The sequence below is a fragment of the Phocoena phocoena genome, chromosome 12 (genome assembly GCF_963924675.1).
Source record: "Phocoena phocoena chromosome 12, mPhoPho1.1, whole genome shotgun sequence".
Classification (NCBI taxonomy): domain Eukaryota; kingdom Metazoa; phylum Chordata; class Mammalia; order Artiodactyla; family Phocoenidae; genus Phocoena; species Phocoena phocoena.
In genome coordinates, this window is record NC_089230.1 from 60,008,070 (window position 1) to 60,584,785 (window position 576,716).

At 38.7% G+C, this 576,716-nt stretch overlaps 5 protein-coding genes and 1 pseudogene across 13 annotated transcripts; 4 read left to right on the top strand and 2 right to left on the bottom strand.

Moving 5' to 3' along the window:
* The first annotated feature begins 32,166 nt into the window (after positions 1-32,166).
* On the top strand, positions 32,167-175,853 carry MMS22L (MMS22 like, DNA repair protein). Its single transcript, XM_065888982.1, has 24 exons — positions 32,167-32,330; positions 33,387-33,512; positions 36,783-36,832; positions 42,180-42,267; positions 42,363-42,540; positions 45,033-45,123; positions 60,895-61,025; positions 62,476-62,589; positions 71,305-71,481; positions 80,240-80,302; positions 86,394-86,513; positions 90,183-90,409; positions 93,020-93,523; positions 136,176-136,369; positions 140,800-140,950; positions 142,685-142,836; positions 143,638-143,780; positions 149,131-149,290; positions 156,480-156,649; positions 158,866-159,077; positions 161,853-162,016; positions 173,443-173,539; positions 174,935-175,102; positions 175,578-175,853. The coding sequence occupies exons 1-24, from the start codon at positions 32,167-32,169 to the stop codon at positions 175,669-175,671; spliced, it is 3,738 nt and encodes a 1,245-aa protein (XP_065745054.1). The 3' UTR covers positions 175,672-175,853.
* Positions 86,736-87,924, bottom strand: LOC136131939 (nucleophosmin-like). Of its 3 annotated transcripts, XM_065888682.1 has the most exons (3): positions 87,867-87,924; positions 87,347-87,572; positions 87,043-87,262 (listed from the first exon to the last, which is right to left on the bottom strand). In XM_065888682.1, exons 1-3 carry the CDS (start codon positions 87,922-87,924, stop codon positions 87,043-87,045), a joined length of 504 nt encoding a protein of 167 aa, XP_065744754.1. The 3 variants fall into 3 exon arrangements, with proteins under 3 accessions (XP_065744752.1, XP_065744754.1, XP_065744753.1); XM_065888681.1 differs by having other exon boundaries at positions 87,347-87,924; XM_065888680.1 differs by having other exon boundaries at positions 86,736-87,924.
* Positions 175,854-181,228: 5,375 nt separating the features above from the next.
* On the bottom strand, positions 181,229-371,145 carry KLHL32 (kelch like family member 32). Of its 7 annotated transcripts, XM_065888686.1 has the most exons (10): positions 371,123-371,145; positions 362,185-362,365; positions 316,114-316,221; positions 288,262-288,360; positions 264,481-264,696; positions 236,362-237,088; positions 209,251-209,309; positions 205,913-206,105; positions 203,929-204,023; positions 181,229-182,855 (listed from the first exon to the last, which is right to left on the bottom strand). In XM_065888686.1, the coding sequence occupies exons 1-10, from the start codon at positions 371,143-371,145 to the stop codon at positions 182,694-182,696; spliced, it is 1,863 nt and encodes a 620-aa protein (XP_065744758.1). In that variant the 3' UTR covers positions 181,229-182,693. The 7 variants fall into 7 exon arrangements, with proteins under 7 accessions (XP_065744758.1, XP_065744760.1, XP_065744759.1 ...); XM_065888688.1 differs by lacking the exon at positions 316,114-316,221; XM_065888687.1 differs by lacking the exon at positions 288,262-288,360.
* On the top strand, positions 244,730-244,836 carry LOC136132361 (U5 spliceosomal RNA; annotated as a pseudogene).
* A 79,294-nt stretch (positions 371,146-450,439) lies between the features above and the next one.
* Positions 450,440-455,033, top strand: NDUFAF4 (NADH:ubiquinone oxidoreductase complex assembly factor 4). Its single transcript, XM_065889154.1, has 3 exons — positions 450,440-450,589; positions 451,123-451,226; positions 454,446-455,033. Exons 1-3 carry the CDS (start codon positions 450,454-450,456, stop codon positions 454,731-454,733), a joined length of 528 nt encoding a protein of 175 aa, XP_065745226.1. The 5' UTR covers positions 450,440-450,453; the 3' UTR covers positions 454,734-455,033.
* A 112,922-nt stretch (positions 455,034-567,955) lies between these two features.
* GPR63 (G protein-coupled receptor 63) lies at positions 567,956-569,281 on the top strand. The gene has a single exon (XM_065889149.1). It carries the CDS (start codon positions 568,022-568,024, stop codon positions 569,279-569,281), a length of 1,260 nt encoding a protein of 419 aa, XP_065745221.1. The 5' UTR covers positions 567,956-568,021.
* The last annotated feature ends 7,435 nt before the right edge of the window (positions 569,282-576,716 follow it).

The following is a 576,716-nucleotide window of genomic DNA, read 5'->3' on the forward strand; positions in this document are numbered from 1 at the left end:
TTCATTTCACACCTACCCTACATCAAACACTGCGTGAAGTACTTTACTGGCCTTATCTCATTTACATCAATACAGCCCCATCAGTCACTCACCTCCTAGGTAATTCCTTTGTTACCGAGGAATTCAAAGCTCAGAAGAAATAAATGTGCTGGCCCACTAGCAGAGAAGTATTCAAGGAAAAACAACAATAAAGCAACAAAATTGTTATCGGTGGGACAAACTGGACAGCAAAACAAATGTCAGATAAAGGTATGTAATAAACTATTAGTTTCCTATTGCTGCTATAACAAATTACCAGAAAATTAGTGGCTTAAAATAACACAAATGTATTGTCATACAGTTCTAGAGGTTAAGAAGTTCAAAATCTGTCCAACTGGGCTAAAGTCAAAGTGTTGGCAGGGCTGATTCCTTCTGGAAGTTCTAAGGGGAAATTTTGTCTCCCTGCCTTTTCTAGGTTCTTGAGGATGTCTGCATTCCTTGGCTCATGGTCCCTCCCTCCATCTTCAAGGCCAGCAGGACAGCCTCTCCCAATCTCTTTCTCTAACTGACTTTCCTACCTCTCTCTTAAAAGGACCCTTGTGATTACACTGGCCCACTCAGTAATCCAGGATGATCTCCCCATCTCAAGATTCTTAATCACATCTGCTTAGTCCATTTTGCCATGTATGGTGACATATTCACAGGATATGGCAGTTATCTTTGAGGAGCCATTACTCAGCCTACCACATAAGCATATGTAGATTAAAGTCAAGGAAGAGAATTTAGCTAGGAACAAGGAAGTACTGAAGTTTACAATTTTATCTCCTACTCCTCCCTTATGTGTGTTGAACAAACACTTTTGTCAAAAAAAATGGGTGAAATGCCTAAGCACATCTGAGATTCACTCTGAGAAGGAAAAATTCAGATGCAGGACAAAAAATCAAGCTGGGTCGAGGCTAATGGACTATGCAAAGTCCTTCTCCAGAGCTTGGGCAATCGCAGTACATTCAAGAGGCCTAGACACAATTCTCCCAACTATTGGCATTCCTATTGCTGCTCATTAACTGTTTTCAAGTTTCTCTTAGACCAACGTAGAAGATTTCGCTAGCAAATAATTACCTGAAATCTGTAAGCAGCTCCTGAGAGAAGAACACTAGAGCTAGCTGTCTTAGCATTATAAGGTAAAATAATCAAGAGAAGAACCAGTGATGGCTCATAAAAGCACTGAGTTCCCTGAATTCTCAAGGCCATGCCATTTAAAAGATCTAACATGTAGGTTATTACTATAAAATATAAGTGTGATAAAGAAACATCATCAGGGTCTGAGATAGAAGGGGTTCAGTTCAGGGCTCAGGCATGTGGCCTGAGAAAAACATCCCTCCCCATCTCACACTCTATTACCACAGGTACCTAACTTGTCTCTTTCCCTTCAGTTTTGCCCCACTAAATTCATATACCTCAATGCCAAGATTATCTTTCCAAAACACATATCTGATCACCTTGCTTTCCATCTTAACCTCAGGTAATTCTGTCTATAGAATGAAGTGTAAACTCTTTGATTTAACAGATAAGGTCCTGAAACTGAGGCTACCTATATTTATAATTTTATCTCCTAATCCTCCCTTACGTGTGTTGAACAAACATTTTTGTCAAAATGGATGTCTCAGTATTGAAGATACCTTTCTTATTTTTATCTCTGTCTTTGCATATGCTATTCCTTTAACCTGAAAAAAAAAAAGACATTTATTCAATGACTAGCCAATTCAAATGTCAATCATTCAGCAAAGCCTCCCTGAAACTAGCTCAGCAAAGTTTTAAATTCTTCCTATGTTGTGCTCCCATTGCTAACATAGAGGCATAGAGAAAATGTTCCTAGTGCATGGCAAACTTGAACCCAAGCTACACCAATATCACTTTCCAAATAATTCCCATCTGGTCATGGCACAGCAAGGGACCCCAGGGATCGTGTTTTCAGCATGTGCTGTCCATCAGATCAACTACAAAGGTTTGTAAAAGATCGGGAAAAAAAAAAGGGTCCTTAGACTCACTCCAGGTATACTGAACCAGAATCTATGCCAGTGGTGCTGAGAGGGCTTGCAGGTGTTTAATAAGCTTCACAGGTGATTCTGATGCAGAAAAGGGAATAAAGGTCCTCAACCAGGCTGATGCCACAACAGATATAGGACTGTCAATGCTAGTGACTGGGAGTGTGAGATCAGACCCATTGGAGAGGGTCTAAGCCAGAGCTAAGCAGGTAGCCAGGGCCACAGGTATGCGGGCTAAGACTCAGGGCAGCAGAGGGCTGAAGTCAGGAAACCAAGGTGGAAGCTCTTCTATCTGAATCAAAGAAACATCAGAAATGGAGGAAGAGCAGGACTCAGTAAGTAATCCAGTACACCTGGCCTGTCTTAGACACACTGGGTACCCAACTTTGGGAAATGAGAGTAATTCTAGAAGTCACCAACTGGAAGCTTCTCCAAACAGCAACACTGCATCATCTGGAAACATTAGAAAAGTATCTTGGGTCCCATCCCAGACCTACTGAGTGAGAATCTGCATTTTCTCCTTATCCCCAGGTGATATAAAAGCCACATCAAAATTTACAAAGCACCCAAGCCTGGTTCCAGATGATGCCAATGCTGCTAGTCTGTAGACCACACTATGAGAAGCAAGTCTTGACCTACAACTGAGCATGCAGAAGAAATTCAAGTGTTATCACTGTTAGCAGTTTGAGGGCAGGAATCTCAATTACCTTGTCTCAGCAATTAGCACAGGGTCTTAGGAACTGATAATACAGTCTATTGGTTGAGACCTCAGGACTTGGAGCTGGTTCAATTCCAACTCTACCACTCACAAGCTGTGTGGTATTGTCAAGTTACTTAACTTCATTATGCTTCAGTCTCTCATCTGCAATACAGACATAACTGCCTCATAAGAGTGAGGGAGAGAGCGCATGTTATTTTTGATAGCACTGTAAGTGCTCAATAGATGATGAAAAAATTAATAAGATAATGAATTATTGATTAATCAGTTGATATACTGATTTTTGGTGAGTAAAATAGATCCAAAATTCTGGTGGTGTAAATGATCTCAATCTGACTCATATAAACTAAGAAGAAAAAAGACTGAAATCTTAGTGACTGACAGACATTCCAGGCATAAGATTTCTGAGAGTATTAATATGTAAGTTCTCCTAAGTGATGGATGAAAGAACTGTCTAAAGCAAGAGAATCACTAACCTTTTTGGAGTAGTGACATCAAAATGATGTTTATGAGATCTCAAAGCTCTCTTAATTCTCCCCCAAATACCTAAGATGGAAATTTTTCATGGCTTATTTTCACTAAATTAAATTTAAATTGATTTACTTGACAATATTTTGACATTTTTGCATTATAGAGTATTGCATCTGCCATAATAAACAATACACATTCAAAGAAACACATTTAGTTTTAGGCTAATCCTTAAAATAACTTCCTTATTTTTGTCTAGTGCTTTTAAATTTTCAAAAAACTTTCACTCCTTCTACCTCATTTATCCCCATAACAACTCTACAGTTGTTTTTTCTAAAGCCTAGAAAAGTTTGTTATTCCTGTCTGACAGTTGAGGAAATCGAAAATGATTTTAAAGTGCTCAAAGTCACATAGCTGGTTTGTGGCAGAAATAGAACTAGAACCAAGTTTTCTAACTCCCAGCCATTTCTTTAAGCTACCTACTGGTACCACTACCACCATCTGGTTGCCATATACTATTCTGTATACAAACCCACGACAAAGCCAGGTCACCAGCTCAAATGCCCAATATTCTAATTCCTCTCCCAAACAAGTGTCCTTTCCCCAAAAAGAATGTTCTAAATACCACAAAAGCAACAGTCTCCTAAACATACAGGAAAACCTTTTTTATTTTGTTAAAGTAACTTTTCAGTTCTAGAAGTTAGAAGTCAAATTTGGAGGTGCGACTTTAAAATTTTTTAAATGCTAGTGAAATATAATTTTTTTTTAATTTGACTAGTTCATTCTTTCACTAAACACTACATCTGCCTACAGATTTCTCAGCTCAACTGTCTTTAAAAAAACGTTCTAAGCTATAAAAGGAAGTTTTTCAAAAGTGTTACTGTGCATTCCAATTTTGGATACCAATATTTATTGAGTCCTAACACTTGGGTTTTAGAAATGAGCACAAATCTTAGACTGACAAATGATAAAGCAATGGGATCTTATTAATAAAGATTAATATTTAAGTCTTCAAACATACCCCAAGCAGCACAGCATGTTCTTAAAAAAAAAAAAAATTACTGTAGTTAAAGATTTCAATGTAGTCATTAAACTTCAGAACTGATACTGTGAAATGTTTTCCCAAAGTTAGTACACATTTTTAAAGCATTTTTAAGGGTTCTGGATAGTCTATAACGTTATATAGTTTATGACAACAATTATGACAGAATCACTAAAGAAAAACTGACAACTCTAAGCTGACAAGTGTAAGAAATTCCAGAGTTGCACTGACAATTCAGATCTACTTCCTTTCATGCCCAGATTCACTTAATATCTCATTTGGTTTTCAAACCTCCCCTCAGAAGCAATTGGAACAAAACCATGAGCAAGCTCAATCTCCATTTGGGCATGTAACCCTTTTACAAACACAATTACAGCCAAACACTATTGTAACCTGATTTGCATTTGCACTAAGTTACAAAGCACATTGAAAATGCCTGCTATGCATGCTACAGACTTATTAGGAGGATAGATTGCAGGGCTTCTGTGAACACTAATTAAAAAGGTTTTATCTTTCCCCTCTGATCCACTGAAATTGTTCAAATGCCTTGCCTGCTACAACTTTGTTCAAAAACAGTTTTCAAACATGTGATCAGAGCTAGGCAACTATTTCAGGTGGCTTGATTCTGTTTCCACCGTGGACAAGGCCAGAAAGACAAAGTTTCAGTCTAAACTTTGAGCTTCCTTTCCTTTGTTATTTTGTGTTGCAACCTTAGCATTATCCAACTGTGGACTTTTATCTGTGAATATCTAAATCCTGTCTTGTGGAAAACTAATTACTGAACCACTGAGAGCTTCATAATGTCCTGCATTTAAGTCCTGAGCATCATACATAATGCATAGGCAGCAGTCTCTGCACTCTGATTACAGAACACTGTCATTAAGTGAGCAAATTAAAGATGTGAATAATTCACTGGCTGAGCTTATTGTCAGTGCTGCATTGTGAAATTAGAATTTCTAATAAGTACTGCAATTTTTTTAACCCAATTAACACAGAGAACATCTTGAGACTGATTAGTACAATAAAAATTATTACCTTATTCTTTTGCTTCACAACAGCCAAATTAAATACTGTACTTAATTATGCAGCATTCATTCCTTCTCTGTTAAAAAAAAAAACCCTATCATTTTAATAAGAGTTCTAATATTTGTATGCGAGCTAAAAATACAGCACATGCATCTGTAGCTCACTGTCTTTTTGCAAAGTTTTTTTTTAAGAGTCTGAACATCAGTATTATCACCAGTGGTGGATTACGATGACACCAGTCTATTCTTAAACCAAATATTTTTTCTAAAAAAACAAATAGCACACACAGAATTGACAAAGTAACTAACCTCCCCAAATTGAGTTGAATATATTATACCTCTGCTTTTTTTTGGATCTTTAGATGCAGATTAACACAGATTTGCCCCTACTGTACTATATATGATTGAGGCTGAAACATATATTTAAGAAAATTAACTGATTAGGAAAAAATCAAGTATCTGTAAGAGTGGGTCTTACCTCAGATGCTCATATAGCACACAGTGATCTGTCTCACTCCTGCCAGGCAAGTGGGAAAGTCCAGTTTATGCTCGGCATGATGATCCTACGCAGAGAGTGTCTGCTGCCATGTTAAATAAAGAAAATGATCATTTAAACGGGGGCTTTTGTCTCCCAATATTTCCTCCTGCTGCCCCTTTCGCATCAAAGCCCAGAGAGGCAGGCACATCTGGCAGCAGTCCCTGCCCCTGACCGCAGCTGCCTCTGGAGAGCTCCCCCCTTCCTTTCAGCTCCTCTGCATCCCCTTCCTGGGCAACTTCAGCCCCCTAAAATGGGGGAAAGAAACGATGACATTGCAGGCAGAATATGAGATTGTTTGTTCAGCTTCTGAGCCACCTCCTTCCTGTCTAGATATTTTACAGAAAGGGAATGAGAAGAGGGAAACAGCGAAGGTGCTCTGAAAATCAGTCAGACACAATGCAATAGGGAGATGGAGAGGAGGGAAAGGAGAAAGAGAGAGCGAGAGTGTGTGTGAAGGGGGGGTAGCTGTCAGTGCAGATAAATCTGCATATGGAAATTAGGGTTATCCTGGGTGCAGTTTTATTTAACTATGATCTACTGTTTTTTTAATTAGACCAGAATTTTAGCAAAGGAAAGGAAGAAGGAAAGTGAGTCTTGAAACCAGAGACAGAAACTTCTAATTCAGTAGACTTAAAATTTCATAGCAACTGCAAATAGCAAATCTAGAAGTTGTAGGAAAAAGAAAAGGAACAACAACAACCAAAAGGACATTTTTTTCCCTATTTTGTTTAATAAACTAGAAAACCTCCCCACCTCCAAATAAATAAATAAATAAGGAAATTGGGATAAGACTGTAAAGCATTTGAAAGGAAGGAAAAAACACCTTTCATGGTCTGTGTAAAAATTTTCCTTAAATGATAGAAGAATCATATGGGACAAAGGAATTGTCAAAAGTAGAAATTGGCATTACATGTGGAAACCAGTAGCAACACATTCTGCATTTTAATATCAGAGGTATAGCATGTTTTTTGCCTTCCTTAGAAAACACCTTTTGCAGCTCTAACCTATGGCAAAGTGCCACAGGCTATAATCAGTCTGAGGTTGTCACTGACACAAGCCAACTACTCCTTTTGAGGCACTGGGAGTAAAACAGTGAGGAGGCAGAGTTACCACTACGGGAGGTTGGCTGGTATGCTTGGCACTGAGCCCTCCACCAGAGGTGCTGGTTGGATAGCAGTTTGACCAGAAGGAAGCATGAGTTAATTCTGTAATCTGTGAGTGGGGAATTTCATGGAACGGATTACCATTTACTAGTTCACCTACAATGTGGCAAATATTGTAAATGAACACTCCATGGTTTCTGCTCTCAAGAAGCCAGAATTCGATGGAAAAAAAATAAGTTAAAAATGAGATGGTAGTGCACTTTTATAAACCAAGGAGTGCTTCAGATAGTCTAGATTTGAGCAGTGTGAGGAGTTGTCAGTACCCTCAAAGCTCTCCACACAGATGGCTGACTGGATCCTTCAAGACCAGCTCAGGCACTGTAAATAAAATTACTTTGTCCCTTTGAACTTTTGTTTCTTCAACTGTAAAATACCTGCTTTTTAAGTTTGGGATATGAGATAACAACAACAACAAAAAAAATCACCTTTTGTCTGGCTCACGATAATGGCTCAAAATATCAAATCAATTCAATTGTCAGTTCAGATGTCACCTCCTCTGTGAATCCTTCCCCAATATCTACAAACAGGCTCAGAGGCTTCTTCTGCAATTCTCCCACTGTTCTCCATTATATTATATCCTTGTCATTTTCGGCAGGTCTCTCTTTACCAGTGAGTCTCAACCAGGGGCCATTTTGTCCCCTTAGGGGATATTTGACAATGTCTGGAGACGTTATTGATTTTCACAACTGGAGGAGAAGGGTTGCCGTGGGCATCTAATAGGCAGAGGCCAGGGATGCTGTTAAACAATCTACAATACACAGAACAGGTCCCAACAACAAAGAATTATCAGGCCCAAAATGTTAACAATGTAGCAATGAACACAACTAGCACCCAGATATTGGTTTCTAATAAAAGGAACCAGAGGTCCTTGGACAAAAGGCTGATTTTAGATGTGGGACAAGAAAAATACGTGATCTAGAGCACTTCTAGTGCTAGAAAGTAAGAAGTGCTCAAAAAACAACGAAAGTTATAAAACAAAACGCTGATGGCATATGTCAAAGGGACACAGGAACCATCTGAAAGATCTCCCAAGGGCAAAAGTTGGAACTATTTGAGCAACAAATACACAAAATAGTATTGGATTATAACCTAAGCTATAATATAAATATCCATGTGTCCATAGTGATATAAATGTTATTGAAAACTAATTAAGTGAAAGAGAAGAGAAATCTTCCTTTCAGAAGAATTCCAAATAATTTATGTAAATAATTCTTCCTCAAGGAGATGGAACATAACTCCCCACTCCTTAGGTGCGGGTTTCTCATAATAACTTCCATAGTCGTGGGTGGGGAGGCGGGACTGAGAGTAACTTTATAGAGGAGAAATCTGACCTAACACTACTTCAGCCAGGTGGTCAAGGTTAACATCAACAATGGTAAGTCACGTTGTTCATGTATGTGCCCTAACCCTAGTCTAGTTATGAAAAAAAATCAGACAAATTCCCATAGAGGGACATTCTACAAAACACCTGACCAAGACTCCTCAAAAGCAGAAAAAGTCTGAGAAATTGTCACAGCCAAGAGGAGCCTAAAAATATATGAACACTAAATGTATGGTGGTATCCTGGATGGGATCCTTGAACAGAAAAAGGATTTTAGGTTAAAACTAAAGAAGTCTGAATAGAGTATGGACTTTAGTTAATAGTAATATATCAATTGATGGGTTTATTAATTTTAACAAAGGTACCACCTTAATGTAAAATGTTAATAATAGTGGAAACTGGGTGCGAGTATACAGGAACTCTGCACTATCTTTGCAAAGTTTCTGTAAATCTAAAACTGTTCTAAAAAATGTATTTAATTTTTAAAAAGTCAATAGTGCCAAAGTGAAGAAACTCTGCCCTGTACTATACTATAAGCTTCTGAAAGAAAGGGGATTTGTGGGTTTGCTGAGTATGTTTATAGGCTCATGGTGGTAGCTCATCCTCAAAGATGACCCCCAGTAAACCATGTCTCTCAGAATTCATATTCATGTGTGTTCCCCTCCACCTGAATCTGGGCTGGCCCTATGACAGAGTGCATTAGAAGTAACACTGTGAGACCTCTGAGGCAAGGTTTTAAGAAGCCTTGTAGTTTCCACCTGAGTCTCTTGCAACACTTGTTTTGAGAAAGACAACCATTGGGTAAGAAGTCTGAATACACTGAGATCTCCATACTAGTAAAAAGCCCAAGCCACCTAATGGGGAAGCCTAAGGAGAGAGAGAGAGAATTAATGATTATGTGTGTGTGAGAGACAGAGACAGAGAAACAGAGATGTCCAGCCAGCCCACTGCTGTTCCATCCACTCTAGTAGAGGCACCAATACATGTGAGTGAAGAAACCACATTTGACATCCTGCACATTCAAGCCTATAGATGACTGTAGTCCCGGCCTCTATTTGCCTGAAATAGTATTACAGAAACCAAATAATAACTACTCAGATGAGCCCAATTTACCCACGGAACTATATAGTAAATCACAATAAATCATTGGTTTAAGACACTAGATTTAGGGGGGGCTTGCTGTGGAGCAGTAGATCAGTCAGTGCCTTTTACTTAGTAGCCATTCCAGAAAAATGAAAGAGGAGCTTCAATATTGTGGAAAGAAAATAATGGTGGGATTTCTTTTAACATTTTAAAACATTTCTGTTAAAAAAAAAAAAAAAACCTACCCGCTGGTAAATTCAATAAGATAATGGGTTTTGCAATTAGGTTTAAAAAGGTAAAAACAAAACAAAACAAAACAAAAAAGAAACGTGGTTAATATATAATACAGTCAGGCCAAACTGGGGTGGAGAGAGAGAAGAGTAAATAGGGAAAGAAAGAGATTCATTATGGGGTGGAGGGTGGATATATATTTTAAAATATGTATTTTCTACTTTAATATGTTAAAAATGACTTTAAGATTTATTGAGTGCCAGGTACCTTTACATGTAGTATTAGCTTCCCAGAATTACATGAGGTGAATACTACTTTAACCTCAGTTTTACAGATGAGGAAATAGTGTCTCAGAGTAGCTAAGTTACTTGTCTAAGATCTCCCAACCAGTATATGTGACCAGGATTTGTACCTTGCAAGTCTGACTCCAGAGTCCATTCTCTTAGCACAGTCTAATAGAGAAATAAGCATAAATAAAATAATCATACAAACAAATATGTGGAAATACAAACTATTATAAGTTTCATAAAGCTAACTGCAAGATACTATGATCATAAAACAGATACCTGACCCAGTATGGGAGTTTGGGGAGGCTGTAAAAAGTTTGAGGTTGAGGGTGTCACTTGGGTTAGTAAGGTCAGGTGCTGGGTAGATAAACTGGCCCATGAACCAGAAAAAGGCAGAGGTGAAAACAGGTGTATGATTGGCTGTTGGTGAAGTGTCTCTCTTAGAAGTAACACTGTCCTTATAGCCTAAAAGCCAGAGAATGTGGGGAAGTCCTGGTGAAGAGAGAGCTGGAAGAGATCATCTACCTCTGTGTATGAATCAACAGAAGTCTTAGGCTCACCCCTAAGTTGTGCGTATGTGAAGCATAACCAGAGGAGCAAAGCAAAGGTTATGAGAACTGAACTGTGTATAAACTACTGCCCAAGCCTCAAACTAACCCCTGAGTGGTATATGGAAAGCACAACAAATGCTTTGAAAACTGAAAAGACATTCATCCACAGAAAGTGAAACAAAACTTACAGCTTGAACCTAACTGGACTATTGCTTCCGAAAACAAACAAATAAACAAAACCCTCAAACAAACAAAGAGACAAGCAAATAAATTATTTGGAGGATTTTACTAGGTTCCCAAAGTCTCACATAAACAAAACTGCAGAAGATATAATATAAAATTATTGGACATGTAAAGAACCTGGCAAAAATCTGACCAAATTTCAAGGGAAAATACAGTTAAGAGATGCCAATCCTGGAATGACAGATATTTAAATTATTTAAATTTTCAGGCAAGACATTAAAGCAGCTACTGTAACCATCCTACAAGACGTAAAAGTGAACACTCTTAAAATGAACAGAAAGATAGATAGTCTCTACAGAAAAGTAGAAAATGAAAAAGAACCAAATAGAAAGTTTGGAGTCAAAAATTACATATTTTAAATAAGTTCGTAAGATGAGCGCAATAGCAGAACAGACATGATAGAGGGAAAAAAATCAGTAAACTTGAAAATTAATCCGTAGAAATTGCATAATTTGAAGAACAGAGAAAAAGGATTGAAAAAACAAGAGATAAATACTGAAAGACCTAATATGTAATTGGATTTTCTGGAGGAGAAGAGAAAGAGATTAATGCAGAAAAAAAATATATTTTTAAACAAATAATGAATGAAATTCTCCCAAATTTTGTGAAAGACATAAATTTACAAAATTCAGAAGGTCAATGAAACTCAAACAGGATAAATTCAAAGGAAACTATGTTCACACATGACACAATAAAACTGCTGGAAGCCAAAGGAGGAAAAAAAACCTTAAAAGCCACTGGAGAAAACTGACACATTATATATAAGGGAACAATTATTCAAATGACTGTGGATTTTTTTATCAGAAAAAACAGGGGCCAGAAGACTGCAGAATACTGAAAGGAAAGAACTGTCAAACCAGGATAATATATCTTCTGAAAATATCTTTCAGGAATGAAGGTGAATAAAGACATTTAAGATAAAAGATGAAGGAAAACTAAGCATTTATTGCCAACAGACTTACTCTAAAAAAAATGCTAAAGAAAGTTACTTCTTCAGGCTGCAGGTAAATGATACCAGAGGGAAATTTGGAACTTTAGTGATGGAGGAAGAGCAATATAAATGACAAATGTCTGGGTAAAAATAATAGAGAATTTAACATATCTTAAGTTTTAAAAAGTATTTATGACTCTTGAAATAAAAAATCATAACATTGTCTGGATAATTTTTCAATATATGTAGTATAATACAAATGACAACTATAACATAAAAAGGAGAGGGTAAAGAAACCTGTATGGTGGTAAGGCTTTTTTACATTTTACTTGAAGTGATAAATATTAACTCCAGTTATATTCTGAAAGATTAAGTGTGTACACTGTGATCCCTAGAGAAATTACTATAAATATGCTACAAAGAGATACAGTCAAAAAGCTAATAGATAAATTAAAGTAGAATATTAAAATATAGTCAAAATATATAAAATACAGTATTTAAAATATAATTCAAAAGACTATAAGAAAGAGTAAACATGCAAACAAAAACCCAGAGGGGGCAAACAGAAAAATAATTTAAAAATAAATACGACCGTATCACATTAAATGAAAATGATCTAAACACACCAAGTAAAATATAGACTGTCAGGTTGGATGGAAAACAAAATCCAACTACATATTGTTTGTAAACTGACCCACTTTTTGTAAGAAACCCACTTTTAATATAATGATATATATTAAAAGCAAAATCATTGTAAAAGATATACCATGCAAATACTAGTGAAAGGAAAGCTGCAGTGGCCATACTAGTATCAGACAAAATAGACTGAAATGAAGAAAGCTATCAGGAATAAAGAGGGATATTATATCATGATAAAAGTGTCAAATCACTAAGAAGACATAGGAACCCTAAATGTATATGAACCTAACAACAATTTTAAAATACATGAAGGAAAAACTGATACAAATGAGAGGAGAAATAGATAAATTCTCAGTTATACTTGGACATTTCAACACTCCTCTTTCAGTAATCAGTTAAACAAGTAGAATATCAGCAAGAATATAGAAAACCAGATCAACCTTATCATCCACTTGACCTAACTGACTTTTATAGAACATTCTACCCAACAATAGCAGAATACATAAAAGTTTCAAATGTACATGTCACATTCACCAAGATGGGTCATATTTTGGGCGATAAAACAAACATTAACAAATATAAAAGGACTGAAATCTTACATAGTATGTTATCTGACCACAATGAAATTAAACAAGAAATCAATAAGAGAAAGATACCTGGCCAAGTCCCAAGTGTTTGAAAATCATGCAACACACTACTAAATAACCCATAGGTCAGAGAGAAAGTTTCAAGAGAAACTGGAAAATATTTTTAACTAAGTTAAAATGAAAACATCACATATCAAAATATGTGGAATGAAGCTAAAGCATTGCTTAGAGGGAAATTAATAGCACTAAATGCTTTTATTAGAAAAGAAGAAAGTCTCAATCAATAACTAAGCTTCCATCTTAAAAAACTAGAAAAAAATAGTAAGTTACAATCAGAGCAGAGAAGTAAATAAACAATAAAGATAAAACAGAAAGTAATAAAACTGAAAAAAGAAAAACAACAGAGGCAAGCCACACACTGGGAGAACATAATTACAAATCATATATAAGATAAAACATTTCACCAAAGAACATATATGAGTGCCCAATAGAGACATGAAAAGATATCCCAAGTCATTAGTCATTGGAGAAATGCAAATTAAAACTACTTAATACCCACAAGAATAGCTACCAAAAAAAGATGACAATAACAGATCTTGACAAGGATATTGAGAAAATGGAATCTTTATATATTGATGGTGGAAATATAAAGCAGTGCAGCCATTTTGGAAAACTGTTTTTCAGTTTCTTAAAATGTTATCCATAAATTTACCTTAAGACCCAGCAATTCTATTTTTATGCCATATTTACTCAGGAGAAATGAAGGCATATGTCCACATAAAAAACTTGTGTACAAATGTTCATAACAGCTATATTGATAATACTCAAAAAGTGGAAATAACTCCAAAAGAAACAAACTATTGATGCATACAACATGGATGAACCCAAAATACATTATGCCAAGTAAAAGAAGCCATATCAAAAGGCTGGATACTATAGAATATAATTTATATGACATTCTGGAAACAGCAAAAATACAGGAACAGAGAATAGATTAGTGGTTGTCAGGAGTTGAAGGAGGAGAGGAGGTTTGACTGAAGTGCTTACATGAGGAAATTCTGGGGGGGGAGTAATGAAACTGTATGTGTACTAATTTTGATGGTGCTTATACAACTCTATGAATTTTTCAAAACTCATAGAACTGGACAACAAAGAATGAATTTTACTATATTAAAGTTTAAATTTAAAAATTTTAATATTTCATTTATGACTTTTCTTATACTTTCAATTGTAGAGAATGGAATGGAAAAGTTCTTTCCATTCTTTCAATTTGAAAAATGGTAACTCAGCTTCCTTTGACCTTCAGAGAACAATTATAAGCTGATAACATATAAAATTTTGCCTATATTAAATCTATATTTGTCCTCATTTTCTTAACATACTGCCCATTCTATATCATTTTGACTTGGCCTTATATATTTCTCTAATTATTTTATATTTTAAGTTTTGTCTCTCTAATAGAATTAGAGACTTCTTGAGGGCAGGAATCATGAATTCGTATGCTTCTTTAACTATCATAGTGATAGAAATGTCTTAGAATTTTCAGTAACTCCTTCTGGAATAGAATGAAATGAAATAGGATGGGTGTTACATGTTGGATAAACTAAAGTAATGGAATAGAAGAAGGTTCCCTATGCCTCTTAATAAGTATTATCCTCCAATTCTCAGGCAATAAACCTGACACTCAGAGAGTTTAAGAAATTTATCCAAGATCACACAACTAGAAAATACAGAATGTAGGATTCAAATTTAGGTATGCTGACCCATGAACTCTCCTTTAAACAATGATTTCCACTCCACCTCATCCCATAATGTGGTGAACAAATCCCAATGAAGCTAAATTGACAAAGACTCTTGACATTATATCAAAATATCAAGAGGAGGCTATAGTACTTCATTGATTCTTTAAGTCTTTGCTTCTTACAGAAGCCCAAGTGATTAGATAGTAATGAGAGCTCCCTTATAGTTATATTACTGTAGAAAGGGAACTGACCTTTGGAGCCAAAACTTCTGGCTCTTCCCCTTCCCAAATCTGTGCCTTGTGAAATCCATAAGATTCAGCTTCCTAGAATCAGGAAATTAGGTTAGGTGATTTTTGTTGGTGGGAAGAATCTGAGGTAGAGCTTAATAGGCAAGAAGTTTATTGAGGAATACTCTTGGGAACAACCAAAAGTTGGTTCTTCTGTGAAAGACAGGGAATGAAAGTAGGACTGGACAGAGGGAGATAATGGGCTACAATGTAATCTCAATGAGGCCTCAGCTAAATGATGGGAGCTCTGAAGCTGGGATAACCCTTCATAGTTATCCCAACTTAGGGTAGGGGGAGGAAGGGTTGGGCATTTATACTTTCACGCCATTGTCATTGGATGCCAGATGCCCCAATTTGGGCAAGCAAGCTCTCTTTACTGAAAGCAATTCTGAAAAGGGCTGACAGGCAAGAGCTTACAGCAGCACTTCAGCAGCTGGAAGGGGAATCTTGTGTCTCACATAGTGACTTCTTAAGTACCTTCCTGCTCTGGTAGCATCATGAGGATTAGCCAGAAAACAATTCCAAATGAAAAAAACCAAAAAGTCTTCATCTTACTCACCTCCCATAAAAAACAGAAAATTAAAGAAAATACTGGGGGAGAAAAGTATGTTGTAAGGAACATATTTAAAACACTTTTACTTGTAACTGTTGGCTTTCAGAGGGACACTCTTAAAGCTCCAAGGAACTTCATGCCTCTAAATAGATGTTATTCAACAAACTTATTAATGTAACTCAGGGGTTGGCAATTCTTTTCTATAAAGAGCCAGAAAGTAAATAGTTTCGGCTTTGGGGACCATACACTCTTAGCTGCAACCCTCAACGCTGCAGTTGTAGTGAGAAAGGAACAAGAGACAGTATGTCAACTAATGGGCGAGGCTGAGTTTCAATAAAATTTTATTTACAAAAACAGGTGGCAGGCCAAATTTGGCCCATGGGCTATAGTGTGCTACTATAACTAATATAATTGAATGATATGAAATTTAACTCATTCCCTTTCTTGATACCACAGAGTACCACACAAGCCCTAGAATGATTATATGACTCTCATGTGAAAGATAATGAAACCTTTTTCCTGTGAAGTCACTTTCTTGCTGAATTTTCTGTTACTTGTAGCTGAACCCAACCCAAAATATTACAGAAATTTACTTTAGATTGAGTGATCAGAGAAGACTTCTATGAAGGAGAAGAGTTTTAGCCTCTATAACTTAGTGTTGTGAGAAAATAAAACTGATGGGTGTCTGTGGGGGCAACTGCCAGTTGTCCATCTTATTTATTTTAACCTGTCCCCTAATTTTAGTGACAGGATAAAGACTGTCTTTCCCAGCTTGCCTAACTTTCAGCTGGATGTGACAGAGCTAAGCTAAGACCAAGGAAGTACTGAAGTGGGTCAGAAACTGGGTGAAATGCCTAGGCACATCTGAGGGTGGGTGTTAACTGTTTCCAAGTATGCTCTATGATGCAATATGTGTAAGTGAATGTAGTATGAGTACCTTCTAGAATTGAGCTTAAAAGGATACATGCCCTTCCCCCTTTTTCTCCTTCCTGCCAGCTAGAATGTACATGTGCTGGCTACAACAGGAGCAGCCCTTATGGACCATGAAGTGAACTTAAAATTGAGGCCACACATTGTGGAGACATAAGATATAAGGATCCTGGAATCCTGAAACCACACAAAACTACCAGGTCTAGACTGATTCCATGACTTTCATGGGAAAAGGAGATGCTTTTTCTTGTTAAGATATAATTATTCTGAGTTTTATGTCATTTGCAGCTTTGCCCAACTCAAACTATTACAGAAATTTATGTTAAATTGAGGGTTCAACGGAAGCCTCTATGTGGAAGAGAGGTTTTAGTCAGGATCTCAAGGACAAATGGAGCCAGGCTTAGAAAAAGCAAGAGAAAAAAATCAGTTCTGGCATAAAGCACAACTTGGACAAACATTTTGAGACAGGAAAGAATACAGTATGTGAGAGGAACTGAGAGAAGGCCAGTATGGCTGATGACTTGTGAAAGAGGTGGAGGGTGGACATAGGAAGGGGTCAAATCACAAATAGGAGGAGTTAGATTTCACTCTAAGAACAGTAGGAGAGCACTGAAAGATTTTAAGCAAGGAAGAGATTTGCACATCCCCTTGACAACTGCGAATGACTGCCCCCCAGGGCCTGACTTTCTGTGCCCTCCCCAGCCTCTTTTTATTTATTTATTTTTTTTACGGTACGCGGGCCTCTCACTGTTGTGGCCTCTCCCGTTGCGGAACACAGGCTCTGGACGTGCAGGCTCAGCGGCCATGGCTCACGGGCCCAGCCACTCCGTGGCACATGGGATCTTCCTGGACCAGGGCACGAACCCGTGACCCCTGCATCGGCAGGCGGACTCCCAACCACTGAGCCACCAAGGAAGCCCTAATTTTTTATTTTATATTGGAGTATAGTTGATTTACAGTGTTGTGTTAGTTTCAGGCGTACAGCAAAGTGATTCAGTTATATTTACATATACATATATCCATACATACACTACTATATATAAAATAGATAATCAACAAAGGCCTACTGTATAGCACAGGGAACTCTACTCAATATTCTGTAATAACTTGTATGGGAAAAGAATCTAGCCTCTTGGTGTCACCTGAGCGCTTCAGGCAGTCCTCTTCACAATCTTCCTCCCAAGACACCTCAGGTCTGGCTCCCTCCCTCAGGAGCCACACACCATTTATTCACCCCAGTGGCAGTACAGCTCACTCCCTCCACAGCACTCTCTCCTGGCCCTGCCACCATAAGCCACACCAGCCAATCTTCTGCTTTCAGATCTGTCAGCATTGAGACAGAGATCTGTGTGCCCCCAAATGCCAGGGGATAGAGGCCAGCCTCTCTAAGTGGTTCCTGAAGTTCTCCTCGCTTGGCTTGAGGAAAGAGGGGGAAAACACTTCCACACTTAGTCTCTAAAGAAGTCCTCACTCTTAAAACTCTAGTCCCTAGTGAATTGTTTTTTATATATAGACTAAAGGTGGATGATCAGCTAATGCTGATAAAAGCAAATTTTGGCTACCTACTTTGCAATAATGATCTAGCACCTCAGTCAGAATATTGGGTTATAGTTATTTTTCTCAGGTTGGTGCCTCAGCTCAAACTGCAAGACTAAGAAAGTATAATTACAACAACTTTCAAAAAGATTTGGGACTTCCCTGGAGCTCCAGTGGTTAAGACTCCACGCTTCCAACGCAGGGGGCGTGGGTTCAATCCCTGGTCAGGGAACTAAGATTCTGCATGCCGTGTGGCCAAAAACAAACAAACAAAAAATCATTATGTTGTACACCCGAAACTAATATAATGTTACATGTCAATTATACCTCAATAAAATAAGAAAGATTTTTTATAAAAAGATGAATATTGATAGTTAAACACAAGAGGCAACATTTCATTCATTTAGTCAAAAGGGCCTACTATTTTTAAGGGCCTACTATATGCATGTGCTATCTCAAGCTTATAGTCTAGTGAGGAGACAGATATGGCACAGTTACTCTGTGTATATGAAATACGTTATTTTGTGTATTTATTCTATGTATAAAAGTTACATATTCTACTTGTATGACATGAAAATCTAACCTGTGGACGTTTGGAAAAAGACTAGAACCTTCAGGGATGTTTAGGAAAGAATAGAATCCTCGGTATAGTCTTTGAACAGAGAAGTGGGGTGCCAGAAGACCAGATATGAGGAATTTGTAAGGCAGATCATAGAAAATATCCTGAGCTAAACAAAAAATTACAAATGTCTTAGTTAGAAATAGGCCTAAGGATCTGTAACTTGTGTAGGCACCAGGAAAAAAGTGAACTGGGTAACTGAAGAAAAGCAGCAGACCAGGAAGCAGTATGCTATCTGTGGGGTAGAATCTTTCTCCCTGGAGGAAGCTGCCTCTAAGAGACAGGCAGATACATCACAGCTATTTTGCTGTAGCACACTAAAGGTGATGATATAGTACTTATTACTTATACAAATGTAAAAGAGAATAATTTATTTTTCCTGGTCATGGAGATGTTTTGGTAGGAAGTGACAGCACAGCAGTGATATAAGTGGCGTACAGGGAGATAAGCAAATCCCACCACGCAGAGAAGGGGAAAGGAGCGTTAGGCATCTGCTGCTTTGCCTGTACAGCATTTCATCTTCCTTCCTTTGGTAACAACACTCCACTTTTGCTTTGGAGAATCACCCCTCCTTCATTTCCTGTTGTCTTAAAGGGATTATCAATTAAGGTGTCCTATTCCCTATCCACTTTCAAACTCTATATACAACCATTTAGATATGTTAAGAAGCAGGAGGCAAAGGGCACAAAACAGTTTAAAATAAGTGCTTTCCACAGTGATACTGTGATATAGACTAGATTCAGGGATTGCAAACTGGCAGCCAGAAGCCCAACTTGGCCTAGAAATGTGTTTTTCTTGACTCGCATATGTTTTTACTAGTGTGTTTATACGTCTTTGACCAGGGTTTACAACCTCCAGATCACCACATACTTCAATGCTACCTTCTGCCTTATACCAGCCCTTAGGTCTCAGGTAGACATGAAAGGAGGCCTGAGTGTTCATGCTGTACTATGTTGGAAACTTTAGTTACATTTTTAATGTAATTGCCACAACAAGCGTATAAGGTACTAACTGAAAATGAAACAGGCTTTGAAATCAGATCTATCTATAGAATCATCTTGGGTCTTTCTACCATACCTAAAAACCAATTCAACAATACATTCACTCAGTTAATATACATTCGTTCATTTAATATACATTTATTGAACATCCTCAAGATGCAGTTTTGAAGGTATAATGTTAAGTAAAAGTAGACATGGTTCCTCTTCTCTTGAAGCTTACAGTGTAGAACAGGATATAAATATTACCAAATAATTACATACGTTAATATAAAGTTGCACCTGTGGTGAGCTACATGGGTACCTATAATAGAGGGGGTTGGCATAATTAGGAAGGTCATGGAAGACTTCTCTGAGGAGGTGATGTGTGCGTAGAGATCTTAAGGATGTGCAGTAGTGCTAAGAAAGGGAAGGAAGCACAGTGAAGGCAGAGAGAACAACATGTACACAGGCCTTGTGGGAAGGTAGGAGGAACTTAAAGGAGACCAGTGAGGCTGGAGCAGACAAGAGTGGGTTTGGCTAGGGCAGAGTAGTTAAGAGTCAAACATTCAGTGTCTTATAGATCTTATTAAATTTTTTCTGAACCTTTAAGAGCAGTTATTTTAAAAATAGGGTAGAGGTTGGTGTTACATTAACATTTTGGAAAAAATCACTTTGGGTGAAGTGTAGAGAAGACAAGGGGAGAGGAGATCACATGCAGGGTGAATGCTGGTTAACAAGTTATGAAGTTATTGTAATTCTTGGTAAGAGTATTCATAGCTACTCATAACTGGTTTGAATTGTAGTGATGGATATGGAGATAAGTGGATGGATTCTGAGGTAGGTAAGTAAAATTGGAAACACTTGGTGTTGGAATGAGTATGGGGATGATGTTAGACAAGGTTGTCAAGGTAGACTACTAGTAAGGCTTCAGACTTTCTCTACTGGAAATGTACTATGATGCCATTCATAAAGATAGAACTTTCTGTAAGAGGATCTGGCTTGGGAGAAAGAAAGATGCATTATCAGACATCAAATTTGAGGGTTTTTTTAGATATTCATGCATAGATATTAAATAGGTAGCATATTTACAGGTCTGCAACTCAGAGGCAGATTTTGAATAGAGAGATAAATTTTAAATTAATCTGTATAGAAATTAGTAATTGAAACTGTGTCTGTGAATAGGTCAGTCTGGAAAAAATATAGAGTGAGACCTGAAGGGAGCTTAGCACCACTTAGTCGGACTCAGAATCAATGTGACTATTTAGATATTCACAAGTATGGTTTGTGGGGCTTCTTTCCTTCCCTTCCTTCCTCCTTCTCTCCCTCCCTCCCTCCCTCCCTCCCTCCCTCCTTCCTTCCTTCTTTCTTTCCTTCCTTCCTTCCTTTCTTTCCTTCCTTCCTTCTTCCTTTCTTTCATGCTAGTAGTTATAGTAGTTATCTATTGCTATGTAATACATTATACCAAAACTTAGTGGCTTGAAACAACAAATTCTATTATCTCATAGTTACTGTAGTTCAAGAATCTGAATATGGCTTAGCTGGGTCTGCTTCAGGGTCTTTCAGAGGCTGCAATCAAGGTGCCAGCCACAGCTGGTGGTGAGTTCACAGCAATGATGCTACAAGAGTTCAGACAACTTTAAAGTTAGGGGACAATCTACACAAAGCTGCCCTCACTTCTGACACCAATTGCAGGTTCAGGGTTTCACAAAACCACACTCAGTTTTGATAATTTGCTAGAAAAATTCATAGAACTCATTGAAAATTACTATATTCACAATTATGGTTTATTACAGGGAAAGGATACAGACTCAAATTAGCCAAGGAAGAAATGTTAAGGGTAGAGTCTGAGAAGGTACCAAATGTGGAGCTTCCATTGTCTTTTCCCAGAGAGAAGCCAGGACACGTCACTTTCCCAGCGTCAATGGGTGACAATATGCATGGTACCGACAACCAGGGAAACTTGCCCAAGCTTGTGTTCAGAGTTTTTATTGGGACTCCATTATGTAAGCATGATCTAGTGGTTACCCACAGGGTTGATCTCAGTCTCCAGGCTGACTGATATCCTATGACCCAAAGGCCCACCCCAAGTTATAATGTTGGTCTTTGGGGCATGGCCAGCCCCCCAAACCATATTGGCAGACTGTCCAGTATGACCCAAGGCCCTCAGGCAAAAAAGACACTCTTATCAGACATAACATTACAAAGATTACTTAGAGATTACTTCCCAGAAGCTAAAAGCAAAGGTCAGACCCCTTTTTAGACTGGTTTAAATTCTATACACCTGCCAAGGCCTTGTCATTTTTCAAGGCTCAGTGGGGGAAGAATCTACTTCCTAAGCTCACTCACATAGTTGTCAGCAGGATTCAGTTCCTTGTGGACTGTTGGACTGAGAGCCACAGTTCCTCCTTAGCTGTTGGCCAGAGTCTGCTCTCAGTTTTTGTCATGTGGTCTTTTCTGACATGGCAGTTTACTTCATCAAAGTGAACAAGTTGAGAAGGCAAGAAAGAAGAAGTGCCCGTGAGAGACAGTGCTAGCAAGATGGAACTCACAGCCTTTGTATCCTAATCATGGAAGTGACAAGTCATCACTTTTTGCTTTATTCTATTCATTAGGCACAAGTCACTAATTAGGTTTAGCCCACACTCAAGGGGAGATTACACAAAGGCATGAATACAAGGTGACAGAGATTGGAAGACATGCCTACCACAGTAGCGTTAGGGAAAGAAGACAGGGGAGAGAAAGAGGTTGAAGGTAAAAAGAAGAGGGGTGATTGATGAATCAAGCTCCTGGAGGTAAAATGAAATGGAATGAGAACACATGCAAGATGGGAAGATGCTACACATACAGAAAAATGAATGAGGATCAATAATGAAATTTTCTTTGGTCTAGTTGTTTAAGGTTCTATATGATGTATGACATTATAAATGACCCAATGCTCTGAACAGCTGCTTGAAAATTCCTTTTACTATATAGGAAAGTTGCTCCTTCTCAACTAACTAAACCTGCCCATCACTACTGAAGTAGTTTAAATCATGATATCTATTCCAGAAGCACTTGGAACATTAGGAGTTCATTATTTGTTGCACAAAATTAGTGTAATAAAATACTGTAGGTTGACAGAAAGTCAACTGAAGGTGTGTTGTATACACACTTACAAAAGATTGCTCATAGAGATACTCTAATATTTTCAATATTAGGATTAAAAGCCATAACTGAGTTTAGCTATCTCACTGTATCCTCCATAATGACAAGTTGTATAAGATCATTAAAATTGGATTTACCATTGGTCAGATTTTACTAAAATACTGAATCCAATTCTAGGTGTGTGAGCAGTTACTATAAAAGACATAAAGTGATCCTTGGTTTCATTTAAATTATGAGGGAAAGCTCTTAAACTTTAAAAAAGATTTCCATTAAAACAGTGATAAAACTTCTGAAACTGAGGGCTTTAACTTTGGTATATATTATATTCAGTCAAATTTATGAAAAGTTTCCCTACTAAAAACATGACATTCATATTAAATTGCTTCATTTTTAGTCTGATAACATAATAATAGATTATCAAATGGATGATAGATGGTTTGTTAAAATATTTAAAAGAAAAAAGCAAATCAGAATGGGTTTACTAATAATGTAACATTCAAATTCTATCATATGTACCCCCTCCTGAATGTTAGAAATTGTTTGTTAGAAATCACAAAACCAAGAAAATCACAAAACTATGCTAATTGAACTCAATTTTTTAAATCACAAATCTCAAATAGTCACTCAACACTCCCAGACATTCCTACTACAGTTCCCTGCTAAATACACTTTTTTACTCAACAATATGACCATCACACATCTTTTGTCTCCTCAAATCTCCAACAACCACTCTTGCTTCTCACTTAAGTCAATATGTCATTAAGAATATATATGAAAACAAAATCTACTAAAACAAAATCTACTTCAACTTCCAACCACCCATTTCACCATCTTTGGCTATCTTTATCTATATACCTCCCATTCTTTCTGTTAATTAAGAATTGTCCTTGATCCTATTAGAGGCCGATATGTCATCTGTGTGGTAAACAGGATTCCCTCTTGTCTTCCCAATGCCAGCAGTCCTGCAATCATTCCTCTTCTCTTCAGTATCATCAACTCTTCCCTTTATACTTGATAACTGCCATAACCTCATACAAATGCTCTAATATTTCCTATCTTCAAAACACCATCTCTGGATCTCCACACCTCCCTCCTGCCCTAATTTTCTGCTTTATTTTAAATTAAATTCCTGGGTAAAGTTTCTATATTTGCTGACTCACCTCCCATTTTCTATCCAACCCACTCCCATCTAACAACCCCTCCACCACTACTCAACTGACATGGCTTTTATCAACATCAGTAATAACCTACATTTTGCCAAACTCGATGGTTAACTTGTTTTCTCTTATTTTTCCAGTTATCAGCAGCATTTGATATAGATTACCCATTCTTTTACGAAAATCTCTTGGCTTTTGTGACAGATGTCACACCACACTGCACACACTTGAGTTTTCTCCTGAGAACTGGCCTTACTTCTTGCCTTTCTTGGCTGACATTTCCCTGTTTCCTAGTCCTCTGAATATCCAAAAGTTTTATAATTTTAGCTCTTAGATTTAGGTCTGTGATCCATAGTGAGGTAAAATTTGTAAATAGTGCAAAGTAAATGTCAAACTTCATCTTTTAGTGTATCAGTATCCAATAGTTGAAGACTGTTTTTTCACCATTGAATTATCTTTGCCAAAAATAAATTGACCGTATATGTATGGGAGTCTATTCCTGAATTCTATTCTGTCCCACTGACCATGTCTATCCTTAGACAAATACCACACTGTTTTGATTATTGTAGCTTTATAATAAGTCCTGAAATCAGATACTCTGAATCTGCCAGTACTGTTCTTATTCAAAATTTTTTTGGTTATTCTAGGTCCTTTTCATTTCCTATCAATTTCTGAAAGCATATGGGAATTTCTACAAAAGAAAGGCCCCCTGGGATTTTGATTAACATTCCATTGAATTTGTAGATAAATGTCAGAAGAAATCTTAGTAATACTGAGTGTTCCAATTCATTATCATGCTATACTTATTTAATTGGGTATTCTTGAACTTCTCTCAGCAATAATTTGCAATCCTCAGCATACAAAATCTTGTGCATATTTTGTTAAATTTATCTCTAAGTACTTTTGATGCCATTAACAATGTCCAAATGTTCATTGCTTGTTTATAAAAATACGATTTATTTTGTATAGTGACATTGAACACTGTGCCACCTTGCTGAATTCATTATTAGTTCTACTAGCTGTTTTTTAGATATTTTCTACATAAGGATTTTCTACATAATTATGTCATCTGAGAATGATGTTTGTTTTCCTACTTCATTTAAAACCTATGACTTTTATTTCTTTCTCATACTTTACTACATTGGTTAGTTACCTCCAGTACAATGTTGAATAGAAGTAGAGAAAGAAGACATCCTTGTCTAGTCCTCAGTCTTAGGAAGAAAACATTCATTTTCATGATGTTAATAGTTGGTTTGTCATGGTTGCCATTTATCAGGTTAGGGAAATTTTATTATACTCCTAATTTGCTAAGAAATTTTATCATGAATTGATATTGAATTTTTAAAGTAATGTTTTTCTTCATATTGAGGTGACAATGTGATTTTTCTTTTAACAGTCTTTTGATATAATGAACTACCCTAATTGTGTTTTAAAATTCAAACCAACCTTGCATTCCCAAAATGAACCTGATTTTCTTAGCATATGTCATCCTTTTTTTTTTTTACTGGAGTATAGTTGCTTTACAATATTGTGTTAAGTTATACTGTAGAGCAAAGTGAATCAGCTATATGTATACAACTAGTCCCAGTTTTTTGGATTTCCTTCTCATTTAGGTCACCACAGAGCACTGAGTTCCCTGTGCTATACAGTAGGTTCTCATTAGTTATCTATTTTATACATAGTATCAATAGTGTATATATGTCAATCCCAATCGCCCAATTCACCCTCCCCCCTCCCCCTCTTGGTAGCCATATGTTTGTTCTCTATGTCTAAGTCTATTTCTGCTTTGTAAATAGGATCGTCTATGCCACTTTTTTAATAATAATTTATTAAAATCGTCTATGCCAATTTTTTCAGTATATATGCATTAACATATGATATTTGTTTTTCTCTTTCCAACTTACTTCAGTCAGTATGACAGTCTCTAGGTCCATCCATGTCTCTACAAATGACCCAATTTCATTCCTTTTTATGGCTGAGTAATATTCCATTGTATATATGTACCAAAACGTCTTTATCCATTTGTCTGTCCATGGGCATTTAGGTTGCTTCCATGTCCTGGCTATTGTGAATAGTGCTGCAATGAACATTGGGGTGCATGTGTCTTTTTGAATTATGGCTTTCTCTGGGTATATGCCCCGTAGTGGGATTGCTGAGTCATATGGTAGTTCTATTTTTAGTTTTTAAGGAATCTCCATACTATTCTTCACAGTGGCTATATCAATTTACATTCCCACCAACAATGAATGAGGGTTCCCTTTTCTCCACATCCTCTCCAGCATTTATTGTACGCAGATTTTTTTGATGATGGCCATTCTGACTGGTGTGTGGTGATACCTCATTGTAGTTTTGATTTGCATTTCTCTAATAATTAGTGATGTTTAGCATCTTTTCATGTGTTTGTTGCCCATCTGTATGTCTTCTTGGGAGAAATGCCTACTTAGGTCTTCTGTCCATTTTTGGATTGGGCTGTTTGTGTTTTTGATATTGAGCTTCATGAACTGTTTGTGTATTTTGGAGATTAATTCTTTGTCAGTTGCTTCATTTGCAAATATTTTCTCCCATTCTGAGGGCTATCTTTTCATCTTGTTTATGGTTTCCTTTGCTGTGCAAAAGCTTTTAAGCTTAATTAGGTCCCATTTGTTTATTTTTGTTTTTATTCTCATTACTCTAAGAGGTGGGGCAAAAGAGATCTTGCTGAGGTTTATTTCAAAGAGTGTTCTGCCTATGTTTTTCTCTTAAAGGATTTATAGCATCCGGCCTTACATTTAGCTCTTCAATCCATTTTGAGTTTATTTTTTGTGTATGGCGTTAAGGAGCATTCTAATATCACTCTTTTATATGTAGTTGTCCAGTTTTCCCAGCACCACTTACTGAAGAGGCTTTGCTCCATTGTATATTCTGGCCTCCTCTGTCATAGTTTAAGTAACCATAGGTGCATGGGTTTATCTCTGGGCTTTCTATCCTGTTTCATTGACCTATATTTCTGTTTTTGTGCCAGTACCATACTGTCTTGACTACTATACCTTTGTAGTATAGTCAGGGAGGTCAGGGAGTCTGATTCCTCCAGGTCTATTTTTGTTTCTCAAGATTACTTTTGCTATTCCATACAAATTGTAAAATTTTTTGTTATAGTTCTGTGAAAAATGCCATTGGTAATTGGATAGGGATTGCATTAAATCTGTAGATTGTTTTGGGTAGTATAGTCATTTTCACAATATTGACTCTTCCAGTCCAAGAACACAGTGTACCTCTCCATCTGTTTGTGTCATCTTTGATTTTTTTTTCATCTGTATCTTGTAGTTTTCTGCATACAGGCCTTTTGCCTCCTTAGGTAGGTTTATCCCTAGGTATTTTATTCTTTTTGTTGCAGTGGTAAATGGGAGTGTTTCCTTAATTTCTCTTTCAGATTTTTCATCATTAGTGTATAGGAATGCAAGAGATTTCTGTGTATTAATTTTGTATCATGTGACTTTACTTAACTCATTGATTAGTTCTAGTAGTTTTCTGCTGGCATGTTAAGGATTTTTTATGTATAGTATCATGTCATCTGCAAACAGTGACAGTTTTACTTCTTTGCCAATTTGGATTATTTTTATTTCTTTTTCTTCTCTGATTGCCATGCTAGGACTTCCAAAACTATGTTGAGTAATAGTGGCAAGAGTGGGCACCCAGGAGTATATGTCATCCTTTTTACATATTGCTAGATTTTACTTGGTAAAATTTCTGCCTCTGTTTGTGTGATTGAATTGTATTCCTTTTTCTTGTTTTTGTCAAGTTTTTATGTAAGTGTAATGCTGGCCACATTAAATGAGTTTTGAAGTATTCCATCCCCTTCTTATTTCTGAAAGAGTTAGTATAGAATTGGTACTATTCCTTCCTTAAATGTTTGGGAGAATTCAATAGTAAAACCATCTGGTCCTGAAGTTTTCTTGTAAGAAGTGTGTGATGTGTGTGTGAGTTTAACTAAGTATTAAAATTACTAAGATGAATATAGAGATAGTCGTTATCTTTTTCTTCTTTTGTGAGCTTTGAAGTTGGTGTCTTTCAAGGAAAATGTCCATTTCATTTATGTTTATTGCATAAAGATGTTCTTAATACCCCTATCCTTTTAATATCTGTAGACTTGGTAGTGATGACATCTCTTTAATTCCTGATACAGGTAATTTGTGTCTTCTCTCTTTTTTTCTTGATCAGTCTGGCTAAAGGGTTTATCAGTATACTGATCTTTCCAAAGAATCAACTTTTGGTTTCATTTATTTTATCTATTCTTCTTTTGTTTCATTTCATTTCAGTTATTTCTACTCTTTATTATTTCCTTCATTCGCTTGCTTTCATTTTATTTCACTTTTTTTAAGTTTCTTTAGAAGTTTAAATTATTGAATTGAGCTCTTTCCTCTTCTCTAATGTGAGCAGTTAATGTTATAAACTTTGTGTTTTTATTTTCATTTAATTCAATATATTTTCTAATTTTCCTAGTGATTTTGTCTTTAATCCATGGGTTAGTTACAAGTATGTCACTTAATTTCCAAATACTTAGAGATGTTTTTCAGATATCATTCTGTTATTTATATCTAGGTTAACTCCATTGTCATCAGACAATATCCTTTGTATGATTTTTTTTTAAGTTGATGAAATTTATTTCATGGATCAAAATATGGTCTATCTTAGTGAATGTTCTATGTGTCAAGAGTATATTCTGATATTGCTGGGTTGAGTCACCTATAAATGTCAGTTAGGTCAAGTTGGTAGTGCTGTTCAAGTCTTGTCATCTACAATAATTTTCTGTCTACTTGTTCCACCAATTACAGAGACAGGAGTGCTGAGATCTCTGTAATTACTGACTTGAATATTTCCTCTATAAGTGATAGTATTTTTCTCTTTCTGTATATTGAAGCTCTGTTACTTGATATATATATATATTTAATATTTTGTTTTCTTGATAAAATTGACCTCATTTTTGTCAGATTCAATCTCTATGTTTCTTCAGTCTGGACTCTACCCCATGAGCCTGAACTTTATAAGTTACATCCTTGCCCTCTGCTTTTAGGTTGGTTTTGGCCAATGAGAGACACCAGTTGGCACTGCAGTGTGGAGGGAAAGAGGTTTGGGTATAGGTATACCTTGGAGATATTGTGGGTTTTGTTCCAGACCACCACAATAAAGCAAATATCGCAATAAAATGAGTCACACAAATTTTTTGGTTTCCCAGTGTATATAAAAGTTATGTTTACACTATACTGTAGTCTATTAAGTGTGTAATAACACTATATCTAAAAAAAGGTATATACCTTAATTAAAAAATACTTTAATGCTAAAAAATGCTAACCCTCATCTAAGCCTTCAGCAAGTTATAATCTTTTTGCTGGTGGACGGTCTTGCCTCAGTGTTGATGGCCACTGACTGATCAGGGTGGTTGTTTCTGAAGCCTGGGGTAGGTGTGGCAATTTCTTAAAAGAAGACAAAAATGAAGTTTGCCACATTGATTGACTCATGAATGATTTCTCTGTGGCATGGAAGGCTGTTTGATAGCATTTTACCCACAGTAGAATGTCTTTCAAAATTGAAGTCAACCCTCTCAAACCCTGTTGCTGCTTTATCAGCTAAGTTTATGTAATATTCTAAATCCTTTGCTGTCATTTCAACAATTAAGTTCGCTTTCTTACATGGGCCTGGTTAGTGGTACCCCAAAATAATTATAATAATATCATCAAAGATCACTGATCACAAACCACTATAATAAATATAATAATGAAAAAGTTTTAAATATTGTCATAATTACCAAAATGTGACACAGAGACATGAAGTGAGCAAATGCTGGAGAAACAGTGCCAATAGACTTCTTAGACACAGGGTTACCACAAATCTTCAATTTGTAAAAACACAGTTATCTGGGAAGCACAATAAAGCAAATCACAATAAAATGAGGTCTGCCTGTACTGAATCCTACTAGCTCCTTCCTGTTGGGTTCAGGTTGACACTGACTATGCTCCTCCGTGGCTACCAGGTAGGTGGCTGTCCCCTACAGCAGTTAAGTCTCCCTGGGCCCTGGCAATCCCTTTTCCCCTTACCCCTTAGGCCTAAAAGGAATAATGACTCTGATTATTTCTGGGTGCTTCACCAACACTTTTTGTTTTCTGGTAATACCATCCACATCTTTGTAAACTGCCCTTTCATTAAGCACCTTTCAATCACCTCTCTTAAGCATGCCATCTATTACGTGATGGAGATTCTTTTTTTTTTTTTTTGGAAAAATTCTTACTGATATAATATGTATGATAGTACTAGCTTAAGTTATTTCAGAGAATTTATTTAGTTCTTCCCACTCCACTCACTGGTTTAACCAAATTGATCACCCAACATCAGTCACTTGAAAAAGAAAAAAGGGGTCTATTTGAATTTTGAATAGAGGAAGGAGTAACAATGACTATCTGTTGACCCAGGTCTCCTAAACTCAGTGTCACAGCCCAATATTCTCATACCTAGGCACTATTTTCTAGAGATTGTCATAGACGACACTATGTGTCATGCTAGAGACACCACATGAACCATTAATGAGTTGCATTGATTCCCAACAAAGCATCAAGTCTCACGGTATACAGGCTGAGCATAAGAGACAGAGCACCCAACACAGGGTCCCTAGGTTGTAGTTGGAATAGAGATCATATTGTTATTCCCCACCTCATCCTATTTGTCAGAAACTATGCGGTATTCGGTTTGAATAGAGGGAAGTTTTGATAGGTTCTCTGTGCAATAATTAAACCTAGGACAAACTGGGAGAAATGGGCAATGGGGAATACTCTAATTATAGCAGAACATTTAAATGAGAAATTCTCATGTTTTTCTTGGAACTTAAGACAGCTGAAATGTGTTATCTGACTTAGACTGAAAAGTCTTCCGACGAGTAGAATTAAAAAACACTTTAAAAAGATAAAAATGGGAATTCCCTGGTGGTCCAGTGGTTAGGACTCTGTGCTTCCACAGCGGGGGGGGGGGGGGGGGGGGGGCAGTTGGATCCCTGGTGGGAGAACTAAGATCCCCACAAGCCCCACGGTCCAAAAAAAAAAAAAGACAAAAATGCCTTAAGTGTACTCTTTACAAACATGTCCAAGTTTAAGCAACTTAAACCTATCCAGATATGTCATTAAAAAAACTTTTTTTAATACGGAAAACAAGTATCACGTGACCTACTCAGTGTTTCCACACACTGGATTAACCTCATTTTTGCACTTGCCTTGCCTTGCCCACAATTCATGAACAATAGGCATCCTCCACCTCAACAAAAGAGCTGCTGGGACGAGGGCAGGAACAAGCGGGGACGGCGCGGCCCTCAAACACCCGCCTGCGACTCACTTCAGCAGAGGTCTTTTGCCAAACTCGGCCGGACGACAACCCCGCGGTCCGTAAGGCTTGCTCACCTTAGCCTCAGTTTCCTTTCTCGGTGAGGCCCAGCCTTTCGGCCCAAAGTACCAATTAAAACTACTGAAGGAAAAAAAAAAAAAAAAACAGAAAGGAAAAAAAAAGGCAAAACGCCGAACAGCCTCCTTGACTGGAAGATTCTCGCGAGAACTTACGGAGCTCTGGCTGTTCCCGCGGAGACCTCGCGAGCGGACCTCCGGGGGCGGGCTGCCCCGTGGCCCCGCCCTTTCTGAGCGCGGGCGCGCCTTGGCGGGAATTTCGCCTTTTTGGGATTTAGACCACACGGGCTAGCTGGCTCTGGTCGGGACCGCCAGGGTGGATCGTTGGGACTGAAAGTGTGAGCAGGTACGACGTGCACCAAACCAGGGGCGCCCCGGGGCGCAGGACACCGGCTCCCCTCGCCCTTTGGCCGGCCCGCGCGGATCGCTGCCTTGTGCGGACCTGGCGGGGCTTGCCCCCGGCCGGGAGAAGTCGGGTTTGCGCCGGGCCCTACTGATCCTCGCCTGCAGTCTGCGAGGCAGCTTGCAATTCCAGACACTGCGGGGAAACTGGCTCAGTGCGGTTTAGTAACGTAGCGGAAGACGCAGGTCAAGGCGGGCACTGGAAGTGCAGCTAGGTCTGTCCTGCTAACACTTTTTTCTTCTTCACCCTGCCCTGGGCTGCAGGGTCTGACGTAGAGGGGATTTTAAGTTACTGCCACAGCCGGTCGGGGGTGAATTCTAAGTTCTGACAGCCTTGATCTGGGGGAGTCCGTGGCGGGGAGAGTTGTTGAGGATTTGGCCTTTCGTTTTTTTCCTTTGTGCGGGGGGGTGGCGGCTTTCGGGAAACTTTCTGAGGTCACCCCCAATGTCTCGGCCCTCCCCACCTACAGGAATCTCATCACAACTTCTTTGGAGCCCTTAATGATAATCATAATGAACCCCAAACATTTCAGGACATGAAGTAAACATGGATAACTGTCCCGCTGCGTCGACGTTCCTGACCGACAGCTTGGAGCTGGAGCTGGAGACAGAATGGTGCAAACCCCCTTGCTTTTCTTGTGATTTTGACAACAGAGGAGGAGGAAAACATTTTTCTGGAGAGTCCTACCTTTCCAGCGGAGCTCTTAAGCGGTAGGTAAAAAGTCGGAAACTTTGTTTTTCCCTATTCAGATTTTTTATCAGCCTGTTTAGGAATGTTATTTAATTATGACTTAAGTCCATTAAACTTTAATGTTCATCAGGCAATGTTCTTGTAAATCGGCTTAGTATATCACACAGATGCAAGCTATTAGCTCTGTTGGTTTCCTGGTTAGAGCACACCTGAAAGATTTTTGCAAGGAGAACTTTCTTGTTACCTGATGTTCTCTGACCTCACTGCTGCCTCAGCTTTGGAGTAAGGAGCCGGGCACTAATTTACTTGAAGTGAATTCTGAACTACCTGGGCTTTTTGAAGTCCCATTTCCTTCTAAAACATGAGATAATATTCTGAAGCATCTCAATAATTAAGACATGCACATTTTTTGTTGCCCCAGTGTCTTCTCACTCTATATATTTAAACATATAGAAATCTTATAGACTTATTTTTTTTTAACTTTCTAATGCACCAGATTGTGTAAGTTCACAGGAATGTTATCTTCAAAGCTCTTGTCTTGGACATGTGTATACACATATTGCAGTAAAACTGCTGTTGCTGAAATATTTTGGAAATACCTGCTGAGGCAATTTCAGTCAGAAAGGAAACCATTTTTGTTGATTATTACAGTTGTACCTTCTTTGAGACCTTAAACGTTATTATTCAACTTGATTATGCCCTTCTTAAGAGATGGCTCAGAATACCTTTTAACTGTCTTAAAAATTAAATGTCCCCTCAAAGGGTGAAATTCTACAACTGAAGACCACAGTTGAAGACAGGTGAAAGTATGTTCCCTAGACCCCTTTCCACATTTTTCCCTCAAATTATATTGCTCTTTAAACTTTTTTTTTTTATCACAGTATAGGGTTGAATTCTTAATATAGTCCAGTTGTACTGTTACTGAGATATAAGGTACCAAGGCACTTCCTTACTTTATAACATCATTGTTGACATGTCATGTGTAACATGGATTCATATAATGTCAAAAAAAAACTCACGCTATAGTATGGGATATAGCATACTTTTTATGAGATTAAATCAGAGTTTCATTTCAGACTGATTTTGAATCTTGATCCTTTACCAACTAATTTTGAAGAGGATACAGTGGAAATATTTGGCATTCAATGGGTTACTGAAACAGCATTAGTGAATTCATCTAGAGTTCTCTTTCATCTCTTGAGGTATGTTTTGTCTTCTGTTTTAAAACTGCCATTGAGTGTAGATGCTTTTCAGATTTAAGTTACATTGCTGGGTGTTTTCTAATACTGATATTACAAAAGCACCTGTAGAATTGTGATTGCTGCTTACTTGATTATCTTATCAGTAACAACAATTAAGCAATAATGTTTGATGGAGTAATGGTTTTAATGAGTTCTTTTTTAGTGATTTTCAGAATTTTCTCATTCTTCTGTATTTGACATCATATATTGAAGACAAATATTTTAGGCTTTGAACTATTCCATAATTTTGGAAGAAAATAAAATCTTTTGTTGCTTAATAGTCATAATTTTTCAGTAATCTTTAGAGAATGAACTCAGACTTGCAAATATATTTTTCAGACTATAATAGAATATGTAATAGAAATATGATTAACCTGGACAACATTAAAAATATTTTTAATAAAAATTTTCAAACATACACAGATGTAGAGAGAATAGTATAACGAACCTCCATATACCCTCCCTCAGTTACGATAAACGTCAAGGGTTTATCACATTTCCTTCATCTGTCCTTATCCCTCTACTCTTGGCTTAAGTATTTCTTAAGCAAATTCCAGGCATCATGTCATCTCACCCTTAACTTCGTCAGTATGTATCTCTTAAAAATATGAACTTATTTTTTAAACATAAACATTACCTCATAATCACAATTAACGAAATTGAAATAATTCATTATTATTTAAAACCTAGTCCATAATTCAGATTTTATATTTGGAGTCACTTATTAAAGGCAAATTATTAGCCCAAAATACATTAAGAATGTATACGTGGGGGCTTCCTTGGTGGTGCAGTGGTTGAGAGTCCGCCTGCCAATGCAGGAGACACGGGTTTGTGCCCCGGTCTGGGAAGATCCCACGTGCTGCGGAGCGGCTGGGCCCGTGAGCCATGGCTGCTGAGCCTGCGTGTCCAGAGCCTATGCTCCGCAACGGGAGAGGCCACAGCAGTGAGAGGCCTGCGTACCGCAAAAAAAAAAAAAAAAAAAAAGAATGTATACATGGTAATTCTAAAATTTATATGGAACCACAAGAGATCCCAAATTGCTAAAACAATCCTGAGAAGGAAGAGCAAAGCTAGAGACATCACACTTTCTGATTTCAAACTGTATTAGAAAGGTATAGTAAACAAACAGTATGTTATTGGCATAAAAACAGACACATAGGTGAATGGAACAGAATTGAGGGCCCAGAAAAACCCACACATATAGGGACAATTTATGGAAAAAGAGCAAAGAACATACAATAAAGGGCAGTCTTCAATAAATGGTGTTGGGAAAATTGGACAGCCATAGGCAAAAGAATGAAACTAGACCACTGTCTTACATCATACACAAAAATTAACTCAAGATGCATTGAAAGCTTGAATATAAGACCTGAAACCATAAAATGTATAGAAGAAAATATAGGCAGTAACCTCATTGACATCAGTCTTAGCAATATTTTTGTGGCTCTAAGTCCAAAAGCAAGGGAAACAAGCAAAGATAAACAAACGTGACTACATCGAACTAAAAGGTACTCACAGCAGAGGAAACCATCGTCAAAGTAAAAAGGCAACCTACTGAATGGGAGAAAGTAATTTGCAAATCATATATTTGGTTAATATAAGGGGTTAATATCCAGAATACATAAAGAATTCATATTGCTCAGCAGCAACAACAATAACAACAAATCTGATTTAAAAATGGGCAGAGGATCTGAACATATATTTTTCCAAAGAATACTTGCAGATTACCAACAGGCATATATGAGAAGATGTTCAACATGACCATTAAGGGAATGCAAATCAAAACCACAGTGAGATGTCACCTCACACCTGTTAGAATGGCTGTTATCAAAAAGACGAGAAATAACAAACGAAGATGTGAAGAAAAGGGAATCCTCATGCCCTGTTGGTGGGAGTGTAAATTGGTGCAGTCACTGTGGAAAACAGTGTGGAGGTTCTTCAAAAAGTTAAGAATAGAGCTACCTATGACCCAGCTGTTCCACTTCTGGGTATTTATCTGAAGGGCATAGAAACACTAATTTGAAAAGATATATTCACCCCCTGTGTTCATTGCAGCATTATTTTTAACAGTCAATATATAAAGATATGGAAACAACCTAAGTGTCCTTCAATGGATGAATGGATGAAGGAATTTTAAATATTTATATACACACATATACACACACACAATGGAATACCATTCAGACTTAAAAATGAGTGAAATCCTGCCATTTGCAGTAACATGGATGGACCTTGAGGGTATTATACTTAGTGAAATAAGTCAGACAGAAAGACAAATACTATATGATTTCACTAATACATGGAATCTAAATAAAGTAAATGAACAAACAAAATAAAACAAAAACAAACTCTTAGTTACAGAGAACAGATCAGTGGTTACCAGAGGGGAAGGGGTTTAGTAGGTGGGTGAAAAAGGTGAAGGGAGTCAACTGTATGGTGATGGATAGTAATTAGACTTGTGGTGATCACGTTGTAGTGTACACAGATGTGGAATTGTAGTGCTGTATACTTGAAACTTATATAATTAAAAGAAGAATGTATACATGGTACATTTAAATGAAAATGGAAAGTTGGAGGGATTTCTCCTCTCACCCTCATCCCATGGAACCTGTGCCATATTATGTGTTTTATTGGGAAAATAGGCTGTGTGAGTGATTCTGTATAATCCTAAACATTATAGAATGAGTTGAGTCTTACCCAGGGCATAGGTTATGAATGTGGCTCAATCTTTAAGGAGCTGAAAGGCAACTAGGAAGAATAGCAAGAGAAGATTATTCTCAGAAATTAAGGTGGAACATCGTAAGTTAAAACTTCCCCTGATTAGTCTACATTACATATTCTATTCCTCTTCAGAACTCCTATTGTGTAACTACATGATACAATTTAACATTTCATTATATAACTGTTAACCTAGGATGTTTTATATAGCCATCTTAAACTTGTTAAAGATATAAACAGTATCTTCTTGATGGGGAAATCTATGATATTTTATATAATTTTTGAGATAAATGTAGCTGTTAGTAGAACTTTTTGGGAGGTCAAAGACATGTTTTATTTTCTCTCAGAGTCTTTACTACCTGAAGCTGACAGTAATAAACATTCATGAAGTGTTAAACATTATTCACGAATGAGAGGCATTAAAGCTGTGTAAAAGATTTGGAAATACTGTGTAATTGTTGCATGCTTTAAACTACTCTAAAACTAATTCTCACCTTACATTTTTTAAATTAGGCAACAGCTCTACAACTTGGAAACCTTATTACAGGCCAACTGTGATTTTGGTAAGTTTTAAGTATGTTTAATGGCAAAAAGAAATGGTGCTCCCTTACAGTGAATTGTACATGGATCTATGATGTGTCATTGGGCTATCATAATAACGTGAAGGAAGTGATAGTTCAGAAGTTCAGGATACAGTTATATTTAGTGTTCAGAAAAACTATGACACTTAAATTTTGTTTGTAGATGAAATTTATAGTATTTTTCCAAATCTGCAAGTAAAATTAAGGCTAAACATCTTTGAAGTGAATTAGTAACTTGCTTTGGGGATGGGGAGTGGGCTGGAGAACTTAGAGAAATAGAAAGTGCTGGACCTCATGCTCTCTTTCTTGTTTTTCTTTTCTGCTTTCTCTTTTTGTTTTTTTTTAATTTTAAATTTTATTTATTCTTATTTTTGGCTGCATTTGGTCTTTGTAGCTGCGCGCGGGCTTTCTCTAGTTGCAGTGAGCAGGAGCTACTCTTTGTTGCAATGTGCGGGCTTCTCATTGCAGAGGCTTCTCTTTGTTGTGGAGCATGGGCTCTAGGTGCACGGGCTTCAGTACTTGTGGCACTTGGACTCCGTAGTTGTGGCTTGTGGGTTCTAGAGCTCAGGCTCAGTAGTTGTGGCACACGGCCCTAGTTGCTCCACAGCATGTATGATCCTCCCGGACCAGGGCTTGAACCTGTGTCCCCTGCATCGGCAGGCGGATTCTTAACCACTGCGCCACCAGGGAAGTCCCTGTTTGTTTTTAACATTTAATGGATTACTGATTTGTGGGGGAATTGGTATAGTTAAGGTAGTGAAGGGAATTGAAGGGCAGTGTGTTTTAGTTCAGGCTAGCTGCTTCTCCTTTCTAACAGTTCTGGTACAGTGTAGTATTTAGAATCATGACTCTGTGGTCAGCCTGTGTTCTAACCCTAGCTAATTGTGGGTCTCACATTAGGTAATAGTTCCCACCATTGAGTTCTTGTGAGGACTAAATGACATAATGTGTATTAGGTGCTTAGCCTAGTATCTGTTATTAGTGATGCCCAGCAACCAAAGATCACTTGGATCCCACCTTTGAAGGGTTTATTAGCTTAGGAAGCAAGGGGGAGATATACATCATGAGGAACAGTTGGGGCTTCTCAGTAAGAGGAAGTAGGGAGGGGCTTTTGACAGGGTATGCGCTTGTGCTGGCTGATTTGGGGTAGAGTTTAAGGGGGCTATGGCTTTATTCTGGATTTGATGCTGTTAAGAAGCAGGAGCAATTTGATGACTAAGTTAATTTTTAATTTTTCTCCAGAAGGTGGGACACACAGAAGGACGCAAGGGAAGATTCTAATTTGTAATGAAGCAATAGTTATTTTAGCTGGAAGAGGAGGGTAGTCTGTTTCTGTATTTTGTTTGTTTTTGTGTGGTTGTGTAGTGCCTTGTTTCTGTGTCAGACATGATTACAGAGAGGTTTTGTGTTTTTCTTGTTTCACCATAATCATGGAGTGATCTTGTATGATTATTTTTGATATTGTATGACAACTGTTTAATTTCAGTAGGGAGCGTCATGGCCTAATTGTTAGTTATCAGCTGTCAGGGCTGTTTTGTTTTGTTAGTTTGTCCTCAGTAAATGTTGGATATTACTGTTTCATTATCACCTGGGTCCCTGCTTCATGCCAGGTACTGTGCAAGGTGCTGATGAATCAAAGAGGAAAATTATGCTGCTGAAGAGTTTGCAGTTGAGTAAGACAGATAAACAAGCATAGTCAGCATGGTAGATGGAAGAGTGTAGTAACAGAGGCATGCAAAAGCTGCTACAGGAGCCAAGGGCTTTATCCATTTATGTGCTCATCACTGAGTGATGGCAGATCTGGGTCTTCAAGGATGAGGAGGAATTAGCCAGGCAAAAAATTTTGGAGAAGTTTTGGGGATAGGATGAGTTCCAGGTACAAACAACTGTATAGACAAAGACATTGAGGTATATAAAAACATAAAAGTTCAGGGAGCAGGGAGTAAGTAATAATTACGTATGGTTGGACTCAAGTGTGTGTGAGTGGTTAATTTTTGGAAGGGATGCAATCATAGGTGTCTTTGTAAGCAATACCAAAGACCCAGAATTTTATTTTGAAACTCCTGGAGAGTGTCTATAAGATTGTAGTGGAAACAGCAAAAATACCTTTACTATATAGAGTGACTTAATTAAATTGGGTTTGTGGAAGGCATTTATTGAGCAAGATTATTCTTTGAAAAGCACTTACTGACCTAAAATTACTACAATGGACTATTTTTTGAAATGGTTACTTGTTACACTGACATTTTGGCTGGTATTATTACTTAAAAAACTTACTAACAGATTTGTTGGGCAGGTTAGCGTATTAAAGACTATCCCTACATAAGCTTACTCCTGCCATGCAGCTGTGTCAGGGCTTTGTTAATAAACTCATGTAAACCCTTGGCCCTCAACTCTCCCCAGGAAGCCCTTATTTAGGGTCACTTACTGAAGTGCATATGGTTCTTATTCTGTTGATTTTACTCCCTGGATTGCTTTCCTGTTGAGGCAGAATAGCATACATAATGTTATTTTTTACTGATACCTGTTATTAAATATAGCTATTGATGTTACCCCTTTTTCAGATATTGTATTTTTTTTGTCCCTAGGCATTTTATTTGGATTTTTTTTATGCCTTCCACTGTTTTTAGCTTCATTGACCACAGATTCTTTCATCATTGTCATTTCTGGGTCTGTTTGTATTGGTTGATTTTTCTTCTAGTTTTATGATACATTTTTCTGCTCTTTTGAACATCTAGTAATTTTTTATTGTGTGATGGACATTATAGATTTTACATTGCTGCTTTCTGAATTTTCTTGTATTCCTAAAACTAGTGTTGAATTTTGTTCTGGCTTACTGTTGAGTACTTGTAATCCATGGGATCTTTTTGAGGCTTGTTGTATATTTTGTTAGGACTTTTAAAAAGTAACCTTTAGTCTAATGTTAATTTAGTTCTAGTAAGGCTTCTGAGGATTCTTTGTGGTGTATTTTTTTCTTTCTTTCTTGCTGGTGGGAACTTGAACTGTTCCCTGGTTTGAGTAAGCTTTTTCTGGTGTTTTTCTCTGGCCTACAGATCAGTACTTAGTCAAAGACTCAAAGGGGACCCCTCTGTACATTTCTAGGGCTCTTTTTTTTTTTTTTTGAGGTATGCGGGCCTCTCACTGTCGTGGCCTCTCCCGTTGCGGATCAAGGCTCCAGACGCGCAGACTCAGCAGCTATGGCTCACGGGCCCAGCCGCTCTGCGGCATGTGGGGTCCTCCCGGACTGGGGCATGAACCCGTGTCCCCTGCATTGGCAGGTGGACTTGGAACCACTGCGCCACCAGAGAAGCCCTAGGGCTCTTTTTTTTGTGTAGCTTTCTTTCTTCTTTGGTACTTTTATCCTGCAAATTTAGACTACCCTAAACTCAGATCTCATGTCTCTTTGACTCAGTGATTTGGGCTCTGAATTCTCTCTCCTGTGCTGCAGCCTATAAACTGTCTCTAGGTGGGAAGCTGGTGCAATCTTAGGACTTCTCTCTGGGATAGCAGTCTTGTGTTGCCTTTGTCCAATGCCTGAAAATTATTGTTTTACTGTTTTTGGTTTTCTAGTTTAAGGTGGGAGCTGGGTAATTCTGATTCCTTTTACTCCATCGTGGCCAGATGCAGCAGTTCACAGCAGTTTTTTTTTTTTTAACTAATTAATTTATTTATTTTTGGCTGCATTGGGTCTTTGTTGCTGCATGTGGGCTTTCTTTAGTTGTGGTGAGCAGGGTCTACTCTTCATTGTGGTGCGTGGGCTTCTCATTGTGGTGGCTTCTCTTGTGGCGGAGCATGGGCTCTAGGTGCTCGGGCTTCAGTAGTTGTGGCCTGTGGGTGCAGGCTCAGTAGTTGTGGTGCATGGGCTTAGTTACTCCATGGCATGTGGGATCTTCCCAGACGAGGACTCGAATCCGTGTCCCCTGCATTGGCAGGCAGATTCTTAAGCACTGCGCCAAACCACTGCACCACCAGGGAATCCCACAGCAGTTGTTTTTAAGAGAGTACTTCATTTACGGGCTGAGAATTGTGACACTGGGGGATCATATGACTTTTGTAAGCGAAGTATAATTAAGCTATAAAAGTGCACTGGACTGTTTGGTATGTGGATATATGGACATTATCTTTATGCTTATGCTCCTGTTTTGCCAAATAGTATCCACATTTGCTCATTTGAATACAAATTTAAAAATGAATTTTGCCTTATGTTTAATATGGGTGATAATTTGTTGCCTATAGTAAGTTTTTCCCCCCCTTTTCCTGCCAGCTCCTCCTCCCTCAGGTTTACTACTAATAATCAGTCTCCTCAGGTCTCAGTTTGAGTCTCCTCTCTGTACATCTTTCCCTACATGTACGATCTCATCAGTTCCTTTATTTCTAAATGATAACAACTCCAAAAGGTTTACCTACATTCCAGACCTCTCCTTTGCACTCCAGGCCTTGCATGTCAAACTGCCTGACATCTGTCCTTGGATTGCTTAGATAGTGCAAAGTGTACATCTGTGATGTCTTCCAAAACCAATTCATACTGCCCATGTTTTCTCCACTCATTACATGGTGCTAACAGTTGCCTATATGTCATTCTTGATTCTTTAATTTCCTTTAAACTCATATCATCCATTGAATTCCCAGTAGGTTTATGACCAAAATATACCTTCAGCCTACCCATTTTCCTATGATCTCTTGAATTACTGCTATAGGGCTCTTAACACATCCTCCTTTGCCCCTCTATCATCTGTGTACAAAATCTGCTTTAAATGTATATCAATTCCTGTTCCTCCTAGATCAAAACCCAATGAAAGGCCATCTACTGTATTTCAATGAAATCAAAACTCCTTATTATGACTTGTAAGGCCCCAAATGACTTATTCCTATCTCTCTCAAACCATGCCGTCTTTCCCTCACTTCAACATTTACATCAGCAAAAATTAGCAAAAATTATCTGGGTGGTTACTATGTGCAAAACACTCATAACCACTCTAGGGCAAATGAGTAAAACAGAAAACAAAAGCAGAGAAAACATGATGAGAATTATAGGTAAGTGAGAAAGAAAGAAGACTGGCAGCATGTGACATCAGTGAAGCCAGGTGTAGTGAATGCTCCTATAAGGGCAAGTTAATTGAGCACAAGTGGTGCCCATTAGATTGGACAACATGATTTCACTGGTGACCTTACTAAGAGCAGTATGGGGGGTGGGGGATGGTAAGCACCATATAGGAGTCAGTTGAAAAAATGAAAAGCTAGAGAATTGCTACTTATATGGCTCACAATTTTTTTGTCACTGCCCACTGTTTATTTAAACAATGATTAACATTATCTATTTTGGTTTTAGGGAAGATATCAACCCTACATTGCAAAGCAGCCAATATTAGGCAGCAGTGCATAACATTTCTTCATTATGTTAAAGTCTTCATTTTCAGGTAGGCTGTCAGATGAGTAATATGAATAATGCATGAATTTCTGAGTGCAAATTTATCCAGACTCTAATTGCTTATTGTATCTCATCGTGTTTTAGGTCCCTGCAAGTACCAAATGCTGAAAGCCATGTTCCTGTCCATCCCTACCAGACTTTGGAGGCACAACTTCCCTCAGTGTTGATTGATGAGCTTCATGGATTACTCTTGTATATAGGACACCTATCAGAACTTCCCATTATTAATACAGGAGCATTTGTAAATCAAAACCAGACTAAGGTTTGCTTTGTTTCATTTAATGTTTAAAGTATCAGGTATTTTTTCCTCCCCACATGGACTATTCATTCAAGAATGAGGGAAATTAGTCAAGAGTGTAGTTCTTGGACCAGACTGCCTGAGTTGAAATACTGGCTCCTCCTTTTGTTAATTATGTGCCATCAGGCAAATAACACCTCTTGCTTCAGTCTTTCCATCTGTGTAATTGGTTTAGCTTCCTAGAGTTATTGGGAGAATTGAATAATTAAAATGCATAAAGTGCTTAGATGTAGTTTACGTTGAATCAGTGATAACTATTCCAGTTGTAACAATGCAAATGTTTAAAAGTTTCAAAGTAAATCAAATAACCTTTGTTTTCTAAAATTTGTATACTCTTTGCCACTGATAAAAGTTTGGGCAAACACTATTTTATATTATAGTAAGATTCAAGAAGATCATCTTTAAAAAGCTATGCTTTCAAAACCACATCATTATGTCTGTTCTGGCTTTTGAGATATTTTCAGAATATGATTAAGATTGTTTTAACTGTGCCCCCTTTTTTTTTCCTACCTGTGATGATCAGTCTCTGGTTTGGTTTATAAAAATGTGTTAGCATGATCCAGCCTGTGGATGTAATTAACAAATTCTTCATAGGAAAATGTGAGCTGCTGTGAGTGACAAATTATAATTTCCCGTGGCATTCCCTGAATTCTCAATCTCTTCTATTTGACTTCACCAATTTTAATAACATTCAGTTTTTAGGAACGAGTCTTTGCCAAAATATAAGGTACAATTAAATGTTTATATTTCTGTGAAATTTAACAATAATAAAAAATTGACTCTTCTTATCAGGGATCAATATATGTAATAATAAAAGTAAATAGAATTCCAACTGAATTCACAGGTGAATATATCTAATCCATAGAAACCAAATAGGTAATTGTTTTTAATCATGTCAATTAATAAAGATTCGTGGGTGGATTGTGCTGGGAGGGATATTTTTCTTTCTTTTTAGTCTCTGTAAATTGGACTGATTTTTATTTTCTGAATATCCATCAAATGCTTAAGAAAATTAAAATTAATAATTTATCTAGCAGCAGAAATAAAAAAATGTGTGCAAGTGTCCTCAAACTAGGTTTTGCCTTTCATAGGCTTTTAATTAGACAGACTTGAGAGTATAGGTTATTTGAAGATCAGAAGACTGAATTTTTAAAGCAGGGGAATGGAGTCTTCAACACATAAACAAAAAAATCATATGCTGAAATACTGTTCTCTTCTGAAATATCAGCAAAACGAAAAAATCATAAAATAAAAAGCATCTTTCAAGACTCTATATATTTCTTATATTTTACCATTCTCATATATGAAGGCTAATGCTTTCATTGGTATTTACAGTTGAGCATCTGTCTTTTATTCTTTTTTAGGGACTTTTTAAAATTAGAGATACTATTTGTTGGTATGATGTATTACGAATATTTTCGTTTATCTTTTTTTTCAGCAATTAAGCTGACTTGCTAGGTAGATAGATGATTTAAGTTTCTTTATATAGTTATATTTATCAGTTTTTTTCTTTGGTATCATTCCTATGCTATTGTAAAAAACATACATTTTTTTATACTTATCTCTTTAATTTATCTCTTTTTAAAAAATGTACTGTGAGGTAGGAAATCTAGCTTCTTACAGATGAATAAGTTAATAATCCTGTCTCTTATTGAATGACCTATGCTTTCCCCACTGATTTGACATATCATGTGTATCCATTTCTCTCTTCCCTATTTTTGCTATTTACTATCTATTTCTGAGCCAGCACTGTTTTATTAGTGTTGTGTTTTATTTTGTTTGCATGTTTGATAAGGCAAAACCCCTCTCCATCATTCATCATAGTTGTTTTAATAAAAAGTATGTATCATTGTAGTATTTTAGTGATTTGAAATGTTGACTGGAGAAAGTTTATTGATAATCTGCTAGCACAGTAAAGAGCACTGGCTTTTGAATCAGATAGAATTAGGTTTGAATTCTAAAGCATTAATTGAGGGGTAAATTTCTTCACCACTTTTAACTTTAGTTTCTGTATGGGCATGACAGTAGTGTCTAAATGATAATCCAGAAGTTCTTGTTAAAATATCTTATGGAAGTTCCTGGGTATTCATTACATTGAAAAACATATTTCCTAGCTAAAGTCTAAAACAAAATCATGAAAATAAGTGTTTAAAGAAATTCATTTACTGCCTTGCAGCTGTAGTAGAATCTCAGTTGGTTGGTAGGGGCCTTTACTGTACAAGTCTGTTCAGCAGCCCCAAGGTGGGTCTGTCTTGAACAACATCAGTTAAGAGTATATCTTGCTTTTAAAGATCTCCAGTGAAAAAATCCTCTAATGAACAAGACAGAGGTTTCTCTTGAGCTTTTGAATAGTGTTAGGTTAACTTGTGCATTATGGAGGAGTGTTGTGACATGCTATAAAATACCTAATAAAGTGTTAATGAATTTTCAGTCACAGTTTTTAATGTCATTCACAGCTTTTCCCACCATCATGGCATTTGTTACATCTCCACTTAGATATCCATTGGCTAGTGCTGGAAATTCTTCACATGCTTGGTGAAAAATTGAGTAAGTTTATGGATTTCTGATTTATGTCCCTTTTCAATGTAAATGTTTTTTAAGCTAAATTGTTTTTTAAAATTATACAATAAGTGCTTTCTGATTATTATTATTTTTTTAATCAAACAGTAACCAAACTGAAAAATGAAGGTCTTACTTCTTTTTTCTAGAGATAACTACTGGCAACGGCTTGGTCCATTTATCCATCCATCCATACTTACTATCTATTAGTATACATATATAGAAACTCATAGGTAGGGTTTTTGTTTTTCTTTCTAACCACAAATGGTATCATCATATTGTCCTAATGTAGGGTTTCATTTAACAGTTTTTTAGAGATCTGTTCATGTTAGTTCATACAGTTTTATGGACCTATCATAATTTATTTAGCCAAGTCTATTTTTTGATATTTCAGTTAATTCTGTTTATTTTGGTATTACAAATAATATTTCATTGAACATCCTTATGTAGATATAAGATATACATCTTTGAATACTTGTACAAGTTATTTAGTAGATTAGGTTTTTGGAATTGATGTGGCACATTGCACTTATAGTATTTTATATGCTTCTCTGGTGTTGTATATTAAGTTTCCACAATTTATGTACACTAACTGTGAACATGCCTTTGCTTCATACTCTTGCCAGTAGTGGATATTATTAATCGTATTTTTTGCCAACTAATGTGTGAAAAATGATACTGAGCCTCTGTTTTTGCAATTTCCCGATTACCAGTGAAGTGGAGCATCTTTAATTTTATTGTCTTTTTATATTTGCTTTATTAATTACCTGTTCATTATATTTTGCAAAGTACTTGTTTTATCTCTTGTTTCATTCTTTCCCGCCTTTCTTTAATTAATTAGTAGAGGTCTGTATATATTATGGATGGTAATCTTATTTCACATGTTGCCTATTTATTTCTTGGTCTTGCTCTTTGACACCTTTAGTTTCCGTTATCAAATTGGCAATTTTCTATAAATATTATAAAGTTGTAAATTATTATTATTATTTTTTTAAGCACTTGAGCATTTTTAATGTTCAGAACAGTCTTTGTGATTAACACAATGATGTGTACATTATAACGTAGCACTTACTGTCTTAAAGTGTCAGGACTAACTACAGACAGGCTTACTACTTGACTTCGTTACAAATTAAAAGGATTTCTTTTTTTTTTTTAACATGTTAATTGGAGTATAATTGCTTTACAGTGGTGTGTTAGTTTCTGCTTTATAACAAACTGAATCAGCTATACATATACATATATCCCCATATCTCCTCCCTCTTGGGTCTCCCTCCCATCCTCCCTATCCCACCCCTCTAGGTGGTCACAAAGCACAGAGCTGAGCTCCCTGTGCTGTGCGGCTGCTTCCCACTAGCTATCTATTTTACATTTGGTAGTGTATATATGTCCATGCCACTCTCTCACTTCGTCCCAGCTTACCCTTCCCCCTCCCCATGTCCTCAAGTCTGTTCTCTACGTATGTGTCTTTATTCCTGTCCTGCCTCTAGGTTCTTCAGAACCTTTTTTTTTCTTTTTTAGATAAAATATATGTGTTAACATACGGTATTTGTTTTTCTCTTTCTGATTTACTTCACTCTGTATCCATCCACCTTTCTACAAATAACTCAGTTTCCTTTCTTTTTATGGCTGAGTAATACTCCATTGTATATAAGTGCCACATCTTCTTTATCCTTTCATCTGTTGATGGACACTTAGGTGGCTTCCATGTCCTGGCTATTGTAAATAGTCCTGCAATGAACACTGTAGTACATGATTCGTTTTGAATTATGGTTTTCTCAGGGTATATGCCCAGTAGTGGGATTGCTGGGTTGTACAGTAGTTCTATTTTTAGTTTTTGAAGGAACCTCCATACTGTTCTCCATAGTGGCTGTACCAATTTACATTCCCACCAACAGTGTAAGAGGGTTCCCTTTTCTCCACACCCTCTCCAGCATTTATTGTTTCTAGATTTTTTGATGATCGCCATTCTGACTGGTGTGAGGTGATACCTCATTGTAGTTTTGATTTGCATTTCTCTAATGATTAATGATGTCGAGCATCCTTTCACGTGTTTGTTGGCAATCTGTATATCTTCTTTGGAGAAATGTCTATTTAGGTCTTCTGCCCATTTTTGGATTGGGTTGTTTGTTTTTTTGATATTGAGCTGCATGAGCTGCTTGTATATTTTGGAGATTAACCCTTCATCAGTTGCTTTGTTTGCAAATATTTTCTCCCATTCTGAGGGTTGTCTTTTTGTCTTGTTTATGGTTTCCTTTGCTGTGCAAAAGCTTTTAAGTTTCATTAGGTCCCATTTGTTTATATTCGTTTTATATCCAGTTCTCTAGGAGGTGAGTAAAAAAGGATCTTGCTGTGATTTATGTCATAGAGTGTTCTGCCTGTGTTTTCCTCGAAGAGTGTTATTATGGTGTCTGGCCTTACATTTAGGCCTTTAATCCATTTTGAGTTTATTTTTGTGTATGGTATTAGCGAGTGTTCTACTTTCATTCTTTTACACGTAGCTGTCCATTTTTCCCAGCACCAGTTATTGAAGAGGCTGTCTTTTCTCCATTTTATATTCTTGCCTCCTTTATCAAAAATAAGGTGAACGTATGTATGTGGGTTTATCTCTGAGCTTTGTATCCTGTTCCATTGATCTGTATTTCTGTGGGATAAACCCCACTTGATTATGGTGTATGATCCTTTTAATGTGCTGTTGGATTCTGTTTGCTAGTATTTTGTTGAGGATTTTTGCATCTATGTTCATCAGTGATATTGGCCTGTATTTTTCTTGTTTTGTGACATCTTTGTCTGGTTTTGGTATCAGGGTGATGGTGGCCTCATAGAATGAGTTTGGGAGTGTTCCTCTCTCTGCTATATTTTGGAAGAGTTCGAGAAGGATAGGTGTTAGCTCTTCTCTAAATGTTTCATAGAATTCGCCTGTGAAGCCATCTGGTCCTGGGCTTTTGTTTGTTGGAAGATTTTTAATCACAGTTTCAATTTCTATGCTTGTGATTGTGTTTCAATTTCTGATTGGTCTCTTTATATTTGCCATTTCTTCGTGGTTCAGTCTTGGGAGGTTGTGCTTTTCTAAAAATTTGTCAGTTTCTTCCAGGTTGTCCATTTTACTGGCATATAGTTGCTTGTAGTAATCTCTCGTGATGTTTTGTATTTCAGCAGTGTCAGTTGTTACTTCTTATTCATTTCTAATTCTGTTGACTTGAGTCCTCTCCCTTTTTTCTTTTTTTTTTTTTTTAAATCTTTATTGGGGTATAATTGCTTTACAATGGTGTGTTAGTTTCTGCTTTATAACAAAGTGAATCAGTTATACATATACATATGTTCCCATATGTCTTCCCTCTTGCGTCTCCCTCCCTCCCACTCTCCTTATCCCACCCCTCCAGGCTGTCACAAAGCACCGAGCTAATATCCCTGTGCCTTGCGGCTGCTTCCCCCTAGCTATCAACCTTACTGCGTTTGTTAGTGTGTATATGTCCATGACTCTCTCTCGCCCTGTCAAAGCTCACTCTTCCCCCTCCCCATATCCTCAAATCCGTTCCCCAGTAGGTCTGCGTCTTTATTCCTGTCTTAACCCTAGGTTCTTCATGACATTTTTTTTTCCTTAAATTCCATATATATGTGTTAGCATACGGTATTTGTCTTTTTCTTTCTGACTTAGTTCACTCTGTATGACAGACTCTAGGTCTATCCATCTCATTACAGATAGCTCAATTTCATTTATTTTTAAGGCTGAGTAATATTCCATTGTGATTATGTGCCACATCTTCTTTATCCATTCATCCGATGATGGGCGCTTAGGTTGTTTCCATCTCTGGGCTATTGTAAATAGAGCTTCAATGAACATTTTGGTACATGACTCTTTTTGAATTTTGGTTTTCTCAGGGTATATGCCCAGTAGTGGGATTGCTGGGTCATATGGTAATTCTATTTGTAGTTTTTTAAGGAACCTCCATACTGTTCTCCATAGTGGCTGAACCAATTCACATTCCCACCAGCAGTGCAAGAGTGTCCCCTTTTCTCCACACCCTCTCCAGCATTTATTGTTTCTAGATTTTTTGATGATCGCCATTCTGACTGGTGTGAGATGATATCTCATTGTAGTTTTGATTTACATTTCTCTAATGATTAATGATGTTGAGCATTCTTTCATGTGTTTGTTGGCATTCTGTATATCTTCTTTGGAGAAATGTCTGTTTAGGTCTTCTGCCCATTTTTGGATTGGGTTGTTTGTTTTTTTGTTATTGAGCTGCATGAGCTGCTTGTAAATTTTGGAGATTAATCCTTTGTCAGTTGCTTCATTTGCAAATATTTTCTCCCATTCTGAGAGTTGTCTTTTGGTCTTGATTATGGTTTCCTTTGCTGTGCAATACCTTTGAAGTTTCATTAGGTCCCATTTGTTTATTTTTGTTTTTATTTCCATTACTCTAGGAGGTGGGTCCGAAAGGATCTTGCTGTGATTTATGTCATAGAGTGTTCTTCCTATGTTTTCCTCTAAGAGTTTGATAGTTTCTGGCCTTACATTTAGGTCTTTAATCCATTTTGAGCTTATTTTTGTGTATGGTGTTAGGGAGTGATCTAATCTCATACTTTTACATGTACCTGTCCAGTTTTCCCAGCACCATTTATTGAAGAGGCTGTCCTTTCTCCACTGTACATTCCTGCCTCCTTTATCAAAGATAAGGTGTCCATATGTGCGTGGGTTTATCTCTGGGCTTTCTATCCTGTTCCATTGATCTATCTGTTTTTGTGCCAGTACCATACTGTCTTGATTACTGTAGCTTTGTAATATAGTCTGAAGTCAGAGAGCCTGATTCCTCCAGCTCCTTTTTTCGTTCTCAAGATTGCCTTGGCTATTCGGGGTCTTTTGTGTTTCCATACAAATTGCGAAATTTTTTGTTCTAGTTCTGTGAAAAATGCCAGTGGTAGTTTGATAGGGATTGCATTGAATCTGTAGATTGCTTTGGGTAGTAGAGTCATTTTCACAATGTTGATTCTTCCCATCCAAGAACAGGGTATATCTCTCCATCTATTTGTATCATCTTTAATTTCTTTCATCAGTGTCTTATAATTTTCTGCATACAGGTCTTTCATCTCCTTAGGTAGGTTTATTCCTAGATATTTTATTCTTTTTGTTGCAATGGTAAATGGGAGTGTTTTCTTGATTTCACTTTCAGATTTTTCATCATTAGTATATAGGAATGCCAGAGATTTCTGTGCATTAATTTTGTATCCTGCTACTTTACCAAATTCATTGATTAGCTCTAGTAGTTTTCTGGTAGCATCTTTAGGATTCTTTATGTATAGTATCATGTCCTCTGCAAACAGTAACAGCTTTACTTCTTCTTTTCCGATTTGGATTCCTTTTATTTCCTTTTGTTCTCTGATTGCTGTGGCTAAAACTTCCAAAACTATGTTGAATAAGAGTGGTGAGAGTGGGCAACCTTGTCTTGTTCCTGATCTTAGTGGAAATGCTTTCAGTTTTTCACCATTGAGGATGATGTTTGCTGTGGGCTTGTCATATATGGCCTTTATTATGTTGAGGAAAGTTCCCTCTATGCCTACTTTCTGGAGGGTTTTTATCATAAATGGGTGTTGTATTTTGTCGAAAGCTTTCTCTGCATCTATTGAGATGATCATATGGTTTTTCTCCTTCAATTTGTTAATATGGTTTATCACATTGATAGATTTGCGTATATTGAAGAATCCTTGCATTCCTGGAATAAACCCCACTTGATCATGGTGTATGATCCTTTTAATGTGCTATTGGATTCTGTTTGCTAGTATTTTGTTGAGGATTTTTGCATCTATGTTCATCAGTGATATTGGCCTGTAGTTTTCTTTCTTTGTGACATCCTTGTCTGGTTTTGGTATCAAGGTGATGGTGGCCTCGTAGAAGGAATTTGGGAGTGTTCCTCCCTCTGCTATATTTTGGAAGAGTTCGAGAAGGATAGGTGTTAGCTCTTCTCTAAACGTTTGATAGAATTCACCTGTGAAGCCGTCTGGTCCTGGGCTTTTGTTTGTTGGAAGATTTTTAATCCCAGTTTCAATTTCAGTGCTTGTGATTGGTCTCTTCATATTTTCTATTTCTTCCTGATTCAGTCTGGGCAGGTTGTGCATTTCTAAGAATTTGTCCATTTCTTCCAGATTGTCCATTTTATTGGCATAGAGTTGCTTGTAGTAATCTCTCATGATTTTTTTTATTTCTGCAGTGTCAGTTGTTACTTCTCCTTTTTCATTTCTAATTCTATTGATTTGAGTCTTCTCCCTTTTTTTCTTGATGAGTCTGGCTAGTGGTTTATCTATTTTATTTATTTTCTCAAAGAACCAGCTTTTAGTTTTATTGATCTTTGCTATCGTTTCCTTCATTTCTTTTTCATTTATTTCTGATCTGATTTTTATGATTTCTTTCCTTCTGTTAGCTTTGGGGTTTTTTTGTTCTTGCTCTAATTGCTTGAGGTGCAAGGTTAGGTTGTTTATTCGAGATGTTTCCTGCTTCTTAAGGTGGGCTTGTATTGCTATAAACTTCCCCCTTAGAACTGCTTTTGCTGCATCCCATAGGTTTTGAGTCGTTGTGTCTCCATTGTTATTTGTTTCTAGGTATTTTTTTATTTCCTCTTTGATTTCTTCAGTGATCACTTCATTATTAAGTAGTGTATTGTTTAGCCTCCATGTGTTTGTATTTTTTACAGATCTTTTCCTGTAATTGATATCTAGTCTCATGGCGTTGTGGTCAGAAAAGATACTCGATACAATTTCAGTTTTCTTAAACTTACCAAGGCTTGATTTGTGCCCCAAGATATGATCTATCCTGGAGAATGTTCCATGAGCACTTGAGAAAAATGTGTATTCTGTTGTTTTTGGATGGAGTGTCCTATAAATATCAATTAAGTCCATCTTGTTTAATGTATCATTTAAAGCCTGTGTTTCCTTATTTATTTTCATTTTGGATGATCTGTCCATGGGTGAAAGTGGGGTGTTAAAGTCCCCTACTATGAATGTGTTATTGTCGATCTCCCCTTTTATGGCTGTTAGTATTTGCCTTATGTATTGAGGTGCTCCTATGTTGGGTGCATAAATATTTACAATTGTTATATCTTCTTCTTGGATCGATCCCTTGATCATTATGTAGTGTCCTTCTTTGTCTCTTTTAATAGTCCTTATTTTAAAGTCTATTTTGTCTGATATGAGAATTGCTACTCCAGCTTTCTTTTGGTTTCCATTTGCATGGAATATCTTTTTCCATCCCCTTACTTTCAGTCTGTATGTATCTCTAGGTCTGAAGTGGGTCTCTTGTAGACAGCATATATAAGGGTCTTGTTTTTGTATCCATTCAGCCAATCTGTGTCTTTTGGTGGGAGCATTTAGTCCATTTACATTTAAGGTAGTTATCGATATGTATGTTCCTATTCCCATTTTCTATATTGTTTTGGGTTCGTTATTATAGGTCTTTTTCTTCTCTTGTGTTTCTTGTCTAGAGAAGTTCCTTTAGCATTTGTTGTAAAGCTGGTTTGGTGGTGCTGAACTCTCTCAGCTTTTGCTTGTCTGTAAAGGTTTTAATTTCTCCATCAAATCTGAATGAGATCCTTGCTGGGTAGAGTAGTCTTGGCTGCAGGTTTTTCTCCTTCATCACTTTCAGTATGTCCTGCCACTCCCTTCTGGCTTGTAGGGTTTCTGCTGAGAGATCAGCTGTTAACCTTATGGGGATTCCCTTGTGTGTTATTTTTTGTTTTTCCCTTGCTGCTTTTAATATGCTTTCTTTGTATTTAATTTTTGACAGTTTGATTAATATGTGTCTTGGCGTATTTCTCCTTGTATTTATCCTGTATGGGACTCTCTGTGCTTCCTGGACTTGATTAACTATTTCCTTTCCCATACTAGGGAAGTTTTCAACTATAATCTCTTCAAGTATTTTCTCAGTCCCTTTCTTTTTCTCTTCTTCTTCAGGAACCCCTATAATTCGAATGTTGGTGCGTTTAATGTTGTCCCAGAGGTCTCTGAGACTGTCCTCAGTTCTTTTCATTCTTTTTTCTTTATTCTGCTCTGCAGTAGTTATTTCCACTATTTTATCTTCCAGGTCACTTATCCGTTCTTCTGCCTCAGTTATTCTTCTATTGATCCCATCTAGGGTACTTTTAATTTCATTTATTGCGTTGTTCATCTTTGCTTGTTTCATCTTTCTTTCTTCTAGGTCCTTGTTAACTGTTTCTTGCATTTTGTCCATTCTACTTCCAAGATTTCGGATCATCCTTACTATCATTATTCTGAATTCTTTTTCAGGTAGACTGCCTATTTCCTCTTCACTTGTTAGGTCTGGTGGGTTTTTATCTTGCTCCTTCATCTGCTGTGTGTTTTTCTGTCTTCTCATTTTGCTTATCTTACTGTGTTTGGGGTCTCCTTTTTGCAGGCTGCACCTTCGTAGTTCCTGTTGTTTTTGATGTCTGTCTCCAGTGGCTAAGGTTGTTTCAGTGGGTTGTGTAGGCTTCCTGGTGGAGGGGACTAGTGCCTGTGTTGTGCTGGATGAGGCTGGATCTTGTCTCTCTAGTGGGCAGGTTCACGTCTGGTGGTGTGTTTTGGGGTGTCTGTGGCCTTATTATGATTTTAGGCAGCCTCTCTGCTAATGGGTGGGGTTGTGTTCCTGTTTTGCTAATTGTTTGGCATAGGTTGTCCAGCACTGTGGCTTGCTGGTCGTTGAGTGTAGCTGGGTGCTGGTGTTAAGATGGAGGTCTCTGGGAGATTTCCACCATTTAATAGTATGTGGAGCTGGGAGGTCTCTTGTTGACCAGTGTCCTGAAGTTGACTCTCCTACCTCAGAGGCAGAGCCCTGACTCCTGGACTGGAGCACCAAGAGCCTTTCATCCACACGGCTCAGAATAAAAGGGAGAAAAAGTAGAGAGAATTAGTAGAAGTATGAGGAAAGAAAGAAGGAAAGGAGGGAAGGAAGGAAGGAAGAAAGAAGCAAAGAAGGAAAGAAAGGAGGGAGGGAGGGAGGGAGGAAGGAAGGAAGGAAGGAGGGAAAGAAGGAAAAAAGACAGAAAGAAAGAAGATACAGTAAAAATAAAATAAAGTATAATATAGTTATTGAATTAGAAAATATTTAGAAAAAAAAAGGGACGGAAAGAACCTTAGGACAAATGTTGGAAGCAAAGCTATACAGAGAAAATCTTACACAGAAGCATACACATACACGTTCACAAAAAGAGGTAAAGGGGGAAGAATCATAAATCTTGCTCTCAGAGACCACCTCCTCAACCTGGGGTGATTCGTTGTCTAAAGGAGGGAAGGAAGGAAAGAAAGAAAGAAAGAACGAAGGTAAAGTATAATAAAGTTATTACAATTAAAATTAATTATTAAGAAAAAAATTTTTTAAAAAAACCATGGACGGATAGAGCCCTAGGACAAATGGTGGAAGCAAGAGTATACAGACAAGATCTCACACAGAAGTATACACGTACACATTCACAAAAAGAGGAAAAGGGTAAAAAATCATAGATCTCGCTCCTAAATTCCACCTCTTCAATTTGGGATCATTCCTTGTCTATTCAGGTATTCCACAGATGCAGGGTACATCAACTTGATTGTGGAGCTTTAATCCGCTGCTTCTGTGGCTGCTGGGAGAGATTTCCCTTTCTCTTCTTTGTTCTCACAGCTCACAGGAGCTCAGCTTTGGATTTGGCCCTGCCTCTGCGTGTAGGTCGCTGGAGGGCGTCTGTTTTTTGCTCAGACAGGACGGGGTTAAAGGAGCCGCTGATTCGGGGGCTCCAGCTCACTCAGGCCGGGGGTGGGGGGGGGGGAGGAGGGGCACTGCGTGCGGGGCGGGCCTGCGGCGGCAGAGGCGGCGTGACGTTGCGGCAGAGGCTGGCGTCACGTTGCCCCAGCCTGAGGCCCGGCGTGCGGACTTCCGGGGAAGTTGTCCCTGGATCCCGGGAACCTGGCAGTGGCGGGCTGCACAGGCTCCGCGGAAGAGGGGTGTGGAGAGTGACCTGTGCTCGCACACAGGCCCCTTGGTGGCGGCAGCAGCAGCCTTAGCGTCTCCCGCCCTTCTCTGGGGTCCGCGGTTTTAGCCGCGGCTCGCGCCCGTCTCTGGGGTTCGTGCTTTTAGCCACAGCTCGCGCCCGTCTCTGGGGTTCGTGCTTTTAGCCGCTGCTCGCGCCCGTCTCTGGGGTTCGCGCTTTTAGCCGCGGCTCACGCCCGTCTCTGGAGTTCCTTTAAGCAGTGCTCTTCAACCCCTCTCCTCGCGCACCAGGAAACAAAGAGGGAAGAAAAAGTCTCTTGCCTCTTCGGCAGGTGCAGGCTTTTCCCCGAACTCCCTCCCGGCTAGTCGTGGTGCACTAACCCCTTCAGGCTATGTTCAGGCCGCCAACCCCAGTCCTCTCCCTGCGCTCTGTCCAAAACCGAAACCCGAGCCTCAGCTCGCAGCCCCGCCCGCCCGGGCTGGTAAGGGCTGGTGAGTGTCGGTCGGGACCGATCCTCTGTGCAGGAATCTCCCCGCTTTGCCCTCCGCACCCGTCACTTTGCACTACTCCGCGGTACCGAAGCTCCCCCCTCCGCCTCCCGCAGTCTCCGCCCGCGGAGGGGCTTCCTAGTGTGTGGAAACTTTTCCTCCTTCACAGCTCCCTTCCACTGGTGCAGGTGCCGTCCTTATTCTTTTGTCTCTGTTTTTTCTTTTTTTCGTTTGCCCTACCCAGGTACGTGGGGAGTTTCTTGCCTTTTGGGAGGTCTGAGGTCTTCTGCCAGCCTTCAGTAGGTGTTCTGTAGGAGTTGTTCCATGTGTAGATGTATTTCTGGTGTATCTGTGGGGAGGAAGGCGATCTCCACGTCTTACTCTTCCACCATCTTCAAGGTCCCCCCCTCCCTTTTTTTCTTGATGAGTCTGCCTAATGGTTTATCAATGTTGTTTATCTTCTCAAAGTACCAGCTTTTAGTTTTATTGATCTTTGCTATTGTTTCCTTCATTTATTTTTCATTTATTTCTATTCTGATCTGTATGATTTCTTTCCTTTTGCTAACTGTGGGGTTTGTTTTGTTCTTCTCTTTCTAATTGCTGTAGGTGTAAGGTTAGGTTGTTTACTTGAGATGTTTCTTGTTTCTTGAAGTAGGATTTTATTACTATAAACTTCCCTCTTAGAACTGCTTTTGCTGTGTCCCATAGGTTTTGGGTCATCGTGGTTTCTTTGTCATTTGTTTCTAAGTATTTTTTGATTTCCTCTTTGATTTCTTAGTGATCACTTGGTCATTTAGTAGTGTATTGTTTAGCCTCCATGTGTTTTTATTTTTTACAGTTTTTTTTCTGTAATTGATATCTAGTCTCATAATGTTGTTGACGGAAAAGATACGTGGTACGATTTCAGTTTTCTTAAATTTACTAAGACTTGATTTGTGACCCAAGATATGATCTATCTTGGAGAATGTTCCTTGAGCACTTGACAAGAAAGTATATTCTGTTGTTTTTGGATGGAATGTCCTATAAATATCAGTTATGTCCATCTTGTTTATTGCATCATTTAAAGCTTGTGTTTATTTATTTTCATTTTGAATGATCTGTCCATTGGTTAAAGTGGGGTGTTAAAGTCCCCCTCTGTTATTGTGTTCCTGTTGATTTCCCTTTTTATGGCTGTTAGCATTTGCCTTATGTATTGAGGTGCTCCTATGTTGGGTGCATAAATATTTACAATTGTTATATCTTCTTCTTGGATTGATCCCTTCATCATTATATAGTGTCTTTCTTTGTCTCTTGTAATAGTCTTTTTTTTAAAGTCTATTTTGTCTGATATGAGAATTGCTACTCCAGTTCTCTTGATTTCCATTTGCATGGAATGTCTTTTTCCATCCCCTCACTTTCAGTCTGTATGTGTCCCTAGGTCTGAAGTGGGTCTCTCGTAGACAGCATATATACAGGTCTTGTTTTTGTATCCATTCAGCCAGTCTATGTCTTTTGGTTGGAGCATTCAATCCATTTACATCTAAGGTAGTTATCCATATGTATGTTCCTCTTACCATTTTCTTAATTGTTTTGTGTTTGTTGTAGGTCTTTTCCTTCTCTTGTGTTTCCTGCCTAGAGAAGTTCGTTTAGCATTTGTTGTAAAGCTGATTTGGTGGTGCTGAATTCTCTTAGCTTTTACCTGTCTGTAAAGGTTTTAATTTCTCTGTCGAATCTGAATGTGATCCTTGCTGGGTAGAGTAATCTTGGTTTTAGGTTTTTCCCTTTTATCACTTTAAATATGTCCTGCTACTCCCTTCTCGCTTGCAGAGTTTTCTGCTGAAAGATCAGCTGTTAGCCTTATGGGGATTCTCTTGTATGTTAATAGTTGCTTTTCCCTTGTGCTTTTAATATTTTTTCTTTGTATTAGTTTGATTAATGTGTATCTTGGCATGTTTCTCCTTGGATTTATCCTGTGTGGGACTCTGTGCTTCCTGGACTTGCTTGACTATTTCTTTTCCCATATTAGGGAAGTTTTCAACTACAATCTCTTCAAATATTTTCTCAGTCCCTTTCTTTTTCTCTTCTTCTGGGACCCCTATAATTCAAATGTTGCTGCGTTTAATGTTATCCCAGAAGTCTCTGAGACTGTCCTCAATTCTTTTCATTCTTTTTTCTTTATTTTTCTCTACAGTAGTTATTTCCAGTATTTTATCTTCCAGGTCACTTATCTGTTCTTCTGCCTCAGTTATTCTGCTATTAATACCTTCTAGAGAATTTTTAATTTCATTTATTGTGTTGTTCATCATTGTTTGTTTGCTCTTTAGTTCTTCTAGGTCCTTCTTAAATGTTTCTTGTATTTTCTCCATTCTGTTTCCAAGATTTTGTATCATCTTGACTGTCATTACTCTGAATTCTTTTTCAGGTAGACTGCCTATTTCCTCTTCATCTGTTTGATATGGTGGGTTTTTACCTTGCTCCTTCATGTGCTGCATATTGCTCTGTCTTCTCATTTTGCTTAACTTACTGTGTTTGGGGTCTCCTTTTTGCAGTCTGCAATTCATAGTTCCTGCAGTTTTTGGAGTCTGCCCCCACTGGCTAAGGTTGGTTCGGTGGATTGTGTAGGCTCCCTGGTGGAGGGGACTAGTGCCTGTGTTCTGGTGGATGAAGCTGGATTTTATCTTTGTGGTGGGCAGATCTGCATCCGGTGGTGTGTTTTGGGGTGTCTGTGACCTTATTATGATTTTAGGCAGCCTCTCTGCTAATGGGTGGGGTTGTGTTCCTGTCCTTCTAGTTGTTTGACATAAGATATCCACACTGTAGCTTGCTGGTTGTTGAGTGGAACTGGGTCTTAGCTTTGACATGGAGATCTCTGGGAGAGCTTTCGCTGTTTGACATTACGTGGAGCCGGGAGGTGTCTGGTGGACCAGTGTCCTGAACTTGGCTCTGCTACCTCAGAGGCACAGGCCTGACACCCGTCCAGCACACAAAGACTCTGTCAGGCACACTGCTCAGAGGAAAAGGGAGAAAAATAGAAAGAAATAAAGAAAAGAAAAGAAAGGTATTAAAATAAAGAATTAAAAAATGATTTAAAAAATTAGAAGTATTAAAACGAAGAAGGAAAGAAAGGAGGGAGCAACCAAACCAAAAAGCAAATCCACCAGTGATAATAAGAGCTACAAACTATACCAAAAAGAAAAAAGAAAAAAAACGGACAGACAGAACCCTAGGACAAATGGCAATAGCAAAGCTATACAGACAGAATCGCACAAAGAAACATGCACATACACACTCTCAAAAAGAGAAGAAGGAAAAATATATGTATCTATATATTAAAAAAAGTAAAAAGGAAGAGAGCAATCAAATCAATAAACAAATCTACCAATGATAATAAACTAAAGATTAAACTAAGATAAACATAAAACCAGAAACAAATTAGACGAGAAAGCGAACTCTAGGTCTACAGTTGCTCCCAAAGTGCACCGCCTCAATTTTGGGATGATTCGTTGTCTATTCACTTATTCCACAGATGCAGGTACATCAAGTTGATTGTGGAGATTAATCTGCTGCCCTGAGGCTGCTGAGAGTAATTTCCCTTTCTCATTTTTGTTCACACAGCCCCTGGGGTTCAGCTTTGGATTTGGACCCACCTCTGTGTGTAGGTCGCCTGAGGGCGTCTGTTCTTTGATCAGACATTACGGGGTTAAAGGAGCAGCTGACTAGGGGGCTCTGGCTCACTCAGGCTGCGGGGAGGGAGGGTTAAGGAATGCGGTGGAGCCTGTGGCAGCAGAGGCCAGCATGACATTGCACCAGCCTGAGGTGTACGGTGTGTTCTCCCGCGGGAGTTGTCCCTAGATCACGGGACCCTGGCAGTGGCAGGCTGCACAGGCTTCTGGGAGGGGAGGTGTGAATAGTGACCTGTGCTTGCACAGATGTTTCTTGGTGGCTACAGCAGCGTCTTTAGCATTTCATGGCTGTCTCTGGTGTCTGTGCTGGTAGCCGTGGCACATGCCCGTCTCAGGAGCTCGTTTAGGCCGTGCTCTGAATCCCCTCTCCTCACACACCCTGAAACAATGGTCTCTTGCCTCTTAGGCAGGTCCAGAGTTTTTACTGGACTCCCTCCCGGCTAGCTGTCACGCACTAGCCCCCTTCAGGCTTTCTTCACGCAGCCAACCCCAGTCCTCTCCCTGGGATCTGACCTCCGAAGCCTGAGCCTCAGCTCCCAGCCCTCACCCGTCCTGGCGGGTGACCATACAAGCCTCTCGGGCTGGTTAGTGCTGGTTGGCACCGATCCTTTTTGCAGGAATCTCCCCGCTTTGCCCTCCGCACCCCCGTTGCTGCGCTCTCTTCCGCGGCTCCGAAGCTTCTCCCTCCGCCACCCACGGTCTCCACCCGCGAAGGGGCTTCCTAGTGTGTGGAAACCTTTCCTCCTTCACAGCTCTCTTCCATTGGTGCAGGTCCCATCCCTATTCTTTTGTCTCTGTTTATTCTTTTCTCTTTTGCCCTACCCAGGTACATGGGGAGTTTCTTGCCTTTTGGGAAGTCTGAAGTCTTCTGCCAGCGTTCAGTAGGTGTTCTGTGGGAGTTGTTCCACGTGTAGTTGTATTTCTGATGTATTTGTGGGGAGGAAGGTGATATCCATGTCCTACTCCTCCGCCATCTTAAGGTCTCCTGTAGTTGTAAATTATTAATTATTTAGGTAATAAATATATCCTTTACCTCAATACCTACTTTTCAATGCATTAATAATATGAAAATACATATATGTGTATGTGTATATGTGTAAGCACTTATATACATACATGCAAACATATAAAGGTGTACACAAACATGATTTCCTCTCTCATGTGGACTGTATTTCAAATAATATATTCTTAGAGCAATACTCAGATGAACTTACTCTGACAGGTTCAAATTTTGGTATCTGTTACCTTCGTTTGCTCTATTTCATGCCAAAAACAATTGTACATGGTTATTTTTTTAGTATTTGTTAAAGGAATAATGTTTTAAAGGCTTTATTGGTTAGAAATATGGGTAAAGATTTTCTAGTGTTTCCTGTCTTGTATTTTTTTCTTTGAAGTGATGTTGCATTGTTGCTCTTCAGATGGCCAAATTAAGAAAATCTGTTAAATGGTACTTGGGAGGATTGAAACTTTTTTAAGCTAATGTCTATCACTGCTCGTATAAGAAAGGAATTGTTTTCAAAGTTTTATTTGCAAAACATTTGCTTTTAACTGTTATTTTGCAGTTTTGTTATGTTAATTTAAAGGTGTACAGTCACTTTCCTCTTTCTGAATTACTAAAATCTGTAGTTTTAAACAGAATTTATCTTATTCCATTTTTAGAACAAGTTATATATAGTCATCAGTTTATGAATCTGGCAGGTGACAGTTTAACCAATGTCAGCCTATTTGAAGAGCATTGTGAAAATCTTCTTTGTGATTTAATAAGCCTGTCCCTCAACAGGTATGATAAGGTAATGTTTTAAGAGTTCATTTGCACTTTTGGTATTTAATGGCAATAGTCAGTACTTAATGCATGTGGTTTGACCCATAAGAATCTAAAATGGCTTACTTGTTAATTCTTCTAATTTTATATTTATTTTTATTTGGGAGGTGGTTGGGAAAAGAATTTGAGGTAAACATTTAAAACAGGCTGGAATTAGTGTTTTAGAGCTGTTTTAAAAAAAATAGCCTTTTCCATTTGTCAAAAATAAATAAAAACAGAATGTTCATGATAATGATTGGAAATTTAATTTCTGTTCAAATAGATACCAGCCCTTTCATAATCTATTGTTTTGTTGTTATATAAAATAAATGAGTACTTAGCTAAAGTTAGTTGACATATTTGAAGAATGGTTTTGTTTGGTTGTCTTCATAAAAGGTCTAGAATCATGGGGGAAATTACATGTTACTAAATTGCTTATCATAGTGTTTAATGCAGACAGTGATTTGAAAGTGCTATGATATTCATTTATTTTCAAGCATGGAAATTTGTTGACAATAATCACTTATTTCAGGTTACAAGCATAAATGTTACCTATGGGAAATTGGGATTTATAATTTTTTAAAATTTAGATTGTGTTTTATGTATTTATTATTGTTTAAATCTAGTCTATGTATTTACAACTAATATAATTAGATTGACCAGATATGATATAGTAATGTCTTTACTGTTTTCTTTTTTTACTGTGTATTATGTTAGAAAAGTGTCTGTAGTATGTGAAATAATGAACACATTATGAATTTCAGAAGTCTGGCTATACTTACAGTGCATATTCTCTGTATTATTTGGGGCCATTGAGGGTATATTTGTTACAAAAATGGTAAAGTTGCCTAACCTTTATAAATTCCTAATAATTGTACTTGTTCTTACAAAAAAATTTAGTCTGCATTACAGAGAATCAAAACTTATTTTCTAATCATTTTCTTAGAAGTCTTTTTATTTGGCTGATAGATTAGATCAAGGTTTAGAAACCATGGCCCTGCAGCCAAATCTAGCACACCACCTGTTTTTATACATAAAATTTTACTGGAACACAGTCCCATCCTTTTTATCCATTATCTGTGACTGATGTTGTAGAACAATGGCAGAGTTGAATAGTTGTTACAAAGACTATTTCACTATTAAAGCCTCAAATATTTACTATCTAGCCCTTTACAGAACAACTTTGCTGACCATTGGGCTAAATGATTAAAGCAGAGGTTTTTTTTAAGTTGAAAATAAAATTCATTGTGTACTTTTGTTTTTTAAATGGAAATTTATTTTAAAAGTTAATGAAATGGTATGTTTTTTTATAAACAATTTTATGTAATTGAGCATAAATTTTAAGTCATCTAAATCATTCTTTTAAAACATTTGGGGAGATATGTGGCATGTAAAGTTCTGCTGTCTTATAAGTTACTCTTTTTGGGTCTTTCCTGCAGGTTAGGCCTTCTGAAGCATTAATGAGTCACCATTGCCCCTGTCCATGCATTAAAGAATTATGGGTTCTACTCATTCATCTCCTCAACCACAGGAGTAAATGGTCTCTCTCAGAAGTAAGTTATAAAATTGGTGTTAGTTATTGGTACTAGCTCTTACATTGAATTCATGCAGTGGTTTTGTCAAAGAAAAATCTTACGAAGTCTTTCTTTATAATAAGACAACAACCACCACCAAACAGAGCATTAACTGAATACTAAATACCTACTATTTTTTTAACCCTAAATTGGTAATATGAAACATCTAGGGGAAGTACAAGATTTGACTCTTTTATTTTCTCAAGTTCTTTTTTTTTCTGTCAAGAATCTTTTAGACCATACTTAAAAATCCTCTAGTAATCAGGAAATATTTTAGTTAGGAAATGAGGTAGATTTAGATTTGTGGAGAAATAAAGCACAGGTTTTTATTAATCCATTTTACAGTATCTTATTTCAAGGAGAGAGAAAGATAAACACAAAGGGGAAGGTGGGAAATTTTACTTCACCTCATTTTGAATCAAGTCTTCAGAATGGGGCTTTTATTTTATTTCAAGTGTTCTGGATTAGTAGAAAAAGAGAAATATTCATATGCAGAAGTAAATACAAATAATTCACTGTGAAATGATACTTAAAATGGTTTATATGTTCTTATCCAGTTAGGAGTTTAAAATAATTTCTTCCTATATACATTTTCAAGAATTTATCCATAAATTAAAAAAACTTCTCTGTAGCTCTTCAAGTCAAAAGCTCAATTCTAATATTTTAAAAATTTCTTTAAAGACACTACAAATTCAGGAAAATGTAAATGGATAGAACAATGAGTTACCACTCCTATTAGAATGACCAAAATTGGGAACACTGACAACTCTAAATGCTGATGAGAATGTGGAGCAACAGGAACTCTCATTCATTGCTGGTGGGAATGCAGAATGGTACAGCCACTTTGGAAGACATTTTGCTTGTTTCTTACAAAACTAAACATAGTTTTAGCATATGGATCCAGCAATTGTGCTTCTTGGTATTTACCCAGTGAAAACTCATGTCATCACAAAAACCTGCACATGCATGTTTATAGCAGCTTTATTCATAATTGCCAAAACTTGGAAGCAACCACGATATCTTTCAGTAGGTAAATGGATAAACTATGGTATATCCAGACAATGAAATATTATTCATCACTAAAAAGAATGAGCTATCAAGCCATAAAAAGACATGGAGGAACCTTAAATGCATATAACCAAGTGAAAGAAACCAATCTAAAAGGCTACACACTGTATGATTCCAACTATATGACATTCTGTGAAAGCTAAAGCTATGAAAACAGTAAAAAGATTAGTGGTTTCTGAGGGTGGGCAGAACACAGGGCACTTTTAGGACAGTGAAAATTATCTGTATAATTTTAATAATAACTTTCTGGAGGTTTATAGTACTATATTTATTTTGAGTTATTTTAGGAGTAAATTTACTACGTATAAGTAAAATAAAGTAAATTTACTATGTATAAATTTAACGCATTTTTACTTATTGAGTAAGAAAGTTGTTTTTCCGTGACATTTTGGTTTGTCAGTAGCATTAAGCTTTCCACAATGAGACTTAAATATTACACAGTCTCAGCAATATTTTCCTTTGATTATTTTCCAGGATATTTTATTTCATTTATGTGGTAAACATAGATTTTTCCATTTTCTGCAGTTTATCTTTAAGAATTTTATATTTTTTAGAATTGTTCTTATTTTATAAATTTTAGACTTGAAAGTGTAAACTACATAGAATTAATTAAGGCATGTTCATACTTGTTGCCCTGAGTCTTTTTCTAGATTTTAAGCAGAAAAGTAGACATAATTTAAAATACTATATTATAGAAATTTGCATAGTAATATGTATTGTTTAACCTAAATGACTGTTATGCTTTTCATTTTATGTAGTAACCAGAATTATTTGTCTTAAAATAATGGAAATCAGGTCATTTCGTTTTTTAGAATACAACTAAAATATATTATTCACAGATTTTGAAAGCTATTTTATTTTGAAAGTTATATTAGAAGTTTCCATTCCTGACAGTAAGACAGTTTGACCATTCTGCTAAAAAAATAATTAATCTAATGCTGCATATCATATAATAAGCATTTTAGATGTGTCAGTGAACTTGTTGAAAGTAAGAAGTATTGAGGCCAGATACTAAATGTAGGTAGGAATTCAGGTCAGCTGAACCTTGAAGCTTATAAGCAGTTGCTGAATTATGTAAACTTGGAAAATTAGCTTTCATATATTATAAGGTCCAAGAATAGAAGACAAAGCTCAGAATCAACTCAAGTTGGTAACCTACTATATACCAACTACCCATAAATCTGGGACCCCAAAAGAATGAACTAGAAACTCAACTAAATTTGTAAGGAAAATTGCCTGTCTTTAACTGTGTTTCTTTGCGGTTTAAAATAGCTTCAGTGTATTTATCGTAAGCCAGCAATCATACAGTTTTATAGCCTGAGTTCATGTTGCTTAGGTTGTACTAAAAATTTGAAGCCAGTGACTTCTAAGTAGCCTTGGACAATGGGTGGACGCTTAAACCCACATCTTCTCGTGTAACCTCCCCCAAAATATAAAATAGCAAGAACAAATAAAACTGCACAGAAAACATGTTGATAGCATACCTGCAAGATAAGAATGTTCAAAGCTGTAAATTAAAAGTAAAAGCTACCAAAGCACTACCACACCTTTCTGTCAAGCAAGGGCAGGCAGTCTGAGAAAAACTGCTCTGAGGAGAGAGGAACAGAGAGTTAGCAGCAGCCATAAAATTGGTCTAAAACATTTCAAGAATGTGAAAAATACTGGAAAGGTTTTTTGTAGATCAGAAGAATAGGAACATAAAAGTGTGTGCAAAACATGAGGCAGTCTTTGAAGGTAGAGCTTCTGGAGAATAAAAAGGCAAAAAGGGAGTGGTTCCCCCTTGGTGATTAGGTGGTGAAGGGGATAGGAAGTAAAAGCATAGAACAATGTCTCTTGTAAAATAAAAAAAAAAAAAAATCAAAGGATTCATACCTACTCTCACACCACCACCACCACCAAAAAAAAAAGAAATCTAGTAAAGAAATGGGACTTTGGTACATTGACAAAAGAGGGCTTCACTGAACTAGGAATCTTTTGGAGTAGTCCAAACCTGCAAAATGAAAAGAAGGAAACTAAACAAGTCTTTATAAAGTTACTACAAGGAAACAGAATTGATTTGATATACTTTAGCTGAGGATACCCTCTTCCCCAGAAACAACTATAATGCAGAAGAAAATCCTAAGACAATACTCCAGACTGAATTAAGGAGATAAGCATTTGGGGCTATAAAAACAAAAACAAAAAAACACCTTGAATAAGATATTCAGATTTTAAAACAGAAAGACCAAAAGCTAGGAATTAATGAAAAGAATAAACTGAAGGCAGGAGAGAAATGGAAGAAAACATCATTATAAAATTGACTGAATTACAAAATGCCCAAGGAGAATAGACTCAAATGAAAATTTAATAAGGGGCATGGAAGAAAGGCAGGAAAATAACCAAGAGATTAAAAATGAGATAAAGAAAGGAATATAAATGGTTAGAGAGAAAATGGTTGAAATGGGAGATAAGGAAAGCAGAAATAACCATATGTATAAATGGAGTCCCCTAAAAAAAAAACAAAACAATGGGATATAGCTAACACTCAAAATTATTATCCAAGAGAATATTCCAGAAGTAAAAGAAGACCCAAATCTACATATTGAAACGGCCTGCTTGATAAGTGGAAAGATTAATTCCAAATAATCCATCCTGAGACATATTGTAAAACTATTTGACTTCAGACATACAGGAAATATCTTTCAGTCCTGAAGGAAATCTTCATATCCTCTAGGCAAAAAGGCTAAATTACTTAGAAAAGCTAAATAAGTTGACCTGCACTAGACTTCTTAAAAAAAACATAAAACAAGGCAACAGTAGAGCATTTAAAAAGACTCAAAAACCCTTCCTCCTTGTGAGGACACAGCAGACGTCTGTGACCTGGAAGAGGGCCATCATGTGACCATGCTGGCACCCTGATCTCGGACTTCCAGCCTAAGCATTGAATGAAATACCAATATGGCACAATAGAACAAGCCCTCAGTTTAAAGAAAAGTGATGTAGGGACTTCCCTGGTGGCGCAGTGGTTAAGAATCTGCCTGCCAATGCAGGGGACACGGGTTCAAGCCCTGGTCTGGGAAGATCCCACATGCCGTGGAGCAACCAAGTCCGTGTGCCGCAACTACTGAGCCTGTGCTCTAGAGCCCGTGAGCCATAACTGTTGAGCCCACGTGCCTAGAGCCCGTGCTCCACAACAAGAGAAGCCACCACAATGAGAAGCCTGCGCACCGCAACGAAGAGTAGCCCCCACTCGCTGCAGCTAGAGAAAGCCCACATGCACAGAAATGAAGACCCAATGCAGCCAAAAATAAATAAATTTATAAAAAGAAGAGCAATTTAGTCCCATCTTTTGCTCTGTGGACTCTAACTATGACATACTCCCTTAATACAATCTCAAGACCAAGAAAAATTAACCAAACAAAAAGGAATCAAAACAAAAAATTCCTTCTAAAACAACAAAGAAGCAAGTTAAAAATTACTCTTTATACTATCAGACGGGCAATGGCTTTGGGGACCAAGATGGATGTGGATAAGCAGAGAAAGAAAAACTGAAGAAGCAATTGAAAGATTCAGGAGGAACAGGGAAGCTTTTCTCTTTCATTCACTCAGGAGTTAATGATATTGCAGGAGATGTGATCATTCCCCTGAATGCTGACAGCGGGCTAAGCTCTATATAGAACCTATTCTTAGGAGCTTTCCAGACTGCTGAAAGCAGAGATTTTTTTTTCCTGTCTTGTACATGATTTAAAAAATTTATGATGTGTCAGTGCTGATTTCTGTAATGCACTGTTTATTTTTTTAAAAGAACAAATTATGTGTGTGCATATATATACATGTACGCACACAAGCTTACATTCTTCCAAAAAGAAGTACTTAATTCCTTCTCTCTACCGCCTACCCTCCGTCCTATTCTTTGGAATGAGAGAGGGGAAGACTGAATGGGATTTCGAGTCTTCCCACCGAGAAAGGGACATTTTCTGGAACCAAGTCAGTGTTCAAAGGACTAATGCTCTAAGGAAATTGTCCAAAGGGGAGCAGCAGTTCAGGGTTATTAAGTTATTTTCAAATGTTGTCTGGACTGCTACTGCTGACCTTTGTGGAGGCAACAAGGTGCTGCTTCCCAGGGGGACAGGATAGGAAGCAAGTAGAGAAACCTAGGAGAGGATCAGGAATGTTTGGGAATTCACACGTAGCACAAATTATGTGGGAACTCCAAGAATGAAAATAAACTAATATGATTAAGGGCATATTTTTAGCCCAGAAAATATTCTAAAATGTAGCTAATACTGGCTATATCTGTATGAGTATGTTCTTAAAAACTCAACACTCAGTACCTAGTAGATGTCATTTAGACTTAAAGTTCAGGGAAGAAAAGGAAAACTAATGAGTATTTCCTGAGTGATATGTGTGAGTGGACATATATACCTTTTCTACCTTATTTACTAGGTGGATATCTGAGTAGCAATGAGAAAATTTCAGCTATGTCTTGGTTTTGAAATGACCATTCTCCAGTGAAAAGAGAATGGTAAAATGACTGATTCTAGGTGGGAGCATGCAAAATAAAAAAAGTCTGGAACCCTTTGTACCAGAAACTAACGAGGTGCTGACAAAATGATGAGGACTTGTCAAAAGGACACAAGGGCCAACATGAAGATCTCCCACACACCAAATCTGGGAATTTGAGCAAAAAAATAAATGATAGCAAAGGACTGTAATCTGTACAGTAAGGATTTGTGAGTCTTTAGTGATATAAATAAATGGAGAGAAGGGAAACTCTTCCTAGTAAATGTAGAAGTAATATGGAATTTGAAAATACCACTTGACAACCCTCATAGTAATTGTTTCAGGCAAGAATCATCAATGGCTGTCAAAAATATGATGAAAAGCACAATATTTACATAGCTTGATAAGTATCTCTGCACAGTATTTGTCTGTTACAAAGGGAGCAGTAACTTTGCAGTGCAGAACATCTAGCAGATACCACCTTAACCAAGATATCAAAGTTAACCAATAATAAAACAAGTTGAAATTATGTACTCTCAATGTGATGCATTGAAAGAACAAAGACTTTTTTGATATTCCTGCCAAAAATGCATCATGTGAATCTAATCATGAAGAAATACTAGTCAAACCTAAATAGCTGGCCTACTCAAGAACATCAGGGTCAGTCATGAAAGATAACCTGAACAACTGTTACAGATCAAAGAAAACTGAAGAAACATGGTAGATAAATGCAGCATGAGACTAGAGAGAATATCTGATATACTTCTATGTATAGTTCCAAGGGAGAGGAAGTAGAAAGTGGAACAGAAAAAATATGTGAAGAGAAAATGACTTAAAATCTTCTAATGTTAATGAAAGCTATCATATTAAAAAGCCCAATGAATTCCATCTAGGGCAAATAAAAAGAAAAACACACCATGATACATCATAGTGAAACTGCAGAACATTGGAGACAAAGAGAAGAGATTAAAAGCATTCACACAGAAAAATGCTACTTTCAAAAGAATGACAATTAGACTGTAAGCTGATTTCTCAACAGCAGTGGAGGCCAGTGGGAAATCTTCATTGTATTAAAACAAGGTAATTTTCAATAAGAAATTCTTCATCCAGCAAAATCTTTCAAGACTGGGGTGAAACAATTTTCAATGAAGCAAAATTGAAGGGAATCCTGAAAGATAAGTTTTAGGCAGAAGAAGGAATAAAGTAAGTGGTAAATGTCCTGTATAAATCAATAATATAATCTAATGGGATTAAAAATTAAAATACATGGTAATACTGGCTTATAAATTGGGTAGGGCATAAATGAGTTAGAGTATTTTAAGGTCCTTGTTTTGTCTGAGAGAATTGCAAGATATATATTAACTTACCAAGATATTTGAATGTATGCTGTTGTTTCTAAGGTACCACTAAAAGAAGAGAGAGTAGGTTATTTAACTTACAAGCTAATAAAGGGGAAAATAGTGAAGTAGTCATCCCAAAAGAAGGCAAGAAGGAGGTATAGGTGGAAAAAATAGACGTATAAATAGAAGTACAGAATAAGATTGTCGGGCTTCCCTGGTGGCGCAATGGTTGAGAGTCCGCCTGCCTATGCAGGGGACACGGGTTCATGCCCTGGTCCGGGAAGATCCCACATGCCGCAGAGCGACTGGGCCCATGAGCCATGGCTGCTGAGCCTGGGCATCCGGAGCCTGTGGTCCGCAATGGAAGAGGCCACAACAGTGAGAGGCCCACGTACCGCAAAAAAAAAAAAAAAGATGGTACGTTTAAAACTAAATATATGAGTTACATTACATTAACTGCAAATGTACTAATTGCTCATTTAAAACATATACTGTCAGAACAGACTGTAAGCTGTTTGTAAGAGAGAATCTAAAACAAAATTCAGAAGGATTTGGAATTGATAGAAAAAAGATATAAGAAAGGTAATGTATTAAACTAATATTGGAGAAAATTAGACTTAAAACCAACGAAAGCATTAAGTCATTTCATGCTGATTAAAGGTCCAATTCACCAGGAAGATAAAATATATTTAAATTTTATGTGGCTAGTAATATGCTGTTAAATGTAGAAAATAAACACTGACAGAACTACAAAGAGAAGAAATACACATATGCTTAGAAATACTGAAATGCATTTCTAATTAACTCATAGGTGAAAGAAGATATAATGGAAATTATAAAATATCTTGAAGTAAATGATAACTAACATACTACTAATTAAAGCTTTGGGACTGCAGCTAAAGATATAATTAGTGGGAAATATATAACTTTAAATACAAATGTTAGAGGAAAAAAAGTTGAAAATTAATGAGCTAAGAATTCATTGTAAGAAGTTAGGGGAAAAAATTCCTGTATAGTAAACCCAAAGAAAATAAAAGGTAGTAAATAAGACTAACACAAATTTATGAAATTGAAAACAACAAAGATGATCAAAAGATTGAAAGATCAAAACAGCCAAAAGTTGGTTCTTCAAAAAAATTACTAAAATTGGCTAATCTTTCTTGAGATGATTACAAGTCAGTACTAGAAATGAAAATGGTAACATGCCTTCAAACTCTGCAAATATTAAAATATCTGATAATATCAAATATTTATATAAAATGGACAAATACCTAGAAAAAATCTTACTAAAACCCATCAAATGTTCAACAGTAGTAAATTAGGTAAATAGTTTATCTTATAGTTATATATTGGAATACTCTGATGAACTATGGCTATACTCACTAATATGGGTAAATCTCACAAATATAATATTGAGGAAAAGAAGTTACCAAAGAATAGAAACAAGCTACGTAAGAATACAAACACATTAAAAAAAAAAAAAACAGGTGAAGCCAAACAATATGTGATCGAGGCGTGTATATCTATGTGGCAAAACTTAAAAAACTAGGGAATGATATATTATAGAAGTCAGAATAATTGTTACTCCTGGATGGGAGAAGATATGATTGTGGAAACTGTAGGAACTAGTCATTTTCTAATTTTTAACCTGGGTATTTTTATTATTCTCTAAGTTTTATATATGTGTTTTGTATTCTCTTTTGTGTCTATATTTCCTTACAAAAATGAAGGAAAAAAACCCAAATCACAGGTTATTGGATAAGTGTCTGAATTTAATTGAATCATAATACCTCTTTTTCTACAGTCATTTTGGAACTGGTTGAATAAACTACTTAAAACGCTCTTTGAAAAATCAAATGACCAAAGAAGACCTTCTGTGCCTGTAATCCAGCCCAGGGATCCATTGGGTTTTAGTTGGTGGATGATTGCTCATGTAGCATCATTTTATCAGTTTGATCGCCATGGAATACCGGATGAAATGGTAAGATTTTATTTTTTCAAACTTTCTTGTATTATCAATCAATATGTACTTTTTGTAGGCAAATTAGCAAGTGAGGAGAAACAATAAAAATCAGATTATAATCCTACAGAAATCAACTCAGCTTCTGAATCTAGAAGCTGTAAACCTTTCTGTAAACATCTTGAAAATGATAATCTTTGTTTTTATTGTTTGTTTAGGGAAAAGACTTGGGATCTAGTCCTGGCCTGCTACTAAGTAGTTTTGTGACTGTTAATAAATTACTTAAACTTTTCTGGGCCTCTGTTCTCTCATCCAGAAATCATGGGACTGGATTGTTCTGTTCAGATTTCTTCTAGTTCTAAAATCTTTAAGATTGCCAAAGGGAAAGCCTACATCTCTAGAAATGAATTAGAGAAGATTTTTGTGAAGATATTTTAATCTGTTAAACAACGATGAAGTTACTTCATGTAAAAAGACAGAGATTTTAACTAGTATATTAATTTCTAGTTAGAAACATTTTTTCAGTGTTATTTTAAAATCCCTATGAAATAAAACCAGCTGGTAGGTGTATTTATCTGAAACCCTATTTGTATATAACTTCTTCCATGTTCAGAAGTAATATAGTATTATATTAACCCATCAGTTCCATAAAATAAGCATGTCTGTATTTTAAAAATTTGTCTTTTTTTTCTGGCAGTGGTTAACAAGCCTGGCTGATCAACAGGCCTATCTGTGAGTTTCTAAAAATTCAGATTTCTTAAATCTAGAGATTCTGTTTTAGTACTGTAATCTGGTCTGGAGTTTGGAAATTCTTATTTTTAAAAAGTCCTTTGGATCTCATACTCTTATCAGATATGGGAACCTTTGCTTTATGAAACATGTTCCTTGATGGACTTCACAGATTTTCCTCTTTCTGGAATACTGGACAGAGCCCAGACATCATCCGTGGAATCTGAGAGTCAGTTAGTATTGACATAGTGTCCTAGAAACGGAGAAAGGGCCTTAGAGGTCCTCTAAGTGATTCCCTAGTAATAAACGGTCCTTTAAGAGATCACAAGATATAGTTAGATAAGTCAGAAAGTGCTCTGAGAAGGCCACACACAGCTCAGTATCGATGTATTTAAGCATTCTACCAATTCATTGAGAGAGATCAATAAGATCAATAGAATGAACTTCTCAGAAGGATCATATGTCCTTTGTTTATGCACATGAGTCCTTCCCATACTGATATATGGTAACTGATAAATGCCATTATTACTTTAGTATTCCTTTCATTGAGTATTATAATGGAGTTAATATGGTTATGTTTCACATCTTTTAGTTCTTAAAATACTAGAACAACAATGAAAGAACTCAAAAAATTTATCTATAATTCAAAGGTCTTTACATAAGCATTTTTATTTCTCTTACCACCCAACCTTAATTCTTCCAAATACATATTTCTGCAATGTAAATAAATAGGATAATTAGGTAAGCACTTCTGAGTTCCTACTGAGTGGCCATCATAATAATAGGTGTCCGTGATAGGATACACATGAAATAGATTGTACTGCCTTTTGCTTCAAGGAATGTGCTTTCATGTTATTAATGCTTGCTGGATCTGCCATTAACACTTATTTGAGTGAGTGGTACATTTCAATAGTGGTTGATATCAACCCCCACATGCTCCCAGTATGGTAGGTAATCTAGGCACGTTAATACATATCATTAGTATTACTATTGTAGTTTTGAATTGTATTGGTACAACCACCCTATGTTGCATTGCTGAAATCACTCTTCAGTTTCATAGAGGGAACTCCGTAGGACATTATTGCTTTTTATTAGCTCTGGATGAAGATAGTGAAAGAATTCTCTGTATTTAAAATAGCTTAACCTTTGTCTTTTAGTATTTGTCAGCAGTTCCTTTACGATTTTCTTTTGCCAAGATACATATTTTTTTTTCAATCTTAATTTTTAAAATTATATAGAAGGTTTTAAGATGAAAGAGAGCCATGGTATTTGGGAAAAAAAAAACTTTCATATGATAAAATAATAAAGATGTATAATGTGTGTGTGTATATGTAAAATAGACTTTGCCTTTATTCATGAGTCTTCAGAGAGTTTCAAACGTTTCTTGACTTCTTAATGTCTTTAAAAGAAAAACTTGAGGGCTTCCCTGGTGGCACAGTGGCTGAGAGTCCGCCTGCCGATGCAGGGGACACGGCTTCGTGCCCCGGTCTGGGGAGATCCCACGTGCCGTGGAGTGGCTAGACTCGTGAGCCATGGCCGCTGAGCCTGCGAGTCCGGAGCCTGTGCTCCACAACGGGAGAGGCCACAACAGTGAGAGGCCCGCGTACTGCAAAAAAAAAACAAAAACAAAAACTTAAGTTCTCCGGTTAATGATAGTCTTCATTAGGGGTGATACCTTTAGCATATTGCATTTGCAAAGTGTTTAATATCTCAGAGTGACTATTTGGTTTTTATCTCAATGAAGTGTTATGCAGTAGGCAAGAAGTTAATATTATATCCATTTTACAGGTAAAGAAACTGAGGTACACAGTGGTTAAATATCACCCTATTTTTATCACTTAGATAAATTTGATATGAGAAACTTTCTGAGAACTTCCTCTCATGAATAGGTCTCTGGTAGCATAACCATGTGTACCAGTCTGCCAGGGACAGTCCCAGTTTATGCCCATTTTCTCCTCATCCCATCTGGTTAGTTTGCTCCCTTTTATTCTCAGAAGTGTCTCAATTTGGTTTATAAATCATAAAATCATTTTAATCTATGAACATAAAGGTGTATTGACTCATTCTTTCAGAGAGATTATATAGGATTTTAATTTGTTTCTGAGATATACTTAGGTCAGAATTTTGAAAATTATCTGAATTCTTTTTTTCTCCTTATGATGTATTAGCATAGCCAGCTACCATATAGAAAATGATTATGCATTAAGCATGCTTTATTCCACTAAAGAGTAATCTGGTGTGAGAGGATGATATGAAGTAATAATAGTTAGTCATATGTTCTGCAGCAGAGAAATACTGCTAGTCTTGTGATAATCATAGAGATGTTTCAGTTTTTAAATGTGAACTGCTTTTGCCCTGAAGGTTAATGTGAAATCTTTATATTTTAAATAGGTTTGAGATATGGTTAATTTTTTTTTAAGTTTTTGTAAATTGGATTTTTGCTGTATGTGGATTTAAATCACAGAAGTTGCCAATTCCTTAACACAGGCCTTTAAGGAAAATTTGGTATCTCACTTCTCATACTAGAGACTTTAGATTTTTATATATTTCTGTTTAATGCTTTTCTCCCAACCTAGATAAGAGTGTGTTAAACTCTTACAATCCCAGTCATCTATTTTGTTTCTATTTATTTTTTTAATTGAAATGTACAGTGTTTCAAGGGTATAGCAAAGTGACTCAGTTATATATATTCTTTTTCACATTCTTTTCCATTATAGTTTATTACAAGATATTGAATATAGTTCCCTGTGCTATACAGTAGGTCCTTGTTTATCTATTTTATGTATAGTAGTGTGTATCCATTAATCCCACAGTCCCAATTTATAATCTCCCCCTTTTTCCCCCTTTGGTAACCATAAGTTCGTTTTCTGTGTCTGTAAGTCTATTTCTGTTTTGTAAATAAGTTCATTGTATTTTTTTTTAAGATTCCACATATAAGTGATATCATATAAATTTGTCCTTCTCTGACTTATAGGTCCATCCATATTGCTGGAAATGGCATTATTTCATTCTTTTTTTTATGGCTGAGTAAAAATTCCATTGTGTGTGTGTATGTGTATATATATGTATACATATATATACACATACACACACAGCACATCTTTATCCATTCTTCTGTTGATGGACATTTAGGTTGCTTCCATGTCTTGGCTATTGTAGGTACTGCTGCACTGAACATTGGGGTGCATGTATCTGGAGTGGGATTGCTGGATCATATGGTAGTTCTATTTTTAGTTTTTTAAGGATCCTCCATACTGTTCTGCATAGTGGCTGCACCAATTTACATTCCCACCAAGAGTGTAGGAGGGTTCTCTTTTCTGCATACCCTCTCCAGTGTTTATTATTTGTAGACTTTTTGATGATGGCAATTCTGACTGGTGTGAGGTGATACCTCATTATAGTTTTGGTTTGTATTTCTCTAATAATTAGTGATGTTGAACATCTTTTCATGTGTCTGATGGCCATCTGTATGTCTTCTTTGAAGAAATGCCTACATAGGTCGTCTGCCCAATTTTTGATTGGGTTGTTTGGTTTTTTGATATTGAGTTGTTGGTATATTTTGGAAATTAATCCCTTTTTTATAGCATCATTTGCAAATATTTTCTCCCATTCTGTAGGTTGTCTTCATTTTGTTTATGGTTTCCTTTGCTGTGCAAAAGCTTTTAAGTTTAATTAAGTTTAATTAGGTTTGTTTATTTTTGCTTTTGTTTCCATTACTCTAGGAGACGGATCCAAAAAAATATTGCTGTGATTTATGTCAAAGAGTGTTCCTCCTATGTTTTCCTCTAGGAGTTTTGTAGTGTCTGGTCTTACATTTAGGTCCTTAATCCATTTTGAGTTTATTTTTGTATATGGTGTTAGAGAATGTTCTAGTTTCATTCTTTTACATGTAGCTGCCCAGTTTTCCCAGCACCACTTGTTGAAGAGACTATCTTTTCTTCATTGTATATTCTGGCTTCCTTTGTCATAGATTAATTGACCATAAGTGTGTGGGTTTATTTCTGGGCCGTCTATCCTGTTCCCCTGAACTATGTGTCTGTTTCTGTGCCAGTACCATACTGTTCTGATTACTGTAGCTATGTAATATAGTCTAAAGTCAGGGAGCATGATTCCTCTGGCTCCATTCTTCTATCTCAAGATTGTTTTGGCTATTCAGGGTCTTTTGTGTTTCCATACAAATTAAAAAACTTTCTGTTCCAGTTCTGTGAAAAATGCTATTGGTAATTTGATAAGGATTGCACTGAATCTGTAGATTGCTTTGGGTAGTATGGTCGTTTTAACTATTGATTTCTTCCAATCCAAAAACACCATATATCTTTCCATGTGTTTCTGTCATCTTCAGTTTCTTCTATCAACATCTTATAGTTTTCGGAGTACAGGTCTTTTGCCCCCTTAGGTGGGTTTATTCCTAATTATTTTATTTCTTTTGATACAATGGTAAGTGGGGTTGTTCCCTTAATTTCTCTTTATGATTTTTCATTGTTAGTGTGTACAAATGCAACAGATCTCTGTATATTAATATCTTGCAACTTTACCAAATTCATTGATGAGCTCTAGTAGTTTTGTGGTAACATCTTTAGGATTTTATATGTATAGTATCATGTCATCTGCAAACAGTGCCAGTTTTACTTCTTCTTTTCCAATTTGGACTCCCTTTATTTATTTTTCTTTTCTGATTGCTGTAGCTAGGACTTCCAAAACTATGTTGAATAAAAGTAGTGAGAGTGGCCATCCGTGTTTGTTCCTGATGAGAGTGTGTTAGCCTCTTACAATCCCAGACATCTATTTTAAAAGCAAATATAGTTTAAAGAGAAAAATTACTTTGGGACATTGCAGGGATCATTTTAACAGTGCTTTCCCTGCCCAGAACATAGTGCAGTCAGTGAGGCCAGCTGATGCATTTCTTTGAAATATCTGAAATGGTGACTAGATAAAAGGTGTGAAATACAACCTTAAAATGAGAGTTGCTCCAGGTTACCTAGTCGGCTGTAAGTAGAGAGTGGGGTGTCTATTTTATATTTCCGGTGGAAATACCACCTGTGCTGAAGCTTAAGTGAGTGTCTTCATTTTAATAATGGGATAAGAAATATAAAACATAGCCCCAAATTGATGACTGTTACCTCCTTTCTATACTACAACTTAGTATACAGAAAAAAAAAAAAATACCGTAGCTGCTCAAAGTTAAGTTTCCCTGTGGAAGAAAAATATGTTACCCTTTTACACATATTTTCCCACTTAGACTTGATTTGGGCATGATATAGTTGCCATTCTTTCCTCTGAATTTATTTTTTGTTTTAGATTATTTTTGTTTTAGATTATAACCACAGTACTATTAAATAGAGTTGAAATTCTCTGGCTGAGAATCATACTACTTCTCTCTGATTTGTGTGATTCAAATTGCTAGAATAACCAAAACATACTCATTAGCCCTATCAAATTATAAAACTAAGTACATCAACCCTGTCATGCTTGTGATTATTTAGGACTAGTGGTGATGTTATCTTAATAAAGAATGATATGAAAGTGGATTGCTGGAAGCTGAGGGAAAATTTGTTAGAAAAAGAAACTCATTTATTGATAGCATGGTATAATGGAAGGAACACTGGCTTTGGAGCCAAACCTACTTGGATTTGAATTCATGCTCTGACTTCTGTGTACACGACATTTCTGAGACTTAATTGTGTTATCTATGAGTTGGGTACGATTTATTTTAGGAAGTAATAATGTAAAGACCCCAACACAATGTACACATAGTATTGCTAGAACAAAATGGTCTCCTTTTTGAGAGAGTTTTAGAGCACAGTCCTCAAGGCTACCTCATTTCTGATGCTAATTACAAGCTCGGGGATTCCCAGAGCCATGTAATTTATGTGGACTCACAGAACTCCCTGAAAGCTTTTATACTCACAGTTATGGTTTATTATGGGGAAAGGATATAGATTAAAATTAGCAAAGGGAAGAGTACATAGTGCAGGGTCCAGGAAAATTAGCAAATGTGGAGCTTCTGTTGTCCTCTCCCCGTGGAGTTGAGACACCTTTGTCACCTGGCATCAGTGTGTGACAGTATGCAGGGAGTATTTCCAACCGGGGAAGCTTGCCTGAACTGCAGTGGTCAGAGTTTTTATTGGAGCTCCATTACATAGGCATAATGGATTGCATCCACATGATGGTTGAGCTCAGCCTTCAGGTCAAATAATACAGGACCCAAAGCCCCCAGCCTAAGTTACATTGTTGATTTTCAAGTATAATTAGCTCTACCCTAAGACTGTGTGGGTGTGGCCACCCTCCACCCTCAGTTACATTGTTAGACAATAGTTATGACTCTAGGCCCAGGGGCAAACAAAGATGCTCCTATCAGGCAAAACATTCGAAGGGCCCCAGAGATTACCTCCCAGAAACCAAGGATAAAGTCCAGACCTCTTTGGGCAAGGCCATATTCTTTACTACATATTTTTTCCTTATAAATATTTTGCATTCACTTTATTTACATAAATGTATTTCAAAAAACCAATAATTCCTTTCTAAAAATAACTGTATCATTGTACTAGTTATCTATTGATGAGTAACAAAATTTGGCAGCTTAAAACAAACATTTTCTCACACAGTTCCTGAGGGTCTGGCATCCAGTAGGAGCCTAGGGGCTCCTGGCTCAGGGTCTCATGAGGTTATAGTCAAGCTGTCACCTGGGTCCTCAGTCTCTGAAGACCTGACTGGGGCTGGAGGAATCACTTCTAGTCTCGCTCACCTTGGCAGGAGGCTTCAGTCACTCATCATGTGGGCTTCTTCGATCCTGTTCATAGCATAGCTTTTCCCAGGAGTCAAGGAGAGAGATTGTCATTAAGATGGACGCTTCAGTGACTTCTAATCTTGGAAGTGACATACTATCAGTCCTACTAGTATTGGTATTCTGTTGGTAACAGACCAAGTCTGGTACAGTGTGGGAGGGGATTAAATAAGGGTATGAATACTAGGAGACAGGGGGATACTGGGCGCTGTCTTAGAGGCTGGCTACCACAGTCACTAGGCACTTTTATTAAGGAAATATTTATTTAGTGATTTTATGTAGTTAGCATCTTACATGAACATTATCCAGCCATTTAAAATCAAGAATATTGAACATGCTTTAACTTTGTATTGGTCACTGGAGTTCAACGAACAGCATAGTTGTTATAACACGGATAGAAGGGTAGATGAGGCTCTTTGCCTTTATTCTTTAAGGCCTGTGTCTTAGTTTTCTGAAGTCTTATGGTAACTTCTGCACATTTTATTCTTATCTTGTCAGAAACTAGTTGTTACTTGCTGCTTCTTGGAGGTTCTTTCTTTGCTTCTCCTTTTGACCGATATCCACATATCCAAACCTTTAAGAACTGAGTATCAAATGAACTAGGTATCCTGTGAAAAGTTCCTCCAGGCTTTCCCTTTGGAAAAGTAGAATTGTTCTCAGTGCCTAGCCTTTGTGAAATATGTTGGCTTTGTGAAAGTCTTTTTTGGCTTTCTTCTTTATTATAGAGAGTCTTCAGGATAGTTGAGCTTGCCAGATAAGTGACCATTGGCTGAATGAGGTAGCAGTGTGTAAAAGTTTTTTTTTTAATTTTCTGTATAAAATTTTTAGTTACTTGTTTACTAGAGTAGACCATCTTGAAGCTGTTATGCATAAAACAAAGGTAAAAATCTATGCTGAGTAAAGTACAGAATAAAGAAGAACAGTCGCTGGTGTAAAAAAATCCAAATATACTTAAAGGTTTTTTTTTCCCCTGTTAGATTGTATCTGACAGCAAAAATTTATTATTTGTTAAAACATTTATAATTTTATAGAAGTACCACTGTTTGATAAAACCACTCCTGATAAGGTTTATATGGGATTGGAATAGTTGTAAATTTTTTTCTTCCAAGTCTGTCAACTAACTCTTTGCCAAAGTAATTTTAGACAGTCAAGAAATTGTAATGATATCTGATGATAGTAGAAAATGTACTTCACACTTAACTTGCTACTTTATAATTTTAATAATTAAGAGCAGTAATTTTAATGCAATATTTTCTCCCTTTCTAGAGACAAATGGAATCAAACTGGAACTTTGTAGAAGAACTGCTGAAAAAGTCCATCAATGTTCAGGTACACATTTAAAGTGAGACAGTTTGTGGGCTTTGCTAAATTTTTATGTTACAGATTTTACTTATAATAACCAAGCAAACTGTTAAAATGATTTAAATAACAAACTTAGTTTACTTATAAAAAGTCTGAGATAGAATCATCATTCTTTGTTAATGCAAGGTCCTTGTACAATAGTTTTTATTTTGAAGATTTTTATTTTAACACTGACTTGCCAGTTAAAGGACAAAGATAATAGTCACCTGGTTGGTGACTTTGAAAAATGTATTCAAAATAAGTAGCAGATGCTTCAGAACTATAAGCCATTCCTTGACTGTATGATATCAAGTCTAGGAGACATGATGAGGGAGATAGTCAGTAGCATTGGAAATTCAGCTATATCCTCATCACAGCAGGAAGGTGACTTGCTTTGCTGAGCAATTTGTCTTACAGGCTTGACTCATACTCTAACTGATAAGGTCCTAGTTTCTGAGTCCTCATTTCACACCTTATCATTTTTCTTTCTGCAGAATGGTTAATGTAGTGTTTCATGGCCCAGAGGTCAGATTTGACCTCCTTTTAGTTTTAAATGTGCTCTTCATCACATCTTTAAACATATTGTATTATAGTTCTGTAAAGTTTTGTAGCATAAGTTATTTATGTAAGATTTTAAGGGGAAATTTTAGTAAAGAATATTTTTTTAATTTGGGAAATAGACTCCTTTTCTGTTACGAAATGAAGATTGTTAAAATCTTGAAGAGGAATAAAAAAGAAATATGGTAGTACAAGATTGCTACACACATTTATTTTATAGCCATATCTTTGAAAATCATTTTAATATCTTAATTTTTTTTCCCTGTTATCTATATTAACTCTTAATTTTTTTAGGTGAAAATGTAAGTATATTTAGTTATAGTATGAATCTTCTTATTATGAACTAAGAATTCTAGGTTAGAATGCCAAAGAACTCTGAATACGTAAGTTGCATCAGGAGCAAAAGAGCTATTATCCCAAACACTAAATTTTTTTTATTTTCTTTTTTCTGTATCATTTTCATTGGCTTTCTCCTATGTTCTTTTTGAGAACATACTGACTTAGTAACTCAAAAAGTGTCAGACATGTATTTTTTTACTTCTAGAATGTACAGAATCACTAAAAAGTGGTCACCATTATTTACATCAGCTATTAATCCAGTATTTTAATGGTATCACCTAAAGCTGTTTTGAAGATAAATCACTAATTCTTGTAAGTAGGTAGGATGACCATCTGGATTTACCTGGCTTGGAGTATCCCAAAATGTGGGACTTTCAGTGCTAAAACCAGACAAGGCCTGAGAAAACTGGGGCGAGTCAGTCACCAGAGAAGCAAGGATAGTACAGCTAATCTAAGAAACTTTCCCTGTGAATTTAAGTATAGCATAAAGTCAAAGTAATATCTTTCCTGTAAGAGAAGAGGTCATTATAGTATGTAGAAAAAAGCAGTCCATTCTCTCTAGTAACCTCAATTTTGTCATGCCTTGATTGTATCAAATTAGATTTTATAAGTAGTATAGGACTACTTGCTGGAGTTCCTGAAACCAATTTTGTGGGTGCAGTAGGTGGTCATAAAGAATAAATAATATGTTTGGATAGAGCTATCAGTTTGATTATATCTATTTTCCCCCATTGAGGTAAATTAAAATCTGACCATGCTCATGTGCTGTGACTTGATCTCCAACAATGAAAGAAAGAGTCCATTTACAATATTTAAAAAATATATATGTTTCACATATAGAGTAGTCTTCACATAAAATTGGTGGGCTCTCCACTGTAGTTTTAATTAAGCAAATAATGTTCTAAATCTTTTTCTAGCCAGAGAGGATTTCCAGAAACAGACACTGAGCTTTGTTAGTAAAGAGAGCATATATTGTTTAATTTTACTTAAACTGAATAGTTAAGTATTTGCTTTAAAAAACATTTTTTAGAGGTAATCCTATTTAATATTTGTGAATGCTAACAGTAAACATTTGTTCTACCTTTATAATAGCATTATTATTTTTATGAAAAGGAAGATTTTTAGTTTTATGCTACCTACTTTTTAGAGCCTCATTATTTAATGAGATCACAGAACAGTTTTCTAACAAAGGTCATAGAAGGGTATAAGAAGAAATCCTAAGCAAGCCTAATATTTAAAAAAAATATTTTTTCATTTTTCAAAGAATTTGGAGAGTCCAAGGCACATTCACAACTCAGAATGTGATTAGCTCTGAATAATGTGGAACAATAATCTTCTAATTACTAATCCAAAATGTTTGTGTTTCTTGGACAGAAGGATCTTTCCCGAGATATTGAAGTCTAACTCTTTATCCAGTCCTAAAAAAATCCTATCAGTTAGACTGACAGTTAACTGTTTAGCTTGCAAATAAATTTTATTCTCCTGGTGGTTTCTGGCAAGTTATTCTCCTGGTGGCAAGTCAGTTATACATAAAAAGAAGAAATGAACCCACAATTGTTATATTGCCATTTGTATAGAATAAACTAAAAGAGTAAATGTTTTCATTTTTAGTTCTATAAAAGAATTTGATATATGGAATATACCCAAATTTAATATGCCTGCATTTAATCTTTTGAAATAAAGATAGGAAGGCATTCTTTTAAAAAGGACTAAGAGGGTTTCCCTGGTGGTGCAGTGTTTGAGAGTCCGCCTTCCAATGCAAGGGGACACGGGTTCGTGCCCCTGTCCGGGAAGATCCCACATGCCATGGAGCAGCTGGGCCCATGAGCCATGGCCGCTGAGCCTGCGCGTCTGGAGCCTGTGCTCCGCAACGGGAGAGGCCGCAACAGTGAGAGGCCCGCGTACTGGGAAAAAAAAAAAAAAAAGGACTAAGAGATCAGGAGCAGGCACTATGGAATATTCTAGGGTAGCTTTCTACATGAAATAGTTCATACATACCCACTCAGCTGAGAAGAGACACCCAGAGAGCCCACAGGGTCTTGTGATAAATGTAGAAGTTGAGTAGCACAGGTAGGTTTGAACCTGTGTGGAAAAGAACCCCACAGGCTTTCTAGTTTATTAAAAATCTTTAATCAGAGGGCATGGATTTAGATGTTAATGAAAACTCTTGGTTTAGGTAGAGTTTGGTCTTAACACTCACAAAATTGAAATATATCAGTTTAAGGTACGATGCTGTGAATGTGTTTCATTTATTATTTGATTGTCAAGACTCAATGTTTGGGCTAAAAAAATTCGTTCAAAATGATAGCTATCCCTGTGCAAGTACTGTACATAGCACTTAATGTACATTCTTCCACTTCATGCTTATGACAGTTGTGTGAAGTTCCATTTTATACATTAGGAAACTGGGGCGTAGAGGGAGCTTGTCCAGGTCCACACAGCTAGCTAGGAAGTGACAGAGCTGGGATTTGAGTCTTCATTTGTGTTCATCCATGTCCAAACTTTCCTCCTTGAACAATGTAGATTATACAACCCCTTATTATAATCACTCCATCACAAACACCTTTAATTCCATAGCCCTTACCTATTTTAAACTTGGCAAAACCTAATACCCTTCTCTTACCCCTCTGCCACGCCCCCACCTCAGCTCAGTGGAAAAAACTCATACACTCATTCTTGCTGACTGGTCTGACTTTAAATTCTTGATCATAAATCTTTTCAAGTGGCACTCGGCTCTAGAATGTTTACTTTTCTACTCTCCAAAACAACTTATTTCAGAATTTCTTTTTTAACACACAGTTCAACACATGCTGTGCCCCAGTCACCTTAGCTAAGCATCTTGCCTCATAAATCATTGAGAAAGTAGAACTAGTCAGTTGAGAACTCCTTTATGTTTAAACCTTCTAATCTCCCAATGTGCCTGCTTTGTACACAACCTCTCAATCTGCTTTTCTGTTATATTGGAAGTGTCACTGTTTCCCTCAAAGGCTAATTCCTTTCCCTGTGTACTGGATCCTTTCTCTTCTCACCTGTTCAAGGACTTTATATATCTTCACTTAAGTATCACTACTTCCTCACCTTCTATTATCTCCTCAACCTGCCATAGTTAAGCATCTGTGTCTGCCATACCTGAAACTACTGTTGTCAAAGGCATCAATAACTTCCACATTGTAAAATCTAAGAGTTCTTTGTTCTCATTTTAACCTCTCAGTAGCATTCAACCCTGTTGACCCCCTTCCCTTTCTGAAATATTTCTCTTGGTTTCCATGATGCCTGGTTTCCTTCCTACTTCATTGGCCATTGGGTTTTGCTTATAGACTCCTCCTTTTGCTTCCTACCTAAATTTTGGAATAGCAAAGGGCTCTCAGTTCTGGATCCTTTTCTCTTTTCCATCGTCTTTCCTAGGTTGATCTTATCTAGTCTCTTAGCTCTAAAAGCCATCAATATGAAAGTAACATCCAAATTTATATCAATAGCTCTGACTTTTCCCTTGAGCTATAGACCCATATGTCAGTTGTCTACTTAATATTTCCACTTGGTTGCCCTGTGCACTGTCTCATGTGTTCCTCCCCTAGTCTTTGCCACCTTAGGAAGTGGTTCCATCAACCCATTTTCTTAAGCCAAATGAGAGTTCTCCTTAATTGCTGTCTTTCCTTCATACCTTAATGTAACTCATCAACAAATCCTATTGTCTCTGTTTCCAAACATATCTCTAAAGTTGTCCACTTATCTTAGTCTTACAGTTTCACAGAGTCACCTCCTAACATTTTGACAGGAGGAGAAGGAAGTAGAAAAAAGTAGACATTTTAATCTCATCTTCTGTGATGGAATAACCATACATGTCTGTTGAAAAGTGACACAACACTGAATCCCAGTCATTCAACAGTTATTTACTTAAAGCGTACTATATCTCAAGCACCTTCAAATTTCCCAGCATTTCTCCTTTGTACTTGACCTCTGTCTGATTTTCTATTACATTGGAAGTGTCACTGTTTACCTTCTAACTGCTCTTAACTACTGTATTCATTCTCGATGCATGATCCAATGTACTATTTTTTAAACAATCATTTCATGTCACCCCTGTGCTTATAATCTTGTAGAGGCTTCCCAACATAATTAAAATAAAAACCATAATTCTGACTATAAACTATAAAGCCTCAAATGAGGTATGATTCCTGACTATCTCTGACTTAATCCTATAATATCAAGCTTACTGCTAATTCAGGAACTTTCCATGTGTTTTCTCTGTGATGAATGCTTTACTTTCAGTTCTTTATGTGGTTGGCTGTTTTTCATTCAGTCATTTAGCCCAAATGCCAGCCCTCAGAAAGGTCTTTCCATTCTTAATTCCTGGTAAAATAATGACCCACATCCTCTACCAGCTACCCTACCACATTACTCTGCTTTTTCTGTTTTTCATGGTGGTTGTAATTGTTTACATTTATCCTGTTTGTTTCAGTGCCCTCTTTTTCCATTCTCCACCAAAGTGTAACTTCTATTAGTGCATGTACCATGTCTGACTTATTCATTGCTTTATGCCTACTACCTTAGAATAGTGTCTGGTATATAGTAAGCTTTGAATAAATGATTGCTGAATGATTGGAATTCAGTGATGTGTCACTTTTTAACAAACATGCATGGTTGTTTCATCATAGAAGATTAAAGTGTCACTTCTTTTCTACTCTCCTGTTGCCACTTCCTAAAAGGTTAAAATATATGTACTCTGCCAATCCTCTGGTTTTTAGAAGAACAACGCTTATATTCCCATAAAGAATTTGACCTCATATTGATACTTAAGTATGAGCAAGTCCTCTGGATTTGTGTACATCTTAATTATTCGATCATTTATGCTATTTCTTTCTGGTTTGGGTTTCTTTTTCAGTCTCTGGGTTCTACACCATTCAGTTATTAAATACCTATTGTAATTGTTAAATAACTGAGTAAAGAGTCAAATTGAGTTATGTAATTTCAGTTATCTGAATATACTAATGATCTCTAAAGCAAAGTTTTAGAAGTATACCTTATGCTGATTTAGACCTTCTGGTCTGAAGATGAGAATGGGTATGACTTGGTGATATATATTTATATTCTTTTTAAGAGCAGGTTATTCAGTGCAATATCAGCTGATAATGTGTGTTGCCAGAGCGCATTTAGCTCCTCACAATTTCAGTTTATTTTTTAGGATGGTATACTAGAAGAGCAGTTACGAATGTATCTTCACTGTTGTTTGACCCTTTGTGATTTCTGGGAGCCAAACATTGCAGTTGTCACCATTCTGTGGGAATATTACAGTAAGAACCTGGTGAGTAAATAGAATATGCATTTGTTCCAGGAATTTGAAGAATTTGTACATGATATATGAGGAATATTTTCATGGCTTAATTATATATAATTATGGATTTTTCTTAAAACTAATTTTTCAAAGAAGATTAGCTCAAAAACACTTTTATGTTTCACATTGTCTAAAGAGCATTGGCGTAAGGGAATGGAGCATGTAAGGTCCTTTTTCTCTTTTTTGTATTAAAATACTGAGTTTATTTCACATGTATAATTTTGTCTCCCCACCATTTCCATTTGTCTGACCACCACTACTACTATGTCCTATCATAACATTCCATACATACTTAAAGCCAAGCAAAGAGTGGAGTTCCATCTTTAAAAACTAAACAGGCATTTTGGACAACACATTCTTGGCAATGGAACCTGGACAACATTTATCAGACACAGTAGGGGAAGTTCTCACTCTGCATTACATAAAGGACAGCCAGATATCAACTGTTACAGAAATGAAATAAGATGGAAGATTTTAACAAACTGTTTAAACTATTTTCTTAAAGAGACTTCCTCCACTGCCAGAGATCTTGAATAGCCTCCTGATCAGTCATCCGGAAACAATTCTTCACATAATTGATGAATTTGGCTTCCACTTTGGGAAGGGAACCACCTTTTTCTATACTTGCTTGCATTTTTGCTTTAATGTCTTCTACAGAGCTAGGTCCTTTCGGTGTTTTAGGAGTTTTTTCCTGTTTTTTGAAGGATTCTTGACTTTTTGATCTTGGTATTGACGGTCTTGAGTCTTTTCCATTCTGGTTTGATTTTTGTGCATTTTTGCCTGGAGTATCTCGTACAGATTTCTTTACTGGAGCTTTTTCTTCAGCTTCCTCATCATCATCGTCGGTGTCATCATCATCATCATCATCATCGTCGTCGTCATCATCATCATCATCTTCATCAGCAGCAAGTTTTACTTTTTTCCGTGGAAACTTGCTACCACTTCCAGGGGCAGAACGCTTTCCAGATATACTTAGGAGTGTCACATCCTCCTCCTCTTCATCTTCTGACTCTGCATCTTCCTCCACAGCTATTAAGTGCTGTCCACTAATATGTACAGGCCCTGAGCCACACTTCAATCGTAAGACCACAGGTGGTGTTATTTCAAAGCCCCCAAGGGAAACCGTTGGCTGCACAGACATTTTCAAAGTTGCCAGTGTTACTTTAACTGGACTGCCTTCATAATTCATCGCCTCTGCTTCGACAATGTACAATTCATCCTTTGCGCCAGCCCCTAAACTGACCGTTCTTAAAGATAACTGGTGCTCATTTTCATCATTATCCACCTTAAAGTGATAATCTTTGTCGGCCTTTAGTTCACAACCGAAAAGATAGTTCTGGGGCCTCAGGGGCCTCATGTCCATGTCCATCGAATCTTCCATGGGTTGGTGGCACGCACTTCGGTGGGAGAGAAGGTGGACGGAGATAAGAGACTACCGTTTCAAGGAACAGTTGTGCAGGACGGAATCAGACCAGGGTCCCTTTTCTCTTAAGAGTGAGATTAAGCAAAGTAGCCCAAATTGTGCCAGAAAGATATTTTTTTAAAAGTCTTCTTTTATAAGTGTTTTCTAACAACTATTGATTGCTTGCAACACATTGAACAGTTAGTGCTATCTTGAATAAGAACTAGTCTTGGCATTTGAGTAGCTTATAGGCTAGTGGGCAGAAGCACAAATATTGTAGAAAAAAAGTTATAATACTGTGGAAGGCTAAAGGAAGGAGTATCTGACCCAGTTTACGGACTTGTAGAAGACTTTATGAAGTCATAAATTTTTAAGTTGACCTGGGAATTGAGTAGAATTTTCCAAGTATATAAGAAAATGAGTATCCAAGCAAAAGGAATAGTGTGGACAAATGTAAAGAGACATGAAAAACATGATTTATTCCTACTGTGTTAAATAGTTCTGAATGATGGGTCTCAGGTGATTATGGAGAGATACTGGAGATAAGGAAAGTAGAGAAGTTAGTCTGGGGCTGGATTATGAAGGGTTAAAGATAATTGTTGAGTTATGATTTATTCAGGAGACATTGGGAAGTAAGGATGTGACACATTAGGTATGTATTTGAGAAGGTTTTTTCTGAAAGTAGTATAAAGGAATTGGGTACAGATGAGTTAGTAGTCCAGTGTAGTCGTAGAAGCAAATAATGCAGTGAGTGAGAACTAAAATAGGGATAGTGGATTTTAAAAGGAGAGGACAAACTTGGAATATAAAATTTTAAAGGTACATTTAAAAGACTGAGTTACTTGTGTGTGGAGAGAAGAGAAGATTTGGAACATTTGGTTCTCTGGGTAAATACAAAGTGAACCCCTCAGTCAAGGTGGAAAATAGATATGGAGGATTTACAAGTAAATTACAAGTTTGGGTTTGTACATATTGAGCATATTAAAAATGGGAAAAATACCTTTCTCTGAAGCACATTGTCAGGCTGGTAGGAGAAATGACCAATTCTGATTCTCAGGCAGAATGAATACAAGGTGAGTCTAGAGTATCTTGTCATACCTGAAAGCAAGGAAGGTATCAAAGTAAGCTGGAGTCATGTCAGAAGGACACAGGAGCCAACTTTAAGGAGCTCCCATTGCCCAACACTGGGTAAATTTGGGCATAGGCAAGTTTAAATCCTTGAGTTTATGGTACTTTTAGAAAAGTTGTTATTCTGGAAACTGTAAATAAATGAAAATATAAACTATATTTTAGAGTACCAGATTTCTGATGAGACAGTTTAGGAAGAATGATAAAAAATCTCTGTTCCAGGGCTTCCCTGGTGGCGCAGTGGTTGAGAGTCCGCCTGCTGATGCAGGGGACATGGGTTCATGCCCCGGTCCGGGAAGATCCCACATGCCGCGGAGCGGCTGGGCCCGTGAGCCATGGCTGCTGAGCCTGCACTTCGGAGCTTGTGCTCCGCAACAGGAGAGGCCACGGCAGTGAGAGGCCCGCGTACCACAAAAAAAAAAAAAAAAATCTCTGTTCCATACCTCCGATGAAATAAGCCATCTGGATGATGATCATCCATGGCTGCTCACACTGCAGGGATCACTAAAATGGATAGATCAGGTTGACAGCATGATCAGTCTCAACATCACAAAAAGAAAGACGGTGAGAACGTATGTGCCTCTTTGCTAACTGAAATAGGAAGTACTCAGTACTACCAATGAAAGATTCCCACCAGAAAACTTGACCTGAATCTGACCAGTCTGCTAGGTACAGCTACCACTTTACAGAAAAGATAGAGGATGAAAGAATATATTAATGAGTCTAGGAAGATACAAGCAGCTAAATCCAGAATCTAGGAAATACCACACAATAAATTACCTGATAAATGTTGTGACAAAAACATTGGGAAATTTATAGAATAAAAGAGATTTAAGAGGCATGTCAACCAAATGCAATGTATGGATCTTGCTATCCAAAGTTGAAAAAACTAACGGTTAAAAAGGCATTTTGGGGATAATCCAGGAATTTGAATACCCCTTGGTGTTCTGTGCTTGAATGGAATTTTTATTTTAGGGGAATATGTGGTAATGGCTGTGTAATTTTTATGATTAAGAGGAGTCAAACTTCTAGTGAGCTAATTGGGATTTACAGCTTTCCATTTTTATTTATTCAGACACTTATACTTGTTTTCTGTCTTTTGCTTTTAGAATAGTTCTTTCAGTATTTCTTGGCTTCCTTTGAAAGGCCTTACATATGTCATTAAGTCACCCTTGTCTATGCTAGAAATGGTGAAGACCTGCTGTTGTGATAAACAAGATCATGACCTGTATAAATCCAGCAGTAGTTACACTTTTTTCCTTTGCATTTTGGCAAAAGTTGTTAAGAAAGCAATGAAGAACAATGGCCCTCATCCTTGGAAACAAGTCAAAGGAAGGTATGTGCCATATCTTTCTTTGTCATGAATGTTCACTTATATCTTTGGAGAAGTTTTACCGTTTGTATTTTTTAAGTTAACTTGTGCTTGTTTGTCTTTATGGTTTACATTTTAAATGTATTCGTTAATGTAGGACAGCAAATTATGGAGCATTTTGATCTTGCCAATTTGTTATAGTAAGGAACAAACCTAGTATACATAACTTGGGGAGGATTTTAGCTTCTTATTTATCTCATCAGTCCTAAAATTTGAAATTCTATATATTAAATGCAGGGATATAAGAGAACTGTTATTTTTCTTGTCAAAATTAATTGTAATGTTTTATGTAATTCTTTGCATGTATTTTATTAAAAATTATAGAAATAAGAAACATTTCCAAATAGTACATTGGCAGGTGGTAGATTCAGTCTATAAAACTTCGTGTTCTTGGAGCCCACCAGTCCCACAAGCCCTGCTTTCTTGCATGAAAACTAACGAGAATATAATAGAACCAGATAACTCTGATGTTCTCATTTGATGAGTATGCCATTTTCATTTCTGGTGTGGTAAAATAAACTTTTGATCACATTTGTCTATTCTTTTTTGAAAGTTTTGCTTGTTAAATGGGTGTGATTTTTTTTTAACATCTTTATTGGAGTATAATTACTTTACAATGGTTAGTTTCTGCTTCATAACAAAGTGAATCAGTTATACATATACATATGTTCCCATATCTCTTCCCTCTTGCGTCTCCCTCCCTCCCACCCTCCCTATCCCACTCCTCCAGGCGGTCACAAAGCACCGAGCTGATCTCCCTGTGCTATGCAGCTGCTTCCCACTAGCTATCTACCTTTACGTCTGGTAGTGTATATATGTCCATGCCTCTCTCACGCTTTGTCACAGCTTACCCTTCCCCCTCCCCATATCCTCAAGTCCATTCTCTAGTAGGTCTATGTCTTTGTTCCTGTCTTACCCCTAGGTTCTTCTTGACATTCTTTTTTCTTAAATTCTATATATTTGTGTTAGCATACGGTATTTGTCTCTCTCTTTCTGACTTACTTCACTCTGTATGACAGACTCTAGGTCTATCCACCTCATTACAAATAGATCAATTTCGTTTCTTTTTATGGCTGAGTAATATTCCATTGTATATATGTGCCACATCTTCTTTATCCATTCATCCGATGATGGACACTTCGGTTGTTTCCGTCTCCGGGCTATTGTAAATAGAGCTGCAATGAACATTTTGGTATATGACTCTTTTTGAATTATGGTTTTCTCAGGGTATATGCCCAGTAGTGGGATTGCTGGGTCATATGGTAGTTCTATTTGTAGTTTTTTAAGGAACCTCCATATTCTTAATTGTCTAACCTTGTTCTACTTCTTTTGCCTATTAGCCCCTTTTCTAGCCCTCTGTGCAGTAGACTGCCCTCTACCACTTGCTCAGCTTATGTGGTGGAAGCTCTCACAGCAGAATACTTTTTAATTTAGGTAGAGACTTCTCAAGAATCACTACGTGAAATTCCTGTTTGATTCACACAATGAATAATTCTTGCAAGGTTATGGTGATACAGTTTGGATTTTTTATTTAGAATATATATATATTTTTAATGGTAGTGTCTTTGTTAAACCTCCAAGTAATTAGGTAGCTCAAACAGTAGTTTTTTTATTTTGTTCTGTTTGCCAGTTTGTTTTTGAATCTTAATTCATTTTATGGAAGACATAATACTCAGAACTTTATTGCCAAAAGAAATTGGAATTCAGTAACAAGTCTCTCTACCAAGCACTATCATGGGCAAGATGGAGGATATAAAGATAATTAAGCAGATCTTTATTTTCAAGAGCTTATCAGCGTCATTGTTTATAGATAAACATTTAACCTCTCATAAGCATTAATCATTTGTATCTTGAATAAACCAATTATAGAAGTTACAAAGAAATTTAACAATCCATATGTAAGATTCAAAATGGTTTTCAATTCTCATCCCTTAATTGATGAAAGTACATCAACTTTTAAATTGTATTAAATAGTATTGACAGCAGCTTTTTAAATGGTTAGTCTTGGATATTTGAACACTAACAATTTTTCTTTGTAAGTAGGTAAAAATAATTTTTCCGGAGCTTTAAATTATGTCTTAACATATAAGTACAGCAAGAGCCAAGTCTTTGTGAAGGGTAGAGGGAGAAAGGGTTTAAGGAAAATTGTTACATAAAATTGCCCTGTTAAGATTTCTATAAAATGCAACAAGTTGTACTTAAAAGGATTATGTACTCTTTTTTATTTGTCAATAAGAATTTAAAAAGAAAGGTAATGGGGGGACTAAAATAAAAGTAAAAGCCATGTACTATATGAAAAGAATATTTTTACTGTCCTTTGGGGAAAGCCACTGAATCCTTTGATTCACTTATAGATGCTTGCTGCATCCTTGAGAAATTTGAAGGTAAGGAGGGGCAGTGGTGTTCTGTGAGGTTGTTTTCTACGCAGGAAAAGTGACACAATAGCACCATAATGTAGAAATAGATAACAATTTAAAGTAATGAGACTGTCATGAGTATTGAGTGAAATGTTATTTTGAAAGATGCATTTTTGTGAATGAAACAATTTTATTAATTCAGCTTTTTGTTTTACAGGATATATTCTAAATTCCATCAAAAAAGAATGGAAGAACTAACTGAAGTTGGTCTGCAAAACTTTTTCAGCCTTTTTCTACTGTTAGCATGTGTGGCAGAGGTGGAAGATGTAGCAAGTCATGTTTTAGGCCTCCTAAATTTCCTCAAGCCTGCCTTTATAACATCTCCTCTCATTTGGAAGGGTCAGATGGCCTTCCTCTTGATGTACACCCAGAAAAACCTGGACATCAGTGTTTTGGCTGAGATATTTTCAGGTGCTTTCCGGGAGAAAGCAAAGGAGTTCTTGGTATCTAAGAATGATGAAATGGGACAAAGACAGACTCTCTGGTCACTTCTTTCCATATATATTGATGGTGTTCAAGAAGTGTTTGAGACTAGCCATTGCTTGCATCCTTCCCATGAAAAACTGCTTAATGATGGCTTTAGTATGCTTCTACGAGCTTGTCAAGAATCTGAACTTAGGACAGTGTTGAGCTTTCTACAAGCTGTTCTGGCCAGAATCAGGTATGTTTTCCAGTAACGTTCTGATTTATTGATTTGCTTTATATCATCACCTGTGTTGATTCTGTATTAAAGTTTTCCTTTTGACATACTCATGAAATTCAGTTGTAAAGAGAGGAGTTAAAGGAGTTTTACTGCAGTGTAACATAAATCAGTAGTTTTCAAACAGTGCTTCTTTGAAAGAAAGCTTATGTGCAAACACGTAAAACTAAACTAAATCAAACATAGCTCTGGTGTAGTCCAAGAGCCATGCCTCTTGGCCCCTTCTTTCCTCTCTGCCTCTCCTAGAGGAGCATTATTATCCAGAGGGATATTTCAGACATTCTAAGCAAGACCATGAGCTCAAATCTGATGTGGCTTTCATTGAAACATACGCAGTTTTGTGTGCGTAAGGAGATTTTGGCTACATTATACCATTAAAAAAAAGTAAGTTTCTTTAAATATTTTGCTGCAGAATTGCAACGTAAAATGCATGAAATATTTGGTTGGCCAAAAAATTTGTTTGGGTTTTTCCAAAAGATCTTACAGGAAATCCCAAATGAGCTTTTTGGCCAGTACAATACTTCCAGCTGAAATAGTTTATTCTAAGATTAAGATAGGAGTGTTCAGGGCTTCCTTGGTGGCACAGTGGTTAAGAATCTGCCTGCCAATACAGGGGACATGGGTTCGAGCCCTGGTCTGGGAAGATCCCACATGCCGTGGAGCAACTAAGCCTGTGCATCACAACTACTGAGCCTGCACGCCACAACTGCTGAGCCCACGTGCCACAACTACTGAAGCCCACACACCTAGCTTCGCAACAAGAGAGGCCGCCGTAATGAGAATCAGCCTGCGCACCACAACAAAGAGTAGCTCCCACTCACAACTAGAGAAAGCCCGCACACAGCAATGAAGCCCCAACACAGCCAAAAATAAATAAATAAATTTAAGAAAAGATAGGATTGTTCTATTTATAACACCAATCATCTATACAAAACTTACTGTTCTCAGATCCACTTAAATTATGCAAATGTGCAGATACCCTCCGACCCAAACAATAATGGATAAGAACAGTGATGATGACATTTATTGCCTATAAGGCCCTTTCTACATAACAGTTTCACCTTTAAAGTACATGTTCTTGAGAAGTTAGATACTACCACTCAGTGCAGTTAGTTACTGTCACTAAAAAGTTGTGTAAAAGTTAGGTATAAAGATATGATTTTATTTAAAATCACGTCTGAAGTTAACGAAGAGACTGCTTCCCTCTTCTTAGCTGCACATTACAAAAGTGGCATCTGTTTTTCAAAGATAGTAAACTTGATGAAGTTTCCGAATGTTGGACATTTATTCGTTATGAGTTTCATTACTAATTCATTACTAATTCATTACTAATTTTCTTAATTTGCTTTATGTTGGGCTGTGTGTTCATACAGATTAATCCACGGGTTTTCACTCTTTAGATTTTGTGTAGTTTTTATATTTATGTACTCTAGTTCTTGATCAGATAATCATCCCCTTATCCCCCAATGTAAGCTGTATCAAATTTTTAGGCGGATGGATAGATAAATGGATAAGTAAATGAATAGCCAACTTCATTAGAAGAAACTTTTACTGATTCTGGATCTTCTCCGCGAAGTACATTTGTTCTTTCTTAGTCTAGTAGAGTTTATTAGCAGATAATATACTTTTCCAAGTGCCAAATTCATTCTGTTCAATTTTTAAATAAGTGGTAAGTAGTGCTTCTGGGGCAGAATTAGGAATTTCCTGTGCTTCTGGGGCAGAATTAGGAATTTCCATATTTTTGGTTTGTTTATATTTGTCTGAATATACAAAACAAGAAGCAAGAGGAGGGAGCTGGTCTAAACCATCCTGGTGATAGTGCTGCAGTCTGGGCAAAGGAGTAGAAAATGATGTGAGAGTTTGGGTATCTTGGGAAGATGCAGTCATGGAACCAAGTGGCAGAATCCATATATCTTTCTACCTTTTCCATTAAAGATAGATAAGTCTTTTTTGTTTGTCTTAACAATTATATTGTTTCTTATATATGTTTTTTTTAAACAAAGATTCATATCTTACAAATACTATTTAATTTTTTAGTTAGAAATTTGGAGGAACCTATTTTTTTTTTTTGAGGTTCTTCAAAGTGTTGGGTTAGCCAAAAAGTTTGTTCAGAAAACCTGAACGAACTTTATGTCCAATCCAGTAGTTCGGAGGGCAGTGGGGCAGTGTGGAGGAATCTTCTTTTGTTGTGAAATTTTTCTTTTTTTTAATTTTAAGGAACATTTATTTATTTATTTATTTATTTATTTATTTATGGCTGTGTTGGGTCTTCGTTGCTGCGCATGGACTTTAGTGGCAGAGATTAGGGGCTGCTCTTCACTGCGGTCAGCAGGCTTCTCATTGCAGTGGCTTCTCTTGTTGCACAGCACAGGCTCTAGGCGTGCAGGCTTTAGTAGTTGTGCCATGCGGGTTCAGTAGTTGTGCCATGCGGGCTCAGTAGTTGTGGCTCATGGGATCTAGAGTGTGGGCTCAGTAGTTGTGGCACACGGGCTAAGTTGCTCTGTGGCATGTGGGATCTTCCCAGACCAGGGCTGGAACCCGTGTCCCCTGCATTAGCAGGTGGATTCTTAATGACTGTGCTACCAGGGAAGTCCCTGACATTTTTCTTTGAATTGCAAATGTAGTATGTTGTGTTGGTAAAAATGGTAAAAGAAAAAAAAAATGAGGTATAAGGTGACAAGTAAAATTTCCTCTCCCCAACTTCACTCCTTTATTCTCTAGTTCAATGGTTCTCACCTAGGGGTGAGTTTTTCCCCCAGGGGACATTGAGCAGTGTCTGGAGAAGTTTTTGATTGCCACATGTATGAGGAGTGCTACCCAGCATCTAGTGGGTAGAGGTCAAGGATACTGCTACATAAATAGCCTACAATGTACAGGACAGCCCACGCAACAAAGAACTATCTGGTCCAACCTCAGTGATGCTCTATTTCTACTCCATAGATTAAAATGGTTTGTTATAGAACCTTCCAGACTTCTTCCCATTCATAGGCTTAAAACACAAAAGAAATGATCTTTGTTCTGCAACTTCAGTTTTTCACTTAATATTTCCTAGACAGCTTTTCATGTTAGTATATGGAGACCTATCTAGTTGTTCTTAATGGCTACTTAGTGTTTCATTATATGGATGCACCAAACTTTATTTAGCCAATCCCCAAATAATGGAAATTTATATTATTTACCATTTTGTTATTATAAACATAGTTTTAACATCTTTATATATGTATTCTCTGTGTACTTGTGAAGGTATATCTGTAGGTTAATTCCTAAGAGTGAATTTGTGTATGTGCATTTTAAATGTGGGTGGATATTCCAGTCCCGTTTAATCATCCCATTTAATTAAAAAATTTGCACCAATTTCAGTCTCCCTGAAAGTGTATGAGAAAGCCTCCTTTCTCATTTTTAGATTAGTGTATGGAGTATATTTAGAAAATATGCATTCCAAGATAAACACAGAAGTTTGTTAAAAATGTTAATGTAAACTTGGTAATAGGAGAAGGAGATTTATTTTGAAGGTTGGAGAGGCTTTAAAAATGGAAATACAGTGAAAGTAATAAATAGGAAATTACTTTTTATTTACTGACTTTTTGTCTTCAAGCTCTTAACTGGAACTTTTTTGGTCATTCTTCAAAAGTAGTAACTAGAAACACAAGAATAATTCTTGTATTCTTAAAAGATGTACAGTTTATAAATACTATCTCATGTATTTCTTTACCAATCCTGTCATCCCTGTTTATAGATGAAGAAATGGAAACATGGTGACTTTTTACTTTTTGTAATTTACCTAAAATAACACAGTTGTTTCAGAATCACCCCTCAGACTCTAACCCCTATACCATAGCTGCCTTCTTACACTGTCTTTATAATAGTTTACAAATAACTAAACAGACACTAACCATACCACTACAGTTTTTATAAATTAGAAAGTAATTAGATGAATGAAATCTGTTGACAAACCTGATAGTATTACCACTACTCATGTATACTCCTGAGTGCTTTTACCTTTTATTTTTGCTGCAAAAAAAGAAGGGTAATTTCTTATTGGGGCTTTTGATTACTTTGTTTTTATAATTTTGCAAGTTATATATTTTTTTAATGAGTCATTAGTTGGAAAAATAAATCACAAAGAGGTGTGGAGACAAGTAAATCACGTTTTATTTATAATAGTAATTTATCTTTGATTTATTATTAGCACCACTTCAACCATCTAAATTTCACTTCTGGTAAAAAATCAAATTTTTGCCGTTTAAATTCAATTTAGTAGAAGTTTTTAGCATTAGAGCATGTCAGGAGTGTTGCAAAAATATTGCTTGCCAAGTACCTTGTAAACTATAATGCATCTCTGTTAATCCATGTATTCAGAAGTACAGAGGTCAGAATCAAGAGGCATAATGACAACTCTCAATTATATAAGGTGAGAGTAACTTTACATTTGTATTAATAATTTCTTTTAAACGAGATCTGGTTTGAGATTGTAATTTGGTATCATCTTGACCAGGGGGCAAGGAGTATGTTGTTGCTCTTCAGGACTAACCAGTGAAAAAAAGGACACAACTATTTATGTTGGTAACATTCAATTCCTTGTACAGATGTTTATTTTTGGTTTTGCTTTATACTGGTCAACTATGATCAAAAACAATTGCTGTAAGAGAATGTGAAATCATGTAGAACTTCTGTTGCCAAGGTTATCGAGCAGTATGAGATCAATGTGTGAATAAGAATGGTGTAGTAATGTGCGGGTCATTATTAATGCTGTCATGGTTTAGGCACTGCCATCTTTTAAATTTCTGAAGCTTGCATAGTAATTTGCACACAGTCCTTCAATGAGACTGATTGCGGTATACAGTAAGAGGGACTGTGACTTGCATAGTTTTATTTTATTATATCAATCTTCAGTACTTCCTTCTAAGGCAGATATTGTCAAGACAGACTTGCTTTTAGTTTGGGATCTTTGGGGGAAAAGGGGACCCAGAGATCATTCAGAATTGTTTCCCTTAAAATGAAAGAAAGAAGGAAGGGAGGCAGGGGAGGGAAACACAAGAAAAGTCCTCTAGGTATTTGATCATAGAGAGTGTTCCTAATTTCTTAACCCAAAATCTGAAACTTCACTGAAGATCTTTTCATAGGCATCTTTTAGGTATCCTATAATATTTTTTCTACTAATACTATTAGAAAGTTTAAAAATAATTTGAATAGTTGTTAAAAATTAAAGCATAGGGGTTTTTTTCCTTTTAAGTTAAGAACAGAGCTAAATTCTTTGAATTTTGGTTTAGATAGGGAAGATGGGTTACATAGATTGATGATATTTATTCCTGGCTGCATCCCTGACAAGGGAAAGAATGAAATACTTTACCTTAATAATCTCTTCTGTTTTGTAATTCAGGTGGGAATAAGGTACCGGTCCCTGCATAAATGTGTGTGCAGGGTGTGCGCCTGTGTGTGTTGAACTAGGTAATAGTTTTATAACGGTATGACAGAGAAATTATAAGTAGGAAGGAACTAAGATCACTGATTAAAGGGAGAAGCGGCTCCCTCTAGGCTGTTAAGAAATAATAACTTCATATGCCACTTTCTGCTAACTGGAGCTGCTGGCTCACCAGAGCATTCTTTATCGCTGATTAGGTAACATTATGAAAATACTGACTTGATTATGTTAACTAAATGCCTCTGTGTTTAAAACTCCGAAAGTCAAATAATTTGAGCAGTCATCTTTAACATTTCACATTCCCTTTCTGAAATCACATTTCTAGTTCTCACTTGGCTGTTATTTGAGGTTAATATAAAAATGGCAGTCTTTAATTTGTGGAGTTAGGTGTAGCCAAAAGCTTTTCTTTAATTATATCCATTCATGCTGCTATAGTTAAGGGTCTGTCAGCATTTCCATTATAAACCTCCATTTTCAGGGTTTTATAACACAGCTATGAAAATTAGCTCTGGGCAAAAACTTGACATACAAGGCCTCATGAGATTCTCTCTCCTCCCCATCCCCCTTTTTCATTTGTATTGAAGTAGGGATGGAGTGATTTCAAAATGCCTTTTGGCATCTGCAAATATCATTCAGCATTTAAAAAGAAACAATAAATCTTCAGGCCTTGTACCTGTTTGTTCTACCACTTAAGGGGGGTTGTGGACTTATGAATTTAAGCCAAATGGATATTGATCAACTGACATCCTGTTTTATATTAAACAAGAGCCTAGTTTCAAAGAAGTCTAAAGGCAGCTGAAAACTTGTCTAAGATGTTAAATGTGGAGACTAAGAAATAATTCAGAAGGGATGATTACCTGTTTTTGATACTGTACGTGCTCAAGTGCAACTCCTTGAAAGGTTTCAGATTCTTTTTCCTGGCTTCAAAATACATTTTGAAAGTACATATATTTTTAAATCCTTTTCTTCTTTTTCCATGAACTTGCAAGTTCATCTGTTTGTTATACATCTTTTTTGACATTTGGGATGGGTGTGTGTGTGCACGTGTGTGTGCACGTGTGCATACACATGTGCACAGAAAAACTGTATATCATTCCCCTCAAATATTTTCCAAGCTCAATAGTTATTTTAACCTTTATCGGTATGGTATCATTTATTCTAAACAAAAAAAAATTTGTTTTAATCTTTCCTTTGGAGAGATAACTGGGAATTTTCTAGGTAGGGAAGGAGGTAGTACAAGGGGAAATATTCTTGTGAGGCTCTGCTGATTACCAAATAATTTACATGAGTTTTCAGGAAAAATAGAAAGGAGACTCTGGACAGCATGCAAGCCTTTTCCTCCTTTTGTTGTTGGGTGTTCTGTTAGTATAATGGATTACAGCTTCTAATTATTGAAGAATGGCTTATTACAAAACAACTTTGAAACTAATTGATTTTTTAAGTAATCAAATTATTATGAGTTATTTATTTGCAAAGTTTGATTAGTGTATCCTGGATTGCCCAAAATATCTGCTGATCTGCTGTTTCATCATGTATATATATGCACATATATCTATGTATATGTACATATGTGTGTCATGTATATACATATGTACATCATTTATACTATATATATGAAATATATATTTGATGCAGATTTTGACTTGATTTTATGCACATTTTTAGGGCAATGTTCTAATAATTTGAGAGAGAACACATGAGTATGCTCCATGGAAAAATATATTTCCAGTTTTTATTTGAAAAATCAGATATTTGTGTTGTCCACTAAGAGTGATCAATCTACCAGTTTTGGTTGCTTCAGAGAAAGCATCTCTAAGGGGATGTACTAGTATTAGTATTTTGGAAATATATAAAATGTAAATATTTCTCTTCATCATTAAATATTTCATGTATCTTTCAACTGAGATTTTTACATATATACTGTGAATTAGCTTTTTTGTTTGTTTGCTTATTTGCTCTTTACCAGGCTTGAATTTTGCATAGTGTGTTTACTATGGCCCTTTTATGTTACATATTTTATAAATTCATGCAGTAATATCAACTCACCCTGATAACTTGGCAATGTTTGTGTACCATTTTTGTATTTTGCTGAAACATAAGTTATCTACTTAATTTTTCATGTATAGGAGTTAATATTTTGGGTCATTTATTTAGTCTCCAACTAGATCTGTTACATAGGTATGAATTCTCCTTGCCTAAGTACAAAGTGATTCTTTTAAAGTATTATAAGGGAAAAGTTATGTGTCCAAATCTCAACCTTATTGGTAAAATGAGGATAATAGCACAAACCTTTAAGGATCACATGTAATCAGGAATGTAAAGTGGCTAACATAGTCCCTGGCATATTAGTGAGTGTTCAATAAATGTTAGATGTTGCTATTATTATCATTATTATTATTTTCAAAAGAACCCATAATATAATTATTTCTTTGTACTACACCTTATGCCGGAAAACCTCAGCGGACCTGTGTGTGTGTGGACTTACCTTGGATGGTTTTTAACCCATCCCTAATATAGTACCTTTTACATAGTGGCCATTTAGGAAATGGCTTTTTGATGGGTAAATGAATCAGGTTCTTTGTTGTAAAAATAAAGTCAGGATTGTAGAGTACATGAACATTGCCTCAACAATTATAGAACTATTGGAAATTGTGATTCTGTGTTACTAAGACGGTAATGAGCTGCTGTAGAAGAAGAAAAGTAATTTTTTAAAGGTAGAAATGTGACATGTATGTATGTCCTTCCTTTCTCTATATATCTAGTTGAGTGAGAGAATTTTTTTTAATGTCTTTGGAGGCTCTCTTTTATTATCCCTTCTTTATTCTCACTACCCTTTCCTCCATTTTTAGACTATTATTAATGCTTGCCTAATCTCCCTGCCTCCAGTGCCTTCCCTTCTCAAACCATCTTTTTTTTTTTAATTGGCTTTTTTGAGGTATATCACTTATACAATTCACTTTTTGACCAGCTTTATTAAGATAAAGTTCACATACCATATAATTAATGGTTTTAGCACATTCACAAAGTTGTGCAACCTTCGCCACAATTTTAGAACAGTTTGTCACTTCCAAAAGAAACCCTGTACCTATTAGCAGTCACTCCCAATTTCCCCAACTCCTCTTCCCTAGCAATCACTAATCTACTTTCTGTCTCTATAGATTTGCCTATTCTGCACCTTTCGTATAAATGGAATCATACAACACATCATTTTTTGTGACCAGTTTCTTTCATTTAGAATAATAATTTCAAGGTTTATTCATATTAAAGCATGTATCAGTACTTTCTTTTTATTACCAAATAATCCACTGTATGAATATACCACATTTTATTTATCCATTCATCAGTTGATGAACATTGGGTTGTTTGCACTTTTTGGCTATTATGAATGATGTTGCTGTGAACATTTGTGTACAAGTTTTTGTGTGGACATGTTTTTATTTCTCTTGGGTATATACTTAGGAGTAGAATTGCTGGGTCATGTGATAACTCTGTTTAAACTTTTAAGGAAATGCCAAACTGTTTCCGTTGCACCATTTTTTTTTTTTTTTTTTGTGGTACGCGGGCCTCTCACTGTTGTGGCCTCTCCCGTTGCGGAGCACAGGCTCCGGACGCGCAGGCTCAGCGGCCATGGCTCACGGGCCCAGCCACTCCGCGGCATGTGGGATCTTCCCGGACCGGGGCACGAACCCGTGTCCCCTGCATTGGCAGGCGGACTCTCAACCACTGCGCCACCAGGGAAGCCCCCGTTGCACCATTTTACATTCCCTCTTCCAGTATATAAGAATTGCAGTTTCTCCACATCCTCACCAACACTGGTTGCTAAGTGTCTTTATGATTGAGTGATCTTAGTGGATGTGAGGTAGTAGGTATTTCATTATGGTTTTGATTTGCATTTCCTTGGTGGCTAGTGATGCTGATCACATGCTTTTCATGTGCTTATTGATCATTATGTCTTCTTTGGAGAAATACCTATTTGGACCCTTTGCCCATTTTTAAATTGGGTTATTTGTCTTTTTGTTACTGAATTATAAGAATTCTTAATATATTTAAATACAAGTCCATCAGATATATAATTCACAAATATTTTCTCCCATTCTGTGGATTATCTTTTCACTTTGTTAACGTCCTTTGCAGCATAAATTTCAAAAATTTTAATGAAGTCCTATTTATTTTTTCATTTGTGCTTTTGCTCATCTCATATTCTCTTGCCACATTTACCTTCTTGGAGAGCAATTCTGCTTATGTCATTCTGTATTTTAACACCTTTAATGACATCCTAATAGACCCAGAGAAAATGTCTAATTCCTTTTCATGGTTTTCGAAGTTATCCACAGTCTGGCTTTACCTATTTCTGCAACTTTTTCTTGTGGTTCTCCTTTACCGTAGTCAAATGGAACTACTAATTACCAAGAAATCTCCAAGTCTTTTTTTTTTACCGTTTTTTTATATTTTCCTGTCAAAACCAGTTGAGGGTTCAGACCAGAGCATGGCCAGGACAGTAGAGCCAGATCTGAGGACTGAATAAGCTGCAGTTATGTGATAACCGATGATTAGAAAAGGGTTAAATTCAAGGAGTCAAAGTAGTTGTTAAGATCAGAAGTCAGAAATGGTCAGTGCCGGTTACAGTAGGCAAAGAGATGGAGTGGCAGAGTACAGGAAAAGAAAAAAAACAAACCAAAAACCCCTTATTTAGAGGGATTTGGGGGAAGGAAAAGGTGGTTTCAGAAGTTAGTAGTAAATAGATCACAGCTAGAGATGGAATCAGAGAGCTTCATGTAGGAGCATCATACATGGGAGCAGTCAGGATTTGGGGCAATAGTAGACAAATCCCCAATAGCAAGTTGTGCTTTTCTCCTCTGCTTCTTAAGGAAGTGTTTGAGAGTTCTTCCTGTTGCAGCGTAGTATAAAAACGGGGGCTTTAGGGTCAATAAACCTGAGATCAAATCATCCCTCCTCTACTTACCAACAGTGCAGTCCTGTGAAGTTACTTAACCTTTTCTAAGCTTCAGTTGCACGTTTGTAAAACAGCCCCTACCTTATAGGATTTCTGTGAAAATCTGCTTAGGTCTCTGCTGTCCATACACACTAGCTGTGTGTGACAATTTAAGTTAATGAATATAAAATGACAAATTCAACTTCTCTGTCACACTAGTTACATATCAAGTGCTCACTGATTACAGGTAGTTAGTGGCTGCTGCAGTGGACAGCAGCAGAGCTCTCAGTCAGTACTGACTTAGATGCTGCACCTGCCCAGACCATGGACTATAATAATCTCTCAATATATGTTTTTTGTCTTCATTTACGTTTTCTTTATTTTTATGTGAACAATGTTATCCTTCATTCCAAGCAACGTATGCTTATCCATGTGTCCCCAATCTTGAATAATCTCACTTTCCTTTGAATTTCCGTAATACTTTCTCTCTAATGCCCTTTATTGCCAGATAAATTGTACAATTTATTGTACAATTGTATTGTAATTGTTTTTCTACAGAGGATACATAATTCATTAAACAAATTACTCAGCAAATCCAACTAATATTTATGAGTGCCTACCACTATAGCAGGCGTTATTATAGGCACTTGGCGTGCATCCATAAACCAGTTAAGTGCACATATATGGTATACACTCATGTATTTATTACATGAAAGACAGACACAAAATAGAAAGGTACTTATGTAAGTGTTTATTGAAACCATCACTTTTTCACCATTTCATATTTTATTACTTCAACGATTCAGTATTATTTGATAATGATTTATACTTGTCCCCAATTCTTGCCGATATCCACATGAAAGTAGAGAACAGTATCTGTACAGGCTATGGATTTAATAGATTTAACGCATAATCTGAATTTCAACTCTGTGCTTATTGTCTTCTAAGCACCAGTGGGTGGAAGGGACTTCTGGAGGATGACAGGAAGACTCCTGTCATCTTCTCATCATCCATCTCAGTTAATTGAAAGGTTTATTTTATTTTGCCAATTCAATATTTATAACCAAACTATTCTCCTACTAAGATATGGAAACAGGTGGAGTAAGTGGGCCTTTGAGCTTTTACCTTGTTTTTGAGAGGTTCCAGAACCTCTCCATCGAGGCTGGGTCCACAGGAACACTTTGAATCTAAAAGTAGAGATCTTCTGTATTTGGATTGGGTTGGAAGCAAGATATTTGGAAGAAGGAACTGAAATAATGGAATGGAGGAAATAATTGATAAAATAATTTAAAGTAGTTCCCTGGAGTGGAAGATTCCTTACTGAAAGGGCCTTTTGAGTGACTGTAGCACAATGGAAGAAATTAGAATCATAGCAAAGCACATCTGTGTGAATTTCAGAATGCTGGGTACAAAGAAAAGGTACCAAAGTGTCCATGGACTTCTTAGTCCTACCCACTTTTTTTTTTTAATGAATTTATTTATTTTATTTTTGGCTGCATTGGATCTTTGTTGCTGCACGCAGGCTTTCTCAGAGTAGCGCCCATGAGCGGGTGCTACTCTTTGTTGCAGTGTGCGGGCTTCTCATCACAGTGGCTTCTCTGGTTGCAGAGCACAGGCTCTAGGTGCACAGGCTTCAGTAGTTGTAGTGCATGGGCTTCAGTAGTTGTGGCTTGCGAGCTCTAGAGCACAGGCTCAGTAGTTGTGGCTCACAGGCCTTGTTGCTCCACAGCATGTGGGATCTTCCCGGACCAGGGCTTTAACCCGTGTCCCCTGCATTGGAGGGTGGATTCTTAACCACTGCACCACCAGGGAAGCCCTTACCCACTTTTCTTAATCTTCTATTTTTTCTATCTGCTGTGCCCCTAGTCTTGTAATCTCCAGTTATAATCTAGGTCAGATCTAATATTTAACCCCATCTGCAAAATTACAAAAGTAAAGTAAGAGGTGAATAGACCTTTATATTATAGATTTTTTTTCAAGATTACTTTGAAGAAGTAGATGAATGGAGCTTTATGACTTCTGATTCATAGTTCTCAAAGTTTGAATGAAAACAGTAAATTCCACCTCTCATAATTAGGAAAAGGAAGGTAACAGTGGTGAAAGAACACTGAAAAAAATTGGGATGAACATTGGGATAAAATGACAAGGACAAAAGAAATATACATTTCATTCTTTTGCAAGTGGATGAGCTTGGGGAATAGAAATGCCATGATTATTTTCTGTACCAAGCACTGGAGTATTTCTTTTTAGCAAAATGGTAACAAATCAAAAGACGTTGGGATGCGGCAAAAGCTACTTTCCTCAATCTGACTTATGTCACTGTGGTTTCTTGTCTGAGCCCCATGGTTCACTATAAGCATTTAGACCACCCAAATCTTTGAAGCTTTGGATGAAATTCAGCAGTAAGTTTATAGGAAGGCATTGCCACTGTCCTCTTTCATGGTGGCACACAGGGCTGTGTTTCTTAAACCAAAGATCGATTGTTATAATAAATATATTGAAGACTGGCAAATCCCATTTGTGATGGGTTTGTTAAATTTAACTCTTTTCCAACTGTGGAATGGATAAAAAGACCTTAAACTGCAATTTCAGTAGGTGGACCCAGTCTTAAGGAACTCGGTAGATAGACTGCCGTTGTGGCCTTTGGTTATAAAAGGGAAGTACTCAGAGGAAACAAGCAAGGAGGCAAGTAATTTAAGTATTTATGTTTAATATAGTACAATAAGCCACTAAACGTGTTTTTTAATGATGTGATGTATCAGTGAGGGAAGGAAACCGATCTCTTAATTATCCCATTATTTTTAGATTAATAAGACTACAGAAGGCACTATAAATTGTGGAAGAGTAGATTTATTGTACTTTAAAAATGTTCCTAGCTATCCACACCATCTTCTGGTAATTACTCTAAAGTTGTTTTCTTTAAGATGTGTTTCTTAGAAAACATCAGAGTACATTTTTGTTTTATGATATGAATTTACTTTTGCCATAAGATGGCCTATAAAGAACACTTCCTTACGTTTCTCCATCTACCTTGTGGAGAAGGGTGAGTGATTGCTCTGGTTCTAATTTTATTTATATTTTAACAAAATTGAGAACATATATAAGGAGTGAAACTAGCCTTTGGAACTCTTAATTTCAATTGTTTCTTCTTTACCTTACAAGATATATATTTTTCTCTCTTTAGTATATCTCTTGTCAGATTTAAGGCTTATTTAAAACGAAAAGAAAGCTAGAGCAATTTTCTTTATTCCATTTCAGTCTCCTAAGGCCTATTTCCCCCTGGTGAGCTCATAGCAACAGGGAGGTTTAAGGGAATTCAGCTTTCTGCAAATTAATGTCTCACATCATGAAAATTCAGGACTTTTTTTTTTTTATCTTGAAAAGTAATACAGTGAGTGCGAGTATTATTTCTTGCCAGCGGGTGGAAGATGAATGATTTTGTCACAGTTTTACTGCTTGATGAGCAGTATCCTGAGGGTCAGGCTTAAGTCTGTGTCACTATGCTGCTCATTACTCTTGAGCTAAATAAGGGCTGATTGGATCTAAATTGCCTAGCACATGGGCCACAGATGAGCTCAGTGAGCAGGAGATGACCTGCTATTCAGTCTGGGAGTAACCCCGGTGTGCAAATGCAGCATTAGAATACCGTGGGAGAATGAGAGGCTACCGGCTGCTGCCAGCAAAAGAAATCGAAATGTAAAAACTCTTTGATGCTGTGATGTTAGAATTTGAAATGTAGGAAGTGACAGGTTGATGGTACTTATCAGGTTTGGCTGGATTAGAGAACAGTGTCATCTTGCTTCTGTAATGACAGAGGAATGAAGCCAGTAACTAACTACTGTGCAGAGTGGAGCCGCCGCTGTTGCCACCAGTCGTTGCTGCCTCCTACTGGCATTTTCCTGGAAACCAGTAAAAGATACCAAAAAAAAGAGCATCCCCTGTAGACTTCCAGGAATTTGGAACTCTTTGGCGATGAAAAGCTGTCAGTGGTAGGATGCAAAGGAAAGAGTATTTTAGAGCATACTTCATAGTGAATTGCTTTTAAAAAAAAAATTGTTATTGGGAAATTCGTTGTTCCAGAATTTTCTAGTTAACCAAGAGTTAATCCATTTATGAAGTGAAACTCCTCAGAGCAAGAAAGCACAGTATACTCTTCCTGGAATAGTGTTTCTTCAGGGGGCCTTAGTTGGGTTGGTTGATCTCTCAATTATGTATTTTTATAAATAACAGCACTTTACTAACAACTAATCTTCAAAATCTAATTCAGACTACCAACCACAGTGTTAGCACAGTTTCAAAGATACTTAATAAAAAGTGATACAAGGTGAAATACACTCCTGCTTATGTAGCTTATGCTGCATAAATCTCCCTCTTAGGGAGGGGGTGGGATGGAAGGAAAAGGTTTTTCCTATAAGTCAAATGATTTAAAACAAAACAAAACCCAGCAAAACCCTATGGTGAAGAACACTTTTGTTTCATTTTACTACTGCAGTTGTGATTTAAAAAAAAAAAATCAAATATTAGGGTTTTTCTTTTTTTTTTTTGCGGTACGCGGGCCTCTCACTGTCGTGGCCTCTCCCGTTGCAGAGCACAGGCTCCGGACGCGCAGGCTCAGCGGCCATGGCTCACGGGCCTAGCCACTCTGCAGCATGTGGGGTCTTCCCGGACCGGGGCACGAACCCGTGTCCCCTGCATCGGCAGGCGGACTCTCAACCACTGTGCCACCAGGGAAGCCCAATATTAGGCTTTTATATGTTTGTGACATAAAACTTAGAAAATATAGGCAAGTTTTTTTAAAAAAGTCACTTATCATGGGGAAGAGCTGCTATTGATATTTTGTTATATCCTTCTAGACTTTTCCTATTCATATACACTTTTAGAACAAAAAATGGGGTTAAACAGTGTTTAGTGGCCTGATTTTTCACTTAATCTATCATCAGTTGCTTTCCATATCAGTGACATTTGCAACATTATTTTTGGTGGCTTCATAATATTCCCCTGTGTGGATATACCATAGTTTACTTGATCATTTCTTGGTGAAAATGTATACTGTGTTGAAAGTTTCACCATTAGATACAAAGCTGTGATGAATGTCTTTATGTGTTTCTTGGTAGGGTTCTTGGGAACTGTTGTATTACAAATTGTGTACCACACAACTCTAAAGGTGCCACTTACAATACCGTAAATGAGACTTTGATCTTCATGGACATGTTTGATTATATGTGGAAGATACTTTATATTTTAAACCAAACCATTTAAAGAGTCTTAGACATAGTTCTTTTTAAAAAAACGTTGGGAGCCATGATTTAATTACATTCAAGGTTTATGTATACATAATTACATAATTCTATAGAAGCAAATTTTTAACTAGTAGGAGAAAACCTTAGACTATAAACATAAAAATTTTGTCCCCTTTGGAACAAAACTGTAGCTCTATAGAAAACTAGAGATAGAAAACTTCTAGAGTTTGGGGTGAAGTGACAGGTAAAAGGGTTAATTAACTTTTGTCTCCCAGAATTTAAAAAAAGAATTTTCCTGCATTTGTCAGCATATGTTCCCTACTATTTTCTTTAAGCCCTGTTTTTCTTACTATTAATACAGAATATAAAATAAAGTTTTCGGTATAACTTCTAAAGCACTGGAAGGCTCTAGAGAGAGTTTTTAATGCCTCTCTTTTTAAGTTTTATTTTATCAAAATTCATGTATCCTGTAAAGAATATAAATAATATACAATTGTATGCTGCAGAAAATAAGTCATTCCTCTCCTCAACCTCTCTTCCATAAAGGGAACTACTATTAACCCTTTGTAGACTGTTCTAAACTGCTGTTGCTTCTCCTTTTATCCACACTGCCTCTTTTACCACCTCTTATTTTAAGTGGGAAACGTGGGATTTTATACCTTGGAAATTTCTACAACTTTAGTTTTTTAATGAAAGAGATATCAAAGACATCTCTCTACATATACACATTGTATAAGGCTATGTAGTATCGTGTTGTATAATAAACCTTAATTTATTTAGCCCCAGTAAACATTTAGAAGCTATACATGGTTTTAACTTGGCTTGGCTCTTGTAACCATCTGATTTTCCAAGATCCTCGTTGAAAATTTGGGTTACTCAGTTTATTTAATCAGGATATTAGTTGTAGTTCAATTTTGTGAGTTATTAATATATCCAGCATCAAAACCAGCAGAGCACATTTCCACTTCATGCATTTAGTATGTACAGATCATACTTGGAATAATTAATGTCTTTTGCTTGTAGTAAAAAATTGCTGTATTTTTCAAAAGGTTGCTGATGTGAATTTTAATTCTGACTCTGCCACTTTTCTTTCACTTTAATCTTTGGTAAGTCATGTATTCTCTTTGAACCTCAATTTTTCTAATCTGTAAAATGTGTGTAATAATACACATTAAAGAACTGGTTTGAAGACCAAAAGAGATAATATATGTCAAGTGTCTAGCAGGGTACCCAAGTGATGATTGCTTTTATTATCATTACTGCTTATCCATTGATTTCAGAGAAGTGAAGTGAAAGAATGTATATTACAAGTAAATTTTAAGATACAGAGTTTTCCACTCTAAATTAAGATTTTTAGAGCTCCATTCTGAATGTTTGGTTCAGTGGTAGTCCCTGAAAAGAATACCAGTTATGTTTGAAGTGAAAGCATAAATTAACTCTAGTTTCTTAGTAGTGTCTCCCCCCACCCTTTTCTTTTCTTTCGGCTTAGAGAATTCTGGCTGTATGAATTTTGTGCCTTTGCATGAAACAGAAATAAGTATACTTTTCAGTCAATCCACCTTTATTGAGTGCCCAGCAAGTACCTGCTGTGGCAGACTTTGTGCTGGTATGGGAGAAAACAGAGATGCTGAAAATAGAGATCGCTGCTCTCAAGTGCCCCAGTATAGTGAGGCCGACATATAAGCAAAGAAATACACTGTGGTCAATAACCAAATGTTGAAGAGGCTCTCCTTAAAACTCTTCTACATCACTTACAGAATTTTCTCTGAGATTGCCCTATACGAAATAAAGTATGTGATTATATGGCAATAAGTCAATCACACACACCATGTTGCAGAGCTGATTGGTAGCAGAAGAATTAGAAAGACAGTATAAGTCTTTAGCAGCTTGTGCTTAGGTGGATAGATACTCATTCAAAAGTTTTCAATGTTGTTTCTGATATCTTTAACATATTCCTTTTACTAATAAAAAATAAAAACTTAGCCACTTATAAGCATATGTAAGGATCTTTAGTGAATTGTTAATTACAGCACTATGTCATTGGTATATTTTTCTACATTGCTTTCTTCCGACATCTGTTGTTGTTTTTTTTTTCCTGTTCCCTTTCTCTGAAACCTTAATGTATCTTTCCCCCCCCACTTTTTAAATGTTCTATAAACATTTGATCTTTTCAGGACAACAAACTTTGATAATTTAACATGACAAAATAGAATCCAAAAGCAATATGTAGTATTGCATTGTTCATTTTCAAAAGTTTACATAAATGCTGTCATACCAGAGATGTTGCATACAGCTGTGCCACTTGCTTTTTTTCTTCTAGTTTTATACTTTTGAGATATACTGCCAGACAATGTGTCCTTCAGGGAAATGAAGGATTTAGCCAAAACAAGAAATATCTTGGGTTCAAGAAATGGAGAATCCAGCATAAAATAGTGAAGGGTTGGAAAACAGTTGTACATCTAGTCCAGGCAGCCACCATTCCAGATTTAAATATTTAGAATGATGATGAGCTTTGAGAGGAATGCCCCCAGGAAAAAAGTAGGGAAAGAAAAATTATTTTTCTTGTTAGAGTAAAGCAATTATTTCATTATAAAATGAACTTTTCTTTGAAAAGCTTATAACCCTGAATGAGAATTGTTCTAATGACCTCTCACTAAGTAACCTCGTTTGATTTTTAATATTAATTTGCCATAGCAAATTATAGGTTGAATACATCAACTTAGGAACATCATGTATGTTTTAAATATATTGAAGCTTGCATTTTATATCTCCTTTTGGATATATAGAAGTTTTAAGGGTTTTATGTATATAAATGTCATAATCTTTAAAAAATAAATATATATGTATTTATGTTTATATGCATACACATATTTAACAGTTGGCAGTTTTTTTTCTTTTGGTTTCCTGGGAGGAATTCCAGTGTAATTCAGCATACATTTCTTGAATACTTTCTGTGTCTCAGTACTGAACCAACAAGTGTTCTGTGTACACCAAGCTGTATCCTACATTCATAGAGCTACAGTGTAGTGAAAACCAGCTATTTAATGGCTCCAAGTTTTATATCTCCACAGTTGCTCTTTTCCGAATTCTGAAATGCCTGGATCGTAGTTTGATCCAATATATGTGTGGAGTTTCTTATATTCTGAAGACCACACATGTAAAATGGTAGGTGGTCTCCAGAATATAAGAAGTTCCATGTTTTAGGTCAGACTAATGGTCCAGGCTTTTCACAATTATATTGCAATTGACGTTTTGTGACAAGATGTAATTATAAATCCCAGTTTCCCAGAAGACAAGTTCATTTTGCCTACTTTAGAGATAGTAAACATGGTTCAATTTTCCCATTATTTTCATATGGACCAGTATAGTCGTGTCTTATCTTTTTGGATGCTATTCTACATTTTTCATTTAGATTAGGACTAGTAAGCACTAGGTGCTTATATCATTTAAATATATAAACTCTTTAAAATGCTGTGCAGATGGTGTCTTAGTGTGTTCAGGCTGCCATAACAAAATACTACAGACTGACTAGAACAACAAATTTATTTTCTTTCAGTTCTGAGGGTTGATAGTCTGAGAAGGTGCCAGCCTGGTCCATTTCTTTTTTTACTTTTTTTTTTTTTTTTTGCGGTACGTGGGCCTCTCACCGTTGTGGCCTCTCCCGTTGCGGAGCACAGGCTCTGGACACACAGGCTCAGCGGCCATGGCTCACGGGCCCAGCCGCTCCGCGGCATGTGGGATCCCCCCAGACCGGGGCACGAACCCATGTCCCCTGCATCGGCAGGCGGACTCTCAACCACTGCGCCACCAGGGAAGCCCCTGGTCCATTTCTAGTGAGAGTTCTTTTCCTAGTGAGAAGGCCTTTTTACTGTGTGCTCACGTGAGCTTTCCTTGCGGGGGCATTGTTGGAGGAGGAGGGAGACTCTGGTGTCTCTTCCTATAAGGACCCTAATCCTATTGGATCAGAGCCCCAACGTTATGACCACATGTAACCTTAACTATTTCCTTAGGGTCCTCATACAGCTATACTGGGGGGTTAGGGCTTCAGTAGGAATCTGGGAAGATACAATTCAGTCCATAGCAGGTGGATATATTTAATCTCATTGGAATAATGACACCGGGGCGGGGGAAGGGGGTAGAGCAAAAAAGATTAAATTTTCATATACATTATTTCTCTTTTTGTCTTTTATACCTTTTATTTTGGAATCACTGAAGTTAGAGAATCCTTTATTCATTCTCATTTCAGTTCTTTTATCTATGTTTAATACACAGTTTCAAAATTAATGAAATAGGTTGAAATCTCTACCTGTTCATGTTCACCTGTGGTCTTGCATATTAAATACATTCTATAGAATGTCCTCAAGTATTCATTAATACAGTATTTACATTTATTTTAGGAGAGAGACCACTGGTTTAAGAATAAATTAAATTTCTGTAAAGAAGCAAATTGAGATGGGATGTGAAGTGATAGAAAGATCTTTTTGTACCCTAACTTCAGTGGGACCTCAGGCTGGCCCCATATTTCAGTTCTTTCATCTGAATGGTAAAGAGTTGGACTAGATTACTTCAGCGTTTCTAATTCTGTCAATTATATATTGAATGCTTTAATTTTTATTTTTGGTAAATTTACTTTTCTTTTTAAAGTTGATAAATGGAAATATGATTTACACTGCCAGCATAATTAAACTAAAATTTACTTAATTGGCTTTTCTTCTTTTATTTACGTAGAGCTGTTTTTATCCCCCTGTTTTATGTAGCATGCACAACATAAAAACACAAAAAAGAGTGACAAGGAAACACTTTTCTTAAGCACCAACTCACAGTGCTACAAATATTATTGAATATTTTGACTTTGGCCGGTAATTGGTGATTTTTAGTTATATATTAGAAAAAACAAGTTAGTCAGTAAATACTGAGGTGGCTACTTTTTGCATGTTATTTTTTTAGATAGACACATAATAACCTAGTCATAATTCATTACTAAACAGCATACGTAATGAGAGTTTCTTGTATGTCAGGAACTTCAGTCAGTTTGAGTTCTCATTTTCCTATGCCTTAGCAGGGAAGAAAAATTTGAAGAATTAAATAAATTGTAACTAAGTGGGTTGAGTGGGTGGAGGGTAGATGAATATCTAGGCAAATATTTTTTGGATGCTTTATATGGACTTGTCCTTACCTGGTCCTGGGTAGGACATGAGAGAGGCACTAGAGGTTCTCTAGTTGGAGATACAGGATACCACACACAATATTAAAGAAAACATTAGTGAGATGTTGTAGTAATTCAGTAAATAGGATCATACAGTAACATTTATTGAGCTCTACTAGTGCAGAATACTTCTTTATGTGCAAAAAATACAGACCTTGTTCTTAGGGAGATTATTTTTTAGTAAATAATATGTATATAATGGTGATGTAGCTCAAAAAGTGAAAATTAATAAGTAATGAATATCATAAGATATTACTGTAATTAATCAGTAGTAGAAAGAAGAAAGAAAAGAGATAGAATGAGAGTAGGAAAGATATTTGGAAACAGGTGGCATTTGAACTGAGTATTAAAGGAGAAGAATTTATACTTGTAATGAAGGAAACTGCCAGGAGGAAGGATAGGAAAGACCTCTTGAAAGTGGTGGGGTATAAGAATAGCAATTATATAACTTGTTGGAAGGAAGGAGGGAAAAATGCTAGAATCAGAGAGTGATACAAGAACTGGAAGTTGTAATGGGTTAAATGTTTTTTGGGCAGGGGTGGTGCTGGTAAAGAATCTAGTCTGATGAAAGAAGAGGATACGTGCTTTGGTAGGAAGATGAAACCAGATTACGAAGGGCTTCGAAACTGGGGCAAGAGTATAGATGTGGGTGAGGAGGAAGTCAACGACTATAGGTTTTAAGTAGAGGGACAGTATGAGAGCAGTTCTTTAAACACATGTGCTCTTCTCCCCCAGACTGAATCATAAACTCCCTGAGAAAAAAAAAATTTGACCTGGTCCTTTCCTCTTCATCCCCCTACCTGATGTGTTCCTGGATTCTTTCTCTGCCTGGAAAGCTTATTTCCTTTCAAATGTAAGTGGAATATGCAGTTTCCCCTGTGAAGAGTTTCCAGGCTCCCCAGGCAGAGCGAGTGGCTTCCAGAGCAGTTATCACTTGAAATGCCATATCTGTCTTTGTCCATCTTCTTCACTAGAATGATACTTTTTGAGGGCAGGGAATTTGTCTGATTTTTATCTTCAGCACTAGGTATCCAGCTAAAGTGCCTAACATGCGGTGCTTAATAAGTCTTTGGTGGTTCTGGCATGATGGAGTAAAAGGTAAGGAAACTGAATAGGAAGCTATTGTGGTTTTAAAAAAAAGACTAGTGATACAAAAATAGAATTTAAAAATTAAAAGTAATTTAAAAAAATACACTATGGTAAGAAAGAGCATTAGTTTTGAAGTCAGGACTAAGTGATAGAGGGAATAATGGAAAGAGATGATCTGGATGACCCAGGGTGGTGCTGTATAATCAGGCAATAATTTCAAGCAACGTTTTGAGCAATTATGGAAATTTTAGGTTTGGCGGCTTCTTCCAGAGTGTTAAAAGTTTTCATTTACTCTGTGGTCTATGATTTCCCTCAATGGTGGTGTTGATCTCATTACCCTAAGGATGTCAGAGAACTTTAATATTGTGTCATTTTGTCTGCTATTTCAGCCATGTAAATGCAGATATTGATAACTTTCAATGACTTTTATATACCTGCACAGTCTTCTTCCTTGTGTGATGCTGTTACGCAGTTTTGAAGGAGATAGTCTAAATACGAGACCTACCTCTTAATTTTGGTACTCCTTCAGCAAGCGGGCTAGGTATCTGTTGTCTCTGCAATAAGAGGAGGTCCTGTTTATCTATGGGCAGGGTTAATTAAGCCTTAGGGCAGTGCTTGGTACATAGAGATCTGACAGAAAATCTGCCTGTGACTAGAAGACTCTGGCATGAACACTGTATTGTCCCTAACCAAAAAGGGTAGGGGTAGTGGTGGTGGGGGGGGGATGGAGAGCCAAGTGAGCCCTTACTTTATAGCTTCTGAGAGTTCCCTTTTGAAGTAGGGTGATGACCTTTAAGAGATGGTTACATTTATGTGAGAATTTATCTTTTGTAGTTAATATTTTTCTTCCTAAAAGCAGACAGTTGCAATGAAATTATGTTTTCAGGCTATAAATGCATCTTAATTTATGACATATATATTATGCATTTAAGTATAACACATGGCATTAGGCTGGAGATTTCTGTTCCTTATTTCATATGCAAACATAATTGTCCAGTGGAGCACTTGATACCTTTGATGATCGCTCTCTGAATCCAGAAGTGATATGTTTCCAAAGCATACTAATCAGAAGCAAACTTGATATAATCATCTGCTCTGCTATAATTTACTTACAACTCTGGAAAATTCAATTATGGAAAGATGAGTGGAATGTTTTTTCTTATCTTTTTGAAGGAGTTTACCACAAACTTTTACTAGTTGTATGTTTAAAATAGAGAGTTCCGGGCTTCCCTGGTGGCGCAGTGGTCGAGAGTCCGCCTGCTGATGCAGGGGACACGGGTTCGTGCCCCGGTCCAGGAAGATCCCACATGCCGCGGAGCAGCTGGGCCTGTGAGCCATGGCCGCTGAGCCTGCGCGACCGGAGCCTGTGCTCCGCAACGGGAGAGGCCACAACACTGAGAGGCCCGCGTACCACAAAAAAAATTTGAAAAAATAGAGCGTTCCCACAAGTATTACATTTTTTTTGACTCTAGCTTAAAATGCTGAGGTTTTACCTGTGCTATAAAATACTGTAATTTTAAAGATATTGTGTCTTATCTTGGTTTCTACATGTCTTTTACTTAACATTCGGTTATAATTTTTCAATTAATAATGGGAGAGAAAGAAAGGGAATGGTAGCACAAGTTGAAACTTTTAAATTGCCACTATATTAATAAAGGGTTGATTTAGATAACTGTTATTTCACCCAAAATCTAGAAGTTAGAAAGTATCTAACTTTATGCTACGTCTGTACTTGATGAATAAGTTTGGCATGATCCTGATAACAGATGTTCAGTGGTTTCTTTTAACCGTATTTATGTCACATTGAAAATTTTTATTCTGGCTTTCCCATACCCAAATGCTTCACTGTATTTTGAGACAAGTTAGAAATTAAGCACTAAGGGTTTTGTTTTGTTTTGTTTTGTTTAAAGAAAGAGAAAAAGCTTATTTCCCACTTCTTAGAGTATATTTTGATAGGTATGTAGTTTGATGTTATGACAAAAATGATGCAAACTGCATTGAATTTCTTCGTGCTCTGTAAGATAAAAATATAAGGATATAGAACAGAATTTTATTTTAATTCATTGTAAAATAGTGCGTTAATGTAGTGCTTATATTGAAACTTGTAGTTTTTTAACAATGTAAGTTCCCTCTGGAGGATGTGAAGTCTGAAATGTTTCCTTTAATTTTACTGACAGTATAGTGTACATGTACATGGGGAGGACAAGAGAGACCAGTTTTGAAAACTCTCCAGCCACCTTTTTTTTTTTTCTTCTTTTAAATATGTTCTGTCAATTGTGCTTCCAGAAAGGTAGAGGGGAATGTGGTAAGAAGAAAGTAGAGGAATTAAAAATCATTCCAATAAAATGGTTTAATTTATGCCTCGGCAGTTAAGCAGTGCTCCTGGTTAACAGAAATACCCTTCAGCTACACAGGATTTTGGAGAGTTGGAGGGCACTCATTTGCACATAAATAGCCATTAACTGATAAATTCCCGGAGGTCTCCTGTTGCATGTTAGTGGTTCTGACCTACTTAGCTCGCTTAAATTTGTTTTACAGAATTATTATAATTCTGTCCTTGGTACTTAAACTTTGTGATTAATGCATGCCTCACAATACAATTAAAGTATAATTATACAGTTTTGCGGTTTCCTATCATGGTGTTATTATTACAAAATCTGGATTTTGCAAATATTAGAAGAGTTAAGGTTTCGATATTTATTATTTTTGCTGTTATTATGTGGTTACGTTAATTGGGACCCTTTTATGTCTGAAGAATGGATTGGAGAGATGCGGATCGTTCAATGCAGAATTTGTTAGCTTGGAAGTGATTGAATCAGTTAGTGTGTGGTCACTTCGGTAGATTGTGTGGATTGCCAAGTCCCAGTCTTTCCTGCTTACCTTTTTCAAATGTTTCTGAAGTACAGTAGATTCTTCACACCATTTTTTTTTTTCGGAAGCAATTTGGAATAAATGTTGGGAGGCAGTAGAAAAATCCCAGAGTGGGACTCAGTAGATCTGAATTCCAATGCTGACACTTAATAATAAAAAGAACTCAGGGACTCCCCTGGTGGCTCAGTGGTTAGGAATCCGGCTGCCAACGCAGGGAACATTGGTTCGAGCCCTGGTCTGGGAAGATCCCACATGCTGCGGAGCAACTGAGCCCGTGTGCCACAACTACTGAGCCCACATGCGTAGAGCCCATGCTCCACAAGAGAAGCCACCACAAATGAGAAGCCCACGCACCACAACAAAGAATAGCCCCTGCTCGCTGCAACTAGAGAAAGCCCACGGGTAGCAACAAAGACCCAATGCAGCCAAAAATAAATAAATAAATTTATATATTTTTTAAAAAGATTATTTCAAGAAAAAAAATTCATTTTTCTGAAGGTCTGTGTCCTCACCTGTAAAATGAGTGATTTGGACTAGAAGAGGTTGGCAAACCAATGTGCTGCTGACCAAATCTGGCCCGTGGCCTGTTTTTATACAGCCATTGAGATAATAATGGTTTTTACGTTTTTTAAACTTTGTAAAATAGCAAGAATGTGTGACACCGTATGTGGCCCACAAGCCTTAAATAGTTACCAAAAACTTTTGCCAACTCCCTGAATAGATGTTCCATAGGATTTCTCTCAACTATTGTCCTTCAGCATTAAATTTTTAGTTGATTATTTTTAAGTTTTATATATAGCCATGTCTGGGGTTTCACTTCCTTCCTGTTTACTATTTAGAATGATCTGTGACCTGTTACCTTCTCTCAATGCCCGTTATGCATCCAGTTAGTATTCTCTTAAATTTGGGAGTGATGACTACTTTCTAAAGCATCATAACTTGAAATCTGGATTTCTATTAAAGGAAATTTCCAGTAAAGTGAGGTAGTACAGTGTCTGTTCTGTTGAAAGGGGGGAAGAAACACTTATTTGAAACACAATACTCTCACTTTGGAACGCTTTAAAAGTTGTGTTGTTTTATAGAAAAGTTACACATAAGTGTTAAATAATATTTTCTAATGAACTGCAGAAACCTTTTCTATAAATTTTTTCTGAATATCACTTTTGGCCAACACATGGTATGGTACGACAGTAAGAGTTGGAATTCCCTACCCCCATGTCATTGAACGTGGAATTATGGACCACTGTTAAAGCTTGGATGCATTTGAGTGATAGTCAGCTACGACAGCGGGAGGAATTCGGCATCATATATTGTTTGCTTGTTAATATGCATTAAAGATAATGAGCTAAGAAATTTTAAACCAGTTTTATTTGCTGTTGTGGGGGACATTTTGGGCCCCTCAAGAAAAAAATCCAATGGTCAGAAATGAACTGCTTTGTAAAGTTGGCAGGCAGTCATCACATTTCTCCAAAGAGAAAATGGTTACCCTGTAATAATCAGTCTAATGAATTCAGAAATTCATTGATTGTCCTAGCTCTGGGTAGATTAGGTAGAGACTTGCTTCAAGGAGTGGAATTTATGAAATGTTTGCTGCATCCACCAAACAGAGCCGCTATAATACAGCTGCCTCCTCAGTGGTTTGCTTTGATCCTGTGGAATGAAAGGACAGGAGGATCAGCTCAGGTCTAAATGAGATTACAGCTGGTTCTGCAGCTTATCTGGTCTATTGCCAACTAGTGTGGCTTTGCACGTCCTAAGGGGTTTACAACAGAAACTGTTTATTGAGTATCATCGGTTTACCCAACACAAGCAGGCTAATCCTTCCCAGCCTCAGCATGTTGTAGAATTGTGCAGGAGCCAAACCAAAAGCTGGTGTAGCCACACCCTCTAGAGCCCTTTGTCTCGCTTTATATTGATTTTTACCTGAGTTAAAGATGGTAAAAAAAATAAAACCAATAACCAGTCCTATTGTGAGCAAAAGGTTAATCTTACCTAAAATCTTACAAAAAACATCTGTTAACCCTAGAACAGACGACCTTCTTTTTTTTTTCCATTTTAGACAAGTGGGATTTTCTAGTTTCTAATTGTGAAGAACAAGATAAGAGAAACAGCTTAAAAGATCTTGCTAGATATTCCAAGTTAAATGCTTAAGTCTCTTCTAGTAGTACTGTAACAAATAGCTTTGTGTATGGAATATAGGATGACTTATTTCTAAATAGTAAGTTTTTGCTTTATATCCATTGAGCACTCAGCAATTATTTTAGTTTAGTGTGGCAAACAAAATGCATGAAAGCAAGGCTTAGTTCAGGAAAAAAGCTCAGCTGTCATAGTTAATAGCCAATAGTAATTTTGCCTGATGATCCCTTGATTAGTAGTATATTTCTTTAGTGAATAAAGACTGGTGATTATGAGTATTATAAAGATATTCCTATTATAAATAATCCTATGTGTGTTTAAGTTTTCTTTTACTATTTTATTAGGTATGTACTTAAACCTTCAGGTGTAAGATTTTAATTACTACAATCTTTTCTTGACTAGAGATCCTTAGTATGGCTTATAGAGGAAAATGATTTGGAGTCGGACACATCTGGCTTACAATTCCATTGCCGTTATTTATTGATCAAGTTATTTAACCCCTCTAAGTCCATTGTTTTTTTCATCACCAAACTGGAGATACTACTTACCTTGCAGTATCTAAGCGAACCAAATTAGAACGTAGTAGAAAGTAACACTGAGTTAATCACGTTAGTCAAGGCTACTGTAGTGGCTCAGGAGCGCAAAGGCATTGAAGATTATGTCCATAGAATCCCTCCCATGATGCTAGAAAGGATATTTAAAAGTTGTAGTGCAGTAATCATGACAGCTGTGCTCTTCATCTACAGATCAGAAACACCCTTCGCCGTTTTTAAAGGTGTCTAAATCTCGGGCAGGTGGATGGAGAGGTCGCCAGCTAAATAACTTTCCCTTTGTTCACAGCCATGAGTATGAAATCTAGGCTAGTTTAAAATTTCTAAGAAGGCCTGAATAGTAAACTAGTATTTAAGATAGGTGGCTGAGCCATGTATTTATGTTCCGTCCTGCTTGAGTGATTATTCGGTTGCTACCTAACACAGTGATAGATGTGTAAATACCGTCGAACTGTATTAAGTGCTAAGTAAAAGACAGAGGTAGATTGTTTAAGAAGGGTTCAGTGGCCTCTCAGTTTACTTTCTCCTAATTGGCAGTGAACATGTATTCGCAGCTATGTGTAAGCACAAAAAAGTTACTATGGAAACATTTGGAGCCTTTCTAAATGTACCGTGTGATGGAATCAGCTAAGACTGATGTTTATCTTAAACACGTAGCTTGTCCAATATTTAAACCTAATGGACAGATGTGTACCAGTTGAAAATGTAATATTTATCCAATCATTTCTATTCTGTCAAGCCTAGCTCTAAAAGCAATAGGTTGTACTCATAAAGTAATAAATTTTTAGTGCATTTGGAGATAAAGGCTATTGGTGGTGATTGCTTAAACTCTTGTTGCTCAGTCATCTGAATGGTGCAAATCAAAACATTTTGTCAGACCGTGAGAAGTTTCACCTAGATAATGCCTCCCACACAGGCGGGTCACCATATAAATTACGTTCAGGGTTTTACAGCATAGCTAGTGCTGGAAGTTAACTTGATGCCCAGTGGTAGAACTCGTAAAACATTTTCCTGTTAACACAACCAGGCAGAGTTGACATTGTTGATGGTGGGTTCGATCTAATAAACCATTCGTTCTAACAGTGATTTTTACTGTGTTTCAGAGGTGATGATGATACAAGTTTAGTGATGCAGCAGTTCTTCCTGAATGACAGAAAATTAGCCCTAATATCTATATTACCAAATGCTGAGAACAGTAGGAGTGGGGGGTGATTGGAGCCTAATGTAACCTCATGTTCTGAAAGATGATGAATTACAGGAACACACTCTTTAACTCGATGTATACCTTCTTCACAAAGAAAAATACTGATTTTTCTCAAAAGAATGTGTTCTATGTCATCTGCTGGAAATTGGGAAATAACCTTGTTATTAGAATATGTAGGCTGTGCCCGCCTTTCAGAGTCTTTTACACAGGTGTTTTTAGGCTGATTATCATTTCTGAAAGGAAGGCAGTTTTACATTTGGCTACCTTTTTGTTTCTGTGTTCTCTAAAGTTACTTTCCTATAAAGACATTAGGTTTATCAAACGTTTCTTAATTAAGAACCACAGTAACAAAAATCTAAACTTTTTTTTCCCCATAAGAGTAAATTTCAGGGGTTAATTTTCTTCTGGTTGTTAAAAACAATGGGGACTATTTTAAAGTTTATTTTGAAATATTTCTTCTTTGGTAATGAAACTTCATCTTTTCTTGTTTGAAGTAAGTAACTATTTCTAGTTAAAATTCACAGGATGCTAACAAAGCCCTACTATTTTATCTCTGTAAGCAAGAGTCTTTCCAATTCTTCCTTTTTTGGTGCTGTATCTGCTGTTTTAGCCCTGTTGCACATTCATACACAATTGGTGATCTTCCTGTAGTTTGGTTCCATTTTATGAGATATCACAGGTCTTTTACTCACCTCGTTAACATTGCTTAGCCCAGTTTATGCATAATTTTTTTTTTTACATCAGGAGATGAGCTTTTTTGATGTGCAGATAAAGATTATCATTGGTGCTACACAGATGAAACCTGTCATATACAAATAGCAATGTATCAAGCCCTAAACCTGCAGACCAGATAAATCAACTCATATGCTGAAGCCTTGCAAAAGGAAATTAGTGATAAAACAAAAGCCTTTGAGGCTCTCAACCCTAGTAATGGAGCTTCATAATAACCCCTGCATATCATTGACTCAAGGAGTAATCTTAGGAAAACTCTTTTCCCCTCTATCTTTTCCTTTCTTTTAAAGAGCTATAGTAAACATGGCAAATGGTATCTCTGGAAAGAAATGCATGTGTAACTAAGGTATCTGGAATAACTAACAATTAAAACTAAGAAATTTATGTACTGTTAAATACAGGTTTGTTCCAAAGAAGTTTATACATTTATTTATTTTGATGATTGATCTTATACATTGACTAGTAACAGCTTTTTCTGTATAGAATTCAGATTAAGCTTTCTTTTTAAGTTAATTTGATACACAGGTTACACCTAGGTTGTTGAGGATGGGAGAGGCACAGAGTGAGGAAATGAAAAGGAGGGAGAGAAGAGGAGTTGGGGTTGGAAATCTAGGGGAAGCATGTAGTGGGAATGGAAAAGAGACAGGATCTAATTAGTGGGTTTCATTCACTTGAGGCAAACCCTTTTGAGAGTCTCGTGAAAGCTGTAGTCTCTCTCGTCATAAAAATAAATACATATACACAAAACGCTAGACATAATTTCAAGGGGTTTACAGACTTCTAAAACCCCAGGTTTTTCATTATATTAAAATAGTGACTGAGCTATTATTTCTGTTAAGGGTTTGGTTGTATTTTTGGTAAATATTCTTTCTTAAACATCCCTATGTACTTCTTAACTCTTTTGCTTGACTGAGTTTTGAAACCTGAAAATGTAGTCACTAGTGGAGCTGATGATGAGGTTTTTTAGATCCATTATCACAATTGGCAATGGTCGGTAGTGTCTTGTTTTGTAATTTACTACATTTCTTGAGTGTAAGAGAAATATTGAGGATGCCGAATGCCTAAGAGGTTTTAGAAAAATTATTATCAAGGGACACTACTTTTCCCATTGCATTAGTTATTATAATTATACATTGGAACAATCTGCTGACATAGAATTGGATTTGATTTAATTGGAAGAGAAAAAAAGACTGGATATCTTCAATATTTATTGATATACCTAGTCCATTAAGGTAAATTATAGAGCAAATTTCACTGTGACAGGAACATTTGGGTTAATGTAGTTAAGAATCAGTCAACATTACCATTTGACCCTTTCTTTTTAGGAATTTATTACCACCAATTAGGAAAAAGTACTCACAAATGGAATTTAGCCCTAGCTTACTTGTGGAATATTTGACCCCCAAAATGTTTGGGTCTTTACCTTTAATAAAATGATCCTGAATTCTTTTGAACCAAAGTACGTTCTCCCACATTGTAGCTAAACACATTTAGTAAGATGTGGTATAATAATTGCAGCCGTAGGTAGAGGGTACAGCTGACTGTATACTGTTGTTTTCAGAAAAGGCTATTGGGATGGTAAGAATTAAGCTAGTTTTTGAAGGGTGCCTTTATTAATTAGTTTTAAAAGATGAACTTCATAGGTTCACAAACATACTACCCTATATCTAGGGAAATTTAAAATGAAACTCACTTTAAAAAGCTGTCAATTATTAGTGAAATGGGAAAGCAACAGAACTGAATAAAATTTATTGAGAGTAAATATGATAATATCCATAGAATGTCTCAGTACACACTTGGCTGTAGGTGTTCTGTGCTGGATAGTTAGGAAACTAAAGTAGTTTTTCTTCAAATGATCCTTATCTTTGCAATTCATTTGTCCTAAAGCAAGTCTGGAATATCTGAGAGTGTTGCAGATGGTCCCTAGGAGGCTTGAAACATAGCTATTTCATCTTAAGTTTGCCTTTGCACCATTGCAGATGCCACCCCTTGTTTATACTTTTAGTGAAATAAAGTCTTTGTTCCTCCTCCTCACATGTGAATTCCTAGAGTCAGGTCTGTATCTTTTTCATCTTTGAATTCCTACTTTCTACCATAGTACTTAGTATATAGTTGGTACCTGTTCTTTAGAGCGTAATAAACCATGCCAAAACATAGTGGCATAAAACACCCCGAAAAACAACTTTTTTACTATGCTCGTAGATTCTGTAGGTCAAGAATATGGAAAGCCAAGGATAGCTCTTCGCTGCTCCCCTGTGTCTGGGGCTCTTTTATATGGGGTAACTCAAAAAGCTGGAGACTGTACCAGCTGAAGCTAGAGGATCCAGTTCCTATATGACTTCTTCACTAACGTGTCTAGCATCTGAGCTAGAATAGCTGAAACACAGGCTTAGCTGGTTCTGTTGACTCGAGTACTACCTATGGCCTCTCCAGAGAGTGTTCTCAAGAGTAATTGTACTTTATTACATAGCATTTCAGGGCACTAAGACTGAGTTTTCCTAGCAAATAAAGAAGAAGCTTTGTGGCCTCTTACTACCAAGACTTGGAGTCACTTAGGGTCACGTCCACTGCACTCTGTTGGTCAGAGTAGTCACAGATCTCCCAGATGCAAGGAGTGCCAAAGAATTTGCGGCCATGTTTTGAAACTACCACAGTATTCAGTGAATGGTGGAAGAGCCAGAGTGAGTGAGTGAATGAGTGAGAGAGAGAGGGAAAAATAAGAGGAGGAAGAAGATTAAAAGTTGAGGTGTGTTTAATATCACCAGTAATTATTGGCTCTCGTGTTGCTAAGTTTGATTGTTGATCTGTGTTCCATAATGAAGGCATTTTCCGTAAATATTCTGTTCACATTATTACCTATACAGGCATACCTCATAGATATTGTGGGTTTGGTTCCAAACCACCACAACAAAGTGGATATAGAAATAAAGTGAGTCTCGTGAATTTTTTGGTTTTTCAGTGCAACTAAAAGTTGTTTATACTATACTGCAGTCTATTGTGTGCAATAATAGCATTATGTCTTAAAAATAACATACATACCTTTATTAAAAAAATACTTTATTGCTAAAAATGCTAACCATCATCTGACAATGCAGTTGCAACAAACTTTCAGTTTGTAAAATAATGCAGTATCTGCAAAGTGCAATAAGTGATGTATGCTGTTATTGCAAATAAATATATTCTGATTTCCTCCTTTAGCCACCAATTCATAAGGTTCTCCTCCTCCTTTTTCTCATATGAGAATTCTATACATAACAATATTTTAGATAAGATCTAATGCATGTTTGCTTGCTCAATTATACATATCTACTTACAGTTGAAGAGGAAGAGAACCATATTTGAAATCCCAAAAGACCAGTATAACTTTATTTAAAAAAATTTTTTTAACATTTTTATTGGAGTATAATTGCTTTACAATGGTGTGTTAGTTTCTGTTTTATAACAAAGTGAATCAGCTATACATATACATATATCTCCATATCTCCTCCCTCTTGCGTCTCCCTCCCATCCTCCCTAAAGACCAGTATTACTTTAGATAGTTTATCAAAGATGTGTACATTTTATTGTGAGACTTCTTACAGAGAGGATCTTACCTCTGAGTGCCTCTAACATAAAGGACAAAGATCCTGGATCATAACTCATGATCTTACCCACCCGGTATTCTGGTAGCCGTCTAACTTGGAAACTGCCTTACTTTATATTGAGCCCATATTCTCTCCCTGTCTTACTTTCATCTATCACCTTGTACCCACATACTTGCTATTAAATTTGGAGGATGAGTTCCTGGAAATAAAGGCCCTAACTGAATATAAGCACTACAGGGTTATTCTAGCATTAGGCCTCTGGAAATGAGTTGTCATGGTCAGGTGATGATTGCTCTCGTCCCTAAGACATGACATCCATCTGCGTATAGTTTCTCGCAGTTTTAATGTCAAAGGACTTCAACCAAGCCTTAATGTGGTCTTTACCCTCAACCATTTCCTTGAAGGCATCTTGAGGTGCTATAAAACTTCAGTCTTAATATCCAGCATGATACTGTTTCTTTGAGTCTTTGTGGTAAGTTTAGGACTATTACTTGTTGATCATTGGCTAAACTGTTCCCCCAAACACAGAATAAATGGCAGAAACAGACCATTAAAAAAAAAAAAATTCAACTTAAGATAGTGCAGTAAGTAGTGCACGCATTTGCTAAGAGCATTTGCACTACATTGTGCTAATAATGTGAATGGTTATAGGTCGGGTTCAGTTTTATTAAATTAGAGCATAAAATAGCATTCAAACGTCGGCAGAAAATATAAAAAGGTTGTTGTGATGAATGGCTATTTGTACAGTTAACCAGTGAACGATGTGGGTTTGAACTGTCCAGGTCCACTTACACGTGGATATTTTTCAATAATAAATACTACAGTACTACAGTGCATGGTTGGTTGAATCCTTGGATGTGGAGGAACTGCAGATTTGGAGGACCAACTATAAATTATACACAGATAAACCCCAGTATTTTTCAACGATTAACTGTATATGTACCAAGTCATACATACACATATTTAAGAGGTTGGGCTTTTTAATGAAAAGATTTCAAAGACAAATAATATTGTAACATTGCCCTGTGCAGTTACACAGGGTGTTTAAATGCATGTATGTCTAAGGTAGTGCTTATAAGCTCCAGGTTATATTGGGAACATTTATGGGAAGATATACGTTGGGTATGTAGGTTGGTTTTGTCTCTGTTAATTCTCTCTGCCTTAAAGAATTGTTTACTTGTAGCTCTAACTTTTTAGATGTCATGGCCCTCCATGGCTTGGTCTCCATCAGAACTCTAGTTTCAGTTTCCATCATTCTGCCCCTTGACCTTTCATCTTCTGGTAATACTAAATTGTTTATGAATGTTGTAAATTGTTTGTGAGTCCCCTCACATACCATGCAGTTTCATGTCACTATGCTTTACTTATGTTACTACAACTTTCTGAAACTTTCTGTATTATATTTCAGTTAACTAAAACTTCAGTTAACTAACTAACTTTCATAATCTGATAATGGTGTGTTTACTCTATGAAGCCCTCATCAAACCCCTAGTTGGACCAAATGTTCCCTTTGTGTACATTATAATACTCTGTAGATACCTCTGTCTCCTCACTTTATTGTACGTTCTTTGAGAGCAAGGACCATATTTGATAGCATCTAATACAGTACCTCATGTAATTAATAGACATTAAAATGAGCTGAGCTACTGGACACAGTGATTCCTTAGTCTGAATGTACTCTTGGAGTCTAGGTCTAGATTTCCAAAAACTTTGGGATTTTGTTACTTAAATTTTCTGTTTTCAAATCAAAATATACTCTCCTTGTGTAGTCATTAACTGTCCCTCCTAACTTTGTTTCCCTCTCCCAAAACTTAGCAATAACATAGATTGCTCCTTCTTCTCCTTCACAAAATGCCAAATAATTACCGTTAGCTTTCTTTTTTCTTCGTAAAGTAGATCAAATTGCACATTAACTCATACTTAGATGTTTATTGAAGCTTCATAATCAGTCTCTCCTGTCTCTAGTCAGTTTTTATTCTAACCCACTGTGTTTGCCATTACTAGATTAATCTTTCCCAAAGCACTGTTTTCATTATATCACTCCTCAGTTCAAAATCCTTCAGTGGTTCCTTACTACCTTCAGAATGAGGTCTAGATTTTATTTTTTTTAATAGCAGGCTGTACCTTAATTATTTCTGTACCTCTGGCATTCCATACAGTGACTGGCATTGAGTAACTTCCTGTGAAGTGAATGAGGAGAATATGTGACCAAACAAATATGGCCCTATTTTCTATTCTAAAATTTTTTGCCTTCTAATGCTATTATAAAAATTCTCCATTATAGTCAGAGTGGTTACTTTTTTTTTTTTTTTTTTTTGCGGTACACGGGCCTCTCACTGTTGTGGCCTCTCCCGTTGCGGACCACAGGCTCTGGACACGCAGGCTAAGCGGCCATGGTGTTGTGGCCTCTCCGTGGCTCACGGGCCCAGCCACCCAGCGGCATGTGGGATCCTCCCGGACCGGGGCACGAACTCGTGTCCCCTGCATCAGCAGGCGGACTCTCAACCACTGCGCCACCAGGGAAGCCCAGAGTGGTTACTTTTTTTTTCCTTACCCAAACACCTTGCTTTTTCATTTGTTCCTTTTAAGATATAAATTATGTTACTCTTCTGCTTTTGTGGCTTGTTATCCACTTTGATTTTATCTAAAGTTCTTATCATGGCTTACTAGACCCTACGTGATCTGGAACCCAGCTACCTCTTTGAATTCATCTGCTATTCCTTCTATCACCCTTTGTGCTTCAGCCAACTGACCTCCTAATTGTTGTTCTTGAGCCCATGAAACCATCAGCCTAGGCACCTATGCACTGCTGTTTCTTCTCCTTGGAATTCTCTCCTCACCTATATCCATGTGGTTCTCCCCCTTACTCATTTAAGTCTTTGCTCAGATGTCACCTTATGAGAAGGTGTTTCCTGATCATCCTAGTTGAAATATTAGCCCTCATTACTCATTATCCCTGTACCTTGATTTCTTTTTATCCATAAAGTTCACTGCAACCTGAGGTGTTCCACATCTGTGTTTGTTTAATTATCTGTCTCTTTTTAAAATGTAAGCTCCAGAAGGGCAGAGGCTTTGTTGTGTTAACTTTGTATCCCTACTGCTTAGACCATGTCTAATATGTGTTGAATTAGAGAGTAAATGTATGGAATTTATATGCCTTTGTGCTTTTAATTTCCTCTTTTTCACCTTTTTTGTCCTTAACCTGTCCTCTGAGAATCATTTCCATGCCCATTTGATTCTGCTGAACTCAATGATCTTTATTTTCTAAATTAGTATAAACCTGTACTTTGTTTCACACTTAAGCCTACAGAGTAGAGGAATGATTATCAGCCTCCTCTAGTACAGAATTACAAATAGTCTTGCTACTCAGTGTGGTTCATGGGCTACTTGTTGCATGACCATTTCCTCATCTGTTGCAAGAATCAAATAGGACATATTCAATAAATGGAGTATCTATTACTGTTAACCAGAAAATCAAAGACTGTTCCTTGCGAATAGTGTGTCAGCCCTATTCTATGTGTTTGACTTTAATTAACTAATTTAATCCTATAGGTATTATTATTATTCCCACTTTGTAGGCAAGAAAAGCCAGGAAGGTAACTGCTTGAAGTGTGGTCCATGGGCTTGCAAAATCGGCCTACTTGAAATGTAGATTCTCAGGCCCCTCCCCAGACCCACTGAGTGAGAATTTTTTTTTTTAAGTAATATACTTAGGGCCAAACATGAAGATGCAGTAGGATCTTCAGTGAGGCTAGAACTTTAGTATTTCTAGAAAGCTCTACAGATGATTTTGATGATAGTCAAGATTGATAACTACTGAAGTAGATCCTTGTTATTAGTGTGCCATAAAATGCAGTGAAATATCACTGAAACACTTAAGTCATTTGAGACCCATAATCATCTACAGATATAAGACTAATACAATTATAAGGGTAATTCCTAAAAACAATCACTTTTTATTGATATATTTTCATGCTATACCCTATTTTGGGGATGGGGCAAACTACCTTACCTTAAGTACTTCATCCGTGTTATTCTATAAAACCATAAGGCGGTATTGGTATAAGCATGCTTGGTTTGCTAGGCACAACACTGGATTCCTGATTTATTCTCTTTCCTCAGTCTTAAAAATTAACTCAATTGTGGACCACAGGAAACTTTTAAATGATCATATGTCCTTGACCTTTAGAATCCCTGTAGAATAGTCTACATTCCCCAGAAGTGTTAAACTTTGAATGTGTGTGCATCTGGTGTGCCACCAGGATTGGATGTTATACTACTTTGTAACTGCCTCTTTTAGGAGCTTAGCATATGAATGAATGAATGCATATAGCAGTATGACATTTAAGACATGTATTACTTATTTGGGTAGTAAAATGGTATTTGAGGTAGTAGCTGTAGCAGAGTTGGCATGGTAGCCTGACTGCCTGGCTTCAAAGTTTGGCTCTGCTGCTTACTAACAGTATGACCCAATCAAATGATTTATCCTTTCTGTATTTAGGTTTCTTGTCTACAAAATGGGGGAAATAATAGTATGTACAGGATTAAATTAGTTAATAAAGGTCAAAAACTTAGAATTGGGCAGGCGCATATATTCTCAATAAACAGTCTTTGATTCTCTGACCATAATAATAATTATTCCATTTATTGAATATCTCTTATTAAGAATTCTTACAGCAGTTGAGGAAATGGCCATGCAACTAGTAGTTGAGAGAGTAGGATTTATACTCTGGTGTGTCTGTCTCTAAAGCCCATGTGTTTCTAGATAATGCTCTACTGCATCTATGAACATGGTTATTAGGAATTAGAATCAGTAGCAATGAGACTGAAGTAAATATTATCTTGCCTTATAGTCTGCAAATTGTTTTTACCTAAGTGGTGTGATTTGAAACTTGAGCAGCTCTGTGGAGGATAGTAGGGTATTATTCCCATTTAACAGATGAAAAAACTAAGTCTGTTTTCCAGGGTCACAAGCTGGCTCTCTCCTAGACAAGTTCATTTGGATAATTTTCCGTACCTCTTGAGGAGCCTTTTTAATGCCTTAATGGTGCATTATATGTGACCAGAAGCATCATTGCCAGTACTGGGCTTTTTATTTGTTATAATCCCTCAATAGTCAAAACAGCCAGCAAACTCCTTGCCTGGATCTCACCTATTCAACTCAGTTGTTACCACCCACTCACCTCCTCGTCCATATACACACAAATGCACTGAGGTGCCATTACAGGGAGGCACTGCTGGGTGTGCCTGAGCGGCTGCTTGCCAGCTTGGTTTCTAACTTATTGCCTCTCCCTGAACACTGGGCATGCACAGAATTGGGGGTCAGAACTTAAGCTACTATCATTTCCTAGTGAGGCTTTGCACTATTCTCTGTATGCCTGGAGTCTGTTTTTGTTTTGTTTTGTTTTTATTTTTTGAAGACAGGATTGGGTTGAATGATTTTTAAGATACCTTCTAGCTTTAAAACTTTGGGGTTTTTTTGTTTGTTTTGTTTTCTGGTAATGTCATTACTTTGGTTATGTTATATTCTTTCTGGGTAGTAGAGCAGATTATAGCCCTATTTTATAGATGTGAATAAGAATGACAAGAAGATCCAGAGTACCTAAGGTTTTTTTTTTTTAGTGAATTTAGCTGAAACTAAAAATGGTAGAGTATCCTGATTCCCATCCAGTTTTCCATTAGTTAGATCAATCAGGCACTTGGAATAATTACTCATAGCGATTTAGAACAACTTTTTTTAACTTAGAACTTCCCATTATATATTTTACTAATATAGATTGAAGAAAGTTGGCAGGTTTTGCAGTAGAACTAAAAAAAGAATTCAGTTGTTAATTGTTGTTAATCCCTTGCTTTCTGTTAGCTCTTATCACTCACATTTATTATATTATGCTTTTTCTATGTGGTGCAAGGTCCATCAATAGACGACTTTTCTTTACATTTTGAGGCATAATATGTTAGAAGTATTACATATGCAACTATGACTACCAGGAAAATGATGTACAGTATGTCATACCTTGTTCTACAGTTACCAGTTATAGGAGAAGCAAGAGCATACAAAGTTGAGAAGTAAAACCTAGATGTAGTAGTCTAATAAGTGTTCCCAGAACCCTGTCCAGGTTATTAGGGAGGAACAATGCCTCAGAGACCAGGCTGGCAGATAGCAGCAGTCAGATGCTGCAGGTTTCAGTGCGTCTTATGTGATAGATGCCTCAGTACATTTGTGTGTCTGTGTCAGGGTGGGAAGGTTGGGGGCAAGATGGATGAGTGAATATGTGAAATCACAACAAGAAGTAACATGAAGATAAAAACAGGAAAACAAATCCTGGAAAGTGGGGCACAAGAGCAGTTGGATACAGGAAACAGGAAAGTGCTTGAACTTAATGAGGTAAGCCAAAAGAGGCAGGATATCAGAGCTAAAATAGAAGCGTATGAAAACCTGGATAACTAAGTATGTAAAAGTTTGGGTGTTTTCATAGTGTAGCAATAGGTTCCTAAACACTTTTATTATTTTTTTTTTAATTTGGCTTCATTATGTCTTACTTGCAGCACACGGGATCTTCGTTGTGGCATGCAGAATCTTTCGTTGTGGCGCGCGGACTCAGTAGTTACGGCACATGGGCTCTCTAGTTGTGATGTGCAGGCTCCAGAGTGCACAGGCTCAGTAGTTGTGGCATGTGGGCTCTCTAGTTGTGGCGCGTGGGCTTAGTTGCCCCACCGTATGTGGGATCTTAGTTCCCCGACCAGAGATCGAATCTGCATCCCTGACATTGGAAAGTGAATTCTTAACCACTGGGCCACCAGGGAAGTCCCCCCCTAAACACTTTTGAGGACATTATTTCATGTGATCGTCACAATAACCCTGTTAGGTGGATGATAAATGATTGTTCCTAATCTTAACTCTTTAGAAAGCAAGAATTGGGAGGTTACTCATTTTTTTTCAAGGTCACACAGCTCACAGTAGCTTTGCTAATAACCAGCAGCTTTGCCCAACAGAAGTGTTACTATTGCTTCAGTTTCCTCATTTATAAGATTTGAATAATAATTGTACCTACCACATGGGGTGAGAAACAATGCTTACAAAATAACTAGCATGGTGCTTGGCACATGGTAAATACCAATAAATGCTAGATGTTGCTATTGTTTCTACTTTAAGAGCTGCAATTTGAATAACTTGATGTTCAGCAGATTTTATTTTCTGCTATAATGTATTGCATCTTTTAGAACATAAGTGGGCTGGTTATCTGTATTTCCACATCTGTGTATTTCCAAAATGATTTTAACCCATGTTAAGTTAGTCTTTTACTCAAAACATTTGCCCCTGCCTCTTCACAAGGCAAAGAGCTTCATGTGGCTTGTCTAGCTTCTTTTCTTAGGCTTACTAAAATTTCTTAACCCAAGTAGGGAGAGAAGAAAATTGATCAATATTTAAATCGTGTGTGTGTGCGCGCATGTGCGTGCATCTTAGCATATAGGGGTGTGTGTCTTAGTGTGTAAGGGAAAAGTAGGGGCTTCAGAGTCAGATTTTGATTCAGATTATGGGGCCAGCTCTTCTTAGCCATGTGACCTTTGGGCATGTTATTATCATCTTCATCATCTATAAAGAGGATTAAATGATACCCATCTTACAGAATTGTTCTGATTTTTACTTGAAGAATTTCTGGCATCATAAAGGATGATCAGGACTCCCCTGGTGGCACAGTGGTTGAGAGTCCACCTGCCGATGCAGGGTACACGGGTTCGTGCCCCCATCTGGGAAGATCCCACATGCCACAGAGTGGCTGGGCCCGTGAGCCATGGCTGCTGAGCCTGCGCATCCTGAGCCTGTGCTCCGCAACGGGAGAGGCCACGACAGTGAGAGGCCCGCGTACCGCAAAAAAAATTAAATTAAAATTAAAAAAATAAAATTAAAGGATGGTCAGAAATAATACCCCTTCCTGGGGAATAGATTTTAGTGAGTGAAGAAATGGCTTATTTTATTTAGAAATAGTGAGTAAAATCCATCCTACCCAAATACAGTAAGTTATTTATTATCCTTTGAGACCAATGTACTTTGAAAAAGCTATAGATGGGTTTTACAAATGGTGGTATTATTTTACTTGGACTCCAGTGTCTTGAAATGTACCCATGAACTTTGCTTTGTGGATGTAGGCAGATGAATTAGTTGCCAAATGGATTTTAGTGATTTGATATTCATCTTACTCAAAGCTAAAGGACCTGAAATGGTTCTTTAGTCACTAGTTCAAGTTGAAAGCATCTCAGGCAAGTTTTTACACAAAGAGAACATAGCAGATATTTGGTTAGTTTTTATGAGACTTGCTTACTATGATATTCTTTCCCCAGGCATTTGTACACTTGTTTTATTTTTCAGTACTTCAAGTAGCATTAAGTAGTATCTCATGATCATCTAAGAATTCCAATGTAGAGAGGCACAGAGTCCTAGTGTTACATAATTTATACTTAAAATTTTTACTTTTGTGTAGTTATGGGAAAAGTACGAAGATGTGGTCTTGCAACCAGTTTGATCTTTTTGTGGAATTGCTTTAGTTACATGCACTAGTCCTGTATTTTATATAGTTATTTTGAGTGTCCACTTCCCTTAGATGAACTGATTTAAAACATCAGGACTGTTGGAATTAATGTAATATTTCCTTCTTTTTTGAAGTACTAGTCGTTTCTCTTAATGGAATACTACCATTATTGAAGGAAGCCTTCTGCCTTAGCTCCACTGGTTGGTTTTCACTGCTTCCTCTTTAATTGAAGAAAGCAAATCTAAGGATGGTATTCATGCATTTGTGTCTACTCTCAATTGAGATGGCAGTAATATAAACAGAAACAGGAATAATATCACGGTTGCACATGTATTTTTAAATAATATTATTAACTGCTGGGCATATTGCATAAATGCCTTCTATTCCAGATCACTAGAAAAATCTTTTAGTATATACCCCCTTATGTTTCTTTTAAGGTCTAGAGATGTCTAAATTTTCAATAGGAAAAAAAGGTGAGTAAATGATGAATTGAAACTTGAGACAGTATTGAATTCATGTTTTATGGATTTATGGAGAATAACTTTTTATTTATTTTTTTCTACTATGTGAAAATGATTATAGATCTTTTTGGACCAATGTACTGATAATAAGGTTGTATCTAGCACAGTTTTATATACTAGCTCAACACCTGTGTCTGCTCTAAACAAGGAAAGTATTTTAGTTTAAAATATCACGCATAAGCCATAAATACTCACTGTCCTCTTGGTACGTCATGCCCTAAAGCTCACAGGAGAAATGGTTTTAAATTTTGTTTTTATGTCTAGATTGTAAGTAAAATCACTTGTCATAGTTGCGTAGTTGCAAAATGCAAACCTTCATTCTGAAGCTGCCTGTTTCTTATTTGGATCTGCCATATTAAAAAGCATATAATTAATGGTTGACATTAGTAATTAACATTAACTTTATGGTGCTTAATATGCCATCATTCATCCATCAAATAACCAGAAATGCATAATGTCTTGGCATAAAGGTTTTAATTATATAAAACAGTTCTTCAGTTTTCATATGGTGTAAATGTTAAAAGCCAATAATGTATTTAAAGAAAAATTTTTGTGAGTATTTGTCGGGTGTTAGCTGTATTTTTATTTCTTTTTAGGAGTATGCATCAACAATTGTGTCAGGAACTTCAGAGGGAGAATGTGGACCTCATTGTGCAGTCTTCATTATCGGCTAAAGAGCGCCACCTTGCTGCAGTTGCCAGTGCACTATGGAGGCATTTCTTTTCATTTTTGAAGAGTCAGAGAATGTCACAGATAGTGCCTCCCTCACAACTCGCGGATGCAGCTGCAGGTCAGCGTTGTTAATTTGCTAATTAGTTTCTCATTTTGCAGACTCTGTCAGTTTTTTCTTCTGTCTGCTTGGTAACAAACCCTTATTTTAGTATGGTGCAATAAATATTTTGTCAACCAGAAAGATGAAAAGAGTTACATATTTTAAAATTAGGAACCTCTGGCTTGTTTATTATTTTCCTCTTAGTAAAGGTAAAAATTAAGTGATCATTTTCTAAAAACAAAAGATCACTTTTAACCTTAAAAATATTGAATGTACGTGAACTTTTCTTATGCATGCATTATTTGGAAAGTAAAGCAACATTTGATTTCTTCTAGTTCGAGTAGTTTATTTTCAAATTGTATGTTCAGATATCTAGTATAAGATGAAGTTGAATAATGAGCAATAAAGGATGTAGCATGAATTCAACATCAAGCAGATGAGCTCAGAATGACATGGAGTATAGAGAATGTTATTGTTCTGACTTCATTAGATTCTATTTTAGGTTGTAATTTTTACTTAATTTGATTATTAGCCTATGGACATGTCCTTAGGCTTTAAGGGACTCTGAATCAGATGAAATTATAGGCAAGAATTTGAATATATGTGCATATATGCACTTTCCCAAAAAGAAGTCATTATCTTTCACAAAGGGATATTTTACCCAATGTATGTTAAGAAATACTGGAATAGAGAGAGATCAGTATGGTGACTGCATGTATTTAAGTGCAATTTATATGAAGGTATTTAATGTATTTAAATATTAACTTTTGAAAACCAAGGTTTATTTTACCCTGATGTGAAAGGAAAGCTGAGCTAAAAGCACAACAGAAAAGACTGCATGATATAAATTTTAAAAGACTTTGAATTCTGGTAACACTTGCATAATTAAGACTTTACAGTGATACATAGATTGAAGAATTGTGACAGGGCAACGGTTTTCCAACCAGTGTAATGTCTGTGAAAATAAATATTGATATTCAGTTTAACCAAAGCAGTCATTACTAGCCAATATGACTTATCTTTCTTCCATTCATCATCCCAACTCCCAGTTAGTTACCAAAAATTATATCATACAAGTTGAGTCAGTGCTGTCCTAGGCACTGAAAATAAACAGTATATAGATATAAAGCAAAATATGTGTGGGTTTTGGGTTCATTTTGAAATAAAGACTTCATAGGAGAGAGAAATTTCCTGCATTAAAAAAAGGTTATTGAATACCCACTTTTATTGCCATTGGGGATATACCAATGGGGAAAAAAAAGGACTGCAATTCTTTTTTTCATGTATAAGCTCCATGTTTTCATGGAGCTTATAGTCTAGTGGCGGGGAGAGAACATAAATAAATCAGTAGGTAAAATGTGTAATATGTCAGATGGTGAGATGCTGTGGAGAAAAATAAAAATATAGAAAAATATAGGGATAGGGAAAGCCAGAGGCAAGTTATAATTTTAAACAGAATTGTCAGGAAAACCTGTGTAAGTACCATTTGAGCAAAGACATGAAGGAGGTGAGATATGCAGCTATGCAGCTATGAGCTATGCAGAAGTCCAGAGGCAAGAGTGTGTCTGGTGTGTTTGAGGAACTACAGGAAGCCGTCAAAGCTCTCGTGGAATAAGAAAAGGAGTAAGAGTAGTCAGAGATGGGGTCAAGCAGTTATGGAGAACTACTTTGTGTTCTGCCTTGTACGTAGCTGTGAAGACTTTTGGTTTTACCCTGAGATTAGAAGCTGTTGGGATCTTGAGCAGAGGAGTGATAGGATCCCTCTGGCTACTGGCTGGAGAATAGACTATCGGGAGGTGGGGAGGCCATGTAGGGAACTATTGTAACAGCTCAGAGCTGGGCACCTTGGGCTACAGTGGTAGCAGTAGAAGTGGTGAGAAGTGGTCAGATTTCCAATATGAAGGTAGAGCTGACGGAATTTTCTAAGTGGGTATGATATGGTAAGCAAAACAGATAAAGGGAGAACCCCTTGTTTGAGATGAGGAAGATTGTGGCAGGAGCAGATTTTGTGAGTGAAGACTAGGATTTTGATTTTGGACATTTTTTTTTAATATGTCCATTAAAGTCCAAGTAGGGATGTTGAGTTAGACCCCTGGATAATGAACCTAGGGTTCAGGGAAGAGGTCTAAGCTGGAGATTTAAATTTGGAAACTATGTATATATAAATAGTCTTTAAAGCTATGAACTGGATGAGACTACTAGTAGAGTAAGTACCAGTAAAAAGAGAAGTTTGAGGATAGGGTCCTAGGATATTCCCATGTTCAGATTTGTAGGATAAAGAAGAACCAAGAAAGGAGACTGCAAAGGAATACCAGTGAGGTGAGAGGAAAACCAAGAAAGTATAGTGCCCTGGAAACCAAATGACAGAGCTTTTCAAGAAAGGAGCAGTTATCAACACTTCAAATGCAGTTAATGGGTCCAGTAGGATGAGGCCTGAGAATCAGTCCTTGGATTTAGTAGGATGGAGGTCACTGGTGACCTTCAAGAGCAGTTTTGCTGTAGTAGGTAGAGACAAAGGCCTGATTGAAGATATCCAAGAGAAAATGTAAGAAGAGGAATCGCTGACTGCAAATGTAGTAAATCTTTTTGAGTATCACTGTCTAAGAGAAGTAGAAAAATTGGGATGTTAGCTGGAGAAGGAAATGGGGTCAGAGATTTTTTTTCTAATAACATGGGAGAAATTTCAGCATATTTATAGTGCTGACAGGAATGTTTAGGAGTGAGGGAAAACTTGATGTGGCAAGAGACTCACTTGTGTTTTAATGCCCAAGAGAAATGGGATCCCATAGAGGACTTGGCCTCAGATATCCTGTAGTAGCAGAAGAGAAGGCAGAGTAAATGGGCCCAGGTGGAGGTTGCTGGGTAGATGTGGTGGTTCTCCTTTGACGTTTCTCATTTCTCTGTGACGTAGTAAGGTCATTAGCTGAAAGTGAAGATGGGGAGGAGATGCTGGCTTATGATGGAGCAAGGAAAGAAGGTATGCAGTAATCCTCTAGGAGAGTAGAAGACTGAATGGACTAGAGAAATGTGGTAGAAATGATGGCCAGCTCTAAGACTCCACTTAAAGTTTGTAGTCATAAACTTGAAGTGAGATCAGTCAGCATGGTTGTTCACCAGCCATTTATACTGTGTAGGTGTAGGTGCATGTGGGGAGAAGACGAACGATGTAATTAAACAGATGGTGTTTTTTCCAGGCAAGTACAAAAAATCAAGTAAGAAGCAAGGGAGTTGATGGTATATGAAAATCAATATAATAACGGACCGTGTAATCAAGCTGCCTAAAAAGGGGAAGGAAGGGGAAAACTTGTAGGATCAATGAATTGTAGGTCCTGGTGGAATCAAAGGATTGTTGGATTTGGGAACCTAGAGGAGGAGAGTTGGAAAGGTAGTTCGATGCCAGAAAGAGGAGTCTTCAAAGTGGAAATTATGGTGAGATTGTACTTATGGGTAGTGCCAAGGTCTCTGTATCACCATGGGAGTGAATGGCTAAAGTAGAATGGAAGATAGACTCACTGTAGGAGAGGAGTTCAATGCCAGGAGATTGGAAGAAAAAATCATCACGGACTATGACAGGAGTGCAGTTAGAAAGGATGATAGTGAGCTAAAATCTTCAAGGGATGAGAGGAGGTGAAGGAGGAAACGGTAGACAAATGCAATGAGGAGAGTTAGTGCTGGTGACTTAATCTGATGACCTAAGACTCAAAGCCAAAGGGAGGGGGAAGGGAGAATGGTATAGAAGCAGCCATGTGGACCAAGAAGTAAGCTCACCTTATGTGGGTCCTGTGTATGAGAGTGTGGGAGAATAAATAGCCACCATTTGAGAGAGCTGCATAGGAGCAGTACTTAAGAAGCAATTTATTGATAAACATATAGTGATATGGAGCAGATTAAGTTGGGGAATCCCAGGAAATCACAAAATAAAGTACATTTGTTTACCATGGTGACCTAAGGAATTCTAGTTCCTAGGCTTTGTGAGTTCTGAGGGAAGTGGAGTATCATTGATTGATTGTAGAAGATCACTTTTTACTAGAAGAGAATGTCCAGTGTCCAAGGTGAGGAAGAACTCTGTCTGTGGCAGGTGATGGGTAAATTAACTCAATTGGAGAAGAGTGGATGCTAGAAATAATTTTTGTAATGGGTCTTTTGAATGGGAGAGTCACATAAGCAGAGACATCAGGTGTAGAATTTGCCATTTGAGGGGGCCATTATAGATTCATCATGATGATGCTGAGATAGATTATTCTAGACCCTTTCTTGGAGATCCAGATGATTGCCACAGAAGTTTCTTCGACAACATGAATTTAGTTCAGTTTTAGCTTTCTGTTGTATGTTTCTAAAATGTGACATTTTACTATTTAGTGCTAATTTTTAAAAAATCACTATTGATATAATTTGGGGGGGGGAGGTTAAAAGATTCTCACTGTGAGTTTTTCTCATTTTAAATCCAGATTTTACTTTGCTGGCAATGGACTTGCCCAGCACAGCTCCATCAGATCTTCAGCCTCAGCCAGTTACATCAATGATACAACTTTTTGGTTGGGATGATATCGTCTGGCCCCAAGTTGTAGCCAGATATTTAAGTCATTTCCTACAAAATAGGTAAGTGTTTTTATTTCAGGTATGCACATTAATGTAAGCCCACGATAGATGAGTTCACTAGGAAGGTAAGAATTTTCACAATAAAAACTGATCTTTACTATATATACTCTCACTTGGGCAGTTTGTTGCTTTTCTGTGTATCAGCATTTTGACAGTATTAATAGTAGGAAAGCTTTCTTAAAACAGTGTTGTTGCTGTTTTGTCAAAACGATTTTTGTAGGACTGCCTCATCCTCATCCTGAAAAGACCTTTCTTCACTCACCATTGTGAAAGAAATTATACAATTAATATTGCTGAATATGTAAGACACTTATATTACTGTAGTTTTAGATTTAATGATAGCTTTCCTCTTCACAGCTAGATGTTTAAAGCTTTGAGTTTTGTGTAGTCATGAACAAGAGACTTCCCCACCCTGAACTTTGGTTTCCGTATCTTTAAGTGTCTCCTGCCATATTACATAAGAGATCTGAGGAACCCCAACAGAAAAAATATGCAATAGATAATAGAAATAGTATAGAATAATCAGGACAATTCAAATAAGAATATCAAGATGAGGGAAAATAAAATAAATACACAAACCTAAGAGACCGGTGTAGGTCTGATCCCAGCTGCCTGCCAGTCAGTGAAAATGAAGAGAGGTATTCTTCTCAAAAGGAATTCATTAAGCAGAGTCATTAATCATTTTCTCACTGGCTTTCAGTTGTAAAGTAAGGGAGTTCACCTTCAATTGGATTACTTTCAGGATCCCTTCCAGCTTAAGATTTCTTTAATAACAACAAACATTTATTTATATTATTTATTAAATACTTTTGCTGAAATTATCTGAAAGGATTTCAGTTTTTAAAATAATATTGTGTGTTAGTCACAGTTGAAGGAACTGAAATGCAAAGTTGGTAAGTAATGTTAGGAAGGTTGTATAAGTAATAAATGACCCATCTGAGTTCTTCTGTTTTGTGTTCTCTTTTTTTATGATAACTTATGTTCAAAGTATTTCAAAACAGTATTTTTAGAGTTATGATTTATATGTATTTTTCAAGTGTCTTAACTTTACATAACATTTATAATTAAGTGAAGACCATCCTCATTCTCTCTATCCTCACTTATAAAATGATTAGAAATCAGATTTAACTAGGCCTTTGACTTTGTAAGATAATTTTTTTTTTAAATCTCATTCAGATGTTATTTTGGAATTCCTTAATAATGACTCCTGTGAGGTGGGGGAGCAGGAAAGGAAGGGATGGGAACGGGATTGGTCAGGAGAGCCACATAGAAATGTATTTTGTCTTTTTACCTTTTTTCTTGGTCATGACCTCTTCTCTGTTTACTCTAAGGGCCACTGTTTTTTATTGTACTTGCCACTTCCTTTAGTATTATCTCACCTAGCTAGTTAATCCCCTTCCTTGTTTTTCTAATTTTAACCGTGTTCTTCTTTCCCTTTCTCCTTTGGCATTAGCCTATATGTATGCCATCAGTGGGAAAAGGAAAATTAAAAACTAGGGCATTACAAATGAAAGCAAGAATATTTGTCTAAAATATCATTTTGTGTGTATCTGTAGAGTTTATTTTCAGCAATGCATGTCTGCATTAGTGTGTTTGTCTGTAAAATAAGTGAGGCCAAGAACTGGGGGATATTAGAATGTTTTCCTTTATTTCTGAATCTCTGTACTCAGGGAATACATTGTCAGGGTTTTGTTTTGGTTTCTCTTTTTAATACCCATCAACTTATTTTTACAGCATGTTATGTGAAGTGCTTTCTCATTCAGGCTGTGTATCTTTTCAAGCCCTAACTATAAGATCATGGATCCGTTGCATTTTGCAAATGTATATAAAAAACCTTTATGTGCCAGATGACTCGTTCATTGATTTAAATACTGAACAGGCAGTTGGTAAGTATTGCAGGTGTTTTGCTTTGTAGATAGCTAAGTATGTTTAAAATTTCCTGTTTCATTATGTAAATTAATAGGAAAGATAAAAAAATGTATTTGTAAATAGGTATTAATATGAACAGAAATTTACTTCCTTTTGCAGCCTGTTTCTTTTTCTTGATATTTTCCTGTAACTGTATAGGACAAATTTCTGTCCTATAAAGATAAAAGAACTTGTTTCCTTGGAAGCTAGGAACAAAAATTTGCTCTCAAATGACGAGCTATTTTTTTACCTTCAAGAAACTGATCACAAAAAAAAGTGGAAATATGAAGTAAATGACCAAATATCACACTGTTAACACCCTATAAAGAAAAATATCCAATTATGAATAATTTCATCCCATTTCCTTGTAATTTTTTTGTTTTTAATATCCCATACAGTTCTGATTATCTGTAGGGTGTGCCTTATCCTAAACCTATTGTTTATGGCCATTCATAAATCCCACAAAGGCTGGACTGAAAAAATGCTCCAAATTTACTTTTATATATTATTAAATCAGTTGGCTTTACGTGAATAGCTTTTGGGACTAGGACGTTCTTAAGTACTCATTTGTTTGTTTTTAAATAAAGCCTTCTCATAGTGAGAGAAACTTAGAAGTTTTTAACAATGTGGAAATTTTAATTTTAAAAGAAATCGTTGTCATGATGAAGAATGATACGTTCTCTGTTCTCCCATATATATCTGTGTGTGTGTGTGTGTGTGTATATATATATATATATAAAACGTAAATTTATAAACATATAAATATTTTATTTTAACAGAAAAAGACTACATGGAACAGTTGGCTGAACTGACAAGGTTGCTATTTAAACTCTCAGAAGTAAAGAATATTCTCTCAAAAGCTCAAGTTGAATATTTACCTATCCAAGAAGGCCCTAAAAAAGCACTTGTCCTGTTCCTCGAGGTATTTTTTATTCATTAATATAATTGTTCAGATCAGTTACAATTATTTTTCTAAAAATCTTGAAGTGTTCATAAAGTTTTTCCATAAAATGAATTATTTTAAATTAAATCATATTACTGGTTGCCGCTATTATAAAATTCTGGGGGAATAAAAATGTGAATCTAAGATATAGCACAACTCACTCTTCAGGACAGCAGAAGAATTACGTGTAATAAAAAATAATAAGTGTAAAGAATGCCACATAAAAGCCTTAACTGCAAGTCTGATCTAAATTGTAGGAGTATCTTATTGTTGAAATTGTTAGATAACAATATTCTTCAGGTACTTAAATTTCCTTGTATATGGTCCATAATAGTTCCAGCTTAATGTTTACCACCCTGTAATGAACAGTGTAAATTTTACAGTAAAATTTTAGTTTATGCAGCATAAGCACCAACTACTTCATATCATAGCGTGGTTGGGGATTTAAAAACCAACCCATTTGTTTTATTTTGCCTGTGTAATAAATAGTCCCATTCAACATTGTATTTTTAATTATTAATTTTGTAGGAATCTGTCTTATGTAATACTCTTTGTTTTATAGCCTAACTGAGGTCGTTAATGTGCTTGGAGTAGTGCTTTTGTAAGCTATTCACAGTAAAACTTAGTTTATTTTCCCACACAGTAGTTGGTATTAACTGCAACGAAGATCCTTACAATCCATAAGCTCTTTCCATAAATGTGAATTCTTCCATTGGTTTTCATTAAGTTAAAGTAAAATTGTTACAGTTAGAGATATCATATAAATCCTAAAAATATTTCGTAGTAGTAGATGTAGATATAAAATACGTATTTCTCTGGAGCCTTTTATTTAGTTGTTGATTGGATCTCCATCATTAATTAATTCAACACCTAAGCTGGGGACCATACTGGACCAGAAAGGGAAGTAGAAGTCATGCACTACACTGATCATTTCCGAAGGCTCTCCTAATTTAATCCTATCCAAATTAATTGCTTTTTAACTACTCACTAAATAATAGTTGTTTGCTAAATGCTAGATAGTATTATGTGAGGACTTCTTGGGGATTTGAAGAACCAAAAGAACTAGTCCTTGATCTTAGAGAACTTTTACTTGTCTGAGAATACAAGACATACACAAAGGCTAAAATAATAATATAAGACAGTATATGCTAAATGTCAGTTAGTTGATAAGTCAATCAGTAGGTTAAGAATTCAGAGCATCTTGGTATAAGAAGTTAGATTTTATCCTGTGAACAGGCTTTATAAATTTTTAAGTAGGTCTGATTTGATCAAATGACTTTAAGAAAATTGGTAACAATAGAGTAAATTAAAGGTGCAGGAGCACTAATGCCAGAAGCTAGTGAGTTTAGGAGGAATTGAAGATTGCACTCTGGGATTTTTGAATGATTATGAAATAAATACTGTGTTTTACCAGAAAAATGATGACCTTAAGGAGAAATAGGAACATCGTGATTTAGAGTGGGGCAGAAGTAGGTGAGGAGTCCAATTTTAAACCTGTTTAGTTTGAGGTTGTGTCAGGGGTGCTCGTGGTCACCCCATCCCAGGTGCTATTATGATTCACTAGGAGGACTCACAGAACTCAGCATATAGTTGTACTTACATCTATGACTTATTACAGTGAAAGGTTTCAAAGTACAGTCAACAAAGAGAAGAAGTTCGAGGGTGAAGTCTGGAGAAACCAGGCACAGCTTCCAAGAGTTCTTTTACAGTGATATTACCCTGGAGATGCTTAATTCTCCCAGCAAGGAATTGGGACAACACCTATGAAATCTGTCAACCAGGGGAGCTCATTAGTGACTCAGTGCCCAGAGTTTTTAATGGGGGCTGGTCACCTAGGATCTGTTTGTTTGGCACTTTTAAAAATCCAGACTCCCAGAAGGAAAGCAGATATTCAGTATAAACTGTATTGGTTGCACAAACTGTTTAGGCACAGTGAGCCATTCTTATTGGGAGATGATGGGGAAAATCTAAGGGTCCAAAAACCAACCAAGGACCAACCTTGCAAATAGGCCTCTTAAGGGTAATGACATTGGCCCCTGCTATATTAACTCTTCTCTGCACAGAAATGATAGTGTGACATGAAGGTGAGGATAGTCAAGGCACTGAAAAATATACGTCTCATAGTCTGGGGAGGTTAAGGCTAAACACAGAGAAATATTGAAATCTAGGGCACTGGTTCTTAAATGTCTGTTTCATAGACCTCTAGGAGTCACTAATACTTTTCAGGGGTTCTGTGAGCTCAAAACTATATTGGTGTTTGTACAAATAGCGTAAAAGCTGTAGCAGAAATCAACACCATGGCCCAAGATTATACTAGTAGTCAGTATAATTTTCAAGGCCATGCAATCACAGAGGGGGAAAAAAGCCAGTTTGACTTAAGAGTATCATTAATGAAGCAGTAAAGTTACTAATTTTAATAAATTTTCACCCTTGAGTACATGCCCTTTTAGTATTCTGTGAATGACAATAGGAAATATCTTTAAAGTACTTTTGATGCATATGAAAGCAAGATTGTTGTCTAAGTGAGAGCCACTTATGTGATTGAGTTGTAAGCTGAACTGACCGCTTTTACCGTGAAAGAACAACTGACAAAGTATGGTTATTCAGACTTGGGTATTTGGCAAATATTTTCTTAAAAATGAGCCTATCACTTCAAAGAAGTCAACTGACAGCATTTTTTGCTAGTAACATAATTTGAGCTTTTAAGAAAATTAGAATTTTGGAACATTTGTATTTGTCATCATGAGCTTGAGAGTTTCTTGATAATTAAAGACTTTCTGACAACACTGGTGATATTAACAAATATGATTTTTTTTAAATATGGACAATGAAATGTGTTGTCCAAATTGGGAAGCTGTATAACTCAATGAACCAAAAATTTTCAGATAACAAGTACAGGCTTTTTAGAAAGTATGCATGTGTGGAAAACATTCATTCAAAGCACAAGACAGACCAATAGCTTATAACGTAGCAGAGAACAGAACATACATTGACATGATTTTGGATTCCGTATTACAACTAACCTTTAAGAAATACCACTTGTCAAGTTTTGGTGTAATATCAAAGAGGAATTCCCACAATTATCTGAAAATTTTATTAAAATACTTTTTCCTCTTCCAACTACATATATTTCTGAGACTTAATTGGTTTTTTTTTGCTCTTATTTTTATGATTTTTCACTCTTCTACATTACTGTTCTTTTTCTATCTTATATTTATACTTAGAAAATTTATTTTCAGAGGCTTGTTCTTTGTAATATCTAAATTGAAGACTATAAATTCTTCATTTAGCACAAATTTAACTTCATCCCACAAGATTTATTTGCAATATCTTCATTATTTTGTATTTTAGAATATTTTTCAATTTCCATTGTGATCTCTTGTTTGATGTATGGATTAAATATGTATGTCTTTCTTAATTTTATAATATTGACAGAAATATTGACTTAACTGTTTTTATCTGCAACATATTGCAACAGCTTGTATGCAGAAGCAGATATGAGAATGTAACTGTCTTCTCTTAAGCTAGACATTAAAGAGATTTGCAAAGATGTAAAAAAAAATGCCACTTATCAGTATTTTTTTTGGTTTGTTTTGGAAAAGAAAGTTATTTTTCACTAAAAATATATAACTTATATTAACATAATGTTTATTATTTTTTAAATGAATAAATTAAATTTTTCTATTGTAATTTATAATATAAATATCAATAGATATAGCCCAAATGATAAGCTTTTTAAGATCCTCAATTTTTAAGTGTGTAAAAGGGAACTGAGACGAAGTTTGAGAATTTCTGGTCTAGGGAAAGAAGTATAGAGAACCAAGGGCAGAGAGCTAAATGGAAAAGGGGATTCATCAAGTATATCTCTTATTCTCATCTGTCTACCTCCCAATCGTCCAAGTTCACTAGGTTCCTTATCTTTTCCTCCATTCTACATTTTATCATCATCATGGCTAACTTTAATATAACCTTGGATAACTTATCTTGAGCCCTCATTTCAAAACTTCTCCAGTAGTCTTTCAGTGATCTTCACTTCTGCTGTCATTCACCTATTGCCATGACTAATCACTGAACCATGGCATCACTTGGAGCATCTGAAAACTCATTGACTATCACTGCCTTCCTTCCATTTCTCTGAGTGACTTCATCATGACCTTCCTCTCTCATTTCTCCAAGCGCAACATTCTGTCAAGGTCTCACTTTCTTCCTTATCTACCTTAACTGAACCCCTTGGAGGCCTCACTTCAACTACCCTTAACCAACACACTCACAATCTTCCATCCTTTGTCTTATCGTTACACCAGCAAATCTTCAACTTTGGATCAGTACAACCACCTGCCTTCTTTCCTTTGTGTTATTTCCTGAGAGCTGCAGGAGAAAAATCACATAACCGTGCATACTGGTGCCATTCATGGTCCAATTTGGGTAATTGAAATTCATTGTTAAGTTCCCAGTAATGGCTTGGAAACTTTACTACTCTCCTCAAACCTTCTAACCCATCTCTAGCCAGTTTTCTCTTTATTCTTTTTTTTTTAACATCTTTATTGGAGTATAATTGCTTTTCAGTGGTGTGTTAGTTTCTGCTTTATAACAAAGTGAATCAGCTATACATATATCCCCATATCTCTTGATTCTTCTAGTGACTTCTCAACTCTTCTTTATTCTCGCCTTCCCTCAACTCATCCTCTCATTTATTTCCCTTCCTCTTCTCACTTCACCATTATTCTCTACTACCTCACCTCACATTTCTCTCCTCAGCCTCCCCATTTTGCCATTTCTACCCTTTGTACCTCATCCTTTTTTTCCTCTGAGAAAGTTAAGCTGGCATCTAATGGCTTATAAAGAAAATTCTAGGAAAAAAATCAATTCATATCATAAAGCTGAACTTTATTTATGGAGGTCTCACTTGTAAGAGTCTGTTAACCTCATCTATAGGTCTTTTTTGTAGGAATTTGGGGATTTAGAATTCCCAGTCATGTCTTAGGGATATGGTGAGCCAACTTGTTTGGAATGCTTGATGTGATTTGGTTATAAGCTTCTCGTATATCAGTTCCGGGTATCTTTTACTAATACTTTGCTGACTCATAATTATTGGTGAACTGATTTTTTAAATTTTCCTTTAACCTTTATTTTAATTATAAAAGGCCAGATAATTCTTTACCCGGATTTTAATTGCTATGAACATTTATAGGAAAGTTAAGGATGAAGGCTTAAATGTAAGTGATGTGTGTGTGCATGTGTGTGTGTAGAAAGAGAAATTATGTTTATTTTTCAAAATCTGTATTATATAAAACTTGGAATGCTAAATCATGTTTTCCCTTATTTATAGGCTGTTGGTATAACTTACGGGAATCTGCCGACACTTTCTGATAAATCTGCCCTGGTCACAAAGTCCTTAGAATACCTTGGTGAAATATTAAAATATATAAAACCTTATTTGGGAAAAAAAATTTCCAGTGCAGGTCTGCAGCTGACTTATACGATAATGGGTATGTATTCCTGACATTATTAAAACTTCCCTAGGTTGAGCCTATAGTATCGTGATGGATAGGAATGTACTAACACACTAGCTAAATCACACTGCCGTCTGTACAGTCTTAAGAATGATCTGAAAGACAGTGATTTAGTTTAAAATAATTCATGTTGGCTTTCAAGTGTATCTCTGTCTTGCCCCACCTCCTTTCAGAACTTTTCTTGTTATGCTTGGTTAATCTTAAAATTCATTATGATCAATACAGAAAATATACCAACTCCAGTTTGCTACCAATAGTCTGTTTTGAATCACTAACCTTGTGAATGCCTGCATAATTAAAATGGTCCTTTTTTCATTGCTTACCTATGCTTTGTTAGAATTTAAAACATCAGAAAGCCATCACTTTCTTCTGTTTTTATGGTCTGCTCTGTATGAAGGAGGTCAGGAAAGGATTTATTACAGCGCTAAAGATACATATGCTTCAAATCTTGTTTCTCACAATACTGTGTTTTCTTCTTTCAAAAAGAATGTGTCTGTTCTATAACAGCAGAGTTCATTCTTCTTTAGGAAGTCAGTAATTTGAATATCTTTGTTCACTAAAACCATGTTGCTAACCAAAACTAGGGACTGGATAAAGGGAAATGAGAAGGATTTCCTTAGAAGTTTTTATACAGAATTTAAGGTTGTTTTTTTTTTTTTTCTCTGTGGCCAAAACCTTATATCTGTTCCCTTTGATCTTGTGAACATATGAATAAACCTGATTTGGGCTGTCTGAAACCTTTTATCTTTGTTGTGAAAGATAAAGGAGAATGTGAAAATGTGTAAATATGGATGATGTAGAATGTAGTGAAAGCAATAGTAGCAATTTGGTCATTTTAATTTTAAAGAAACATAAATGAGAATTTATTATAAATTTAATTTAGTAAGATGTAGATGAACATGTATTTCAGCATTTAAGCTTTTTTTTTAGTATCTTTATTGGAGTATAATTGCTTTTCAATGGTGTGTTAGTTTCTGCTTTATAACAAAATGAATCAGCTATACCTATACATATATCCCCATATCTCTTCCCTCTTGCGTTTCCTTCCCTCCCACCCTCCCTGTCCCACCCCTCTAGGTGGTCACAAAACACAGAGCTGATCTCCCCATGCTACGTGGCTGCTTCCTACTAGCTATCGGTTTTACATTTGGTAGTGTATATATGTCCATGCCACTCTCTCACTTTGTCCCAGCTTACCCTTCTCCCTCCTCGTGTCCTCAAGTCCATTCTCTAGTAGGTCTGCATCTTTATTCTATATTCCCGTCCTACCCCTAGGTTCTTCATGACCTTTTTTTTTTTTTTTAGATTCCATATATATGTGTTAGCATACGGTATTTGTTTTTCTCTTTCTGACTTACTTCACTGTATGACAGACTCAAGGACTCAAGGTCCATAGCAGTTAAGCTTATAATTTATTAGTTGCTATTAGATTTTTGCTAAGCTAAATGTATGATTTCAGAAGTATGTCTGTATTTTACAAAATATGTGATTGTCTTATCAGGAGCTGCAAAATCATTTGGATTGGTGATACATAGACCCGTGTCAAAATTCTCCTTATGAAGAATTGAGGGCCTTCTTTGTTTTGTTATATGGTTGAGTTTTTGATTTAGTGGCAGGTGGATACTGTATTCTTTGCCTTTGTCTAGATCTCAGAGACTGGGAAAAGAGTACACTGCTACAGTGTTACCCGTTTAGTCAGCAGAAATAAGGAACAAATAATTTACTGTCTTCTACACGTACAAAGTTTAGAACAAAATAGAGAAAGAGCAAATATAAGCTTTTGAGAGTTAGAACCTCTTCTAGGTGTGCTGGGGTTGGAATATCACATCCACCTGAGGGAAAGAGAGCTAACCACGGAAACACTGTGCTTTGCTCTCCTGGCCTGCTCCTCCCTGAGGATGCCTCTGCTTTTTGCTTGCAAGGCTGCTAGTGGGAGGTGCGAACTGTTGACAAAACCCCTCCAGATTAAGGTGTCTGGGGTCTTCACTGTAGCTGGGTGATTTCTTAGAAAGCAGGATTGATCTCTCAGTAGTATCTTCCACTTTCCTCCTGTTTATATCTTTTTTTTTTCCCCCTCATTCTTTATATCTCTAATTTTCCTGTTTCCATGCCTTTCCTTTTGATCATCCTTCTTTCTTGGGATCATTCATCCCCTTTGGTCTTTGTAATTGAAATTCTACCCATGATCCTTCAGGGTCCAGTCCAGGAAGACCTGCTCTCCCTGACTGTGCTTCATCTGTCCTTCTGCTCTGACATTTTTTGTAGTTTACCACTTATTATAATTATCTGTCTACTTGGTGAGCCCCCACGAAAATTTAAACTTGCTTATGGTTAGTGGCCGTATCTTTAGAACTTTTTATTCCCATAGTCGTATTGTATTTTGGACAAATAAGAACATTTAGTGAGTTTATTTAGTTCATTTAGTATGTCAGGCACTGGATTGGGAACTGAGGATACAGTGGTTAAAGAGCTTCTGCATTGTAGAAGATGCCATATACTAAATAAATATTTCTGGAACTTAATTATTTTATAAACCTAGCTAATAGTACATAATGCATTTTGTAATGTTACTAAATGAGCAAAGTTACTTTCTAACTATAAATACATCTAAAAATATATATTGTAATGATCCCAATTCTTTTTTTAAGGCTTAGTATATACATAGAGTAGAAAATAAGTTAATATGTAAGAATTCTAGTGTGATCCAACAGCACATTAAAAGGATCATATACCATGATCAAGAGGGGTTTATTCCAGGAATGCAAGGATTCTTCAATATACGCAAATCAATCAATGTGATACACCATATTAACAAATTGAAGGAGAAAAACCATATGATCATCTCAGTAGATGCAGAGAAAGCTTTCGACAAAATTCAACACCCACTTATGATAAAAACCCTGCAGAAAGTAGGCACAGAGGGAACTTTCCTCAACATAATAAAGGCCATATATGACAAACCAACAGCCAACATCACCCTCAATGGTGAAAAACTGAAACCATTTCCACTAAGATCAGGAACAAGACAAGGTTGCCCACTCTCACCACTATTATTCAACATAGTTTTGGAACTTTTAGCCACAGCAATCAGAGAAGAAAAAGAAATAAAAGGAATCCAAATTGGAAAACAAGACGTAAAGCTGTCACTGTTTGCAGATGACATGATACGCTACATAGAGAATCCTGAAGATGCTACCAAAAAACTACTAGAGCTAATCAATGAATTTGGTAAAGTAGCAGGATACAAAATTAATGCACAGAAATCTCTGGCATTCCTATACACTAATGATGAAATATCTGAAAGTGAAATTAAGAAAACACTCCCATTTACCATTGCAACAAAAAGAATAAAATACCTAGGAATAAACCTACCTAAGGAGACAAAAGACCTGTATGCAGAAAATTATAAGACACTGATGAAAGAAATTAAAGGTGGCACAAATAGATGCAGAGATATACCATGTTCTTGGATTGGAAGAATCAACATTGTGAAAATGACTATACTACCCAAACCAATCTACAGATTCAATGCAATCCCTATCAAACTACCACTGGCATTTTTCACAGAACTGGAACCAAAAATTTCACAGTTTGTAGGGAAACACAAAAGACCCCGAATAGCCAAAGCAATCTTGAGAAAGAAAAATGGAGCTAGAAGAATTAGGCTCCCGGACTTCAGACTATACTATAATGCTACAATAATCAAGACAATATGGTACTGGCACAAAACAGAAATATAGATCAATGGAACAGGATAGAAAGCCCAGAGATAAACCCACGCAAATATGGTCACCTTATCTTTGAGAAAGGAGGCAAGAATATACAGTGGAGAAAAGACAGCCTCTTCAATAAGTGGTGCTGGGAAAACTGGACAAGTACATGTAAAAGTATGAAATTAGAACACTCCATAACACCATATACAAAAATAAACTCAAAATGGATTAAAGACCTAAATGTAAGGCCAGACACTATCAAACTCTTAGAGGAAACCCTAGGCAGAACACTCTATGACATCAATCACAGCAAGATCCTTTTTGACCCACCTCCTAGAGAAATGGGAATAAAAACAAAAATAAATAAATGGGACCTAATGAAACTTAAAAGCTTTTGCACAGCAAAGGAAACCATAAACAAGACCAAAAGACAACCCTCAGAAGGGGAGAAAATATTTGCCAATGAAGCAACTGACAAAAGATTAATCTCCAAAATTTACAAGCAGCTCATGCAGCCCAATAACAAAAAAACAAACGACCCAATCCAAAAATGGGCAGAAGACCTAAATAGACATTCCTCCAAAGAAGATATACAGAATGCCAACAAACACATGAAAGAATGCTCAACATCATTAATCATTAGAGAAATGCAAATCAAAACTACAATGAGATATCATCTCATACCAGTCAGAATGGCCATCATCAAAAAGTCTACAAACAATAAATGCTGGAGAGGGTGTGGAGAAAAGGGAACCCTCTTACACTGTTGGTGGGAATGTAAATTGATACAGCCACTATGGAGAACAGTATGGAGGTTCCTTAAAAAACTACAGATAGAACTGCCATACGACCCAGCAATCCCACTACTGGGCATACACCCTGAGAAAACCATAATTCAAAAAGAGTCATGTACCAAAATGTTCATTGCAGCTCTATTTACAATAGCCAGGACATGGAAGCAACCTAAGTGTCCATCAACAGAGGAATGGATAAAGAAGATGTGGCACATATATACAATGGAATAATACTCAGCCATCAAAAGAAATGAAATTGAGTTATTTGTAGTGAGGTGGATGGACCTAGAGTCTGTCTTACAGAGTGAAGTAAGTCAGAAAGAGAAAAACAAATACCGTATGCTAACACATATATATGGAATCTGAGGAAGAAAAAAAAAGGTCATGAAGAACCTAGGGGTAAGACGGGGATAGACACAGACCTACTAGAGCATGGACTTGAGGATATGGGGAGAGGGAAGGGTAAACTGTGACAAAGCGAGAGAAAGGCATGGACATATATACACTACCAAACGTAAAATAGATAGCTAGTGGGAAGCAGCTGCATAGCACAGGGAGATCAGCTCAGTGGTTTGTGACCACCTAGAGGGGTGGGATAGGGAGGGTGGGAGGGAGGGAGACGCAAGAGGGAAGAGATATGGGAACATATGTATATGTATAACTGATTCACTTTGTTATAAAGCAGAAACTAACACAGCATTGTAAAGCAATTATACTCCAATAAAGATGTTAAAAAAATAAAAATAAAAAAGCTAGTGTGGCTCTCTTTGAATTGTGGGAGTTGTTCCCCACAAGTTTTCCATATTTTCAGCTTTATCAGTAAATAAGTCATAGTTTATAGCCAGGAAAAATACTAGGTTTCTTACAAAGCCACTCTGTATTTAAACCTTTCTCAAAGTTTTTTTACTTAAAAATTTTCTTTTTCTTTGCATTATTAATTTCCTGCACACCCGAACGTTCTTTGCTGAAACTTTCAAAGTAGGGGCTTGATATTGCAGTAAAACAAATGTGTCGTCTCTACTTTCTCTGAACTCATAAAACTTAAGGTCTTCAGCCAAGTGTTTTAACCATCGCACAAGATAAAATACAAGGGTAGATGATGCGTTTTGGGTTGGAAGTTCCTTGCTCCGTTATAAGTTAATACCTGTGTGACTCTTAAGAGTGATACGAATCATTTCAAATGTTGATGGTGATGGCAGTTCGTCTTACTGGTATACTAATGTTGCTTAGAATGTGAGCTTTTCTTACATTGCTGTCATTCTCAAATTTCTCACTCACTGAAAGAATGAGAAGCCAGCATTATTTAAAATATTGCTAAGTGAGCATTGTGTTTCTTTATGATTGATTATTGTATTTCCTTTTACAACAGAAGATTAATGTTGCTGCTTGTTGTTCTTAGAAGTGATTATTAGTTTGGTTCTTTTTTTTTTTAAAACATCTGTATATCCTTCTATAAGCATATTTTTGTTTTCCTTCAGAGCTTGAATTTTAAACTTTTTGTTTTATGGAAGTGACTTTGAATTTTATCATCTTTTTTGCTTTTCTAAGATGGAATAAAATATAAAATATAATAAAATATAGTTTATGCAGCACATGTACCATTGCTGTTTGGACAAGTACTTAATGTTCTCCTTTTAAATTCATATTTTTCAGTAAAGGAGACCTCAATTGCAGTAATATACTCTAAAGGAAAGTATATATCCGCTCTTAATTACTTTATTAAACAAAAGGTGCTCATTTGATAAGTTTTACTATCATTAAATGTAGCAATTGACAGACTCCCATCATCAAAGCAACCATAATATATTTCATGTAGTAAAGAAGTCTGTTTCTCTTCTTTTTTTTTTTTTTGTGGTATGCTGGCCTCTCACTGTTGTGGCCTCTCCCGTTGCGGAGCACAGCCTCCGGACGTGTAGGCTCAGCGGCCATGGCTCACGGGCCAAGCCGCTCTGCGGCATGTGGGATCTTCCTGGACCGGGGCACGAACCCATGTCCCCTACATCGGCAGGCGGACTCTCAACCACTGCGCCACCAGGGAAGCCCTGTTTCTCTTCTTCTGAATCAAAATTTAAATTCATTTTTTGCTCATGTTAAATAACTGAAACTTATAAAAACTGAAGTTCCAGGAGGTTAAGTGATAGCTTCAAGATGTTACAGCTAATCATTTTTCCTGCTTTAACAATTAAATTTAGTTATACCTCTTCTTGTTGCAAACTGGGTTGAGACAGCCTGTAAATTTAATGTAAAATATGAAGAAATAAGGGTATCAATAAAATGGAGAGTAGTATGATGAAACCCAGGGAAAAGTGAATATAAACTATAAATTTGCCTCTGAGTTTCCTAGCAACCAAAGCAAAAAGAGAGATCTGGTTAATTGCAACATTCAATCTATATATTCACATAATGTATAACCACACATTGTGTGTATGTATTAAATGCCAGTTGCTCAGGAAATGTATGTTTTTCTTGGCCCAGAACTCAGAGAGTTGTCTCTTTAGTGAAATACTTGGCGTAAGTCTTTTGACTCTTAATACATGTTTCTTCCTATTGCCAACTTTAACTTGGTCCTACGTGTTATAAATATACTTTTGTTCAGTGGAATGACAAAATTTTCTGGTTAGAAGATAACCATAATTTCTTACTGCTCTTCTGTGTTAGGAACTCTTGTGAAATCATGGGCACAGATCTTTGCCACCTCTAAAGCCCAAAAATTACTATTCCGGATCATAGACTGTTTACTGCTGCCACATACAGTATTACAGCAAGAGAAGGAGCTGCCTGCACCTATGTTGACTGCAATTCAGAAGAGTCTTCCTTTGTATCTCCAGGTATAGTAAGTGTGCCTACTTAAAAGTTAAAAAAAAAAAACTGACACCTGCCTTAAAACAGTTTACTAATTGCAGATATCAAAACCATACATTGTAATCCTAATGTACATGTGTGATGTTGCACTTCCATTGAACAGGTTTAAAATTCCTTTTGGTTTGGGCTCTGAATACAAAGATGGAAGAGGCAAAAGCTCCACCCTCGAGAAACTTAAAGTTGATAGAAGAGACCAACCAGCAGAGACACTCCCAGCAGTGTGCTCAGTATTTTCCTTAGAGGCCTCAGCTATCCATCAGCCAGACTGGGATGAGGAGATGCAAGAGAAGATAGCTGTAGTAAAGGATATTAGGTGTTAAAGAGCAGAGTGGGTAGGAGTTGAAGGACTGTACCTGTCAGAGGGAGCACCATGTAGAGGGCATAAGCTATAAGAAAACATGACACATGGGGAAAAAGCAAATAATTCTGGTGTGGCTGGAGGCTCATACAGGAGGGGCCACATAGTGAAGGGTTTTGTGTGGCATAGTAAGAAGTTTGGACTTGTTCTTGTAATACATGGAGACTGTTGATGGATTTGGGGCAAAAAAGTGGGAGTGACATACCATATTTACATTTTTAGAAAGGTGATTCTGGTCAACGTTTAGGTTGTTGTGGAGGTTAGATTGGAGACTTGGAAGGTAGTGAGTAGTTCATTATCTGAAGGTTTTGAACTAAGGCAGTGGGTATACAGGTGCACAGCAGATTTTAGAAACATTTAGGATCTCCAGTCACAAAGTTGCTGAGTGTGTGTTGTAGAGTAACAGAAATAGAACACTTCCTAGATTCCATGGTGGCTGCTTATGTCAATCGCAGTGTGGAGTGCTTGCTCCATGCGGCCCTCTGAAACCAAAACAGTCCACTTAATAAGAATTCTTATAAACTTCCTAAGTTGAAAATTTTGGTAAGTTATCCATTTGGCAGAACTGACTTGGAGCTATATCTTTGATTTCTTAAAGGTATAAGCTCTTCTCTTTAGAATTTTTTAAAAGTATCCATTTATTACTTTATCTTCTTCTGATATAACATGCTTTTCCTCAAACAGAGCTTTCCCTCTTCTTCATCTGTCTTCTGTAGGGGTGGGGGAGTCCATTGGTTTTTTGTTTTTTTTTTTCAGTTGTTATTCAAGTGCTTACGTTTTTAACAGCTCTGTGCTATTTTTCATTAGAAATAAACTTTCAAAATCTCCTATTGGGTAAATACCATTTATAGTTAAAATGGAGACATGACAGTCATTTCTGATTATTTCTCTGGAAAAACCACATTGTGAATCACAAAGTACCAAATTATAAATGAACTTTTACAGCATAATTTGTTGCTCTGTTGGTGATTATTTAGTAAAATGCAATATTTAGTAATATTAGCAGGAAAGAATTTTATTTCTCAGGGTGTTGGTTTGTTTGTAAGTATCAAATACTGCAGTCCATATGGAAGTATCTCATTAACTTCTATATAAATAGAAGGGATTAAATCAGCAGACATATAACAAGACATTGTGAGTTCCGTATGACCTTGATCAAACTCTTAACTTCTCTAAACCTCAATTTCTCCAGCTGTAAAATCAGAGATAAAATAACACTAAGTCAGTGGGGCTGTTTTTTGAAAAATTTAAATGGAATAATGAATATAAAGCATGTGGCACAGTGCCTGACATATAAAAACCTCAAAATAAATTGTCATTATTCTGAGTCTTAATCTTCTGCATTTCTCTCCTTTTGTTATTTTTTTTAAATTTATCACGTTTCTTAACATTGAAAATTTTTAGCATAAATTTTATAGTCTTAGTCAGACAAAATGACCAGTACCATAAGTTTAAAAATAGACTAAAATGTATTTTATAATTTTGTAATACATATATATGTAGCTGATGAATGTGGTGGTGAAATTTTCTAAAGATGAGAGGCAGAAGGAAGCTTCATCTGTCTTCCTACTCTTCTCCCCTGCCTCCTCTGGGTGTGCCCCCAATACATGTATGCTTGGTTAGGTACCACTGCATAGGTGTTACCCAAGGTCAGCTGCTCCCTGAGCTTCATACAAACATTACCTGTTGATGATGGAAGTTGTTCTTGTTGATTGTGGTAAGTTACAAATTCTGATATAAATGCTTGGAACAAAATTAGTAACTTCCTAAATCTTTTTTTTTAACTTTACCTTTCAGTATTTCTCTCTTTTTTTTCTCCTGTAGGGCATGTGTATCGTGTGTTGTCAGTCTCAAAATCCAAATGCCTATTTGACTCAGTTACTAGGGAATGTTATTGAGCAGTATATCGGGCGGTTTCTTCCAGCTTCACCACATGTTTTAGGTCTTGGACAACATCCTGTTTTGTTGGCATTGAGAAACTCAGCCACTGTTCCACCGATGTCATCTCTAAAGAAATGCATTGTACAAGTCATAAGGTACATCTAAATATTAAAAATAGGTGGTATTTACAATTTTTTATTCTCTATAAAAAAATAACAAAGCATCTCAAAAGTATTGGCAATCCTTAGGATACTGAGTTTAGAAACTTTTTTGAGAAGCATTATCTAAGAATTTACCAGAATGACTTGTCAGCCTAAGACAGTGCTCTTTATATTGCTTGTCTTCACTATGTAGCTATTATTTTTCTTATATATGTCCCAAAGGTATATATATATTTTCATTAGATAAACACTAATTGTATTTTGTACTGTACAAAATGAAGTAATTGTATTTAATAAAAGATGGTTAAGTGAAAAGATAAATGCTAATATGAAAAAGGAAGCAATATGAAGTCCTATTTTTGTTAGTCTACTCTGTCTTAATAACTCAGTTTATTATTAGGCAGATGAATCAATGAAACTTCTTAGGTTTTCTACTAAACTCCAATTATCTATAACAGTAGAAGTTATCTTTTTTTTTGTCTTCATGAGGTATTTAGCTTCACACGAAATTAGTTTTTAAACTTTAAGGTGCTGTGGTGATATAGATTATTCTTGTCTGGTTTTCTTTCCTGTGTTTTTAATGATCTGGTAGCTTTAATGTCCTGATGTTATCCATCACCTCACATGACAGAATCCCATGTCTAAGATCTGTTCTGCCTTCCGACCTTTTCTGTGTGTTGCTAGTGTTCTGTTACTCGGGTTTGAAAGCTTTACATTCTTTGTTCCCTCCCCTTTTCCAGCATTTGGCAAATGATTGTTTCCTTCCCTTTTCACGTCTTTTCTCTTATCACATTATACCTGGACTATTGCCGGTGTCCTAACTACTTTCACTTATCTCTTGTCTTTTCTTCCAGTCCCACCTAAACAATTCCCCCAGATTACTTTTCCTAAAATATTGTTCCAGTATGACAGTTCCCTGCCTTCAAACCTTTATTCACTCCTTTTTGACTTGTGGAATAAACTCCATACTCCTTAGCTCTCCGTGATCTGTCACTTAACTTTTCCAAATGTAATACATATGGCATCATATATTGTTACAAGCCCTAATGAGATGGGTTTAATTATCACCCCCCAAAATGCTTTACATCTCCCTACCTCACAGCTTTGTTCATACCATTTTCTCCATTAAAATGCCATCCCTCTGGGCTAAATACGACCTAGACTTTATGAGACCTACACCTAATATCTCAGTGTACCATGATGCTTCTTTCCTTCTTCTGGAGTCACGTGCTCTTGATTCAATTCACAGAATCATGATATTTTTGCCTAACTTGTGTCTGAATTTCCAACAAGATTACAGTACGCTACCACTGTGTTTGAGACATTGCATAGGTAATTTTAGTACAAACCAAACGACAAGTGCTGAAGTGAAATCGAATCCTTAAGGTCTTAAAGTCGTTAAAGCCCAGTGTTTAGGATCTTGGCTGCTTTCCTTGACTTTCCTATTTACTTTGTATACAGTAAAAAATGTTTTTTTTATGATTTCTAGTTGAATACCTAAACACATAACAATTCCTTTTTCTGTCTTTTTAAACACTCAGGAAAGAAATAGAGATTGCCTCCTATGACTTCCTCTATTCCAAGCTTTTCTACTCCTGGAGTTCCCCATCTTAGGGCCTCTTCTACTGAATTCCTAAGAATTCTGGGATTATCTTTCAGAGCACCTGTCACACTGTATTATAATTGTCCTTTTTTTTTTTTAATCTAACTTTTCCACTGAACAGTGAACCCCATGCTTTCAGAAACCATATTTTACACTCTTGTTCTTAGACTTGTACCTGGCACACCATGTACTAAATAAATGTTTTTTCTAGGCATTGGGAATTCATTATTAAACAAAACAGATAAAAAGCGCTTGCCGCTCAAAGAGTGAATGAATTTTGTAATATGTAATGTTTGTTGGAAGTCATTGTATAGAGTAGAAATGATGAAGGCATAGTTCTGCCCTTAAGGAATTTATAATCTTTAGTGATTTCTATGCCCCATTTTGGCAAATTATTATTGCTTTGCAAGTATATTTAGATATCTAGCTTAGATTTAGCTATATCTGACACTTATTCATATTGTCTTGACTTTTTAGAAACTGAACAATTTTCACTTTCATTTATTCACTTAAAAAAAGTACACTGAACACCTGTTATGAGCTGAGACCTGTTCTAAGAGGTAGAGATACAAAAATGAATCAGATAAATTATCTTTATGACCTCTGTTGAGTCCGAATGCTAAAAATTGTCCTGCTTTAAGAGAAGATATTATATTCTAAATTACCTCTCTGATTCTTTTACTTCATAAGGGAAGGAAGGAGGTAGGCTGGAATGGGAAGATGATTTCTAGTATAGTCCTCTTATTTATTTGGAAAAATAAGACCCCCTTTCAAATCCCTAAATAAATAAATATGAGGAGAGAATCTTTACGCAAATTTGACGTTAGAGAAAATGTTGCATCATTGAGGAGCTGATAGAGATCAAGCTTATATTACAAAGTTAGATTTTTATTAGATTTTGATTAAGTATATTTTAAGACCAGGTTGCTTTATATTTTGTTTGTATCTGTATTCTGCTTTGGCCGTTATAGCACGCCAAAAGGATATGCAGTCATTGCGTCAAAAATCTTAGGTTTGAAGAAAACATGGTAAAATATACATTTTAAAAATTGTGTTTTACTAATTTGGGAGCTAAAATAGGCCAGTATCTTTAAAGTGTATGACATTTGATTCTGCTCTATTAAAACTTTAAAGAGAAGGAAAAATAAAATTATGCTTCTTTTCAGGAAATCCTACTTTGAGTTTAAAGGATCCTTGCTCCCTCCTCGCTTAGCATCCATTCTGGCCTTCATCCTCCAACTTGTTAAGGAAACTAACATTGACGTTTCCGAGGTTGAACTGCTCCTCCCAGGAGTATTAAAATGCTTGGTGTTGGTCAGTGAACCTCAAGGTTAGTTCGTTTACGAGTTTGTGTTTGTTATACTTTTATGTTCACAAATTAAGAGTGTATTCTTTCCTATCAGTTAAATCAACATTTACAAAAATATATGGTTATTTTATATCAGTTTGATTATATCATGGCTAAAGAACAAACTCCAGCCAATAGCTGAGGTTGGGCATGATAAAATGATTAAAAACTGACATGTTTCAGTCTAGTTGTTGTTTTTTTTCTCCCAGACAAATAGTTTTAAGTTTATTTAATTTTCGTTCAATCAGACTCCAGTATTAAATGCAACTTATTAAATATCAAGTGGTGAAGGGTCAGCATACTTTCTCCTATTCAGGTTTCTGCTAGAATATGTAAGCTGATCTCTGGGCAAAGAGATCAGATCACTGATCCTTTCGTTTTCAGTCTCATCAGCCTTACTGCCAGCGATTGCTTTAAAGTATTACGTATTTAGTCCTCCCTGTGAGTAGCATGCTTTAATAAGCTTATTGGGAATATGCAGAATAGTGACTATAGTTCTATCCTGAAGGGTTTTTTTTGTTTGTTTGTTTGTTTGTTTTGTTGTTTTTGCTGTACGCGGACCTCTCACTGCTGTGGCCTCTCCCGTTGCGGAGCACGGGACGGGCTCCGGACACGCAGGCTCAGCGGCCATGGCTCACGGGCCTAGCCGCTCCGCGGCATGTGGGATCTTCCCGGACCGGGGCACGAACCCATGTCCCCTGCATCAGCAGGCGGAGTCCCAACCACTGCACCACCAAGGAAGCCCCTGAAGGGGTTTTTAGTATAAATAGGATGGGGTGCGTGTATGTTTGTGTATTTGTCATTATAATGTGATTGTTTGGGGCAGGCTTCTCACATGCTTCTACCTAAGTACTTCTAACTAGTGTGAGAAGTGAGTACAGTGTATATCCTAAAGAATATGAGGGCAGAAAAGTGGTAGCTGAAAGCTCAAACAGCTCTTTGAAATGTTGTTTTATCTCAAAAATTGATGCATATTTTGTTTTAATCCACGTTATTTTGATGTTGAAAATGTTCATCTCTGCTTCCAAGCTTGCTTTAGTGAAAAATGTTGTATTATGTTAATATAAAATACCCTTACTTGATAATAACACCTCTTCAGTGAAGAATATCCAGAGATAGACCCCAGACTCTTCTTTAGAAATTTTACCGTCTTTGAAAACGTTTGCATACTTCTAATTTCAGTGAACACCTGTTGTATTATACAGTACAAAATCTGAGACAGAGCAGACAGTATAGCATTTTAACAAGCCCCTTGTTTCATTGAGAGTATTATTTATCATGAAGGAGATCAGGGTTTGGGAGGGGAATTTTGCTGCTCATCTCTAGCTAGTGGTGCATCGCACGTTCCAAATAGAAGGCATACAGAATGCTCTGTCTCCACATGGCCGTCTTTGTAAGTGGAAGAAACAGTGTTAAACACAGGTTTGTGTGATTGGCTCAGAGAAAATTCTGACTCTCCTTGTAGTCTCAGTGTTTAGAAGGACAGTGTGTAAAATCGTAGAAAAGTAGTGTTACTAAATGACACAGCAGTTCCATTCCTAGATACATGTCCAAGAGTATTTTAAACATATGTCCACTCAAAATACCTGTACATCAGAGCTTCAGGAGTTCCACTTCCAGCATGACAACATGAGGAGCTCTGCAGCCCTGCTCCCCAGAAAAACTGGTGAAAATTATTTAAAAGAGAGCTTTTCAATTCTCTGGAAGTGGTACTGAGGGTACAAAACAAATGGAGAAACATTACTTAAGAAAATATACTGAAGTCTTGGTAGGAACGGCAAGTCCTTGATATTTGAACCAAGACTACTCCCTTCTCTGCTCCTAGATCAGTAAGATGGAAACTTTGCTTTAGACTGGTAAATTAAATAACTAGAGTTCCGTCTCCCCACAGCTCCCAGTAGGAGGGCTGTCTTCCTGTGAGAGGCAGGATATCAGTGTTTCTCATTCTGCCTCCTAGCTATCTGATGGTAGGGCTGTATTCCAGGGGAGTGTGGGTGAGAAGTGGGGCCTTCATTCTTCCATTCAGCCCCCACTCGTGGGATGGGTACACTATACTGAGTATGGCACCACTGAGAATACTGGGGCACTGATTGTCCTTGCTCCAGTTTAGAAGTGGAGATTCCATGCCAAGCCGAGAGGACCTGCGGCTAATACCCCTCCTTCCAGAAGCATTCAGCACCTAAAGTGGGTATGTCACTCAGAAAGTAGTGGACACCATGGTCCCTGTCCCCAGCACCAGAGCTACACCTCTGAGTTTTGCCTGGGAGTGGGAGAAAACCATAGAATAGAGAACTCTGAATCTCTCCCAAAGGAACTGACTTGCAACAAAGTGTGAAAAAGTTCAAGCTTGAGGATGCTGTCAGAAACAGTGGAGTTTGTGGTTGAAAGGCAATAGGTGAGAGAATGATAGATTTATTGGAGGTAAAGGCAGATGGTTGCACAATTCTGTGACTATATTAAAAACCATTGAATTGTGCATGTTAAATGGGTGAACTGTATAGTATATAAATTATATGACAATAAAATGGTTATTTTTTTAAAACACTAAAAAAAGATAACCCAGTTTTTTAAGAAATGCTCAGTTCAATTAAAGAAATAAAGATGACAGATATTTTTTTAGAAACCCTGTACACTAATGCTCATTGCAGTGTTATCCATAATAGTCCCAAAATGGAAACAACCCAAATGTCCATCAACTAATGAATTGATAAGCAAGAAGAAGTAAATCCATACAGTGGAATATTATTCAACCATGAAAAGGATTGAAGTACTAACACATTCTATAACATGGATAAACCTTAAAACATTATGCTGGATGAACTTCCTTCAAGATGGTGGAAGAGTAAGACGTGGAGATCACCTTCCTCCCAACAAATACATCAGAAATACATCTACATGTGGAACAACTCCTACAGAACACCTACTGAACACTGGCAGAAGACCTCAGACCTCCCAAAAGGCAAGAAACTCCCCATGTACCTGGGTAGGGCAAAAGAAAAAAGAATAGGCACGGGACCTGCACCAGTGGGGGGCAGCTGTGAAGGAGGAAAGGTTTCCACACACTAGGAAGCCCCTTCGTGGGCGGAAGGGGGAAGCTTCAGAGCCACAGAGGAGAGCGCAGCAACAGGAGTGTGGAGGGCAAAATGGAGAGATTCCCACACAGAGGACTGGTGCCAACCAGCACTCACCAGCCCGAGAGGCTTGTCTGCTCACCCGCCGGGGCGGGCAGGAGCTGGGAGCTGAGGCTCGGGCTTCGGAGGTCAGATCCCAGGGAGAGGACTGGGGTTGGCTGCGTGAACACAGCCTGAAGGGGCTAGTGTGCCACGGCAGCCGGGAGGGAGTCCGGGAAGGAGTCTGGAGGAGTCTTACCAAAGAGGCAAGAGACTGTTTCTTCCCTCTTTGTTTCCTGGTGCACGAGGAGAGGGGATTAAGAACGCCATTTAAGGGAGCTCCAGATACAGGCCTGAGATGCTAAGGCTGCTGCTGCAGCCACCAAGAAGCCTGTGTGCAAGCACAGGTCACTCTCCACACCTCCCCTCCCAGGAGGCTGTGTAGCCCGCCACTGCCAAGGTCCCGTGATCCAGGAACGACTTCCCTGGGAGAAAACACGGCACGCCTCAGGCTGTTGCAACGTCACGCCAGCCTCAGCCGCTGCAGGCTTGCCCCGCACTCCATGCCCCTCCCTCCCCCTGGCCTGAGTGAGCCAGAGCCCCCGAATCACCTGCTCCTTTAACCCCGTCCTGTCTAAGGGAAGAACAGATGCCCTCAGGCGACCTACATGCAGAGGCGGGGCCAAATCCAAAGCTGAGCCCCAGGAGCTGTGGGAACAAAGAAGAGAAAGGGAAACCTCTCCCAGCAGCCTCAGGAGCAGCAGATTAAATCTACACAGTCAACTTGATGTACCCTGCATCTGTGGAATACCTGAATAGACAACAGATCATCCCAAATTGAGGAGGTGGACTTTGGGAGCAACGATATATATATATTTTTTCCCTTCTTCTCTTTTTGTGAGTGTGTATGCGTATGCTTCTGTGTGTGATTTTTGTCTGTATACCTTTGCTTTTACCATTTATCCTAGGGTTCTGTCTGTCCGTTTTTTTTTCTTTTTTTTAGTATAGTGTTCAGTGCTTATTATCATTAGTGGATCTGTTTTTTTGGTTTGATTGTTCTTTCTTTTATTAATTACTTAAAAAAATTTTTTTAATAATTATTTTTTATTTTAATAGCTTTTTTTTTTATCTTTTTCTTTCTTTCCTTCTTTTTTTCTCCCTTTTATTCTGAGCCGTGTGGATGATAAGCTTTTGGTGCTCCAGCCAGGTGTCAGGGCTGTGCTTCTTAGGTAGGAGAGCCAAGTTCAGGACATTGGTACACCAGAGACCTCCCAGCTCCACATAACATCAAACAGTGAAAATCTCCCAAATATCTCCATCTCGACGCCAACACCCAGCTCCACTCAACGACCAGCAAGCTACAGTGCTGGATACCCTATGCCAAACAACTAGCAAGACAGGAACACAACCCCACCTATTAGCACAGAGGCTGCCTAAAATCATAATAAGGTCACAGGCACCTGAAAACACACCCCAGATGTGGACCTACCCACCAGAAAGACAAGATCCAGCCTCATCCACCAGAACAGAGGCACTAGTCCCCTCCACCAGGAAACCTGCAAAAACCACTGAACCAACCTTAGCCACTGGGGGCAGACACCAAAAACAATGGGAACTATGAACCTGCAACCTGCGAAAAGGAGACCCCAAACACAGTAAGTTAAGCAAAATGAGAAGACAAAGAAATACCCAGCAGATGAAGGAGCAAGGCAAAAACCCAAGAGACCTAACAAATGAAGAGGAAATAGGCAGTCTACCTGAAAAAGAAATCAGAATAATGATAGTCAAGATGATCCAAAATCTTAGAAATAGAATAGGGAAAATACAAGAAACGTTTAACAAAGACCTAGAAGAACTAAACAGCAAACAAACAATGATGAACAGCACAATAAATGAAATTAAAAATTCTCTAGAAGGGATCAATAGCAGAATAACTGAGGCAGAAGAATGGATAAGTGACCTGGAAGATAAAATAGTGGAAATAACTACTGCAGAGCAGAATAAAGAAAAAGGATGAAAAGAATTCAGAACAGTCTCAGAGACCTCTGGGACAATATTAAACACACCAACATTCGAATTATAGGGGTCCCAGAAGAAGAAGAGAAAAAGAAAGGGACTGAGAAAATATTTGAAGAGATTATAGTTGAAAACTTCCCTAATATGGGAAAGGAAATAGTCAAGTCCAGAGAGTCCCATACAGGATAAATCCAAGGAGAAACATGCCAAGACACATATTAATCAAACTATCAAAAATTAAATACAAAAAATGTATTAAAAGCAGCAAGGGAAAAACAACAAATAACATACAAGGGAATCCCCATAAGGTTAACAGCTGATCTTTTAGCAGAAACTCTGCAAGCCAGAAGGGAGTAGCAGGACATATTTACAGTGATGAAAGGGAAAAACCTACAACCAAGATTACTCTATCCAGCAAGGATCTCATTCATATTTGACAGAGATATTAAAACCTTTACAGACAAGCAAAAGCTAAGAGAATTCAGCACAACCAAACCAGCTTTACAACAAATGCTAAAGGAGCTTCTCTAGGCAGGAAACACAAGAGAAGGAAAAGACCTACAATAACAAACCCCAAACAATTAAGAATATGGTAATAGGAACATACATATCGATAATTACCTTAAATGTAAATGGATTAAATGCTCCAGCCAAAAGACATAGACTGGCTGAATGGATACAAAAACAACACCCATATATATGCTGTCTACAAGAGACCCATTTCAGACCTAGGGACACATACAGACTGAAAGTGAGAGGATGGAAAAAGATGTTCCATGCAAATGGAAATCAAAAGAAAGCTGGAGTAGCAATTCTCAGACAAAATAGACTTTAAAACAAAGACTATTACAAGAGACAAAAAGGACACTACATAATAATCAAGGGATCAATCCAAGAAAAAGATATAACAATTGTAAATATTTATACACCCAACATAGGAGCACCTCAATACATAAGGCAAATGCTAACAGCCATAAAAGGGGAATTCGACAGTAACACAGTCATAGTAGGGGACTTTAACACCCCACTTTCACCAATGGACAGATCATCCAAAATGAAAATAAATAAGGAAACACAAGGTTTAAATGATACATTAAATAAGATGGACTTAATTGATATTTATAGGACCTTCCATCCAAAAACAACAGAATACACTTTCTTCTCAAGTGCTCATGAAATGTTCTCCAGGATAGATCATATCTTGGGTCACAAATCAAGCCTTGGTAAATTTAAGAAAATTGAAATCGTATCAAGTATCTTTTCTGACCACAATGCTATGAGACTAGATATCAATTACAGGAAAAAATCTGTAAAAGATACAAACACATGGAGGCTAAACAACACACTACTTAATAACCAAGAGATCACTGAAGAAATCAGAGGAAATCAAAAAATATCTAGAAACAAATTACAATGAAAACACGATGACCCAAAACCTATGGAATTCAGCAAAAGCAGTTCTAAGAGGGAAGTTTATAGCAATACAATCCTACCTTAAGAAACAAGGAACATGTCAAATGAACAACCTAAGCTTACACCTAAAGCAATTAGAGAAAGAAGAACAAAAAAACCCCAAAGTTAGCAGAAGGAAATAAATCATAAAGATCAGAACAGAAATAAATGAAAAAGAAATGAAGGAAATGATGGTAAAGATCAATAAAACTAAAAGCTGGTTCTTTGAGAAGGTAAACAAAATTGATCATTAGCCAGACTCATCAAGAAAAAACCGAGAAGAATCAAATCAATAGAAATGAAAAAGGGGAAGTAACAACTGACACTGCAGAACACAAAGGATCATGAGAGATTACTACAAGCAACTATATGCCAATAAAATGGATAACCTGGAAGAAATGGACAAATTCTTAGAAGGTATAACCTTCCAAGACTGAACCAGGAAGAAATAGAAAATATGAACAGACCAATCACAAGCACTGAAATTGAAACTGTGACGAAAAATCTTCCAACAAACAAAAGCCCAGGACCAGATGGCTTCACCAGGCGAATTCTATCAAACATTTAGAGAAGAGCTAACAGCTTTCCTTCTCAAACTCTTCCAAAATATAGCAGAGGGGGGAACACTCCCAAACTCATTCTACGAGACCACCACCATCACCCTGATTCCAATACCAGACAAAGATGTCACAAAAAAAGAATACTACAGACTAATATCACTGATTAACATAGATGCAAAAATCCTCAGCAAAATACTAGCAAACAGAATCCAACGGCACATTAAAAGGATCATACACCACGATCAAGTGGGGTTTATCCCAGAATGCAAGGATTCTTCAGTATACGCAGATCAGTCAACGTGATACACCATATTAACAAACTGAAGGAGAAAAACCGTATGATCATCTCAATAGATGCAGAGAAAGCTTTTGACAAAATTCAACACCCATTTATGATCAAAACCCTCCAGAAAGTAGGCATAGCAGGAACTTACCTCAACAAAATAAGGCCATGGATGACAAACCCACAGCCAACATTGTACGCAATTGTGAAAAACTGAAGCCATTTCCACTAAGATCAGAAACAAGGCAAGGTGTTTCCCACTCTCACCACTATTATTCAACATAGTTTTGGAACTTTTAGCCACAAAAATCAGAGAAGAGAAAGAAATAAAAGGAATCCAAATCAGAAAAGAAGACGTAAAGCTGTCACTGTTGGCAGATGACATGATACTGTACATAGAGAATCTTAAATATGCTACCAGAAAACTACTAGCGCTAATCAATGAATTTGGTGAAGTAGCAGGATACAAAATTAATGCACAGAAATCTCTTGCATTCCTATACACTAATGATGAAAAAACTGAAAGTGAAATCAAGAAAACACTCCCGTTTACCATTGCAAGAAAAAGAATAAAATACCTAGGAATAAACCTACCTAAGGAGACAAAAGACCTGTATGCAGAAAATTATAAGACACTGATGAAAGAAATTAAAGGTGACACAAATAGATTCAGAGATATACCATGTTCTTGGATTGGAAAAATCAACATTGTGAAAATGACTATACTACCCAAACCAATCTACAGATTCAATGCAATCCCTATCAAACTACCCTTGGCATTTTTCACAGAACTAAAACAAAAAAATTCATAATTTGTATGGAAACACAAAAGACCCCGAATAGCCAAAGCAATCTTGAGAACGAAAAGTGGAGCTGGAGGAATCAGGCTCCCTGACTTCAGCCTATACTATAAAGCTACAGTAATCAAGACAGTCTGGTACTGGCACAAAAACAGAAATATAGATCAATGGAACAGGATGGGAAGCCCAGAGATCAACCCACATGCATATGGTCACCTTGTGTTTGATTAAGGAGGCAAGAATATACAATGGAGAAAAGACAGCCTCTTCAGTAAGTGGTGCTGGGAAAACTGGACAGCTACATGTAAAAGAATGAAAGTAGAACACTCCCTAACACCATACACAAAAATAAACTCAAAATGGATTAAAGACCTAAATGTAGGCCAGACACTATCAAACTCTTAGAGGAAACCATAGGCAGAACACTCTATGACCTAAATCACAGCAAGATCCTTTTTGACCCACCTCCTAGAGAAATCAAAATAAAAACAAATTGGACCTAATGAAACTTCAAAGTTTTTGCACAGCAAAGGAAACCATAAACAAGATGAAAAGACAACCCTCAGAATGGGAGAAAATATTTGCCAATGAAGCAACTGACAGAGGATTAATCTCCAAAATTTACAAGCAGCTCATGCAGCTCATTATCAAAAAAAAAGAAAAAAAAACCCAATCCAAAAATGGCCAGAAGACCTAAACAGACATTTCTCCAAAGAAGATATACAGATTGCCAACAGACACATGAAAGGATGCTCAGCATCACTAACCATTAGAGAAATACAAATCAAAAGTACAATTAGGTATCACCTCACACCGGTCAGAATGGCCATCATCAAAAATTCTACAAACAATAAATGCTGGAGAGGGTGTGGAGAAAAGGGAACCCTCATACACTGTTGGTGGGAAGGTAAATTGATAACAGCCACTATGGAGAACAGTATGAAGGTTTCTTTAAAAACTAGAAATAGAACTACCATACGACCCAGCAATCCCACTACTGGGCATATACCCTGAGCAAACCATAATTCAAAAAAGAGTCATGTACCACAGTGTTCACTGCAGCTCTATTTACAATAGCCAGGACATGGATGCAACGTAAGTGTCCATCATCAGATGAATGGATAAATATGTTGCACATATATACAATGAAATATTACTCAGCCATAAAAAGAAACAAAATTGAGTTATTTGTAGTGCGGTGGATGGACCTAGTCTGTCATACAGAGTGAAGTAAGTCAGAGAGCAACAAATATCGTATGCTAACACATATATATGGAATGTAAAAAAAAAAAATAGTCGTGAAGAACCTAGGGGCAAGACGGGTATAAAGATGCAGACCTACTAGAGGATGGGCTTGAGGACATGGGGAGGGGGAAGGGTAAGCTGGGACAAAGTGAGAGAGTGGTGTGTATATGGATATATATACACCACCAAATGTAAAATAGATAGCTAGTGGGAAGCAGTTACAGAACACAGGGAGATCAGCTCAGTGCTTTGTGACCAGCTAGAAGGGTGGGATAGGGAGGGTGGGAGGGAGGGAGATGCAAGAGGGAAGAGATATGGGAACATAAGTATATGTATAACTGATTCATTTTGTTATAAAGCAGAAACTAACAACATACCATTTGTAAAGCAATTTTATTCCAATAAAAATGTTTAAAAAAAGTGTATGAACTTCCAGTTATAGGATGAATAAGGTCTGAGAATCTAATGGATAGGTTAGAAACTATAGTTGATGATAACACTGCATTGTATAATCAAAAATAAATAAATAGATAAATAAAATTTTTAAGTGAAAAAAAACAAAACATTATGCTGAGTGAAAAGAAGGCAGTCACATAAGACCACATGTTGTATGATTCCATCTATATGAAATTCCCAGAATAGACAATCCGTAGAGACAGAAAGTAGATCAGTGTCTCCGGGTACTAGGGGAGGAAGAAAATGGGGAAAGATTGCTAATAGGTGTAAGGTTTTGGGGGGAGGTGATGAAAATGTTCTGAAATTAGATAGTGGTGATAACTTCAAAGTTCTTATGAATATACTAAAAATCAATGAGTTGTACACTTTAAAAAGTTGGGTTTTATGTGTGAATTATACCTCAATAAAGCTGTTATTTTTAAAAACAATGCTTACTGTTAATACTTTGTGAAGGCTATTTCTTCATGTTCTGGTACTTTTTCCACAGAAGAGCTTGTGGGCTTTGTTTTTGTTTTTTCCAAGAAAACATCTTTAAAAAGAAACAGTTATATTGGCTTTAGGATTACATCTAATATGAGAACTTATTTGCTCAATAAAGACAAGTATGCTATATCTTCCTTATCCACTATCGTCATGCTATGGAAAACATTATCTGCTACTTCATTTTAATTAATTTAACTTCATGTGCATCACATGTTTTGTACTCTTGCCATAGTGGATTACAGTTTCTTAAATTTTCCTTGTTCTTAGAGAAAGTAATTTTTTTCCCCAACTACTTATATTTAATGTTCTAAAAACAGCATAACAAAAATGTATTAGCACTTGGAACATGGTGAATTTTCTACATTCTTTGTTGATTTTTTTTGTTGTTGCCGTTTTTATGTACAAGTGCACAGTTGTAAAGGATTTGGTTAAATACTGAAAGAACATAAATGTTCTTTTTGTAACTTTGCTCTCTTTCAAAACAAAATTAGCATCACAAATAGTTGATTTTATATATATATATATATATATTGCTAATTTTAAGTGAAGGTAAACTTAGTTTCTAATTTTCTACTTATATGTTTGTTAGTGGGAGGAATATGCTTATGAATTAAAAAAATCAACCTGCTTGTCTCTAAATCAGCTGAATTATTAAAGGTTATCTTTAATCAGTATGTAACAGTGTTTGCAAGGTTAGGATACTGGAGTGTTTTTGAATATGGGCTCTTTTCTAACAGAAAGACTTATCTTCACATGTGTTTTTTCAGTTACAGGGTTGTAAAAAATAGACTTGTTAAGTGTATTATATTTTCTTAAAATGGAAGATAGGGAGACTTTAGAACAAAACAAAAGCTCGTAACTATTTCACTTTGAAAAATAACAAAAAAGCATGTAGATACTTTAAGAAAACAACATGTTTTTCTAAATCTAGAGTGCTCATAAAAATGAGGATCCAGATGGTCAAACCAGACAAAATGTGTAATGCTGTAAATTTTCCTCCTAGTTAAAAGGCTGGCCACCGAGAACCTGCAATACATGGTCAAAGCCTGCCAAGTGGGGTCAGGAGGAGAACCTGCCGCCCAGCTGACTTCTGTGTTTAGGTAACTGGAAAATATGCCAACTGGCAAGAAGACTATTGCCAGCCATTTGACAGCCAACATGTTTTTTAAATAACTAATTATCCAAAACATAATGTGTTACTACTTGTTTGTAGTTTCAATTGTATTTTTGGCAGTGGTTTTGCTATGTTGTTTTATTAAAAAATAAAAGTACCGAGGAGAAAGATAAGTGAGCTGACGTAAAATTACCTGAGAATTTAGTAAGGAAGATTCTTGCATGTGTTTAAGAGGAAAAAGTGGGAAACGTGAGTCATGATGACAGGTGTACAGGCTTTGGAGCTGCTAAACATGCTACTCAGGATCCACTGTGAAAGTGCCTGTCACTGGTTTTCCTACTCACTTTAGATGCTGTGGACCCAGAAAGCTCCACTGTATGTAATTGTGAAGCATAGACGTTGTAGATCTGTTGTTCCTTCACAAGAATAACTGCAACTTGAGAAACATTTTCTGTTTTGTTTTTATTTTCCTGCCTTGCACCCTATAGAGTCTTATGCTTTCTGTTAGGGCAGTACTTTTAAGTATTTCTTTCTCACAGTTTCTACCAGTTAGTTCGCATTTATTTCATGTATCTCTACCCTAGCACTACCGTGATAAATAGTTTGGGTCCATTTCCTTCATTCTGTGTTAGATTTTTGATTCCTCAGTTTTCTTTCTCATCACATAGTTGGCACTTGTCAGTTGTTTACAGTTTATTTAAATTGTGATAATTTGAAATAAATACTGGATTTATGAAAACTGTAAAACCCTAAGAGGAGGAAGGATTTTATATGAACAAAGATTGCATGTTTGTTAAGTACAATTTATTGAGCTAGGTGACTTTTATTTTCTTGGAGGGAGAGAGTGGAAATTTTAGGATTAAAATATATAATTCTTATTAATAAAAGGTCTTCTGTGGGTCTAAAGTCTCTTGATCGGTTAAAGAATATAAAAATTATTTCAAATAGCTTGCTTTCCTCATAGAAATATTGTTTGATTTATCTAGAGTTAGCAATAACTAAAAGATATACAAAATAACTAGGAAACTGGACTCTTTGCTGTTTTAGTCTCTTCTACATCCTGACCATCTAGATTTCATCATGCACACTATAGCAAAAAAGTCCCTGAGATTAGATTTTTTCCCCCTTATTCTTCCTCCTGGGATTCCAGCTCTTCCCTTTCCCTTTCTCCTAATGCCTCCACTCTGTTCATAGCTCATACTGAAGCCATTTCTGTTCTTTATTTTCAAGTGTTAAATAGTGTTCATATGGCATCTAAATCCTTATGGTAATCTTACATGAAATGATCTTTCTTGTGTTCAGGTTACAGCTTGTTGCCATACAGATACCAGCCCAAGGAATTGCCCCAGAAGTAATTCTAAGTAACTTGTTTTACTTTCAGGAAATTTATCGAGGATTATGGTATGAGATATGATTATCAGATTTACAGCATTTTAGAAACAGTAGCAGCATTGGACCAACAGGTTGTTATCCACTTGATTTCTACCCTTACTCAATCTTTGAAGAGTTCAGAGAGGAAATGGGGCCTTGGCAGAAATATTGCACAAAGGTATGTTTGATAATTTGATTATATCCTTTCGGACAATGATTATGAAATCTAGATTCATTTTCTAGAAATGGCCTATTTTCCACTTATAAAAATTTGGAGTGTGTTCCAGTGAATAAGATTAGTGACTCAACTAGATAATATGGGTTTTGGTCAGAAATAGATCAAGGCTTTTTTTTTTTTTTTAATAGATTACAACCCAGCTGAAGATAATGCTGGACTATTTAGAGTAATGAAACATAGGGGTGGGTATAAGTCTGTATTTCCTAAAGAGATTGTTTTAGAAGGGTCATTACTCATACTATATTTCATATGTCCAAAAGTAGTATGTTAAAGAGTCAAAGTACTTTAATTACACCATGTATGGTGTGTATAGACAAGTAGACATTCAAGCAGGCTCAGTCTGTAAAGACTTAAATGAAAAATAATGGAAAATGTAGTAAATATATATCTGTCTTCTTTTCTTTTTTCTTTATAGGGAAGCCTATAGCAAACTTTTATCTCACCTAGGACAAGTGGGACAAGATGAGATACAGAGACTACAAGATGATAATATTGAATCTATTTTGTGATTCATCCTCAATATTAATTATAACTATCTAAAGTCACTTTGCACCATTCTGACTCCTACTTTTAATTAATTGTATAATGTTCTGTTAAAAATACTTTCTAGGATTTTTTTCCTTTCATACCTGTAAGTATAAAGTATATAAATAAGGAAATAAAAGTTAATTAAATATGTTATAGGAGCTTTCGAACTTGGTAAAACTGCATTCTATTTTGAAGAGGTTTTAGTGAAACTAAAGAAACTTTTCCTAACTGGGAGTGTTATGTGTGTATGTCTAAGCAGGTTTGTACTGGTTGATCCATGGCCATTTTACTGTAATGTGACTTTCTGCCTTGTGAGTAATTTATTTCTGTTTTGTTTTTGTTTTCTTACAAGATATATTTTATTATGATACTATTTCAAATTACCTGGCTGCCCTATGCTGGGTTTTTTTTTTGGAGGGGTGGTCAGGAGATAGAACAGTATATTTGTTATCCTTTTTTATACTGTGCGTGAGGCAAGTTAATAAAATCCTTACAAAGCACCCTTAACTCTATGAGGAATGAGACTGAATCTGGCTAAATGATTATACAGATAATATGTATTTTTTTTTAAACTTGGGCCAACAGTGTTTATATCAATACTTGGGTTCCAGCAGTTGCCAGATGTTTTCCTCTACTCATCCTTTCGTTTGGAGTTGTCATTAAAAGACAGATCAGGAGGAGGATAAACAAAAGCCTTTAAGAAAAGAGAATAAATAATATTCTGGAAATTTTTAAGTTTACAAAATTAACAGAAGAGGTCTGAGAAGTCAGCTGATTTATCTCCTTGCTCTTCAATTAGAGCCTTTTATAAGCTAGCATCTTACATGTTTGAAGGGAGCCAGTTTAGTTTCCTGTAGCAGCTCACCTCTCAACCCTTTAACTGTTTCATTCAGATTCATTCCACCAGTTGGACTTTTGTCCTTGACTCCTTTTTCTAATGAGCATTATTTGGTAAAAAGTGCTCCAATCTTAGTGTTGGGAACCCACCTGGGTCTCAAACCCAGCTCTGCTTTGTGACCTTGAGCAAGTTCTTAACCTTTCTGAGCCTGTTTCTTAGTGGAGAAAAATGAATAATAACCTTTTTTTAAATTTCACAATGTTCTGGTAGGAATCAGTGGGATAATTGATTTATAATTATAATCATATAATTTAAATGTATGTGAAAGTATTTGTTGACCTATGTTCTGGTTGGTGGTGTACAGACATGATCACTCTATCTCATGCACAAAGGTGAAGAACACTTCCTAATTTTGTTCCTCTTTCTCTAATGGTATGTCCTAGATGAAGATCCCACTTCTTTTCAGTGTTTTCTTACATGTCATGTTTGCTAAGTTTGAAATAATTTAGTTTTTTTTCTTGAGCATCTAGTGTTTATCATGGTTCTACTATTCCTTCAGGAAAACATTTCAACCCTTTTCTGACTCAAGAAGTATCTTTTAAAATGAAATGCATTGCAATCGGGAAACTATAGATAATAACCCTTTCCTAATTGTAATCTGTGAAGTCTAAAGGACTTCATGACATATAAATGGTTTATTTTTCCCCCAAATAAACTGTTTTTAATTCAATAAATGGGATGAATGAAAGCCTCTTTAAGGTTACTAAGACTTCATAGCAATGAGTTTCTTTTCATTATGATAGTGACTTATTAAATGAATGATGCATTATTTTGCAAGTTGTAGCAATTGAAATTTAAACTATTTAATGGGATGCCTTTAAAGAGTTTCTGTGTGTGTGTGTGTATATATATATATTTTTTCACCCCCAAGGGAAATTGATAAAGATATCTTGGAGAATCTTGCTCCTTAGCTTATGAAACTTTTTAAGGGTTAAGAAAATCTGCTGCTGAATCATGCATTAGGGTGTATAGCTGTAGATACCAAGAATAACTAAAGTTTATACATAAAAAAATCAGTAACAAGAAAAAGTCTGTAACAATACCTGTGTATGTATATATATATTTTTTTAAATTTATGTATCAGTAAAGTTTTAAAGAAGCTGTTTTATTGAAGAAAAAAAGAAAATGTATGACTCTGTTCCATTTCTTAAGAATCTTCACTGACCCGTAAATTATTACTATAGTCTTGTCTTTTTCCCTTTCCAGACTAAAGAGTACCTATACTTGCTTCGTTAATGTTCCTTTTCCCCTAAAAACCCTGTAATCCCTGAGGCGGCTGCTTCTACCATTGTAAGGTAGGCCATTCTCTTTTGGTCAGATCTGGAATGTGTTCTCATTTTTCTTGGTCTTTGGGGCCTCTGTGACATTGCATTTTATCTTCTCATCCCTTCCTCAGCAGTATCGCTCCTTCCTACATACACGTTCTTCTTTCTTGTCCCTACTGGTAAGATCTAGCCCTTCACCTGCTCTGTCTCAACATTCTTGTAGTAGTGAACTGATAAAACTAGCTTATAATTTTTTTCTATCTGTAGTCCTAATTTTTCTCTAAACCTGTCTAGTTGGATTCTCCTGAAATCTCAAGGCAACATGTCAAGCTGCCCTTATCATCTTTGTTTCCAGTCTAGCTCATGCCTTCATTTTCTACCCAGAGAATACACCACTTTCCCAAGTCACTTAGCCATGACATTTCTTGGATTCATTGCTCCCCACTTTTCATTTGATCACCTTATAAGCTCTTGTGATTTTTTTCTTTTTGCCATTTCATGCATCCAAACATTTTTCTATTGGGTACTATAATCTCCTTCTTATCTCTGGACTCCTGAAATTTATTCTTCACATAGTTTTGACATTAGTGTTCCTAAAATACTTCTTTCTTCTTCTTTTCTGCTCAAGGACCTCCATTTACTTCCCATTGTTAATAAGCTGACATTCAAGCCCTTCAGTCAGGAGACTTCTGCCATCTGACGCTATACCTTCTGTTTCCAAACTTACCTCAAGCAGGAAAGTAGACTGTCTTAGCTGCTTTCTCTGAATGACATGTTCATTCTACGCTGTGGGCCTCACTCAGTTTGCCAATTAGAATACCATCATTTCTATAGAAACCTAACCTTAAGACACTTAAACAGGAAGAAAATGAAAATATACATGTTGGATATGTAATTATTCCACTCAAATAATTTATTTAAAATATCAGATGGAGTGTAGAAGAGACGATTGAAAGACAACAGGGTGATGAAAGGACTTTATTAGACACAGATTTGGTTACGATTTAAATTTCAGTTGAACATTTAATTAGGTTTCCATAGGGGACGAAAAAAACATGGAGTATTGTCTCTGCACAAAAATCGTTTAGTATTTTGTTCATTTGTATTAGAAGAATTTCAAAGTTTAAAACTTTTTATATCTTTACTTATCCCTAGCATATTTTCTTTTCTTACTAAGCATATTTGACCTTTTCTATTTTGAGGGGTAAGTAAAATATTATTTGTGAGTTGTTAGACTATGTGTGTGTTTTCATTATGCATTGTTATTTTTATCTTCTTCCATGCTTCATCACAAATTTTTAAACCTACTTTGTTCTTAACCAATTACATGAGCCCATTTCCATGTACTTTCACAGAATCTTTGGCAGTTTTTATTTTTACTTCCCCTTTGTTAGGATTATATATCATATAAAAATTTGATGAGCCTTTGCAGTTGGGAAAAGCCTTTAGGAAACCTACCTTCCCTAATCCTACACAGTAACATAGCACTTGTGTTTCAAAGATAAAAGATGGATATCATAGAAACCTCACCGAAAACTGTGTTCTCTGTACTAAACCACTGCTTTTTGACTGATAGACTTTTTACATAAACCTTACATTTTCCAAAAACTGATCTCCTGCCTACTCCTCCTAGGGTTAAAAATATTGCCTTGTCAGTCAAGTATAGAGTATGCTAGTATAAATAACGTGCTTTGTTTGCTTAAAACAGTTGGTTTGGGAAGCTAGCAAAATAGCATATTCTTTCACATATTTAATAAGATACGAGATTTATATTTTGATTCTGTGATAAACTGTTCGGTAAGATTACCAAAATCAGTACCAAATGAACTTACCAACTTCTGCTTACTGAAGTTTTTGGTATGCTGATAGTTATCCAGTTCATTGCATTTGTGGATTGTGCTTTTAGAAAAATTCTGGGCATATGTGTGCTTTAAGTTATTTGTGTATATAGTAATGAGATATAATAAAAAATGTATATATTCAACTGACACTGCACCTGTGATTATTCAACTGCCTCTTTATGACAGATTGACTCTTTGAAAACCAAAATAAAAATGAACCGTGTTACCTACAGGAATAATTTTTATCTTATTATTCCTGTTGCTTTTATACTCCGCTAAAACAAAGAAAAGTTAATTTTTCAGCTATTGTAATGGCTGAAGGGTATACAGTACACATGTGGTTAAACTGAGAAGAGAAAAAGGATGAAAAACACCCTAAAAATAACCAATTGGCATTTTGTTCTTAAAAATCTAAGGAATTTTATTGCATTTTACATACATATTATTTTATCTTAGAGATTCATGTCTTTTCTGGCTTTTCCTCCTAGAGTAAGAACACTGCTAATATCTGTTACTTCTTTTTCTTTTTTAAAGTAAAATCTTGAAATGATGTTTAAACTGTTGGAAGCTTCATAGTCTTTTGGAAATTCAAATTAATAATTTAAATATAAATACAATATGGTCTTTAACTTTGAAGAGTAAAAATGGAAGATGAATTACTGTAGGATAGTTCACTTAAATGGAGAACATATATTTGAATAGTTTCAGTGGGCCTTGGTTTATTTGACCAAACATTGTTTTCTAGAATTTTTCTTATTAGCTCTTATGATCAGTAATTTGAGGGAAGGATCGAATTATAAGCGATCTAAGTTTTTTCTTTTTAGGGGAGGGGTGCTGTACTTTGGATGCTGTTCTTTGTCTATAAGTGTTTCTGGAAACTATGTAAAACTTTAAAAAATTCTGACTTCAATTCTGTAATATTACAGAATAATACATTAAAGTTCACTGAGGAGAGGTTTGATAATATATACTCGTTTGTTTTAAATAAATAGAAGTGTACACAGAAATTACAATAATCTCGGGCTGCCTTTCTGTTTATCATTCAAGCAAGTTCACTTTTAGACCTTCCCTTTCATTAATTGGGTAGAGAGTCTGGGATTAAAAATAGATTGTTTTAAAAGGTAAAACTACTGGATGGAAAATCTGTGTGTCAAGTAGAAATTTTAGTAAATCTGAAATTCTTGTTTAGGTCCTTGTTGAAAAGATTTCTGAAACGCTGGAGACCATTTTCCTGACATGGTAAGGCATTTTTAAAACTTAATTTAGATGGTTTATACCTTTTAAAGAGACTCTCTGTTTTCCTTCTAAATGTCAATTATCAATTTTCACTTTTCAGAACTGTACAGATATTCTTAAGGCTTTTTGTTTGTGTCAACAAAATCTGTTCTTTTAAAAATTTACCATTTTTTTCTTACCCCTAGTCTCCCTTCCTGGCCTTTAATCTAAATAACCAAAAGTTTTATTCATATATATATATTTTTTTTAATTAATGTTTTAGGTATCATATAAAGTTAGTGAATTCTATATTTAGGAATAAAAATATTTTTTTTCACTTCTGATTACTAAAAGTGGTTACATGAATAAAATGACAATTTCCCATTAAGACAAGGATTGCTGAATGATAAAACTAAGGAAAAAAAGTAAAATCTTCCTTTTAATAAAGGTGACTTATCCTAACAAGATTAAGGGGAAAAACTCATGTTATACTTGTTGAATTTATGTTCAAATACGATTATTGAGTTGTTTTATTTTTTATTTTTTGTTATAGACAAAGCAAATCCAAAAACCTAGCCTAAAAAATTCTCATGCATTATTAAAAATGGTAGTAATAAAATATGTATTGGTGGTAGAGAAGAATCCCACAAGTGCTCAAGATTGACATAACCTTTAAGAAAGTGGAAAAACTTTTATCAGAACTACTGATACTAGGTTCAAATTTATGTCAGAGCACTTTATGGTACCGAAATTAGTACAACTAATTTTTTCTGAGCTTTAAAATGTCATTTTTCACTAAATGATCTTAGATGAAATGTTTGAGAGACTTATTATTTGAGGCAAGTGTTTATACAAGTTTAGGAATCTTTGGCTTTAGTAAACTCCCTTTTTCATAATTAGCATGTCTCTTTCACATGCTTTTCAGAATCATTTATCTCATAGCTTGTGTTCCAAGCTCTATCTAGTAATTTTTAAACTTCAAAAATAATCTTTTTCAGTTACAAGGTTCTAACCAACAGTAAAATACCTTGTAATTTGAGTGACATTTTTTTTTCTTAGGCAAAGTACTTCAGAGCATTTGCCTAATCCTTAAAACATTCTTCTGAATTAATATGGAAATCAATAATTGCCCTACTTAAAAAGTGAGAAAACTGAAGCAATGTAAAGTTAAGCTCCTGGCCCAAGGTAACAGAGCAACCAAGGTGAAAAATCTGGGTATTCCATCTGCTGTTCCGGTGTACTTCTATTATTTGTATTACCTTGAATAAAATATGGCATTTAAAAATTTATGATGTCATAATGATGAGCCTCTACTTATACAGCAGGGCTGTATAATGTTAAATTTTTAAAAGAAAAATTACAATCCCAGGCTTAAGTAGTAAAGAGATTAAGTACTGACAATTTTTTTTTAAGATCATTGATGGCAGTACTTGTGGAATAAACTGCCTTACTAAGAGGGTAATGTCCTGGACAGCACTGATTAGACAAAGTGTACAAAGAATGCTTAAAAGATCCATGGACCATTAAGTTAGCACTAAGCTACACCACCATAAAAGTCATACATATTGTACTGTATATTGACACACACTGAGAAGCGTGACAAGCGTTTTCAATAATGTGTATTTTAGAAAACTGTTCATTTTTTGCTAATGTTTATCTGAACAGAAGATCTAGAAAACAAAACAAGGAAGCATTGAGCACTGAGTATTTTCATGCCCAGTATCCAAAAGTCAGGCCTGTTTCTTCCTCGTGTTCATGCTGGTTGTTAAGAGAGCACTGGCTTTTCAGATGGTGCCAATCCTGTGATGAGGCACTTGAAGAGTTTGAAGGTTAGGGCATGTGAAATACGGAGCTGGGAGGAAGCATGCTGCTATTCCATTGGAAGCAAAAGGAAGTGTAGGCCCGTAGAATACTTCTTCTTTGCCTTCTCTACTCACATCCAATACCTAACAAAAGAAGAGGAGAAACCTGTACGTTAAAGGTGGTGGTTCAAAATAAAGCTGGGTACACATAAAGCCTGCAGTTAAATTCAGTTATGCCACCATGACTATACCTTACGCATTGCTATTTTTCTCAAGTATGGTACCAGGAATATGTATTAAGTTCCTACAAAATGCTATTCTACACATTTCTGTTTGTGTTTCTACACGTTTGTACATACATAGATATGTATGTTAACGTTTGTATATACATAGATATATAATTTGATAATTTAATCTTCAGAACAGTGTCAAGGTGTAGGTAGCATTATCCTCCTTTAATAAAACTGCCTTAGACTGCTTAAGTAACTAGCCCAAACTAGTTAGTACGTGTTGTTTGTATGCTGGCTTACAAATCCTCACCTGTAAGGTGAAAACAACATTGACCTTGCAGCTTTGCTCTGGAAATTAGTGACATACAGCTCAGTGTCTAGCACATAGAGTATTATAGCTTAGTAGCAGGTTCAAAAAAATCAGTTGCTTCTGGAAATTCTTCCCCAGTTATTTCCCCATTAAGCTGGAGTTCCACCTCTTTCCACATATGGACAGAATCCTTTGTTAGTGTGTGCCTGCTGTCACCTCACTGATTCTGGTTTAATCTTACTACTAGGGAAATTCTTTCTTGAGGAAAGCTGGTCATTTCCTTTCTTGAGGAAAGCTGGTTTAATCTTTTTTTTTTTTTTTTTGCGGTACACGGGCCTCTCACTGTTGTGGCCTCTCCCGTTGTGGAGCACAGGCTCCGGACGCACAGGCTCAGTGGCCATGGCTCACGGGCCCAGCCGCTCCGCGGCATGTGGGATCTTCCCAGACCGGGGCACGAACCCGTGTCCCCTGCATCGGCAGGCGGACTCTCAACCACTGCGCCACCAGGGAAGCCCCTGGTTTAATCTTACTACTAGGAAAATTCTTTCTTGAGGAAAGTTGGTCATGTCCTACGTGTCTAACCCATAATGTTCCTTCCAGCCTTCAATCATCTTAACCTCTTTTCATATGACCTTCCTCAACCTTCATTTTTTTAAATTAATTTTTTATTGGAGTATAATTGCTTTACAATGTTTTGTTTCTGCTGTACACCGAGGCAAACCAGCTGTATGTATACATATATCCCCTCCCTTTTGGACCTCCCTCCCCCTGCATCCCACCCATCTAGGTCACCACAGAGCACCGACCGAGCTACCTTTGTTTAAAACCTTCCTCCCTTGGGTTCTATGACCTTAAGAAAATAAGTTGGTCATTGACGCAGGCCACCTTTGGTCCACTTCTTCCATCCCCATCCTAAATGTAGGTATGCCCCAATATTCCAACCACAGACCCCTTGGTAGTCTTCTTCAATGATCTTGTCCACTCTCATGCCTTCATCTGTCACCTAAGTAGATAATTCTTTTTTTTTAATTAATTAATTTATTTATTTATTTATTTTTGGCTGCGTTGGGTCTTCATTGCTGCATGCAGGCTTCCTCTAGTTATGGCGAGCGGGGCTTACTCTTCGTTACAGTGCGCAGGCTTCTCATTGTGGTGGCTTATCTTGTTTGTTGTGGAGCACAGGCTCTAGGCGTGTGGGCTTCAGTAGTTGTGGCATGCGGGCTCAGTAGCTGTGGCTCACGGGCTCTAGAGCGCAGGCTCAGTAGTTGTGGTGCATGGGCTTAGTTGCTCCACAGCATGTGGGAACAAACCTGTGTCCCCTGCATTGGCAGGTGGATTCTTAACCACTGAGCCACCAGGGAAGTCCTGCTCTAAGTAGATAATTCTTAAGCCTTTAATGTAATAATGCATTATTTTAGATGAAAGAAGCCCTTGAGATTTTGGGATCCAAGCTCATAAAGGAGGAAATAACTAAAGCCTAGAATAAAATATCAAACCTTGTAGCTTTTTTTCCCAAATGGACATTTAGCTGTCCCATCCCATTTATTGAACAATATGCCCTGTCACTATTAATTTTAAATAGCTCTAGTATATGCAACATATAAATTTTTCTTTGTTCTCTCTTTCATTGATTTATGTACCTTCCCGCAGTACCACATTTAGTTATTTTGACTGGGTAGGGCATGTCTCCCCCATTCATTTTCAAGCATTTCTTGGTTCTTCTTGTATTTTTCCTTTCCTGGAGAAACTTCAAGATCAATTTGACAAGTATTACTCCCCCACCCTGTGAGAAAAAGGAAAATTACAGTGGGATTTTGACTAGTATTTCATTAAATAAGGAAGTAGAGGTCTTTCAATATTTACCTCAAATAAGATTATTGTTCAGGTTACAGAGAAGAAAATTGAGATACAAAGAATGTTCAATGACTTGCTCAGGATCACACAGCTAGTAAGTGGTGGTGGAGCCAGTACTTGGGCTCAAGTTTGCAACCCAAGAAAGAGCAAGGTTTTCATGCCATTCGTGATATCCCCTCCTCAACTGAATACATTTCTAGAACACAAAATATCAGTTGAGGTCACTGTCCAAACAGCTTGTCTGGTTCCCTGGGCCAACAGAGGCTGTGTGTGTTAAGCAGATGCAATTTATTTAATCTGTAAGATGTGCAAGGAAGTGCTGGCAGTTTTTCTCCAAAACACTCCCCTGTAAACTGGCAGAAAGAAGGAATATGGGAGAAGGAGGTGCCAGCTTAGCAGCATATCCTCCAGCCAAAAAGAAGTAATCATAAATGAAGAGCAGTGGAGGTGATCTGGCAACACAGACTAATCACTTGCACACTTAGGCAGCTGTTCCTTTACCTGCTGCTCGTCATCCACAGCGTCCAGATTAGAGTCAACCTCCGTGCCAGACGTTTGCTTACACACCCACTGAGTAAAGAAGAGCACCTGACTTTCCTCAGGAATCTATTTTTTAATATTTTACATGGGTCAGTATTACTAACAAGTCCAAATCTCCATCTTTGAACAAGTATTAATTTAAGAGCACCTCAGCCTTTCTCTTATTTGGGTTGCCCTTGAAATGGATCAAATAGTCTGTGCTAAATCAAGTAGCAGAAAAAAATAGAACAGTATGCTTTCTCAACATTTGACAGGCTTGTGGCTGAATCCCACAAATGACAGTTAAATAAGCTTTGATTAGAATCCAGAAGGGTCAGTCTAATGAGAGAGGTTATTGGCTGGTATTTTCAAGACCAAAGAAAATTACTTTAGTCCTTCTGGATGTTAACAGACCAATCTGTGAACTATTTAAGTGTGACCTTCATTAATCTTAGCCAGCAGTGCACTTAGAATCCAAGAATACTATAGATTTGTAACTTATGAAAAATTTAAACTTTGATATTTTTAACATCTATACTATTTTCTCCACCACTCTGACCTGTAATTTTCTTTTTTTTTTTTCCTCACAAATCACATCTCAGAATTTATTCAATACTTTGGAGCTTAAAATATTTTTTTTAATTTTTATTTTATTATTGGAGTTATAGTTAATTAACAATGTGTTAGTTTCAGGTATACAGCAAAGTGATTCAGTTATACATATACATGTATCTATTATTTATCAAATTCTTTTCCCATTTAGGTTCTTACAGACTTGATCAAAGTTCCCTGTGCTATACAGTAGGTCCTTGTTGGTTATCTATTTTAAATATAGCAGTGTGGACATGTCAGCCCTAAACTCCCAATCTATCCCTCCCCCCTCCCTTCGTCCCTGGTGACCATAAGTTTGTACTCTGTGAGTCTGTTTTTGTTTTGTAACTAAGTTCATTTGTATCATTTCTTTTAGATTCCACATATAAGTGATATCATATATTTGTCTTTCTCTGTCTGACTTACTTCACTTAGTATGATAGTCTCCAGGTCCATCCATGTTGCTGCAAATGGCATTATTTCATTCTTTTTAATGGCTGAGTAATATTCCATTGTATATATGTACCACATCTTTATCCATTCAACTGTCAATGAACATTTAGGTTGCTTCCATGTCTTAGCTATCGTAAACAGTGCTGCAGTGAATAATGGGGGCATGTATCCCTTCGAACCATGTTTTCTCCAGATTTATGCCCAGGAGTGGGATTGCCGGATCCCATGGCAGCTCTACTTTTAGTTTTTTAAGGAGCCTCAGTACTGTTCTCCATAGTGGCTGTATCAATTTACACTCCCACCAATGGTGTAGGAGGGTTACCTTTTCTCCACACTCTTTACAGCATTTACTGTTTCTAGATTTTTTTTGTGTGTGGTACGCGGGCCTCTCACTGTTGTGGCCTCTCCCGTTGCAGAGCACAGGCTCCGGATGCGCAGACTCAGCGGCCATGGCTCACGGGCCCAGCCGCTCTGTGGCATGTGGAATCTTCCCAGACCAGGGCACGAACCCGTGTCCCCTGCATCGGCAGGCGGACTCTCAACCACTGCGCCACCAGGGAAGCCCCTTCTGCCCATTTTTTGATTGGGTTGTTTGTTTTTTGATATTGAGCCACATGAGCTGTTTGAAAATTTTGGAGATTAACCCCTTGTTGGCCACATCATTTGCAAATATTTTCTCCCATTCTACGGGTTGTCTTTTCGTTTTGTTTATGGTTTCCTTTGCTGTGCAAAAGCTTTTGAGTTTAACTAGGTTCCATTTGTTTGTGTTTATTTCCATTACTCTAGGAGACGGATCAAAAAAGCTATTGCAGTGATTTATGTAAAAGCGTGTTCTGCCTATGTTTTCCTGTAAGAGTTTTATAGTCTCGAGTCTTACATTTAGGTCTTTAATCCATTTTGAGTTTATTTTTGTGTATGGTGTTAAAGAATATTCTAATTTCATTTTTTTTTTGCATGTAGCTGTCCAGTTTTCCCAGCACCATTTACTGAAGAGAATGTCCTTTCTCCATTGTATATTCTTGCCACCTTTATCGTATATTAATTGACCATAGGTTCGTGGGTTTATTTCTGAGCTTTTTATCCTGTTCCATGGATCTATATTTGTTTTTGTGCCACTACCATACTGTTTTGAACTGTAGCTTTGTAGTACAGTCTGAAGTCAGGGAATCTGATTCCTCCAGCTCCATTTTTCTTTCTCAAGATTGCTTTGGCTATTTGGGGTCTTTTGTGTCTCCACGCAAATTTTAAGTTTTTTTGTTCTAGTTCTGTGAAGAATACCATTGGTAATTTGATAGAGATTGCACTGAACCTGAAGATTGCCTTGGGTAGTACAGTCATTTTGACAATATTGATTGTTCCAATCCAAGAACATGGTATATCTTTCCATCTGTTCGTGTTATCTTTGATTTCTTTTATCAGCATCTTATAGTTTTTAGAGTGCAGGTCTGTTGCCTCCTTAGGTAGGCTTATTCCTAGGTATTTTATTCTTTTTGATGCTATGGTAAATGAATTTTTTTTTAATTTCTCTTTCTGATCTTTCATTGTTAGTGTATAGGAATGCAAACGATTTCTGTGTATTAATTTTGTATCCTGCAACTTTACCCATTTCATTGATGAGCTCTTGTAGTTTTCTGGTAGCGTCTTTAGATTTTCTATGTATAATATCATGTCATCTGCAAACAGTGACAGTTTTACTTCTTTTCCAATCTGGATTCCTTTTATTTCTTTTTCTTCTCTGAATGCCATGGCTAGGATTTCCAAAACTATGTTGACTAATAGTGGCAAGAGTGGGCATCCTTGTCCTGTTCCTGATCTTAGAGGAAATGCTTTCAGCTTTTCACTGTCGAGCATGATGTTAGCTGTAGGTTGGTCAAATATGGCCTTTATTATGTTGAGGTATGTTCCCTCTATGCCCACTTTCTGGAGAGTTTTTTATCATAAATGGGTGTTGAATTTTGTCAAAAGCTTTTTCTGCATCTATAGAGATGATCATATGGTTTTTATTCAGTTTGTTGATGTGCTATATTACACTGATTGATTTGCATATATTGAAGAATCCTTGCATCCCTGGAGTAAATCATGGTGTACATTTGATCATGGTGTATGATCCTTTTAATGTATTGTTTGATTTGATTTGCTAGTATTTTGTTGAGGATTTTTGCATCTATGTTCATCAGTGATATTGGCCTGTAATTTTCTATATTTTGTGATAACTTTATCTGGTTTTGGTATCAGGGTGATGGTGGCCTCGTAGAATGAACTTGGAAGTGTTCCTTCCACTACGATTTTTTTGGAATAGTTTCAGGATAGGTGTTAACTCTTCTCTAAATGTTTGGTAGAATTTGCCTGTGAAGCTGTCTGGTCCTGGACTTCTGTTTGTTGGGATTTTTTAAATCACAGTTTCAATTGCAGTACTTTGGATTGGTCTGTTCATATTTTCTATTTCTTTCTGATCTAGTTTTGGGAGGTTGTACATTTCTAAGAGTTTGTCCATTTCTTCCAGGTTATCTATTTTATTGCCACATAGCTGCCTGTAGTAATCTCTTATGATCCTTTGTATTTCTGAGGTGCCCACTGTAACTTTTTCATTTCTTATTTTATTGATTTGAGCCCTGTCCCTCTTTTTCTTGATGAGTCTAGCTAAAGTTTTTCAACTTTATCTTTTCAAAAAACCAGCTTTTAGATTCATTGATCTTTTCTGTTGTTTTCTTCATCTCTTATTTCATTTATTTCTGCTTTGATCTTTATGATTCCTTTCCTTCTACTAACCTTGGGTTTTGTTTTTCTTTCTCTAGTTGCTTTAGGTGTAAGACTAAGTTGTTTATTTGAGATTTTTTCTTGTATCACTATAAACTTCCCTCTTAGAAGTGCTTTTGCTGTGTCCCATAGGTTTTGGATCATCATGTTTTCATTTTCATTTGTCTCTAGGTATTTTTTTATTTCCTCTTTGATTTCTTCAGTGATCCATTGGTTGTTTAGTAGCATATTGTTTAGTTTCCACATATTTGTGGTTTTCACAGTGTTTTTTTTTTTCTTGTAGTTGATTTCTAATCTCATAGTGTTGTGGTCAGAGAAGATACTTGATACGATTTCAATTTTATTGAATTTACCAAGGCTCGTTTTCTGGCCCAGCATGTGCTCAATCCTGGAGAGTGTTCCATGTGCACTTGAAAAGAATGTGTACTCTGCTGCTTTTGCATGGAATGCTCTATAAATATCAATTAAGTGCATCTGATCTAATGTGTCATTTAAACCTGTGTTTTCCTTATTGATTTTCTGTGTGGATAATCTGTCGATTGATGAAAGTGGGGTGTGAAAGTCTCCCAGTGTTATTGTTGATTTCCCTTTTTATGGCTGTTAGTATTTGCCTTATAAATTGAGGTTCTCCTATGTTGGGTGCATATATATTTACAGTTGCTATATCTTTTTCTGGCATTGATCCCTTCATCATTATGTAGTGTCCTTCTTTGTCTCCTGTAGCAATCTTTATCTTAAAATGTATTTTGTGTGATATGAATACTGCTACTCCAGCTTTCTCTTTTTTTTTTTTGCAGTACACGGGCCTCTCACTGTTGTGGCCTCTCCTGCTGCGGAGCACAGGCTCCAGACGCGCAGGCTCAGCATCCATGGCTCACGGGCCTAGCCACTCCGCGGCATGTGGGATCTTCCCAGACCGGGGCACGAACCCGTATCTCCTGCATCGGCAGGCGGACTCTCAACCACTGCGCCACCAGGGAAGCCCTCCAGCTTTCTTTTGAGTTGCATTTGCATGGAATACATTTTTGCATCCTCTTACTTTCAGTCTGTATGTGTCCCTAGATCTGAAGAAGGTCTCTTGTAGACAGCATATATATGAGTTTTCTTTTTGTATCCATTCAGTCAATCTGTGTCTTTTGGGTGGAGCATCTAATCTACATTTAAGGTAATCGTCAATATATATGTTCTTTTTTTTTTCAACTTTATTTCTTTATACAACAGGTTCTTTTTAGTCGTCCATTTTATACACATCAATGTATACATGTCAATCCCAATCTCCATATTCATCACACCACCACCCCCTGCCACTTTCCCCCCTGGGTGTCCATACGTTTGTTCTCTACATCTGTGTCTCAGTTTCTGCCCTGCAAACTGGTTCATCTGTACCATTTTTCTAGATTCCACACATATGCGTTAATATACAATATTTTTCTCTTTCTGACTTACTTCATTCTGTATGACAGTCTCTAGATTCATCCACGTCTCTAAAAATGACCCAATTTCATTCCTTTTTATGGTGGAGTAATATTCCATTGTATATATATATACCACATCTTCTTTGTCCATTCGTCTGTCGATGGGCATTTAGGTTGCTTCCATAACCTGGCTATTGTAAATAGTGCTGCAATGAACATTGGGGTGCATGTGTCGTTTTGAATTATGGTTTTCTCTGGGTATATGCCCAGTAGTGGGATTGATGGGTCATATGGTAGTTCTGTTTTTAGTTTTTTAAGGAACTTCCTTCCATATTGTTCTCCAAGGTGGCTGTATCAATTTACATTCCCACCAACAGTGCAAGAGGGTTCCCTATTCACCACACCCTCTCCAGCATTTGTTGTTTGTAGATTTTCTGATGATGCCCATTCTGACTGGTGTGAGGTGATACCTCATTGTAGTTTTGATTTGCATTTCTCTAATAATTAGTGATGTTGAGCAGCTTTTCATGTGCTTCTCGGCCATCTGTATGTCTTCTTTGGAGAAATGTCTATTCAGGTCTTCTACCCATTTTTCGATCAGGTTGTTTGTTTTTTTAATATTGAGCTGCATGAGCTGTTTATATATTTTGAAGATGAATCCTTTGTCCATTGATTCATTTGCAAATATTTTCTCCCATTCTGAGGGTTGTCTTTTCGTCTTGTTTGTAGTTTCTTTTGCTTTGCAAAAGCTTTTAAGTTTCATTAGGTCCCATTTGTTTAATTTTGTTTTTATTTCCATTACTCTAGGAGGTGGATCAAAAACGATCTTGATGTGACTTATGTCAAAGAGTGTTCTTCATATATTTTCCTCTAAGAGTTTTATAGTGTCCAGTTGCATTTAGGTCTCTAATCCGTTTAGAGTTTGTTTTTTTGTGTGGTGTTAGGGAGTGTTCTAATTTCATTCTTTTACATGTAGCTGTCCAGTTTTCCCCGACTGTCTTTTCTCCATTGTATATCCTTGACTCCTTTGTCATAGATTAGTTGACAATAGGTGCGTGGGTTTATCTCTGGGCTTTCTATCCTGTACCATTGATCTGTATTTCTGTTATTGTGACAGTACCATATTGTCTTGATTACTGTAGCTTTGTAGTATAGTCTGAAGTCAGGGAGTCTGATTCCTCCAGCTCCATTTTTTTCCCTCAAGACTGCTTTGGCTATTCAGGGTCTTTTGTGTCTCCATACAAATTTTAAGATTTTTTTCTTCTAGTTCTATAAAAAATGCCATTGGTAATTTGATAGGGATTGCATTGAATCTGTAGATTGCTTTGGGTAGTATAGTCATTTTCACAATATTGATTCTTCCAATCCAAGAACATGGTATATCTCTCCATCTGTTTGTGTCGTTTTTGATTTCTTTCATCAGTGTCTTATAGTTTCCTGAGTACAAGTCTTCTACCTCCTTAGGAGGGTTTATTTCTAGGTATTTTATTCTTTTTGTTGCCATGGTGAATGGGATTGTTTCCTTAATTTCACTTTCTGATCTTTTGTTTTTAGTGTGTAGGAATGTAAGAGATTTCAGTGCATTAATTTTGTATCCTGCAACTTTACCAAATTCACTGATTACCTCTAGTAGTTTTCTGGTGGCATCTTTAGGATTCTCTATGTATAGTATCATGTCATCTGCAAAGAGTGACAGTTTTACTTCTTTTTTTCCAATTTGTATTCCTTTTACTTCTTTTTCTTCTCTGATTGATGTGGCTAGGACTTCCAAAACTATGCTGAATAATAGTGGTGAGAGTGGACATCCTTGTCTTGTTCCTGACCTTAGAGGACATGCTTTCAGTTTTTCACCATTGAGAATGATGTTTGCTGTGGGTTTGTCATATATGGCCTTTATTATGTTGAGGTAGGTTCCCTCTGTGCCCACTTTCTGGAGAGTTTTTATTATAAATGGGTGTTGAAACTTATCAAAAGCTTTTTCTGCATCTATTGAGATGATCAGATGGTTTTTATTCTTCAGTTTCTTAAAATGGTGTATCACATTGATTTATTTGCATATATTGAAGAATCCTTGCATCCCTGGGATAAATGGTGTATGGTCCTTTTAATGTGTTGTTGGATTCTGCCACTCCCTTCTGGCTTGTAGAGTTTCTGCTGAGAAATCAGTTAACCTTATGGGAGTTCCCTTGTATGTTATTTGTCATTTTTCCCTTGCTGCTTTCAATAATTTTTCTTTGTCTTTTACTGTTGCCATTTTATTACTATGTGTCCTGACGTGCTTCTCCTTGGGTTTATCCTGTATGGGACTCTCGTTGCTTCCTGGACTTGGGTGGCTATTTCCTTTCCCATATTAGGTAAGTTTTTGACTATAATCTCTTCAAATATTTTCTCTGGTCCTTTCTCTCTGTCTTCGCCTTCTGGGACCCCTATAATGCGAATGTTGGTGCATTTAATGTTGTCCCAGTGGTCTCTTAGGCTGTCTTCATTTCTTTTCTTTCTTTTTTCTTTATTCTGTTCTGTGGCGGTGAATTCCACCATTCTGTCTTCCAGGTCATTTATCTGTCCTTCTGCCTCAGTTATTCTGCTATTGATTCCTTCTAGTGTGTTTTTCATTTTAGTTATTGTATTGTTCATCTCTGTTTGTTCTTTAATTCTTCTAGGTCTTTGTTAAGCATTTCTTGCATCTTCTTTATCTTTGCCTCCATTCTTCTTCCGAGGTTCTGGATCATCTTCACTATCATGAATTCTTTTTCTGGAAGGTTGACTACCTCCACTTTATTTAGTTGTTTTTCTAGGGTGTTACCTTGTTCCTTCATCTGGTACATAGCCCTCTGCCTTTTCATCTTGTCTTTCTGTGAATGTGGTTTTTGTTCCACAGGCTGCAGGACTGTAGTTCTTCTTGCTTCTGCTGTCTGCCCTCTGGTGGATGAGGCTATCTAAGAGGCTTGTGCAAGTTGCCTGATGGGAGGGACGGGTGGTGGGTAGAGCTGGCTGTTGCTCTGGTGGGCAGAGCTCAGTAAAACTTTAATCTGCTTGTCTGCTGATGGGTGGGGCTGGGTTCCCTCCCTGTTGGTTTGGCCTGAGGTGACCCAACACTGGAGCCTACCTGGGCTCTTTGTTGGGGCTAATGGTGGCATCTGGGAGTGCTCACACCAAGGAGTACTTACAGAACTTTTACTGCCAGTGTCCCTGTCCTTATGGTGAGACACAGCCACCCCCCCCCCCCACCTCTGCAGCATACCCTCCAACACTAGCAGGTAAGTCTGGTTCAGTCTCCTGTGGGGTCACTGCTACTTCCCCTGGGTCCTGATGCGCACACTACTTTGTGTGTGCCCTCCAAGCGTGGAGTCTTTGTTTCCCCCATTCCTGTCAAAGTCCTGCAATCAAATCCTGCTCACCTTCAAAGTCTGATTCTCTAGCAATTCCTCCTCCCGTTGCGGGACACCCAGGTTGGGAAGCCTGATGTGGGGCTCAGAACCTTCACTCCAGTGGGTGGACTCTGTGGTATAAGTGTTCTCCAGTTTGTGAGTCCCCCACCCAGCAGTTATGGGATTTGATTTTATTGTGATTGCGCCTCTCCTACAGTCTCATTGTGGCTTCCCCTTTGTCTTTGAATGTGGGGTATCTTTTTTGGTGAGCTCCAGTGTCTTCCTATCAATAATTGTTCAGCAGTTAGTTGTGATTCCGGTGCTCTTGCAAGAGGGAGTGAGAGCACGTCCTTCTACTCCGCCATCTTCAACCCTGTACAATACGTATGTTCTTACTGCCATTTTGTTAATTGTTTTGGATTTGTTTTTGTAGGTCTTTTTTCTTCCCTTCCTCTTCTGTTCTCTTCTCTTGTGATTTGATGACTGCCTTCAGGGTTTTATTTGGATTCCTTTTTCTTTTTTGTGTGTGTATGTATTGTAGATTTTTGGTTGGCAGTTACCATGAGGTTTTGATACAGCCATCTATATATAAACAAGATTGTTTTAAGTTGCTGGTCTTTTAATTTCAAATGGATATCCAATATCCTGCTTTTGTGCTCTCCTCTTCTCACAGTTGCTGGTTTTGATATCGTATTTGTGTGCAGATGATTTCCTACCTTTACTGTATGTTTGCCTTTACCGGTGAGCTTTCCCCTCATAATTTTCTTGTTTCTAGTTGTGGCCTTTTCTTTTCCACCTAGAGAATTTCCTTTAGCAGTGTTTACAAAGCTGGTCTGGTGGTGCTGAATTCTCTTAGCTTTTGCTTCTCTGTGAAGTTTTTGATTTCTCTGTCCAATCTGAATGCGAGCTTTGCTGGTTAGAGTATTCTTGGTTGTAGGTTCTTCCCTTTCATCACTTTAAATATATGGTGCCACTCCTTCTGGCCTGCAGAGTTTCTGCAGAAATCAGCTGATAACCTTATGGGAGTTCCCTTGTATGTTATCTGTTGCTTTTTCCCTTGTTGCTTTTAATATTTTCTCTTTGTCTCCAATTTTTGTCAGTTTTATTACTATGTGTCTCAGTGTGTTCATCCTAGGGTTTATCCTGCCTGGGACTCTCTGCACATCCTAGGTTTGGGTGACTGTTTCCTGTCCCATGTTAGGGAAGTTGTCAGCTATTATCTCTTCAAATATTTTCTCAGGCCCTTTCTTTCCCTCTTCTCCTTCTGGGACCCCTATAATGTGAATGTTGGTGCATTTAATGTTGTCCCAGAGGTCTCTTAGACTGTCCTCATTTCTTTTCATTCTTATTTTCTTTACTCTGTTCTGTAGCAGTGATTTCTACCATTCTGTCTTCCAGCTCACTTATCCATTCTGCCTCAGTTATTCTGTTATTGATTCCTTCTAGTGTATTTTTCATTTCAGTTATTGTATTGTTCATCCCTTTGTTTTTTCTTTAGTTCTAGGTCTTTGTTAAATATTTCTTGTATCTTCTCGATCTGTGCCTCCACTCTTTTTTTCCGAGATCTTAGATCATCTTTACTGTTATTACTCTGAATTCTTCTTCAGGTAGATTGCCTACCTCTACTTCACTTTGTTATTCTGGGGTTTTATCTTGTTCCTTTATTTGGGACATATTCCTCTGCCGTCTCATTTTGTCTAACTTTCTGTGATTGCAGTTTCTGTTTCACAGGCTACATGTTTGTAGTTCCTGCTTCTGCTGTCTGCCCTCTGGTGGATGAGGCTAAGAGGCTTGTACAGGCTTCCTGGTGGCATGGACTGGTACCTGCCCACTCATGGGTGGTGCTTGGTCTTGTCCCTCTGGTGGGATGGACCATGTCAGGGGGTGTGTTTATCAGCTACCTGTTTATTCGGGAAGACTTTAAGTGCCTCTGCTGATGTGTGGGTCTGTTTTCCTGCCCTGTTGGTTGTTTGTCCTGAGACGTCCCAGCATTGGAACTACAGACTGTTGGTTGGGGCCAGGTCTTGGTGAGAAAATGGAGGCCTCCAAGAGGACTCACGGCAATGAGTACACCCCAGACTACCACCGCCAGCGTCCTTGTCCCAGCAGTGAGTCAGCCACCCCCTGCCTCTGCAGGAGACCCTCCAATATAATACTAGCAGGTAAGTCTGCCCCAGTCTCTCATGAGGTCACCACTTCTTCCCTGAGTCCTGACGTGCACAAGACCCTGTATGCGCCCTCCAAGAGTGGAGTTTCTGTTTCCCCCAATCCTGTGGAATCCCTGTGGTCAAACCCTGCTGGCCTTCAAAGCCACATTTCCTGGGGCCTCCTCCTTCCTTTGCCAGACCCCCAGGCTGGGGAGGCCTGAGGTGGGACTCAGGACTTTCACTCCTGTAGGAGAACTTCTGTGGCATAATTATTTTACACCCGGCATATATGGGATTGGATTTTATCGCAGTTGCGTCCCACCTACAATCTAGTTGTGGCTTCTTCTTTGTCTTTGGATGTAGGGTAACTTTTTAGGTAGGTTGCAGTGTTTTTTTGTCAGTGGTTGTTCAGCGGTTACTTGTAATTTTGGTATTTCTGTAAGAAGAGGTGAGCTCATATCTTTCTACTCCACCATCTTGTCTCCTCTCTTTCCTGTAATTTTCATCCTGCTGATAGGTACTCAGGAATTTCTACTGTCTAATCAATATCTTCTCATAAACACTATTCCAGTCTCTCATCTTTCTTCTCTGTTGGATATTCTTCCAGCAAGTAGTAGAGAAACGGCTTGCTTTTGAACACGTAGCTAGTCTCTCCAACCACCAACATATTTACTTTTAGTGGAACCAAAATAAATAGTTCTGCAGTCACCAAAAAAACAAGTATTTGAGATTGTGCAACCATAGTTTACAATGAATGGTAATGTAACCCATAACCAGTTGTGAATAACTAAAATGAAAGTCTCTTATCCATGAAGATTTTAGTTCCAAGCATCTCTTTAAGTGACAATCCATATGCTTATATGAACTTATTATCTATAAACAATAAAGGCTCTTAAAAGCCTTTTTCAAATTTATCTGTGCTTTGTGAGACTACTGTGCCAGCCAAGGGAATAAACACAGCATTTGCAAAATTACTGATTGATTTGGTACTTCAAAATGACTACTGGAACACAGAACTGTTCATAATGCTAATTTTTTAAAAAAGCAAATATAGTAGAATATTTTACTGTCCAGTCTCAGAGATGAAATTTATTCCACTAACATAGGCATTGATTAAAACATTTAAGAATCACATCTTTTTTAGAATCACTGTAGTTCTGAGGCTACTCTAGAATATTCTCAGTGGTTTAAGATATACACATGTACCTCACCTCTTCATCTTTTGAGGACAGATTTGTTTGGGAACAACCAGAAGTCATGAAGCATTAATTAGTGTATATGATTAGTGACCATTCCATCTTGATTTCTGTTCCTTCATCTAATTGAACATTACAATTAGTAGAAATATACCCATACGTATATTTAAAATTTGCATCTTTTTAATAAACCCAAACTTGCTTCTATTGAGCAAGTAGTCAAATGAAGGGTCCCAAACCACTTAAAAACCAGGGTCCCAGCATTACAGATCACTGCCTGTTGCTCAGTTCAATGTTCTACAGTTCTGAAAAGAACAAAATAAAAAGAAACCCCAAAGACAGTGACTGACAACTACATGCACAGATGAAAGACTGGAAGCCCTCCTTGAAAGAAAATAGTTTGCTTGTTTGTTGTTATCCAAAAGATAGGACCAAACTCTAGTACAAGGTAGACTTCAGTTAACTAAAGACTCCCATAAAGAGTTTCAGGATTTTTCAAAGAACTAATTTGTGCCTTTGATAATTTTTTCTTCTGTATTTTTGTTTCCTACTTCATTATTTTCCTATCGTTATTATTCTCTCTTCTACTTTGAGGGTTTTTTGGTTCATGTTCTAACTTATGCTATATGTATCCCACATGCTTTGCTATGTATTGTTTTTATTATCCTTAAGTTCTGGGTATTTTTTAAACTTCCATTAGGACTTCTTTAACCCATGAGTTATTTAGCAAAGTAGGAGTTTATTTAACTAACTTTTTAAGTTCTAACTTAATTATATTGTAGCTAGATATTATAGTCTACATACATAATACTTAATTTTTAAGTCTTTGTAGCCTTAACCCTAATACATGATTGGTTTTTGTAAATGTCCCATGTACACTTGAGGAAAATATATTCTGGAACACTCCCCAGGATATATGTTAGGCCACAAAACAAGTCTTAAATTTATTAAGATTGAAATCACATCACACATCCTTTCTGACCACAATGGTATGAAAATTAGGAATCAGAAGAAGAAAACTGGAAAATTCACAAATATGTGAGGATTAAATAACATGTTACTGAACAACGGGTCAAAGAAGAAATCAAAAGAAAAATCAGAAAATACCTTGAAGCAAATGAAAATGTAATGTAACATACTAAAACTTATGGGGTGCGGCAGAAGCTGTTGTAAGAGAGAAGATCATAGAGGTACCTACATTAAGAAAAAAAAATTCAAATAAATAACCTAAATTTACACTAGGAACTAGATACAGAAGAACAAACTAAGCCCAAAAGTTAATAGAGGAAGGAAACAACAAAGATCAGAGTGGAAATAAACGAAATAGAAACTATAAAAACACAATAGAAAAGGTCAGTAAAGCTTAAAGCCACTTTTGAAAGATAAACAAAATAGGTAAACCTGTAGCTAGACTTACCAAGGAAAAAAGAGAGGACTCAAATAAATTAGAAGTTAAGTCAGAAAGAGAAAAACAACTATCGTATATTAATGTATATATGTGGAATCTAGAAAAATGGCACAGATGAACCAGTTTGGGAGGCAGAAATAGAGACAGATGTAGAGAACAAATGTATGGACACCAAGAGGGGAAAGTGGGGGGGTGGTGGTGGGATGAATTGGGAGATTGGGATTGACATATATACACTACTATGTATAAAATAGATAACTAATAGGAACCTGCTGTATGGCACAGGGAACTCTACTCGCTGTACAGTAGAAACTAACAACATTGTAAAACAACTATACCCCAATAAAAAATAATAATAATAAAACTGCTAATCAAAGAAGAAAATAAATAAATTAGAAATGAAAGAGGAGACATTAGAGTCAGAGGAACAACCCTGGATACTCCAGAAGCCAGGAAATAGAGACACATTAAAAATAATATTTCTAAGATTGATGTCGAAGAGTGTACTGCCTCTGGAGATTGGCCAAGATGGTACAGCAGAAGACCCTAAGCTCACCTCCTCTCACAGGCACACCAAAATTACAACTATTTGCAGAAAAACCATTGATGAAAAAGTCTGGAACCTACCAGAAAAGACTTTCTACAACTAAAGATATAAAGAAGGTACCACACCGAGATGCATAAGAGAGGCGGAGTTGTGATTTAGTCAAGTTCTATACCCACAGGTGGGCAACCCACAGTGGTGAGAGTAATTACAATTACAGAGGTTCTTCCAAAGGAGTGAGGGGTCTGAGCCCCGTGCTGGATTTCCCAGCCCAGGGGTCCCACACTGGGAAGATGAGCCCCAGAGCATTTGGCTTTGAAGGCCAGCAGCGCCTACTTTCAGGAGTGCCAGAGGGCTGGAGGACATAGAGACTTCACCCTTAAAGGGTGCACATGAAGTCTTACACTCCTGGTCCCAGAGCAGAAGCAGTAATTTGAAAGAAGCCTTGGTCAGAACTACCTGCTTATCTTGGAGTGATCTCGCAGCTCACCCTGTGAACACAGACACTGGAGGCGGCCATTCTGGGGAGCTCATTCTACCTCATGGACACCGGTGCTGGCAAGTGCCACTTTTTAATCCTCCCTCTACCTTTTTAGCCTCAGGACCCAGCCCTACCCTGGCCCAACAGACTAGGTACCAGTGCTGGGATGCCTCAGGCCAAGCAGCTAACTGAGCAGAGACAGCCCTACCCATTAGCAGAAGGGCTGCCTTAAAACTCCCTGAGCCCAGAGCTCCCCGGACATGGCTCTGCCTACCAGAGGGCTCAGGACACAGCCCTACAAACTAGTACACAGACACTAGATATGGGGCCCCTAGGGCCCTCCACCCAGAGATGCTGGGATACAGTGGGCAGCCCCAGAAATCCCTGGGCCCTTGCAACAGCCTCTGGTGAGCCTCTCTAGTCTCAGGACCACTGTTAACCACCAAGGGGTGAACATGAGCCACAATACAACCACAGCCCTGCAGCCTGTGGAACTGGCCATTCCACCAGCAGGCCAGACCCTGCCCTCACACTGGCTGGGCCCTGGCCTTGCCCATTAGCAGGCCAATACAAGCTTCAGGACAGCCCAGACCCTGCAACCAACGGTGTTAGGAACTAGCCACAGCCACCAGTGGTTGGACAATAGCTCTGGGACCCCTGGGCCCTGCAACCAGTTCCCAGAACTCAGTTCTGCTCACCAGTAGGCCAGCGTTAGGCCCAGGATCTGGCTTCATCCACCAGTGGGCAGGCAGCAGCCCTGAGGTCTTCTGGACCCTGACTCCATCCTCCAGTGAGCCACAGCAGTCAGCCTGTCACAAAAGAAGGACCCATGCAGCCCATATAGGGGCACCACTAGAGCATGTAGCTCTGGTGATGAGAGGGGTGTGTGCTGCCAAGATGCATAGGACATCTACAAAAGGTCACTTACCCAAGGCTGGGAACTGTAACCAACCTACCAGACACAGAAAAATTTTAAATGCAAGTTAGGCAAAACAAGGCAACAGAGGGACATACTCCAAATGAAGGAACAAGATAAAACCCCAGAAGAAGAACTAAGTGAAATGGATAGGCAATCTACCTGAGAAAGCGTTCAGGGTACTGACTGTAAAGATGATCAAAGAACTTAGGAGAAGAATGAATGCACAAAGCAAGAAGTTAGAAGTTTTTTTTGTTTTTTTGTTTTGTTTTGTTATCCGGTATGCAGGCCTCTCACTGTTGTGGCCTCTCCCGTTGCGGAGCACAGGCTCCGGACGCGCAGGCTCAGCGTCCATGGCTCACGGGCCCAGCCGCTCCGCGGCATGTGGGATCTTCCCGGACCGGGGCACGAACCCGCGTCCCCTGCATCGGCAGGAGGACTCTCAACCACTGCGCCACCAGGGAGGCCCAGAAGTTTTTAACAGAGTTAGAAACTATAAAGAACAACCAGAGATGAAGAATACAATAACTGAAATGAAAAATACACTAGAAGGAATCAACAGACTCTATATGATACAGAGGAATGAATCAGTGAGCTGGAAGACAGAGTGGTGGAAATCACTGATGCTGAACAGAAAAAAGAATAAAAATAAATGAGGACAATTTAAGAGACCTCTGAGACACCATCGATCACACTAATATTCGTATTATAGGGGTCCCAAGAGAAGAGAGAAAGAAAGGGGCTGAGAAAATATTTGAAGACATAATAATTGAAAACTTCCCTAATCTGGGAAAGGAAACAGTCACCCAAATCCAGGAAGCACAGAGTCCCATACAGGATTAACCCAAAAAAGAACACACCAAGATACATTGATTAAAATGGCAAAAATTAAAGAAAGAATATTAAGAACTGCAAGGGAAAAGCAACAAGTTGTACACGAGGGAACTGTCATAAGGCTATCAGCTGACTTTTTAACAGAAACTCTGCAGGCCAGAAGGGATTGGCACAATATATTTAAAGTGATGAAAGGGAAAACCCTACAACCAAGAATACTCCACCCAGCAAGGCTCTCTTTCAGAATTAACGGAGAGGTCAAAAGTTTTACAAACAAGCAAAAGCTAGCAGAGTTCAGCACCACCAAACCAGCTTTACAAGAAACGTTAAAGGAGCTTCTCTTTTCTATTTCACTTAAAAGGCCACAACTAGAAACATGAAAATTATGAATGGAAAAAGCTCATCAGTAAATGTAAACAAACGGTTAAGGTAGGAAATCATCCACACAGAAAGCCAGTAGAAAACTTAAAACACAAAAGTCGTAAAAATCATTTATATCCACAATAAAGAGTTAAGGGATACACAAAACAATTTGATATAAAACATGATGTCAAAAACAGTAATCATGAGGAGAATACAACTGCAGGGTTGTTAAAATGCATTTGAAATTAAGAGATCAGCAACTTAAAACAACATGTATGTTTTAAAACTATACACACACACACACACACATACACATACACAGATTGCTATATATAAACCTCATGGTAATCAAAAATCTACAATAGGTACATAGAAAAAAAGAGAAAGGAATCCAAACATAACACTAAATATAGTCCTCAAATCACAAAAGAACAAAAGAAGGGGGAAGAAAGATCTACAAAAACAAACCCCCCAAAATTAACAAAATGGCAATAGCAACATACATATTGATAATTACTTTAAATGTAAATGCACTAAATGCTTCAATCAAAAGACACAGAGTGACTGAATGGATACAAAAACAAGACCTATATATATGCTGCCCACAAGAGACTCACTTCATATCTAAAGACACACATACACTGAAAGTGAGGGGCTTGAAAAAGATTTTCCATACAAATGGAAATCAAAAGAAAGCCAGTGTAGCAATACTTACATCAGACAAAATAGAGTTTAAACAAAGACTGGTACAAGACACACAGAAGGGCATTACATAATGATCAAGAAGTCAATCCAAGTAGAAGATATAACACTTGTAAATATCTATGCACCCAAAATAGGAGCACCTAAATATATAAAGTGAATATTAACAGACATAAAGGGAGATAACGACAGTAACACAATAATAGTAGGGTATTTTAACATGCCACTTACATCAGTGAACAGATCACCCAGACAGAAAATCAATAAAGAAACACTGGACTTAAATGAAGCATCAAACCAGATGGACTTAATAGCTACATATAGGACATTCCATCCAAAAGCAACAGAATACACATTCTTTTCAGTTGCACATGGAACATTCTCCATGATAGATCACATGCTAGACCACAAAACAAGCCTTGGTAAATTTAAGAATAGTGGAATCATATCAAGCATCTTTTTATGACTATAACTTTACAAGAATAAAAATTAACTGTAAGAAAAAAACTGCAAAAAACACAACCCATGGAGGCTAACCTACATACTACTCAACAACCAGTGGATCACTGAAGAAATCAAAGAGGAATTAAAAAATTACCTGGAGACATGAAAATGAAAACATGATAAATTAAAAACACCTATGGAACACAGTAAAAACAGTTCTAAGAGGGAAGCAATACAAGCTTCCAATCGAAAACTACTACTACTCACTTCTGCCAGGAAAGAACACCACCTTCATAGGTGGCATTCGTTGAATGAATTGTAATACAGAAAATAAGAAAATGGTATAGAAAGGAGACATTTGTAAAGTTTTGCAGATGTGAAAGTACTATTACCAAGATTTCTAGATGTTTTGGTTTAAAAGAAAGGAAAAAGCATTCCACTTTCCCCATTTCCAGTATAACATATGTTTTCAAAGCTCATTGCCATCTTTATTTTCAACAGGGCTCCATCATTTATTAGTTAGCATCTTTAGGATGCAGGATGAAGTTTAGTGGCTGAACTAGCTGCACAAAGGAAGCTCAATCTTCTTCCTACCTGTAAACATCTCTCCCTGCAATAGCAGCATTGCAAAAATAACCTCACTGAACCACTTGAACAAACTCCAAAAGGAACTTAAACCACTCACCTGGATGCAAGCCAGAGGCTCGTTCGTCCAAATCGAATATCCACCCACTAAATATATTCTCTCATTATGGACAGCAACTCCAGATTCATTTTGGCCTAAAGTAAAGAGAAGTGAATAAAAGAGGAAAAATAAATCCATTTCCTTGCATGTCTTCATTAACCCTTTTGCCACTGAGGGATACAATTTCCCTCTGTGGCACACTTGTATATTCCACATGATTTCTGCCTCAACTAATCACTGTCTCCCAGTTCTCAGAGGGAAGAATTAACCACTCTCAGAGAATGACTCTGTGTTGGGTCAGAATCCGGCCATAACGCTTAATAGCCAGCCAAGTTAGTAAATACAGCATTAAATACAGCAATAATCCACATAGAACTAAGTTTTATACTATGTTGTATGCCATTAGTTTATATGGTATATTTTAGGAATGCAAAACACCTGTTGTACTACAAATGCTTTTAAGCAAGTGCTTACATTTGTAACGGCTGCAACCGCAAGAAGCCAATAAGACAGAGCCATGCCCCTAGTGTGCCCCAAATGAAGACAAATGACAGAAAAGATTGATAAAGTTACTACCCTTCTTTTCTTTACATACACAACAGTTTTAAGACTATATTAAAGTTCCTGAGCTGGGACCAGCCTGGGTAGTCCCTAGATACTGACATGCCAAAATGATGAAAGGTTCCTCCCCCACTTAAAAAAGAAGACAGAATAACTCACTACTACATATTCTTCCCTGGAGGCCATCAGAGAGTGAGATAGTCTCTTTTTATTGATGGGCTGACACAGGATTGACTCGGGTAATAAATAAGCTGGATCCTATAGCAGACAGAATCACAGATCGAGGGACCAAGGGGCTAAGGTACCACTACAGCAACTTAGAGTTAAGTGCTTGTAGGTGGGCCTCAAAGATCATTTTCGCAAAAACAGGAGCTCAATACAAAGCATCTAAACCTCTCACACTGGTTATGCCCCCACTGTGGCCTCCGTAGCAGCAGCTGTGAGTGATCGAGTGCTCACTCAGCATATTAAAATGTCTTGAGGCAATAGTCCAGCCCACCCATTCGAGTTTGCGATTTTCCTATTAGAGCAGCCTAGAAGGGATCTTAATCACGTAGGCCGAAAAGGGAGGACAAGTTTTCAACTTCATAAAAAAAAGTCAGGGGTAAGCTGTTCGCTGCTTTCATTTTATTCCCCTGTGGGATGAGTATGGTCCCTACCTAGTGCTACCCCGTGGTAATGCTTGGGTGGGTCTGTGTGGCCAGAAGTGCTGCCAAACCCCCATGCACGGAACATCTCTAAGGTTTTGTCTTTAGGAGAATACAGGCAGAAACGGTATTTGACACTGACAATGAAGACCATTCTCCTGCACTCACAAGAAATAAGAGGACTAAAAGTAGTGAGAAGTAAAAAATAAATTGCTCCTGTAAAGAGTCATTACCTCTTTCAGCACCTGGTTTCTCCTACTTATACCAATGTTCCTGCATGAATACTGATAGACAATAATGGACCTGACACGTCTCTCTTGGCAACGTGAAAACACACACAAAGGTAACACAGGCCCTGAGAAACCAGATGTTCAGCCACCTGATTGAGTCCGATTTTGTGAGATAAACAATGCACACCCTTCTGGGTAATAAAAGCAAGTTGTTCTACCACCATGCACTTAATATTTACAGCTGCACTACAGATACCTAAGAAAACAAGTATGGCAACTTCCTAAATCTCTCCTTTTCCTGATTTACTCAAACAAAGGTACTTGCCAGGGCTTCCCTGGTGGCGCAGTGGTTGAGAGTCCGCCTGCCGATGCAGGGGACACGGATTCGTGCCCCGGTCCGGGAAGATCCCACATGCCACGGAGCAGCTGGGCCCGTGAGCCATGGCCGCTGAGCCTGCGCGTCCGGAGCCTGTGCTCCACAACAGGAGAGGCCACAACAGTGAGAGGCCCATGTACCGAGGGAAAAAAAAAAAAAAAGGTACTTGCCAGTCAACAGGTTAAAATTACAACGCGTCCACTGGTCAGCGTCCATGTTGTAGGCATCTATATGCCGCACAAGGACCCGGTCGTTATTGTAGTCAAGGTCATTGCCTCCAAGAACATAAAGCTTCCTTTGAACAGCAGCCATGGAATGGTAGACCCGCCTCTGCAGCATGGGGCTGCGGCTTATCCACTTATTCTGAGACAAAAAAAGAGAAAAAAGAAACTCAGGTGGATTCTGTTAAGTGGAGACCTCCAGAGCAGAAAACAGCAGTGCCTCATTAGTAGTGGGGACTGTAATGTTGGTCAATCACATTCTATTTGAATGTTGTTTATATACTTTGAAAGGTATGGGCTTCTTGCCTGAGAACAAGTGCAGAAGAGCCCACATGTTCTAACTATTTGCAACTTACGTAAGGCATTTCCTCTTCCTTGGGTTGCATTTTGAATTTGTAAGGGCAGCATATGGGAATTTAGAAGTTTTCATGATAGGTTATTTCTCCCAATTGAGAGAACTTACTCCTGCAAATGACTTAAGAGTACAAGTGCATGGTTAGGTATACTGTGTACGGTGGTATAATGATAACAAAACAGGCTCTGGATCCAGAATGCCTGAGTTTATCATCTGTGTGTGACCTTGGCAATTAACTTAACCTGTCTGTGCCTGTTTCCTCATCTGTAAAATAGAGATAACAGTACCCACCTGACAAGCCTGTTGTGAAGATTAAATGAGCTAATACACCTAAAGCATTTAGAACAATGCCTGGCACATATGTCCAATAATATGCACTTTTAAAAAGTTATTGTGGGGCTTCCCTGGTGGCGCAGTGGTTAGGAGTCCGCCTGCCGATGCAGGGGTCACGGGTTCGTGCCCCGGTCCGGGAGGATCCCACAAGCCGCAGAGCAGCTGGGCCCGTGAGCCATGGCCGCTGAGCCTGCGCGTCCGGAGGCTGTGCTCCGCAGCAGGAGAGGCCACAACAGTGAGAGGCCCACGTACCGCAAAAAAAAAAAAAAAAGATGTGATTCAGCAACAGACCCCTCACAGCCTTTAATATATTTACACTCACATCTTCACCAGATTGGGAAAGGTTATTTCCAGGCACACGGTTATCTGTTTTGTTAGAAGACCAAATGTTCTATGGTAACTTTAGGGAATGGTGAAACCTCTAATATTTGGTTCTAGATCACTCTCAGGAATGAGAAAGGTATGCTCTACTCCTCTCAAATAAGGATCCTATTTAAAATATAATGTAAAAATAGATGAAAATCAAATATGACTTTAATTTTAAATCTCAACTAAGTAATGGACAGGTAAGTAAACCTTACCATTTTCTTTCTACATAAACACTAAACATACAGGAAGAACATAGGTTATTTCTTTTTGCAGAGAAAAATTTGGATTTCGACCAGAAAAATCATGATGGTTTGAAAACATAGAATTTCAGTTCACAGAGCTGTAAAGGAAGAAGCAAAAAAGAAAGTTTTGTATAAATATTGGTCCATTCACTATTGGCCTATTGACTGGCTCATTTGTAATTTCTCTTTCAAAGATACACTAACATGAGAAAAAGAAAGTGGTTTGTCCAGTTTTTTAAGGCTTGAATTTATCTGCTCCCCGCTTTTTAAACATGTCATATTAAGAACCTCCTTCCAATTAAATGTATCTTTAATAAAACAGTCAAACCTTTCTTTCAGATATTCTCCTAAGAAATATCTCTAATACATTATGCATGAGTGGATTTAACTCAAGACTGATGATGCTTTCCTTAGGTGCTTTCTAAAATGAGGCAACCCATCACAGTATTAGGAATCAATGTTTCCACTAGCAGTCCAGTCCCCTGCCACAGGACTATGGATGCCATCTGGTTTGCAAAGCCTGACTGCATCCCCTGATTATATCTTTAGCTTCCTTCACTGCCGTGCCTGCCAGGTGAGCCGCCAACCGCTGCAAAGGCAAAGAAACAGAGAGGCCTGGTGGGGTCATTCCTAATAAGCTAGCGTGTGAATACTAATCAGTGCTGGGGAAGCAGAGGTCACCCCAGCCTGCCTGTTGGCAGGTAGCGATGTGCTCTGTGGCAGATGGCAGGCATTATCGACTCTCCACAAAGGCCTAGAAGAGAAATAAGCACCAGGGCTGAATGATAGAGTTATTGAGATTCTGAGCAAGATGCAAGCAGATGTGATGTTTGCCAGTACCCACCGTAAACAATATGCCAGCAGAATTTTTAAAAAGAGCATGTGTGTACAAACATGAAACAGAACTCATCTGAGAAATGTTAACACCTTCTTCCTCTTTAACCACGTGTGCAACCAAACTTAAGCAACTGCAATTAATGATCCCTCTTGGGACATCCGGCCCAGGGACACGTGGTCTCTGAAACCTACAGCCTCTAATGATATCAGGAAACACTTGCAAAGACAGAAATACCTTCGCTAAACTCAGAATCAAGTAATTGTTAAAATTAAAAAATACTAAATAGACTGAGGTCACTCTGAACATATATTTGATGGCTAGTCCCAACCCAGAGTGCCAAAGCCAACCTGTTGTTTTGTGTTCCATTATCTTCAGCTGATGAAGATGAAACCTAATCAAATCATTCTGGAATACTGTCAAAATCATGAAAAATACGTATATTACCAAAATCATAGAAATGACAAAATTCAGCAGACATGTGCCACGGTTACAGATACTTTGGTAGAAGGAAAAGAGAATAAAAATAGTTCTTCTTTTGGGGAAAGAAAAGTCATTAAGTGTGCATGAAAAGTGGATAGAAGGGACAGCCACCATCAAAATGCTCCCAGTGCAGGCCCAGCTCTTAGATGACAAACATGGGCCAACTCTTCAGATACTTCTCCTTCAGGTCTGTCCTACACACTGTCCTGGGATACGGTGACTATACAGAGTTAAACAAAAGTTATCACTTTATTTGGAAATAAGGAAACCATAAGCACATTCCCCTCCTAGAATGACAGGCCTTCTAAAAGGATGTGGCAACAGGACAATCCAATTCCTTTCTCAGGATGCCTCAGTGATGAACAGCCACTTGAGATACCTGGTAATAAGGGCATTTAACTCATCAATATATTTTCCCTTCTTCCTACATTATGCAAAACTCTGAAAAAGTTGAGCATTGAGTATAGCATAAAACGACAAGAGCTGAAATTGTTTTTTGAGAAAAAAAAAAGGCAACCAAAAAGCAGTTTAACCAGATGCTTCCTTTTCTCTATGTAAGTTTAAGTTGCATGTGTGTGTATAGACTTTGCATTCCAACTCCTAATTACTGTAGCAATCTTTAAAAATTCATTTTAATTAAGGTAATGAGCTTTTCTTATATGAGTCTTACCTGGTTAGGTTCATATACCATTAGTCTGTTCTGATACTGTGCCGTGTTAGTTACTCCACCTGTAATGGATGAACACGTGTTAGGCTTTCATGAATAAGAAATGGGATATTCCAACATGAGAATGACATACAATTAAAGGAAAATTAGCTACTGCTGAGGGTCTGTTTGTATACCCTCGTGGTGAACCCATGACATAATTAAGAAGCTTATTGTTGAAGCAGTTGCATTTTCAAGAAACATTTCAGAAGCGATCCAGCTGAGAGCAAGCAACAAGTATGCTGAGAGTTCCATGAGGCCCCCAATTTTGTCAAGCTGCTCTGCATGGCCAGAATGAAGGGCAAAGTATGGTGAGAGAGTGGGAGCAATCATAGCGCACTTAGACGAATCTCTGTACAGTTTATGCCGGGGCAGAGTTACATGGAAAAGTCTTGTCCTTAGTTACCTTGGTAATTTTACAGCTCTAGTCTTATGTGCACTAACATAGTGATATCTTGATGTCTCTTTGGAAGACCCATATCTAAGAAAAGACATTACTTATCAAAAGAGATCTAGAGCCAGTGCTGTCCAACAGAATATAATAAGAACCACAAACAGGAGTTACATATGCCATTTTAAACTTCCCAGTGGTCACATTAAAAAGTAGTGCTCCCGGGCTTCCCTAGTGGCGCAGTGGTTGAGAGTCCACCTGCCGATGCAGGGGACACAGGTTCATGCCCCGGTCCGGGAAGATCCCACATGCCACGGAGCGGCTGGGCCCGTGAGCCATGGCCGCTGAGCCTGTGCGTCCGGAGCCTGTGCTCCGCAATGGGAGAGGCCACAACAGTGACAGGCCCGCGTACCACAAAAAAAAAAAAAAAAGTAGTGCTCCCTTATCCGTGGGCGACACATTCCAAGGCCTGCAGTAGATCCCTTAAAGTGTGGATAGTACCAAACGATATATATTTTTTGTTTTTTCCTACACATATATACCTATGATAAAGTTTAATGTATAAATTAGGCACAGTTAGAGATTAACAACAATAACTAATAATGAATTTGAACAATTATAACCATGTACTCTAACAGAAGTTATGTAAATGTGGTCTCTCTCTCAAAATACCTTACTGTATTGTACTCCTCCTTCTTCTGGTGATGATGTAGATGATAACCTACTTGATGTGATGAAGTGAGGGGAATGACATAAGCATTGTGACATATCATCAGGCGACTACTGACCTTCTGACAGTACGTCAGAGGGAGGATCATCTGCTTCAGGTGACCCTGGGTCATGGAGCCATGATGATGTCAATGGTTAAATGTCAAAAGCAGACCATGTCAATGGCTGGGGATCTGAAGCACAATGGAGTAGAATGGCACGAGATTTCATCATGCTATTCAGGACAGTGCACAATTTAAAACTTCTGAACTGTTTACTTAGGGAATTTTCCATTTAATATTTTAGACCGTGTTTGATTGTGGGTAACTGAAACTACAGAAAGCAAAACTGCAGATAAGGGTGAACTGCTGTGTAGCCAAAATATTACCATTTCAACATAAAATTAATAAAAACTTATTGAGGTATTTTATATTCTTTTTTTCATACTGAGTCCTCAAAGTCCTGTGCATTTTTGACACAGAACAAGTCAATCCAGATTAGCCACATTTCAAGTGCTCAATAAGGTAATGAGTTTTTCTTATATGAGTCTTACCTGGCTACCAGCTACCATACTGGACAGCGCAGATAACAGCTGCTGTTATCCTCAACTTTTTTGAAGCCCTCTTGACAACAGCTTAGATCCAAAAGACTTGAGACCTTCTGCCAGATCAAGAACCACTAAAATCCTATCACAATTCTAGCTAAGATTCTCCCATTTGTCCTCATACTTCTTTTCACGTTTGGGGTGTACACTGAGACCTGTAAAACCCAGAAATTATTGACTCCACTTTAATTTTTACGACCAAACGGAAAAACTATAAAACAACACATAAAAGAGCACAGTGAGAAAATAACACTAGTTGACATTAAATATTAGGTAGTAAAATAACAGAAATATGAGAACCCCCCCAAAAAAATCTATCTTTAGAAATATTGCCCTATACAGAGTTCTAGATGCTAGCGTAAAATGAATAACATTCTTATTTTAATAAGTATCACAAAGGAGCAACTCATCTTATAATAAAGATCTAAAATTGAGCCAAACTATAAGTTTCATAGGGAAATTTTTTGATTTTAAAAAATGTGTACTGGGGCAGGATCAAGAAAGAAGAGTAGGAAGATCCTGAGCTTTTACCTCCTCCCACAAACACACCAAAACAGTAACTACAAATCTCTGAGAGTGACCTGAAGACTAGCAGAACAGATTTTCTGCAACTAAGGATATTGAGATGAGAAGTAGGGACACAGATGTAGCCTAGTCAGAACCCACACACTGGGTACAGCAACCACAAGCGGGAGGAATATCACCCCCTGATGAGCAAGGAGTCTGAGCCCCACACTGGGATTCCCAGCCCAGAGGACCTGCACCAGGAAACAAGCCCCAATAATGTGCAGCTTTGAAAAACAGTGAGGATTATATTCAGGAGAGCCAGAGGGATGTGGGAAACCAAGACTCCTCTTGAAGGGCTTGGACACAAACTCACTCACTCCAAGTCCCAGTGCAAAGGCAGCAGCTTGAAAAGTACCTGGGTCATATGAGAAGGAGATTCACTGACTAATTTTAGGGCATGTGCCAAAGGAGCAACAATCTGGTGGAACTTTCTCTAGGGACAGAAATGCTGGCAGGCATCTTTTTACTTTCCTTCCACCTAGCTGGCCCAGCACAGGTGGGCACCATTTTTGTCACGCTCAGTCAGCCTAGCTAACACCATCCACCCTGCCCCAGCATCCCTTGAGGAGCAGCCCTGCCCAACCAGCCTGTCTCAGCTGGCCCCTCCAAAGCAGCTCCTGTCTCACCCTATCAAGTGAGCTGCTCCAGCCAGCACTGACCGGTGTCTCACCAAGGTATCGCCACACTAGAGACCAGTCCCATAAACAGTGCACCTGTAACAGTCATGGCCAGGCCTTGCAGCCACTCATGCTGGGGGCCAGCCCCACCCACCAGCACACCTGCACCAATCACAGCCCAAACAAAACAGGAAGGCACAGCTACAGGGAAACCCCTAGAGTTCCTGGCTCGGGTAAGCAGGGGAGATTGCACCACTGGGCCCCACAGGACACTTACATAAGGCCACTCTTTCAAACGGAGAGACCTAGCTGATATACCTAATACAAAGAAACAACCACAGAGAGTGAGGCAAAACGAAGAGACCTTCCAAACAAAAGAACAAGACAAATCCTCAGATAAACAACTAAACAATATGGAGATAAGCAAATTACCAGATAAAGAGTTCAAAGGAATAGCCAAAATGATGCTCACCAAACTGAGGAGAAGAATGGAGGAACACAATGAGAACTTTCAACAAAGAGAAAATGTAAAATAGAACCAATCAGAACTGAAGAATACAATAACTGAAATGAAAAATACACCAGAGGGAACCAACAGCAGATGCAGAAGAATGGATCAACCATCTGGAAGACAGGGTAGTGGAAATCATCCAATCAGAACACCAAAAAGAAAAAAGAGTTTAAAAAAATGCGGATAGTTTAAGGGACCTCTGGAACATCAAGTTTACTAAAATTCGCAACAAAGCGGTCCCAGAAGGAGAAAAGAGAGAAGTGGGGACGGGAAACATATTTGACGAAATAATGGTTAAAAAAACTTCCCTAACCTGATGAAGGAAACAGACATCCAAGCCCATGAAGCACAGAGTCCCAAACAAGATGAAACCAAAGAGACCCACACCAAGACACATTACAATTAAAATATCAAAAGTTAAAGATAAAGAGAAGATATTAAAAGCATCAAGAGAAAAACAACTAGTTACTTACAAGGGAACCCCCATAAGATAATGAGCTGAGTTTTCAGCAGAAAATTTATAGTCCAGAAGGAACTGGCACAATATATTCAAAGTACTGAAAGGAAAAAAACTTAAAACCAAGAAGACACTAACTGGCAAGTTTATCTTTCAGAATTGAAGTAGTATCTTTCAGAACTGAAGAGTTTACTACACAAATAAAAGCTAAAGGAGGGCTTGCCTGGTGGTGCAGTGGTTGAGAGTCCGCCTACCGATGCAGGGGACACGGGTTCGTGCCCCAGTCCGGGAAGATCCCACATGCCGTGGAGCGGCTGGGCCCGTGAGCCATGGCCACTGAGCCTGCACGTCCAGAGCCTGTGCTCCACAGCAGGAGAGGCCACAACAGTGAGAGGCCCGCGTACCACACAAAAAAAAAAGCTAAAGTAGTTCATCACCACTAAACCAACATTACAAGAAATGTTAAGGGAATTTCTTCAAGCAAAAAAGAAAAGGCCATAACTAGAAACAAGAAAATTAGCAAAGAAAAAACTCTCACTGGTAAAAGCAAACATACAGTAAAGGTGGATAAGAACCACCTACAAAGCTAGTATGAAGGTTAAAAGACAAAAGTAGTAAAATCATCTATATCTAAAATAATTGTGATACACAAAATAAAAAGATGTAAAAGATAACATCAAAAACATAAAATGTGGAGGATGGACAAAAACGCAGTGCTTTTAGAATGCACTCTAGCTTAAGTGACCATTAATTTAAAATAAACAGCTATAAACATAGACTGTTACTATAGGAACCTCATGGTAACCAAAAACCAAAAACCTATAACAAATACACAAAAAATAAAAAGAAAGGAAAGCAAACATATTACTAGAGAAAGTCACAAGGGAAGAGAACAAGAGAAGAAGAAAGAAGAGGGAAGAACTATAAAAACAACCAGAAAATAGCAATAAGTGCATACCTATCAATAATCACTTCAAATGTAAATAGACTAAGTGATCCAATCAAAAGACAGGGTAGCTGAATGGATAAAAAAAACAAGATACACACACACACACACACACACACACACACACTACCTATAGGAGAATCACTCCAGATCTAAACACAAACACAGACTAAAAGTGAAGGGATGGAATAACATACTCCATGTAAATGGAAATGAAAAGAAAATTGGGATAGCAATACTTATATCATACAAAATAGACTTTAAAACAAAGACTGCAACAAGAGACAAAAAAGGTGTTATGTAATAATAAAGGCATCAATCCAACAAGAGCATATGACACATAAATATATATGCACCCAACATAGGAGCACCTAAATACATAAAGCAAATATTAACATACATGAAGGAGATATTGACAGTAATACAATAGTAGGGGACTTTAACACTCCACTTGCATCAATGGATAGATGATCTAGACAGAAAATCAGTAAGGAAATATTGCCCTTAAACGACACATTAGGCCATACAGCCTTAATAGATATACAGAACCTTTCATCCAAAACCAGCAGAATACAGATTCTTTTCAAGGGCACATGGATCATTCTTCAGGATAAATCACGTTAGTCCACAAAAAAGTCTCAATAAATTTAAGGAGATTGAAATCATTATCAAGCTACTTTTCTGACCACAACAGTATGAAACTAGAAATCAATTATAAGAAGAAAACTGGAAAAAACACAAACACGCAATAGATGAAGAAAAAGAATTTGACAAAATTCAACATTGATTTATGTTAAACACTCTCACAACAGAGTGGGTATCGAGGGAACATACTTCACCGTAAAAAGGACCACATATGACAAACCCACAGCTAACATAATACTCCAAGGTAAAAAGCTGAAATATTTTCCTCTAAGATCAGGGAAAAGATAAGGATGCCCACTCTTGCCACTGTTATTCAACACAGTAGTAGAAATCCTAGCGCTAGCAATGAGAGAGGGAGAGAGAGAGGAGAGAGAGAGGAGGCATTCAAATTGGAAAGGAATAGGTAAAACGGTCACTATTTGCAGATGACATGATACTTATATACAGAAAATCTTAAAGGCTCCAACCAAAAGACTATTAGAACTAATAAATGACTTCAGTAAATTTGCAGGATACAAAATTCACATACATAAATCTTCTGCATCTATGCACACTAATAACAAACTATCAGAAAAAGAAATAAAGAAAATCCCATTTTCAACTGCATCAAAAAGAATAAAATACTTAGGAATAAATTTAACCAAGGAGGAAAACACCTGTACTTCTGATAACTATAAGATACTGATGAAAGAAAATGAAGATAACACAAATAAATGGAAAGACATACCATAGTTACTCATGGATAAGAAGAATTAATATTGTTAAAATGGGGCTTCCCTGGTGGCGCAGTGGTTGAGAGTCCGCCTGCGGAGGCAGGAGACACAGGTTCGTGCCCCGGTCCAGGAGGATCCCACATACCGCGGAGCGGCTGGGCCCGTGAGCCATGGCCGTTGAGCCTGCGTGTCCGGAGCCTGTGCTCCGCAGCGGGAGAGGCCACAACAGTGAGAGGCCCGCGTACCGCAAAAAAAAAAAAAAAAAAAAAAAAAAAAAAAAAAAAAATATTGTTAAAATGTCCATACTACCCAAAGCAATCTACAAATTCAATGCAATCCCTATCAAAATACCAATGGCGACTCCCTCTTGCGAGAGCACCAGAATCACAACTAACTGCTGAACAATCATCGACAGGAAGACACTGGAACTCACCAAAAAAGATACCCCACATCCAAAGACAAAGGAGAAGCTGCAGTGAGACAGTAGGAGGGGCATAATCACAATAATATCATATCCCATAACTGCTGGGTGGGTGACTCACAAACTGGAGAACACTTATACCACAGAAGTCCACCCACTGGAGTGAAGGTTCTGAGCCCCATATCAGGCTTTCCAACCTGGGGGTCCAGGAATGGGAGGAGGAATTGCAAGAGAATCAGACTTTGAAGGCTAGCGGGATTTGATTGCAGGACTAAGACAGGACTGCGGTAAACAAAGATTCCACTCTTGGAGGGCACACACAAAGTAGTGTGTGCATCAGGACCCAGGAGAAGTAGCAGTGACCCCACAGGAGACTGAAGCAGACTTACCTGCTAGTTTTGGAGGGTATCCTGCAGAGGCGGGGGGTGGCTGTGTCTGACTATGGGGACAAGGACACTGGCAGCAGAAGTTCTGGGAAGTAGTCCTTGGCATGAGCCCTCCCAGATTCCACCATTAGCCCCAACAAAGATCTGGGTAGTCTCCAGTGCTGGGTCACCTCAGGCCAAACAACCAGGAAGGACGGAAGCCAGTCCCACCCATCAGCAAACAAGCGGATTAAAGTTTTACTGAGCTCTGCCCACCAGAGCAACAGCCAGCTCTACCCCCCACAGTCCCTCCCATCAGGAAGCTTGCACAAGCCTCTTCGATAGCCTCATCCGCCAGAGGGCAGAGAGCAGAAGCAAGACGAACTACAATTCTGCAGCCTGGGGAAGGAAAAGCACATTCACAGAAAGATAGACAAAATAAAAAGGCAGAGGGCTATGTACCAGATAAGAAACAAGATAAAACCCCAGAAAAACAACTAAATGGAGTGGAAATAGGCAACCTTCCAGAAAAAGAATTCAGAATAGTGACAGTGAAGTGATTCAGGACCTAGGAAAAAGAATGGAGGCAAAGATCAGGAAGATGCAAGAAATGTTTAACAAAGACCTAGAAGAATTAAAGAACAAACACCTAGAAGAATTAAAGAACAAACAAACAGAGATGAACAAAACAATAACTGAAATGAAAAATACAGTAGAAAGAATCAATAGCAGAATAACTGAGGCAGAACAACAGATAAGTGACCTGGAAGACAGAATGGTGGAATTCACTGCCACGGAACAGAATAAAGAGAAAAGAATGAAATGAAATGAAGACAGCCTAAGAGACCTCTGGGACAACATTAAACGCAACAACATTTGCATTATAGGGGTCCCAGAAGGAGAAGAGAGAAAGGACCCGAGAAAATATTTGAAGAGATTATAGTCAAAAACTTCCCTAACATGAGAAAGGAAATAGCCACCCAAGTCCACGAAGCACAGAGAGTCCCAGGCAGGATAAACCCAAGGAGAAACACGCTGAGACACACAGTAACCAAACTGACAAAAATTAAAGACAAAGAAAAATTATTGAAAGCAACAAGGGAAAAACGACAAATAATATACAAGGGAACTCCCATAAGGTTAACAGCTGATTTCTCAGGAGAAACTCTACAAGCCAGAAGGCAGTTGCACGATATATTTAAAGTGATGAAAGGGAAGAACCTACAGCCAAGATTACCCTACCCGGCAAGGATCGCATTCAAATTCTAGAGAGAAATCAAAAGCTTTACAGACAAGCAAAAGCCAAGAGAATTCAGCACCACCAAACCAGCTCTACAACAAAGGCTAAAGGAACTTCTCTAAGTGGGTAACACAAGAGAAGAAAAGGACCTACAAAAACAAACCCAAAACAATTAAGAAAATGCTGAAAGGAACATACATATCGATAATTACCTTAAACGTGAATGGATTAAATGCTCCAACCAAAAGACACAGGCTGAATCCACTCACTGAATGGATACAAAAACAAGACCCATATATATGCTGTCTCCAAGAGACCCACTTCAGACCTAGGGACACATACAGACTGAAAGTGGGGGGATGGAAAAAGATATTCCATGCAAATGGAAATCAAAAGAGAGCTGGAGTAGCAATACTCAAATCACATAAAATAGACTTTAAAATAAAGAATGTTACAAGAGACAAGGAAGGACACTACATAATGATCACATGATCAATCCAAGAAGAAGATATAACAATTATACATATATATGCACACAACATAGGAGCACCTCAATACATAAGGCAACTGCTAACAGCTATAAAAGAGGAAATTGACAGTAACTCAGTCATAGTGGGGGACTTTAACACCTCACTTACACCAATGGACAGATCATCCAGACAGAAAATTAATAAGGAAACACAAGCTTTAAATGATACAATACACCAGATAGATCTAATTGACATTTATAAGACATTTCATCCAGAAACAGCAGATTACACTATCCTCTCAAATGCACATGGAACATTCTCCATTATAGATTACATCTTGGGTCACAAATCAAGACTCGGTAAACTTAAGAAAACTGAGATCATATCAAGCATCTTCTCCAACCACAACCCTATAAGATTAGAAATCAATTACAGGGAAAAAAACATAAAAAACACAAACACCTGGAGGCTAAACAATACATTACTAAATAACCAAGAGATCAATGAAGAAATCAAAGAGGAAATAAAAAAATAACTAGAGACAAATTATGATGAAAACAGGATGATCCAAAACCTATGGGATGCAGCAAAAGCAGTTCTAAGAGGGAAGTTTATAGCAATACAAGCCTACCTCAAGAAACAAGAAAAATCTCAAACAATCTAACCTTACAACACCCAAAGGAACTAGAGAAAGAAGAACAAACAAAACTCAAAATTACTAGAAGGAAAGAAATCATAAAGATCAGAGCAGAAATAAATGAAATAGAAACAAAGAAAACAATAGCAAAGGTCAATAAAACTAAAAGCTGGTTCTTTAAGAAGATAAACAAAATTGATAAACCTTTAGCCAGACTCATCAAGAAAAAGAGAGGACTCAAATCAATAAAATTAGAATGAAAAAGGAGCAGTTACAATGGACACCGCAGAAATACAAAGCATCCTACGACACCACTACAAGCAACTCTGTGCCAATAAAATGGACAACATGGAAGAAATGGACAAATTCTTAGAAAGGCATAACCTTCCAAGACTGAACCAGGAAGAAGTAGAAAATATGAACAGACCAATCACAACTAATGAAATTGAAACTGTGATTAAATATCTTCCAACAAACAAAAGTCCAGGACCAGATGGCTTCATAGGTGAATTCTATCAAACATTTAGAGAAGAGCTAACACCCATCCTCAATCTCTTCCAAAAATTTTCAGAGGAAGGAACACTCCTCTGCAAACTTCTTCTATGAGGCCACCATCACCCTGATACCAAAACCAGACAAAGATACTACAAAAAAAAAAAATTACAGACCAATATCACTGATGAATATAGATGCAAAAATCCTCAACAAAATACTAGCAAACAGAATCCAACAACACAGTAAAAGGACAATACACCATGATCAAGTGGGATTTATCCCAGGGATGCAAGGATTCTTCAATATATGCAAATCAATCAATGTGATGCAGCATATCAGAAACTGAAGAATAAAAACAATATGATCATCTCAATAGATGCAGAAAAAAGCTTTTGACAAAATTCAACCCCCACTTGTGATAAAGGAAACTCTACAGGAAGTGGGCATAGAGGGAACCTACCTCAGCATAATAAAGGCCATATATGACAAATCCACAGCAAACATCACTCTCAATGGTGAAAAACTGAAAGCATGTCCTCTAAGATCAAGACAAGGATGTCCACTCTCGCCACTGTTAATCAACATAGTTTTGGAAGTCCTAGCCATGGCAATCAGAGAAGAAAAACAAATAAAAGGAATACAAATTGGAAAAGAAGAAGTAAAACTGTCACTATTTGCAGATGACATGATACTGTACATAGAGAATCCTAAAGATGCCACCAGAAAACTACTAGAGCTAATCAATGAATTTGGTAAAGTTGCAGGATACAAAATTAATGCACAGAAATCTCTTGCATTCCTATACACTAAGAACAAAAGATCAGAAAGTGAAATTAAGGAAACAATCCCATTCACCATGGCAACAAAAAGAATAAAATACCTAGGAATAAACCCTCCTAAGGAGGTAAAAGACCTGTACTCAGAAAACTATTAAGACACTGATGAAGGAAATCAAAAATGACACAAACAGATGGAGAGATATATACCATGTGTTTGGATTGGAAGAATCAATACTGTGAAAATGACTATACTACCCAAAGCAATCTACAGATTCAATGCAAACCCTATCAAATTACCAGTGGCATTTTTTACAGAAGTAGAACAAAAAAATCTTAAAATTTGTATGGAGACACAGAAGACCCTGAATAGCCAAAGCAGTGTTTTTTTTAAAAAAAAATAAATTTATTTATTTTTGGCTGTGTTGGGTATTTGTTGCTGTGCACGGGCTCTTCTCTAGTTGTGGCGAGTCAGGGGGCTACTCTTCATTGCGGTGCACAGGTTTCTCATTGCGGTGGCTTCTCTTGTTGTGGAGCCTGTAGCTCTAGGTGTGCAGTCTTCAGTAGCTGGGGCTCGCGGGCTCCAGAGTGCAGGTTCAGTAGTTGTGGTGCACAGGCTTAGTTGCTCCATGGCATGTGGAATCTTTCCAGACCAGGGCCCAAACCCATGTCCCCTGCATTGGCAGGCAGATTCTCAACCACTGCGCCATCAGGGAAGCCCATCCAAAGCAGTCTTGAGGGAAGAAAACAGAGCTGGAGGAATCAGACTCCCTGACTTCAGACCATACTACAAAGCTACAGTAATCAAGACAATATGGTACTTGCACGAAAACAGAAAGATAGATCAGTGGAACATAATAGAAAACCCAGAGATAAACCCATGCACCTATGGTCAAGTAATCTGTGACAGGAGGCACAGGATATACAATGGAGAAAAGACAGTCTCTTCAATAAGTGGTGCTGGGAAAACTGGACAGCTACATATAAAAGAATGAAATGAGAACATTCCCTAACACTGTACACAAAAATAAACTCAAAATGGATTAGAGACCTAAATGTAAGACCAGACACTATAAAACTCTTAGAGGAAAACATATGCAGAACACTCTTTGACATAAATCACATCAAGATCTTTTTTGATCCACCTCCTACAGTAATGGAAATAAAAACAAAATTAAACAAATGGGACCTAATGAAACTTAAAAGCTTTTGCAAAGCAAAGGAAACTACAAACAAGACTAAAAGCCAACCCTCAGAATGAGAGAAAATATTTGCAAACAAATCAAAGGACAAAGGATTAATCTCCAAAATATATATACAGCTCAATATTAAAAAAAACAAATAACCCAATAAAAAAATGGGCAGAAGACCTAATCAGACATTTTTCTAAAGAAGACATACAGATGGCCAAGAAGCACATGAAAAGCTGCTCAACATCACTAATTATTAGAGAAATGCAAATCAAAACCACAATGAGGTATCAACTCACACCAGTTAGAATGGGCATCATCAGAAAATCTACAAACAACAAATGGTGGAGAGGGTGTGGAGAAAAGGGAACCCTCTTGCACTTTTGGTGGGAATGTAAATTGATACAGCCACTGTGGAGAACAGTATGGAGGCTCCTTAAAAACTAAAAAGAGAATTACCATATGACCCAGCAATCCCACTACTGGGCATATACCCAGAGAAAACCATAATTCAAAAAGACACATGCACCCCAATGTTCATTGCAGCACTATTTACAATAGCTAGGTCATGGAAGCAACCTAAATGCCCTTTGACAGACGAATGGATAAATAAGATGTGGTACATATATACAATGAGATATTACTCAGCCATAAAAAGGAACGAAACTCGGTCATTTGTACAGATGTGGAAAGATCTAGAAACTGTCATACAGAGTGAAGTAAGTCAGAAAGAGAAAAACAAATATCGTATATTAACGCATATATGTGGAACCTAGAAAAATGGTACAGATGAACTGGTTTGCAGGACAGAAACAGAGACACAGATGTAGAGAACAAACGTATAGACACCAAGCGGGGAAAGTGGTGGTGGTGGTGGGGGTGGGGGTGTGATGAATTGGGAGATTGGGATTGACATGTATACACTAATATGTATAAAATGGATAACTAATAAGGACCTGCTGTATAAAAAAAATAAAATTCAAAAGAAAGAAAGAAACAAAATACCAATGGCAGTTTTTATAGAACTGGAATAAATAAATCCTAAAATTTGTAACAAACCACAAAAGACCCCAAATAACCAAAGCAATCTTAAGAAAGAAGAACAAAGCTGGAGGTATCACACTCCCTGATTTCAAACTGTACTACACAGCTATAGTTATCAAAACTGTATGGCACTGGCATAAAAACAGACACATAAATCAACGGAACAAAATAGAGAGTCCAGAAAGAAAGCCATGCTTCTTTTGTCAATTAATCTATCAAAAAGAAGCTAGAAATATACTTTGGGTAAAACACAGTCTCATTGATAAATGGTGTTGGTAAAATTGGACAGGTACATGCAAAAGAACAAAACTAGACCGCTTTCTTACGCCATACACAAAAGTAAACGCAAAGTGCATTAAAGGCTTAAATGTAAGACCTGAATCCATAAAAACTCCTAGAAGAAAACATAGGCAATATACTCCTTGATATCACTCTTAGCAATATTTTTGAATTTGCCTCTTCAGTCAACGTGAACAAAAGCAAAAAAAAACAAATGGGACTATATCAAACTAAAAAGCTTTTTCACAGCAAGGGAAATCATCAACAAAACAAAAAGGCAGCCTCCTGAATGGAAGAAGATATTTGCAAATGATATATCCCATAAGGGGTTAATATGCAAAATATATAAATAACACACAACTTAATATCAAAAAATAGACAATCTGATTGAAAAATGAGCAGACGACCTGAACAGATATATTTCTAAGGAAGAAGTACAGATGGCCAACAGACACACAAAAAGATGCTCAACATCACTAATCAACAGGGAAATGAATCAAAACCACCTCACACGTGTCAAAATGGCTATTACCAAAAAGACAAGAAATAACAAGTATTTTCAAGGATGTAGAAAAAGGGGACTTTTGTGCAGTGTTGGTGGGAATTTAGGTTGTTGCAGCCACTATGGAGAACAGTATGGAAATTCCTCAATAAATTAAAAACAGAACTACCTTATCATCCAGCAATTCCATTTCTGGGTATTTATCCAAAGAAAACGAAAACACTAATTCAAAAAGACATATGCACCCCTATGTTTATGTTCATTGCAGCATTATTTACAACAGCCAACATATGGAAGAAACCTAAGTGTCCACTGATGGATGAATGAATAAGGAAGATGTGATATATGTAATGGAATATTACTCAGCCATAAAAAAGAATGAAATCCTTATATTTGTGACAACACAGTTGGATCTAGAGGATATTATGCTAAGGAAAATAGTCAGACCAAGAAAGACAAATACTGTATGATTTCACTTATATGTAGAATCTAAAAAACAAATCAAACGAACAAACAAAACAAAACAAACAGATTCATAGGTACAGAGAACTGGTAGTCACCAGAGGGAAAAGGGGTGAAGGATTGGGTGAAATAGGTGAAGGGGATTAAGAGGTACAAAATTCCAGTTATAAAATAAATAAGTCATGGGGATGTAATGTACAGTATAGGGAATACAGCCAACAATACTGCAATAACTTTGTATGGTGACAGTTACTAAACTTACCATGGTGCTCATGGTAATGTATATAAATGTTGAATCAATATGTTGTAAAACCTGAAATTACCATAGTATTATATGTCAAATGTACTTCAACTAGAAAATTAAAATAAAAAAATTAAAAATAACTTTAAAATATGTACTATTATAATATTGACCAAGGTGGCCTTAACATTCCTCTCAACTTAACTGAACTTTAGACAGGCTTCTTTCTGTTTCTGGCCCCTGACCTCCCTTTACTTACAGCATTTATTTTTAAAACACTTGCAAATTCTTTCTCTCTGCCTCTTTGAGATATAAATCATTTAAGAAGCTTCTTGCAAGTTTTACAACCCAGGAATATCTTCCTCAAAGACCTGGGAGCCATGCCATTGAGATGTTATCATCAAGGAAGAGAATGCTCCTATCTCCCAGTTTCTGTGGAGGCTAGGAGCCTAACTTCGATGGGTACAAATCAGCAAACACAAATGGCCTAACCACAGAGAAAAACATTTACAAACTAGGGTAACTGAATGTGCTCAACGCATCACACTGATCAACCTTCTTCCAAAAGTACTTCAGTATATTTCTACCAGCTCACCCCAGTGCTTAAAAACCCTATTGTTTTTCAGAGGAGTTGATTTCAAACTGCATTCTGGTCTCTCTCCCCTAGTGCAATAGTCTTGAATAAAGTGTTCCTTGTCTGTTTAACTGTGTCCACTATAATTTTTGCTTTGGCCGTTCAAATACTTTGAATGGGTCACTACTATCAACTCCATGGCCAGAAGTCAAGTCAACCAGACCCCGGAGAATTAGTGCATCAATAACTAAAGTGTGATAATCAATCAGTACTAATGGATACATAAAGGAGAGGGAATCTGTCCAGGCCAATCATTACTCTCTCATTCAATCCCAGTAAGGAGAGTATATCTTTCATGTAATTGACCATAGCTATTATTAACTGGAAGGCTTTTTTTTTTTTTTTTAAAGTTCTCTCTGAAGCTTGCAACCACTTTCAAGATCAAGGAAAGTTTTGTCTGCAGAAGAAATCCACAAAGAACAGAGAGAAATGAGCTTCCTGCCCTCAAATAAAGTCTTCTCTGGATTTCTCACTAAATGTCTCATTTTTAAAGATGAAACCAAAGAAAAGGATAATACACTTAAGAAAGCTGAGGCTGAAATGCCTACATAGAGTCAAAATGTATGTCAAAATAAATACAGAGGTATGTTTGCTTCCCCCCAACCTTCTTGTTTTTAAATCTAATTAAAAATGGAATGTCCAATAATTCTTCCTTAGCATAACTATGGAAGAATAATCAAAGCTATTGAAACCTCACAAGTTTTCAGGGCTAAAATGACTGCCAAGTGCTTTTGATCTGGGCCATAACCACCAGATTAACGTCCAGCTCGCCTATAATCATTTCTCCAAATGAGAGGGAACAGAGGTGAACTCCCCCCATTATTTCAAAACTTTGACAGTTTCTCTACTTGTTTTAGAAATATGGGACAGAATTAATATCTACTGCAATAAACTATCTGTTTGCGACACTATTTGAAGATATTTACACTACAATATGTATCAGACTCTGCCCATTATAGATTAAATGTATAATCAATGGATTAGAATGCAGCTATCGCATCCTTTCTCCCAAGCATGGCACACCATTTATCTTCATGCTTTTCAGAATTACTATTTACTGTCTTCCACAGATGCATTTATAATATAGTTTTTTTCCCCCCTTAATCTGCACTCAGTAATTAGATTCCTTACCCTTACATACAAATTTTCACTCACATGACAATATTTAGAAATGAGATATTGGGTTACTAGTTGGGGGTAAAAATAAAAGTCCTAGTTAGTTATTTGGTTGATTACTTCTACAATGTTAAACCGCAGGAGGTGCCTAAAAAACCAAGTGCTGTAACTTTTGCCAAGTCAGGATTGCAAGGGAAAACCTTAAGAATTGGTTCTATTGCTTTCCCCCTTTGAAATAATTTACAAATGAGCATATAAATAAACATTTCTTCTCAGTACAAAAGATAAATTTTAAAAAAAGCATCCACGTTTGCTGCCCACATTTCTCTAGCAATGTTACCCATTTTCAGAGCTTTATCATTACATTCCCTTCACATAACACTCTTTACTTTTAGATTAATCTTCTGAAATGAGATGCTAAGGATTTGCATACAGATTTGACTATACAAAAATAGATATGGAATTAATAATCATCTCTATATGTTTTAATTTATCCTAGGCTGGAGTACCCTTGCCTGCAGCAGTGTTCCTGGCTTTGAAAGTCATCAAGCTGATTTGTCTGCTCTGGGTTATGATGCCACATGCTGCTACACTGCCCCCTGCAATCAAAGCACTTGAGAAGACAGATTCCATGCCTTCCTCTATCGAGTATATTTTATAGATTGGCAGTTTTGATCTCCCTCCCCCACCCCAGGGGGGATAATCTGCATCTTAACAGCTTTCTATAGATACATCTGTCATTAAATATGCCATCTCATATCAGCATCCGTTTTTAAAGCCAAGTTTTCCCTAACTTTGAAGTGCCACAGTCAAAGTTAAGACTTTTCAGCCAAAATTGAAAATGAACAATCCTGTCTTATACTTCTGAACTGTGACTTAAAGATATACGGCAGGTTCCCCCAAAGTCAAATAAGTCTTTAAAAACTGCCAGAAGGAACGAAAAGTTACCACCATGCTACCAGCAGGGAGAAATACTTTCTATCATCAAGACAAGAGTAAAGCATTTTTCTTAAGCTTCCCTGTTCAACTCCCCACAAAACACTGTGACAAATGGATGAGTGCATGCCAGGGAGAAGATGACAGGTGACTGCGAAACAAACAACCTCTGTCTCCACTACTAAGAGGTCACCAACTCCTAAACTCGTTGTGTTCGAAAGCAACAACTAGCCAATGCTGACAGTGTCCATAAAATAGTGTTTAGAAAAACAGCTCTCAATATTCGTTGGCCAGTTGGTCAAGTCTGGTGGCTCTGCTAATTTTTCTTTTTTTTTCAGGGATAGAAACACCTCTGTTGATAAATACAGAGTCCTACACTAAACTCTTTAGGAGAAAAGAGTGGTACCTAATGCAGTGCTAGTACCCTTACTGGAACAGAGCAGGATGCAAAGAACTGAACATGTCCATGCTCTTAGGGAAGATGCTCCAGGCTGGAATTCTGTGAGCCAGCTCAGGACTGTGGCAAACTATCTCTGCAGCTCTCTTGGAGGCCTGCAGTGCCAGCTTCACACTAGTCTAGGGGGTGCATTTCAGCAGAAGGTGTGCCGTCAGCCTCCACCCCCAGCTCCTTTATGACTCTATCCTTGGGGGAGCCATTTAACAGCCAAGTTCATGTCCTCACATGCAAAATGGAGACAGTGAGACCTCTCTCATAGGTTTCAGGTGAACAAGAGTACTCGGTAAAGAGGCCATCCATACGGGAAGTTTACTACAATGGTGTAGTAGTGGGGCTTCCCTGGTGGCGCAGTGGTTAAGAATCCACCTGCCAATGCAGGGGACACGGGTTTGATCTCTGGCCCAGGAGGATCCCTCATGCTGCGGAGCAACGAATCCCGTGCGCCACAACTACTGAACCTGTGCTCTAGAGCCCGCGAGCCACAACTACTGAGCCCGCGTGCCACAACTACTGAAGCCCATGCTCCTAGAGCCTGTGCTCCACAACAAGAGAAGCCACCGCAATGAGAAGACTGCACACCACAACGAAGAGTAGCCCCCGCTCGCCGCAACTAGAGAAAGCCCACGCGCAGCAATGAAGACCCAATGCAGGAAAAATAAATGAATAAATTTATAAAAAATAAAATACTGTAGTAGTTTGTTTATAAAAATTTCTTGCTATTTTCACAAATGAGTATGTATGGAATATTGAAAAAATAAGTATGAAATAATGAAAGAATTTTGTAGTCTGAAATAGTTATAGTTCTTTTTTCTAATAACCGCAATTACTGGCTGGTTTATAAAGTATCAAACTTTTTCCTTCTTTAATAGTTTAAGCATCTCCTCTGTAAATTTGCTCCAATTCTCAAAAGACTAAAAACTACACTCATAGTCTAATTATCAAAAGCAGTAGGTGTGAGTTCATATGGGTCATTTTTTTTTTTTTTTTTTTTTTTTTTTTTTTTTTTATGCGTTACGCGGGCCTCTCACTGTCGCGGCCTCTCCCGTTGCGGAGCACAGGCTCCGGACGCGCAGGCCCTGCGGCCATGGCTCACGGGCCCAGCCGCTCCGCGGCACGTGGGATCCTCCCACACCGGGGCACGAACCCGCGTCCCCTGCATCGGCAGGCGGACTCTCAACCACTGCGCCACCAGGGAAGCCCTGGGTCATTTTTTAAGAGAGCCAAACTCATTAATATTCCTTGATAAAAGGGACGCCATGAGAATATTTACAATGAATGCAAAAATAAACTTTTCTTTTCTTTTTTTTTTTTTTTTTTTTTGCGGTACGCGGGCCTCTCACTGTTGTGGCCTCTCCCGCTGCGGAGCACAGGCTCCGGACACGCAGGCTCAGCGGCCATGGCTCACGGGCCTAGCCGCTCCGCGGCTCATTATCTATTTTTACATGATATTAGACCGTCCATATTTTGGGAGTGTTAATAATGCTCCATAAACAATTAAAGCCAAGAATCTTTCTACTAAATTAGCATCTTGAATAGAAGCATACTTAATCCAGGCATTAAATTAAAACTAGTATCCATATTATTTCTGTCACACTTGAGGAAACCACGCAAATGGGTGGGTTATTAATATATTCAAAAGCCGCAAAGGAAGTCTCCAATTTACAAAATATCTATGAAGAAAAGGTTGATGCACTTGAAAATATAAATTATATTTATATCACCTAGAGTGAACAAATATAAACTTGTAATCCAAAATATGTAAAGTATGCACCATGTGTTATTTTAAATAAGTGAATAATAAATGATGGTAAAATCTACCACAATGCAGATGTCAGCTGACCTTTAAAATCTCAGTAAAATTTGCTCTAACTCCAATTCTTCATGCTGTAGAAAGATGAAATCCTGCCTCCAAAGATTTCTGCACGCTCCTAGCAGGGTTAAGTTCTCAAGGTCCCCTCTGCCTGTCTCTAGTGTCCTGGTTTTGCTGTGTTCTTACTGGATCTTTTTCCTCTTTCCTGCCATCAACCAAATTCTTCAGCCATTCCCCATTTCCATAAAGTAGCTTTAATCTTCTTCTCTCCTCGTGGGAATAAAGAAAATGACATATTTCTCATATTCTTAGATAGAGCAATTCAGCTCACTCTTTTTTCTACCTTCTTTTTCTAGATTCATCTAGACAGCCACAAATGGATCATATAAAAAAAGACTGTAATCACCATGAGAGGAATTTTAGAGCCAATGGGTGTTTTTTTAACTACTTAAACTACCAATTTTAAAGGCCACTAGACTACTATATTTTAATATGCAATCCTTTCAGAAAACAATGTTCTCATCTAAACCAATGTACTTTAGAGTACCTCCTCCATATTATCACTGTTTCTGTATGCATTTTAACTTTATATTATTGTTTATGTTTTAGAAACTAAACTATAGAAACACAAAAAGGAAGACATATAGCTCAGCTCTGTGCCCGAAGAAAGATGGTCAGTTAAACAATTAAAGACAATCAAATGATCACTGATTCTACACACATCTCCAGGTATGATTACTCTTCTATGTATCATTTACTTTCAGTCATGCCATTTGGAAGTTCTTTTTACAATGTAAGCACCTGTTTTGAGACCTTTGTTGTAACTGGTTTGTGAGGTTTTGTGGGAAAAGTATGGTTTTCAAACACCACAGACACAGAGATCAAATTCCAGCTTTGTCAAATACTTGCTGTGTGATCCAGAAAAATCATTTCACCTCTTTAAGCCTCATCTCTTGAGGAGCAGTGTGAGGGGAAACCAAGTGCTACTTTGGAATAAAGGGAAGTCAGTTTACGATGAAAGCTTTGATAATTATTTTGGAGAATGTAGGTGATCCAACTGCTTTCTTCAAACCACTGAGCTCTTTTAAAAGGATTGTAGAATGGTTCATTTCTGTTTGGCTTCCATTTCAGTACAATACTGTAATGGTTTTGTTTTCATCTCTTTCAGATGGAGAGTAGTAAAGGCTGGGGCACAAGTGAAAACAGAGAAGAAAAGGTAACTCCTGTGGCCAGCTGGTTGCTGGGATCTGAAGCAACAGAGATTTCACTCTTAGTGGAATTCCAGTCCACTAGGAAGTTTTAAGTGGAATGTCAAGCTATGAAGCCCGAACCCTCTCCCAGGGGCAACAAACAGACCCTCTCTGGTACCTGCTCCCATAACACGACACGCTTATTTCTCCCTCAAGCAAACCTTGAGCCCTTGACCCTCACCTAACTGGGATCGCAGCATGCTGACCTCTTCCAGGAGGATCCTCTGGGCTCTTCCCAGCCTAAAAGCCTTCCATTGTGAGTGAATCCAGGGATTGTCCCTCTCCAGTTCTCTACTGAGCACCACCAAAACACAGAACGGAAATTTGCAAACTGGGATACCATCATTTTGTGGTTTCCAACTTAGTGTGGGCTCTGACACAATTTTTTTAAACATGTCAGTTCCCTGTGTTTTCTCTCAGCAGCTCCTCAGCCCCTCTACCTGGTTCTGACACGGCACGATCTCCACAGACAACCCTGCCCCTCCCCTGACTCCATGGCAAGGACCCTCTGCAGGTCTCTGCCCCTCCTCTCTGAGCTTACCTAGGTCCACATCCAGCATTGCCTCCTGCCCTGGAGCTGAAGGGGTCTCTCCTCTTCCTGTCCAAGACTGAACCCCTCCCAAACTCCCTCTGGCCTCTTCGGGACCCTGTGTCTGTGGTCAATATTGTTGTGCCCCACACTTATCCCCATTCTTGGTACCTAGGAGCTGCTCTCAGCATTTACCAACCAGAGGACGCCCCTACTCCCTTCACTTCAAATTCACTCTCTCCTTCCCCTTAGCTATAGATGTGCTTAATGCGCTCACATCCTCAAAAAAAGCTCCCTCCTTGGACCCTGGATTTCCTCCTTAGCTACTCTCTCTTCTCTCAGCCAAACTTCCTTCTTTTTCTTTCCTTCCATCTTTCCTCCTTTTTTCTTCCTAAAGCCAAAATCTGGATTTAGGAAGATTTCCTCCTTAGCTACTCTCTCTTCTCTCAGCCAAACTTCCTTCTTTTTCTTTCCTTCCATCTTTCCTCCTTTTTTCTTCCTAAAGCCAAAATCTTATTTATTAATTTATAATGAAAAATACGGGAACTTCCCTGGTGGTCCAGTGATTAAGACTCTGCGCTCCCAACACAGGGAGCGTGGATTCGATCCCTGGTCGGGGAACTAAAATCCCACATGCTGTGCAGCGTGGCCAGGAAATAAATTAATTAATAAATTAATTAATTTTTTAAAAAGAAAAAGAAAAATATGGCTGTCACCCGGACTGAAGAATGCGTGTACCTAGAAACAGCACAGTCTCTCCCTGTCGGCCAGAGCACAATAATCTGAAAGTTGCTGGGTAAGCTCAGGTTCAGGGAGCCAAGTTTAGATGAAATCCCAGCTTTGTGCAAAGGTAGCCTATGTACCTGCAGCTGTTACTTCCTCAGTCTCCACCACACCTTCAACCACTGCATTCTAGCTTCCACCTCCTTCCGCTCTCCAAAAACCGCTTTCACTGAAATTACCAAGCAGTCCCTGACTGAAACTGCAGAGGAGGCATTCTGGACTTAGATGTCCCCACAGTACTGGACGCGTCTCACGCACCTTTCGGCTTTGGCTTTGGTTTCTACACCACGCCTCCTCCTCTGGCCTTGCCCATCGCACATTCTCATCTCCTTCCTTAGCTCCCCCTCCTCTGCACCCTCCTGGCTAGTATTTCCCCACCTTCTGCCCCTTTGCACACCACCTCTGGCCCCTCTATGTCCTCACACTCTCCCCCGCCTTCTCATCGCACCTGATTTGCTGCCAGAAACTCCCCACGTCCATTTGTTCTGAGAAACAGGAGGCAAGGTTCTATCTCTGAGTTTGAGGAGAGTGAGGGCATTACAGCTGGTGAAGGAGAGTGGGTGAAACCCTAGTGGCAGGATGTAGAGAGGGTTTGGGGGCTGAGTGGATACATGTGCCAAGCCCTCTGTCAGCTGGCCTCCTCCCACTGGACTCAGCTGCCTGGGTACAGGCACAAAGCAGACCATTGGGTTTGCCCAACAGTGTGTGCCTGCCAGAGGGCAAGAGAGTTATTGAAACGGCTGCACCATGAAGCCCAAGCCTGAGCACAGGGAGGGGTAAATGGGCAAGTGGGAAGCAGCCAATGGACCTGAGGCCAAGGGAGGCTGAAGGTGCCAGAAACTTCTGTGAAGCCTCTTGTGCCCCCGCACTGATTACTTCCTGCTTCACACTACTTCTGTACCTTGTAAAGCTGTCTATCATCATACCCACACACACCTCACACTTTACTGTAATCATCCATCTAAAAACCGTGAGCCCGGACTTCCCTGGTGGTGCAGTGGTTAAGAATCTGCCTGCCAATGCAGGGAACACGGGTTCAAGCCCTGGTCCGGGAAGATCCCACACGTTGTGGAGCAACTAAGCCCGTGCGCCACAACTACTGAGCCTGCGCTCTAGAGCCCACGTGCCACAACTACTGAGCCTGCGAGCCACAACTACTGAAGCCTGCATGCCTAGAGCCCGTGCTCCGCAGCAAGATAAGCCACCGCAACAAGAAGCCCACGCACCGTGACGAAGAGTAGCCCCTGCTAGCTGCAACTAGAGAAAGTCCACGTGCAGCAACGAAGACCCAACACAGCCATAAATAAATAAATATATTTTAAAAAACACAAAAAACTATAAGCCCCGGCGTGGGACCTGTCTTTGTGGCTCCCGCAGTAGCCTGGAACAAGACTCAGGGAGGTGAGGAAAGTTGCTCAGCATCTCCTGGTTGGTCAAAGTGGAGCCAATTTCACACTTGCATGTGCCCTCAATCTGTGACCTCAGAGCACCACAGTCAGCCTCTGCCACGCCCCCATTAGTTCCTAATATGTTGTATACAATTTTTTAAGATGCAAGTAAAATGATATTTGCACAGTAAAGTTACAGCTATGGCATTTTTTAAATGTTAATGATGCTTTATACTGTTCTAATTGTAAAGTCCCTTTAGTAGGTTTGAATAAATTAAAGTTACTTAAAATGGGGCAACGCAAACTTCATCTAAATTTAATCAAGATGAAAATAAATATATCTTCTAGGGAGTTAAAGAAGCCCTAACAAATGTTATTTCATTAGTGAAATACCTGAAAACCTCTTTTTTTTTTGCGGTACGCGGGCCTCTCACTGTTGTGGCCTCTCCCGTTGCGGAGCACAGGCTCCTGACGCACAGGCTCAGCGGCCATGGCTCAAGGGCCCAGCCACTCCGCGGCATGTGGGATCCTCCCGGACCGGGGCACGAACCCGTGTCCCCTGCAACAGCAGGCGGACTCTCAACCACTGCACCACCAGGGAAGCCCCTGAAAAACTCTTTGATTGTCAGCTCCTAGAGGGCAGGAAGTGTGTTTGCTGAATTATTCTTATTTATCTATGAACCAGCACTGACTTTAATAAAGATGTACCATTCACCAAAAGAATCAAGAAAACACTAAGTGCCGCTTTTCAGGAAATGCAGTACCATTTGTCTTATTATTGTAGTCTTAAAGCACTGATTTTGTAGTTAGTTTCCCATCATCCTGCTGCCATTTGACAAAAATGAAAAGGTAAGTTATTCTGCAAGATGAGCTCAGGATTCATTTTCACTCACAAAAAAAGGACCTTTTTAGTAGTTCACAAACAATATCTTACAATGGAGAGCATACCTTTCAAAGCACAACGGCAGGACATTTAATGCTTATTTTACTTCAGTATTGTGAATTTCAAGTAGAAACGATGTGGAGCATTTGTGAATTGGGTCATGATGTCAAATGCTAGAGGAGCCTGTAAAATCTGACTATCTCTAACATCTTAAATTACATGCTAATGGGCATATCTACACAGCCTAGTTTTCTGAATTCATCTTTGCCTGTCTCTTTTTTAAAACCACGGACAGGTTTCCAGGTATCCTGACCCTAGAATGAACAGAGATGAGGAGAGGATATGTATAGAGAGGGAGCACACTGGAAATATCGAGTCCCTAAAGAAACATTCATTTTGTGTTCTGTGGAACAGAAATAAGCTTCCAAAATCTACATCCTATAATCCTTACTACCTTCACCTCAGGCAAAGCTTACAAAATACCAGAAGGATGCCAATGACCCAATCCCCCATCAATTAAACTGGAAATATTTAATTATTTGGTAAAGAATAAGGAATAGCCTCAAACATTTTCATCTGCTCCAAAACAAATCAGGGTAACACTTCTAAATCAGAGATAGGGTGAAATATACCTGTCTTTTTTTTTAAGGAGCCCATAGCAACCCCTCCCTATCCCTGGTTAGATTCACAATTGATTTATTGTAAGCTGAGCCTGAGGAAAGAGGCAGACGACTGAAGGTATTAGAAATGTCACTGGTGATTTCCTCTTCTTTCCAATTAAAGGTATTGTACTGTACACAGGGAAGTGAGTTTTTCATCTCAAGTACACAGTAGGGAGAAACAAACCTGAGAAAACTGTGATTGTTTTCATTAAGTATGGTTAACACAGGCAGCATATATTAGTGCAAAAGAAGAACAAAGGAAATGTATTTCCTTTCATAGTAGGGGAAAAACAAAGTGATATAGCAGTATGGACTGTAATAAGTTGATACATTTAATACAACGGAAAAGGAAACATACAGACCCATATGGAAAGAGAAGTCAGTTTGATACCAGGTTGATAGATATAGCCAGGCTAACGTAAGTTTCAGTGCTTTCTTAAGGCCTCACTAAAGAAGGTATTAAGTAGTTGTATTTTGAAGACTATGCAAGGGAAACTCCAGCACTCTTTTTAAAAGCTAGTTTTATAGCCCAAAAATAAAAGTAAGGAAGGAATAATTATTAAACTAATTATGAGAAACATATACAAAATTTAGAAAATGCAATGCAAAATTTAGGAGTGCAGAACCTTAGCAATATATGAAAACTAAATGAGTCGAAGGGATGTAAGTTGGAATAAAATATAAATTATACTGATTTCATAAATCCATCACTGTTTTGTTATCTAAGTCAAGTACAGATCTGTTCCTTCTAATAGCAAGGATTTATTTGCAGCCAAGTTTAAGGTTTCTTCAACAAATCTAACAGGATACAGTCCTGGTGGCTTTTTTCTTAAATACTGAAATATATACTTAAAGAAAAAGGAATAAGTCACCAGATAAATGAGGTCTTTATCTAAATATATCTACATATACTAACATACACACTCATATCTAATGTTTGTTTGGTATACAGGACCAGTAATTGTTGGATACACCTCATTTATCCTCTTTCTTGGTCCCAACCTTAACTTCATTCATAAATTACTGAGCATTTAAACCCAGACATGAGCTAGGTTTCTTCAATAAAAATCAGTGAATTGCCAATAATTGAGGCACTGCCCAGAGCAGCCAAGACTACAGCTGTATCCCTGGTTATTGAGGAGAGCAGAAGGAAACATGGGCAGAGTCCAGTGAATTTACTTTAAGTGCAAGGGGGAATTTTCTCAGAGCAGATGTTAAACTAGAGAAGATTATTCAAGGAAGCTTAGAAGTCTTCATAAGTATACTTAAAAGTGATTGTTTCTTCTGAGTACAAACATCTCAAAGTTACTCTTAGTAATTAAGTTGTTTGATTTTTCTATTCCTCTTTGTCCTTGACATAGAAATTCAGCGAGATCCATCTGGGTCACAAAATGAGTATCCTCCAGCTGAGAGAAGATGCAACTTTCTTCCCTAATAGGCAAACCTTTCAAAGGAGGACATTTGAGGACTTTCCAATAATAGGATTGGAAACCCAAGGTGATAATGTGATGTCAATAACACATGCCTCACAGGCTCCTTCTGTGCCAGTGAAAAGTCAGCCGTGAGGGGTTGGAAGAAAAGCATGTGGGTGTGAGTGAAACAAGATTGGCAACGAGTAGATAACTGCTGAAGCTGGGTTATGGGCACATGGGATTCATTACACTAGTCTCTCTCCTTTTTCATAATCAAAAGGCTTCAAACAAAACCAAAGACAAAAAAAGTAAACTAAAATAATCAGAACCCCCAAATAATCAGGAAGAATGGGAGAGTAAATAGGAATAAAGGATTGGGATGGCATGAGTAACTACAATTCGCAGATAACAGAAAAACATTATTTTAGCCAATAACTTAAATCCCTTCCCTCAATGCACAGCATGGCTCCTACCTGGATCTATTCCCATTGCTTTATTCATCCAAATGGATTGACTGTTTTTACTTCGCCTGCCCTGTCTTTGATAGACTGGCGCCTAGTCAGGCAGCCCAGGGTGAAAGGAAAAGCCAAGGATCTGGATAAACCACAAGGTGTGCAATACAGTCCATGAATATCAAAAACTGACAATCTAAACAATAGAAGGTTTGGTAGAAAAAGAGATGTGATTGGCCATTCATTTCCATCTTGAAATTTTACTCCACTCATCACTCAGAAAGCCACAGAAAGGTCAATTACTCCCCCATACACTGCTCTCTATAGAATGGTGCCCAATAAATGACTGTTAATTAGCTAAAATGGCACCCTTGGCCGAATCGTTCAGATACACATGGCCACCACTACCAAAGCCTGACTTGTCAATTTATGCCACAGTGAAAGTGTTTTGTAATAAATCCAACGTATGAGGCATGTTCTACCTGATATCCAAAGAAGACCGTCAGCCACGTAGCCAGCGTGACAGGAGAGGGACCGGTCAAAGGGCTGGACGAAAGTCCACTTGTTCTTCTTGGGGCAATATCGCTCAACGGTCGGCAGAACCTGGCGCAGTTCATTTCTGCCCCCAGCCGCATAGAGGTACTCATCCATGGCTCCCAGAACGAAATGCTCCCGGCAGTTTTTCATGGGTGCTATCTCTGCCCAGGAATTACTGCGGGGGTCATAGCGACAGGCAGTCCTCACGGCACACGTCCGGCCGCTGGCGTGCTCGACTTCCCCTCCTGCTACAAACAGGAAGTCCCCCATGACTGCCACACAATGGTGGCTCCTTCCCACGGGCATGGGAGCCAGCTCACTCCAGTTGGCAATGGCAGCTATGAGGGCATTCTCCTGATCCACGGGATTGAAGTACCGAAGTTCCTTGACTCTACAGACCTCACGCTTCTTCCCACCGATGATGTACAGAGTATCTGACTGGAAGCGCGGTTTGGTCCTGCGAGTCTGCCACACGGGCTGTGCGTAGATACTCTGGTGGTACTCCAGGGCCTCGTTGACAAGAGCTGTTGCGGTTTCACTTGCCTGGACGAGGGGGTGGGACAGGGCAACTGCATGGAGAGTGTCCACGTCCATCAGGCCAAAGCGGATGTACTGCAGGAGCTCATCCATGTACTGGTAATGGCAGCTGTGTTCCAGCCACCTCACAGCTAGCTGAAACAGAGGCAGGGAGGTGGAGAGAGCACGAAGGTAAGAAGAAGCCAGAGCAACGTGGCACAGAGGCCGGCTGCCATGTATTCCTTCAGACTCTTAATAACACTTTTATTTTTTCTTACGAACCATGGAACACTCAAACACTGTTATACCCAGTTGAGGGATTTTTTTTCCTTTCCGCATCAGCAGAGACACAAAAGAACTCAAAACACTGTTGGAGAGATTAGAACAATGTTAAGCAACACGGATAAGACTTAAAGGATCACTTGAGGTGAACAGTTACTTTTCAAAGAATGAGAATACGGTTGTGAAACAGCCTGTTCCCTTAGGTTTCATGCATAAGAGGCTTGGTTCGCCCCACCACCAGGATATGTCAACGGTGAGCCATGTCATCAGTTCAAGCAACATATATCAACCTGTGAGTCAAGGTGCTGTATCAATATGAGTAATGTGAGAAAATATGTGATCATCTGAGACCAGAGGGTGCACTTGAGAGAAAATCAATATGACACTAGTAGCAAGATTTAGAAAGAAAAAGGACTTTTTCCCCCCCCTGCAACTTTTGTAGGTATATCAGTCAGGAAGCAAGAGAAGAAAAAGAAAGATTGCAACCTATCAATTTATTTTATTTTTCCTCAACTAGTTTTCATCTTGAAAACAGTTGTTGTTTGTATGTGTAAGATACGGGCAATTTGTTAGAACCATTTTCATAAAAACAGGATACAGAGGAGATTATCTTTGTATTATGGACACAAGAGAAGAATGTAATCCTAAGCTTTTTGATTAGGTCTAGATCTCTTTCAAGAAGGAAAGGGGTAAGAACTTTCGGCTATAGACAAATAGAATTTCTTAAAACTAAAGCAGGTGCATTAAGTCATAAATAACAAAATTGAATAGTAGTTTAGAAAATAATATCAACAAAAATCCAATTCATGTTATGGAGCACCTGAAGTAATTTAATTAATTGACTTAAGTTTGGCAAAGCTTTCCACACATCAGCATAGAGAGGTTTATCTAATATCTCCAGTCAACATATTTGATAGAATTTATTCTTAGCAGTACCTATATTAAACTAGATCTCCTAAGCAATATAAATGTGGACCTGAAGCAATTAGCATAAAAAAAGTAAAGAAAATACTGAATAATCCTGCTGTGTTTTACTTGCTTTCTGACCAGTGGAATTGGGGTTCTGGGCTTCCTTTTTCAGCTGATTCATTGCACTGGGAAAAATGTCTACGGAGAAGACAGAAAGAAATGTAGTGCCATCAGACCATTACTCCTTGACAAACGTGAGCTGGGTTTTCATCCTTGTGAAAAGGATCACTAAACCGTCTGAAGCATTAGATGATTTCAGGCTTTCAGAGTTTCTATATCCATTTGACAAATGGTTCTAAAAGGCAAGGCATATTTTGGGCATGTCTTTTTAGTTTTCCAGATGAAGAGAATGTAGCAAGTGAATTTGCTTCCAATATATACTGAATTGCATCTCTAAATGAATAATGAGTGAAGAGAAATGGAAAAAGAATGTCACTGGTTGCCAGGTAGCCTACGGATGCCACGGAGGCAGACACCATGTAGGGCAGATGAGTGACACTCTATGGCTGTTTTTCTAGAAACAAGTATTTTTTATTTAAATAAGATAGTAACCTGATGAAAAAAAAATTACCTGTGTATGGTAACACAGTAATAATCAAAGACAGTGCAGAAGAAAAATGTCACTCATCAATCACCAAGTCTCTGCCGGAAGTGGAGAGTTTTCCCACATGCAACATTCTGGTTTTTCTCCACCCTAATTTTAGAAGTTTCAAGAGATGGGTTCCAATTAGAATTCTACAACTTCATAAATGATTTTCCATTCTTTGCCCATAGAGCTTTCAAAAGTTTTCAGGGATAAAGTCATCCCACTCAAGGTTACTCCTTATGCACAAGGTAAAATTTTCTGAAACTTAATCTTTCATATTGCTCCTAATTTGAGTAATTCCAGATGGTACCGCTTTGTTTTGTAACAAATTTCTTAGCATCCTGATATCCTAATGTTTCTGCATCTTGCATATGGATACTACAGGAAAACAGCACTGGAGAAAGAGCAAATAAACATTCATGTCTCTATAGCCTCTTTTTATAGCACAGTACTGCCCATTTAATTACTTTTCTCCTTCCTCATAAATCAGTTCTTCCTATGCCCTAATCAATCTTCTAGCCCATCTCTTAGCACTCTCTGATTTACCTTTATCTTTCTAGCAAACAGTGTCACTTACTGTATGAAAGATATACAAGCCACAACTAGACTTTGCCTCTAAGAAAATTGCTAAAGAATCAAACTAGCAGTGGAACAGTGACCACTGTGACCTATCTCTGATTCAGTTCTGGCTTTCTGTCTACTTATCACCCCTTACGTTACAATATCATGATGGTTTCCATGTTCAATTTCCCCAAATACTATGTATTACAAACTACTTTGTGAACATACATTTAATTTGCACTTTCGGGGATAATGTTTATCTTATTTATCGCCAGTATGTCTAACTTCTCACATTTTTCATATAATTTTCACACATTTATTATTTATAAATATTTTCAGACTACACAAGTCATTCATACTTGTTGGGTTTATCTTTTCTCCAGATCAAAGGTAAATATAATTTACAATTCTGCCAACTTTGAACCAATCTCACCTGGATATAGTGTTATTTACAGATTTAAATCCAGTGCTTCTCAAACCTAACATGCGCATGAATTACCTGGTTTTTCTGGGCAAAATGCAGATTTTGATTCAATAGGGAGGGGGAGGAGGACTGCAAGCCTGCATTTCTAACATCTGCCAGGTGATGCATATGCTGCTAGTCCATGGACCACGTTTTGAGTAGGAAGGTTTTAGACAGATTCCCATTTATGAGACTGTAAATTGCTGCTTTATAAGAGTAAACGAAGTCTGCTGTTTCAAATTTTAAAAGGCTTAAATTAAATGAAGTTTAAGTAGGATGCTTTAGTAAAGATATAGGGCATGTGTAGCTAATACCATAGGTAAGACAGCATATTTCCTTTGTAGTAAGATATGGGTAAGCTCTTACTATGGGTAAAACAGCATTTTGTTTTTTGTTTTTTGTTTTTTGTTTTTGCGGTACGCGGGCCTCTCACTGTTGTGGCCTCTCCCGTTGCGGAGCACAGGCTCCGGACACGCAGGCTCAGCGGCCACGGCTCACGGGCCCAGCCACTCCGTGGCATGTGGGATCTTCCCGGACCGGGGCACGAACCCGTGTCCCCTGCATCGGCAGGCGGACTCTCAACCACTGTGCCACCAGGGAAGCCCAGACAGCATATTTTGAGACCTTGGCTCTATAAATCCATGGCTGATTCTGATAGCATAAAAGTAAGTCATATAAAAACTCTGCAGGGCTTCCCTGGTGGCACAGTGGTTGAGAGTCCGCCTGCCGATGCAGGGGACACGGGTTCGTGCCCCGGTCTGGGAAGATCCCACATGCCGCGGAGCACGGGAGAGGCCACAACAGTGAGGGCCCGTGTACTGCAAAAAAAAAAAAAAAAAAACTGCAGTTTTGCTTCTGCAATAATACATAAACAAAAGTAAAAGTGTTACTGTACTCAGTTTTTACTTTGGTGAAACTATAAAAGGGAAAAATCACTGAAATCATGGATAACTCTTACTTATCCAAATAATGGAAGAAATGTCAAAGAAAATCCAAAACAATGGGCTACCTCAAAAACACTTCTGCACCATGAACCTCTCCAGAGCACTATTCATTGCCATGCTGAATTAAGGGCAAGGTGGTAGAGGCAACCCTGGAGCCCATTTTAAGAGGTTTAGAAACTACAATAAACAGAAGGCTGATTCATCATCAGGGCATCATGGAACACAAAGACCACAGCTAGCTTTTCTGGGGCTTAATGTTTGAAAATGTTTATTCTGGGAACTTTTGGCTTTTAATGATACTACACTTAGAAAGCATAACCCGGGGAAGGCTAATATCCTATTCTATCTTACTTATTCTGGCACACTGACATCCCCATCACCCTAAACTCTAGAATATTTTAATTGAGTGTGGGGGTGGAATGGAGCATATAGTGAAAGTTTTTTGTTTTTTGTTTTTGTGGTACGCGGGCCTCTCACTGCTGTGGCCTCTCCCGTTGCGGAGCACAGGCTCCGGACATGCAGGCTTCGGACATGCAAGCTCAGCAGCCACGGCTCACAGGCCCAGCCGCTCCGCGGCATGTGGGATCTTCCCGGACCGGGGCACGAACCCATGTCCCCTGCATTGGCAGGCGGACTCTCAACCACTGCGCCACCAGGGAAGCCCTATAGTGAAAGTTTTATCTCAGACTCTTCAGGTAACAAAGCCAGCAACAGTAAAAAAGAAATCAAGGATTCAGTTTGGGAGGGCAGATCAAAGAGTACTTAGGAAACAGGGCAATTAGGCAAGATGTTTCCTAAACCATCTGAAACACAGGGACTGTCATCTCCAAAGACTATAGGAGATCTCCCAAGCACCCTACCTAACCCAGTCTAGTACATCTTACCCTGATGGAGAACTGTTCCTTCCTAAAAGGAGCATTGGCTACAGCTTATTCCAACGTCAACTCATCTCATCCTCAGATTCTTGATAAGAACAGTGTCTGGCACATAGTAGGCTAAACATAATTGTTGCAGAATGGAAAATCCTTTATAACTATTCTTAGGCTATTTGTCATATTTCTCTTGAACCAACAACATCAGTTCCTTAATATATTTATTTATCTATCTATCACAGTCTTCAATTTCCTATTTTATTATCTCATCTTTGTGGCTTTCCTATAAAGCCCTTATAAGCTCACAAAACTCCCCACGGCAGCATGCAATGTACTGGACTTACTTATATAAGGCCCTTGTTTTACTCCCTCCATAACCGGTGCTGGTCACCTCTATTTGACATTCTTGGCAATTCAATGAACATCGTAATCTGTTAATCCCTCAAATATAAAGTGTTAGGGCAAGAAGAAACTTTAGAGTACTTTTGGTTCAAGCTTCCCAATTTTACTAGTAGAAATAAAATCCAGACAAGCTATTTGACTTACTGCAAGTCATGCAGCTGATTAATGGAAAAGCTGGAACCAGAAATCCAGTTTTTAAGTTATATAATGTGTTCTTCTATAATATCATATCATTATTATATCATATCATTATTTTTCCATCAATAATTATTTTAAGGTAGAATCCAAGCACTCAAAACCAAATGCACTCGAAACCAAACTTAATGTCCATATTGTCCATTTTCTAAATTAGAAAACTAAAGTCTGATTTTTAAAAATGTATAGTTTGCTTCTAGATAGGTGATAATATTTTTCAATGAGTCTCATTTATGGATTACTTTTGCAGAAAAACCATGCATTTAATTGTATGGATTAAAGAGTTTGTAAGTAAAGAATAAGTCTTTAGGGGAAAGGGCTTCCTTTGAGTATTGAATTATTGCTTCACTTTTTATTGGAATATGTATTTTAACTCTAGGTTATTCCTTGTTAACTAAACCCGGCTCAAAAATATATGGACCACGATGAAGAGTGGCCCCTGCTCGCCGCAACTAGAGAAAGCCCTCGCACAGAAACGAAGACCCAACACAGCCAAAAATAAAATAAATAATAAATGAAATTTAAAAATATATATATATGGAAAATAATCTCTTCCTTTTAGTGTTCTCAGTGTATCCCCACTGATTGCTATTCTGTGAATAGAATATATAATATATAATACTAAATATAAAAGTATATAATTTTAAATTATGCAAGATTTTCTCTAATTCAATTAAAATATATAATCTGCTCATATGTATTTCAGAAATATTTCAATTATATGAACGAATGTTACATTACTAACATTACAAGCCCTCAAGTTATGATCCAAATTCCTTTACTGTTCTTGCTCAAACACACCCAGATAGAAGCTACTGCTTTAAAATCTACCTCTGCTTATGTATGTCCATACGTCTGTGTACTACCCAACGTGACCCCGAAGCAATGCCAAAACAGTAAGAAATTTTACACTCACATATTTCCTGGAAAATATATGAATTATGAAGTCATCTCAAATCCAAGAATACACATTAATGCACTCTTCCATAAAACCGCCTTTATATCTTGCAAACATATATTAAAAATGCCCTTTACAAAAGCAGTTCTCATCCGATGAGTGATCAAATGTCTTTAACTAACGCTGACAAAAGATAAAGCTCTTACAACACTGTTGAAAAGCAGTAACTATTTCTTTCTCTTGGTTCACAAGAATTCTTTTTCACTGAAGAGGATATTCTCATCACAGAATTCCTCAACCAGAGCTGAATAAGCAAGAACCGGTATTTTTGCCCACAGTCTGATTCTGCCCCCTTGGCCCGGGGCAGCTATAATTATTCTCCTATTTTAAAACCTGGTTGCAGACAGCTTTGCTGAAGGGGCAAACTGAGCCCCGCCTTTTGCAGGAGCCCATGCTGTGAAGGCACAAGTGTCTATATCCTTGCCAGTCCTGTCATCCCACTAAGATAAGCCAGGGCACCAGTCTCCGCTCAGTGCCCAAAAGGCAGCACAAATTCCACGGTTCTGCAAATTCAGAAAGGAACAAAGGAAGGGCACAGGAACAAATAAGCAACCACCTGGCATTCCTGAAGCTCCACCAAAGAGCCTGGGATGTTAAAGAGCACTTGGGCAACAAAGAGTGGGGAGCCATGAGCGAAAGCTTTAATAGAATGAATACAATGCACAGACAGAATTTTTCCTTTCCAAACAGAGGATCAAGGATGCTCACCATCTTCTAATCCATGTCCTCAAAGGGAAGTTGCACTGACTATTATATATTGCATTCAAGTACACTATCTCGTATATTATTTTATAATGCCTTAAATTCAAATAAACGTAAACATAAAACTTTAGCAAGATACCCTTTTAATATTATAAAGTTTCTTTAGATGATAAATGTGGAAAGTTTCCCTCCTGTATGTGAACAGGTGTTGGGACTTGCCATGTTAAACTACTGATACATAGAATCTCATTTCTTTAACATGAGTCATGTTAAAGCTCTAAATAGTGACATATTAAACCAGAATAATGACCGACATAGAAAGGAAAGTTCATATTAATAAATAAGTGCACAAAATTTTATAGCCCTATTCTCTTCTTTGAGACCAAATGAAAGATTTCTGTTCAAAAAGGCAACATTCCTATCTAAAGACACCAGAAACTAGGGACATAAGATCACGGTATGTTGCTCTACCAGAACAGTGAAAACGGTACAATGGAGGAATATTAAAAATTATAACAGTGCTCACTTGAGTGCTGTAATTAAAACTGTGTCAACACTTTGCTTGTAAAACAGATTTTTCAAGGGAGGTTGTACATTAACCATTATAGCTGACTACAAACTTATATAAGACACATAGGCTATTTTTTCCTCTAAGAAATATATTTCAATAGAATCAAATCCGATGCGGTCCCAGGTTCATATACTGTCAGAAAAAAAAAACTGACAGATTTTAAAAAGAATATTCAGCTTAGTAGATATGATAATAACACATATTCTTTCATTGTTCATTTAAAATTTTATGAAGCTGGAAGACTGACAAATGCTCTTATTTTCACCTTTCACAAAAAACTTGTGCTTTGATAATACTCTGGTTTCTCTTCAGATTGTATAAATCTTTTACCTTTTACTAAAGATTTCTGTGGAAAAGAACAGTTATGAGGGTTTTTTTCAAGGGTTTTAAAAAAAACATGATGTATACAACTTACCCTCAAATGGCTCAGGAAAAAAAAAGCACACATGTGTTTAGATATCTATCTATTCTCCTACTACATATATCTACAGATATTTATAGATAGATAGATATCTAGATAGTGAGACAGAGACAGAGAACGTATGATAAAGCAAACGAAGTAATTTACTTAAGAAATGAGCAAATCATATGGGTGTTCTTTACTATTCTTACTCTTGCAACTTTTCTATAAGTTTGAAATTATTTTTAAATAGAAAATTGAAAGAACAAAAAAGTGCTGATAACCATCTTTAATACATATTTTTTTTCAAAAAAGTACATACTGCCAAGCATCAAAAGCAGAAGCCCTTGCAACCAAGGATGTCTCTTTCCCGTAGACAGCGATAAACACATAGGAATGGAGGAATCACAAGGAAACCTGTCCTGAGGCATGCCACATTTAAGTTCCAGGTATTTGTGAGGACAAATACAAGTGACATGAGTTGGTTCAGTCTTATAACACAAGGCGATTTTTTAAGAGGTAAATTGTGTATCAAGATGAAGAGAAAACAAAGATAGGAAAAGAGATGAGATTAGTATACTGTGATGCCTTTTCCACCTCGAGAACCGGCCACCAATTTGAGCTGATCTTTGAAAGTCAATACAAAGAACAGCAAGAGTATGTAGCCGACACTGGACCAGTCATTTGGCTTCTTATCTGTAAAGCAAGTGAGTTGATGACAGAGTCTCTTTTATCTCTAGTATGTATGTCACTTACAGATCCACCAAAAAGAAATATTTTAAGGTAGAATCCTCATATACACACTACTATATATAAAATAGATAACCAACAAGGACCTACTATATAGCATAGGGAACTATACTCAATATTTTGTAATAACGTGTAAGGAAAAAGAATCTAAAAAAGAATATATATATATATGTATGTATGTATAACTGAATCACTTTGCTGTACGCCTGAAACCAACACAACATTGTAAATCAACTATACCTAAAAAAAAAAATAATAAAATTTTTAAATTAAAAGTTTGAAAACTTTAAAAAAAAACCATAAAGTAGAATCCTCCAACATTCCTATAGGTGGGAGAGACAATAAAAGTTAATCACTGTGGGGCTTCCCTAGTGGTGCAGTGGTTGAGAATCTTTCTGCCAATGCAGGGGACACGGGTTCGAGCCCTGGTCTGGGAAGATCCCACATGTCGCGGAGCAACTGGGCCCGTGAGCCACAGCTACTGAGCCTGCGCGTCTGGAGCCTGTGCTCCACGACAAGAGAGGCCGCGATAGTGAGAGGCCCGCGCACCGCGATGAAGAGTGGCCCCCGCTCGCCACAACTAGAGAAAGCCCTCGCACAGAAACGAAGACCCAACACAGCTAAAAATAAATAAATAATTTTTTTAAAAAAATTAATCACTGTGTCTAGTATCCAAGTCACAGATTTCTATAGCACAAATAGTTTTTATAAATCTCTTTTCAGAAAAACAAAGTGATGGGTTTTTTGTCTGTAATTCTGAACTCAACAGAAATACACACACACACGTGTGTGGCATGTGAAAGTGCATGTGTACACAGGCTCACATAAAAATAAAATAATCTCAGCCAAAGAACACACATTTCAAGTTCGTAAGTGACTGTTTCAAGGTACTATTTATTTAAAAATCCCAGAACGTGGTTTTATTTAGAAATGAAAATATTGAGTAAACTATTCACATGAAATTTTACCTCAAGACAGTCTTTAAATACACCACCCCCATATCTGGAATATACAAAGAATGTCCGACAGGACAAGAAAAACAATTAACGTCACCTATGCCAAAGATGCTGCAGGGAAAATGGAACCTATTCCTGGGCTCTTCACACTTGAGCAAAATACAGGAACAATTAGAAATAGCTTCCTATACTTGCCTTCAATGGTCTCTGAACCAAAAGATAATACTCATTCATCTAATCATTGATAGCATCAGAGTATCATTTGAGGCCAGACTGATGGGTGAGAGTTCTAAGTAAGATATTAGTGATGTATATTTATTCATGACGACCTTATGTGTATAAAAGGTAATGTGGTCAGTGAAATATTAAGCTTATATTGTCAGAACAACACTGGAAAATCAGAGAAAACCAATTTGGTCAATAGAAGAAAACCCTGTTGTATCCCACTGGCAACAGGGAGTAGTGACCCTAGCTGGGTCACACCATTTCATGTTATTTTCCAGCTACTGCATGCATTGAGGATGCATTATCAGGGTGAAGTCAACTGAAAGGACAGGGAAGTCCTGATGCTTTTTTCTACCGCTAACTGGTACACGCCCATAGATGTGCATATGACACAATGAAAAGGAGGCAAGACTTGATGTCAAAAGACCTGTTTCTGCAACTTAACACATTTGAGCATTTATGAAAAACACAAATATACTGAGGCTCAGTTTCATCACCTGTAAAACAAAGATGATGTTGTTTACATCATAGGGTCAACATAGGATTGAATGAGAAAACGTGAAAGTGCTTGATAAACTATGACATTTAGACAATAAACAGAATTCATATGACGCAATGCACCACCAAGAGATGGAGCTAATCCTCAACTCAACTATCCTTCTGAATTCATGATAAAGCCAGCACAGACAATTCTTATACAACACAATACTGCACAATACTGACACAAATTTTGAGAGATCTCTGTAGTTGATAAGGAATTTGCTACACAGTATTAAACACTTCACATGCTATAAACTGATAATAAAAGCATGGCAGATAATCTGTTGCAGACTACAAACTAGCCCTTTTTTTTTTGTTTGTTTGTTTTTTGCGGTACGCGGGCCTCTCACTGTTGGGGCTTCTCCCGTTGCGGAGCACAGGCTCGGGACGTGCAGGCTCAGCGGCCATGGCTCACGGGCCCAGCTGCTCTGCAGCATGTGGGATCTTCCCAGACCGGGGCACGAACTCGTGTCCCCTGCATCGGCAGGCGGACTCTCAGCCACTGCGCCACCAGGGAAGCCCCAAACTAGCCCTTATGATAAGCCTATTTCCACACCAATGAATTCAGTAATTCTAACCCAGTTATTAAAGGTGTGTGGCCTTGTTAAACCCCAGTCAGAGAACCATGAATGAATGAAAAGAGAGACACAGACATAAACCTACTTGTCTCTGTATAACACTCAGTATACATTCACTTTCTTTACTTGGCTTGAGTGTCCCATTAAAAATATTTGAATTCATGTCCATCAGTTCCCTCAAATCTCAACTCAGTTAACTTAGTGGCAAGGAAAAATATGTATAAACTAAGCTATCTGGCTTGAGAACACTAAAATAACAATTGATTGAGTTGATTACTTTCTTCCTGTTTTGTTGCTCTGGGGTAAATGATATAATCACGAATCTTTTCTTTTAGTTTTTTCATTCATCCACTCCTCAATTTCTTATTGAGTGTCCAATATCTGCCAGGAATTTACTTGGTGAGAAAGAAGATCCTCATTGGTACACATATATACAGTCTTCTTGCCATTCACTTTCAAGCTCTGTTAATACCATAAATCTCAAGCCTTACTCTTAACCTCAAGTGTCTTAACATATCCCTGTAAAATATACCCAGGGAGTATGAAATTAGGGGAAGAAAAATCCTACAATTTTGGAAGGTTCAGTCTATTGTAGGCGGATTTTCAGACACAAGCAAAAACCATCTTTTTATGTTGCCATTTCCCTCATGGGTGTTTTAAATATTGCTGGTACATTTTTAAACTTTATAGTTTTTTTAAAAGCTGTTTAATTTGTAAACATGCCCTGGAGCATCCTGGGGGCATCAAGCCTTTGAATATTTCTTTATAAACTGATTTAATAATAATGAACCAATTACAGGTTCACTGGTACATACACTCCCCACCTGAAATGAAACCTTTAACGACCAAAAGGAGCTCACAGCCTCAAGCAGCTGCCCCAGCTCACAGATACAGAGATAGTCAAATCCCTCAAACAAGTGGTACTGTGATGAATTCAGATGTTCAGGAAGTACCTATGCTGCATTTAAGGGTTAATGTTGGCAGCCTCCGAGTAAAAAGAAAAGAATCCTCAAAGGTCACTTTAAATGTTAATTTAGGGCTACAGAGTACAGTAATTGGAGTGGGGAACCCAGTACCTGAAGCCCATGACTAAACACGGTCAGAGGCCAGACTCTACTATCAAGGGGATGGAGCTGGTGGGCTGCGGTGCCAGGGCCTACACCCTCAGTGAGTTGCAAAGAACACACATAAATGCCCTGCCGACCACTGACCTCCTTCACTATGTGAATTTCACCCTGCCTACTGATGCCTGAAAAGAATACTTCACACTGCATTCTCCAACTTCATTTCATCACTGTATAAGTAAGTGGGTAACGCTGAATCCTCTATTCACACCTTGAAGCACCTTTGAGTATAATATACAAGTGATACTTCTGTCAAAGAAGATACATTTTTTTAGCACAATGATGACATATTTTTGAGTGGGGGAAGTGGCTTAGAGAGCCAATTTATAATAGTCGTGTACAGAAAATGGGTATGTGGGCAGACGGGCCCAGTGCAGGAGAACCAGTGGCTTGACAATCTCAGAAGACCTGTGAGCAGGGAAGGGGCTGCAAAGGGTGAGGGAAGGAGTACTAGAAGGTAGTAGCCGTTCCAAAGGTTGTCTGGTGAGGAGGTGTGTATCTCAGTCCCAGGGCCAGCCACCCAGAAGGAAATCTGTGGGAATTATGAGAAATCACAGATCCAGGATATCTTCCTAAGGTTAGGAGGAACAATGTGTTGGAACCTTGAAGGCAGAGACAGAAGGGTTGAAGAGGAAAGAGAAACTGGGTCCAATGACTGCCAGCCCTGCGAGCGGAGGAAATGCCAGCCCAGGCTGGGAGATGAGGTGTGAGACACTCTGAGGACCCTCTGAAGGGGGACATCACTGCTGAGGGGATGCAGTTTCAGTGACTGGAGTCAGCGTGAGAGCACATTTCTGGGAATGTGGTGGAGAGCTTATGAGGACATAGGGAAAGTCCTTGGTTTTGGGATATCAGTTTTCCACAACAGGTAAAGGGTTCAACAGGTTGGGGGAAGGCAGAAACCCAGTCAGGCTTAGACCAAAAACAGTTTGAAAGAATGAATTATACTTCAAGAAGAAATTCTTTGCGTAAGTCTCATTAATTTGTAAACATAGTGAATCTAAAAATATAGATAAAAATATAGATACCACTGTGACAAGTCACACTATTTTTTAAATACCAAAAAACTCTCTCTTGATTGACTGATACATTTCTCCCCATTTAACTTTTTACTCCCCATTGCTGGAATAAAAACAAGACATAACTAATCAGTAATTTTACTAAGCACCCCTGAGGGTGGTTTTATGCATGCTATCCAGAAAGCTAAACAAAAATAACCATTTGTGGTCTAGTACAGTGAAGAATCTGGTGAGACTATATATATATATATATATATATATATATATATATATACAATCCTACTCTCATATCTTTTAAAATATTTTAAACAGCACTGTTGCTTAAATAAGGGCTGCATTAAAATAGTAACTGGGGGCTTCCCTGGTGGCACAGTGGTTGAGAGTCCGCCTGCCGATGCAGGGGACACGGGTTCGTGCCCCGGTTCGGGAAGATCCCACATGCCACGGAGCGGCTGGGCCCGTGAGCCATGGTCACTGAGCCTGCGTGTCCGGAGCCTGTGCTCCGCAACGGGAGAGGCCACAACAGTGAGAGGCCCGCGTACTGCAGAAAAAAAACAAAAAAACAGTAACTGGATTCAATGACAATTCATTTTTTGAGCCTCTTCACGTGAGACTGAATTATCGCTTAATGACTCTCTTTACCATTCAAAAACGAATAGCTTTTTTTTTAAAGCAAGAAATAGTGTGAAAATAGAACACTTGAAATAAAATTATAATCATTATGATACTGTCACTTTAACATCTATAGACTTAATTGTTTTACAATTGACATGTGAGAAAAAACGTCCAAGGCTAGGTAGAAATATGCTGCTGAATGTTCACTGGGGGAAAAAAACCTGAAGACAACACAAATGAAAAAGCAGAACAATGATTCTGGCTCTTAGGTGCCTAATCTAGGAGACCACTATGCACAGCTTGGAGACAGAATTAAAGGTTTCCTTTATTTTTTCTTTTCCTTTATTTTTCTTTTTAAAAGGTATGCATAAAAGAAGATTGTAATGAGCTACACATTGTAAAGACCAGCACTATTAGGTGCCTGCGTCTTTTTTACCCTACGCTTCAAAAGGCAACAAGATTAGGCGCTGGGATTATACAAATTGAAATTTGCAACTTTTAATAACCTTCATACTCCTGCAGACAAATATCTGTCTCCCTGGCTCAACCCCTCCCCCATGCTTCCCAAGAAGGGAAAAGGAGTCAGATGTTGCCCTTGGAAACAAGAATTCATCAAACTATTCTGAGACATGCTGCTGAGAGAAACATAAGGAGAATGGAGCCTTCAGTTCCATATATGCACCCATTCTGAATTTACTAGCTTTGCTGGTTGGTGTAAGAAACAGGGCAGAACAACTGAGGGAGCTGCTGCATTAGCAAACTGGACAAAGTATCCCTGTCATTTATACTTCCCCACTGCACAACCGGGATGGAAACATTTGCTCTATTGGAAGGCAGTGATAAGGATGGATTTTTAAAGTTTCCATTTTTAAGTGAAAATGAAAGAAAAATGCTCTTCTAGATGTGTTGTGCCTTTGAGCTCCATTTGAAAAAAGAAAAAAAAAAAAAAAAAAGGCAGAGAAAGCTGCTGTGAAGGTCACTGAGTGAAAGAACTTCCTCAGGGCACAGAATAAATTAAATCCCAAGGAAAAAATAAAATGTGATTTCCAGAGTGTGAGGCACAAACTCCAAATGACAATGATTGACAGCCAAACTATATCCGTGCAATATCCAAGACTGCACGTTCTCATTTACCTCAGTGTAGCCAGCAAGCGCCCATTAAACATCCGTCTGATGCCCAAATTAACCTTCTTGGCAAACTGAAAGAGGCACAAACTATCATAATCAACCTTTCATTATCACAGCAGCCTCTAGTTAAAGGGTCAGAATAATTGTGCCATCAGAGCCTTGATTGTTTTCAATCAACAGACGGCTGGAGTGACAGCTCGGTGATGGAGGGGTCTGATGAAACCGCACCAGGCCTAATCAGAGCAGATGAAAGGAAGGCATGATTGGTGCAAATGCACAGTCGTGCCTCTCCTTTTCATTTACAATCTGAAATTACTCTTAAATTTGTGGGGCTTTTTTTTTTCCCTCCCTTATGAGTACCACTGAAAGAATGTTTGACTTATTATGAGTTCTGACAGTGCAGAGTTATAAAACACAGGTAGGGTTATCAGCTGAGGCTTTAAGTGGGTATTCAGCATAATTCTAACAAATTCACTCTTGAAAAGCACAAAATGACTGAAAAGGCTTCCAATGACCTAACCTCTCAGTGCTGTTTGATTAACAGACCCATTCATTCTGCTGGCATTCTAAATGATGAGAAGATAAAACCGAGGGCAGAAATACCCTGTAAATGTTTTCTCTCAACCCCTCTGCTCTGCTTACTTCAGTACTAGTTCCTCTGCCCCAAATCCTTACAGTTCTCAAAGAACACCACATTAAGACCTCAAAGAGCTCATCCATCAGAGGGTATGGATCAAGTAAGGGTGGTTTTGAGTTAAGAACACGAAGCTATACTGGGAACCACAGGGGTAGGAAAGACTGGAACCCACCAACCCTATGCTGATATCAAGAAGAATATTTGGGGAAAAGGAATAAAACTTTCTGTGATAGGCCAGGCTAAATTTGGCATAAAAGGGATTTGGAGAAAATTGAGACAATATACAGCTGCATTCATATAGCAACAATCCAGACTATAGACAATATCTTTAAAAATTTATGATGAATGAAATATACACTTGGAGTAGCAAAAATAAGTTCCTAACTTCTATTTTCTTCCTTAATCTTAGGATCAACCAGCCAATAATGAGAGTAATTATGATTCAGGTCAGTATTGCAAAACGAAGGAAAGTTTTTTAGCTGCAAAAATTAATATGCATGCAACCTGTGGCGTGCGTGTGTGTGTGTGTCTACCTGCAAGCGTGTGTATGGTGTGAACCCCACCTGTATATGTGTAAGAGACAGGGGGAAGGGTAGTTTTTAACCTCTCTACTCAAAATTTTTACATAAAACTTAGGCCATTTTATTTGCTAGAATGTGAGTTGGAACGATATGATAAGGGTACATAATTAACAAAGTAAAAAGAATTATTAAAAACAGCCGGGGGCTTCCCTGGTGGCGCAGTGGTTGACAGTCCGCCTGCCGATGCAGGGGACACGGGTTCGTGCCCCGGTCCAGGAAGATTCCACATGCCGTGGAGTGGCTAGGCCTGTGAGCCATGGCCACTGAGCCTGCATGTCCGGAGCCTGTGCTCCGCAACGGGAGAGTCCACAACAGTGAGAGGCCCGCGTACCGCAAAAAACAAACAAACACACCAAAAAAACAGCCTGGAATTTTCCATACAATATTTAGCAAAATTTGTCCCCTCATAGCTAGACCTCATTTTATGGGTTAATTGCTCACAGCAAAAGTATTGAGAATGCACAAAATTCCCATAGTTCTACTTACATGTAAATATACCTCAAGCAGGATATTACTAAATCTGTCATATGACTTTCTGTAGCATTTCAAAGTTTTCATTTTGACTGCTTTTATAGGAGACAATTCTCAAAGGAAGATATCTGGCACGTGGTTAAAACACAAGTATTTTCCAAATCCATCCTTGTTCTCCCACCAATTCCTTAAGCACCCCATCCTTCAGTAGTCACCTTACTTCTCATGTGCACATAGGCGCCTCCAGCAAGCTTTATCAATGACCAGGCTCTGTCATCTCCTGAGGGCTTCGTTCTTCTCCCAGAGTGGCACTGGCTTTTAAGGCACAACTTCCTTCTGCCCGGAAGGTAGTTTGTATATTGGTCAAATAGGAGTGGCTCCGGGATACTGACAGCACATGGGATTTAAAAGATCTCCTGTTCACAGAACAGGAGGATGAAAAGCAGGCCAACCTGGGTCAATACCTGTTCTAACCTCTCGAATCCAAGATGTGTGGAATTCATCATTCGAAAGCACTACACAACCCCTCTATATGGCCTAAATTGTACAAGAGATGAAAAGAGCAGAAAGATTCTTCAGGGGACCTGGCAACCTGACAAATCAACCCCTTTGTTTACTCTTATTTACTCTTTCTATTGGGCTTCACTCCAGAGTATACAGTCCCAGCAGTGGGCAGAATAAGAAATCACTTATAGCCCTCAGCAGGTTCAATGTCATTCTCACAGCCAAACAGAGGGACGCCTAAAGTCTATCTGTCTCTTAACCAAGCGTCGCCCTTTCTGGATGGAGAAGTCTAGTTTTACTTTCAGCTGTGAGTAATTTTCCATTGTGATTGGCTGACCTATAGTCAATTTAGTATAATTAATGCCAAATTACATTGTAATTCACCTAGAATTACAAATTAAAAGCTATATTAAGAGAAAATGAATTAATCAAATTAATGATATTATGCTCACTTGTTTTAAAGTGTTAATAAGACAGGTCCTCCTAAAACATTTAAACTTCAGTGCACCATCCATCACTACTTCAATTACCTGATTTCCTTGTGTGGCCAGAGGAGGTGGCATGTGGGCATTTCTCATCAACAAGAACACACACAAAGAAGATAAGTGCATTCAGCCACCAGCTGGCCCGGCTCTTTTTAGCTTCTGTTCTTGAAGCATAAGTAATATCTGTGCCACTTACTGGAACTGACTTGCAATACTTCCTGTCGGGACTTCCTTGGTGGTCCAGTGGTTCACCTGCCAATGCAGGGGACACAGTTTCGAGCCCTCGTCCAGGAAGATCCCACATGCCGCAGAGCAACTAAGCCCGTGTGCCACAACTACTGAGACTGTGCTCTAGAGCCCGTGAGTCACAACTACTGAGCCCGCATGCCACAACTACTGAAGCCCACGCTCCTAGAGCCCATGCTCCGCAACAAGAGAAGCCACCACAGTGAGAAGCCTGAGCACCGCAACTAGAGAAAGCCCACGCACAGCAACGAAGACCCAATGTAGCCAAAAATAAAGAAATAAATAATAAAAATAAATTAATTATAAAAGAAATTTTAAAAAATACTTCCTATAGACAAAGGGGAACAATGCAAAAACCTGTGCTATTTATCTTACCCATCACATTTTTTTTTTTCCTAAGAGAATTTTTCTTCCTGGTTATGTTTTGTCTACCAGAATATTGGAATCTGTTTTCATTCCTCCAGTGTGGCATCTCAAGTAACAAAGAGGCAGTCAGATTAAGGAGGAGAACCTCACCACAGAGAATGCATTACTCTGTACTGTGGACACAAAAGAAGTCTAAGAATTATCTTTATCTCTGAAGGCTGCCCACGATTACTCTCTTAGAATGGCCACCTTTCCCCTCCAGGTGTGTTGAGTTGAGAGATGTTCTTCCCTGTTTTCACTTGTAGCAGAAGTCCTGGAGGCAGGAGTGGGAGAAGCAGGGTGTAAGGATGTCAGTATTCAACAATAAATGCCAAGGCTTCCCCAGACTTCTCTTTGGAATATAAACAAGTCTAGAGCCTCCAGGTCGTTCCACGGCTACGCTTAGATCCTCTCCTCTAGAATGCCCAGAACAGGTGATCTCCATGGTCTGATGTGGCCAACTGGCATGAACACCGTGGCCAGCAAGCACTCAACTGGCTTGATAAGGATCCCTATAGAAATAGTTTGGCGATGCAGGACATGGGGCACAGGCTCATTTCTATTGGAAAAAGACTAACATTTATCAATACTAATGAATTAATCTTTTTCTCCCTTTCTCTTAAAGCCCATACCTAGGCCATCATCCAGCTGTCAATTTCTGCTGCATAAATTTCTCAATTTCAATATTCAGGCATAAAATGAAGATATCATAATGAATCATTTCCATTTGTTCCATCCACACTCTAACAACAGTCTGCAGACTTCCCACCACGCAGTCTGTAGGGCTGCAGCAGAAATAACCACGCTCTAGGTTCTTCTTCACACTGATTTAAATCCCTTGATCAGATTTTTTTTTTTTTTTTTTTTTTTTTTGCGGTACGCGGGCCTCTCACTGTTGTGGCCTCTCCCATTGCGGAGCACAGGCTCCAGACGCGCAGGCTCAGCGGCCATGGCTCGCGGGCCCAGCCGCTCAGTGGCATGTGGGATCTTCCCGGACCGGGGCACAAACCCGTGTCCCCTGCATCGGCAGGCGGACTCTCAACCACTGCGCCACCAGGGAAGCCCTCTTGATCGGATTTTTAAGTGATTCTCCCTTATGGGCTTTCTCTTCCTGCTTTATACTTTATCACTTTATACCCTGAAGGAATGAAAAGTGGTTCCCTACCTCTGCCAGAATTCGCCATTCACTCCTTCTCAACAAACCATCTAGGGCCTCAATTTTCCAGGCTCTGATATAGAAAGACCCTCAGCAACACTTTCTTGTATGACTTTTATTAGAGTCATTTTTGCAACTTCCCAGAGCTGCACAACAGGTGAAAGTGAAAATTGGTAATTTGTTAGGAAACGTATACTGCTGGTTCACTCATTATAGAGTAATAGGACCACTTTGACTTTTGAGAAGATGTATCAGGTACTTAGAGTTTCTGTTTTCTTAGAGATTTGGAGTATTTGAAGAGAATACAGTGAGACCCACATTGAAACCGTACTGTGAATGGAGTCAACCATTTATCCTCTGTGAGTTTCCATTTCCTCACTTGTTAAAATCTGGGTAATACTTGCCTTATCAACCTTAACGAGGCTGATGAGAGACTTGAATGAGAATATGTGTGCAAAAATGCTTAAAAAGTATAAAGCTCTCTAAGGACTGTAAAAATTATCATTGCTGCTATTATTATTGATGAACTTCTATGCCTAGCCTCGAGGTTTCTACCTCATGTTTAGCATATAGTTGGGTTTTATTTTTAAATCCCTGATAACCCAGGTAGCAGCAATATTACTGCCGGCTACCAATGCATAAGTAATGTTTTCCAGTCATCTTTTTCCTTCTCACAGTAGCAACAACAAAAATATCAGTCTGGAAACAACATGAATCACAATGAAAATTAGAAGCAGAGAACATAAACATGTTATATCTCATAAATCACCTTGTTCTGTTGTGCTCGTTTAAGAAAAAAAAAAAAAAAGGAAGGAAAAAGAACTATTAACTCATGGGAACAGCAGCACATAAATACAAGTCAGGTCTCTGTATTTTCTGATAATCACTGCCCCTCACAGCTACTTGACAACACAGGATCAGCTGGAGCAAAGTCCCTCTGAAATAAATGTGTCACGTGTCTCGCAAAGGCACATGCTCCAGACAAAGAACAGCAAGGCCACTAGTCAAGCTCCTCAGGGATGAGTCCTCCCAGAGGAATCAGCTGCGTGTAGATCAGGACGAATGACTAAATATGCACTCTGGCAGCTCCGAGCACCAAGCCCTGAAATAGCAGACACACTCAGTGTCCAGCTGGGGGCGCTCCAAGGATCAAACATCCTCCAGGCACAGCACTATTTGGGATGTGAACAAACCACTATTTATTCTCTTCACTAACATTTAGTAAAAAGAAAATGGAGATATCCTCATCTCATTTGTAGAAAAGACTGTAGCTACCTGGGAGGGACTGCCAGAAGTTTCAGGAAGAAAATTGAGAAGTGGTACACATTTAATTACTTTAAGGAATGGTAAGTAAAAAAATAAAACGAGATATCATGAAGAAGCCCAGAAAGTGCCTCTCCAAAACAATAAATAAATAAATAGTAATGAGACATGCATATATGAAATTAAACTGAGGAGGGGTGCAGATATGATGAAAAATTGCAATTTGGGCGGGGGGATGAAGGAATGAGAGTTCTCAGGTCACAGTATTTTATGCATTTCTAGTTACCAAGGTCCTAGCATTAAGAATGAGGACACCACTTAGCGGAATTTTTTCATTAAATGGTCACCTGCAGTTTGATTTCTTTGAGGCTTGGACTCTACTACAGGGATTGACAAAGGTTTGCAAAGCTGTTTAGAGGGCACATACAATGAACAAGAATTACCAATGAAAAGAGCACTGAAGAAAAGGCAAAGGGACACTGGGGGGTGTTGAAATGTCCAAACAAAAGGATTTCATTTTCCAATCCATCCATATCATTTCAACACGGCCTAAATTAGCACAGAAATCACTACTCTATTTGGCACAGGTCAGTCTCCACTGGGAAGGAATCGGGCGCAGGGGGAAAGAATAGCAAGTGGAAAGTTCCACATCAGACTCTGTAAGATCCATGATAGCAGGGCCACATGGGACCTTTCTGCAACCGACTGCCCAGAACCCATCACGCAGCAGCAGCAGCGGTGCTTGAAAGCACACGACTGGCTTGAGTAGACACTCGATGACTCTTTAAAATGAATGAAAGATTGAATTTAGCACATGGAGCAAAGAGTCAGAGTTAGCAACATGACACAGGCATGAAGGCAGGCAGAGCTGGCCATTACCCCTTCAATCTGCAGGCACTACACCAGAGAACAGGAATGGCCAAACCCTTCCTCATTTCTCTTAAAGTCATGGGATTAATTTGATGCACCTCTCTGTCCACCACGCCCAAGTATTTTTGCACTTGTATTATGAATTTAGAAGCTGTGGACCAAAGTGGGAAAAACCCAAGAATTAAAAAACATGAATTTGATTTCTAGCTTTGTTACTTCAGTTTCCCATTTGTGACACAAAGCAAAGGAGCGCAAAGCAATGCGAGATGAAGAAGCACTCTGGAAACTGTGATGTGATATTCAAATGTGAAGTATTATGATAGTATTGTTGGACACACAGTACTGTTTGAAGTCCTTGCTTCTCCCTGGCCAGATGTGCATTTGGGACAGTTTATCATCTAAGAGATAAAAGACGAAAGCTGAGTATGTCACTAGTGTCCTCTATTTTCCAATTATAAAGGGATAGTAGCTTTTTGTTTGGGTTTACTTTCTGGGACTCCTTTTGAGGAAAATGATTAAATCAAACTCTAAGGTGGGTAGTTTGTGGAGTAGATAAAAGCCCAGAAGGGGCTTGTCAAAAAAAAAATCACCGCATCTGAGGTTGTTGACTACTCTAAACAGTGTGTGACTTACGTCTCTAGAGATATAAAGTGAATGCGTTATTAACAGATGCTAAGGTCTGATCTTGTCTGACATCAGTGATGTGACCACTGAATTGTTTGGTCCTGTTATCCACTGAAGTCCAGGCAAAGTTAGACTCAAAATATAAGGAGGAGCCCTCAACCCAAGGTTAATAAAGGAAGAAAATCACTGACATATGTACTATCCTTATAAAATAGAAAGATAAGGACTTCCCTGGTGACGCAGTGGTTAAGAATCTGCCTGCCAATGCAGGGGACACGGGTTCAACCCCTGGTCTCGGAAGATCCCACATGCCGCAGAGCAGCTAAGCCCATGCGCTGTAACTACTGAGCCTGCGCTCTAGAGCCCATGAGCCACAATTACTGAGCCTGCGCTCTAGAGCCTGTGAGCCACAACTACTGAAGCCTGCACGCCTAGAGCCCTTGCTCCGCAACAAGAGAAGCCACCACAATGAGAAGCCCACGCACAGCAACGAAGAGTAGCCCCCGCTCACCGCAACTAGAGAAAGCCCACGCAAAGCAACAAAGATCCAACGCAGCCAAAAATTACTTAATCTTTAATTAATTTTTTTAAAGTAAGATAAGTCCTCTTCACTAAAAGTAGGAAGCAGTTAATAGATTAATAATTAAAGGTAAATAAGACTCCACATTCAGAAATAAAGTTAAGATAAATCTCTTTAACCTAATAATTGAACACTTTTATAAAGCTTTTTACCCCAGGATCTAGCTTCTAACACTGTGCCCAGCATAATACCCATTTGTACTTTCACAAACTATTCATTTTTAAATGTCCTTCTTGTTTCTGCTTCTTCAGAGATAAAATAATAATCCAGAGAGCTAGATAATGGTTTAAAATCAGAAGGATCCCTCCCAATTGGGGTTAGACCTGGAGAGGGAAATGGAGTTAGCTCACCTGTACCCTGCCTTACATTCCATGGTGTGGGGCACTTAGTAGGTGCTCAATAAATACTGATGGATGGACAGCCACACTTTCTCCCTATGCTAGCAAATATAAGAATTTACATTATATTCAGGTTTTTCTACAAACTGTACTCTCATGGAAAGTAATCTCCTCCTCATTCTCGGAAAGGAGAACCTGAGATATAAAAGGCGGAGAATGTACTTTCCTGAGAAAAAACAGATTAGCCAGCACTTCCTATGAAATGAAAACAGACCTAATATGTGGGAGTGGTATGGAACAGTTTCATGATTTCACTCTAAGTTTTAGAGCAGTACCCCCTGGCTCAGTAGTCTGAAAATATACATTGAATCTAACAAGAGAAATTTAACAGGGCCCTGTTGAAACCAAATCCTAAGTCAAAGCTAAAACCCAAAAGCAAAATACAACGGTGGAAATTTGCCAGGTCACGGATGCCAGTGACCTCATGCCCCATGTTTCTTCCTCGGCTGATTTGCTCATTTTTTAGTCTCCTCCTTCCTTGAGGCCAATAACCAATGTAGTGTCTTTCATCTGCAACCTGAGAAATTGCTGGCCTTGAACCCTAAGACCAAACTGTTGAGCTGAATCGAACTGAACTTTTTTAGAAAAGAATTTTTTGAGGGGACTTCTCTGTCCTTATATATCCAAAGTGTGTATATGCTATGGAGAACAGTATGGAGGTTCCTTAAAAAGCTGAAAATAGAACTACCATATGACGCAGCAATCCCACTACCGGGCATATACCCTGAGAAAACCATAATTCAAAAAGACACATGTACCACAATGTTCACTGCAGCACTATTTACAATAGCCAGGACATGGGAGCAACCTAAGTGTCTATCTACAGATGAATGGATAAAGAAGATGCGGCACATATATACAATGGAATATTACTTCAGCCATAAAAGGAAATGAAACTGAGTTATTTGTAGTGAGGTAGATGGACGTAGAGTCTGTCATACAGAATGAAGTAAGTCAGAAAGAGAAAAACAAATACCATATGCTAACACATATATATGGAATCCAAAAAAAAAAAAAAAATGGTTCTGAAGAACCTAGAGGCAGGACAGAAATAAAGACGCAGACGCAGAGAACGACAGACTTGAGGACACGGGGAGGGGGAAGGGTAAGCTGGGACGAAGTGAAAGAATATGTATACGTACAGGTGATTCACTTTCTTATACAGCAGAAACAACACTGTAAAGCAATTATACTCCAATAGAGATGTTAAAAAAAAAAGTGTGTATATGGGGCAGTATCTACATTACCTGTGAATATAAAGTAAAGTTAACGAATTAGACCAAGTACTTTCAGGCTATGGAAGGGAGAAAAAAAATGTCTAGGGGGGATGAAGAAGGCTTCTGTGAGAGAGGACACAAGATAAAGTTTTAAAAGGTCAGATGGAAAAAAAGAGGAGACAAAAAGCACGATCTTGGGGGATTTCATAGGTTTCCAAATCCACAGAATGTTTATCATGGACTGCAGCACATTTTAGCAGGAAAGAGACTGGATAAGGGACAGCAGGAAAAAGTAAAAAAAAAAAAAAAAAAAAAAAGTTTGTTCCCTGAGGATAACTTGATGGTTCTTATGACACATCTTTAGAGCCAAACTGCATGAAGTCTGGTGAATAGTAAAATATTGGGCCTTTTGCCAAATAAAGGGAATATCTCAGATTACATTATCAGTAGATTAGATAGTGGAAGAGCCACATGAGTAGATGTGTGTGTGTATGTTTGCTGCATTCTCACATAAGTTACCAGTTGCACATAATCAAACAGCACTACCCCTCCATCTGCTTTTCTATTACTTGTCCTACTTTGTGCCAATTTCCATTTTTCTCCCCAACACCCCTTGTTTCACTGTTCTTCTTTAAGACATGGGATAGGGATTTGTCAAAGTCAATGAGCACTTTATTACAGTGAGAACATTCCGTAATGAACAATTCAGCAATTTAATGAGATTCTGTAGATCTGTCTCCAGCCTGTCCATCAAGTTTCACTTCTATAAAGCACCCTGACACTAATCCTCTGGCATACCCAATCTGCACCCTGGGCTGAATATTAGATTCTTCCATGGTATATTGCATTACTAGTATAACCTCAGCAAAAATGATGAACTTAACTATACTTGAAGCAATATAACTGGACTGATTTGATTTTTATCTATTGGGTTGAGTGTGAGGGAATTACTTATTTACTAAGATAAAGCAAAAACAGTTTCTTATTGCCTGCTGAATGATTAAATTGATAATATTTATGTGAGTCTTTTTTAATCCTTTCTTGAGGAGCAGGTATAAAAAAATTGCCTGCAGCAGAAAGCATCTTTTGAAATTCTACATTATAAAATTAGTAACATATTTAGAGAGGCAATTATGATAACTCTTTTTTTTTTTTTTTTTTTTTGCGGTACGCGGGCCTCTCACTGTTGTGGCCTCTCCCGTTGTGGAGCACAGGCTCCGGACGCGCAGGCTCAGTGGCCATGGCTCACGGGCCCAGCCGCTCCGCGGCATGTGGGATTTTCCCAGACCGGGGCATGAACCCATGTCCCCTGCATCGGCAGGCGGACTCTCAACCACTACACCACCAGGGAAGCCCTATGATAACTCCTATGTGAATAGTATGGAATTTTTTGGCCACTCACACATCTGTACATTACCATGTTGATATCGGGCAGTGCCTTCAACTGTGCCACAAGAAGAGAAGCCACAAGGACGGTTGGCTCACATCTCAATTAGGTTAGAAATAATTAAATACAGAATTCATTCTAAGTCTCTGTTTTTCCCTTTGGGAAGGAAAGAAAAATTTGGCAGTTCCTCACTTTGAGCTGACCAGAGTAATTCTGATGATTTGTGTTTTCCACAGATAATTAAAATTCATATCAAAAACTCACCCTCACCAACACATTTGACCTCTGCCTGAACAACCATTATGAGAAATACCTAAAAAGCAGAAAATAATTTATGGCTTATATTTTTTCACTGATATTTTCTTCTCAAGACAGCGTGGAATACTGGAGAGATGAGGGCAAGTGTCAACAAAGCTGGATGTGAAGGCTGGCTCTGCTCTGTAACCCTGAGGCAAGACACTGAAGCCTCGTTTTGCTTGTCTGGAGGATGGAATGATAAGAACCATCCTTCAGACCTGTTGTGATAAGTTAATAAGTCTGCAAAGAGCCCGGGTCCTGAAAGGCCCTCAGTACACTGCAGGCTTTATTATCCTCACTGGTGGAAGCAACAGTGAAGAGGGAAGTTGCTGATTAAAGTAAGATAAAGAAAGAACTAAGGGAGGTCTTCCCTGGTGGCGCAGTGGTTGAGAGTCCGCCTGCCGATGCAGGGGACACAGATTCGTGCCCCGGTCCGGGAAGATCCCACATGCCGCGGAGCGGCTGGGCCTGTGAGCCACGGCTGCTGAGCCTGTGCGTCTAGAGCCTGTGCTCCGCAACGGGAGAGGCCATAACACTGAGAGGTCCGCGTACCGCAAAAAAAAAAAAAAAAAAAAAAAAAAAAAGAGAGAAAGGCACCGGGAAAATTAGCAATCAGTAGAATCAGATGGTGATAATTAACAGCTACCTATGCCTCCATCTTGTCCAGAATTAAAGTATTCTCTGAATGTCATTTGATAAGACACGAGGTATTTATTGTCTCATCAGCTAATAGAAGACTTCATATTTTCCCTTGTATTCTGTATATAAATATTTTTCAAATGATCATGAAATCTTGAAAGTATGGCACCCTAGAAGTAACAGGATGGCTTAGCCACTGCTTCAGAGTAAGACAGACAGTATAAGAAGCAGTGGAAGATGGGCTCTGTTTCCCAAAGACACCGTGTGGATTGTTCAAGGATAGTCACTGGGGATGAGCAGAAATGGATTTCAATTGAATAATCAAATTGAAAACACAAAACATCCTCCTGTCCCCTAGGCAAAGGGTATCTGAAAAGAATGCTATGTCAGGTGAAAAAGCAGGGCTTCGGAAAATAGCAATGAATGCAGAATGAACTAAGGAGGGAGATTTTTCCACTGTTAAGGGAGGAAAGCTTCCTCTCATTTAAGGTCCCAGCTGCTCTCTACTGCAACAAAGAAATGTTTCTGAATTGTTTCCAGGAAAGCCCAGAATTTATTCTGATTCCATTGGTCTTAAATAGGCATAAATACCACTTTAACAATCCATCCTTCTCATATTCAGTTTAAGTAACTATGTTTCGCAGGGGAATAAAAACCCTTGACTCTTTCTGATGTAACCACCTTTGGTTCTGGGAAACCACAGTGAGGGTGTGAGGAATCTCACCTGCGATTCCCTGAGTTAAGCTGAGTGGGCTGAGGCCTCAAGCCTCAAGGGCTGGTGTTCTCCAGTTACTTGCCCATCACGGAACACTGACTTCTAAGACTTTGATTCCAATGTGGACCAAACCAGACAAAATAGTTGTCGTCGTTCCTCAACCCTTTAACATTTAATCATTCCTTTTAATCATGACTTCACGCCCAAAGAGGACCCATGCAGAGTGCCCTTACCTGCCATATCTGCTGTTCACTCAAGGAGGTCAGGCGGTCGCTCTTCAGGACCTCCTGAAGCAGACAATAAGGGAGCGTTAGAATGTCTTCTGGGCGACTCTTCAGGAGCTCAGAGAGATGTTTCACTAAGAAATCGATCACTGCCTTCTCCAACAAAGTGAGGTTAAAGAGGTCAGCAAGTCTGTACAGATCCAAGTAATTAAAGCTATTTAATTCCTGGTGCCAAAAAAAAAAAAAAAAAAACGGAGAAAAGATCTCTTAGAAATCAATCCAAGAAAGAGCAAGCAAGAAATTCAGACTGACTCCCTCAAGTCTGCACGACAGGAGTGGGAGAGAGGGAACTGCGCTCCACTGATAATGTAAACAACAACATCAACATCATCCACAATTATACGGCTCTGGGCAGGGAACTGTTGTTCTAGAATTTAACGTTTTTCCTTACTTTGCCCCTCTTAAAACCAATATACTTAAAGACATCTTAAAAAGGGGACTGAAAGGGGTTTCTGGTTTTACTGGCTAAAATGTTACTTTGCAACTTTTTAGAAACATTTTACCAAAGAAAATGATTTGTCTACCATATTTTACAGCTTTCAGGTGGTAAGTTTTTTCTACTGAAGATAATATGAGGGCAGGTAGAGTGGGAGCCATGACTAGATGACAAAAACTATAGCCCTACTCTTTTTCTAAAACTTCAAATTAAGTACAAATCTGAGTTAAAAACAACCTATCCTGACTTAATGAGCTAACAACCTATCCTGACCTAATGAGCTAAAACAAAGATTTTTACATGTAAAGTCTCAGGAAATGAAGACATCTCACAGATTCCTGTCCTGAATAAATTCTATATTGAATCCACCTGAGATGGACGACTTATAATTGTTCTTTGCTTTTTGTTAGCCTCAAAAATTCAGGCAATCAATGAAATCTTTTCAAAGAGTTTCTATAGCAATGCTTCATTGTGGGGGGATTCTACCTGTTTCTACAAGTTCTCAAACTCAGAGCCAGAGCTCTAAAATAATGCCCCCAGAGAGCCAGGACACCTGTGAAACCTTTGCCTTGTAACTCTGCAAGAACCATAGTGGGCATGCAGGTTTGTTGATAGAAAACTTACCTATTTCAAGTAGATTGAGAGTGGGCTGTGTCCTAGTTTTCCCTCATTTTCAACTTGCAATTATTATTACAATATTTTCTAGTAACTTAAGGAATGCAGAATACCATCAGATAGCTATTTTACTCCATTGATTTATTAAGTATTTTCAACATACTTATCCCTTTTTCTAGTAATCTAACAGTATTAAGAACTCTTTCTAAAATCTTTATTTTCTATTTTAATGTATCTGTTTCCATAAAATTTTAAGGTTTAAAGGAATATGTTCTAAATCGGCACTGTCCAACATGGTAACCACTAGCCACATGTGGCTACTGGGCATTTGAAATGTGGCTAGTGTGATTTGAGATGTGCTGTAAGTGTTAAATATATACTGAAAGCAAGGAGTAAGAAAAATAGAATATAAAATGTCTCATTAATAATTTTTACATTGATTGTATGTTGAAATGGTATTATTCTGGATATGGTGGATTAAATATATTATTATCATTAATTTCACCTGTTTCTTTTTACTTTTAATGCAGCTACTAGAAAATGTAAAATTAACATGTGGCTTCCATTAAGTTTCTATTGTACGATGCTGTTCTAAATAATGAAATGTATAATGAAGAAAGTGTAAAAACAGATCTTAGAGAAACAGCTGCATCATCACCACAGCTACCTGATTCTTTTGTTTGTTTGTTTTGTTTTGTTTTACTTTAGATTATATTTCTTTTGGTGGGATATGACACTTTAATTACATTCCTAACAGGAGTCAAGCTAGATGATTTCAGGAATCAGCCATAACATTTTGGCTCTTAATAGCTCCACTGGCCAACACAATTGAAAAGGAATAAATACTTATCTATAAAATGAAGTTTACCACAGTTGACCACTAAAATCCATTACAACTCAAATTTCTAAGGGTCCACTCATAGCCATTCAATTAAAATATCTGGGCTTCCCATCCAGCAGATTTTATCAAAGGAATACTACATATTTTGCCTCCAGCATCAGGTTTTTCAAGTAATGTTTAAACTTATTCTTCAAATCTTACTTTTTCCTATTGGTAAATTCTACTACGGGAGGAAAGAAGATGTAACCCTTGCACATGGAGCTTCCACAACGAACTTTAGGACCATCTCCTCGGGATGAATACGTTATTTCTGGTCAATACATCTACGAAGCCAGTTTAACTGCTCCAGGACCCTGGATACGATTTCAGTGTCCCAGTAAGTCACTCTGCAGTCCCCCAGACGCGTGATGGGGGTCGGGGAGCGATGTCAGTGCCTTTCAGGTACCCTGGGCGCATGCACAAGCCCTGGTTCAAGGTCCTAGGGCAGCGCCCAGCCGCATCACACAGAACGATGAGCATACAGAGGCGGAAACAAGCAAGCTCTGTAAAGTAAAAGGTGGACAGGCACAGCTGAGGAACAGTGTTTTTTTCCCCACTTGTTCTGTCAAAAAGACGTATACGTCTATGAGTTTGGGGCTGGATTATGTAGCAGCAATCAAATATTCTTTATTAAGCAACTTTATATCTTTGTATAGAGACACTGGGTTTCTTCTGATTAGAAGCCTGCAACTTAAATACAGGCCAATTCAAAACTGCAGACAACCGGAGAATTAATTTAATTTAATACAGAATTTTAAAAAGTGTGCTTCTTTTCTGCTGTGTTTCTTTTGAATGTAATTATTTAATGCCTGCTTCCACAGTGCTGAAATGTTTTTGTTTCCTAAGGGTATAATTTTATATAACTCCCAAACCCAATCTAACACAGCATTTGATATTAGTGGAGAACTAAGGCTAAATGCACAAGTGTCAATGGCTAAGTGAAGAGCAAAGGGGAACTGAACTGACACATACCCGTGTACAAGAAAAACAGCTGTTAAAAGTCTGCTCCTGGACTTCTTGGTGGTGCAGTGGTAAAGAACCCGCCTGCCAAAGCAGGGGACACAGGTTTGAGCCCTGATGTGGGAAGATCCCACATGACCCAGAGCAATTAAGCCCGTGCGCCACAACTACTGAGCTTGCGCTCTAGAGCCGGTGAGCCACAACTACGGAAGCCCATGCGCCTAGAGCTCACGCTCCGCAACAAGAGAAACCACCACAATGAGAAGCCCGCGCACCACGACAAAGAGTAGCCCCTGCTCGCTGCACCTAGAGAAAGCCCGTACACAGCAATGAGGACCCAACACAGCCAAAAATAAATAAATAATTTTTTTAAAAGTCTGCTCCCTATCTTTACCTTTTCATTTCTCCTCTCTTCTGCTTAAAAACATAATTTCCCCAAATCTCCTGTGCTTTTTATGTATGTCAAAGGTTTCCGTTCCCCTTGCCATGCATACTTAGCGCCTCAGTAGTTACACTGTGTAAACTGGGGAGTTGGGGGAAAAAAGAAAACCTCCATTGAGGTCTTGATACCACAATATACGTTCCTCGTACTGGAGCCAATGTGTTTATGTGAGTCTTAAGCAAAATCATCACTTCTTGTTCTTTTGGCTAAGACCATATGCAAGCAAAATAATCACCAATAATGATGCTTTTAAGGATTCCCATTAATGTGATTAAGGAGGTGGGAAGCAATGGTTAAACTGCATTAAATGCTCACCCGTAATACTCTGCATGGAAAAAAAAGCATCACTGTTATGAAAGTAGTGCCATTATGTTTCTGGTTATAAAAAGTAATAAATTTGTCCATTTCATAAAATTCAGGAAGTACAAAGTATGGAAAAGAAAACAAAAATGATTCATATTTCCCCATGCAGAGATAATCACTATTAATGCTTTTGTGTATATTTCTAGACTCTTTTGAAAGAAGTCTTTTATATATCAAAGAAAGAGAAAGAACAATTGTATTCAGGAACAGAACAAACTGTCAACAGCCATAGGCACTTGGAGGCAACCCAGGTTTGTGGAGAAGAGCAAAGGCCATAGAATCAGGTAGACCTGGTTCAAATCCAGTGCAAATTCTTATCATTGGCTATGACCCTGGGTCAGTCACTGATCCTCTGTTATTCCCCATTTACAAAATGGAGAGTTCACCCAGTTCATAGGGTCATTGTGGAGATAATGACTCAAGAGCACTTACCGCACGGCTTGGCACAGGGAAAGCAGACAGTAGATTTGGCAGGCAAGGAACAATAAAGTACATTTGAACATTGTTGTTTGGCATCCATAATCCCTGATTCATCACTGATGCAAGGAGGTCAAAATAGAGAATGCGGTCCCTTTAGATCTCAAAGTCTTAAGTAAGGTGCACCATTAAATCAGGGAAAAGGAGCATAGCCAGAGTAAAAACCATGCAATTGAGTTGTACACTGATTCCATGTTAATGCCTCTCACATCTATTTTATTAGCCCAAATCTCTCTCCTAAGCTCTGAATTCATTTTCCCAACTGCCGATAAGAGGACATCTTCTCTTGGATATTCCACAGCTATACTGAACTCAACATGCCCACATTGAACTTATTTTTTGCAAACTTGCATCTTCTCCTTGTTCTAGTTATGAGATTGTCTCCCTTCTCTTACATTCTGTGACGCAGAAATCCAAGTGCCCAGGTAGCGGCAGTGGTTTTGAATTGAAGTTACAGCTCAGCAACAAGAAACTCTCTTGAGTGAAAGGAAAATCTTTTTCTTTTCTTTTTCTAAAAAGGTTTCATTTCTGTCACACTGCTTCTCACTTGAAATTTCGTTTCTATTCAGAATTATGGTGCATACATTGTTGTTCTTTCGGGAATCTTTTTAAATAGTGTTTATTTTCCTCTGGTTTAGGGCTATTTGGCTTTTCTCTTCCCTTCTATTTGTTTCCTATAGTGTGAACGACAAGGTAAATAACAGAAGAACCATAAAATGTGTCCCCAATACTATACCAGCTATGGAATAAAATAAACACCAGTTTTCCAAGTGCAATAATTCTTAAACCTTATATATTCCCCAAATTCAGTCTTTTGGTGTGGCCTATTTCTCTAATTAATTTAAATGGTTATTCCCCAGATTAACTATTGAATATGGTAGGGAAAAGAAAGCACAAGAAAGGGAAATACTATTTTATTTTGGCTTACATTCAAATGTAATTACTTTTGTGAGGCAAATTATTGTGTGGTGAGGACATGAGTGGGAGGAAGTAGGGCAGTTTGGGGGAGTAGGTAAACCCTATGGCCCTTTTACCAAACCAGGGGAGGCAAAAAAGTCCACCTTTGTGATGGATGTCTCCTGGTGGGGTTCTCATCTGTAGCTGAGTGACTGGCCACTGTATTAGCAAGAGTCTTTCAATATCCCAATTAAGCAAGTACTAATAATTAGTGATGAAACTCCATACAAGACTCTCTTTATATTATAAAGAAAGGTTAGAGAAGATTTAAACCTATCCCTGAACCAATGTCCCCCAGACTCACTTACATTCTAATACACTTTCTTGAATGGGAGAAAATGTTGCAGCCTTATAGCTGAGGTCTGCATGTTCACTGCACATAACCCACAGCCTAGCTCATGTATGCCACAGCCTAGAGACATGTTGATGTGTGCCAACAGTGATACAAGCTGAGAATCAATAATGCATATTTCTAATACATAGTCTATCTTAGTTTCAGTCACACCCATGCTGTGTCCCAGCCTGTCAGTAGCCCCTTGACCATCCAGCACTGCAGTTTAATCATAGCCCCGGCAGGGGAATTATGTGGAACACAGAAAATATCTGTCATCTTGTGACTGCATCTACTGTAGACTATCCCCAAAATCTGCCCCACAAATACTCTTCCTCAAATCTAAGAGTCCTTGTTAAACTGACAAGATTAGGAAATCTGATGAAGATGCTTTAATACTAAGGATACCCACGCAAAACATGGCCTTAATAACACCTGTTTCTCTTGTTGGCTCATGTAATTCTGAGAACATTACTAACTTACAAAACAAAAATAAGCATCAGCAACCTGTACTATAAGAATGGAAAACTATGACCTATGCTCAAGATAATAAGAAACCTCTCTCAAGGTCAAAATAAAAGTAAATGCCATTTTGATTTCCTGAATTCCCTCCTCTCCCCTTCTAAGATAACCAAATTGAACAGGATTCCACATTTTTCTAGGTAATAACACTCAAAAGATGTGACTATTTTGACAATGCTGTGTTTCACTGTTATAATTATAACCCTTCTTTTCCAATTATTGATGCTCTTCACTTATACCCCCTTCAAAATGTAAATGTCACCTCCATTACCACATGTCAATACTTCACTACAGATAAAGATGGTCAGGAGAGATAGTGATTTCTATGCCTCTCATGTAATAGCATGCATGAAACTTGAAGTTCTATTATAAAATGTTGATATTACATCACATTCTGAGGAGTCCTCTAAATGAGAAGTCACCCTTGTTACAGAAGTCAAGAAATCTTTTTTTAAAAACTATTCCTGGGACTTCCCTGGTGGCACAGTGGTTAAGAATCTGCCTGCCAACGCAGGGGACACTGCTTCGAGCCCTGGTCCAGGAAGATCCCACGTGCCGCGGAGCAACTAAGCCCGTGCACCACAACTACTGAGCCTGCGTTCTAGAGCCCATGAACCACAACTACTGAGCCCACGTGCCACAACTACTGAATCCCACGCGCCTAGAGCCTGTGCTCTGCAACAAAAGAAGTCACTGCAATGAGAAGCCCATGCATTGCAACAAAGAGTAGCCCCCGCTCACCGCAACTTGAGAAAGCCCGCACGCAGCAACGAAGACTCAATGCCGTCAAAGATAATTAATTAATTAAAAAAAAAAACAAAACTATTCCCAAATAGATTCAAAATAACCTGATACAGGGAGTCTGCATATAATCAAATCAGCATGATCTGATTTTTAGCAATGTTAACCAAAAGTTAAATAAAACTATTGTACTGGCTGCTTATAGAGACCAAGTACCAAGTTAGACATAATAAATCTGAAGCCCTTTATCAGTAAGTCCTAATGCTTCCCACTTCAAGTCTCCTGTCACATACCAACGAACTTGTCACTAAGCTATTCGTGCATGTTATCTTCCAATAAGTAAAAACATTCCTAGTAAACTAGTAAGAAGGTTTCACATCTTATGTTTTTGGTATCCTGTACAATGCCAATCACAATGCTTTATCACAGATTGTAATTTAAAAAGTATTTGCTGGGGCTTCCCTGGTGGCACAGTGGTTGAGAGTCCGCCTGCCGATGCAGGGGACGCGGGTTCGTGCCCCGGTCCAGGAGAATCCCACGTGCCGCAGAGTGCCTGGGCCCCGTGAGCCATGGCCACTGAGCCTGCGCGTCCAGAGCCTGTGCTCCGCAGCGGGAGAGGCCACAAAAGTGAGAAGCCCGGGCAACCCGCCCCACCAAAAACAAAAAGTATTTGTTGGATTATGAATTTTAAAAAGCAACATGTTTTTAAAAAGTTGTTTTTTGTTTTTGTAAAAAGCACCCCCATGACTTCAAATGGAAAGAGGAAATGACAGTTTGGGTATAGGTCTCATTTTACAGTTGGGCAAAATGAACAGATTGCTCACAATTAAGTGAGAATGGTGCTCTCAAATATTTGATCTGAACTTAGAAAATTCTCTCTTGATGCTAACTACCCATCAGGGCTTTTATATAATTGGTTAACATGGGGGAACACCCATTTGTGGTGCCAGATGCATCAGGCCTGGCTTCCACAGTGAATCTCGGGTTTCCTGTCTTTTTACATGTTGATTTTTCTTTCCTTCTTAGAATGTCAAAAAGGAACCTTACTTCTCTTTGTATTTAGTGATAACCAGAAATATATAAATGTCTATGCTGTTTGCCAAAAGTATATCAAGCATTATCAGTGTTGGGGAGGAAGACGACAACCGGAATTAGATTCCTCTTCCTAAGCAAGACAGACCACTCCAGCGGGAAGTATTGTTCCTTCTTCTGACTTCTCATTTCAGGAGCTACTTGTATACTTGAATATTTACTTAACCCTTTGCCACTGGTTACATACTTTCTCCCCTAGTTGTGTATAAAAGTACAGACTGTATCTGTACTTCTTTAGATCTTCCTCTCAGTCTTCACAAAGAGCACTTTATAAATTTTGATGGATGGATAGTGGGTAGATAAGAAAGAATATCAGACCTTTAAAAAGTCAACTTTTATTGCCTTTACTTCTTAGTTTTACAGGAAAACATGGATTCTCCTCCTCCTCTAAAATTATTCAACTATTTTAAATATTTGAATAGTAAATATTAAATAAATTGATTAAATATTTTAATCTTTAAATATTAAAAACGCCTAGAACGTTAGCCACTCTGGAAATAAATATGGCAGCCCCAAAAGAGAGAGAGAGAAAAGAAATAGCTATTGCCTAAACTCTTCACAACTGTATGCTGTCTTGGGGCTACCATTCGATAGCAGGTGTATTGTCATTTTATTCTTTATGACTCAGAAAGATTATAAGTTCAACTTGTTGTGCATGTTTATTTGAGTTTATAATTTTATATTTTCCCTGTCGCTTTCACTATGCTGTAAGTGTGGAGACAAGGAACTGGCTGCATGCTTAGTCTGGAGTTGTAGAAAAAGCACATGATTTTTTTTGTTTTAAAGAGTTGTTAAAATAATTTCATTAGTGTATCAGTCAAGGCTCTCCAGAAAAATAGGAGATACACAGAGAGACAGATTTTAAGGAATTGGCTCACAAGATTGTGTGGGCTGGCAAATGTGTACAGCAGGTCAGCTGGCTGGTAACTCAGGCAGGAGTTGAAGGTACAGTCTTGAGTCACAGATTTGTAGATCAGGCTCGCTGGCTGGAAATTCAGGCAGCATTTCTGTGTTACAGTCTTGAGGCACAATTCCTTCTTCTTCAGGAAGTCTCAGTTTTTATTCCTAAGGACTTCAACTGATTGGATGAGGCCCGCTCATCAAAAGTGGTCTCCTTCATTTAAAGTCAACAGATTTTAGGAAAGCACGTGATTTGAAGCTGACACATATGGATAGCCCCAGCAAGAGATTAACATCTCATTAGAAAAATCGGAAAGGTGATCTGTGATAAGGATTTCCAAAAACATGTGTCAAGTACCTTCCACATAGTAGATGCTCAACATACAGTAGCTGTCTCATTATTATTATTCCCTTTTAAAAATACTACCAACAGTGCTTAAGCTATAGCTTTGCATATTCCACAAATTTTACTCACTGATAGGGTAAAGAGAAGAAAACACTGAATGTCTAATGTGGACTTTGTTTTTCTACAAATAACAGCAAAAATCAAAGTTGTTGTGTAACATCATTCATTTCTTTTGTACTTAAAAGACACTTCACCAGAGATAAAAAAAGGAGAATAGATTGAGACATTATACTGGACCATCACCAAGTATGTATTACTATAATGTACTCTGGTTCCCATGTTCTATATTACACACAGCAGAAAAGACACACAGAGAAATCTAAGGATGGAGGAGCTGCATTTCTTTATGACCTTATTTGAAAGATAAACCCCTTGGAGAAATACAATTTATTCAGATTATCAAGACCCTGCTGTGCAAATCTACATTCTGGGAGCACACTATGGAGATCAAAAAATATTTACTTTATTCTGTTGGGTATAAAAGCTTTTAATGAATGCATAATTAAGGCAAAAAAGAGTGTATACAGCTTTAGAAATTCCACTTCTGAGCCAAGCCATTAATATCCAAGGCACCATACCCAGTTGTGATTCCACCTGTTTCCTAGTTGGATTACAACCTAGTTATAAATCAAGGTATTACATGACTACACGACCTGGTGCTGCAGAAAAGGACTGCACTCCAGGACTAGAGAGAGCAACGTAAAGGGCTTTGTTGTGGATGTGTGGTGAAGGGCTGGCCCTTTGGAACATGTTGAAACAAACAAATAAACAAAACCCAAAACCTCGGGATGAATTATGTAGGAAAAAAGTCATCATGTATATCATGTACATAAAGGGACCTGTAAGTTTTCTCCATAATATCTTATATTAGAGTTGATGGGATAAAATCTAACAGTTATGGAAGAAAAAGTGAGCAAATCATTGACAATGCAGGGCAGATTATTTGTGATATGATAAAATAATGTAAAACCAGGTATTTTTATTTGTATAAATATAGAGATATAGTTATATTTGTATACAAACAAACATATCTGGACAGTTGAATGCAACTATATATTCATGTATTGATACAAATATGCATATGATACAGTGCGATTAAACTAAAACAAAACATTAGCAGCAATCCAAAAATACAAGGAAAAAACCCAGCATGCTCTAATTCTTGGAGTCTTTGAAGGCCTGTTTAAATATATTTGTGCTGTATAACAGAGGAATTCTACAATTAGGTTACTAGTACATTTTCATAATCAACTGTATTCATAATATCCAAGGCTCATGAATAATTTTATATTGTTCCTTGGGAAAGTCTCTAGTAAGCTGGAAATCCAGTATGAAGGAAGCACAGAGACACAGCCATCATCAACAACTAATAATTCTGGCCCCAGTCACGATGTACTGCAAAATGCTATTGCAAAGTTTACTAGAGCTGTCTCAGCACATCAGGTGATTACCACTGCATTATGGATTATAAAGAGGAAATTAATGTATACTTTCCTTTCTTTAATCAAAAATAGTCCATCTGAGCAACTGGAGCTTTAAAACGAAAATTGCAATAATCACAAACCTTTTTTGAACGATGAGAGGCAAAATCAGGTTAAAATTTTTTTAAAGAATAGTACTGCCTGGACGTAATTCTGGTATATTCCCTTACTTAGTGCTGCTACCCAAAGTCAGCTGCTGAAAATTAGCCCTATTCTGCAGAATTTCAATAATCTCTCAGTTATCCACATAGACTTTCGTCTTAATCATTATTATATATAAGAATGAAGACTGGTAAGGTTTTCTGTTTCAAGTCTTCATTGTTTTGGCTTTTTATATTTTGGATGTTATGCAGGATATATAATATCAATATTTTACATATTTATATATAATGTAAATTTTTCATATATTTATAACTGGGACCAGTTCAATTTTTTTTTTTAATTTTATTTATTTATTTATTTATGGCTGTGTTGGGTCTTCGTTTCTGTGCGAGGGCTTTCTCTAGTTGCGGCAGGTGGGGGCTACCCTTCATCGCGGTGCGTGGGCCTCTCACTATCGCGGCCTCTCTTGTTGCGGAGCACAGGCTCCAGAGGCGCAGACTCAGTAATTGTGGCTCACGGGCCTAGTTGCTCCGTGGCATGTGGGATCTTCCCAGACCAGGGCTCGAACCCGTGTCCCCTGCATTGACAGGCAGATTCTCAACCACTGCGCCACCAGGGAAGCCCATGACCAGTTCAAATTTATCTAGATATTATGACACTTTCAAAATCTGAATATCAGTGACTTAACAGGCTGGTAACTGATGTGAATTGAGGTGGCAAGAGCGTCTGAAGCAGTGGTTCTCAAACTGTGGTCCCCAGACCACTAACATCAGCATTACCTGGGAACTTGTTAGGATACAGATTCTCAGGCTCCTCCTCAGACCTCTTGAATCAGAAACTCTATGGGTAGGGCCCAGCAGTCTGCTTTAACCAGCTGTTCAGGTGATTCCACACACAGTCAAGTTGAAGAACCACTGATACAGAGCACACATTTGAGTGAAGAAAGAAATGACTCTGACCTGCATAAATATATCCTTACAGCGGAACAAGATGCATGACCCCAGTCCCTCTTCGCAGACTCTGAAGTGGGCAAACATTATACGCAGTGTACGGGGCTGAGGCCACAGTACCTGAAGCTGAACTAACGACACAGATAAGCAGTCATTTCCCAGGGCCTGAGCACGTGTCCCTCGAAAGGCAGCAAGGAAAAGGTCGGCAGCCTGCTCTAAAGGAGATTTGGGGAGGGAGAGTGAGAAAGGGGGTGGGGGAGATGTCTAGGAAGGAAAGACACCTGGAGAGAGGGAGGCATATGGACAGCAGTCTCCTTGTAAGGACTTAGATCTTCCTTCTGTTAAACAAATGCACTGCCTGTATTTCCTCTAGTCGGGGAACTTAGGATACCATGCAACTGTATTACAGAAAATTCCTATCACAGGGAACTCTCCTGGCACATGTAGAAGGAACGCACACAAATACGCGTTTCTAAGCAACTACTATGCGCTAGAGCTAGAGATAAAAGATTTTTCCAATTTCTCCTTGAATTCTGTATATGAGGATGCAGCAATATGTTTTATTTACAGGAAGGGCAGGGGAAACAATAAAACGAAACTTCCTATTTAAAAGCAGCAACGCCATTGTATATATGTGCCACACCTTCTTTATCCATTCATCTGTTGATGGACACTTAGGTTGCTGCTTATATACAATGGAATATTACTCAGCCATAAAAAGAAATGAAATTGAGTTACTTGTAGTGAGGTGGATGGACCTAGAGTCTGTCATACAGAATGAAGTCAGTCAGAAAGAGAAAAACACCGTATGCTAACACATATATATGGAATCTAAAAAACAAACAAACAAAAATGGTCATGAAGAACCTAGGGGCGAGACGGGAATAAAGATACAGACCTACTAGAGAATGGACTTGAGGACACGGGGAGGGGGAAGGGTAAGCTGTGACAAAGTGAGAGAGTGGCATGGACATATATACACTACTAAATGTAAAACAGATAGCTAGTGGGAAGCAGCCGCATAGCACAGGGAGATCAGCTCGGTGCTTTGTGACCACCTAGGGGGTGGGACAGGGAGGGTGGAAAGGAGGGAGACGCAAGAGGGAAGAGATATGAGGATATATGTGTATGTATAACTGATTCACTTTGTTATAAAGCAGAAACTAACACACCATTGTAAAGCAATTATACTCCAATAAAAAATAAATAAATAAAAAAGTAGCAACACCAAGTATTATGTTGCTTTTAAAAGCATCAATTTTTACTATTTACTAAAGTATAATTTCAGTGTGATGTTTTCACTTATCAGAGACAGGGAGAAAGTGATGGTTCATATAATTATTTGTGACTTTTTTTTTCTAAAACAATACAGGCACTTCTACAAAAGCTAAGAGAAGTGGCGCAAAGGAAAAATACCTTTTACAGAATGGTTATTATTTCCAAAATATTCAGGAACAGCCTGGTCCAATATGCTGTTGATTGGAAGTAGGTAGTAAAGTTTGTGACATCTCCAGGAATGAAGAAAGACAGGAGTGACAGAAGTGGGTAGGAAGGTTAACTGTGGAATTAATAGAGAAATTCACAAGTGAAGCATGCAATTCTATTGGCTCTGGTTTTCAGGGTACCTACTGTGTGTAGGATACTATGCTATAGGATACTTTGCATGCACTATCTCACGAACACTCCAACACTCCTAAGATGTACATTGTATATACGGTATCATATCTGTATCACATCTGTATTTGTGGGCAAAGAGGTTATGTAACTTGCTCAAGGTCACACAACTCTGGGACATGAACTTATATCACAGGGAGACAGATAAGTCAATCAATACAAATAATATGGTGTGATCAGCACTCTGGAAGAATGCCTGTAATTAATGAAGAGGAGGGAAATCCACCTCCAACTAGGTGGATTTATCAGGCAGCTCTGGAAGAGGAGCTATAACACATGAGCAAGCTACTTGCAGGTTAAAGAGGAACTCATAGGGTGACATAACGAGGGAAGAATAATCCATGGAGAAGAAGGCTTCATACAAAGAGGTTTGGGCACGGGGACATGCATGAAGTTCACAATGATTGTGGTATAGCATGTGGGTAGTAACTTTTTTTTTTTTTTTTTTAAAAAGAAGGCTAAAGCGATAGGAAGTTTCATAATAAAAATGGAACCTGTGAACCACTTCAAGAGGAATGAACCTTGTTTTGAAGGAGGCACTGGGGTGAGGCAAGAGTGAAGGCAGGTAGGTCCATTGGTTAGCAGGAAGTTTCTTTAGTCCAGGAAATAAGTATTGAAGATTTGAATTAAGATGGTGGAAATAGAAATAGAGAGAATGAGAGAGATTTAAAAAGTTAAGGGAGTTCACCCAAGCCCTGCACACAGATGTTTGTAACAGCTTAATCGTAATTGCCTGAACTTGAAGTGACCAAGACGTCCTTCAGTAAGTGAAGGGGTAAGTAAACTGTGGTCCATCCAGACAATGGAATACCATGCAGCACGAAAAAGAAATGAGCTATCAAAAGACACAGAGGAGATTTAAATGCATATTACTAAGCAAAAGAAGACAATCTGGAAATGCTACATACTGTATGAATCCAACTATATGACGTTCTGGAAAAGGTGAAACTGTGGAGATAGAAAAAGATCAGTGGTTACCAGGCGTTGTGGGGAGGAGAGGGAGGGATGAACAGGCAGAGCACAGAGGATTTTTAGGGCAGTAAGACTATTCTGTATAATACTGTAATGGTAGATGCACGTCATTACACCTTTGTCCAAACCTACAGAATGTAGAACACCAGGAGTGACCCTTAATGTAAACTGTGGACTCTGGGTGATAGTAGGTCCACCAATTGTAACAAATGTACCTACTCTGGTGGAGGATGTTGATAATGGGGGCAGGGGGTACATAGGAAATCTCTGTAGCCACCTTTCACATTTGTTGTGAACCCAAAACTTACTCATTAAAAACAGTGTCTTAAAAAAAATTTAGGGAGGTAGAATTGAAAGGTTTTGGTGATAGCCTATGTGGAGCACAAGGAGATGAAATATTTTAGGATGACTCCTGGGTTTCTGGCTTGGGTTAACACTCAGAAAGGTCATATGCCTGTGGGATATCCAAGAGGAAATGCTGACTAGGCAGTTGGCTTAGAGAAGATAAAACATGCTATCCTTGGGTACAGTAAGAATAGGGCACATGAAGGAGACAAGAAATTAAAAGGACAAGGTTAGAAACCTAGTTTGTAACCAGGAGACAGGGATCCAGCTTGTGTTTTAGGGAAAGAAATTGTTTTGTGGGCCGGAAAAATAACTTAGGTTACACAGCAAAGTATTGATTAGCTTTAGTCAACAGACAGGAAGGTCAGTTGAGCTACTGCAGGAACATCTAGGAAAAATAATCCAGATCTGAATGATGGCAGTGACAATGAAGAAAGACAAGAAGGCATATGTGAGAACAATTTAAGAGGTTAAACCAATAGAATGTATTGAGATTAATGAGATCATGGAGCAACATAAGATTATGCCAAGGTTTCTGGTTTGGGTTACTACATGGATAATGGTTCCTTAACAAAGAGTGGGAGGAGGAACAGGTGAGTAGAATGGGTGACGGTGAACTGAGACGCATGTGGATGCCAGCCGAGTGGAAACAGCTGAACACAGAGCTTGGCGCTCAGGAGAGGAGACTGCAATCCTCCAAATGTGGATGAAAGAGAGTGATGGTGAGCAGAAGAGAAGGGCAGCCACATGGCATCACTGTACCCAGAGGGATATTCACAGAGCTGATGGAAGAAGAGTTTGTAAAGGAACTGAAAAGAAGTAGAAGGAGAACAGGAGAGAGTCTTGAGAAAATAGAAGTGAAGGAAAGAAAGGAGCTAATAACCACTGTCGGAAGGCTGTAGAGTGGTCACATTAAAGACCATAAAAGGCCCACTGCCTTTGACGATTAGAAGGCTTTGGGGACCTTTATTGGAACAGCCTTTGGGGAGTAATGAAGGCAGAGGACTGAGTTCAATAGGACTGAAGAATGAATAGGAGGTAAGGAAGTGCAGACACTGTTCCCAGTTTGGTAGTGAACGGAAGGAGCGAGTTGTGATCGTGAGAAAAGAAGAAAAGTTTCTCCCATCTTATTGATCCTATTTTAAAAATGAAAGGAAGGTGCCAGTGGAGAAGACATTGGAACCATGGGAAACACAGGAGGTACCTGATGCATCAAGTTGCTGAAAGGCAGTTTAGCCTTAGAGAATAGGGCAGACATTTAACTATGGGCAGAAATATTTGCAGGTGGAGGGTGAACAGGAGAATGAATATCTTAAATGAAACATAGATTTTCTTTTAATGCCCCTAATTTCAAGTATTGATAATGGAATTAAGTGAGATTGATTTTGTTTGCTTTGTTTATTGATTCTGAACTCTAGCATTAGTAAAATATTGGAAACATCTTATTTTTGAGAAAAATAGGCTGAAAGTGATTTTAAAATTGCCCACCATACAATAGTTAGCTTAGAATAGAAATTACTAATATTAGAAAAATCCTTCAAGACAATCTTTCTTGTCTTTAAAAACTCACAAACAATAAAGACATAGTGAACCCCAGATTACCCACATAACAAATTAAAATGCCAAAATGACTTCCTTGGCCAGCCAGTGTGTCTCTGGGCTGTCACTGACATCCTTCGGTGTGGGCTTAGGGAAGAAAAGCCAAGATAATAGCATATGAAAAGATTAACTGGGATCCTAAAATGGTTGCTAAAAAACTTATGATATATTTTAGAGCCAAATATTAATGATATTTGAAAATTTTGATATTCTGGATCACCCATGCCAGATAGCAAATACTCATGATTAGAACAAATAATTAGTAGCTGGCTATGATTTAGTAGGGCTGATACATTTCTACCCTTTCTGATCATTTTCACTGACTTTAAAAAAAATCTGAAAGATTAAACTGTTTGTAATATATTTTCCAAAATTCGTACTTTAACTTTCTCCAAATACAAGAGTATCAGCTCTAGTGAACTGTGGAATAGCACTCAGTGTATTTGATTAGGGGCCTATTCAATATATATGTTGGTATAATAATTTGTCTTATCTAATGCGGGAAAAAAATAGCTCAGCAGTGGAGAAAAACAAGTTATAATTTCTCAACCTTGAGGATAAATTATTCTATTCAGAGCACCCACTATATATTATGTATTTAGGAGATACTGCTAATTTAATAATTAAAATTATAATAATGCATTATTTGGAAGAGATAACCTCCTATAAGTCATTGTAGTATTACTTATTTTAAAAATGATAACCTATTAAGAAATACTGTAAAATATGCAAGATCTTCAGTGCCAAATGCAATCCCCATAGAAAGTATTTTCAACTTCAAAGAAACTGTATTCAATGGGTAAAACTAATGTAAGACTGACTTATTAACATATTTTCCTCCCATAATATAAAATTTCAATATTTAAGCAAGAAACAAATTACTGAATGGATGCACCATTCGTTCCCTCAACACACACTGCTATGGACTGAACTGTGTCCTTGCAAAATTCATATGCTGATGTTCTAAGTCCCAGTATGATGGTATTTGGCGATGTGACTTTGGGAGGCAGTTGGGTTTAGATGAGGTCATGAGGGTGGGGCCCTCAGGATGGGATCAGTGTTCTCATAAGAAGAGACACCAGAGGGCCTTCCCTGCTGGCGCAGTGGTTAAGAATCCGCCTGCCAATGCAGGGGCACGGGTTCGAACCCTGATCCAGGAAGATCCCGCTTGCCATGGAGAAACTAAGCCCGTGCCTGCGCTCTAGAGCCTGTGAGCCACAACTACTGTGCCTGTGTGCCACAACTACTGAAGCCCACGCGCCTAGAGCCCCTGCTCCACAGCAAGAGAAGCCACCATAGTGAGAAGCCCACGCGCTGCAACCAGAGAAAAGCCTGCGCGCAGCAACGGAGACCGAACACAGCCACAATAAAATAAATAAGAAAAAAAAAAAAAGGAGAAGAGACACCAGAGAGCTTGCTGTCTCTTTCTCTCTGCCATGTGAGAACATAGCCAAAAGGTGGCCACCTGCAAGCCAGGAAGAGAGCCCTCATCAGAGCCTGACCAGGTTAGCACCTTTATCTTAGACTTCTAGCCTCCAGACTGTGAAAAATAAATATCTGTTTAAATCACCCAGTCTGTGGTATCTTGCTGTGATAGCAGGCCAAGCTGACCAATACAGACACTGAGCTGTTGTGATGCGATAGGAGGGAGGGGGTAAGATATAAAGAGATGTAAGGCATGACCCCTGCCTTCAAGAGTCCCTAACTGGGGTGGGTAATTTCCAACCACAGTAAGCCCATGAGGAAATTGATGCAAAAGCAGCACTCAGATACTTTCTGCTTCTGCGAAGCTATTTCAAGGATCCTGTGTTTCCCAGAGTTGAAAGGAAAAAAATATTTTCTAAGTAAAAGAACAGTAAAATCACCATTTATGTAAAAAAAAAAAAAACCAGAAATACCCAGAATTCTTCCTAATACCCTCATGAGAGAATAACGTTCTTTAAACCTTTGTACCTTCACTGAAGAGAGAAAATGACTAATTCTCATGGTAGCCCATTTAGTGTAAAACTAAATGAAGACAAGGGATGACTAATAAGCATCAGTCACAGAGGAGGGAGATTTAGGGCAGGAAGTCACTTCCTCCCTCCTGCTCCTTTTACTTGGCTTCTGAATGATTAATAGTAAGAATTTTGGCTTCGCTCTACGAGACGATCCAAATGTGCACACTGTAAACAGAAAAACGCCTTCAATCTGGGGAAATGATCTTTTATGCTTGTAAAAGCAGAAAACAAAAACAAATGAAAACAGGATAGAACGCCCCCCCCCGACCCCCGTTTTCGTTACAGTGATAAAATGCTCTACCTAGAGCACTCCTGTCCCTTTCCTCTCACATCACAGCAGCACGTCTCCTCTTTCAGGTCACGTCTTCCCCATAAAAGTGCTAAACTAATGCCGCTTAATGACAAATTAATGTCCATGAATAAAAAATACACCTCTAATAGCATAGAGTAATTTGCCATTACAATATCATCATTGGACATGCCCCTGGTTTAATATGATGTATTTAATTCATAACCTAATGAGTGATATATAAAAAGAGGGAGATGAACCCTGCAATTACATTTATGTGAGTCTGTCACCTTATTTGTAAAACCTTAGAGTCATTTACATTCAAATTAGAACAAATGAGTGATTTCACAAAGTGCAGTGATAAATGACCACAGCAGCCCAAGACAAAACTGTATTTCCTGTGAACACATTAACAGTTTCCTATTATTTGTTAAAAATTACAAGGCATATTGCCCAGTGTGGTGTGAATAATGACTTTTTTACTGATTAGGTCAGAAAACTAATATGTAGCAAAATAAATAATTTTTCTTTTCATTTTTTCTGATTTTTGCTTTAAATTAACTACTGAATTCTGGTGGATTCACACTGCCACCTGCTGCCTAGGAGTAGATACTAAAAGTTTATTCCTATCAAAAGGAGTTAATTCACCCCTTTGGTGATCTTATTCAGAAAGTCTAGTGAGGGCTCTTTCTTGTCAATATATTTAAATTGCATTTCACAATAAAGGCCGATACTTGGCAAACAAAAAGAAAACTTGCTAATCAAATAATAGGATATAGCATTTATTTGGGGGAGAGAGTACAATATGTACAAACTTTTTTTTTGAAAGCTAATTACAAAAAAAGACATTTTCAGCAAAGCATGTGTATCTCCTAATATATCACTTTCAGGGGATACAACACAAAGTCCAGTTGCCAGTATCCTGATCTTATGACAGGGGACAGTTTGGAAGGGTGGTGTGTGTGTGTGTCTGTGCGTGTGTTGCCTACTCCTGACCCTTGGTACAATCTGAAGGCAATGACTGAAGGCTCTGCTTGTCACTCAGGACTTCTACCACCTAGTCTTCCCTCCCAATGACAAGTTCCAACATGAAAGGAAGGCCTTAGGGTCCAGAACAGAGCAGACTAGGAAAGGCATGAGGACTGGTGATGAGGTTGGGGAAGAACAGGCCTGGCCTTGGAGAGTTTCTGCAGGTGAAATGATGCTGCCAAATGGTCATTAGGGGAGCTAATAGACATTTCCAAATCCGATCAACATCCTAGTTCTGCATTTAGGTTTCTCCACCTGTAAAAATAAAAGAACTCTCACCTGCCTTAAGGGGTTGCTTAGCAGAGGAGAAATGGGAATTTTTGTGCAAAACACTCAATACAGATAGGCTCTCAATAAATGCTGGTTCTCTTTCCTGGGAAAGATAATGATGGCTCTGGGGACTATGGTTTGGCATAGATAGACGATAGAAACAAGCAGGCCCCTTAGGAGGAAATTATGAACTCTTATAACATATACCTAATGACGGTGAGAGTCTAAAGAAAGGTAAGAAAATTAGCAATGGAGAAAAGAATCAGGTCTGAGAGATATTTGGTAGGTAGCATCAACCCAACTTGGTAATTGATTGGATATGGTGGTGAGGAAGGGGTCTGAGACTATGTCCAAATTTCTAGACAACTAACACATTGATGGTACCATCAACAGAGAAAAGGGTAGGTTTTCTCATGTTAGGTTTGAATTGCCTGTGTGATGTTTAGGTACAGATGTTCAGAAGCTAATTTTAAAAAAGGTTAGAAAAAAATCAAAGTTTGGGAAAATAAACTGTACTCAAAAAGTTTGTAATGTTTATCTGAGGGACTCGGTAAATCAGCAGACACATCAGAATCTCTATATCCATAGCCCATCTCTCTGAGGATGGTCTGCACAGATTCCTTTACAAGATTTAACATAGTGAATGACATTCATGTAAACATGCATACACTGAAAAACAAGAAAATTTACACATTTTACTGAGCCCTTTTTATACACAAATATTGCTCTTTAATGAATTGGTTCATCTTTCTGATGAAATTTTTAAAAATTTTTTAAATTAAAAAAATTTAAATTTAAAAAAAATTTTAAAAAGCACAATGGACAAGGAAGACGAGCAGAGGGAGGAAAAGGGAAAGAAGCATTCACACTTTATTTGGGACTGAATCTCAGCAGATAAGTCTGACAGGTCATGGTTATTAATGATATATAACACGACAGGCTACACAGGACAGAGTCCTACAGCATTTCATTGCAAAGCAAGTGAGAAAGGATGCAAACTTGAGCAGTTGTCTGTAAATCCCTCATCTTGGGATGATGGGCTATTACTGTAGCCATTCCCCTTGTACTCACCCCACCCCAAATCATTTAGCTGCTTTCATTGCCAGGCTACCAGTTAATCTCAGCAACATGCACGGAGAACATGTGTGTTCTCAATGACAGGCCTGATTCGAGGGCCTGGAGCCAAAAATGAATACGGACAAGACCTCACAGCCTGGGAAGCTAATTTGATGGCTGTCCTCACTGACAAGAGGGGCACTGCTCCTGTGGTGTGGGGTCCCAGCCCTCAGCAGCCTGCCAGAGGAAAAGCAAGAGAAAGGAGCCCACACAGTGGCCTCAAAGTGTCCCTTCCCTTGGCTGGGGTGGAGGGGAGCAGCGGCGTCTAGGCATGTGCAGAAGAAGCTTCAGGTCAATGCACTAGCCGATGGCCGCGGAAGCTCAGGGAGGCTTGGGGTGTGGTAGGGAGTTCAGGAAGTGCCCACCCAGCACTTCTCCTGGCATACGCTTCTTAACGCGCCCTGGAGGACAGCAGGAGGTCTACTGAGAGCCAAGCTCTACCCTCCACATCTCTGAAATAATGGTAATTTGAGAACAACAAAACAATACCAGACATCTTAGGAAAACGGTTTCACAAACTCCTCATTGGGCAAAGTACCGAACAAGAATGGAGAATATATTAGCCTTGGTTGATGGGTCTTAATTTCTAAGTACATTTTAAGCACTGAAGATTTTTCATTTTAACAGAAAATATTTTATATACCCAATAAAATGATTCCATAGGAAATTAAAAATCAGTTGAGCAATAATACCAAAAATCATAAATAGGTATAGTTATTTGACTATGTCAAAATATGAAAGCAGACTGACCCCTTCTGGTAATTTGATAATCCTAAAAGAGAGGCAGGGTATATATTTGAAAAGGAGTGACATAATGAAGGTTTCTGCATACACATGGCTTTAGTCCTTATAGTCCAAGTTTCCTTCTACAAGTTGGCCATCTTGCAACATCACAGATAAAAAGGAAAAGGAAAGTTACTTAAGAGAATGAAATGCAAACATTGGTGAAAAGACAGTGAAAATTCTAACCACTGCTCAAGCAGGCTAATAATAAATGAACTGTTCACAAAATACATCTGTTTGCAAGCCACATTTTTTTCCTCAGCAAAATAATGGATTGCAAGAATTGAATTCCGAAGTGCACACAAGTCACCTGGTATCTCAACAGGTTCATCTGACGGGATAGGGAAAAATACCCATTAACTTCCAACATTCATCTGGAATTCTCATTTAGAGAGAATTATAGGTTTAAGTTTACACACACACACACACACACACACACACACACACACACTGTATATATACTGTATTTTAATGTGCATCATGATAACTAGCACTATAACTAAACTTTTGTCAACACACATCATTAATTATTACCTGCCATGGAAAAAGTGAATCAGGTGATGATGCTGAAAGCACAAGTTGCAATATTTGATGTAGAAATGTCAAATAAAAGTAATTTCAATTTCACAAGTCAAACACACACCTTTGAAGTCTTGTAACCTTTCTATGTTATTCCCATTTGTTACTTGCAGAAAGGGATTAAAACAGGTCTCCCATATCACCCAACAATATTGAGGAGAAAAGAAAGGAAAATAAGATAAAATAGTTAAACATTTACTGTTAGATTAAGTATGCTGAGATAATGATAAAACTTTCATATGCTGTATTTGAACTGCTCCTTAGGTGAACGTGGCTGACATTCCTCACACTGTCTCCCTAGGAGACACTGGCTCCTATTTCCTGAGGTTGCTGGGGGGATGAAATAAGATGATATATGAGAAAGAGCTTTGGAAATGACCTAATGAGTAACAGAAGTAAAGGCTATATTTAGAATTAGAGAAATTATTAGGAAGGAAATAATGTAATTAGGCAGAAAAAAATAGGATTTTTCTACTTACTAATAACATGTCATGTGCACAAGGACAACAGAATTAAATTATGTGGATTTATTATTTTTTTAAGCTTATTTTCACTGTTGTTATAATGCTGTAATATATGCAAGTTAAAGGTCATACGAGTGGAATAAATGGGAGGATCTCAATGTAGGGGGTTAGTACTTAACTCTCTGAAAAATAAAAGAGATTCACATCCGTACTAGCTGCCTAAGATGTCCCATATCTTCCTCTTGAAACAAAGGGTTTTCATGCAAGAAGGAAAAAAAGGTCTTTGGAATCAGAAAGCCCTATCACTCACCAGCTATGTCACTTTGGGAAAACTGGGTATATTTCAAATCTTTGGGTTTTTTTGCCTATAAAAATGTGCAACGTTGTTGTGAGGACCAAACGTGAAGCATCGGTGCTCGGTGGATGGGAGTTTTCTCTCCCTCCCCCTCGCAGAGCCTTTCCTGAAACCCTAGCAAATCAGGGCAAGAATGCACAGATCACTCATCACTTCTCCAGCATTTATTGCCCAGGAAGTTCATGCAGCAATTAATTATGTATGACTTCATGATATGTTAGCTACTGTTACTGAAATCCTAACTGACTAACCAACTTCTCATGCATTTCTGCAACCAGAGAGCATTGCTTCAAATCAAGACCCTTCCCAGCGTCATCTCCCAGGGCCCCAGTAGTGAACCCTGTGTGTGGTTGTTGAGTTACTCTGCCGCCCAGGGGTAGTGAGGTGGGCAGGGAGGGTCGGGGCCAGGAAGTAGGACATGAGAGCTGCAGCTGCCCTCTTAGGAGCCTCTCAGCCTGTGTCCTGGAGAAATTCTACCACCACAGGCCACATTTCCCACCCCCCTCCCTTCCATTTTACCTGTCACTGGGCTCCAGTCGGTGGGGTACTGCAGGGAGAAGGAATGTGCAGGGCATACTAGCAGGATGCAAGCTCACATACCTGGATGAGATAGTGGGAACATAAATTGAGAAGCTCCAACAGCTGTAGGTGACTGCCAGCTGCTAACACATCCTGGATCACGCCTGGCTCCAACAAAATCTGTTTTTTTTTAATAAAAGAAAGCTATCAGTTACTTACAAATTAATACTTGCTTACTGTGCAAATACACTGCATTTAAATCGCTGTTTAACATACTATACCTGAATTAATACTGTTCCTTATTATGGAAGCCAGTTCTCTTTTTTCTATTCTGATTAATGAGCTGTGGCCTTTATTCTAACAGCTAAGTTCTCATTCCCAATACTCATATCTGGTGTATAAAACTCCATACTTAACCACTCATTTTTGTAGGAGGATATGAACGTTTGCAAAGAACAATATAATAGCCTTCAAATTCAGTTTATGATGAGTATAATCTTATAAACACAAAAGAACTGAATTTTAGTTTTTCAAAGTATATTTCAGAATGTTATTCTTCAGTAAATCACAGAAACAGTATGGTTAACAGGTATTTTAGAGAAATGGGGCTTACAGTTCTCCTTGAAATACAGGACCAGAGGTCCTACAATAGTAAACTTCAACCACAAAGTTTCATTTTTTTTCCCTCTCAATCTCAGATTCTCTAATCCTTTATGTTTCAAATAAAATATGTAGAAATAGTATTTTCAGAATATAAAGGCATCACAGAGAAGCAAAACTTCCCCAATACACTGGTGATACCGATTCTTTTTTTTCTGGTTAGGTCCAACTTTGTGCCTACTGCTGCCAGCTCTTGAGCTGGTGAATCGGGCTGGAGAAAAACACACAACTAAGTTGACGAAATTCACTTTACATGCAAGACTGCCAGACACAGGAGGCCTTTAGGGCTGCTCCAGCCGTCCTAACTCATTTCCCGAGCCCAGCGACGCCCAAGGTCTATGCTCTGGACCAGCATCAGCATCATCACCTGGGAACTCGTGAAAACTGCAAATTCCTGGGCACGTCCCCAGACCTAACTGAATCAGAAACTTTCAGGTGAGGCCCAGCAAGTGCTGTTTTTGATGCAGGGAAGCCAGTGCTTCTGATGCAGGGAAGCCTGAAAAACACTGATGGGGTCAGCTCGCTCTCACCCTCTATTTCTTCTCCCATGCTCCTCTCTCCTCAAGCCTCCAACCTCCTTGTCTCTTTCTTTTTTTTTTTTTTTTCGGTACGTGGGCCTCTCACTGTTGTGGCCTCTCCCGTTGCGGAGCACAGGCTCCAGACGCGCAGGCTCAGCCGCCATGGCTCACGGGCCCAGCCGCTTCACGGCATGTGGGATCTTCCCGGACCGGGGCACGAACCCGCGTCCCCTGCATCGGCAGGCGGACTCTCAGCCACTTGCGCCACCAGGGAAGCCCTCGTCTCTTTCCTTACTTCAACCTCATGATCTTCCCAAGGCTCCCACCACCAAGTCTACCAACCCACCTACTCATATCTGTACCAGCTCATTTTCCTCTCCTCAACACTCCCCTTGTGCACTAGATCCCACCTCCCTCTGCCTGATACCATCCCCTCTTGTTCCTGAGTCATCATCTGTTCGCTTCTACTGGATGATAACTCCCATCAGCATACAAATATGCCATTACAGCTCTTATCTTAAGAAATAAAAATTCCCTCCCTTGAACCCACAGATCCGTCCATGCTCCCCTTCATAACAAAGTTCCTCAGGGAAGCTGTCTATATAAAATGCTGCTGTTTGCTCTGCACTGCTCTGTCTCAAACCCACTCCTGTTGAGTTCTGTTTCTACTGTTCCTCTAAAAATGCTCTCATCGAGGTCACCAGTGACCCCTAAAACCAATAGCCATTTCTCAATACTTAATCTTACTCAAGCCAACAGCAGTTAGCAAAACTGACTTTCCTCTTCTGGAGTGATTTCTTCCCTTCCCTCTAGGACGACGCTCCCTCTCTTGGTTTCTTCTACTTCAATAATGAGTCCCTTTCCATCTCCTTCCCAACCTGTAAGCTTTGGAGATGCCCAGAGCTCAGTCCCCAGATCTCTTCTTTCCTCTCTCTACTTACTCCGTGGATGATATCATGGCTTTAAAATTATCTACACACTGATTACACTCAAATTTGTTTCTCCAGCCCCAAACTCACCCTTGAACTCTAGACTCTGATATTCAATGGCCTATTCTGTATCACCACTTGGATGTCTAATGGGCAGCTCAAACTCAACGTGCCCCAAACTGATCTCTTCATCCTCTCCACCAATCACCAAACCTGCTCCTACCCCAATCTCACCATTTCAGCAAACAGCAACTCTCAGTTATTTACACTAAAACCCGAGTCATTCTTTATTCCTCTTCTTTTCCTCATACCTCACATCTGATCCATCAGCCACTCGTTAGCTCTATCTTCAAAATAGTTCCAGAATCCAATCACACTCAGTAGCACTTCCAACCTTATCACTCTAGTCCAAATCACTGTCTTCCCAGATTTACTGCAATAGCCTCCTAACTAGTTGAACTGCTTTCTCCTTTGCCTCCTCGCACTGTTTTTTAATAATATGAATCAAACGGGTTGCTTTAAAAACACAAATGAAATTATGTCATTCTGTTATTCAGAACTCTCCGACTTTTTATCTCATTGGGAAAAAAAAAAAAAATCCGAAGTCTTCACTATACCATATAAGGTTCTTTGAAGACGCTGAGCACCTCAGTGTTTACAACTAGCTGTTTTCTCTGCCTGGATCACTCTTCCTCAAGACGTCAGAGAGGCTCACTCTCTCATGTCCTTCAGACCTCTGCCCAGATATCACCTTATCTGAGAGGGCTTCTCTGACCATCCTATGTAAAACAGTACCCCACTGTCCACCACCCCATTCCCAATCTCCTTACTTTGCTTTATTCTTCTTCACAGCACTTAACATCTCTCAACATAGTACATATTTATTTGTCTATTTGATGATTTTCTGTTCCTCCACTCACTAGGATATAAGATCCAGGAGAGTAGGAACTTGGTCCATTTTGTATACCCAGCACTTAGAACAACGCCAAACAAAAAGCTTTCACTTAATATTGATGAATTTACCTTATAACAATGTATTGATTAATTAATTTATATCTAGAATTTTTAAAAATTATTTATTTTTATTTATGGTCTCACCGGGCGCAGCATGCAGGATCTTAGTTCCCCAACCAGGGATCAAACCTGTACCCCCTTCATTGGAAGCTCAGAGTCTTAACCACTGGACTGCCAGGGAAGTCCTCTAGATATATTTTTAAATTCAGAATTAATTTTATTAATTAGCCTAACATGAGAGGAGAGAGGGAAAAGGATGATACATTTTATTTCTGAACTATTAAAGAAGTGAAAAAGCTAAGCACGTGTGGCAAAAATACCAACACTCATCTTATTCTGAAAATTCTTTATAGCTCCTTTCCTGTCTAGTCAGAGGGAGAAATCTGAATTTCTCCAACTCCTCACGGAGAGAGGTTTTGACTGACATTCAGGAAATTACTGCAGCTCCCTTTACAGGAGCAAGGATGCAGTGTGTTCTTACAGAAGAGGCATGGCCTAAGGCACAGAATGGGGAATAGATGGATTAGAAAGGCTAGTCTTAGCCTTTAAATCCTGTCAGTTGCGCTTATTTCACACAACTGGCATTCATGATAACCTCTAAGGCTCGGTAATGCCTAGCACAAAGACAAATATCACAGAGAGACAAGATGAATATTCCATAGCACGTGTAACACGTCCAGCGGGCCAACTAGAGAAACCTCACAAGAGAAACCCGTACTGGGATTGTTTTTGTCTTTGTTTCTTGTTTTTCGTCCTGTAGTTTTTTTTTCATCTCTCATTATAACATAAGTTTTTCTAAAAGATAAAGGGAGTGGTTTGAAAAAAAAAAAAACCTACCAGAAAAGCTGGGTCTCACTTATAGAAACAGAACCAGCATTTCCAAGTTCCACTTACACTAGTCTTTTAAATTCAGCTTTGTTGCTCTTTGGTGACTGGTTGTCCTCATATATTTTTCCAGAGAATGTGTGTTTGGGCAGAATAACAAAGGTCCAATCTCCTCACGAGGTATAGTATGGTGAATCTACCTGCTGCCTAGAAGAACTGGGCGAAATGGCCTTTTGTAGAAGGAATGGCTTTCCCCCACGTCAGTTTATGGATGACAACTAAGATCACTAAGTTTAAGTGCTGCAGAAATGCATACCCATCCACGTCCAGTCTGGCACTTACAGCAGAAGAGACGGGAGGAAGGATCCTTCCAGGACCACCCCCAGGAGGGAAGGGTATCCCCTGACGGTCAGAGCACAGAGTGGTGGAGGAGGAGGTTGACACATCTAGTCACTCATCAGACTGGAGGAGCTTAGCTCAGACAAGCCATCAACAGTGGACAAGGCAAATGTCTGAATAACAAAAGAGATCAAGAAATGCAGGATGCATAAAGCCAAGTGTTCCAGAAAGCAGTGGGGAAGACGAAAACCACTAAAGCCACCTAACTGGGCTGGGCATTGCCTCTCTCCTCAGTGATGCTCCCCTGCCTGGGTGGAGACAGAGGGGGGTGTCTTCAGATTGGACAAAGAAGTTCTGATACAATTTCGGGTGGGGCACGGGCGCCTCTTGTTCATAGGCCATCTGTGTACAGTATGCTCTCACTGCCACCCACTCACACCTGACCTCCGGGTAACAGAATACAGGGGGCTGAACTTGAAAGAGGGGAGCTGGACAGTACTAGCTGGGGAGGTAACAATCTCATTACATAAGCTTTTCCTGCAGCTGGTGGCATGCTAGGCCAGGTGAACCGAGGAAAGGTCCACAGCGGACCCCTGCCCCAAATGCTCAGACTCTGCACTCATTTTGATCAACTGAGGATAAGAACTGGTCCGTGGCTGTAGTCAGGGTGACACTGGGTGTGGTGACAAAGTAACAGAGGTAAAAATCACAACTGTAGTTGAAGATGGTGGTCTCCAAAGACACCAGTGAGAGTTGCTGCATCAGAATTCAGGCATGAAGGGGTCCACTTGCCCTGTCGCAAGGAGGCACTCTTGAAAACTCAGTCCAAAGGTGTCATCTGGCCACCGATCCAAGCAGGGTCGAATCTGCAGAGTCTCTAATGAAGGCCTTCCAAACTGGAATGAGACTGGGGATCCTGGTCCCAGCGACAACCTCAGGCAGCACACGAGGCCAGACACTCATGAAAGAGGAGTGTAGGAGGTGAGGTGAGATTCTGCACAGCCTACGATGAGATGGGCCCTCTCCGCCAGTGCCCAGGCCTCACCGGGCTTGCACTAAGGCAGCATACAGACCCCAGGGCATTCCTGCCTTTCTTTATTCAGCTCCTTCTCCCATATCATCAAGCGTCCGTGCATCCTTTTAATTCTGCCTCCTTGTTGCTTTTCTTCTCTTTATTTTCCCTCTCACTTTTACCTTGCTTCTTGGAGTAGCCGCTAGTAGGGCCTGTCTTTAATAGCCATGGCAAGTCTCAGTGTGACCTTTTTTCCTGCTTTATGAATAGGTGAGTTGGTATCTTGAAAAAATTTTTGTATCTCAGTTCTTCAAAGTTATCTTCCTCATTTCTTGCTTTAGGAGATGTTTAAATTACTTACTTCTGGGTTTGTGGATAGAGTAGCCTGAAGGAATCGAACATGTTAAAGCCAAACAAACAACTATGCACACAGGAACACAAGCACTTTTGAAAGCTCTCATGTAAGTGCAAAGTAGCTGTGGCCTAAGGCTATTTATAAGAATAAATGAGCACACTTATTCTTCTTTATGCTTGTTTCTTTGGGATGTTTTTTTCTGTGTAACATAGAAAAAATGGCAAATTATCACAATTTTGAACTGATAAATCAAAACAAGTAAACTGAATACAACAGCATAAATAACTTTGTTTTTTAATTTTATTTTCTAATTTTATTATTTTTTGGCTGCATTGGGTCTTCGTTGCTGCACGTGGGCTTTGCTCTGGTTGCGGTGGGCGGGGGCTACTCTTCATTGCAGTGCAAGGGCTTCTCACTGCAGTGGCTTCTCTTGTGGAGCACGAGCTCTAGGCGCACGGGCTTCAGTAGTTGTGGCTCGCAGGCTCAGCAGTTGTGGCTCGTGGGCTCTAGAGCACAGGCTCAGTAGTTGTGGTGCACAGGCTTAGCTGCTCTGCAGCATGTGGGATCTTCCCGTACCAGGGCTCGAACCCGTGTCCCCTGCACTGGCAGGCGGATTCTTAACCACAGTGCCACCACGGAAGCCACAACAGCATAAATAACTTTTATTCAAGACACATAAAACCTTTTGTATAAAGTTCTTCAAGAGACTTCTTATAGACCGAATTTGAACCATAAGATCTAGCTATGAGAAATTGCCATCAATTTAGTTTTTTGCTTCAAAGCCACTACACTAAGGATTTTTTTAAACCACAAGGTGGCGCCTATGTTTAAAGTAAAAAGATTTTCTAAATTACTCATATACCGCATCTTTATAACAGACACTTTGTTTATTTTTAAGAAAAAATAATAATAATTCAAATAAGGATAATAAAGTATATGAATTCTACTTTCTAGATGTATTTATCATTTGGGGAAATGTTCATAAATATTTCTGTTGAAATGCTTGATCCGAGTGACACTGATCAGAATTCAGTAGTTCTCCATAAATCAGGTCCCAATTTATGAATATTAGAAGTTCAAACATTTTGTCTTTGTATTCAGAAACTCTCATGATGTGGTCTCAACCTAGTTTATAAAACTTATTTCCAATTCTGCAACCTTATGTTTCCTTTGCTAAAGCCAACAGCCCACTGTTCTCCACATATAGGCAATACCTTTTTCTCTACCTTGAATGCCCTTCTCCCACTTCTTCAATCTCTATATGTCAAAATCCTACCCATTCCTCAAAATTCAACTGTAAGTCCATTTCCTATATAAAGTGTTGCAAGATTTTCTTTCACCCCAATATGCAACTGGGATTAACCTCCTGGGACTCCAAACCACCAGAGATGTCTGATGAACTAAGCCCATGGGCTCTAGGTCACACCACCTGACTTCAAATCCTGGCTCCTATACTAGCTGGCAGAATGATATTGTGAAAACTACTCAATTATCAGTTGAGTAGTTTCCTCAATGATATGATTAAATTATAATATCTATCTCAAAAGATTGTTTTAAGGACTAGGAAAATGCATATGTATTACAACATTTGTGTATGGCTGTGTAAGAAAAATGGTTTAAACAATTTGGAACTCATTTTTCTCACGAAACATGAATTAGGTAGCTTGGAGTGCCAACAAACCAGGCTCCTTGCGTTTTCCTACTTGGCCAATCTTAGCCTGTAGTTTCATGGTCACAAAAAGGCTGCCACACCTCCAGGTTCTGCATCTGCACTCAAGGCAGAAAGAAAAGAGAGGACAAAGAAACAGAAATAGTATACCAGCTGAGTCTGTCATTATTTATTAGAAAACAACAGGTTTCATATGAACACTACCACACAGACTTCCACTGACATTTCATCTGCCAGGTCTAGGTCATGTGGCTACTCAAAGCGGTAAAAGAACCTGGGAAATTGAGTTTTTAAAGCTAGATGCACACAAGTTAATAGCAAAAAAAAGAGAAAAGCTAGATGCACTATTGTCCCAAATTAAATTGGAGCTCTATATAAAGAAAAAAGAGGAAATGGATTGTGCAGGCAATCAGAGTATATGCCACCATGGCTCTTAGCACAGTATATGTTTATATAAATCTGTAATAAATGTTAACTGCTATCTATTTCTTTTTCATGTGACTAAGTGCTTTTGCCCTGAATGAGTTATGTGAGAGTGTTTTATCTTATGTTTTACCTATGAGACTTTGATGGCAGGGTCCATCTTATTTCATGTTCATTGCTGTTGAACATTCTAGAAGAATACCTCAGGAATTACTTAGTAAAGAAATTTACAGGATTGAAAAATACAGGTCCTGGAGAAAATGTTAGAAGATGTCAAAAGTCTCCATGGGGGAGCCTGGTCACATGCTAATCCTCATCAAGGATTACCCAGCTGAAAGAGTTAAATAAGAGGACACAATAGACATTTCAACTAACAGCTGTAGTCATATGTCCAAAAAAAGGTCACTTTTTGGTTAGATGTTGTATATAATAAATTCATGATTTGACTATTGATTCCTTAAGTTACAAATTTTATCAGGTGGTTTTCTTCCAAACACAGTACACTTGTACAAATTTCTAAAAGATCTCAAGTCAAACATTTAAAAATACAAATTTATTTCAATTTATGAAAAAGCAATCAACTTTTCCCTCTATTAGAATATGAAAAAAGAGAAAACTAGACTTGACTTTCAGAATATTTTGAAAAAATGTTAAAAACCACAAAGGTAGGGCTTCCCTGGTGGCGCAGTGGCTGAGAGTCCGCCTGCCGATGCAGGGGACACGGGTTCGTGCCCCGGTCTGGGAGGATCCCACATGCCGCGGAGCGGCTAGGCCCGTGAGCCATGGCCACTGAGCCTGCGCGTCCGGAGCCTGTGCTCCACAACGGGAGAGGCCACAACAGTGAGAGGCCCACATTACGCAAAAAATAAAAAACTAAAAAAAATTTTAAAAACCACAAAGGTAAAACCATAATAAAAACATACTAGCAAAAAAAAGAAAGGTGTGGAAATCACTTGGAGATTCTATTATCTTCCTTCACAAGTTTACACATCCTCATTCGGGTCATTTGAAATTTCTAAGGTTACAGGCAGGTAGCAGAAGCACAGGCTCTAAGATGCCAAGAAGAAACCTTAAATAGATAAGGACACTAGTATTACACTACTAGGAATGTAATTATATTTGCATTACATGCTGTCCTGCAAAAATTTTATTTATTACCATTAATGCAACCTGAAGGTCTGTAGATGTTGCTACTCATTCTTCCTTTCCCATTTTGGGGCATGTGGAAGGGTGATGGATTAAATACTTGAGCTAGGTCTCAAGTAGAGAGAGAAGGAATCAGATGGAATTATTAAGCTGTGGTATAATTCATACTAAGATAGGGGTGGGCACAAGTTGCTCTAGGAACACTTGGCTGGAGATGCCCTATTCCATTGAAACTGTGAAATAATTCTTCGTATGAAAAAACTTAGTCCCCTCATATGAGCAAGCCCCATTTTCTTTTAGCCCCTTCTGCATTAGCATAGTTCTGGCATTTCAAAGCTCTAAGATCAATAGTTCTGTCAGACAGTCATTTCCAGCATAGTTTTCTTCAGTGTTTAAATTAACAAAATATTTAACAAAGTATAAAGATGAATTATATATACTTAACATTACTTTAAAAATTAGGCCTAATTATTTGAAAAGGAAGAACAAGTTTTTGATAGTTTCTAACTAGAAAAAAGCAGTCCCAGCAATTAAATATGATGAAACATGAAGGTCATTACAGGTTATAAGAAAAGTCAAATTAATTATTAAGACTCACTTTTATCACCAGTGCTCTTTCAAGTGTGATGAACATGGGAGGTTTCATCGCATTAAGCTTTACTAATGAATCTGGGTGTCTCCATACAGAGCTAGTTTCTTACAACGCTAGCATGGCCAAAGAAGAAATAAACATTACTTTAAAATAGTGATATCCGGGGCTTCCCTGGTGGCGCAGTGGTTAAGAATCCGCCTGCCAATGCAGGGGACACAGGTTCGAGCCCTGGTCCAGGAAGATCCCACATGCCGCAGAGTAACCAAGTCCGTGTGCCACAACTACTAAGCCTGCGCTCTAGAGCCCGCAAGCCACAACCACTGAGCCCGTGAGCTACAACTACTGAAGCCCACGCGCCTAGAGCCCATACTCTACAACAAGAGAAGCCACGACAATGAGAAGCCTGCGCACCGCATTGAAGAGTAGCCCCTGCTCACTGCGACTAAAGAAAGCCCTCGCAGCAATGAAGACCCAACACAGCCAAAAATAAATAAATAAAAATTAAAATAAAATACTGATATCCAAAGATGGATGGCCTCCAGAAGAATGAATAGGGCTGGTGCCAATGTTCATTTGTAGTTGGCTACTACTGTGTCACTGCTGGGTGCTTGAGTAGAGGCAGAAGCAAAGAGCCAAAAGGAATCAGTATGCTGTGGTGTAATCCATGCTAAGATAGCGTGGACACAGGATACTGTAGGAGCACTTGGCTAGGGATGCCTCATTTCATTGAAGGAAGCTGTAGAATAATTTTTTTCATGAAAAAATACATCATTAATATCCAATTCCAGGTTCATTTGGAGAATTCCTTGCATTTGCTTTATAAGGAGTGGAGGTAAAAGTATGGCTCTAGGGGCCACTGTAGGAATGTGGGCAAGTCACTGACACGTATGTTTTTAGCATCATCGTATAAAAAAATGAGAGATGACTACTATCTATTTTCTTAAAGTCTTCATAAAGATAAAATGAGATAATCCTGGTAAAATTTTTAGAATAATGCCTGGCGTGTTTCACACGGTAAAAAACTGTAGCTGCTATTGTTATTATTGTTGTTGTTAATTCCATGAAAAAATAAACCTACTTCGCAAATAATGACCCCATTTCTAGTGTTCACACATTGCCTACTATGTACCAGGTACCATGTGAGGTAATGTCATACATGTTATCTCTCCTTCTTATACTCTTCCCCACTCCTCACTCCTGCAAGGTAAATATTAACCCCACATGGAAAATGAAGAAACTGAAGGCAGAGAAATTCACCCATTCAAACAGCAAATCTTTTCTCAGTGCTACAGTGCTCTAGGCACCTTTCTAGGCACTACGGATATGACCATAAAGAAGACAAGTTTCCTCATCTTATGGCACTTAGAGTCTAGGTTTTGGCCAACCGGGTAGACTGTGGTGCCATCAACTGACAAGACTAAAACAAAGGAAGAAACAGGTTTGGAGGGAAGATCAAGAGTTCCATTTCGGGGATATGTTAAGTTTGTGGCTTATTGGATGGCTATTAGTCATCCAAATAGAGATATCAAGTAGACAAAAATATACGAGTCTAGTTGGCAAACTATAAGTAGCAGATCAAAGTTTCCTTCCACATATTCTTGTGTGGCCTGTGAGCTAAGAATGGTTTAAGATAAAATTTTTACTTGCATTTTTTAAATTTAAATTTAAATTTTTCATTAATAAACTTGATCTCTTAGAGCACTCTTAGGTCCACAACAAATGGAGCAGAAGGTATAGAGTCCCACATACCTCCTTCCCCTACACATGCATAACCTCCCCCATTATTAATGTTTCCCTCCAGAGTGGTACACTTGTTACAATCGGTGAACCTATATTAACACATTATTATCACCTGAAGGCCACAGTTTACATTAGGGTTTAATCCTGGTGTTGGGTATGGATGAATGTATAACAACATGTACCCACCATTACAGTAGCATACTGAGTATTCTCACTGCCCTAAACATCCTCTGTGCTCTGCCTATTCATCCCTTCCTCTCCCAAGCCCCTAACAACCACTGATCTTTTTTACTGTCTCCATAGTTTTGCTTTTTCCAAGATGTCATGTAGTTGGAATCCCAAAGTATGTATCCTTTTCAGGTTGGCTTCTTTCACTTAGTGATATGCATTTAAGGTTCCTCCATGTCTTTTCATGGCTTGATAGGTCATTTCTTTTTAGTGCTGAATCCTATTCCATTGTTTATCACAGTTTATCCATTTGCCTACTTTGTGTGAATGTTAAGTTTTCAACCCCTTTGGGTAAATACCAAGGAGCATGATTGCTAGATTATATGGTCAGAATATGCTCAGTTTTGTAAGCTGTGTCTTTTGTGAATATTTTCTCCCAATCTGTGGCTTGATTCCCATTCTCTCGATATTGACTTTTGCAGAGCAGTTTTTAATATGAATGAAATTCACCTTATCAATTATTTTTTTCATGAGTCATGCCTCTGGTGTTGTATCTAAGAAGTCATCACCATATCCAAAGTCATCTAAGTGTTCTCATGTTATCTTCTAAAAGCTTTATAGTTTTGCATTTTACATTTAGGTCTGTGATCCCATTTTGAGTTAATTTTTGTTTAGGGTGTAAGGTCTATGTTTAGACTCATTTTTTTTTTTGCATGTGGATGTTCGGCTGTTCCAGCACCATTTGTTGAAAAGACTATTTTTGCTCCATTGCATTGCCTTTGCTCTTTTGTCAAAAATCAGTTGAGTATATCTATGTAGGTCTATTTCTGGGCTCTCTATTCTGTTCCATTGATCTATTTGTCTATTCTTTCCAGATAATACCACACTGTCTTGATTACTGTAGCTTTATAGTAACTCTTGAGGTCAGGTAATGTCAGTCCTCCAACCTTATTCTTCTTCAGTACTGTGTTGGCTCTTCAAGGTCCTTTACCTCTCTCCATAGAAATGTTAGGAACAGTTTGTCAATATTCACAGAATAACTTACTGGAATTATGATTAGGATGGCACTGAATCTACAGATCAAGTAGGAAAGACTGACATATTGATGTTAACAGTATTGAGTCTTCCTATCCATAAATGTGGACTATCTTTCCATTTATTTAGTTCTTTGATTTCTTCTATCAGAGTTTTGTAATTTTCCTCATATAGATCTTGTCCATATTTTGCTAGATTTATTCCTAAGTATTTCATTTTTGGGTGCTAATGTCTAAGAAAGGTTTTAATCTTTTTTTAATAGTTGGGAAAAACCCAAATGATGAATAATATACTGTGATATGTAAAAAAATATGAAATTCAAATTTCTGTATCCATAATAAAGTTTTATTTGAACATAGCCATGCTCATTCATTTACATATTTGTCTCTGGCTGTTTTCATGCTACAACAGCAGAGTTGAGTAGTTGCAACAGAGCTGTATATGGCCTGCAAAGCCTAAATTATTTGCTATCTGACCCTTCACAGAAAAAGTTTGCTGATCCCTAGTCTGGAGTGTAGACGGGGGCTGGCAGTCAACAGCATAAGGTTGTACCATATAACATGGGTCTGGATGACCCTATCCAGGAAGCTGGTTAGACTAAACAGAAGGGTCCTGACACCTGAGGAATTCAGAGCCTACAGAGGGAGGAGCAAGCAAAGACATCTGGAAAGGAATGATGGGGAGGGGAGCTGGGGGGCACAGAATAAGAACCCACAGAGTGTGGTGTCACAAAAGCCAAGAGAGAAAAGGCTTCGATGGAGAGGCAGGTTGACTGTGTTGAATGCAGCTGAGAGGTCACAAGGATGTCATTCAATTGGTTTCACAATATCTGTGACTGTCAAGGACAGTTTCAGTGGAATGCTGAAGATGGAAGTCTCCAGACTTGATGAGTGGAAGAGTAAAAAATGAGGAAAAGTGAGTAAGTTTACACAACTCTTTTCATAAGTTCTGCTGCGAAGGAAAAGTAGAGGAATAAATGGTAGCTGAAGAAGAATAGAAGAACAAGAAAAGGATTCTGAGAGAACAATAAAGCATGTTTACATACTGGTGGGAATGTTCCAGTGGAGAAGGAGAAACTGATGATAGAAGAGACAGAAATGAAGATTCAGGAGTGATGTCTGAGGGGAAAAGAGGGAGTAGGATCCAGAGCTTCAGGGGAGAGATTAACCTTTGACAAAGCAAGGTTACTTCTTCCAACAAAGTAAGCGCACAGAAACATGGAGGTTTGGAGATTCGATGGTGAAAAGATGAAGATCTTCCTGTCTGTATCTATTTTCTCAGTGGAAGGTGAGTCTCCCTTGCGGTATTTGACCAGAGGTAGGGTAATGAGAGGGGAAGGGTTTGAAAAGAGGAGAAGAAATGAAAAATTTATCAGGGAGAGGAGGAAAGCAAATTTCTACGGAAACAGATTAGCACTGCCTGGCTAGGATGCGCATCCATCTGAGATTTGGGAATCATGGATTTGAAGTGATAACAGTAACTTTTCCCAGCAACAACTAGCAGAGTTGATACTTATAGTGGAATTTAATCAACAGGTCTCCAAAGCTGCCACAGGCTGGAATCAAGCTTGGTTGCCTCTAAGGTCAGTGCCTATACTCTTTGGGCTGTGCCAAACCATTTCTACCCTGACAGATATATGCTAACACAAGGATGCATGGCTATAATCAGTTTTTCAAGAGCTACATCTATTCAATTACCGTATATCCCTGCAAAGTAAAATGCAGGTAGTACTCTATGAAGTATTACAGCTCAATTGCTCTTTCTCCTATCTGAACTAGTGTACCTTTTGGAGCACTGAACGTCCTCAGATGCTTCACCATGCTCCACACACAAACAATTCAGGCCCCTGGTAATCCATTTCCAATAAATGCAATGGTGTGTTGACCTGGCATTTCCGTTCACTCTTCAAGCCACTCTGAGAAAGCATTCACTGCGTGATTTCCATCAATGCAGCCCTAACATCTAGTGAGTCCTTAACACATAGTAGGTGCTCATTAACTACCTGATGAATTAATGGATCTCAACTTGAGAACAAACTACAAATGGATGGTTTTTATGAAGTATACAAAGGAGATAAAATATTCACAAATTAACTTAGGACATTCAGTGCCTTTGAATTAGCCCTTCATTTGAATATTAGCATCATTATTCTACTCAAATGGAATATCGACTTGCAGTATAAATCTTCTCAAAAGTTTTGTTTGGCTACTTATGCTTTTATCTTGAAATTAACCACAAAGGCCATATATTTTTGCTATCAGGTTGTTTTCGTTTTAAAAAAATCTTACATTTAGAATTGTAAAACGCCCATATATTACTACTCCATAGAAATACTAAACGTTTCCAGCAGAGGGCTCAAGAATTCTTTTTTAAGGAAAGAAATTTATAAAGTTCATTGTCCAATAGCAGCTCTTGCAAAACTCCTCCAGAAGGCAATCTCACAAAAAATATGTTCTTCCTCTTGATCAAGTAATTCCAGGCCCATGAATTTATTTAAAATAATCCAAATTTTTTAAAAAACTGTATTATATAATAAGGCAGCATTGTTTATATACTATCCATTTATGGATAAATATACTTTTATCTATTTCCAGAAAAGACATTAAAGTAAGTTATAATCACAAAAAATCTATATTAAATTACTCAGGAGATGGGCAAAGGCCAGGAAAAAAAAGAAAGATAACATATAATGTGTAAGTAAGTGAGAATTTGGGTGAATATGGCTTTTCACTTTCATTCTTCTTTATGTTTGTATAAACATTTGGGTGATTTTTTCATTTTCAAAAGATGAAAAAATAGTAATTTATAAAATTTGCATGCTTCTTAATTTTAGTTCTGAAAATAAGGGTGGAAAAACTTTAGGAAGCAAGTAGAATGGCTTATTTATGGAACAATTTGGGATTCTGCAGACACTCATTTTTGCAGGCAGAACTAATGGGGTGTAGCACCACTTTTTTCATGCCTACAAATAACATTAATGTACCAAAACTTTCAGATAGAGCTCCCAAATATTTTTACTCACTTTATTTATTTACATATACTCATTTTCAGAAGGCTCTGAGGCATCAATGCAAGCATTTAAAAATTAGAAACATAACTCAAGCAAGGAGAAAATAGGAAACAAAAAGTGATACGAGGTCAGGAGAGGAGATATATTATGTATATATATCCTCATAACTATTAAAAGTGGGCTGCAAATATAGCTCTAAGCTTCCTAGCATCAAAACTAAAAAGGAAATGCAGCCTAACAAAAGATGAAAATACCAAAATGAACTCTAGCTTCTCTAGGCCCTGAGATCTAATGGAAATTTTCCTGCAGAAATTAAGACTAACACTTAATGACTTACCTGGTGATACTTGTAATACCGTTGTACGTGTATTTTATAAACTTTGCATAAAAAGTAAAAGTTAATAAAGAGATTCTTCAAAATTCAGACATTCACTTTTCTGATTTTCTCCCTTGATACCTTGATCCAGGTATAAGACTTAGAGTAGATGAGCAGTGGTTTTTAATGGAGACAGGACAACCTTTCAGGGAGCAATTTAGAAACGCATGCAGGTATTTTTGGTTGCCCCAGGACAGGGGGACACTACTGGCCTTTGCTGGGCAGTGGCCAGGCAATGTACAGGACAGCCACCAACTGCAAAGAACTGCCCTAAATCCTGTATATCTGAGTGCCCTGATGTACATAAGTGAAAAACTTGTTTATAAAACTCAGTCTAGAATCTAACTGTTTTACATATAAACAAAATTTTTTGTTTGTTTTGTGTCAAGATACACTGAATTTTCCAAGAATGCTAACACAATAGAAACCAAAAGAAGACAACTGTTTTGTTTCGTACGGAATTTTACTAAGAGTTGCTCACTCTTTTAGAAAATCATGTCGCCTAGGGCATACCCTTGTGATATCTCAGTTATCAGCAAAACACCCCTGTGTCATTCTGCATCTGTATGCAGCTGTCCCAGCATGATGATTCTCCCTATAGCTGTAGACAGGCAACTATTTCATTCTCTCTTCTGAAAAGTTCTGCTCCAGCATGTACATACTGAAATACGTATGATTTTCATCATACCCTCTTTCCTTCTGTGTCTTCTTTATATATGGTTAAGACATTCTTATTAATGTTCAGAGTAATTTGTGTGGGTAAGTTACATTATTAGGAATTTCATTTCAGGATAGTAGTAAAGGTGGCCTTTTTATACTAAGGCCTGACAGATGAGGTTGAGAACCACCAAGCCAGATGGACAGACTGCACATCTTCTGGGAATCTATTATGTGTATAATTTCTCCCAATGAACTTTTTTTTTTTTTTTTTTTTTTGCGGTACGCAGGCCTCTCACCGCTGTGGCCTCTCCCGTTGCGGAGCACAGGCTCCGGACGCACAGGCTCAGCGGCCATGGCTCACGGGAACAGCCGCTCCGCGGCATGTGGGATCTTCCCGGACCGGGACACGAACCCGTGTCCCCTGCATCAGCAGGCGGACTCTCAACCACTGCGCCACCAGAGAAGCCCTCCCAATGAACTTTTAATGAGAGTTTTCTAGCAAACAGGCTGAGGCTGGCGTGCAATCATTCTCTTTTGCTAAATAAGGGGAAAAGTTCACGTCCTTTAAAAAGCCATCAATAGGCTGACATTCTCTTACGAAAACTAAGGAGCTAATCAAGATTCTCTACTAAATAAACTGTTAACCTCCCTCCACTCAGAGATGATTTGATGGAACACCTAAAGGAAGGGTCAGAATTTCCTTAGGGAATGATTCTGAGCACAGCCAACCCTTAGAAACTCCAATGATCAAGAAAGAACACAATTGTAATGATGTCTGATTAGAAATATTCCAAACAGGAGTTGCTGCCCATCCACCATAGCAAAGGAAAAACTCAGATGGACAGGATAAAATAAAAAACATCTAGCAATGGAACTTTCTGCCAAAACAAAGGGACACAAATGCACAGAAATGCAAAATACACCCTGAGTTAGCTTAGTGGGGTGGACCTACTATCTTGAATTGCTGTATATTATCTGTTTCTACTTTGGAGGACATCACCTAGAAAAGAAGTGATTGTTTCTTGCCCCACTTATGACAATAAAACCATTAACAAGAGCATACAGGGAATACTTCTCTTTCAATTCCCTGTCCTGGCAGTAGGGTGGAGGTGGGAGGTAGAAAGTGTGGGAAGGAGAGAGGAGGACCCAAGGGCAACAAATCCAGATCATTTAAATGGAGTTTTATAGAACAAAGACAAGGTTAAACCAGAGAGGGGCCACACTCGTCCTTGTCATCTATTACCACAGTGTTCTGTACGCATGAGCTCAAGCACCTTGGCCCACAGTGGGTTCCTCAGCACACAACTGATGCCAAGAAAGGTTATAAATGCTGTAAAGCATATTGTTCAAACACATCTTGTTTTCAATAAGTGACTGAGTTTCACAGTGTGCCAAAGGAAAATGTCTGTGCTTGAAATGTGGGCTATGACTCAAGCAACATGCTAGACTAACGCACTGGAGTCTGACTCCATTTTTGATGTGTGACTGCTGACAGCTCTCAAGCCCCACCACTCCCTCTTCCCTGCTTGCCCCACACCTGGAAGAAAAGATACAAGAAAGTCTGAGTCCTCTCTCCCTTGATGCTGGTGGAAGCTCAAACCACACAAGCCCCCGCCCGCGTGGACAACGCTCCAGCCCCACCCCGCAACCATAATAAACACCGAAGCCAATCAACCACCCCTAACTGTTCTCTGAAGTCATTTTTGGACCTACTGGGGTCCACCCTTTTATCCCCAGAAAACCTCACTATGTGAGTACTAAACCCTTTCCTATCTTCTTGGTGCACGTGTGGTGTTATCAATCTCAATATCTGAGTCAAACGTTGGGTGGGTGAGAGGGCCGTTCTGTTTCTGCAGAGTGACTATCAGACAACTAAGAAACCCCAAACTTGCAAATTATTAAGGAAAAGCCAGGAAACACTTTTTTTTTTTAAATCAAGGTATCAGTTTTATACCAAATGGGAAAGCTGACCACAGAAGTGTGGCCACAGTTATACGTCCTCACACAGAGACGTTTTAGAGATTGTTATGCTGAGCAGATAGCTTTGTAATGCCTGCAGTACAAACTGTACCCTGAGTCCTTTCTGAGAAGACAGCACACACGGATTTCATGAGGGAGAACTGGCTGGCACGAGGTACAGAATGTCAGAACTGACCCTGCTTTACAGGTAGGGGGCCTCTCGTATGACTTCACTTTGCCTGAATCTCTGCTCTCCATGAGGAACAGACAGGCTTCGGGTCCAGTGGCATTGTTCTTGGGTCTTCAGCTGAGAAAAGTAAGTTTCTAGGGATCAGTCAGGATCCGGACTTTTAAAATCTCACTTCTCAGTTTTTCACAATAAACGTTTAAGTCTCCAACCTGTCCTTACCACTTTGGGCCACCAAACCATGACAAGGATTTATCATTTTACTTGACATCTTGAGATGCCATAAAAATTTCATTTGGCATCTGGTTCTTATCTGTCAAGTTTGACACTTTCCAGGAAACGATGCATGGGAACCTGTAACATCTTCACCCCATAACAATAAACAGACATATCTGCTTGCTTGTTTGTTTCAATAATCCACTGATAAAAGAGAAACTCCCTCCGAAGGCAATACTACAGTTTCAAAAGATTCAAGAAAGTGAAAACTCACTGATGGAGTTCAAACTTTTTCCCTTCATTTCACTCTTCTCACACTTTCTATGTCAACAATCCAGTTACGGACTCTGGCACAGCTCTGACAAGAATTAACGTAAGAAGAAAATAATCACTTTCTGCACAATTCAAAATATTCTTCCTTGGAATGTGGATTTTAGACTGTGTGCTCTGGAGCCTGGGGCACAGGGCGGGCGCCTCAGGGGCCTCTTACTTGCCAGGCTTCCGTAGGTACTGCCAGGTGAAGAAAGGATTCTGCAGCTAAAATATTTAAACCACATGAATGGTCTTAATGCTGCTCCCAAGAGAAGCATTTAAGAAAAATACCTCCCAGGTTTCTTCCATGTGCTACCATTTAGTTCAACCAGGCTATGTTTATAAGTAAATCTGATGGGGACATTTTCTCATGTAAAGTGAGTGACACATCTATCCCTGAAGGGATGGGTTTATGAGAAGGCAGTTTCAAGTAAGACTCCTGTGACTCTGCTGCCAGGCCTGATGCTGGTCTCTGGAGAAAAGTATTCTAGTTGTAGAGAATAAACAGTTTCAGTGATCATCAAAATCTAATGCTACAGTGTCTGCCTTACTAGGGCTATAAAAAAAGTCATGTGAATACATTAGGGAATCAAATGAGAATCAGGAGGAAAACCTTTACTATAAAAGAGCATGAAAATTAAGGGGAAATTTATTTTTTTTTTTAATTTTAATTTTTATTTTTTATACAGCAGGCTCTTATTAGTTATCATTTTATACATATTAGTGTATATATGTCAATCCCAATCTCCCAAATCATCCCACCCCTCCTTACCCCCCTTAGTGTCCATACATTTGTTCTCTACATCTGTGTCTCTATTTCTGCATTGCAAACAGGTTCATCTGTACCATTTTTCTAAATTCCATATATATGCGTTAATATACAATATTTGTTTTTCTCTTTCTGACTTACTTCACTCTGTATGACAGTCTCTAGGTCCATCCACGTCTCTACAAATGACCCAGTTTCGTTCCTTTTTAAAGCTGAGTAATATTCCATTGTATATATGTGCCACAACTTCTTTATCCATTCATCTGTCGATAGGCATTTAGGTTGCTTCCATGACCTGGCTATTGTAAATAGTGCTGCAAAGAACACTGGGGTGCACATGTCTTTTTGGATTATGGTTTCCGCTGGGTATATGCCCAGTAGTGGGATTGCTGGGTCATATGGTAATTCTATTTTTTAGTTTTTTAAGGAACCTCCATACTGTTCTCCATAGTGGCTATATCAATTTACATTCCCACCAACAGTGCAAGAAGGTTCCCTTTTCTCCACAACCTCTCCACCATTTGTTGTTTGTAGATTTTCTGATGATGCCCATTCTAACTGGTGTGAGGTGATACCTCATTGTGGTTTTGATCTGCATTTCCCTAATAATTAGTGATGCTGAGCAGCTTTTCACGTGCCTCTTGACCATCTGTATGTCTTCTTTGGAGAAATGTCTATTTAGGTCTTCTGCCCATTTTTGGATTGGGTTGTTTGTTTTTTTAATTTTTTTTTTTTTTGCGGTATGCGGGCCTCTCACTGTTGTGGCATCTCCCGATGCGGAGCACAGGCTCCGGACGCGCAGGCTCAGCAGCCATGGCTCACGGGCCCAGCCACTCCGCGGCATGTGGGATCCTCCCGGACCGGGGCATGAACCTGTGTCCCCTGCATCGGCAGGCGGACCCTCAACCACTGCGCCACCAGGGAAGCCTGTGTTTTTTTAATATTGAGCTGCATGAGCTGTATATATATTTTGGAGATTAATCCTTTGTCCATTGATTTGTTTGCAAATATTTTCTCCCATTCTGAGGGCTGTCTTTTCATCTTGCTTCTGGTTTCCTGTGCTGTGAAAAGCTTTTAAGTTTCATTAGGTCCCATTTGTTTATTTTTGGTTTTATTTCCATTACTCTAGGAGGTGGATCAAAAAAGATCTTGCCGTGATTTATGTCGAAGAGTGTTCTTCCTATGTTTTCCTCTAAGAGTTTTATAGTGTCTATCTGGCCTTACATTGAGGTCTTTAATCCATTTTAATCCAGTTTATTTTTGTGTATGGTGTTAGGGAGTGTTCTAATTTCATTCTTTTACATGTAGCTTTGTAGTTTTCCCAGCACCACTTATTGAAGAGACGGTCTTTTCTCCGTTGTATATCCTTGCCTCCTTTGTCATAGATTAGTTGACCATGGGTGCTTGGGTTTATCTCTGGGCTTTCTATCCTGTTCTAGTGATCTACATTTCTGTTTTTGTGCCCGTACCATATTGTCTTGATTACTGTAGTACAGTCTGAAGTCAGGGAGTCTGATTCCTCCAGCTCCATTTTTTTTCCTTCAAGATTGCTTTGGCTATTCAGGGTCTTTTGTGTCTCCATACAAATTTTAAGATTGTTTGTTCTAGTTCTGTGGACTGAATCTGTAGATTGCTTTGGGTGGTATAGTCATTTTCACAATATTGATTGTTCCAATCCAAGAACATGGTATATCTCTCCATCTGTTTGTGTCATTTTTTATGTCTTTCATCAGTGTCTTATAGTTTTCTGAGTACAGATTTTACCACCTTAGGAGGGTTTATTCCTAGGTATTTTATTCTTTTTGTTGCAATGGTGAATGGGATTGTTTCCTTAATTTCTCTTTCTGATCTTTCATCATTAGTGTATATAGGATGCAAGAGATTTCTGTGCATTAATTTTGTATCCTGCTACTTTACCAAATTCACTGATTAGCTCTAGTAGTTTTCTGGTGGCATCTTTAGGATTATCTATGTATAGTATCATGTCATCTGCAAATAGTGACAGTTTTACTTCTTTTTTTCTGATTTGTATTCCTTTTATTTCTTTTTCTTCTCTGATTGCCATGGCTAGGACTTCCAAAACTATGTTGAATAATAGTGGCGAGAGTGGACATCCTTGTCTTGTTCCTGATCTTAGAGAAAATGCTTTCAGTTTTTCACCATTGAGAATGATTTCACCATTTGCTCTGGGTTTGTCGTATATGGCCTTTATGATGTTGAGGTAGGTTCCCTCTATGCCCACTTTCTGGAGAGTTTTTATCATAAATCAGTGTTGAATTTTGTCGAAAGCTTTTTCTGCATCTATTGAGATGATCATATGGTTTTTCTCCTTCAATTTGTTAATATGGTGTATCACATTGATTGATTTGCATACATTGAAGAATCCTTGCATCCCTGAGATAAATCCCACTTGATCATGGTGTATGATAAGCGGCAATTTCTTTTACTTTTCAATTCCCAATTGCATGAGCAGAGTTATACCTAAAAAAAAAAGTATTTTTCACTTCACAGAGTATCATACTTTTCCAGATTTCCAAAGACTTCAAAATATTAATAGTTACACAAAATATCCTTGTGAAGACTGTACTAAAGCATTCTCTGCATCAGAGGAAGGTAATTAGGATGTGTGTCCCCACAGAGATGGATTCTTCCATGATATTAAGGAACCAAGGGCTGGAGTTATTGGATATGAAGAGAAAAGCAGGGGAAAAACAGATACCAAAGAATCCTTTTTATCTGTTCAGATATGATGTAGCTGGTTCATGGCTGACAAGGTTTTCAGTACCTGGAGGGGTACTCCTGGGAAATTTCAAAGGAGACTACAAATCTCACTATCGTTTAGTGCATATCTCTCTTTACTGCATTTCTGGAATCTCTCCATCAGACTGCAAGGGACAAAACAGGTGGAGAGTTCTCAGGAAAGTAAGAGGAAGCTAGCTGTCTTGAACCCCTTGCTCTACTATATGAAGGCATATAGCACAGTACTTGGCATACAGCCTATCTTCCCCGACATCATGGCAACCAGAGCGCTGAAACAGTGAACTTCATTGTGGTTCTCAGTCCTATTTGCTTTCATTTGGGGTCCTTAGCTACTCAAATTCCTAGAGGTATATCCAAGACCTTTGGGATTGCATGTGTCCTTCCACCTTTTGAGAAGGGCTCTTCTCTCTATGAAAGGGTCTTGCTGTTAAGTGCTCCTCACTCTGTCTGGTTTTCTCAGCAACCCTTGTTGCTCCTGGGTGGCCGACCTCTTGTCCAGTTTGGACAGGGATTCCTCCCCTCAGGCAACATCTCCATTAGAATCCTTTTTCCCCCTTCTTTTTCATGTCTCTTCTACTCAGGACTGGTCTGAAGCACGAATGAATTCCTGGCCAGAGGTGGAAAGCAAGGAGATTGGGGAGGCCGTGGTAACAGGGTCCTCTTGCTCACCAGAGTTAAGTGAGAGTTGGTTTTCTTAGGTTCACTTTGTCCTTTTCTCCCTAAGGCAGATCTGCCCAGTGACAGTTTACATCCTACCCTCTGCTTTGAACCCAGCTCCCAGAGCCAGCCCAGAACAGGGCCTGCAGAGAAGCCTGGCTCCTCTGCCCTCCACGGCCAGTTCCACTGCACAGGGCTGTGCAAGGTCGCCCACGAGGGCTGCAATGCATGTGGGGCTCTGCTCAGGCTGTACCCCAAGCAGTGTGTGCCCACAGGAAGCGCACGCCTCTAATTAGTGCGAAGGCAGAATGTGTGTGTTCCTTGATAAGAAAAGAAAAGTGCCTGTATTTTCAGAGGATGTATTAGCATTAGGAGGAAAATTTGATTTTTCTTTAAAATTTCCTGGATGGAATCTGTGACCAATTTTAAGAAGGCTATGCTTTAGAACAGTGTGTAGGAGGAACACACACACACACCTTGTTACACAGTGGCACTCATTCATCACACCTACTCTATACTTCCAATTTCTTTCCCAAAGCAGCAATCATTTTCAGACACTTAAAATACTTGACATTTTATACTATGCTTACTACAACAGACTAAAGGTATAATCAACTGTCAGCAGAAATATCTATAGGTAGATAAATACAATGTTAACTCTGATTTTTACAAATCTACATATATATCAAGGCTAAAGACCATATATCAGCGAATGTCTGCAATAGTAAATAACAATTAAGAAATTGAAGAACTACACTTTTATCCACGTTTCCATATTCTAAACTCTGCTTACTGTTAATTTCATTTTCAGAGTAAGAGAAAGCTTTTTTGCATTTCCCAAGTATACCACAATTCCACTTTTTGCCATCATCTATGTTCACGTCTCAAAGGGAAAACAGATTTATTATAGTCATTTTGGCGTTTAAGAAACCAAACTGCCATGGATGTCGTCCAAGAAAGACTGTATCAACTTTCACTCTGCAGCAAAGGATAATCACATACAGAGTACAAGTGTAGCAACTCGAAGCCTTCGTGAACTGAGTGTTGGAAGAGCACCCAGGTTGAGAGAACCATCAAAAAGAGTTCATTCTTGGGCTTCACTGGTGGCGCAGTGGCTGAGAGTCCACCTGCCGATGCAGGGGACACAGGTTCGTGCCCCCGTCCGGGAAGATCCCACATGCCGCAGAGCAGCTGGGCCCGTGAGCCATGGCCGCTGAGCCTGCGCGTCCGGAGCCTGTGCTCCGCAACGGGAGAGGCCACAGCAGTGAGAGGCCCACGTATCGGAAAAAAAAAAAAAAAAAAAAGAGTTCACTCTCTAAAATGTCCAAACACTTCCCTGCCTCCCTCAATAAAGTATAACAAATATGACTTAACCCTTTCTTAATGACATAGAACATTAAGAAGGGGTTAAGAATAAACAATGGATTTGAAATTAAGAGGACTGGGTTTGACTCACTGGGTCGACATGCCCTGGGAGAATGATCTTGGTCATTCACTGCACCTTCCGGGGCCTGTCATCTTTAAGAGAGGATCACCGAATTCCTAAGAGCTGTCTAGAAGATTAGGCTACACAGCACACGTGAAGTGCCTAGGGCAGTGCCCCGGTTCTTGCAGAGGGTGCTCCATGAAATGCCAGCCCACTTCTTTACCCCTCTGTGCACAATCTGAACAGATGAGTTGCTGCTGTATATGCTGCAGGGCTGTCACCCCTGTGTGGAGGCACATGTCAAGAGTGGGTCACTGGGCAGAATAAATGCAACTCTACGTCTTGCCCTAGAGTTTTTTTTTAAGCACTTACATTGGATATATGTGTGAGTGTGTGTGTGTGTGTGTGTGTGTGTATAAAAATGTATTCTTATTTGGTTTCCTTTTTCTCATAAAAGTGAAATATGAGCATATGACTCCCAGACAATAGGATATGGCTGTCTTTCTGCAAACCTCTTCCTTCTTCCCAAGCCGTCTCCTTACCCTTCAGAAAGTCAGCTCCCCTAATGCCGTTATGCTATCTTCAGCTCACGTTTCATAGATCCTTTGTGCCACAGACACTTCATATACATATACATATATGTGTGTGTGTGTGTGTGTGTGTGTGTGTGTGTGTGTATATATCATTAAGAGCAACTTTATCCATAATCACCAAAAACTGGAAGCAACCACGATGCCCTTCATATATCCACACAATAGAAGGTACTCAGCGATAAAAATGATCTATCAAGTCACAAAAGACATGGAGGAACCTTAAATGCATATTGCTAAGTAAAAGAAGCCAGAAAAAGTCTACATACTACATGATTCCAAGTATATGACATTTTGAAAAAGGCAAAACTATAGAGACAGTAAAAAGATCAGTTAGCAGTTGTCAAGGGGAGAGGGGGAGAGATGAACAGGTGAGGCAAAGGAGACTTTCAGGGAAAGGAAACATATATATAAATTTATATATATATATATGTTTACATATACAGACGTTTATACATATATACATGTAAACTTAGCCATTGTGAAAGAAACCACAAAACAATCAAGGCCAACAATAAGGCAGCCACTTATATCTGAGTGTGCGTTTTACCTCAGCGTTCACAGCAATTTTTGTGCTCTTTTGTTTACCAGTGATTTAAACACGCTTTGCAGTCTATAGCCTCTAAGCTTAAACCATTTCGTTGTTAATGCATCTAAGTATAGAAACTACTTATTTGGGTAGCTTTATCAAAAAGCAATATTTACTATTGCATCCCCATTGTACACCAGTGAAGTGTGAGCTATAGGTTATCAATCGTACTTTAGAGATGGGCAAATGCAGGTATAGCTGTAATTCAGGTGTAAAGAAAGAAATATACACGAGACACAATTTATAGCTGATGTCTTTCTTCACATCTGTAAGCCAAAAAGCATACAACACATTATTCACTCACCTCACTAGGAATATGTTTTGGCAACTCTGTGAACAATAACTGTCTGTGTTAATTTCCTAAGGCATGATATTTGGTTGGGCTGACCCTGAATTTGTGATCCCTCTCCCTTCTATTTTCCTTTGTACCTGCTACTTGATGGATGACTTTTTCCTTTCTATCACTATTTTCATTTCAGCTGCCAGAGTTACCTCAGTTATCCTATGAAACATATCTCAAACTCTACCAGCTATAGAAAAGAGAATGGATAATATCATACACTTTAATAAGCCTCTAAATAAAAAAATTTAGTAAAAAGGTGAACTCCCAACATTCTTCAAGACCCAAATACCACGTTCTCTGTAAAGATTTGCACTGATCGCCCCAGTTAACCACACCCTCCTTTTTGCTCCCACTATGTCTTATATTCTGCTTCTATTATACCTCCCATCACAGTGAGGACATGGAATTATGTATATAACTCTCTCCCACCAGGATGTGAGCCTGCCAAGAGAAGAAACCCTTATTTTAGCTCAGCAGACACTGAACATAAGCTGGATGAAATGGAATTAAAGAACAAAACTCTATAAAAGAAGATAAACCTCTAGTCGGTATCTGGTTTGATGTAGTTGAGTAGTTCTCAAATGAAAATAGCGGGTGAGAAGGGTGGGCAAAATGGGTGAAGGGTGAAGTTATTTATATTACAACTGAAAGGTACAAACTTTCGGTTATAAGATAAATAAGTCTTGGGGATGTAATGTATAGCGTGGCAACTATAGTTAACAATACTGTATTGTATTTTTGAAAGGCACTAAGACAGTAGATCTTAAAAGTCCTCATGACACAGAAAATTTGTAGCTATATGTGGGGATGGATGTTAACTTATTATAGCAATCATTTTGCAATATATACATATTTCAAATCACTGTGTTGTACACCTAAAACTAATAGAATGTTACATGTCAGTTATATTTCAGTTAAAAAATAATTCTAAAAGGAAGGGTTTTGTGTATTCTAATAACTGTTGCACTAACATGAAATTAGATATGAACCGTGAAGCTTCAGATTTGGATTTATATTGTCTTTATGAAGTTTTGTTTTGATTTGCTATGATAGTCATACACTGACATGGCTTTTGTATTCTACTAGTTGTCACTATTATTCTTTCATTTTAAAAAAGAAAGAAAACGAATGTTTTCTGAAGATTCCTATAAATCCTATAACAATTTTAATGATGAGCAACTTTGGCTTTCAAACCATCACATTCTAATCTATTACTTGAGGCCCTGATCCTGAAATGTATGTAGAGGACAGGGTGTCAAGATGCTAGACGGAGCTCTTTACAGCTTTAGATTCTTTTTTGGGGGGCGGGGGGCGGGGAGCGTTCTTGTTTTTAAGCCAGTAAAGCCATGATTGAGTCACTGAGCTTCAGTGATGACAACGAGAATTCAAGTTATCTTCCAAACTCTTTCCCACATAATAATTCTTCAGGATATTTTAAAATTACACCAGCAAGCAACTGAGCTAAGATTAAAATATTTAAGATCAAATTATTTTACTTACCTTTCCATTATTTTAGCTGTAACCTTAAGTAGATGTAAAACTTTTTTTAACCTCAAAGTGAATAACAAGAAAAATCCCTAAATCTCATGAATAATCTCCTCTGTTTAGGTGCACTTAAAATGTTAAGCCTCTCAGATGACGTATGGTACCATACCTGTCCTGTGTATGCAAATTCCAGAGCTTGCTTTAAGCCGAGGCTGGTCACACCGTGTAAATTCACCTCGTCAGCACCACTTTCCACCATACAAAGACTGAACATGGCCTGAGATGGGACAGAAAGGAAGACAGTTACGGGACTTAAAAAGCAAGAGAACAAGACAAAGTCCTAGAGAAACTAGGAAAGAAAAAAGTTTTACAAGTTAAAGACTGATTTTGGTTTTTGAAATGCTTCTGCAAAACTTCCTTCACTCAAGCCCCTGCAAATCACTTTGCTGTCCAAATAGTTACAGTAACACACAGATGACTCTGCACACCTCACACACAGAGCGGCGCTGAATCCCACAGCTGTTCTCTGGGGTGACTTGTGTTGAGGCTCTCTCCCTTAACTCATTCTCTCGATCCTGGCGTCCCACAGCTAACCTGATATGGGTAGCAGTCCCGAACATTCTTGCCATAAGACATGGAAAGTAGTGCCTTGCCTCCTGACTTCTCTGCCCTTTTTTCTGCCTCACCTCAAGGACGCATCTCATCCTTCTCATGTGCCATAGATCACACCCTCTATTCCAGTGGTTCTCAAAGTGTGGCCCCTGGGTCAGCAACATCAGTATCTCCTGGGAACTCTATAGAGTATAGATTTATGGAGCTCCAGCCCAGACCTACACAATCAGAAATTCAGAGTGGGACCCAGCAATCTGGGTTGTAATGGGCCATCCGAGAGACTCTGATGCTTACCTGAATTTGAGAACCACTGTCTAAGTTATTCAGTGAAACTCAATTTGCCTCCAAACCAATTCTCCAAATGGCCAACTTACTGAAAATCAGTTTGTCAAATGAAAACGCTGAAATTTAAAAAATGCAGGAATTCCCTGGTGGTCCAGTGGTTAGGACTCCACGCTTTCACTGCTGAGGGTACGGGTTAAATCCCTGGTCAGGGAACTAAGATCCTGCAAGCCATGCAGTGTGGCCAAAAATAAATAAATAAAATAAAATGAAATAAAATTTAAAAACTGAAAACTTACCAAGTTAAACAAATGAATGGGCTCCCCCCCCGCAAAATAAAGAAACCACACTAATTTGTACACCTTTAACAAGTTTGACTTAACAGGTAATAGAGATAATATTCAATTTTGGGTCACTCATTATGAAATACACTATTTAGAAAAGTGTACATCTATGTAGTGAAGAATTAACCTTACCCAAAGGGAGGTCTGGCCTTTGCCCTTGGTTTCTGGAAGGTAATCTAGGCCTTTGGAATATCCTGCCTGATAGGAACATCCCTGTTTCCTGGGGCTTTGGCCACTGACAGTCTAACGACATGATTTATGACAGGAGCTTTGGTCCACACTGTATCAGCTGTGACCTAGTGGGAAGCAGCCACATAGCACAGGGAGATCAGCTCGGTGCTTTGTGACCACCTAGAGGGGTGGGATAGGGAGGGTGGGAGGGAGGGAGACGCAAGAGGGAAGAGATATGGGGACATATGTATATGTATAACTGATTCACTTTGTTATAAAGCAGAAACTAACACACCATTGTAAAGCAATTGTACTCCAATAAAGATGTTAAAAAAAAAAATAGAGGGACAAGACACTAAAGGTATTAGTCTGACCCCCAAGAGAGGCTGGAGATGAAAGGTCAGCCACATAGGCAGTCTGTGGCTGAGCACCAATAAAAACTCTGGACACCAAAAACGAGTGAGCTTCCCTGCTTGGCAGTCCTCTGTGCTTACTGTCACAGAGCGTGGTCAGGAGGGGGTAACACAATGACTCCACAGGCGGAAGAGGGCCAGAAGCCCCATATTTGGTTCCCTTCTGGACTCCACCTTCTGTGTCTCTTCCCTTGGCTGATTATGATCTGTATCCTTTCCCTGTAACAAGCCAGATCTGTGAGTACACAGCCTTCAGTGAGTAATGTGAGTCTTTCTAGCGAATTACCGAACATGAGAGTAGTTTTAGGAATCTCAAACTTGCAATTGGTGTCAGGAATAAGAGAAGTCTTGAAGGGATTGTCTCTTCCGATTTTGCAGTTTGGCTAACTTCTTAGAAGTAAAACAAAAATCAAAACGAACAAACCAACCAACCCTCACTGTTCTATGTGACAGGATTTAAGTTCATACCAAATCTTTTTAATTTTAAAAAGTCATTTTTTTGTTTTGCCAATGGATTAATATTCATCTTCTAGCATTTTTTTATTCTGATAAATTCATTTTTGATTCTCAAAATTCTTTACATTTTAAATTAATATGTATGGGACAAGTGGTTTTAATTGATGGTCCATTATTCTTTCTGGAGGTCCTCATTTCTATCTCACACAGTAGAGTTGTAAGTTTCATAATGAATAAGATTCTCTTTTATAACTTCTAGTTAACCTTTTAACTGTTAGAAATACAAAATTTGAGAAATTTTGTAAAGAATATTTTAAATGCTTATAATTTGAGAAACTAAAAAATAACATTCAAAGTATCCTAAAGACACTGGGAGTATGTAACATGTAACATATGCAATTCTATTTGCTATATTAAATAGCAGACATTCAGAGTATATTTAATTCAAAAATTCACTTTATCATGAATAAATGAAATCTAACATTCCTTTAGAAGCTGTTAAAGGTGAATGGCCAATATGGTAAATTTGACAACTTGGTTAGTGAGTTGATCTGACTTCCCACTGATGCCACTGGCAGTTAAGGTTAAGAACACTAGACTCGAAGTTACATAATCCTTGGTTTAGTGAAGTACAGTGATTAGAAGCAAACATGTAACCAAACAATTCTGAGTTTGAACACTGCCAAGTGACTAGGAAAAACACATACCTTCTCTGTGATTCAGTTTTCTTATCTGAAAAATGGGGCTAAAGATTGTACCCACTTCATGAACTTTTGGAAGATTATATGATATTACATATAAAGTACTAAATACAGTGCCTGATACATGGCAAGCTCTTAGAAAAATTTATATTTTATAATAACAATGAAATAGAATGAAGTTTCTCTTATGTATTCTCTGGTTGAAAGGATTGACTTATCAGAAGTATCGGTTCTGAGTCTTGTTTGTTTGTTTTTGCTTTGTTTTGCTTTTTAAATCAAGTATGGCTATAGATAAAAAATGCTAATAGGAAATTGACTTAATGTTAAGTGGATTCTGCTTATGCATTTGTAGAAGATCTGAAATTTCAAAATTAAAAAGCACAGGTCACAAAAAACTTTCAATCTGTCTAATTCTAAATTTGATTCTAGATTTCGTATACCTGCTTTTAAAAGAAACTGAAAGAAATTTCAGCTTGAAGTTTTCAGTGTCCATTTTTTATTATATGAGTGTTTCAGTTTTTAATATTCCCCACATTAACTTCTTTATTCAGGTCTTCCAAGTTGTAATTACACCTGATATGGTAACCAGCTGCTCTCCATCAACCCATATACAGAGCAGGACAGAAATGATTCAAACCACAAAAAAATTATCTGGGTTAATGAAGTGGAAAAAGTTCCTGAGAGCAAAGGTTAAATAAGAGAACACGCGGCCAAGGGAGTTTTTTGAATCTGCTTTCATAAGGGTCTTTTGGGATTGACATGTACACACTACTATATTTAAAACAGATAACCAACAAGGACCTACTGTACAGCACAGGGAACTCTGCTCAATATTCTGTAATAATATAAATGTGAAAATAATTTGAAAAAGAATATATATATATATATATATATGTATAACTGAATCACTTTGCTGTACACCTGAAACTAACACAACATTGTAAATCAACTAAAGTCCATTATAAAATAAATTTTTTTTAAAAAAGCAACTATGGCAAAACTGGCATAGAACAGGTATCTGTCCTCAACCAGAGACTTGTGAACTACTGAACTTGAAACCTGGCTTAGCAGAGTTAGGGAAAGAATACAACCCCTTAAATAATGTACATACATATTTGTACATGTTTGTATAAGCAACAAAGCAAAACCAAATTGGTCACTGTGGTTATGTTATAGAGTATGAACTGTAGAGGATAGGAAGAGACCATTTACATATAGTATTACTTGGATCATTACCATGAACATGTGTTACCTGTGTATTTCTAACACCGGTCTTTTGAAACTTTGTTTTATTTTTAATGTTCAGGGTTGCTGAGGAAGACACATATGATTCAAATCCTGGTTCTATGACCTACTTTGTCATGTGGGCAACTTACCTTGAACATGTGACCTTTGGCTAATCTGTGAACTTTTCTGAACCTCAGGCCCTTTACCTGTACATGGGGATCATACCAACCTCACAGGGTTGTCTTGAGGTTTAGATACAATTATGCTTAATGTCAAGAGTAATACCTGGTACATAGAAGGTGTTTAATAAACAGAAATTCTTATTCTAATAATCCAGGCTGATTGTCCTACTCTCCCATGTCTCCCTTTGATCCCAACTGGAATGAGAGCTAAGAAACAAACCCCCAGCCCCGCCACCACCCTCTGACCAAATCCATTCCTTTCTAAGACTTTCCTATTGACGATTTTCACTCAAAATTCCTATGTCTGGCTGCAGGACTTCACGTTCACCACATACCCCTACACCCTACTTTAAGGACTGACACCATCAGAGAAACCATCACCCCTATTTCTAAAAACACCTAACTTCCAATCTGATATCATATCATAGAGTCTTAGAAATTTAATGTTACAAATTTAACATATAATTCTTAAAAATTAGAAAAACTGGTTAATTAAAAGATAAAAAGGGAGCTAGTAAATCAAGGTCAATGTCTTTTAAGTTTAATAAACTTAGAAGGTACCTCAATTAGGAAAAGCCTCATTGGATACCACCAAAATGAGGAAGAACCCCAGCCATTTGACACAGCGAAACACGAGCTGCCTAGGCTGCCTAAGCTTGTGAAACAATGTCTGGAGACCTGCTAGAGACCATGGGGAAGGACAGAGACTCCTTTGGTAGCAGAAAAGGTGGTAAGACCAAGGGTGCTATCTTTTAGCATCAAACTTATTGAAAAGGTAAACTGTAATATGCATGAAAGTGAGTACCATATTTGTCTTCTTCACCATGGAGCCCCTAGACACTAGCACTGCATGCATGCCATAAATACAGGTCAATGAATGAATGAATGAATGAACTGAGAAACTCTTTAAAAATTCAGCTGCAATGTACAAATTGTTTTTGTCATAAACAAAAATAATTCGACATAAGAAAGAATTTTCTGGATATAAGGTGTTTTAGACACTGGGATTAAAAAGTAATGAAAGTTAAGCAGAAAGAATATCTACCAAATGAGTTCAAAGCTAGACATTTAGAAAAAAGTAAGAACATATGGCAATGTCCTCTATTAAGCCACAACATTCTGCCAAAGCATGGGAGGGTTCTGCTTAGAAACAGGAAAACACTGCAGAAACTCCTTGGTTCACACTGTTGTGTCTTTGGGAGAGCCTTGGCCAGGCTGAGATTTACAGTCATCACAGCTTACTTTTGGCTGATAATGTACTGCAACCACCACAAATCTTTCTAATGGAAAACCCAGTTTGTGAGGATGCAATCCACTTTAAGTGCCTACCACAGAGAGAGTTGTGGATTTATAGTGTCACTCCTCCTGTACTTCATACAGAAATGACACAAATTGAGTCCTAAAATCACAGTACATGAATTAAGTTTCCTTGGGTCACATTAGTTGTCATGCAGTCATAAGATGAGCTACAACCAATTTTAGGTTGGTATATTATGCCACAAAACTGACCGATGGCAATTCTACTACAACCTCCAAGGTAAGTAGAATGACAGATGACAGACTTTGTGAAGCTCTTAAAGGTGGTGAAATATGATCTTTTTTACCTGGTAAACTACACATAGCTTTGGAGTTGCACTGGATATGGGCAAGATGTACCGTGAATCCGCATTTGATTAGGAACACAAATGATTTTACAGATGAAATAACTGGATTGTTTGGGGGCACATTCAACCCTTATCTTTTATGAGAGAGATAAGTAAAAGTAAACAAACACGTTTTAGGAAGTTATTGAAAAGAGCAACTTGCAATGATTGTGGCAGATCCAGCCTGATCCCCTATGCCTTTTATATGTTATATAATTAGTGATGTCTACAATGGCCATGAGGCATTACAGAGATATAAGCTAACCTCTGAATTAACAAAGATTACATTTTGCTCAATTTAGTGTTAATGGTGATTATCCTTTATTGCATTTTGGTTATACCTCACGTATAAAATAGGTAGTAAATCTCAGTTAATGAGACTGTTCAATTAACCACAATAGCCCATTTCCCTGACATTAAAGAGAAAAGGGTCCTGACCACAGTTGAACTGGACTATTTACCTTTTTTATCTCACAAATGCAAAAGCAATCCAATCCATTTGAGGTGCTTAATGGCCTGAAAGAGTGGGGATGCTTGATTGAAGGGTATTTTTCCTCTATACATTTATAGCTGTTTTAATTCTCCCTCAAACAATATAGTAATACTCTCAGAGAATAAAATGTCATGACAAATAAAAACAGTAAGGTTATATTACTATAAATATAATTAGGCATAAAAATTAATATTTCTGAAATACCAGTTTCCCCTCACCTTAACCATATAAAGAAAAATCTACCTTATATGCTAAAAACTGTGAAACATTTTGGTTTTCCCAACATCTTCAAATATGTAGCCTGTTTATTCAAAGAATCTAACTGTATTTCACAGCTTCGCTCTTGGCACAGTTACTTCTTAAATTTAACTGCATAGTGATAATGAGCCCTTCAAAACCAGCGTGATTATGGTCTATCCTATTTCTCCTTAGAATTCTCCTCCTCCTAGATGTGGCCATATTTCAAACTACTTAGGTCTTCTGGGGGAGTATGGAATGGAATGGAAAAAGGACACAAATCAAGTTGTTCTTTTCTTAGCTAAAGGGACAGGACATATGAAGGCCAGAAACTGTTGCCCAGCACGAAATCAGGTTATCCACGTACGGTATTTATCTTTATCACCTGTTAGGTCCTCTGGAAAATGACACCCACACATCTGGCTTTAGCATTGGGTCACCCTCTCAGATCCCTCATTCCTCTGGTGCTTCTCTTACTTTCTAGTCTATAGTTATATCCCATGGGTATGGGATTTCAATACTTCACTACCCACCATGTAAAGAAATCCATTATTTTATCTTTAAATATCTTTCAGATATTTAGGGATAGCACTTTTCCTTTTCCTTATTGAATATACTTGATAAGCTACTGTTGGATGAACCTTTCCAATGGAGAGACCTTTTGGTCTATCCTCATATGGCAGCCAGTGGCACTATCTTGCCTTTCAAAATCTACTAAGGGCACAATGACTAAGACCAAACCTGGATTTCCTGCATTTTGACATCTGTCCTAAGGCAGAATTTGGGGTTCGCGTGAAGGAGTGACCAAGCAGATGTGATATAGATTCTACAGAGTGAAGTAAGTCAGAAAGAGAAAAACAAATATCGTATATTAACGCATATATGTGGAATCTAGAAAAATGGTACAGATGAACTGGTTTGCAAGGAAGAAACAGACACACAGATGTATATGGACACCAAGGGGGGAAAGCTGGGGGGAGCTGGCAGAATGAATTGGGAGATTGGGATTGACATATATACACTAATATGTATAATATAGATAACTAATAAGAACTTGCTGGGCTTCCCTGGTGGCGCAGTGGTTGAGAGGCCGCCTGCCGATGCAGGGGACACGTGTTCATGCCCCGGTCCGGGAAGATCCCACATGCCGCCGAGCGGCTGGTCCCGTGAGCCATGGCCGCTGAGCCTGCGCGTCCGGAGCCTGTGCTCCACAACGGGAGAGGCCACAGCAGTGACAGGCCCGCGTGCCACAAAAAAAAAAAGAACTTGCTGTATAAAAAATAAATTAAAAATAATAAAATAAGTAAAATACGATAGGCGATCTGGGAGAATTCTCTAAGACACAGAAGAGGCACTTACACAGCTTATCAGAGATGCACAGGGTGTGTTTGAAGTATCATGAATAAAACTCTAGCTTTTTTCTGTAAGTGGAATTTTAAAACTGGAAGGTACTTTAGAGATAACTGACCCCTCGCTGCTCAGAGTGTGGCCCCTGGGTCAACAGCATTGGCATCACCAGGGAACTTATTAGAAACGCAGAATTTCATGTCCACCCACACCTACTGGATGGGAAGCTGCATTTTAACACGAGCCCCTAGTGATCCACATGCACGTCAGAGTCTGAGAGGCACGGCTGTAGTCAGTCCTCCACCCCTGCAACGTTCCTTGCCTATCTGGATATTTGAAGTGATGAGACACCCAATACTTCACTGGAGAATGCAAAGTATTAACAATGCCTTTAGAATATTGAATCACTCTCTGGATAACTTTCTCTTCTTGGTCCTAGTAGAGGGTCAATAAATTCACTCTCTTTTCTGCTTGATAGTCTTTCCAACATGCGATAACAGCTCTTAAGTCTCCCTATTGGAAAAAGCATCTACTCCAAATTCTCTGAGTCATAAAATGTTAGCACTCAAAGCCAATGCTAGAATTCTGCAGTCCAGGCAGGAGACCTGACTCCAAATCCCAGCAAGCGAGGACTGATCCCCAGATTCATGGGGTAAGGAGGGGAGGTTACAGCTTAAAGAAAGACCCACAGTCCCAAGAATAAGGCCTTTAAAAGAGTAAATCGGGCTTCCCTGGTGGCGCAGTGGTTGAGAGTCCGCCTGCCGATGCAGGGGACACAGGTTCGTGCCCCGGTCCGGGAAGATCCCACATGCCACGGAGCGGCTGGGCCCGTGAGCCATGGCCGTTGAGCCTGCGCGTCCGGAGCCTATGCTCCGCAACGGGAGAGGCCAGAACAGTGAGAGGCCCGCGTACCACAAAAAAAAAAAGAGTAAATCATCCCATGTTCTTAGGTGGTGGCAGTGGTAGGAGCCTTCAGACAAATCCATCATGTCACCTTCCTTTTCCTCACTACTTTGGTTGACTTTCTCTGGTCCAACTCCTTCTTATACTTTCCTGAAGAGGAACTTCATGTGGCCACCTCAGAGGTGCTACTGACACAAATCCCTCAGACTCATTCCTATGGAATCAAAAGTAAAAGCTTTTAAGGATTTTCAATTTGCCATAAAGAATGTCAAGGCAAGGCTTCCCTGGCGGTGCAGTGGTTGAGTATCTGCCTGCCAATGCAGGGGACACGGGTTCGAGCCCTGGTCTGGGAAGACCCCACATGCCACGGAGCAACTAGGCCCGTGAGCCACAACTACTGAGCCTGCACATCTGGAGCCTGTGCTCCACAACAAGAGAGGCCGCGATAGTGAGAGGCCCGTGCACCACGATGAAGAGTGGCCCCGCTCACCACAACTAGAGAAAGCCCTCGCACAGAAATGAAGACCCAACACAGCCAAAAATAATAATAATATTATTAATTAATTTAAAAAAAAGAATGTCAAGGCAACCCAATCAAAAACTGGGCAGAAGACATGAATAGACATTTCTCCAAAGAATACATACAGATGGCTACAGGCACATGAAAAGATGTTCAACATTGCTAATTATTAGAGAAATGCAAATTAAAACAACGAGCTATCCCCTCCCACCTACCAGAATGGCTATCAACAAAAAGTCTACAAACAACAAATGTTGGTGAGGATATGGAGAAAAGGGAACCCTTGTACACGGTTGATGAGAATGTAAACTGGTGCAGACACTATGGAAGACAGTATGGAGTTTCCTCAAAAAACTAAAAATAGAACTACCACATGATCCAGGAATTCCATTCCTGGATATATATCTGGAAAAAATGAAAACACTAATTCGAAAAGATACATGCACCCCAATGTTCACAGCAGCACTAGGTACAACCGTCAAGACATGGAAGCAACCCAAGTGCCCATCAACAGACAACTGGATTAAGAAGATGTGGTATATATACACAATGCAATATTACTCAGCCATTGAAAAGAATGAAATACTGCCATTTGTAGCAACACGGATGAACCTAGAGAGTATTATGCTTAGTGAAATAAGTCAGTCAGAGAAAGAAAAATACTGTATGATATCACTTATATGTGGAATCTAAAAAATAATACAAATGAATGTATATGTAAAACAGACTCAGAGATATAGAAAACAAACTGGTGGTTACCAAAGGGGAGAGAGAAGGGGAAAGAGACAAATTAGGGGTATGGGATTAACAGATACAAACTGCTATATATAAAATAGATAAGCAACTATACTGTATAGCACTGGGAATTATAGCCATTATCTTGTAATAACCTATAATGGAGAATAATCTGCAAAAATACTGTATCACTATGCTGTATATCTTAAAATTGTAACCGCAAATTTCAACAGTTCCTCTTTCATTTTTAATGTCCTCCCTTAATATCTTTTTCTTCAACATGCTAACATAAACACAGGCACCCAGTCCAGCTGTGCCATCTCTTTTCAATCTTTCATTTTATTCATCACTTTGGTTTGACAGCTGCGAGTCAGGCAATACACATTGGAGCCACTCGCCCCCTGTTAGGCGTTCACACACAGGAGGGCAAGAGGCCCGGCTAACACATGGTTTCCTCTAACTCCATTAGTTGCTAAGCAACCACTTCACTTGAACCTTCCTGATCCAAGGCAGAACAGGACAGTTTAATATGAAGTGTTCAGGTCATCCCATATGCTCACGTTTACTCCTTCCGCAAACACATCTGATGCTTTGTCCATGCAGGCTACATGAAAAGTCTCTACATCTTACAAAATGGGGAAAAAAAGAGTTTAAGGATAATCCACAAGAGCTGAAATACCTTTCAAAAGTAAACAGATGAAGAACTTCTTTTAATCCTATGAAAATGTATATATGCATAGATATATAATTTTTAAAGTGATATGAATGATTTGATATGAAAATCTCTCATATGACTTTAGAGTCACATCTCTCTAAATGAGAAGAATACTGGTAATTCAGCCCTTCAGGAATCCAGGCATGCAAGCCCCAAACCCAATCAACATCAGATGAGCTAATTAAAAGCAACTGATTCAGCAAGCAGCTGGACCATCCCAGAGTGGACAACTCATTTTGAATCAGTTTTTTTTGTTTTGTTTTGTTTTTTGCAGTACGCGGGCCTCTCACTGTTGTGGCCTCTCCCGTTGCGGAGCACAGGCTCTGGACGCGCAGGCTCAGCAGCCATGGCTCACGGGACCAGCCGCTCCGCGGCGTGTGGGATCTTCCCGGACCGGGGCATGAATCCGCGTCCCCTGCATCGGCAGGCGGACTCTCAACCACTGCGCCACCAGGAAAGCCCTGAATCAGTTTTTTATAACAATGATAAACAGAAGCAGGGCATATCTATATATTCCAATAATTTTTTACAATGATTCATCAGATTCACATGATCAGCCACTTTGTCCCTCTTTTATAAAACATCCGTCTTTGCTCAATACTCAATCTCCGAAGGTTTAAAATTTTCATCAGCTTCATTATCCTTCAAACATGTGTTCTTGTTCTTTCCGAGGAAGCTAAGGTTGACTGTATTACTGTGATTAAATAAGCATTAGTGAAATTGTGATTTTAAATAAAGCAGCATGAAAGTCATAATTTAAAAGTCAAAAGTCATAATTTAAAATTTAAAAGCATAAAAAAGATATGGGAGAAAAAGCGAAAAAAATCTTTCAATACAAACAAATACATATAAAGAGCTTAGCACAGTGACTGCAGAGAGTAAATGATAAAAAATTAGCTATTATTATTACAAGAATTTATCTAGCTTCATAGTGTTTATATTCAGTAGAAGTGAACCAGTTTAAATAAAGAAATAAAATGCAGATCAGAGTTCACCATTCTCCATTCACTATAAGGAACACAGTTCACTAACAGCACAATAATGAAATTAATAGTTACCTAATCTGAAACGTTAATGATTTCTCTGGCACTGATGCAAATCATTTTAAAAGAGGATGTGACAAAGATTGTTTAGAGGCTCTCAGTTTTCTATTTAAAAAGGAAATAACGTTTGATCACTCCCACTATTAACTGGTACTTCGCCTTGAATTGACAAAGGGAATACTATTTATAATGAATGTGTTCAGTTTCAAAAGGAAATTATGAATCCATTTTCATTTAAAAAACAAAACAAAACCCCACACACATACTCCTATCCCACAGTATATCTAAAAGCAGCCTTCTCCTAGTTATTCAACAACTACAGCTTCTATAACAGACAGATGTGTAGCTGTTCATTGTCAGCCAGGCAATTAACGCTTATCGAACATCCACCGGGTGTGAGGCTCCCTAACACACTGTCTATGAAATGTCAGATTGACTGCTTAATTTGGCTTTGCTGAATGTCAAGGCCATCGTTAATGATGCTATGTTTTTCTGGCTAAATTTAAAAGGTAGCTCATGAGGCCTCTTCTTGGTTGATATTAACTAAATGACTAATCAGCAGACACAGGTTGCAGAATGCCAACATCTACTCACAGACAACACATGATTATCACTTAGGTGAGAAACTGAACACATTTTCAACTGTGGGTAATTTTTGTCTATTTCTATGGTTCCTTGGAACTATGTTTGTTTGTAGATTGTTTTTAAAGTCACAACTGCCTTAAGAAAAGAAAAATCTATTGCAGCACTTTAGGTGCCTCTTCTGAACCAGATTCTGGTATTTTTGGAGTTACAAGTTGAAGGGAAGCAACCAAACACTACCACATTAAGTCCCAACTAATTAGCCAAGGACTCTAAAACTTATGAGTACCTAGCTGTCCAGTTTTCCTGGGCTCTTAATTCCCTATTGGCTTCAGGTGATACTGCACATGTTGGACTAGGCCAGTTGGATCCAAGAAAACAGCAAGATGTCTGCTGGGCCACAAGTCTTTTGGATTCAGCATTTAAGTTTCCTTTCCAGCAGTACATATCCACTAAGAATCTAAGAAGTTCTATGTTGGGGAATTGGTATAACCATCACTCTCCTAGTTTTTAACTCAACTTCAGCATCAGCAATGTCATAGTCTCAAGTGTGAGAAGAAAACAGAGTCAGTGCCCTAGTGTCTCTGAGCCATCCTTCTGCTCCCCACCTTCACACCAGCTATTATACAGAAGATCTGTATGGATAATAACAAAAATATTATTCAGTCTTCATGAAAATCACTTTTACTTGTGAAAGTTGAAACAGGTATCACTGCTCAGTTCTGTATTTACAACTGTACCTGTGGACCCAGGTATCCTTGTCACAGCTGAATAAATCCCAGAGGTGAAAGAGCTTTTGCTGACTGGACCTATGACTCCAAAAGTTTAAAAAAACTAAATGGTGGCTTTTTGTCTTTACAATTTTATAGCTGCATAAGTACTACATAAATATAGTCTTCTTTAAAAATAAGGTTAAAGTCTTACTTCCTAAGAAAGTAATATTTGAGCAAAGATCTGGAAGGGGTAAGGGAGCAAGTTATGTACTATCTAGGAGAAGAGTAATGCAGGCAGAGGGAACAGCTGTGCAATGGCCCTGAGGTGACAGCATGCCAGGCATGTCTGAGAAACAGCAAAGAGGCCAGTGTGATGGGAGTGGAGAGAGAAAGGGCAAGAGACATAGGAAGGAGGCCTAATGAGGTAGAATCATGTAGACCAAAAGACATTGGCTTTTACTCTGAATGAAAGTGGAAATCATCAGAGGGTGTTGAGCAGAAGTGATATAATCCAACTTGCTTTCAATAAGATCACTGGGGCTGAAGTACTGAAATAGACTCCAAGGGCTCAAGGATTAAAGTAGGAAGATAATGTAGGAGGATACTGCAAAACTCTAGGCCAAAATGATCCTGGCTTGCACCAGGGTGGTAGGAGCAGAAGTGGTTGGAGTCTGAATATATTTTGAAAGTAGAGCCATGGAGCTTGCTGGTAGTTTGGATGCAAGAGAAAGGAGTCATGAATTACCCAGCAGTTTGGGGCCTATACTAACTATACACTGTTAAACTGAAACGGAGAACACTGTGCGATAAGCAGGTTTGTGGGAAGAAATTGGGAGCTTGATTGGACACAGATTTGTGATGCCTGTTAAACATCCAAGAAGAGATGCTGAGCAAGCAATTGGATATACAAGTTATGGATTTTAGAGGAGGGTCCATTCTGGAGATATAAATTTTGAGTTCATTATCTGTGATGATTAAGTTTATCTGTCAACTTCATTGGGTCACAGGGAGCCCAGATATTTTGTCAAACATTATTCTGTGTGTTTCTGTGAAGGTGTTTCTGCAAGAGATTAACATTTGAATTGACAGAGTAAAACAGATTGCCCACCCTAACGCAGGTGGGCCTCATACAATCAGTCGAAGATCTGAATAGAACAAAAGGCTGAATAAGAGAGGATTCTCTCTGCCTGACTGCCTTCAAACTGAGATGCTGGCTTCTTCCTGCCTTTGGACACAAACTGAAACATTGGCTCTTCCTGGGTCTCAAGCCTGTAACTTACAGACTGAAATTACATCTTGGTTCTCTAGCTTGCTGACTGTATAGATCCTGGGACTTGTCAGCCTCTGTAATTACATAAGTCAATTCCTTATAATAAATCTCTTTATATATATAAAATCCTATTGGTTCTGTTTCTATGGAGAACCCTAACTAATATATCACTTTATATTATATATATGTATTATAAATATGTGTGTGTGCATATATATAAAGCCATGAGACAGTATGAGATCATCATGAAAGTCGCTGTAGACATAGAAGAAGTGTAAGGACTGAGTCTGGGCCACTCCAATTTTAAGAAGTTGGGGAGATGAGGCAAAACCAGCAAAGAATATTGAGAAGTAGCAGCCAATAAGTGGGATAAAAACTTGAAAAACCCAAAAGCCAAGTGAAGAAAGTGCTTCAAGGAACAAGAAGGAATTGAGATGCTGTGAGTTAGAAAAAAAGAAGACTGGAAATGGATCATTGGATTTGGCTGTATTTTATTGACAATGTTTGTATCTGTGCTTATAAATGAGATTAGCTTCTCACTTCTTTTGCTGCCCCTGTGCTTTGGTAACAGAATTATGTTAGCCTTATAAAATTAGGTGTGTAACTTTCTATTGTCTTCCAGACTTTAGAACAGGTTTATGGGAAATAGCTGTTACATAAAGAGTTAGCAGTACTGGCATGTAAAAAATCTGGCCCATTGCCTTTCTGAGAAGGTGCATAGCTACTTTGACTACTACCCCGATTTCTTTTTCTTCCCTTTTCTTTTGGTTCAATTGTGGTAATTTATATTTTCCTAGAAATATATTCACCAACATTCTGGTGTTTATGAGTATAAAGTTTCTATGGTTTCTATCTATCTATCTATTTATTTATTTATTGGGTCTTCCTTGCTGCACATGAGCTTCCTCTAGTTGCAGCAAGCGGGGGCTACTCTTCGTTGCACTGAGCAGGCTTCTCATTGCAGTGGCTTCTCTTGTTGCAGAGCATGGGATCTAGAGCGTAGGCTCAGTAGTTGTGGCGCACGGGCTTAGTTGCTCTGCAGCATGTGGGATCTTCCTGGACCGGGGCTCAAACCCATGTCCCCTGCATTGGCAGGCAGATTCTTAACCACTGCACCACACGGGAAGTCCCTTTATGGTTTCTTTGATAATCATTTTTCCTTTCTTCACCTCTAAATGTCACCTTTTTCATTTTATAATAAAATTTTTCAATTTTTATATATCACCTCTTCCTTTTGTACAATTCTTAAAGTTGGCCAGAGTTTACCTAAATAACTCATACTCTAAAAATAGTTTAAGAATATTTGATATAAAAATATATATGTATGCTATTTCATGAATACTTGCTTTTATCCTTATTTCCTTTCAGCTATTTTATTAGGGTTTATTTTATAATTTCAGCTTTTGGAGTTGAAAGCATAGTTTATCATTCTAGATCTTCCCTACTTTTAAATAGGCTTGGAAAGGACACTGTGATGTGGCCCCCAGATCCCTCTTTAATGAAGAATCTGTGGTCCCAGCTGCTGGGAGAACTGGGGGCAGACAAACTTTAGCTGCCAGCCTCTTCAGAGATTGCCCAGCTACTGAGAGTGCCTTGTCCAAGGTCCTGCCCCTTCCTGGGTAGCCCACATTCAATGAGTGAACAGTGCAAGAATATAAAGTCCTGGCCACCTTGGCCCAACACTAAATGGCATTTTAGCTCCAGAGTTCCCTGTGGAGTCAGCTGAGACTGCTGGTGGGCTGGCATCAAAGATCAACTTCTCCTAAATCCTGCTTTCTCCATCTCCCTCTGCAGGTGTTGATTCCAAAGTCTTCTTCCCAGGGAACCCAAATTGCAAAAAAGGCTATAATTGTGCTTCTTCAAATTCATGTTAAGAACAATGCTTTAATTTCTATTCAGTTTTAAATATTTTGCAATTTTGACATTGATTTCCCTTTTAACTCATGAATTATTGAGTGCTTTTTAAGAAAAAAATTGCAAGTACATGGGGGGTAAGGTCACTAACTTTGTTACTGATTTCTGCTTGTAATGAGTTCCTTATGACCTACTTTACAGTTTTTACAGCTACTCCGTATGTGTTGAGAATGTGTGTATCCAGATCCTCTAGCTACATTTTCATTATTTTTTAGTCTACATGGTCTGTCGGTTTCAAAGAGAAGAGTATTAAAAATCTCCCACTATGACTGAGGATTTATTGATTTATCCTTATGATCCTATAATTTTCCTAATATATTTTGAAGTTTTATTAAGTGGGTATAGGTTCATAACTGTTACTTTCTTGATGGATTGTTACTTTGGTCAGCACAGAATATCACTTTTTGTCCCTTCTAATTCTGTTCTTCTTGAATTCTAGCCTGTGCCATATTAATATAAATACTTTGTTAGTGTCTAATATATTTTTCTGAGGTATGTTTTTTACAAACAAAATGTACTTAGATTTATATTTTTAATCAATCTGAGTTTGTTCCTTTCAATGAATTACTTTGAACAGCTCACATATATTCTTATTACTAAGCATTACTAAAATATTTGGTTTAACTTCTGCCATCTTATGCTGTGCTATAATTTTTCACATTTTTTGTTTCTTTTTTCCCTCTGTACATATGTAGCAATGAAAGAAGTTTTATTCATTTGGTATTAATTATAATTAATGTAAAATCTCTTTCTGATTATATCAATAACCATTTTCCACACTGTCATAGTTTCATCCATCTGTTGAATTTGTTGATAATTTTGTATTAATTAAGGTAATGTGACATTAGGTAGTTTTATAACAGATAAAACCCAAATTCCCATGGCTTCACTCACTCATGACACATGCCAGTGTGAGTATCCCTAGGTAAGCCACTATGTATGTGTTTTTTTAGGGCCCAGGGTCCTTTTATCTTAGGGCTCTGCTCTCCTCTGAGTCCTTTCAATTTGGCTTATAGACAGAGAAGACAACTGTGGAGCGGGCACACCTGCTCATAACCACTTTGCCCTGTAAGCAACTCATACCTTTTCTCCATACGCTTTTGGTAAGAACGAGTCCCGTGGTCCCACCTAGAAGCAAGGGGTGTTAGAAAATGAAGTCCCTGACTGAGTAGACACTTCTAAGCAACAACTCCAGAAGGAAAGGGTATTAGCTGGCTCTCTGCCACATTCTGGTTTCTACACCTTGCTGAATCATTTGGTTTGTCTATCACTACTTCAAACACAGAAAACTCTGGCCCCTTAGCATAGCACAATTCATTTCTCTATGCTTCATGCTTTTGCCCACTTAATCCTTGCATGAGTCTCAGCCTTCTGTTTTGTGTTTGGCATTATCTCTTCCATCAGCCTTTCTCCAGAATGGGATGCTACCAGCACCTTTACATATAGGTAAGCATACCAGTTACTCTCGCAACGATGAGAGCATTCCCTCTGTTGGCCTAAACCTTGGATAAGAACCCTGGGAATACAGAAATCTCCCATTGGAATTAGCTTTGCCATCTGTCTCTGAGCTCAAGTAAAATCTTTTAGACACAACACGGCTTTGCTTGTTAATCCCCTAAATCCCAAACACACCTACTTACTTCTTGACAGTTACGTTTATCAGTGTTTACAGTTTATTTTGCTATATGTTTTCACTGCCTTTTAATTTAACTTTAAATCCTTTTTGCTAAACTGCTATAGCAACATACATGAGTTCACCATTAAAAAAAAGCCAATTGTATTATATACAATAATCTAAACATAATGATCTAAAAAGAATACATTTCTCTTAACTAAAAATTTAACTATTCTCCAACCACCATGATAGAGTTGTAATGTTTAAATTAACTGTATGAAAAGTACCAAGATGAAAAAATGAATGTAAGTATTTTTATGGGAATTAAGTGTTAAGACTGTCTCATTTACGTGAAGACAGTCAACTGAGTAAAGGTGAAAAGACATTTTTCCTATTCCAAAATAATATCCAAAAGCCAACTTTATTAAAAGTTAATTTAACATGGGTTTTGTCTGAGAAAAATCTTTAAAAATGTTCCATTTATCCAACTGATAAATTATCAACATGTGTTTCAAAGTCTACTCACTATAAAGCCAAAGTGTGCATTTATTGTTTAGGGAGAGACTTTTAAGGGGAAGATCAGTGAAAAAAGATAAAAGGAAAATGAAGAAAAGAGAGAATGGTGATACAAAGTAAAACAGACAGATGCATAAAGAGATCCAGAAACAGCCAGACAGCAAACTAGAAAAAAAAAATGCAGAAAGTCAAAGAGAGTGCCGTGGACCAAAAGATGTACCCACCACTTACAGTTATTCAAACAAAGGAGAGAAAAATGAGTCGAACTTTCATGTAATAACAACTCTAGGACTTCCTTTGTGGCACAGTGGTTAAGAATCTGCCTGTCAATGCAGGGGACACGGGTTCGAGCACTGGTCCAGGAAGACCCCACATGCTGCAGAGCAACTAAGCCTGTGCGCCACAACTACTGAGCCTGTGCTCTAGAGCCCGCAAGCCACAACTACTGAGCCTGTGTGCCACAACTACTGAAGCCTGCGCACCTAGAACCCATGGTCCGCAGCAAGAGAAGCCACTGTGATGAGAAGTCCGCGCACTGCAACGAAGAGTAGCCCCCACTCGCCACAACTAGAGGAAGCCTGTGCGCAGCAACAAAGACCCAATGTGGCCAAAAATAAATAAATAAAATAAATAAAGTTACTAAAAAAAAAACCCACAACTCTACCTTGGGTTCTTTTATGATAGCTATTATGGCTATTCTGCAACTATAAGCAAAATGGCATGTTGCTTCTTGGTACATAATACCAAAAAATTCATATGCTCACTCAATAACTATTAGTTGAGTGCCTATTATATGCTATGCTCTCTTAGAAGTGTTGCAGGTTTAGCAGTGAATAAGAAAGACAAAAATCTCTGCCCTGATAATGCTTTCAAGTGGAACTGAGTTAGCTATCTACAGAATGGAGGTTTCTTTCCTCAGTTGTGGAGGAACTTTTCAACCTAACTGCCAATTACTTAAATTGCCAATCATTTCCTTTAACCTGGTTTTCAGTTTCTGACAGTGTTAAAAAAGCTGCAACCTTGAATACATTTATCACTACAATCCTAGTTAGTACACAAAAAAGCTAGAACGTTCAATATTACATTCTGTGTTCTGTTTCACTACTGTAGTACTCTCCAAACGTTTTTGTGTCCTTTTTTAAAAAATTTTTACTAGAGTATAGTTGATTTACAATGTTGTATTAGTTTCAGGTGTACAACAAAGTGAATCAGTTATACATATATACATATATCCACTCTTTTTTAGATTATTTTCCCATATAGGTAATTACAGAGTATTGAGTAGAGTTCCCCGTGCTATACAGTAGGTCCTTATTAGTTATCCATTTTATACATAGTAGTGTGTATATGTCAATCCCAATCTCCCAATTTGTCCCTCCCCTCCCCCACCCCCTGGTAACCATAAGTTTGTTTCCTACATCTGTAACTCTATTTCTGTTTTGTAGATAAGTTCATTTGCACCCTTTTTTAGGTTCCACATATAAGTGATATCATATGATATTCGTCGTTCTCTGTCTGACTTACTTCACTTAGTACGACAATCTCTAGGTCCGTCCATGTTGCTGCAAATGGCAACATTTCATTCTTTTTTTATGGCTGAGTAATATTCCATTGTGTATATGTATAATACCATATATCCTTTATCCATTCCTCTGTTGATGGACATTTAGGTTGCTTCCATGTCCTGGCTATTGTAGATACTGCTGCAGTGAACACTGGGATGCATGTATCTTTTCAAATTATAGTTTTCTCTGGATATATGGCCCAGGAGTGGGATTGCTGGATCAAATGGTAGCTCTATTTTTAGTTTGTTAAGGAACCTCCATACTGTTCTCCATAGTGGCTGCACCAATTTACATTCCACCAACAGTGCAGGAGGGTTCCCGCTTCTCGACATCCTCTGCAGCATTTATTGTTTGTAGATTTTTTGATGATGGCCATTCTGACTGGTGTGAGGTGATACCTCATTGTAGTTTTGATTTGCATTTATCTAATAATTAGTGACGCTGAGCATCTTTTCAGGTATTTGTTGTCCATCTGTACATCTTCTTTGGAGAAATGTCCATTTAGATCTTTCACCCATTTTTTGATTGGGTTGTTTGTTTTTTTGATATTGAGCTGCATGAGCTATTTGTATATTTTAGAGATTAATTCCTTGTCAGTTGCTTCATTTGCAAATATCTTCTCCCATTCTGAGGCTTGTCTTTTCATTTTGTTTACAGTTTCCTTTGCTGTGCAAAAGCTTTTAAGTTCTCCAAACTTTTTGATTGTACAAACATGGTTTGAGCAGGAGCCTTAATATTTATATATTTGTAAATTATGTAGATATATGCCAATCTGTTACACACATTATAAAACAAACCCCAAAGCAGAAATTAAATTGATATAAAAATTTACTGACAGTAAGGTTTCCCCCACATCCCCAGGGCTTATCTGCACTCTGAGGGGTACACAAAGCTCCACGTGAGAAACCACTGCACTTAATTTTTCACACTTTTAAACTTTATGACAGCAAACTTATAAACTAACGCTTTATCCATTTTGACAAATATTGTGACAAAAGGGAAAATTAATCTAACTCGATAAGTCACAGAAAGTTGCAAAGTTGGCTTAATTCCCATAGTTTGCTGTTTTCTTCCTTTGCCTCAGTAGGTGATAAACATTTCAGCTCTGGGCACACTGAAAAATTAACATAAATTCTGATTGAAGATTTTTGTGGCGCTTATATCAAAAGATTGAATAACTTCTTAATAAACACACCATTTACTAAATGTTACTTTATCCTTCCATGGAATCAAAAGGCCTTATTGGGTCTTTCATTGCTAGACTTGGTGTGTGTGTGTCTGTGTGTGTGTGTGCGCGCGCGCGCACATCAGGGACTTCCTTATTAATAACAAAAATACTACTCAGCATTGATGTAGCTATTTTTATTCTTTTCTAATCACTGACATTTATATGATCTCAGCACATTCTTTTAATGACATAACAGAGCAGGTAATATTATCCCAATTTTACAGACAAAGAAACTAAGGCACAAATGGTGAAGTAATTTTCCTAAGATAATGTGGCAAGTTAACAATAGAGAGAGACAACCCTCAGAATGGGAGAAAATATTTGCAAATGAAGCAACTGACAAAGGATTAATCTCCAAAATTTACATGCAGCTCAATAACAAAAAAACAAACAACCCAATCCAAAAATGGGCAGAAGACCTAAATAGACATTTCTCCAAAGAAGATATACAGATTGCCAACAAACACATGAAAGAATGCTCAACATCATTAATCATTAGAGAAATGCAAATCAAAACTACAATGAGATATCATCTCACACCAGTCAGAATGGCCATCATCAAAAAATCTAGAAACAATAAATGCTGGAGAGGGTGTGGAGAAAAGGGAACACTCTTGCACTGCTGGTGGGAATGTGAATTGGTACACCCACTATGGAGAACAGTATGGAGGTTCCATAAAAAACTACAAATAGAATACCATATGACCCAGCAATCCCACTACTGGGCATATACCCTGAGAAAACCATAATTCAAAAAGAATCATGTACCAAAATCTTCATTGCAGCTCTATTTACAATAGCCAGGAGATGGAAACAACCTAAGTGTCCACCATCGGATGAATGGATAAAGAAGATGTGGCACATATATACAATGGAATATTACTCAGCCATAAAAGGAAACGAAATTGAGCTATTTGTAATGAGGTGGATGGACCTAGAGTCTGTCATACAGAGTGAAGTAAGTCAGAAAGAGAAAGACAAATACCGTATGCTAACACATATATATGGAATTTAAGGGGAAAAAATGTCATGAAGAACCTAGGGGTAAGACAGGAATAAAGACACAGACCTACTAGAGAATGGACCTGAGGATATGGGGAGGGGTAAAGGTAAGCTGTGACAAAGCGAGAGAGTGGCATGGGCATATATACACTACCAAACGTAAGGTAGATAGCTAGTGGGAAGCAGTCGCATAGCACAGGGAGATCAGCTTGGTGCTTTGGGACCACCTAGAGGGGTGGGATAGGGAGGGTGGGAGGGAGGGAGACGTAAGAGGGAAGAGATATGGGAACATATGTATATGTATAACTGATTCACTTTGTTATAAAACAGAAACTAGCACACCATTGTAAAGCAATTATACTCCAATAAAGATGTAAAAAAAAAAATAGAGAAGATTCTAAAACAAATTCGCCTAACACTAGCTCAGTGTGCTTTCCTGATACCAAACTGCTCTGATATCCTAACTACTGAAATTTGCATCTTCTACTATGGCACACAATTTCACAAATCTGTTCCTCATAAAGTACCAGGACCGTTATTCCCCACAAGGTTTATTTTAAAAGCACTTACTATACTTCACTTATTTAAAGGAAAGGGGATATCCTTTTCTCACAAAATCACAAGTCATAGGATTTCTTCTATATAAGGTTACAAAACTCACTGGTCACACACCATCCGAGGGCACAGTGGTCTCTTGTTATTACAAGGCAAAGCTGAAACATCAAAAAGGGGCTCCTTTTGAATTATGGTGCTGAAGAGGAATAGTAAAAAATAATAACCGCAGCTATAATAATAATTAAGTTTTCTATACCAATATGTCAAATCCATTTGACTCTTCTGATATCTTGCTTTGAGATAAAGAAATACAATTACTTCTTATTCAGTGGTCCCATATATAGTTTAATTGTTCTTCAAATCTGAGACCTATGATTGTGTCATTCCCCAACATTATCAGGCAGCGTCTATGAGATCAGGGCTACAGCAATAATAGTAAGCGAAACCACACCTGAAAATTCACAAAAACATCAAGGGAAAAATCACTTCAGCTAGCTATTGTTAAGATGCTTATATCAGTATCCTACTGTTGCTGTGATAAATTACCACAAACTTAGTGGCTTAAAACAACACAAATCTGTTATCTTACAGTTCTGGAGGTCAGAAGTCCAAAACGGGTTTCACCAAGCTAAAATGAAAGTGTCAGCAGGACTGTGTTCCTCCCAGAGGCTCTCTAGGAAGAATCTGTTTCCCTGACTTTTCCAGCTTCTGGAGGCTGTGACATCCCTTGGCTCGTGGCCCCTTTCGTCAAAGACAGCCATCACATCACCTCAACCTTTGCTTCCGTTGTCACATCTCCTACTCTGACTCTTCTGACTCCCTCTTCCGTCTTTTAGGGACCCTCATGATTACAGCAGGCCCAGCTGTATAATCCAGGATAATCTCTCACCTCAAGGTCCTTAACTTCATCACATCGGCAGAGTCCCTCTGCCATGCAGGGGAACATTCCCAGGCTCCAGGTATTAGGACCTGGACACCTTCGGGGCCATTATTCTGCCTACCACAATGCTCGTATCTAATGGCGACCAACAGAAAATTTTCTGAGGTCCACACAGCTTGGTGTCATGGAAAATTTAGGGAGTTTGGAGGCATGTGGACCTAGGCTGGGATTTGGACTCTGACATGCAGCAGCTGTTCAAACTTTAATTATTCAACACTGAGCAAGCTCAATTTCCTTGTCTGTAAAGTTGCTGTAAATGTCTACATTTGACAGTTATTGGGGGATTAAATGAATTTAAGGAATGTGAATACACACTGTACTAAGGCTAGTAAACAAATAGAGATGTTAAATGAATGACATAAATAGATAAATGTTTAGGTTTTGCAGTTTGAATAAAAATCATTACTTCCTTAGTAAGGAATATATTCATTTCCTGGCCAATACTATTAATATTCTTTTCCCTTAAGTAGTTTCAAATAAGTTTATTTTAACATTTAAATAACTAGAGGATTCATTTGCAATGATCCTGATGCTTAATTTTAATTCAAGATAAAAGATTGATCTGAAAAACAAAACTTCAGTGAGTTGGGGTTTTAGAAGAATTTATATAGAGTTTTTAAAGTTTATGGCAAAGGAATTCAACATTTTTATAATTTAAGAGTCTTCACTGCCTTTTTTTTTTTTTTTTGCAGTATGCGGGCCTCTCTCACTGTTGTGGCCTCTCCTGTTGCAGAGCACAGGCTCTGGACATGCAGGCTCAGCGGCCATGGCTCACAGGCCCAGCCACTCCACAGCATGTGGGATCTTCCCGGACCAGGGCACGAATCCGTGTCCCCTGCATCGGCAGGCAGACTCTCAACCACTGCGTCACCAGGGAAGCCCTTCACTGCCTTTTTAAAGTGACATTTTTCATTCATTATATAAAAAAGCACACACTTCTTTTTATTATAGCTTTGAGATTAGCTCCCACCACACATGTATTTTGTGATGAGTAATTAAAATTGTCATCTCTATTAGAAAGCTTGTCTCCTTCCAACTATTAGGACATAATTCACTGTTTTTTCTAGGTGATTTATCACGAAGCTTCTAGAAACTGACTTTTGGCTACAATATGAAAATATGGTTCATATTATTGTCAGCAATCATCTCTTACAGCATTCAAAGAACATGTCTACCATTCCAAAAACCAGAAATTCTATTATAAGACCTCAAATGCTAACCTAGTGGAATTTAATGTAGACTTGGCTAAACAAGAGATGAACAACCCAGCAATGAAACCATGGCAAATATGATAAACACACTGTGCTCCAACACTGCCCCACACCCTGATATAATAATGCTCCATGGGGAATCTCTCCCTTACCAACTAGAAGTAGAATCTTGTTATAAGGGACTGTAGCACATACCAGATGTAAGAATTAAGGTCCAGAAACACTTTCACACATTCACAAATATTTGCTTTGCCTTGTTGGAAAATCTCCAGTAAAGAACAGTAACCTTGCTACTCCACATTTCTAACTTGCTGCCCAAAAGACTCGGTGAAACTAGTGACTGTTTTGCTGCTTAGAAGAAGAAAAAAAAGATAAGAGATATAGAGGAATGTATCTTTTATTCTTCTAGGTTAGTTTTATTAGATCTAAAAAAAATTGCTATTTCCTTCCCTAGGTGGCAAGGTTTAAAGTCATTTGGATTTTTTTCAATATTAGAACCAAATATAATAGACAAGATGTTTTTTCTTTAATAAAGCACTTTTGTAGTACTTTCTTCACTTATGCACACACAAAATTGAGAAAAGAAGGAGTAAATTCCTCTGTATCTAAGATAACATGATGATGTATCAATAGAAATAATTTAGGGGAACAAAGCATTTTATAGGACTCAATTCATAAAATATTTTGTGATGATGTGAATGATGTTCATAAATGTTTCAAAAAATATTTGCTATACTAATTATGTGCAAAGCCTAGGGCTGAGTATTCAGCAAGGGTGAGGGGGATGAGGGAGGGACAGACATATGTCCAAGTCCTGACTCTCTTCTACCATCCTCCTTTTCTCCATCATCTGTACCAGAACCTACCACAGTTGCTTCTGCAATCACTGTCCTTATCTCGCTACCTGTTCTGCAGCTGCTACCACTGCTTCTACTATTTTTCATTTATCGATAATCTTCAGTGAGCCAGGTGCATGACCTAAGGTGTCCTATATTTTTCTAAATGCTCACTTTAAAAAAAAAACAGTCCCCAATCCTTTTTCACCCCGAAGTCAAAGGGTAAAAAAAGCAGTAACTTGCTGGGGCCATCTCAGTTTGTTTATTTTGCCTTTTTCTGTATGAGGCTGAACAGAAGTCCTCACAGGCTGGAGACACAGTAGCCTGTGTGTGAGGCCCTCTGACTGACAATGCCCCTCAGTCCCCAAAATTGGTATCAATGCTCTTTCATGAGGAATGCAAATTACCCTAAAAAGCTAATCTCTGCATACATTTTTAAGACATTAGGATTAAAGTCAAGAAGCCCCTTACACACTTTTAAAACTGCTCTTAAATATGAAATCATATGATACTTTGGGTAGGTGTGAGCATGAAATATACACAGCCTTCTTTTCTACTATCCAGCAAGATCTCATGCTACTTCTATCAAACAGGGAATTCAAAGTGGAAAACAAAGTTCAAAACAGTAAACACACTCCAACAACAAAACACACACACAAATTCCCCTTTCATAAAAATAAAGCAAAGGAACACCTCACTTGCATTCTTTTCAATCCCATGAACAACTTTCCAAACATTTAAAATTATGTTTACAATAATCCTGGATTTTAAATTAAAGCAAAAACAACTACATGGCCGGTAAATCCTAAAGAAGTAACAGTGAAGAAAATCTGGGATGCCTGGACAGCTTAGAGCATTTCAAAAGATTAAAGATTTGTATCTCAAAAGTATTGCCTTGGGAAAAAGAATTTCAAAATAAAAGAAACATTAAAATCAAAGAAACAGACAAAATTGGCAAAAATTATCTTTCTTGAGTAGCCTTAAAACAAGGCTGCTTCCTAACAGAATTTTGGTTTAAAAACCAAAACTCTGCTCTCTTCTGCTTGGAAAATAAAAACCACCACTAAAACCAGTAAACCACCAATTTAGCATCTGGTATGTTTCAGACCTTTGGTTTGCACCCGACATTTATTATCTCATTTAATTTCCCCATCAGCCCCATGAAGTAAGTGACAATTTACCTACTTTTACACTTGGAGGAGAAAATGAAAGTTAGAGATAAAGCCACTTGCCCAAAGACATACACAGCCAGAAAATATTGGAAGAAAGCTGTTATAAACCAGACTGGTCTCAGTCTAAAACTATACTGCCTCTATAATTAATTCTCTTACAAAAATGTGAGTTCCTTATTGGAGTACAAAATATATTCTCTTTCTTGCTCTTAAGCTGTACAACTTATCTTTTTTAAATTAAGTTTTTTATGTGAAACCTTAAAAAGTGTAATTATTATAGGCAACCAGGGATACCTCAGAGTCGTGTCAAGGAATTGAGAGCACACCAGCCTCAAGGAGTTCAGGCAGCTAGCTCCCTGAGCCCTGGTGTGCTTTCCGGGGAACTGACGGAAATGGAGCTCCTGGCAGGACCTTCCTCCGATCTGCCAGTGGAGGGAAGGGGACAGGGTGCCATGTGCCACATGGTAGAAGCAACATGATAAAACACGGGCTTCGGAAGTGCCAGCCTCGGCTCTGCATTGCTGCTCCACAACTTAATAACCGTGGGACTCTGGGACACTTCCCCAACCTTTTCAGTCTTAATTTTCTTCTAGGTAAGTGGGAATAGCTATCACATCTCGTTGATGTCACAATCAAACGAGACTAACTCATTGGTACAGTGGTTGCCACAAAACAAGACAAGCTAACATGATTTCTTCTGCTTGCCCTCCACCTCCAGGTCTACCTTAATGCTTCTCCAGCCTGAAAAGCACTCCTGGGACTTTATTGTGTCAGTAAGGTCCTCCTATTCCAAAAAGCCTCCCAGATAACTACAGACCAATGTTTTCTCCATCCTTCAAAATTATTTATTTATTCTGCAAAAACATTCACTGTGTTATTATGCTCAAAGCACTTTGCTAGATAATATAGGAAACTGAAAAAAATTCAATTTCTTCCCCCAGATAGCTAACACCCAAATATATAAAGCTATGCAGTCAGCTCCTGTAGTGAGCATGGTGCTTTAGCCAGGAATAAAAACACCTACTTAAACAGCTATTTTAAGAATCAAATGAGAGTGGTTTGGTAAATATTATTACTATTATTATTGTCCCCACTGTACTGTTTGCTGTTGAAGTATGCATGCTTGGCCCCTATCAGGCTAGAGGAGGCTCCCAGCTGGTGTTTTCAGACCAGCTCTTGGTGTGGCACAACGCTGTGTACATAAAAATACCATTTGTTGGATGTTTCAGTTCCACAGAGACTGAAGATCTTTGTATGATTTCATTACCAAGATGATACCCTACTTCTAACCAGTAGGACCACTGATGGCAAATCTGTACAAAAACCACCGCCACTATAAAAACACAACTCTACATATCTTCACTACCAGACTCCAGAATGCACTTAATCTGTAATCTACCTGCAGCAAAGTCCACATATTCATTCCTCAAGTGTCCAGTGACCACAAACCATGTGTGAGGCACTGCGCTAGGCAGAAGTCCTATGACAACAACCAAAACCCTTCCCCTCAGGAAAGCCTCCACCTGGTGGGGGAGACCATATGTGCACAACTACTAGAAAACATGTGATAAAGCCTACACTTTGTCGTGAACATAACCTAATGACTGCAAAACTAGTCTTTCCACAATCTTCCTAATCATAGTAAAGACAACCTCACCCCTCCAGTGCCTTAGGCAAATGCCTTGGAATCAGCCTTGGCCACTTCTCTTTCTCTCATACTCTAACACCAGTTCCCCATCAAATTCCCTGGGCTCTTTCTCCCTTCAAAATGCATCCAAGAGTCCATGGCACCTCCAGCCCCACTACCCCAGTGTAAGCCATCGCCTTGCTCCTGTCTTATTCTAAGAGCCTCCTTTCAGAATCCTGGCATCCACTCTCATCTCCTGACAGAAACTGGAGAGTTACCTTTTCAAAACACAGGTCAGGTGACATTACGTCTCTGTCAAAATTGTCTCAGCACTGCCCACCTCACTGAAGTAATAACCAAAACCCTAACAACAGCTTGCAAGGTGGTCACACGTGACCTGGCCCCACGTGCATAGCCTGCTCCTTCCCTTATAAGTGAGCCTCCCCAGACCACCCTATTAAAAAGAGGCAATTCTCACCACCACTAGGACAAGCACTGCCTACCTTACCCTGCTGTTGTCCTCCACAGCCTTTACCCGCATTAGACAAACTCCATACTTATCTGTTTACAGTCATTCTTGGCCAACTAGAATGGAAGTGTCCTAAGGGCAAGAATTTTGTCTGTTTTATATATTATTGCATCTTCACAATCTAGAACAATGTCTAGCACTTAGTGGGTACTTCATACATAACTGTTGAATGAATGAATGATTAAAGAAATGAATTAATGAATGAGAGAGCAAATAAATAAGTTAAATTTGTATAGAGTGGTAGGGTATTGGAGAAGGGACTAGAAAGTTAGGAGTTAGGAAATTACAAAAGAGGACTGCCAGACTGCCACATGAGACACAGTATCAGAGGAAGTCTGTATAGAACCTGTATAGAAACCTGACTCCCTAAAAGGGAGAGATTCAGATTACACGCTCCTGCCTTATTCTGCCTTGAATTATAATTATGTGTGTATGTTTTACCTTTTCTAAGAATTGTAAGTTCTTTGAGGACAGAGACAGTGTCTGTGACAGTTAATTGTAAGTGTCAACCTGACTGGGTCACAGGGTTCCCAGGTATCTGGTAAAGCATTATTAATGGGTGTGTGGTGAAGATGTTTTGGGAGAGATTAACATTTTCTAATTAATTTTTATTGGAGTATGGTTGCTTTACAATGTTGTGTTAGCCTCCACTGCCCAACAAAATGAATCAGCCATACATATACAGATATCCCCTCCCTTTTGGGCTTCCCTCCCATTTAGGTCACCACAGTGCATTAGGTAGAGTTCCCCGTGCTATACAGTATGTTCCCATCAGTTGTCTATTTTATACATAGTATCAATAATGTATATGTGTCAATCCCAGTCTCCCAATTCCTCCCACCCCAGCCCTTTCCCCCTTGGTAACCATACTTTTGTTCTCTACTTCTGTGTCTCTATTTCTGCTTCGCAAATAAGAACATCTATACCATTTTTCTAGATTCCACATATATGCATTATTATACGATATTTGCTTTTCTATTTCTGACTTACTTCACTCTGTATGACACTCTCTAGGTCCATCCATGTCTCTACAAATGACCCAATTTCATTCCTTTTTATGGCTGAGAATATTCCACTGTATATACGTACCACATCTTTTTTTTAAAGCAAATATGTGTTTGTTTATGAATCAATTGCATACATAGGTTTATACATACAATTAAACAGATATGACATGTTGGAATATTTTCTTTCTTTTTTATAGATCTTTATTGGAGTGTAATTGCTTCACAATACTGTCTTAGTTTCTGTTGTACAACAAAGTGAATCAGACATATGCATACATATATCCCCATATCCCCTCCCTCTTGAGCATCCCTCCCACCCTCCCTATCCCATACCTCTAAGTCATCGCAAGGCACAGAGCTGATCTCCCTGTGCTATGCTGCTGCTTCCCAGCTAACTATTTTACATTCGGTAGTGTATATATGCTGCTGCTACTCTCACTTCGCCCCAGCTTCCCCCTCCCCACCCCGTGTCCTCAAGTCCATTCTCTATGTCTACGTCTTTATTCCTGCCCTGCCACTAGGTTCATCAGTATCTTTTTTTTTTTTTTAGATTCCACATATATGTGTTAGCATACGGTATTTGTTTTTCTCTATATGTGTTAGCATACGGCATTTGTTTTTCTCTTTCTGACTTACTTCACTCTGTATGACAGACTCTAGGTCCATCCACCTCACTACAAATAACTCAATTTGTTTCTTTTTATGGCTGAGTAATATTCCATTGTATATATGTGCCACATCTTCTTTATCCATTCATCTGTCAATGGACATTTAGGTTGCTTCCATGTCCTGGCTATTGTAAATAGAGCTGCGGTGAACATTGTGCTACATGTCTTTTTTTTTTTTTTTTTTTGCGGTATGCAGGCCTCTCACTGTTGTGACCTCTCCCGTTGCAGAGCACAGGCTCTGGACACGCAGGCTCAGCGGCCATGACTCATGGGCCCAGCTGCTCCGCGGTGTATGGGATCCTCCCGGGCCGGGGCACAAACCCGTGTCCCCTGCATCAGCAGGCATTCTCTCAACCACTGCACCACCAGGGAAGCCCTACATGTCTCTTTGAATTGTGGTTTCCTCAGGGTATATGCCCAGTAGTGGGATTGCTGGGTCATATGGTAGTTCTATTTTTAGTTTTTTAAGGCACCTCTATACTGTTCTCCATAGTGGCTGTATCAATTTACATTCCCACCAGCAGTGCAGGAGGGTTCCCTTTTCACCACACCCTTTCCAGCATTTACTGTTTCCAGATTTTTTGATAATGGCCATTCTGGCCAGTGTGAGGTGATACCTCATTGTAGTTTTGATTTGCATCTTTTCATGTGTCTCTTGGCCACCTGTATGTCTTCTTTGGTGAAATGTCTGTTTAGGTCTTCTGCCCATTTTTTAATTGGATTGTTTGTTTTTTTGATATTCAGCTCCATGAGCTGTTTGTATATTTTGGAGATTAATCCTTTGTCCATTGTTTCATTTGTAAATATTTTCTCCCATTCTGAAAGTTGTCTTTTCGTCTTGTCTATGGTTTCCTTTGCTGTGCAAAAGCCTTTAAGTTTAACTAGGTCCCATTTGTTTATTTTTGTTTTTATTTTCATTACTCTAGGAGGTGGGTCAAAAAAGATCTTGCTGTGGTTTATGTCAAAGAGTATTTTTCCTATGTACCACATCTTCTTTATCCATTCCTCTGCTGAAGGACATTTACATTGCTTCCATGTCCTGTCTATTGTAAATAGTGCTGCTGTGAACATTGGGGTGCATGTGTTTTTTTGAATTATGGTTTACTCTGGGTATATGCCCAGGAGTGGGATTGTTGGGTCATATGGTAGTTCTATTTTTAGTATTTTAAGGAACCTCCACACTTTTCCATAGTGGCTGTATCAATTTACATTCCCACCAACAGTATATGAGGGTTCCATTTCAGGAGAGATTAACATTTGAATTGGCAGACTGAATAAAGCAGATGGCCCTCCCCAGTGAGGGTGGGTCTCATCCAATCAGTTGAAGGCCTGAATAGAATAAAAGGCTGAGTTAGAAAGAATTCTTTCTTGCTGCCTGTCTTTTGGCTGGGGCATCAGTCTTCTGCCTTCCAAGTCGAACTCAGACTGGAATTTGCACCACTCTCTTGCAGCAGAGTCAGTACAACGTCCTGCATACACAGGTGCTCAGGACACTGTGCAGAGGAATGGCAACGCCCTTTAATGCAAGAACAAGTCAGATCATGTCCAGAGTGCTGCTCGCCATCTTAACATATCCATTCCTGCTATTCTTAGAATCATGACTTATTATATATTAAAGCTGACTATTCCCCTAAGGGGTAGGTTTCATTTTCACAATCTAATTGCTCACTCAATGCAAAAAAAAAAAAAAAAACAATCGGAAGGTCATCTTTCCAGGAAACAATAAAACAATTATGAGAAAGCAGTGAGGTACCTGTAGTATTTTTTCTTTCATTAAAAAATTAATACATTTTATTTTTTAGACCAGTTTCAGCTTCACAGCAAAACTCAGGAGAAAGTACAGAGAATTCCACGTAACCCCTTCGCATCAACATACCTCACCAGTGTGGCAAAACTGATGAATCAACATTGAGACACCATTATCAACCAAAGTCTGCAGTTTACATTAAGCTTCACTGTTAAAGTACTCTTACCTTAAGGTACACTATGAATTTGACAAATGTATAATGACATGTATCTACCATAATAGTATCACACAGATCAGTTTCACTGCCCCCCAAATCACCTATGCTTCATCTATATATCCTTCCCTCCCCACAGGCCCTGGCACGACTGATCTTTTTACTATCTCCATAGTTTTGCGTTTTCCAGAATGCCATATAGTTGGAGTCATATAGTTAAGTACCTTTCAGACTGGCTTCTTTCACCTAGTAATATGCATTTGAGGTTCCTCCATGTCTTTTCATGGCTTGATAAATCATTTCTTTTTATCACTGAATAATATTCCATTGTATGGAGGTACCATAGTTCATGTAATCAGAAATGAAAGAGGAGATATTATAAATGATACCACAAAATACAAAGGATCATAGGATCATAAGAGACTACTATAAACAATTACACACCAACAAATTGTATAAGCTAGAAGAACTGGATAAATTACTATAAATACAGCCTACCAAGACTGAATTATGAAGAAATAGAATTTGAGCTGACCAATAATGAACAAGGAGATTGAATCAGTAATCAAAAAACTTCCAACCAAGAAAAGCCCAGGACCAAATGGCTTCCCTGGTGAATTCTACCAAACATGTAAGAAAGAATTAATGCCATTTCTTCTCAAACTCTTCCAAAAACCTGAAGAGGAGCGAATACTCCCAAACTCATTTTATGACGCAATTATTACCCTGACGTCAAAGCCAAATAAGTACACTACAAGAAAAGAAAAATACAGGCCAATATCCCTGATCAATATAGACGCAAGAATCCTAACAAAATATTAGCAAATCAAATTCAACAGAACATTAAAAGGATGATACACCATGATCAAGTGGGATTTATACCTGAGATGCAAGGATAGTTCACCATATGCAAATTAAACGTGACATATACCTCATTAACAGAATGAAAGATAAAAAAATATATAATCATCTCAATTGATGCAGATAAAGCATTTAACAAAATTCAACATCCTTTCATGACAAAAACTGTCAACATCCTAAAAGAAAATATAGGCAGTAAGCTCCTGGACATCAATCTTGGTGATAATTTTTTTTAAATTTGACACCAAAAGGCAACAAAATCCAAAATAAATAAGTGGGTCTACATCAAACTCAAAAGCTTCTGCATAGCAAAAGAAACCATCAACAAAATGAAAAAGCAAGATATAGAATGAGAGAAAATATCTGCAATCATATATCTGATAAGGGGTTAATATGCAAACTAAATAAAGAATTCATACAAGTCAACAGCAAAAATAAAAAATAATCTGAATTTAAAAATGGGTAGAAGATCTGAATAGACATCTTCCCAAAGAAGACATATAGATGGCCAACAGGTACATGAAAATGTGTCCAACATCACTAATCAACAGAGAAATGCAAACCAAAACCACAATAAGTCACCTCACACCTGCTAAGATTGCTATTATCAAAAAGACAAGAAATAACAAGTGCTGGTGGGGATGCAGAGAAAAGGGAAACCTTGTAAACTGTTGGTGGGAATGTAAATTGGTACAGCCACTATGGAAAACAATACAGTACATTCCTCAAAAAATTAAAAATAGAATACGATCTAGCAATCCTACTTTTGGGTGTATATTCGAAGAAAATGAAATCAGGATCTTGAAGAAATAGCTGAACTCTCATGTTCATTGCAGCATTATTTACAATAGGCAAGGCATGGAAACAACCTAAATGTCTTTCTACAGATAAATGGATAAAGATGATGTGGTACATATACACGAGGGAATATTATTCACCCATGAGAGAGAAGGAAGTCCTGCCATTTGTGACATGGATAAACCTTGATAGCATAATGCTAAGTGAAATAAATCAGACAAAGACAAATACTATATCTCACTTACATTGGGCTGGCCAAAAGTTCGTTCGGGTTTTTCTGTAACTGCGAAAACTGAACAAACTTTTTGGCCAACCCATAAGAGGAATCTTAAAAATTCAAAATCATAGAAACCTATCATAGAATGTTGGTTGCCAGGGGCTGAGGACTGGGGGGAATGAGATATTGACCAAATGGCATAAACTTCCAGTTATAAGATGAATAAGTTCTGGGGATCTAATGTACAACATGGTGACTACAGTTAACCCACACTTTATTGTAGACTTAAAAGCTGCTAAGAGAGTAGATATTAATAGTTATCACATGCACACAATAAGGTAACTATGTGAAGTGATGGATGTGTTAACTAGCCTTATTGTGGCAACCATTTCACAATGTATAGGTATATCGAATCATCACAGTTATATACTTTAAACTTTTACAATGTTATATGACAACATCTCAATAAAGCTGGATAAAAAATAAAAATGGAATGGTGTATATATCTACACTGTTATTATCTGTATCATTGCTCTTCAAAGTAGGCTGTCTTCAAATTGCTACTTATCCATCAGACACAAGGTATAAAGTCCCTGCCAGAACACAAACTCACTACTTGCTTCTTGAGAAAGGCTTCCTGTGAAAAACTGGCAGCTGAACTAACACAGTATTTCATGATGGAGCTGATTAACATTCAGCAGATTATTAGCATGGATAGTTAACAAGCATTTCACAGACTGGCACTGGTCCATGGACCTCGAGTAGCTCTGATCAATATTTTTATACATCACCCCTTAGATTTTGGCTTCCTTTCCCACACTACTGAGACCAACTTCTTCAACAACAGTGAATTCTTTTGCATTCTCCTTGATCTTCTGCAGAAAATGCCGATCTCTTGAAACCCTTTAATTTTACACTTTGATTAAAATGTACATGGTAGTTATCTTTATATATCTTTGACTTTTCCTTTTTTGTCCCCTTGGCCATCTTTTCATTCTCTTTCTGCCACCTGACTAAAGGCATCCTTTAGGTCCTAACCACAGACGTTTTTTTCTGCTCCCTCTTTTCCCTCTTGATGTGCAATCTCATATGTTACCAAGATCTGTCTTACCCTTCACCTCTTGTGCAGAAGCTGAGTGTTGATGTTTTCTGTACCCCTTGCAAAATCAAGCACAAACTTTTCTGCATATAGTAGATGCTCAGTAAATACCTATGGAATTGAGAAAGTAGTGAATTATGTGCATCATTTGGCACTATTGTCAGCTACAGAGTTAATCTGTCCTTACCACATTAAGCAGTAATAAAGAAGCACATTGATTTGTGCAGTAGTAATAGTTACTGTGTTAAAAATATTAAATAAGATTAAATATTAAATACTAAGCAAAACCTAAGAAAATTAAAATGGAAACGTTTAAAAATATGAAAAATAAAAAATGTTAAAGGTTAGTTATTTCATAGTTGCATACAGTGAATTAAATTTATCATGAGAAAAAGAATACGACAGGGATAAAATGGTCCTAATATTGGATTTTTGCCTTTTCCTATTGCCAGGAGTTCTGCATTCCAAAATTCAATCAAACATAGTGAAAATAGATAACTACAACCTGAAAATAAATTATTTCCTTGATGGTTTTGCTATCAAAACTCAAACAAAAAATGAAATGTACATTTTAAAAGCATCATATATCTGAATCACTTTCCGGTATTCTTCGTAATCTGTCCAGTAGAATCTGCCCATTGGTCTTTTTAAACTTCCTTAAGAGTTCTACCCCCACCCCGCAGGTTCCTGACAATAGCTTCAATACTGGTAAAACCTCAGCCTTTAGCCATAGTTTTTAATTCCTAACAGACATTGCTCTACTTTTTAATTACTTCTATAAACAAATATGATAACATTGAATGTTAAAACAAGTATTCAGGGCTTCCCTGGTGGCGCAGTGGTTGGGAGTCCGCCTGCCGATGCAGGGGACACGGGTTCGTGCCCCGGTCCGGGAGGATCCCGCATGCCGCGGAGCGGCTGGGCCCGTGGGCCGTGGCCGCTGGGCCTGCGCGTCCGGAGCCTGTGCTCTGCAACGGGAGAGGCCACGACAGTGAGAGGCCCGTGTACCACAAAAAAAAAAAAAAAAAAAAAAACAAGTATTCATTTGATGGAAAACAATAATCAGTTTACCATATAATGCATAAGTCAAATGCACTATGAAAATGATACTCTGGTGCCTCTGTGATTGATACACAAAATGCAGAAGCTGGGGAAAGGAAAGAACACAGCAGTGTGCAGATTTGCAAGAATTAACAAGGCTGCTGTTTCAGCATAAACACCCAATAACCACAGAACTCAGTAGTATCCATTTGGCCTCAAGCAAAGTAATCAGTCACAGGACAGGTCAGTGTAAAACTGACTATGGAAAATATTGAACATCATGGGATTTAATTTTAGCGGTATTCAGGTACCAATTTAAATAACTGTAGAGTAATGCTTTGCTTTTTAGGACAGTAGTAGATATTTATTATGCTCACAGTAACCATCAAAAAGATAAACTAAAACTAATTACTATATGTACTGAAGGATTTGAGGGTTATTTTACTATTATTTTTATTCTTTTTTTTTCTGAAAAGGAGGTTAGTTTTGAATCACTCCCAGCTAATGGTTAATTTTTGAGGACTGTACTAATCAGCTTGTGACCACAGTCCTATGGATCAAAAGAGTGAATCCTCATTACAGCATCAAGCCCAGCAACTGCTCAGAAGGTTCCCAGAAGAAAGCGGTGGCAGGGGTGACTGAACAAAAGACAAAAACGGACTATTCAAAGTCCTTTAATATTTACATAGATAGCATTTGACAGTATTTCATGTACATTTATTTTTATTCTTAATTTTATTTGTTTAAGCAAAAATATAGTTTATTGGGAGCTCACAAAATCAATGAAGGCTCAGGAACAGGCAGGGAAAAAAGGCAGGAGGCTGCAGGCTTGGCGGCTGGAAGCAAATAACTGTCGATGGTACGTTGCTGTATATCCTCAATGTGATGAACACAGTATGTCTTACATATGATTTCTGAACATCAGAAATGTTCACGAAGAGTCTCTAAACCCACCAAATAAGAGACAGCCTGAACCCAACAATGATCTCACGTATATGTTTACTGTCAGCAGTCCTACTACCTTCAAGTCTTTATAAGAAACCTGCTTAAGAAATAAGATGAACTAATGGGTAAAACAGACAGTACATGTAATGGGTGTTCTGAGGAGGAGATTGGGAAGGCCCCACCCATGTGACACAGCAGGAAATTGTTCCAGCCAGATGCAGCAGGGGAGAATGAATACTGAGGGTCTGTGGGCCGCCAGGCACTGCACTTGGCGCAGGGGATGCAAAGGACCAGAAAAGAAAAAAAGGCACTGGCTCCGCCCCTCAAGAGCCTTCCACACTTGCTCCCTCGATGGTACTGATTCCTTCAAGATGCCTTGCAGCTGCCCTTTTCCCAGCTCCATCCACACCTCCAGTCTGCAGTGAGGGTGAGCACCCACTTGCTCCCACCGGCCAGGAGCTCACTCATTCTTTTTTTTTTTTTAATAAGATGTTGGGGGTAGGAGTTTATTTATTTATTTATTTTTGGCTGTGTTGGGTCTTCGTTTCTGTGAGAGGGCTTTCTCTAGTTGCGGCAAGCGGGGGCCACTCTTCATCACAGTGCGCGGGCCTCTCACTATCACGGCCTCTCTTGTTGTGGAGCACAGGCTCCAGACGCGCAGGCTCAGTAGCTGTGGCTCACGGGCCCAGTCGCTCCGCGACATGTGGGATCTTCCCAGACCAGGGCTCGAACCCGTGTCCCCTGCATTGGCAGGCAGACTCTCAACCACTGCGCCACCAGGGAAGCCCCTCACTCATTCCTCTCCCTCACCATCCACGCAGCGTCCTGTGTATTCTACCTACTACTACCCGCCCAATCTCCCTCCCCCTCACCACTCCTCACACACATCCTGTCTCTCCAGCCTCAGGTCAGGCCTCCATCAGCTCTTACTTGACTGCTTCCATGCCCCTAATGTGAATTATTTAACATCAAGTCTCCATTTCTCTATTTTTAAAACGGAGATGATGATGGTGATACTTAATAATAATACCATCCATCTTACAGATTTCTTTAGAAAATGAAATGAACTGATACACATAGAGTGGTTAGAGTGTCTGTAGCACAGTAAATACTCAATTAGTGGTAGTTATTATTGATTGAGAGTGCCAGAGAGAGGAAGAGGGATAAAAACAAGGTTCAAGACCTCCGACACCACCCAAACTGTTAATATAATTACACTACACTATAGTTATTTGTTCACTTGTCTGTATCTCCTACCAGACTATAAATTCATTCTGCATCTAGAAAATAGTAGGTATGTAACAAATGCTTACTGAATTTTTTAAAAAAACATTTATTTGTAATTATATATTATATACTCATTTAATAGCCTTTAATGCCATTTTAATCAAATAGTGACTGGAGAGTATGATTATAAAAATACAGGGAACACAGATTTTTTTTTATTATCATGGGCTTTATCCTCTTTTCTCAAAACTAAAAATTACATAGGCAGAGCACACTCAGGCTCTAGTGGAAAGTGATGGTCAAATATTTAACTCTCCAAAATGTCATATTTGAATCACTTTGCCATCACATATGCAAAGCTATGTGAGACAGTCAAGACATCTGCTTCCTTGGTCAGAAAGTACAGGCATTCATGGAGATTGAAGCTGGAGATAGCAAATGGTAAACAACAGCCTCCAGAAGCTACAGGGTGGCCCACTGCCCAGGGCTAACACAGGGAAAAGGGTAAGAGGCTGACTCATCCCATTTCTCACATACACTCCAGATCATAAGGCCTCTAATTCCTCCTGCTACCTCTGGTTTAATACTTCCTCATTCAATTCTGTTCAACAGTACTTTGATGGACTTCACTAGTCCTCAGCTAGTCAGTCACTTTCAGAGAAGTCACTGGTGAAAGGGACTGCAACACATGACACATCTTCAATTCCTTTTTTTTTATACAGCAGGTTCTTATTAGTCATCAATTTTATACACATCAGTGTATAATCTTCAATTCATCAGTGTCAATCTTGACTTCCTTTTTAAAAAAAGTTTCCATGGGGCTTCCCTGGTGGTGCAGTGGTTGAGAGTCCGCCTGCCAATGCAGGGGACACAGGTTCGTGCCCCGGTCCGGGAAGATCCCACATGCCGCGGAGCGGCTGGGCCCGTGAACCATGGCCACTGAGCCTGTGCGTCCGGAGCCTGTGCTCCGCAACGGGAGAGGCCACAACAGTGAGAGACCCGCGTACCGCCAAAAAAAAAAAAAGTTTCCAGCTTTATTGAGATATAATTAACACAACACACTGTGTAAGTTTAAGGTATACAATGTGATGACTTGATACACATATATATTGTGAAATGATTACCACAATAAGATTAGTTACACATCCGTCACTTTACAGTTATCTTTTCTTGTATGTATGTACTAAGAACTTGTAAGAGCTACTCTTTTAGAAACTTTCAAGTCTACAATACAGTATTATTTACTACAGTCACCCTGCTGCACATTAGATTCCCTAGAACTTTCTCATCTTTTAACTGGAAGTTTATGCCCTTTGCCAACATCTCCCCATTTCAACTACTCCCCAGCCCCTGGCAACCACCATTCTATTCTCTGTTTCTGTAAGTAAGGTCATACAATATTTGTCTTTCTCTGTCTGACTTATTTCACTTAGCATAATGTTCTCATGGTTCATCCATGTTGTTGCAGATGGCAGGATTTCCTTCTTTCTCATGCGTAAATAATATTCCGTTATACACACACACCCCACATATTCTTTATCCATTCATCCATGGACAGACACTTGGGTTGTTTCCATATCTCAGCTATTATGAATACTGCTGCAATGAGCATGGGAGTACAGATGTCTCTTTAAGATCCTGATTTCATTTCCTTTTTTATATGCCCAGATATGGGATTGCTGGATCATATGGTAGTTCTATTTTTAATTTTTTGAGAAACCATAATGTTTTCCATAGTGGCTATACCAATTCACATTCCCACCAACATTGTATAAGGGTTCCCTTTTCTCTGCATCCTCACCAACATTTTTTATCTCTTGTCTTGGTAATAGCCATCCTAGTAGGTGTGAGGTGATTTCTCATTGTGGTTTTCCCTGATGGTAATGTTGAGCATGCCCATATGCCTGCTGGCCAGTTGTATATCTTCTTTGGGAAAATGTCTGTTAATATCCTTTGCCTATTTTTTAATCACAGTATGTGGGTTTTTGCTATTAAGTTTTATGAGCTCCTTACATATTTTGGATATTAATTCATTATCAGATATACGCTTTGCAAATATCTTCTCCTATTCTGTAGGTTGCTCTTTCATTTTGTTGATCTTTAATTCCATGGGTGAGACAAGCTACAGTTATAATGCTTCAGAAAAGAGGGACCTTGCATATGAATTTAGAGAGGTGGCAGAGGGTAGACAGGATAAGGCTTTGTGGAGGACTTCATACTTGTTGGCTGAGATAAACCTTGGAAAATGGACAAGGTAGACAAAGAGGTGAGTAGGAGGTTAAGGTAGAAGGAATGGTCATTAGCAAAGCTGAGAGGTGGAAAGGCCCTCAGGTGGAAGAGAGTGTTTGGAGAACAGTTATGGCTGCAAGATCAAATGAACAGATGGGAGAACACAGATGAGGATGAATGATAATGACACAGCAAGAAGGCACACTCCGGGGGTCTGGCAGAAAGGCCTTGAGGAGCTCTGGGGGACCTGAGCAGGGGGGGGTGAAAGTTCACCACACAGTCATCTGCGCGATGGTTTGTCAAGGGACAACCAGAGGAGGAGAAAGTTAAGTGGCTACTAGAATGTTCTAAGCAAGAAGGAAGGGGGTGTCAGATTCAGAAAATATCAAGATGGGAAAGGATGAATCCAAAACGCTATTCTGACCCATCAAAAGGTGAGGGAGTCTGCAACCAGGTGAGCCTAAAGATGAGCAGTCTTCTTTTCCCACAAAGGGCCAGACAGAGCATGACCAGGGATCCCAAGTTAGCCCAAGAAGAGAAACAGATAATGTTTACTGAAGGTGTGATGTGTATCAGATATAGCACCTAGTGCATTATGTACCTTATCTCAATCTAATCTCTGAATCAACCTATTCTGAGAGTTATGCTTTATGATCACCAATTTACAGATGAGAAAACATAGGTTTACAGAAGTCAAATGACTTGCCTATGCTCAAAGAATAAATAGTGAAGAGGGTGAATAACCCAACAGATATTAATTAGAATAGCATCCACTATTTGTCAGGGACTGTGGGAAACAATAGCAAACAGGGAGATATGGTCCCTCCCACTGTATTCAAACTCAGATCTTTCCTTTCTTCCTTCCACCACTGCTTTACTCTTATAAAAGAAGCCCCTGGTCTAACACAGCTATAGCTTTTGACTAACGCCATGTTGTGCTGATATTAAGCGTAAATTTAATTTTTTTTTAAAAAATCATTATTACTTGGCTGAAGAATGTGTTTTAACCCTTTCATTTAAAATGCTGATGATCACAGGAATCCACAGTACTTTGTGCTCAACTGTTCGTTATTCATATGTTAAGCAAGAAAAGCTGATACCATCTCTCAGATCAATGTAAAGGAACAGTTTACACCAAAACTTGGGCCTTCCCCTCACTCTTGCCATCCACGATTATTTTAGCTTCAAAATAATCTGCCAGATATCAGAATACAGAGTACAAACATCTATTTAGGTCAGACTACCTAATTAATTTGAACAGATCACACTAGAAAGAAAAATCCATGAATAATTTGCATATTTTATATGCAGGATGTTAAAAAATTGAAATACACATGGAATTCTCTGAGAATTAGAAAACATTTCTTCATTCATACTTACTAAGCCTGAGGCAACATTATAAATGTTGTGAGAGATATAGAAATTACTCAGACAGGATACCGTTTCTAGGTGTTTCAGTGTGGTAGAGTGTAAGACACAAGGAAGCCAGACATAATTCTAGTTTAAGGCATGGGTCTCTTGCACTTCTGCATGTATTATGAGTGAGGCACTGACTGTCCTTGTTCTGAACTCTCATTTCAGGGGTGTTTCTATAGCAAATGGCCTTGATGACAGAGTGATATCTCCCTTCAGAGCAAAGAGCAGTTCTGCTTACTCAGAGATAGAATGTTTCTTTGCAGAGCAAAGGGTAGGCATGCTTACTGTCCAGTATAATAATGTTTTCTTCCAGAGCAAAGGACAGACGTGTTACCTACGCATTATAAAAGATTCAGGTTCCCTAAGCTCAGTGATCCTCAATGATCCAACCCACTTTGTGTGACTTAAGAGTTTCATGTCTTCTAGCAGCATCTCTGAACCAGTGATAGACTAACTTGCTGGTTTCCAACTTGGATAAATCACAAATCTTTGACAGTTCTTGACAGTGGCAGGTTACAAAAATGACAACAAATTCTTCCCCTGGCTGCATCCATGCCCTTTGGTATCCTCACTGACACTGACTCAGCCTGGCCACGTGACTTGCTTGACCAATGGGACATTAGTAAACAGGACACAAACAGGAGCTTGAAAAGCACCTGTGCATTGAAGATAGCCCTCTTTCTGTTTTTAGAATTTAGCTGTCATGTGAAAAAGCCCAGGCTAGCCTGTTTGTGAGAAATACATGCCCAGTGTCCCCTACAACTCCAGCCATAAGCCTACCAATCAGCAGACAGGTAAACAAAGCCAACTCAGATCATCCGGTCTCCAGGCAACTCTCCAGTTAACCGCTGACGTAAGAATGAGTCCAGCATAGATCAGAGAAACTGGCAGACCAGAGGAACTACCATCCAGCTTCTAAGTTTTGGGGTGGTTTGTTATGACAAAAGCTAACAAAAGATACAGGGTATACGGCAAAAACAACATCCAGTATAGTGACTATATTACAAGCTCCATAGGGTTCAGTCTATGTCTGGTTAAATATTATAACTTCAGCACTTATCACAATGCCTAGAAAAGAGATAAGTGCCAAGAGTTCCAACTTTGTCTTGGTTTCTCCATCTGAACAATCAATACACAAGTCACTGAAATTTCACCTCACAAGCAGGTCATGAGATTGAAGGGACTGCGTATGAATCCAGCAGGGCACATGGTTCAGTGGAAAAAGCACAACTTGGTACTCAAGGAGACAGGTGCTCTGGTGTGTGAAAATCAGCTCTCCTACTTAATATCTGGCAGTCCTTGGGCAAGTTATTTAAACATATTGCACTTCAGTTTCCTTATCTACAGAATGGGAATAATAAAGCTTTCTCCACAGGCTTTATAACACCAGTATTTTAAAGGAGGCACTCTGTGCATGACCTATCAGAGAATGAGGGGCATTGTGGTAAAAGAGGTGAATAACTTGGAATAGCTGCAAACATCGTTAAATGCCAGCATCAAGTAAAATGCTCTTCAGTGCTCACATGTACGCATTCACTTGCACATTCTCTCTCTCATATACACACATGCACAAAATCAAACCCCAAATTAAATTCAAAATCCAACCCACAGAGACCTAGGAGGAGAGAAGCCAAGCACCAAGAGGTCTATATTATGGTCCACAAGAAGAAAAAACTCGTATTTTATAATATGCACATGTTATATATAACAACCCAAAGTATGTTGTTTCAAAAGCCCTCCAAATAATATAAGCTTTCTGGAAGATTAATCCCTGACAATGTGAGAGTGTATAAAATGTACACTATATTAATGAAACTAGAAGGTCACTTTACAGATACTCCACTTCATTTCTGCAGTTTAGAATTATGTAAATCCCTATTTTTAATTTTAGATAGATATTTTAAGTAATTACCTCTTTTTTTTTTTTTTTTTTTCCTGTACACGGGCCTCTCACTGTTGTGGCCTCTCCCGTTGCGGATCACAGGCTCCGGATGCGCAGGCTCAGCGGCCATGGCTCACGGGACCAGCCGCTCCGCGGCATGTGGGATCTTCCCGGACCGGGGCACGAACCCGTGTCCCCTGCATCGGCAGGCGGACTCTCAACCACTGCGCCACCAGGCAAGCCCTGTGATTACCTCTTTATCTTCTACATTACCAGGTTTCATCACATTTAAAACTTTTTTTAATCTTTCTTTTACGATTTGGCATCTTTGAAAATTCTCTTTAACTGCTAGTCAGCAATTGAGTACAGTTGATATTGTCTCTTAAACATCAAAATACAAGGTGACTATTGAAAATTTCCAAATCAAACCAAAAAATCGCCCCAGGCTGGATTTGGTTTCTGTATCATTTGAGACTTTGGTAAGAAAAAGATTTTTTAATTCACAATTAAATTTATATTCTAATTTATATAGAGATTATATACTATTATGTTTTGAATTTCTTACCTAATCACTAGTTAACTGAAATAACATTGAAAAAAATTAAATAAGAATTAAATCATGTATATTCAGAAATTAATACTTTAAAAAAATCTGGTTATTAATTGTCACAATTTTCTTTCTTGTATCCGTATAAGGGGTAGAACGGAATGCTGTTTAAGACTCAGACATGGATTTCAATTGTAGATCTGCCACTTCGGAACTGTGTGACTTATTACTTAAGCTCTGAGTTACCTCAAATTACCTAATCTTTGAGATTCAGTTTCCTTACATGTAAAATGGTGATTTTTATAGCATGTGCATGTGTTTATAAAATGGATTGCTGTGAGGATTAAATGAGATATGTATATAAAGTCCTTTGTCCATGACCTGAATCATAGGAAATACTAAATTAAATTAAATTTAGCTAAAACCATACTATACACTCACCTTCAAAAAACAACAAACACATCATCACATATCACTAGCCACTGGAAATCAAAGTCCAAAGTTCTACTTAACAAGACAACGTCTTCAGCTAAACAGGTACCTGTGCATCACCCATAAATATCCTTTAGGTCAATTCCATCTCTGTCCCTGGAGCAGAGACTTGGAAAGCTCCAGGACGAGAAGTTCCATAGAAAATAAAAAATTAGAAACACTACATATATTTAGAGACCTTTTAAGAAATAAATTCTTACAGATTGTCCTTCTGATCCTGAATCCAGAAACATCCTGTCCTCAGCCTGCACCCCCATTATGGTGCACTACAATGCCACGCTTTCTTTTGGTGGTAGAGTGTCAAACGCCCCTCACCTCAGATGCAAAGGAGAGGTCTGCTCTCCACTGGAGGGACATCCAGGTGTCCAGCCCAGGGAGGATCCCAATGGGGCCCCAATCTCAGTCTGACCAGGAAAACCCCCCAACATTCACAACTCTGGGGACGATTATCTAATTGGCTGATGACTGTGTGACAGTTCAGGTAAACTGTCATCCTCTGTTTATTAATATCTTAAGAGAAACAAATAAACAAACAAACTACCTTGACTTACCCGGAAATAGTCGCTGCAGGCTGCTAGGACTGCCTTGTGAGCGTGGAATTTCTGTTCCTCAGCAATCAGAGTGACATCGCAGAGGATGCCGTCACTTCTCTGCTGATTCAGCGCTGCCAGGACGCTATCAGTGTGAGATTCTGAGTGGCAGAGCCTCTGGCCTGTCAGCATTTCTTGAATACTGCGAGGAGGAGAGCGAAGAGAGCAATCCAGTTAATGTTGTTCCTCTCATCAGCCCAGCCGCCCCCAGACTCCCTCCCTCCTTCAAGAGCAACTCAGGGAGTGTGGATTCCAGTGTCTATAGTCCTCATTGTCTTTTTCTCCACCATCCTCTTGCTTTCTTTTTCTCTAATTCTCTCTCTTCCTCCCCCCAACAGGATTTCTTTCTCCTTCCCACCGGTCCCTCTCTTTGAGAATTTGTGTTTGTTGTGTGTCCATCTGTGTCTGTGTATTGGCCCATGACTGCAGGCCTGCGAGCCTCTGCTTCTGGGCCCCTGTCCCCTCAGTATGTATACATCTCTGAGTGCAAAGCTTTTTCTGGATGTGTGTCTAGATGTGTGTAAATATGTGTGCAAATCCTTCCACTCTGGGACCCCCTCCCTAGCTCTCTGATTCCTTTTCTAGCTTTGTACCACCTGTGTGGGGTTAGCACAAGCTCAGAACTTGCCATGCACTGCTCTAGCACAGAACCCACTGCATGGCTCACCAGAGAAGAATTTACTCAGTCTCCCCACAAGACACAATACTCCATTAATAAATAAAATGAAACTGAGCAAATGTTAGTTAGGGGGAAAAAAGGCTACCAGTGACCATTTCATGTAAAAGGCCATTAATTAAACCATAGTGGCTTATTATAAAACTTAGGAAATCATGCACCACCAGGAGAACATCAAAAGAGATGCCATTGTAAAGAAAAAAGTTAAGGCTGAAAGTAAAATATATCTATCTTATTAGCCTGCAATATCTTGTGTGATCTTCATATTAGACTTATGAAGGACTGTGCCATCTATTTTCTGCTCTATTTTGTGAAATTACTAAACTTACCCGTTGTGAAACTTATCCCTTCACTCCCTACCCCAGCCTAAAATGTTCATCCCATATCCTTTCAAAACTCCTGGGTGAAACCCCAGGTCTTCCTATAATAATGGAGAAGTAATGCTATAAACACCAAATGCAAACGGAATTTGTGGATAGTTATGAACAATTCCAGCCTAGATGCGTGAAAATCTCCACGGCACTCTAGAATCTCAGAACCGACACTGGACTAAAATGCGTGAGCTGCACCAGTCGTAAGTTACCCCCAGAATGAGAGCAAGGGCCATCAAGCTCTATTTCTGGCCTGCGACTCTTCTTGAAACCGAGTAAGGTTGCCATAAGGATGAACGAGCACTGTCTCCCCCATCCTGATAACTCGACATCCGGTTCCTTCCTCTGAACGTGAAAGAGCCTCTCAGGAGAGCCAGGGAGTTGCCACCAGCCAAGCCTGCATGGTTGCACCGCCAGTTGGCTGGTAAATTACGGTTCGGCATAAATCACCTTAAAGTAAACCAAATGCTTCCCGGGAAATGCCAGAGTGCAGCCAGTAAGCTTTATTGGACGCTTTTGACTGGGGAGCCTCAAAAATGTCAGAACTATTGAAAGAAAAAATAAATTTGACAGGAGATGATGATATAGTAAGTTCTCGTGGGAAGGTGGGAGGATTATTTTCAGTTGAAATGCAGCAGTGAGTTTTGAAATGGTTACTGTCATCGAATATTCATCTAGCGGCTCTAGCTACAGGCAGACTTTTAAAGTCAGTAATTGAAAACCACACTCAGAAGCATAAATAACACACGAATTGCTAGGCAAAGGCTAGAATGGATATTAATTAGCATAGCTCAAAGAAATGAGGGAATAGAATAGTAATAGAAATATTATCTCAGCTAAGTAAGCTTTAGGATAGTCTTTGAAAAATCCTTCCTAAAAGGATGACATTTTTGTATATTTTACAAACACAAAGCCCTTACTATGTTCCATGAATTATTCTTAGCGATATACAATTATCAATTCATTTTATCTTCATAACAACATTATGAGGCAGGTACTAATATCTCCATTTCACAGATAAGAAACCTGATGGTGCAAGATTAGGCATTTTGAGAACCTATTACCATGAACATAATAATGTAATTTGTCCTCCTGCTTAAAATATAAAAGAAACAGAGACTTCCCCGGCGGCCCAGCGGTTAAGACTCTACACTTCCAATGCAGGGGGCACAGATTCGATCCCTGGTCAGGGAACTAAGATCCCACATGCCGCGTGGCCAAAAAAATTTTAAACATAAAAAATAAATAAAAGAAACAAACAAAACCTGAAACAAAACCAAAAAATGATAATCTGTAAAGAAGACCTCAAAAATCTATGCTGGGGGAAAAAAAAATCACAAAGTCCATATTAATTTTATATTTAGATTGTGCATAGTTAATCTCAAAATCAAAGTTACCTTTAAAAAATAATACACATTAATATAACATGAGATAGTGATAGGAAACGTTTGAAATCATGCTTCAAAAACATTTATCTTTGCACGGACTAAGATAAGTTTGGGGAGAGAAAATAGATTTTACTTATACATTTATTTAAAACTCTCATAACTTTTCTCCCTTTTAATATTACCTTAAATGCTACATAAATGTATTTTGAAATGTCATTTGTAGTGGAACAGAAGAATACATTAAAATAATTGCTTATAATGTTTCCTTACTCATTTCCCAAATATAGAGCCACAATTCATGTCCTTATTATTAAGACTGAATCAGTATTTGCATTTCAGATATCTATAGACAGCGAATAAATCTTGCCAGGGAAAGAGCAGCTGTAAACTGAAATTTGGCAAAGAATAAAGGGCTCAGCTCTGAAACAATTGTGATGATGCACAATTTCACAGTATCATTCAGTTGGGCTTGAAATATTCAAGCTTAAAGAAAACAGCATGCTAAATATTTAAGGCAACACTTGGCACAAGATTCCAAATATTTTGGAACCAATATGTTAGGACTCCTTAAAAGCAGAAACAAATACTCCAACATTTGGCAAGGAATAAAGGCTTATTAATCAACAGGTCATTACTGTATTCTGAAACTTCCCACTCAACCCTCAGATGTAAATCTGCAAAAAGTGTTAGGGCACAAGTGGTCACAGAACACAGCTGGAAAGCCATAGGCCCATGTGATAAAGCCAATAATTATAAACCAGGGAGGAGGTGATTCAAAGACTATCATGAACCATGTCTAAATTAGAATGGGAAGCAGACACATCCTTGCATATGGCTCCCTTGGCATCAAAATTATACAAATTAGCAATCTAAACCTCCCACCTTAGAGCAATGTCCCTCCATTATTTAGGAAACGAAGAAGAAAGGAAAAGTATATTCCTAAAACTTCCTAAATTACCAAGAAAACAAACAAACAAAAAACTCCATACAATAGGAGTCACATTTCCCGAGGGTATACAGATTTGTGTGTCATCCTAATATTGGGAAAGGTCTTCCATGGAAGTAATATTGCCACCTCAAAATTCACAAGAGGGTGCAAGAGGGTGACCTGGCTTCCTCAAGGCAACCCCAATACCCTTTCCTCTGTGGAATTCCTTAGAACTGCACTGCCCAGTATAATAGCCACTAGCTACATGTGGCTACTGTGAACTTAAAATGTGTGTAGTCCAAATTGAGATGTGCTGTAAGTGGAAAATGTATGCTGGATGTCAAGGACATAGTGTGAAACAAAAGAATGCAAAAATATCTCATTAATATTTTTATATTGATTATATGTTGAAATGATAATATTTGGGGTATACTGGGTTAAATAGAATATATTGTTAAAATTCATTTTACCTGTTTCTTTTTACTTTTTAAAAAACGTGTCTCCTTGAAAAGTTTAAATTATATATATACTTCGCACTATGGTTCTACGGGACAGTCTAAAAGTTCCCTGGGGATGTGTCCCTCATTTCTTTCCACCTGAACTCTAGAAGGGTTTCAGGTACCCCATCAGGTTGCCGATGAGCCTGGCTGTTCCTGAATCTCACAGGACCCAGCTTCTGCCAGGTACAACATGGGAAGCCCCAGACTCCTTGAGCAAGAAATTGCTTTTTCGTGATGCCACGGAGCAACCACCTGATTGGCCAAATGTCAGCATCCAGTAACAGGGAGATAAATAAATGAGGTCTCAAGGACAGGACTATTCATGACTTCAAATCTTTAACTTTCCTTCTGGAATTGATGGTAAAAACTAAAGAGTCAAATGCAGAGAGCATAATGTTCATAACATGGTACAGCTCACTCACAGTGAAGCACTGTGTTAGTGCAAATCACTATTTCAAGTTCATAGTGAAGATTTTTGATCACAGAAATCTCTCAGATTCTCATTTTTTATAGCATAAATTTTGACTGAGTTCAGTCAGTTTGCAAGACATGAATTCCAAAACAGCTGTCTGGTTTTTAAACATCTGTATTTCAAATGTAAAAATTCAACTCAATTTCTATATCAATGTTTACGTAGTACTTAGATATACAAAATATATGCAGGTAGTTTTCAAGTAAGGTCACCAATAAGGTATTATATACTTATATATCAAACACAGTCAAGTAGCACAGAGATCCTCATTGCTTAAATAGATTACTTTACGCAAAAAAGAAAAGGACTGGGCAAAAAACCTGACAGTACTAGGATTATGCATGATTATCTCAGTTCAGTCTATTGATAAACTGTGCCCTAATCACTTCAATTCCACAGTCAAAATATTTTAATACAAATTAAATACATTAATATTGAAACAATCTTATTTATTTAAGCAGACAGGCTGTGGAAAAAAACCCAGCATGGGGGCTTCCCTGGTGGCTCAGTGGTTGAGAGTCCGCCTGCTGATGCAGGGGACACGGGTTCGTGCCCCAGTCCGGGAAGATGACACATGCCGCAGAGCGTCTGGGCCCGTGAGCCATGGCCGCTGAGCCTGCGCGTCCGGAGCCTGTGCTCCGCAACGGGAGAGGCCACAACAGTGAGAGGCCCACGTACAGCAAAAAAAAAAGAAACCCAGCATGGAACTTAATTTTATTTTTTATAGAACACTTTGTAATTTGTAAATACCTTAAAATTAATGCTAGCAATTAATAACAATGGACAAATAATAAGCAAAGAAAATACGCTATGCTTAGCGAATGACCAAGAAATAATGAAGACTATGCCAGTTAATTACAAATGGATACTTAAGGAAAGGAACTTAAATATAAATGGATAGTCTTGTTGCATTCCTTCCTTCCTTCATTCACTCAAACATTTATTCATCCTGTGCCGGGTATTGGACCAGACACTGAAGATAAAATGGTAAACAAACCAAACTCTGTAGCAGCCCTCACAGAACCCTCAGTTTAGCAAGGTAGTTACACTTTAATAAAATAATCTGGCCTCCCTGAAGAAGTAACGCTGGAGCTGCAGGCTGAAGGATGAGAACAAGTTACCATGGCAAAATGGGGACAGCAGAGTTTTCCAGGTAGGGGAACAGCAAATGCTCTGATCCTGTGGCAGTGGGGGGCATGGACCTAACACACAGTCCACAGAATGTTCAGGGCTGGGACCCTGAGGACAAGCGCCGGTGTGGTACAGGACCTGGAGCTCAGAAGGAGGTCTTGGCTAGAGGTGTAAAACTCATGTGGATAGAGAGAATAACGGAAGCACAGCTGTGTCTCCAGAACACAGCTGAGAGACAACCAGTAGTCAAAGGCTGCTAAGAAGAAAGATAGGATTCAAAACATAGAAGCGGGGCTGGGCTTAGCTGTGGGAAAGGACTACCTTTTGAGTAGCAGGAGGGAAGGAATATTAAAACTTTGGGCATTTTTTGGCTTGTTGAATCGAAAGATTTGGTGGAACCAATCTCCACTGGACAACGAAGGCATGGAAACACAGTATTTGGGCTCATCTGGGCTGGGATTTTGTCAGGCAAATGGATCAAAAATGCAGAGAGTAAGGGAAATAAAGGATTTAAAAGAGTGATAGATTCTAAACTGGCTAAGAATGGAAATGAGAGAAGGAAAGTGTTGATGGATTGGTAGAAAGTGGCCGGGCCAGTTGCTTTACAATGTTGTGTTAGTTTCTACCATACAGCAAAGTGAATCAGCTATACGTATACATATATCCCTCCTTTTTTGGATTTCCTTCCCATTTAGTTCACCACAGAGCACTGAGTAGAGTTCCCTGTGCTATACAGTAGGTTCTCATTAGTTATTTATTTTATACATAGTATCAATAGTGTATATATATCAATCTCAACCTCCCAATTATAAAGCAACTATACTCCAATAAAAATTAATTAAAAAATAAACAATAAGACCCTACTGTATAGCACGGTGTACTCTACTCAAGACTCTGTAATAACCTTTGTGGGAAAAGAATCTGAAAAAGAATGAATATACATATATATATGTATAACTGAATCACTTTGCTGTACACCTGAAACTAACACAATATTTTAAATCAACTATACTCCAAAAAAACTTAATAAAGAGAAAAGAAAAGAAAGAAAGTGGCCGGGCCAGTAATGAGACATTTTGCCATGAGGTCAAAGGGCAACCACTGTGGAGGTAAGTAAATCAGGAAGCTAGAAGGAGAGGAGGTCCTGCTAAGAATAAAGTGGCTGATGCAGTAGTTTCGGAAATAGAGCAACTACTGGGGATGCATGATCCACGGCGTGACCATGAGAGTAGGTGATTCAGTGAGGAAGGTCAGAAGCAGGTTGAAGATCCAGGGCCACCAAGTCGGGCAGATCCTCCAGGCAAACACTGAGGGCACTGGGAAGTTGTAAAGGGTCTGTGGTGAGAAGGAAGACCGTCAGCCACATGCCAAATGCTCATTGAATGCGGAGAGATGGCCCTGCGAACAGTGCAGAGGAAGAAGGGATGGAGAGAGCTGACGAGCACCACCTTCAGAAGAGCCCGTCTTTGCTGTCGTTTTGTTGTCGACATCTTCTCAAACAACCAGTATGAGGAGTAATGACCTAGAAGCAAAACTATGTCCCAGCGTGACAACAATCTCTCTACCCATCCCTAAAATACATGAGATTTGAGGAAATAAGGCCACCACTTGAGAAGGCTACAAAGAAGTGGTGCCTCAGAAGAAGACAGGTCTCAGTGAAAGCAAGAGGTGCTTGGAGTTTTTCAGGGTGAGGAAGATGACACAGCACAGCACATGTATGTTCCTGGTGCAACAGTTCCACATGGCACAGGGGAAGTTTGAAACGTGCGCAAGGGGGTGCCTGTGTCCCAGCAGAGAAGGAAAGTCCATCGCAGAGATGATGGTGCTATGGAGGACAGACGGCGGTGGGATCAGAGTTGATCAGTGAAAGCAGAGATGGCAGATCTAAAGTGAAAAATCATTTGGAGAAGAATGCACATGGATCCTATTAGCCAGAAATAAATCACTTGGCTTAGTTGGTGGCAGACAGATACCATGGTCTCTACGTGCTATACTGGCTGGATGCCAGATCCAGAGCAGGATTTCCCAACCTCAGTGAAACTGACATTCTGACATTTTTCGCCATGGTCATTATCCTGTACATTGTTAAGATGTTGACCAGGATCCCTGGCCTCTACCCACTAGACGCCAATAGCACCCCCGATCCTGGTGACAATCAGAAATGATGCCAGATATTACACAATGTACCCTGAGGGCAAAATATCCCCCACTAAGAGTCACCCATCTAGAGCAACACTCACTTGGGGAGCACAGAGGCACTAAACGGGCTGTAGCAGTGCCTCCATTTCTGAACACATTTTTGGAACTAGTCATCTCTAATAGCTTCAGAGTCATGGAAGAAAGCTGGTCTCATTATTTCATAGACATACTCAATTCTTAGTATTTAAAAAGAAGGCATTTCCCAGGCTTATCACCTCTCTCATTCTTTGTTTTGAGGATCCCTTTGACGGTTTCCTCGAGGATGATGAAGACGCCTCCACTGAGAATATTCAAAGGAATACCCTGCATTTTCTTATTGACTGCCCCCTCAGTTCTAGGAATGTGCCAGGCTCCTTCCTGCCTGAGGGCATTTCCCCATGTCTTTCCCACCCTTCAAATCTCAGGTCATAGAGCACTGCTTCAGGAAGGTACTACCTCATTCTATCAATCTTTCAAAGCACTTTCACAATTATATTTGTGTTGTTACTGGTGTGATTTGTTTAATATCTGTTTCCCCCATAGAATATATATTTCATGAGAGCAGGAACCTTATTTGTTTTATTCACTGCTGGATCCTCTGCACAAATAAATATCTGTTAAATAAGTACTAAAGTAAAATCTTATGAGTATTTTAAGAATACATATTAGTCACCCTAAAGTGATTGCTTTAAAGGGGACAATAATCATATATATGTATAGTTTTCTGATTATTTTTTAAATCATATACCTTTAGAGACATCTACCTTTTGTTTGAGGGAGGTTAGCATCCTAAATAAGACAAACATAAAAAGTAGTATCAGGGCTTCCCCGGTGGCGCGGTGGTTGAGAGTCCGCCTGCCGATGCGCGGGACATGGGTTCGTGCCCCGGTCCGAGAAGATCCCACATGCCGCGGAGCGGCTGGGCCCATGAGCCATGGCCGCTGAGCCTGCGCGTCCGGAGCCTGTGCTCCGCAACGGGAGAGGCCACAACAGTGAGAGGCCTGTGTACCGCAAAAAAAAAAAAGTAGTATCAAAGAATCCTTAAACATACCTAAGTTTGGCCAGTAATTATATCTCAGTGGTTAGCCCCTGTGCTACCATACTAAACTCACACACACACTCTCAGACTGGTTTGCTTAATTCTTCAAATACACATTGAGCCCCTCCCTGTGCTTGGTCCTAGAACGTGCGGTGTGAGGATTTCAAGTCACACATGTCTCGCTACACAAGCAAAGATGTATCCTACAGTACCAACCTGAGGAAGCGTTCAGACGGCATTCTCCAGCTGGGTTCCTCAGGGTCTCAGCCTTAGAAATTTGCAGAGGAGTCGGCAAGCATTCCAGCTGAATACAAAAAAACAAGAAAGAAAAGCACAGTGAGCTAAATGCAAAAAAGCACACTCTGGGTCTTAATGATGCTAATGCTTTAGAATGCTAAGGAGGCACCTTGGAGGGTTTTATCATCGAGATATAACAATCTGACTGAAAGCTCTTATAATAGGCAATGGTTTGGAATGCTTCTAAATTTTGAAGTTTTTTCACCTTACTGGAACTTCAGGGACTAAGAAGTCAAAATGTATTTGAGAACCAAAAATAGCTAAAGTAAGAGTTACAGTAAAAATTAAAACATCAGACAGCCAAAGGGAAAAATTAAGATTTGATAAAATACTGCTACGATTTATGTCAGAGAATGTTTTGCCTATGTTCTCTTCTAGGAGTTTTACTGTGCCATGTCTTATATTTAAGTCTTTAAGCCATTTTGAGTTTATTTTTGTGTATGGTATGAGGGAGTGTTCTAACTTCATTGATTTACATGTGGCTGTCCAGCTTTCCCAACAGCAGTTACTGTAGAAATAAAAATAAACAAATGGGATCTAATCAAACAAGCTTTTGCACAGCAAAGGAAACCATAAATAAAACAAAAAGACAACCTGCAGACTGGGAGAAAATATTTGCAAGCAATGTGACCAACAAGGGCTTAATTTCCAAAATACACAAACAGCTCATGCAGCTCAGTATCAAAAAACAAACAACCTAATCAAAAAATGGGAAGAAGATCTTAATCGACCTTTCTTCAAAGAAGACATACAGATGGTCAACAGGCATATGAAAAGATGCTTGACATTGCTAATTATTAGAGAAATGCAAATCAAAACTACAATGAGGTATCTATCACCTCACACTGGATAGAACAGCCATCATCAAAAAGTCTACAAATAATAAATGCTGGAGAGGATGTGGAGAAAAGGGAACCCTCCTACACTGTTGATGGGAATGTAAATTGGTGCAGCCACTATAGAAAACTGCATGGAGGTTCCTTAAAAAACTAAAAATAGAGCTACCATTTGATCCAGCAATCTCACTCCTGGGCATATATCCAGAAAAAAGAAAAACTCTAATTCGAAAAGATACATGCACACCAATGTTCATAACAGCATTATTTACAGTAGCCAAGACATGAAAGCAACCTAAGTGTCCATCAACAGAGGAATGGATAAAGAAGATGCAGTATATATATACAATGGAATATTTCTCAGCCATAAAAAAGAATGAAATGTTGCCATTTGCAGCAACATGGATGGACCTAGAGATTATCATACTAAGTGAAGTAAGTCAGACAGAGGAAGACAAATATTTTATGATATCACTTATATGTGGAATCTAAAAAAATAATACAAATGAACTTATTTACAAAACAGATTCACAGACATAGAAAACAAACTATGATTACCAAAGGGAAAGGAGGGAGGGATAAATTAGTATGCGATTAACAGATACAGACTACTATTGATATATATAAAATACATAAACAACAAGGATTTACTGTATAGCACAGGGAACTTATATTCAATATCTTGTAATAACCTATAATGGAAAAGAATCTGAAAAAGAATATAAACATAATCTATCTATCTATCTATATATATAAAACATTGAATCACTTTGTTGTATACCTGAAACTATCACAATATTATAAATCAATTAACTATATTTCAATTTTTAAAAACTGATAAAATAAAGTTGCAGAGGCTAAGCCACAAATATTAGTTGACTTGTCCTTTAGTGAAGTTAAAACCAACTACGTCTTGGGCATCTACAGAAAGACGATTTTCTATTCAAGGAGTGAATTTCTGAAAAACAGATAGAAAAATAACATATAGAAAGGATGTAAATTATAAGGAAATGGAAAACAGATTTTTACAGGAGCTTTAGGATTAGCATAATTGGAAATATGTAATTGGATGAAGTTGTCAGGCTTGAAATCACTCCTTGGCTATATATTCATTCAATCTCACAGTCCGCACCCCAGCCTTTGTTTTCAATCATTGTTGTAACTCTAAACAGAGAAGTAAATTATTTGAAAAGTCTGGGACGTGCTCCATGACTATGCTTTACAACTCTCATTAGAAGGTCTAGCTCCCATTTTCTAACACACCCAAGCAGCAAAATTAATTCCAATTTGGATAATCTTAAACAGGCTCTCTTCTAAGTTTCATTTTGAAAAGCAATACAGTGTAAAAACACTTATGAAAAGAATGTGTAAAGCTGTGCCTATTTCTGCTGATTTGTATAAAAGAGAGACCTATGATTTCCAATCTAACTAATATATAGTATTTGTTACATTGTATCCAAACCCTCATACTATAGTAATTCACATAGATATATCATAATTTGCTGAGAATTCCACTGTTACCGAACAGATTGTTTCAAACATTTTTCATACATTTATACTTATTTCTTGCTTTCTTTTTTTAATTACTGAAAATAGTATACCTATACTTTCATTTATTTCTAATTTAAGTTTTGACAAATCTAAAAATGAGCATCATTTTCAATTGATCCATTACAACTGGCAGTAAAAAGGATCAGAATAATTCAAGGCACGCTGTTTCATTAGCTAAGAGACTTTCTTAGCAACCTACCACTGCTACAGATTCCTTTCAGAAACTAGGTTATAATTCCAGGCTCTTATTGCCTAGCACAAACACTAACAGAGATGGACACTTGAGCATTAAGATGGCATAAGAATATTTATTACTACAGAGAGGTGAAAAAAAAACCTTAATCTTTTGGAAAGTCTAATATTTTTAAATGCTCCCAATAACTAGGTGAATGTAGAATAAGAATCCTAAAAGTTAAAATAATCCAAAATTAAAGGACACTTTTACCTTGATATTTTTCAGACATTCCAAACATGACAATTAAAAATCTTAAGATAAATTCCCTTATTGTTTGGAGATCAACTCACTAAATTAGCTCTCCTCAGAAACTATCTAATTATAATCTGCTCCATTCTACAATGTTTAGTGAAATGAACACCATTTTAAAGGTGAGTTAAAATGAGTTAAAGGATGACTCAACCCCTGAATATTACTATTATTTACTATTTTTACTATATATTATTTACAACTTACTACATATATCTTATATAAATTGTATCACTGGATTATAACTTTCTTTTTGTATAAATAACATTTGTTTTTACATTTTGTTTATTAATTCTATTTTATATTTTAAGTTTCCCTTACATGAAACATGTCTTCTAGCCAGCCAGACCTCTTTATCCTCTAGTCTTCTTGCACTTTTTCCTGTGCCTGGGATGTGGGTTCCTTCTTAACTCAAGGCTCTTACCTTTTCCCACGAGCCCAGGGAAATCCAGGCCAGCCTCCTGCCTTTCCCCTCCACGGAATCCAGAAATGGATTCAGTGCTGGGCCAATTTGGTGGGGCCACAGGAAGCAGAATAGTAGGAAAAAAAGGCTAGAGTTGCTCTCCAAGCATGTAGCTCTTAGGGCTGCTCACACCCCATTAGAGATATAATGACATTTAGCACAAGCCCTAAGGGTAGTGCTATGTGGGGTTGGGAGCCTATGAGGTGGCTCTTTTTCTACTGAATTGAGAGTGATCACCTTCAAGGTCCCTTTGTGACCATCTACAATTTTCTGAGCCTGTTGGCACCATGGAATCAAATCATCATATGATGAATTATATTCACCTCAGCCCCCCACACCCATGGCCCTAAAACTATCAAGGCAACACATTCCCTTCCACCAAATTAGCCTTTGTGATCACCTGTGCAAAGAGCATGCAACTCTGCTCTGTCTGCTTCCACTCAGGGCACAATGCTCCTCCCAGCCTTGCCTCACTATAAGGACCAGCACTCCTGAGGTCTCAGATCTGCTCCCTTGGCCCACCTGTTCCCTAACCAGGGTCCACACATGTCCCCTCAAGTCTTGGGCATCCATCATTCAGCCCCAGATCAAATGAAATCCCTGAGGACTCACCGTCACCATCAATGTTGCACAATTAGGGCAGAATTCGATATAGCTTGGTCAAAAATACCTCCAAAATTGTGGAGTTTTTTTTTCACTGATTCATGAGATAAATCTTTCTTGAAGAACTACTTTATGCAAGACCTGGAGCTGGGTTCCTAGGATACAGTAATTGATACATGAGTTTTTCCTTTCACAGGGCTTGTAGGGGGCCACAGTGGACAGCAAGGAGTGGCTTGAGAGTATTTTAGCCTTCACAATCATCATTCATCTCTCTCAAAGCAATCCCAAGTAAGCATGCAGCCCAGAGCACAGCGTGATCTGCTATGCAAACACAGCCTCAAGACCAGCTCCTAGCCCTTCCCTTCTAAACAAAAGGCTGCCCTTCAGTCCCATCCTGGCCCACTGCCAGTGCCTGTATAATTCATTCTTTAATAATTGTGATAAGTGCAAGGGGCTCGAAGCACAGCTTCCTCATCTTAAAAATAGTAATACCCACCTCATAGAGTTGTTGCGAGGATTAAACAAATTGGAATTCTCAGAAGGTGCCTGTCACATGGTGTTAGTTGTTATTATTATTGTTGTTTTAGTACTATTTATGATTTATTATCATTTTACATAGGAGGAAACTTGGCCCATCCTGTGTGATCAGAAAAGGGGCTTCCTTGAGGATGTGACATCTGAGCGGATCTCTGAAAGATAATTATCAACTGGGTAAGGGGTGGGGAAAGGGATTCTGGGAGGCATCCTGGGCAGAGCCAACAGCCCAGGCAAAGGTCCTAAAGCAGAAAGAAGCAAGGCCTGTCAGAGGCCACAGGGCAGATCACACAAGCAGTGTTAAGAATACTGCTTGGTCATTATCCTAACACTAGTGGGAGTCCACTGAAGGTTTTAAAGCAAGAGACTTGCACGATGCGATCTGCATTTAGAAAGATCACTCTGGTCGTAGTTTGGAAGCTATTGCAAAGGTAGAAGAGTTCCCAAAGGAATAAAAGGCAACCTTGGACTTCCCTGGTGGCACAGTGCTTAAGAATCCACTTGCAAATGCAGGGGACGCGGGTTCAAGCCCTGGTCCTGAAAGATCCCACATGCCATGGAGCAACTAAGCCTGTGCGTCACAACTACTGAGCCTGTGCTCCAGAACCCGCGAGACACAACTACTGAAGCCCGCGCACCTAGAGCCCATGCTCCACAACAAGAGAAGCCACCGCAGTGAGAAGCCCACGCACCACAACGAAGAGTAGCCCCCGCTCACCGCAACTAGAGAAAACCCGCGTGCAGCAACGAAGACCCGATGCAGCCAAAAATAAATATTAAAAAAAAAAAAAAGGCAACCTTGTACTCTTTGGCCCATTGTACAAGGGTAATCACCAGATCACACAATCAACCTTTCCCCAACAGCAAAATCTCTCTGGCTTTTTGTCTGAGGGATGGCATCTACTTTCCCTCATCAGACATTTATCCTGACCAACCGTGCCAAGTACTTTTCTCCTGAGCCTTGTACCTGGCTGGCACTAACTCACTGGTTGGCTGAAATTAAATCCCCTGTTCAAAAGGGCTCAACTCTCCCTTTCAGGGCTTGGTAAGTTCAGTGCTGGTGTCTAAGGAGAAACCTTAAGGTGGGGAGAAGGAGAGACCAAGTGTGAGATTTACCTGGCTTACTCGACCCTGACCAGTGTCCACACATGCATGAACTTGGTACTGTGAAAGAGTGAACACCTGTTCTTGTACCTGCCCAAACTCCCACAAGGTTCTGTTGGTATCGAGCACCTCCCACCACCCAGCCTTAGCTGATGGGTCTAAGAGTCCCAGTGGAACCCAAGCTGAGCCAATCAGAGCTCTTCTCTGGGATTTGGAATTAGAACCACCAGTCTCCAGATCAGTTGTGCTGCTCACTTGCAAGTAGAAAACAATACAGGAACTGACAGAGATGCTCCTTTTATACTAATCCTATCGTCATTAAAATTTTTATATTTTGTTAATCATCTCTGAAATATTACATTAAAATATTATTTATCTCGATCATCTAATTTTTTGATGCCCTCTTAAATTTTGCACCTCACTCCAGTCTCAATTCTGTCTTCCGCCATGTGGATTAGGAAACCAAGAAAACAATTCTGCAGGAAAGAAACAGCAAAAGAAGCAAGTGTACAGAGAAAAAGTTACAGGCAAGAGATGGAAAGAGAGGACATTCTCGATTTTCCATGCATTCTTGCCTCCGGGAGTACATAAAACAACCTAGATTTTTATAATAAATTCCTTGTTTTATTTAGGCTAACTCAGCTGAGGGTTAAAAGATTCCCAAGAAATTCAATTAGCGTCCTACTTAAGATTTTGTTTGTGAAGAAACGGGGGTGGGCAGCTCTGCTGCTTTAAAAACACACAGAGGTGCACATATTCGCTTATATGAGCTTATCTGAAAACTTAACCACCGTTTAAACTTTAAATCTTGCTTCTATGAGAAAATGCACTCCAAGAACTCCCCCAAAACAAGGGTTTAGATAACTAATGTTCACATTTTGATGACATTTCATGCTGTTTCCCCTACATTCTTTAAAAGGCCAAGCTCCTGGAGACTCAATTTTAACTGCTTTTTTATACAAATTCATTAAGAAGAGGCAAAATAAAAGGTTTATGCCTGTGGCTTAGTGGTCAACCACCAAATATACAAAATATTATTTTCGTAAACAGAGAATTTACCGACTTCACTAAATATCATTCAAAGGCAAGAAATATATGTATTAAAATAGTTAGGAAAACGTATGTTAAAATTTTAAGTATCTTTTGATCAGCGTTTTAGCTCGGCTTAATGAACTCGGGAAGGGAGTAGGGGATTTTCCTCTGCAGCATAACTACTATAAAAGAACAAGGTAGGTAGAATTCTTTCTATTTATCAGAGTAGAGTTTGGCTGTGGTACTTCTCAAAAGATGTAATGTCCCCCCAAAAGACTGGTAACACAAATATCAGTCTTTGTGGTTAAAAAAACATAAAATAAAACAAATATTTTATGAAATGGAGCCATGTTCCCATATCAACTTGCTGTCATGATAGGTGGCCCACCCTGAGCCACCCACTCTGGGCTAGTTACTTACCTTTTTCAAGTCTTTTTTTTTCACTTTCTAAATATACAGATAATAGCACCTCCTCACAGAGCTGTACGATACATGGAACATACCTAGCTAAAAGACTGGTACATCACAGGCTCTCAGTAAACATGAATGTGTCTCCTTTTATTACACATACAAATATGAATCACACAGTGATTTGCTTAGGTGACAGGTATGTAGGTGAATTTTTACTTTTGTTTCATTTTTTTTGCTAATGTAGTTCACATGCTAAGTACTAATTTTTTTTTTTAATGCCAAAAACATCAGCAACCCTCCCAGGACTGTTCTCAGTGCAATGATTCAGGCCCCTACTCTAAGCCCTCCAGCTGAAGCTTGCACTCACCGCAGGAAACACAGCAAACATTTCTCAAAACTATAGCAATTCTTTTGCATAACTGAAGTTATTCACTGGCCTCACACTGAGGAAATGCTTGTTAGTGGAATTCCCTCTTTCACCGGTGAGTTTCTTTTCAAATATAACCTGTTTGGTATGTACGACTGATGAGGTTTAACCTTTATCGTTTTTATTTTTATTAAGATTTTCAAGCTTGTCAGACCTTCACCTAGACAAATTTTTGAAGTGAACATTAAAAATATAGTATTTTCAAAGAAAAAATTATCATATTAAGCCATAATAGTATGAAAGGGAAAAGAAAAAGTGTCTCATAGGTCAAACTTGATTACATGCAAAGAAAGACCAGATAGACTAACGCAGGTTAACATGATCAACAAACATAAAATACTAAAAAATATACTAATAGATGAGAAACTGGTTAATTCTTGCTATTCTCATATATTTGTTTAATAACGCTTAGTATCACACTCCCTTTAAAAATACTTGATGATTTTTTAAAATATTAGTTATTCATGATCTCAGCAATTCATAGCAATTAAGGGGAAACAGCACCACGTTTTAAGCAGCGTTTTAAGCAGACAAAAGTAAAATGCAAGAGATACAGAGGTGTTTTGCAGGACGAAAGCCCAGAGATTTTTAAAAAATGAATTATAGGGATAAGTCTTGACCATGAAAAACTACCTACGTTAAATGATTCAATATACTTAAGGCTTGTTGATCCCAAACAACAAATTACATAAAATTAATATATCTTGAAAGGAAATGTTGTTCTAAGCATAAAAGAATTAGAACACATGCAATAGGCCCAATCATTATTTATTTATGTATTACCTATGGTGATAATTTATCTTTAATTCCGATTATTTCATAAATTGGTGTATTTTTAACACCAGTAAATTAGTATATTTTAACACTGGTACACCATCACGTGGTGTGTAATAAATGATATTAGTTATCCCTTTAGTCTGAAAGGCAAATATTCAAGGGTACCCCATGGCATACTTTCCTGTATGGAACATCATTCCTAAAGGTTAACAAGGATGCTTGCCCTTTCAGAGAGTGAAAACATCTAAGCTCTCCCTCCAAATAAAAAAGACGTGAGATGACTTAACTCTAACAGGAAAGGTCCAATGTGTAACTAAAGCACAGTTTACTACCTGAACAGAAATTTAGGCCAAAAGAACACAACTGTCCCATTCTTACAAAACCCTATAACCCTGTTAATATATAAGAAAAAAGACATAATCATTCAGAATATATTCCTGAGATCATAACGTTAAAGCCTCTCTATTAAACAGCTGCTATTCTCTTTTAAGTTAAAATTTTAAATTATAACTAATAACCACTTTACCTACTACCATGAGCCGCATTTTCCTTTGAGTGCTATTACACTAAGAGGCACTTCACATGCATGATCTCATTTAATCCTCACAATAACCTGATGTAGAAGATATTATTATTTTCGTTTTATTGATAAAGAACCTAGGGATAAGTAATTCACAAAAGGCACAGGACTAGGAATTGGTAGTGTCAGGGACCAAAACTGTTTGACTCCAAAGCTTGTACTCTTAATTATTCTGCTCTAATCCCAAGTTTTATAATAAATCATAAAACTACTACTTTTGAAGACATACTAAAATCAAAATATATAGATTATGTGAAAATTACAGAAGAAATATAGCAAGTTCTTCTTAACAATATAAGCCACAAATAGGTATATAACGATACCTATTTCTTATAATTCTATGAGAGGGCAGAAAAATCAGGAGGCAAAAGGTTAGATATCTTTTTGCAGCTGGATTTCACCAAAGGTCACCAGGACACACAGCCAGTATAAACTGGCCCAGCACAATAATCCCAGATAAACAGGTGTTTATAATAGGGAGAGAGCAAACTCTTTTTAAATTATGGAAAACATGGAATCATCAATTGTTTTGAATAGGGTGATATGAAACCACACGTCTCATTGTTAGGAAAGGAGAGCCAATATGCATGGATTCCATGAAAGCTCGTGCGGCAGAGTTTCGAGGTCTTCTATACTATTCTATTTAACACTTTACATACTTGAAAGCACCTAGTATAGTGCTTGGTACACAGTGGTGCTCAATAAACATTAGTTTGACTCTCCTTCCTTGTCTCCTAGATAAAAAGATAGAGGGCACACTGTGCAAAAGTATAGATAAGAGCATAGCTGGAAGAGAAACTGAACAGGTCGGATGACAGTCAGCCTCAGGTAGAAACTGACAAGATGAGGTTAACAGGGCCCAAGAAATGCTTCTGTATTTCATTAAAAAAATAATTATCAAAATGGAGGAAGTGTAGCTTAACAGTCACATGAGGTTTTTCAAAAAACCCTAGGAATTTGCACGACTATGAATAGTTGTTATATTTTCAATAAATAAAGTATTTATATGGCAACAAGAGAAAGATGAATGACTCCACAGGAAATAACGGACAAAAAGCATAAATAGGTAAATCACCAAACTAGAGATATAAAGAAACAGTAAACATAAAAATGTTCACTCTGGTTAGTAATAAAAATGCAAACCATTCCAACCATTAACAGCCAATTCCTTCTAATCACGTTGGCAAAGAATGATGATGGCCAATGGGAACAAGGAAAATGACACTCATATATGCAGGCAGGTATGTAAATTAGTACAGTCATTTGAGAAGGCAATTTGTAAATATGTATCAAAGACCTCAAAATGGGCAAACCCTTTGATCTAGAAATTCCACATCTAAAAATCTACCCTATGGAAATAATCAGAGAAGTGTACAAAAGTATATGTACAAGGGGGTTCACTGGAGTGTTGTTTATATGAGCAAAACACAGAAGCAATCTGTAGTTCAGGATGAATTAAATAGCATATATCTTTCAATGAAGAACCAAGCAGTAATTCAAAACGACTCTGGAGAAATATACTTATTAACAAAACAAATACATATTTTAAGAGAGAATAAATCAATATGTATTGTATTATGTAAAACCACTTTTGTAAAAATACATATTTTAGGTGTCAATAATTATTATCACCATGTGAAAGTTTTTTAAAATTTTGGTTACCTGTGTATTCTAATGTTTCTACAATAACCTTGTACATTGTATGTGTGTAATTAAAAACAAGGGTAACAAGAAAAGGAAGTTTCAATTTGTGTCCTATATCCAGCACTTACCAACCACATAACTTGAGGCAAGTCAGTAAATTCCAAGACTCAGTTTCTTCCTAAAGTTGGCATAATGATAAACTATACCTCTCATGGCCAGTATAAAGAATAAAATTAAAAGCAAAGGCACGTTGAAGTTATAAAGTACTTGATAAACATTGGTTGTTATTACTAGTTGACAGAAAGTCCAATAAAAGACAACCCTACAAAGAAGCTGGGAAAATAAAAACTGACTCTCAGATGACGTTAAGAGAAATGTGGCGGAATACTAGTGCTCCTGCACCTGCACAGGTCATCCCGTGTGTGGCCGTGCAGCTGTTTCTGTCATGTTAAAGAGGAGGGCTGGCGAAGATGAAGATGATAGGACTACCTCTACTAAGCACCTGCTAAGTGTTCAGCATAGGAATTGCTTTCCATACCTTATTTAATCCATTGCGTCCTTTACTGTCCTTTCTTATGGAGTAAAATATTAAAGCATAAAGGGTCAAGTAATTTGTTAAAAGCCACACAACCAGTTAGTGGTGAAACCAAGCTTGGAACCAAGCTTAGCAGACTAACTCTAGAGTCCACACGTTCAGCACACTTAACACTAATGAAGGGAACATATTCCAGGCTGCAGTCATATCCTCAAGTGCTGAAAACATCAGCACCAAGAGCCACAGGCACCTAGTACCAGGGCCAGAGAACCAAGGAAAAATCAACTTTCTCTGACTCAGTACAATGTTTCCAATAATCTAAGATGTCCAATGACCAAACAAGTAACTATGCAAAGTAGTATCTCCCTCACTGGAAGTCAAAAATGGGACCATAGCACATTCAAGGTTGTTCTGAAGGGAACTCAAATGGCCCTAGGCCTGCATGACCCATAGAAGCCAACAGCTGGGGGTCAGTACCTGCAACCACCACTAGCTGGTGTCCCCCTCTGAGGTCCCCGCTATGGGCTGAACTGGGTCCCTCCCAAATTTACATGTTCGAGTCCTAACCCTCAGTCCCTTAGAATGTGACTATACTTGGAGACAGGGCCTTTAAAGCAGTAACTAAGGTAAAATGAGGTTATATGGGTGATCTCTAACCCAATATGACTGGTGTCGTTATAAGAAGAGGAGATAGGACACATGCAGACAAAGAGGAAAGACCATGTGAGGACACAGCAAGAAGGCAGCCACCTATAGGTCAAGGAGGGAGGCTTCAGAAGAAACTAACACTGCCTACACCTTGATCTCAGACTTCTAACTTCCAGAACCAAGAAAAAATAAATTTGTAAGTCAACCAGTCTGTGGGGCTTTGTTATGGCAGCCCCAGCAAACTATACAGCCCCCAGGGGAGGGCACAGCCCAACAGGAGCAGGTCCTTGCCCTGGCTGCCCTCTGGCTATCACTCTGCTCCATGATTGAAATCAGTCTTTTCTAGCCACAGCTGACATGGCCTGCCAGTCTCCTCCAAGCTCCTGAGGCTCACAGGCTGGTCCAGGCCCGCTGACCACCCTACCTCCAGGTTTGGGATAACTGGTGCTTTGCTCAAAGCTGGATCACAGGTGACTCTAAGAAATGTCAGCCTCGGAGGACCCATGGGGCCTAGACAAGCTGCCTCTCCACCACTGCTCCCTTGAGCATCTGGCTCCTGGCTTTCACATATCCAATCAGTGCTCACTGTTGCTAAATCTCACCACTCTGAGAGGAAACTTCCTAGGGATATAGTTTGTTTGTTTTACAGGAGTGCTCTCCTTCCCAGGTTGCATAAGTACTGCAGGGGCCCAAGCAGAGAGGGATGAGGTCCAGAGTGTGGAAGCACAGCCTGGTCATGTGCTGAAGCACCTGCCACCTCCCCGGGCTCTGACTCTGAGGCCAAGCTATGTGCACCTGTGAGCCTTCCACAAAACTTCAGGTGATTATTTTCCTCAGGTGGGCTTCCACCAAACTCCCATGGGTAACCCCACCAGTCTGTCACTAACAACTGCAACTGTCTGCACCCTTTCCAATGTAGTCCTGAGCTAGATCCACCCACACAGGGAAGGGGGAATATTGCCCATCTCCATATGCTGGGGGATGTGGAGACCAAGCCCCAGACAAGACACCGGGGTACTTGGCAGTCAAATGAATGCAGGCAAAAGCCCTTAACCATCTGATCATTTCAATGCTCTGCTTAAAACTGCTGTGATAAAAGTCAAATTCCTTAAAACGGTAACCTCACCAACATTTCCAGCCTTCTGTTCTACCACTTGATTTCTTGTTTCCTGGTCACAATCATACAGATCCACTCATCCACACTGAGCTATTCTCCCGCTTCGGGATACTGGTACCAATCATCTTCTCTGCCCAGAACTTTCTACGTCCTCTTTGCCTGATTAGCTCCTATTTATCCTGCAAGTCCCAGATGTCACCTCCTCTGGGAAGCCTTCCCTAAAACCCCCATAGGTCTGAGTTTGTTACTCTCCTACAAGCTCCAATAATACCTATACATTCACACTCACAGCATAATTAGCACTCTATGTAATTACTTGTTTGGGGAAAGGGGAGGCAGAAGCTATTAGCTCAGCCTCATTTCCACCCCTAATCCCACCCCAAGACAGTAAGCTCTTTAAATAGGGTGACCATCCTGGGGTAGCCACAGTTTTGTCTATTTTCCCAGCGCAATTACTAATTGCACCCTCCGTTTGTTTTCTTTGGTTTCCCAGTTTGGATCATAAATGATTTGGTCACCCTGTCTATATAGGCAGGATCCACATCTATCTTGCTCACTGTCTTGAACCCACGGACTACCATTATTCTCACAAAATCCCCCAAAGCAGAAAAAGCAAAAGTATGATGTATCTCTGTTTTAGAATGAAGAGCATGAGACTGTAATGCCAGCTTATTTGCATATATTAAATCATAATGTTTTAGTTTATATTAACAAAATGCATACCCCCAAAAAATTCTGCACTGAATATTAAAAATTCCTCTAGTGAGAACGAGGATGAAGTATCTAGTCACCCTCATGAATATAGCTGGAGACCTTGGGAACCAAACTAAAATATAATGTTTAAGTCAGCTCTTCCAGTCACATTAACACACCCCTTTTCAGCTCTTACTTTAATTTTTAGCTCCATCACTCCTCTATGAATAGAAACATAAAATGCTTGGATCAGTTACACAGTCTTGTCAAAATAACCTAACCTGCAATTATAACATCCTAAGGTGCTTTTTAAAAATGTTGCCATGAAAACTTTTTCATTAAAGAATTTCTTACAGCTCCCAGACCACTGAAAATTAAACAATCCATTTGCATCTTTATAGATGACAAAACATAGATCTTGAGTGTTTTGCTATATAAAAATTATCTGTATGACAACAACATTATTGTATGGAAAAAATCAATGTGCTACATTTATGTGATTATTTTATTTCATTAGAAAATTCTGTATAAAAAAGTTATTAATCAGCGAATGAACATTCTTCTCTGATTAATGATTGCCTTCTAACGAATAGAAAATATACAGTTTATAGTTCTCTAACCTATGATCTAGATGTAATCCTAACTCCATTTTCAAATAGAGAAACGGTCTTCTTGTTAAATTTTAAACCATGGACTCTTCATTCATTCAGATATTTACTAAAGGCTTAATATATTTCCAGCAATCACTGAACAAGATGTGATGACAGACACAAAAGAATTAAAAATAGTCTCTGCCCTTCAAATAGCTTGTAATCTGCAAGTAAGGCATAACATCCACATTTGCATCACCCTAATAGTACAAGACATTCTGCATTTTCATCAACTGAGAGATTTACAATTTTTTTCTCATTTTAAAGTTTCTAAAATTGAGGCTGTACCTCAAATCAATTGCTGATGTACTGAAAAGCTGATGTGTATCTTACATCTGCAAGAAGCATTAGAACTGGGGAAGCACCAAAGTTCAAGTGCCTAAATAAGGAGACTAGGATTACGTGCAATCTTACATTTAATTCTTACATTGATCTAGTATTATCAGAATTAAATGAGTCCATTTTTTTCAGAAGAAAAAGCAGAGGCCCAGCAAGCTGAAATGCTTGAGGTAAAAAAAACTGGGAACTGGTGAAGCCGAGACTCAAATCCAGCTCTGTTACATTCTGCTGCATCACATTGCCCTACCAAAGGCAAGATGGATGTCAGTGAGAACAGTGGAGGAAGGTTAAGTGGAGGAGCACTGAAGGACGCAGAGAGAAAGGAGGAGGCTTTCCAGATGAAAAGTACAACACCCTGAAAGCTACAGGGGCTTCCAAGTTAAACTCTTGTAAAATAAGAACTCTGTACCTGGAGAGGCCATGTAGACATGTATTCAGTCTGCCATCTTTTAACAGGAAGCCCTTTCAGTAAGTTCTATTTTTATACCCATTTTCCTGATTGGGAAATCGAGGTTTAGAGAAACTTCATGAAGGTCACACAACCAGTATGGGAGCTGGGGTGAAAACCTAGCTAGTCTATATCCAGACCCACTCTTTTCAACCAGTAAGCTATCCTGCATCTCCAGCTAGTACAGGGTTCTTCTTTCACAAAAGTATAACTCAGAAGCCTCCATATCTCTGCATGTGTTGCACCTCTCACCTGGACAGCCTATAACAGACATGCTCATTCTCTCAGACAAAATAGTTGGTTTTCCATGAAAACACAGATCTGACCGGGCTGAATAACAAAGAATTCCTCTAACCATTCACTAAGCATCTTCCCTCTCACTCATTCAACATTTAAACTGCATTTACCATACGCCAGGAATGCATATAAAGGAGTAAGATTAAAATGACTTTGTAAACCCAAATGTCTGGTTTTTTTTTTTTTTTTTAACATGACAAGTGATAAAAGCTATCACTTCTTAAAGCATACTTTTAAAAAGACACGTAAGGTAGAAGAAAGGACGTGGGCATGAGGTTAAGTTCCTTCAGCTGAGTTGAGCTACTCCTTAAATGACATCTTAACTGTGAATTATAGGGGTAGGGACCATGTCCCACTCATCTCTGTTAGAAGGAGCTTTGTTCCCAGAAGACTTGCTAATAAATGAATTGTTTATAAATAGTTCTTGTTTAGGGAGTTAATGCGCTTTTATCACAAATGCAGAAGTTCCAGACCTCTCCAAATACACTTTTCCATGTCATTATAAAGGCACTCCAAGGCTTTTACAAAATATGCACATAATCCTAACCACCTCAAGATATCAAAACCAGAAAGATATCCAAATTTCAATTTCATTTAAATAATTAGTGTCACTTTAAACCTTCAGTGCAACATTGAACAAAACTGTGATGTGACAGAGTCAATGCGCGCTTGGTTTGAAGGGTCAGGGAAAGCCTCCAAAGAAATGAAGTTCACCTAAAACATCACTTAATCATACAAACGACAAAATACTAAAGAATATTCCCAAGTCAGAGACAAGAAAGTTTTCCATATTATGTTTTGTGATTTGAGACATGTTTTGAATTGCTCCATGACTTTTTGGCATGAGTCAGAAGACGAGGAGGAGAGTGGAGTCTGTTTTCTTGGCTCAGTCAATAGGCTTGGGTGGGCTCAACAAGTGGGAGGACAAATCTCAGAAGAGTGCGGAGGAGGTAGAGGGGAAAAAAAAGGCTGTCAAATCTATCATGGTTGATATTTCACAATGACTGAAGTAGAATCCTTTCTTTATCAATCCTAATTTTCCCAATGCACAAAATCTAAGATCACATAATTTTTAAGTGTATTTTCTAATGGAGACAGTATTGCCCTCTGGTGATATTCTACCGATTTATAGGATATACTGTAAATAGTGCTATATACTATTAGTGAAAACAACATCATCATGTTTATGTCATGAAGAAAGCACACTATAATTATATCCCATGGTTTCAATAATTGTGTATAACAGAAAAATGGACTTGCCCACGTACATCACAAAAACTTTAAGTCCCAGGAACTATCTAATGTCTTCGTTAAATATTTTTTATCCACGTACCGTCAAAAACAACAACGACTTTGGGTCTCTCTGGGGAAACTGCTAAGAATGCCACCTATAGGAACCTACCAAGCAGAGAATATGAATCCAACATCAAGTCTGAGGTAAAGATGAAGTAACTTTCCCAAGGTCAGTGAGCTAGTAAGTGACAGAGCCGGGACTGAAACCCAGGCAAGTCTAACTAGAGTTCACACCCCTCATCATAGACCATGTTGTCTCCAGAATGAGCAACACAGAATAGCTGGACTCCAGGGATTTCTACTAAGCAAAATCTCTTTCATAATTGCTCAATAATTTCCAAGATGTTAGCTATCACAGATAATTTTCTGGAAAATATTCAGCACAACCATTTCTCTTGTGGACCTTCTAAAATCTGGTCCTGGGTTCTAGAAAGGCATTTAGCACGAGGATAACTGTGCAAATATCATAATTAAACTGGTTTCAACTCCCACCTCACTAGCAATGTGACGTTGGGCAAGTATGTAACCCGTCCGTGTCTCAGTTTCTTCCTTCTGTAAAATGATGTTAACACCACCTACCTCACAGCATAGTTACAGGGGTTTAAAGAGTCAATATAAGTATTATGAACAGTGCTAAGAACATAAAATCAACAAGTTTTAGCTGTCATCATTATAACACCAGAGTGAAAAATGCTACAGACTTCAACTCTATCATACCTCCTCATCTGTACTCCCAAATTACTGCCACTCTACATACTAAGGCATAAGGTAAATAAAAGCCTTAGAGAAGGTGCTGTGATAACCCTGTAAAGACACCTGGAAGACACTGCTCATGACTTTCATTTTGCAGTGTCCTTTTCAATGAGAATCTTGAGAGGGATTTCTTTCTGGTCCTAGTATAAAGAAATGAATTGTACTGATGCTCCTGAACAATTGGTTTTGTTTTTTACTATTTACTCATAAATGCTTTAAATCAAGTAACTAATCAAGCTTCACATTTTACAAAAACTGCCAAGAACATTTAGAATGAAACATATTCCCCCTCTTAGTAAGTATCAAGAACCTAATGGTATGTGCATTTTTCTATAATTGCTCTTGGTTCACTGAATGGCCATTCCCTTTCTTTTTACTTTGCCAGCCAATTCACATTTATTTTTTTTTCTTTTGAATAACCAAGGTATGAGACAAAATGTCTGGAGGAATAGGAAAGGAAATAAAAGTAAGAGTGATGATCTCATTTGGATCTTCTAGGTCTGTACGAGCAGGGTTGGCATCTGCTTCTGAGCTAAAGGCTTAGGAAGGGCAAAAACATAAGTTAAAAGTCACAGATTTGGAAGTGGTCTGCCACAAGCATGCCCTCACCCATAGGTAATCTGCCCGACGATCAATCTCAGAAAGGAATTCTCCAGGCCCCTATGCATCACTGTCCATTCCTCACAAAACAAAACACATATAATTCCAAGTCCATAGGCAATGAAACGACAGATTCTTGACTTAATAATCAACAAGTATTTGCCGAGTGCCCACCATGTTTCAGGCATTTTTCCAGGCACTTGGAATATATTGGCAAGTGGAACAGACAAAATGCCTGCCCCATTGAGCTTAACTTCTACATGAGAAGACAAACAATAACCATGGCAAATAAGCAAATTATAGGGTGTGTCAGGGAGTGATAAATGCTATGAAAAAATCAAGCAAGCTAAATTGGATCTGGGTGAAGGAGTCATGTAAAAAAAATTTTTTTTACCAGAAACTGAAAATAGATACTATAATAATTTTGAATGGTTACATTGGTTAGAATGATACATATGAATTTTTCAAAATAAACTTTTTGTCCTAAACTCACATTTTAAATGTTTGAAAATTTAACTCTGTTGATGTTTCTTCAGTAAAGTAAATACATTTTCATAAAACAAAATAAATCACATCTTATCATTTGTATGAACCCTTTACTTCCCAGCCACTTCAGAAAAAACTAGGATTCCAGAAACTGTTACGTAACGTTTCCTTTCTGGTCTTGCACCCACACCCATAACTTTGGAAACTCCAAGTGCAAAGGGAAGACAGGTCATCAGTTTCAGCGTTTGTCTCACTGGCTCTCAAAAACATAACCATCCTCTCAGCCGCCATATTCTCACTTGTCCACTATGCAAACATGCCCACTGCTGAATCTACAAATGCATACCCTAGAGGGCACAGGCTCATGCTAAAATCACCAACAATGACAGTAAAGCCCATGACAGCCCTTAGGTGGCACAAAGACACTCCTATGAAGGAGTCACTGCCCAAAAGTACCCTTTCCTAAAACGACCACAATTCTAAGTGCTAGCACTGCCCACTACTCCAATGCTACCATGTACTCAGGATCCCTTAGGGGTTTGAAACAATGCGTTTTTATCTTTCTTGCTCTTTGTAAAGTATCCCTCTTCTTCTAGGAGCTGGGCTTGAGGCCAAGTGGACTTGGGCCAGGGGACAATCTGGTGGCAGACACTGTGGTGTATGTGGATTCAAGCTTTTGCTCTGACACTGGCCCACTGGGCGGGAACTAAGCTTGTTAAGCTTTGATTCTCTCCAGATGATCTGTGATCTCCAGAAGAGCTTGCCCGACAAGTTCTCCAGACATGCTTCAATCTTAGGGTACATCCTGGGATTTCTGATCTACGGGAGTTGTACGTGGGCTTCCAGTTCTTTGGGAGAGAAGCATAGTTATAGGTTATATGGCATCAGGTGAACTTTGGAAAGTGTTGGAGTTGGCCCTGCTATGCACTGTCTACAGCCAGCACAAAGAGCTGGCACAGCAATGTGCTGACATAAGGGGGCAATGACTGGAAACAACAAATAAAAATGAAGTATGGGAAACTACATCAAATTTCTCAAGGAAATGCCTTCCAAATTAAAATATTTGGAGTAGTTTATGATAAGAGATCTACAAATTTGGTACAAAAATACTGGAACTATCCAATATAGGGCAGTCATATCCTATATGTGAAAAGAGTTATCAAAATAGTGTTAGGGCTTCCCTGGTGGCACAGTGGTTGAGAGTCTGCCTGCCGATGCAGGGGACACGGGTTCGTGCCCCAGTCCGGGAAGATCCCACATGCCGTGGAGCAGCTAGGCCCATGAGCCATGGCCGCTGAGCCTGCGCATCTGAAGCCTGTGTTCCACAATGGGAGAGGCCACAACAGGGAGATGCCCACGTACCGCAAAAAAAAAAAAAAAAAAAAAAAAAATAGTGTTATATTCTTAGAGTTATCAATTTAAGAGTGAGAACTATAAGATACTGATGAAAGAAATCAAAAACAACACAAACAGATGGAGAGATACACCATGTTCTTGGATTGGAAGAATCAATACTGTGAAAATGACTATACTACCCAAAGTAATCTACAGATTAAATGCAATCCCTATCAAATTACCAGTGGCATTTTTCACAGAACTAGAACAAAAAATTTTACAGTTTGTATTGAAATATAAACGACCCCAAATAGCCAAAGCAACCTTGAGAAAGAAAAATGGAGCTGGAGGAATCAGGCTCCCTGACTTCTGACTATACTACAGTGCTACAGTAATCAAGACAGTATGGTACTGGCACAAAAACAGAAATATAGATCAATGGAACAGGATAGAAAGCCCAGAGGTAAACCCACGCATATATGGACACCTAATCTATGACAAAGGAGGCAAGAATACACAATGGAGAAAAGACAGCCTCTTCAATAAGTGGTGCTGAGAAAACTGGACAGCTACATGTAGAAGAATGAAATTAGAACACTCCCTAACACCATACACAAAAATAATCTCAAAATGGGTTAAAGACCTAAATATAAGGCCAGACACTATAAAACTCTTAGAGGAAAACATAGGCAGAACACTTTGACATAAATCGCAGCAAGATCTTTTTTGACCCATTCCTAGAGTAATGGAAATAAAATCAAAAATAAACAAATGGGACCTAATGAAACTTAAAAGCTTTTGTACAGCAAAGGAAACCATAAACAGGAAGAAAAGACAACCCTCAGAATGGGAGAAAATATTTGCAAATGAAGCAACTGACAAAGGATTAATCTCCAAAATATACAAACAGCTCATGCAGCTCAATATCAAAAAAGCAAACAACCCAATCAAAAAATGGGTGGAAGACCTAAATAGACATTTCTCCAAAGAAGACAGATGGCCAAGAAGCACATGAAAAGATGCTCAACATCACTAATTATTAGAGAAATGCAAATAAAAACTATAATGAGGTGTCACCTCACAGCAGTCAGAATGGCCATCATCAAAAAATCTACAAACAATAAATGCTGGAGAGGGTGTAGAGAAAAGGGAACCCTCTTATACTGTTGGTGGCAATGTACATTGATACAGCCACTATGGAGGTTCCTTAAAAAACTAAAAATAGAACTACCATATGACCCAGCAATCCCATTACTGGGCATATACCCAGAGAAAACCATAATTCAAAAAGACACATGCACCCCAGTGTTCACTGCAGCACTATTTACAATAGCCAGGTCATGGAAGCAACCTAAATGTCCATCAACAGAGGAATGGATAAAGAAGACGTGCTACATATATACAATGGAATATTACTCAGCCATAAAAAGGAATGAAATTGGGTCATTTGAAGAGATGTGGATGGACCTAGAGACTGTCATAGAGAGTGAAGTTAAGTCAAAAAGAGAAAAACAAATACCATATATTAACGCATATATGTGGAATCTAGGAAAACGGTATAGATGATCTTATGTGCAAAGCAGAAGTAGAGACACAGACATAGAGAATAAATGTACGGATACTAAGGGGAAAAGGTGGGGGAGTAGGAATTGGACGATTGGGATTGACATAAATACACTATTGATACTATGCATAAAGTAGACAACTAATAAGAACCTACTATATAGCACCGGGAGCTCTACTCGATGCTCTGTGGTGACCTAAATGGGAAAAAAATCCAAAAAAGAGGGGAGGGACTTCCCTAGTGGTCCAGTGGTAAAGAATCCACCTTCCAATGCAGGCAACGCGGGTTCAGTCCCTGGTCGGGGAGCTAAGATCCCACATGCCGCGGGGCAACTAAGCCCCGTACGCCACAACTATTGAGCTCGCGCACCTCAATGAGAGAGCCCGCGTGCTGCAAACTACAGCGCCCACACGCCCTGGAGCCCACGCGCCACAAGAGAAAGAGAACCTGCACACCACAACTAGAGAGAAGCCCAAGCACCTCTATGAAAAGATCCCACATGCCTCAACGACCCGATGCAGCCAAAAAAAAACAAACAAACAAACAAAAAAGAGGGAATATATATATATACATATGGATGATTCACTTTGCTGTACGGAGGAAACTAACACAATAGTGTAAATCAACTATACTCCAATAAAAGTTAATTTTAAAAAATGACGATCAATCTTCCAATGAAGAAAATTCTATATGGCTATTAAAAGCATTTTTTTCCTGCTTGTGACTATTTATTCTTCTGATAAAGAGTAGATCCACAAGATTCCACCAAAGAAGACAGTGTTTCTTATATTTACCCCTGAATATAAGAAATGTAGCAAGGATATATTATAGAATTTTCTACCATCTCACGGATTTGGAAAGCGTTATGAAATCATAAACAAATCTTAGGTTCTAACCCAACCTCACAATGTATTATTTGTGTAACCTGGGTAAATCACTTGGCCATTCTCAGCCAACATTTACTTCTACATAAGTCAGGGGGTAGCACAACTCTTCCACATATACTTTCACTGACACTAAATGAAATGATGAGTTTGAAAGTACTTTCTACACAATGAGGTGCAATATAAGCAAACAACCTCATCAAACTCACTCTAGTCGATGTACTCATTCTGTAGCAGATGGGGCATTTATCTCATAACATCCCGAGAAAGCTAAGAAAACTGACTTTTCCACCCAAAACAGCATTCCTCCAGATCTTATTACATAATTCTATTTTGTGAAGAAGTGAAAAAAGAGAACTGGTCAAACTCAAAGTTCATTATCTCCACAGAGCGATTTCAGCCAGAATATCTGAATAAAACAAGAATGAAAACATTCTATTATTGCCTAGGCTACTCTACATAATGCCTTTTTTCTGACACCTTGAATCATTGCTTGCCTCATAGGTAACATTTTCAATTATTCAAGCACTAGTTAATATTGCTGGTGTTGGCATGATCAGTAATTACTGTCTTTAATAATCACAGGCATCTGACTCCAGCTGCTCCCATCTTTGATATAACCATGAGCAACAGCCTGGCGGACAGGAACCGACAGGGAAAGAATACAGCCAGGGGCCAAGTTGATGCTGGTGGTGTACTAGCTTTCAGTGAGCTACCAGAGCCAGAAAGACATGATGTAAAGTGAGACCGCAGATTAAGAAAGAATGAATGTCCTGAGAGTTTTGTACAAAATAAAACATTTTCTGAACATGAGAATGATTTTTGAATTTAGATCTGAAGAAGCTGGCTAAATAAATCATACCTTCAACAACCTTCTTTTGAGTAATTATAAAAAGAATTCATCTGCATACTCATTCCCCTGCCAGATATGACTTTTCCCTTCCCCAGATGGCTGGGGTGAGTGTCTGTGCAGATGGCAAAGGAAAAACAGCAGGAGCTCAAAGTGCGTAAAAAGAAGTGAAGGCTTACTAAACGTGTATGGTGTGAGACACCAAAGGGACTATAAAACCAAAGAAGACCGACCAATGAACGCAAAGCCTGGGAGACCCATGTCCTGGCCCCAGCTCTGTCTCCCTTGCACAAGCCAGTTTGCTTTTCTGGGCTTCTGCTTTCTCATGTGGACAGTAGTGTGATCCAACTATAATCAGTCTGGAGAGTTCTCTATAGCCTATGTGAAATTTGAAATTATCCAATGTTGAGGGTCAGCAAAAACAGGTAAAGCAATGTCCCTCAGTATCCACGGGGGATTGGTTCCAGGACCTGCTGCAGATACCAAAATACACAGATGCTGAAGTTCCATAGTCAGCCCTCTGTATCTGTGGACACAGAACCCATGGATACAGAGGCCCAGCCTTAGAAGTAAAAATCATACCACCGCATGGATCCTGTGTGAACACCACCAAGAGACCCAGCCCTTTAAGAGCTGGTTCTAGGGGAATATGGAATCTGCATCTACCATAAAGCAAATATATTTTTAGAAAAAAATTAATGGGGGAATGAGAATGTTTGTGCATGTGTAGGGATGCATATGTGTGTGCAGATGTGTGTAAAGGTATGCATATGTGTGTATGTGTAGGTAGATTGTGGTGTGTGTGTGTGTGTGTGTGTGTGTGTGTGTGTGTGTGTAGAGGGGAGCATAGACAATCCGTCTCATTCCTCTGCTTCCCTTTTTGTCTATCGTCCCTCCTCTAAATCTCTGGCACTGAGTGCTAAATTAATTTAATTTTTAACCAAGGCATATGGGCAAGGAAGACGTGAAAAAGATTGCATATTTATTTCCCAGGCTAGCTCAGAAGCCAGTCTGCATTAGGGAGTGATTCTCTGTAGAATGGGGACAGTAAAGGATTAGTGATGTTGGTAGACAGGAAAATAGTGGCATCAGAATCACCTGAGGAAAGGCTTTTTCAATATCTCTATGCTTTCTCCTCTCTCTCCTTCCTTGAGATTCTCATATGATCCTGAAAGGACAGTCTGAATGCACCCACACATACACACACACACACACACATCACAACTGCAGCTACTGGTTTGCTGAGGTGGAATAAAAGATGAAGGATTTCACCGTTCATGTCCTTTCCTGCTCTGACACTTTAGGACTTTGCTCCTACCATTGATATACCTTCTAATTAAGGAAACACTTGAGGTGACCAGAGAACAACAGAGGTGACACCACATAACTATGTAGAAAACTGAGTGGCAAATAGACGAGGACTTCTAAAATAACGAAATATATTGTACGGTAGAGCTAATCAGGAGTTGGTTTTTCATGGAGGAAATAGGCTAAACCTTGGTGCACAGATCCTAGAATGAGAGGGACCTAAAGCAGCGTGCCGGGGGCCAGGCATGTACAGGATCAAATATATGCAGGAGGGCACGATCTAGAAAGACAGTGAGGGGGTCAGTGCCAGTGCTGGGAGTAGTGCCAGGTCAGGATGACCAGGATAAATGGGGCCAGCGGACCTTGGGCTGCAAACTGCAGGGCGCCAGAACTTAGAGCGGCAACTGTGGAATCACCGCTGGCTCTAAAGCAAGAGACCGCTAGAATAAAACATGTGTCTGAGGAAGCGACTTCAGATCCTGGTGCCCAAGACGGGTCGGAGCAGAAGGTTCTAACCTGGGATCCACGAACAGACTTCAAGTACTCGACAGCCCCTGCTGTTCTCTGCCACTCTTCTTCTGAATCCACATGCATACACGCATTTTGTACAGGAAAGAGGAATGTATTACATTCTCAAAAAGGTATGTGACAACCGCTTTCTCCATCGACCCCCATCCCACCCACACACAACACAGGAAACCTGAGAATTCTATAGTGTTTGCAAATTTTCCTTGCGGGTGGGGGAGGTGGTTCAGATGGAGCAAATCAGTAAAGAGTAAAACAGAACAAGAGCAGCTAGTTGGCACCATCCCAGGTGATCCTTGTGTAGCAGAGGACGCAGCAGAGGCTCCAGAGGGGAAGAGTGAGAAGGCACTTTCCCAGGCTCACTTTTTAGGGAGGTGTTGATAAAAGGGGCATTCGTGGATTACAGAAAGTTGGCTACAACAGCAGTCTTATCCTGAATTGGTTTACGATTATCACCTCATATCAAACCTCTTTTGCATTACAAAGCCAGTTTCTCAGAGCTATAGTGTCACATAAAATGTGTCTAAGTCATTCAGGAAACTAATTTAGGAATTAGATCAAGCATGGCTAATTCTTAATGGAGATACAAACAGGCTTCCAAAAAAAGAAAGCAAAAATCATCATATTTCTTAAATCAAGTATCAAAGTCCACATTTGACCACTTCCACTTATTTAGTAGGGATATTTCTCAAAATCAGTATTTTAAAAACTAGAGTCAATCCAGGTTGAAAGTATAAAAGATACCTTTTTCACTATCTATTTTCTACCAAAAGCAGCGCTGACTTTTTGGGTACTTCAGTTAAATTTAGTTATTGGAACATATGAATCATAAAAGCTGTACCTTTAAAAGAGTTTTCAGGAAAAATTTATTTTTTGAAATTTCAACCTGGTAAGCAAACCTTTGAAAAAGACTTGAAAAATGTGTTTGCAAAAGTACAAAGGAAGAAGCAACACCTGAGAAAGTCTAGTGATCTATGGGTGACACTAAATTCTAAGGTGTTAATTATCTCAGGTTTCCAGGAGGCTTCTGCCCTGAAATATGCTTGGCTTCTGATTGTGAAATTCACGCTTCTATTTTTGATTGTACATTCCACATCTTCTATTAAGCTTTCCCTTCTCTGAATTCCAACAACTTGTGCCTGGGCTAGGGACACTTACATTAGGTCTAGATGACAGTTATAGATGTATTATAGTTATATCTTTCCTCTCTGCTGTTCTGTGAATGTATTCAGGACACGGAACACCTCTCACCCGCCTTCCACGAAAATATCCAATAAAGTCTGCTGAATGAACAAGTAGAGAGAGTAGGTATGAACCTTACTGCAAACTCGTTGTGCAAAAAAATTAAAAGCTTATCCCCTTGTTTTCTACAACTCAAATTTAATTTCTATTCTATCAGTTGGGAAGCTCTGCCTTCTTGGGTTGCTCAAGCAGAGCATGGTTCTGGGATTTACATTGTGGTAAAGTTACGAGGGCTGGGCTGCCAGGTGCCTCTGGTCTCCCAAGTCACCATGTAACCTTAGCCTGACTGTCATTAAATGCAATTATCATTTTCAGTCCTTGACTTACTGGGTATTGGCAACATCCAAAACGGATAAATGCTCTCTCCTTCCTGAATCTTGCTACTTCCTTGGCTTCTATGAGTCCATCCTCTCCTGGTTTTCCCCCTTCCTCTCTGGCTACACATTTTTTTCTGTGTTTTTTTGTTTGGCGGGGGGTTGTTTTTTTGCTTCTCCCTCTCTACCTCATCATTATGTGCTATAGTTCCATGAGCGTCAGAGTTCACTGATTTACTTTATCTCTAGGCAATTCCAACAACCCCTATTAAAAATTGTATCACAGGCCCAGAGTCTTCTATCATGTCCAAACATACAATAACTTCCTATTTGACATCTTCATTTGAACATCTTAAGACAGCTCAAATTTAATACTGCCATAACCACACGTAATTTCTGTAAGGCCAACTGGCCCGAGGCAGGGGAACACAATCAGATTCACAGGTTGCATCAGACCGAAACTCTCCGGACCACCCAGTTCCAGAAACTGACCTGGAGACTTTGCACCCGGCCCAGCCTTCCCGCCTTTCGAGGGGCGGGACTAACGGTCCCCCAGGATACCCGAAAAGACCACCAAATAAGGAATACCCTGCGCCCTCCCAGATTCACCACACCCCTTCCCCTTCTTCCCCTATAAAATCTTGCCCAACCCTCGCCTGGGTGCGACTTCTCTGGCCCCTTTCTCTCGGACCAGTGAACCTCGCCCAGGAGCGCTCCCTAATAAAGCTCACTTGAAGCTTTCCTCTGTTTAGCGGTGCCGTTTGTTAAGATCTGACCTTACAAATTCATTCACCCATCCCACCCAGCCCCCAACAGTTCCTCTTCTAGAATCCCTTTCTTGATGAATTACACCAACATGCACCCAACTGCATGGAATGTCACCACCATGCAGTTGTATGGATTAGTATCACCATCCATGCAAATGGTACCTCCACTCACACAGCTGTATGGAATGGCACCACCACCCGCACAGATGTAGGATTCATAGGGTTCTCTCTCCCTCATTCTCAATATCCAATCGAGCACCGAGATCTGAACATTTTACCTCTTAGCCCTTAAATGGTCTTCCCTCTTTCTCCCCACCTTCTTAGGCCAAGCTACTACCATCACCTCTGATCTGAACCAGAGCAATAGACAGCAACACCTTCCTACACTGATGAGTGCCTTCCTTCAATCAGAAGCCACTGTCAGCCTTCCAGGTCTGGTCACCCTTTGACTAAAACCCTTCCTTGGGAGTTTCCCACTGTTTTTAGGACAAAGATCCAGGTGTGGTCCTGCCCTACCCACCCTCCAGCATCATCTCCCCCCACACTCTCCCTGGCTCTCAGCACCCCACTGTACCTTGTTGTCACCACTGTTTTCCCCCAGCGCTGCGCTGGGCCTCTTTATATGAATTTTTTCCTCCTTTATTTGAAGCATTCTCCGCCCTCTGGCTTTCACCTCATTAACTCATCACATCCTTCAGACCCCCAACCCCACTTTCTCAGGGAAGGCTTCCGCACCACCACCTCAAAGCAAGTCAAACCCTTTTTACACTTTCATAACACCATGAACCTCCTATTCTCAGCATTTATTTCAATTGTAATTTTACCCACATTTGTGAAATCATTTGATGAGTGCCCGTCACTTCCACTGGAGTGTCAGCTCCAAGACGACAGAGCTCTGATCTGCTTTCCTCACCACTGAATCATCAGCACTTGGCACAGAGCCTGGCATCTAACAGATGCCCCATAACTATGTGCCGAATGAGCATTCTTGACAGCATAGGATAATATTAATGAGAAAACTGGCGATGCTCTTATAAGCAAAAACACCAATGGCAGCATATTTAAGAAACAACAACAACACAGGATCTTTTATAGCTTTCGTCCTGAAATGAGAGCATAAGGGTCACACAGACCCACCAGGTGTGGCCCGTGAATCACGGCTGTCCTTCAGCATTAGACACTGAATACTGGAAAACATAGGTTGTAGTCAAAATAAAAGTGCCTACATTCTCATTACCCACACACCTAGGAAGTGGTGATAATGGGAAGAAAGACCTGCTCGCCCCAATAATAGGGGAGCAACCTTAGCTCCCAGGCCCTCCAGCCTCTGCTTAAGAATAATCATATAGTAGATAGCAAAACTTTACTGAGTGCCTACTTCCTGCTGGACAAGGTAACTTATATACATTATTGGACTTGATCCACATAATTATACTGCAGAGTAGGTATAAATGTCTCCAGAATACAAAGGAGGATACTCAGGTTCAAAGAGATAAATAACTTTCCAAACAACTAGTAAACAAAAGAACCAGGATTCAACCTTAGGGCTCTCTTTCTCTAAAGGCATCCCACTGATGCACCCCACTGCTGCTGCTACACAAAGCAAGAAAGGCAGCTACAAGCAGCCAAAGCCCCACTGGCTGTGGAGGAGGTAAGTGGCTGGTGGACACTGTAGTCCAAAGATAGCTTTAATATCACTTGTCATCGAAAAGGGCCAGAGCAGGCAAAAGCAGTAACAACAGCACGGAGAAGGTTGGATGTGACATCTGTGGCACAGGAGAAGCACCTGAGAAGGCTGGATCCCAGAAGAAAAGGTCTCCACTATGGGACCCAGCCCTGCCCAGTACCCTCCAGCAAGGAACAACAGTGTGAACACAGAACAGTGAAATAGAGCCGAGGTCTGCTCCAGATGCTGGAGTGCCTTAGCCAGAAATGTGTTGTTTTGTTTCCACTGTGGAATTTATCCTGGAACTTTCCTTCACTACACTGGTGGCCAAAGAAACCCTTGATTAAATAAAAACAAAAATTAAAAACCTTGGTATAAAGCAAGTTTGGAAGTGTTATTTTGAGAATACTCAGCATAGGAAAATATGAGAGGAAAAATTACTGGATTCCTTTAAATAGCCAACTCCCAGAAGCTTTAAATATTTTTTCATTGTTGTTTTATTAAATCTCGCATTACTTGACAAAGAGGCTTAGAAATTAGATATACATAATACTAGAGGTTGTAGAGAAACCTTTCAGTACCTCCTGAAAGCCTGTTTATTTACAGAGCCTGAGAAAGGGAGATGGTTCACATTGGGAAGAATTAGAAGGCAGGTGGGGAGATGCTTTTTGTTTGTTTCTTTCTTTTGTTTTAATTTAATTTAATTTTATTTTTTATTGGAGTATAATTTACAATGGTGTGTTAGTTTCTGCTTTATAACAAAGTGAATCAGTTATACATATGTTCCCGTATCTCTTCCCTCTTGGGTCTCCCTCCCTCCCACCCTCCCTATCCCACCCCTCCAGGTGGTCACAAAGCACCGAGCTGATCTCCCTGTGCTATGATAGCTAGTGGGAAGCAGCTGCATAGCACAGGGAAATGCTTTTTGAGACTAATTTAGCCACAGGTCTTAGAGTCACAGGGGTTTTTAGAAAGAAGAGTGAGATAAAGAAAGCCAAGTTTCTAAAGAGATTAGTCTGCAGCAGTCCACAGGAAGGGATGGAAGAAAAAAAAAGTGGCACAGAGAGACCAGTAAGGAAGCTACAGTGCTAAGGACGTGAATCAGAAAAGCAGCCAGGAGAACAGAGGGGAGAGGAGGGCTTGCGAGATGCTGGGAAGGAGAAACTGAGAGGCCTGCGGACTGAATACTGAGATGACAGCCTAGTTAGCTGCAGGTAAGGTCAGACACACACGAATAGGGTAATATTTTACATTTACACAAACATGCAGCTCCTTTAACCCACACTTCCTGAGCACTGGTGGTACCAAGTCAGAAGACCAAGATTCAAATGTCTACAAAAGGCACATTGATTGATACAGAAGACCAGAGGTTACCTAGGATGGAATGGGAGTGGGAATAAACTTTGGGGGTTGATACAAATGTTCTAAAAGTGGATTGAGGTGATGGCTGCACAACTCTATATACATAGACTAAAAATTATTAAGCTGTGCACTTACAATGGGTGAACTTTATGGTCTGTAAATTCACCCTCAGTAAAGCTGTTCTTTTTTTTTTTTTTTGGAACAGAGAAAGGTTTATTGCAGGGCCATGCAAGGAGACGGTGGCTCATGCCTTAAAAAGCCCAAACTCCCGAAAGCTTTCAGCAAATCCCATATATAGGAAAGATGAGGGAGGGGCGTGGTTAGTTGTTGCAAAATTTTTGGTTTCAGATCCTTTGTTCTTGAGGTCAGGTAATGATGTTCCTGTAAATGTCCACCAAAACAAATGTTATTCTCTGTTCTGACAGGAAAGCGCAAGGTCCCGAGGCACAACTTTCACCCTCAGAGGTCCAGGTCCTTCCTCACAAGAAGGGGGCCCCCCCGCTCAGGCCAGCTACCCTGTCCGTGAGCATTCATCCAGCACTCAGGCTGGGTCCTCCCGCCAGTGCCCAGGCCCAGATGAAGAGGCAGATCTTAGCTGGCAGTACCTTCAGGGTCAGGTCCCCAGACCCTACCCAGAAGTCATCACTGAGGGAGTAAGGCACCCAGGATCCAGCTGGCCCTCAGGCTCCTCAGGCCACCCAAACACGGGGGTAGGGGGGTATGCCGGGTCCTGCAGACTGCAACCCATGCAGACTGCTACTGCCACTAGGTCGCAGAGGCAGGGACAGGGGAGAGGTTCGCGTTGCCCAAAGGCCTGGGCCCACTCAGTGGGTGGCCATGGCGAGGGCTCTGGAACTCTGCAGGACACAGCCCCCAGCCTTCTCCCCAGGCCCCCTGGCTCACCCGCCAGCCAGAGGCTGGAGGGCCTACAGCAGCAGTCCCCAATCTTTTTGGCACCAGGGACTAGTTTTGCAGAAGACACTTTGACCACAGACCGGTTTGGGGGAGAGTTCAGACGGTAATGCAAGCAATGGGGAGCGGCAGATGAAGCTTCAATCGCTCCCTTCTGCTCACCGCCTGCTGTGCGGCCCAGGGCGTGGTAACCCCTGGCCAGGAGGACCCAGGGGAGAAGGCTGCGACCGGCCTCTTACCGCACTCTCTGCCACGACAACCACCACGCGGCTGACCGATGGCCCAGCGGGGCCTCTAACCACCGCACTAGTGGTCTTGTGCTAAGTAATGGTCGTTCAGGTGTGTCTGCTAACAGCTGCATGCCACCTTGCCTCTATTACAATTCCTCCCTTTTCTGTGATACTCCTCAATGTTGAGGAGCAAATGTGGGTATGTCTTGGGTAGAGTGGTTAATCATAAACTCAGTAGAGGAACTGGGTTTTAGGGGGACTTGGTTTCAACCTCCAATCCTGTTTCATCCTTCACAAATTAGCAAAGCTGTTCTTAAAAAGTGATGAGAGCTATGGAGAAGGGACAGTAATACACGGTAAGGAGTTTTCGTTTTAAATAGGCGATCACAGTGGACCTCAGTGAGAAGGTGACATTTGCGCAAAGACCCAAAGGAGGTGAGGGAGGGAGCCTGGGGACAGCCAAGAGGAGGAGAGTCCAGGTAGAGGAAACCAGGGACGACGTGCACAGGTTCTAAAGTAGAAAAGGAGGCCAGTGAGACCAGGGCAGGAGTGGACAGTGAACAGTAGAAGGTAAGGACAGAGGAGGACAGGAGGGGATAGATGGTATAGATTGCGTTGGTTCTCAGGATGGAATCTAATGCAGTTTTAAGCTAAAGACTAAGGTGATCTAACTCAGCTTTTAAAAGGATCACCCCAGCTGCAGTACTAGGAACAGTCTCTGGGAAGCAAAGGAGACCAGCCGGGAATCTGCTGCAGTAGTTTAAGCATCAGCTGGCGTTGACTGGGGCAACGGTGGGAGCAGGAAGGTGGTCAGAAACGGTCAGATTCCAGGTATATTTTGAAGATAAAACCAAAAGAATTTCCTGACTGCTTGGATGCGAGCTGTCAGAGAAAGAAGCAAGGATGACTCCACGGTTCTGGGCCTGAGCAGCTAAAGATGGGGAAGCTCTGGATGAGGCAGGTTTGAAGGAAAAAAATTTAAAAGCATGTACTGGGAACTTTACTACTAAACTATATCTGCCAAAGTCACTGCACATAATTTTGGTAACATTCTTCCAAAGGCCAATTCGACTCTAAGGTAGGTTTCCTTCCAACACGTTCATTAGTTGGGGTACTTTAGGGAAATGAATTGGCCATGAAAAATGTAGAAATGTTTATTTAAAATTCTGATTCTTGGCCTTTTTATTCTTAGGACTGCTGAACAGCTTATTTTCTTACAACTTCTTAATTATGCTTCTAATGACATTAGATTTAACCTGCCTGGAAAGGTCCTGCTGTTGGTCCAAAGTGAACCAACAGAAAAGAGCAGTGACACCAGTGAGAGTCACTTATCCCTCAGTGATTCTTTACTTAAACAGAGCCACTGAGCTGGGAAAAGGCCCAATCAATGAATGTTGGGCTATGTTAATGAACTCCATCTCCTATAAAAATATCAGTGTTAGAGCAAAATTCATGAAGTGTCACAAAGAAGTGCCAAAATTCAAGGTCAATCTCTCTTGTGAGTTATTTCTCCTTAGAAGAAGGCTCTCTAAAGAGATGAAGGTAGAAAAGGTTAAATTCCTATCTGTAGATTTAAATAATACCTACTCTCACTTCACGATGTAAAATACAGATTTTTCTCTCTTGCACTTCTAAATTTATATGTGTGTGTTGGGTTCTCGCTATTTATTCTGCACATCTGGCCACCGGACTTCTCCATGAGATCATTATCATTAATACACGAGTTAGAAATACACATTAGGCTCAGCAGCTGTGCCCAAGGCCATTACTTCCTCTCATTTGGCACAGATGGACAAAGAGATGATTTTGGCAGACGAGCCAAGTGCTAGCCACCTAATGAAGCTGCAGTCTCAAAACCAACTGATGGTAAATGCAGTTTTAAGTTATCCTCACGCACTTCCCTCTCCCTCCCTCTCTCTCCACTGCTCTCATCCTTGACACAAAAAGCAGAAGAAAGAGTACACCCTAACTCTAATTTGCCAAAGCTCTAAACACACCATTTCATCTGATTCTCCAAGGAGGCAAAGGTAACTCAACAAAACAATTCCAGTTCTAACATGGTCATTCTTTAGGTCAAAAGCCTTTTTTCTTCAACTCAAAAATAATCCTGCAAAAGGGATTAAGCTGGTTTGTACCTAACTCAGTATCAGAGAAACCATCACAATAGTCATAATAATGATTAAACGAACACGGACAAACAAATGTAAGTATAGTATCTGCCCTTCTTTCATGTACTCACACGCCTTAAAATGACTTCTCTTAAAACTATAAGTAGGCAATATCCTCACCATGCATAACTCTCTTAGATTGTAAAGTTCGCTTATAATTTCATAAGCTGTTTAATGGCAAGGTTTCTTTTTCTCCTTATCTGTATGCTGGTGCTTAAGAGTTGCACATCTCCTCAAAATGCCTGATATTCAAATGTTCTGATGCTCTAAGATCATGATAGTGAAGAAGGTCATGAAATTCCCCTCAGACATAAAAGACGCACATACATAGTCACACTCTGTTTCAGCCAGTTTCTGAGGACAGAATATTAAATTTAAAAGCCTATTAAAGACCTACAAAACACCCTCCAAACCTTCCCTAAAATAAAGAGCAAACGACAGTTCAAAATTACGGTTTCTCTGCTCCCGGAGAAATCCTGCTGTAAAGATCTATACTATCCTGCCACAGTCCACTACAGATAGACCCTGTTAATCAATGACTCACAGGACTTTATCCACAGTAGAAACTGTATTCTCCAGTTGGCTTATATAATGCCATGTAATCACCATCAACACTCTAAATCTAAAAAGGTATAAAAAAGCATCTGATTTTATCTTGTGCAGAAATGTCTATTTTTTTAATCAATCAAACTGCTTCAACGTTGGGTAATACTGCCATGAGGGTATTTATAAAGATGCTCTCTGCAGTGATTCACCTGATTACTTGTACACAAATCTGAGTGGAAAATCCTAACTTCTGTTTCAGCAGTGAAGATGTTAATCACACATTACGACTCCTATCCAGAGCACTTAGTAAAGAATCGCCTGCAATGTTTAAACGTCCACTGAATATCCATAGAGTTGGGTGACCTCAGAACTTATTTACCTTGCTCTTTTTTTTGTTAAGTGTGAATGGCAAGAAAACTGAGGCCCGGATCCAGGTGGCACGGCGGGTCCCTGGGAGGGAGGAATAAGGAGCAGAGTGTGTGCAGGTCATGGTGCTCTTGACCTGCAGCTCGGGGATTAGACCCACCAACAGAATCACTCGGGAAGGGTGTTCTAATACTCAGGGGCTCGGTACCAATACAGATTCCAGCACAATAAATATAGACTCCAGGAATCTATATTTTTAAAACAACTCCAGGTCCTTCTGAGGACCATCTCTTTACAGAGCCTGCTTGCAACCTCTATAGAACAGTGATCATGTATGATTTTCTAAAGCAAGGCTCCAGAACAGCCAAACAAATCAATAATGGAGCTCTTTAGTACAAACAGAGTTTTAAAAAATATATCTAATTTTGTTCTCATGATTCTTACTATTATCCCAGTTATAAAGGAGACTCAGCCACAGAGCTCCCGCAGCAGAGCTGGAAACTCAAGGACTCTGACTCCGAGGGCCCTTGTTCTCCCGATCTGCTTCATTGCACATGGCCCCCAGGCTCACCTCACGTACAGAAATACAGCCAGTGAGGGATTTTCAGTTCTGCTCTGGGACCCAAGCAACCACACGTGGGAGCAGTCTTAAGAAAAGGCCTTATCAACACTGGCACTGCCCTCAGGAAGCCTGAAAGTTGGCCTGAGAGGGAAATGTGGCTGGTTCCTGTGAGGATCCTCTTTCCTGGCTGAGATACTGATGGACGCTGTGCCACCATATAGAAAAATCCTCTCCTGAAACTCAATCCGCTCCCATCCCTGAGGTCAACCATGAGGTTCCAGATAAGAAGAGACAGAACTAAAAAAGTTCTTGAATCAGTGATACCTGGGCTTCTTATTTATTTATTTATTTATTAACATCTTTATTGGAGTATAATTGCTTTACAATGGTGTGTTAGTTTCTGCTGTATAACAAAGTGAATCAGCTATACATATATATATATCCCCATATCTCCTCCCTCTTGCAACTCCCTCCCTCCCTCCCTATCCCACCCCTCTAGGTGGTCACAAAACACGGAGCTGATCTCCCTGTGCTATGGGGCTGCTTCCCATTAGCTACCCATTTTACATTTGGTAGTGTATATATGTCCATGCCACTCTCTCACTTCGTCCCAGCTCACCCTTCCCCCTCCCTGTGTCCTCAAGTCCATTCTCTACCTCTGCGTCTTTACTCCTGTCCTGCCCCTAGCGGGCTTCTTAAATATCTTGCTCTATGGCTGGTTACTGTCCAACACAGTTGATGGGCTCACTTAATGTTGAGATGCAAGAGGTCCTCTTTCATCCTTGACTCTGGCTCTTCATCAATCAACACATGAATAAAGAAAAGGAACAGAATACCAACAGCTGCTGAGTGAGGCACTGCAAGTTTGCACATGAGCCAAGAATGATAGCAACAAAATTCTTAAGCAATCATAGGATATGGTTTTACAAAAAGAGATCAATATAGAGGAAGTAGAAGAACTCCAAGAATACAGTGCCCAAAAAGAAAAATACAGTAATCAAGGTACACATTGAGGAGGTCTGGGAATTTCATGCCCCATTCGGACAAGGGGTAAAGTATGTCCTAAAGTATGTACAAAGGCAATACATAGCTAAACCACGTAACTGACTCTTCCTGTCCCAATTCCACACTTATCAAACCCTGAGCCACAAAGAGACAAGGTGCTGGCCAATGAGCTCCACCCACATCTGCAAACTCTTCAGCAGTTACATACATCAAATATATCAATATTCCACTTTAAAGCAACTGAAAATATGTAGTGACAATAAATTAACTACAGACTTCTGGAGAGCAATATTGATAGAACAACATGAAACACAAATCAAAAGCTGACAACTCTGTGAAAGATAACAAGGTCAGAAAAGGAAATTTAACCATAAAACCCCACGGATGACACTAAGATTCACAAATTAGAGTTTCAGTAAGAAGTCAAGTTAAATACTGTGTAGAAAGGCCTTAGGGCTGTGCACGAGTTTCTCAAATGACATTTGATCAATTCGGAAGCCCTATCTTTAGATGATATTAAATACCTTCAAGAAATGATAAGTAGCTTTGACCCAAAGCTGAAGAAGATAAGCTGTGTCCAAATTAAATCAGATTGTAGGTAATTAATGTTTCCACAGAAGAAAAAACCAAAACCTTCATTCCATATTTCTTTAGGCTTTGAATTCTCAAAAAACCAATCAGTCATATCAGCTCAAAGACATCAGGCTGAGAAAGACTGGTGAATCTTTGCAGCTGAAGGGTTATTGGACTGTATCTATACTACTGCCTATCACAAAAACAGCACTTTAAAAAAAAGTCTCCTGGGCTTCCCTGGTGGCGCAGTGGTTGAGAGTCCGCCTGCCGATGCAGGGGACACGGGTTCGTGCCCCGGTCCGGGAAGATCCCACATGCCGCGGAGCGGCTGGGCCCGTGAGCCACGGCCGCTGAGCCTGAGCGTCCGGAGCCTGTGCTCCGCAACGGGAGAGGCCACAACAGTGAAAAAGGCCTGCGTACTGCAAAAAAAAAAAAAGTCTCCTTTCAGGGAGTGTCAAACAGAATAGATGAGGAAGCAAGTCAAAGAGAGACTCTATCAAAATAAATCTCTTCCATTTGGATATCTACCTCAATTGTGAATCTAAATTTCCAAAATAATAACCACAGCTGTCACTTGGGAAGTGGTTGAGAATATGCTCATATTAAAAGACTTTTTTTCCTTAGTAATATGATTTTGTAACTTTGCTGTTGTGTGAATTAGATGCAAACACAAGATGTGGCACTGATGTCATCTTGGCTACCATATTTTTCATCCTGGAATTCAAACCTCACTATAATAAATATCTACTATATACTGAATCTTTTTTTTTTTTTTTATTTTACTATATTCTCTTCTGGATTCGCAGAGAGTAAAGACATAGGTAAAGGATATTCTGTCTTTGACAAACAATCACAAATTTAACATGAGCAATTCCCTAAGCCTTTCTTATTTTAGGTATCTAAACTAATGTTACTTACCAACTACTAAACATATATCTGAATTATTATACTGCAACATATTTAAAGAAACACTGAAATAAATAAATACATACATACATACCAGAGCACATTTAGCACAAGAAACAGTCTTTTCTATAATGAAGTGCTTTGTTATTCGCTGTATGATAAAAACAGAACTTAGCATGGTATATAGGCTCCTAAAATTTACTGCTCAGACTACCTTCCTATAAATGTTCTTTGTTATCACTACTACAGAAGTCAACAGTGTAGTAGGCTGCTAGTAGTTCCCACGGCTGTCTGGGTTACCCCAAGCCCAAGAGCTGGGGGGTAACCTTGAAAAAAGTCAGGACACACTAACCTCATCTGCACTCCTCAGTCATCAGAGAACCAAATGATATCAAAAAAGCGAAAGATTACTCTGCCGCTTGTGAAGATAAGGACTTGCTTGGCAGGGGCGGGGGAGGGGACAGAGAGTGGTACAGAGAAAAAAAGAAAGAAATAGATTTAACTAGGAAGTATTCTCTTTGGGAAGACTTTAATCCTATCTGACTTGAAAGTGAATTTGAAGAGTTTTTTCTTTGAGCCTGGGGAGCTCTTGACCTTTTCATAAAATTTACATAATTCAGCATGAAGGGAAACCCCTAGTTGAATAGAAAGATGTTGGCAACTAGAACTTGATCTCAGAGAAAGGTTAGGAGGTCTGTACCCACCAAGTAATAGATGCTGCTTTTATTAATCCACAGGGGACACAAGAGGCAGCTTTGTGCTTTTTACAGATGGGGACCCCTGAAGAGATCCTATAATAGGGCCCCAGTGAGCTGCCTAGACAGGAGAAAACTGACCCTCCCTCCTTTTCCCTGTGGCTTCAGGAGTTGCAGAAAAGAGGGGGAAGGCTGGCCAGAGCCTCTGACAGACATTAACCCCAACATACACATTCCTCTCCCCAGGAGAGCCCACCTAAGCAGTCCACTGCTCACTCAAAGCTGCATTACACAAAGAGGCTAGCTCCTCGCTAAGGCTGGCGGACCAGATTAAGACATTTTACATGGGACGTACAATTTAAGTGAATTCTATCCTCATGTTGAGGAAGGCAAAGGTAGGAGGAAAAGGGGAGGCAAAGGGAAGGAATTAGTGAGTACTGAGATTTTATTATGCACTGGGCATTGTGCTAGATGTTTACTATGCATATCTTATTTAGTCTGAGAATAGCCCTGTCATCAAGGTAATAGAATTCCCATTTTACAGATGAGGAAAATGAGACTGAGGGGAGATATGTTAGCTCGGTCCCAGAGCCAGTACCAAGATCACACAGCCAAGAAGTGTCAGGTTTGGCATTCAAATCCAGGCTCCAAGGCTGTGCCACGCTACCGTGCACACAACGTGCAAGAACTGGAAGAACTAAAACTTATAAATAATAAGGCTTCTAAGGAATGATTTAAAATGAGGCACCAGAACTTGTGTCATAAAAAATTGCAAAATGCCTCCTCCACTGCTCTTGGCATCTGTCCCATTAGCATTGACTGTGTTCCCACTGAAGCGATCAGCTTGGATGGGACTACTTATTCGAACAATATCCTGTATGCCAAACAGGCTGTGCTGGGGAGTAGGGGGATTATAGAAAAGTCCTGCTTCTAAGTAACTGGAACTAGCTCATCTGGCATGGAAAGTAGACTATATTATACCTCAAACAAACATGTAGGAGAAAGTCAAGAGTCTACGAAAACTGCCAAAGATTTTCCTTCTTCATTTAAAAATCATCTTATCAGTCAGTTAATTCCAACCTTGTAAAACTCTTCTAGATAAATTTACAGCTTTCAGCGCTTTCACCATATGTGGAATTAATCTGACTCCAAGTCAGGTTTGCAACTGTTATTTTTTTATACATAGTTCTTCTTAAAATCTCATCGAAATTTATAGCGCCGTATGTCTAAATCAAGTTAAATTAAATGCATTAGTGCATCACAATTCGCATATGAAACATGGCAAGAGCAAAAGAAGTATGAAGAAAGTTGAGTGCTTCTTCCGCCTCTTAGGTAAAGATCTCAGCAAGAAGGGTGTGAGCATGAAGGACCCTATCAGAATCACAGAACCAGGGAAAAGATGAACAAAACGAATTTCATCTATTTATTCCCAATAAGTGGGAAAGCAAGATGTTCTGGGATAAATTCTCAAGTTCTACTCTCCAAACTGGAAGAAATTCTGAGATAATGGGAACCAGATACAGAAGGAAGGAAGGGAGGAGTAAGGCACTGCCTGACACAGAGACAAAACCAGGTCTATCTCCACTGTCATCAAAAGCTCTGTTTAATAAGAAAGAAGGGCTCCTAACATCACGTGTTCATAATATTTTCCATTACTTGCCAAATATATCTGTGAAGAGCAAATCATCACATTGGCTTATACTGTACTTGATGGGAATTAAAATCCCTCCAACTTCAAAGCGAACTCCTGTCATGCCAAATGTCCTCGGTGCTAGACTCTAGCTGGCTGTCATGTTTTCTATTTTATTTCATCCTGTTATCTTGTGCCCATGATTCTAACAGGCAGTTCTCCCACCCAGTCATTCCAAATCTAGTACTTGAATCCAAGTCTAACTTCCACTTACTTGTCACATTTTTTATTTCATATTTCCACCCAGGAAACAAAAAGTTGACCCAATCAGGATCAAGAGTAGAGGACATTTATCTGTTACTAAAGGCTTCTCTCTGGGTGTGAGTGTAGATTTCCAAACAGCTAACACACAGCATACATATCTCCTCACTTATCCCACAGATAAGAGACTTCATCAAAGGTGTATCTAACATTAAAATCTCTATCTGCAAGAGCCTCCCTAACCTCCAAGCCTGTGACCCTACGAAAAGAAAATGTTTACACTGATATGTTCTTTTCTCATCTAATTTTCAAAATCTCTTTCCCATTTCTAAAAATCCAGGTATTTGTCCACTCTAATTGCATTCATGTAAAATATCTATACATGCTTTCTTTCCACAGAAAAGTGAGAACACGAGAGGAAATTATGTGCCAGGTGTTAGATGTTAAGAATACAGACACGCCGTAACAGTTACTGGGTATTTATTGTGTACCAGACTCTGTATAGAGAACTTAATACTTGGTTCATCCTTAGCCTTATGTTCAGTCTTTTAGAGGAATCAGCACTACACTCTCTGGATTCTCCTCTATGTCTACAACTGCCCTCTTGGTCTCCTCCACCAACTTGTCTTCCTCCACCCCCTCCCTACAACCCCAGTTCCTTCTTCTTGCTGCACTCCAATTGGAGATCATTCCCACAGCCTGTGTCATCCCTTCGGCTACAATGATGAACTCATCAATATCAGAGATCATGTACATTATCCTCTCAGCTCACAGTTCCAACTGACTGTCTGGCAGAACCTTCCATCTTTTGATCGAGGTCCAGCATTAATACTCCTCCTACACAGGATTTACCTGACCTCCACAGTCAGAATATTTTTTTAATTTTTTTCTTGTATCTGTGTTTCTGTGGGATTTTGTATCTCTGTCGTAGCATTTAACACACAACTGCCTCAAAATCACAATTATATACATGTCTATAACCTCCACTAGGTAACTGACAGAGAAGAGTGGGTATGAAGTGAGAAGAGGGGCTGAGGTTTAAAGTTTTCTTTCACTGGTCCAGTTTAACATCACGTAATCTTGGATGCTTCATCTGTCAAATGGAAATAACATGCTCACTTTATAGGGATGTTGTGAAGACAATATGGAAAGCAGTTTGCAGGTAGAAGGGGCTGGAAAAGTAGAAGCTGCCAGGAGCAATATGTTTGTTTGCTTTGAATCCTTAAGGGCAGAGATGTTATCTCCACAACACCCAGCCAGGACTTTGTTATATTAGTATTGACTAACATCTTCATGGCTCTTTTATTAGATGTGCAACACATTTCCAGGAATTGAAAACTGAAATTTACCTATTTATCACTAAAGCCTCCTTCCAGAGGATGATTTTAGAATAACAGAACTATTAGAAGCGACTGTCCAAGTGTTGGTTCTTTCTTTTTTAATGAGACCTATTTGGATCCACAAAAGAAATGATGTAAATAAAATAACACTCCTTTCTGACCACCAGCTCTGCTTCAGTGAAGTCTACTGACATCTTTGTAGTTTAGTAGACACATGAGAAAGTGGCAGCCTCTCAAAAATATTTGCTTCATTACAAGATTACTTAAGGAGTAGAGTATTTTCTCTGCCAGGGTCCTGGAATCGAACGTCCCTTTGAGTTTCCAGTTACATTTTTGTTCCTATTCTGTGGTAGGTTTTAACTAATTACCTAAAGCCTTAATAGGAACTTTTCATTGAAAGGTTCAGGATGCTCCTTTTTTCTGACCAACTTTCTATTCTACCTCTTCCTGCAATGATAGGTACCCCACTGAATTTTCCTATACTTCTTAGCCCTACGCGCAGAACAAATTGTTACAAGCATTAAAAGTTTTAAACTATAAATGCTTTTGCTTCACCAGATTCAAAAATTCCTCTTTTGGAGCACTTCATGCTTTCATTTTCTCTGAGATGTGAGAAAGAGACCTAGGAACCCTCAGGAACAAACCTGGACCTGTTTATTGGATGTTGAGCATGTCTGTTAAGAGATTTTAATATCAAAATCAGAAAACTCCCAATCACTCTCATAATGATGGATGTATTTGTTTACATCAGTATTCTGTTAGAGAAAAACAGTTTAGAATTGAATGAGACCTCACTAGTTATGGATTGCAAACTGGTAGGCCCCAGGCCACTCGTGGCCCAGATACATTTTTAATGTGGTCCTTACAGTTTTTTAAATTAAAAACACTTCAAATTTAAAAATCTGGAAGTTTCTTTTTTTCTTGAAAAAAAGAGAACCTTTTAAAGCCAGGGTGGCAACAACCAGCAACAGGCAAGTAGGAGCTGCCCCCTTTACAGTGGTTTGCATGTTCCTGCCATAATCCACACCACCTCTCTCCCACGTGTTTCCCACTGGGCCTGCTCCAGTCCCTTACCTTGCCTGTCAGACCCCTGCACACACTGGAGAAGCAGACACAGGATTTTTTAAAAGGCAAAGAGCCTGGATCCAAAAAGGGCTTTCCCATTCACTAGCTCTGTGACCTTGAGCAAGCTCTGAGTCTAGGTCCCTCAGCTTTAAACTGAAGATACTTCCTTGACCTCACAAGGTTGTTATGGGGATTAAAAAAGAAGTGTACAGAAAGTACTTTGTAAACTGGAATATAAAATGTTTGTCATCTTATTCATTTCACAGCACCTGCCCACCGTCAGTAGCACAAATCCCCTCCACCTACCTCAGTTATGATCGCTTCCCTTCTTCCTCCTATAATTACACTCTGTATGACACAGTTTAAAATCTAAATAAAAACAATTTGATATATTTCCTGGCCTCACTTAATAAAAGGTAGAAAAAAGGAACAAATATCAAAGGAAAACAAAATGAACTGTTGAATGCCAGTGGGTCTTTACTAGGCCATTTCTCTTTGTAATGAAGGTATGAAGTTAGTGCAGAGTGTAATTACTGGACTGCAGATCTCTCCAAGTGCTGTGTGGTAAGTTCACCCATCAGGTGCCTGAGGCCTAAAGGTGAAACTGACAGCCCAGTTCCTAAGGGTTCCTGTGAGACAGACCTCCTCTTGGGCCTCAACAGTGCTCCAGTAAAGGATCCAATCTATCAGAAAAAAACCAACAGGATCTAGGAAGCTGGGCTTCCTTCCTCTCTGCATTTTAATATAAGCTCTAAAAGCTTAGAATCTGGTGTATTAAGCTATGGCACACATTTTATATCTATATCTACCTACATATAGATATACATCAAAAATCAATAAGAGACTTGAAAGAAAACAGAATCTTCTCAGAAATGGGCAGAAGTGCAAAAAACTGCACTCTAAGAGTGATGCAGTGGATACAGAAATGATAACAAAGATGTATGCTATGAAAGCTATCTCCTTACATTAGGAATTCACATATGTATTCCTGTTCTGGTCATTTTACAACAGAAGATCATCCTTCTGTGGGGAACCATAATTAATTCATCTTCTGCTTTTAATGTTAAGACAATCACGCCTGAGTGAACTGCAAAATATACTGTGGAAAGAGAGGGGAAGAAGGGATTTTAATTGGAATCAGCGTTCTTTATAAGATCACCAAAATGGGAGTAATTTATGATTCAAGACTCAATCCGTTGAAAAATCCATCTGACGAATCCTTTTTAAAGCACTCCATACAGTGCAATTACCGCTTTTCTTGAAGTTGAATGAAACCGTCGCCTGAATACAGATTAACGAATGCCAAATTACCACAAGGTCCTCAGTGTGCATTTCACTTTTAAAAATCAAGATAAATAACAGCATCATTTAAGAAACCAGTTCTTTCAACAGACGCCCCAAGGCTGATGTTTAAGCAAGTCTCCTTGGCAACCAAGGAGCAAAGTACATCTTGGGCTACGAGGAAGGGGAGAAAAGGGGAAGCAACTCCAGGGCTGGGTAGAATAAGTAACCGGGAATAGTAATTGCTCCCGCTAGACGACGCTGCTAGAGGCTGCATGCCCCTGAAATTTCAACTCCGGTCTCGCCCCCACTGGCTCACCAGCAACCTCCCACCCTCTCCCTCCGGTCTGCAGGCACCAACCGCGAACAGGTTACAAGGAGAGAGAGACTAGCTTACCCGAGGGGGTGAGCGGTCTCCGGGGTTACGTACCCGAGGCGGCAGCGCAGGCACCGGGCTTTCCCTGATGCACAATGGCCCTGCTTCGCCCGACGACGCGGAGGTTAAGAGAAACCGCAGTAGCTTCTCTCTGCCGGTTTGGGGATGCAGTTGTGAAGAGCGAGCGCGCTAGCGCGTGTGTGCGCGTGTGTATGTGTCCGTGAACGTGTGTGCGAGAGTGTGTGTATCAGTAAGCGTGTGTGTGTCTGCGCGCTCCCGGACTCTCCTGCAGGGAAACAGTGTCTCCTAGTAAATGAAAGCAGCTGCCAGCCCCGCGGGTGGCGCGTCCAGCTCGCTCTGCTCTAGGCAACAGCGTCAGCCAGGACACGCACCTCGCCGGAACCGCGCGGGCTCAGACAGCGAAGGGCTCCGCCCCCTCCCGCCTCCGGCGAGCCAGCGCACAAGCACACCCCGCCCCTCCGCCGGCGAGCGCGCGCGTCCCACCCCCGCCCCCGCCGCCGAGGAGGCGCGCACGCCGGACACCCCCGTCCCGCTCCCGACGGCGCGCCAGCGCGCGCGCCCGCTCTCCCCGGAAGCCGGCCTCCTCCACGACGGCCCTCGTTTGCTCTCCGGCACTTGAGCTGCTGGCCGCTGGATCGCTTGCACCGCCTGCAGCCTCAGCTGCGGCTCCTCCTGTGACGACGGAGGTCCTGGGACCCAGCCCGCCTGTTCCCAGACTGCCTCCCAGGGCTGGAGAGCGACCTGCGGGAACAGACGCCGTGACCCCAACTTGGTGTGGCCGCGGGCTCTGGCCCTCTGCTTCCCTCCCCCGACCCAAATAACTTGTAAAGTTCAAATTGCTCCTATTCCTAGTGGCCCCTTTACAGGACCGATGTCGTGGCCCTCCTTAGGATAGCATACTTTATGGTACTGTCGAAAACGGCTTTCTGGTAACCTTAAGAAATGACAAGGGATCTCCAGGGATGGATGACGGAAGCCCTGAATCTGAGGGATGAGGAAGAGTATTTGGTTGCAGCTAACTCAGCATCAAAACTGCAAACAGACAACAACCCCAGAATACCACCATTAAATTTCGGGGCCTGGCCCACTCGTGTCACTTGCGGGTCATTCCTGTCATTCCCGTGTAAAACATCCTTAGAAACGCAAACCTAAGCAAAGTGAATAATTTTGATAGGTGAAAATATTAAATATTTCACTTTTGAATTGAAAACCTTGGTCCGATGTGGAGTTATGCAACCTGGTAAACATGAAATGAAACTCTAAATTGGAGTAAGCTGTGTTTTGTAGGAGTTCGGGGTTTAAAGTACTAGGAAGATGGAATTTCACAGAATGTCAAGTCCCTTCTCTTGCAGGTGTGTTCTTCCACAGTTGGGCTAGGAACAGTGCCCTGATCTATTTCAGGTGTCCCTAACATTCTCATTAGTCTCAAATCAGTAGTTCAGCATGTTTTCCACTTTCAGACCCACAAGTTTTCTGGCCCTGTCCCCCCCCACCCACTCCCTTGGGGCCCATCTGGCTTTCAGTGCTTCATTCCCATGGTCTTGGTATTTGGACTTTAGACCCTCAGTCCTACTTGTCTAGAAGTCTGGACACCAAGATAGGCACAGGGAAAAGAATGACAAACACCTGACTACAAACATTAAGTGCAGTGTCATTTTCTAGAATTTTTCATAAGCAGTTTTATATGTTTTATTAGGTGTTGTTTTATACCAGAAGATCAAATGTCGAAGAATGTTTGAACCCAAAATACTGACAATGACTTGGTGTCAATAAATAAAACATTCCCTTAAGATTCATAAAGTATTTGTCACTAAAGTGAATGTACTTAAAATTTTAAACCCCATCTATAAGGATTAGATTATCTGTTTGTTTAGAATAAACAGAAGCTATTTATCAAAAACAAATAGAAAAGCAAAGAATATAACAGTATTTACACAGAAAAAAATATGCCACCAACTCACCAACTGTGTGACTATGGAAGGGTTTCTTACTGCCCAAGCTGGGTCTGTCTTGTTCATCATTGTATTCCTACAAGCTAGCACAATGCCTGTCACATATTAGGGGCTCAATAAATATGGCTGACACATAGATACTGAGGATTATGTAAGAAAATATACATTAAATGTCTAGTAAAATGTCTAGTTCCGAGAGGCAATTTTTTCCCTGTATGACTCCTTAAGATTGATTTAAAGCATAGTTTTATTTTAATTAAGAAAGCCTTGGGCTTCCCTGGTGGTGCAGTGGTTGAAAATCTGCCTGCCGATGCAAGGGACATGGGTTCGTGCCCCGGTCTGGGAAGATCCCACGTGCCGCGGAGCGACTAGGCCCACGAGCCATGGCCGCTGAGCCTGCGCGTCCGGAGCCTGTGCTCCGCAACAGGAGAGGCCACAACAGTGAGAGGCCCGCGTACCACAAAAAATAAAAAGAAAGCCTTTTATTTCTCTGAAATAAAAGACTCCGTATTTGTTAGATAGCCATAAAAATTCAACCCAAGCGTGTTTTCCAATATACTGTTAGTAGAGGAGCAAGTAGATTTTAGGCACTATTTCTCTCTTGGGCACCATTGTATATGGTCTCTTTGTTAAGAAAATAGTGCTTCACAAAAGCTATGCTTTGGAATACTAGTTATTTGTTCAACAAAAACAATTTTTTTTTGAGCTCTTAGAATGTGTTGCACAGTTTGATCAGTGCAGGGCTTCAGTTGTCAATAAATAGACATTTTCCCTGTTTCAGTCTAGTGATATGAGAGATAAGCTTCAGTTCCAGAACAAACACCTGTCATAGCTGCCTTGTCCCATATCAAATGAGGAGTTAAGCATCCTTCTTAATGCCAGTGTCATGGTTTTCTGTCACAAACCAGTAGTGACGTTAAGGAATCGCGGAGCCAAATTTCTAATTACTGAACTTCCAGAGAAAATGGATCATTATTAATTATGCCAAAACCAAAATTGATTTTTTTTGGCTGATATTCTCCAGCTTTCAAGTGGAAAATACAAAATACCTCTAGCTAACACCTCAATTTATTCAATTACCTATTGGGTACATTTTGTAGCTAATTCATTCTGCTCATCAGGAGCTAGTGTCACTCAAAACTAGTAATGCCGGGCTTCCCTGGTGGTGCAGTGGTTGAGAGTCCGCCTGTCGATGCAGGGCACATGGGTTCGTGCCCCGGTCCGGGAAGACCCCACATGCCGCAGAGCGGCTGGGCCCGTGAGCCATAGCCGCTGAGCCTGCGCGTCCGGAGCCTGTGCTCCTCAATGGGAGAGGCCACAACAGTGAGAGGCCCGCGTACCGAAAAAAAAAAAAAACTAGTAATGCCATGGGAAGATCTTTTACCAGTAATATTTTTGATGTTTAGATTCTCTGTCACATTATCTGGTACCGAACACTGTTGTTGTTTATGTGGTTTTCCATCTAATTCAGTCTAATCAAGTAGACACATAATGGATGCTTAGAAAATATTTACTGTACTGAATAGAAAATAGTCCTTACCCACAAGACAGAATGTTTTAATTGCTCTAGTAATACGTACAAGCAAAATACAAAAGAGATTCTTAGTCTTTATTAGGATAAGGCAACTTTTAAAATAAATTGAATTTTTTCATGTATCAGACTGGCAAAGTTGTAAAAAGATTATAATACCCAGCATTAGAATATGGGTAAATAAGAATTAATGAGAATACAAGTGGTTACAAACACTTTGGATGACAACTTGTCAGTATTTACACTTTTTAAAAAAAAATGCACATTCCTCTTTGTACAGCAATTCCACTTCTAGGGTTACTGTTGATTTGCAAACTGGACCTCATACACAGAGGGCAAGGAGAGACCGAAGAAAGAGGCATTCCACTCCAGACTGGCAGGTGGGTGGTTTAATAAGCAAGGGAACTTACACAAGAGTAGATCTCTGCACCTGCCCTCCAGAATCTTCAAAGTTTATATAGAGGCCTTAACGGGGTTCAGCCACATATGTCATCCAGACAGTCTCATCAACACTTTATTCTCTCAAGACTATGTCCTTGGAACAGCAACCACTGTGGGAAAGGTCAACAGAACATACATTCCAAGGATGAGGGAGGGGGTGAGGAGCCTTCAGTTGCCTGGGTCCATCTCAGGGGTCAACCAGTGGTCACATCCTCTCGATGACCTCCTCTAGCATTACCTCTAACAAAAAACAAAACCAAATCAAAAAATGGGCAGAAGTTCTAAATGGACATTTCTCCAAAGAAAACATACAGATGGCCAATAGGCACGTGGAAAGATGCTCAACATCACTAATCATTAGAGAAATGAAAATCAAAACTATAATGAGGTATCACCCCACACTGGTCAGAATAGCCATCATCAAAAAATCTACAAACAATAAATGCTGGAGAGGGTGTGGAGAAAAGGGAACCCTCTTGCACTGTTGGTGGGACTGTAAATTGATACAGCCACTGTGGAGAACAGTATGGAGGTTCCTTAAAAAACTAAAAATAGAGCTACCATATGACCCAGCAATCCCACTACTGGGCATATACCCTGAGACAACCATAATTCAAAAAGATACATGCACCCCAGTGTTCATTGCAGCACTATTTACAATAACCAGGACATGGAAACAACCTAAATGTCCCATCAACAGATGAATGGATAAAGAAGATGTGGCACATATATATACAATGGAATATTACTCAGCCATAAAAAGGAACAAAATAATGCCATCTGCAGCAACATGGATAGACCTAGAGATAGTCATACTGAGTGAAGTAAGTCAAAGACAAATATCATATGATATCGCTTATACGTGGAATCTAAAAAAAATGGTACAAATGAACTTATTTACAAAACAGAAATAGAGTCACAGATGTAGAAAACAAGCTTATGATTATCAAGGGTGAAGGCGGGGAGGGATAAATTCGGAGATTGGGATTGACATATATGCACTACTGTATATAAAATAGATAACTAGGGACTTCTCTGGTGGTCCAGTAGGTAAGACTCCATGCTCCCAATGCAGGGGGCCCGGGTTCGATCCCTGGTCAGAGAACTAGATCCCGCATGCCTGCCGCAAATAAGAGTTCGCATGCCGAAACTAAGAGTTTGCCTGCCGAAACTAAGAAGTCCGCATGTCACAACTAAAAGATGTTGCATGCCACAATGAAGATCCTGCATGCCACAACTAAGACCCAGCTCAGCCAGAATAAATAAATAAATAAATAAATAAATATAAAATCTTTTCAAAAATGTATAACTAATAAGAGCCTACTGTATAGCACAAGGAACTCTACTCAGTACTCTGTAATGACCTATATGGGAAAAGAATCTAAAAAAGAGTAGATATATGTATATGTATAACTGATTCACTTTGCTGTACAGCAGAAACTAACACAACATTTGTAAATCAACTATACTCCAATAAAAATTAATTTTTAAAAAAGTGCAAAAAATTATGTAAAAGAATGTTCATGATAGCTTGGTAATATCCAAAAGAAAGAGGGAGAGGGAGAGGGAAAAAAGAGAGAAGGAGAGGGAGGGGGCGGGGTGGAAAGAACTAGAGTCCATCATTTGGGGACAAGTCAAATTATTAGGATACTAAGTGGCCACTAAAAAAAAACTTACTAGATCTTTACACACTGATGTCAAAGATATATCACTAAGTGTAAAAAAGCAAGTTGAAGATCAATAGGAATAATATGATCTAGTTTGTGTAAAAGCAGAGGAAGAGAGGGAGGGAAGAAGGGAGATGTGTACGTAATAGAATGTTTTTCCATTTTACTGGCTTGGGTGGAAAGGGGTGAATATCAAGCTGTCAGGGAATCCTGACATTAATCAGGCCACACTGGCCAACTACATAACTATACCTGCCTATAAGCCTGGTATGGATAGAAGATTAAAAACAAACAAACATATATAAATTAACTGTATATTTCCAATACTTGGTGAACATATTTCTCCAAGATTTCTCCCTTTCAACTCTGTTTCCGTACTCTTTCCTGACCCTCTCCCTTTCTCTTATAGCCATAGTGACAAACTAGTCACCATATTTTGCTCAGAGTCTCCTGTATCAGTCACAGTTCTTTGGATTCTGTTATAAGTTGCAGACACTGATTCTGGATCACTTAAGCAAGAATGCACTTTATTGGAAGGATACTGGTGACTCAGCAAATAGAAGGACTGGCAGGGAAAATCCAAATAGCCAAGCTTTGAAAGAGCAGAAACCCAAATAATGTCATTCCATCCAAGATTCAAATTCCCAGGAGAGACTAATTGGCCCAGTCCAGGTCCTAAGCCCATCACTATGTGGTTTGTGGTGGAGAGGCTGTGGTGGGGATGGGTTTGACCGTACGGAGTGGAATGGGAAAGAAGTAGTTCCCAAAAGGAAAGCAGTGAAGTTCTCTTACCTCAGTAAAAGGCAAGGGATGCTGTGCAAGCATAAACAGTAACTGCTCATTACCGCCAACTTTTAAATGGAGACATGACTAAAGAATTTTATTTCCTTTTATTATCGCCTCTGCTGCCCTTTAACTGTTTCAAAACATATTTCAGGCAGAATCAGAATTATTATTTTTTTAAATATTTACCTGATTCCACTGCCCTTTCACACTATTTTATTTCCCTATTTCAACATGATTTGAGAGTTTTTAAAAATATTTATTTAGGGCTTCCCTGGTGGCACAGTGGTTGAGAGTCCACCTGCCGATTCAGGGGACACGGGTTCGTGCCCCGGTCCGGGAAGATCCCACATGCTGCGGAGCGGCTGGGCCCCTGAGCCATGGCCGCTGAGCCTGCGCGTCCGGAGCCTGTGCTCCTCAACGGGAGAGGCCACAACAGTGAGAGGCCCGCGTACCGCAGAAAAATATATATTATTTATTTATATATTTAGGCTGCACTGGGTCTCAGCTGCGGCACGCAGGATCTTTATTGCAGCACGTGGGATCTTTTAGTTGCAGCATGCAAACTCTTAGTTGCGGCATGCATGCAGGATCTAGTTCCACGACCAGGGACCAAACCCGGACCCCCGGCATTGGGAGCACAGAGTCTTACCCACTGGGTCACCAGGGAAGTCCCTCAGAATTATTTTGAAACAAATTAATGGAAGCTCTTTCCAATGATATAAATTCTTTTAAAAGTAATGAGTAACTTATTAAATGTAAGGATGACATCTCAGGGACCCTATTTAGAAAATTCTCTCTCTTATGTTTAGGCCACCTATCATGGAATTTAAATTGAACACTTGATGATACATCAGAATTTTGGTTTCTAATCTTAGAACTATCTGTGTGGGATCAATTTTCACAGAAAGTTCATCACTATCTTACAGTAGTATAATGTAGATGAATGTTCTTGATGCTTCTAAAATTCTAATCTCACAGCAGTAATGTATGAATTCAAGCATGCCATTAAGAAAAAAAAATTAACTTCATTCATTAAAATCATCTTTTTATTCAAACTTTGCTAATGTTTCCCAGGTCACATCAGCCTAAAGGTAAAATAGGTCGTGTAACTGTCAAAAATAAAAATATTTTTCCAGCTTCAGCCTGTTGCCTAACAGAACAGCAGCTCCACTTCAAGTTGTCTCAGAAGTATTTTCCCCAGGATCTCTGACGACTCACCCGACACATCTTTGGTAGCAGAAGAGGCAGGCTTTTTGCTGCAGACGCAGTAAGTGCTGCCTCCACTCATGGCTTGGACCTCAGCTCTTGTCCTTTTACTTACTTTTTTTTTCTTAATTCCTGCTTTCTTCCAGAACAAAGGCAATCTTGCTTCCCAGGGGCATAATGTCTGGAGACGTTATTGTTTTTCATGACTGGAAAAGGAGGGTGCTACTGGCATCTAGAGGGTAGATCTAGGGATGCTGCTAAACGTTCTGCAGTGCACAGGACAGCCCCCCACACACACCCAACAAGCAATATCTGGACCCAAATGCCATTAGTGCTGGGGCACAAAGACCCTTCTCTGGACTGAGACCTGAGCTCAGTGGCCTAAGGGACAATCTGAGGAACAAAGCTGTTCCATCCTCAAAAATCACCAGTCCTCTGGTATCTTTAAACTAAACACGCTCCTCTTTGCCTTCCCTTAGGATGATAGGACTCTTGCAACATTAAAGGTAGAATTGCTTCCTCTTTAGAGAATGTAATGATCATTTGGGGCACTGAACAAGAGACAGTCCCTCTGTCATGGCTATTGTTTTCTGTTACCACACCTCTCTCTGGCCCCAAGCTTCTACTGGTAACAGACCCCACTCCCTTGATATCAGGGGGTGGGACTGTAACTCAGGTGAGCCAGACAATAAGCCTTCCCCAGCAGGTTTTTCTTTTTAATTCAAGCTAAGGAAAGAGAATCTCTTTTCTGGTCTGAAGGTTATAAGGCAAGAGGCTCTGGGGGGAACCATCTTGAGACAGTGAAGCTCTCCTGCAGAGAGGAAGGAAAGCAAGGAGAGAAGAGAAAGTGAGCGCTTTCATCCTAGGTCATCCCAAATCCAGCTCCATTCTCATACTTCCTACTATTTGATTTTATGTGCAATCAATTTTCGTCTGCTGTTTAAGCTAGGTTAATTTGGGTCTTTATCATTTGCAACATAAGAATCTTGGCTAATATACCTGTCTTCAAAATCCTTACAATTAAGTACAACAGTATTGGGCCGCTCATGAAAAGTGCTTATATGAAGTACACACGGGGCTCCTGAAGTTCTGATTATGTTTTTTTACTCTAAAAAGGGTTCAAGATTGTTCATTTCTTAACTATCCTTTGAGCTGTACGTTTATGTTTTATGGAAAAAGCAGTTCCTATATGATGAGCCCTAAAAAATAGCAACTTAAAGGAATTTAAGGGAAGAAATTTAAAGGAAGGAAAAAAATGGTATTTGACCTAGGCCATTAATAATGGGTTTTATTTAAATAAGAGTAGGGGAGGGAAAAAAAACTTTTCCTCTACTCACTTGTTATATACCTGAGGCCCATGAATTAAACTTCCAAAAGACAGATTAAAAGGAGAGAAAGCATCCAAACGTTATTTGATGCTAATATTTTAACTTTATGCATGCGGAGGTCTTCATAGAAAAGAAGTGATGACACAAAGAATTGGTTATACCTGGGGGCTTATAAAACATTTTAACAAAGGACAGTAAATTGTAGACAAGACAAAAGAAAGGGGGTTTGGGTTTTAGGGCTGGTAAATTGTGGAAAGGTAAATATTGGGGGAAACCAATGGAATATAAGGGTCACTTTAGTAAGTGCAGACCCATCTCTGTGCTGATTTTCTGGCTCCAGTGATAAGCCTTATTCTCCTGGTTCGGGGAAGGGGAGGGGAAACACCTTCACAAAGGGAAATTTGAGCAGATAGAGGGAAAAGAGCTCTTTCTGTGTTTGCTGCTTCTTAATTGCCTTCAGCAAGAAATAATCCTTAGGCCAAAGTGGCATATTTTGGGGTGGCATGTTCTGATCCCTTTCATAAGTAAACTGGAATCTTATATATTTTACACTTTTCAGATTACAGAGCATTCTTAATTCTCACTCTCACTACTCACAATTCTATGAGTATTCTCTATCCCATTTTTTTCTTCATGAATAAATACTCAGCAATTCATCTAATTCATCAAGAAATTAATTGAATTAATTGCAGAAATGGGGCTGAAATCCAGGTGTCCAGCTCACAAACTCAGTGTCCTTTCCATTAAGGCGCAGCTGCTTCTGATCAGGGGAAGGAATCACAAAGAAGAAAGGCTAGGCCACTCCCCCCACTGAGCTCCCAGGGCACCTGGCATGTACCCCTATCATTCACTGTCATATGTTACTGAACTTTTGTGTGCATATTTCAATAGCCTCCATTAGGCTATAAGTTTTACCCTTTTGTTTTTGGTCTTATTTGTTCCCATGCTCAGGACAGGTGTTAGAAAAGTAATCAGTAAATATTTGTTAGATGATAAATGGATAGATGAATGCATGGATGCGAGTTAAGAAGCAGCAAAATGCAAAACAGCTTTAGGGATCATTGTGATTGAACTATACCCTTCAGTAGAGGAATATTGAGATATACCTTCAGCAAAGTAGTTTGGGGCAAAATTATGGGCAGCTGTGAATACCAACCCAAGGTGTTGGTACTTTAGCCAAGAGGCACGGGTGATACTAATTCTTGCTCTTCAGGAGGACTGACCTTCCTAATGGGTTGGAGGAAGAGTTATTGTAATTGTCCAGGATTTAGGTGCTGGGAATGTGGCTGAGGGGACTGAGGAAATGGAAAGGGAAGGAACAATGTTGGGGCTATCACTAGTTAAATCCCCTTCTGTCTCATGAGCAGACTGGTACCTGCTAAATGGGCAGTGGTGCACGGAGTTAGACAATCAGTCTATCAAGTCAGGTTTCAAATGCCAGCAAGATGGAGTACGACTAAGATGAAAGGGCCAAAGGCAGAATCATAGTTAAGGTTGCAGAGCCAAGGATTTGGAGCCCACAGGATACGGAGTCAAAGTTAAGCAAGTCCTGAGCAAGTGCAGAGGGTCCTTGATAGTGTTTAATAGTGATACCCCTTTGCATTAGTTTCCTATTGCTGCCATAAGAAATTACCACAAATATGGTGTTGTGTTGCTTGAAACTTATTATACTACAGTTCTGTAGTTTGGAAGTCCAACATGGGTCTCACTGGGCTGATATCAAGATGTCAGCAGGGCTGAGTTACTTCCTGGAGGAAGTTGGAGCAAATCTGTCTCCTGGCCTCTCTGCCAGCTTCTAGAGGCTGTCCACAGTGCTTCACTTGTGGGCCCTTCCTCTATCTTCAAAGCTAGGAACACTGGGCCAATTCCTGCTCATGCTGCCACCTCTCTGTTTCTCTTTCTTCTGCCTTTCTCTTCTACTTTTGCGAACTCTTGAGATTACATTGGTCCCCCTAGATAATCCAGGATAATCTCCCTATTCTAGAGTCAATTGATTACCAGCTTTAATTCCATCTGCACTCTTAACTCCCCTTTGCCATGTAAGGTTACATATTCATAGATTGCACAGATTAGTACATGGACACTGTGTGTGTGGGTGGGGGGGGGTCCTTATTCTGTCTGCCACACCTTCCCCCTGGGAGGGCAAGCATCAGGCCTGGCTTGCAGGATGACAGCCCTACTTGCTGAGGTGCACAAATGCCAAGAGAAAGCCTAGAGATCATCTGAGCCAGGCCAGTCTCAGAAATCACCACTTTCTCTCAGATTTTTTTTCCCAGTCATGATGAATATTTATTCATGGAAATAGAGTTCACATAGTCCCTCTACCCACCCATCCAGACTGGTGTACTGGAGCCAGCTTGTGAGGCTTGCAAAAAGTTTTTACTACCTTTTCAAGAATCTTGCAACATCAGGTTGACATCAGCTAAGGTAGGACTGTTTACACCATGGCAATGAACAAACACTGCAAATTAGCACATTTCCCCTGGGAGATGTAGGTATTACACATTTGCCATGCCACTGAGTTTGTATGAATTTACAAGTGAGCACCATCAACGGGCAGGCTGGGACCCACATCATTTCAAAGGCTATAGCTACTGCAATTAGTCTGGGTCTTCCAGACAAATGCCAAAATCAAATAAATTACAATCTTGTCTAATTAGCTTCTGCTCTCCAGTAGGACATACAGGATTCAGTTTATTAGTTGCTAGGGTGTTGCCAAGGCTAATTGGAGTCATGATGTACCTAAGCTGGGTGGGCACACCAGGAAGGCCATACTTTGTTAATAATGCTTCCTGATCTTAGCAAGGTTATAGATACCCACCAATCCACCCTTGATGAGGGCTCAAGCACTTCAAATCTGGTCCAGGAAGTGGAGAATTAGCAGAACAGATAGCAATACCACATTGGAATCATGTTTCATCCATATTCTTTTAGTCAACCAAAAATTTGGGGCTTGTACTAGGAATACAGAACACCACAGTAAAAATGACAGTTATGGTTCCTGCCAAGGCTCACAGGCTACCTTGGAGGAAATTGTGTGTGTGTGTGTGTGTGTAGGCGGTGGGGAGAGGAGAAAACAGACAAATGAACGGGCAATTACAATGCAGGGTGACTGGTTCCTGGAAGTATTTATGAGGGTCATCTTACTGAGATTGCCCAGGTCTGGATGGAGTGACATATAAACTGAATCCAACAAGTAGTAGTAGTTACTAACATTTACTGAGTGCCTTCCATGCTTCAGTCTAAGTCCTAAGGTCTTAAACTCATTTACTTCACTTAGGTCTTCTGACACCCATGAAGTAGGTATAATTATTATCCCCATTTTACAAATGAGGAAACTGAAGCACAGCTAACTTAAATAAAGTTGCCCAAGGTCTTATAGTGAGAGTAGAACTGGGAGAGTAGGAGTTAGCCATTTTAAAGGATGTTGGAGAGAAGACTGTTCCAGTAAAGGGAAAAGCATATGGAAAGTCATGATGGGTTCCAGGAAAAGAAAACAAGCTGTTTGATTAAAGATTCAAGTGGAGGGTGATGAACTATGAAAGCTACAGAGAAAAGCACAGACTGGATCATAAAGGACCTGGTAAGCAGTATTTATTTGTTTGATCGTTAATCCAGGTCATGAGCAAGTTGGCTTATTTTAAAAGGATCACTGCAGTATAAGTACAGAAGCAGAGGGAGAAAAGCAGTAAGGAGCATGTAATCCAGGAAAGAGATGAGAGGGGATGAATGTGCATGATGAAGGGGGTGCAGAAGGGGTAAGAGTTGAGGATACTCCCCATGTCTGCCTTGGACCGCTGGAGAGGTGGCGATGTCCATCACTGTGATGGACAACACAGGTGGAAGAGCAGGTTTATGGGGGAAGATAACAAGTTCAGGTTCAGAACACTAAATCTGAAAGGCCTATAGGACACCTGGGAGGAAGTGTCCAGGAAGCAGGTGGATCAATGGGTTTGGTGCTAAATAATATTGTATAGGTATAACACTGTGGGAAAGTGTTAGAAAAAGCTGATATCATCTCTCAGAATATGGGAGTAACAGTGGTGTGGAAAAGGCTTTGATCGATGGTCATTTGTGAGTGCAGTGTTGGTGGGTCCACCTGCCCCTCTTGCCAGCTGAACCATGAGTGCTGGAAACTGGACATTGTCATTCTGTATGGTGTAGACATAGCTTCTCTATCACCTATTTTTTCCTGGTGTCAAAAGACTCAGTATGGAAGTCTACAGCAGACGCTCCACATCCCTCTGCCCTGGCTTAAAGAGAAGGGGGGCTGGCCTGACAGCTGGGTTTCTCAAAGTTGAAGGCTTTCCCAAGCTGCACAGAGCATCAGAGACAGAGTGTTCAGAGGTGAGAGTTAAGTGGGAATCTAAAATCAGTGAATCATGGAAAGTGCCCCTTGGAATCACAAATCAAAGAGCAGAGGCAGTTATCAAAAGCTAGGAATGGAGGTCAGGGGTTTGAAAGTCTCGCTGCAGAGAACAGGAAGCAATGGCTCCAATGAGGAAGTGGCAGGAACCTTCGGCTGAATACTGGAGAGTAGTGCTCTTCTTGGTGGAGAATGATTCTGCTTCTTTCCAGCAGTGAATTATGGGGGATGAAAAAGGGAAGATGCCAACAGACTTAACATATCACTGAATTGCTTGTATCAGAGGTGCATACAAGAAAAACAAGAGCCACAAGGAAACAATAGACCAGCTTTCCTAACATTTGATCAAGTGCCCAGGAAACTTCAATAAGGGGGCAAAACATGAGGTTGAGCATAGGGCTCATATTTAAGGCTAAAGAGGGGCATCCTACGTCTTCTCCCCTGAATCTGCCCATTTGACTCCCAAGCCCTAAGTGTAAGGTGTTACCATTATCCGAGAGAAAGCCCAGGCTGAAGCACACTCACCTGGGCCAGGGGTCAGTACTGGCAGGAGAAGCCCTGATAAATACCACCCCTCCCCCATCCCCAGTGCAGTGTGACTGGGAGGCATGAGGCTCAGGCCCCAAAGCTGTGGTGCCTGTCAGGAGCTTCTGAGTCCCTCCGCTAACACTGTGATGTGAAGACATGCATCAGGGAGGGCATGAGCTGGCCGCCCTTGGGCCTAGGAGCTCTAACTTCTAGCAGTGCAGCTGGCCCAAACTGCCCTCACCAGGAGGAAGAGCAGACCCGTGGCTGGTCTGTTTTCAGGATGACAGCTCGAAGTGCAAGGGAAAGAGAAGGTGCAGGCCTGGATCCTGCTTTAAGACATAATAAACTCATCCAAAAGAATGCGGCCTAATGAATGTTTGTCAGGTTATATTCATCATTCTTCTTGCTCCTTTGTGGGAGCAAAATGGCATAGAAAGACGGGTTCACCTTCTCTGCCACAGGTAAGGAGCAGAATCAGGCCTACTTTCTCTAATTAGGAGGGAAAGGAATGGGACCTGATTTGAACAAATGAATCGCTTAGTTAGACATAAAGAAAAACTTCTTGACTGTAAGAATGTGTAGTGTGTTGAACTGTGTCCCCCTAACTCACCTCAGAATATGACCTTACTTGGAGATGGGGTCATTGTAGATGTACTTAGTTAAGGTGAGGTCATCCTGGAGTGGGACCAATGTCACTAATCCAACATGAATGATGTTCTCATCAAAAGGGGGGATTTGGACATAGACTCGCACACAGGAGAAGGCCATGTGAAGATGTAGGCAGAGATCGGCACTTTTGCAAGCCAAGGAACACCAAGGACTGTCAGTAAAGCACCAGAAACCAGGCCAGCGGCCTACAACAGATTCTCTCTCACAGCCTTCACAAGGCACCAACCCTGCCAAAACCTTGACCTCAGATTTCTATCCTTCAGAACTGCGAGGCAATAAATGTCTGCTGTTGAAGCCACCCAGTCTGTGGTACTTTAAGGCAGCCCTAGAAAACTAATACAGAATGTCAAAGCACTACCTGTAGTTTTTAAAAGATATTTAAAATAGAGTTGTACCTTGTATTATTCATATAAGTAACCATATTCACTTTACAATACATATTCACATCAAATTGATACAGAAATGAGCTGAGTGAGTTCAGTTTTGCCATCCTGAGATTACAGAATCACTCTCCTGATGAACAGCCAACTCTAGAGCCTTTTGGAGGGAGGAAGACCAGTGAAAGGGAAGCCTGTGGGCAGTGAGGAGTGCAGAGAGGTTGAGACACAATTTCAAGACCTTCTTGTGCATGAAGTGTTTAACAGCCATACTATGACGTTATTGCTCAAGTTCACTGAAAGCAAATATTAACAATTTTACCAAATGTAAACCCATCCAAAAGTCTGCACCTTTTTCTCACTCACAGCTTTTTAAAAAAGACTGCCATTACTTTATGATTCTTGGGCAAGATGCCCTTAGAATGATAAGATGAATAGGATTTGTCTCAAAATATCCAGGGAAGGTAGGAAAATGGGAAGGTATATGAGAAAAAATTAGATTGGCCATGAACTGATAATGATTGATTCTGAGTGATGGGTACATGGTGATTCACTATACTAACTCTGCACATTGATTTGTGTTTGAAATTTCATAATCAAAAGTTACTTTTAAAAGGGCTACCACTAGTTTTCTAATAAAGCTACACTGCTAAATAACAAGATTACCACTTACTTGCATAAACATTTACAATTTCTTACAGTAAACATAGTCAAACTCCTTATCAAAATATAGCTAGGTACATGATTTTTTTTTTTTTTTTTTTTTTTGCGGTACGCGGGGCTCTCAGTGCTGGGGTCTCTCCTGTTGCGGAGCACAGGCTCCGGACGCACAGGCTCAGCGGCCATGGCTCACGGGCCTAGCCACTCCACGGCATGTGGGATCTTCCCAGACTGGGGCACAAACCCGTGTCCCCTGCATCGGCAGGCGGACTCTCAACCACTGCGCCACCAGGGAAGCCCCATGAATGTTTTTGACAGAAACAGAAACCTCTGTACTAGCTTATTAGATCATACTATTGAGATCTGTACACACACCTGATACTTTTAGCTTTCTCTGGAAGTATAGGTGTTACTTTGCCTGTGGCCATGGGTTGGGAACCTGAAAGTCAACAGGATCACACCGGTACATTCTGAGCTTCTCTTCAATCAAAAGCTCTATAAAAGATTAACTACACCAAGAGTGGCCTGAGAATATGAAAGTAGCTGACTACATTTCATGCTCCAGCCTCTGAATCCCAAATCCCACTATCTATTCATCCAGCTTAAGGGGCAGATATATGTAAACAGTGCCCTTCCAAAGATCCCTCATTAAATAGGTGTCCCTAAGAAAACTGGACCAAAAACATCTTACCTCCTATATGGACAAGAGTAACAGCATCTTACCTGGTCTCACTTTCTCTTCCAAACCATCCTTTATGTAGATGTCAATCATCTTTCTAAAACAGGTCTATGACTCTCTAACTTCCATTCAAGAGACCTTCACACATAGAGAATAAAGACCAAACTCTGTATTCCATCATTTCAAAACCTCAACAACAGCTTCATCCCATTCTCCCTGCCCTGCCCCTTTCTTCCTAACATCCCTCTTCCTTTTTTTTTTTTAAATCCCTGATGGCATGTACGTTGATTCTTTGAACTGGTTTGTAAATCTTGCCGGTTCCCTCATTCATGAGTTAAACAAATCATTGACTCGTGTTTTTATATAAAGTATGAGTTGTGATTTCTCCCTTTTACTGGCAAAATCTCTGTGTAACTTCATGTACGCTTACCCCTACCCTCTTGTGCCTTTGGTTCATAGTACGTTCTTCCTGTTACTAGTCTCATGTGATAACACTGCATCACAATACTGTCACCCCTGGTCACAAGAATCTGACCTTGACTTTATTCCCGGTGCTTCATACAGTGCTTTGGTGTGTTGTCAGTCACTTGACATGTTGAGTGAGATCTGGGGGAGAGGATGCAATCGTTGGGCTCTCCTGGGTTTGCAGGTTTGGGGAGGGCACATATTCCCCAGGCTTTATGACTGCCTGGGTCCTCCACCACCTGCTTCATCCCCAACCTTACTTTCACACTACCTGCCATATTCATTCTCTACTGCTGCATAACTAGTCACCACAAACGTAGAGGCTTAAAACAATATCCGTTTATTACCTCATGGTTCTATAGGTCAGAAGTCCAGGCAGGCTCGTCTGGGTTCTGTGCTTAGGGTCCCTAGGAATCATACAATTCTGCCTCCCATACCTGCCTACCTGCTAACAGTGTCACATCCAACAGAAATGAGATTCAGAAGGGCATTCTGTGCACTAAAGTTTAGGGACAGAAGCTGGCAAAAGGGGAGCCTCTTGGGGTAAAAGGACAGAGTTGTGCCTGCAAGAGCAAAGACTGACAATAAGAAACTGCTCTCCAAAGAAGAGCACTTCATGTACTTCCTATACCCACCACTTAAAAGATAACAGGCAGCTAAATGCACCTTCTGAAATCTGTCTAACATGGATAAAATTCTACAGAGGGTTGCCAGACATATTAATGAAATAATGTATCTGAAAAAACTAATTTCTAAACTATAAAGTACGAACCAAACCTGAAGTTATTACTATTCAAATGTTTCATATGTTATTAATATTTTTGTTATGTAAAAGAAGAACTAACAGTTTTTTAATTCTTGCTATATGCCAAGTCCTACACCTTCACATGGATTATGTCTCACAGCAACGCTCTCTGGTGAGTAGTAGTATTATTCCCATTTTATACATGAGGAAACTGATTACCAGAAAATTTAAGAGAATTACCCCAAACTCATGCAGTCAGGAAAATAGAGCCAAGATTCAAATGCAGGTCTGTCTAGTGCCAAGCCTGTTTGTGATCATTATGCTTTTCTATGGCTGTTAAGGAAAGAGTCAGAGAGACAGTTACAATCAAGGAGAAAGACCTGAAGATGGACAGACAAATGGAGAATATGAACATGGACCCAAGCTCTGCAAGGTTGGGTTCACTAGCTAAGGTAACCTGCTCCAGTTGCAGTTTGCTTTTCACAGCTTTTCTGGAATCCTTCTGGAATTCTGTTTCATATTCCCTGTTTTCATAATGTTTGATATGAAATTAGTTCTTGAGTATTCACTTGTTCTTTATGACTTTCACTTTTTTTTCCTTGCCAAGTTGTCGGGGATACCTTCTGTGGCTGGGGCCAAGATGGAGAATTACCATACTGATTAAATTGCTATGGACAGAACAAAATTACCTCATTGGAATTAAATCAAAACCTAGCCATGACTAAATATTCCCTACTTCTATAAAAAGCAAAACAGTGGGGTTTGGAGAACAGATACATTATGAAATTTGTCTCACGGAAGGAAAACTAAAGAGAAAAAAGTGAGAAAAGGAAGCCAGTGACACGTGGGAACAGGGAGAAGGGGAAATGGTGGACTGGTAAAGCAATGATGTTGGAAATGTAGCTATCCATTTATGGGGGAAAAGTTAGCTCTTTACATCACAGGGTGATTTAAAATATCACCAAGTATGTAATTAGATCTGTCGTGCCATTGTTCTACTTGCTGATTTATTTATAAAAAATAAATAAATTCCTATATCAATATCACACTGTAAGGTTTTATATTGTATTCTGATATCTTATAGGGTAGGACTTCCCCATTGCTGTTTTTCAAAAATTTACTGGTTCCAAAGCAATGTACAGAAAGAACAAAGCTGAAGGCATCATGCTCCCTGATTTCAAACTATATTACAAATTATAGCAATGAAAATAGGATAGTACACAGATCAATGGAACAGAATAGAGAGCCCAGAAATCAACCCACACATATACAGTTAATTAATTTATGACAAAGCAGCCAAGAATATACAATGAGGAAAGGACAGTCTCTTCCCAATAAATGGTGTTGGGAAAACTGGACAGCCACACACTAAAGAATCAAACTTGACCACAATCTTACACAATAACATAAAAATTAATTCAAAATGAATTAAAGACTTGAACATGAGACCTGAAACCATAAAATCCTAGAAGAAAACATAGGTGGCAAGCTCCTTGATATAGGTCTTGGTGATTATTTTCTGAATCTGACACCAAAAGCAACAGCAACAAAGGCAAAAATAAATAAGTGGGACTACATCATACTAAAAAGCTTCTGCACAGCAAAGGAAACCATCAACAACATGAAAAGGCAACTTACTAAATGGGAGAAAATAGTTGCAAATCATATATATGATAAGGAGCTAATATCCAAAATACAAAAAGAACCCATACAGGTCAATGGCAAGAAAAACAATCTGATTTAAAAACTGGCAGAGGATCTGAATAGACATTTTTCCAAAGAAAACATACAGGTAGCTAACAGGTATGTGAAAAGATTCTCAACATCATTAATCATCAGGGAAATGCAAATCAAACCACAAGAGATATCACCTCATATCTGTAAGAATAGTTATTATCAAAAAGGCAAGATATAACAAGTGCTGGAGAGGATGTGAAGAAAAGAGAACCTTTGTGCATTGGTGTTGGGAATGTAAATTGGTGGAGCCACCATGGAAAAGAGTATGGAGGTTCCTCAAAATATTAAAAATAGAACTACCATATGATCCAGCAATCCCATTTTTGGGTATTTATCCACAGAAAATGAAAACACTAACTTGAACAGATATATGCACCCCTATGTTCACTGCAGCATTATTTACAGTAGTTAAGATATGGAAATAACCTAAGTGTCCACTGATGGATAAATGCATAAAGAAATCAAGGTATATATACATACAATGGAATATTATTCAGCCATAAAAATAATGAAATCTTGCCATTTATGACAACATGGAGGAACTTCGAGGGAATTATACTAAGTGAAATAAGTCAGGTAAAGACAAATACCATACAACCTTTCTTATATGTAAAATCTTAAAAAAAAACAAAAACAAAAGAACACACAAGTTCATAGATAACAGAGAACTGATTGGTGGTTGCCAGAGGCAGGGGCTGGGGAGTGGGAAAAATGGGTGAAGGGGGTATAAATTTATTTTATTTTATTTTACTTATTTTTAAATTAATTAATTTATTTATAGCTGCATTGCGTCTTCATTGCTGCACACGGGTTTTCTCTAGTTATGGCAAGCAGGGGTTATTCTTCGTTGTGGTGCGTGGGCTTCTCATTGAGGTGGCTTCTCTTGTTGTGGAGCATGGGGTCTAGGCACGCGGGCTTCAGCAGTTGTGGCACGTGGGCTCAGTAGTTGTGGCTCACAGGCTCTAGAGCACAGGTTCAGTAGTTGTGGTGCATGGGCTTAGTGGCTCCGCGGCATGAGGGATCTTCCTGGTCCAGGGTTCGAACCCGTGTCCCCTGCATTGGCAGGTGGATTCTTAACTACTGCACCACCAGGGAAGTCCCAAAGGGGTATAAATTTATTTTAAAAGAAAAAGAGAAAAAAGAGGAAAGTGCAAAACAATATATATCGTATGCTACATTTGTGAAAAAAATTTATTGGCTATTTTTTTCGCATTTTCTGTTCCAGATGAACTTTAGTATCAGCTGTCAAGTTTCACTTTATAATTTCAGTTGAAAGTGTATCAAATTCATGGATTAATAATTGACATTTTTACACTCTTGAGACTTTGCATCAAGGAACCTGGTATGTGTACCACTTGTTCTTTTTGGCTTTTCATAAACTTTGTGGTTTACGTAATTTGGGTTTTACACATTTTTGGAAGTTTATTCCTAGATATATAATGGTTTTCGTGGCCATTGTCCATGAAATTTTTTGGCTGCTATATTTTCTAACTGATGTACAGGACAGCTAGCTTATTGAGTTCTTTTATAAGATCAAATTGTTCTTTGAATGATTTCTCGAAATTTCTAGGAAGACAGAGATACTGATTGTTCAAAAGAACAAATAGGTCTTCCCTGGTGGCGCACTGGTTGAGAATCTGCCTGCCAATGCAGGGGACACGGGTTTGAGCCCTGGTCCGGGAAGATCCCACATGCCGCGGAGCACCTGGGCCCGTGAGCCACAACTACTGAGCCTGCGCGTCTGGAGCCTGTGCTCCGCAACAAGAGAGGCCACGATAGTGAGAGGCCCACGCACCGCGATGAAGAGTGGCCCCCACTTGCCGCAACTAGAGAAAGCCCTCGCACAGAAACGAAGACCCAACACAGTCAAAAATAATTAATTATTTTTTTTAAAAAAATCAAAAAAAAAAAAGAACAAATAGTTCTTACTTCCTTTACTTGTTCTTTATTAGCTAGGACCTTCAGCAAAATGTTGAATAGGGCAAGTAGTGGAAGACACTTCCTTTATTGGGCTTGCTTCTAACATTGCCCCATTCCATATAATATTTGTTATTATTTTTTGATATGTACTCTTTATCAAATAGAGATGATTTCCTTCTATTCTTGACTGGCTAAATATATTATAACTAATGGGTAGTGAATTTAACCAAATATATTTTGTGAATCAGTTGAAATACAGTATTCACTGGGTTGTGTTAATTTCTGGAGCTTGGGGTCCTCTTTCAGGTTCATGCGGTTGTTGCTGAAATTCAGTTCATTGTGGCTGTGGGACTGAGGCACCTGCTTCTCTCTGGCTGTCACCTGGGGGCAGCTCTCATCTCCTAAAGGCCCCTGATGTTCTTTGCCATGTGGCCTCTTTACAGGCTCTCTAAAGACTCTCTAACAACATGGCAACTTGCTTCTTTGAAGCCAACAGGGGACTCTCACTTCTGACTCCTCAGACGGAATCTTATTTATTTATTTATTTATTATTATTATTTTTTAGGCCATAAAACACGGCATGCACGATCTTAGTTCCCTGACCATGGATCAAACCTGTGCCCCCTGCATTGGGAGTGTGGAGTCTTAACCACTGGAATGAAGTCCCAGATGGAGTTTTATTTAATGTAAGGTAATCACAAGAGTGACATATTCTATTATATAGTCTATTCTGTTCTATATCTATGTCCTATTCTATTGTATCCTGTTCTACTTGATTTTATTCACAGTTGCCACACTTCATTGGCTATAAGCAAGTCACTCAAGGAGAAGATATTATATATTAAAGTTGTACATAACGTGGCATACATCATGTTCTCTCATTAAAAAAATTCTCTATATTTGTGATCACACTCTTTCCAAAAAAATTCCTAAGGGTTTTTATTTGTGCCTTTATTTTTACTTACATTTGTCAGATTTTATATTTCCAAGGAACTAGTTGGTTTTGTCTTCTATGTAATTAATTTCTGCTTTATCTTCAGTCTTTAAACAATTTTTTGGATTTATTTTTAGTCTTTTTTTTGTGTTTTGACTTCAATGTTTAATTCAAATTCAATGAATCTTCGAATTTTCTAGTGTTCTAACAAATGTACTGAATAGAAACACACACACATTTTCTTCCAGTATGGCTTTGACTGCATCCCAAAGGTTTCAATAACTATTTCTTCTTTTTTTTTTTTAACAACTTTATTGAAGTAGCATTGCTTTACAATGGTGTGTTATTTTCTGCTGTATGACAAAGTGAATCAGCTATATGTGAACATATATATCCCCACTACCCCTCCCTCTTGTGCCTCCCTCCAACCCTCCCTATTGCATCCCTCTAGGTAGTCACAAAGTGCCAAGCTGATCTCCCTGTGCTGTGCAGTGATTGTCACTAGCTATCTATTTTACATTTGGTAGTGTATATATGTCCATGCCACTGTCTCACTTCGTCCAGCTTACCCCTCCCCCTCCCCATGTCCTCAAGTCCATTTTCTACATCTGTACATTTATTCCTGTCCTGCCCCTAGGTCCATTAGAACCTTTTTTTTTCTTTCTTTCTTCATTCTGTATGAAAGACTCTAGGTCCATCCACCTCACTAAAAATAACTCAATTTTGTTTCTTTTTATGGCTGAGTAATATTCCATTCTACATATGTGCCACATCTTCTTTATCCATTTGTCTGTCGATGGACATTTAGGTTGTTTCCATGTCCTGGCTATTGTAAATAGTGCTGCAATGAACATTGTGGTATATGTCTCTTTTGGAATTCTGGTTTTCTCAGGGTATATGCCCAGTAGTGGGTTTGCTGGGTCATATGGTACTTCTCTTTTTAGTTTTTTAAGGAACCCCCATACTGGGCCTTCCGTGGTGGCGCAGTGGTTGAGAGTCCGCCTGCTGATGCAGGGGATGCGGGTTCGTGCCCCAGTCCGGGAAGATCCCACATGCAGCAGAGCAGCTAGGCCCGTGAGCCATGGCCGCTGAGCCTGCACGTCCAGAGCCTGGGCTCCGCAATGAGAGAGGCCACAACAGTGAGAGGCCCATGTACCGCAAAAAAAAAAAAAGAAAAAAAGAACCTCCATAGTGGTTGTATCAATTTGTATTCCCACCAAAAGTGCAAGAGGCTTCCCTTTTCTTCATATACTCTCCAGGATTTATTGTTTGTAGATTTTTTGATGATGGCCATTCTGACCAGGATGAGGTGTTACCTGACTGTAGTTTTGACTTGCATTTCTCTAATGATTAGTGATGTTAAGCGTCCTTTCATGTGTTCTTGGCAAACTGTATACCTTCTTTGGAGAAATGTCTATTTAGGTCTTCTGTCCATTTTTGGATTGGGTTGTTTGTGTTTTTGATATTGAGCTGCATGAGCTGCTTGTATATTTTTGAGATTAATCCTTTGTCAGTTGCTTCGTTTGCAAATATTTTCTCCCATCCTGAGGGTTGTCTTTTAGCCTTGTTTATGGTTTCCTTTGGTGTGCAAAAGCTTTTAAGTTTCATTAGGTGCCATTTGTTTGTTTTTATGTTTATTTCCATTTCTCTAGGAGGTGGGTCAAAAAGGATCTTGCTGTGATTTATGTCATAGAGTGTTCTGCCTCTGGTTTCCTCTAAGAGTTTGATAGTGTCTGGTCTTACATTTAGGTCTTTAATCCATTTTGAGTTTATTTTTGTGTATGGTGTTAAGAAGTGTTCTAATTTCTTTCTTTTACATGTAGCTGTCCAGTTTTCCCAGCACAACGTATTGAAGAGGCTAACTCTTCTCCACTATATATTCTTGTCTCCTTTGTCAAAGATAAGGTGACCATATGAACATGGGTTTATCTCTAGGCTTTCTATCCTGTTCCACTGATCTATATTTCTGTTTTTGTGCCAGTCCATACTGTCTTGATTACTGTAGCTTTGTAGTATAGTCTGAAGTCAGGGAGCTTGATTCCTCCAGCTCCGTTTTTCTTTCCCAAGATTGCTTTGGCTATTCGGGGTCTTTTGTGTTTCCATGCAAATTGTGATTTTTTTTGTTCTAGTTCTGTGAAAAATGCCATTGGCAGTTTGATAGGGATTGCATTGAATCTGTCAATTGCTTTGGGTAGTAGACTCATTTTCACAATGTTGATTCTTCCAATCCAATAACATGGTATATCTCTCCATCTGTTTGTATCGTCTTTAATTTCTTTCATCAGCGTCTTATAGTTTTCTGCATACAGGTCTTTTGTCTCCTTAGGTAGGTTTATTCCTAGGTATTTTATTATTTTTGTTGCAATGGTAAATGGGAGTTGTTCCTTAATTTCTCTTTCAGAATTTCCATCGTTAGTGTATAGGAATGCCAGAGATTTCTGTGCATTAACTTTGTATCCTCCTACTTTACCTAATTCATTGATTAGCTCTAGGAGTTTTCTGGTAGCATCTTTAGGATTCTCTATGTACAGTATCATGTCATCTGCAAACAGTGAGAGCTTTACTTCTTTTCTGATTTGGATTCCTTTTATTTCTTTTCCTTCTCTGATTGCCGTGGTTAAAACTTCCAAAACTATGTTTACCAGTAGTGGTGAGAGTGGGCAACCTTGTCTTGGTCCTGATCCTAGAGGAAACTGTTTCAGTTTTTCACCATTGAGAATGATGTTGGCTGTGGGTTTGTCATATATGGCCTTTATTATGTTGAGGAAAGTTCCCTCTATGCCTACTTTCTGGAGAGTTTTTATCATAAATGGGTGTTGAATTTTGTCAAAAGATTTTTCTGCATCTACTGAGATTATCATATGGTTTTTATCCTTCAATTTGTTAATATGGTGTATCACATTGATTGATTTGCGTATACTGAAGAATCCTTGCCTTCCTGGGATAAACCCCACTTGATCATGGTGTATGATCTTTTTAATGTGCTGTTGGATTGTGTTTGCTAGTATTTTGTTGAGGAGTTTTGCATCTATGTTCACCAGAGATTTTGGCCTGTAGTTTTCTTTTTTGTGACATCTTTGCCTGGTTTTGGTATTGGGGTGATGGTTGCCTCATAGAATGAGTTTGGGAGTGTTCCTCCCTCTGCTATATTCTGGAAGAGTTTGAGAAGGATGCTTGTTAGCTCTTCTCTAAATGTTTGATAGAATTCACCTGTGAAGCTATCCGCTCCTGAGCTTTTGTTTGTTGGAAGATTTTTAATCATAGTTTCAATTTCAGTGCTTGTGATTGGTCTGTTTATATTTTCTATTATATCCGGGTTCAGTTTCAGAAGGTTGTGCTTTTCTCAGAATTTGTCCATTTCTTTCAGGTTGTCTATTTTATTGGCATAGAGTTACTTGTAGTAACTTGATCCTTTATATTTCTGGAGTGTCAGTTGTTACTTCTTTTTCATTTGTAATTCTGTTGATTTGAGTCATCTTTTTTTCTTGATGAGTCTGGCTAATGTTTTATAAATTTTGTTTATCTTCTCAAAGAAACAGCTTTTAGTTTTATTGATCTTTGCTATTGTTTCCTTCATTTATTTTTCTTTTATTTCTGACCTGATCTTTATGATTTCTTTCCTTCTGCTAAATTTGGTTTTGTTTTGTTTTTGCGGTACGCGGGCCTCTCACTGTTGTGGCCTCTCCCGTTGCGGAGCACAGGCTCCGGACACGCAGGCTCAGCTGCCATGGGTCATGGGCCTAGCCGCTCCATGGCATGTGGGATCTTCCCTGACCAGGGCATGAACCCATGTCCCGTGCATCAGCAGGTGAACTCTCAACCACTGCGCCACCAGGGAAGCCCCAGGGAGCTTTTTGTTGTTGTTGTTCTTCCTCTAATTGCTTTAGGTGTAAGTTTAGGTTGTTTGAGATTTTTCTCGATCTTTGAGGTAGGATTGTATTGCTATAAACTTCCCTCTTAGAACTGCTTTTGCTGCATCCCATAGGTTTTGGGTCGTCGTGTTTTCATTAGTATTTGTTTCTAGGTATTTTTTTATTTCCTCTTTGATTTCTACAGTGATCTCTTGTTTATTTAGGAGTATATTGTTTAGCCTCCATGAGCTTGTAGTTTTTACAGTTTTTTCCCTGTAATTGATATCAGTCTCATAGCGTTGTGGTCGGAAAAGAAACTTGATATGATTCCAATTTTCTTAAATTTACCGAGGCCTGATTTGTGACCCAAGATATGGTCTATCCTGGAGAATGTTCCATGAGCAGTTGAGAAGAAAGTGTATTCTGTTGTTTTGGAATGGAATGTCCAAAAATATCAATTAAGTCCATCTGGTCTAATGTATCATTTAATGCTTGTGTTTCCTTATTTATTTTCATTTTGTATGATCTGTCCATTGGTGAAAATGGGGTGTTAAAGTTTCCTACTATTATTGTGTTACTGTCGATTTCCCCTTTTTTGGCTGTTAGCATTTGCCTTATGTATTGAGGTTTTATGTAAATATTTATTGTGCATAAATATTTACAATTGTTGTATCTTCTTCTTGGATTGATCCCTTGATCATTAAGTGGTGTCCTTCTCTATCTCTTGTAATAGTCTTTATTTTAAACTCTCTTTTGTCTGATATGAAAATTTCTATTCCAGCTTTCTTTTGATTTCCATTTGCATGGAATATCTTTTTACATCCCCTCACTTTCAGTCTGTATGTGTCCCTAGGTCTGAAGTGGGCCTCTTGTAGACAGCATATGTCTGGGTCTTGTTTTTGTATCCATTCAGCCAGTCTATGTCTTTTGGTTGGAGCATTTAATCCATTTACATTTAAGGTAATTATCAATATGTATGTTACTATTACCATTTTCTTAATTGTTGTGGGTTTGTTTTTGTAGGTCTTTTCCTTCTCTTCTGTTTCTTGCCTAGAGAAGTTCCTTTAGCATTTGTTGTAAAGCTGGTTTGGTGGTGCTGAATTCTCTTAACTTTTGCTTGTCTTAAAGGTTTTAATTTCTCCACCAAATCTGAATGAGATCCTTGCTGGGTAGAGTAACCTTGGTTGTAGGTTTTTCCCTTTCATCACTTTAAATATGTCCTGCCACTCCCTTTTGGCTTGCAGAGTTTCTGCTGAAAGATCAGCTGTTAACCTTATGGGGATTCCCTTGTATGTTATTTGTTACTTTCCCCCTGCTGCTTTTAATACTTTTTCTTTGTATTTAATTTTTGATAGTTTCATTAATATGTGTCTTGGTGTGTTTCTCCTTGGTTTTATTCTGTATGAGACTCTCTGTGCTTCCTGGGCTTGATTGACTATTTCCTTTCCCATGTTAGGGAAGTTTTCAACCATAATCTCTTCAAATATTTTTTCAGACCCGTTCTTTTTCTCTTCTTCCTCTGGGACTCCTATAATTTTAATTTTGTTGCTTTAATGTTGTCCCAGAGGTCTCTGAGACTGTCCTCAATTCTTTTCATTCTTTTTTCTTTATTCTGCTCTGTGGCAGTTATTTCCACTATTTTGTCTTCCAAGTCACTTATCCATTCTTTTGCCTCAGTTATTCTGCTATTGATTCCTTCTAGAGAATTTTTAATTTCATTTATTGTGTTGTTCATCATTGTTTGTTTGCTCTTTAGTTCTTCTAGGTCCTTGTGAAACATTTCTTGTATTTCCTCCATTCTATTTCCAAGATTTGGGGTCATCTTTAGTGTCATTACTCTGAATTCATTTTCAGGTAGCCTGCCTATCTTCTCTTCATCTGTTTGGTCTGGTGGGTTTTTACCTTGCTCCTTCATCTGCTGCATATTTCTCTGTCTTCTCATTTTGTTTAACTCACTGTGTTTGGGGTCTCCTTTTCGCAGGCTGCAGGTTCGTAATTCCCATTGTTCTTGGCATCTGCCCCCAGTGGGTGAGGTTGGTTCAGTGGCTTGTATAGGCTTCCTGGTGGAGGGGACTGGTGCCTGTTTTCTGGTAGGTGGGCTTGGATCTTGTCCTTCTGGTGGGCATGGCTGCATACAGTCATGCATTTTGGGGTGTCTGTGAACTTAATATGACTTTAGGCAGCCTCTTTGCTAATGGGTAGAGTTGTGCTCCTGTCTTGCTAGTTGTTGGCATGGGGCATCCAGCACTGGAACTTGCTGGCTGTTTGGTGGAGGTGGTTCTTAGTGTTGAGATGGAGATCTCTGGGAGAGCTCTCGCTGATTGATTTTACATGGGACAAGGAGGTCTCTGGTCGTCCAATGTCCTAGACCTGGCTCTCCCACCTCAGAGTCTCAGGTCTGATACCCAGCTGGAGCACCAAGACCCTGCCAGCTACATGGTTCCGAACAAAAGGAAGGGGAAAAAACCCCACAAACAGGGAGAACCCCAAACCAAATGGTAAAAGCAAATAAAAAAATTTTTTTAATAAAAAAATATATTAAAAAGTAATTTTAAAATAGAGCAACCAAACCAATAAACAAATCCTCCAATGATAGCAAGCACTAAAAAGTAAACTAAGATATACATAAAAACCAGAAATAACTTAGATGCAGAAAGCAAACCACAAGTCTACTGTTGCTCCCAATGTCCACCACCTCAATTTTGGGAACATTCATTGTCTATTCAGGTATTCTACAAATGCGGCATTCATCAAGTTGATTGTGGGTATTTAATCTGCTGCTCCTGAGGCTGCATGGAGAAATTTCCTTTTCTCTTCTTTGTTCACACAGCTCCTGGTGTTCAGCTTTGGTTTTGACCCCACCTTTGCATGTAGGCCACCCTCAGGCATCTGTTCCCTGCCCAGACAGGAGGGGGTTAAAGCAGCAGCTGATTAGGGTTCTCTTGCTCACTCAGGCCAGGGAGAGGGAGGGGTATGGTAGTCATAACTGGAATGCGGGGGGAGCCTGTGGTTGCAGAGGCTGGCGTGACATTGCAAGAACATGAGGCGTGCTGTGTATTCTCCCGGGGAAGTTGTCCCTGGATCATGGGACCCTGGCAGTGGCGGGCTGCACAGGCTCCCAGGGTGGGGGGTATGGATAGTGACTTGTGCTCACCCACAGGCTTCTTGGTGGCAGCAGTGGCAGCGTTAGTGTTTCACGCCCGTCTCTGTGGTCCAAGCTAATAGCTGCAACTCACGCCTGTCTCTGGAGCTCACTTAGGTGGTCCTCTGCCTTTTGTGGGCACACGGAACAGGAAGCCCCTCTCCTCGCGCACCCTGAAACAATGGTCTCTTGCCTCTTTGGCAGGTCCAGCGTTTTTCCTGGACTCCATCCTGGCTAGCTGTGGCTCACTAGCCCCCTTCAGGTTGTGTTCACACAGCCAACCCCCGTCCTCTCCCTGGGATCTGAACTCCAAAGCCTGAGCCTCAGCTCCCATCCCCCACCCACCCTCGTGGGTGAGCAGACAAGTGTCTCAGGTTGGTGAGTGCTGGTCAGCACCAATCCTCTGTGCGGGAATCTCTCTGCTTTGCCCTCTGCACCCCTGTTGCTGCGCTCTCCTCTGTGACTCTGAAGCTTCTCTTCCCCTGTCACACCCCGTCTCCACCAATTAAGGGGCTTCCTCGTGTGTGGAAACCTTTCCTCCTTCACAGCTCCCTCCCACTGGTGCAGGTCTCATCCCTATTCTTTTGTCTCTGTTTTTTCTTTTGCCCTACCCAGGTACGTGGGGAGTTTCTTGCCTCTTGAGAGGTCTGAGGTCTTCTGCCAGCATTCAGTAGGTGTTCTGTAGGAGCTGTTCCACGTGTAGATATATTTTTGATGTATTTGTGGGGAGGAAGGTGATCTCCATGTCTTATTCCTCTGCCATCTTGAAGGTCTCATTGATAACTCCTTCTTTTAATGTTTTTCATTTCTAAAGAGTTTGTGCAAGGAGAACAACAGGAGCAGCAGCTGCTCTCCCTCTCTGTCCCACATTTCAGACAGCTATTTTCTTCCAGTCTGAGTCCAGAGAACTGATAAACTCTCCCACAAATGGCCTGCATTCCCCAAGAGTACCTGCCTTTTAAAAGTGGATACAGCAGAGAAGAGGAGAAAAACCTTAATATAAAGAAAGGAATGGATGGGTGATTTTGAAATTCTAAGCTGAGAGGGAAGTAATGGAGTGGGAAGAAGAGAAAGGTGGTAGACCTCTGTTGTCTCTAAGACACCATAATTAGGAAAATAGTCATGCTGCTTTATATACAAGGAAGATACATACTCTTGCTGACTGAGGCTTCTCAGACACAGGTGTTCCAGAAAGGTGAGAACTTGGGACCCAAGAAGAATTGCTGCTCTGTGCAGTGTACAGAACTGGCAAAGCAGTGGCAAATTTGCTAGTGAGCTACCATGGCTCTTACGCAAACTCTGACAGAAAGAATACAAGTGCTCGAGCAAAATGGTTTTATTCTTTCAACAATTAGTTTGTTTCGTTGGAATATAAACACTGTGGAGCTGAACAAAAAAATACTAGACATTCTCTCCATCGTTCCAGTTTTGAATTTTACTAATTTGATCATAGACACACTCGTAGATACAGATATTCTGAAGATGGTTACTGTGCTGGGCAGAACGTGGTACCCCAAAGACATCCACTCTTAATCCCCAGAACCTGCAAAAGGTACTTTGCAGATGTGATTAAATTAAGGCTTTTGAAACAGGAGATCATCCTAGATTATCCACGTTAGGGCCAATGTAATCACAAGGGTGTTTTATAAGGGGAAAAGGGAGACAGGAGAGTCACGGTCAGAGAAGGAGATATGACAGTGAAATGATTCATTTGCTGGCTGCCAAATGCTATAAGTGTCTGGAAGCCAAAAAAGACAAGGAAAAGAATTCTCCTCTGGAGCCTGCAAGATGAAGACAACTCTGCTGACACCTTGATTTTAGCTTCCTAAAACCCATTTCCAGCTTTCCAACTTCTGACCTCCAGAACTGTAACATTACAGTTTGTTCTGTTTTAAGGCACTACTCGGTGGTAATTTGTTACTAGCAATAGGAAACCAGTATAACGACAAAAGTCATGAGTGCAGTAGCCACAGAGCAGGCATCTGGGTATAACTGCTGGTTGATAATTCTAATCTGTGAAACCTAGTGTTTCTCAGTATGAATACTGGATCTGCCCAAGCCTAGTTTGTTTTGGTTTTGGTTTTTTACTGAAATATTCTAGGTTTCACAAACTGACAGCACTATCTCACTATGCATCACTATGGAACTGGTTAAGCTTGGGAATCTGGTAAATGACCTCAGCTGGACTCACAAATTCCTTGGCCCCTGGAGCTGGAGTGCAGGGCCTGGAGAAGTTCCATCTGATCCTGGATACCTCTGCCGATATAAGTCATTCCTCCACAAATCTGCTGTTGCTCACTAGTAGTTGGAGTTTGGTCAATGAAACCTCTGGGGACTGTCCTGAGCATCTTGAGTCACCTGTCACTTAGGTTTAGTGACTGCAATCCTTTGGAGAACACAGAATGCCTTTGAATTATGTGCAAAGGAAGGAGTTTGCATAGGTAAAAGTCTAGGCAGAGAAAAAAAGATTGAGGGTGAAGGAGGGACTGGCAAGGGACTCTTTCTGCTGCCAATACAGGCAAAGGCAGGTGGCATTTTTTGCCTTTGAGCTAATGATTCCCACCCAATTTCCAACCTTAATGAGCTCAGCAACGCCACCACATGTGCAGAGCATGCTTATCAGAGAATAAAAATTGAATTTGGAATACCTATTTTTAAAAATTAAATTCTTAAAGAACCCAAATCTTTTTTTTTTTTTTTTTGCGGTACGCAGGCCTCTCACTGTTGTGGCCTCTCCCATTGCGGAGCACAGGCTCTGGACACGCAGGCTCAGCGGCCATGGCTCACGGGCCCAGCCGCTCCGCGGCACGTGGGATCTTCCCGGACCGGGGCACGAACCCGTGACCCCTGCACCGGTAGGTGGACTCTCAGCCACTGCACCACCAGGGAAGCCCAAGAACCCAAATCTTACTTTACTTTCAGGTATTTAGTTATGTTACTCACCTATAAACCAGGGTTTCAGAATATCTAGTCCTTTTTCAAACTTCCCTCTGTTCCTCTGGAAAATGGAAAGCAATGCAAATATTGAACATCATATTCTGAGCTAGTCACTGTATTAGACACTTTATATTTTTAAATGGTGTGAAACCTATTAGATAATTACTATCATCCCAATTTTAAGATGAAGAAGTGAGCATAACCAGAGTGAGTGACTTTCACAAGGACTCACTTCTGGCAGCGAGCCTGTCTAGGGCCTAGACTCCATCCAGCTCAGGGGCCCTTCTCGTCTTTGGGTTCATTTAATATTTATCTGACATTTGTTTAGTACCTATTATGTACCAGGCACTGTTCAATGAGATGCAGACAGCAGTGAACAAAACAGACGATAATTCCTATCCTCATAGAGTTTACATTCTATTGTGTTGGCAAGGCCCTGGGTTTTTTCATTGGTACACTAGGATATTCAGCAATACATACCCATCATACACCATACAGAGAGATGCTTAATTCTGAGCATCATCCTAGTTATACTTTCCTTGGGGACCTGACTTCAACCCTAAAATAAACACAGGGAGAGTTCTGAGTTCAGACTTCATGTTAATTTGCATATCTGACAAGAAGAACTGGAATTATGCATTTGTGATTCAGGTTTTATTTCCTGATGATTCCCAAGGGGTGACAGCCAATTGTGCATTTCTGGTGACGTACCTCTGCCTTCTGTTCTGCAATTTGAGGGCTTGAACAGGTCAGGACTTGGCAAAGCAGCTGGCCCAGGTTGGATGATCCTTTATATATTGAATCCAAATTCTACTTAAATGTGGGAATTCTAGGAATTCTTTCATGTGGTAGTTCCCATAGCCCCCTACACTTCCTGTAACTTCTGTCTCACATTACTTTTTCATGCTGCCAGAAGTATAGTGGAATTTCTATGAAAATGAGTTTTTCACTTTTAACATATTTTAACAGGCAGTGAATGGAATTGCTACCATAATTGCTGAAACACATGGATACATGAGGCAAACGAAAATGTATTGGTATACATAGAAATATGAATACCTGTGCTATAAAGCACTTAGTTATAGGCATGCTTGTCTCAAAGATGGAAATCTTGGAGCAGCCTGCCACCTTCAGGACAACTTTCCAACTAACTCTACCAGAGAACACTGGTTTTAGCCTCTATAAATTCCAACTACCAATTCCAGTTAAAAACATTTCATGATAATCAATGGTGGAAGCTATGTTCCTTATAAAACTTTTGCTATTATTATTATATATAATAATTACCTTATTTTTCTTTAAATAAAATGCCCCCTTTCTTTACTTCAAGATTCTTTTTAAAAATTATTACCTCAATTCAATTATCTTTACATCAATTATTTCATTGCTTTTAACTTTGAGGCAGGAGGTAGATGGGCCCCCAGGGCAAATGGTTTGAGCTCGTTCCTGTGGACTGATACTCTGAGACAAGAATAACAGGACAATTGAGAGAGGAGGCTGGGACCTGCCCAGGTAGAACATGAGACCACATATTCCTCATTCTCAAAGTCAGGAGACCTCCCCGACTACACATGCATAGAAAGGCTCCTTGGAGGTCAGAAGGGGAGTGATGCCAGGTGATGTTGTCTATCCATATGCCTCTTCGGTAGAATCCATCTTGGCTAAGAGATGTGTGTGCACACATGGGAAGATCCTGAGATATACCAAATACGGACTTTGAACCAGGCAAATCAGAATGATTGGTCAAAGGAAACCCGGAACAAATGCCCCATAAAAGTGATTCAAACTGCCACGAGGGTGCGACCCTCTCTGAACCCACCCGTGTGTCTATCCACATGTACTGTACTCTTTTTTTCTCCTAATAAATACTTTGTTTCACTACTTTCCATCTTTGTGGGAATTCTTTTTCTGCAAAGCTGTAGAACCAGGGCCTTGTCACTGACCACTGGTCTAGTGGCTAGGATTCGGTGCTCTCACTGCCACAACCAGACCTCAATCACTGGCCAGGAACTGAAACCCTGCTTCAAGCCGCTGCAGGCCGAGGCCACCTTCATTTCACTAAGGAGAGCTGAGAACACTAAAAACAGATCTTGCAGCCACAGTCTGAAAACTACTGTAACCTTTGGAAACTGTGCTACTTCCTAGTGGGTTCTTTGATCATGGATTAATGACAGTATTTCTAAAGAATCTTAAAGAAAAGCAGCAACACAATAATCCATTCAGAAACAGGAGGAGGAAGAGGGAGAGAGGGAAAGAGGGAGAGAGGGAAAGAGGGAGTGAGACAGAGAGAAAGAGAAAGGAAATATGTACAGCACTTGCTTTTTATGTTTGTTTTTTTCCTATTGTCTGTTCCTTTCATTAAGTTAAAGGAGGTCTCCCTGGCTTAAAAAGAATGAGGAAAGCAGAATAAAGGAGAAATAGGCTAGGGAATGACGTGGTGACTCAGTACTTAATAGTATGGAGATATAACACAAATTAGTATCAAAAATACACAAAGAGAAGGGAAAGGTCAGCATAACGGAAATCGATACAATTAGATCAAATGGGTTATGAGAGAGGGATGTAAAAGATTATGGAAAAAGAGAACACGGCTCAGATTCAAACTCATCAGGTAAGGGGACAGGAAAATAAGGCACATTTAAATAAAAGAGTGACAGAACAAATATTCATGGAGAATGATTAAACTTTCATTATTTCCTTTCACAAAAGCAGGAAAGGGCCATTTTAGAATCTTCCGTCACCCTGGTGCCATTAGTTCCATTTTTACTGGCTTCCTCTTTGGTTGCACTGACCTGTGAAAGGACTTCAAGGTCAATTTGCTTAGACTTTCTCAGCCCGCAACTTTGGAATCACGAGGGAAGCTTGAACCAATGCCGGGACTCACTTGGGAGGAATTAAATCAGAAAATCTGGGGTGAGGCCCGACGTGAAACTGCTTTAAAACTTCCCGCCCGACTCCACCAGTCTCCGGAGAGGTGAGCCATCGTGTGTCCGAACCTTAAGTCCCGCCCCATCTCGCCGGAAGCGGCCACAGGGGGGAGCACATCCACGCCCCGGAGGAAGTCGCGCTCCCTTTGAGATACTCTGGGCGGAGACGCTGCATGCGCCCTCCCGACCGCTGGGGGGCGAACGGCGCGCAATCAGCGTCCGCTTTCCGGCGCGCGGCCAGAGCGACCCCAGACATGCTCACGCTCCGGTGCGTCCCGGAGGTTGCCCGGGCCGGTGTTTAACCACGTGTGGTGTGAATTTAAGGGCATCATGTTATGAAGAGATGGGGGCTGCGGTGACTCGCGCAATCAGGAATTTCAACCTAGAGAACCGGGCGGAACGGGAAATCAGCAGGATGAAGCCCTCCCCCGCTCCGAGGCACCCCTCCACCAAGAACCTCCTGCGAGAGCAGATGAGCAGTAAGTGGTGCCAGGGCGCGTGGGGCCTCGCGGTGCGGGCTCCCTGTGCGGGCTGGGCTGTTCCACGCCCGTGGACCTCCGTCCAGTGGTGGGGGTGACCGGGGTCGGCTGCAGTCACTCGGGTCAGCCGAGCGCGGGAAGGGGGAGCCACCAGGCCGGTGACATTGAGACAGTCCCCTCGCGCTCGCGGTGGAGGCGGCAGCTCTGCCTACTTCGTAGTCCTGGAGGTGTTAGCTTGTGCCCCCGCTGCCCCCGCCCTCCCCGGCTTTTGTCTTTAATGCTCAGTGGCTTGATACAGGGAATCAAAATCAGAAGGGATCGTGTGCAAGAGAACTCTCTAGATGTCTTCACAGATTGATAGACACCGAGCTTGACCTAGCATTTTGAGTTACACTTAAAACATGTTCTGTAGTGTTGTAGTGCTTGTTGATTAAGCAAAAAGTTAAAAGTGACTGTCTTGTGTTAAGTGTTTAGGGTCTTAGAGGAAACTTTCTTTGGCTTTAAATATTGCGACATTCTTTTTCTTTCCTTAGGCCATCCAGAAATTAAGGGAGAAATTGCTAGAAAAGATGACAAACTGCTGTCATTACTAAAAGATGTGTATGTCGATTCCAAAGATCCCGTGTCTTTTGTTCAGGTAATGTGTGTTTTAATTGAGTAAATACATAATTTAACCCTTTGGGGCTCCAGGAGAATGACCAAGAGAAGTGTGGCAAATAGTAAAAAAGAGTGAGCGCTCTGCAAGTGTAAAACTGTCAGTGTGCTTCTGACCAGAATGCAGAGCATTGGCAAAGTTGAAGTACAGCAGTCTAAGCCAGACACATACGCCTCCGTTCATTGGATATTTTCCGAAATTCTAAAAGACTTGTGAAAGTATTGATTGTGTGCAACTTGGTGAATTATTTGGTATTATTTCAGAATTTGTAAGATTTGGTAAGGTACTTCTAGTGATTGTCATTGGAATGACCAAGGGAGGGCTTTAATACTATTTTCTCATACTTCAGTGGATTGAGGTATGTTTTAATATCAGAGATTCCTTTAGTGTTGTGTTGTTGGTGCTTGATTTTTTTTAATTTTGTTTTTTAAGAATATTATTAAGATAGAATACGTAAAGATAGGGAGATCACAGAATACACTGGGAACGGGAACCTGTATGTAAGTGCCAGGTACAAGTGCTTTGCATACAGAGAAGAACAAAACATCTCTAGTCCTTGATTTCACGGTGCTTATAGTGTTGTGAGGGACACAGGCATTAAACAGATGAGCAACCATAGGTACATAGTTACTAATTCTCTGAAGGAAAAATATAGGCACAGTGAGCATATCAGAGGGACTTTTTTGAGACTGAAGGATCAGGGATGGTTTCTGAGGAAGAGACATTCAAACTCAGGCCTGAAGGATGGGTGGGAGTTAACCAGATGAGTTTGTGGGGCAGGAAGGATCTAAGTAGGAGGAAGAGTTTGATTGAAGGAGAGGGAATTGCCAGTGACAATTCCTATCTTTCCATTCTAAAATTCTCTGCTTGTCTCTGTAGATAGGCAATAGACGGTTTGCACAGATAAAGTTATTAGTATGATTTTCACTAGAGAAGAGATATAAAACTCATGTACAATAAGGTATGTAAATTTTTGCACACAATAGCAGTTATAGAGTTCAATTATCACCATATACTCATAAGAAATATATGTATGGGGTTGATGTTCACGTTCTTTATGTTATTTTTAGGCAGGAGTTAGATAATACTTCTAAGTATTGTTTCTCTCACATGTACTTATTCATTCGAAAATTGGCTCTTGGGGAGCAAAAAACATTGAACACTTCTTATGTATAAAACACAGAAATGTAGTTATAATACATAGGATACATACAGTGGTATTAAAATTTCTTGGGGGTGGGTATTAGGAAAAGCCTGAAAAGACTCATGCAGAGTGATAATGAAGAAAAGGTTGAAGTGCCTATTTATGTTCTTTGTACGTTTTTTTCTTTTGGGCAGTTCATAATTTTCTTAATGATTTGTGATGTCCCTGGACATCAGTGGAAAGTGAAGAAGTTGTTAGGAGTATCTCAGGCCAGAGTTACAGTATGAAGGTAGGAGAGAGTGTGATGCCTTTAGAGTTCAGTACAGTTAGGAGAAAGTATGAGGGATGCATTTGGGAGAAATGAGGTGGGGTAGAGAGTAACAGGGGCCAGATCATGAAGATCCTGATTTGTCTTGCTAAGGAATTTGGGTTTTATCCTGAGTGCAGTGGGAAATCATTGAAGAGTTTCCTGTCGAACAGTGACATCAGATTTGCTTCATTCTGGGGACAGTTTTGAGAGTGGGCTGGGAAGGAACGAAATGCATTTTATCTAGTTAGAGGAGACCAGGGTTTTGCAGTAGTTCCTGTAAGAGACGTTGGCTTGGACAAGGGTGATTTAGTGACTGGGAGAGAAGTGAACGGGTTTGAGAGGGACTTTGGTAGTATCAGCAGGATTTGGTCGTTGATTGCCTGTAATGAGAGAGAGGGGGAGATGTAAGGTATCACGTAAGAGAAGCTCTGGGTTTTGGAGTGGGATATGGGAGGTGGGTGGTAATGGTCACCGAGCTAGTGGATATGGGGATAGTATCGGATTTTCAGAGGAAAGGGATAAGTTCAGTTTTAGACATGTTGATTTTGATGTGCTTATAGATTATCCAAGTAAAGATGTCATTTGTCATTTGGGAATTTGGATCTGGAAGTCAGGAGGAAGGTCGAGGTTTGAGATCACATTCAAGAGTCATTAACACGTAGATAATAATAATAAGGGTGTGTGTGGGATTGCTTGGGAGGAATGTGTAGAGTGAGAAGACAGCCTGGGCTAGAACTTGGTGCACACTAACATTTACGGGGCATCTGAAGGGAAATAGTCCACAAAGGAAACAGAAGGAACCACTACAGAGACAGATGGAAAACTAGGAAAGGTGTGGTATGGAAACCAAAGGAAAGATAGTTGTGGGTCCATGGGAGTGGTCAGCAATGTCAGGTGCTGTAGTGAGTTCAGATAAAGCCTGAAAAGTGTCCTCTGGATGCAGATCTAATCTTCTGGATTTGAGATCACAAGTATCTCTTTTAAAGTTGAACTAAAAAGAAGGAAACTGGTCATAAAAAAAGTGTTGGTTTTGGGTTTGGTGGGTGTTTGTAAAATTTGGTGACTACAGCATTTTCATATTTTGACCAAACAGCAGTAATAGGCAGGGTGCCTTTGAAAGGAAAGGTAAAGAGGGATGGTTGGTGTAGCTGATAGAGGAATGGAATACAGAGCACAAATGCAAGGGTTAAGCTTGGGCAGGACAGACAGATGGAAAGAATGGGTGTTATAGGTAGTTTTACTTATATTTATTGCGGTCTTAGAGGCATTAGTTTATTTTCTCTGAAGAGGCAAGATCTCTAGCAATATTTGAATTCATTCAAGGTGTTTGGAGGCACTGAATATGAAATACAAAACTAGGAAACAGAATGGAGATTATCAGGTATGCCGTTAGAGCAGCATCAGAATCCTGCCCTTCTAAAGCAGTTTTTTATCTTTTCTAATCAGTGCATTATTGTTGTTCTTTTAATATATATGAAATAATGTAGTAAGTGGATGGTATACATTTGATTATTATTTTCTAGAACTACCTAAATTTTCTAATGATTGGCTTATGGTTATGAAACAGTGATATGGCAAAAGTGCCATTGAACTATGACTCATTATAATGAGAAAATATAGTTTAGAAAATCATGGGTAGTATTTATTTGAAGAAGAATAATAGAGATTCTAGAATCATGAAAGTAGATGTCAAATCCTTGCTCTCATCTTGAAAGCTTATTTTTTGGTTTTTGTTTCTTGATACTAGGTAAAGGATGCTGGAACACCTCAGAAGCCAAAGGAGTTCAGGTTGCCAAAAGACCATCATTCTGACATGATGAATGTTAATAACATTCCCAAAGGCAAAATTTCCATTGTAGAGGCACTGACACTTCTCAATAATCATAAACTTTATCCAGACACATGGACTGCTGAGAAAATAGCTGAAGAATACCATCTAGAACAGCAAGATGTAAATTCCCTTCTCAAATATTTCGTTACTTTTGAAGTCAAAATCTTACCCCCTGAAGGCAAGAAAGCAATACAATCAAAATGAAGAGAATCTTGAAATAACTTTTCCTTTATTTACTCTGCATCCCTGTACCCTGTTTATTTTCTCATTTTTAGCATATTAAATTATATTAAATTACCAAATGTGTTAAGCTCCCTCCTTGTGAGAGCATGCTATTTATTGAGCTCTGCTGAATTTTCAGGATTGCTGTTAGAATTAATTTTTTTCTCTTTTAAACTTTAATTTGGTTTAGGCATATGTTCTTATGCAATAACTTATTAGCATGACTAATCAGCACATGTATAAATTTATTATAAATAAAAGAGTTATCATACTTTAGGCAAATCATATCATCAGCTTTTAAATTGATATATAACCTCTTGGGAAATGTCCTGAATCCCTCGTTTAACATTCAAAGCTTCACCTTCCAATTTTGGTGGTTAGTTCATGTACGAAATAACTTTTTAAAAATATAAACAGGAATTGGTGTATTTAAAATTTTAGCAGTCTCTGCTTTGACAAACAGGGAAGTTCAAAAACTTTCAGAGAGACAGGCATAGTGGAACCTATCTGAAAAAAATAACTTTTCTCTGGACTTAGCATAGAAATACAAGGATATTTTAAAGAGTGGATAAATCAGAGAACTATGGTAAATTGAATTTGGTGATCAAATACATATTTTTTTTTTAATTTAAATGCTGGTTGAAAGAAGAGAAAAAATAGCAAGTAGAAATATAAAGTGTGATCACTGGAAGGGAAATTGCTGCTTCATCCATTTAACAAACTTCTGAGCACAGTGTGTGCCAGTACTAGGGTCTTAAGTGAGATTGTGTAACTTGAGCTCTGTCATATTACTACCTGTGGGATTTTGGGTAGATTGTGTAACCTCTTTGAGATTGAATTTCCTCTATAAAAAGTATAGTGCTGCCTTATTAAATCAAAGGGTTACTGTGAAGATACATAAGACAACAAAGGACTACAAAGGACTGCACAAATTCGACTCATTTTTTTCCAACTGAGAAGAGCAGCCTGGGGAGGTTTCATGACCTAGCTAAGATTATTCTGTAGTTTATGACATAGCCAGGCCCAGAATTTAGGCTTTCAAAGTCCTAGTGGTATGTTTTTTTCAAAAAATACATCTCAAAAGTGTAGAAGGTGTGAGTTGTGGGAATATTCAGAGAATGTGGTAAGAAAAATTCCAGGTTATCAGTGTCTTTCTGAGGGAAGACAGGCATTCCCTACTTTCCAGGGATTTCCCTGGAAATGGTATGGAAGTTGCTGAGGAATTCAGCATGATGATGGAATGAGGCATTTGTAATGCTGAGAAGAGAAAAACTGACTGAGATGGGTAAGTTTTAAGCTGTATTCAAGTGCAGTCCCATTATGTGAATAAACTATACCTACCTATATGTGGTTCAAAACTAGTTCTTTTAAGAAAAAAAGAATCCTTAATATAAAATTGTATTTTAAAACTCCGATAACTCAATTATCAAAACTGTTTTCTTTTACCAAATAAAGGTCAATACTTGTACTTGAATCACTAATACTGCTATTTGTGAGCCATCTTCCCTATTCAAATCTACACTGTGGTTAGGCGGCTGTAAATATAGCTGTTGTTATGTGTGTCACATGATAAAATAAAGTACTTCCCATATCATTCATTGGCCTATTACTGCTTTTTATTACAGGTAGGAGAGTGTTGGGTAGTAGTGGTGTCACAGACGGCATGCAGTTGAGATTCAGAAAAATCTAGATGTAGATCTCAGCGTCCCTCTAGCCATGTGATGTTAGAAATGTCCTCAACTGTAAAACAGGTAATTGCTAACATCTTAAAAGCAGTTACTGTACTAGGCATTGATCAAGTAAATTTAATAGGCATGAGGATAAGTACCGTTAACCATATTTTACAGGGAAAATTGAAGCACAGAAATCTAAAGTAACTTTTAAAAGATTACCTAGTAAACATTGGAACCTGGATTTAAACCCTTGTAGGTTACTTTCAAAACCTTACGCTCCTATGTTGTCTCTCTGTGGGATTATGAGAATTAAGTGAGGAGGGACCTTCAAGATGGCAGAGGAGTAAGACGTGGAGATCACCTTCCTCCCCACAGATACATCAGAAATACATCTCCATGTGGAACAACTCCTACAGAACACCTACCGAATGCTGGCCAAAGACCTCAGACTTCCCAAAAGGCAAGAAAATCCCCATGTACCTGGGTAGGGCAAAAGGAAAAAAAAAAACAGACAAAAGAATAGGAATGGGACCTGAACCTCTGGGAGGGAGCTGTGAAGAGTGAAAAGCTTCCACACACTGGGAAGCCCCTTCACTGGTAGAGACAGGGGGCAGGCAGGGGGGAAGCTTCAGAGCCACGGAGGAGAGCGCAGCAACAAGGGTGCAGAGGGCAAAGTGGAGAGATTCCCGCACAGAGGAATGGCAGTGACCAGCACTCACCAGCCTGAGAGGCTTGTCTGCTCACTTGCCGGGTCGGGCGGGGGCTGGGAGCTGAGGCTCGGGCTTTGGTCAGAGCGCAGGGAGAGGACTGGCGGCGTGAACACAGCCTGAAGGGGGCTAGTGTGCCACAGCTAGCTGGGAGGGAGTCTGGGAAAAAGTCTGGACCTGCCTAAGAGGCAAGAGACCATTGTTTCAGGGTGCACGAGGAGAGGGGATTCCTTCCCCATGTTCCCACAGAAGGCGCAGCACTGCCTAAGTGAGCTCCAGAGATGGGCGGGAGCCATGGCTATCAGCTTGGACACCAGAGAAGGGCATGAACTGCTATCACTGCCACCAAGAATCCTGTGTGCAAGCACAGGTCAGTATCCAACCCCCCGCCCCCCGCTGGGAGCCTGTGTAGTCTGCCACTGCCAGTGTCCCATAATTCAGGGACAACTTCCCCAGAGAACACACGGCATGCCTCAGGCTGTTGAAATGTCATGGCGGCCTCTGCTGCGACAGGCTCTCCCTGCATTCCAATTATGACTACCATACCCTCCCTCTCCCCAGCCTGAGTGAGCAAGAGAGCCCTAATCAGCTGCTGCTTAACCTCCTCCTGTCTGAGCAGGGAACAGACTCCTGAGGGTGGCCTACATGCAGAGGTGGGGCCAAAACCAAAGCTGAACCCCAGGAGCTGTGCAAACAAAGAGGGAAAGGGAAATCTCTCCCTGCAGCCTCAGGAGCAGCAGATTAAATCCCCACAATCAACATGGTGAACGCTGAATCTGAAGAATACCTGAGTAGACAATGAATGTTCCCAAATTGAGGTGGTGGACTTTGGGAGCAACTGTAGACTTCGGGTTTGCTGTCTGAGACTGATTTGTTTCTGATTTTTATATTTATCTTAGTTTAGTTTTTAGTGCTTGTTATCATTGGTGGATTTATTGTTTTTGTTGCACTCTTCTATTTTTATTTTAATAATTAAAAAACATTTTTACCATTTTTTATTATTTTTTTCTTTCTTCTCCCTTCTCTCTGAGCCATGTGACTGACAGGGTCTTGATGCTCTGGCAGGCCTGAGCCTCTCAGGTGGGAGAGCCGAGTTCAGGACATTGATCCACCAGAGACCTCCTGGCTCCACATAATATCAATCGGTGAGTACTCTCCCAGAGATCTCCATCTAAACGCCAAGACCCAGCCCCACCCAATGGCCAGCAAGCTCCAGTGCTAGACACTCCATACAAAACAACTAGCAAGACAGGAACACAACCCCACCCATTAGCAGAGAGGTTACTGAAATCATACTAAGTTCACAGACACACCAAAACACATCACTGGACTTGGCCCTGCCCACGAGAAAGACAAGATCCAGCCCCACCGACCAGAAAACAGGCACCAGTCCCCTCCCCCAGGAAGCCTACACAAGCCACTGAAACAACCTCACCCACTGGGGGCAGACACCGAAAACTGGGAATTAACGAACCTGCAGCCTGGGAAAAGGAGACCCCAAACACAGTAAGTTAAACAATTTGAGAAGACAGAGAAATACGCAGCAGATGAAGGAGCAAGATAAAAACGCACCAGACCAAACAGATGAAGAGGAAATAGGCAGTCTACCTGAAAAAGAATTCAGACTAATGATAGTAAAGATGATCCAAAATCTTGGAAATAGAATGGAGAAAATACAAGAAGCATTTAACAAGGACCTAGAAGAACTAAAGAGCAAACAAACAATGATGAACAACACAATAAATGAAATTAAAAATTCTCTAGAAAGAAACAATAGCAGAATAACTGAGGAAGAAGAATGGATAAGTGAGACCTGGAAGACAAAATAGTGGAAATAACTGTCACAGAGCAGAATAAAGAAAAAGGAGTGAAAACAACTGAGCACAGTCTCAGAGACCTCTGGGACAATATTAAACGCACCAACATTCGAATTATAGGGTTCCCAGAAGAAGAAGAGAAAAAGAAAGGATCTAAGAAAATTTTGAAGAGATTATAGTTCAAAACTTCCCTAACATGGGAAAGAAAATAGTCAAGTCCAAGAAGCACAGAGAGTCCCATACAGGATAAATCCAAGGAGAAACACACCAAGACACATATTAATCAAGCTATCACAAATTAAATACAAAGAAAAAATATTAAAAGCAACAAGGGAAAAGCAACAAATAACATACAAGGGAATCCCCATAAGGTTAACAGCTGATCTTTCACAGAAACTCTACAAGCCAGAAGGAAGTGGCAGGACATATTTAAAGTGATGAAAGGGAAAAACATACAACCAAGATTACCCAGCAAAGACCTCATTCAGATTTGAGCAATTAATTAAAACCTCCACAGACAAGCAAAAGTTAAGGGAATTCAGCACAACCAAACCAGCTTTACAACAAATACTAAAGGAACTTCTCTGGGCAGGAAACACAATAGAAGGAAAAGACAATAACAAACCCAAAACAATTAAGAAAATGGTAATAGAAACATACATATCAATGATTACCTTAAATGTAATTGGATTAAATGCTCCAACCAAAAGACATCGACTGGCTGAATGGATACAAAAACAAGACCTGTATATATGCTGTCTACAAGAGACCTACTTCAGACCTAGGGACACATACAGACTGAAAGTGCATGGATGGAAAAAGATATTCCATGCAAATGGAAATCAAAAGAAAGCTGCAGTAGCAATTCTCATATCAGACAAAAGAGACTTTAAAATAAAGACTATTACAAGAGACAAAGACACTACATAATGATCAAGAGATCAATCCAAGAAGAAGATACAACAATTGTAAATATTTATGCACCCAACATAGGAGCACCTCAATACATAAGTCAAATGCTAACAGCCATAAAAGGGGAAATCGACAGTAACACAATCATAGTAGGGGACTTTAACAGCCTACTTTCACCAATGGACAGATCATCCAAAATGAAGATAAATAAGGAAACACAAGCTTTAAATGATACATTAGACCAGATGGACTTAATTGATATTTTAGGACATTCCATCCCAAAACAACAGCATACACTTTCTTCTCAACTACTCATGGAACATTCTCCAGGATAGATCATATCTTGGGTCACAAATCAAACCTCAGTAAATTTAAGAAAATTGAAATCATATCAAGTTTCTTTTTGGACCACAATGTTATGAGACTAGATATCAATTACAGGAAAAAAAATGTAAAAAATACTAACTCATGGAGGCTAAGGAATACACTACTAAATAACCAAGAGATCACTGAAGAAATCAAAGAGGAAATTTAAAAATATCTAGAAAAAAATGACAATGAAAACACGACGTTTTCAAAACCTATGGGATGCAGCAAAAGCAGTTCTAAGAGGGAAGTTAATACCAATACAGTCCTCCCTCAAGAAACAAGAAAAATCACAAATACACAACCTAAACTTGGGGCAGGGCACAAGTTTTGAAAGAATGACATAGCCCAAGGACATGACATAAACGGATTAGAACCAAATGGGTCCAAGATGGTGGATGACTTCTGCTAGACCTTGAGCCTCAGTATATGCTCATTGTAACACATCAGCAAGCTAGATGAAACACCCACAGGCACCATGACAGTCCTAAGGTGACCGTAAAGATCAAAAAGTGGGCGGTGGCCCACTTCCTGCAAATCCCTGCCCTTTCCTGAAATAGCTGGAATACTCCTCCCACTCATTAGCCTATGAAATTACCCACCACTATATAAAACTGACAACCCTATATACCCTGGTGCCTTTCTCATCTTCTGAGATGGCCCACACTCTGTGGACTGTGTTTCTCTCTAAATAAATCCACTTCTTACCAAAAAAAAAAAAAAAAAAACAGAAAAACAAAAACCTAACCTTACACCTAAAGCAATTAGAGAAAGAAGAATAAAAAAAAAGAATTCCGAAGTTAGCAGAATGAGAGAAATCATAAATATCAGATCAGAAATAAATGAAAAAGAAATGAAGGAAACAATAGCAAAGATCAATAAAACTAAATGCTGGTTCTTTGAGAAGATAAACAAAATTGATAAACCATTAGCTAGGCTCATCGAGTAAAAAAGGGAGAAGACTCAAATCAACGGAATTAGAAATGAAAATGGAGAAGTAACAACTGACACTGCAGAAATACAAAGGATCATGGGAGATTGCTACAAGCAACTCTATGCCAGTAAAATGGACAACCTGGAAGGAATGGACAAATTCTTAGAAATGCACAAACTTCTGAGACTGAACCAGGAAGAAGTAGAAAATATAAACAGACAATCACACACCCTGAAATTGAAACTGTGATTAAAAATCTTCCAACAAACAAAAGCCCAGGACCAGACGGTTTCACAGGCGAATTCTATCAAACATTTGGAGAAGAGCTAACACCTATCCTTCTCACACTCTTCCAAAATATAGCAGAGGGATGAACACTCTCAAACTCATTCTATGAGGCCACCATCACCCTGATACCAAATCCAGACAAAGATGTCACAAAGAAAGAAAACTACAGGCCAATATCACTGATGAACATAGATGCAAAAATCCTCAACAAAATACTAGCTAACAGAATCCAACAGCACATTAAAAGGATCATGCACCATGATCAAGTGGGGTTTGTCCCAGGAATGCAAGCATTCTTCAATATACGCAAATCAATCAGTGTGATATACCATATTAACAAACTGAAGGAGAAAAACCATATGATCATTTCAATCGATGCAGAGAAAGCTTTCAACAAAATTCAATACCCATTTATGATAAAAACCCTGAAGAAGGTAGGCATAGAGGGAACTTTCCTCAACATAATAAAGGCCATATATGACAAACCCACAGCCAACATCGTCCTCAATGGTGAAAAACTGAAACCATTTCCACTAAGATCAGGAACAAGACAAGGTTGCCCACTCTCACCACTATTAGTCAACGTAGTTTTGGAAGTTTTAGCCACGGCAGTCAGAGAAGAAAAAGAAATAAAAGGAATCCAAATCCGAAAAGAAGAAGTAAAACTGTCACTGTTTGCAGATGACATGATACTCTACATAGAGAATCCTAAAGATGCTACCAGGAAACTACTAGAGCTAATCAATGAATTGGTAAAGTAGCAGGATAAAAAATTAATGCAGAGAAATCTCTTGCATTCTTATACACTAAGGCTGAAAAATCTGAAAGAGAAATTCAGGAAAAATTCCCATTTACCATTGCAACAAAAAGAATAAAATACCTAGGAATAAACCTACCTAAGGAGACAAAAGACCTGTATGCAGAAAACTATAAGACACTGATGAAAGAAATTAAAGATGATACAAACAGATGGAGAGATATACCATGTTATTGGATTGGAAGAATCAACATTGTGAAAATGAGTCTACTACCCAAAGCAATTGACAGATTCAATGCAATCCCTATCAATCTGCCAATGGCATTTTTCACAGAAGTAGAACAAAAAATTTCACAATTTGTATGGAAACGCAAAACCCCCAAACAGCCAAAGCAACCTGGAGAAAGAAAAATGGAGCTGAGGAATCAGGCTCTCAGACTTCAGACTATACTACAAAGATACACAAAAACAGAAATATAGATCAATGGAACAGGATAGAAAGCCCAGAGATAAACCCACACACATATGGTCACTTCATCTTTGACAAAGGAGGCAAGAATATACAGTGGAGAAGAGACAGCTTCTTCAATAAGTGGTGCTGGGAAAACTGGACAGCTACATGTAAAAGAAAGAAATTAGAACACTTCCTAACACCATACACAAAAATAAACTCAAAATGGATTAAAGACCTAAATGTAAGGCCAGACACTATAATACTCTTTTTTTCCTTTTCCTTTTTTTTTTTTGCGGTACGCGGGCCTCTCACTGTTGTGGCCTCTCCCGTTGCGGAGCACAGGCTCTGGACGCACAGGCTCAGCAGCTTACGGGCCCAGCTGCTCCGCGGCATGTGGGATCTTCCCGGACCGGGGCACGAACCCGTGTCCCCTGCATCGGCAGGCGGACTCCCAACCATTGAGCCACCAGGGAAGCCCACGCTATCGTTTTTTTAAAGCATCATTCCAAAAGAATCTTGTTCTCTTTTTGCCCTTCATTCTGACAGGAAGGGTGCAGCCAGACCTGCTCACACGACACTCTATGACATAAATCACAACAAGGTCCTTTTTGTCCCACTCTTAGAGTAATGATAATAAAAACAAAAATAAACAAATGGGACCTAATGAAACTTAAAAGCTTTTGCATGGCAAAGGAAACCATAAAGAAGATGAAAAGACAACCCTCAGAATGGGAGAAAATATTTGCAAACGAAGCAACTGACAAAGGATTAATCTTAAAAATATACAAGCAGCTCATGCAGCTCAATATCAAAAACACAAACAACCCAATCCAAAAATGGGCAGAAGACCTAAATAGACATTTCTCCAAAGAAGATATACAGATTGCCATCAAACACATGAATGGGTGCTCAACATCACTAATCATTAGAGAAATGGAAATCAAAACCACAATGAGGTATCACCTCACACAGGTCAGAATGTCCATCATCAAAAAAGCTGCAAACAATAAATCCTGGAATGCGTATGAAGAAAAGGGAAGCCTCTTGCACTGTTGGTGGGAATGTAAATTGATACCACCACTATGGAGAACAGCATGGAGGTTCCTTAAAAAGTAAAAATAGAACTACCATATGACCCAGCAATCCCACTACTGGGCATATACCCTGAAAAAACCATAATTCAAAAAGAGACATGTACCACAATGTTCATTACAGCACTATTTACAACAGCCAGCACATGGAAGCAACCTAAGTGTCCATTGACAGATGAATGGATAAAGAAGATGGGGCACATATATACAATGTGGAATATTACTCAGCCATAAAAAGAAACAAGTTGAGTTACTTGTAGTGAGGTGGATGGACCTAGAGTCTGTCATATGGAGTGAAGTAAGTCAGAAAGAGACAAACAAATACCATATGCTAACACATATATATGAAATCTAAAAAAAAAAAAAGTTCTGATGAACCTAGGGGCAGTACAGGAATAAAGACAAAGACGTAGAGAATGGACTTGAGGACATGGGGAGGGAGGGAAGGGGAAGCTAGGACGAAGTGAGAGAGTAGCACTGACATATACACACTACCAAATGTAAAATAGATAGCCAGTGGGAAGCAGCTGCAAAGCACGGGGAGATCAGCTCTGTGCTTTGTAACCACCTAGAGGGGTGGGATAGGGAGGGTGGGAGGGAGACACAAGAGGGAGGGGATATGGGGATATATGTATACATATAGCTGATACACTTTGTTATACAGCAGAAACTAACACAACATTGTAAAAAATTTTTTGAAAAGAAAGAATTAAGTGAGGTGGCTCGCAAGGTGCCTGGGCCATGTGAAGCCAGGATGACTCAGTGCCCACTGTGTATGAGAATCGTCTGTGGACCTTTGGAAAGATTGGTGTCTGGGCCTTCTCTGCTGTCGTTGACTGCTTTAGTAAGGGTGAGAAACTCCTCTGTTGATGAGCTTTGGATCAGGATGTTTTGAAAATATTTAATGGCCAGGGTGGCACCAGACTGTCCAAATTGTGCAGACCATCTGTGCAGTTTGAATATCAGCATTGTCTGGGTCTAAAGTTCCCTGTGAAAGAAGAAAAGGAGCAGGAGTTAGGAGGGTGAATTTGAGGGAGTTTGAAGGAGAGAAGCTTTCCAGGGCATGAAAAAGGGAAGAAGGAAAGAGTTCCTTGAGATGAAAAGGTCTGGGTTAGCAGGGTCAGGGGAAGAGGCGGGGAGGTTAATCATAGGGTGGGCAGGACAACTTGGATCCAGAAAGCTGATTCAGGAATGCTGCCCAAGTGGGTGGATTTGGCAAAGTTCTATCATTAATAGGGTCACCATATAATTTACTGGCCAAACTAGAACACTTTTGAGAGTGAAAAGGGCACCAATTACATTAGGACAATTGGGACAATAGTCCATATATAAAAACCAAAGCTTTACATTCAGAGCATTTGGGTGACTAATTCCATGGTTTTTCTTTGCCATTGTCAGCACTCCAACAATAGAACTATGTCTTGGGGAGCATACATGAGAAGAATTGTAGAAGTTAGAAGAACAGAATCCTGAGCAGAGATGAAGTTCTGTAAGTTTTAATGTATTAATGTTGTGAAGTACGTAGCGGATAACACCAAAATTGATTCTTCCTTACTTCCTGTGAGGAAGAAGGCAACGTGTACATCACTATAAAGATGAATAATTTGGAGACAAGAATTTAGTCAAATGGGATAAACCAGTACTTGGAAATTGAGAAGTATTCCCTGAGATGAAAGGAAATAGGTAACAGTGCACAGTCTTGAGGAGCAGGAATATTTCTTGGCTGTTTGAGAGGATATAACCTTTGGAAATGTTATCTAATTTTGAAAGAAGAAAGCCACCACAATGCCACCTGAATGACAATGAACTCTGCTTGTGGCTCCAAAGAAAATAAACTAATGAAAGGATTTACGTGTAGCATTGCTTACTGACATTCACATCAGGAAACGGAGGGGGGGGTCACTGAGGAAAAAAAAAAAAAGCAGTATTTAATTGATTTGTAAAATAAGCCTCAGGCCTCCTCCATTACTTACTCCAGAAGAGTAAGTAATGATTAAATGTAATATATGTTTGGTAGTAAAAATTCCATTTAGAGATAATGATTTTGAGCAGTTTTGCTCTTTTAGTATACTTTGTAGCACTTATGCATGGGAAATAGCATAGCCAGATTTTTCTTTAAATGCCTTCCTGCATTTCTAGGTAAGCATAATAGTTCAGTTAAATTAATCTAATAATTTAACTGAACTATATAATGAAGTTCATTATTTTTATTCTGTAATTATCTATAGTTTCCTTTCATTTTTTCAGTGAGGCTTATTGCATAGTAGTATGGTTTTGTGTAATATTTAAATTTTATTTTTCGTTTAGTTTTTTCAATATATGGCATTATGATTTCTCACAAATTTATATGAATTAGTGAGTAAACAGATGCTGCTTTTTAATTTTTCAATTAAGAAACAAGTGGGCTCCTATTTATTATTTAGATTTTTATTGGTGTAGGGAAACCCCTGCAGAGAGTATTCAGTTCTTACTAACTCTATTTACTGCTCCTTAGGCCATTATCTGTTATTCAATCATTTCTATTTCAGCCTTTCTGTTCCCAGTGCTGGTCCACAGCTGATGCTGTTGGTTCAGATAAGGTACTTAGAAATGGAAAACCACTTAAAATACCACAATGTCACCAAAGCAAATGAGCATCTTTTCTCCTCTTTGGTTATTCTTGTTACATATTTTTCCTATTGTTGCTGACCATGGTGCTTTAGGAGGAACAGAAAAATTAACATAAAAGATTTTAAAAGGACCAGATTTAAGAGATTCTAAAGTCTTTAAGACAACATCCTTAATGAGCCCTTTATTAAATATTTAGGTTGCCACATTCTATTTATTGAGAGACCCACTTTTAGGTAGGTCAAATGTGTGACCCACTTCTCCATGTAGGTATAAGATTAATAGCATGATTTATTAAAACTTTGCTCGCTCAAGTAATTTGTTAAGCCAAAAGAAGACAAACATTTCAACTTTGCTTTGTAGTGTTTAAGAGAGAAGTGGCTTTTCAAATCATTTCCTCAAATCAGCAATAACTATTCATTTACTTATTCATCACCACAAATATTTATTGCTCTATTTACTGTGTGCCAGGCACTGTTCTAGAAGCTAGGGACTCAGCAGGAAAGATAACAAAATGTCATGGAACTTACAGTTTTACAACATTAGCTGCTGTTTTAGTTATCTATTGCTCCACAACAAATCACCTCAAAATCTAGCAGCTTAAGAAATACAATTCCTTATTATCTTTCAGGGTTTTGCAGATTGTTGGAGCTCAGCTGGGCAGTTTTCCCTTGTGATCTCTTGTGTAGTTATGGTTGGCACTGGTGTTATCTGAAGGCTAAACTGGGCTGGGCATCCAAGATGGCCCACTCACATGACAGGCAGTTGATGTTAGTTGTTGGCTGAGAGTTTAGCCAATACTGGATCAGAGCATCTGTAGGCAAGCTCTCCATGTGGCATGGGCTTCTTATAGCATGGTGACTGGCTGGGTTCCAAAAACAAATGTTGCAGGACAAAGAAAGTAGAACCATCAGAACTTGTCAGAGCATCACTTCTTTACTCTATTTGTCAGTGCAGTCACAGAGCATGGCTTGATTCAAGGGTAGGGGGCATAGGCAATACCCCGTGATGGGAAAAGTGTCAAAGAACTTGTTGTCATCTTTGCCCTTTGCAGTGCATCATATCAGGTAATGCATGCTGTCAATTTGTTTCATTTGGATGATGTTAACTTTGACAGCTTGTTTAAGGTGGTATCTGCCATATTTTCTCTGTAAAATTACTAGTTTTTCCCTTGTAATTAATAACTTATTGATTAAGAAGGGAAATGAGAGGTACTAAAAGTTTTATCTGTTTTAATCTGGGCAGACATTGCATTAGGTATATACCTATGTACAAATACATCAAGCTGTTCATTTCAAAATAAAGCATTTTACATACTTTAGTATAATATGCTTACTATTTCAATAAAAAAGAAAAAAATGTTTTCACTCTTCACCTTTATACCTTGCCCAGTTGTACTTTGGTTGGTTTGACAATGATTCCACCAGTCTCCCAATTACAAAGACCAAAAAAGTCAGACACCTCTTCACTGTTCTCTAACTGACCCCCACCTGCAGCTTCTGGCCTCTGTCATGACTCTCTATAATTCGTTTTCCAACTGGCACCCAGACTAATTTTTCTAAAAAATTGCAACTGTGAAACTGTTGTTCCCCTGCTTTAAATTCATTTCATCACCCCTAGGATAAAATCCAAGTTCCTTGAATTATAAGTAGCTCCATGCCTGCTTAATCTCTCCAAACTCATTTCTCATGACTCTCAGTGTGAACACAGTCTTCCTTACTTAGTTTCCTACTGAGGTAGGTATTTGCCTATGACCTAAAAGGCAAAATAACACTTCAGTGGTTTATTGAATGGTAATTTAGTTCAATTCTGTTTGATGAATATTACTGAGTATTAATTGAGTGCAAGCCCCTGAGCTAGGTACAGAGGTAAGTGTTATGATACGGAATGAATGTAGTCCTTGCTTCCTGTTGGGATAAGAGAAGTGTACAAATTACCCCATTACAGAGCAGAATTTAATAAGTGCCCTAAGAAGTATAAACACAATGCAATGGGAATTCATAGGAGGGAGAGATGAAAGCCTTGCTGATCAGGGTTTGTCTTAATTAATGCTACTGTCTTAAGGAGAATGAAGCTGCCATTTAAGGGGAAAATCATGTAAAATAATTAGCTAGTCAAAAAATAAAGGTTCCAATAATTCAAAAAGAGTCATGTACCAAAATGTTCATTGCAGCTCTATTTACAATAGCCAGGACATGGAAGCAACCTAAGTGTCCATCGTTGGATGTGGCACATATATACAATGGAATATTACTCAGCCATAAAAAGAAACGAAATTGAGCTATTTGTAATGAGGTGGATGGACCTAGAGTCTGTCATACAGAGTGAAGTAAGTCAGAAAGAGAAAGACAAATACCATATGCTAACACATATATATGGAATCCAAAACAAAGAAACAAACAAAAAATTGTTCATGAAGAACCTAGGGGCAGGACGGGAATAAAGACACAGACCTACTAGAGAATGGACTTGAGGATATGGGGAGGGGGAAGGGTAAGCTGTGACAAAGTGAGAGAGTGGCATGGACATATATACACTACAAAACGTAAAATAGATAACTAGTGGGAAGCAGCCGCATAGCACAGGGAGATCAACTCAGTGGTTTGTGACCACCTAGAGGGGTGGGATAGGGAGGGTGGGAGGGAGAGAGATGCAAGAGGGAAGAGATATAGGAACATATGTATATGTGTAACAGATTCACTTTGTTATAAAGCAGAAACTAACACACCATTATAAAGCGATTATACTCCAATAAAGATGTTAAAAATATAATAATAGGGGCTTCCCTAGTGGCGCAGTGGTTGAGAGTCCGCCTGCCGATGCAGGGGACACGGATTCGTGCCCCCCTGAAAAATGCCAGTGGTAATTTGATAGGGATTGCATTGAATCTGTAGATTGCTTTGGGTAGTAGAGTCATTTTCACAATGTTGATTCTTCGAATCCAAGAACATGGTGTATCTCTCCATCTATTTGTATCATCTTTAATTTCTTTCATCAGTGTCTTATAATTTTCTGCATACAGGTCTTTTGTCTCCTTAGGTAGGTTTATTCCTAGGTATTTTATTCTTTTTGTTGCAATGGTAAATGGGAGTGTTTTCTTAATTTCACTTTCAGATTTTTCATCATTAGTGTATAGGAATGCCAGAGATTTCTGTGCATTAATTTTTTATCCTGCTACTTTACCAAATTCATTGATTAGCTCTAGTAGTTTTCTGGTAGCATCTTTGGGTTCTCTATGTATAGTATCATGGCATCTACAAACAGTGACAGCTTTACTTCTTTTCTGATTTGGATTCCTTTTATTTCTTTTCCTTCTCTGATTGCCGTGGTTAAAACTTCCAAAACTATGTTTACCAGTAGTGGTGAGAGTGGGCAACCTTGTCTTGGTCCTGATCCTAGAGGAAACTGTTTCAGTTTTTCACCATTGAGAATGATGTTGGCTGTGGGTTTGTCATATATGGCCTTTATTATGTTGAGGAAAGTTCCCTCTATGCCTACTTTCTGGAGAGTTTTTATCATAAATGGGTGTTGAATTTTGTCAAAAGATTTTTCTGCATCTACTGAGATTATCATATGGTTTTTCTCCTTCATTTTGTTAATATGGTGTATCACACTGATTGATTTGCGTATATTGAAGAATGCTTGCATTCCTGAGACAAACCCCACTTGATCATGGTGTATGATCCTTTTAATGTGCTGTTGGATTCTGTTTGCTGGTATTTTGTTGAGGATTTTTGCATCTATGTTCATCAGTGATATTGGCCTGTAGTTTTCTTTCTTTGTGACATCTTTCTCTGGATTTGGTATCAGGGTGATGGTGGCCTCATAGAATGAGTTTGGGAGTGTTCCTCCCTCTGTTATATTTTGGAAGAGTTTGAGAATGATAGGTGTTAGCTCTTCTCTAAATGTTTGATAGAATTCGCCTGTGAAACCGTCTGGTTCTGGGCTTTTGTTTGTTGGAAGATTTTTAATCACAGTTTCAATTTCAGGGCTTGTGACTGGTCTGTTTATATTTTCTACTTCTTCCTGGTTCAGTCTCAGAAGTTTGTGCATTTCTAAGAATTTGTCCATTTCTTCCAGGTTGTCCATCTTATTGGCATAGAGTTGCTTGTAGCAATCTCCCATGATCCTTTGTATTTCTGCAGTGTCAGTTGTTACTTCTCCTTTTTCATTTCTAATTCTACTGATTTGAGTCTTCTCCATTTTTTTCTTGATGAGTCTGGCTAATGGTTTATCAATTTTGTTTATCTTCTCAAAGAACCAGCATTTAGTTTTATTGATCTTTGCTATCATTTCCTTCATTTCTTTTTTATTTATTTCTGATCTGATCTTTATGATTTATTTCCTTCTGCTAACTTTGGGGGTTTTTTGTTCTTCTTTCTCTTATTGCTTTACATGTAAGGTTAGGTTGTTTATTTGAGATGTTTCTTGTTTCTTAAGGTAGGATTGTATTGCTATAAACTTCCCTCTTAGAACTGCTTTTGCTGCATCCCATAGGTTTTGGGTCATCATGTTTTCATTGCCATTTGTTTCTAGGTATTTTCTGATTTCCTCTTTGATTTCTTCAGTGATCTCTTGGTTATTAAGTAGTGCATTGTTTAGCCTCCATGTGTTTGTATTTTTTACAGATTTTTTCCTGTAATTGATATCTAGTCTCATAGTGTTGTGGTCAGAAAAGATACTTGATACGATTTCAATTTTCTTAAATTTACCAAGGCTTGATTTGTGACCCAAGATATGATCTATCCTGGAGAATGTTCCATGAGCACTTGAGAAGAATGTGTATTTTGTTGTTTTTGGATGGAATGTCCTATAAATATCAATTAAGTCCATCATGTTTAATGTATCATTTAAACCTTGTGTTTCCTTATTTATTTTCATTTTGGATGATCTGTCCATTGGTGAAAGTGGGGTGTTAAAGTCCCCTACTATGAATGTGTTACTGTCCGTTTCCCCTTTTATGGCTGTTAGTATTTGCCTTATGTATTGAGGTGCTCCTATGTTGGGTGCATAAATATTTACAATTGTTATATCTTCTTGGATTGATCCCTTGATCATTATGTAGTGTCCTTCTTTGTCTCTTATAATAATCTTTATTTTAAAGTCTCTTTTGTCCGATATGAGAATTGCTACTGCAGCTTTCTTTTGATTTCCATTTGCATGGAATAGCTTTTTCCATCCATGCACTTTCAGTCTGTATGTGTCCCTAGGTCTAAAGTGGGTCTCTTGTAGACGGCATATATATGGGTCCCTTTTTTGTATCCATTCAGCCAGTCTATGTCTTTTGGTTGGAGCATTTAATCCAATAACATTTAAGATAATATTCGATATGTATGTTTCTATTACCATTTTCTTAATTGTTTTGGGTTTGTTATTGTAGGTCGTTTCCTTCTCTGTTTCCTGCCTAGAGAATTTCCTTTAGCATTTGTTTAAAGCTGGTTTGGTGGTGATGAATTCTCTTAGCTTTTGTTTGTCTTAAAGGTTTTAATTTCTCCATCAAATCTGAATGAGATCCTTGCTGGTAGAGTAATCTTGGTTGTAGGTTTTTCTCCTTCATCATTTTAAATATGTCCTGCCATTCCCTTCTGGCTTGCAGAGTTTCTGCTGAAAGATCAGCTGTTAACCTTATGGGGATTCCCTTGTGTGTTACTTGTTTTTCCCTTACTGCTTTTAATATTTTTTTCTTTGTATTTAATTTTTCATAGTTTGATTAATATGTGTCTTGGCATGTTTCTCCTTGAATTTATCCTGTATGGGACTCTGTGCTTCCTGACCTTGGTTAACTATTTCCTTTCCCGTATTAGGGAAGTTTGCAACTATAATCTCTTCAAATATTTTCTCAGTCCCTTTCTTTTTCTCTTCTTCTTCCGGGACCCCTATAATTTGAATGTTGGTGCGTTTAATGTTGTCCCAGAGGTCTCTGAGACTGTCCTCAGTTCTTTTCATTCTTTTTTCTTTATTCTGCTCTGCAGTAGTTATTTCCATTATTTTATCTTACAGGTCACTTATCCGTTCTTCTGCCTCAGTTATTCTGCTATTGATTCCTTCTAGAGAATTTTTAAATTCATTTATTGTGTTGTTCATCACTGTTTGTTCGCTCTTTAGTTCTTCTAGGTCCTTGTTAAGTGTTTCTTGTATTTTCTCCATTCTATTTCCAAGAGTTTGGATCTTTAATATCATTATTCTGAATTCTTTTTTTTTTTTCTTTGCAGTACGCAGGACCCCCCACTGCTGCAGCCCCTCCCGTCGTGGAGCACAGGCCCCGGACGCACAGGCCCAGTGGCCACGGCCCATGGGCCCAGCCGCTCCGTGGCACATGGGACCCCCCCGGACCGGAGCACGAACCCACGTCCCCCACAGCAGCAGGCGGACCCCCAACCACTGCACCACCAGGGAAGCCCTATTCTGAATTCTTTTTCAGGTAGACTGCCTATTTTCTCTTCATTTGTTAGGTCTGGTGGATTTTTGCCTTGCTCCTTCATCTGTGGTGTGTTTTTCTGTCTTCTCATTTTGTTTAACTTACTGTGTTTGGGGTCTCCTTTTCGCAGGCTGCAGGTTCGTAGTTTGCATCATTTTTGGTGTCTGTCCCCAGTGGCTATGGTTGGTTCAGTGGGTTGTGTAGGCTTCCTGGTGGAGGGGACTAGTGCCTGTGTTTTGTTGGTTGAGGCTGGATCTTGTCTTTCTGGTGGGCATGTCCACGTCTGGTGGTGTGTTTTGGGGTGTCTGTGGCCTTATTATGATTTTAGGCAGCCTCTCTGCTAATGGTTGGGGTTGTGTTCTTGTCTTGCTAGTTGTTTGGCATAGGGTGTCCAGTACTGTAGCTTGCTGGTCGTTGAGTGAAGCTTGGTCTTGGTGTTGAGATGGAGATCTCTGGGAGATTTTCACTGTTTGATATTACGTGGAGCTGCGAGGTCTCTTATGGACCAGTGTCCTGAACTTGGCTGTCCCACCTCAGAGGCACAGCCCTGATGCCTGGCTAGAGCACAGGAGCCTTTCATCCACACGGCTCAGAATAAAAGGGAGAAAAAATAGAAAGAAAGAAGGTAAGAAGACAAAATAAAATAAAACAAAGTTATTAAAATAAAAAATAATTATTAAGAAAAAAATTTTTTTAAGTAAAAAAAACAAAAAAAGGACAGACAGAACCCTAGGACAAATGGTAAAAGCAAAGCTGTACAGACAAAATTACACACAAAAGCATACACATACACACTCACAAAAAGAGGAAAAGGGGAAAAAAATATCTTTACTACCAATGTCCCACCTCCTCAATTTGGGATGATTTGTGTCTATTCATGTATTCCACAGATGCAGGTACATCAGGTTGATTGCAGAGCTTTAATCTGCTGCTCCTGAGGCTGCTGGGAGAGATTTCCCTTTCTCTTCTTTGTTCTCACAGCTCCCGGGGTTCAGCATTGGATTTGGACCTGCCTGTGTGTGTCAGTCGCCTGAGGGCGTCTGTTCTTCGCTCAGACAGACGGGGTTAAAAGCGCAGCTGATTCGGGGGCTCTGGCTCACTCAGGCCAGGGGGAAGGAGGGGTGCGGAGTGCGGGGCAAGCCGGCGGCGGCAGAGGCCGGCGTGACGTTGCACCAGCCTGAGGCACGCCGTGCGTTCTCCCGGGGAAGTTGTCCCTGGATCCCGGGACCCTGGCAGTGGCGGGCTACACAGGGTCCCCAGAAGGGGGGTGTGGATAGTGACCTGTGCTCGCACACAGGCTTCTTGGTGGCGGCAGCAGCAGCCTTAGCGTCTCATGCCGGTCTCTGGGGTCCGCGCTTTTAGCCGCAGCTCGCGCCCATCTCTGGAGCTCCTTTAAGCAGCGCTCTTAATCCCCTCTCCTCGCGCACCAGGAAACAAAGAGGGAAGAAAAAGTCTCTTGCCTCTTCAGCAGCTCCCGACCTTTTCCCGGACTCCCTCCCAGCTAGCTGTGGCGCACTAACCCCCTTCAGGCTGTGTTCACGCTGCCAACCCCAGTCCTCTCCCTGGGATCCGACCTCCGAAGCCTGAGCCTCAGCTCCCAGCCCCCGCCCGCCCCGGCGGGTGAGCAGGCAAGCCTCTCAGGCTGGTGACTGCCGGCAGGCACCGATCCTCTGTGCAGGAATCGCTCTGCTTTGTCCTCCGCACCCCATGGCTGCACTCTCCTCCGTGGCTCTGAAGCTTCCCCCCTCCGCCACCCCGTCTCCGACTGTGAAGGGGCTTCTAGTGTGTGGAAACCTTTCCCCCTTCACAACTGCCTCCCACTGGTGCAGGTCCTGTCCCTATTCTTTTGTCTCTGTTTATTCTTTTTTCTTTTGCCCTACCCAGGTACGTGGGGATTTTCTTGCCTTTTGGGAAGTCTGAGGTCTTCTGCCAGCGTTCAGTAGGTGTTCTGTAGGAGTTGTTCCACATGTAGATGTATTTCTGATGTATTTGTGAAGAGGAAGGTGATCTCTGCGTCTTACTCTTCCGCCATCTTGAAGCTCCTCTCCCCTTAATTACCTCTTTAAAGGCCCTATCTCCAAATACAGTCGCATTTGGAGGTACTGGGGGTTAGGACTTAAACACAGGCATTTTGAGGAAATATAATTCAACCTGTAACACCAACCTTTGTCAGATTTTAGTTGTATATAATTATTTTTTAAGGACATATTTGATCTTGGTGCATCCTGCATTGCATAAAGTCAAGTTGGTTTATGCTGCAGTTTAGACTGTACATTTCTATTAATGATAATTGGGACTTCTGCCCGTTGAAGCATCCAATAGCATTAGATGGTATTTTAGTCAGGACCAGATTCAGCTCCTTTATTTTGCAGTTTCACTGTCTAAAGTCAAACAATTAAAAGCAGAGTCTAGAAATCAGGGTCCTTGCTTCCCAATTCACCAGGCAATATTGCACCTGCTATGTAATACTACTTAATTTCCTAAAGATGACCTGGAAACACTGTAAGATTTTAGAGTCTCTCTTTTTTCATCAGAAATAAAATTAGTAGTATTTCTAGTTTTAGGTTTAAGGCTTTTAATGTATTTTAGCACTTTGAAAGTATTTGCAATCCATATGTAATACCCATGTTAATTTTTCATAAGTAAATTAGAAGTTATAGAGCATATTAGCAAGGCATACCTGTGTTAAAATGTCAACTTCTCCCACCTTTTGGGAAGTTAAACATTCTCAATTTCATTCCCCCAGCAGTGAAGTTCCCCCACTATTTAGCTGTGAGAATATATCAAAATAAGAAGAAATAAAAGTCTGATCTTTGTAATCTTCAGAATAAAACAAAGATCCCATATCATAGCAATGTACTATTTTTATATCTCCCTACCATAACTGTGATAATGATAAAAAAAAATGGTTTCTGGGTCTGTGGTAATTCTTTTTTCATGTTATTATTTTATTTATGGATTTGTAAATTTAAATCCTTTCCACTTCAGGTGTGCTTCCAGATTTATAAACTTTTAATACAATTTTGAAATTTTATCAGAATTTATAATACAGTTTATGAGTAAAAATGGTTTCACTAATTGAGAGTTTAATCAATTAAAAGGAAAGAGAATTCTGTAAAAAGATGTATTAATTTAAGAAGAATGTCAAACATGATTTGTGATGAGTTATAGTATGAGATATGACATTAGAAAGAAGATTAATTCTTAATTATTTAACTTAATACATGTGTAATATAATCAGACTCCAGCACTTGGGATTTTTATTATTTGCCAGTAGTAGACAGAAGCAGATCATTTAAATAAAAGAGATCTCTGGGAAGAAAGCAAGTAATAGCTTGCTAGGCAAACTATTAGTTTGAGACAAGTACTGGGAACACATTTAACTTGTTCTGGAGAATAAATTGCTTTTAAAACTCAAAATTGCTTTAAAGACTTAATATATTACTGTGTATTTGAGGAGATTATGCTAACTACAAATGTGTGATTATCTATTCTTTCTCTAGTAAGACTTCTATTTAGAAAGGTTTGTATATTTATACATCTTTGCTTGTCCTGTGAATTTACAAGAGGAAAACTGCCTGCCTTTCAAAAAATATTTTTTCTTTTTTTCTGGCTGTGCCGTGCAGCTTGCGGGATCTTAGCTCCCCAACCAGGGATTGAACCCAGGCCCCGGCAGTGGAAGCACTGAGTCCTAACCACTTGACTGCCAGGGAATTCCCTAAAAATATTGCCACTAGTGTATTTTCCAATTTCATTAGCTTGATTTGGGAGATTTCAATCTAACTCTACTGATGGTAAGTTTTTATGAAATGAATAATCTATTGGAAACCCCAAAGTAAAATGTTATATTCCTTTGTAGAGTACTATAAATACATGAACCACTGAGTTCATAATGATAATGTTGATAATAATAATGATATTTTTTGTAGTATATATTACAGTGTTTATTATTTACTAGACAGACTGGTAAGTACTTTACATTTCTTATCTCATTTTATCCTCACAATTATTCTATGTGGTAGCTTTTTTTATTATCCCCAATTTTCAGGTGAGAAAACTGGATATTAGAGTGCTAAGTAGTTACCTGACTTACAGTCATGTTGTAAGTCAATGGTGGTAGGGCTATCCCAGCTGCACTTCCTCTCTAAAACCCAGGCCTTGACCACAGTAGCGGTGGTGGGCTACTTTACCATCACCACACCTATATTCTACTTGTCATGCTCAGTGCCTAGCAAGCAAGACTCTTTTTAACTTTGAGGCTAGAAACAAATATGACCTATGGCAAAGATTCCCAGAAAGATAAATTTCAAAGGGAAGTGATATGTCACAATGAATCTTATAGAAGTGGTTACTGGGCTACACATAAAAGGAGAGATAGGTATTTGGAGGAAAGTTTAGTGTAGAGAGAGGGAATAACGTATAAAAACTGGAAATAGTCATTTTACACAGTAATTATTTATTGAGTGTGGGTCAATAGTTTGTCTTACAGTCTTTTTTTTTTTTTTTTTGCGGTATATGGGCCTCTCACTGTTGTGGCCTCTCCCGTTGCGGAGCACAGGCTCCGGACGCACAGGCTCAGCGGCCATGGCTCACGGGCCCAGCCGCTCCGCGGCATGTGGGATCCTCCCGGATCGGGACACGAACCCGCGTCCCCTGCATCGGCAGGCGGACTCCCAACCACTGCGCCACCAGGGAAGCCCCTGTCTTACAGTCTTTTACCTTACATCCCCTCTGCCCCCTAGGAAGGATTATGCTTTTGGTTTCTTTATTTTCACAGGTTTAGAGCACCTAGACTATCTTGTATTGCTAGAGCCTATCTTACATCATCACTGTCTTGAGACTCATTGCCGTCTTGATGCTAGCCTCATTTATGATGAATCAGTGCTGGCCTTTGAGGTGCACACACATGGTTCTGCATAGCATCCTTGGTGATGAGTTGCTGATAGAGGCTTTCAAATGCTGATTAACTAGACCTTCATACCTCAGACATCTCAAGGGCTCAGAAAAGAAAGGTCAGCTCCCTAAATGAGATTCCCAAAGATATGCACGGAAAGTTCTCTCCTCTCTTGACAATATCTTAGTATGTTAATTATGGCATGTTAGTTGGTTGTTCTGATGATAGTTAAGGGAGAAGAGACTGAGCAAGGAAGGGGTGGCGAAAGGTTTTGCTCTGAGGGGAGGGAAATAGGCTCCAGCATCTTTTACCAAAGCTCGCTCTCATTAAATGGCCTTGGCTATCATGTGACCTCTGTCTGTGATGCTGGTATATTTTCCATATGTAATAAATATACTTAAGAATCCTGGAAAAGTAAGAAAAGGACTATGATATTTGTGCTTGTTTTCTTCTGACTAGCCTCTGCCATCACTTTAAACCTCTTGACTTATATTTATAGTCATGTCCTGAAAGCAATACTGATACATCTTTTCTATTTCATTCTTTGCGAACAGCATTTAAAGTTTTCAAAGTTATTTCTCCAGTTCTATTGCTTACGTATCTGATTTTAACAATTATGATTAAAACATAATCAAGTAAACACTTGACCCTTACCATTCTTCAAGGCTCAGCTATTGACTTCTTCAAGGAGAATGAATCCACCCTATTGGTTAAGATTTTGCCAAATGTGCCCCTCTTCCTCCCCATATCTAACAGTCTTGACTGAGAGGGTTTTGAGTATCCAGACATCATGATGGGCTTTTCCGGGACCTCTCTCCTCCCAGCTGATTGTGACAGAATGTCTTTTTAAAAAGACGCCCTATCAGACCTTGCAGGCTGTAAGGTGCCCTCTGAACAATTACGGGTATGAAAGATGAAGAATAGCCTCCCTCCACACTCTCTGCTGGATTAACTTAGGATTTGGGGAGATGGGGCTTGGCCTAGATTTCCTTCTGGCCTATTTGAAACATCAAAGACTGAGACAAGGCCACTGGACACCACAGTATGAGAAACCTCTTTGCTGAAATGTGAAGGTGGAGCAGCCATTTAATTGATCGTTTAGCTCTTCCTTATGTCGCTTGCCCATTGTCACTTAGGAGAGAGAAGCTCTGTTCTCCTTCTGAAAAGGAAAACAGGGAAAGCTGGCAAGAACTTGAAGAAGATGGTTTGAATTGTGTTTTTCCCTGGATTTTCAAAAATTGTATTTGCATGTATAAATACTTTTACGTATCATTCTAAAACTGAAAGAAGAAAATGATCATTTTTGGAAGGGGCAAGCTAGAGATAAAAATACAAGCATGGGGGCTTCCCTGGTGGCGCAGTGGTTGAGAGTCCGCCTGCTGATGCAGGGGATGCGGGCTCGTGCCCCAGTCCGGGAAGATCCCACATGCCGCGGAGCGGCTGGGCCCATGAGCCATGGCCACTGAGCCTGCGTGTCCGGAGCCTGTGCTCCGCGGCGGGAGAGGCCATAACAGTGAGAGTCCTGCGTACCGCAAAAAAAAAAAAAAAAAAATACAAGTATGAAAGTTCTAAAATAATGCAAATATCTGCTGCAGTCTTGATTTACTTTCATTGTCATGGCAGAGGGCACAGAGGAAAGAGATTAAGCTGTTTTCTTCCTCTGGGACTCAAGCTCTTTTCTTTCCCAGAAGTCTATTTTGTATTTTTTGCGAAATCCCAAATCCATGTTTAATTTTTCAATGTAGTGTACAATTTAACACATCATTTGTCTTCTTCGTTATTTTGTACTCTTAAGGAATTCATAAACATCTTGTTCTCAGGATTCCAGAAGACGCTGAAGTCACACAGGCTTATTCCCCACTTTACCTCAGAACAACACAATAATATTATCTGGGTATTTCTATTTTTACCCTATAATGAGGACACTCAATCTAAAATTGCTCACAGCCCTGAGCTGTTACATTTCTGGTTCACTTTAACCTGAATAAGGGCTTCAGATTTTCCTGAAATCAGATGCTTGCAATGCCTGTTTCAAGGCAGAACATGGCTCCTTACCATCAGAATTCAATGTTTATTTCTCATTGTAATGAAAAAGGCCCCTGGCCTTACCAGCTGTAATCTTTCACCAGTTCTGAATAAACATTTCAACCCATAATGAGTCATTGTTGGATTTGATGAAGAAAATGGAATTAGAGACAGAGTAATTTACATCTGTGCTGGCCACCCATTAAAGTTTTTCAACAAATGTGGGTGAGGCAAAAAGATGGCTGTGGTTTTCAGAACGTGGAGAAACAGTTGAAAACCTGTAACTGATGCTACCTTAATGTACTGCTCTAGGAAAGAAACGGGCCAAACTGGTTTCCTTGCTGGTGTGACTGACTGGTACGCAGACCTCATGCTCTGTGTCAAGAAAACCTTCCGTGGAGATGAAACTGGATCCCCAAGAGCAGGGCCTAAATTTCCACCCTGGGAGCTGATCCACAGGATCCATCCCTGTCCTACATTCCAGCACCTTCCCTTTCTCGAGATGGGAGTTTTGGTCCAGAAGGAGGCTCCTGTGTCAAAGAGGCCTGGGCCAGCTTCATCTCTGACCTGTGTGACTCCCCTTGAGGCCCTGGAATTGCTGCCCTTCTGGACGAGTCAAACCATTTGGGGCAGAGCCTGCTTTGCAGAGTCCCAGTTAATTTAGAACTCTCTCAAGTGTTTTAGGGAATTCTTCTCTGTATTTAATCACTATTGTCTGGAAAATCACGTGGGGTGAGCCTGCCTGAGTCTCCTGTGATCCCTTTTACCCCCTTAAACCACTGGGGGGTGGTTTTCTCAAATAATCAAGTGAACTTTCAACATTTTAGCCAAAACGAGTCAAGTTGTACAACTTGAGCTTTTGACCTTTCCACTTTTTGAAAGCTCTGGCCTTGGTGCCAGAAAATGTCCTTCTGAGTGTAAAATTGTATATTTGATATTTATGGTGGAATTTTGGGAAAGATCAGGAGCCTCAGGAGGATGAATGATGGCATAAATAAACAGGTTACCACAAGAAAGAGGGAAGAGGAAGCTTGAGAATCCAGTTAATAAGCATAGGCTTCAAAGTGCAAAACCTTCTCAGCATTGAGCATTACTCCTTGGAGCAAAGGCCCACACCCCACATCTTCTGAGTTGCTGGTTTCCCTGCAGCCTCCATGTCCTCTCAGAGAAGAGACAATTATGTTAATTTTATATTCACTGGTTGAATATCCTTAAACCGCTTTAAATATCAGAGCAGCATGCTTACCATAAACAGAAATGTTGTTCTGAACAGATTATTTAAATGAGTTTGTCACTTTCACAGACTAGAAATCTTTTAGGGAATTTTGTTTCCAAAAGAACTTGAGAAAATACTAGCGAAGATCTTTTATTAAAGTGAGACAAGTGATGAAGAACCAAGTCTTTCTAAAATTACAGATTGTGAATCACCGGAAAAACGGATGGCTTATGCATATCAAATCTGTGCTTGAAAACATCATATTGCCAGAAGGCTGCGACTGGAATGTAGAGGAGAAGGAAGATGCAGAACGTCAGTGGTGAATGTGTAAAAATGATCAGCCAGATCAGTTTTTGACAGAAAAGCAGACCTAGTAACTGTATTTTTACTTCTCTAGCAGACAACGTTACCCACCTTAGATGGTGAAAAAAGACCCTTCTGTGATGGTTCCTAGCGAAAGAAAAATCAGATTATTTTAAAAGATACTGACATTTACATAAGAAGCCGTTTTTGCTTTCAACAGCAATGCCTTCTTTTTAACTAATGATGTTGGGCTCTTGAAAATGGTTTGATTCTTGTATCTGAGGGCATGATGATTATAAAATCTGAGATAATGCGAGAAGGAAAGTCTATCGTCAAAGGCCCTATGGCTGAGAGCAACAGGTCAACTCTTTCAACCTTTTGCTTTTTTTAAAATTATGTTTTAAAACATTTGATAAGCAAAGGGATTCTCCTTTAGCATACTCTCCACCATCCTACTTCCTGAACCCTCTTTGGGAAATTATGGCTGCACCAAGGAGCTCTCTTCTGGGTGTTAGCTGTGTTTGCCCCTACAGAGGAGGAGGATTTCATGAAGTTAAAAAAAAAAAAAAGAAAGAAAAAGAAAAGCTATGTATATGAGTTTTAGATGTTGGTCTTCCCTCTTTTTGAAAGTAGACTGGTCTTTTATATTTCTGCATTTCCTCTAATATGGAACAGAGAAAATGATCAGTAAATGATTTTTGAATGAATGAATGATTCCAAATAGAATCATTTGGATAGAATGATTAGAATCATTCTAATAGATTCTAGAATAGAATTCATAGATTCTATTCATAGAATAGAATCAAGCAGATTTCCAAATAGAATCCAGCATGTATCATATCTAGAATTGATATAACATATTTAAAAAATCAACTCGAAGTTCTCTATTAAAAAAAGAAGTTTTGAAGCAAGTGTAAGTTAGTTGTTTTTTTTTCATGTGTTTCCAGAGTACACTGCCACTGAGTAGACATTACCCTTTCCTCAGTAATATTGAGGGATCCAGATCGTGAAGGGCTTTATAAGACATGCCAAAGAGTTTATGCTTGACGCATTGGCCCTGGGGAGGCACCAAAGGCTTCACAGCATCAGAGAAACGTAAAGAGGACGGTTGTGTACGTGACAGGGCTGGAAACAAGAGCACCAGGAGGGATTCTATCATGACTTGCCCAGGTGTTGCAAGAAAGAGAACTGGTCTTAGATGGTGTCAGTAGAAATGGAAAAGAGAGGGATATGAGAGGATTTTTGAAAAATTATAAACTCCTTGAAGGCCAGGAATTTTGTTTCACTTTTCTCTGTACCTGCTCCATCACCCCAATGTAAGGGATCCAATAGACGTATGTTAAATTGAACTATGTAGGCTTCTCAGGTGGCACAGTGGTTGGGAATCTGCCTGCCAATGCAGGGGACATAGGTTCAAGCCCTGATCCGGGAGAATCCCACATGCCGCGGAGCAGCTAAGCCTGTGCGCCACAACTGCTGAGCCTGAGCTCTAGAGCTCGCGAGCCACAACTGCTGAGCCTGTGTGCCATGGCTGCTGAGGCCTGCATGCCTAGAGCCTGTGCTCCACAACAGGAGAAGCCACCGCGATGAGAAGCCTTCGCGCCGTGGCCTGCTCTCCGCAACTGGAGAAAAGCCCGCGCGCAGCAACGAAGACCCAACGCAGCCAAAAAACCAACCAAACAAACAAAAAATTGATCTGTGTGACATGACACAGCACGTGAAGACTAAGTACAAAGCAATAATGCCTGCAGTGCCTATGGTGTTGTTCAGGATGAATATTGTCATCTTTTTAAAAAATGATTCCAATATGCCAATAAATAGGAAAATGATGATATCCTTGAGAGAGACTTCCCTGGGGTAAGGGTCATAATCAAACACTAACTCCATACTTGCTTATGGTGCCTTTGAACCTTCCCCGGACAGAATTCCTTGATTCTTCCTCGTGCTCTGTGGACACTCCATTCACTAAGTGTATTGTTGCTCTTATTATATTATATTACAATTAGTCCCCTCCTATTATAACTTCTTGAAGGTAGGGACCTAATCGTGTTAATTAAAAAAAAAATTGAGGTAGGATTGTCATGCAGTAAAATAAACACACAGTAGTGTACAGCTCACTTTGTACTTCTGTATTCACCCATGTAGCCACTACCTAGATTAGGATGTAGAATATTTCAGTCATCTCAGAAGTTCCCTCCTGCTCCTTTTCACTCAAAAGTTGAAAATGCCTCTTCCCCTGCTCCAGGTAACCATTGTTCTGATCCCTGTTATATAGATTAGCTTTGCCTGTTCTTGAATTTCATATAAATGGAAACATTCATTGTATATTCTTTGGCCCAGCATAATATTTTTGAGGTTCATTTTTATCACTGTATCAGTTGGTTGTTTTTCAAATTGTTATTTATTATTTCATTGTATGAATATATCATTTTCCTGTTGATGAATATTTGAGTTGTTTCCAGTTTTGAGTTATTATGAATAAAGCTGATATTAACATTCTTGTACCTGTCTTTTTTTGGAACACATACAGTCATTTCTCTTGGGTATATATCTAGGGGTGGGATTGCTGCATCATAGGGAGGCATATGTTTCATTTTATTAGAAACTACCTAATAGTTTTCCAAAGTGGTTGTAGCATTTTATTGTCCCACCATTAATTAGCCTTGCAGTTGGTCCAAAGCTTTACCAGTACTTGGTATGGCCGGTTGTCCAATCTTAGTCTTTTGGGTGGATATGTAATGAGGCTTTAATTTGTATTTCTCTGGTGAGTAATGATGTTGAACACCTCCATTTGCTTATTGGCCATTTGAATCTCTTTTGCTAAGTGTCTCTTCAAGTGTTTTACACATTTTAAAACTTGGATTTTCTGTCTTTTCTTATTAATTAATCATGTTACTTTTTGAATTCCCAGTGTTCAGCATAGTAACTGACAAGTATTTTTTAAAGGTTTGTTGAATAAGACAATGAGAGTAAATAAAACTGGCTTTATTTGCAAATTTTTCTCTGCCTCTGGCCACAGGAAATGGGTTGTGGAAGTAATTAGCTTCTATGGTGCATTTAAATTTGTTGGTTTTTGAAAATATCAAGACATAAATTCTAAACACAGCTGGTTATATTTGTGATAGAAGCACTTGTGATTTCATATTAAATTTTGGTTCATTCATGCATTTAAAGTACTCATCATAGCGTCTGGAAGCCCAGAAAAATTTTGGACTAGAATACAAATTGTAATATTACTTTCTGTTCTTCTTTCATCATGTTAATAAGGTAGATTAGATATGATATCAAAAATTCAGGTTTAGGGCTTCCCTGGTGGCGCAGTGGTTGAGAGTCCGCCTGCCGATGCAGGGGACGCGGGTTCGTGCCCTGGTCCGGGAAGATCCCACATGCCACAGAGCAGCTTGGGCCTGTGAGCCATGGCCGCTGAGCCTGCGCGTCCGGAGCCTGTGCTCCGCAACAGGAGAGGCCACAACAGTGAGAGGCCCGCGTACCAAAAAAAAAAAAAAAATAGATTTTATTCCACTAGTAACATTTTTTATTTTATTTCTAGACTGGAAATGTGCTTTCAAATTCCTTGAAGATAAATGAGCTTTTAAAAATGTGAAAAAAAATTAAAGTCCAGATTTAAGTTTATTTTGTATTTTAATAACTTTTTATAATTATCAAAATAAAAGCCACACAATTTTGAATATTTAGAAAATACGGCAATGTAAAGAGAAAAAATCTTTTTTAATTGAAGTATAATTGATTTACAACATTGTGTTAGTTTCAGGTGTACCACAAAGTGATTCAGTTACTTTTTTTTTCAGATTATATTCCACTATAGGTAGGATATTGAATATAATTCCCTGTGCTATACAGTAAATCCCTGCTGCCTGTTTATTTTATGTATAGTAGTTTGTATCTATTAATCTCATACTCCTAATTTATCCCAGCCCTCACCTCCCTTACATTTTTGATAACCATAAGTTCATTTTCTATGTCTGTGAGTCTGTTTCTGTTTTGTATGTAGAGTCATTTGTATTATTTTTTAGATTCCACGTGTAAGTGCTATTGTACAGTATTTGACTTTCTCTGTCTTACCTCACTAAGTGTAATATTCTCTAGGTCCATTCACGTTTCTGCAAATGGCAATATTTCATTTTTTTTGTGGCTGAGTATATTCCATTGTATATATAAACCACATCTTCTTAAGCCAATCATCTGTTGATGGGCACTGGGGTTGTTTCCATGTCTTGGCTACGTAAATAGTATGAATATTAGGGTGCATATGTGAATATGCTATGAATATTAGGGTGCATGTATCTTTTGGATTAGAGTTTTTCTTTTTTCCATATATATACCCAGGAGTAGGATTGCTGGATCATATGGTAGCTCTATTTTTCACTTTTTAAGGAACCTCAGTACTGTTTTGCCTATTGGCTGCTCCAATTTACATTCCCACCGACAGTGTACAAGGGTTCCCTGAGAAAAACAATCTTAATTTGGCCAAATATAGATTCCTACTCTGAGCATCTGGCTGTCTTTATCAGTTTTGTGTTTGTGTTTGTGTGTGTGTGTGTGTGTGTGTGTGTGTGTATACTTATCCCTACATATATGTGTAAATATGTGTGATGTATTTGACTATATATTTTCTTTTGTAGCTACACTCAACTTTCCCCTATGGTAGATTAGAGGATTGTATGTATATTTGTATAAAGAAGAAAGTTAGTTGTTGAATATTTCTGGTATTTTTGTATAGCTTTTTGCTTCATGTAGCAAAGCTGAAAATAGGTATTTATTAAACCTTTCCCACTCTCTGTGCCACCTCAGGATGGGAACTATGTCCATCTTTCCTGCCCTCTGGCCCCTAACATTATGACTTGCTGTACGTAGCAGGCACTCAGGTTAGTTTATTAACAGGCCTTTGGAGAGCTATTGGCTCTGTGAGAGGCATCTGTGTTGTAGAGAGGAGGCCAGGTTCTCTGTATTAAGTAAGAATATGCTGTTCTATGTGATTCCAAGTAGATGTAAGAAACTCATGGTTTGCTTCTACTCCTGAGGTTTTATAGACTCAGGAGCTCAAAACGATCCTTAAAGGTCTTCTCATTTACTTCTTTGCATCCAGACAGATGAATTGGTGAACTCTAGGACAGCCATGAATTCTCTTGAAGCTTTTTCAAGATGGAGACTATTGAAATATTTTATCAAATGCAGTCTCCCACAAACATTATTTCATGGGTAAATTTAATCAGTAATTTAGTTATGTTTGAAATAACTCAATTCCAACTTTGACTTTTCTAACCTTAAAAGAAATAATTATATTCCATATTTAGGTGGTAAGAAGACAATGATAGCAGAAAGCAGTATGCTGAATTTACAAAGTAAAGAGGTTTATTCTCTAGATTTTGGATATAAAAAGTTGTAGCTCTGCAAATTAATGACATACAGTTTTAAAATATGAAAATTAAATGTGATTTTATAAAATCTCACAGAGAAATAAACCCAAAGGAAATGTGTAAGTATAATATAGTGATCTCTGATTATATTAATATATATAAGGGTATATTTTCCCTTATTCATTTTAGTATTAGTAAATGCTTTGTGTATAATGTACCTTCAGAATTACCTTCAAACATTATTTTCTTTTAAAATAAAATGAAGTTTATGTGGATCACTCGTGGAAACTTTACATGAATTTACAACTTACATCTTTAAAAACTTCAAAAGTTTTAATTAACGCAAATAAAAATCAACCCTGACCCCAAAGTTTCCCCTCAGGTAAAAGATGATGCCAGGTGTGTGGAAGGATACCTCCTCCTGTATCATTTTCTTCCCAGAGTTTTCTGTTAAGCTGGAGAGAGGATCTACTCAAATCCTTTGATAGGCCAAGATGCTCTGGAAAATGGGTGTATAACCTTTCCTATTCTACGAATTTTCTGGGTGTTATAATATTCAAGCTGTGGAATATTTTTAGCAGCAATGGTACTCAGCAGCTGACCCCAGGAATGCAAAGCCGGTGCATCACTGCTGACTCCGTACAGGTAAAAGGATTCTGCTTTCTCTTTCTCTGCCCTTCTCCCTTCCGTAACGGTTTCACTCCCTAATAGGAAGAATTACGCTTCTGAGTATGATCAGAGTGCATTGATTATATTTTTGAAATTGATTATGGTTAGTAAATAGGCAAATATTAATCAATACCCAATGTGGCACTGAAATCCTATTAGAAATCTAGTTCTTCTTACATCTGAAATATCAGTTTAACTGAGTCTGAGAAAAAGCAAACATTGGGTAAACTTAATGAATTTAAGTTCCTTGAGTGGTTCCATATCAAAGCACTTAGTGGGGTTAAAATAATTTCATACTATATATATATTGCAACTTACCTCATACTAAGTATAGGACGTTAAAATACAGTTTGTGCTTTCTGTAAGAAACGGATTCTTTGTGTGGCTTACTCTTTTAAATGCACTCCTTTAAAATGAATAAAATAGATAAGTAGATAAAATAGACACATTCTACTATTAATCCCCAATGTTGCCTTTCCCATTAGACATCGGGGCTGTTGACCGTTGCTCAGAACTGGTTGGCTCCACCTGTCTTTAAAATTGCCAATTAGCAGCCTTGCCCAGATGCAGCTTGTTACCAGCTGCAAAGGAGGGATGTTGTTTAAAAACAGGCAGCTCCTTTCTCCCATGATTGGGCTGAAAACATGCAAGTAGGGCTATGTGAAACAAAGGATGGCTTTGAAGTTGTTGAAATCATTCTAAAACTAAGGAGCACTGCTGGAAATTTTACCATATGCTTCAGTACTTCTCCGCTGAGGATAAGCACCCTGGAGACTGGAAGCGATGTTTTGCTTCACTCAGTGCAAACTGCTTTGAGACTCTCTGACATCATTAAGTCAAATTTTAGCCCAGACATTTTTGTTGAGACCTAAACTCTGAATGACACTTGCTTGGTTGATTAAGAGGGAAGTACAATATCTGGGAATTGCTCATAATGTGATAGAAATGCCGAAGAGTTCAACTTGGGCTGAGATATACATATGTTATATATTATATATCTGTATCTATGTGTGTGTCTATATATCTCTATATCTTTCTATCTATCTACATATGCATGTATCTTAGCTTTCAATGTTTTATATCCTGCTGTGAAGATTTTAATTTTTTCTCCTTCTGACACACCTCAGCCTGGTTAATAGTTCCTCAGGTCTGGGGCATGTTTTTTTGAGAAGCATGCACATTCTTTTTTTTCCACATGTTCCCTCTTACTTCAACTTCCCACCTCCCATCTTCTATCCCCAAAGAAGTATTTGCCTTGTAGTCTTTCGTGTTTTATTATTTTAATACTGCAAGTTTGAGTATGAACCTATACAAAATGTCATCTAAAGAAAATAATACTGGGCCAAATTTATAAAAGATATATAAATCTAGATAAATTCATTTAAAACAAGTATTGCATACTTAATCTTGTTGGGATAAGATCTGGCCACATGCCTTTAAGTATAATAGTAGAAATAATTATACCGATAACAACAATGTTAACATTTATTGCAATCTTATTTTGTACTAGACACTGTATAAAGTACTTTACATGCATAATCATCTAAGATAAATTCAGTGATCCCCATATTTCATATGAAGAATTTGAGGCCCAGAGAGGTTAAGTAACTAGCCTGAGGTCACACGTATTAAATGGGCCCTAGGTAGGACAGAAATTTGGACTGAATCTGCCTGACTCAAAGCTGACATACACGTACAAGGCAGTAAAATATCTATGCAAGCCATTGGGAAATCGCGTGTTCAGATGTAGAGAAGAATGTAAGAAAAGGAAAAATAATTTGAGACTTGGGTGGTTAGGAAAAATTCTACAGAAAAGACGAATGCTCTTAGAAGTGGTAGGTTGGAAATGTGAAGAAAAGGAGCCTGGGAGAGCTCTTGAGGGAAAACTCACACCCTCTGCAAATCTGTGCAGCCTGTCCCATGTCGAGTCTTTAAGTCCTCAGGGTCCCCACGTTTGCCAAAATCGTCAGGCAGCCTACAGACAGAGCAAAAATCGTGTCCATTCACTATGCCTCTGGTTGGCCTTCTATGTACAAAACCCAGTGGGTTTGGTCTGCATTATACCATTGACTTACAACTTTGGGGAAAATGTCAGCATTAGTTTCAATGAGAGAAACATAATTTGTCAGAAACTTTGTGGTTTACTTATCTCTTTCAAGAAAATTATCTCGTTTTGATCCTATCAAAATGGGACTTAATTGTACTGGTTAAGAAATTAAAGTTCAGAAAAGCTTTATAAGAACAGTATCATAATATAAGCATAAGAATAGTATTTTCTTGCATCTTTTTCTTCCTTGAAAATATATCATTAGCATATTCTTATATGATTAAATATTCTTTTACACAATAATTTTAAATATTTGCATACATTTCTCACGTAGGTATGACATAGTTGCCTTAAGCAGTTCTGTGCTGTTAGACATTCAGTTTGATGATATCCCTCTATTGTCAATGGTGTGGGGAAAGATTCTCCTATGTTTTATATATTGTGGGTGGGAATATAAATTTGATAATATCTATTAAAATTTAAAATATGCTTGTTTTTTGAGCAAATGACTCTACTTAGAAAAATTTGTCCATTAGAAATATTCACATATATACAACAACAGCATTTTTTATATTTGCAGAAACATTGGGAACAACTTATACATTTGTATACTACAAATTAGGTAGATCATGGTGTATTCATACAACAAATACTCTACAGTCATGATGTGCCGTCATGGAAGGTTTTTCAAAATATGTTTTGAGTGAAAACATCAGATTGTAAAATAGTATGAACCCATTTATTAAATATGTTAGTAGAGATGTATATATGCATAAAACATGTTTGGAGTAATATAAATCAGGTCATAAAAAGTGATCTTTTGAAAAGTTTATGGGTGGGTGCATGTATACGTTAGACATAAATTGGAGGCAGCTTTGTGTTTTATACATTTCTGGTTTCCCTTAACTTTAATATTACTTTCATTTTTAAAACTTTTTTTTTTAATTAAAAAAAATTTTAAAGTTTTCTCTGGGAAAAAATAAACAAGTGTCACAGTTGGTAGAGATCTTCTCTGCTCGGCTCCTGACCCCTCAACATGGCTGGGCCCAGATTCCAGTTGTATTTCAGGTGCTTGGTGCCCTCCCATTCCATTGCTGGCTCTTTGCTTAGTGGAGTTGCCCTGACTCTGGGGTCCTTCCTACCCCCATCAACCACCCTCTCTCCCAACACCCTGAGCCAGCTGGATTGAACTGTCCCTCCTGCCCCCAGTTCCTCCCATCTATCTCACAACCTGCCTTTGCCCTTCCAATCAAGGAATTATTTGTGAGATTTTTTTTTCCACCTCATTTTCTCAGAGGCCAGGCTTCTTCCTTAACGTGATGAACTCCATAGCCAGACTCTGTGCTGTTCTTCAATCTGGACCCATCTGCTCTGCATCCGATAGATACCTCTTGAAATTTCTGGTATTTCAATGGTTCATTTCCAGTGCTGATAACGTCCTCAGTCCCTATTTTTACATTTCCTTAATCGTTTTTGTCTGGAACAGAAAGAGGAGAGTTGTCTGTCTCTACTCACATTTCTGTCTTTACGTGGAACTCACAGAGCCTCATAGCCGTGAAGCCAGACCCAGGAGGGTGTACCAGGCACAGGGAGTAGCACAAGCAAAGGCACAGGGATTAGAGAGAACAAGATACACTAAGGAAACTGCAGATAATTAGGCATAGCTTGAAGATGTTACAGGAATATAAAACATGTGCCCTTAAGCTGTAATTGCACCTTCATGTACTCCACACACGGCCAACTCATGCCTGTGCCAGACATCACTAATTATGGAGGTGACCTCATAATCCCTCTCCACAGACTCCTCCCTCAGCCATCATCTGTGGGTATTAGTTTATGAGAGGAAACTCATTTTCTACCTTGGCTGTAAAACCTTCCCTGAGGCCCCAGGTGGACTGCTCACTATATTTGTAGGGCGACCTTATCTATAGCAGTCATGACAATACCATGCCGATAGTATTCAATGGGTGACCTTCATTCTAATTTATTTAGTAAGCAAATAGATTCACTAATCTTCCTATTCATCTTTGGCAGGCAAATGGCTGTCTAAGGAGGTAAGATTGCTTGAGGCTCTGGAAAAGAACTTCACTATATGATTGAGAAAGAAGTTCAGGGTTGAAAAGTTCATTGCAATTTACAAGGGAGCGATAGTGCCACAGTTCTCTGCTGATGTATAATTTATCTCTTGAATGTTTCCCACATTTTCCATTGGATCGGTATTTCTTAAGTTTATTGTTTTGTATTTAAGTATTGTATTTTTTTTTTTTTTTAAACCCCACAGTTGTTTATTTATTTATTTTTCTGGCTGTGTTGGGTCTTCGTTTCTCTGCGAGGGCTTTCTCTAGTTGTGGCAAGCGGGGGCCACTCTTCATCGCAGTGCGTGGGCCTCTCACTATCGTGGTCTTTCTTGTTGCGGAGCACAGGCTCCAGACGCGCAGGCTCAGTAGTTGTGGCTCACGGGCACAGTTGCTCCTGCAGCATGTGGGATCTTCCCAGACCAGGGCTCGAACCCGTGTCCCCTGCATTAGCAGGCAGATTCTCAACCACTGCGCCACCAGGGAAGCCCTAAGTATTGTATTTATTCTCGACATTTATTTGCTGACAAGATCAGCTTTAATCAATGACAGGGAAATTTAGGACGTTTAAAATGGATGCTTCAATGTTAATAATTGGGAACAAAAGGTGTTTATTTTAAAGTTATTTTTATTTCTGAAGCAATTAACATGCTCTTCTACATTTGACAGTCCACTTTTTCTCTTGAATGAATAGACTCTTGGAGGTACTTACAGTCTAAAAAGCCGCTGGAATTATGGATTGAATTTAACTCTGAATCCTTCAGCACTATTTCACTTTCTCAGTTCTGTTTTCAATTAGGAGGACTTTTAATGATCATCATTAAAATGTTTACAGTTAAATTTATATTCAGTTCTTTGTATTGAAATGTTGTAAGCAACATTTGAATTAATAAAGAGAAAACAATGTTTTCCTACATTTTTTATGTTTTTAAAATTTATTGTCCAAACCACATAAAATCAAAATGAAGGAAAAAAAATGATCCTTTCACAATCTTATCCTCCAGCATCTCCATCTGCTTTCATTTTTATCTGTTGTCTTTAAGTTCTTATCTATGTATAACAGAAAATTTAAAAGTGTACTATAACAGAAAAACAATGTTTATTTTTATTATAATAGGAATTACATTTTACATGCTATGACCAAGATGCAAATCTTTGAAAATATAAGCTTTTTATCTGGTGTCATGTTTTCCATACCAAGATTTCTTGGAGTCTCTCCAAACTCCTTTTTGGGTGTGTTCTGTCACTAAATCTACATGTCACATGGCCTCATCGCTTAGGAAATTATTCCCTCATTCATTCCATAACACAAAAGGAGAGAGAGCTCTCAAATTTTGAATCTGTTGGCTTTTTGGATAACCAAGGGTGGTTCAACCTTCCTCTTTTCTGATACTGTAACTCAGTATTTCCTGAATTTCTGTTTTAAAAACATGCCATTTATATTCTTATAAGCCTAAAGTATTTGTTACTGGATGAAACTGAAATTTTGTAGGCTATCAGCACACCAATCCATCTTAGATAAGAAAAAGACGGAAAAAGTAATAGATTTGTGCCCAGTAGAAGTCTTGGTAAAGAGGATGCTTCATCCCATCTTTCATGGGTACAAGAAATTGTGGCCACAGAAGGGCCTGAAGCTAGGATGTTTGTTTCTCTAAAATACAATGACCTTGAAAGCAGGGCAACAGTTACTCTTTTACTCATGATGGCCCTGAATGTAACTCAAGTATCAGCTCTTACCAGATGTATGCCACAGAGCAACTTGTGAACAGCTATTTTTAGTTTTAAAATCAAGACTTACAATTTTTTCTATATTATCTAGACTTTAAATTTTCTTCATGTATGTCAAAATCCCATTGATTTTTACAAATTATAGCCATATCTAAGACCGGCAAGGGTTTATAGTCCACTAGGTACTTGTCCAAGGAATTTCTAAAATTCCTTTGATCCTCTTGTGAATTAGGCACTGTTATTGTGTGTTTGTCCCCACTTTTAGGATGACATGACCATTGCACAGAAAATTTAGGTAACTTGCCCCGTTTAAGTGGAGGAGCCAGGAACATGAACCAGGGAGTCTGGTTCTAGAGCCTACAAACCTACCCTCCAGCTGCAGCAGCATCCCAACGTGCAACAACACAAAGAGCAAGAGACTTGTTTGGAAGTTGAGAATAGTCTGTAAAAACCTGTTATGGAAGCCATGGCTGCATGAATAGGGAATGGGCATTGATAGAAATATCTCATCTGTATTAATTTTGAATATTCCAGAGAAGCTATTTGGGTTTCAAATTATTTGTGGAATATAGCAAAGCCATCCCTATTTTGCAACCTTGCACAGAATGCAAAGGAACTGCTGGGATGTAATACTTCAGTGGACATGGAGATGCCTTCCACAGTTTGGGTGGAAGCCCTTTTAGGCTACATCTTAACCTCAAATTCCAGGTATGCTTCGGTCTCTTCACACAATAGCACCACCCAGACTCTCTTCCCTCGTCTTCTCTTTCAACATAAAGCCTTGTGTTCACCTCCAGTGAATGATCATGAGATAATGCGTGTCATTATCATGCTAAGTATTAACATTTACGCTCCCGCAGGGCAGCTGGAGCTCAGTCCAAGATGAGCTCATTAGGACATCTGGGATAAACTGAAATTCCAGGCCTCTAAGCAACTTTCAGATCAGAGAAATAAAAAGAGGCTGGGAACACAGTAGTTGAATGTGAGGCAGAAAAGTAATCCTCCCGAAGACTTTGCCCAGAGCCCACCAGGGTGCCACCTCCTGCTCCATGCATCCCCCCTCCTCCTTCCTCACTTGGGTACAGCTGGGAGGCAGGAGGCTTGCTTTCAATGGAGATTTGGCTTCCCTTGGATTCAGCTATTTAGACTCCTTGAACTAAATCAGAGGTGTCAATCAGAGCCACACTCCATCGTATCTAGTTAGGATCATTTCACTTTATGCCCCTTGATAATGGTGAAATAAGTCATCTGTATTTAAGCCACTGTGGAGTTGGCCTGGGCAATCCTGTATTGTTTGCTTAAAGCTCAGTATGGGTGGAAGAAACAAGCTCAAGCCTATTGTTGCTGCATTTTAGGGTTTGTTCGGTTTTTTAGTTTTTATTTAAAAAATCTTAAAACGTGAAAAATGGAACAACTTACTTAAGATTCCAAACTTGAACTCTACTTGGTTTAATAAACCAAATGCTCCTATGTGGAATTTGAACAAAAATCTTTAAAGATAACCAATTCGGGGACTTCCCTGGTGGTGCAGTGGTTAAGAATCCGCCTGCCGATGCAGGGGACACAGGTTTGATCCCTGGTTCCGGGAAGATCCCACATGCTGTGGAGCAGCTAAGCCCGTGCGCCACAACTACTGAGCCTGTTCTCTAGAGCTCGCAAGCCACAACTACTAAGCCCGCCCTCCAGAACTACTGAAGCCCACATGTCTAGAGCCCATGCTCCACAAGAAGAGAAGCCACTGCAATGAGAAGCCCACACACCACAACGAAGACCCAACGAAGCCAAAAATAAACGAATAAAAAACTAAAAAAAAATTAAAATAACCAGTTCGATTCTTCTAGTGAAAACAGCAGCAACAACAGCAGCAAAAACAGGAAACTCCTCCTTCTTGTAAATAAGGGCTGCTCTGTGAATGGAAAAGTGAAAAACCCAGGCTGTACCAAGAGAGAAGGAGTCAGTAGATACACTGACCAAACTGAGAGGAGACAGAGATTCCTGGATGCTTGCTGATTCTTGGCTTCTGTCCTGTCCGTCGGTTGGTTTCTGTTAATTGCAGCTAGAATTGTCTTCACTAATATTATAAATAATAGGAAAAGCTCTAAAGTCTTAAAAATGAAATTCATGACACACCTTTTGCTGAAAGAAATGTACTGGAAACACTCAAATGCTGAGGTTTATTTGCCTTTCAAGGTTGAACAGTGAATGTCCTCGTGGGGATGGAAAAGCTGCTATCACAGCATTTCTCAGACCACATCTCCACACCTAGAGGGGAAGGAATGTAACCTGAGGGTAAGAAGAGGTCACAGAGTTAACACAGGAAGGCATGATTCTCTCAGGGTAAGAGAAAGTGCAAACCTCTGTTTGCCCATTGTTGCCTTTGGCTCAAGGAATTGTACACTTGTGTACAACAGAATACTGGGGTATTTCAGGAAGGGCTTGTGGGACAAGATTCTGACAGGGCAATGCCATCTGTACTAGATGTTTTATCCTGATAGCACTTCCTAATCCCACAAGATGCTCAAAAGAAACCACAAGTAGAGAATGGAAAGAGAGAGAAATCAAGAATTTAGAATAACTTGAAAAGACATAAATATAAGATTTAAGTGGGTGAAATACAAAAGCACTTGTCTTGATCTCGAAGTTGCTTCAACGGGTAAACAGAGAAGAGGCACGAAGGTGTGTGTGCTTCAGGCACCTGAAAATGGCTTGAGGAAGGAAAAAATGAGTGGATAAAAATAATGTGGAACTAGTGTGATTGGGAGGCACATAAAAATATATGACTTGAGAAAATAAACATGGGGAAGGCCGGATGTGAATTTTCAGAGGTGTTCAATTTAGACACTTCATAAATTTTGTTTCGTTTTATCTTTGATGCCCTAGAAATATAAATCGAAATATTATACTTCTTCACCATCCAGGAGAGTTTAAAGAGACAACCCTTCCTGCCCTTGAGAAAAGAAAAAGTAGTTTTAAGATTTAGGCCCTGGGTATAGTGAGCTTTCACAGCTAATTATGAAAGAGCAAGAGGGAGTAGAGGGTTTGTGAAAAGAAGTGGAAGAGCATGGAGTAGCTGAGGCAAGAGGGGACTTCCTCAGCCTGGAATGAGATTCCCCTGGGAGTAGGGAGTAGAAGGTGCTCACAGCATCCAGAATCTGTCGTTCCAGGCATGGCTGCAAGGTAAGCCTATGGAGGTGAGATCCTAAGTACCAGAGTTGCCAGCCTCCTGGAAGATCCCAAGGCCTGCTCAAGGCATGCAAGCTAAGAGTTTAAGAGACCTTATCAGGCTTGATGAATGAGGATGCCCGCAGCAGCCATGGCAAAAGGAATATTCGAAGTCTTTTGTCTCCAGACAGCCCTCATGCCTCTTGTTTCTGACAAAGCTCTGAGATGGGATTAGGGGTCCTACTAATGTCCCAGATAGAATTGACCTCCAGTGAGATAGGCTTTAAGATAAAACTTGGATTGAATTCATGAAAAGTAGGTAAGTTTTCCCTTATGCTTGAGGCTGTGGACTGAGTTTCTCACTAACTACATAGCTTTCCCCAATATTGGTCTCTGTCCAAACGCTAACAGTGCAGCTGCTCTTGTTTTCTGTGAAGGTAATTTAGATGCACACTTCTCTACGGAGGCTGTATTGTCTTACATTGGAACTCAGCACTTGCCTTTCCTCCCTGCTCCCCACTTTGGTCTTATGGAATCTAACACAAATACTGAGAGTGAATAAAATTACCGTAGATTTACAAGATTCCCCAAATATATGGAAGTATTCCCTACCCATCATTTCCTTAATTCTAGTTTAAAAGGATTAGGTGTTAACATGTATGGTGAGGGTTCCTCTGATAGAGTCAGGCTTCATTGCATTTGGTCACTAATTTCAGGTGTCTCGTCTTCTAAGTAGACTGGATAAAGGGAACTTAGATTTACACAAGCAGCTGATCTGTTTTGCATGAATGGAAGCATGGAATTTAAAGAAAAAAGTTCTTACCTGAGGTAATTCTTGCTTATAAAGTTATATCAAAGTCCCATTTTCTCTTCCTTGTGTTAGTTCTCAGATGAACGCCCTAGGGTGTGGAGTAGCAAAGTCATAAATCTCTGATGATAACTCAGGGGTCTTGCCTTGAGAGAAATTTCTGTGAAGTAGAAGCAGCAGAGGGAAGATTTGGATTTGATTTGGGCAAGTGCTACTACCTATGAAGTGCTGAAAGCTTTGCAAAGGAAACATGAATTCCAAGGTGGAGACCACACTATCATAGACATGTGGTTGTATTTATAATGTGTTGGATTAGATGTAGAAGAGGGAAGGATAGAAAGATACCAAATTCGTTTGAAGAGTTATCTTCTCCTAATGATAAAAGTATTACATGCTCAATTGAGGAAAATGTGGAAAATTAAATATAGAGAAGAAAACAAATCTAATTTCATCCAGAGATAACTATTATAAACATTTTGGTGCATTTCTATACAGTGTTTCTCTATGTATAGATACATAGAGAAATGCATATACATATATACATGTAAACTGACATTCCATCAGAAATGTGTACAATAACTTACTTAACCATCTTCTTTTTTAGGGATCTTTTTATGGTGAAAATCATTGTACATAAACCTTAGACATACTTCTGTTATTTCCTCATGACAGATTTGTAGAGGTAGAATCACTTGGGGAGACAAAAGTGCCTTTTCTGTGGCTCCTAATTTATATTATGAAACAGCTTTCTAGAAAGGTTGTACCAGTTTATGCAAGAGTGCCCATTTTATTATACCTTGAAGATCTGGAACAGTATCTCTGAAACTCTTTGCAACTCAAAATGCTTAAAAATTTGCAGTGGTTTGAATTTACATTTCTTTGATTGTGAGCTTGAACATATTTCATGGTTTACCAGTCACATACATTTCCTCTTTTGTAAATGTATCTTTCACTTGTTTTTCTGTTGGGGGTTTTAGTGTTTTTCTTAACAGGTCTATTGTTATACTGAAAATAGTAATCCTTTACTATATTTGTGATATACATTGTGAATTACATGGTATATGTGTACTTCTGTATTAAGACTATACAACTCTTTGTCTTTGCTAGAATCTATTTTTGTTTCGTGTACATATCCTCCTCTCAAGTTCTTATCAATTCTGCAGGGGCCAAGTCAAATCTTATATCCCTGAGGTGAAATGAAACTTCTCCCCTTCTCCCCTTCCACATTACCATCATATTTGGTTTTGTTACTCTATACCACTTGTTTCCAACTGCTTTAGAAGAAAGCTTCCCCCTTTAGAAATAACTATTCTGTTTTACCCACTTTGATATACTTTCCAGTACTCACACAATCCTTTGTACAAAACAATTGTCCAATATATGCTTGTTGTGTTAAATGAAGTGACATCAAAGCCATTATAACTTAACTTTCAAAAGATGGTAGATCCTTATCATCTTGCAATTGTGTGTGCAGTAGACTTGACAAAATTAGCTATAATCTGGTTGAATTCTTTTTTTTTTTTTCGATACGCAGGCCTCTCACTGTTGTGGCCTCTCCTGCTGCAGAGCACAGGCTCCGGACGCGCAGGCTCAGCGGCCATGGCTCACGGGCCCAGCTGCTCGGCGGCATGTGGGATCTTCCTGGACCGGGGCATGAACCCGTGTCCTCTGCATCAGCAGGTGGACTCTCAACCACTGCACCACCAGGGAAGCCCTAAGTAGTCTTCTTGGACTTGCTTTCTTTACTCAATATTATGTTTCCAAGAGTAATCAATTGTGTTGCATTTTTTCTGAGTTCATTATAACATCTTTGTGATATTCCATTATGTGAATGCACTATAATTTATTTATCCATTCTTCTGCTGTCTCTATGGACATTTGTTTTTCCTTTTCTTCCCCCTCCTGTTAGGAGTATTGAGATGAGGAGCATTCTTGTGTCTCCTGGTGTACGTATGCCCAGAGTTTCTCTTGGGTGCAAAGTTAGGAGTGAGACTGCTGGGTCACCTGCTATAACAGTGTCCAGCTTTTAGAGATATTGCCAAATTGGTCTTCCCTCTCACCAGCGATATCAAGTTGAATCAAGTTTCCATTGATCCAACAGCTCTCCACAACCACTGTGAAATGATATTCTACTGAGGTTGAACAGTTTTTACATTTTATATAGTGATTGGCCATTAATTTTTCTCTTCTGTAAAAAGCCTACTTACATCTTTTCTTGATTTTTCTTTTAGATTGTCTTTTTCATATTGATTCGTAGGAGTCACTTATTTATTATGAATACTGATCTTTTGTTTGTTGTGTGGTATAATCAGCAAGGGTCCTGTCAGGAAAAAAAAACACATCAATTATCTGAACAGGGAAATTTTAATATAAAGAATCATTAAGTAATAGAAGGTAGTTATCTACTAAAAGGAGTGAAAGATGAAGCTAACAGGTCCAGAAGTAGCAGGTGCATAGCCTCCCAAGCTTCCACTGCCAAGGCTGAGATTCAGACATCTTTGAAGAGGGAAAGGTCTCTTCAAAAACCTCCTAGTGGTGAAGAGAGTTTTGAGAGGGTGCGGCCAGAGCTAGTCTATTAGAAACACCTGCCAGTTCAGAAGGTGTGGGCAAGCTGAGTGTGGTCTCTAGAAGTGGCTCACCATTGCTGGAGGGCATAGGTGGGTGAGAGCTGGTCTGTAGAAGCCATCAACTATTGCAGATGATGTGGTGGCTGGGGGATGGCCAGAAGCTGTGTCTTAAGGTTTGATTAGGTTCAGATTAAACATTGTTGGCAAGACTACTTCATAGGTGACGTTATATTCTGCTACTTGACCACATCAGGAAGCAACTACTGGTAAGTTAGTTCTTGCTATCACCTATCAATCTCCATGATAAACCCACATTCCCTTTTTGCTATAAGATGAAATGAAATGTTGCACTCTGAGAACATACTGTTCCTTGATAACCTTTCATGTAATTTTTAAAACTACTTTTTACCTTGATCAAATAATACATTGGGAATTGCAAAATGGTAATGATTCCAATTCTATGGTACTGTTTGCATTTATTAGCCTGCATTCTTCTGTAAAGAAGTACTTTCTTTTCATTTTTCCATTTTTCTTATGACAGCAAGTAAGCAAATACCAAAGACTAACTGATAATGTCAAAAAGCTGCAGAAGTCAGCCAGAAGATGCTTTCATGGGCCAAATTTGGGACAACTTGAGCACCAAAAAGAATAATAATATAATTCATTCTAATGTATTCAGTAAATAAAATTCATAAGTGTATAGTGATACAGAGAGCACAGAGAGAAAGAGATCTTTGAACTACTGAGTTTAATCTATTTATATTTTTGTTATGATCATCGATCATATGGTTATGATGATTATTATGATATTTGGAATTATTTTTATACTATTACATTTTGACGTCTATTTAGGTTCCACTTTTTCTGTGATTTTAGTTTTGGTGAAATTGAATTTAGTTGTTAGTGTTCATTTACTTTTTAGTGTAAATGAACTTTAGTGTAAATGAGTTAGTGTTCATTTACTTTTTATTTCTCCTTATTCTATTTTCCCCCTTCACATATTCTGAATTTATATACTATTTTCATTTATTAGTGTTTGTCTTTAAAAATTATCATTTATATTTAGCTTTCCAAGTCTCAAGATTAAAAAAAAAAAACCCTGTGTCTCCCTCCTGGACATACAAAGACCTTAGAACACTAACAAGTTACCCTTCTGCCTCATGTACTATTATTGGCCAGCATTTTGTTCTGTTTTTTCTGGGGGGGGGGGGTGTTTTTTTAAAACATTTAAAATTAGAAACTATCATTATCTTATTTTTTAAATTGAGGTATAGTTGATGTACAATATTATATAAGTTTCAGGTATATATCATCATTTTATAAAGAAAATTTTGATTTTGATTTATGCTACTGTTTAACATTTTATTAATTTACCATTCTTTCCAGTATATAGACCCTTCTTCTAGGCTTATTTTCCTTCCTCCTATATTATATCTTCTAGTAGATGATTTAGCAATGATCTCGTGGTAGAAAATGTAGATTTTGCTTATTTGTAAATTCTTTATTTCACTTGCATTCTTTTTTTTAATGTTTTCTCTAATAATTATTTATTTATATATTTTTGGCTGTGTTAGGTCTTCGTTTCTGTGCGAGGGCTTTCTCCGTTTGCGGCAAGCAGGGGCCACTCTTCCTCGCAGTGTGTGGGCCTCTCACTATCGCGGCCTCTCTTGTTGCGGAGCACAGGCTCCAGACGCGCAGGCTCAGTAGTTGTGGCTCACAGGCTTAGTTGCTCCGCGGCATGTGGGATCTTCCCAGACCGAGGCTCGAACCCGTGTCCCCTGCATTGGCAGGCAGATTCTCAACCACTGCGCCGCCAGGGAAGTCCCAAATTCCCATTTTTAATTAGAAATAATTCTATTAAAAGATAAGGTTTTCCTGTCTGAAATTTTAAAAGACTGGTTGGGAGACAGCCAATGTGTGTGTGCGTGTGTGTGATATATATCACATACATACAAACATAACTCCATATTCTTGGTTTTTGTATTGAAACAAACAAAAAAGTAACACAAGTGACGTTGTTAATAGCTATGATATTTTTTACTGAAGTCTATACTAATTGATGCTTTTCTTATAAACTATGCACACATGAAACCAGCTAAAGAGTGCATTTCCCTGAGGGAATGTGAATTTCCTAGATGGTTGGCAATAACATAGTTTAGTAAATATGTAACCAGTTGTCAGTGAAGGAGCCATGGGTTAGCACTAAGTGCTTTAAGAATATTCATGGACTTAACTGCTATCTTAACAACAGGTCATTCTTCAGGACTTATATTGATATCTGTTATTTTGTGAATTTCTTAACCACTCAGAAACAAATGTAATGTCCTTAGAAATACAAACAGTATATGTATTCCATAGGCCTCTTGAAAGCACTTCTATTTTATTATGTGGTATTTGAACTGTGATCTCATTTACACATAAATTAACTCTTTATTTTTTTTACATCTTTATTGGAGTATAATTGCTTTACAATGGTGTGTTAGTTTCTGCTTTATAACAAAGTGAATCAGCTATACATATACATATGTTCCCATATCTCTTCCTACCCATGCTTGAAGGAGAAGAATGAGGAGTTAGTGTAACGTTTCCTCAAATTCCACCACTCTCCCCCCCTCCCCTCTGGGGTTCCCTCGCTGATAGAGTGGACTAAGCTAATTGGCAAAACAATGAATAGGCTCATATATTAATAACCAGGAGCATATCTGATGCTTAAGGTCAAGAATTGGCTAAGCCAGAGAGGTATCTGCTATGCATTTGAATTGAGTGTTTCCAGGCTGTTGGACCTCCTAATTTACTCACCCAGGAAAGGACAGGGGAGGATGTCCAGGTCTGATGGGTAGATTGTCTACAAGAGGCTGAAGGCTTACCCACTGCACACAGGAACAGGACCTAATGGAAATGATTGGTTTGGTTTCTTCCTTTAAGGCACAATTTCATTGTGCATTAGATAATTGTGGCTTAATGAGGGTTGATCCACTTGACAAATATTTACTGAGAATATATTTAACCAGATACAAAGAAGAACACACTTTATCCTAGGAGTTCACATGTTAGAACAATCTTTTACAAAATATGTATTTCAAAAAACAGGTGCTGGGCACAGAATAGATCTGTGGTCAGGAAAGTTTGAGAAAGGCTGAATTGTTTTGGTCTGCTCAGGTTGCTATAACAAAAATCCCAGAGACTGGGGGACTTAAACAACAAACATTTATTTCTCACCATTCTGGAGGCTGGGAAGTCCAAGATTAAGGAGTCTGCAGATTCAATGTCTGATAGGGGGCTGATTCCTAGTTCATAGCCAGCTGTCTTCTCACTGTGCTTTCACATGGCAGAAAGACAGTGAGAGAGCCCTCTGGGGTCCTTTTATAAAGGGCACTAATCCCGTTCAGAAGGGTGTCACCCTCATGACCTAGTCACGTCCCAAAGGCCCCATCTCCTAATACTGTCACTTTGAGTGTTAGGATTTCAACATATGAATTTGGGGGGGACACTAGCATTCCATCCATTGCATGTGTTATAAATATTAAACAGGTTGCTTTTGGCAGGACTTCCTAGAGCATTTAATATGCAGAGGACATTGTGATTCTCCAAGGGAAACAGAGACTATAGTATTTCCCAAACTGACTAAGGAACTAATTTGGAGCTCATTTCAAAAGACACTGACCTCATCTATTCCCCTCCTCTTCTCCAGGTGCACTGATCTCCTGGCTGTTCTTTGATTATTCCAGCCTCTCAACCAGAGGCATGGCCTTGATGTTCCTCCTGCCTGGGGCACTTTTCCCCAGATAGTCACTGCCCTGACCACTCTGCAGTAATTTTATTAATTGCTCCTCCATCCCCCTTGTTCGCCCTTCTCTACTTTCTTTTTCTCCACAGTATCACCTCCTAACATACTGTACACTTCACTTATTTATTGTGTTTCTTGTCTGTCTCTCCCCAGGAGAATGTAAGCTCCTTGAAGGCAGGAGTTTGTTTGTTTTTTGATTGAAGTATACTGATTTATGATATTGTGTTAGTTTCAGGTGTACAGCAAAGTGATTCAGTTATATCTATATATATTTTGATTATTTTCCATTATAGGTTATTACAAGATATTGAATATAGTTCCCTGTGCTATATAGTAACCCTTGTTGCTTGTCTATTTTACATGTATATACACATTATATATACACATATATAGACACACACACAATGGAATATTACTCAGCCATAAAAGAATAAAATATTGCCATTTGAAGCAACATGGATGGACCTAGGAGTTTTGACTGTTTTGTTCACTGCTAACTTCCAATAGCCCTTGGCACTGAATATATGACTGAAGGAAGAACTGGTCTAGAGGAAGAATTGCTGTGAGTGAGAGATATATTGTGCAATAACCTTAAAATTCTAAACAATTACTTTATTCTTATCTGTGAATATTCCACATTATCCCTCCTCCTATGTTTTCAGGGACCTAAGCCTTTTTTCTAAAAATAATCTTTATTGGAGTATGGTTGCTTTACAATGTTGTGTTAATTTCTGCTGTACAGCAAAGTGAATCAGCTATGCATATACATATATCCCCGCCTTTTTGGATTTCCTTCCAATTTAGGTCACCACAGAGCACTGAGTAGAGTTCCCTGTGCTATACAGTAGGTTCTCATTAGTTACCTCTTTTATACATAGTACTGTATATATGTCAATCCCAGTCTCCCAATTCATCCCACCCCCAATTTTCCCCACTTCGTGTCCATACGTTTATTCTCTATGTCTGTGTCTATATTTCCACTTTGCAAATAGGTTAATCTGTAGCATTTTTCTAGATTCCACATATATGTGTTAGTATATGATGTTTGTTTTTCTCTGTCTGACTTACTTCACTCCGTATGATACTCTCTAGATCCACCCATGTGGCACAGTTTTGTTCCTTCTTATGGCTGAGTAATGTTCCACTGTATATATGTACCACATCTTCTTTTTCCATTTCTCTGTTGATGGACATTTAGGTTGCTTCCATATCCTGGCTATTGTAAATAGTGCTGCAATGAACATTGGGGTGCATGTATATTTTGGAATTATGGTTTTCTCTGGGTATATGCCCAGGAGTAGGATTGCTGGGTCATATAGTAGTTTTATTTTTAGTTTTTTTAAGAAACCTCCATACCGTTCTCCATAGTGGCTGTATCAATTTGCATTCCCACCAACAGTGTAAGAGGGTTCCTTTTTCTCCACACCCTCTCCAGCATTTATTGTTTGTAGATTTTTTGATGATGGCTATTCTGACCAGTGTGAGGTGATACCTCATTGTAGTTTTGATTTGCATTTCTCTAATAATTAGTGATGTTGAGCAGCTTTTCATGTGTGTCGTGGCCATCTGTATGTCTTCTTTGGAGAAATGTCTATTCAGGTCTTCTGCCCATGTTTTGATTGGGTTGTTTGTTTTTTTGACATTGAGCTGCATGAGCTGTTTATATATTTTGGAGATTAATCCCTTGTCAGTTGCTTCAGACCTAAGAATTTAATGTCAATAAATTTCTTTATGACAATTTTAAAAGGAAAAACTACTATTTAATTCTAAAACTTGCTTCACCCAGATTCTACTTGCTGTAATGGTATTGATGAAAAGGAAGTGGATCTGACTTTAAAGTTACTTTTCAAATCTCATGGAGCACTAATCTAAAAAGACAAGATACATATGATGTATCCAGAAAAAAACCTGAGAACTTTTAATTTTGACCTTAAGTTCGTTCTGTCCCCACTATTGTCCCTCTTAGTAGTAAGTCATTATAGAAATATACTCTTAACTAGGGCCCTGTGAACCTGAAAAAATGTACCTCTTCCCCTTTCTTTTTCCCCCATCCTGTTGAATGTTTATTTACTAAATTTTCATCAAATGAAATTTGATTAAATTGTGTTGATTTATGCTTATATCCCTGTATGCCACAACAAGGCTAACTGGTTATAAAAACTAACAAAAATAAGAAAGAAGAAAATAATACAGCTCATTTTATTTTCATATCCCTTTAAAAAATAAACTCATGAAAATCTAACTTTTCTGATCTAATTTTTAAGAAGTATTGGGTATGAATTCAAAGTTTTAATCAGACTGTAATAAACTTTAATAAATTTTTGTGTGATGAAATTTTCAAACAGAAGTAGAGAGAATAATACAATAATTCTACATATCTCTACTCTAGCTTCAATATCTATCCACATTATATCATCCTTGGGCTAGGCATTTAAATATATGAAAAATTAGTTTTCCTTCCCCAAAAGAGTCCCGTTTTCAGTACTACATCAAGTCTAAGATTCATTAGATTGAAAGACATGTCTTGATTTCACACCAATATATCTTAGAATCATTGAAAAATGTTAATAACTGAAACTGACCAGAGAGCAGAGGGCTCTGCTTGACCTATGGTCCAGAGGTAAGAGGGGGAGATTCCCTATAGCATGGCTGAAGGCAGTGGTGGGAGGAGAAGAAGAAAGCTTTTTCCTTTTGTTTTCTATTTATGTCCCCCTCAAGTTTATTGCACTTAATAAAATAATAACTCATTAATATTAGTTACCATTTATTGTGTCATCTTCTCTGTTCTAGGCAATTTCTTATTTTCTTTATTCCGTTTTCACCAACCCTACAAACTAGTTATCCCCATTTTACAAATGAGGCAATTGAAGATCAGAATGGCTAAGTAAGTTTCTATGGTTGCCCAGAATCTAGAGAACAGGGCTGGGATTCATACTTAGGTCTGCCTAACTCTTAACCAGTTATACACCCGCCTCCACCCACCCACTCCCAGGCCGTGCTGTCCCTGGTCCTGACTCTGTGACTCTTCTGTGAGACTCCCTGCAAGTCTCTTTACCTACATGTAGAAGATGCTGTGATTGCCCTACTCAATCCCCTTGTCAAGTAATACTTGCATGCAAGCTAGCTACACTTCTGACTATCAGAACCTTATTCTCTGCCTGAGGGCTCTTTCCCACCTCTGGAGTCAGTTCGTTCCCAGCACAGGATAGATGGATGTTCCAGAGAATTACCACTCCCTACTCAACTAGCGCCTGACAGGAGCTAAATATCCCAGCTCCCTCATCCTTGGGCATGCTAACTCTGAAGGACTAGCTCTGCCCTGGCTCCAGAGTTTCTCAGCAGTACTAATTCTAGTTGCACATGGTGGAAACATACTCTTTAATGATTTTCTTCCCTTCTGTCTCATTTTCCCACCTCCTAAATTAACTTCTTGCACTCAAATTCTTGTCAGGATATGCATTTAAAGGAACTGAGGCTTTTTATATGCCTCAAGTTCCTTAACTGTAAAACGTAAAGGTGTTTTTATGAGGTGAATTTGAGAATTCTATTGTATAATAGTAAATGTAATTCAAATATCAAATGGAGCCTTCCAAATTCACGACCATGGAAGTCTAAAGCCTTCTCAAGAGTTCTGAAAATTCCTGAAGGACTTAAGCTCTTATGCTCACATCTACATTCCAGGCTTCTGCTTTTTTATTTTATTTTATTTTATTTTATTTATTTATTTATTGGCTACGTTGGGTCTTCGTTGCTGAGTGCAGGCTTTCTCTAGTTGCAGCGAGTGGGGGCTACTCTACGTTGTGGTGCGTGGGCTTCTCATTGCAGTGGTTGCTCTTGTTGTGGAGCATGGGCTCTAGGTGCATGGGCTTCAGTAGTTGCATCACGCAGGCTCAGTAGTTCCAGCATGCGGGCCCTAGAGCATGCGGCTTCAGTAGTTGTAGTGTGTGGGCTCAGTAGTTGTGGTGCATGGGCTTAATTGTTCTGCGGCATGTGGGATCTTCCTGGACCAGGGATCGAACCCGTGTGCTCTGCATTGGTAGATGGATCCTTAACCACTGCGCCACCAGGGAAGTCCTGCTTCTGCTTTTTTAGATACTCTAGTCTGTACCATGTAAACCTAAGTAGGGATTTCAGCTATGAATTATCTTTAAGTAAACAAACACCAACCAAAAACAATTGTCCTAAAATCATTTGCAACTTAGTCAGACTTTAATGCATTTCTGGAGAGAAGATGAAGGAGTGGTCTGGGTTCTAAAAGCACAAATGGCTAAAAGCAGAATAGCTCTTATCACGAATCTTACAACGTCCTTTGAGAACTCCACCGCTGGTGAATTTCATGGATCCTTCCCTCATCTAGTTTCAGGCCTTCTCCCTCTCTTTCTTCCTCCTCTCTTTGGCTTTTCACTCTCTCTCTCCTTGTTCCTCTCAGGAGCAATAACATCTCACCCCCTGTCCATGCAATCCAGCTTCTCCCTTCTGGAATATTCTGGCACGTTTGTCATCTAAGACTTAACAGCCTTGCTTATATCAACTGGCCTCATCACTTTATTCTCCTGAACAGTGACACATTCCTACTTAGGGAGACTTCTGATTCAGTGATCCCTTCACTTTCCCCCAACCCCTTCCCATAGGAGTTGGAAATAGTTCTTTTCTTTCTCTTCCTCTAGTTGGCACTGCTATTATTGCTTTGACTTACCAAAACAGTAATCCTACACTAGTTTTCACTTTTTCTGTTTCATATTCTTTTTTTAATTGAAGTTATATTTGATTTACAATATTATATTAGTTTCAGGTGTACAGCATAGTGATTCAGTATTTTTACAGATTATGCACCATTAAAAGTTATTACAAGATAATGGCTATAATTCCCTGTGCTGTACGATATATCCTTGTTGCTTATCTATTTTATGAATAGTAGTTTGTGTCTGCTAATCCCATACTCCTAATTCGTTCCTCCCCCCCTCCATTTGCAACCACTAGTTTGTTTTCTGTGTCTGTGAGTCTGTTTCTGTTTAGCATGTACATTCATTTGTATTATTTTTTAGATTCCACCTATAAGAGATATCATCCAGTATTTGTCTTTCTCTGTCTGACTTATTTCACTAAACATAATGTTTTCTAGGTCCATCCATGTTGCTGCAAATGGCAGAATTTCATTCTTTTTTATGGCTAAGACATATTCCATATATAGATATATGTAATCCACTAGTGTCTGTTGAATGACACTTGGGTTGCTTCTATATCTTGACTATTGTAAATAGTCCTGCTATGACTATTGGGGTGCATGTATCTTTTTGAATTAGTGTTTTTGGGTTTTTCCAGATATATACCCAGGAGTGGAATTGATTCATACGATAATTGTATTTTTAGTTTTTTCAGGAACCTCCTTGCTGTTTTCCATAGTGGCTGCACCTATTTACATTCCCATTAACAGTGTACAAGGGTTCCCCTTTCTCCACATCCTCTCTAACATTTGTTATTTGTAGACTTTTTGATGATAGCCATTCTGACAGGTGTTAGGTGATAGCTCACTGTGGTTTTGATTTGCATTTCTCAAATAATTCACGATGTTGAGCATCTTTTCATATGCCTGTTAGCCATCTATAGGTCTTCTCTGGAAAAATGTCTATTTAGATCTTCTGCCCATTTTTTGATTTTTTTTTTTGATATAGAGTTGTATGAGCTATTTATGTATTGGGTATATTAATCTCTTGTCGGTCATATAATTTGCAAATATTTTCTCCCATTCCGTAAGTTTTCTTTTCATTTTGTCGATGGTTTCCTTTACTGTGAAAATCTTTCAAGTTTAATTAGGTCCCATTGGTTTGTTTCTACTTTTCTTTCTTTTGCCTTAGGAAATAGATCCCAAAAAAAATATTGCTCTGATTTATGTCAAAGAGTGATCTATATATGTTATTTTCTAGTAGCTTTATGGTTTCAGGCCTTACATTTAGGTCTATGATCCATTTTGAGTTTATTTTTGTATAAGGTATGGGAAAATATTCTACTTTTATTCTTTTACATGTAGCTGTCCAGTTTTCCCAGCACCACTTATTGAAGAGACTATCTTTTCTCCATTGTATATTCTTGCCTCCTTCATCTTAGATTAATTGGTCATAAGTGTGAAGGTTTATTTCTGGGCTCTCTATTTTGTTCCACTCATCTATGTGCCTATTTTCATGCCAGTACCATGCTGTTTTGATTACTGTATCTTTGTAGTATAGTCTGAAGTCTGGGAGGGTTATGCCTCTAGCTTTGTTCTTTTTTTCTCAAGATTGCTTTGGCAGTTTGGGGTCTTTGGTGGCTCCATATAAATTTTAGGATTATTTATTCTAGTTCTGTGAAAAATGTCATGGGTATTTTGATAGGGATCGCATTAAATCTATAGATTGCTTTGGGTAGTATGGCCATTTTCACAGTATTAATTCTTCCAATCCAAGGCATGGGATATCTTTCCATTTATTTGTATTCTGTTTCATATTCTTATCTTTCTCTCTCCTATGGCTAACATCTTTAGTTCTCTTTTCCAGGCAGTCCTTAATGCTGGTCTCTGCTTCATTGTAACTATGTCACACCTTTCTCAAAGTTGCAGATGGCTTCTCACTGTTTCACAGGTAATGTACATGATGGTCCTTCAAGGAAGTCTTCCTGTATTGAGAAAAAGAAGTATACACTATTTCCTCATGTCCCTAGGCTGGCTGTACTACAACTTCCCTACCCTTTCTAATTAAATCTCAATTATGCTCTTACTTTTGTTTCTTAACTGTCAAATTCATGTTACCTGAGTTTGTTTGTCTTTGCCCACCAAGAAGCAGGCACCACGATGGGATAAGTTTTGCCACATATATTGGTGGATATATCAGTGAAAGGTAAAGAAGAGGAAGGAGGAAGGCGGAGGAGACTTCTGAGCATGATGCAGTTCTCACACCTGTGCCTGGAGAGAGGGAAGGAAGGAGGATTGGCTATAAAGAATCTCAGACTGCAGCACAATTCTGAGAAAGTTTGGCTAGGCTGATGATGAGTCCTGGAGCCAAAGTTACATGTTAGAGGAGTCCCAGGTGCGCAGGACTGGGCCCACACTATTTCCCCAGCCATTCTTTGTCATTGGCTGAGTGCAGGCCTAGGGAAGTGTGGCCCCAGTGAACGCAGTGGTGGATCTTTAGGCCGACAGTGATGTGGATTCCAGCAGTAGGACAGTTGAGTGAATTTTAATAGCCACCACAGTGAGCTTATTCAACATTTTTATTTCTATTCATATATTAATTTATTACTTGCCCATTATCTATATAAGTTACATATCTAACATCGGCAGAAAACCTTCAGAAGGTGAATATTATATGTCAAATAATTATGTAAAATAAGAAACCAAAATGATTTTATATACTAATTTTGAGAATAATTGTTTTCTTTTAGTGATTTTTGTTCTAAAATGGAGGATTTTTGCTTACTTCAAGAAAACCAAAAAATTTGAACAACATCCCTTTTAACTCAACCAAATGTTTATTATATTTTTAAAAAACTAAAATACTGAGATTTTATAACTTCTAAATATTCTTTAAAAGTTCTTTGCAAGGGCCAAGTATAATTGTTTTTAAAAATATCAATTGTATGAAAAATGAGTGATTGATTACAAAAGAGATAAAATGGGAATTCCCTGGTGGTCCAGTGGTTAGGACTCCATGTTTTCATTGCCAAGGGCCCAGGTTCAGTCCCTGGTTGGGGAACTTAGATTCCGCAAGCCTTGCAGCGCAGCCAAAAAAACCCACAAAAAACGAGAGAGAGAGAGAGAGAGATAAAAAGGTGATAAAACTTACTATCAGCAGGGTAATAACCACTTCACTTGTTAAAAAATTCGTGCTGAAAAAAACTACTTACAGTCAGTGGCACTGACATTGAATATTGTTAGTTATGTTTCTGAATGGAAAATTTTCAAATCAGCTGCCTACTATTCCACAACTTTCTAAAAGGGAATGAGATAAAAGAATACCTAGAAAACACAAACTCTGTGCCTTTAGTGATGGCTCTAACACGCATTGACATTAACTTTGTGTTGGAGACTGTTAAGTGTTTTAGATGAATGTCTTAATACTCATTACACTTCATTCTTATTTTCAATTTACAGATGAAGAAAGTGAGGGTTAAAGAGGTTAAATAATTGCTTTGTGTCCCTTCATCATGGTGGCACTAGAAGTAGAACTTGTGATTATTAAATGGCAAAGGATTTACTTACCTACTACACTACCTTGCACTTCTAGTGAAGCTCCTGCTCAATTGGGCTAGCATTGTGTGAGCTGTGAAACCTCTTTCTGCTTCTATAGATAAAGGTAGAATTTCAAAACTCTTAGTTGTCTATGCAACACCTTTGCAAATTTGGTCATATCCTCAAAGTAGCCATACTTTTGTTCATTTAGGTTTTTTTTAACTGATATTTTTTAAAACTTAGCTTCATCTGAAGAAGTAATACCCAGGAAACTGATGTGCTCGTTATATTTTCTAATTCATAACAAATTAAATGCACATAGTAAAGGTTACCCTCTTCTAAAGTGAAATCATATGCCAATAGACATCCAGACACCAGTGTTGGAGAAACACTGGCCTAAGACATAGACTGAAAGCAGGCTGAATGGCTGCTCTCTATCTCCTCTCACTGGTCTTGGCCTGCTGCATCTTACCACTGCAAAGTTTACTTGGTATGTGTGTGTCCGTACGTTTGTGTGTGAGTGTGCACCTGCTCTAGGGGGTGGGAAATAGTGTGATGGGGTAAAGTGGGGGCAGGGAAAAGGCTAAGAGATCACGTCTCCACTACAGCTTACCAAAAAATAGGAACATCCAGGCAGTTAGTCTCTATGGACTTACCTGTAGACTTTACCATGGACATTCCAAGGTGGAGGCAACCAAAGCTAGTCATTGGAGATAGTTATTGGGGCACAGAGACACTTGTAGAGCAGGCACGTGTAATACAGAGGGCAAGCTGTGCTGGGTAGTTGAGTACTCTTCCCACAGAGGCCCTCTTTTTGTCCAACCCTATGCCCCTGAGGGATCCCTTAGCAAAAGGATTGGCTTTGGAGCTTTGTCTCCAGTGTGCACTGACTTGAACAATGCTTTGAATGTGACCAGTAAATACTGGCCAAAAATATTATAATAAAAGACTTTTGAGCCTAAATCCTTGTTTCTAAAGATACTCAAGATGCACCAAGGCCCACACTGACATATATTTATCACTGCCCTATTGGCAAAACCAAGAGAAGGATTTTAATAAAAGGTCAACTCAACATCAAACACATCAAAGACAAGGTTTTTTTTTAAAAAAATAACTTTATTAGGGGACTTTCCAAATATACACAATAATGGGAAGTATAAGATAATAAACCTCCATGTATCTGTCCCCCAGCTTCAAAAATTATCAATCATTTTTCATCTATTCCTCCTTCCATTTTTTTTTGCAGGATTACAAAATTCTTCAGTATGTACATCTGATGACATTTCTGTTTTACACATAATTGTTATGCCATTATCACATCTAGCAATATTAAGAATAATTCATTTATAGTACCTAATACTGGACTTAGTCTATAATCTGATTTTTCTGACTGTCCCAAGGGTTCGTTTCATAGGTGCTTTGGTCAAAAGAGAACACAAAGTCCACACATTGCATTTCATGATTATGATTCTTAAATCTCTTTCACTCTTTTATAATTGGTCCCCTGCTTTTCCATGCGATTGATTTGATAGAGAAGTAAGGTCATTTTTCTTATTGACTGTTCAACATTCTAGGTTTGACTGATTGCTTCCTTGAGGTGGTTTTTAAACTTGATCCTTTGTCCCTTGTATTTCTTATTAGGTCTAGAGGCTTGATTAGATTCAGGCAAGAAGGCCTTATATTGGTTCTGGGTACTGATTTTGTCATATCATGACACACATAATGTCTGGGTGTTGGATTTTGGGGTTTAGTTTTTTTCTTTTTCTTTCTTACTTAGTTGCTCTCTCTCATTGGCAAGATTCAAAATTATGCTACATTTATTTCCTTTGTCCAACCAGAAAAAAAAGTCAAGATCTACATAGACAAAATGACTAGGCAGAATACCAGTGGTTCTGAATCTCTTGGACAATCTGTATTTGAAGAAAGCTTCTCCTGCTTCGTACATAAAGAAATTGACTGTACAAGGGAAAATGTATGAGATATGAACACTTAGGGATTACTGAATGTAAAATTACAAAAAGCACATCACTAATTACTATATTTAGAACCTAAACTATTAAAAATCAGGTTGAAAATAGCAGAAATGTAATGAGTCATTTGCTAATTATTTAGCTTATGGATTTCCAATGCCATTTGCTTCTAGCCCTTTTCTTCTTCCTTAGGGAATTTTTGGTGGCACTGCTTTTTAGCACCTCCAGAAACTATTGTATGCTGATAACTGACCATAAATTGTATATGTGGAGAGACACATAAGAGATTATGACTCAGGATCCATGCTGTGTTATTGACTGAGATAAACCGTGAGTGGATTGCACCACAGTTGAGGACTTTCAGAGCAGAAAGTAGTTAGAATTCTGCTGACTAAGTAGTATGCTATCTATTGTTTGGTAAAGAATTAGAAACCTAAAGCAAGAAGGTGAATATGCCTCTTGAAGAGAGACAGCATATCACCAAGCTTCTCAGGTGCTAGATGTGTTCAGTTATGGGTCCAGCCCATGGGTTTGCAGCCATGACTGTACCTGGGCAGCTTTTAAACTTACTGATGCCTGGACTCTACCCCAGAACTGAGTCTGGGTCTCTGAGGGTGGGTTCCAGGCATTGGTATTCTGAAAAATCTCTTTAGGTGATTCTAATATGCAGCCAGGGCTGAAAATCTTCAATCTAGCCAGCAAACAAGAGGTACCATTTAAAGGTCTTACTCTGTGCAAAAGACTGGGCTGGAAATCTCTTGCACATAAGGAAAATGACACTTGGAGAGACGTTATTCACTCACTGTTTTGCTACAAAGAGTTTCACACTCATTCTATCTGGATTCAGAACTATGTGTTTTGAAATATTTTTGAAAGTGACCAGAAGTATGAAATGAAATTTACATCATAACTTAGAACACAGAAGATAATGAAACATAAGTTCAACAAATAATCTTATTAAGTGTGATGCACTTTAATATTTTTATTTTAATTAAAAAAATACTAGTCAAAACCTACTAAAATGATTTCATGACCTGCTGTTTGAAACACTCATAAACCATGACAGTGCAGATTTCCTTTCAGTTCCAAACACATGGCAAGATCTTTTCCCCCTCAATCCTGCTCATATTTTCTCTTCTTACCTAGAAAACCATTATGTTTTTTCTCTGCATTTTTAAAAGGCCATCAGGTTGGTTCCTGGCTGAAAAGCATTTCCCAGACTACTTCAGCTCATTGTGTCTCTTATTTCAGTGCCTATAGCTAACATGCAGAGCTCATCACACTTTTATTTTTTTTACACTAAATCATGTGATATACTGTGATGCTCTGTAATTGTCCTATATCTTAGATGGTTATGTCTCCTTGACTAAATTTAACCGCTCTGAGGGCAGTGATCATGTTGCATGCTTTTGCTTCTATACTTTTCGAGATGCCTAGCACAGAGCAGGGCAGATCACAAAAGCTAAAAACTGTCTTGTGACCCTAGGCGAGTCAATCTCTTACGTTTTATTTCTTCCTCCTTAAAACGAAGGGGGCTGTTTTAGGTTAATCCTAAAGTTTCCTCCAGGTTTTTAAGTCTATTTGTGTATAATATCTATGAACTTCTTCTATAAATACAGAAGTGAAGAATACATTAAACATTTTTATGAGCAACCAAAGGAAAGTTCTCACGTGGGAAGAAAAAAGTCTGAAATTATTCGGCAGTTTTGGTAGGCAAAATATAAACTCCTCTGTGCTATCTCTGAAAAGATAAAGAACTTACTGGAGTTTGGAAATGGAATTGGGCCCTGGGTCATTTGGATTCTGATATGTGATTATTCATAGGCCGCATTTCTTTTTCAAGTTGAATGAATATATGGGTAGCAAGAAATATCCATGGACTCTTTATATTATTATGAGTTGATCACATAATAACACAAGGCTTAACAATGTGGGGTTGGGCGGGGGCGTGTGGAGGCAGAGGTAGCATGATTTAGGGAAAAAATTATTGAATACAATTACAGTTTAGGTATTGTTTGTTTGCAAGTGGTTTGTTAACATCACTGAGGCCCTTCCGAGTGGCTTCTGAGGTGAAAGGATGTGGCTGGCTGGGTCAGTTACTTGCATTCTTCTGAACCAGAGGCTATAGGCAGAGTAGCCAGAGAGGTAGGTGCTGCGTGTATGTGTGTGTGTTAAGGAATGGGAGGTGTGGGGAATAGACCATCTATGGACTTTACCTGATTATTATTATACCAATTATACCAATCCATGGTTATAATGATTAGTTCAGAGACGGGCATAGAATCTAAGCAAGTCCAATGAGACTCATTCCTTGGCCTGCTTTCTTGTTAATGGGACCATTTGCTAAGGAGGTAGGACAAGGGGGAAAACCTGGGGCTGTAGGTCTAGGCCCTGATTAGAGAAAATAAAGCCAGTGTAATGAAAGCACAACCACGATTTGAAGAGAAACAGAGTCCTAACACTCTTTGAACACCTGGAGAAAAGCAAGGATTTTTATTTTTTTTACCTTTTTTTTTTAAAAGCAACATTTTATTAATTTATTTATTTTCATATCTTTATTGGAATATAATTGCTTTACAATGTTGTGTTAGTTTCTGTTGTACAACAAAGTGAATCAGCTATAAGTATACATATATCCCCATATCCCCTCCCTCTTGAGCCTCCCTTCCATCCTCCCTATCCCACCCCTCTAGAAAATCAAGGATTTTAAAAAGCATTGTTTTTTTCTGCCAGTTCTACTCTTGGGATTTATAAGCATATGAGTCAATACATTTCAACCTCATTTGCTGTAGGCTTTCAAAAGTCAGTTTGAGTAGGGTACCTATTACATCCAACTATCCTGACTATACAGGAGTTTATCATAAAACCAGTATAGCTTCACTCTTGCTCACTGCTAACCTCCTCTCTCATCTTGTCCTTTGGTTAAACAGGGCCATGTCTCCTGCTTTATAGAGCCCAACATTCGTTTCCTCTCCACCTGGTAAGAAAGGTTTCTCCAACCTTCTGCGCATGGTCTTCCAGATGTCTTCCTCCACAAGTTAACATGTGCTTGTTTCACAACAGCAAGTGGCAGGAGAGGAAAAAAATGAGGTCCAGTCTTAGGCAAGTGATGTGACTGCCTTTGTGTCTATTACAAAATACCTCTCCCTCAGAGTCCCCACCCGCCCAGCAGCCCCATTCTTTGGAGCCCAGGCTGGATTTTAATCTTCAATTGCCTGTCCACCTCCACCTCAGCCAGAGGACGCTGGACAGGGTACAAATGACACAAAGACTGTGCTGAGGTCCCACAGTACTAAGAAGAAGCAAGAGCTGGAGTCAAGAGGTAGAAAAACAAGCCCACACCCACACCCACTGTTACTGTGGTCACTTCCTAGGGTGTTGATAGCTGCTGATGCTGTGTCTCTGGGCATCGCCACACTGGGCATATCCCGCTGTGCAGTGATCACAAATGTTGATGATAGCTGGAAAAATAGTATCACTTGTCACTTGAAAGCAGTATTTCCCAGTATCATTTAGATCTTAAGGTTGATATCTTTTCTTAAGGGCCTTCCTGAATTCAGTTTGGTGATCTTTACAGCCAGTCTTTGCTGATGCAAGTCAATAGTTCAAGACGTCCAGTTGGAGGCCACCTGGCCATTGGCCATTGGAAGAGAACAGAGCACATGGTAAAGCAGGGCATTTGGTAAGTCTCCCCTGACACACCAGTGACACCTTCAGGGGTCAGTCTAGGGACCCCAGCTGGTCTTTAGTTTTTTCGGTCTCCTGCACTGCTGGTGGTGGTGGTGGACTCTCAACACTGTGTTGGAGACAGGAAGAAAAAGCAGGAAACATGGGAGGAAACGCAATTCCACTGGGCAGTCTCCAGCGGCGCGCACGGGCTTCGGGGGCGTAGGTGTGGGCGGTGCCTCTGTGGAGGCGGGAAGACAAGCCCCTAAGGGGGATGGGGCGATTAGGAGAAGGGGCGAAGTTCCAACACCGTCGTGGGCACAAGCCAACGGCGAGGGTGGCCCGCCGGTGCCGGGTCCCAGCACTTGCCCTGTTTTGGCCCAGGCGGAGGGCTGGGGCAGCCCGGGTTCTGGCCCCTGGAATCTCTCCGAGTCTGCAGGCTCCCTATTTTCTTGCTTCCTCCCCCCTCGCCGCCCGTCCTAAAACGCGGCGCCTTTAAGAGGCAGCTCGGTTACCCTGGGGGCGGGAACCCCTCGGCAGATCGCGAGGCGGCGGCGCTCGGCCGCGATGCTCCTCACTTTCTGCTCCAGCTGCCGTCGCCGCCGCCGCCGCCTGGATCGCCACCGCCATCCCCGCCTCCTCTTCCTCCTCCTCCTCCTCTGCCTCGAAGCGTCGTTTTCTGCAGCAGAGGAGAGAAGTGCTATGTCAGGAAAGTTCCGGGAGGGACTGGCTGGGGCCATGCTCCCCGGGCTCTCCCGCAGGCGCCCGCGCGCAGCCCTTTGTATGAGGTGAGACTTGGGGTCCCTGGCCCCAGGGACAGGTAGCCGCCCGCGGGGAGCGCTTTGATTCGTCGCGGTGGGAAGGGTGTGCGGTTGGGCGGAGTGTGCGGTGGGGACGAGGCTGGTGAGACCGAAGTTGTGCCGGAGAAGCTCCGGGTTTTCGGGAAGGTTTTTGCAGCTGGACTAGAGGGATTTCGGCAGCCAGCGCCACACGGTGGGGCCCGGCCGGGACTCGGTGTCCCCAGGTCCCGCCTCGCCTCACCTCCCGACGCCCCCTGCCCCGTCCCATGCCCGCCCGAGCGGTGAGGCCTTCGAAGAATCCGCTCCGCTGCTGGCCGGACCCCGGTGCCGGGTTTCTCTCTGCCGGGCTCTCCCGTCGAGATGCTAAGCGCTGGGAGTGAGAGGCAGGGGATGGAATCCTCCTGAACTTTTACACTGTGGGCTCCTCACTCTTCAGGGGTGAAATTCACCTCGTTTGCCAAAGTCCGAGGGCTCCTTCGAGCTCCACCAGTTCTGAGAGGTTGCCTTTTACTTGTGGGTGAGCTTTCCGCGCTGTGGCTCTTTCAGCCTTGGTCGGTTTTCAGCGTTGCACTGATTTTCGTCCGCCCTCCTCCTCCCCTTTTGGGAAACATTTTTTTTTTTTTTTAAGAAAAAAAAAATCTTTGAGGATTCGGGTGCTAAAACAAACAAACCAACCACCACTACAACAAAACCTAACAATGCATTTTTGTGAAATTTACCCCCCGGGGCTGACCTAAGTATTCCAAGTGATCGTTTAGTCCCCATGAAATATTTAGTGTTGGTCTTAACACTTAATGAAAGGCAAAGATCACTGTAGTAGGATGTAGGGTTTTTTTTTTTTTCTTCTTTCAGTGAGGTGAGATGAGGTTTCAGTCATGTTTTTTAAAAATTTCAATCATGTTTTTAAAAGATTTTTCTCTTTGTTTATTGGTTTTCATTATAGCTTAGATTAAGAAGGCTCCCATTGATTTTAGGAGTAATATTTCTAGAATCATAAATAAAACCTGATGTTTCTTGCATAATCCGACATTGCTTCAGACAGTTTTACTCCTGGATGAGGTATGTAGTAGGTGTAATTATTTGATGAAACCTAATATATAAGTACATTTATTGCCCAAGTGGCTAAGTTTTCTTTTTTCATATATCCTGTGGGTGAAGGAAGCCCATTTTCTCACACCCCCAGGTCTCTACCACAAATGTCTGTTCTTGTTTCTGTCTTCATCACTCACATCGTATACATCTGATGACAGGGGCAAATCAGAGGTGCTGATGGCAAGTCCCTATATTTTGTGAAGTGTTGCATAGCCAGAATCGTAGTGATGTAATTGATTATAATCGTCCAGATTATTTTGAAAAATAAAAATAGAATGTGGGAGGTTGTTTAAAGAAAAGAGTGTCATGAAGTATTTAAATTCTCAAGTGTATGCTTTACATATAATTTGTGTGTAGAAAGATATATTACCAAAATAGACGGGGAATACTGTAAGAGACAACTTACGTGCAGTGGGGAAGTTTTGAAAGAAAATCATTCCAGAATAAACATTAATATAATAACATTTTGTTTGGGATATAGGTTTTCATCTCTGAGCATGGTTTTGTCACTCTGTTGTCAAATATACCAGAATTGAAACTTTAAAAAAAGCACTCTCCATCTCAAGCATTTTCTGAAAATTTGTAGCAAATTGAGCATTTTTGGAAAAAAATTTGCTTAGAAAAAGTCGCATACTTAAAGCCCTAACTGCAGTTACTATTTTATCTTAAGTTTGCTGGAGTCTGGGCCAGAAAGTACCGCATTCAGTAAGAATTTGGGGTTCTAATGTGGATGTGACTTATTTCCTAGAACTGTGTGGATTAATATGAGTACCTTGAGATTTGGTATGTGACTTATTTGATTGAGATGATTGTTTTGTGAATAATCCTTTTTGAAACTAAAGATATATATTCATATGTATATCACATATACATATCACAAATATATATCACAAAATCCATATCTATTTATAGATAGGGGTATACATATATTTATGTATCTCTATATATCTATAGAAGGGAAAACTGTTCAGGGACTCAATAATACTCCTTCACTAAGAAGAGCATGTCTGAAAGATCAAAAGCTAAAAACATTTCTTGCTACGGCTTGTCATTTCTTCAGCAATTTCATCACTATCAGTTAAGTTAAAAAAAATACTGTATTTTCAAGCATGTTCTTGTTCTCACACAAGGCTTGGACCAGGGAGCCATATGCCAGTGATCCTAACCGCATATTTTTTAAATGAACTGAATTATCACACCAATGGATGATTGAATCAGGCATTTCTTAAGCTTCAGCAATTTAACTCCAGTAGAAGAATCCCTGGTAAAATTTAGCTTGTTAATATAGTGTTTTCTTCTTTTAACACTTCAATAATTACCTTCAGGGCATTCCACATAGGTCTGGGTCTTAGAGAGTAGACATCAAAGGCATGGGAGGCAAACCTTGGGTAAGTTTTGGTACTCCAATTTGTGAAATGATGTCTTGAGTATTTGATTTGAGAGAGATACTCATTTATACTTGGGAAAATAATACCTATGATACAGTGCTCCAGTCTATAGGCAAAGCTTTGGAATATTTCTTATCATGTTCCACAGCTGAAGCTGCTTCATTTTAGCATATGTATGAAAGTTAGAAATGAAATGATTTTTTAGACTTTTTTTTCATTTGCTAGACATTTACCAGAAATATATTTATATTTGCTACAAATGCCCTTTACTTTATTGCATATGGCAATTTTTTCCTTTTCCTTTTTTTTTTTTTGCTACTATGATGTGTATATTTAGGGTGAGTTCTTAGTGTTTACTTGAAACAGACAGTACCATGTTTCACAGAGTTTATGTTGTGTCTCTTCAGCTTAAAAAAATAACATTTGAAATGTTTGACTATGAACATGAGATGACAGACTTTCAGAACTGATGGGATCTTGGTCAATTATAGTTTCAGTTTCCTGGGAATTTTCTATTTAAGGTCAGATGTGGCCCTGATTTGAACTGGATGATGCACAAATAGGTACTTTTGCAACCACAAAACATGGAGAACATTCCAAATAATTTGCAGTGTGGGCATGCTTTAGTGTTTAGTTGGCTTGAGGCAGTGTGCCATGCTTGTAAAAAATGGTTTTTGAAGCTGACAGCAAGCTGTTTCACTCTTTGAGTTTGACACATAGGATGAAGTGCCTTTTTAGCCTCTGTGCCAGTAAATATGGACAGGATTGGAAAAAGTAATTTGTTCACATTTCTGTATGTCAGAAGATTCAGAGAACTCAAGCATGAAACTAGCTTAATATACTGGAAAACTTATTCATATTCATTAAAAATGTAATGAAGAGTTGAGAATGTTGGATTGTAACACAGCTTTCAGGTCATGGGCAAAAGAGTGTATATTTGCAGTTAGTAGGGTAATCTAGTGGTCATCTCTTGAAATTAATAATAACACTATTATTAATAGTATTTCCTTTGAGTGATAATCCTCCCAGGCCCAACTTTGATTAAAAAACATCCCCAGCCAGACACTGTACCAATCACCTAGCAAATATGGTAATTGTTTCTTAAATAATTTTAAGTTGAAACCCTTATGCGTCATTGTAGTCATAAGCTTTATGTACCTTTGGGGTTTTTGACCAAAGTTTCTTGGTTAACTTCTTTTCTATCAATTGATGAAGCCCAATCTATATCACTACAGCGTTTAAAATTATTTTAGGTACATTTTTTTATGTGAAAATTTCTAAGGATTTGCCTTGGGAAGGGAGTGCAGAAGGGACATGATTCTTTATTGTAGCCCTTACCTTCCAAAGGAAGGTACCTTCATCTCTTCCTGTCTTTTTTTTAAACAAAAACAAATGCATAGGTAATTTTAGAGAAAGAACATTTGCAGGCATTTAAAGATGCTTGAAGTTTCAATCAAAATAAGGGTTTCAGCTCAAAGTTACCTAAGAATCAGTGAACGTTTGTGCCAGGTGTTGGTTACAGTTTTTGGTTGAGGGTGTCTGCTGCTGATCCAAGTTGATCCTGGGAAGATACAGATTCAAAGGGAGTTGGAATGGAAAGGGGCTAATTCCAGGCATAGCATCTATTGCCTTCCAGAGGAAAAAATGTTTGCCTAAGTGTGTACTTCTATAAAATCCACTTTTTATCATTGTAGCTTATTTTTTCTGTTTCCTCCATGCTATATATGAAGTGTATAGTGTCTTCCTGCTCCATTTTTTTTTTTTTTTTTTGCTGTACGCGGGCCTCTCACTGTTGTGGCCTCTCCCGTTGCGGAGCGCAGGCTCAGCGGCCATGGCTCACGGGCCCAGCCGCTCCGCGGCATGTGGGATCTTTCCGGACCGGGGCACGAACCCGTGTCCGCTGCATCGGCAGGCGGACTCTCAACCACTGCGCCACCAGGGAAGCCCTAGAAAATGCTTTTGAAACTAATTTTACTACATATTTTTAAGAGAATATTTGTTGTGAAGTACCTTGTACATATAAAGGTGCATAAAACGTATTTGTAAGTTAAAAAAATAGAGTACCTTTGCACCTACTACCAAGGTTAAAAAGTATGATATACCTAGAATCCCTCAGTTTACCCATTCCCCACCTAAAGGCAACCCTTGCTTTATCTCTAAAGCAACATATTCTTTAGTTTTGGTTATTTTTGGACTTTACATAAAGGGAATTATCATATATGTATTATATACTTTTATGTTTGCTTCATTTGTTCACTGTTATGTTTTTGAAATTCATCAATTTCATAGCTGTAATTTGTTTTTGTTTCTGTTTAGTGTTTTATTTTATGAATTCTATAATTTATTCATTTCACTCTTAAGGGGAATTTGTCATTGTAACTAGGTTTTCAAAAGCATAAAGTATAAGCATAAAGTTTTCCGTGATATCCTTTTATCTGTTTAATCACTGCCACATCTCTGATATGTCCCATTTCTTTTTTACTCCTGATCCTGCTGATTTCTGTCTGTCTGTCTCTGTCCATTGCTCTTTCACTCTCTGTCTCTCCTTCAATCTTTTTTTAAATTTAAAAAATTTTTTGGCCACGCCACTGGGCACGTGGGATCTTAGTTCCCTGACCGGAGATCAAACGCTTGGCCCCTGAAGTGGAAGCGTGGAGTCTTAACCACTGGACCACTAGGGAAGTCCCTCTCCTTCTTCAATCTTGAGATATATCTTTTCAAAGAACCAACTTTTGCCTTTGCCGATCATCATTATTACCTGTTTTTTTTTCCTAAATCCTTCATTTTTTGCTATTTTATTTTCTTTCTCCCATGTTTTTAGGTTTATTCTGTCATTATTCTAATTTCTTAAGTTGGATGCTTAGCTCATTAATCGTGAACTTGCTTCATCAGAGGACAAGGAGTTGTCCTTGAATCATCACATTAGCTGCTTATCAGAATTTTTATGTAGTGCTTTTGTTATCATACAGTTCTAAATAATTTGCTATGGTTTCTTTGATTCATAGATCCAAGATCCATCTTGAGAATGGTGTTTTCTAATTGCTAGTTTGTTGTTGCTGTTGCTGATTTCCAACCTACTTGTAATATGGTCACAGTATGTGGTCTCTATCATACCAGTCTTCTGATGCTCTTTGAGGTTATCTTCATGGGCTAGGGCAAATGTTCTCTTTTTAATAAATGTCCCATGTGTAGCTTGAAAATCATGTATATTCTCCAGTTTCTGGGTGCAGTGTTCAATGTGTATCCAAAAGATGAAAATTTTAATTGTGCTGTTTAAATCTTCTTATTCCTTATAAATGATTTTGTCTGCTTGATTATTCAGTTACTGAGAAATTGTAACAATGGCTTTATCAATTTCATCTCCATAATTCACCTTCTGCTTTGAATATTTTGAGATTTGTTATTAAGTACCTTTACAATTAGATTTTTTAATATTCTTATGGTAAATTAAACCTTTTTTCATATGTAATGACCTAAGTCTCTAATCGTGCTGTTTGACTTAACTTTTTCATTGATATTAATAAAACAATTTAGGGTCCCCTATAGATTTTGATTGGCTTGATATATCTTTCTCTACTCTTTGACTTTCAAGTTGGATTTATGTTCTTATGTTTTTAGATGTGTCTTTTGTAAATAGCATATAGCTGGATCTTTGCTTTTAACTGGAGAGTTTAGTCTTTTTATGTTTAGAATGAAGACTGACATATTTGGGTTTATTATCACATTATGAGGTATTTTCTGTTCTGCTTTATCTCTTTCTACTCTCCTTTGTTGCCTTGTTTTGAATAGGTTGATTCTCTCCCATCCCCTTTTACTGTCCTTTTTATTTTGAGGGTTAGGGCACTGGCTATAAGCTCCATATCTATTCTTTTAGTGGATACCCAGAGAGTTTTACTAGGCATACTCATCTTAATCTAGTTTAATCAGTATCTTTGCCTTCTGCCATAGACTGAATTGTGTTCCTCCAGATTCATATGTTGAAGCCCTGTGCCCCAATGTGATTGTATTTGGAGATGAAGCTTATAAGGATGTAATTAAGGTTAAATGAGGTCATATGGGTGAGGCCCTAATCTAATAAGACTGGTGTCCATATAAGAAGAGGAAGAGACACCAGAGATATCTTTCTTTCTTTTACCTATGCACAGAGGAAAGGCCAAGTGAGGACACAGTGAGAAGGTGGCTGCTCTTGATTGCTCATGTTGCCTTTATCATTTTAAGGTTTTGTTATTTTTGACTATGAGCTGCTCACTTTCCCCAGAACTTTATTGGTGGTAATTTTTTCAGGCCTAGGTTGAAGGTGAGTTCCTCCAGAGGGGAAATATATTTTGATTCTACTACTAGCTTGGACACTATTGGCTCAGGGACATTTAAATGAAGATTTCTGCTTGAGGGTTTGTTTGTTTTTTTAATCTCAGGACTAGTTTGTAGATATGAATTCCTTGGAGAGATTATTTTCCCTCATCTGTCTAGCACTAGATTCAAGACTTGCAGTTTTCTTTGCTGTCTCTTTTGGCATGGAGGAGTTTATTTCTTGTTCACTTTTCACATAGTGAATTAGCCCTTTGAAGTCCTGGTTGCTGTTGGGGTCTTCTAAAAAAGCAGACAGTAATGTGTCAAGCTAAGATTGAAAAATGCTTACTTTTCTTTTTTTCTTTTAACTCCAATTTTGCAATTTATCATTTTCCTCTACTGATACATTTTGAATTTCTGTATAGTATATTGGTATCAGCACTTTCCTAAAGCCTAAACTTCATCTTGTTTATAGTCATTTAATATTTCGTTTTATATTTTGTTCTTTAGGAAGTTAGTGTAGGCATCTTATTTTAAATTATTCGGTTACATCTAGTTATATTGGCAAGCTTGAAAGACACTGCCAGATACATTTATTTTTCTATTGCTTCAGATTTCTGGGTTTTGCCTTTAAATGGTAGTAGGGAAAGTTAAAAAGCCACCTTTGGTCTGCATTGCCCTTATTTATAATCTCCAAAGCAAGTTAAAGATGGCAGACTGCAGGATTCTTCTGGGTAGTTCACTTTTGAAAAGGAGTAATTATTCCATGTTTATTTCAAATGGTTACATCTTGGTAAACATTTAAGAAATGTTTAGTTTTTCTCTTTGTTATACTCAATATTTTTCCTTTAACCCTATGTAGTATAGATATGTGGATGCAGCCTTGGTTGTAATGATCAGTTAAAATGCAAAGAGTTTGAGAACCTCAGCATTTATATTTCTTAGTACTCAGTTACTATGGATTAGCTATAAAGACTTAGATACAGTGGTAAAATGAAGTCAAATACAAAAACAGACTGAAGTAATTAACTTGATTACCTTTGGGTAATTATTTCATTCATCAAGTCATAAAGCTAAGCTTTAAATATTTTCTGTGCTCTTTTTATGGAATAATTTTTCTTTTGCATTCTGAGTTTTAAAATCTTTTTGTCCTACTAATTTTCCTTATCTTGCATAAGGAATCACCAGAATAGAAATGATCTCCGAGGCTCACATAATAGAATTTTATTCTGGTAAGGTCTTTGCTCATATCTAGATTCTAGGTTGGAATAAAGTTTCAGGAAAAGATCCTTCAGGTAACTTTTTTTTTAGTGGATAGCCAGGGAAGACTCCTATGAAAAGCCTCATTACATAACATAGCATCCATTTAGTTTGCGGCCCTTGTAGAAAGGGAATTTTCTATTTGTCTAATATAAACTTGAGACTTCGAGTGATCATTTCACTGAATGCTGTCCCTCCCAGAATCTACGTTAAATGCTTGTTCTATTCAATTCCAGCATAATAAATATTCTGCATATAAGAAGAATTTTCACATTTGTTTCATCAGCCATTAGACAAACTCTATATTTGGGCCATTCCAGTGCAATGGTTCTTGCCATTATAGAATCTATATTGAGTCCACCCACATGTATACACACTCATGCACCTCTTTCTGGTATCACTTTCATAGGCCGCATCTACTAGGAGAAATCAAATGAGAACCAACATGAATGAAGTATAACAAAACTGGAAGAACTCCCCATAAGTATAAACAGTGATGTGTATACAGTAGTATATAGTGTTCTTTCCGCCTTGAAATTGAAATTCCGACTATTATGTGTACAGTTGACATTGGGTGAGTGAATTCCCTCTAGTTCCTGGGTCTTACCACCCATATGTCAGTTGAATCAGCACTTCGTGAACTTGCAAAGCTTCACTGACACTTTGATTTTTGAGCAGAGGACCAGAGACTAGCAGCAGGCATCTTACTGAATGGCAGCGTCATTGGGGCACTACCAGTGGGGAGCCCAGCAACAAACAAACATCACAGCCTCACCCCAAGTTCCTTCTTCTTTGTGGTTTTGTGGTGCATGATGAAGAATTGTTCTTTGGTGTTCAGAATACAGCCATTTTATCAACTTTATTTATTTTTTTTCATTTCTAAAGGTTCAAAATGAATATTCCAGATTTTCTTTAAATATTTTCTTTGCTAAGGCATGATTTTTTGGTGGGGAGGGAGCATGGTAGGTGTTGGGAGGTGATATGCAGTACTTTGAATTTAGAATGGCAATTATGTAACCCTTTTTACTTAGAGCAGTCCTTCCCCGTTGTTGGCTACACAGCAAACTTAATTGAATATTAAAATTTGGAAATAATAGAAATGGAAATAAGGTTGTGTTAAAGGAAATAATTATTTTTATTCATGAACTTTGTTTTATGGCAGGATTTAGCAGAGAGTCCTTCAGCAAGTGAGGTTTCAAGAAACAGTTTTTTGAATTTAAAATTATTTGTCAACAATTTGGTTTTAGAAGACTTTTTTAGGACCACATGCATTTAGTAAAACTTTATTTATTCTTGCAGTGAAAACTTCCTGCTTTTAGTCTTCATTTATTTATTTTATTTTACCTCTTATTCCCTATGACCTACTTTCTCTCACCCTTCTCCCATCTAAAAATAAATAAAACAGAATACAAAATAAACTATAACTTCAAAATCAAAATATATAGGCCATGCCTCAGAGATATTGCAGGTTTGGTTCTAGACCGCTGCAGTTAAGTGAATATTACAATAAATTGAGCCACGGAATTTTTGGTTTCCCAGTGCATATAAAAGTTTACACTATACTGTAGTCTATTAAGTGTGCAATAACAGTCTGAAAAAACAATGTACATAACTTAATTAAAAAATACTTTTTGCTAAAAAATGCTAACCATCATCTGAGCCTTCAGCAAGTCATAGTAGTAGCAACAAAGATCACTGATCATAGATCACCATAACAAATATAACATATATAATAAAATATATACTATAATTATATAAAATACAATAATAAAAAGTTTGAAATATTGTGAAAATTACCAAAATGTGACAGAGACATGAAGTGAGCAAATACTGTTGGAAAAATGGTGCCAATAGACTTGCTAGATGCAGAGTTGCCACAAATCTTCAATTTGTAAAAAGTGCAAAATCTGAGAAGCACAATGAAGCAAAGCACAACGAAACAAGGTATGCCTATGCTAGTCTTTAGCCTAGTACTTTTGCGTTTATCTTAGTGGATAATATACTATCATAGAGCGTGACATTTAGAGAATGTTGTAAGAAAATATGGACAAGTAAATGAGGAATTATATTTTCTCTGTTTTCTACTCTTGGGGCATCCTGAGTTTTTCTTCACAGCACAGGCAACAAGGTGTAATGCAGTGGTTACTTTGTGTTTCTATGTCTGTTTGACGTGAGTCAGGGTTCTCCAGAGAAATAGAACCGATAGGAGATATATATGATTTATTATAAGGAATTAGCTCATGTGATGATGGAGGCTGATGAGTCCCACAGTTGGCCACCTGCAAGCTGGCAACCCAAGAAAGCTGATGGTGTTGGTGGGAACTGGAGGGCTGTTGGTATAAGTACCAGTTGAAGGTAGATGATTAAAGTCCCAGCTCAAACAGGCAGGCTTCGAATTCCCCCTTCTTGACTTTTTTGATTTATTCAGGCTTTCAATGGATTGGGTGATATCCACTCACTTTGGGGATGGCAGTCTGCTTTCCTCAGTCTACTAATTCAAATGCTAATCTCATCCAGAAACAAAACCACAGACACACCCAGAAATAATGTTTAATCCAGGCACCCTGTGTGCCAGTGAAGTTGACACGTAAAATTAACCATCACAGTGAGTATCCCCACTAGACTTGAGAGTTACCTGAGGTCAGGAGATATACCTGTTTTTTCATTGTATGCCATGCTTAGTCAGAAGCTGGCGTAGAGCAGGTGCTTAATAACTATTTGTTAAAGGAAGAGAATGAGTTTAAATAAGTGTATAAGTTAAGTTGAAAAGTATATATCAAAGATTTAGAACATGAATAGCATGGTGAAAGACTGAGTATCAGGTGAATATCAAGATATGCAAGTGAGGTAATTTTAGTTGGCATATGATGATTCTGTTGACATTTCCTTTGTCTTTATTTGGTGGCCACTTTGAATATTAAAACTAAAGTATTCTTAGATTTTTTTGTTTGTTTGTTTTTTGGTTTTGTGGTACACGGGCCTCTCGCTGTTGTGGCCTCTCCCATTGCGGAGCACAGGCTCCGGACGCGCAGGCTCAGCGGCCATGGCTCACGGGTCCAGCCGCTCCGCAGCATGTGGGATCTTCCCGGACCGGGGCACGAACCCGTGTCCCCTGCATCGGCAGGCGGACTCTCAACCATTGCGCCACCAGGGAAGCCCTACTTCTTAGATTTTTGAACTGCAAGAATTTTAAGTGTGGCCTTTAGATTTTTCAGAATCTTCCCAAGTTAAACATATTACTTTGATCATGGCAGTGAATCAAGGTCAAAACAGAATTGCCATTATTTCTGAGATGATTCAATGCTGCTCTTCAGCAATCCTGTTTTGAAATTGCACACCAAGAGCAGAATGATATTTCATTCTAGGCTGTTTCCCTTGCACTATTTTTTAGCTTCCCACTTATGAAAATGTTTAGTAATTACATATTTTCCCTTATATTGATTATTGGAATTTGCTATGGTAATGAATTTATATTTACAGAGCCAAGGGACCAAGGATTTTAGCATCTTTTTAAAGATATATATAAAATTAAGGTATATATATACATACATAAATATATATATTTTTGACTATTGTATATTCAAATATACACTCAAGAGGTTATTTGAAGTATCTGGTGATGTCATTAAGGTCTTCCAATTCCACATTCTGTAACATTTCTATTCTACCATCAGAGAAGATGTATCTGGTTGATGCCGGTGGGGTGGGGTAGTAAGGTGGTAGGGGTAGGGAATCTTACACACTGTCTTATACCAAGAGATGATGCTTGAATCGTCTCAGACAGTATCATTGCCCAGATATGTAGCAAGAGAGAGGAGACCATGGTGTAGCATATATGTCCCCCATTTGTTTTGGATAGGATGTCCATGAATCTCCAACAACTAGCACACTACCTGGCACATGGTCGATGCCCTAAACATTTTTGTTTGATTGACTTGGTTGCAACTCTCAGGGGCAGTCACAGTCAGCAACAACAAGTGTTGTTCTGAAAAACAAGGAAGCTGTACTACAGTTTTGCACCTGGAAGTCGAGGAATAAACTGGGCATGGTTGTAGTGGACTGTTTCTAGGTGTAGGAAGGAATATACAGACTTCCACCAGGTTTGAAGCAATGACACAACAAAAGAAGCTGCATCTCTTTTGTTCTGAAAAGAGACTATTGAGGGTCACTTTTCTGAAATAAATGGGGTGGAAGCTGGAGTGGAGAAGGTCAGAGGAAGAGAAACAATAGTATCATGTCAAAATCACAGTGCAGAATCTTGAGGTGAAAAACAGGTTTAAATTCAGTTGGGTGAGATGTGGAAAATAATCATTTCCAAGGGTGATGGGTAGAACGCTGGTTTTCTTTTTTGAGTAGAACTGCTAGCTCGTAAGTACTGGGCATTGACTGTGTGCCAGTACCTTACACGTGCTGTCTCATTTAACACGGCCCCACCGCAGCTTCAGGAACCAAGGTGTACCGTGGTCATCTCCATTTTTCTGAGGAAGAACCTGAGGACATGAGAGATTAAGTAGCCTGCACAATGACACTTAGTAAGTAAATGGTAACCAGGCACTCTGACCCTTGCTGAGGTGGACACAGTGGGCATCTGGAGGAAGGGCATGGAAGTGCTCAATAAAAAGCTTATTTTCACCCTGATTGAGTTTTGATTCCCTCCAAAGGATATGCCAAAATCATTTGTTGTTAAGAGACAGTGGAGGGGCTTCCCCTAGTGGCACAGTAGTTAAGAATCCTCCTGCCCATGCAGGGAACATGGGTTTGAGCCCTGGTCCAGGAAGATCCCACATGCTGCGGAGCAACTAAGCCCATGCGCCACAACTACTGAGCCTGTGCTCTAGAGCCCACGAGCCACAACTTCTGAGCCCGTGTGCCACAACTAGTGAAGCCCACGTGCCTAGAGCCCGTGCTCTACAACAAGAGAAGCCACCACAATGAGAAGCCTGTGCCCACAATGAAGAGTAGTCCCTGCTCCCCACAACTAGAGAAAGCCTGTGCAGAGAAACAAAGACCCAATGCAGCTGAAAATAAAATAAATAAAATAAATAAATTTTAAAAAAAAACAAAAAAAGGGGCAGTGGAGAAGAGAGTAGCAGCATTTTTAGAAGAAATATATATGATGGTGGAAACATTTATTTTTTATTTTATTTTATTAAAAAATTTTTAAAAAATTTTTTGGCCACGCCACACAGCATGTGGGATCCTAGTTCCCCAACTAGGGATCGAACCCACACCCTCTGCACTGGAAGCTTGGAGTCTTAACCACTGGACTTCCAGCAAAGTCCTGGAAACATTTAGTTTTGATAAGATAAACTTAAGGCCTTGGAAACTTTCACTTTGTACTGTGTGACTATTAAAGAAAAATTAAATGTCTTATTTCACATAGATAGGTGTATGGGGTCAGATGGGTTACAGAGTTGCTTAAGGAAACAGTTTTAAAAAGTAGAATGGCAAGCCAAGCTGTACCCAGAAATTCAGCTGCATTAAAAAAATAAAACTTTTGCAGAATAGCATGAAAGCAAACAAAAATTAGCACTTTTTTTTTCTTTTTAAAATTGCATTGATTCCCAAGAGATGTTTGTGGAAACCAGAAAGGTGATCTAGAGAATAATGTGTAAAGGTAGGTACTGTTTTTTAAAATTAGTAGGTAAATAATTGGAAGAAATATGGGGTAATTTACAAGTAGTGACTAGATAAGTTACCATATATAAATTTTGTGCTTTGTGAGAAAAAAAAAAATCTTCTCATAAGTTTCTTATGCCCTTTACTGATGAGAGTACATTTCTTGCATAGTAATAGTAAGACTTGCCTAAAGGATAAGGGACGTTTCTAAAAATTTATTTTATTGAAGTATAGTGGATTTAAAATGTTGTGTTAATTTCTGCTGTACAGGAAAGTGATTCAGCTATGCACATATATACATTCTTTTTCATATTCTTTTCCATTATGGTTTACACAGGATGTTGAATATAGTTTCCTGTGCTATACAGTAGGACCTTGTTGTTTATGCATCATATATATAATAGTTTGCATCTGCTAATCCCAAACTCCCAATCCAACCCTCCCCTACCTCGCTCCCCCTTGGCAACCACAAGTCTGTTCTCTATGTCTGTGTGTCTGTTTCTGTTCCATAGATAAGTTCATTTGAGTCATATTTTAGATTCCACATACAGTGATATCATATGTATTTGTCTTTCTCTGACTTACTTTACTCAGCATGATAATCTCTAGGTCCATGTTGCTGCAAATGGCATTATTTCATTCTTTTTAATGTATTTTGTTGTGTATATGTACTACATCTTCTTTATCCATTCATCTGTTGATGGGCATTTAGGTTGTTTCCATGTCTTGACTACTGTGAATAGTGCTATGAACATAGGGGTGCATGTATCTTTTTGAATTATAGTTTTGTCTGGATATTTGCCCAGGAGTGGGATTGCTGGATCATATGGCAACTCTATTTTTAGTTTTTTGAGGAGCCTCCATACTGTTGTTTTCTGTAGTGGCTGCACCAGTTTACATTCCCACCAACCATGTAGAAGGATTCCTAAAGGATAAGGGATATTTGAGTAACTCTTCTTGTCACCATTTTCCAAATTTTTTTTTTTTTAAGTAGATGTTGGGGGTAGGTGTTAATTAATTAATTTTTGCTGTGTTGGGTCTTTGTTTCTGTGTGAGGGCTTTCTCTAGTTGTGGCAAGCGGGGGCCACTCTTCATCGTGGTGCGCGGACCTCTCACTGTCGTGACCTCTCTTGTTGCGGAGCACAGGCTCCAGATGTGCAGGTTCAGTAGTTGTGGCTCATGGGCCTAGTTGCTCCGCAGCATGTGGGATCCTCCCAGACCAGGGCTCAAACCCGTGTCCCCTGCATTAGCAGGCAGGTTCTCAACTACTGCGCCACCAGGGAAGCCCCATTTTCCAAATTTTTAAACACTGTCATCTGTTCTACCCATGGGCAATAGGCATGTTGAGAGAATGCTTATTTTGCTTCCTTCCTGTCTCCTCCTAAGGAGTAGAGTTTTTTTTTAAGGAATGTGTCTTATTAAAAAGAAAGATTAATGTTTATATTTATAATATATGAAAATATTCTTCAAGAAGAAGTCTTTCTTAAATATAAGAAAACTACTCATTTTACAAGATTTGGAAAATACAGAAAAGTAAGAAAAAATATGTCACCGATAATCCTACTGGTCAGAAACATCTGTTAATATCTTGATGTGTTTCCTTCCAGTTCTTTTTAAGAACTTGAAAAAACATATCAAGAGCATGCTTTATATATGGCTTTGTAGTCTGTTTTCTTCACTCAGCATGCTCACATAATATTTTCTTGTGTCTTTATTTATTTTTTTTTTAAAGGAATCACTATCTTTTATTTAAATCCATACACCTAAAACAGATATCATATAATATCGCTTGTATGTGGAATCTAGAAAAATGGTACAGATGAACTTATTTGCAAAGCAGAAACAGAGACACAGCTGTAGAAAACAAACGTGTGGATACCAACGGGGGAGGGGGGTGAGATGAATTGGGAGATTGGGATTGACATATATACACTACTATATATAAAACAGATAACTAATGAGAACCTACTGCATAACACAGGGAACTCTACTCAATGCTCTGTGGTGACGTAAATGGGAAGGAAATCTAAAAAGAGAGGATATATGTATTTGTATAACTGATTCACCTTGCAGTATGGCAGAAACTAACACAACATTGCAAACAAACCACACTCCAACAAAAATGAATTAAAAAAACAAATCAATACACCTATTCTCAGTCTTCCTCTGGGTCGAACTCTCAGCATCTTTTAAAATAAAACTATTTTTCAAAAAAAAAATTCAGAAAACAAGTCTATTTATGAGAACATCAAAAAGAGTAAAATACTTAGGAATAAATTTAATAAAAGAAACATAAACTTGCACAATAAAAATCATAAAATGTTGTTGAAAGTAATTTTAAAAGTCCTAAAAAAATGTACTAAATAAATGAAATGATATCCCGTGTTCATGAACTGGAAGGCTTAGTACTGTTAAGATGACAATATTCCCCAAACCCCATCTGCCTTTTTTTTTGGCAGAAATTGACAAACTAATCCTAAAGCAATGATAATTAAAACAGTGTGGTACTGGCATAAGGCTAGACACATAGATCCATGAAACAGAATCGAGAATCCAGAAATAAAGTGACATTTATGGTTAATTGGTTTTCCAAAAGGGTGCCAAGATAATTCAATGGGGGAAAGAATAGTCTTTTCAACAATCGTGTAGGGACAACTGGATATCCATGTGCAAAAGAGGCTGGATCCCTATATCACACAGTGTAAAAAAATTAACTCAAAATGGATCAAAGAAGGAAAAAAAAGGATCAAAGACCTAAATATACACACTAAAACTATAAAACTCTTAGAAGAAAACATAGGAGTGGATCTTTGTGACTCTGGATTAGGCAATGACTTCTTAGATATACCACCAAAACCCCAAGCAACAAAAGAAAAAATAAACGGGAATTCATCAAAACTTAAAACTTTTGTGCTTCAAAGGATGCCATCAAAAAGGGAACAGACAACCCAAGAAATGGAGGAAATATCTGCAAATCGTATATCTGTTAAGGGTTCAGTATTCAGAACAAATAGAGAACACTTATAACCCAACAATAAAAAGACAAATAGCCCACTTCAAAAATGGGCAAAGTATTTGAATAGACATTTCTCCAAAGAAGATACACAAATGAAAAGATGCTCAACATAATTAGCCGTTAAGGAAATGCAAACCAAACCCACATTGATACACCACTTCACATCCATTTGATCTTTTGTTGGGTCTTCATTGCTGCGCGTGGGCTTTCTCTAGTTGCCTCGAGCAGGGGCTACTCTTCACGGTGGTGCGAGGGCTTCTCATTACGGTGGCTTCTCTTGTTGTGGAGCACGGGCTGTTGGTGTGTGGGCTTCAGTAGTTGTGGCACACGGGCTCAGTAGTTGTGGCCCACGGGCTTGGTTGTTTCGCAGCATGTGGAATCTTCCCAGACCAGGGCTCGAACCTGTGTCCCCTAGAGAAACAAGAATCTCATAACTGGTTCTCATTACTTGCTTGTAAAGCTCCTTGTGCCATGCCTCTAGATTCTGCCAATCTTGCTCAGAGAAATAGACGGCTACATCCTCAAAAGTCAGAGGTAATGGAGCCAGCTCGGCCATGGGCCCTCGCAGTCCCACCTGGCCCCAGACCAGGTTATGGCCAAGCCAGGCATCCTGGCTGCCCATGGCACCTCCCCTCCTGTGTCTCTATTAAATACTGTTCAAATACAGCTTTAATGGCTGCATAGCATTCTATTATATAAATCACATAGTTAACTCAATCTGTTTCCTTAATGTGAACCTTTAGATTAGTTCCATTTTCTTACTATGTACATGAATTTTTTATGAGCTTTATTAAGAGATGTATTTCATATATCATAAAATTCAGCCATTTCAAGTGTATAGTTTACTGGTATAATTTTACCAAGTGGTACAGCTATCACCATATCAGTTTTAGAGCATTTTCTCCCCCGCCCCGTCCAGTAAGATCACTTATGGCCATTTATAGTTAATTCTTCATCTCATCCCTAGTCCCAGGCAACCATTGATCTACTTTCTGTCTCTTTGATTGCCTTTTCTGAACATTTCATTCAAGTGGAATTACATAGTACGTGGTTTCTTATGACTGATTTCTTTTGTTTCATAATAGTTTGAGGTTCATCCATGATGTGGCATGTGTCAGTACATTATTACTTTTTATTGCTGAACAGTATTTCATTGTAAGGATATGCAGGCACACCTTGTTTTATTGCGCTTCACTCTATTGAGCTTCGCAAATATTTCTTTTTTACCGTTTTTTACAAATTGAAGTTTTGTGGCAACCCTGAACTGTCAGATGATGGTTAGTATTTTTTAGCAATAAAGCATTTTTTAGTTAATGTATGTACATTGTTCCTTAGACATAATGCCCTTCCTCACTTAAGAGACTACAGTATAGTGTAAACATAAGTTTTGTATGCACTGGGAAACGAAAAAGTTTGCATGACTCTCTTTACTGTGATACTCGCTGAAATTTATTGTGGTGGTCTGAAACCAAACCCATGATATCTCCGAGGTATGCCTGTAATAATTTTTTTCTATCCATTCACCAGTTGAGGGACATTTAGGTTGTTTCCAGCTTTGTCCTCTAAAGAATAATGATGCTATGAACATTCATGTGCAAGTCTTTGTGTGGACATACATTTTTGTTTCTCTTGAGTCAGTACCTAAAAGTGGAATTGGCAAGCTCTGTAGGAGACTTATTTTTCACTATTTGAGAAACTGCCAAACTGTTTTCCAAGGTGGTTCTATCATTTTATATTCCCACCAGCAATATATGAGGGTTCTTATTTCTTTCTATCCTCACCAACATTTGTTATTATCTGTCTTACTTATTATAGCCATTCTAGCGGGTGAGAAATATCTTATTGTGATTTTAATATGCATTTTCCTAATGGCAATGATGTTGAACATCTTTTCGTGTGCTTATTAAGCATTTGTATATCTTCTTTGAGGTAATGTCTATTCGTCTTTTGTCCATTTTTCGATTTGATTTGAATGTTATTGTTATAAGTATTCTGTGCAAATTCTGGGTACAAGTCTTATATTTGTTATCTGTTTTGCAAGTACTTTGAGTCTGTTGCCTGGCTTTTAATTTTCTTAAATATGTCATCTGAAGTGCAAAAATATGAATTTTGATGAAGTCCATGTTGTTAATTTTTTTCTTTTATGGACTGTGTCATGTGTATGAAGTCTTTGCCTAACCCGAGGTCTGGAAGATACATACTTTAAAAGACATTTAAAAATATTTCTAAAGGATGGATCCGAGAAGTAAAAGTTCTAGAAACTTGTAGTACAGTCAGCCTTTCGTATCCGCAGGTTCTGCATCCACAGAGTCAACCATCTGCAGATTGAAAATATTTGAAAAAAAATTACAGAAAGTTCCAAAAAGCAAAACTTGAATTTGCCATGCACTAGTAACTATTTATATGTAGCATTTACGTTGTGTTAGGTGTTATAAGTAATCTAGAGGTGATTTAAAGCATATGGGAGGATATGTATCTTACTTATATGCAAATACTATGCCATTTTATATAAAGGACTTGAGCATTCTCAAATTTTGGTATCCATGTGGGTGGTATGGGAACCAATCCCCGACAGATACCGAGGGATGACTATATATTTTCAGTAAAGTTTTTTTTGAAGTATTACATACAACAGGAGGTTGTACAAATCCTAAGGGCAAAGCTCAGTTAAATTTGAAAAGGTGAATATGTATGTTGTAACTACCACACAGATAAGAATGTTACCAGCATCCCAGGAACCCCCTAGAACCTCCAGAAGCCCCTTCCCAGTCTTTACTCCTACTCTTCCCCAAAGTTAATCAATAATTACTAACACCATAAATTGATTTTGCCTGTTTTTGAATTTTATATAAATGGAATAATATTGTATATACATTTTTTTTTTTTTTTTGCAGTACGCGGGCCTCTCACTGTTGTGGCCTCTGCCGTTGCGGAGCACAGGCTCCGGACGCGCAGGCTCAGCAGCCATGGCTCACGGGCCTAGCCGCTCCGCGGCATGTGGGATCTTCCCGGACCAGGGCACAAACCCGTGTCCCCTGCATCGGCAGGCATACTCTCAACCACTGCGCCACCAGGGAAGCCCCTGTATATACATTTTTATGTCTGTGTCTTTTGCTCAGTATTGTATTTATGAGATTCATCCACGTGGTGTGTTATACAGTGGTTTGTTCCGTTTCATGTCTGTGTAGTATTTCATTTTATGAATATATCACATTTATTTATCAGTTCTACTATTATAGATATTTTTACTGTTCTATTTTTAGCTATTTTTAATAGTGCAAAATAGTGGCAGTTTTGGCTATTTTTAATAGTGCTAGCAAAATACTTGTACTTGGTTTTTGGTGCACAAGTGTGAGCATTTCTATTCAGTGTATACTCAAGAGTGGGATTCCTGGGTTATAGAGCTGGCATAACTACAAATTTACCGTAAATGGCAAACTGTTTTCCATAGCCAGTTACAATTTCTACTCCCAGCAGTAGTGTATGAAAGTGTCATTTGTACCACATCCTGACCAACACTTGCTGATTTTCTTTTTTTAATTTTAGCCATTCTGTTGGATTTGTGTCTTACTGTGGTTTTTATTTGCATTTTCCTGGTGAGTAATGAGGGAGAGCACCTTTATTTTTATTAAAAAAAGGTTTTTTTTGGTGTGTGTAGCTATTTGGTTATCTTCCTTTGTGAGGTTTTTGTTCAATTCTTTTGCTCATCTTTTGCAAGTGTCTTCTATTGTTTGCCCTACCTTTTCTTACGATGATGCCTTTTGGTCAGCTTTTCAGTCGTTCCTTTATAGCTAGCGCTTTTGGTGTCTTGTGTCTTAAAAGTAAACTTGGTTTGGAGACTTCATTAAGATAAAGAAACTTAAACTGGAGCTAATTAGAAGCTGATGTTTGGTGTTACGAGGGCTGTCCAGTGTCCTGTCCATGCCTGTTCCAGGGGGGTTCTTCAGAGGTTATTTTTCCCACCTTCCATGGCCCTGAACACAGCTTCCGGCCCTTTGAGACTGATACAGACTCTGCTCTGCTCAGCTTCTCAGGCTCCCAGCTGCCTCTCTTACTCAACTTTAAGCTTCTCAGCTGTTTTTAAGCCTTTCAGCTGCCAGTTTTCAGACTCTCAACTTCTCAACTGCTTTGAGAAAACCTCTGAGCTGGCATTTTAGAATTGGCCCATGCCTCCAGGGGAAAAGTATCTGAATGGTGAGCTACCTCACTTTTACATACTTCCTTCTTTCTGAGATCTTGGCCTCTCAAGTTCTCCCTGCTTTGGTAGCTCTTAGGTGCCTTCAAAGAGGTTTAAAAAAATTATTTAGGCTATTTTGGTTGTTCTTGGTTGGTGCATTGGTCTGCCACAAGCTTGTCTTTCTTTGCCAGGAAAGGAAATCCCTAGGAATGTTTTTTAAAGCTGTTGATAAAGCTTGTTGAATTATTATAAGGTTGCATTTCCGTTGATAGAGTATTAGTTTGCCAGAATTCTTTTCATCTTTTATAAACCTTTGAAAATTGACCAAGCAAAAAATAATCTTGTGTTTTTCTTTTTCTTCTAATGAGACTGAACATTGTTTCAAACACTGGTTGGTCTTTTGCATCTTCCATTTATGATTTACCTATTAATCTCCCTGATTTTTCATTGATATTTAAGAATGGTGTAATATTGCTTGTATTAATAAGAATTTGTACATCTGAAGATAAAGGATTGTTACCTTAATGAACTTAAAAATAATTGGCATTTCCATTGATCTTTATAATGTTTCAAGACTTTCGAAGGCAAGGGTTGTATCTCCTCTTTTGTGTTCTTCCTTGGTACCTGGTAAGCGGTATAGTCCAGGTTACCATGAAGCAGACTGCATTAAAAAATAATGCAGGGCTTCCCTGGTGGCGCAGTGGTTGAGAGTCCGCCTGCCAATGCAGGCGACAGGGGTTCGTGCCCCGGTCTGGGAAGATCCCACATGCCGCGGAGCGGCTGGGCCCATGAGCCATGGCCGCTGAGCCTGCGCGTCCGGAGCCTGTGCTCCGCAATGGGAGAGGCCACAACGGTGAGAGGCCCACGTACCGCAAAAAATAAATAAATAAATAAATAATGCAGAGATAGGGGCCAGAAGCTCTTGAAGATTGTTCCCTTTGTTCACTGTGAAAGGTTTCTTTAGTTATTGATACTTCATTTAGGAGCATGGCCTCAAGTCTAATCCCATTTTTGAGTGATTATCTTCTTTCTCATATCCATCTAAATCAGTAATGTAGGATCAAACTCTCCTTTGTGCTGTCCCACATTTATTGGGGATAAGTATCTGCTTCATAAATCTCCACAAATGTAAAAGGGGAATTACATGTCTTACCTTCCTCACATGAAGTTGAATTAATGTCATTCCTAGAAGTATCATATAAATGCTGAATGGCAACCTTGCCAGTTGCATTTTGAGGGAGTGTAAGGGTAAGACAGTTTCAGACTGACTTCAGGGTTCTAAAGCATGCATATAAAATTTTTTTTAATCTAAAGCATTCTTCATTCACGCTCTAACCAAGTGTTTGGATTTCAAGAAATCAACTAGACAGTTTAATTTTTAGTCACGTTATGAAAATAATGTCTGAGGATGAGGGATAGTAGAATTTTCCTTATCATGTTAGGCATACTTTGCCTCTCTAAATTGTGGAAATATAATTTTACTCCTTGAAATGTCCTTGTTTTAGTCACTGCCCAACCTTTTTTTTTTTTGGTTATTTCATCAACTCTGCATAAACTGTAATATGTGCTCTCATGCTGCTGCCTCTGGCCCTTGGGGAATGATGTTCTGAAGAAAAATTGAAGTCTTTGGAGAAGGCTGGTGTAAAAATAAAATCCTCAAGGTGTCAGGCCAAGGATGTGGGCCAGATCTAGGGACAGCATTTTTGACATCGCAGATTGCTGTATTAAATGGAATAAAAGAGCCTTTCTCTTTTTTGGGTGATGAGGGAGGCAGCAAACCATTTTGGAAGGAGTAGGGACTTTGGATCCAGGCTGCCCTGGGTTCCAATTCCAGCTCTCCCACCAGCTGTGTGTTTAGAGACACATCACGTTCTGAGCCTTGGTTTACTTGTATTCAAAATGGGCAAAATAACTCCTATCTTTGGGGTAACTTGTCAGGAATAGCAATAACATATGTGTACATCTGGTACATGGTTGGTGTTTAAGAAATGGTAGCTATAATTGCACGTCTTAAATTTTCTCTCTTAAAAAGGCATAAGGCTTTTTCCCCTCCCTAATGTCATAGTGATTCATGGACTAGAGACAGGTTACCTAGGTGCTAATAAATAGCTCTGCTATTTTTTCACTGTGTGACCTTGGGCAAGTTACCTACTTTGCAGCTCAGGCTCTTCATCTATACAAGAGGATAGTTTTGATGCCCACCTCCTAAAGTTGTTACAGATATTAATATTCATAAAGTATCAGAATAGTGTCTGCCTAATATGTAAGCACTAGGTAAGTATTTGATATATAAAAGTAGACACTCAAAGCCAACATTAATTGGTTATTGTTATTAATAGGGGTAATAGGATTAGGGATGGGTCTGGGGCACCATTGCTGTGTGCTAAGCAATGACCCGCAGGTAAGAGAAATAGACTGGAAGAAGTTTAGTGAGATAAAAATTGGCAACTCAAAAGCTGTCACAGATTCAGATGGCTGCTGTTGGTCAGTAGGCACATCAGAGTGGTGGAGGTGTTTACTTTCAGCTCATTCTTATAAGAACCTGTAGAGAAAAGTCTTCACAAGAATGGTTTCTGCTGTGTTCTCCACTGTCAGGAAAGAGACCTAAAGGAACAGGAACATGACTCAGGCAGAAAATACTTCCAGGCAACACTCAGCTGACACTGGCACTCCATAATGTCAGACATTGTCTCCTTTGGTTGGTAAATATATATATTTATATGTATATAAATAGTATGTTTCACATATGAAGTTGGAGGTTGAACAAATCTATGGATTATTTTTTGAGTACCATTGAATATCATGGTACATAAAATGTTTTATTTTTATTTTTTTCAGTTGCTTTGAATTAGCATAAATAATACCAGTGTTGTCTTCTTTATTGTTGAATTTTTATAATAATTTTCTTTATATCCTGCATTTCAGGTAGTATGAATCTTCACTTAAGGCTTTCTTTTAATATAATTTGAGTATCTGGTAGACTCACGCAGATGTTTATATGTTGCCATCCTTCACAGCTCACCCTTATGTTAAAAAACCATAGGTACTGCTCAGAGAGAAGTCAAAGAATACAACATATTTTAAAGGTAAAACAAACTCATAGGGGAGACCCAAGAATGTGTCCATGTCTATAAAATGAAAAATGAAATGCTTTTTATTGCAGAGTGATTTTCTCTCCATCTCAAATATTACAGAGGTTTTTTTTAAAAAAGAGAAAGAATAAAAACAGATGGGTTCAGTAATTTCTTAGCGTGAACATTGAGAATACTTTTACGACTGGGGATTTTTGGAAAGTTCACCAGTTCTTATTTTCTGCAGACCTCCATTGCTCATAGCAGGCATTTTAAGTTAAGAATAAAGATTCACAAAGCTCTCTAATTGCAGAAAATGGAAGAGGGAGAATGAATAGCTAAGCTACACCCCACATGTGCACTGTTCTTCCTTTACCTGCAAACCTACCCTGTAGGACAGAGCAGCCCAGCATTTTACCCCTGCGTTGAAAACCAGAGACTTCTTTTCTCAAGAAATCAAAGGAACTGACTGTGGAGGATTGGAGCTGATAAGGGGAGTGCACATGTGCCAGTAAAGCCCTTACCTTCTTTCTGTTTGGAGGCCCACCCCCTGCTCACCCTGAAATAAAGCCTTTTGTTAAGTCCAACATTTCCCCACATGGAGCTCCCTGACTGCTGCCTTATACAATACATAGGAGAGACTCCCAGAAAAGCAGAGGAAACCCACACTGGCCATAGGGAGAAAAGCTACCGGAAATATCCACGAGATATATGACAAGAAACAAAAGAGTGATAAAACAAACAGAACAAATGTCCCTGGAAGAAACAGACTAATTAAGGAATAGAAGAGAGTATAAGTGAAAACTTTAGGGGAGTTTCAAGAAGATGACATCTGGAAAACAACAGGATGCGTTAAAATAGCAATATCAAAGAATAAGGAAGAACTCTTGAAAATTAGGCATTGTTTGCTGAAATTAAAATAATCAGTGGAAAATTTGGAAGGTGAATATTAGAAATTTCCTAGAACACAGTGCAGAAAGAGAGGCAGAAAATTTAAAGGCAGAGACAGGCTCAGTCAAGTTGGTCTAATATCTAAATACTTGGAATTCCAGAAGATACAACGGAGTCAATGAAGAGTTGAAAATATCAAATAAATAATAGAACCTCCTCTTGTGCTCTGGGAAATAATCCAAATCTTCAGATTGACAAGTTCTGAGGGCCCAGCAAAATGGATGAAAGCAATTTTAAATTCAAACTGATTCTTGTGAAATTTAAAAACACTAAGTATAAAGAAAAGATCCTAAAAACTTCTAGAGAGAAAAGTGAGCTTGTCAAGTCTTTGAACACTTCTTTGCTTTCTGGTATGGTAAGGTACTTCAGCCTCTACCCATATGTTTCCTACCCCAGGCCTGGAGTCAGCCCTTTTTCTAAGGAGCTTTGGTTTCTTATAATGGTGAATGTGTTTAGAAACAAAGATACCCTAGGCATTCACTGTATGTGCAGTATTGTGGCTTCTAGACTTTTTCAGTGGATAGAGCCGGGTGGGGAGGGGATAAATGTATATATGCTTTATCCCATGATGCATACAAAATGGTTTTACCAAATAGCAGTATCACTACTAATAGCAAATAAGCTAAGTAAAGTTGAGAGGTTTTTTGCCTTTTTTTGTTTGTTTGTTTTTTGTTGTTGTTGTTTTGCGGTACGTGGGCCTGTCACTGTTGTGGCCTCTCCCGTTGCGGAGCATAGGCTCCGGGCACGCAGGCTCAGCGGCCATGGCTCACGGCCCTAGCCACTCCGCGGCACGTGGGATCTTCCTGGACCGGGGCACGAACCCGTGTGCCCTGCATTGGCAGGCAGACTCTCAACTACTGCGCCACCAGGGAAGCCCTGCCTCTTTTTTTTTTTTTTTTGTCTTTAGAATATATAGGGTGTCATAAGGGCATACAATCAGAGTGCTATGTTCAGAGATAAAATTCTTTCTTCAGTGTGATTATCAATAGGTTTAGGTTCATTTTTTTTTTACTGATTAAATCTTGAGGGCTTACATTTTTATCCCTTTAATTTTTGAATATGTGAAATATTTAAGTGGTTCAAATGTCAAAACTATCAAAAATATACTCAGAGAAGCCTCACTAATATCTCTGTCTTTTCTATTTAAATACTGTTCCACACCCTATTTTTGGTTTATCCTTTTTTCAGAAATAAACGAATATATGCATATATTTGTTTGCCCTTCCTTACTTCACAAAAATAGCACATTATATATACTTTTTTGTACTTTGCTTTATTTTGTTTACAGTGTGCTTGGAAATCACTGTTAGTTTATTGAAATCTTCAATCTTTTAGACAACTTCATAGTATTCTGTTATGTGGATGAGTAAAATTTATTCACCAAATCTAGATAAGCAGTTAGGTTGTTTTCAGTATTTTGCTTTTACAGTCACTATTGCAGTGAGTAGTTCTGTGCATATGTTGTTTTGTATTTGTGGAGATACTTCTTTAGGGTAAATTCTTGGAATTGAGCTTGCTGGGGCAAAGGGTAAACACACATATGGTTTTGTTTGCTAAATTCCCCTTCCAATAGGTTGTATCATTTTGCACTCCCATCAACAATATGTGGAGTTGGCTAACAGATTTACTAATATCGGCTATTTAAAAATTTTCACGAGTCTCATATGTGAGTAATAGTATCTCTGAGAGTGTATTATTTACCTCCAAACATCTTTTCACGTGTTTGGAGGCCGTTTGTGTCCTTTCTTGTGAACTGTCAATGTCTTTTACCTGTTTCTTCTTCTTATTTTTTCACTTATGTAGGTACTCCATTTGTAAACTTTCTTATTGATGTGTAATGTGCTCATAGAATAAAGTACACAAATGTTAAGTGTCTACCTCAGTACATTTTTAAGTTGTAACCACTAGCAGATCAATAGAGAGAACATTACCAGTTCCCAGAAGCTCCCCCTAAACCTTCTCTCATCCTCAGCAAAGGTATCCACTGATCTGACCTTTATTATCATGGGTTAGTTTTTCCTGCTTTGGAACTTCCTAACAAAGTGGAACCAAACAGTATGTCTGGTTACTTCAACTGTTAAACATAGTATTTTGTGTTGTCGTATGTAGTAGTAGGTTTTTAAAACTATTATTGGTGTATATATTTTGTTGTATGAATATACCGAACTTAATTTAACATTCTACTGTTAATGGACATTTGGGTCATTGCTGGTCTTTGGCTCAGGGAACATCCTTCTATGTATGTTTTGGTGTACCTTTGTACTCAGAGTTATGTGTATGTTCAGTGTTAGTAGTACAATCTAAGAGAAATGGTTGTACCAAGCTACACCCCACCAGCACTCTGTGGTGCTGCTGATCCAGATCCTCAGCAACACTTAGATTGTCATTTTCTCCTTAATGATAGCCATTCAAGTGGGTGCATATTATTATTTTATTGTAATTTTAACTTGCTTTCCCTAATGAATAATAATATTGGTCACTTTTTCATATGCTTAACTGTATATTTGTATATCCCATTTTATGAAAAGCCTACGAAGTATTTTGCTCATTTAAAAAAAGAAGGGCTTCCCTGGTGGCGCCCATCGGCAGAGTCCGCCTGCCGATGCAGGGCACGCGGGTTTGTGCCCCGGTCCGGGAGGATCCCACATGCCGCGGAGCGTCTGGGCCCGTGAGCCATGGCCGCTGAGCCTGCGCATCCGGAGCCTGTGCTCCGCAATGGGAGAGGCCACAACAGTGAGAGGCCCGCATACCGCAAAAAAGAAAGAAAGAAAGAAAGAAAGCTGGTGTGTCTGGTTTTTCTTTACTGATTCTAGAAGTTCTCTATGAATTCCAGATATGAGTTCTTTATAATTATCTTCTCCCTGTTTGTGGCTTGCCTTTTCACTCTCCGTGATGATTTTTTTGATGACCAGAGGTTGTTAATTTTAATGAAATATTATTTAACCATATTTTCCTTGAGGGTAATATCTTTTGTGTCTATTCAGAACGTTTTGCTTACCTAAGGTCCTGATATTCTCCAACATTATCTTCTAGACCTTTCGTATTTAGGCCTAAGATTCCATCTGAAATTGATTTATGCCTGTGGTGCAAGGTAGGAGTCAACGCTTCTTTCTTTCTTTATGGATTTCTAATTGATTCAACACCATTTATTGAAACACTCTTCCTTCCCCCAGTGACACCTTTGTTGTGAGTCAGGTGACAGTATATATATATATATATGGGTCTGTTTCTGGACTATGTATTCTCCTCAGGTACTCTTTTTAATGGCAGACACAATGGAAAGTTTCAGGGGCCTGTTACACTTATGCAATAAACTGTGATGTTGACAAATAGTAAATAATCGAATCAAAGCCACATTCTTCTTTGAGCAAAACCCTTGTGTCATTATTCTGGTTCTCCCATGTGTTCTAGGAATATGGAGTTAATTTCCAAAGAGAGCCTAGGACATTTCAAAAATTTCTTATATGAGGAGAGTCAGTAAATAAATTAGCAAATATTCACTGAGCACTTACTGTGTTGTGTGCCTGTCCCTGCACTGGTGCCTGGGGGAACAGGGTTGAATGACACAGTCCTTGTTTTGTTTCGTTTTTTTCACTTCTAACTGTTTCTCTGTGGTCATAAAATGACCACAAGGTAGCATTTTATAAATAGTGGACGGTGTCTGGAAATTCATTTCTGCATATTTTCATGATTAGTTTCCTTCTGTCTTCTCTTTGCACCAGAAATAACATTAAAAATACACATTGGAATTTCTGCATCCATCAATAGGTAATAGCTCCATTCTTTCCAGGTCCGCTTGGACGTAGCACAACAAACAAGAAAGGACATCTTGGAAAAGTGGGAAGAAGGCAGGCTGCCTAGGGCCCTTGGGACTTGAGAAACAATACAGCAGTGAGTTCTGTGGGTGTCCTTATTGCCTCTCATACATCCTGGACAGGCTGCTGCAATCTGGGAACAGACAGAAAAAAAAAAAAAGCCTGCTTCCCTTAGCCAAAGGATGGGGAAAAGAATGGTTGTACAACAGGAACGCCTTTGGTCAAAAACCTCCTTGCTCCTATCTTTTTGTAGACATAGCCAAGCTTATTCTAAAATCTAGATGGAAAAGCACAGGCCCTAAAATAGTTAAAAACAGTCTTGAAAAAGAAGTGGGAGGAATCACTCTACTCAGTACTTTATAGTTATATTATCAAGATAGTTTGATATTTGTAGAAGAATGAACATATAGAACAGTGGAACAGAATGGAACCCAGAACTATATCCACAAAATATGCTCAACTGATTTTTGACAAAGGTGCAAAAGCAATTCAGTGGAGGAAAGATAGGCTTTTCAACAAATGGTGCTGGAGCCATTGGACATACATAGACAAAAAATGAACCTCACCTTAAACCTCATGCCTTATATAAAAATGAATTCAGGGCTTCCCTGGTGGTGCAGTGGTTGAGAGTCCGCCTGCCGATGCAGGGGACACGGGTTCATGCCCCGGTCCGGGAAGATCCCACATGCCGCGGAGCGGCTGGGCCCGTGAGCCATGGCTGCTGAGCCTGCGCTCCGCAACGGGAGAGGCCACAGCAGTGAGAGGCCCGCGTACCACAAAAAAAAAAAAAAAAAAAGAATTCAAATGGACCATGGACTTGAATGTAAAATATAAAACAATAAACCTTCAGGATCTCGGGCTAGGGAAAGGTTTCTTAAACTTGACACCAAAAGCACCATCCATAAAAAGAAAAACTGATAAATTGGACCACATCAAAATTAAAAATTTCCGCTTTGGACAAGACTATTAAGAGGATGACCAGACAAGCTATAGATTAGAAGAAACGAGCTGCAAACTACATATCCCATAAGACAGTATGTAGATATATAAAGAACTCTCAAAATGGTAATAAAGAAATTCAGTTAGAAAGTGGGCAAAAGATATGAAGAGACATTTCACTGGAGATGATATGCAAATGGTAAATAAGCCCGTGAAAAGATGTCAGCATCATTAGTCATTAGGGAAATGCAAAGTGAAACTACAGTGAGATATTATTACACATCTACTAGAATGGCTAAAATAAAAAACAGTGACAACACTAAATGCTAGTGAGGATGCAGAGAAATTGGATCACAAATACATTGTTGGTGGAAATATAACATGGTACAGCTACTTTGAAAAACTGCTTAGCGGTTTCTTATAAAATTAAACATACAACTACCATATGACCCAGTAATTATACTCTTGGGCATTTATGCCAGAGACATGAAAACTTATGTCCACATAAAAACCTGTATTACAAATATTCATAGAAACTTTATATGTTACAAGCAAAATCTGGAAACAACCCACATATCTCTCAGCAGATGAGTGGTTAAACAGACCTGGAGATTGATGGATACCACTAAGCAGGAAATAGGAGCAAACTATTGATGTATGAAATGACTTGGATGAATCTACAGAGAATTATGCTGAGTGAAAAAAGCCATTCCCCAAAGATGACATACTGTATGATCCTATTCATGTAACATCCTTGAAATTGTGTCATTATAGACATGGAGGATAGATTAGCGGTTGTCAGGGGCAGGGACAGCAGTGGGAGTGTGGGAGGGAGAGGGCGTGACTATAAAAGTCAACAAGAGGGATCCTTCTGATGGAACTGTTCTGTGTGTTGACTGTGTCACTTTCAATATCTTGTTTGTGATGTTGTAAGAAACTCAGGGCAACTGGTTAAATGGGATCGTTGCGTTATTTCTTACAATTGAATGTGAATCTACAATTATTTCAAAATAAAAAAGTTTAATTAAAAAGAAATGTTACTTGGTTTAGAGTTGGGTTAAGATTCTAATATATAAATATCGATGTGATTCTAAATGCTGGAGAGGATTTTTTTAATTGGGGCAAAAAATTCCATAATTGATTTAAAGATTTATATGTTCACTGTAAATTTTTGATATTTGTAAAGAATCAGTTCATATAAAAACATGAATTAGAGGCTGTTTGCATTTCCGCAGTGTTTACCTCACGTAGAAACTAGTGAGGACATGAACAAATCGATGAGAAAGTATTTTTTTCTCTCATTCTTTCCTTTAAATTTCTCCAGTTTAAATTTAAGTTTCTTTTAAATATTTAGTTTATATATTTAAGCACTTCAGAAATACAGTATGGAGCATAGTACAGAATTTAGTTTTTATGGATTTTGGAAAACATGTTGAAGCACCTAACATTTTAGGAACTGTTAACTACTGTTATATGTTTCTACAAGTCCAGGCCAGTGCAGAGTTGAGCTTGTTTAACCTCACTTGAAAGCTCAGCAGCCCCTGGACAAAGCCCTGTTCCCAGAGCACAGATGTGGACAGTTTCACATCCTCACGGCTCCATCCTTACTGCTGGACTATCAGTAATGAGTGTGCTTCCTGATTCACTGGTAAGTTGAAGGCCAGGCATACTCTCTCCACTTGTCCTTAAGTTAGAACGGTATTAAATGTGTAAGTAGAGCTACAGAGGTTAGGCAACTGAAAGCAACCTAGCCAGCAACTCCCAAAGCAGCACTTCTGTTTAATGTATCTGGGAATCACCTCAGGATCTTTTCAAAATGCAGATTCTGATTCCATAGCTCTGGAGCCTAATATTACACATTTCTAAGGAGCTCCCAGGGGATGCGATGATAGTGCAGATTTGCTACTTTTTCATTTGACATTCCAAAAGCAACAAGATAGCAACTGGCTTATATTAAAGGCTTATCTTTTCACTCAAAGAGTACGAGTGGAATGATAGGAGATAGAAGATGACACAGGAGAAGAAGGAGGAAAGAGGAGCAGATAGCCAGGGCCATGGAGAAGGCCTTCCGAGAACATCAGCAGCAGCCTGCCCTGCCGGAGGTAGAAGCACTGGTGAGGATGGAGGCTGGAGACACAGCAAGAAGAGCCATCAAAAGCAGATGTGGAAATAGCTCTGCTGGGGTGGTGGTGGAGTCGGGGGGCAGAACAGCTATTGCTCTTCTCTGCTTTGGCTGAAAGCACAGGCATTGGGAACCTCCTTGAAATGTGTGCCCTGGTGTGGGCTTCACATACAGTTGGTTCCGTCACCCCCAGGGATAGCCATGTGTCACGCTAAGGAAAGCCACCACTCAGAACCTGTCTTTCTGCAGTCTTTTGCGAACTCTCAAGATGTACGGTAGCATACCAGCCATGAAACTGAGCCCTGTGTCCTGCACAGCTGTATCTTTAATGACATCCCAACATAACTAGAGAGGCTGGGGAAGTGAATAGTGTTCATCAAAATACGTCTGTCATCAAGGTGGAGAAGCTCATTCACTCACCTTAGTGGTAGCTGGGCCACTCAGCTACAATGAATAATTCTTATAGACTATGGTTTTACTATATTAGAATTTCAGTGAGGCATGGCTTTATGCTTTCTTTCAGATATATTGAAAATATTCTTCAGGATTTGAGTTATTTTTATTTTCTCATAAAAGTAATAAAAAGACATTAAAAAGTAGAAAGAAAAGGAAAAGCCCACAGTCCTACCACCATTAACATATTACTTTCAGCATTTGAATGATTATTTCTTTTGAGGCTGTGTGTGTGTGTGTGTGTGTGTGTGTGTGTGTGTAAGACAGTTATAAGTATATAAAAATACAATGTTCCATCCTGCGTTTTATGACTTTATATTATAAGCATTTCTCCATGTTTCTACAGTCTTAAGTAACACTTAAAGTGTCTGAATCATGTCTTACTGAGTTAACTAGGCCTCTAAATATTGGTCATTTAGGTTGAAAGAGTCTTAAAGAGCTGTCAGCATTTGGAGTATATGTGTGGGAATGGGAACTAGAAGCAGATGATTAGGAAAAGGAAATGTTCTTTCTTTTGGGTAGCTTTTTTTTCCTCTAAGTTTAAAATTATCTCTAAATCCTGAAGTGTGAGGTAGTTCTGTTACTTTATTACAAGGATTCACAGAGGTGGGTATTTTACTTGGTGGGTAGTTATATGTAACAGAATGTATTTAATCCAAGAGAATCCCAGATCACTTTTTTTTTAATTTTTGAAAAATTTGAAAATTTTTTATTTTTATTTTTTTTAATACATCTTTATTGGAGTATAATGGCTTCACAGGGCTGTGTTAGTTTCTGTTGTACAACAAAGTGAATCAGCCATATGCATACATATATCCCCATTACTTCTTAAAAATCAGTTTTCCTCACCATCTGGCCTTAGTGAAAGACCTAATAAAAACTTCCTACCAGATGCCTTGCTCCTGGGGAGAGAATGTCACTGTAACACAGCGGTAACTTGCGGGGGGTGTGTGTGTGTGCAGAGAGTGCACTTGGAGCACAGAGACAAGGTGCTTAGTCCAATTTGCAGCCTTATAAAAGGTACCTGGAGGGAATTCCCTGGCGGTCCAGTGGTTGGGACTCCATGCTTTCACTGCCAGGGCCCTGGGTTCAATCCCTGGTTGGGGAACTAAGATCCTGTAGCTCTCTGGCTCTTTACTTAGAGAACAGAAAACTGCCCTGAGGGTCAGATCCCACTGGGTACTTGACTTCGTCTATTCCCTGTATTACTATACTAATCTCTGTAGCTTGCTTCCCAAAGAGACAAGATAGATCAAATGTTTTAGTAAAGAAGTATAAAGGCAATGCTGTAGAATAAACTCTTTTTTTAAGGGTTTCACAAACAGAGAATAAAAGGAGACACTGGGTTATAAATATGATGAAAGAATTTAAAAGATTAATGACTCACTAGCTTTTTATGGAGTGTATACTATATGCCAGGCTCTTAACTGGGTTTAAGGACACAGTGCTGAGCAAAAAATATGTCACATCTCTGCCTTCCTAGAGTCTGTTCTCCAATTGGGGCAGGGGCGGGGCAGGCCTGTGCACAGGTATGGGTCTAGGGATGCCATGGATAACTGTGAAGTGACTGCCAATGGAGTCTTATCACAGAGAAATACATGTAGAAATGAGACAATAGGACAGGAGTGGGGGGTTGGCTAGGTTTTGGCCAGAGAAGATTTCCACAGTAATAGAAGAGAAAGACTTCACAAAGCAAATGGGGAATGGGGATGGATGAATAGTTAGCAGGAGGCTGTTACCCATTTAGCAAATGTTTACTGAACGTGGACCATGCGGCAGGCACAGTCATAGGTGTTGGGAATCAGTTGTGAATAACCCAGGAAAAAATTACTGCCTCGTGAGACTTGTTGGTAGTTTGGACCAGAGTGATGGCAGAGGGGTTCAAGAGAAGTGGCCTGAAAGGCACAACATTTAGGAGTTAAAATGGACAGTTCTTGGGGGAAGGAATGAATTATACCTGAGGGAGGAAGCTGTCAAGGTGACTCTTAGGTTTCTGGCTTGTATAACCAGATGGGTGGCAGCCCAGTCAGTGAACATGGGAACTCTGGTGTGGGGTCACTTAGAGGGGGGGAGAGACCACCCCCCTAAGTTTAATTTGGACATTTAAGGTTTGAGGTGCCTTTGAGATATCCAAGTGCAGATGTGAAGTGATCAGCTGGGTATGTGAGCCTGGAACTTAGAAGTAAGGTTTGGGCCGTTGGAACATATTTGTCAGGTGTCTGCATTCAGGCAGTAATTGAAGGAGTGGGTAGGGAGGAGATTGCATATGGCATGAGAAGAAAAGAACCAAGCTTAAATCTTCTTTTTTTCTTTTTTATGTTTCTCAAAATCAGACTAAATTATATTGCTTTTAATTAGCATGTGGATTTCAACCTGAGTACCCATATACTCCCTTAGGTATAAAAAACAAAACAGAACAAAACTTGTTTTCACCCTTTGCTCTATGCAAGTAGTTTATAGGCAAAAAAAAGAGATATTCAAGTTTTAACACAGCAGTTACAGTTCTAGGCAAAGCTGTGATAAAAGATTCCAGGTTCATTACCTAATAAGACTTGGTATTTCCTTGAATTTATAATCAAACACCACTGTGAGAAACATCAATGGCAGGTTAAATAATGTGTCTGAATTATTCAAAAAGGCTGATGAAATTAAATTTTCCCCAATAATTTTCCCCAATAATAGTTTCAAGGCAGGTAAAGATCTCTCAGCACAACAACGACCTAATGAATGTGAGCCAAAGACTAAGAATTAGAAATAGGAGACAAAAGGAGATGAGCAAAACCCATCACCCATGGGGCTCATCATTTCTGTTGGTTTTTGTATTCCTAGAAAGGTTCCAGAAGGTTAATCTTCTGTTAGCCACTTAAAAAATACATTTTCCTAGTTTTTAATTGTAATTAATTTACATTAATTAATTACTGATTTAATGCTGATCTTTCTTGCCACTTGAGTTTCAGTTTTAATTGTCATCAGAAGTCGCTTAGACTATTTTCCTCTGAAGCAAAGCCCTTGCTGATATTTAGTTTAATTTCTCCTTGGTGATTGTGGGGGAAAGTAACATGAATGCAAATGAATCCTCATGCTTAATAATCTAATTTTTTAAATGTCCATGGAAGAACTAAATGTTCCTTTGAACATTCTTGAGAAAAATGCTTCTTTTTTTGTGGTGAGTATTCTGGTTGGAATTAGAAATATATTAGGAATGGAACAGTGTTATAAATAAAACATTGCTATGATTCATACTTAAAATGTGCGCATAGCATTTTTTCCCCTTTAGCTTTATTGCATATAGGTTTTAAGTTAGATATACCTTGAAAATAAGTGAAATTTTGATGCAAAGATGATTTTCTCTTTATAAAAATGACTTCAAATAAGGTTTCCCCTATCCCATCCACTCTACTTGATTGTTAAATATTTTCCTCTGGTTAGTTTGTTCAGAGCTTCCTTTTACTCTGTCTACAGATAAAACAAAAAATAATAATTCAACCCAAAAAAGTAGACATTGCTATAGTGATATGACTTTATTTGTAGACTGTTCTTCTAAATTTTAAAGCAGAATGCCCAATAAAGATGATAGCTTTTTTTTTTTTTTTTTTTGCGGTACGCGGGCCTCTCACTGTTGTGGCCTCTCCCGTTGCGGAGCACAGGCTCTAGACGCGCAGGCTCAGCGGCCATGGCTCACGGGCCCAGCTGCTCCGCGGCATGTGGGAATCTTCCCAGACCGAGGCACGAACCCGTGTCCCCTGCATCGGCAGGCAAACTCTCAACCACTGCGCCACCAGGGAAGCCCAAGATGATTGCTTTTGTAAAAATGAAATCAAGTTGAAGTTTGGGCTACTTCTGAGGTGAAATGCCTGGTTCTTTATTTCTGGCTCCCCGTAGAGAACTCAAGAGTAGACTGAGTATATTTGCGTCCATCCTGGTATGTTCCTTGTCTACTGTTCCCCTTTTCTAGTTAGAATCTCTAGACAAGTATTAAGGGCCTACTATAGGTAAAGAAGATGGATTTATGTGTGATGCATGGTCTCTTTCCTCTCTTAGTGTTAATTTTATTTCTTTGCTGAATGAGAGGAAAGATACGGGTGAAGGGAGGAATCCTTTGAGGCCAAGTGAAATTTTTGTCAGAGTGTGGTGAGTATCAGAGAAGGACAGTGGTGTGATGCCTTTCCTCCTCCAGCATTGCCTGTGGCCCAGAGTGGGACAGAGATGCTCAGTAACCCAGGATACGAGTGCTTCTTCTCTTAGGCATTTTCCTTTCCTTTAGATTTTTACTTTGCTCAAGACAAAAGCAGACAGTCTGAGTAAGGCCAATATTTCAAATTCTCACCTGTTTTTATTTTACTGTGCCAGTTATGAATTTGCTAGAACACTTCGGTTATCTTATCAGTCCTCTGCTGGTCTTTACTAGAGGCCAAATATGTATATACTTCACTCCTTAAGGGACAGAAGAGTTCTAGAACAGCAGCAGTTGTTTTAATTTCTCGACCTTCCCAGCAGCCTGGGCTCAGTGGACTCAAGGTCACCCTTTAGAGTGTGTACAGGGAGCTAGGACCCGGGGAGGTGGGAGGTGTCTGCTGGGAGCCCTGAAAAGTCTGAACCCAGGGCCTTCACTGGGCCCAGTTTGTCAAGAAGATCCACAAACTAGATGGCTTGCTTCTCTTCTCCATGGTTAAAGGGTGCTCTAAATGGTTATTGCATTTTAAGCATCACTAGAGTACACAGCTTTGTGTTAGGGCTGATAGGTTATAAAGAAGATAGGCTGCATCTTGCGTCCTGTTTCATATAGGAAACAGTGAGGAAAGTTCCACAGAATAATAAAGATCAGCATTGGTTTAACGTGAAAAAAACTTTTAAAAAGCCAGAAGTAAAGAAGGAAAATATATTTTGCACCCTTATTTTCACACTAGAGAGGAAATCCTTTTTGTTAGTTTGATGTATGTTCTTCTGTCTATTGGTCTGCTTAAACATATACATTTACATGTACATACACACATGTACACGCATCTACATACACACACAACTGGGAATATGTTGTATGTCATTCTGCAAGTTGATTTTTTCACTCAGTGTTCGTGAACATTCTCTGGTGTCACTATTATGGATTAGCTTATTGTTTGTGATAGATTGTGTGTACTATAATTCATTTAACTACTATTTTATTGATGATCATTTAGAAAGGGTCTAGTTTTTCACTCTTAAATAATCCTGCAATAAATATCCTTATCTTCATGTTTCTGCTTTTACTTCTATAATGTGGAATTCCAGACAGTGTTTAAATTGTGTATTTTTGATATTGAAAAATACTTCCTGTTTACCCTCCAAAAAGCTGAACAAGTTTATACTCCCACAAAGGTGTACAATAAAGATATGAATTGCATAAAATAGTTGAAGTGCTGTAGAAAGATCATGGTTATAATATGTTGTATTTTGATAAAATAGTTGAAGTGCTGTAGAAAGATCATGGTTATAATATGTTGTATTTTGATGGCACTTTGTATTTTATAATCCTCTTGCAACCTATCTTATTTAATTCCCACAACCACTGTGTGGAATGGTTTTATGTCTGCATTTATAGGGATTGCAATGAATCTGTGGATAGCTTTGGGTAGTATGGATATTTTAATAGCACTCTTCCATCCATGAACTCAGGATATCTTTCCATTTATCTGTGTCTTCTTACAGTTTCTTTCATCAAAATCTTATGGTGTTTATTGTACAAATCTTTCACCTCCTTGGTTAAAGTTGTTGCTATTGTAAATGAGATTGCTTTCTTAATTTCTCTTGCAGGTAGTTTGTTGTTAGTGTATGGAAACACAACTGATTTTGTGTGTTGATTTTGTATCCTGAAACTTTACTGAGTTCATTTATTAGTTCTAATAGGATATTCTCTAAGATCATGTCATCTGCAAAGAGCAATGATTTTACTTCTTTCTTTCCAATTTGGATGCCTTTTATTATTATTTTTTCTAGTCTATTTGATGTGGCTAGGACTTTCTAGTACTATGTTGAATAAAGTAGTAAGAGTGGACATCCTTGTCTTGTTCCTGATCTTAGAAGGAAGGCTTTTCACTTTTGAGTATAATATTAGCTGTGGGTTTGTCATATATGCCCTTTATTATGTTGAGGTACATTCCTTACATACCTAATTTATTTTGAGTTTTTATCATGAAAATATCTTGAATTTTGTCAGATGCTTTTTCTGCATCTATTGAAATGATCATACGATTTTTATCCTTCATTCTGTTAATGTTTGCATATGTTGAATCATTTTTGCATCCTAGGAATCAATCCCACTTGATCATAGTATGTGATACTTTTAATGTGCTCTTGAATTCTGTTTGCTAGTATTTTGTTGAGGATTTTTGCATCTATGTTTATAAGGGATATTGGTTTATAAATTTTATTTTCTTGTAGTATCCTTGTCTGGCTTTGGTATCAGGGTAATGCTGGCCTTATAAAATGAGTTTGGAAGTATTCTTTCCTCTTCAGTATTTTGGAAGAGTTTGAGAAGGATTGATATTAATTCTTTAAATGTTTGGTAGAATTCAGTAGTGAAGCCATCTGGTCCTGGCTTTTATTTGTTGGGAGATTTTAAATTACTGATTCAATCTCCCTGCTTATTATTGGTCTGTTCAGATTTTCTATTACTTTATGATTTAGTCTTGGTAACTTGTATGTTTCTAGGAATTTGTCCATTTCTTCTGAATTATCTAGTTTGTTGGTATTTAATTCCTCATACTTAGAATGGGGATTATAATAGTAATAATCTCAGAGTTGCTATGAAATTTTTAAAAAGCTAATTTATATATATTAAAAAAGCTTAAGACATTCTTTCACACTCTACTCTCTAGAAAAACTCAGGAGGAAAGAAGTTATCCTCTTTAAGAATACAAATTCCTGCTTTGAGTACGGACTGAATATCTTGATGTGCTTCTAAGTACTTAAAAACAAAATTCTAAATGTTCTCTTTTTGCATTTCCACTGTTTTATTCCAAATGTGTAACTGAAAAGGTAGAGATTTTTAGCTTTCTGATTATTTTTCTCTGTATACATATGGGATATTCTGTGAAAGAAAGGAAGTACAGCTATTAAAACATACTGATCTTATGATTGACAGTTTAATTTGATAAAATTATCCAGGATATGAGTGTATTCCAATGAGAACAAAGTGTTCCATGATGGAAGTAGTCCATGTAATCAACCTGCCACCAGATGGCTGGCGGGTGCCCCAGACAATGATGCCATATTCACTAAGTCAAGTTTTGGCCTCAGTGTTGTCAGATTAAGTACTAAGTGGCTGTAGCCAGATTCATTTTGGTGAGTGGAAATCCCATGTTGCTGAGCCGTGTACAACTTCCATCTGGACTTCCATGGCCACTTTGTTCATAATCCCTTTTGAGAAGAACAAGAGTAGAGAAAAAGGTTGGTTGACCCCTGTAGAATGCATCATCTTCTCTACCAGATTATTTACCTCCTTATCTGTGAAGTTGCTATTTGGTGAGCATGTATATGGCCAGCCAAACCATTAGCTACTGTCCATGAATGAGTGTAGATCAGTACTTCTGACGTGTCTCTTTCAAAATGAACAACCAGATACAGTAGGCCCTCTGTATTTGCTGGTTCTGCATCTGCAGATTCAACCAATGGCCAGTCAAGAACACTTGGAAAAACATTCAGAATGTTTCAAAAAGCAAAACTTGAGTTTGCTGCACTCAAGTTTTTATATAGCTTTTACATTGTATTTACAACTTTATTTTTATATTTATATAGCTTTTTTTATATTTATATTTATATAGCTTTTACATTGTATTTACAACTTTATTTTTATATTTATATAGCTTTTTTTATATTTATATTTATATAGCTTTTACATTGTATTTACAACTTTATTTTTATATTTATATAGCTTTTTTTATATTTATATTTATATAGCTTTTACATTGTATTTACAACTTTATTTTTATATTTATATAGCTTTTTTTATATTTATATTTATATAGCTTTTACATTGTATTTACAACTTTATTTTTATATTTATATAGCTTTTTTTATATTTATATTTATATAGCTTTTACATTGTATTTACAACTTTATTTTTATATTTATATAGCTTTTTTTTATATTTATATTTATATAGCTTTTACATTGTATTTACAACTTTATTTTTATATTTATATAGCTTTTTTTATATTTATATTTATATAGCTTTTACATTGTATTTACAACTTTATTTTTATATTTATATAGCTTTTTTTATATTTATATTTATATAGCTTTTACATTGTATTTACAACTTTATTTTTATATTTATATAGCTTTTTTTATATTTATATTTATATAGCTTTTACATTGTATTTACAACTTTATTTTTATATTTATATAGCTTTTTTTTATATTTATATTTATATAGCTTTTACATTGTATTTACAACTTTATTTTTATATTTATATAGCTTTTTTTATATTTATATTTATATAGCTTTTACATTGTATTTACAACTTTATTTTTATATTTATATAGCTTTTTTTATATTTATATTTATATAGCTTTTACATTGTATTTACAACTTTATTTTTATATTTATATAGCTTTTTTTATATTTATATTTATATAGCTTTTACATTGTATTTACAACTTTATTTTTATATTTATATAGCTTTTTTTATATTTATATTTATATAGCTTTTACATTGTATTTACAACTTTATTTTTATATTTATATAGCTTTTTTTATATTTATATTTATATAGCTTTTACATTGTATTTACAACTTTATTTTTATATTTATATAGCTTTTTTTATATTTATATTTATATAGCTTTTACATTGTATTTACAACTTTATTTTTATATTTATATAGCTTTTTTTATATTTATATTTATATAGCTTTTACATTGTATTTACAACTTTATTTTTATATTTATATAGCTTTTTTTATATTTATATTTATATAGCTTTTACATTGTATTTACAACTTTATTTTTATATTTATATAGCTTTTTTTATATTTATATTTATATAGCTTTTACATTGTATTTACAACTTTATTTTTATATTTATATAGCTTTTTTTTATATTTATATTTATATAGCTTTTACATTGTATTTACAACTTTATTTTTATATTTATATAGCTTTTTTTTATATTTATATAGCTTTTACATTGTATTTACAACTATTTACATAGCATTTACATTGTATTAGGTGTTAAAAGTAATCTAGAGATGATTTAAAGTACACAGGAAAATGTGTATGGGTTATATGCAAATACTATGCCATTTTATGTAAAGGACTTGAGCATCCTTGGATTTTGATATCCGTGGGGGTACTGGAACCAATCCCCTGGGATACCGAGTAATGACTATATACCATTCAAAGCTTTGCCCTCTGGGAAGTTTTCCCTCTGCCGTGACCTTAAGGGCTCCTGAGTGGGGCTGTTGTGTTACAACTCTTCACTCTTGGGTGGCACCAATATATTGTATAGAACCATTTCTAAATCACGCCTGAATTTTTCTTCTTTAGTTAACTGGTTGGTCATAAGGAACTCGTCTTAGTGAGGCCACAGGTGACGTTTGAAGAGAGGATCAGTGTAGCAAGAATAAGAGCTATGGGAATATGAGCCACTTGCTTATGTTAACCTAACTGTGCTCATAGGACTTGCCAGGCCTGATTTCATATACACCTCTTCTGTTTAAGGTTGAAGAGCTCTGTGCATACCCAGTTTTATGGCTTTGGAAGGTCAGATAACCCCGTTCATGTGAAATGCTCACGCTCTGTAGCTTTGTTCAAAATCCCAAAGGTCTCTGTTCACCTATAAAAGGACTGCCAAATGCCATACTATGTAGCAGCCCCTATCTGCCACAGACACTTAAAACACCAGTGAAGCTGTTGGGTCATGTAGCCCAAGTGGCAAAGCAGCTGTCATGGCACTCTGGACTTGTTGCTGAGCCTTCTCTTATTAAATGTCCCACTCAAACCTGGCAGCTTTGCAAGCTACTTAATAAGTGGGTTAGAATAACATACCCAAATAAGTATATGAAGCCATCAAAATCCAAAAAGCCTACTAAGTACTGTGCCTATTTTTTAGTGGTAGAAAGAGATATCTTGATCTACTACAAGATCCCTAGAAAGTTTACAAAGATGGTAGGCCAAATTTTTGTAGTAATCTTTCCCCACCTTTGGCACACATGTGTTTTACCAAGTATAGAGTAGTTACTGATTACTTCTCAGTCAGCACGTAATGGAAAGCATGACATTCTACAGAATGGAGAAGAAGTCAAGGTCCCTGTGGACTAGATTATGAGAGTGTGCTGGAGAGCTGATAGAACCCTGAGGTAGTGTAGTAGGGTGCCAGCTGGAGCCAAACTGCTCAGGCATTCTTTGCTAGCACATATAAAGAAAAAAATAATAATTTGCCCAGTCAATAGCTGTGTACCAGACGCCAGGGAGTGTGTTTATTCTAGCAAGGAAATCACATCTGGTACAGCATCTACACTCTGCAAGATCCATCTGTTTTCTCTAATGCCAGATAGGCAAGTCGAATGTGGATGTTTTAGGAATGATCACCTTTGTCCTTTAAATCCTTGATGATGACCCTAATCTCTGCAGTCTCTACAGGAACAAAGTGGTCTCCGGTTTTCATAGGTAGAGGTAGTGCTAGGAATTTCACCTGGCCTTTCTTACATTACAGCTCTAACTCCACACGTCTGGGAACCAGTGAGGGAGTCTGCCAGCTGCTGAGTGTGTCGGTACCAACTCCACATTTCAGAACTGGGAAAATAATGATGGCATGAGTTCTGGGGTGAGTGGTAGCTGGAAGTGAGCACAGACTCCATTAATCATGTGACTTCTATAAGCCCCTACTCCGCATGGTGGAACACAGTACCATTTTGGGTCTCCAGGAACGAGAGTCATTTCAGAGCCATATCCAACAATCCCACAAAATTCTGATTATTTCCCCTTCCTCAGTGTATACCCTGGTAATTTGTTGCAGGTTTTTTGGGGAAGACTGGAAGACTTATAGTATAAATTTATAGCTGTGTAGCAAGGTCCTTCCTCAAAGGGGCTTGGCTTTCTTGAATACAAGAGGTTCTAGGTCTGTGTCCTGGCTCAAGTTTGGGAATTGATTGAGGAGTTGCATTTTTCTATTTTATAGCTTTGCTGCTTATACAGATCAAGTAGCACTTGGTAGCTTTCTAACTATTTCTCTCTTAGAAACACCGTGATCAAACACCAGTGATCTCTGCAGGTCAGACTATTCTGATTTCAGCTTTTGCTCGCTGCCCATTTTGACAATCATGCTCATCTCATCTTTTGTTAAGTACTGTCACTGAGCCCCTGCCACTCTGAGATACTATCATCCCCATTCAATTTAGGAACCCATTTCTTGGATGACAACATTGCCCATTGTCATTCCTGGTCTTCAGAGAGTAGCTACTATAGAGCTCTTCAAGGATGCTGCTGGTCCTTTCAACCAGTGTATCTCTCAAAGACTTGGTGAAGGCAGTGCCCTCTGGGTCCTACCAAGTGATGTAGTTACAAGTGGGTGAGCAGGTTGTACATGATAAATCCAGTTCAGCATTCCTATCTGCTGAAGTCTTTGGATAGTTCCCTCTCCACCAAGGAGTTATGGCATCTCAGTTGCATGTAGTGTAGGTTACCTTGGGGACCAGGCTTCTGCCAACCAACTGAACGTACTATTAGAGGCATTTTCAGCCATTTGAGCTAGCACAGAGAATCCAGAATCTTGGTTTAATGTGCCCATATCAATAAATTTGATCTGATCTAACATTATATTCCTTCTAAGCTGACTCAATACCCTCAGCATCCATTTCCATACTGTCTATGTAAATTGGAATTATCTGTCTATGTAAATTGGAATTATCTTGCATATCTTTTGATATAAATGGTACTTCTTTCTAGGTCACAATTTATACCTCACACTGGATTCTGCTGGGACTTGATTCTGGTCGTAGGTCTACAAGCAAGAGGTAGATGGAGCAGGGTCCTTAGGAAGGGCAAAAGTCCCTTGCAAGATGCTATCTTAGGTGAGGCCCTTACTGATTTTTCAGGCAAAGAGAGAGCTAACCTCATTAGGCAAGGGAGGAAAGGCTATTACTATTGGTAAAGAAGACTGCAGCACAAGGTCCTAAGCCTCAGCTTCATCAAAATACCCATATATCCTCATCCCAATTTTCAGGCCACTACTCCTTCCCAATCGGGCCCTAACTTTAACAGAAGAGACTCTGTAAGGTTGGGAATTCAATTTGCATTGTAACATTGCCACCCAGAGGATTAGACTTTGATTTAGTTTTCAGAAATTCCATTTCTGGGGCAATAGAAGATAAAAGTTTTCTTTCACTGTTGTTGAAGAAGCTTTCTGGATCTTCATCTAATCCTTGAGCTTGGAATTTAAAGTTCTCAATTTAAGTTTTTCTCTCCTCCAGAAATTCAAATTCCAGGCCCCACCCCAGACCACAGACTTAGAGACTCAGGGGGTGGGGCTCAGGAGTCTGTAGTTTAACAGATGCTCCAGGTGATTCTTACATACCCTCAACTTTGAGAACCACTGATGTAGAACAGCACCTTCAAAATTCTCAGAGAAAATTATTTTCAGCTGAGAATTCTAAACCGAGACAATTAGTATGAACAAATAAAGACTTATTCAAACATACAGGACTCAAAATTTACCTCCCTTGTGTTCTTCCTTCAAAAGCAATTGGTTCCTGGAAAAGAAGGAAGTGAACAAAAAGGAAGCAGTGAAGTGGAAGACAAAGGACCTAGGAAATACGGAAGCCAAGAGCCCAAGGCAGAAAGGAGGATTTCCAAGATGGTAGTAAAGAGATGTTTCTGGCTGGCATCTTTGTAACAGAGAGAAGTGTATCACTTCAGGGAGGGACATGAGGCCAAAAGAATGACTCCAAGATAAAAATGTAGTTGATAAATCTGACCTTCCAAAGTATAATACTTCTAGGTATAAAAATCTCTCAGGTGGGGCTTCCCTGGTGGCACAGTGGTTGAGAGTCCTCCTGCTGATGCAGGGGACACGGGTTCATGCCCCGGTCCGGGAAGATCCCACATGTCGCGGAGCGACTGGGCCTGTGAGCCATGGCTGCTGGGCCTGCGCGTCCGGAACCTGTGCTCCGCAGCGGGAGAGGCCACAGCAGTGAGAGGCCTGTGTACCGCAAAAAAAAAAAAAAATCTCTCAGATGGAGCAGGTAAAAAAATATTGATAGTTATTTTTAAAAATTGAAAATAAAAAGTAAATTATTTATTCTAGGAAATCCAGAATTTATACAAGAAAGGAAACATTATTTTAGCTTATCAGTAAATATACTATTAGCCTAAATACATTAATAGAAACACTAACTTCGGTAATTCAAAATTTTCAAATGAAGATTTTGGTAGTATGAGGGGATGAGAAGTAAGTTAGGAGGTGCTATGGCAGCTAAACCCTTATCCTAATAGGAAATCAGGACATAATATACAATATTGATAAATCAAGTCAAAAAGCAATTTCTTCATATTATTTAGATATATAAAGAATAAGTACTTTTGATAAAAGCCTTTAAAATAATTAAAAATGACTACCTCTAAAAACAAGTGGAATGGTGAAGGGTAGTACAGGATTTGACTGTCATTGAAAAACTCTTGATAATTTTTTAAGCAAAATTATGTACATATAATGTATAAATAAATATTAAAATGAGTAAAGAAGAAATTCTCTGATCTGACAAAGCATAATGCAAATAAATATAATTTACCATATATGCATTGGCTGTGTGCAAAGCATAGTAGTCATAGGTGACAGTGAGATTTACAAAATCAGTCTCTGCCTTTTAGGAGCATATACTTTTTTCAGAGAATTGAAACAAATATCTAAAGCACTGGAATTGCAGATAAGACTAAAGGACGAAGACCAGGGGAATTCTACAACCTCCACTGCCCATTCCAGCCTGTGAAGGCCCAGTAATTGTGAAATTCTGGCGTACCCCAAACATAAAACACTTACTTGTGTCATTAATCTGATTGCCCCAGTGTTGTTTCTGTAGATGCTATAAGAGAAAGAATCATAAATTCAATCACTTCTGCCATACGTGAGTTTTACGTGTGTACATACATGTGAGGTGTGTGTATATATGTATGTGTGTGTATGAATATATACACATATATATAAACCTTCACATACAATTTTAATTTTTTCTTACTTAGAATATGTAATGAGAGTTTCTGACAAATGGCAAATAAAGACTAGCCTAGATTAAACATAAGGACTGTTAAGCAAGTATTACTGACCTGAGCTAATTTTCTACCGTTCTTATGTTGCTACTGTCCCATTTCCTGTGGAAGTACAAATTTTAAGTATAAAACTTTTATTTAGTCTTCTGTGAAATTCAAAGAAACTGCAGGTCACAATGGTATTTGATGAGAATACCTAAGAGGAAAGAATCTTTCAACATAGTTACAATGAGTATTCAAAAGCTCTGCTTTGGTTATTACACTTTGCAGTGAGAAAAGAAAGGCCAGAGAATATTTCTATTCTGGTAGCCAGGAGCACAGTGAATGAAGAGCATGTACAGATACCAGGGCAAAGGCATTATTAACTTCATGTATGTTACGTTCCCTGTTATTAGAAATTCCAGTTCTTTTCCTTAATGTTTAACTATAACATTGCTTTTGTTTAATCCTTTTATAGATTCTTTTTATATTTGGGAAATTTACCATTTCTATTTAATGAGCACTGAAAAACTGATTGGAAGCTCTGTGTGTGTGGGGGTTGGCCTTGATAGTGGGTGGGCTTCAGTATCCAGGATAACTGGTCACCAAGCTGGCATTTTTCTTGGGACACCATCAAATGTTAGTATCTAGAATTTTTTCCTCTAAGGCTTTTTAAGTTACTGGAAAAGACGAGTCCTTCAGTCCTGCGTGGTAGCATATGCCTGGCTGCTGGCTGTCTGGGAACAGGGTGGAGATGGGGGCTAGGTTCTCATGCTGAATGTGCAGACATTCATCCAGTCCTGCTGTGTTCAGCCCTGCACCAATATGCTAAAGTTTAGTGCTTATCAGGTTCAGTTGTGCCAGCAACTTGGGCTACTGGCACAGGAGTACGTGCTTTCATGTGGTTGCTGGAGGAGAAGACCCCCGAGCCTGGAGTGGGGTTCTGATGGCTCTGTGTATAGATTTTTCAATTTCCCAGTTTTCAGCCACACCTACACTTACTGTGGTAACTGGTACCTCCTAATCCAGAGCTTCTCTGGGGATCTACAGGGTGTTTCAGCTTCTTCTAAGCATATTTCAGTGTAAGTATTGAAGACAAAAAGTTCTCTGTTCTACTCTGTTCAGTTACCACACCACCATCTGCCTTTTGCTTTGAAACATTTTTAAAAATCTCTTTTATCTATTGATGTATCTTTCATTCATACTTCTTGTCCTTTTGAGTTGTACATTTTATTTTTAACAATCCCTTTACTGTCATTTCAGTGTAATTTTGAGGTGGTGGTTCGGTCCTGTTTAACCAGAAATCCAGGAACTGTTTGTTCGTCACTGTCTCTCCAGTGCCTGGCTCATAGTAGGCTCTGAAATAAATATTTGATGGATGAATAATTGAGTGACTTGAGTTAGAAGTTTTTACAATGGCAGTAAAGTGTTGTGACTATATATACACATGTAACAACCTTAAAAAGCATCTTTTAAATTATGGTTTTGTTTTGGCTCTGTTCCATTTTTTGTTTTAGTTCCTCAACATGGTCGAGAAAACTACGTGTTTTAAAGTGTGCGCTACCTTCAGGATGGATATGTTTGTTTACTTGGTCAAGCACAGTTATCGCTGTTACCTTAGGCTTAATATACACATTTGCCTAAGGTACACATGTATAATTTTTCTCTAGAGATAGAATCGTATTGAGGCTGATTTATGTAGTAAGCACAGTCTTTATTCTTATTTGTATGTATATTTAGGTAGTTATAAAGAGACTTGTGGTGATTATGGTGTAAAGCTACCACTGCCCCTTTTTCCATTGGCCCTTTGTGGTTAATAAAGTTTGGGAGTCACTGGATTAGTGGGGCATCTTAACCAGGTATGTTTTGCATTCCAAAGTCAACATGTGAGGATGGATAACATATAGTAGAGACAAAGAAATTAAGCTATAACAGTGAAAGTGTTACAGATAATATTTAACTGTAAGAGTTAATATTTAATAGTACAGTTAATATTTTGAACAAACAGATGAATATTCTCCTTCTTCATAAGGTTAGCCCTGGACCACAAATTGGGGATTGTAGAGAGATACGAGTATAGTAGAGAGCCCATGATTTGGCTACCATGCTGGATCTTGGGTCTCATAAATGGGATGCTTCTACCCTCAATACTATAGGAAATGAATAAATGAACTTTTAGCATTTACCCCTAAGATCAATGAGTAATTGTAAATTCAGATAATGAGAAAATTACAACATTGTCTTAAACTACTGTGCACCACCCCCCTTCAATCTTAGGGATTTATTAAAGGAATCTACCCAGAAATCCAAAGAGAGTTATTTCTAATTAAAGAGATTAAAGCTACCTCTCCAGTAAAGAAGTAAGAACCTACATAACAGAAGTGGGTTAGGAAGATAGTAGATAAAGGAAGTCCTTTACAGAAAACTCCAGGGTCACAGAAATTAAGAAGTTGGGGGTTAGGATAAGAGAAAGGTGATAAACTTTTTGGAGCAAGAAAATGAAATGTTTTCTAGAATACATTATTCATGCCTGAATATTTTCCTAGTCATCTTCTTTAGAATCCCCATCTTTATTTCTTGGTTGACATCTATCAAGTTGCTGACATACAAGGCTTAGGGAGGAGAAATTGAGAAGATAGAAGTATTTGTATCAGAAAATAAAGGGTGGAATTGGGTGCATGGGAAAGAAGAGAGAATAGGAGAAGCAAAGAGAGCTTTAGAAAAGAAAGGAAGTCTTAAAAATATGACCAAGACATTTTACAGATAATTTTTCTTCTCTTCTTGAACAACTCCTCCAGTAGTTATGTGGTGGGATTTCTGGGAAGAAACACAAATAAAATAGAAAGCCAGGAAACTGTTTCAGACCCTTCATTGGAAATAACCTAGTGCCTACTTGTGAAAGTGTTAAAGCAAAAGTGTCTGATTATCATGTGTTAAATAGGATACTGATTTCAAGGTTCTTTGCCACCTAGTTTTGTGCTAATGTAAAAATGGAATATAAACCTGTACCAAAGAGCTATCAAGAATACTCTCAGGAGAACCATTATTAATAAAATCTGTATTAATAGTGACTGTGGAAAGGCTATACTGCTCCTGGAAATTTAAAAGAAAAATTAACTGTAAAGTTATAATTTTTGCCTTTAAGGCAGTAATACATTTTCATTCTTTTCACTTTCACTTTATACATGAATGTCATGAAATTTCCATTGTAGTTGACTAAAAATGAAACAACAGAACAACAGTACTTTAGTGATGACTAGGCTAGAGACTTAAATATTTTTAAAGGGTTAAAAAAAGCAGAAAACTGGTCCTTCATGATGAAAAGTAAGAAGTCAAATGTTATTTACAAAACTCATTCCCATTCATTTTTTGTGTTTTGGGCTTGTTTTCAGGCAAAAGGACTCCTATGGAAGATGGAAGTCTTTGTGCGTTTTCCAGAGTGTGTTTCCAAGCCCATCAGTGAAACATGATACTGCTGCTCTGTGTTGAAATACTTGAAGAACACCTACATCTCTGCCGGCGCCTTCCATCCTGCTGAAACCATGGTATTCTCTGCAGTGTTGACTGCGTCCCATACTGGGGCATCCAACACAACATTCGTAGTTTATGAAAACACCAACACGAATATTACAGTCCCTCCACCATTCCAGCATCCCGACATTGGTTCGCTGCTTAGATACAGTTTTGAAACCATGGCTCCCACCGGGATGAGTTCCTTGACACTGAATAGTACAGCTGTGCCCCCAACACCAGCAGTTTTAAAGAGCCTAAACTTGCCTCTCCAGATCATCCTTTCTGCTATAATGATATTTATTCTGTTTGTGTCTTTTCTTGGGAACTTGGTTGTGTGCCTCATGGTTTACCAAAAAGCTGCCATGCGCTCCGCCATTAACATCCTCCTGGCCAGCCTGGCTTTTGCAGACATGTTGCTTGCAGTTCTGAACATGCCCTTTGCCTTGGTCACCATTCTTACCACCAGATGGATTTTTGGGAAATTCTTCTGTAGGGTATCTGCCATGTTTTTCTGGTTGTTTGTGATAGAGGGAGTAGCCATCCTGCTCATCATTAGCATCGATAGGTTTCTTATTATAGTCCAGAGGCAGGATAAGCTGAATCCATATAGGGCTAAGGTTCTCATTGCAGTTTCTTGGGCAACTTCTTTTTGTGTAGCTTTTCCTTTGGCAGTAGGAAACCCTGACCTGCAGATACCTTCCCGAGCCCCACAGTGTGTGTTTGGGTACACAACCAATCCAGGTTACCAGGCTTATGTGATTTTGATTTCTCTCATTTCTTTCTTCCTACCCTTCCTGGTGATACTGTATTCGTTTATGGGCATACTCAATACCCTTCGGCACAATGCCTTGAGGATCCATAGCTACCCTGAAGGTATATGCCTCAGCCAGGCCAGCAAACTGGGTCTCATGAGTCTACAGAGACCCTTCCAGATGAGCATTGACATGGGCTTTAAAACACGTGCCTTCACAACCATTTTGATTCTCTTTGCTGTCTTCATTTTCTGTTGGGCCCCGTTCACCACTTACAGCCTTGTGGCAACATTCAGCAAGCACTTTTACTATCAACACAACTTTTTTGAGATTAGCACCTGGCTACTCTGGCTCTGCTACCTCAAGTCTGCATTGAACCCACTGATTTACTACTGGAGGATTAAGAAATTCCATGACGCCTGCCTGGACATGATGCCTAAGTCCCTCAAGTTTTTGCCGCGGCTCCCTGGCCACACAAGGCGACGGATACGCCCCAGTGCTGTCTACGTGTGTGGGGAACATCGGACTGTGGTGTGAATACTGGAACTGCCTGACGTTTTGGGTGATGGTTGTTCTTTATCTGACTTCGAATTTTTTTCTCGTGGCTTCTCCACTTAAACTATATTGTTTTTCATAGGGTGTGTGTGTGTGTGTGTGTGTGTGTGTGTGCAGTGTGAAGAAAGAATGGTGATTAGTTATAAGTCTGTTACCAAGGATACACAATAGGGAAGTGATCACACGTGTTACCTCCAGGGTTCAAGAGAAATCCTTGATTTAGGGTGGGGAGATGGTTTTCTGTTCCTTTGATTGATTTTGTTTTTCTAGTAGGAATCAGGATTGTGCTTTATTGAGCCTGCAGTTACAGTGAATTGTAGGTATTCTGTATGCTGCTAAGATGCTTTGTCGAGTTTATCAATTATTTTTTTCTGGAAGACACTGCTGCTTTTTGCCATCACATTGGAGCCAAAAGCCACATACATCTCAGTAGATAAATATTTAGTTTTATTTAAAAAAATAACCCAAGGGGGTTAGTGACATTCTAAAGGTCATGAATATTTACTTTGGTGCACTTTAAGAAACAATGTACAAACTAATTCAGTCATGTTTTTCAGAATTGTTTTTATATATGACATGTTGTGCTTTAGGAAACATTGCATTATTTCTAGGAAGATAGTTTTTTAAAAATGTTTTGTCTGTATGTACAGTTTTAAAGGAGGGAACATAAAAATGAAGAACTTTTTCTAAGCACAGTAGTGATTCTTTAGAGCGGTAGGGCAGAGTTGAGATAGAGCACCCTTGCGAATTTAAATGGGATGCAGTGAGGCTGTGGCTGGTGCGGGCTGTGGCGATTCCTTTTACCCAAGGATTCTCTGAGTCCAGTGGGGAGAAGGGCACCATTTACTAGACGTCTGCCATGTGCCAGGCCCTGTGCATCATTTTATCCTCACAGCATCCTGTGAGGGAAGTATTATTTCTTCCTTTTTGCAGATGAAGAAGGCAAGTCTCAGAGAGACTAAAACCCTGCCCAAGTTTAGTGGTAGAGCTGGGATCCAAAACTCTGTCCGAGTCCGGAGACTGCATTTCTACTGTACCACACGGACACCTCGTTCAGGTTCAGGTTTGGACGTTTCAGAGTCAAGAGGGAACTATGTGTATCCTTTAATTTTCTTTTAGACTAAAACCTTCTTTTTAAAAATAGCTTCATTTTTTGTATTACCAAAAGAAATGTGAAACCATTACAGAAAGTCTGGAAAATAGAAAAGAAAAAATAAAATCATTTATAGCTACCTTTTTAGAGCGGAACTAAAAATCTTAGGTAAGTAAGGGTATAAGGAAATAAGGCAATTTTTTGGTTTGCAAAACAAGTGACAATTACTGAGAAGTTAAATACAGCTGTATATAGGTCTTTGCCCTGTGGGTTTAGATGTTACGAGTTGTCCAGATGTGTTTCTCAGTGTTCTGGGCAGAACAGCTTTGTTGCCCCAGTGCTTGCCCAGAGCAGAGCTGGCTATTGAAGAATGTGAATGTGCTCAGAGGTGTGTCTCCTGTAAAGAGGTGAAGATAAGCCCTGGTCTGAGCCTAGAGCAAGTTTTCATTAAGGCAGGTCTGGGGTTTCAAATTATTTTTCTCTTGATGATGTTCTGCCTCTCCCCCACCCCAGGTGCAACCAGGGCCTTTGGTGCCCTTCTCTCTCTAATCATGGGAACACGTTATAAAACATCCCCCAGGGATGGAGCTTCAGACTATGGCCATAAGTGCTGAAAGTGTAGCCTCTTGGCTACATCATGGGCTTTATAAATAGGCAAGTTAACCTTGAACACTTTTTGGATTTATAGCATGTTTTCAGAATTATAGTGCTTTGTGACCAGTGGGAAATTAGCCACTTTTCTTCAGTTGTACAACCAGAGAGTTGGACTAGATGAATCTTCAAGGTCTTGTCCAACTCTAATGTGAGAGTAGATTTTTTTTTTTTTTTTTTTTTGTGGTACGTGGGCCTCTCACTGTTGTGGCCTCTCCCGTTGCGGAGCACAGGCTCCGGACGCGCGGGCTCAGCGGCCATGGCTCACGGGCCCAGCCACTCCGCGGCATGTGGGATCTTCCCAGACCGGGGCACGAACCCGTGTCCCCTGCATCGGCAGGTGGACTCTCAACCACTGCGCCACCAGGGAAGCCCGAGAGTAGAGATTTTTAAAGAGCCCAGCTGATATCAACTTCACTCTTTTATCTCCAGTATTATTTTTTTTACATTTTACTTCATTAGATGTTTCTTAAAATTGAATATCTGAAGAGCATATGGCACCATATCAGGAATCAGGACTTTGGAAGGTGGATGTCACCATGAAAGACCTGGGAAACCCTGCTCTTGAGGCAGTTGTCATGGTACTGGAACTCATTTTCCAGCTAACTTCTCTTTTGGGATTCAAGCATGTTATTCAACATGTTGTTTTGAGATCATCTTCTGATGATACTCGCCTACCTCTTTGGTTTCTAATTTATATTATTCACAGGCAAAATTGCTTTTATCCATAGGGATCTTATAGAACATAAACACTGTAGTAGATATTAGTAGCACATTGAAGTGTATCATGCTTTCCACTTTCAATATAAACTAGATTTCAGGCAGATATTAATAAGTATATTTGAAATTAGACTTTCTCTGAGGAAAGTCAGCATGATCTGTATTCATCTTACATATTGGCAGTAGGTCTTGAGACTCCTTTTGTGGTTGGAGCTGAAACTGAGCTTTTGTTTTCTTTGTCCTATTTTTATGAGCAATCCTTAGGTACTTTAGTGCTGCCTGGTAGGCAGTGCATCGTTTGGTGAGAGCTCTGGGGTGCCTGCTAAGAGGCTCAGTGTTTGTGAAAGACAACCGTGAGGGGCCTTTGTGAGAATTCAGCAACCACACTGAATAGCAGTTCTCTTTACACTGGATCGTCTTGATCAGATGACAGTTTACAAACCATTTTGAACGTTTTTATCATGTATACATTTTGAAAGCTTTAAAAAAAAAGTACTGTGGTGTACCTTTGAAAAATTTAGGTGCAGTATCGTATGTTGCCTATTCTTCTATATTTGTCTGAGGGAAAAAAAATACCACTACTAGTTATCACCACTGGCTGACAAAATCAGAAATGTTTTTGGTTTTGTTTTACCTTCTGGCGAATAAGTAAGAAGAGGAAAGAGATAATGAAATATTTGTGGTCAAAGAAAGAGTCAAAAGAAATCCCCAATAGTCTGCAAGAATGACATTCAAACTTTCATATGAATTTGTGTCTAAGTATTCCCGGGGGGCTTGTTAACAGTACAGATCCCCAGGTCCCCCAGAGGATCTGAGATTGGGCCCACAAATGCACACTTTTATTTTGTTGAGTATTTGGCCTGATGCTGATTCAAGTGGTCTCTGGGGCATACTTCAAAGAAACAGTCCTGTGGAAAATATATCCACTTAAATATTGTCTGTTTTATCCAAAAAATGTTTGTTTTGTGTTGGAAGCCATTATCTCCTGGTGCATGGATAATCCGCATTGAGAGGAAAGCCTGTGTATCATTGTGCCTAATTTGCTGCCACTCGTGTTAGTGCTGGATCACGCCAGTGTCAGCTTTACCGTCTTTCAACTGGCAAAATTCTGATAAACCATGTAGTTTCACAGAAGAGCAAAAAGGTGACTTAATATTTGAAAGTCATGATTTTCAGGAGTCTGATTCCTCTAATATTTTCTTTTCTTATAGAGAGGTATCTTTATTGTATGTATCCTCCTAAAGCGTATGAGGGGAATGCAAAGATTCATCCAGTTCCTATTGCTGTGCTTATGCCAGCTGTGTTCAATGGAAGCATGAAGAACATAAAAGAACCATTTTACTCTATGTATTTCAGTTGCTGACAAGGATATTTAACTTAATCTTGATCTTTGCTTTTGTTTACATGACAATATTTATGTATATATCACAGGAAAAATGTTCACTTGCTTGACATTTTACTCTTCCATGATTTTTAGTTTATGTTTAAAGGACTGTTTAATTCAGATTTATTTTCACAACCATAGTCTTCATTGAAAACTCGATTTTTATAATAATAAATGAAAACGTCAAAGCACATGTTTGTTATTACAAGTAAATGGTAATACAGTTCTTAGATATATATTGGTACTAGTCCTTTGTAATTTAAATTAATTTATTTTACAATAGTACCTAACCTATATGAAAAAACCACTTTGAATTTTGGGTTGCAATATTCAAAATCAAAATGTATGATTATTTGTGCATATTCTTATTACAACCAGGAAAACAGCTCCCAATAAGAAAATGAATAAATGTTTAACATTTCTAAAAGTGAAGTTTTTTTAAAAGGACTGCTTCATTTATCTTAGAAAAAATTGTCATGAATAATACTTTCTGTTAAATTAAAATCTGGGTTTAGTTTCAAATCCTGCTTCCTTTGGGTTTTTATTTTCAAATTAGCTTTTAAAGCCTGTATGTGTATTCTAGTTTTAGAAATTCTCAGAGTAATTAAGGATGAAATGAAACTTGGCAAAAGACTATCAGTATTAAGAGACAGTTTTAAGACATTCTGTCTAGGAGAGTTATAAAAATTTTCCTGCTAAGTCATTTGAAATTAGATTGTCACTGGCAAAGCAGTGACAATGTTTGCTTCTATTTTGATGAAATGATTTCTTATTGCACTTCCTTTTCTAAAATCTAAGGCCTTTCTAAAACCTACTTTTAAATCTTAAGGAAATATCATTTATTTTTATATGAGTTTCAACTTTTTTGCCAATTAGACATGAGGGTTTTATTTTCTCTTCTTTTTCACTTATATGCAATAGCTAAATATATTTATTTTTAAATTATAAAAGGTTGATTTACAAAGGAAGGTTGTTATTGAATCTATTATACATCTGATAGTTCTTTCTGAAATGGAAAGGTGAGACAGAAATAGCAAAATAGAGGAACCTGTTGAATTAAAAACATTTTCACATCTATCATGAAAATAATTAACCCCAATCAACTTATTCATAATAAAGAGAACCTTTAGGAGAAGTTTCTACCTTCTATGTCAAGGTGCAGTCAATTAGATTTAATGCAAAAAGAAACAAAAATTTCATGGCTATCTCAGCATTTAACCCAGGGAAGCAGAACTAGTAGAAGATATTTATTAAGAGATTTATTGCAAGAATTGGCTTACATGATTGTGGGGCTGGCTGGGCAGATCTAAAGGCCAGAGGACAGGCTGTCACGCAGGACAGGCTGGGAATCACGGGCACAAACTGAAGCTTGCTGTCCACAGGTGGAATTTCTTTTTCCTCAGAAAAGCTTCAGTTCTGCTTTTGACCTTTCAACTGGTTGAATCAGACCCACTCAGATTATCTAGGATAATCTCTTAATGTGGACTGACTGTAGACTTTAATCACATCTGTGAAATACCTTCACAGCAGCACCTAGATTAGTGTTTGATGGAATAACTAGGGACTGTAGCCTGGCGAAAGGGACACATCCAAAGACGGTCACAGTGATGACATCCAAATGTAAAGTATAATAAAATTGGGACTTCCCTGGCAGTCCAGTGGTTAACACTCTGAGCTTCCACTGCTGGAGGGCGCAGGTTCGATCCTCGGTTGGGGAACTAAGATCCTACATGTTGCATGATGTGGCAAGAAAATTTTTAAAAATGATAATTAATAAAATATAAATTTAAAAAATAAAATATAATAAAATCCTTCTATGATGCTGTAGTGGTAGTATAAAAAACTAAGTCGCATAAATCTCAGTGTTGAGATTCATATAATGACCAAGATAAGTTTGTTGAAGAGGATGGGAAACATATTCTGACTGCCTTATATTCAAATTCACATAATCACAGGGCACAATATTTATCTCTGGATTTCACTGTAGCTATTGTGAAAGTTCTCAAAAGGAAGTAATAATCAACTGATTAGATGATTATGTAAATTAACTTTCTTTCTATGTAAATTTTGTGATACTTGCCAAGGATGATGCCTTTCTTCTAAGAAATTTGAAAGCATAATTAAAACAGTATTAACTCTCAGCATAAAAATATGCTAATAGTAAATAATAATGATGATGACGGGTGCTATTTTTTGTCCAATTATTGTAGTCAAAATACCCTTTATCTATTTTAATCCACAGTATTTTCTCCTTTTTCCAACTGAGGAAACTATGCTCCCAAGAGATTAAGTAACTTTTTCAGGTAATAGCTCAGATTCAAATCTAGGCCTAATGCCACAGTTCAGAGTTTTCTAGACCACATTCCCCTGTTATTCCCCGATAACAGAACTGAGTTTCTTTTTAACATCTTTATTGGAGTATAATTGCTTTACAATGGTGTGTTAGTTTCTGCTTTATAACAAAGTGAATCAGTTATACATATACATATGTTCCCATATCTCTTCCCTCTTCAGAACTGAGTTTCTAGTGAGACCAACTTACTAAGCATCATACTAGATGATGATTCCTCTCTATGCATTAGGTAAATAATCATAACAGAAAAACCTATACATAAAGTTGTGGATATTAACACAAAACCTAGGTTAGTTTGTTCTTGATTTTAAGTCACTAAGTAGATTTGGCTAAATCAGAATTGAGACTGTCAAGCTGTCTGGGCCCCAGGGAGCCTTGGGTACACCAAAGCCCACTTGGATTCTGATGTCACAGAACTTTCAAAAACTTGCTGACTGTGGCAGAAATTTTGGGAATGCTTAGATACCCAGACAGTTTCTTAGATTGCATAGATCTCACAACCCCTTTTGGAAAGTTTCACCCTGATGCACATTTGGGGTTCGATTATGTACCGATTTGTCTGAAGTACTACGGGTTTTATCTATAGTTGCCAAGACTTTGGAAGAGAAGGTGGAGGTGATAAAGTCAGGGGCCCTGGGGTCCTCCTGCCAGCTTTGACACTCCTGCTGTGCTGCCGACCAGGACTCCTTCAGCCTGACATAAAATGGCAGGGTTTTAACATGCCTATAAACTCATGATTGGTATAGTAATTAGAATTCCTTAGTTGATTGCATCATTTGTACAAAAAAAAAAAAACCCAAAAAACTTTGTTACCGTAGTTTGTCATGCATTTTTGCAAATGATGAAAAAAATTTAATTGTATAATTTATCTTATTGATCATCTGTTCAGGTACACTTACATTTGAAATTTTGTAATAGTAAATACGGTGAAACTACAGGATCCGTGGTTGGTTGGATTCTTGCCAGAGGAGCCGGAGGGCCGACTGTAAGTTCTACAAGGATTTCCCACCTCCTGGAGGGTGGAGATCCCAAACCCCCTGTTCAAGGGTCAGCTGTATTCCCTAATAAGCAGATGAGGAAACAGGTTTAAATAATTAAATGACTTTCCCAAATTCTTGAAGCAGTTAGGAGGCAGAACCAGGATTCAAACCCAGCTGGACATCTCTCAGCTTTAGAGCTCTTAACCACTTCGAGTCAGTGGGATTTTACTGTCACA

Excerpts from the sequence above, each read along its gene's own strand:
- LOC136131939 (XM_065888680.1), bottom strand. The coding sequence starts at position 87,924 with ATGGAAGATTCGATGGACATGGACATGAGGCCCCTGAGGCCCCAGAAC.
- MMS22L (XM_065888982.1), top strand. The coding sequence starts at position 32,167 with ATGGATAACTGTCCCGCTGCGTCGACGTTCCTGACCGACAGCTTGGAG. Across the intron at positions 143,781-149,130 it reads CACTTGTCCTGTTCCTCGAG|GCTGTTGGTATAACTTACGG; the intron begins GTATTTTTTATT and ends CCTTATTTATAG. Across the intron at positions 173,540-174,934 it reads CAGCTGACTTCTGTGTTTAG|GAAATTTATCGAGGATTATG; the intron begins GTAACTGGAAAA and ends TTTTACTTTCAG.
- NDUFAF4 (XM_065889154.1), top strand. The coding sequence starts at position 450,454 with ATGGGGGCTGCGGTGACTCGCGCAATCAGGAATTTCAACCTAGAGAAC. Across the intron at positions 450,590-451,122 it reads CCTGCGAGAGCAGATGAGCA|GCCATCCAGAAATTAAGGGA; the intron begins GTAAGTGGTGCC and ends TTCTTTCCTTAG. Across the intron at positions 451,227-454,445 it reads ATCCCGTGTCTTTTGTTCAG|GTAAAGGATGCTGGAACACC; the intron begins GTAATGTGTGTT and ends TCTTGATACTAG.
- GPR63 (XM_065889149.1), top strand. The coding sequence starts at position 568,022 with ATGGTATTCTCTGCAGTGTTGACTGCGTCCCATACTGGGGCATCCAAC.
- KLHL32 (XM_065888686.1), bottom strand. The coding sequence starts at position 371,145 with ATGCCGTCTGAACGCTTCCTCAG. Across the intron at positions 316,222-362,184 it reads CCTGCAGCGACTATTTCCGG|GCCATGTTCAGTCTTTGTAT; the intron begins GTAAGTCAAGGT and ends GTCCCATCTCAG. Across the intron at positions 204,024-205,912 it reads TAATTTTAACCTGTTGACTG|GCCAAAATGAATCTGGAGTT; the intron begins GCAAGTACCTTT and ends TCTTTACTTTAG.